The sequence below is a fragment of the Cyanistes caeruleus genome, chromosome 1 (assembly GCF_971803275.1).
Source record: "Cyanistes caeruleus chromosome 1, bCyaCae1.hap1.1, whole genome shotgun sequence".
NCBI classification, from domain to species: Eukaryota; Metazoa; Chordata; class Aves; order Passeriformes; family Paridae; genus Cyanistes; species Cyanistes caeruleus.
The window spans coordinates 52,061,062-52,623,054 of record NC_141701.1 but is presented as its reverse complement, the minus strand read 5'-3'; the positions used below and the strand labels follow the sequence as shown (position 1 = coordinate 52,623,054).

The following is a 561,993-nucleotide window of genomic DNA, read 5'->3' as shown; positions in this document are numbered from 1 at the left end:
TTTTCCACTAACTGTCACCAGCAAAACGTTCAGGTTGTGATGATTTATGTGACACTTATATTGCAGATGCACCAGGGGCCATTGGCCTAATCAAGGCTCTCTAGTGCAGTACACAGACAAAAGATAGTTATATGCTCAAGCATTTATGTGCATTAAAATAATCTCAAGGTGTTCCTGAAGAAGCATGATGACCCTTTATTTCAGCAAATTGACTCAGAGTCTTGGACCACCTGATTAAATCAATGCAGCTCTGTTGTGTAAGGATTTCTTCTTTCCCTGTACTGTGTAGGACAGTGTTTTGTGGCACTGTGTCAAAATAGTTTCAAAGACATCAGTCTTCTTTCCAGCCTTTTGAGCTTATTGTCTTTAAATCCATTGCTGCCACCGGAGCAGTGGGAGCTGGCAGTGCTGGAGCATGCAGTGCCAGTTGAAATCTGCCAGTGCAAAACCAGAGGATGACAGACTGGCTCAGCAAATGCTTGCATGTCAAAAGCCAATATCCCCTCTACACAAACCCATTAAGTTGGTTAGGAAATAGTGTCAGACTAAATAGTTTCTGGGTTTGTTTTAACCCTGATTTCTTTAACACTGCTCATGGAATCTTTTGCAGTCTACTGGGGTTGTCTCAAACTAGTTGAAGAGGAAGTTTTAACCACATTGCTTTAATTTCTTCTACTTTGACTTTTTAGGCTAACATTTGCAAATGTGCTTTTGGAATCTTCGCACATACAATTGGGAGATCATTTTTCCTAGGAAAATCTTTAGGGTCAAATGAATTTTCCATATGGGGATTCTAGTCCCTAGAACCATTCCAAGAAATAAGAACTATCAAGCTAAAGAGACTATATTTAAAATAATATTTTTCTCACTTAAGACGTGAACAAGTGCTACTTCCTGACAGCACCTTGTACATTGAAGATGCTGTGCTGTGTTTGTTCCAAATTCTTTGAAATTACATCAGCTGAGCAGTTTCTGGTATGGAAAGGTTTGTTTCAAGCTTCTTAAAACTTTGTGATAAAAATTTGCTATAAAAGTAATGATGAATTCTTTGCTCCAATGACGAAGACCTGAAGTATGGAAATATAGCAAGAAAACAAATTTGTGAGATTTGTGGAAACTGGTCTTCAGTCACTTGTTTATATCTTTCTCTTGCAACCTGTCATAGTGGTGGCACAATGTACTTCCAAGTTCAATATTATCTTAGTGGGTAAAATGACAATGTGTGTCCTTTCCCAGCTGTTAAGGCAGATATATTGACAAAGAGAGAAACAGATTCTATATAAGGAATTACTTTTTTCTCTTTTTATGTTTCCTAAATTTTGTTGTGGTACCCTGAAAATGGCTAGACATTTCTTCCATTTTAGTCCTTAGATTCTTGCAGTGCCTGCTGTGTATCAAATATACATTTCTATGCTCTAGACAATATCTTAACTACTTATTCAGACTCTTCATAGATAAGGGAAAGGAGTAAAAATTTTGAGGGGCAAAGTTGTCTCACACAAACACTCAAATTGACCAGATATATCTTGTTCCAGGATTTTATATTTCTCTTCATTAATAATGAAATTAGACAGCTAGGTGATAAAGAAACTTTTACTACAGAGGTTTAAAATTAGGTACAATAAAGGTAAATTAGGTACAATAAAATTAGGTAAAATAAATTCTATGAATTTCAATAGGGTTATAGGAATTAATATGCTAATACTGACCTTTCCAGGTAAACATCTAAACATCAAGGTAGGGACAAAGTGATCCATAATTTAGATGTAAGTTTTGGTGGTGACTGTAACAGAATTTGGATTTTGCTTTTCCTAATTTCTCCTACATGAAGATTTAATTTTGATGAAAAGAACCTACTAGTCTCTATTTTAACTATTTTCATGGATTGTTTGTTATCCATTTTCTCTTAGACAAAGTTCTTCTTTATGTTATCTTCTCTCTTAACATCTATGTTCTCTATTTAACATCCTTCAAGACACCTTTGTCATTTGGTGTTTGCTGCCAGCCTTCATTTTTCTGGACTAAACAAACCAGGCTCTTTTTGTATTTGTTACTCTGGTGTACCACAATCCCTGATTTCCCTAACATGCCTTTCTATATTCCAACAGCTGTCCTGAGGTTGGATACTTAATGGCTCCAGTGGATCTTCCTTTACTGTGTTTGTTCCAGGTGATGAGATCTTATTTCATAACACAAACGGTTGCCATTTTCTACTAAATTTTATTGGATTTCTCAAACTTGATTTCTCAAATCTGCATTTTAATGTCATTTTGCAGTCATGCCCCGTGTTTGCACAAAAGGTTAACTTTTTAATGAGAGCATTTAACTAGCTTTTTTTTTTTTTTCTTTTGGCCAGAGTGATTACTGCAAATATGAAATAACCAGGTCCAGAAGGCCATTTGAAATGTCCTCACATTTTAATAGTTTTTCAGCACAGTTCATTGCTCTTTTCCCTTTAATTAGTTTCAAATGCATTTCAAATGCTATTAACTCTTCCATTTTCTATTGTTTTTTAGCTCTCTATGCAGACTGAATTTTGTCTGTCTTATCAAGCACAGTTATCTCACTAGTTTTACAGTTCTAGTTCACTCTATTTTTTTTTCACACTTCTTCTCTGCCTACATGTCCCATTAGCAGACCTGCTGTTGAAATTATACTATCTTTCTTTTCTTTTTCAGTACATTTACTTGAATGTTTTAATTATTTCTAGAGACCTTCATGGTTCTTAAGAGGATGATAACTTGCAACATTATAATAAGATAAACAAACTGCAAAAATGGACAATAAACAGAGAGTAGTAAAAGTTTACTTGTGAAGCTGCCTGCTGTACATGGTCAATGAATAAGCCACTTAAGAAATCCCATTTGTATGAAATTAAACTCTTTTGTTAGTGTGTTTATATTTCAATTTCTTTCAATTATTTGTCAGAGAGCTCTCTGAGGCATGTTCATATCATGAATGCTTGAACAGATTTTTTTTACTAGTCTGTGTTTTTTTTCTTTTAAATTTACTGTTTAGTTAAAGCTGTTCTTCATTCTTCTTGGAGGCTGTGCCATTATCTAATGTGTTAAAATGTCTTTTTTTCTATCGGTGAAAGCACCTGGTGTGCTTTTGAAGTGGTGTCAGGCCTATGAATGCAGCTTTACAGCATGGTGTTATATTTATGAATAAGCCAAATTATTATCTACAGAATTTTACTGCAGGACAATTATATTTACATCACATAAAAATACATATCACTGAAGCCTGGCTTTTGCTTCCAATTCTCAAAAATGAAATTGCAACAAATGTTGGAAAGAGTTAGACTTTTTTCTTTCTGCCTTCAGTCACTTTCTCCAATGAGTTGGATAAGTACTCTGTAACTGGACTCTTGGCTTCTTTTAATACTGAACTAAAGCCAGATCTATGAATTAATTCAGCTCTTACCTCTTTTAAAATGGATGAAATCCCAATGCAAGTCCCTTACCATAAAATTATTTCATAAATAGCAGATTTAGAGGCAATATAAATACAATTATTTGGGTGATTACATCTCTTCTTGGTAAGAGAAAAGAAAATATTTTAAAGTGAATTACTACCTGCCCTTTACAGTTCTCTGTGTAGAGACCATTGTTAATAGTCAATGACACTTGGAAAGAGAGCAGAGTTGAATAAAAATCATAGCAATAAAATATAAAAGCTCTTTGAATAGGCTTGTAATTCATCAGTTAAAACCAATTAGAAAAAGAGGAAAATACCTGCCTGTAATAAGGCTTGACCTAATCATTAATATGGCAGTCACTGATCAACCTGACCCATGCAACAAGACCATTCATGAAAATCACATATGTACTTAAAATATAATGGAATGAAGGAGACTGGAATGGAAAAAATGTTCAAATTGCTTTCAAGGACTGGCGCCCTCACATTTAAAGCTTTTTGGAAGATGCACTAAACCAAAGGCTTATTACTCCTCCATCAGCTCGTGAGCATATGGAAATAGAAACAGATGAATGAAGTAGTTCAACTGAAATCACTTTGAGACTTTATGATATTTAGATAAAACTTGCTTGTGGTGTCATAACATTCATTCTGCTCTGGAGTGCTCTGTCACCTATAATTTGATCAGTCTGTATTTTGCTTTTAGTGGAGGACAACTAACTATGAAAATGTACATAAAAACAAATTCACTGCAAGGTGTCTTACCAGTCAGGATGTAATTGATTGTATAGTAGTTCTGTAGTCAACACAGGGCTCTTGCTGGGCTGATGCGAAGAATTTTAGCTAACATTGTTTTCACTGCTATAAATTCATACTGAATATTAGATTGTTATTTTAATATCACTGTTGAAGTCAGTGTTAGTAATTTAAGAAACAATATATATGTATTTCAAGAAGGGTGCTTTGCTTCAAGCTAGTATTGGAAGTTTTTTAAAAGCCCATTAGCCAAAGCCAAAAGGGCTTACTTTAAAACTTCCAATAAGCATGTATCTGATAAAAATACCGATTTAGAAACTGTCCCCCCCTCTGCTTAAACAATAGGTTACAGAAATGATGTTATGCTGCTTTGAAAATATTAGCTGCAAGGTATACTGCTTAACCATTGATACACTCCTCGGGACAATGTTTTCAAAATCTTGTTGAAATAGGTATTTCATACAAATTTAAATTTCTGTCTAGACCAATGATAAGAACGTGCATGGCCCAAACCAGAAAGGACAGTCACTCCACAGTCCTTGGTCTTGTAAAGGGGCTTCAGTCGTGCAGTCCTAGAATATCAGGTATGGAAGGTGTTAGATCTGCCTCGTGAAATTCTTCTTTCTGATGTGCACTGCCTTCTGCTGCTCTGGATATGAATTTCCTAGTCTGTGGATGGTCTTCTTGTGCTTGGACTACTGGGACAGGTTAAGAAGTTGATATCTCAACCCCATCCTCATTAGTTACTTTTCCCCTGAAACTTCAAGGCTGTTCTTTCCATTTCAATTGCTTTGTCCAGGGCAAATGCACAGGTTAAGGAGTGGAAATGTCAGTGCTGCTGTGGAGAGACTTTCCACCTTCAGACAGCTTCTTGTCAAAATACTGCCCACAGTTTTCCTCCATCCTGATTTCTAATTATTCTTACTTACACTTCACTGATAAATGGTTCTCTTCAAAGACTGCCATTATTCTTTTTATGTCCTAGTAATTTACACTCAGAAAACCTAATTGTATCTGTTTTTCTTTGCTGTGTCTTCTTCAGTCATATTCTATAAACCTTTCTACTTGATTTTGTTTTCAAATGTTAAAGGAATTCTATCCATCATCTTTTGAAAATTTCTGTAGTTCTGCGCAAATTTCTGGTCTTGTTTTTTTTAAATTTTTATTCAAGAGCGATTTAGTTCTGAAAATTATTTGCCAGAGTCAGAAAGAGAGCATGACAGAGAAAGGAAAAGATTAAATGTGTAGATCACAAGAATCCTTTATAAAGACAAGACAACTAATTTTCTCTTGCCTTATTTCATTACAAATTCATGTCTAATTTACTGGTTTGTGGATTCCTCTAGAATGGTTTTGTAGGTTTTTAAAATTTCTTTTTTCTTTTATTTCCTTTGTCACAGGTAAGGTTATTTTCCCCTGATAATGTTACATACATCAATTTGCATGTTTCTGTGCTAAAATTGTTCTTTGCTTCTTCCACCCCCCACAAAATTTATATAAATTCCACCTCTCTCACGCACTTTAAGGAAATGTACCAGAAAGTTCTAATTATATGTTAATGGTGACTGCTTTAAAAACAGGCAAGAAGACAGAAAAACCTCTTATTCTGTTCAAAATGTGATGGAGATGATTAGGATCTCAGAGGAACCAAGTCTCCAATTGGAGGGTCACCACAATGATGGCCTGGTGACTGACCAACCTAAACACAAAGGAGGGTTTCATAAGACAGTAGTAACACAAACAATTACTAATGAGAAATAAAGAAAAATAGAAATAAAAATAATATTAAAAAAGGAAACTTTAGGCATTTTTCCATTGATTTTCATTTATACAGGATTAAGTCCTGTAATTATTGTGTCTCATTTCATCTCCTTCCCTTGCAGTCCATTCTCCTGTGACTTGGGAATAACTTGGATGGTGCCATGCTGGACTTGGAAGTTCATATGGTCTTTCTCTCACTGGCCCCATCTTGTACTGTCCTAGGTGAAATCATCCATGTTTTTTGCAGAAACAGCAGGTTTTCACCTCTCTTCAGAAGAGAGGGAATATTTTACAAAATACTTGATCCATTCAGGGCAAAAATGCTTTTATTTTAATAATGTCATTTTAAGCTTCACTTCTCCCTGTTGCAGTGAGAGGGTTCTTTTTACAAGCACACTGGCTTTGAGAAACTGTGTAATTTGTATTTCATTAATTCTAAATATATTTTTAACCTTTTGTAGAGGTTTAAGCTTGGGATTTAGAGTGAATTGTGCCTAAATTGGATGATACAACTTTAATAATGGGAAATACAGCCAAGCTACATCAGAGTGTCATTAATGCATCCATGATGTTCCTGAGAACTGAAAAAGAACCCCCAGAAGACTTCAGAAGTTAAGAACAGAGCTAACTTATTTAAAAGATTTGTGTCTGTATAACTACTTTTTTAACTATAGTCTTGAGATCTGGACTGTGTGAAAAGAGCTTTTTTCATCTTGTAAGTCTAAAAATAACACCAAGTATAAGTGTAAAGTTAGATTTCTTTAAAACTTTTTCTTTAGTCATCAATAAATGTATCTAATTCCCTTATCTCCCTCTTCAAAGCTTTGAGCAATGAAGGAAGTTATTAACTCTTGAGCTAACAAGATTTACATGGGGTAAAAAGGGGTGTTTTTTATGGTGCTGAGATCAATTTCATCTGCAAAAGTCTAAATCTTGGAAATGTTTGGTTTAAAGCCCGTTTAGGAGCATGATTCCTACTATTTTAGCTGGATCAGGGGCTGTTCTAGAGGCCCCCAAGATAGGAGAGACTCTTTATCAGGGAGTGCAGTGATGTGTTGAGGGGTAGGAATTTTAAACAGAAGTTTAAACTGAGTTTTAAACTGAGTAGATTTAGATTGGTTATTAGAAAGGGATTCTTTACTGTGAGGGTGGTGAGGCACTGGAACAGTTTTCTTAGAGAAGCTATAGATGCCCCATCCCTGGAAGTTACCAAGTCCAGGCTGGGTGGGTCTCTGAGGAACCTGGTCTAGTGGAAGAGGTATTCTGGTGTAGTGGAAGTGGAATTCCAGCTACCCACAGCAGGGTAGCTGGAATTGGATGACCTTGAGGGTCTCTTCCAACTCAAACCATTCCATGGTTCTGTGATTCTGTGACTCTATAAACTCAAGGGATAAACTTCACATTCCCTTTCAAACTCAATTTGCTAAAATTCTTAAATTTTATTATTGGCTGGATCTTTTCTAGAAAAGCCTTTAATAAAAATTGTCAGTTGTCCTTTACTCAGCTTATTTTATAAAATACCTCTGAAGTTCCATCTAAGGTTTGCTTACAGATAACTCCAGACATTCTTCTTTTCTGTAATTAAATCTTTGGGTTTCAGAATGCATCTGTAAAAATCTTTAAACTTGAATGACTATAAAATAAATTATTGCCTCATCTTCTTCCTGTGGATATTAATCTCTTCCCAAAAGATGTGATGTAAGTTAAAAATTAATGGGTAAAAGTTCCCCCCCATCAATTTTAGATTGATTTAAATATTCTTACATTGAAAATTATTGTGGAATAAATTTATATAGTCCTGCACTTCTGTATTTCAACATTTGAAAGGAGGCTTCAGCCATTTTATTAATTTCTAGCATAAAGGTTATCAGGAAAGGCTCAGTACTGAATATGTTCTTGTTAAATGTCAGAAAGTTGATCTAGAGTCTCCATGAAGTAGATAATTTTTTAATGGACCACTTGAGAATAAAATACGGGTTTAAAATAAAAGTATTTCCCTTGAAAAGGTAAGTGATGGAGATCACCTATGACTTGGTGAATTCACTAAAATCTTAGTGAATGCTAACATCTAAATGTCATAACAGGCCAGGTTCTATGCAGTTACTACTGCCCATCTATGTTCATTTTATGCTACAGGCTTGGCTCATTGCTTTGGAAGAATTGAAGGATGTCTTAAATCTCTGTCTTCTGAACAAAATAAACTGTAAAAAGGATGCTGTGATCTGTAAAACTACTTAACATCCATATATACTTAAATATATATATAATGTATATATACTTTTAATACACTCTGGATAGTATTTTACAACTGCATAATATCACAGACATTATTTAGATTACCATGCCCCTTAATGATTTCTAAGAAATTTCATAGGCTCACAGAATGGTTTGGGTTGGAAGGGGCCCTAAAGATAATCTAGGTCCAACTCCCTGCCATGGGCAGCAACACCTTCCACAGCTGCCCTAGACCAGGTTGCTCAAAACCTCATCCAGCCTAGTCCATTTCCAGGGATGGAGCAGCCACAGCTTCTCTGGGCAACCTGTTCCTATGCCTTACCAACCTCACGGTGAAAAATTTCTTTGTAATCTCTAATCTAAACCTTCCCTCTTTCAGTCTGAATCCATTTCCCCTTCTTCTGTCAGTACATGCCCTTGTAAAAGTTCACCCCCCCCTTTTTATTGGAGGCTTGCTTCAGGTACTGGAGAGTTGCAATGAGGTCACCCTGAAGCCTTTTCTTCTCCAGGTTGAACAATCTCAGTTCTCTGAGCCTTTTCTCACTGGAGAAGTGCTCCAGCCCTCTGATCATCTGGTCTCCTCTGGACCTTCTCCAACAGGTCAATGTCCTTCTAGTGCTGGGGACCCCAGAGCTGGATGCAGCACTGCAGGTGTGGCTCACCAGAGCAAGATGGAGGGATAGAATCCCCTGCCTCAGCCTGCTGCTACTGATTATTTGGATGTGGCCCAGGACACATTTGGCTTTCTGGCCTGCAAGCTCACATGGCTGGCTGATGTCCATCATCATCCTCTCACCCAGCAGCACCCCCAAGTCCTTCTCAGCAGGGCTGCTCTTGATTTGTTCATCCCCCAGCCTGTGTTGATACTGGAGGTTGCCTTGACCCAGATAAAGCAGCTTGCACTGGGTCTTGTTGAACCACATGAGATTCCCCTGGGCCAACTTCTCCAGTCTGTCCAGGTCCCTCTGGATGTCTTCCTGCCCTTCAGGTGTGTCAACTGCACTGCTCAGCTTGGTGTCACCTGTAAACCTCCTGAGGGTGCCCTCGATCCCTACATCTCTCTTCATTTCAAGGGGGTTAGCCAGTTGCCTGGAGTCACCCTCTACCTGCTGCTACTTAACAACAACATCTGCTGTGAGGTTTGTTGCTCATGGGTCCTCTCAGAGCACCTTTGGGGAAACGGTGGGGCAAGAGAGGTTGCCACCTGTCAGTGTTGAACTTATTTTCTTATTGAGCTCATGAGAGTAGAATCCATCAATAACATTTCTGAAACCTTAATTTATTACAGCCAGCACTGAAGATGATCTAAATTGTTTGTTACTGCTCAGTATTTCTTTACATTCAGCTTCTCATAAACGGAGCAGTCATTTATCATAAAAAGTATATTGTTTATTAACTGTACTCATCACATTGGGAAACAAACCAAAAGATCTCTTTTTACTTCATGGCATAGTGGAGCACATTTTTCTAACATGCAATTCAAATATGAAGAAATACCTCATAACAATTTACACTCATATTCTAAATGTGAAATCAATCTTTCTACTGTCTTTGGAGAGCAATGGAGTAAATGAAAACAGCCATGAATCCTAATGTACTACCAAATGTATAACAGGCTCACAATTTGAGTATTTTCACCAAAAATGACCGTGTCTCCTAAAAAAATGTCAATCAGTGCCTGCCAGGCAGCTTGGAGACAAATACAGTGGTGCTGCTCACTCTCTACCTGTTCTAGCAACAACGTGGAAATTCACTTCCCAAGTATATCATCTAGTACCACATTAACTAGTCAGGAAATAGAGACAAAGATTGAGCCAAATCAAATCTGTAGGAAGTATGTTATGTTTTTAAAACATTCCAGCATGACTCAGGACTAATAATAATAATAATAATAATAATAATAATAATAATAATAATAATTACTACTACTACTACAACTTATTTAACAAATGTATTGCAAGAAATTCTCATCGAATGATTGCTTTATTTGAATTATTCTGTTTTTCTATGTTTTGAGGTCTCTTGACTTCAAAAGAAGTTTGTCATGTTCATATATTTCTAAAACAAATCTTATATACATATATCAGACTTTAGTGGAGAGATTATAGAGGATCCCATAACTACCTAAAAGCTGTCTTCTGCATATATTTCTTGGCTTAAACCGGAGGCAAAATATCTTTTATAATATGGAATCAGATTTAAAGACTAGTAGTTTTCTCAAACTCTCTCTCTCTCAAAAAAAAAGGTATGTGTTAAAGGCTAACCAAAGAAAACCTCCCTAACTGTAAACTGCTTATTTTTCTGCTGATAGCATATTTTTTCAATATTTAAATATTAATGTCCTTTGGCAAGTGCATTAGGACTCAAGTGATAAATCTAAAACATACAGTTCCTTGTCTCAAACATTAAAGTTAGGCTGATGGTCTTCCGAGAATTGGGGATTGACCATATATACATTATTCATTCAAGATGGTTACATGTCATTAAGTCCAGACTCATTTCTATTTCACTTCCTCATATGCTGTAGGCAGCAAGACTAGGTATATATTGACATTTGCAAATTATATTGCAGATCAATATGATACACTTTAAGGTAATTGTCCCTATAGAAGGTGCTCACAAACTTGTGAGGAAAAGCTACCTTTCATGAAGAGGTTAGTTTCAGCATTTTGCCTGCACATATACTCTGAGTTCTGCCCTTTCTGTAGTAAAATAAACAACCCTCTTTTCACAGCTGAGTATTTTGAAAGAAGGGATTAAACAATGTTTCTTTATTTCTCTTGTGCATGGTAGCCCCTTTGGGCTTTGTGAAATCAGATAGCACTTGCTAGGTAGAGCTCATCAATTTGCTATTCCATCAATCTGTTGCATATTTCACCACATGCAGCATGTAGTGATGATAGCATTTTGTTTATAAAATAAATATATGACTTAGACCTGCTTTCAGAAAAGTAAGTAGGTGACTGACTTTCTATCAGCATGAGGGGAGGAGAATTAGGTTGAAATTCCCACAACAGAAAATATATAACATCTCCTTTTTATTTCTCATAGGTACTCAAAACATTCATTTTTGTTTAGATGAAGAATGCTTTTGTTTATAGGACTAGCAATGTCAAGAAAATTTCCCAGGAAAATGTACTGATTTTGTTACTTATGAATTGTAGTATAAGCTCTGCTGGAAGCCTCTATAGAAATTTGGAACCACAAATACATATTAATAGACCCTGTTCCACAGAATTAAAAATCTAATGAGACAAAACAGATGGTGGATGTGGAGAATTGGAGGAGTGAGAGATGAAGGTGTTTTTGTAATGTAACCTTTCAGTTGATTAATAATGCTGGGAATGGAACTAAAAAGTCCAGCACTGACACTTGAAAGCAGCAGAACCCACCAAATCCTGCTGCTGGTACCTCTTGGCATCTTGACTCATTCAGTTCAAATTCCTGAATCCTGTGGGCACCTTTTTTTGTTTCTGATTAAAAACCCTTCAAGAGAAAGGCTGTCTGTCTTATTTATTTCTGCAGAACAAGTTTTGCCTCTCCCTACTGGGCAGTTCACCCATGCAGCAAAAGTTCCTCTATCTGTAACACATCTCCTAAGAATCATCTTAGTGCTGAAGTGCAGGCAACAGTGAAGAAATTATTTTAGAAATAATTAAAAACAAAAAATCAAACCTGTTTATATATTTTTTCCAGTTGTAACTCATGTTGTGTTACTGGACAGCCACAGCTGAAAGCTGTGTACTAATTATATTTATAGGAAAATCTTCACAATTTTTGAACATTTTTATTTAGAAATAAGTAATTTTAACAGAGCTTTTAGAATGGATCCCTGAAGGATCCATTCCTTTGTCATGTCTAGGAAGTCAGTTTGTTCAGTCATCGAAGGTAAATGATGAATAAGTATGATTTCATAATTATAACAAGATTAGGTGGGACACTCATGAACACTGATAAATACATGGGAAACAGAATTCAATGACTGGACAAGTAATGAACATCTGAGATTTCTATGTTTTTCTGGTGATATGGTATTGGGCTTATGCATTACACTGTGGACCATTTTCCAGGGTAAAATGTTCATTGGCCTTGAGGCCATAAACTGTGACCAATTTTCTAACCATCTACCATCCATTATGTCATGGGGCTCCTATCAAGTGAATAATACTCTAGTTAAATATAATATAAATCATTTTTTTAGAGTCCCTGAACACCAATTTACATGACATATTGTAAAAGCTCCAAAAGACCCTCTTTCTGAATCGTTACAGTCAATTGGACTCTTAACTGGTCTAGTAAGGAGCTGAGAATCTGAGAATTAAACTGCTCCCAATTAGGCTGTAAAAAGTATTTTATAAATGAGAAACACACTAGTGATTTGAAGCCAACTTAGAAACAGAGCACTACTGTTTCTTGTACAGAACTGAGATGGGAGGGTAAAGGGCAATTTCAAGAATAGCAATTTTGTATTTCATATACTTGTATGTCCAAATAAACCATAATGTTATTGAAAATCCACTATAATGATTGTATTTGAATTGGGTAAGAACATGACAACCCACTTTAGCCACAAATGTCCAAATACACTCAGTATCTGGCTTACTTCTGAGAAAGTACATCCAGACTTTGCCTTTCTCAGGGCCACCCTCTCATTTTCAGTCTTGCTGCAACTGCTAACAACTTCTGAACTCTAAATACACGCAGAAGACACCCAAATTATTTCAGTAAACATTGTGCCTTCTTGAGTATTTGTTCTCAGTGCTTATTGCTCACCTATCAATCAAAAGCCAAAGCCAACAAAATTGGTTAGGAATGTGCTCAGATATCGGGGCTCAAAGGGCTTTGAGACAGATAGAAGGTCTCTGAGGTCAGAGATGTGCCTTGCTTAAGAAAGGCAATGCTGAAGGCCAGAAAACTCTCCAGTGATGCAGCTGCTCCTCTGGCTCGAAGCTGATGACTGGGTCCATGACAGCAAACAAGGTGTGAAAAAGAGTTAAACTAAACTAAGGCTATGGCCTGCAGCCTGTTCCTCAGAAGCAGGAGTGTATTTTCTTTGTTCCTGAATGGATCTCCCTGCATAGTTTTATTCTGAAAAAAACCCTATTTGATGTGCTTCAGGAGGGCTTTGTAATATGATCCAAAGGTTTGTCTTCTTTTGAAAACTTCTTTTCCCATCATGCACTGTCACCACAAATCTTTTATTTGATAGAGCCAGGAACCTGCTGACACAACATTATGTTTTGTAATAGATCTCCTATCACTCAACATTACAGATAAATGGTCTTATTCAGAAAAATAAACAAAACAATTACAGCAAAAATGCTGAATTGATCCATCTTCATCAAAAATAACATGAAAAGAGCTGCAATTTCCTCCACTACCTATTAAAAAGCATAGACATCAGAAAACTTTCTGTCTTCTGCTCCCTTTTGTATTCTGTATTATCACTTAAATACTCATAACCTCACTCTACCAGCAGGTAGGCACATTATCAGCCAATTTATGCTGTTGTGCAGATTGAACTGTTTCTTCTGCCCTCATGATGGGTTTAATTTCTCTGTGTTCCAGACCAAACCTATTTGGAATGACTGCCTCTTGCAGCAGCCACAGCAAAAGGCATTGACTCGACTCTTCTTTTTTTTGGCTGAAGACAGTTTGTATTTCATGTTTCTATTTCCACAGTGCTTCAGGAGAATGCAAAGATGTTGTCTTTGAAAGCCTCACCCCTGTACTGCAACCCTTGTCCATGTGAACTCTCACAGGCAGAGTGGCTTTGTACTATGGCCTGTGCTGCCAGTCTTGGGGTGCTCTCAAACTGAGTCAGGAAGCCACTGAGGAAACACACACCCACTGGAACTAAAAGGGCACATGAGGATGCTTCATTTGCCTTGATACGCAAATGGACAGTTTTATGACCCAAAAAATCTCATTGAGAAGTACAGTTAACAAAATGGTCAATTAAATGTGGCTACAGCAAAAGAGTGTTAGAAATGATGAGCATTATCGTAGTTACCTTGCCTTCTGTGATTTGGAAATTGCTGACCTCCATAACCGTGACAAAAGACTCATTTTCAGCATTACAGAGATGTGTTCCCTGAATACACACTGTTCTTTAATGCTTGATGTGGTTTCACTTCAGCTACGACCAAGTACTTCTCAAATGGCTGGAATGTAAAATGAAACAATTGTTATTACCTCCTTTCAACATCTATCACTTATTTTTCATTTGTTAATGGTAGTGAGCAAAGATCATAAAACCACACCACCAGAAAACACAGATATCTATGGATGAAGACTTCAAAATATTCACTTTCTTATCTGGAAAAAAATTCAGCTTTGCATGTTGGCAGAATTGTTTACTGACATAATAGAATTTAACGATTATCCACTTCTATACTTTTAAAATACAGTGGCTATTTTTGATTTTTAAATTATTACAGATATAAATACACAAAAAATTTAATGAGGTCTGATTTCTTTCACTTTTGAGAACTAGGGCTGAGAAATATCTTTCAAGCAGCAGACAATTATAATTTATTAAAATACTCAAATATTATATAAACATTCTGTTTTTTCCTATGGAGCTTGGGAATACTGATAAGTAGAATAGAAAGTAAAAAAATACCAAGTCTGAATTTTCATTGAAAAAAACCAAAATGGTTCTGAGATTTGGAGTTGTGTAAAACAGATTTTCCAAAAAAAATTAATACTTTTTTTGGTTTACAGTATAGTAGATATTCTGACTTGGTGGTAATGATTTAAATGATTTAGATCATAAAGACAAATGCTTTGATGCCACTGATAGAGGTGCATTAGGAATACCTCTTTGTAACTCTATTGGTTCAGTAGCAGTCTCTGAACTATTGACATCTTCTTGGCAAGGCCAGTGCTAATGCAATATATTATAAAAAACCAAACCTTTTTCTGACTTGTCTGCATCAAAGTCAATCTGAGAGAGGCACCTGTTCAGAGCATAGGAAAAATGAGGACATAAAATGACCTTGATGTCATTTTTCAAGTCTTCTTCTGGAAGCATCCACTTTATGAACATTTGCTAGAAATTCTGTGTTTAAAACTGTCTCTGTGTCCCTACAGGAGAGCCCTTGGAGACATATATCCATTAGCGTGGCTGTCTACCTTAAAAACAACATATTTTTCCTGGAGTCCAGGTAGGACTGAATTAAGGGGACTGTAGAGACCACTCCACTCTCACCCTCTTAACACTAATCCATGACCTACAGAGGACAACAGTCTAATTTTTGTGCAGAGCCTTTCACAATCACAGCTCAAACTGCAATCAGTTCTGAATGCTTATATTAAATCCTTCTAAACACGTTTCACTTTCAGAGAATGTAAAAACCAGTTTGGGGTGCGATAGTCACTTGTGAAATGTGGTAGCTCTTTAGAGACCAACACGTGAAATATTCAACTAGTAACAGAACCATTAAAATAAATGTAAATGTGTTTCAGCTGAGAAAAATATTAAACTCTTTCCTGCACCAGTTCTTGTTACAAGAGAGACCGCTGAATATGAATCAATGTTCATTCTGAAGTGGAAGTGTTAACCAAAATATATTTTTACTTTTGTGTTTGTTGAACAGAGAATACCATAAATGAAAGTCTTATGTGTCAGGGTGCTGTACTTGGGATGTTCTTGGGATGTATTCATGAACCCAGTTAAAAGTGATTGTCAGTCTGTATGAGCTCCCATTTACAGAAAAATCCTGCTTCTGCTGAATTTGTCTCTGGGTTACAGCCACACAGTCATACCCTGAGAAAGACTCAGATGTTTCTGTCAAAGAAAAAAGATAAGGCAGAAGCTTTTGACCCTGCTGATTTCACTGGGCTTTTTTCAACCTGTTCCGAGATTTGTCCCAGAAAGTGTGCAGGAAATTCTCCATGGCATCTTTCTATACAGGCCTATAGATTATGATCCATAACAGTATGTGTCATTTGGAGCAGGGGGAATTTCCAGAATATTATCCCTGTAGTTTTCTTCTAAGTTAACTGGAAGTAATAAAGCTGACGTAAAATCCTCATGGTAAAATATGCAAGCGAAAATACTTAAAAAAGTTTATTTATTGAAACAAAAATAAGAATATTAGAAACTGTTATTGAAATAAACTTTTGCCACATCTTTGAAATCGGATGTTATTGTTCCCACATTAGATGTTGAATAGTTCCTTTCCTTTCGACCTTAAAATAAAAACTTACTTTAAACGAAAGCGTTTTTAAATGGAGATATCTTAGAAAGACATGCAATAAATCTCGTTTATTGACCCATTTCCTTAACACGGGTTGTTTATCAGCCCAGGTGAAGACAGCCAGAGATAAGGATGAGGGTCGGACGGGTCTGTTTCAGCGCTTTGGCGCTCGCTCGCGGGGCCCCGCGGAGCGCCGGCAGAGGGAGCGCGCGCCCTGCGCGGCCGCCGCAGCGCGGGAAGGGCCCGGGCCTGCCGGCGCCATCGGCCGGGAATGGCTGCCCTGGGAGGCGGGAGCGAGGGGTGACTGAGGGCCGGGGAAATGCCCCAGGTGCGAGGCTCGCCGCCTCCGCTGGCTCCTCGCTGATGGTAAAGCGAGGGCGGTCAGCGCCTGCCGTGTGCCCGCAGGGGGAACGTGTCCTGAGGGAAGAGCTGCTGTTCCTGGGGTTCGTATCCCAGAGACGCGTCGTGAGGGGGGAGAGGCTTTTTGAACGTGGAGCTTTACGGGTGGATGAGAATAGGAAACAAAGGCTCGAACTGATCCCCTTTCTAGGACTTTGTCCCACTGGAGGCAGTGCCCGGCGGGTGTGTAAACATGCTGGAAGCACATTTTGACCGGCAGCACTAAAGGAGAGCTATCCTGCTGCCAGACGGCCGAAGCTAACACTGATGGGAAAAATGGGGAAAGCGTTTCCTACTCAAGAGTCCAGCATTTTTTTGAGTTATTTCTCAGCTTCTTGGTTGTTTCACTTACGAGAAACAACCAAGAGAAGCCCATCCAAGCCTGTGCACTCCTGGTTCCTGGCGCTTCAGGGAGCCGCCCTCAGCGGTACTGCGGCACCTGCCCCAGGGTGAGGGTCACACCTGCTCCCATGGCCTTACAGGAAACTTACCCAGGAATAAGTTTCTATTCCCCCTATTTTTGAAGTCTTTGGGACTTTTTTTTTTTTTTTTTTTTTTTAATTGGAGTAATTTTTCTGCTTTCTAAGCACTTCGCTTTCTCATGTCGCCCTTCAGTTCTACTTTCTTTTACAAAGTAAATGTCCAAGTTCACTCCTCCTGGGTTTAATGTTGGTAAAGCCAGGAATGAATCAAGCTGGAAGTCTGAGGGAGAGGCAGGGATAAAATCATGAGTTAGGGAGCAAATGCTAAGCTAGGCAATGGCTTTTGTGTGCCACGTTCTCAAGCCCCGTCCTCTCTGAAAGCAGAGCAAATATTCCTTCCCAGCATTTAATACATTGCATTTATTCACACATTTTTGCAGATTTCCCGGAGGGTTTGCTTCATCTCAGCTCTGTAGAAAGAGTTTTTCTCTATTCACTCTTAGACACCTCTGGGCAATTTTTTTTTTAGTGAAAGCTTCTGCAGTTCAGTAATCTGGTATTGGAATCTATTTATATAAATGATTTTCTATAAGAATTGCATTTGAAGCTAAAGGATTAAAACAAATATAGGTACAGAAGTCCTCTGAAATACTGATAAATCAGTAAGTAAGAAATGTAGCTCTAATTAAATATTGCTAATCTGTGAATCTATCTGTGAATCCCATACAAGTGCAAGTCTTTAATATGGCATTACTGGAAAGGACAAACTTTAATCCAGGCAGAAAATCAACTATTTAGGACCTCTTATTTTAGTGGAGTGATTAAAAAGTTTATTAAAACAAAGGGAGAGTTCTGGGAAGTGTTTGAAGATGGTTGCAGCTGACATTTTATCTGGTGAGAAATCCTGCTGCTTAGTTTACTCAATAAATTCATGGAAAGAAGGGGTTTTCCTTGTCACTACAAGGAAAGGTCAGAAAAATTAAGGAACTGTGTAATGCAAATTCAGAAATGGCTAGTTTTTCCTTTTTAACAAACAAAACAGTTCATTGTTGAAGTTTCTACATTAAACAAATATTGAATCCATCATAGACTTGATCGTGGTTTCTTAAATAGCTACAAAAATAAAAATATTACAACTATACTATTTCAAAATTCCAACTTGATCATCAAAATTCTGTTACATACATTCTGTGGGCATTTTGGGGCATTTTTATGTGAATATTGTAAATTTCTCTTTTTTGGTGGGAAGAAGATCCCACAAAAACAAATGTAATCTCAAATCAAGGTCTGAGTGTAAATGGGTGAATAATGAGTTTTCCAGAATTTAAAGGCTTTAAAAATAGCTGTAAATATAGATTTAAATATTACAGTAATCTTTTCTCCCTGGAGTTGCATTTGCCTCATTATTAGTGCGTATCTACCAGCACTAGCTGTTAATTTTTGTTATGATACTTTGGTTGTATTTCTTAGATTGCAAATTTATTTTATTAATGGACCCCTTGCGAGGTTCAGGACTTACAAAGTGTTGAGACTCTCCATGTTGACAAATACAGACCTCACTATATGTTTTCCATTAAATCACCCATAATCTGGAAAATATTTACTGGTTGAAGAAGTGTGGGGTAAGATTACATGCATAACTACCAAAAATGTACCATCTTGCATGTGGAAATTATAATGATGATGGTGGTAATACAGTTCTTTCTTCAAAGATTTTTAGGTATATAGGCATAATTTTACTGCCCATTAAATAACAAAACAAAAAAATTATAATGACAGCTTATCTGGAATTCTCTAAAGAAATAATTAGATTCACTGCAGAGGTTTTACTCAGCTGAAGTCAATCAGACCTCACCTACAGTCCAGTCTTGGATGACTGTGTTTGTGTACATGCACACAAAATTTGCTTCATCTTGTCATCACACCACTGGCAGAAGAATAAGCCTATTGGGGGTTGCATTTGAAAAAGTGAAGTACCAATGCAGACATATGGCAGACCTGAGAAGAAGTGTCATGTGCAGTTGTATGAATATTCAATGCTTTTTTATCCTGGCTAAATGTGCACACTAACATGAAGCCACTCATCTGTACACAGGTTTTTTAACACCTGTAGAAATGTGGTAAGTTCATGCAGCTGTCTTGTTTTCCTCCATTTCCATTTCTCTGAGGGTATAACTTCCTAACACGTGCTCTTCCTCCTTGTAACTCAACTCGTCTGTTACTTTGGGGTAATTTCTCCAACTGTTTTAAGATAAGCTTCAGTTATTTGTAACATTTTCCAGTGTTTTTCCTTCCTTCCTTCCTTCCTTCCTTCCTTCCTTCCTTCCTTCCTTCCTTCCTTCCTTCCTTCCTTCCTTCCTTCCTTCCTTCCTTCCTTCCTTCCTTCCTTCCTTCCTTCCTTCCTTCCTTCCTTCCTTCCTTCCTTCCTTCCTTCCTTCCTTCCTTCCTTCCTTCCTTCCTTCCTTCCTTCCTTCCTTCCTTCCTTCCTTCCTTCCTTCCTTCCTTCCTTCCTTCCTTCCTTCCTTCCTTCCTTCCTTCCTTCCTTCCTCCCTCCCTCCCTCCCTCCCTCCCTCCCTCCCTCCCTCCCTCCCTCCCTCCCTCCCTCCCTCCCTCCCTCCCTCCCTCCCTCCCTCCCTCCCTCCCTCCCTCCCTCCCTCCCTCCCTTCCTGTCACTCAATGCTTTTGTCTTATTTTATTAGTGCTCTACCAGCTCTCCACTGCTATCATTTAAACTCTTGATTTCCCATTGTGCATTTTTAAAAGCCATTGAAGCAGGCGAAATCTAAAATCAGCTATCACTTTGTGAAAAGAAAGATATATTATAAATATATCTAGAAATCTGTTATTTTTCTGTTAATACTTCAAAATGCACATGAAATGACATATTTCTCTATTACATACCAGGAATCCTGGTGGATTATTTTTTGAATTTTGATAGGGATTTGTATACTGAGAGAAAATGCTCTGGCCACAAGGCATATGATTTTTCACTGATAAACGTGGAAAAAAATAACAGAGAAACTGAGTATGGAAGGAAGAGTGATCCATGTGAGTTGAATCTCTGAATGTAGAGAAGTCAAGCATCTGGAAATATGGAACTCTGGCTTATGTACAGAAAGAAATGGAAGGAATATGGGAGTGGTGGTAAGAGCAGGACCAAAAAATTGAGCTTGTGGTGAATCAGAAGCTCCTGGAGCACTGCACTGGAGGAAGGATTAATGTAATCTTTAGATGCATAGGCAGGTGGATAATGCAGCATTTGGGAAGCTTTTTGACTTGCATTTGGCTTTTAGCATAGCATAACTGGCATTCTATCTCTGGTTTTGATATCCACATTCAAAGGAAGGCTATTAGTAGCTATAGGAATTATTAAAGAATTGGAAAACATGCTTTATAATAGCAAGTTTAAGATAAGTCTGACTATTAAGTTGCTCTTTCTCACTGAAAGAAAAAAAATATTTAAAATGACAGATATAAAGAGAAGATTTTGGAAGGCATATGAGGAATAGAAATTTAACAATGGTCTCTTCTAGCTAGCAGACCAAACTGCAACAGGATTCAGCAGCAGGAAAAAGGAAGCAGTCTAATTCTAACTAGAAATAAATATTTTACACCTTCAGAAGAGTTAAAAACACTTGAAGTGGCCCAGACTTCCACTGGTTGTACAAGATGAAGTTTTATAGTCAGTATACCACTACCATGTTCAACAGTACTACTGTTTTCTACAGGGTCTCAGAGTTTTGAAGAGTGCTGGGGCACGCCTGGAATACTCTTTTGAAGCTCACTCCACTGCCCCTTGGTGGCTGCAGTTGCTTATGGCCCTTTGGAGCAGCCTGTGCTTGGCAATCTTCCCTTATTCCAACTTCATTTATATCAGTGAGGCTGACAGCTTCTCAGAGGTGGCCATTCTGAGATGACAGCTTGATAAAATTATTAAGAACGACCTGCCTCCTGTTTTAAAATTAACATGTGCTCCATCTCTGCTTATTTGGATTTCATTTACTAGCTTTGTAATTTCTCATGCTTTCTGAAAAGTGAAAATACTTCGCAGAAAAAAAAAAGAGGTTAATTTAGAAAAGGAAGTAATCTCAGAGACATTTTCCATGTAATTCAGAACATTTGCTAAAATTTAAAACTTGCTTTGAATGAAACAAGGACTTTATACTAGCTCCTCAACAGTTATTTGGCACAGAGATATGGCTCAGGAGACAGCTCATATATGTGTTACAATTGAGGGCATTAGCTTTTGGGAGTCTCAAAAGGCAGAAACAGTGGTCAATTCAACAAGTGGAAATAGAACTCAAAAAAACCCAAATAGAAATTGAAGCAATTCATAATGAAAAAGTATTATTTCCCAATTTCATATTAAAAATAATAAAAAACCAATCATTACCCTGCAGTCTGAAGTGCATGGGCATGACTTCACTCAGTATTCATATGGCTGTAGATGATAGCCCACATTTTACTAATTTTGTACAACTAAATGGCAAAATCCACTACGTTATGACAAAACTATGAAAAACAGTGGCAGTATCACAGGAGCAAGTTGAAAAATCTGGGTTCTAAAAAGTTTCAGGACTATGAATTTAGGAATTTTTCCCAAAGCCTTCATTGAGGCATATAAGGACTTTGAGCACTCATCAGCTGGTTGCAGGTTCTCAGCATTAGATGAATCAGCACAGTGCTCTATGCAGCAAGATATACTAAGGCTTTTTTTTTTTTGTGAGAAGTGAAATAAAACACCATCTTAAACATTTCAAATTTTTGACAGACAGCTGTGGAATGAGAAAATGTGTTACAATCCACTGTGAAATACTCTTATGCTATCTTTAAGGAAGCAGAGTGACAAAGCATGCAAAAAAGGCCTTTTTAATAAATACATGATGGTATTTTTTGCAGTTAATACATCTGAACATTCACTGAGGATATTCAGAATGCTGAGGATGCTTCCTTAGGAAACATCTGGCGGTAACCACAACTTGAAGAAGCTCTGTAGAGCAGATGGACCACTGGTGTACAATGATGGCTTTGTTCTCAGTGAGTAAATTTAAGCAGACAAAACTGAATGAACACAGGGTGAGGTCAGGAAGCAGCACGTCTCAGAAAAGCATCCACTTGCTGGACAGAAAGTTGCTTTTGCAAGATATGAATCCAAGATAAAGGAAAACATGTAGAGGAAGCAGCCTCCAGTTTTGTACTAACATAAGTGTGAACAAAATGATTCCCATGATCCCTATCATCTGCTGTGCTGCGGATGATGTAATGTTCTGTCACTGGTTCTCTTCCCAACACATAATCTAGTCCCATCTGTGACCACAAATTCAGCTACTTTTCCACCTCTTTGTGGAAAACCTTTGGGCACACCTCTGTGCTGCAGCCTTGCCATTGTCCATCAGTGGATTTCTCCACCATTTCCATTGGTAGTTTGTCAGTCAGTCTGAGATCAGTGGGACTAAATAGGGCTCTTCATCGTAGTTTAGACATGTTTGATACACTCCCAGGGCCCTTTCCATCATGGTTATGGACACAGTTTCATCCCCTGAGATTTTTCCTGTGGAACTGTGAAGCAGTCTTATTAATTTTTGGTGTTAAAGCCCTAGGCTGGTCTTGAACTTTACGTTAACTTGGGCATGCCATCAGTCTGGGCCAACTTACAGCTTATGGTCAGATTCAGGGAGGGGTCTTAACTTAGGGGCCTCTCAGTAGGAGGGAGCATTTTAGCTTCTTGTTACTACCCCTTAGACTTAGCTACTGTCTTTCCCGAGAGCATAAACAAAATTGGCTGTAAACCTGTTCAATTTACTGTCTATAAAAATGTACATAATTTTGGAAGAGTTTTGAAAGGTGTTGCAGGTTAAAAAATTGATTGAACTGCTGTAATGGGGGTTCAAAAGACAGACTGTTTTCAGGCAGTGATGAGTGAAAAATCTAGATCTGAGCCTGATGAGTGAAAAATCTAGATCTGAGCCTACAGCTATTACTGACCTTTATAATATTAATGTACTGAGCGAGCATCAGAGGGAAGAGGTTCTCCAGGAGGGGAGAGTCTTCTGTGTTTAAGTGCATGGTCCACTCCGAGCATCTAAGATTTCCACTTTCAAAAGGCCAGTTGCTATTGCTTTATTTTATTTTTCTGAAAAAAATGCAACATTGTGTATTTCTCAGTCAGCTTACTTCATCGCTTGGATCTCAAAATCCTTTCAGGGTTTATTGTCTACTTTGTTCTTGGTCTTTTCTTTCCTGCTGTCTAATCCACTGGATCTTCTGTGGCATGCTTTCTTTTTCTGGTGTTTTTAGTAAACAAAAAGGACAGGTGTCTTTTTTATTCTTTTGTAGGAGACGTTTTTGTGCCTCTATACTAAATTGCCTTTAATGTAAGGAGCAAGGGACAACTTTATTAGAAATTACATTTTTTTCTTTGGTGGCATTTGTAATTATATAGATGTAGGTTCTATGAAAAATTTTACTTAATATTTTTTGCTTACAATATACATTCTCTTTCTGACAAAAAGGGATTTGGGGGAGAATTTTTGGTACTTCTGTTTTCATAACCAGTAACCACTCAGGCAAATTGTCTCATTCCAAAACATACGTTAAGCATTTTGGGAAAAAAATAGTGCAGAAACAAGTAAAGATCATGATTTTTTAGCTTTTTCATTGTTCATTCAACAGCTTAGCACCAACTTGTGGTTGCAAATTCAGCAACTATTTTCTCTAATAGTTCTGTTGCTGGTTAGTGAGAATAATAATAGTAATAATAGTAATAGTAGTAGTAACAGTAGTAGCAGTAGCAGTAGCAATAGCAATAGCAATAGTAATAGTAATAGTAATAGTAATAGTAATAGTAAAAATAATATGGAATCTGCATTTTCACAGAATATGGACAGGGAATTTATGCTATGGTGGTACTGAAGATTACTGAAGAGGTAGATTATCCTATAGCTTCCTCTGTGGCATTTTTTTGGTTTTAAAACCATATTTATGGGTAAAAACAAAGCACACTTGGTGACATTTAAGGTGGGATTCAGTATTATACTCTACATGTCTAGTACTGAGACTGTCTTCTTGATTTCCAAGGTGAACTGGAAGAAGCTGTCTTAATTTAAAAGTCACTATTAAAATATCTACTTTAAGACAAGATATTAAATCTAGAAGTCTTTTGAGATGCCCACTTTTTAGCAGATTAATCTTACACTGAATGTCTGACATTTTCAACAGCAGAAAAGATATTTTGTGAGATGACTACATACCTACCTTTTGGGGGATTTTTTTTCCATTCATTCAGTGTGTGAGGAGGAACAACTTCTTTGCTACATGCTGTGATCAGTCAACCATGGTTGGATGTTCTTCCCTGCCACGAAAGCTGCTCTATCGCTTCTCTCTTCATCTGGACAGGAGAGACTAAATGAAAGAAAGGCTCATGGGTTGACATAAAAATGGGGAAAGATCACTCAAAAACTACTTTTGCAGGAAAGACAGACATTATTTAAGGAAATCAGTTAATTAAATTTGTTAAAAATCACATTAGAGTAGGTTAATGTGAAATGAAACTATTGATGAACCTTGACAATTTCCTGGGTAGAGGCCTTCACTATGTTGCCTTCATCAGGTCTCCAGCCATTGTTCACAAAATTTCTGCAGATAATGTTCTGTTCTCACACTGAAATGTCAAAAATATTTAAAGAAAAATTCTAATGTCATTGTGTGATGCTATTCTTTGTTGGTGACAAGGAGCTTTCAACTTATGTTTAATCAATTTTCAAATTCCCAGGTTCCAGGTGCTCTGTGAAACTCATTTTGCAGCAGTTGTTCCAAGTATTGCATTGCTGAAGACATTTGTGTTGCAATTTCCTATACAGTCATCTTATATTTTTAACTTAATATTTTCTCTTGCTATTTCTATGTATATTATCAGATTACCTGAGAAATAATGCACATCCCAATAGTAGTCCCAGAATCACGTGGTCTAAGTTTGAAGCCATAAAAATTGCTGTCTCGGTGATTCCATTAGGCACAGCAGCCATTAAGGAATGCAGACTCATTATACCAAAATTTATTTAAATGAAAATAATTGCTAGTGATAATAAAAAAAGCATCTCCTGTAAGTAGCTTTGTTCACCAGCCATGTTCTCTTCTTCACACAATAAAATGGAGTGGATTAGAGCACTTGATCTTTAATAATGCTGAGCTAGATGGAGCTACCATTATGGTGTTCAATGAGATGGGAAATAGGTTCAGTGTTTTGTTACTGTTATCACTTCTTTTGATCCATTATATCACATACCTTGATTAGGTCATGTTGGCATTTTTAGCTCCCATGGTCTTATTGTTAGAGGTATGGGAATAGTGCTATGGATTGATGATCTTGCATTTTACAAGGCACTTTATTGTTATCAAAACAAGAAACACTTTATAGAGTCAACTTCAAGTGTGGCAGAAGGAAGAAAGCTTAAAATCTGAGTTTGATTACCAATCCCACGTATCAACCAATAATTTGCTGCTAAATTAGCTGTTACTATCAAGATACGTTTCTGTATGTTTATATGCTTTTAAATTGTGGGGTTTCCTCCATTCTCAGGATGGCGGCTGAGTTCTGCATGATTTCTGGACAGCAGCCGTGAGCCTCTGGCTATGCTGTATCTTCCTGACCTCAGGACACTTCTCAGACTAAGAAAATTTACTATGGTAGTCAAGGATCTTAGATCATTACTAAATTCAGTATTCTTCCTAGGATACATAAAATGCAATTTAGTAACCTTTCAGGATCTCAGAACCGCTGCTTTTACCCTGGCTGTATATTGCATATTGAAAAATTGGAAAATACCTAGCTGCATCTCTTTAACCCATATTTATACACATTTTATGTTCCTGCTGTGCAGCTTAAGTCAAGGAGTTTACATTTGCATACGTAGTTCTCAACTTCCAGTTTCATCAGATCCTAATAGTCACCAGAACCCTAGGCTGTGATTAACAGCATTAATAAGTGAAACCAGGGGTCTTTGGACAAGATGTTAGACTGTCAAAATAGACCTCAGGTATTCCAAGTGCATGGTCAGCGAAACATGATTTTTAGATTTCATATGCATGATATTCAAAGCTAAAGCAAAGGAAATTGTCTACTAAAAATAACTACACGGCTAATACCGCAGCTGTACTGATGCTGTGCTGCCTGATCAAACCTGATCTACTATTTTCAAAAAACTCCCTATGACTATTTTTATCATTATTTTGTAGGCAGGAATAGGAAAAAAAAAAAAAGAAATGTATTCAGTGAAGTGGGAATTATTATGGGGTATCTTTTCTTGTTAGTTTTATTAGATGTTATATGTATTATTTAAAAAACTCAAGGGGTCACCTGAAGCGGAATTTTCCGTTCCTTAATATCCTGCTGCAGGGTCCCTGGGCTCTGGCAGGAAAAGGCTTGTCACAGAAGAGACACATACATTAGAATTTCACATTTTATTGTCCTGAAGGACCTAAAGACTTTTCCCTTAAAGCAAGACCCCTTCATCCCTTCATTGTTCCAGGGTCCAGTACTGTTTAACATCTAGCAACACTGGCAGTGGGGCTGAGAGCAGCCCGAGCAAGTCTGCATGTGACACCAAGTGAGCAATGCAGTGGATTCACTGCCGGGAAGGGATGCCATCCACTGGGACCTTGACAGGAGAGAAGGGTGGCCCCATGGGAATCTCATGAGGGTCAGCAAGGCCAGGTGCATGCAATATCAGTATAGAGAGGGGAATAAATGGATTGACTGCAGCCCTGTGGAGGAGGGCTTGAGGATACTGGTGAATGATAAATTGAGCACACACTGCACTGACCTCTCTATGCCCTGGGCTCCATCCAAAGCAGTGTGGCCAGCAGAGCGAGGGAGGTGATTCTTTTTGTGTGGTAGGTTGTACGGCAGAAAAGTTCTTTTCCTTGAGTCTTGCTGCCAGTCTCTTGAGTACGAGACCCCTGAACTTAAATCCACATGGCACATGTTTCTTTTTAAAAACTTCTGTACAATTAAAAATAATGTTGATTTACAATTAGTAACTTTACTGCTCTCATGTAACTGTACTGCTCCCATTATCCATCTAAAAAAGTCAATTAAGCTGTCAGTTACCACTTCTCAGACAAGATGGCATCAGTTCAATTTCTTCAGGTCTGGGGAATATGCAAGAGCTGTAATTGCTGGCTACAAGTGTTTACATCAGCTGAAGAACTATTAGCCTCCTTTAATTGCTGGTAGCAGCTCAGTTTCCCCATTGCAGACAATTAATACCGTCTGTTCTCACCCCACAGCAGTCTGTGACCCACTTTGAACTTTTTCATGAGCCATTGGGGGCTGTGTTTGTGAAACACAGAGACTGAAAGGAGTGAAAATGTTATTAAGGAAGAAAAAAAAGAGAATGTTCTACAATGTGTTCATGCAAGGAAATAAGTATCCCAAACTTCTCCAACCCTTGTCTCATTTTCACTGGCTAGAATTAGAACAGTCCAAATAAAAGCTTTAAAATCTCCTCCCTTGGTGTGAACAGAGAACCCAGGACCATGTGTGATGTATCTGAAATTCTTTCCCCTCAGCTCTCATGCTAACTCCACCAGTGATAATATTTGAATGAAATTCTGTTGTGAAATACATTTCTGCTTCTTTTCTTGTCCTTCTATCTTTCTTTTTTCTTCCTTTTTCTATTTTTTTTTCCCCTCCTATGTTGTCTGGACTGAAACGCTTTGCAAATTGTGAAGTAATTCCATAGGTATTGCTGATAGGGTAGCCAGTGTTGACAGGATGATGCAGGATTAAGTTCTGGTCCCACCAATATATGTTTGACTTGTGCAAATATACTGGAGGAGGGAGGGTGAATCAAACTGGCTTTACTGTTGTTTTCTCCATCTGCTGTCTGCCGCTGTGCTGTCTGCCTCTGTAACACCTTCAGAATCAGCAACTTGCTAATTGCCACCTCTTATTTACCAGACTATGAAGTGCTTTTGTTCAGACTATATGGATGACATTTTGATCTTCAGTAGGACACAAACAAAATTTTTTCATCCACACTCCATTTATTCTAAGAACTACTAATGTACTCTGATTATTTCTTGCTCTTTGATGTTGGTTTTGGGGGGGAAATGGAGGTAATGGGAATATATTGTGGTGTTTTTTAATGGCAGTTTCATTAATAGGTTCTAATTCATGGTTTATTTTTGAATTAGCTTTACTATTCTGGGACCTGTTTAAAAGTAATGGATATAAATGTAAAAAAACAATATCCATATTCTTCTGTATCTTACTCTGTCAGAGGCAGAAATCAATCTCTGCTTCTTAGCTCAAACCTTTGATAATAATACAACATAGACATAAAAGTGACTTGATCTCTTACTGCTTTCCTGTCTCTGTCTAGTTTTCCATCTGGAAAAATATTTAATAATTTTCAAAACAGCTGAAAGTCTCCCTTGATTCCCTTCTACAGGTGCGAGAACTTACAGATGAACTCGTCAGACTGAAATATCCTGGTGCTGCTATCAAAAAAATTCATCTGATGAAGCAAAGTGCCAAACTCTTTTGGCTACACATAGGGAGAAGCATTTGTATTTTTCTTGTGAGTGTATAAGGGATTATTGGCCCAGGTTTGAGAACCTGGCAGGGAGAATTTCTATATTCTGGATAAATGTCAAAATAGAAGCAAATGTCTATACAACATAGTGTAGATTCCTAGTTACTGCTGCTGGCTTCTCTGAAGCTCATTTTATTTCACTATGACCTAGAAATGATTCCAACAATAATCTAATGCCTTCCCCCGCTCCACATGTGCACCGGGAATGCAAACGAAACTGTTTGCTTTCTCTGACCATACCCCATGCATAAGCTTTTATCTAATGGTCCATCATGCATGAATCAAATTCTGTGTGGGAAAAATATCCAGTGCAAATGACTTTAAAACCAGACATTTATATTCATTTAAGAAATTCCTGTTGAATGTTTATGTGTTGGATTTGCTGTGTTGTGACTTATTAGCAGCAATACACTCAAACTTCAGAGGAGAAACTCTTGATATACCTAGAGCTGCACAGATGTCCGCTAAAAACAGTATTGTTACTGCTAGTAACAGACAACAAACTTAATACTGATCATACAAAGTCTCCATCCTGGCCTAGAATCATCAAATCATGGAACATCCCAAGTTGGCAGGATCATGGAATCCAGCTTCTGGGTCTATTGTGTGCTTGTATCAACTTATTTGGACTTGCTGTGTGAGTCAAGAGCTTGATCCAAAGTGTCTCCTATAATGATGTGGTGTTTATATGTGGGGAAATTACAAAGGCCTTGAAAATACGATCCAAGGATGGAAACAGGTCTCAAGAAAATCAGTAACTCCCTGATAGTCAAGCATTGCACACTGAGAGTGTTCTTAAAGCTAGGAGATAACAAGAGAACAAATGCAGCAGTTAAACCAGAAAATGTAACTGAGCAATAGGACAAGGCACCTGGTGCAGCTTGGGAAAGCAACATCTTCAATCATCAGGCAGAATGTGGATAAGTGGATGGAAGAGTCCAGAAGCTGAAACACATTATGGAGAGACAAGACTTCAAAGGATGTGGGAAATGATTCTCCCTGGAGAGGGGGCTGCCTACTCTGTCCAACTGCTTGTAGGATCCTGGGGTTCCTTCCGTCTCTGTCTGCCTTCTGGCTCCTTCTGGCTCTGGCTCTGTCAGGAGCCCTGGCTCTTTGTGGTTGCTTTTGACCTGCAGTTGATTATCTGGGGCTGTGTACAGCAGCGCTGTGGTACACCTGCATCTCAATGTGTTTTTTTCCACAGATTCTGCTCTGTAATGATCTAACCCCTCAACAGAGCATTGCTGCATTTAAAGTTCATTCTCCTAGTTACTGTTAGCCATTATTTGGGTCCACACAAGGGAAACAGCAGTGGTGGGAGTATGTGCATAGTGCTATTGAAAACACATGTACTGTATGTTTTCTTCTTTTATTTTAATAAACTCCAAGAGTTGTCTTTGCCACTATGACAGGGACTTCTAAGAGCTTGGTTCTAACTTGTCTATGCCACCAGCTCTGTAAGCTTTATCCTGAATGCTGATTCGATTAAGAGTCTGGAAAAGATCAGCACTGAAAAGAAAGACAATATGGCTAAACATATTGGCACAAACCTTTCAGTAGGGATGATAGAGCTGTGAAACATCATTTCTCAATTTTTAGTTGGTATTTTCTGTGTGTGTTGTGTTGTACTTGTGTCACCATCCAGCAGTATCTAATTAAAACCAGTGCTCACACAGAAAAAGTATCTCTGATTTCCTTAAAAGGAATTCTGTGTTCTGAGACACCAGACAGTTTTGGAACCGCAATTTTTTTAATGCAAAATGAGATTTGTAAATAAGTAATTTGTATAAAGGAGACAAAACCTTCCAATTTGAAAAAATAATTTCATAAGGAAGTATTTTAAAATTTTTAAAAATAATACATTGTTTTAAAACTTTCATAAGAGTGAAAACAGTTTGGATGGCTACAATGCAAATTATTAAGATTAATATCTGACTACTTCAGTAGCTGTGAACAGTGGGCATTTTTCCAGATGGACAATGTAGCAGATTTGGCATGTGTCTAATAAAAGGAAGTCATGAATAAATCTGAATAGCAGTTGTGGTAGAAATCTAAAGAGCAGGAAGAATAACTTTATTAATAGTTTGGGTTCACAGTTTTAAAACTTTGTAAGTTGGACAAAGGATTTGCTTTCCAGTAATGTCCTATGCACTGTGACCATCTCTGTTCATATTAAAAAAAAAAATCCACAGAGAAATTCAAATTTATAGAACATCTTTTTGCCAGATTCTATTATTTCATTAGAAACAAAGACTTTACCTCCCCATGGCTCCTGTCTGGATAAAATTTGGATCAGACAGATGAGTAATCCTCATTTGTAACAGTCTTGGTGTTGTGATTATAAAAGTACAACCAGGTAGTACAACCAGGTGACCCACCATTCAAGATCAGACAAAAAAAAAAGAAAAAAAAAGAAAAAAAAAAAAAGAAAAGGAAAATGAAAATGGTAGATCTACTTGCTCTATAATGGGTCAGTTCAAAAGGGATTCTGTTGTTCCACTCATGCTGGAAATTTTTTATGCAGGTGATAACACTACAGAGACATTTGGTTTAATTTACAGTTAGTTTCTTGGCTGCTAATGAAAGGCATATGTAAATATTGAAGATTATTTTCTGCTTTATGAAGCTGACATGACATTTGTGCCATATACAATATGCTTTGTACCTAGCTGTTTTGAATTTCTATCAACCATTCCCATGCTATGTGGCTTGTTGGCAGAGAGCTTAAGCAATGTGGTAAAACAATCATGTTCAATACCTAGGTACCAAAACCAGAGAAGTGCAGTCCAAATTTCTTATGTTCAAGTATGGAAAAAGTGTGTGGCATTGTATACTCGAGTGTCTTCTAGCAAGATTGTGGTTTGGCTTCTACTTCCTCCTACGGCTGGCTCAGCCTTCTGATTTTGAGATTGCATTTAAAAATAGTTTTTACTATATTTTAATTAGGTTGGTTAAAGATGTTTTTACTTTGTGCTTGAACTTTTAGGTGGGCTTTTTTTTTTATAATAGTTGTACATTTTAGTTTCTCAGCATTTAGTTTAGCTTGCGTACTATTAAGAATGTTGGTTTCCAACAGCCAGGCCAAGTTTCCAAAAGTGTTTGATAGTTTCATGTGACACAATTTTTGGGTGACCTATCTGAGATACTTTATTCTCAGAAACATTTAGGGCTCTTAGCTGCTCTTGAAACCAAGTATTAAGGAAATGTGTTAGACCCAAGTTTGCCAGCTCTTTCTGGATGTCCGAGGGGTTCCTTTAATTTGTTGCTAAACAATAACCTACTCCAAATCCTGTTCCGTGACTCTGTGACAGTGATTCCGAGATCCTGATAATACTTGACTACTTATGAAGCTCCCAAAGATTCATTTTTATGTCAATGGATCATCTCAGCAAATACAGAAGACTCATTGTTCGATTTTCTCCTCATCCTTTTATTTTTCCTTTCATGTGTGCACCTACTCCCACCTCCGTGCATATCTACTAGAGATCAGTAGACACTGAACTATTAACTGTAACTTAGATTATGGAACAGAAACTCGCTTTTAAAATTCATTGCCAGCAGAAGTAAGGAATGTGCCAACATTGGGGACTTTAAAATCTAAATTTAGGAGCTACTTATTTCATTCACCATTTTTAAAATATTTGTTTTGGGTCTAGCCTGTGGCTTGGCAGTTGCACGTGGCATGCTTCAGTGTGAGGAAATCGAATCTCAGAAAGGCTAAAATTTACTGGATCCTCAGAATTCAGTTTAAAAACTGAACTTGGGTTCTAATTTAGGATCTCCATTTTGCTCCTTTCTTGGATTGCAAAGAGCTCATACAAGCCTGGGGTGTGGGGACAGTCCTGGAGAGTGGCTTCTCTTAGGAAAGCCACCTTTTTCCTCTGAAGCACGAAATGCTTTTCCAGAGTGTGTTAATCCTCACCTGTGGTCAGTTTTCTTGACAGCACGTGGAATGTGCTTTTGAATTTGGTTTTGGCTAACTTGGACTGAATGTGCAAAAGAAGGGGGAGGCAGAAGAAAGGTGGGAAACTGCTTTCTGGGTAATTCAGAAACAACCAAAACTTCCTACATCAACCAACCCACCTCCTTTATTGTGAGCAACTGCTGTATTAGGAACAGAAATGTGTAAAAGGGACACTATAAGATTAAATACAAAAGCTATTAAAATAAGTTGTTAGAGGACACACTAAGATGATAACAAAATGACAAGATATTTAATAGATGGTTTTGAGCACAGTAAAACAGCAGTACTGAACCCATCTCTTCATATATACTTAATGCTACAAATAGTGATATATATGACATCAAAAATTCTTTAACACTCAACATACAGTGTATCTTACATAATATTACTCCTAAGTATTGACATTTTAATACAATTCTGACTGACATGAGTTCTGTTCTTATGCTACTGACTTTCCTTTTGATCTTTCTCCTAAACTTTTGGAAGTCAGTTCAATATATTGGGTTATATGCCCTTCATGAGGCTTTGCTGAGCAGTTGGAATAAGGAATAAGATATGTCAGTGATCATGGGTGGATGGGACAATGGTGTCTATCTGTCCTGACAGAAGCTGAAATAGCCCAGGAAATGGAAGCAATTTGCAGAGTTTCAAAATGATGAAATGTTTTTTATATTTTATACAATGTACAATGTGCAGTTTTATACAATGCTATTGTAATGCTTAGCACATGTTCCGTGATCGTCCGCATTCACATCAGAGTGTATCAGTGGCTAGGAAGGAAGCATAAGCTTGTTTTCATTAGGCTTTGAAATGGTTTATTCTCAGGATGCTGTCAGGTTTTAATACAATGAAAAGGTAGTAGTCAGCTCTCCTGGAACACACTGATCTCTTAGGTGAAAACAGGACATCTGGAAGGGGAACATCTGAACAAGGAGCAGGTGCTGTTTAGCTGATGCAGCAGGATTTTGCTGGTCAATAGAGGCCTTGACACACTTCCCTCCTGGGCTGTTGGGTTATGGCCTTGCTGCCGGATGCCACCAGATAACGTCACTCTTGGCTCTAGCTGGAGATAAGAGTAAGAAGTCTGACAAAACCCATGAGGAGCTGGGTGCATGAGGGGGAGGGGAAGACATGACCAACCAGGCTACATTAACAACAATCCTCAAGAAATCCAACCCAAACCAAAACCCTTCATCAGGGAAGGTATGATTATCACTTTCTTAAATTCATGGTCCGTGAATCCATAGTACAGAATTAATTGCATGATATTTTTTACCGAGGACATTTTCACATACTTCTGGAATTATTATCTTTTTTTAAAAGAACCCACTCTTTAATAGCTGTGGTTTTCTAAACAGAGTCATATTGAAAATTGAATTGACAGGTCTTGATTCTCTTCCTGAAGTCATCACCCATGTTCTAGAGGGAATTTCTACAGTTTGGCTAAACATTAGACATTAAATATTTAATACAGAAGAGAAGCAATTCAGAAATACTTGGAAACAGTCTTGTACCTTATAGCAATTATGATGTCCCTGAGCTACCCTTAAACAAAGAGCTTTGTTCTTTTAAAGCAATTACCAGAAATTTTTAAAAAACAAAACCAAGAGAAAAAACAATGCAACACAAGAGCAAACCTAATGCCAGTAAAATTTAAAAGGGCACACTTTTCTCCAGAAAGTTTCTGGTTTAAGCACTATATGAGTATCTGGTTACATCTTACATGTAAGATACATTGCAAAAGGAATGGCAAGTTTGGAAGCCATTTCTTGAACTTCTAAAAAATATTTTTCTCTCACATATCAAATAACACAGGAAAAATAACATTATGCATGAGCATAATTTGTTTGCTCAGAAATAGAAGACATTTAGGTGTTTTTGTTTTATAAATACACCTAAGGTGAAATCACGGACAGATTTTGGTGCTGCGGGAAAGGAATGTGTCAGTGGAGAGAAACAAAGGGAGAGATTAAATAGTTAAAGCTAAAGTGGTCAGTAAAGCTGTTGTCTGAATAGCAATCCCATGAGGTTTTTCATTTGGTCAGGAAATATAGCTGAAGAAGGAGTCTGGGAGTCAAGTACAGCTAAATGTCTACTTGAATTTGGGGGTGTAAATATTTGCAAGACCAAGACCTTAATGGTTTCTTTATTAAACTGATTGTTATTTTGCTTATATTACACATCTGATCATTGAAGTTCCAATAGGAAATTAAAATCATTCAATTTGACTTGTTAGATTCAGATATATGCATATACACATTTATCCAAACCTTCATGTTTTTGAAATTATATTCAACAATTCATATTCATCCAAAATTATGTTATTGGGGAGCAAAATGATCAACTTACTTTTTTCAGGGCTGGGTAGGTTATAATTCAGGTTTACTGAATAGTCTTATTCAGTCTGTTTCCATGGTATAAAAGTTGCCTGTTTTTGATTGTTTTGGTTCAGGTTTGTCTGTGTAGTCAAGTGAAGTTAATTATGTAGAAACATTAACTTTTGCAGTGCTGACAGTACAATTCTGAATTCCCGCCTCACATGCCAACATTATCTCCATATTATTATAATTTCCTCATGTTTTCTAATCTGCTTAGCACTCTATTTCATCTATTTGAACATGAGGTAGATATCCAATTATACAACTACACAATTAAAGTTAGATGTCAGACATGCTGATAAGGGGTATGCAGAATCATATAAAGAAGAAAAAAAAAGCCAGACAGGAGTGAAAAGAAGCCAGTCATAAAGTAAAGTGAGACCACACAACTAATTGAAGGGGAAACCTATCTTCTCCTTCACCATTATAATCCCTTGGATCTGGATTTTTTGGAATGGCTCAGTGGACTAAATCTGAACTGATTTTTCTTCTTTGAGTGCAGGGAAGAAAATTTAACTAGAGCAGTGACCTGTACCTACAGCATAGACCAAACTACTTTCTGGGGATTTAGGAAAGGGAAACTGTTGACTGTGACATTTGCAGACAGATGGAACTCTCTGTAAGACTTTAACACTGCCAGTTTCCCTCTAAGTGGCTACCTAAGTATGATCTGCTTTAAACTGCTTCCAGGAGGACAGCCATGTTATTATTGAGCACACTGCCCTGCATCAGGACCAAGGGCTCATCTTATCATTGCCAAATAAGCTGAAGATGGATAGAACTTCAAAAATAAGAGGTATTTCTGGGCTCCCTCTTTAGAGGAGACCTATGAGATGTTACACTCTTCATGCTCCAAAAAGTGTGATAGCTTCATGGAAAAGCTGAGCTGCGGCACAATTGCTCTTGAACTATATAAATGTGGGACTCCACAAGTTGTGTATGAAAGCAAAAGTGAGACAGCCGACCCAAATTAAAAATATAGCAGCAACTCAAGAGTTTTCCAAAAAGCATTTCAGGGATGTTCACAGAGAACTTTTCCCAGAAATGCTGACTTATATATCACTGCTCTGAAGGAGCAGTAGTAACTTGCAATAGCATGTTGCTGGCACAATTTTAATATATTCTGATTTTGTAATTATATCCACAGTACATTACATCTTCATTTTGAAAACCCATTATGCCCACTGGAACAGAGAGTCAGGACAAGTGAAGAATAAGATATTAGTAATTTTCCATTATACCTGTAAGTATACTTTGAAACAAAGCACTTGAAAACTTTCACCACTTTCTTACAATAAAATTGAGAATATTTCTACTTTAATCTTGCCAGAAAAAATGGGGGAGAGCAAGTGGTCTCATCAATATCAAAACTTGGAGTGCCCACATTTGCAATATATCTCAGTGCTCATGGCAAGACATGTGGTACCAAGGCACTGACCTATCAAAGCCATAGTTAAGTTTCACAGGTAAAAGAGAATGGAGTTCCTTGTTCCCCACTCTGTCTCTCAAGAGAGGAGGTTATGGGTGGGAGAGAAGTTGGGAGGAGACACAGCTGGGACAGCTGATCCAAGCTGACTGAAGAGGTTATTTCATGCTAACACCACACTCAGCAATAAAAACTCAGGGCTTTGGGGGAAGTAGCCATTGCTTTGATGCTAGCTGAGCATTTTTCTGGTTGTGGGAGGTGATGAGTGCCTTTGCATTTGTTTTTTCTCCCTTTTTATCTTTCCTTCACTTGTTGAACTGTCTTTATCTTGTCCCGTTAGCTCTTTGCATTTGCTATTGCTTCTGGCTGGCTGGGTGACTTAACTATTGCCTAAGGAGCAGGAGGAGTCTTCCTGGAGACAACAGTAGCTCTCATATCTTTGTCATTGTGTAAAGGATGAAATTCGTCAGGACCATCACATACCCAGAGCTGTCAGTTGCTGAAGTGAATACAACCTTCCAGGTGGCTGGCTGGGTAGGCTATATATCTTCCTTTCAGAAATGAATTTTAGTATATAGTTTCCCTACAGCATTGATAGATTTCTCTTGTTAATTCAAGCTAGTTCAACTGTACTCAAGGCACATTCCATTTACACAGCCTCTGGAAACATCTTTGCAACTGGAATATCAGTGCTGGTTCTCAGGATGGATTACTGCATGCCCATCATGTTTTTAGTGGTCTCACTTCCCCACAGCCCAGAAGTGGGTGCATCACAGTGCTTCATTTTGACACTTGTAAAATGCCTGCATATGTCAGGAAATGCCCAGCTCAGTACTTGCTTCACATCCTGTTTGTAGAAGACAATCAGCTGTACTAAAAGCCTATCTCAAATCAGCCGGGGAAGGCAATGTTATACGAATTACTATAAAAATCATATGCAACGTGCTAAGATTTTGTTCTGCTGCCTTATTTTCTAATCAAAACAAATCCAAATGTTTTGACATAGATTTACTGGACATTACATGAAAATTTTGTTAGTATTTTATGGCTAAATTCTCAGCATTAGATTTGATTTCTTTGTGACTTTAATATCACATTGGATCACAGTTCTGTCATGTTTTTTGACCATTGAGCCTGGGGCTTCTGGTCCTGTTCTACTGCAAACTGCAGAGGAAAACCTCATTACACCACTGTTTTTCAGTAAAAAAATACTTTTAACAGAGTCATTAAAAAAGCTGCTTTTATGGAAAAAGCCATCAAACAGTTTATATGTTGTAAAGAAACAGAAGTATTACATGGTCTCTGCATGTTCCATATGTAACTATCTGGCTGTTCAAAAGAAAACACACAGGCACCAAAGCTTTTATGTTCAAATTGCTATGTCTTATGAATACTAGAAATAATATATTTTCTAAAAACCTTCTCACTACAACATTTTGACCCAGCCATGGTGAGCTTTGATACTTTCACTACATCTTAAAATCAGACAAACCTCCTTATTTAAATTGCATTTGGTCACCAGGTCCTGATTCTGGAAAGAACATTAACTTTTATTCTGCTCCATGCCTCTCATTAGACAATTTATCCTTTATCTGTTAGTCATAGGGTTTTTGTAGATTATTTTACCAATAAAAGAGTTTTCCAGATACTCTGTAACAGCCTTGTTTCTGGCATTAAGAACATAATCCTTGAAAAAATTGCTCTGCTATGGAACTGAATTTATGGATTTTGTATGGAAGGAAGAACAAATGCCATAATAATAATAATAATAATAATAATAATAATAATAATAATAATAATAATAATAATAATAATAATAATAATAATAATGATGTAAAAATTTGTTGTCCAGTGTTTGAGGAATTCTGGAAACATAAATACTATTTTATATTTGAAAAGTGCAAATATAAGTCAACTTGTCAGCAGAGTGTGCAGGATGTCCAAGTTCTTCATTCACCCCTGGATATGACTTATAACAGTAGGAAAATTACAACCTCCAAACCAGAAGTGAACTTGGATTTGAGCTTAAAATTCTAATTTTCCAATTTTCAGTGTGACTTTGGATAGAAAGCTGTGTGCTGACTGACAGAACCTTGTCCTCTGTGAGTAACAGGCAGCTGATATGCAGCTATGCCTCTTGTTGCTTCCAGTCATTACTAGACCTGATCCATATATCCAACACTCCCTGTTGCAACCAGCTTGAAAAAAATTTACCTGTAGTGATTTCTCTTTGCACACTTTTTGTATCAAATTTTAAATCCTGTTCTGAAACAAATCTTATCCTTTTGAATGTCTTTCAGTGAGATTTTCTTTTCCATGTATGTGTGAATGTCATCAGACAATGAAATACCTTGCCTTCTTCTGTGTGATATCCAGGAAAGGTCAATCAGTGTTTGGCTAAGAACTAGTTCGTGCTTCAACTAGTTCATGTTCCACCATTAAGTCTGAAACTGCTGCTCTTCAAATTTAATGTTCCACAGTTTAACACAAAATAAAAGTTGTATTTTATTAACATAGTCTTTACAAGGTCTGCCGCTGAAATAGCTGCTTTCTGTGGGAAAAGCTGAGTTGCTCAACATGTTGTCCTTGTCCTTTCAGCTGCATGACTGAAACTGATTTTTCTACTCATGTAGAGCCCTAGGATCAAGACATGTTATTCTGGTAACATTCCATTTCTTCTTGTGCCTGTCACTCTGTACTTTGTGGCAAAGGCCTGTTTCTGCATTCTGAGTAGTTTGAAAACTTAAATATAAATACTTCTACTAAAAAATAGAGGTCACGATAGTCAAAATAGTGCAAGGAAAATGGGAAGATTATTATAGCGAATGTCTGCATAAAACATATGCAAACAATGTAAACATATTCTGCATTCATACAAAAAATTGTTACTATTATTTTAACATTTAACATTAGAATTTGAGACTCCAATTTTTAGCAAAATTAATGTTCACTTGTCCTTTGAAAGAACTTTCATTAACACCCTTTATAACCATTCATTATTTAACATTTGGAACCAGACTAACCTTTGCAAATGTGCTTGTTACTGTGCTAAAATATGGAACTCAAATAGGTAAAGTTTCAGGAACCTGGCAATGAGGACAATGGTGGGAGTTAGAATGGAAAAATTAGCTCTCCTTGAAACCAATGGTATAACAAAAAATGCCAACGAAGACAATTGAGTCTTGAGTTATGGGACACAGAGTTTGGAAGGAAATTCATTCCCTAAACTGACAGAGACATTTTATATGGTTGTGTAAGTACGTACTGGTGAAGACAACTTGCAAGTCTCTTCACCCTGTCATATTTTATATCAGCAAATATTATATTGGGACATCTCTTAGTCTCAGTTTAATGAAATAGTTTTCCTATAATAAGTGTCTCAAGAGCATACCATCCATTTCATGCTTAACAGCTTTGGAGAATTTGAAGGATTCAGCATTGTTCACTGATCATGGGTTGGAAAATTTCTGGGACAGCAGAAATTTTACAGAAGTATTTCTGTATACCTATCTATAGCTATCTGTTTTCAAGGCTGAAGAGACCTCATCTTATTTTGCTTAAAACTTGTCCAAATCATACACTTTTCACCAAACTTTCTGTTTGTACTATCCATAATGTGCTTCCTTATAGCAACTGTATTGGTATATAAGAAATGGCTACACTAGTCATAATACTAATTTTAAACCCATCATCTTTATTCAGAAACACTTCTTTCATGTGCAATACATTGCAGTTATCAACACTGATACCTGCCTTTTTACTTCCCAATCACTCACTACAACTCTGCAACTCCTTGCAGTCAGTTTTTGACTATCCTGAGTAAGTTTATAGCAATAAACAGGAAACTGCCACTTTTCTATTCATCTGCTTGTTCAGGGCATTCAGCAAAACTGAACCCTCAATACAGGAAAATGCATTTGGTAATTGAACACCAAACTATTTTTGGTCAAGAGCATTTATTGTTGAATATACAACTTATTGGAAGTCAGCCGCTTTTGGAATACTGAGATACAGTAAGCATCACAGGATATACTCAGATCCTTTCCCTTCCTGGATCTTTTGGACTATGGGAGAACTGGAACAGGGTATGTCTGCTGATCGGGAAATGCACTGAGATTTCTCTTACAGACTTAGATTCTAATTTCATTTCTAATTTGGAATGGCTCCCAGTACTCTCCAAGGCCTGTCTAAATGACTACCAGGTAAGTCTTTAAAATAATAAACCAAATTAGGGATTTAATAGTCTAAGATGTTAACTTTGAAATGACAGCCGTGATTTCTCCTTAGAGGCATTGCATGGGATATTGTTTACATCATAGTGAGATGGAAATTGCTAAGGTAACTTTCTGCATTCCGGGAAGCATTAATGAATACTTAGCCAATTTTTCCTTCAAACTGTGGACAAAACCAATCTTTGATGCAGCCCCATAACCAGATAATGATGATACATACGTGTTTGCAGCTGGAACAGACTGAATATGTGTCATATCTGAGGAAGGCCACAAAGATTTTAGTTCTCAGTGGGATTTTTTCTTTATGCAGCACTCTGACTCCAGAAAAGTGTGGGGTTTTATTCTTTTGCAGGCAAGTCTCTTCTCTCCCTAAGGGATAATTTGCATGCTAAGCAACTCCAAGTCTGGTTGTGCATTCAAGCCAATTTGCATAATCATGTATGCTGTAGGTAAATGTGTCCTCCTGCTCTGAATCTGTTCCACAGAAAGTGAGGATCAGTGACATTTCAAAAGATCAGAACTGCCAAGTTCCCAACTCTCAGTCATGTTATGTATCAAATTGTACATGAAGACAAGGAGCTCAAGGTTTTGTATCTGACACAGTGCTGAATTTGCAAGAGACAAAGATGTTGGTGTTCTTGTTGGATATGTGTGCAGAGGCAGACAGCAGCACTGGCCCCTTTACCATGTTAGAGTTTGCCCTGTAGACTGATAGCAAAGCAGCCAGCTGTGTTGCTCTTGAATGAAACTGGACTAGAAGGTGTGTTTTAGGAGTGAATATAACTGTTGAATATGATTGTTAAGTTGTTTAGAGCTAGTCTGATGTGAAGTGCCTGAAATACATACGGAGCAGATCTTGGCTCTGCGCCAGCTATTTCATTTCACAGATCTGCTTCTCTTATGCTGTACTACTTTTTTATATAGACATAATCCTACTGCTCAAAGGTTTTAAGAAGCTGTTATGAAACTGGTCTATTGTAGTAGTCCCTTTCTGGGTTTTGAAGTAATAGTGAAGAGAACAGAGAGAAGTTAGGTCTGACTTTAACATAAATTAATCAATCTGCTTTCTCAACAAAAGAGACTACTTCTAGGTACATACTATAGATGCACAGTAAACCTCCTCTTTAACACAGGCAAGCATACCGTGGCTACCATTCAAAGTGTCAATGAGTTAAGTTTGAAATATAATGGAAAGTTAGTGAAAATCACACCTCTGTTCAGTAACCCTCTGCATTGTATCTCTTTCCTCTCTTTTCATTCCTTTTATTATTATTTACTTTCTGAAATACATTCAAAATGTATTTTCCAGTTTAGCCTGGACAGAATGTGTGATGAGTTTGGTAGTGGCTCAGCCATGTGTTTCCTCTATGAACTGATCGTTCATCTGTGAAATGAGAATATTACTTTATAAAGGTGTCTTGAAGATAAATTTAGTTAATTTATCGTGAAGCTTTCATGTAGAGCCCCTGGCAAAATTGTTCCACTCATCTTCTGCCTCTCTAGATTTGCTTTTTCTATCAGGTTTCCCTCTGTGAATATTAAATAGATGCCTTTTCTCTTTCTCATAGTGTAGCTTACCCCCAATTCAAATAATGTAAACCATTATTTATCTTGTTTATTCATTTGTCAGATGGCCTTACCTATCTTGTACTATCTTGTACTTTCCTTCTATGTGTACATTGTTCTAGTAAGTTTCCGTTGTCTCTGCTGTCTGCTTGAGTTTCTTTTGTGAAATGACGTATCCAACACATCTGACATGTTGTCCTTGATTGATCAATTAATTTGAGGACTCGAGGTCATAATATAATGTGTTAAGGTCTGGATTTTCAATCTGAGATCCTGTCTATTCAATCTATCCAAGATTTTTTTTTTTTTTTTCCCCTGAATGCTTCATGGCCTTCAAAATACACAGGTACAGACTTTTTCTAGTCTCACTTTTTACTGGCCTCATTGATCCATTTAGAGTCTACTTTGCAGTCAGCTGAATCTGCAAAATTGGAAGTACAGCAAACTATCTGGAGCTAGTTTTGCCACCAGAGAAATCACAAAGTGCTATTGTGCCTCCTGTCAGTTTGGCAGCTTTAAATCTGCATTCAGACTATTTTAGGGCTGACACCAGTATTTGCTAGCTTGCCTCCCTTCAACAGCATGAAATAAACTGCAGATTCTCTTTGTGGAAAACAAAAGCAAGAGAACACCACAAGCTCTTTCTGTAGGAAGATTCTGTGCAACCAACAGGAAAGTAACAAGAGAAGAACAAGGTGGAGAATGAAGCAATCCCAAACAGATAATTTAGCACACTTATTGGAGTGCTGGTATACCAGGACACTCTGTCAAAAGAGGTCTGTAGAGTCTGAGGATAGAATAAATATAACTTCTTTCCCTTCATATGAGCAGCAGAAATAAAACCAGTTCTTCCTGTATTTAATGTTTAAGACCCCTCTCAATGTTTACTAAGTAACTTAATTTTACTTTTCACACCTATTTTTAAGCACCTATTAAGTCGCACTTAGTCCCTTGGGATTAACAAGGTATGTTGCAAATAAGCAAGACCAATAGGATGCAAAATTAATCATTGTGGGTTTTTAGCCTCATACTCTCATGTCAAGTTAAATGCTCCTAGATTCATTTTTTGTTCTCTAGAAATAAGAAAATTTGAAAAGAAAAATAAGAAAAATTTAAGGAAAAATGCCATTTTTGTTCCAACATCCTGAAAACTGAAAGCTTCATTTTCCAGATGTGCTTTCTGTTAGCCTGGGACATCTTGCAGGGCATTGGTGACTGCTGGAAGGAACTCAGTTCTCCAAGGGTGTCCACATTCTGGGCTGATAAAGTCAAGAACACACAGTGGAGAATGACAAGAGGGAGTCTTTCAATGAATGTCCCCCTCCTCATTGCTTTTGTCTTTTTTTATATGTCACTGGTAAAATTTGCCTTATTCATGTGTTTGTTTGTGCCTTGTTTATCTCCTAGTTGCCTCAATAAATCTTGTTCTCCTAAATTTATATTTTCTTTGTCAACCTTCTGGTTAGCCAGCCTGAACTTCTTATGTGAGTTCTCAGACCAACCCTCTGTCCAACTTGTATTTTTGGAAGATACTCTATAAGGCTTTAGAGCAAGGAACAAACCCTGTATGATTCCGCCTTTTATTCTAGGCTGAGATGAACCTGTCCAGAAGCTCTTAATTTAGAGGCAGGTTGCATATTAAAGGGAGAGCTCAAGACCTATCTAAATGCTAAAATAAAAGGAGTGGCAAAGGAGGGAGAAAAGCTTCTCCCAACTGCTTGTGTGCCTCATTTCCTGAAGAAGTGTGGACTCAGATGTGAAGGTGAGGGAGCTCTGACAACTCCAGTGGCCCTGGCTCCAAATTTAGTCATCATCCATCTCAGACGTGAGTGAGCATGACAGGCAGTTTGTGGGGGAAGAAAGGAGTGGGTTTTGAAATAAGCTGTTGCAAAGCTGCCTCCAGATCTAACCAGACTCGGATCACATTCCAGAAGAGATCTCATGATGTGCTGGACTCAGCACATGTTAAGCCTTTAGTAAGCTTTTCAGAAAACTGTTTGCTTCTTCTGCTGTTGGGAAGCCAAACTGCTAAATATCAGAATATTTATATACTCTGCTAAATACCATAAAAGATGAGCACCTGCAAACAGAGCAGCGTGTATGTGTGTGTTATCCTTCATCTTCTAAAGGGAAATGAAGACTTTGGAAGAAAAAGCATTACTTTGTGAAAATTTTCTCGCTACACAGCCATCATTTTCATTTGTGTGATCATACAGACGCCTCTTGCACATGTGTACCTCTCTCTTACACATTTTAAGAGGTTCAGAAAATACTTGGTGGCTACTGGGACTGTGGAAAAATCACAGTCTGAGTAAAAATCTCTAAATGGGTTGGAATTGAAATCATGAGATGCTAGTTCTCCATTTGTGATGTCCAGCTACGCAGAGCACATAACTTATGTTGCATAAATTAACTAGGGAAGAAAACCAATGGCATCATACCAAAAAGGATTATGTTGAAAATATATTTATGTTCTGTAACCTGATATGCAAACATAACAAAATGCTAATTGCAAAGGACTATTCAAAAACATAATTGTTTTGCTTTTTTTTTTTTATTGTATTGTTTTGTTTTGGTGGTGGTGTTTTTGTTTTATTTAACTCCAGCTAATCATGCTATAACAACAATAAGCTTTACTTCCAGAAGACTACTAGATGGGGGCTCTGAAATAGAATAGCCTTTGTCTAGTAGAATTGAAGTTTGTTACAGCTCTCATCTAGTACAACTGATTGAGAAAATGGCCATGCTAAGAGAACTCAGCTGTAATAATTTGTTTTGTATATTCTAAATTGTCTTGTGCTTTTCTAGTATTAAATCAGAAATTTAAAATAGATTTCTTAAGTATATGAAAGCACAAAAATATTGCTGGGCTAGCCAGGAAGAAATTATATTCTGAGAGCATGCTTGCTTTCTATATAGGACAAATTTTTATATAAACTCTCCTCTAGAGTGTGAAATATGACCAGTTTTCCTAAAGAGATGGAAAGGTAGAAATAAAAGAATGGAATAAAGCAAATAATATTGTGCATTGATTACCTTGTGCTTACTTCTGTTTTCAGCCATGCTCAGACTGTAAAAGTCATAAACAGATACTTGAAAAATCCCACTGTTACATATGAAAACAAAACAAAGAGCTCTTTCCCTTAAAGTATTTTCAAATAAAGTTTAAAAGCAATAGGGTTTTTCTGTATTGACATTATGAGTTTTGTTTTCAAAGCTGAGTCCCAAAAGAATTGTGAACCTCTCACGGTAGCTTACCTTCCATAAAGCTTTAAATGTTTTTTTCTCAGGCATATACTTTCTACTGGCAACTTCTTGTGGTTTAGCAGAGGCACAGTCAAGCATCTGTGAAGCTTTTTGGTTTTTCTTAGCCAAGCTTTTAAAGACATAAAGAATTACTCTGTTCCACTGCTTATATATCTGCCTTCTGGAAGAACCATGCCTCTTAAATGTCTACTGTTTTCTCCTTTATCCCATTGTTTCCTAAGAGAAAGATGACATCTATCATGAGTAAATTTCAGTCTTCATAAAGGATACTTCAGATCCACAAAGATTCTGTGCCAAAACTACGTTACATGAAAAAGTAAAATGGGTATAGATACCTATAGCAAAGATCCACATACAAAAACTAGGACAGTTTAAATGGTTTTGTTTGTCAATAATATATTTAGTCCTCAGTATTTTCCTCTTAGGACACTGGATATTTTTTTCAAAGTGCATCTCCTATTTCTTCTCACTGTTTTGCACTCCTAGTTTCTCCTGGGATGGACTAGTATATCAGGAGGAACAAAGACACATTGATTATCCCTCTGCTGGGAAAATTTAGTAATGCACACATGCAAATAGTTTTACGTAATCTTAGTTGAAGTCCTTTGTTTCAAGCTTTTTGTTTCCAAGCCCTTTTGTTTTTGGAATAAGACCAAGCCTCACCCATTAAAAAAATTCATTAAAGCCTGCTGAAGTTTTGAACAAAAAAGATAATGTTTGTTTCTGCTACAATCTCGTGTGATTAACTGAGCTCCCTCATTATTACCTGCACAATATGTGTAGGCATTATTCTTGATTGCCACCTAAAAGCTATGTACTATTGCTGACATACAAATCTGTTTTTTACACTCACATTATTTCCTGTTGGATCAAATGACACACACAGAAGTCGAAGATTGCACTATGGATATTTGCTGTAAGCAAAATCTTCTTTTAGAATTGTAGTTGGGAGGACTTATCTTCTCTTTACTCACCAGTCACTCAGTTTCACCTGTACATAAATTAGAAAGAAAATGTGTGTTAAACCAGAAATTGAGAAATTTTGTCTGTGCTAAAGGAAACATAACAGAAATATATTTCCAGAGATAGCTAATTTTCTTCAATGTTAAAGTCAAAGCTACACAGAAGGATAGTCTTTCAGGTAAGACATGCTGCATCAATAAAATATCTAATGCAGAATAAACAATTCAGAAAGAATGGACCATGTTTAATCATTCCTGATTGTGGATGACACAACAAATTCCATGTAGATAATTAGAGAACATATTATTTGATTATTTATAGTAATATGGGTTACTGTGGAGAGATAACATTTAGAGTATATTTTCATAGCTAATTATTCTATGTTTCTTTTTCAATATACTTGAACTCCTACTGACATATGAATTTCTAGTATCGTTATTTTTTGGAGAGGGCTCAAGAAGTAGAATATAAATTTTATAGTAAAATTTGTTTCTGTGGTTTACAGATCAAAGAGCTTTGGTAAATAGCTGAAGGTTCTTGCTGTTGTTTATTGAGGTTTATATTCTGCAGCCTAGCATACTATAGCCTTAAAAATGTCCACAAAGGCCAATCTCCCATAGAGTTGCATCAAAATTATTGCCTTGGAACCACGGTTGCTTTTACACCATGGCTGTCATGTTAGGTATCTTCCCTTCTCTCAAGTCCCCATCAATTTCCCATCTTGCAATTCTTGTGGGTGTTTTAATTACAAGGTGATATTAATTTTTGTTAATACTTTCTGCATTGGATATCTGAATAAGACATTATTTCAAGTCTTATAGGGAAAATTAAATAAATAAAATACTGCCTTCAGTTTTAAGGTGCCACCTCATCTGAAAATTTTGCTTGGGAATATAGAATATGTTCAAAAGAAATGCTAGCATTCTTCCTAGGTTGAACAACAGAAACACAATAGTTTATAAAAAAGGTTTCAAAAAAGAATAAGTTAACTTGTAAATGTTTCTGCAAATAGTTCATCATCAATTTTCTTGGTCGAGTAGTTCCTGCATTCAATCCACACTTATGAACAAAGCCACTCCAGCAAATTTGCCTTTTTAAGTGCATGGAGAATCAAGAAACAAAAATCCTTTTTTCTCACCTTTGCACCTCCTTTATACCACTAATTGTTCTTTAACGGGAGCTTCCTTCAATTTTCTTTGGTAACTAGTGTGAAAGGCTGTCTGGCCAAAGTGGTCTCTAATTTTAATGGAAGAAGAGTGGTTTGTAGTAAGATTAAAAAAAAAAAAAAAAAATTAAACACTTTCAAGTCACTAGCTCTTCCACTGTATGGGATCCATATTTGTCTCTGGTGAACGTCAGTCATTCCCACTAAACCTATATTTGACATCTGTCAATGCCACTGAAAAAACCTGCCATCTTATCTGAACAGTCTGTTTTTCTCTTTTTCCCAAGGCTGGCTAAAAGTTGAAATGATACGCTGTCCTAGGCTGAAAACTTGTAATGTTTTGTGTGTTCATTATTCTTAGGTGGGTCATTTTCTTCTAAATTCATTCAAATGTTTCTTGAGTTATATTTTTTAAAATAATTGTCTTCCAAAATTACTCTTTAGGCTCAGTTATGATATGCACAGTAAAACTTCAAGCTGCTGACACTGAAAAAGGCAAACCAAGCTTAAGCTCCCTCTCCAAGCCACATGCTGAGTTACAGCCCTCCAAGGAGCTTGCAGACATTGTTATCGCTCCTCAGCTCAGATTTTTCAATGTAACACAGTGAAGGATTTTACACCACTTTTGCAGTGTTCTATATGACACCAAAGACTTAAAGGAATCTTACATAGCAGGCTGCTGGGCGGATGAGATTAGCTTGAGCTTTGTCATTCCAGATTTGGTTTGCACAGTTCATGGCCATACTTTATGTTCTATTGATAAAACATATGTTTTTTTTGTTCTACATCATCATCATGCACTTAAATATTGAGACATTATTGAATGCTTTCAGGTCTGCCCTCAGTTGGCCCATCAAACTGAAAGTCTGATAGCATAATGACTCAAAACATTAGTATATGCATCTTAATGCAGTTTAAAATGTCCGTGGTAAAATACAGCGAAAGGGATTATGTATTCAAACCCTTCTGGGCCCCTTTTGGGCCTGTGCAGGCCCGCAGGCAGTGGAGCCGTGGCAGCTGGGGCTCCTTCCAGGGTGCCTCTGCCCAGCCCAGAGCCTTCACCCGCAGCTGGCACTCGAGCTTTTTCAGCTCTTTTCCTTCTTTCTCATTTTCTAACTGCGCCATTAGATGTGCACACACAAAGCGTGGCGTGTAAAGTACCCACCGGCCTTGTCAGAGAGCTGCTCTCTCTCAGAGAGACACAGAGCTGTGAGGAGAGAGCAGTAAAATGGAGGAGTGAGCTGAATGAAAAAGGGCGAGCTTCGTCTCTCCCGGCTGCAGAGAGCTGCTGCTCCCTGCTCTGGTGCCGGGAGCAACTCCTCCCTCTCCTCCTCCACCTTCTGTGGCTGTGGGGCTGTTTCTAACACTTTCCTCCCCGCCATCCATCTCTCCCAGGCAGTGTTTTGCCCCGTGTTTAGCTGTGTTTTCCAGTGGTTTCCATCTCAGCCGTGTCCTGCGCTGTGTCCCTTGGAGCCAGCTGGAAGGGCTGCAGGCAGCCTGGGGCAGCCCTGGCTTCCCTCACAGAGGCTGCCCCTGCAGTCCCGGTGTCTGGGCACCTGTGCCCGGGACAAAAAAAAGGACAATAAACTGAATAACCAAGAGGCCGTCAGTGTGAACTGTAAGTAAAATGAAAGAAAAACGCAGTTTGTTCTGTTTCAGCTAACAGGCCCTTGAGTCTTTCGGCGCTGTTGTTCTGCTCAGCATTGTGATTAAAACCCCTCTAAACTAAAGGATGTAGTTCTGACCCTAAAAGCTCTACAGAAAATGTGCTTTGTAATGCTAAGGACCCTTTCAAGCACTGCAAGATCTCTCCTTCCCCTCTGTACAGGAATGTTTACGGTCTTTTTATAGCCATGGATCCTACACACCCAAATCCAGGATCTTGCACAGAGCTATTTGTTTCCTTTTGTCTGAAATGAGGGCTGAACCACACATGGAATAATATCATCTTCTCTTCAGGAATATAGGGCTTTTTTTTTAAAAAAAATAACATTATTATTTTATTTTTTTATTTATTTTTTTCCCCCCCAAACATTGATACCTGACTATTTAGCAGATCCTATTTAGTTTGCTCCTCCAGCAGCTCTGGATCAAGGGCAGCAAATGAATCACATATCCAGGCAATCTACAATGTTAAGCTTAGAAAGGTTTAAGAAAAGACAAAATCCTATTCCTATAACTATGCCCAAAGTACTCACATAGTGTGCTTATTGGTGCAGAACTGATTGCAAGAAATGTGAAATGCACTTAACAGTGGCTGGCACTGTTGTATCATTCTTGTATTTTTAAATCATCATTCCTGATGCTGTAATATTTAGGGATGGGTGAGTTGGTTAAGACCACATAAGCATCTAACCTAAACATTTGAGGTTTGAAATAGTTTGGTTAGCTTCCCAGCTCTGCTCCCAGTTTTCATACTTTGTCCTGTTGGGACAAATCCAGAAAGGGAAATATCAAAATACCATGAGAGAGGCTGTTCTCTGAAATTTGGTGGCTCCATGCCAGTGACCTGTTCACCCAGCAGCCAGATGAGCCATGGTCATAGGTAATGCTTCAGTACAATCCACAATGCACACCTTGTTCCATGGCTCTGCCTGATTTTTCTAGTGTGCAGCTGTTTGAACTTAGAGATGAGGCTTTACTTAGAAAATATTTCTGAAATTGCAAATAGCAAAATATATATATACACGTATGTATACATTGAAGTAGGCGTGATATTGATTATTATAGAAAAAATCCAGAGTTGAAAACTAGAGAGAATGAAAGTTTTTACTCAGAATGCATGTCAGAGGAAAACACTTGATACACCAGGACAAGTAATGTCATTCTTCAAAACAAAACTCTTTTTATTAAAGACATGTGTTGGAAAATTAAAGCATTTTCTTCACTAATTAGGGGAACTGGATAACTGATAAAACAAACTAAGATGACTTAGAGAGCGTTTAAGATGACTTAAAGAGTGTTTTCCAATAATTGCCAATTAAAAAAACCCCTCTAAATTAGTATTGAAACAAAGAGAATTCTCAGAAGAATTTCTTATTTTATAGGTTAGAGAGCAGAACATGTCTGAAGTATCTTGCTTAGTCCTGGATTTGGAATAAGTAAGTAAGAATAAACACTACTCCTATTTGAGTACTTTATCATGAAACATCTTTTTTCTTTTTATCTTTGTGTCTCTATCTCTGTATAAATATTACATGAGAATATGGAGAACATCAACTGCTCAATAAAGTTTTATATAATTTTAAAGAATAAGTGATGAACTTATCACAGTTTTGGTTCAATTGGAACATGAGGTTTGTTGATGCTTTTCTTATTTTTTCTTTTCTCTTTGGTAGAAGTGGTTTTCCACTGTGCTAGTAAAAGGATCAATGAACTCCTGCTTTAGGACAGATGTTATCTTAAACCAAATGAATCCCTTTCTTCAGGACTTTGATACATTTTGGGCTTTTACTGATCAGAAAGTCCCTAGATCTCCTGGTGAAGCTGTGTATCTTTATAACCCTGATTATGTGTGTGATATTACTTTTAGTCAACTAAGTTGAGTATAACAAAAATTTTGTGCAACTCCTGTAATATCTACATCTCAGATCAACCATGTGCAGCTTCCTAAGAGGGAGGTGAAGGTGAGACCTTGTAGGATCTAACACCACTCTCCTGTACTTAGAACAAGACGTTCCCAGTGCATTTAAGAGAGGTGACTCACACTTGTCACTTGCGTGTCCTTGTTTATAGGCTTGTTGATTTACTTAGAAATGTGCTTTTATTTGTTCTAAAATATATGTTTTGCTTTGCTAGAGAGGACACACATTTATAAAAAACACACCTTGTGTGTGGATGAATGGTTTGGGCTGGTCCTCAGTTGTGTAATTAAAATTATTGTAGCTATTGCTACTCCATAGCAATGCAGGATGGTGACTTAATACACACTTCAGCTCCCCAGAGAACAAAGTAGGAGCTGGGAGTGCATCTTCAAGTGGAGTGATGAATGGGAGAGGGAAAATGGAGAAGATGAGCAATGCACTGCAAACAAGCACCCTTGCCTTCCATATACCTCAGGACAGAGAAGTGTTTTTAAAAGTCTGAGGCCTAAGAACTGAAAAGCATTCTCTTGCTTCCACTGAAAATTTAAAGCAGAACTGAGAAATCCTGATGCTATTTTTATTATGGTCCAAGGCTGATATTTGCTAACCACACTTGTCTAAAATTAGGCATCTAAATGCATGAATAAGTAAAAGATTTAGAATGAACTGGGAAGTACTCATCGCTTTCAAGAGTCAGTCCTTTTGGAAAAAATATAGATGGAAGATGTTGATACTCAGCATGTAAAAAAAAAAAAGTAATTCAGAACAGGTCTAACTTGGTTCCAAATTTCATCCTTGTTTTTTTATTCTGTCTTCAGGAATCTTCTGTCTTAGAGGTGGAGATGGCTATGATTGCTTTCTGCTTTTTTTCATGAGTCTACTTTCATAATTAAGAACTCGTTATGTCTGGACACTTTGTTTGTGATTTCTAGTCGCTCTGTAACTAAATATGCAGCTGGAGGCGAATGCCAAAATGCAAAATGTCTTAGTACTTGTTTAGATTTTCTTTTCCTTTTATCTGTTCTTTCTATCTCCGTCTTCTTTACTAAAACTTACAAATCCTTATATCAATTCGTGTGCCAAGGGTTATCCTTGTTCCTGTTCGACAGCAACGCATTCGATCTGAACACATTTGATCTAAAGTCACTGCTCAGTTCATGAAAAAGCTTGTTGTTTGCTGTGAAAAATAAATAAATATTGAGGCTGTGGTTATAGGATTTTCATTACTTTCTGGGGGTACATATTGGGAACAGATGTGAATGGGCAGTCAGCCAGGTCTTGTCATTCGAGACATGGCGCATGGGCACTTTTTGGTATAAAGTCTTTTAAATGTCAGATCATTCTGGCAGCAAACCAGGTTGACTCATACTACAAAATGACTTTTTTAAAAGACTCTTCTCCATTACAAAACTATACTGTTGTTGTGTGTTAATTCTGACAGGCACCACACAGCCACTTGCTCACTCCCCCCACCTCTGCAGTAGGGTGAGGGAAGAGGAAAGGAAGAACAAAAGCAAGAAAACTCAAGGGTCAGGATAAAAATTGTTATCTAAAGGAGCAGTGGAAGAGAAAAAAAGAAAACAGGCGATACAAATGTAATCATACATCAATTCCTGTGTTTAGACTCTTACCCAGTCAGTTCCCCAATGAAATATGGCTCACCTACCAAAATTCAACTCCTCTCCATTTTATTGCTGAACATAATGTCAGTTGTGGTCAGCTGTCCTGGCTGTGTCCCCTCCCAGCCTCTTGGGCAACCCCAGCCTACTTGCAGGTGTGGCAGTCTGAGAAACAGAGAAAGCCTCAACACTGTTCAAACAAAGCTGAAACACTGGTTTTGATCACAAATTCAAAATGCAACAGCATATAAGTGAGTATGAAGAAATTAACTTCATCCTAGAAATACTCAGGACAGTTGTTTTATACATCTTTACAAATTGTAAATGCTTCCTTTGCTATTTACTTGAGAAATGGCATATAAGAACATTTCAGGCCTCAACACTTTTTGTGTTATTTCTAATCTTGGCTGATTATAAAGACTATTATTTTCACTTTTCTACCCTAGGGTACAATTCTGTGAAGATTATAAATTTCTTGCTGATTTCCTGATACATATTTTTTTCAGAGGAGTTGTTTACTGTTACTGAAATAAAAAGATTCAATATATAATACTACCTAACACTGCCTCATTAATGAGGGTTCAGAGAGGTCTCTCAGGCAGTGGAGTGCAACCAAGGCTTAATAATGGGTTCCCACAGTGAATATATCATTAATCAAGACAAGTTATCTGTGGTTTATGTGCCACAGGAAAGATAGATAGATTGAAAAAAAAAAAAAAAAAAAGAAAAGTTCCCTGGTGTTTTCTATTAATTTTCATAAAAATTGATTAACTAACTCATTGCAGTTGGTATGAGAGAATTTTGAAAAAACATGTCTTGCTGGAAACTTTAATTCTTCATTTCCAAAATGGTCTACCCTGTAACTTCTTATTGAAAAAACAGTTCGGCATTCAACATCTTTTGTTACAAAACAGCATGTGATATCCCAAAATGCAATATTGAAATACATTCTAAGACTGCTTTGGGTTGATGGGTTCCTGCTCTTTGCATTTCTATGTGATTGTAGTATTCATCCACATATGATATTTCTATCTTAAATTCTGGTAGTAAAATTCACTTCACAAAAAACCCAACCCAACCCAAAAAACCAAACAAATAATACCCCAGACAAATAAGGACATCTCTAAATCCCTGCTTTTGTTCTTTACACATGACCTTGTTCTTGTTTTAGATGTTGCAAACATATTTTGGTTATGGTGCATCACAACATGTGTCAGCATCACTGCTTAATTTTGATATTGTTGTCTTTACCATTTACTTTGTAGTACTCCACATTTAAACATATGTTCCATTCATTTTTGTGAGCACTTGCATTATCACTCTAAGTTTCCTTAACTGTTCTCTTTCGTTGTGATTGTGTGTGAATTGTTTTGATGATTGTGTGTATGATGTCAGCCTCTCTACGATTGTACTCAGAGTAAGGAAAATCAGTCCCAAGATCTTCAAGTTTGTTTAATTTCAACTACTTTTAAGTAAGACTTTCAAGAATTTGATTTCCAATTAGTCATTAAGTTAATGTCAGTCCTTCTGGCAAACCTTCTCATAAACCTCCTCAAGCATATTTTTTTGAGTTCTATCTGACCTATTTTTTCTCGTCTGAAGGGAAGAGACTGACTTTTCACTTAATTTGTCCCTATTTAACCACAATTTAAAAAAAAAAAAATGATGCATTCTTAGTGTTCCTTTGGGTCTGCTTAATAATTGCCCAACTGTTTCCTTGGTATTGGATTGCTTTTTCTTAAATAAGTGATGAAAAGGGAGGTATTTTCAGTATGCTCTTTATTTTTCTACCCTCACTTGTTTCCTATCCAAGTCACTGTGCATAGTTAGTGATGTAATTGTCTGCCAGGCTTTAACTTTTTATGCTTTCTTAGCCCTAAGCTGTTTTTCCTTCTACTGTCACCCTTCCTTGAGCTACATATTCTTGAACATTTAAAGAGAGAGATGTCTCCCTCTCTTTTCCTCACATTAGGACTTAGTCCATCTGCCATCAATTGCAGTTGGGGTTTCTTGACTCAAAGTGCTGTAGGAGTGATGAGGTTAATGGCAATTGGGCAATGAGAAGATAGCTTTAGCCAAGCATGACATTATAAACATTCAAATTCCCCTTATGTAGTGTTATGAACAAGCACTAACACATACCAAACTTGTTTAAATGAGTTTATCAACTGGAAAAACTTCGCAGTTGACGAATCATCAGTGTTTGTTTCAGTGCTACTGTGCCAGGGTGCTTGCACAGCTAGGCCTCTCCTCCCTCATGTTGCATGTAGCCTCCCATTTATATTCAAGAACCTCAAGATACTTCCTTCAGTGTGGATTCATGGGAGTGGAACTCTTCAGCTAGAAGTTCATCTTGAACCCTCTGACTTTGCCCTTTGCTGGTTGTAATTTTTTCTTTGCGTTTTACATGGCAGTCTGCAGCCTGGATGCCAGCCAAACTTGTACTTCAAACAAAAAGTTGCCTTAAAAATGCTGCCTGCAAAAGAGGTTTGCTGGAAATGACAAAAATAAATTCCAGGGCCTACTTCATTACCTAATTCACAGCACCTATTTGCATGCAAATTTATATGGAAGAACACAAAACTTACAATAGGCATTTTGCCTTAGTATTAGGGAAGAAAGAGACAAAATCTTGCTAGCTGCTTGAGTACAGATACTTTCTTTAAAAGAAATGAAAAATGACATGAAAAATGAAATGAAAAAATTAAAATAAATGAAAAAGCTTTAAAAGCTTGATGACAAGCTGAGGAGATTTTACATGTCATACAGTGAAGTGATAGTTTTCTCTGTGTGTTGATACCAGTGTGATGATGCTACCAGGTAGTACAAGTGTACTAGAATAACTATTTTTGTCATACAAATTAAACAAGAGATAAAATGTATGAAAAACTTTTTCAGTAGAAACAAAGCATTTGTAGCAAAGCAAGCCCTTCACCTGAAGGACCAAAGGCAAATGTCCAGAGGCATCATGGACACACAGTGACGCACAGGAGGTTCCCTCTGAACCTCAGAAAACCCTTTTTTTTATGTGAGGGTGACTGAACACTGGCACGGGTTGCCAGGGAGGTTGTGGAGTCTTTCAGACTCTAATCTTGGAGATATTAGAAAGCCATCTGGACATGGCCCTAGGCCACGAGCTATGGGTGACCATGCTTGAGCAAGAGGGTTGGACAGGACAACCTCCAGAGGCCCCATCCAACCCCAGCATTCTGTCCTGTTTTAAAGGAATAAATAATATGTAGCAGCAGCACAGTCTACTGCATGTATATGGTTCATATACAGTTGACGAGGTATACAGATACATTCATTCTTTCTGAAAAGCATAATTTTATCTGATCAATAAAGAAGAATTTAATCACACAGAGCAAATGCTGATTTACTTCTCTTTTAAAAGAGATGATGCCCATATTAGTTTCATGTATCTATTTCTGAAAATATTTTCTTGTTTGGAAGCCTTTTCTGCTTTTCATATATCTCAGTGGAGAGTAACTATATGATGGTTGAAAATAAGAAATGCTTGAGAGACTAAAATTTAACACAGAAGGGCACCAAAATATTCACCTTGTTATTTTGCAGATTAGACGTAACACTGGAATTTGTATCCCTCTTGTCGTAGTAACATACACTTACATTTACTGCTAACATTGTAGTACCTTGCAATCCAGGACCCTCCGTTTCTCTGGTGCTTGTTGTGGATTATTATGACCTTTCAGGGTGTCACAGGTCAATGATATTTTGTGTCTGAATCTGTATTGTTTGCTGGTGTAGTTTTTGTATGCATTTAAACAGACTTTGCAGGCACTGGGCCGGATACTGTAGAGAAATACTGAAAGATCTATGAAAGTAAGCACAGTTTACTTATGTCATTGTTATATGTTATGAAGTCATTGATGTTGTCTGGATTCCGTGCTTCCACTAATTGTTTTGTGCACAGATGGCTGAGTGCAAAATACCAGTTATCCTTTAAGGAAGGAGACACTATGGATGACAAGCAGCAGACTTTCTTTGTAATTGTTGGAGTATTAGCATTCATAGTTCTATTCATGAAAATCATCCTTTTCAGCTCTGTCAGAAAAGGACATTAAAATGTAATTGGTATGGATTTAGGGGTACAGATGAGGCAGTTTGTGAAACAGTCAGTGATCTGCTAGAATTCAATTAAAAAAAAAACTAGATTAAATGGGGACTAGGAAATGCCTTTTATAAATAGGAAGAAGAGAAAGTTCACACAAGCTTCCCATTCTCACAAGAGTGAACCCACTGTAGAGTAAGCCCAGAGGCTGTCTAAGGAGAGAAGCCCAATCTGGATGCTTTAAGTTAGCCTTTGGAAGACTTTTTCTTTTCTAGTGGCTTACAAGTAAAATCCAGAGAAAGTAGTACCCTGTGCCTCTACAATGGCTGTTGTAGTACAGCACCTGACTCCAAAGTCCTTTATTCAGTGTTTATATTTTCTGTAGGATGTGTCATTGATTTGTTTGTCCCACTCAGTAAGTAAAGACCTGGATTTTGGATCAAAATATAATATAGTGTCATGTCTCAGGCATTAGGAAAACTATTTAAGTATTTATCACATTTTCTAAGTCCCTTGTCTTATTCTGTGTGCTACTTGTTGTAGGGAAAATTAACTGTACCCCAGTCAAAACACATAATGTAAAGGATGTTTAATTAACAAAATTTCAGTTTTGAACATTCATCTCCTTTTAATTCATCTTGTAGAAATGCTAAATCATGTTTGATTATACCTCACTTGGACAGCCAATAGTCCTGCCAGGGTATTTTGAGTCTATGTGAAGGAGAAATGGGCATAGGTGGATTAGTAAAAATTTAGACTATTTCAAATACCCTCATTGCTGACCTGTCAGTAATCTTTTTGTTTGTTTGCATTGTACTATAGTGCTTTCTAACACAATCAAATTGCCAAATTCCCTCTCACTTAGCTTTACTGACTCCTCCAGGGTGTGCAGGTTGCTTATTCCTGACTTCATTATCACCAACTCTTTGAACTCTTGTCAGCAATCCAGTCATCTGCTAATAAAGGATCTAGAGTTTCAGTTGCAGCAAGCATAAGTTATTTTCACTTTTTAGGTACTTGCAAATCCTGTTACAGCTCAATGTGTACAGCGGATTCCCTTCAGTCTGTCTCTGGATGAAAAAGTGCTTGAACTTGTGAGACCACCTAGAACAGAAAATGGCTGTTTCAGCTGGTCATCACCTATTCAATGTAAACACTCACAGTGTGGAAGATTCCTTCATGAAATACAAGAGTTATCAAGCTCTGCCCAGACACCAGCCAGACTAGACCAAACTTTCAAGCAATTCTTCTTTTATCATTCTTTAGGGTGAAGTATTTCAGCAGATTTGTGCCCCAAGCCAAAAAAGATTTTGTAGGGCAGTCCCACCTGCTATTCACTGGGAAAACTTATTTTTAAACTGTTTCCATGAAGTATGCCTGGTATGGGATCAGACTTTACAAGCTGAATGAGGGTTCTGCTGGATACATATGCAGTACAGTGCCTCAGTGTATGCACCGGAAAAGGTTCAATGCTGGACTCTCTCCCTCCACACCTCATTTTTAAACTGTTAACTATAAGCTCTCATGGTAGCAATGCTACATCTGTACCTCAGGGGCCAATTTCAGGTGCCAGTAACCTCCTAAAATGTACCCTTTGTGTACATTCCTTATATAGAAGTTCTCAGGCCAGAAGGGAAATGTCATGGAAGGTTCTTGATACTGTTCTTCTAGACTGCCTGCACTATGAAAGTGTTAAATGTTATGGAGTCATTTCATGGAAAGCAAAATCCTTCTTTCAGGGATCATATCCCTTAACAATGATTTTTTAAGTATTTCCAACTTGTCTCTGCTATTAGTCAATAAAGATAGATGGTTTTTATTTGACAAATTTATTTATTTAAAAAATCAATTGCAATACAGCATGTGATCATTTACAGAGAACAGGCTTTCTAAATTATGTACTGGATCAGAAAACAACTGTGAAATGCACCTACATTTTTATTCTTTGAAAATTACTTATTTACGGGGTGTTAGTGTGATTTGCACAAATAGTTTCAGAAAAATAAATATCTCTAGTATATAGTTGCTTGAAATCTTCACAATAAGTTGGTGGACTAAAACCCCAAAATGTCTAAATTGATCTTAAATTTTTGCCTTTGATAACAGTATTTTCCCTGTTTTTCCCTGCCACAGTCCTTCGATATTTGGTAAAAAAATAATATTTTCCCTAATATAAGCAATGCATTTTGCACATTAGTAGAGTATCTTCCCTGTATTTCTGTTTATTTTACTCTCTTTTCTGGCTTTGACTTTCAGGTTGTGCTCCATACACTATTTACTAAGTATATTGCCATTGTATGTTTCATATTGGGAATATAAACTGCTAAACAAACAATTATGTAATCTAAAAATGTCTTGTTTGCCCTTTATAGAATGCAGCAGTTTGTATTGGAAGTACTAATTCTATAGTCTCTGTCTTAAATAGTACAGTAATGCTGATGGTATCTAAAAAGCAGGCGATGCAGTGAATGGTGTGGTTTATGTTTTCAAGTTTACTGCTTTGTGCTCTGAATACTTTTTGCATTTTTGTTAATGAGAGCTGTTACTTAATGCTGTGAGGCTCTGTAATCCATCCTAATTTGATTTTATTTAAAGAATAAATTTTTTTTTGTTTAAAAATCAGCAGAAATTTTCACTCAAGTGCCTTTCTGCGTGTGTATCATTGTCAGTTTTTTTGGCATATTTTCAATACTGTGGCTGCAAGCAGACATTGCCTGCTTGCAAAAATATGAATTTCTTCTGGAGTTTCTATTTTTTTAGTATAGCTTGAAGTTATGTAAGGTCTAAGACTTCACAGTTGTATCATACTGCTGGAAGAATGGTATTATTCAAGTGCTGAACCTGTACCTTATATTCTAACAGTCTGAAAGCCTCCTCTCAATTCCAGGCAAAACATGGATGTGGTATCACAGCCGTTCAAACTTGGGTGGCCCTTAGGATTTCAGGTTGTATTGTTTGGGCAAGTGCTGAAAGTACTGGGGCATATTCCAGAGGGCTCAGTGGCATAAAATCCTAAGTGTTAGAAAAATGTAATGGAAAATTGTAATGTAATAAGGTGCTTGTATGTATATCTGGAGTTCTATACGTATACATCTGGAACTCTGCTCTCTGGAATAAACACAGCTGCATTTATTTGAATGTGTGAAACAGATTTATATACACAGGAGAATAAATCTTGTATTGTGTGCTCAAATACACTAGAGTACAAAATTTTAGTTGGCTGTGTATCACTGTTGCGAACTTCTTTTTCTGTCTTTTTTCCCTGAAATTATGTAAAATTACTTTAAAATTTGTCCTCTGATTTCAAGTTCAGAATTTAATAAATCAAAATCCAGATAATTTAGCTAAATACCTATCCAGACAGTTGTTCTAGGCCATAGTGAATAGCATTGTCTTTATAGAATCCCAGAGACTACTGTCCCTTATTCATATATTATTCATAGATTTCACCACTGCCACACATGTGAGGGAGAATAGCGAGTGGCAAAGTTCAACCTGAGATCTAAACTTAAATAAACACAATTTTGACAATTCATTGTGATATAAATTTAAATCTGTTATGATCAGAACTGAGTTGCAGATGTTACATCTGCCTCTGTGCTCCTCTTACTCATCTTACAACAGTATTTCCAAGTATAAGCATTTACCTGTTTACTATTGCTTTGAAAGAGCAGTGGGGAGGAGGGGCAGAGTTAGTTGTGCATTAGGAGTGAGTATTAGATGATGTGGGTGAGTTTTATCTGCACTTCCTTCTGCTCAGAGCTCTTTGTTCTGAGGTCAGCCAGGAAGGCCAAGGATGAGTGCCCCTTTCCTCCCAGACAGAAACATGGAGACAGGATGAGTATCCCCACAGGGACAGAGTGCAGATGGAGGTCTGCTGCCACTGCATAGGAAGCAGCTGGTGACAATAGCTCTCTCAAGAACTACTTAAGAAAAATAAACAGTTCTCATTAAACCTCTTCAGCATTTCATTTAATGAGACACATTAAAAGTGATACAAAGAAAAGACACCAGAGAATGCAATCTATATGTTTATTTTCTAGGCAGCAACCTGAATCACATTTCTTAAATGTGGCTGTGGATCCATGATGAATGACAAATAAATCAACATCATCCTTTAAATGGATTAACATTTCCTATGCATAACCCAGTGCTGTGTCTTGCCCGGAAACAGACAAACATGCATTAGAAGTCCAATGTGTTGTATAGTGGATATAAGGGAAGTATACTTTTTTCCCAAGACCTCTCCCTTTCTTTTCTTGGACAATTCATGTACAATGTAACAGCCCATATACAGGAAGGTGGCTTTCTGCTCCACTGATGCTGTTTTCTCACAGCATTGGGACAACAGAATGATGATGAGTGATTGGGACAGAACTGATGTTTTGAGGTACTGACATAAATGGTTTGCTCAAAGGTAGCCTGTTCAATCTGGGGGAAGGGAAAGAACTGGGGGAAAAATACTTTGCTATCAAGCTTTCACTTTAATAAAAAATATGTGTATGGTATTGGTAAGAGCTTCATTCTTTTGCTGTTACTGTTTTTTTCTCTGGTACTGTTAGGTTCTCACATTAAAAGAAATATATCTCTATGACATGAATATGAGAAGAGATAAAAAGCTCTGAAGAACTGAAATTTCTGAAGTAAGGAGAGAGACCTTTCACAGAAAGGAGTAAGGTGGAGCTTTTGGCTTGAAAGAACATAATGTTTTCTCTTGGACAGGATGTCCTTCCATAAAGCTTGTATTAGCTCTCTGGGACTTATTGGAAGCACTCAGGTGCCACATGTGCCATTAGGTATGAGTTAATAGGGAGGAGATTCTGCAGCAGAGCATACAGAACCAGTGAGTGATGTGTTTAGTAGACCATGACTAACTGGGGAAAAAAAAGGAATATGTTCCAAATCCATATTTGTTGCAATTGCTGGATGACTAAACTGGTATTCCACTGTCCTTAGAGAAGGAAATTCCTCCATCCGTTAGGGAGTGTCTGTAACTTATCCAGCCTCATTTTTTTTTTTTTTTTGGTCCAAACTTCTTTATGAGACTGGAATATGAACATTTCCTTGCTGTACTTGTCAGAGGAAAGTACTTTACCTTTTCAGACTTCTCTTTTAGGGAAGTAGTTTGCAAGCTGTTGAGATAATGATCCCTATTTTTTTAGGCTAACTCCAATTACAGATCAGCTTGCAAATGACTAGAAAAATTGTGGAAGATTTTTCTAATATTCATTTATTCATTATTGTCTTGCTAAGGTAGAAACTTTCTTGAGAAGATCCTAAGTTATTCTACTGCATGTGAACTATAGTCTGTGCTAGTGGAGTTCTGAAGCTACTTAGTAATTAAAATCACATCTGCCAATCTATTTTTCCTGTTTTTGTGGTACATATTATCATGTTATTTGAGGATATCTAAGTATAGATTTTGAGCAGAATGTCTAATATAAACAAAGTGAAAATATGTTTATATTAAAATCTCTAGAAACCATTGTTGACTAGATCTGGAATTGATTAATAGAGTACAACATTCTTTTTTAACAAAATTAGTGTTTTCTTCTTTATCTATCAGGGACACCTAAAGTATTAAAATTAGTTCTGTATATGTTGACCTAGAAACAAAATTTACTTTTTTGGCTATTTGCATTTGTTTTGGGCTTCCTACTTAAAGAAGAACTGGCAAAAAGGTAGTTGTCTGGAAAACTGCCATCTCAGATTAGTTTACTCTGCCCTGTTTCTGTTAGTTTCAGCTGTGTCCTCAAAATACTCTCTGTTGGTTTTAATAGCGAGAAAGAAAGCTATTAACTATACTTGTACTGCTCTCATTATGTTGCACTTATAAATTATGTCGACAGAGCCAAAATGCTTGGATTTAGAGCTGCATTTTACGTTATACATACAGCAGAAAGGAAAAAATAATCTCTCTCCCATTAGCAATTGGCCAACATATTTTTTGCTTTGGTTGTGTTCTTCGGTGACCCATAATCTGCAAAAGAATAGATTAGCATTTTTCTGCTCAGTGGGTAAGATCTATGACTGATTTAAATCAGAGACATGTGCATTTAATTCCTGAATATCTGGCCCACTGTGTGATGCTCAGGGAACAAAAATCTTGGAGGATTAAGGGCAATCTTAACTGGGAATACAGGAAATGTTTCAGCAATATCCCTCTTGTCAGTTTGTAAAGTAGTGTAGAATGGTTTGGGTTGAAAGAAATTTTTAAGATCATTGAGTTCCAAACCACCCCTGCCATGGGACACCTTCCACTAGACCAGGTTGCTCAGGGCCCCATCCAATCCAGTCTTACAAAACTTTAAGGGATGGGACATTGACAGCTTCCCTGGGCAGCCTATTCTAGTACTTCACCTTTCTCACAGGGAAGAATTTCTTTGTTGTATCTAATCTAAATCTAACATTTTTCAGTTTAAAGCCCTTGGTTCTATCATTACCTGTTCATGCAAAAGTTGTTTCTCTGCCTTTCTTGTGGTACTGTAGGTACTGGAAGGATTCTTTATAGCAGCCTTCCTGGAGCCTTCTCTTCTCCAGAATGAACACCCAGCTCTCAGCATGTTTGCATAGGAGAGGATCAGCTTGCTGGCCTCCTCTCTACCTGCTCTAACAGGTCCATGGCTTTGTTCTGCTGGAGACCCCAGAGCTGGGTGTAGCACTGCAGGTGAGATCACACCAGAGCAGAGTCTCCCTCACCCTGCTGGCCATGTTGGTTTGGATGCAGCTCAGGACAGGTTTGGCTTTCTGTGCTGTGAGCACACACTGCCAAATCACATTCAGTATTTCATCTACCAGTACCCCCAAGCCTTTTTCCTCATGGCTGTTCTCAATCCCTTCACATCTCAGTTTGAATCCATATTTGGAATTGCCCTGACCTAGGTGCAGAACCTTGTGCTCCACTCTGTTGACCTTCTTGAGGTTCCAATGGGCCCACTCAGGCTTGTTTTAGGATTGTCTGGATGACATCCCTTGCCACTGCACCACTTCCCTGCACCACTCGTCTTGATGCTGTCTTGCAAACTGGCTGAGGATGCAGTCAGTCCCACTGTCCATGCTCCTGAAAATGATATTAAATATTGACATCATTGTTACTGGTCCCAGTATGGACTCTTGAAGGATGTCACTTGTCACTGGTTTCCACTGGAACAGTGAGTCATTGACTGCTCCTCTTTGTAACCAATGCTTGCTGTAAAGTCACTTCAAATGAAGACATCTTGTACCCTTTCCTTGTACCATTTGAATTTGCATGACTCAAAAGTGTTTATCACTCTGTTATTCTCAAGGTGGTAGATAAAATGAATTTTAACCTTATGGACAGACAGATGTAGTATAACTGTTGAGATACAGTTCTTTTCTGTGTCCAGTAAAAGCAAGAGTAGATCTTATGTGCTTGGCTCTTCTGCAGGCTGGAAAGGTTGAAAGGTCAAACCACCGTTTTTCCAGTGCTTTTTCAGTGTTCTCACCTGAGGAAGCAGAGGAATGTGCAGTGCTGTGAGTCCCCAGGGTGTAAAATGCATTGGCACTGGATGAAGACTGAGTAGGTTGGCTATGTGTATGGAAGCAAGCACTTAGCAACTACTCAGGGGACAGTGGAAAGCATCCCAGTCCATCAGACAGCTTCACACAAGTGTCTGCAGCGTCCCCATAAGCTCTTCTTACAATGGTATAACTCCATATGGCAAATGAACACCACAGATTTCAGAGTACCTGGGAGCCATCAAAGCATTTTAACTAGGGCCTCTTTTAGTAACAGACTAAATGGTTTCCTAATAAATTTCAATTGCTTTGTCTGTAGGTAGCACCATCTACCAATGTATCTCTAAAATGTTATTTCCTAAATGCCATGAGTAGCTTAGAACAAGATTATTGTGCAGCATGAAGCTAACCCTGGCATTTGATGATGCTTCACATTTAGTAGTAAAACATGATGGAAGACATTGAAAAAAATCACTTGTTGAATTTCTGTATTTATTTTGACAGATTTTTTTTGGTGTGAGAAGCTTTTTAGGAAGGTCAAGGCAATGCTCTTTGCATATAAGCAGTAAGTGGCTGGTCCTCATCCACTCTGAGTAGCATTTTAGCTCTCCACAGTATTTAAGGACAGCATGTCCTCTCGAAAACTTAAAATAGAAATAAAAAAATTTGCTTCGATTTCTGTTACTGAACTTATATTGACAAACAGGATTTCATTTGACTGATGAATTAGATGAAGTTTGCAACATTTTGATTTGAATAATTTGCAACATACCTTGATTTTTTTGCTTGTATTAAAAATATAGTTTTTTAGAATGGATTTTTTTAATATGTAAACTTGCTTGGCAAATGTTTATTCTTGTTTTAATGATTATTTTAAACACCAAAAACTGCAAGCATTAAAGTATAGCTGTCATACAAAGCACTGCAACTTTGAAGAGAATGCAGGGGTTACAAATTTTTTCTCTCCTGGTTAATTATGTTTACAACCTAGCTTCTATTTGAAAAAAAAAAGCTTACTCTATAGTAGTTTGTTCTCATTACTTTATTTTTTTAAATATTAAACACAGTTTTTGTTACAGAATAAGCAATATTCCTTAAATGCTTTTCTTAGATACATCAAGGAAATAGAAATATTTTTTAAAAAAACAAATTCATTTGCTTTGCATTGTTTCCATAAACCATTTTACTACTTTGAAGCAACAGAAGCAAGTGCATTTGGTATTTATTCATATATAAGAAGACAAGTGTTCTGATCTGAATGCTGAAAATTTCAGAATATACAACAGTTGTCTAAATGGTGTATTCAAAAAATGCTTCAAATTTCATTGTTTGAATAAAAATAATATCACAAGCTTTATTCTCTGAAAGTCCAATATTAAACTTAGAGCATAGTTAGGTACAAAAATCCTTTTATCTACAAGCTGTTTTCTATAAAGAAAACACCAATTTTTTTTACATATAGAAGACTGGACTTGGGTGACTTCTCAGAAGAAAATAAATGAGCTTTTTACCACAGTGTTGTTGATGACTTTTTAACATGACTTTGAACTTGATGTGAATGAAAGACTCTGATGGACTTGAGTAATGAGGAGGAGAGGGGTGATCGGGAGGATTACCTAACAGAGTCAGCCAGGAAGGAGGATGTTAGGCAAGAAAAGTTGCTTTACCGTATTGTTTATGCTATGTATGTATTTCCATAGAATGTGACATGGCTGGGGGTATTCACTGTTACCTTGATTGTCTAACATAAACCAGTGGAGATGTGTATGAGCTAAAGGTGCAATAATTGCCTGTGGGAATTAAAACTATCCTGCATACAGAGCTGAGTTGAAGATGATGGCAGTGGTAGTGAAATGCCTGTAAATGCAGAAATTTACCTGTTGATAAAATGTGAGTCCTCTCTCTGTTGTCTTTACATCAGCTGGAGAATGAAATTAATTTTCAAGGCCTGGCTGGAGGACAATTATAAAGGACCTTTTTTTCCCTGTTTTTATATGCACAGAAAATAAGACTGGACAGTGTGCACTGCAGCAAAGATCCATATAGCTTTACATCTCCAAAACTTTAAGGTACTTTAATATGTAAAGACTATTTTTAAAAACTACTTTTTAAACCGTGTTTGCAGTGCTAACTAGTGTACATTTCTTCTGAAAAAGCAGCTTACCAAAAGCTGTTATTCTCACTCTTCATTCTGCTCTGTGTGGCACATAATGGCATGTCACATGTTGAAAGTGAGAAGCTTGACATTTGTTTCAAATGTGTATGAAGGAAATGAGGTGTAAATCTGATTCTTACTTTTTTGTCAAAATAGGTTATAATTTTTTTCAGGTCTCTTTGAGTTCTAGGGATGCCAGGCAGTAGGAAATTCAGAGTGCTCCAGTCATGAACATGACTCCAGATAAGTGGGAGACATGGAAGGAAGAAGGAGAGGGGTTGCTGTGTCTAAAAAGCTCTGCACTTTAACTTACTTAGCCAAAGACATTCTAGAAATCAGCATCAGATCTAAAAATAATTGCTTCCCAGTCTCAATACTGCCCTTTCCCCTTCCTTACTTCATTCACAGTAAATCTTTTGCTTGGAAATAGGTAAACGTTTGTATTCATAGAGTGGATTAAATTTTCTTTTACAAAATTATTCCTGTTCCATTTGGTACTTTAATGTAAGTTATATGGGGCACGTTTTATTCATATCATAATTGTTCATGGTGTGGTGTGATTTTGAATAGGACTACAATAAGCTATAATTTATCAGTGTGTACATTTTTGTGACACAGTTTGTGAGACAAGTAGGCAACAATTACTGTCTTGGCTTAGCCTCTGTTTAAAGAAAGAAAAACATCAGTCATTTTCTATCCTATTTCCTTTCCCTATTTCTATCCCACTGAACCTGTCTCACTTATTAATGTTCACAATATGCAGATATTTTGTGTATATAAAAGGAAAATTGTAGCTATTATACATTGGTTTATGCCACAAAAAGACATTGAGAACAAAAACAGGAATCTGTGAATCCACCACAGAAAAGGGACAATTTGTGGAAACTAGTGAACTCAGTTAGCCAGTATAGTTGAATTTGGGATAAAGCAACTAATTCAACATACTCACCAGCTGAAAGAGCTCAGCTGAGCTAGAAGCATGACTGGAAAAACCATGTGTAGGTCAGGAACCTAGCTGCAATAGGATTAAAGCCAGGGTCTCTTTTAAGTCTCTTAAAAAAAAAAAAATCAGATCTATGAAAGGAGATGTTCACAAAAAGTTTGTGTTGAATATTTTTCTGACCCCATGAAGAAGTCTCCTGTGGAGAAATCCTTGGTCATGGAACATTGAGTGAGAAATATCTTGGAAGAGAGGTTCATATGTCACACTGTGAAACAATGCTTAGCATGGTAATGTTCTAGACTGTGGTTTGGGCTCAGGCTATGATGAAAAATTCTTGCTGTGAAATGGAAAGTGCTAAATAAGTTGTGTTCAGGGCACTGAGTTGAAGTTGGCAGCAGTACTTGTTCATGGCAGCCCTCTGCTGGCTTGCTCTTAACCCAAGCAATTGTTCCACTGGGGCAGCTGTCCCAGACATGCTTCATGTGGCATCTTCAGCCCCCATGGACTAACAGTGTCTCTAACAATAGCAATAGGTTAAGAGTGCAAGCCAGGCTGTAGGAAACGGTGCAGAGTCAGGAGAAATTTGGTTTGGAGGATGGTGTTACCATATGGTGGCCTGTGGAGCTGATTACTTCTTCCTCTCAAATGTCAGTCCTGGTCATAGGTGGAGAGCAGTATTGGAGCAGGCCATGGATATGATCCAGTTTAGTAGTTTTATAGTCCTACTGAGAATAAGCTGATGCACTATGAGCAACCAACTCTAATATAGTTCTTATATTATTCCCGACTTCATATTAGTATTCATTGTACTTAAAACACTGATATTTTAACACTGTTCAAATGAAGTCCAACTAAAATGCAGAGGGGCTCAACAGCATTATGAACAGAGCTTTAGAACATTAGAGAGTTCTGTCAGATTCTTAAATTCTTAAACTGTATTGATTAAATTTATGGCATTTAGTCATGCTCTGAGCTCCTGAAAACTAACTCTCCAGAAAGAAAATTCTTTGTAGTGATAGGAATTCTTCAATCCTTCAGCATAATCAAGACTGATTCTACTTTAATACCTTTCTTACTTCTCAAAGCAGATTTTTCTTTTCAAATGATGCAACCTTCTCTTGATGTCTATGCAGCCACCTCTCTTCTAGTAATGACCCATTTACCTGTTCCTGGTGCTGCCTTCACATTGGTTCTCATCTAACCTCATTAACCTCCATTCTGTCTCCAAGGTTTTTTCAGCCTTAGCTGTTACATCAAAATCCAGGAATTGTTATTGAGGTCTTGCACAAATTGCAAAAACAAAAAGAGCATAGTCCATATCTGAAAAGGTATTTAGAGTATACATAATTGTCCCCCTTAGAAGCTGTAAATTAATGTATTCACCTGTTTTTTTGTCCTACAGGCCTCCAAATCTGTTCTGCATGGGCTTGGGGAGTTTAGGGGAATTGAGGCGAAAGAGAGACAGAGCAGGTTTCTTTCAGGATCTCAGTAAGAAATTCTCAACAAAAAAATGCTTTAGTAACTCCTTTAATGAGACAGAATAAGAACATGAATATAGATAACAAATAAACTTTGCATCCTTTCAGATACTGGGTGCTCCACATCTGTGCAGCATCAGCTGGAGTCCAGATACCTTTTCTCCCAGTGCATTGCACAGAGCAGACCCAAACCTGTCTGTGAAAAGAACCTCTCTCTTTTGGTCCTTCAAGGTAATACATAATTTCTTTAAAAGAAAACAGCTGTATTCCTAAGGGATGTTATGATGAGAACTTCTTGCCACATTTTCAGACAAGGCAAGACCTCCCAGGCAGGATAATTGGTGGTACCAAGCAGGAGCTACCTGCAGGCTCCTCTGTTTCTGTCAGCTGAGTAAGTTTGTCCAGCAGCCAAGGAATCTGAGCAGCACTGCACAGACCCACACACATCAGGTTAACTGTTCTGTGGGTTGCTGACTCCACAAAAAGTGGACAGTTTCTCACTCAGGACCAAAATAAAAACCTAGAGTGAGAATCAAAAAAAGAGATGTTGCTTTGTAGATTCTGTTTTGTTTTGGTTTTTTGGTTTTTTGTTTTTTTTCAATTGTCCAGTTGCTCAGTAGAAGCCCATCACTTCTCTGTGACAGGTCCTACATCAGTAACTTTTCAGTGACAGCTTGTGAGTTGAAACTGGCAGGGGAGAGAACTGATACCCAGTCTTTCACATGCCTACAGCCACAACTGACTTTCCTGTTGCTGGGCTGCAATGTCATCTGCATGATTTATGAGTAACCCATGCTTCCCTCTTCTTGTAACTGTGCAAGGGTATTTGTGTCTGCTGCTCCCCTTTTGGTTTCCCCTGTATTTCATTTCCTGAGGAGATTTTTACTTTTATCTCAGTGTTAAAATTTCTGTAAACAACAATCTAAAATGGCAGGGAGAAAGACAGCTCAGACTGGGAGTTCTCACTGTGTACCTGTAAGAGTAACCATGGAGGAGTAGCACTAATTGTAAATGAATGCAGAACATAAGGTTATGTCATCTGAGAGAAACCTTTGAGACTGCTTATTTCCTTAATTTATGAAAGCACAGCATGGCAGAAAGGGCCCACTTTATTTGTAGATGGAGAAAAGGGGATCTGAGACCATTTTAGGTAAGATCACTTATTTTCAGAAACTCAGATAAATACAGGATTATCAAAGTACCATGTTACCTGTCAAAGATTACACATTCTTATATTATTGAGGAGACAGTTGTGACTCCATCTTGTGAGCCTCAGCTGAAAATGCCTTTAAAGAGCAAATATGTCTGTGTTTAATGTGGTTTTCCATTGTCAGACTTGACATACAAACAATGAAATGAGTGTTAAATATAACTCCATGCTTGGAATGCCATGCTTATGCAAGAAACCACACCAAACTGTGAGGGAAACAAGGAGAAAAAAAAAAAAATCACAAGTATTAGTGGGAAACAAGTGTGCTTTGGGGTTGCCAGGCAAAGCATACAGGGATAATAAAACAAAAGAGATTTTGGAAAAGGAAAAAAGGCAGAGTTACAACTCAAAATCTATTCTCTTGTTTCCCTCACCTCTCATTTTAGGTGTTGAACAATGTAACATTCACATCTGAAATGCTTCACAGATGTTCTGCTGGTGAAATGGGCTGGGTATGTGTCAAGAGTAAAATCCACATCCTGTTTATGCTCTGACTGCTGTTTGTTTTAAAGGTTTTCTGTGGGCTTCAAGACAGCAACAAGACTCACCTCCAATTTAAGTTATTTTAAAAATTTTGTATAAGCACAATGATTAAGTGCCCTAAATGTGCTGCAGCAAACAAAACCAGTTACAAACACCTACCTATTGAGGTCTTTAGGAAGATCACTTTCTATCTCTTCCCTCTGCTGTGTATTTACAAGTTTTAACTTTCCCTTTTTATACAGGTGCAGTTTTGTCATCCTAAATTCACCTCTGCAATTAAGGTCCTTCTAAGCAGGTACAGCCCTTTGCAATGGGAATAGTGCCTGTAGAATAGCTCTCAGTGAGTCTTTTCCCAGCTGTTCCCAAAGCTGTGGAACTGCACAAGGCTCAATGCAAGGCTCACAAGTGATCCATAGGGGAAGTTACCTAACCCAAACTCTTCTGGATTTTATCCATGAGACAAGTGATAGTAATTTATTGTACAGGTCTGTGTTTCAGGCTTCCATTTAAAAAAAGATGTTGAACTAAGATGCCCTTGCAATACAGAGTCCTGACATATTTGTATATGGGCACAGAAACCCCCTCCAGTGGGGCTTTCACATGCAAGCTATCATGCAGCAACTCAGGCTAAGTGTGCAGGAGAAAGATGCAAGGCCACTTATCCTGTTTTCCACTACATAAAAAGCTGTTATTCTTACTTCATTAGTATTATCTTGACAATGAATAACTGTACCATTCTGGATTTTAAGGTGCTTTCCTCAAATTTCTCTTTTTTTATATGTGTGCATAGAGGAACACGTCTACTGCGAAGTTTCTGAGAAGAAATCCACCAGCTGCAAAGCATTATACTGCCAATTTCTTTTGACTATTTATTTAGCAGCATTTAATTGGTAGAAAACAACTTCTCTGATAGCACTTAACAATAATGAAACACTTACTGGATTCCCTCTAATAACATTTTAAATAGGGAAGAAACCACTACCCACACATATTCTAATCAGGAGCTTCCATCGAGCTTAATTAAATCACATAAATGAGAGCCCTATTGTTCTTATCCTAGTCAACCAGAAGAGCTCAGTTTTAAACAATCTTCTGCAAGTTAATAAATCCAGGCTGTAATGACTAGAGTTGAGAGAAGTGTCAGAGACTTTTAGAGACACTGTCTTGGCAGTAAATTATTTTCCTTAGTGACTGCCTAAGATGATGTGTGGTGAATTAATTTGTCTGCAGTCAGACAATGGTACCAAAACCCAGTTATTCCATTCCATTTGTTTTACATTATGCCATGACTTCTGAGGAGGGATGCTGTACCCCTTCCATCCCCTGAAACAGATGGTGTATGGAGAAATTTGTGAAGAAAATGCCATTGCATATGGGTAGTGGGTCTCCATTTTATTTAGTTCTCTTCTATGCTTCTGTAATGTTGTGAGAGAAATAATGAGGAATTTGTTACCTTTGAGTGGTATGTATTAGAGAAAAGGTGAAATGACACAAGGTTTTATTGGTTTCTGAAAAGCAGCTACTATGTGGAGAATAAAAAGGTTAGGGACACTCCCAGGATAGGAAGCTCTATTCCAGAGCTTCACCTTTGTGCTCTTGCATACCTGGAATACCTTGTATTATGGAAAAAAGGAGCACAGCTAGATCCTTGTTTTGTGGAATCAAGTGTTCTGGTTAAGGTGTATACTTTCTAGTAAAATTTAGAGATTTTTCCCTCTGTGACCTTTTATCTGAGCTGAGTGGGAGACATGGCCATGCACTGATGATATTAGGGAGAGAAATTTTCATATTTTATGGCCTTCATATTTTTCCTTTTGCATGAGTTCACCTGTTTTCTGCTCATGACTTTATCTTTCTGAGCCAAGTAATAATCTGCACAGCTCTCTGTTACTAAACAAATGTGGAAAGCAGGCCTCATGATGTAAGGTGTATAAAGAACAGAGTTGACAGCTATGCACACAACTTTAGTGCTTCATTACTATGACCAGAAAGGGTACCTAGAAATAATGAACATTAATTTTCTTCTAACTTTTTCCCTGTTAAGAAGAATTATTTAGGATAGAAGAAAAATGTCTGGATCGACATTAGTGCTTCAGTTGGAGTAAGTTGCTGGGAGCCTTCTCCAGTTTGGTTTTGATTATATTGAAGAATGGAGACTCCATAACCTCTCTAGGTAACCTGTTTCGGTCATCAACCACCCTTGCAGTAATAAAGGTTCTGCTATATTTAAGCTTATTTTTATGGATTTCCATTTGTGTTCATTGCCTCATGTCCTGTTGCTGGGCCCCATGGAGCAGAGTCTGGCTCTGTATCCTTTATTGTCTCACATCAGATATTTATATGCATTGATGAGATTACTGCTCTCCTCCTGTATGTCAGATCCTCCGTGTCCTTTAACTACCTTCATGACACTCTTCTGGGCTGACTCTGATCTCTCTCTTGTACCAGGGAGCCCAGAACTGTGAGGAAGCCCTTGAAGCCTACTAACTGAACCTAGGCCTCCAGGTGCAGGCTCACCAAGGGCTGGGTAGTCTCTAAATCCATGATGACTTGTCTGAATTTTCTCCTTGTTCATAGCATATTCAAATTTGTTTATGGATTACTTGCTCCATCACCTTTCTGGGCACTGAGGTGTGGCTGGCCAGTCTGTAGCTCCTCCCATCCTGTTGCTTGCCTTTTTTGAAGAGACACCGATGGTTGCTTTCTGCCAGCCCTCAGGAACATTCCCTAAGTTGCCATAACCTTTTGAAGATAATTGACAATGACTTTGATAAATGGGAGGAAGTACGAACACAAATCTACTTGCTGTGGTTATAAGCTGCCTATCTACTTGCCTGCTTTGAACTTAAATCAGCTGTTTCAAACCTGATTGCTTAGATTTGGAAGAGACACAACTTTTATATGCAGTTTTCAAGGTATGTTATTAATTTGTGTCAAAACTTGTAGAGGCAGAGTTTGATTCTGCCTCTAAGACTGAGTTCTTGGTGGTGTTGATCAGTATTGTCTTCAGTGGCATTACAAAAATGAGAATATGTTGGATGGGACAGCTATTTATGTGATTGTAATTATTCACTGTAGAAGTTTCAGATTCTCTGGCAAGAAGCAAAACCAATCATCTCTTTCTCTCTGTGCAGTTCTATAAACACAGAATACATTCATCCTCTGTGAAAAGAGTGATGCAATGAAAATCTCCATCTGTGGTATTAATGCTTAGCAGCTGGGGTCTTTTTGTGCACATATAAAAGTTCATGTGCCCATCTGTGGTATCTGATATTTTTGATACCTGGTTCTTTCAACCAACTACACCATGGGAATCTATTTAAGAAACACAGTGGCAGGCCTTATGTTTGTGACTTTATGTTTGTGACTTTAGATGGCTGATTTTCCCCCCATAAAAATACCATCTTACCCTGCTTGGGCAGTTATAGAATTAAAAAAAGAGTATAGGAGAATTCTCTTTTTCTTCTCATACAACCTTTTAAGCCCACATAATTACAAACTTAAAAATTGCATTTGGGAGTGTTAAGCACCTAGAAGTTCAAATAACACTTCTTGTGATTAAAATACCTTAAAACCAAACCTGAAGATCTCTGATTTGATAGGAAGCCCAAACATTTGAAATTTGAAATTTGAAACTGAAAGCAGCTTTTTGCGTAAACTTTATTGTGTCTCATTTCTTAAGTTGTGGACTTAACCTAGAAATATTTTATTCATTACAAAGTGTGGCAAATTGAACACAAGTCAGTGCCCTGGCTGCTGGGAGGGCCAACCCTGTCCTGGGCTGGCACAGCATGGCCAGCCGGGCAAGGAAGGGATTGTCCTGCTCTGCTCTGAGCTGGGGCACCTCACCTCGAGTGCTGGGGGCTGGTTTGGGCACTGCAGTATAAAGAAGATAGTAAACTATCAGGGAGTGTCCACAGGAGGGCCACAAGGATGGTGAAGGGCCTTGAGGGGAAGCTGTTTGAGGAGTGTGTGGTTGAGGTTACTTGGGCTGTTCAGCCTGGAGGAGGCTGAGGGGAGGCCTCATTGCAGTCAATAGCTTTCTCATGAGGGGAAGAAAAGGGGCAAACATGGGTCACTGCTCTGTGGTGACCAGTGACAGGACCTGAGGGAATAGCCTGAAGATGTGTCAGGGGATGCTTAGGTTATACATGAGGAAAAGGTTTTCCACTCAGAGTCAAATCAGTTGGGCACTGGAAGAGTCTCCCAGGGAAGTGGTAACAGCACTAAGCTTGACAGGATTCAAGAAATGTTTGGACAACCATGTCTCAACCTCAGACCTCATACTTTAGATGTCTGTGTTTTACAGAATTACTTCTCTAGAATTAAAGCCATAGGATATCTAGAGTTGGAAGAGGCTCACAGCTCCCAGCTCTGCACAAGACAACCCCAGGATCCCACCATGCACCTGTGAGAATTGCCCAGGTGCTTCTTGAATCCTCTTGTCTACCATTAAAATCTGAACATGCTTCTTGGTTTTCATTTTGGCCAAAATACCTTTTTTCCTCATACTTTTGTATTAAGAGCAGCTATGGGGCGCATTTCTTTGTCTTGTATGCAACATAAACAATATTAGCATAATTTTCTTAATTTCCTTCTCTCTTATTCCTTAGAGTTAACTTTTGGATACTCTTGTGACTTTATTTAAATTTACATTTTAAAAAAAAAAATGCTAAAAAAGGATGTATTGGAATTTCTGATATAATCCAGACTTAGACTCTTCAGAAAATTCACCAAGCTATTTTCTGAGTCCAAATAGTGATAATTTAAAAATGGTTGATACTGTGAAAACTCTTAAATTACTGTAGGTGAGATTTCTCTTGCACAAGGCTTTTTGTTATTAGGCTGTGAAACTGCTCTAATATCTATTTTAAAGAAGTTGTAGTTTGAAGTGTTTGAATCACCTTTTAAATAAGCAAATATTCACAAAAATTTCTGCCAAGTGCAGCTTGTATGCATAGTGGTCAGGCTGGGCAAGCTCTGCTGATAGTCAGCTTATTATCAAATGTAATAAATCTCCTGAGATCTCATGTGCAAGCAATGTACATTCAAGATGTGAACTGCTGAAATAAAGCGGTGAAGCATGGGGTGTACAAAAGCGAAATTTAAGCCAAAGCTATAATGGATGATCTGGTTTTGCCAAACCTTCTGGGCTTGCTACATTAAAGAAGGACGGATGAATTTGAGGATAACAGTAAAGTAGTTATGTTAAAGGATGAAAACTGTGAGGGGTAATCTGGAAGAAAACAAAAGGACCTGTTTGAGTAAAGTGAATAGGAAGGATGTTGAAGTCATGATCCAGGCAATGTAAGGATTGATGATCTGGGATAGAGTGTGTCAGGTAGGCAGACTACCCGTTGCAGCCTGCAGTGAGGCAAGCCAGGATGAGTGTTGCCACTGCCTATCTCCCTTCTTTGTCAGACTGGTTAAGAAACTGGTTAGTTGTAGCAAGGGGCTGGAATTTCTTGTTTGGTATCCATATGCTTCTTTCTGAATACAAGTGAGTCAGTTGGCCCTACTTGATCAGAGGGGGATTGACAAGACAACCCCAGAGTACCTTCCAATCTAAACCATTCTGTGATTCTGAGAGCAATGGATTTTGCAAGGTCAGAAAAAAGATGTTGCAATAAGAACTCTGCATATGAGTCTGATGAAGAATTGCAGCCTTTCCTGTAAAGCTGAAATTTCATTTTCAGATGCTGTGTGAGAATGACTGTCTATGGTGTCTCAAGAATCATGTTCTGATGCCTCTGGGATGAGATCACAATTAACCACCATCAGCTAGTGGCGAGATGGTACTTTATTTTTTCTCAGTCAAAATAGATGTGATCTAGGCAGGAACTGATGGTATATAAGATAGTAACACTGTGCAGAAAGTACTGAGTGGTTAATGTGCTGTTGATAAACTATGTAGCATAATGCCCAGGGCATCAGATTACATTATTAATGCTGCACTGAAAGCAATATCAAAGGGCTTTTGTGGTTTATGAGGAAAACTGTTTTCACATGGTAGTAAATACAAGATGATGATGATGATGCTGGCAAATAGTAATCATGAAACGGCAACAAAGAAGCTTTGAAAATGCCAATGCATTTTTAAATTAAATCAGAAGTGAAATTAGGGTGAAATGTACTCATTTCCAGAACCCTATATTTCCTTTTTCATACAAAATAAAGCTTTGATCAAAACTGTGTCTGGCTATGAGATAAGGAGACTGTAGCCCCAAATGATCAGTCCCTTGTGGCTTTCTGTATTGGAAGAACCAACCCTTTTAGAGTGATGTCACCTGCAGAAATGAATAGGTAGATTGCAGCTGTTAGTCTCTGCCCACATGGGACAAAGGGCATACTTTTCCCCAGGAAATGAGAGCTAGCACTTATTCCTTATGCCTACTAATCAAAACCCTTTTAAGCAAAGAAAAGGAGGATAAAACACAGACACAAACATTTTCTGCCCTGCTTCTGTGGTCTAGGTAAGAATTTGATGGTAGTCCAAATATTTTTTCTCAGAAGGATTTAATGATAGAAGTTCATCTGATTTTACTGTCTCTTTCTGAGCATTTCTGAGCATTGTCTGAATCTTCTGTTGGAAGATTCAGAGGAAAACTATTTTTACTGGTTTTGTAAAACTCCTTTTCTAGAAATAAAAAGGAGTTATCTTTATAGTGGAGAGAGCTGTTCTTTTATCCCTAAACTCTGGTGCTGGTTTTTCTGTGTATGAAGCCAAAGGATTTATTGGAATAAATTCAGACTTGCTCCTTTGAGTGTCTTTGGTGTCATTTACACAGATTTTTCCCTCTAAAGCATCAGAACTATCTTCATTTGTGAAGAAAACACTTTAAAGGTGACTATGTCTTTATCACTCTGCTATTTTTTTTTTTAAGTCAAAGATAAAAAATGACAAGTAAAATAAACTTGCTTCATTTAGACTTAAAACTCTCCAAACTTGATTGGAAAGACAAAGTATCATCAGTTTACTTACCTCAGAGGCCATTCCTGAAAGATACTTTTATTTGTAAGAGAAAAAACTTTATGCTGTGGAGCTCTGGAAACATTCACGTTTTGCTACTTAATGTCTAAACTTCCCAGTCAGTGTTCTAGAATGTCTAAAACGTTTGACATGCATTTAAAGAAGGAATCATGGGAAGTATATTGAATATGCTAATTTTTCAGGAGCTAGGTTAATAGTTAGATTTGCAAGAATCATTTCTTACAAAGGTGCTATTCTTTTACATGTGCTTTAGGTGGGCCATTATATGCTACACACTTTCTCTACTTAGTAACAACAATCTCTTATTTTCTTGTCTTATTTTTTCCCCCACTGTTGACTCAAAATACTCATCTTTCTTACTACAGAAAGGATTGCCACTTCCTAGGTTGTGTTTTACTTGAAAGTATTCCAGAACAAGCTGTTAGAATGATATTCCTGTGGATACAAAAGAGCAGCTCACTGGACTAGAGAGCTTCTTACATTCTCCCTGCCACTCCGTACAGCATAATTCCTCCTTTGTATGAATCTGCCAATCTTCCTTGTACACCTACTCTCCTTGGGTCACCTTGCCTGAAAACTTGTTCAAAAGCTCTCAGCTACTCATAAACCATTTTGTACCTCTCTTTATCATGTACTAGTAACAGGAAGGGAACCAGGCTTCTGCTGTAGGTACTGAAAGTGACTGAAAGTAGTAAGAGGTGTTGCTACCTGGTTCTGTCACAGAGATTTGAGCTGATGGGGGCAGGACCTTGAATCCACTTAACTTGCCTTTCTGGGCCAGTGTATGCCTTCAGGCACAGATCTACCAGGTATCAGACTCTTGTCAGGCACAAAACTTGTCAAAATCCAGGTAGAGATTGCTGTGGAGCAGTGTTGCTGGAAAATAAAAGAAAAACTGCAATAAAATCCAGTAGGTGCATTTAGTAAGGTAGTTTCAAACAATGGCCAAGCACTTCTATTTCTGGTATGTTTATCTATGTGCCTATGTGTCTAGTTTCTTAACAATGCCAGATACTTAATGTTTGCTTGTTAAAACTAGAAAATCAGCTATACCAAGTACACTGCTCATTCCTGTTCTTGTTGGGAGGCATATTTCTTTCTGTTTGTGTGGCTGCTTACCTCAAGGTAAAGAAAGCCATCAGTATTAAATGTAATGGATGGCATCACTTCTTGGTTTCTATAACTGCTTTTACAACAGACGAGAAAGCAAGGGAGAAAAAGTACTTTGGCACACGATTTGATTGGTGTTTTGAGCTCTTAGTTATGCTATGTGCTTAATTCTGGCAGTTTGCCTTGAGACGGTGAATAAAACTCTTTGCATATTAAAAGGTAATATTATCCAATAATTTAGTTTACTACAGAAGAATCCTATGGAAAGAAAAGGCAAGGCAAGATGTTCACTACCTCTTGTCTGCTTCCCTTTTTTGCCTTCTCACTTTCCCATTGGGTGTGGTCAGACAGTGAGGGTAAAACGCAGCTGTTCTGATGAACCCCTATGTGACATTTCTTACTGTGTGAGTATTCCAAGCATCACAATACTTGGGCATGCTGGTGTAACAGCAAAACAGTAGATTTTTATGCATTTGGAAATTTTGTTCCATTGAAAGAATTGTGATTTCTTAGGCTAAAAGAAGGTTGAGAGCTCTTCTCTGATCCTGATAATTTTGTCAAGAACAGAGAGGCCCCAGGTAATATATCTTACACCAGGTACACCTTTTAGCAGTGGACTCTTCTATGATGAAGGGAATATTTCCACTTTTTCATGATGCTTCACAGTATCTCCAGATAGAGGGCTGGAGAGGGAGTTGCGGGAAAGAGGAAAAGGTCAACAATTTCTAGTGAGATTTAATTTATCTCTCTTGAATTTATCAGCTGTCATTAGCTGCTTAATTTTGTGATTAATCAAAAGAACTTTTTTTTAAAATCGAAATACTTTTATTAGACCATTTTGTCAGCATGCTCAGAAAGCAGAATAAGAGATACAATAAGAGCTCCTGGAAAAGGCAGGGAGCTATCAGGAGAATATTTACATTTAGGAGTTGTGATTCTAACTGTCATGGAATACAGCAACCTGTGAACCTTCAGACTCTGTTATGTATGTTCCAGCTGTCCTCTTTTCCCCCACTCTTGGCTAGTTGGCTGATGGTCCTGTAAAATGCTTACTTTGGAAGAAGAAGAGCCTCCCAAGGTTTTCTCAATGCATCCTTTGTGAACACAGTGACTTGGGTATGTCACTGCCATGTACTTAATACAAATCTGTATTCACCTTGTTTGACCTTTCCAATTTTCTGTGTTTTAAATCTATCCTGTTGTGTTGGATCTCAGTCCAAACCAACAATGACTAGCAAATGTTTATACAAATACTGTTAATTTACTTTTTGGCAGAATGTTTTCTATTTTCTTATAGCCAGCATTTAAGGTGTGAGAACACCATCTCATCAGTTTGGAGTTTTTTAGATGTATGATTTTGATGTGACTGGTATGTCTATAAAGCTTCTTTCTTACATCTGACTAATTGAATTGGAAGTACTGTGGCAAGAATTGTTTTTTCCAGAGAAGACAAAATTCTTAACAACTCCTTTGCTAGAGAACTTTTTCACTTCCTCAAAAAGAATTTGTGTGAAGTGGGAGCTATGCTTCAAGAAACAGGAAGCAGGTAATTTTTATTGTTAGTAGGACACCCACAATCCCTTTCCAACTCGCAGGGTAATTTGCAGCTAGTTAAGTTAGGTTTTGGATAAACTTCTCTGTCTTGTCATCTGGAAAAATGCAGAGCATGCTAAATCTCATGCAGTGACAAAAGTACTTCCACCATCCTTAATGAACATTGTGGATCTGGGAGCAAAATGCTCTTCCATTGCCATCAAACATTCCTGTCTTTATTCTTTACACTTGCTATTCAGGAACTATTGATTATGCTTACTATTTAATTTCCACAGCTGTCAAACAGGCCTTAAAAAAACCAGAAATACCCTGTAGGATGTGTGACTTGATGCAAGAGAAAGATTAGGGGCTAGATACATCAATTATCTCATTTAAATATAATTCAAATTTCAGAGACGGGTTGCCTATACAATTCAAAGTCAGAGTTAAGTCTGAAAAAGAGGAGAAGGAATTCTGAATTCCTTTACTGTATGACTGAAGCAGACAGTCTGAATAGCACTTCTAATGCAGTTTAGTATCTAAATATTGCCTGCTTCCAGAAGAGCTTGAAGACTGTTCTAGTACTCAAAACTGGCTGGCTGTCAATTAGTGGAAGAGGTGATAGTGAACTTCCAAACTGTAATGGCCACTTTTTTCATCCTGTTAAAAAATCCTTAGTGTTTGTCTTCGGCTTTGGTTGTTCAGAGTTGCTTTTAGAAAAACGACGCTGTCATTACTCCATTCCATGCAGGTCACGCCAGGTCTGCATTACAATTGTGTCCAAGCTGAAACCAGAAGTAGTGTTCAATTTAACAATGTTGCTCTGAAAAAAAATTTTGTGGATTTTGCTTAGTCTTTTCTTCTGCTACCCCTCTTTTAATGTCCCTCAACTCATCTGTTGTCAGCTGGACTCATAGTTCCTAAGACCTATAAAACTGATGATGATAATGAATTTTTACATCCAATGGCATCTTCCACATGTTGCTTTACTGCTATCTAAAACCTGGAATGTATTTTTGAAGCAGATGGTTAATGGGATACTGGGAGATTTGAAAGAATATTGTTTCCTTTATTCCCTTTTTTAAGTCCTAGAATCCAATTAGACATTGTGTGGCTGAAAAATAATTACAGAGTGAATGCTGTTAAATGGAGTACTTCACATCATGCAGTTCTCCCCCCGCCACCCCAAATGCTATGCAGCTGTTCTAAAAGAGCATTGAGCTGTGTGAGAACATGGAGATTAGCTTATGCCAAAACACAGTCAGACACAGCTGTAGTAGAGGAAGTTGGGCTTAGAAGTAAGATACTTACAGACTTACCTTTTGCTGCTAGATTATATTTTGCTCTGCTTTCATTAATGAGATATTTCAACACATAAATAGCTGTTGAGGAATCTGGTCTAAGTTGATTGCCAATTAATTCATTAACTCCTGCACATTTTGGAAAAAAACCGAACAACCCAATATTGAACATGAAGAAATAAAAACCCCAAGCTTGAAGTTTAATGCAATACTGCACATATATAGCAGCAGTTCCTGGGAAGCACAATGGAACCAAAATATAGCCAGTGCTGTAAATGTTGAAATGGTCTCTTTGTCTTAAGGCACATAAACTGCAGACAGAACTTGGTATGTTTGTCCTGGCTTTTGGTCCAGGCAGTTGTTTGCAATCCATGCCTCTGCAGTGAGAGCAGATGTGGCAGTAAAGCTGTAACCAGCAAACCTTGCTCTATTCTTTCCCACTCTTTGTAACAGAGAGGCAGAGGATTTGGCCCAGGGAGAATTACTGCAGAGCTTGAACCATATGCTGGGAGAGGAAGCACTGAAGGTTTTGGATGGACACTTTTGTTATTCTTACTGCCAATCCTGTTATATTCCTTTTAAACCAATTGGATTGTATATACCATTGCAATAATTGGTTTTCCAGGAAAGAGAAAATTCTCAAGACTCCACAATGGCAGAGAAGTCTAGAGACTACCCCTGGGAGGGGCAGAGATTATTAGATAGCCACATCTTGAATATCATAAATTTCTTAATGATGAAAGGCAACTGAGTGGAAGTTGTTGCAACCAGGATAATCAGTGGTTCTAAACCTGGGGATAAAAGATACAATGATAAAAGATCTTGTAAAAAGATACAATGAAAGGGGAAAAGTAGTGTTTCAGTGTTTCTTAGATTTTGGTATGTCTCATCCATGCCCTCCCCTTTCCTAATTATTTAGTTGTTTTTTACATATAAAAGTCTATTATTTTTTGGGGGAAAGTCACTGAGAGAGAGAGATCAAGGCAAACCTACCCCCCTGCTCTGGCTGACTTGTAAACTCATCACAGATGTTTGGCAGTATCTGATGATATTGTTTTTCATGCCAGGAATCAACTTCAAACAGTTTTGCTTACATAGGGTGTTTTTATTTTATAACCTTTTTCATCGTGTGCTGTTATGAACTGTTTGTTTTCAACATGCATAACAGCCAGTGGTAGTTGCAGTTTTCTTTGTGATGATACTTAAACTCCAGTATGAGGACATCTGGTGAAGTTCAGGGTTCAGACTGAATTTCATACAACATGCTGATGGATGTTGCTGAGCTTTTGATGCACCTGTGCCTGCCCCTGAAATAATGATAAGTTCTCTACACTGAGAATCATGTTGTGATTCAGTTTCAAGTAAATAAAGAAAAAATGGTTATAATATAACAGTACAGCAGAAACTGGTAAGTTTGATTTTTTGTGGTCTTGTATTTTAGTCTCTTCACAGTAGCCTTTGTTAGGTTGTTTTAGGTCAAGCATCTTTCAAGTAATTATCTCATCTGACTGGTGATTACAAAAAATGATAGTACTCCTCCCAGTTAAACAAGAAGTACGTGAACGAAACAGATACATTCATCTGAAAACATTTGAATTTCACAGTGTGGTTTTTTTAATGTGTTTTTCTGGTACTTTCTGCTGTGAAGTATCGTCCGTGGGAAATATTTCCATGCTCTCGGGAAAACATATTCCAGCTTCCACTTTAAACCAGAAGAGTATGTATGTGAAACCAGATCCTTATTATTTTTATTAATTTTTTAATTTTTATTCAATTATGATAATGCCTTCTGGGCAATATGTGCCATGTGAACTAGACATTTCCTGATATGGAAAGAACATTACACTTGTATATGTCAAACATGAAGTACAGTTATTCTATGGTGTCCTGTTTCTCCTGAAAAATAAATAACACTCAGGGAAGATTTCTAGTATGGGAATCTGAATTGGCAAGTAATTCAAATCCATACAATTTGCTCAGGGTATTACTTTCTTCCTTTTCTCCCCGCTCTTTGTGGAAAGCCATCCTCAAGGATTTATCTGAGAAAAGACTGATTTGTGGTGCTATTCAGAAGGCTGCTTAAACTTACAGCAATCATAAGATTAGCATCATGATCTGAAGGAGTTCACTTGGTATGCTCCTCATTTGTCTCTCGAGGATTAATATAACTATTCAATAAACTCGACGTTTATTGAATAATTATATTAATTATACCCAGTGGAGAGGAATAATCCTGACCTGAGATACAGGCCACTAAATTTCCCTTAGTGTGTGTCCTTAGGAAGCATCTATTGAAAGGGCTTGCTCAGAAGCTGATTTTCTGTAGAAAAATGTCACTAGATTTTTTTTCCCTCAAAATGCCTGTAAATATCAAGAGTGGAGAATGGCAAATTGGAAGAAAGTGTTTACTTTCCTCTCTATGTAGACATTCTATAAACAAAGTACTTATCTGTTGGTGTGCCATCTGTGGACAATGTTCTTGTTACGTTCTGCTGAGATACAGGTACTTGTGAATCTGTCATTTTAATTTATAGCTGATCTAATCCATCGGTTTATTTTTAAGGGGAATAAGTTATCAAGTGGACTGGAAATTTGATAATGTCACTTTATTCTCTTCTTGTTTACCTATATATATGACAAATGTATCGTGTTCAGAATTATAAACATATTCACATTGAAAAAAAGACAACTTTGAGCATTCTGGCTTCATCTCATGATGTTTGCAGCTGAATACACACTCAATTTGTTGTCTTTCCCAATTATTTATTTATTTGCAGTGAGTTATCTTATTTTCAGAACTCTTCATAAAGAGGAGGACTGGAGTGTTGCTGCTGAATGGGAATGGCCCCTTTGCTTTCATTCATAAAATTCAATAGCCCTACTGCTGTTTTAAGTAAAAAAAAATTCTTCCATTTTCTTTCCACTGTTCATTGTGTGACTGGGAAATCAGTGTTTCATAGGATAAGGATTTCTTAGAACTCTCCTTCTTCAGAGGACATAATTAGTGCTGTTGCCAGCTGTAGCATCAATAGCATGGTTACAGCCTGATGCTTCCTATTGGGAAATCTCCCTCTTGGTTTCTGAAGGATTCTGTTTGGGATCTGTAAAATTTTCCATTCAGGCATGGCTGAAACCTCCACAGGTTTTGTGGAAGGTGAGTAGAGGTCCATCAGTGTCTGAACCTTCTCTGAATGCTGCTTATGAATGTGATATAATAATGCCTTTTGTTTTTCCTTTGCAAGCCTGTTGAGATGAGCTTCCTAGTCCCGCTTCTGCATTGGAGTATCCTACTTTTCAGCACTGATGAAACTAAATACCTTTATGGCCCTCAGTCCTCATTTTATGTCTTAATGTATTTACAGAAAGAAGGACCAAACCATGAGCAAGAATATTGTATTTTCTCTTCTGGACAAAAGTAATTTGAAGAGAACTCAGGGAAAATCATCTGCATACTTACTCTGCTGTCATTCCCCATACCATATTTCTTCCCATGCCTTCCCAACAACTTCTTTTTTGTGTGTTGTACTTTGAAGGCTCTGGTGGGGTACATAGTGATATTGTCTCTGGCAAATTATTATACCCAACCTCAATGAAATGTTACAGCTTTAAATCTCTCAGTTCCTAGAGTGAAAGCATTTGCAGATTTCTCCATGGTTATTGAAAAGGAAAATCTTTATGGGAATGATTGTTAAGGACATGTTCCCATGGGATAAGCCATAAAATTTTGATATCCATTTACATGTTATATAATTTTTTTAGGACTGGTCACCATATCAGAAAATGAATCTTGTAGAGAAGATTTCAGGAACATTTTCAAGCTATGAGAGGGACATTGGAATGCAAGTAGGCTGTTTTCAGGTCAAACCTCACGTTCTTTCTTTCCTTTGAAGCTGCTGCAGTTATAGCTGGGGGGATTGTTTGTATGTGTACATTTGTAAACTTCATTCAAAGAGACTTGCAATGATAAAATTAAAAAGTTGATCAGAAGCAGAAATATATAGGTCCAAAACTCATTACCAGAATTTTTACTAAAACCAGCTGTACGTAATATTGATATGAGACAGAACAGAAAGGCTTGTTCATAGCAGGCAAAGTTTCACTGCTTAATAACGACTACTTTGGATTCAGTCCAGTGAATAGTTTAACTTTATAAATAATGCAATCTTACAACAATTTCCTTTCTCAAGATTTAGTCTCCTTAATGATTTCAAACCTGCCTTGTCCCATGGTATTATTACGCTGCTTTAAATGGCTGTGAGTTGCTGACTTCTGGTAGCTATGTGGGCTTTTTTTCTGCTCTCTCTTTCTAACCGACCCTTCAGTTAAAATTAAACTATCAAAAAAGAAAAGAAAAAAAGGGTTATACTGTCTCTGTGTGACCCTTTTTACTGGAGACAACCACAAAATGAGTCTTCTTTTCAGGTCTAGTATCACTTTATGAATTTCTCTTGGGGATTACTTATTTAACTTATTACTTATTTAACTTTGGTGACTTCTTTAATTTCAGTATCTTTCAATGCCAGGGGAATATGCATTTATATTTCATGCTGTCAAAAGAGAGCTGAGAAAGTGTGGAGATGACTGGCTGCACATCTCCACTAGTTGAAGAAAGACAGGTTCTGGATGTGCACCTTCATATCATGGGTATTGCCCATAAGAGTGTCTTGTCTCCCTACCTGTGAAGTTTTGGACATTCTGCTGGAAATGGCAAAAATCTTTTTCTCTGGTCATACTTGGTCTTCTCTGTATGAAAGGTTCACCATATCCTCAGAGCATATTGTTGCAAATCAGGAATCATAACCCTGCAGTTCCTTAGTTTTTTAGAAAAAGGATGACCCCGCATTTTGGGTTTGAATCTGTGTGGTTTGTATAGTATTATTTCAAATGTTTCTATGTGTGAAGGATGAAAAGTGAATTAATGCAGAGGGGAGCTGAACTTTCACCAGGGGATGAGTCATCTCAGAGTTCACATTTGTGTGTGTGCATGCTTTTATGTATGTTTGACTTTTGGTTTTGTTACTTTCATTTACTTACAGATGGCTGAAAAGGAATCAGATGTCAGCTTCCTCTGACTCCTACACCATAAAAATGTATCTTGACTCATGTTTTCTATGTGTTTTGAATTAATTCTGTATAATTTCTACTCACTAGTATAAATAAAGCTGCTAACAAATATTAAATTTCTAAAAGTATTGAGAGGATTGAATAGAAACTTAATGTCTGTGTCAGATTGCATCATCTGTCATTCACTGAAGACAAGGTTTTGAAGACTTGAGGCAATAGAATTGAATTTCAAAAGTGCTGGAAAGTTACTGGCTTCAGCAAGCTCCATCTAGAGTCAGTGGTGAGGTTAGAGACCTAAACTCTTCAGGAGGACAGGCAATGGGCAGTGGATTTATTCTGTATCACTGCCAGCTGTGTGGAAATACAGTGGAAATAGTGGCTGCATTAGGTCTGCCAGCTTTCCTGATTTTATTGCAGGGTTTGCTGCTGTTTCCTTTTCTCTGTCTCAACAACTGTAGTCCTATGATTGCACAAGAATTTTGACCTTCATTTAGTAAGAAAGAATTTCTAAACCCTAGGTTAGGGAGGTAAAGCATGGGAAAACATGAGAAAGTGAGATTACAAATCGTATATATGGGATACTCAGAGTTAGATAAGATTTTTTTATTTGTTTTTTACTGCTACTCACTGATTTTGGAAGCTTCCTCAGGATTTACTCAGAGTGTAAAGAAAATTAAAAAAATAAATTTTTCCTCTAGTTCAGCCTATATTCATAAATAATTGTAATTCAGATTCTATCATCTACCCTACAAGTTTAATTTAAAAGTCCATAATCTTCACTCTCTAGATAGCACATCAGAAAATTAATGTTTTGAGATTTTTTTTTCCTCCCAACTATCCTGATTAAAATTACTTACCACCTGTACTATCTACCTTCTATCACAATCTGTCTTGTTGCTGAGATAGAATCAATTTTAATTACAAATTAACTCTTTGTATTTTATCCTCTCTGTAGAATCCACAATAGAGATGACAGGAAATAAGAATTTAACTGAAATAACAAAGTTAAACCAAGTAGTTTTCCTGTTTGTTTGAGTCTGCAACAATGGAAAGTATGAGGAAAAAAATCCCAACAAATCACCATGGAAGAACTCCTAATATTTTTTTATAACTTCATTGTTCTCTATGATTTACATTCTTCAGATGCTGAATTCAGAAATATAAATTATGAAGCACAGATTTTTATCTTGAATAACAACACAAACAGTTTTACTGGCTTTTCAGAGTAAATATTTCCTTTTAAAGATGCATAGATAGCCTCTTCATATCAAAGAAACAATCTCACATCTAATTGGAGATATTTTATGCTTGTGATCTATTTACTGAAAAATCCAACATTATTTTACAGACAGTGCCTTGTTTTTTGCACCATCTTTCCCATCCCAATCCATCCCAGCCTCTCTCATCCCACCCTATCCCTAAATGAAACATGATGGAATTTCAAAAAAAGACAAAACATTCTAAAGCACATTAAATTTGCCAGTTCTAGCAAGTGCTTTATAAAATTTGTTGAAAACAGTCTTTAAATAATCTTTTTTGAATTCATTCCATGAGCAATTTGTTTGCAGCTTTTAATCTTTGTTTTTCCCATGCTAACTTTTATCTCATATATTATTTCTCAGATGTGTACACATGATTCTTGTAATGATCTATTCATTTGCAGAAAACTACAGGAGTATATAATCATGTCTATTTGGGCCAGACATTCCTAAAAAAATTGTCGTGGGCATATCCTGAACACCCAGTATACAAAAACACACTCAGTCTGTAAGTGATTACTAGAGATGATTGCAAACAATACAGAGGTTGTTTTTACATATCTTCATATCTCATTTCTGTCTCTCTGAGACACTCAGAATTACACCAGTAAGTCTCTGAAGAGGAGGAGTGCAACTGGCTGATAGCACTTTTGGGAAGACCATCCCTATAGTTTGCTGTCAGGTGGATGACCACAAGCTCTTGGTGTTGGACAGTACAGAGCAATACAGTCTCTGGAGCAAGTGCTAGAACAACATACTTCTAACCATACTTTCTACATTTTCTAACACATTTCTTCTGTACCCCATAATAGCTTCTTAGATACTGGAGGAATGTGGCAGGTTGACCATTGTCCATAGAAAGATATGTGTCTGATTCTTAGAGTAGAGAGTAGTTCAGGATAGAAGTGTGTTGCAGAAACTTTTGGTTTGGTATGATTTTAAGTTGATTTGTAGCCAGGTATTGGTGTAGTTTCTGATGAAAAATATGACCACCAGCAGTGATGAGGTTCCTTGTTTCTGTTGTTAATTTGCAATATAGGAATACTATACACATACTATATACATAATCCACCTCTCTGAACCTCACTAACAGACATTTTTTGCATGAAAACAATCGAAACCAGAGTTGCAGGTCTCACAAATCAAGTTCAAATCAACTCATGTAACTTCCAACATATTTCTTCTTGTAGTGGGGTCAGAAACTCTGAAGAGGTTACTCCTGAAACATGTGTGTGTGTCTGCAAAATGCATAGAAATTTACTTATTTTTCCTGTTAAACATTTGAAAACTTGCTTGAAAGACCACACAGTATTATTTACTGATGTACTCCAGATACAGTTGTACTCTAAAATATAAATAAATTGTCTGGCTTTTAAGCAGACAGATGTTACAAATAATGAGCACAGGGGGTTAAAGAAATCACACCTTCAGGTTTTTTGAATAAGCACAAGGACAAGAAATGTATTCTTGTTATCATAATAAAGTTAAGTCTAGGCAGTTGCTATTTAGAAAAGAAATGCCCAGCATCAGAATGTAGCTTACCTTAACGAGCTTGCCCCACCGTTTTTAAAATGGCTCTTCGTCCAAGTAAACACCACAGTCTTTACAAAGGCAACCCAAGACCATATTGAAGTGTCATTGAGAGTGATATCAATCTAGGAGAAATCCAATCCATTAATCAAATTTACCCTTATCCCTATTTTTTGTTGCATTCATGAAAATTAATGGTTGAGTTTTCCATAAAACCATGGAAGTACTCTTTGATTTTAGGAGTTTAGTTGGAGGGCTTGCATGCATTGTGCTGCAATGTCTTTTAAACGTAAAGCCTCAGAGAAATAAAGAGAAAAAATCATCTAATAGGTTATATCTCTTCCAGTATGAGGCTCACTGAATGCAATGGATCTCAATTTTGTCAATTCAGTTATGAGGTGCTTTTGCACTATGAATATGTGTAGATGAAATCTGAAAGCAGTTACAACAGTATTTATCAAAGTAATTCCTTTAGAGGAGTAGACTGTTAGAGGTCTATTTTTAATTACCCAGATATTGACTCTTTCATAGGTGATTAGTAAGATTGTGATCATAGGTGATTTTCAAGTTTGACTCAAAATTAGAATTAATAATGTATGTAAATCTCTTGAGACTCAAAAATATTTGGCTAATGGAATGCAAGATATATACAAATATTTGATGAGATTAATTTGAAATTTATAGGTCACTTTTTTAGTAGTAAGAGTTTGAATTCTACAAATAAGAAAGCAACAGTGGTGAAATAAATTATCTACTGGTTGCTTCAGAAAACTTGTAGCTCTTATCCTTGTTATTTTAATAAAACTTCAGGAGCATAAAAGCGATTTCACTTTATTTAAAAAAGCTGTTTCACTTCTCTCCTTAGTATAGGCTTCATTGATTTCTGTATCATTCAGACATGAAATAAGAATGTTCTTATTCCTTTAGAGAGTTTCTTCTTTCCATAAGAACGTTAAGTTCATTTACTCCTTAAAAGACATGGAAGACTTTGTAACATATTCAGACATAGGAATTATTTTAACACTTGTCCAGTGTTTACTTTGTCCTTGCCCCTTGTTGCAGTAATTGTCTGGGTATATTTGTAAGGCACAAGTAGTAAGGGCTGTTACCTGAATTTTAGCCTTTGCAGTGTTGATAAGGGGGGATAACAAAATCCACAGCCAGGGGGAGCCTTGGGTTGTATTGTGCTTAGACAAAGCAAAACCACTTCTGAACACGGTATGATGGAAGTGAAAGTTTGCTGCAGTTTACCCACCTGGATTATTGGATTGCAAACCAGGAATTGTTTTAAGTCTGGCTGTAACTCACCCATTTTATAAAGAAAAAGTGTCTTATGAATACTGAGGGCTTTCTTCAGGCTCCCACACCTCAGCAGCAGATACAGTCTTCAGTAGATGAAGGAAGTGCCTGGGAAATTATCTTAAGGACCATTGAAACAAGTAATTCTGGCTGTGTATCCAGACCCACAGACATGTTCAGAAAGAACACAGGAAAATAGTGCCTTTGGTAGTGCTCTGCCAACTGTGCTGATCTATTTATAGGGATCCCAGTGTCTGGTTAACAGTTTGTTCACAGGCAAAACCATAGGAGAGTTTAGGGACATTGCAACAGAGGGTATAGGCACAGACATATACCATTAAAATTCAGTAATTCAGAAGAGGTATAGAAGTTTTTAGTTACATAATTGGAATTAGATTACCACTGACTGGAGAAAGTATTTCAAGGGTTTCCCATCTGTATTTGGGTGACTAAGGGCAGTGATAGTCAGTTACTAGCACTGTAGATACAGCTTTGGGATTTAAATGTGACTTTTCAGTGTTAACAAGGCAGTAGGGAAGACTGGGGTCTGTACTGATGCATAGCTGACAGAAAAGAAATTCATCCTGATGTTACCCAGCGTTGATCTAGTCTTAAAAGTTGTTCTTGTGTGAAGACTGGGAATCATGCACTGGGTGCTATGAGACTCTAATGCATCATATAGTTTATCTCTTACTGCAGTGCTTTCAGCACCACTTAAGATTGCACTTAGAAACCAGACTGAACAGACTCCATAAAAATTAACTATTCCCATCAATGAATGTCCTCTTCCCAATGTTTTTGAAGTAAGAGTTTTCTTCCTTTCAGTAGCCTTTTCCCAAGCAATAACTATCATCCTAATTGGTTGTAATTTATACCCTTATTATTAGGAAATCCAGGGAATGAAAGCTGAGAGACAACCACAAGATCTGCTGAATCTGAGTCCCACGTGTAATGGTGGATAAATACTTGCATATATCTGCAGAACTTTGCTTACACAGTTTCCCTCCCTGATGTAGATATAAAGGATTTGCTATTAAAAGAGCTAAATCTGTGAGTAGTAGGTGCACCAGAGAAGGATTCAAAATACCTACTGCTTGTCATCACAATAATACTTATGATGACAAAAATGCCCTTCAGATGAATTTGTTTTGCCTCCAACAAAAAGAAAACTGCATAAGAGTTGCCAAAATGCAACTCCCTTTCATGAAGAATATGTTTCAAGGAGCTTTCCAGAAATATTAAGGAATTTGCAGATAAGACTGTCACTGGAGAGGAGATAACTACATAATTATTAAGAAGAAGCAATTGCCAGTCACTGCTGCTGGAAGAGAAATTGAATTACTCTGAAGGAAACTAATAAAAAAAAGTGTGGAAGATCTTTCTAAAATATCAGAAAGTGAGAAAATATATGTTAAGATGGTATGAGGACAAAGGGATAAATGAAGCAAATGTGGGAAATGATTTGGTCAAAAGAATAACAGTTTAAGTATTTCATGTGAAAAATCCACAGCTACTGTATGTAATCTGCAGGTTGACAGTGGGCATTTGCATGTGTATGCATACAGAAAAATGCTACATCTAGTAAAATGTGACATTTCACATTCACATACCAAAAGGTATTGTAGCCAAGAACATTCTTGTTTTCAAGGACAAGAGTTTAGTTAGACATGGAGTAGTCTGACTGTCTTCCAAGGAGATCCATGGTTGTGTACCCCTGATAATCTGTTGCACACCTCATGGACTCAAAAGTGACCATCTGCATTTTTTTTCTTCTGACTCGTATATGGTTTCCACTGTTTAGAGTACGAATTTTTTGCTTTCTCTTTAGGCACTTCCACTTCATGATTGGCCTTCCTTTCCCACTATTAGCAAAATATTTGAACCATGATTATAAGCCATGAACTTTCTATGATGAAGACGTATATATGACAATGAATTATTTTATTAGATAAAAGGATAATCAGGTACTGTGCAAATTTCCCTTCAACCAGCAGATACACCCAGAGTGCTCTGAACTTCTGTTCCTGTGATGTTTGATCAGGCAGCTCTTGGTTTGTTCAGAATCATCATGCTGCTGTTTCTGAGGAGTTTGACATCAGGAAGACAGCCTGTAGAATTATTTGGAATTTACAATGAAGATCCTTACTAACGATTCTTTTTAAAAAGCTGGTGCAGTTATAAGCTAGCTGTGTGGTTGTTGATCTTGTTTGTCTTTCAGGCTGTTGTTGGCCACTGTGATTTTACAAGATTTTACAAGATGTGGGTGTAAGATTTTGCCTCTGGGTCAAACAGTAAGAGTCTGCATAATAAACTTGTATCCTTGAACCTTACTGTAACTATGGAGACTGGGAAAGAAAAGAGCTATCAAGGACTTCTGAGCAGGAGAAGGGTCATGGCTGGAGAAAAAGGCCAAACAACTCTGCACTCAATAAACTGAAGCAGGAAACCACAGCATGACTCATTTCTTATGCGTAATGTATCATCAGAGCTCTCCCGTTACAGTTCACTGGTGGAAATGAAGTTCATCTTTCTCTGGCTTTCAGGAAACTGCTGAGAGAAAACTCCTTTAGGCAAGCCACAGCTCCAGTGCTGGGTGTTTTGCAAGCAGAAGGACAATGCTGACTGTTGTTAGTTCCAAACTGATACTTTGCATTACCTTACTCCCAAATGAAGTTTCAGGTTCTCTTCAAACCGCCTTTGCTAGGTGAGAACTTTGATATCCTGGTATCCATAGCCTCAGTGTGGAAGCACTAGATCAACTATCACTGGATCAACTCTTTTCTTCTTATTCTTCATAATAATAATGTGAACAGCAAGCAAAACAGCTCTGATAATGAAAATAAGCTAAAACAGTGAATTTTTTTATTGGGTTTTTTTGGATAACAGTTGGCAGTTAGACCAGGCCTTGAAAGCAAACCAATTTAGATTCCATTCCTATTCTGATTTAATAACTGTTTTTGCAGAATGGTGATATGAGAATCTTACTGAACTTCACAACAGAAAAAAGTGATTCTGTTTTCAAGTTTCTTGCAGGATTTTAGACTGGGGATAAAAAGCACCAAGGATGTATTAAGAATGCCCAGTGATTTGGGGAGATAAAACAGGGAGTAGAGACACACACAGACACAGGCAGTGTTGACCTAGAGCCATCTTTCTTTTTTGTTCTGAAACAAAATGTCCACTACAGAAGACTCCTGTCCTGAAATATTAAACCATAGAGCTACAGGCTGTATTTTAAAACTGTTTTTGTTTTCATAAAAAGCTACATTAATAATATCTTGGCATGGTATTGAGCACCATCATTTGTGCAAAATTCTGTTGCCTGCTGTTCTCTTCTATCATTAATAATACATCCTAAGATGGGAGTGAGAACAGAGTCTTGCAATGCTGGCTGATAAGATAGCTGAAAATGCTTCTTTCATTCCAACTAAGATGATAAAAATAAGGAGGAATCTTTCAGACTGTAGATGACAGACTCAAAGCTGAACTTGGAGCACCTAACCCTGCTCAAAGTCATGGAACACTTGGAGGAAACAAAAGTGGAATTGAGATTTTCTTAAAAATGAAAAAAACTCCACCCTTGAGACGGTTATATTCCCCAAGCCCTAAGTTTAGCCTTGAAAATCATCATGAATTTCTCTGGACTCTAATGATCAGTCACTGTACTGTAAATTATGCATGTGCAATTGAAAAAAAACAATTTCTTTTAGTCTACTTTTTTCTCCTCAGTTTTTGAAGGCTTTATCCTTCCAATCTCCTGAAAAATATTGCCTTTATCCTCGTCTGATAATTTTAGCAAAATGTTCCTAGAAATCCTATTGTTCTTCCAGGCATGTTGTTTTTCAGGACAGTGCCTATAAAAACAATGGTGATGTGCTCTTTCTTAGGAGATTGATCAAGAACTCAAAATTTGAGCCTATGAACAAGATTATGGATTTCATGCTCTCCAAATCAATCATCTTGCAAATCTGTTTTTCATTCAAATTTATATTGTTCAGATGTAGCATTAGACTTTTGTTCAGTCTTTCTGCAGTGAAAATGCATGTGGTTTTTGCTAATGAAGAAATTTTTTGGTTGATTACTCTTATTCTGCCTTGTGTCTTGCAGAGGGCAGTTCTGGTAGTCCTGGAAGGACTGGAATGTATTTTTTATGTTATTGTAACAGAGAGGAGACAATTGACAATCTCAAATTAAGTTCTGGATATGTCCCTCGCATGTCCCTTTATAGCTAGGGAGGCCAGCAAGCTACTTTGAAAGTAAATAAAGATATGTTGTTTCAACTCCTCAACCTGAAGAATAATTTGGCACAAGAAAAACTTCTGGACTGGTCATGAACAAAGGAATGCAAAAAATTTGGAAAGGGCTTCCAGTCACAGAAACACTGAACTGAGGTTCTGCAAAAGACTTCCTATGCAGCCAGTTAGATTTTTTGTGGTCTTTCTTTGCATTGTCTTGTTTTCAGATTATAGTTTGGTAATTCTTAATGGGATTGTAAAGTGTGGTTGCCAGCTTCTGCAGACAAACAGAATTATTTACTTTGATACCTATTCCTAACATATTTGATAATCAGATTTCAAAAGAGAGGAGAACAGATTCCTTCTCTGATTCTGTTTTGTTTCTTTAGTCCAGAAAATTTCTTGTTGAAACACTAATAGACAGAAATTATATTTTGTTGGTAACCAAATATTTTTCATGAACATTTTGACACTGAACAAGTAATACTATGGAACAAAATATAATTTATGACATGCAGATTTGAAAAGGATTTTTGCTAAGTACTTTGCTGCTATGCTTAGAAAATATTTTGTTTGTGTGTTACTGTCAAGTAGATCTGCTTGTATGGTAGAGGTTAAACAGTCATTGAAACTACTTGTCAAAGTATACAGTAAAATAAAGAACTCCTTCTTCTGGGAAAGAAAAATGGTTTGTAAGAGTGTGACTGTGGGGTCACAAGCACTGTGAGCCAGTCTAAATGCAGGTTACCACCCAAAGGGGCCTTCCTGTTCTCCCTAGGACTATTTTTCTACCCACCTTCTCCCTAGTGTTTGAACTCCTATATTGCTATTTTTTTAAGTCGAGTTGGGAATTTAAAGAAAAACGTGATATTGTAAGGCAAGAAAAATCTTTAGAAAGATAGCAAGACCCTGAGACAGAGAGCACTTTCTTGTTTTCAGATGGATTATTAAGTGCCAATAATTAGCTGTAAACTGAATGTGGTGGTAGCTGTGTCTGTGAGTGCCACATGCAGCTCCAGCAGTGCATGGGGAGAGAGTGTGGTGGGAAGTATTACTCCATGTAATACAGGGGAGCACTGGTGGCAGTGACACTTCTATTTCCCTTTGATTTCTCAGCTGTACTTTGTCCTCCTGGGCAGAATAAACACTGCTGACTGACAACAAGGCATGCCATACCCTTTACACTCTAAATACAGTGTCGTTGTGTTCAGGTACAAAATGAACAGAATTCCCTCTTTCCTTCTTCATCTGCTGTGCCATAATTCCTCTGATTTAATTTTGCTAGGTAGGGAGGAAGAAGATGACACTAGGAAAGAGACCAGAACAGTGTCTTGTGTCATTTTCCAGGGTGATGGCTAGACCAGCATATGATGAAGTGAAATAGAATGCTACTCTAATCAAAGCTTCCATCCTGATCTCTTCACACTGCCTTGTTTTTGGGGCTTGTCTGGTTTCTGGTGGATCCTCTGTGTTGCTGTTTGTGCCAATGCCAGTATTTGTGTGCTTCCTGAGGCAGTAGTTTCCCTTAGTTCTCTCAATTTATCTGCTCTCAACTTTAAATGATCTTTTCTACTTTCATGAAAAGCTAAACTATAAGCCACTCATACCTGCTCTTCAAATTTATTTAGATGATTTCCTAGATAAATATAAAAAGCTCCCAGGGATCTAATAAATATATTTTTCAAGGCCCATGGCCATTCTTTAAATGTTTTTGTCTCTACAGATTCTTACAGGTTTGAAAGATGTACACTTAAATTCAATTTCTTGCTGGTCATTAAATTCCACTCTCTAGTTTTGTCTGATATTGCAGTTAAACTCTATTGCTGGCATTTTTAAAATCTTTGACTCTTTTCCACTATTACCTGCATTCTGCTGCTTTTTTGAAAATGCTTTTTGTATCCTTCAGACTCTGTGCTACACTAGAAGGTGTTTTTTAGAGGAATAATTTTCTGTGATAAATTCAAAATTCTCCATTCTCCATTCTTATATGCAATGTCTTGAATGGTAGATGAATTTTCTGAGTCATGACATATTTATTCCACTGTTCTAGGAGATTTGATACTTGAAAAATCCATGCCTTTGGGCAGTTTATTATAAATTAGATGATCTATTACACAGTCAGAACTGAACAATGGGCCAAGGTCAGCAGGGGACCATCAAGGCAGTTATGGGCTGGAGGACATGGCATTTAAGGAGGGATGGAGAGAATTGGTTTGTTGTGTGTGGAAAAGACTAAAAGAGGATCTTTTGACTCTCCTCAACATCAATTATGTGGATGCCAAGAAAATGCAGCTATGTGCTTGTAGTAGGCCACAATGACAGGAAAAAGGGCAACAGGTAAAAGTTGCAACTCAGGAAATTTATGGTAAGTGTTTGAAAAGATTTTTTTCACTCTGAGGGTAGTCAGACACTAAAAAATGTTGCCTGAATAGGCTGTGAAATCTCCATACTTCAAGATTATAAAAATTGTACTGAGCAAGGGCCTGAGCAGCCTGACATATCTTCAAAGGTGGATCTGATTCTGAAATAGTCTTTTTTGAGTGGAGGATTGGACTGAATGAGCTCCAGAGGTCCCTTCCTGTAGAATCCTCTGTTTCTATGTTTACATACACTGTTATAAATAGCAGACTACACACCAATAGATCACCTCTTCTATATCAATGTTTTAACATGATACTTCTTTTTATACTTTTTATTTTAAAGTTTTAGAGAATTCTGGTTTAACAAGATTCAACATGCAAGTGATTTACATATCCTGTTGAAAATGGCCCAAAACCATTAAAGCTATTTAGCATTTTACTTCTTTCTTGTGCTTTCTCACTAGGGAAGCCTGAAAGAATTATTTTTGTAGAAGATGCAAAAGAGAAAAGAAAATTATGTGAATGCTGAAAAATTACTGAAAAATGTCATCAGTAGTTTCTGGCTGTTATAAGATTTTATAGAGGGCTTGCTTTCAACTGTTTTGTACACAGTCTACAGCTATAGCAGGTCTTCAACTTGCTGAGATAGTTCTGGAAGTGTGGATGGATGCGAGCTCGATGTTTTTATGCCATTAATTTCTAGCATATTCCATGCTAATGACCTATTTTCCTATCTGCTGTTTCCACAGCTTTTGTAAAATTTTAAAAATTTAAATTTTTTGTCTGCAACAATTTCACATCTTTGAATTTGTTGTGCTCAAAATCTTGCTTATGGGCAAGGACAAATCACACCTCATATACAGTAGAGCAAAAAAATTATTGTTAGTCTTGTTAAAATCTAAAGGGTCAAATCCTTAGTCATATCTAATTGTTACATGAAAGGAAGGAACAATAATGCAGTTAAAATTGGTATACACACACTTCATGGTTTCCAGCTTCCTTCCAGTTATTTAGCCCTCCCCAGTTTAAAAAAAACCTTCTTAAAAATCAATGTTCTCCATTGATAGAACTCTTTTGTTGAATAATTTTGAAATCCTGGCTTCAAGCCTCCAGATTTTCTTTTAAAAACATCCATATGATTTTAGTAGAGGAGAGATGGGTGTCATCTACCAGATATTATATTTTCATTTTGTTTATATATAAATATTTGTTTATATTTATAAAATACCCCCCAAAATTTGAGACCCTGGTTTCCAACTGATCCTGTGAATTTCCAGCATGGTGTGGACAAGCCTGGAAACCACTGTCTGTAGAAATTCTAAAACCTTATAATTAGTGAGCTTATTTGTGGGATGAGCAGACAGTTTTGAGTCCAAGGAAAAAGGTAGATGACCCTCTAAAAGTATTGTGTTAGGGGACTTCACAGTTTGAGATTTGTCATGAAGCTAGCCTGGGAAAGTGATAGAAGTGATAAAGAATGACCCTGTGAGGAGAGAAAGTGGATTGTAGAAGCAGCCACTGGTAAAACCTATAGGAATCTATGCAGGTGCATTCTTCCCTTGCAGACTTTTTTTGTCAAGGTGAATCAGTATTTTGCTTTTCAATTGTACAGAGGCTCTAAAGTATCCGATCCAAATAAGCAGATATTTAGGAGATTGTGAGGCTGAAACTGAAATTTATTCTGGTCAAGTCTACAGAAATGAATGACCATGAAAGCAAATGGAGTTAAATAAAAAAGCATTCTCATGGGGAAGGAGCATTCAGAAGGGATAAACATTATTAAAATCAAAACATGAAAACCTAGACTCATTGATGTAAAAGCAGGACTGAATATTTTGATCAAACCAGACAAACATCTCTTCACAGTAAGCTTCTTTATTCAGCAATTAAAGCCTCTTCTTCCACTTCCTAAATGAGAGAGTATTTCTTAATAGTATATTCTAATCTTGTATGAGTATGCACAATTAACTGTTAAATAATGGAATTGAAGAATGCTATTTTCTTCTGTGATTTACATTATACTACAAAGGACTTTTATTGACTTAGAAGTGTTAGATTTAAGCTTTCAATTGACAATTTTAAGATTTTATCTTATGTTTTCTAAGATGGAATCAATCCATTTGTTTGATTTAGCCTCATCAATTGTTTCTTTAATTTTTTGCCTCTGGACTTTTACAAACCCATGTTATTTCATTCTTGTTATTTCATTTGTGCTTGTTGAATACCTCCTTGATATGTTTTCCAGAGACTGTGTTATGTTTTAGTTCTCAATGAATTAGCAAGGGAACTAAGTTTGTTAAAGTCTATCTAGAGCCTTTCATCTAGGACCAGCTACTTGTTGATTTGAAATCATGTGTCCAGCATTTGCATGTTTATATTTTTTCAGCCTTGCTGAAGTTGATATAGTTGTGCCAGTATAATTAAGGAGAACATTTGCCCAGGGAACATTCGCTCAAAGAACATTTCTTAAAACAGTGATCTGGCTTGTAAAAGAAGCTTATTGATGTTATCATGAAAAAGTGATCTATGGAGCTAAGTTCTGTGTTAAAAATGGCTGAAGATAAACTGGTAACACAGAAGACTCCTGTATGGAAGTGCATGTCCAGTGTCTCTAGGGGATGGGAGAATGGCCATTTTCTTGCACGTAAATGGACAAATGCTGGCTCCCAACACCCTTGCTAAATCAACAATGGAATGTTGTAGGAGTCTGCAATCTGGTGTGGAATCATGAGCCTTCTGACTTGATAATGTGGCATGGAAGTGATGTATACCTAAAACTGACTATTTTTCCCATTGCAGAGTTGGAATCTGTATAGAGGGGGCCAGGAAAATGAAGCACTTCATTATAATAGGGCCATAACGCCCAATTGCATCGTGTGTCATGTTCTGGTTGGTTGACTATTTTATAAGTCCTCCCAGTTTTTATCATCTGATCTTAAAATTACACATCTCCTGGAAAAGAGAAGGGGCTTTCTTACACTTCAAAGCAGGCATTCATGCCAATGAATGGTATTCATTTTTCTTGACATGCAGAAAGCAAATTGGTTTATAATTTGGCTCTGACTTCAGCTTTTAGCATTCAACAAAGTTCCCTTTTACAGAGGCTGAGGTTACCTTCTTGCACTCAGCTCTGCCATACTGTAGAGCTGGAATAGGCAATCTTTCTGCTGTTAATGTGGGTTTATAATGCTGCATTCAGATCTATGACAAATGCAACTTTAATTGAATATGCTGTTACTGTTAATGGATTTACTACTGCTGAGAGCAGATCTGAATTTGGCTTCTCTATAAGGAAGGACATTTCAAGCTCATTGGTGCTGTTATTTCTACCTTTATTGTGCCAAGTGTCAGTGACTTTTTTCCTTATTTCATTGCAAGACCTGAAACTCAGGTTTAACTTGCAGAAAGGTAGCCTTACAGTTGTCACATCTTCAAATGATGCTCCTTCTCCTGAATAAAGTAAAATAAAAAAAAGAAAAGAGAATTCTGTTTATTTATCATTTTTTTTTTCACATTAATTCCTTCAATCTAAATTATTTCAAAATAAAATCTTTGATTATAAGTCAGTTCCTAATTTGTCAAGGAAAACCCTGGAGGCACATTCTACTCTGTCCAAAGACCATACTGAGTGCTGTTGAAGTGTGAGGAATGGTTTAAAATATTCTTGCAGAAGTTACTTCTTGAGAATTGTGTTTAATAAGTTTTAATTTGTTGTAATCAATCCAACAAGGATCCACCAGAATACTAACGTGTTATTCCAACGCGCTTTGTGAAAACACCAAAACCATTGAAAATTTTCAGGGAGAAGCTACAGTTCACATAAAATTTCATAAAGAAGGGGAATTAGGTAAGGGAAATAAACTGGAAGCTTTGAAAAATTAAGTATTCAATGAGAGATTGCTACAGCAATCTAGAAATAAAGCTAGAAGGGAAAAATAATTGTTCACTGGTACATCACAAAAGCCATAGCATAAATTGCTATCCCTTCCTTGATAGTACCTTTACAGAGGTTAAATAGAGGAGTACCTGTCAGTACAATTAATCATTTGTTCCTCGATCATTGCCATATAACTTTCTTTAATCAGTTCATGTTTGCTGATCAGAAGGTGGGTTTCCTTTTGTTGAAGCAGGAAGTGCCATTTCCAACTACATCTCACTCCTGGAAGTCCTTTGTTCCCATTAACTAAAAAAGGAGTTCCAGATGCAAGAATTTCCTAGAGAAAGCCTAAAATCTTGCCAAAACCACACTGGAGCAAATTTTGGAAGCTTTGTGTAATATTTCATGTCTGGTAGTATTTATAGTTCAGCCTAGAAAGAGGATGGATGTGTAGGGTTTCCCATGATCCCCTCAGTATTGTGCTTTTTTATTAATTAAGAAGAAAAAGAAAAGTCTTCTTGGACATCAAAAGGCTACTTAATAAATTGCCTGAGCTATAATCACTGTAGCTGGGGGTTGTGCTTCTACTGAACAACCCTATTGTTTGTGATTCCAAAAGCTTAGTGCAATTAGGCGTTTTGCAAAATGTCTCTTCCTTTTACATGTTCTTCATTTTTTTAATGACTTTTTCCCTTTTCATTTAAACCAAAATGGGTCTGTTTATGAGTTGAGAGAAAGCTTTAATGGCAGCACAGCGACAGCCCCCGGCGTGTTAGCGAGAGCGGGCACTCCCTTCCTTCCCTTAAATAGGAACCATTTTATAAATGGAAACCCTTTTGCCTACTGCTTGAGCTATGCCTCTGAAAACATTTACTTCTAAGACATTTATATGGATCAAGTGTTCCTGAAATCATTGAAAATTTATTCCTTTAAATGTTCTGATGATTTTTTCTTTTGAAGTGGCATTTTCTCTTGTACATCTGGGAATAACATGGTATTTTAGTTCAAGAGAATCAAATGTTTTTTGTTTCGTGCCATCAACTGGGTTTGAAAGTAATTCAATAAATTCTTTCAGTTTCTGATGTCAGGCCTTTGATGAATGAATTTCTAAGAAATTTACATACTGAAAATGTGAAAGAGAAAACAAAAACTTTACTGCAGTGTGAGATGTGACAATACACCAGAAGTTAAGGAAAATATCTGTTCATAAAAATATTTGGTTTTGGTATGAACCTTTTGACACAAAGGTTCCATGGTGAAGTGACTGTACTGCAGTTAAAATTCTTAGTTGATTTCAGAGTTCTCAGAGGCCTGAACAGTGAACATGTGTTTTGTGTTAAATATTCACAGATATATGTGCTTCAATAAAATGAAACTTTAAGCCACGTAGTAAAAAAATGAAAATCTGAAAATCAGAAAGCTTACTGAGATATGTTTACCTGAGGTAGTCCTGTAATTGAAATTGCCATGTACAACAACAGGAACCAAGGAATTTTAAATTAATGTTTCTTATCCCAATAACTTTTGCCATAGGTTTGAAGCAGAAATAGGAGTTAATTTTTGGATTCCACATGCGTACTTTTTATTGTTGAGGACTCAGTTAATGGCTTACTTAGGTGTGGTCCTTGTATCTCCAACATTAAAATTTGCCATTACTTGAAATTTGAAAAAAATATTGTATTTGAGTGCCCTTTTCCTAACTATTTTGTTAGTGATTGTCATAGATACTTGTGTTGGGATAATACAAAATTGTTGTGCCCATGAGAAGAGAAGTGCTGTTGACACCAACTGTAAATTACATTATGTTCTTGATATTTAATCAGAAACTTAATTCCAGAGAAGTATAACAACTATCCTTTCTCCTTGAAAAAACAAATAATTTACTTTTTTAAATGGGTAGATGAGAACAATCTTTTTCATATAAAGCTTACAAGAAGCAAAAAACCTCAACTTTTTTTTCAGCATGGAAACGGTAGCCAACAGTACTTCTGTTCCTACAGCCCTGGTTAATTACAAGTAACAAAAGTTCCTATACTTCAGTCCAAAATATTATGTAAAATATCTTCCTATAGGCATGAAAGGGTAAACATTTTAATTATGGGATTCTGGATTTACCTAGATTTACACAGATATGGGATTTTTTTGATGTACAAGGAAACAAATGATTAGTGAAAGTCTCTGAACTTCATATGTTCCTTGCAACATATTTGGAAAATAAAAAATCTTGCCACTCACTGGGGAAAAAATATTCCTTTGCATGATTCTATGATGGAGTTGATTTAGTAATGGAAAATCATAAACTCCTCTGAACTCTGAACTGTTATTATGAAACAGAGGGATATAATAATAAAAAAACCTAATGCCTTTGCCTAATTAAAACCTTATTCTTCCACTGGATTAGATTACTTTTATTTTTTTTCAAGTACTTTACTTGAAATTGAATTCTATACAATATGGAAAATCAGTTATTCTTTCTCATTGATCCTTTATTTTGTGTGCTGTGATTTGAATGCTGTCATTGATTGAAGAAACTGGAAGCCAACTAGTAGTTTAAAATCTGAGAATTCCTAGTAAACCCCTTATTTTATCATGAAAATTCCTTTTCCCATGACCATTCCAAAAGAAATTCCATTCTTACATTCTTCTGAACAGGGTTTTTTAGCTGTTTCAAAAATGTGCATTCACTAAATAATCTTACATAAAATCTCTGTGGTATTTTCAGCATTTCCGATTCTTCTGTTAGAAATCTTTTTCAAGTTGAATTTCATGTGTGCACAAAATAAGCAAAGGTCTCAGCTTATGAAAGATACAGTAACAGAAAAAACTGTTGATATAAGAAGAAATGTTTCTTTAACAAAATATCTACAAACTACAGAATTTAGTAGTAGTTAGTGCTTTTAACTATCAATGATGGAAAAGTGACCAGTGCATCTTACATAGCTCAATAAACAGCCACCACCAGACTAGCTTCTAACTTTATCTGTGTCTTCTGCATAAAAATTACTACAGTTGAAGATGACAGAATGCATATTTTTAATATAATGCCTGTGTTTTTCAAAGCCTGGTCACAGTAGCCATTCTCTAGTAATTTTTTACCATGCTACATTTTGGAAATGTGACTGAAATATGACTTGTATCATGAACATGTTTTTTGTTCTTTCATCTTTATGCCATCTGGTCTCATTGTCATCAGAAGAATGAGTACATGAACATTTCAGAATGCTGTTACCAAAAGGCTGGTAGATGATAAAACAGAGGCAAAATGGTCTGATAAAGAAAATAAACTCCTTGGAGGTCAGTGGGGAGATCCACGAGTCATCTGTTGCATTAAAATAGAGAAAGAAATCCAAGATTCTTTTGGATTGTCAATGCCTGTGATATCTGTAAGAATTAAAGAAACAATAGCTTGGTTTTCCTCTCATTTCTAACACAAAGCTATTGTTGTCTGTCCTGTGAGCTGTGGTGGTGCTGGTACTGTTTGGCTGGTAAAGAAAAAGGCTGAGGCACTCTTATATGGTTCTCTTTTTGTGCGAGTTGGGACTTTGTTGGTTTTTATGGTTATTGCTAAATTTTAAGTTTCTTCAAACTTGTGTACTTACATCCTCATGACAGTGGAAGCACTGGATACTCCAATTAACTATTTGTGGTCTTTTTCTACTTCTTTTATGTACTTCTTACGTACTTGGTAGAAGAATACATACAGACCTGAATGTTGTTTACCTACTCAAATCTGAAAGAGCTGCAGAATACAAGGAATAACACAAATGCAGAGCATTCAATCAGGAGTTTTCTCCATATTCTGAAATGAGATTTCAAAACTTTTAACAAAAAATTATTTCAGTATTTGTAATCTTAGCTTAGGTTAATATCTTCTAATTCTATTTTGAATTACTTCACAAAATTATTAAATAATGTTGATCAGAAGTACTCTGTAACAAACTGTGGTGAATGTTGAAGATATTAAAACATATATACTTTCCTAATCTTTTTTCCCTAATACCATTTAATGAATGCCCAATTTAAAATGTTCCATAGTAAATCTCAATTCCCTCTTTAATAATTAGGAAAAATGTCTTCCTCCAGAATTGTGAAAGGTCTGACACAGCAGTCTTCACTGCCAGAGGAAATCTAAAAACACCAACAACTTTATTTGAGAAAAATACTACTAAAATATTGACTTTATAGTCCTTATTAAAAATACATGTATTAGGAATATAGGATGGCAGAATAGATACTTTAGAATCTTTTATCATACTGGGCCTTGAAAGAGGCATCCACTTAATTGCTTGGAGTACCAGAAAGTTATTAATCTTAAAGTGCACTGTGCAAAGCTTTATAATCTAGAAAACTGTTTAAATTTAAACACAGTTTAACTATTGTAAGAACAGGATTTCAAGTTAAGGAATAATTTTCTACCACATTAGAATGTATAGTATATTCAGTTAAAATAGCATTATCCATTGCAATGTGCTATCCATCATCCATGGTGAAATGTTTCTGCAAGAGTGAAACAATTTAAGCAAATAATCTCGGGATTTCCCAATGGATACTATATTTCTAGATTTGTCTGTTTTAATTCCTGCTTTCTCAGTATAAAGATTTCATATATTTTGTACTAGCCAAGAATGCCATCACCAACAAACAAACAATCTCATCAGATAAAAAGTTTAGTTTAAAAGGATATCTTTTCCATTGCATTTGGCTCAACAGATGTGGGGTGAATATATACAGTTTATAAATCCCAAAATAAAAACTATTTTCTGAAAACTATTGCTTTTGTGGCAAATGCTGACTCCTAATAATATTGATAAGAATAGGCAAGTCCATCAGATCAATGCATGGATCTGAGGTTGGTGTCACCTGGTCTGTTCAGCCTCTAGAAGTGGAGACTGAGGGGAGACCTCATTGCAGTTGACAGCTTCCTTGTGAGGGGAAGAGTGGGGCAGACACTAATCTCTTCTCTGTGGTGGCCAGTGACCAGAAAGAATGGCACAAAGCTGAGTCAGGGGAGCTTTAGGTTGGATATTAGCAAAAGATTCTTCACCTAGTGAGTGACTCTGTGTTGGAACAGGTTCCCCAGGAAAGTGGTCACACCACCAAGCCTAACAGAGTTCAAGAAGCATTTGGACAATGCTCTCAGGCACACAGTGTGACTCTTGTGGATGGCCCTGTGCAAGACAGGGAGCTGGACTCAATGATCTTTGTGACTACCTTCCAACTCAGCATGTTCTCTTAATTTTGTGACCCAGAAGCTCTATGCAAGGGAAGAATTTCCTTGTTATGGACCTAAATTGATAATCTCATTGGTATCAGTAGACAGATGACCTAAATGCATCTTATTCTTATTCCATAGGAAGAATGGGGATAGAAATCACCTATTTGCTCTGTTTTGGGGCAATACATAACGGTAACACCTTGACTGGTGCCTGATGCCAGTGGTCAGTCCTGTTAGAAAAGTAGGGAAATTGGCTGGTTGTATGGAGTGCACTGAGAGACTGCAATAACAAAGAGTGAGTGCCATGAATACCATTTAAAATTTGTCTCTTCATGTCCTATTGTAGTTAAACTTCCTATGGCAGGTTTGGATTTTCTCTTTCTATATATAGGAAATAGCAGGGATACCTTGTTAAGGGTAAATAGTTTTCAGTAAAAGTAAAAAACTTTTCAGTAAAAGTCCATTTCATGAGGATTTCAATATGTGAGTTTTCCAACAAATCTATAGGAGTACTAATCTGAATATAGTGTGACACATACCTTAGCTATTGGAAAGCTGTCATTCATCCACAGACTGCCAAGTGGATTGCTGAAATATAGACAAACCACAAACTGACATTTTTGCTCCTATCTAAGCAGCTTTCTTGGAAGAGTACAGACTAATGATACTCCAGAACATGTAAAACAGGAAAAAGGACCTAAAAATATTTTGAATATACAAAAGAATGAATACAAGGTGACTAATGAAATAAATTCAAGTAGTACAGTATAATTAAGAAGCTTGTTACAAGAATTACAAGAGTAACACCTATAAACTATTGACACAGTAATAAAGACAAGACTGTTTCCCCAGTGCAAGCTATTATTTCTTAAACCTCTTTTTCTGAATATTTTTCAATTTGGCAAACATTTTAAAAGAAGTTGAAGTTTCCATTTTCTTGCTCTTACCCTGATTTTCAGGATTAAATTAGCATGGCAATTCCAAGCCATTTTGGAGGAGCGTGTCTGAGTGGAGATTCTACAGTAATTGGTGAACTTCACTTAATACACTACTACATGTTTCCTTTGAAATATAAAATTATTTACTGCAGTGCTTCCCTTTGACCCTGGACTTGATGAACTTAAAAAGTGTGACATCATTGTTACTTACAGTTAAAACACAAGAATGAGAAGGACAGGTAATTAACAGCATATTGAAACTGCATTCTTGGGAGGTATGAAGGTTGCCATGGCTGTTCTTGGACACTCTCAACCTTTCTGAGTCTGCACAAACCCTTTTGTTTGTTGCTGGAAGGAGAAGAGCCTTGTGTCAGTATGTAGGCACTTCAGGATAGTCACATCTGCTTCATTCAGTTTTAATACATGATTTGACATATGTTCTTTAGACTATTTATTAATTAGGCAGTCATTTGCATCATGCTGTGCACCCTGCTTTAGCCAGCTGAGCTAATGGCCTTTTTTACAAAGCAGCTTGTTTCCTGGTCCGTGTTAGCTGGTGCTCTCTGTTGCACTTGCCTAAATCATACTGAATGGGAGATCTCAGATTATATGTTTAAATGCTGGGGTTCCTTCAGATCTCTGTGTGCTTTCTTGGTTGCTAGGACAATGCTGAGCTAACATCTGTATCAGTTGACAATGGATGGGTCAGCCAACTGTGAAACCTATAAAACTGGGTCAAGAATAGTTCTGCCCAGCCCTGCAAGAGTGAGGCCTGAGCCAAAGGAAATAACCTTTTCCCTTGGCTATTCATTTTCTTATAAATGTAGAGCTTATTGTACCAGATTCATGAAAGGTAAAATCAAAGCATGTATGAGCAAAAATAATGATTATTAAAACAGGAAAATACTATTGATATTGGAACAGCCTTTGGTGCTTTTAGGGCAGAGTTGAACTGATCCTGGATTTATCTGGCAGTGTGTGAAAGCTGATCCACTTACTTGTATTCAAGGTCTAGGTTCAATAATAAGAACATTTTTTGAGAAATACAATGGAAAATATTACAGCTATTTTGAAACTACATCAGCTCACATATGTTCTGAAATATTAACTTGGCATATTCCCTCCTGATTGCTTTGTAAAACATTTTCCTCTTCTTGTGACTGTCTCTACATTGGTTTGTAAGGAATTTCTGCTATTGACATGCATGGCTATTTTTTCATTTTGTATGCAAGCTTGTCAGCCCTGTAGTTGATGCTGGGCTGTTTGTGCAAAATGTACCACAATGAGTTGCTGTTCTAGGTTTGTTCATTGAGACTATGAAATAAAAATGTCTAATAAAAATAGGAGTGAGGGTGTAAACATGACTGAAGATGGGTTCTTAGGGGATGTTTTTTGTTTTGAAAGAAATGGCCAGCAAGTGATGAAGAGTGGTTTGGATTGAACTGAATGTCCTTTTAAAAAACTTTCTTCCAAGGCTATTCTAATCCTGAATAAAAAGACTACTTTTGTTTTGTGTTCATTTATCAGGGAAGGATCTATCTTCAGCCCTGCCAATCAAGGTACTTTTAAAAACTTTATTCTTAGGTATCAAAGTTCTTAAGAATTGTGTGTAAGTACTTGTTTTTAATTGACTTCCTACAGTCTTCCCATTTCATAAATGGGAAAGATGCCAGAGGAGAAGTGCTTATAATCTTTTCCTTGCAAATATGAAATTTTTACTTTTCAAACATAATTAAGTTCCAATATTACTTGTGTGAATATTGCCATAAAAACCACAGACAACTATTCTAATTATTAAAAGTTTACAGGACTAAAGTTTCTCCACTTATTTCCTGAGTTTCAGTCATGCTACACTTAGAAATGCTGTTGCAACACTTTTGGAAGGGTACAATAAATGCTCACTGAAAAATATTATTCTTTAGAAGATTATTCTTTGGTAATTGTTGTACAGACATTGAGATGTCCTGACTGCCTCCACAGAAACATCTTTGTTTATTATAGATAATATTAAGTTTATATTTTTTGCTTGGATTTCACACTTTGAATATGTGCAGTGTATTGGTTGTTAAATGCATAAGGGGCTTTTATGGCATGTCTATTTTGATTTGTTGGCTTGCTGGTCCTTCTGCTGTTTCACTGAAGAATGGTAACTGAAGTTGTGAGCTGAAAGATTGTTTTGAAGATGAGTGGAGGTCCAATTGTTTTATGTGTTTGGGAAGATAAAAGAGAATATCTGAAAACCTCCATTTCAAGATTTATATCTAAGAATTTTCCACCTTCCTTCTCTTTTCAAATGTAAGACAATTAACATCCATTTGTATATAAATACTGGATTGTTAGAGAATGCTCTACATTCTGGAAGGCAAAAAGTGGCACTGAAAAAAAAGACAGATGTTCTTTGGTGTCCTTGCTGCAGCATGTGAATGTACACATCAGGAGCTAATCCCAGCTCTGGGAACAGGACTCAAGCACAGCAGAAAATAGATCCCCACTATCTAATGGTATCTCAAACCCTTTTGATTGAATGTGAATCCAGTACATTTATAATTGCTAATAGGGTGCCCTTTACATGAGAGGGTAACTGCTTTTCTTTCGGAAATTGTGTATTTTCTGGATCATTTGATTTTGGTAAAAAATTCTTCTGCAGTCTGCCATCATCACCCATATCCCAAAATTCCTTGCTTCATTTCACTTAGTCCACAAATCTTTCTTTTAACTTCATTTTCACTACAAATCAGAGACTAACCCATTCTACAGCACATTCTGAGGGTTTTTTTTTATAGAATCTGACAGAAAGAATACCTTACAGTATCTGTAGCCATAGTCTAACTAGAATGAACCATCACAGGTGGGTGACTCAGGCAGTGACGTACAGAATCACTACAGAATCACTAGGATGGAAGAGATCTTCAATCACTGAGTCCAACCCATGCCCTAACACCTCAACTAAACCATGGCATTGAGTGTCACATCCAGTCTTTTGTTAAACACATCCAGGGATGGTAATTCCACCACCTCCCCAGGCAGATCATTCCAGTACTTTATCATTCTTTCCATAAAATCATTTTTCTAATATCCAACCTATATTTCCCTTGGCGCAGCTTGAGACTGTGTCCTCTGGTTCTGTCATTTGCTGTCTGGTGAAAGAGACCAATCACCACTCAGCTAAAACCTCCTTTCAGGGAGTTGTAGAGAGTGATAAGGTCACCTCTGAGTCTCCTTTTCTCCAGGCTAAACAACCCCAGCTCCCTCAGCTGTTCCTCACAGGGTTTGTGTTCCAAGCCCCTCACCAGCCTTGTTGCCTCCTCTGGATGTGCTCAAGAGTCTCAATGTCCTTCCTGAACTGAGGGCCCAGAACTGGACACAGCACTCCAGGTGTGGCCTCACCAGTGCCAAGTGCAGGAGAAGAATGACCTCCCTGCTCCTGCTGGCCACACCATTCCTGATCCAGGCCAGGGGGCATTGGCCTTCTTGGCCACCAGGGCACACTGCTGGCTCATGTCCAGCTGGCTGTCACCAGTACCCCAGGGTCCCTTTCTGCCTGGGCACTGTCCAGACACTAAAGACTGAGGCAAAGAAGGTGTTAAGCACTTCCGCCTTCTCATCTGCAGTTACTAAGTTCCCTCCCTCATCCAGTAGACAACAAAGGCTGGTTTCACCCTTCCTTTTGCTGTTATTATATTTGTAAAAACATTTTTTATTATCCTTTACAAAAGTTGCCAAGTTAAGTTAGAGCTGAGCTTTGGCCTCCCTAATTGTTTTCCTACATGCCCTAGCAATCCCCTTTAATATTTCCTGAGAGAGCTGACCCTCCAAAAGAGGGCTCCACTTGCACAATTGAGAATGGAGCATTGTGCAGTCTTTCAGAGCTTGCAGCCAAGTACCACAAGTAGGTATGTGCATCTGGCTGTGTCCCCAAACCAGCTGGTTACATTTCTCCAAGGCCAGGGTACACTGTTGGGTCTTTTAACTGGCCCCTGTGCCAGAGAGCTCCAGTCACTGAGAAGGACAGGATACAGATGTTTACTTCCAGTTGTTCTTGGTACATCATTTGCTTAATTTTACAGCCAGAATGTTGTTTTAAGTTTTGGCACTAATAAATGTGAAATAGAGTTTTTTATTGTTGAAGATACAACATTTGTTTTGTTGTGAGCAGTAAAGGGCAAAAACGTTTTATTTTTTATTTTTTTTTCAGCATGTTCCTTAAAACTCCTCTTATTTCCTACTGTGAGTTACTTATTTGATGTTGCTTGGTGAATGCTGGTCTCCAAGTCAATAAATGTGGTTTTGGAGGCATTTCCTCTCTGAAATGAGTGTATGCTTGTCTTGAAAAGAATGAATTATTCACACCATTGAGTAAGCAACAGTAAATCTTCATATGAACACCTTCAAAAATTGATATGTTTAAATAAACTGTCCTAATAAATAACCTTTTACCCAGAGGTGGAATTATTTTACATCTGAATGGCTGCAGGAACCTAAATATCATGAATAATATGCATAAACTTTCCTCTTTTGTACTCATGGGAACTTCTCTTTCTCCAAATAATAGAAGGTTTATGAAATACTGATAGCAACAAAATAATTAAGATAGGATCTTGCTCTATTTTGTAATCCACTTCATTTGTCATATCTGGGCCAAACCTTCTCTGAGAACTTTTATGTATCAGCAAAACATAGTGCAGCCTTTTCTCCTTTTGTAAAAAAAATTGCATTATTTCTACGTCTGAGTTTGTTGAATGTGCTGTCGTGCACTTAGTAAGTTATTCAGGGAAGCTTAATTTTTCCATGGTGCTCTCAAGCACATGTATTGTGGAAATGTGACAGAGAACACATGTATTTTTAATATGGCTTTCTAACTTTCTAGTTCACATCTCTGGGGATAGAATATACCTCATGAAGCTTCATTACAGTGTTTGCTTAAAGCCATGACACCCTTACAAAGGCAAGAATAAGGCTACCAAATCAGAAGTTACATATTTATGTATTTATAATATACATTTAACTTTGAAATAATTATAGTCCAATTAGACCCAGAAAACAGTGTTGACTGAGCTGCAGTTGTGACATAAAGGATGAAATAATAGTCAGAATGGTGAAAACACTGTATAAGAGTTCTGACTGGTGCAGATTACAAAACTGAAGTAAATATTTTGCTATCTGAAGAGCTGGTGAAGAATAAAGAACACACTACTGAGAAAAAAACCTGGAATGGGAGTTCTTACCTTAACTGCAGAAAACGAATGAACGACTGTTTCCTTTAGAGAAAAAGGAGTCAGACTGGCATTTAATTGATGGTTGAAGGTACTTTCAGCCAGAAGCACAAGACAGAGATATGTGTTTTTCATTAGTCCCTAATGATGTCTGTTTCTCTGGTATGCTAAGAAAGCAAATTTACAGCGGAAATTAACACACTGTATTAGCCTATTTCTGTGAGTGCTTGTGTTTTGTGCATGTAAACACATTTCTTGCCAAACTGATATGTCAGGACAGTGGAGAGATATGGACCTGGTGGATGGTCAACAGCTCAGTGTCTGGATGGAGATCCGTGATGAGTGGTGTCCCCCAGCAGTCCATATTGGGACCAGTTTAATGTCTTCATCAATGACATCAAATGTGGGATTGAGTACAGTGCCAGCAAGTTTGCAGGTGGCACCAAGCTGAGACGTGCAGTTGATTCACTTTAAGGAAGGGATGTCATCCAAAGGGACCTTGACTGGCTTGAGGAGTGGGCCTGGACAAAGGTCTTGAGGTTCAGCAAGCCCTAGTCCAAGGTGCTGCACCTGGGTGAGGGCAATCCCAGACATGAGCACAGACTGGGAGAGGAATTCATGGAGAGCACACCTGGCATAGGGTGCTGCATCCAGCTTTGATGTCTCCTGCACAGGAAGGACAGGGACCTGTTGGGGAAGAGGAAGAGGAACAAGAAGAGGAAGACTCCAGGGGGATCTTCTCCCCCTCCCTGTGACAGTAGATGCAGTGAGGTGAGATGATAAGCTTTCATGATAAATGACTTGTCTATGGCTCATCTGTTTACAAAAATCAAATGAAACAAAATAAAATAGAATAGAATAAAATAAAATCACAGAAGATTTTACTTCACAGATTTACAGAATCATTATTTTATTTACCATGCAGACATTTGTATTCAAAGGTTTAGAATTTATGTATCGAAGGGATAATTTACTTTGAATGTTTTCACGTGGTAGTATAAAACAATATGTAGGACAAAGCATCAAATGAAGGAAACGGTGAGACTGTAAATGGTACCACAAAAGAAGGACTGTTCTTAGGCTCCAAGATTATGCTTCATTCTCTTTGCAGGAAAGATCTGCAGCAAAAGAGGATGAAGAAGTTGGCTTTCTGGATATGAAACTCCACCAGTATTAGATAGTGATTAGCAGGACTCTTTACTGTCCTGCATCATCAGACTTTACAGCTCAGGATTAGTAAGCACTACAGGAACTTTAAGTTACAGCATATAACTGTATGAAGCAAGAACTTGCTGCAATATATTGCGTTGATTTGGAAATCTTTGTCATCTTTACCTAAGTCCACACACTCACACAACTACTTGATGATTCAGAAGAGCATCACATAATCAAAAGTTTAGACTGAAGCCTGGAAAGAAAAACAAGCAGTGGATATAGCAATGTTACACTTCTGTTACAAGTGCTATTTAATCTGACGTTGATGACTATTTTATTTAAATCTATTTTTCACAGGTTCGGCTGGTTAGAATGCATTTTTCTTAGCAGAATTTCAAAGAATGCACTTAGACACTGTATACCTTATATATACTTATATATACCTTGCTACTCTTTGTGCAATATTCCACTTATCAGCTTCTTCCCTTCTGCAGCAAGCCAGCTTATTTTGCTGAATCAGAATAAAAGGTTTATAGAAGCCTGTCATAAACAGTGTGCCAGTACTTGAAAAAATGCACTGTTAAGACCTAGTATCTGGAGGGATCCTTTTTTGCATAGCTTGCTTCTAGGCCTTTAAAAAGCTTTGGTGGGTATATCAAATTATATTTAAGATGTAAAGAAGCCAGTAACTCCATACACTTGGAGTTATATCAACATTTAAAAAGCCATCTTTAAAACATAAGGAAAGGAATTGACCTCTGGAGCTTGCATGATTCAATACTGCTAACATTTCAACTTTCTTCTGCTGTTGAGCTCCCCTGGCTTTGAATCTCTTTAGAATAAAGTTTCCAGATTTGGCACTGCCTGTTTTTGATTGTATCTGAGAAGACTTAACACGTATTGTCAAATAGGCAATAATATTAAATAATTTGAATGAACTGCTGTTTGAATGTACTTCTCAGCTTGGATGTGACTCTTGAATGCATTTGGAATACAGATTCTTGTCTCTGTGTTGTTATCTCAACACAGGATTTGAACTCACTAAAGAGGAAGTCAAGTAAATCTGAGTTTTACGTTGTTTAATAGTCCTGAACTTGACCACTATTTTCTCACAGGCTTTCCAAACTTCTTACAAACTGAAAAACTGAAGAAGAAAAAGCGTTGGCAAGTGGAAACAAACAGAGATCCATGTTGTTTTGTCTTCTTAAAAAGGATTCATGCTGTGATACAGCCCTAAGCATTTCCTTCCCTATCCCCTAAGGTAATTGAACAGAAAAGAATAAAAATAAGAATAAAAAGATCTAGGAAGGCTCAGAAAATTTGCAATCCTACTTCAGGGGATGCACTGTCTTAATTGCTCTGGAATATCTCCAGGTCCAAGGAATTCAGACAGCAACTTCTCTCAGATGGCACATAAAGGAAATCAGAGATGATGCTTGGGTTAACTTCCTCTCCTCTGCACTCTGTTTCCACAGCCCAATGGTGGGACATTCCTCTCACCACACCCATGCCCACATCATCCCCCCCAAATTTCAACTTCCAGTGCACTAAGTGGAGTCAAGGTCAAGAATAACATTTTATCCATGTAAAATGAAAGGTGCACATATAATACAGTATTTGTGTCTGTGCATGGCAGCTGGGTTTCTTTTTGTAAAAGGTACCTGTTGGCTTTCTCTACCTATTGAAAACAATGTCACTTAGGCTTGTCAGGAGTCCAAAAATATCTTCTAGTCTCAAATAGAATCTGTTATCCTAGTATCTGGCTTCTTTAGGACACTTAGAGAAGGTGCTGTATATGAAAAAGTTCAAGTCCATATTTTAGCTCAGATAAGGAATGGAAGAGACAGAGAGTCACTGAAAGAAAATGTATGTAATGTTATAAAGAGAATGGGCATTAAAAACAGTTTTAAGAGAAGAAATTGACCAGACAGAATTTAGAGATAAATTCAGTGGTTAGTTAGGATCTGTTTGAATAAGATTATATATTTGTGTTACAAAGCAGATGTTTCTTAAAACTGGAAGGCATTCTTTTAATCCAGTACTGAACATTTAGCACTCCCATTTTCTGTCTGCCTCCATTCATGTTTTGAACTAGTTGCTTTAAAACACAGCCCAGTTTGATATACCTGACTCTCAGTTTATAGTTCAGTGTTTCCAGTTTTTCTTTTCCTGCTGCTCTGTATGCAAGCTTTTAACTTGGTCTTCATCTTCTTAAAATTAAGAAGAACAGTAAGAAATTAATATGATGCATTTCAAGGTTGTTTAGTTGAATCTTGTAGACATAATGTGGATTTGTATCAAAAATTAGATAGATTTGGGGGAATGGAAAAAGTGATGGAAGAGTTTAGTCTCTGAACTCTTACATACTGAAGGTGTGATCTGTAGTCCAGAAAATTAGTATGAATACTCCACTTGACTTTTTGGAAGTTTTATCAGGAGTTTAAGCCAGTCACCCATAAATAGATAGCAATAGAAAGGAAAGACATGAGCAGATTTTCCTGCCTTTTGTATAGAGGTTATGAAAAACTTATCTTGGATTTTTATCCAAGGACATTTAGGCTAGACATGTCTGTCAGTCATTACAGTCTAAAAGATTAATTTAACACTGATGGCTTACAATCTGTTTTCCTCTCTCCATTTTTGAGAGATTTGATATTCCATTGACTGGCTTTTAGTAACCACTGTAAGCCAATTAATCTCTTTATCTCCATTACTATAAACGGGTCTTTTCTACTAGGCAAGCTTTTCTATCACATTAATATGTTCTCATTTTCTTTTGAAAAGTACTCCTAAACAGTTAGTTCTGAAATTGCTTAGATACAGTGGATTTTTGCAGCTGAGTAATTTTGGTCTTTGAGAAATTCATAGCATACAGAAATAATGTTTGTTTTATAATGCAGCTGTGCATGAATTACTGCTGTTCATTGTTTTACAGTATAATGCAACATTTACGGTGAAACAGTGATGAAGACTGAAATGTTAAACTCAGAATGACACAGAAAAATGAGAACTAAAGCACTGATTTGTGTTTAAGAAAGAGGAATTAGAACAACTTCATGTCTAGAGGCTTGAAAAGAGCAGTCTATTTGGGACTGTGCTGTAACTGAATCCTGGATCAAAACGAAGCAATCTTCTTATGAATTTCTACACAAGATAATTATATCCTCAGTGCTGCTCACAATGTGTATAGTTCTGTTCCTGTAATTGTATTTTATCTTTTGCAAAAAGGGAATGTTGTCTTACATAATTTGCGACTATTTCTGTTATACTTGGATTTCACAGTCTTTACATTTTTGTTTCTTTGGCTTGTGTTTTTGAGTAGTCTAATGAATTACAGTGAATCAAATGCACACATCTAATTAACACTGAAGTATTTATATAATTTTACATATAGGCATGCTTTCAAGAAACTTCAGTCAAGACCTGTAATGGGATTTCAATAGTTGCACTGGAAGTTGGTTTTTTTTTGTCACTCATACTTACTTCACAAAAGGTTCTGGATACTCAAGTCATAAGGTAACGATTCATCTTGATAGTATTTTGCTTCTGAGAATGTGCTACGATGCCTTCAGAAAGGATTTTGCTTTCTGGAGATCTAGTTTTTACGTTAAAGGCAAGTTAATATTGTCAAGAAAACACTTGGTTATCTTTCCTTAAATAAAGTTGGGGGAAGGCAGTATTAGCCAGCTGTGTTAAAAATATGGGTTTGGAAATAAACATGAATGTGTGTTGAGAAAGAATAAGCCCAAGGTGCAAAGTTCTCCTCTGAAATTACATTGAATTTAGCAGAAATTTACTCCATGAAGCTCATCTCTCTTTTTAAATGGCACATGCTCTGCTTGCATTCAGGACACATACTCAAAGCAAAGTCTCTCTTTTATCTAGAGGCCACATGGGTTGAGAAAGGATATTAAAAATTATTCTGGCTGGCTTTCAAAATATACATTCATGTTTTATAGCTGGCATCACCTCCACAATCTTTAGTTGCTCTAGTGATTACTCAGTGGATTTTCTCTATTTAAAAAAGTTTGGAAATGCAGTTCTGATCCCATTCCTGTCAATGATAATATTCTGCAAATGTACTTCTTTCTACTGAGGGAGAAAACAGGGAAAACTTGTCAGTATTTGTGGTTTGTTTTCAGCTCCTACACTAAGATAGGCTGGAGCCACAGGTCCTCTTCCTTTCCACAAAACAAACTCTCCTCTACTGAGCTACTCAGCTGGTAGCTCTGGCAATTTCCCAGGCAGACTGAGTTCACACAGTGGAGAAAGAAAGTGTTTGACGGGGGAATTTGCACACAGAGACTTTTGTTTTGCACAGCAAGCTGTCTCAGGCACAGAGGGTGGATCTAGGTGTAGTCTTTTCATTGACTAAAGCAAACCCTTCCTCTGCCAGCTCCATTTACTAATGGCTTCCTCACTGGGTCTTTCAGGAAACAGGCAATGCAAAACAGGAGCAAATCCCACTGCTTCCACTGCCCTGCTGAGGGGCAGAAAGAGAGAAAATTTCTGTGTTTGGGTCTCTTGATAAATACAATTTTTCAAAGATGCAGAAATGCCCACTAGTAACCTGTAGTAGCCTGTGGCTATTTGACCACTTTAGATATCTGGACATTAAAGTTGTGGGAAGTTATCAAATGAGGAATTTTAACTTGAAGAATGCTTGCGTTTCCCAAAGAAGCTTTCACATCCCCATCGTGTGATGTTCACAGAGGAAATTCTTTCCTCATTCCATATTCTATCTGTAAAAATTCTGTATAGATACGTAGGAATATATGAATTTTCATGTAAAAATTTTGCTCTGCTAAAACACTGTATTTCCAAAGTGGTCAATTTTCATGCTTTTTAGGAGTATGTAGAGATAATGTGAATATATTTTTGCATTCAATATGCCCATGAATTGTTTGTTAACTGGAAATAAGGTCTTTTCTTATTCAACTTAAACATTGCTGAATATGGACTTGAGCCCAAAGAAGCCAACAGAAGTATTTCCATGTACTAAAGTAGGCTTTGAATTAGGCCTTGTATTTTTATAATTAGATTTCTTCATAGAAAGCTCTGTAATTGGTACAATGTGTTCCTTTCATACCATGAGGAATAGTGAAATTTTATTTAGTAGCAGATATTTAAATATCACAAGACATGTGATGTGTAATTGGAAAAGGAAGTAAGCAACACGGTATGACAGACAAGGCAAATATAAAACCAGTGAATGACAAACTGAATTGATATCTTTACTTTGGTGTAAAGAGAAAGAAATTTTCTTCATCCAGGGATGAGAAGTACTGTAACTATTTTGGTGTTTGTACATTTCTAGGAGCTAAAGGGTAAGACTTGTTAAAATTTTATGTGCTTGGAGTGGCCAAGGAGTTAAATGATGCAGTGAAAGTAATTCTCCCTAGGATGAAAAAAAATTATCGTATACTAATAGTAGCAATCCAAACATTCAGAAACTGTAGCTGTAGTTAAAAAAATCATGTCAGAAAAACTCCGTTTTGCCTGTATCTCATCTAATACATGAAACCATGTTGAAGGGTGTGTAAACTAATGAAATTTTAAGAAATTGGTTTGCATTTCTTTAAGAGATTTTCTTATATATTGACCCTTTATGGTACATGCTTACAAGTCTTGCTCTATAGATGTGCATGCTCAAGTCTCCTTAAAGAAATAAATAGATTAAGATTTATGTGCCCATGTAACTATTAACATAGAACCTGGGATTTAAAAAAAAAAAAAAAAATAGTCAAAAGTATTGTGTGACCTGCAATAAAGTAATGTACATGAAAAAAATGTTTTCCAATGTTTCCTAAAGATAACCAAAATCTGGAGTTATCCTGCGTTCTTGGAAAATTTGTTACAAAGCTGCCAAAAAGTCATCTTACCTCAGAGATTTTAAATCTCATTAGCTTTGTTTGGATGCTGTAACAGGGCCATGGTTAAGTGGAGCTGAGTTTATAGCTAAGTTGTGTAAGCAATGTTCTAAAGAATGATCTGTGAAATACTTTGGAAATCAAAGCCTAGAACTTAGAGTGGATTTGGGCAATGTATCTGAACCATTTAAAAGTTTCTTGCCCTAGAACAGATGTCCCAGCCTATAAATGATGACCGCTGTTACATTTAAACACAGGGGAAGCAGGTACCAGCTTTTCTATAATATAAATTAGCTGAAAATTTTGTTGTGGTGGAAGAAACCTCACTGAAGGCATGTTGTTACACACTTAGTGTTGCAGAGTTCTCTGAAGTTTCTAACATAGAAACACATCGTGCAGAAGGGGATGCTACTCTTCATGGATGATTAGACTAATTCAGGATGGCAATTCATATGTTTCTTAGAGAAAAGCATGATGTGAGATGATAAAAACTAAAAAATCCATGTTTCTAATGGGAGCTTCTCATTTCAGTTAACTGCATGCCCAAGAAATTTCACAAGATTGTGCTACCAACTTCTTTATGAATCTGCATGCCATAAGAGATGCTGTAATAGTGGGTAATAATTACATCTAGCTGAATCTGATATCATATAGAGATAGGGTCACCCCTGGTTGCTACAGTTAGGTGATTACCCATCTGTTCACTGATTTGAAGAGGACTGAGGTTTTGTTACTGCTTCCTGTAGGAAAGAGAGAACCCAAGATCCGCAGCTGCCTCGGGCTGTTTGACAAATTGCTAAAAGTTTGTTCTGTGACTAATTACTAGATCATCCTGCTCTAGATTCTAAACCCAGTCAGCTCTGCTGGGACTTCTGGTATAAAAATACAGGAAGTTAATAAAATATGGCTCCTCTTACATAGCAGTTCAGAGCACTGTTTGAAATGTGCTAAATAAGAGCTGTACATGCTGAGTTTATTCATACAATAATCTCACTGGAAAACAGCTTTCTGTGAATCTTCTTCCTGTGAGCTCTAATTGCTGTGTGAAAATCATGTGAATAGGAACATGAAGACTGTTTTCTGAACGGGGAGTGGGGGGCAAAAAGGTGGAGGAGAAAACTTGGTACTTGTGGGTAAGAGGGAGCATGTCTGGAGAAGTAGCGGAGAGAAAAGCTGGCATCGAAGTCAAGCCATTTTTTTTAGATAAGAGTGAAGCTACCAAAAGAATAAGTTCTCATAACTACACACTATGAAGAAGTAGGATTAAAAGAATTATGACAATGATCAGGTTACATGGCACTTCAGTGTTGATGAGTTTCTCTGTTTATCCACTCTTCATTTTAGTTTAAATTAATGGATAATCCTTATCTTTTTAATCTTGTTTGAAATGCAGAACAAGTGTGCAATAATAAACCTCCTCCTTAAAGGTTTTAAAAGGACCCAAGGGTAGTCACAGTGACAAAAAAACAAGACCTGTCAAAACACCTAGGCACTGCCTCCACATTGCTTAGCAGGTGGACTGGGTAGCATCTCTAAACATCTGTAGCCTGTCCAAAGTTGTCTGATGTCAACTCAGGCATGGGCAACACTTTTAAATGTAATGCAAAAAATTGTCTGAGACCTGTAAAAAAGAGAACTTGACAGCCAAACTGACAAAGGAGAAAATAACATGGACCATATATTCTTGACATTACACAATAAATTAGAAAGCATGTTATAGTTACTGGCACAGACACTGAACTCTTCCATCCACGGTGTCAGAAAAGCTGCTTTAATCCATACAGCTTCAACGCTGTTCTTCCACCTCCCAATTGAGTGCTCTGACTCAATATAAAATAATGTTACTCTCTATTGCTGCCTCTATATCCTCTAGATGAATATCTAAATATATATAAAACCCAGAGAAGGTGCAAAGGGGACCTACAGGGGAAAGTGCTGAATTCTGGCTGCTTTTTCTGTCAGGGAGGTGGGAGATGTCTGATGATATCCATGCTCAAACTGGAGCAGAGTAGGCTGCTTGTTAGCATTCAACAGCGTTTGAGTACGTGCTTTGCCAGCTGCTCTACTGTGGGGCTGGGAACGCTGCTAAGGAAAGAGTTCCTGTGCCTGTGAAACCATTTCAACAGAAGTGTAACTGGAGTGCAGCCAGCTCTGCAAAATATCTTCTCATTTTATGAAAAGCAAATAAAAAGGGTCTCAGACAACCTTTGTTGTACAGCACTAAAAGCCCACTGGAAGGTGCTTGAAAAGTCAAAACTGAAATGCTTACATTAGAGAAACTCAGGAACCATATATTGCATCCAGGCAGGAGGATGGGAGATCTGTAACATGAACAGATACAAATTTCTAACATTTCAGTCCACTCAGCAGAGTCCAGTGAGATAAGACTCCTATTAAGCAGAGAAAGCAAATTGTGTGAGTATTGGATATGAGAACTGGCATTAGAAATGAGCCATGGCTTGACTGGAAGCTTTCCAACATTCCCCCACACCCCAGGCAAAGCCTCACAAGCTGTGCAACATCTGAGTCAAAAATTAAACTGAAATTAAAAGATGAGTTACTTAACTATGGTCTTCCACATAATTCAGTTTCAGCAGATCCCGGAAGATGGGACTTTTATGTGCTAGAAAACTGAAAAGTAACCCCTGATGCTTTCTAAGGAAACAAAACTGTACAAAGAACATGAAATTGCAAAGCACGTAACAGTTTTTATTGTACCTTTTTGCTATGTGGTTTGCTGTGCATTTGTAGCTCAAACTGAAGCAAAGTCTCTAAGACTTTTGCTTGTTGGACCCCATACACAAAAAAACAACTTGTATGTAGTCAGCTTAAAAATTTTGATGGTACTATAACTGAACTGGAAACCTAATTTGGTATTACATCCAAACAAGTCATTATTTTTTAAAACAGTGCTTTCATTAAATTACAACAGGGGGAGTTTTGGGGGAAAACAAAGGTGTTTTTTTAACTTTACAGGCAGACAGTATCTGCTCCTATATTAAGTCACAATATCATTGCTCTTTTCTGTTCAGTTTTCTCACCATTAACATCACCATGAATGCACACATAATTAATCTTGACAGCTTGAATCTAAGACTGTTTTATTAAGTACAAACTACTCTTGCTTTACCTGATGCAGGATGTAGAAATTTCTAGTTATAGGCAGTTAGTTTTCATTGAATCATTCTTAGCTGGAGACCTCAGTACAAAGAAGTTGTAAACCAAGAATTTGATTGTAAATTAAAAAAAACTCCCTTTTTGTATTTTCTCCATGCATATGTTTGTGTACCTTTTCACAAGTAGTAACAAAACAGCAACAAAAACTACAGAGCAGTTAAGGAGGAAAAAACAGAGAGGAAAAGCAGAATCTCTGACTTGCTCCCCACTTCAGTTTTCAAGTACAAACCTACAAAGATAGGTTGTTTGGAGGATGGATGGAAAAATGCATTTTTGATGATTTGAAAATACAAAGTGGATTTTGGGTTACAAGAGGATGGTGAAAACTTCCTAAGAATGAGTAGAGGAGTGAAAAACAGCATAGGAGATGTGAAAATTAAAATGCAGTCAAAGGTACATGAAATACAAAGACAAAGAATACATGAAAGGTACATGAAAGACAAAGAATAGAAGAGGCACAAAAAGAACAGTGGTGAGAAAACTAGATTAGAATAAAGACTAAGATTTTGTGAGAATTTTCTTCCTGAATATTGCTGTTTCTAGCACAGATCAAGCCCTTTGGCTGTAGTTTGCATTTTGTTGAGAGAGTGGGGCGGGATATTTTGCTCTGACATTTATTTAAACTGTCTCCAGTTAAGTCTGCGACTGAATAATATAAGTTTTTGGGATGAAATTAATTTCTTTTGCCATAGTTTTGCAACTCCATACTTCCCAGATGTTTTGAGCACAAGCAGTAAGCTTCCTTGGAAACCATGAACTATTTGTGTCAGAAGTCCCTGTTCTGAAACTGGAATGTCAGTCATTGTGTCTGCTGAAGGACTTACTCTTGGAAATACAGCCCCTCTCATATTAACAAAAAATACAAAATACAAAAGAATTATGTTTACCCAGTGTGGAGACACTGGACTAATTGCTAGACACTAAGATTAAGTCTGATGAAGATTGATGTCTGATGAAGTTTGGCTTCTGAAACAGTATGGAGCAGAGTCCTAAAACTTATCTGAAATATTGCATGTTTCTGAATCATCTAAAAGAAATCTTCCCATCAGGAAAACCTTCTTTTGGAAAAGTCTCCAAAGCACTCTCATAACTAAGTCATGCATCCACTTTTGAAGTGAATTTAGTGTTACACTTTCATCTTTCCAGTCTGAGTAGCTTCACCTATGTAACTGAACTACAGAGCTCAACAACCCCATGAGTGAGAGAATTCTGTACTACAGAAACCTGCAGATTTTGAAAGTGCTGCATTGAAATTTCATCTTTCAAAATGGAAAAATACATTTCTTCACCCCCTTCTGAAAGCACAGCACATTTGGTAGATATGAAAATGAATTCCTGGTTTTTTATGCATTAAATCTTTCATCGCATAACCTGTGGAACTATAGTTTTGTGGCTTTTGGCTCTTTGTTATTACAAACTAAGCCAGAGTCATCTCTGCCTTTATTCATATCCAAGTGTTTGTCTGTAGCCAGAACTACCAAAACCACACCCTCTGTCCTGGGCAGATGGAAGATTTTCTGAGCATTTGCAGTGCTAGGGTATGATTCTGCATCTGAAATGGATTCCCTGACTTGGTACAGACACTTAATCTTCCTGTTGTAATTTGCATACTAATAATTTTGCCAGTATTGGTTCAAGTGATATTTGTACACTTCAATAATGTCATTTGTGAGACCATAAACACCTCAGAGGCGGGACTTAACTGTCAGACAGGTCCTCATATTTAGCAATTGTCCCATAGAAGACTTATTTACATGTGGTCAATTATGAATTGAGCTGTCCCTTGGAAGCAGATTCCATTGATGGTAAAAAGAGAGTGGCCAACTCTTATTCTACTTGTTAAAAAATTACAACTTTATTTAGACCTATTTCTGTTATAGGGTATTAAAACAGATAGTGTTTAAGGTGACTTCCACAAAGGATTGTGGAATCCAATTACTCAGCTTCCTTGAGACACTTGAGCTGCCCCTGATTTGGGCATGACATTGTGAGCATCTCCAGTTAAACTGTGTGGCCTTTTCTATGTAACTCAAGCAGAGACTCACCAGTGTAGCCATTCATTATGCAAATAAACAATCCTTAATAAGTAGGCTGACCAGTGAGGAAACAGGCAGGCTTTAATGACTTTTAAATTAGACAGATTAGTAACCAACCATTAAAGCAAAATATTTCAAAAGTGAAATAGTTTTCTGTACCACTTTGATCCAGGAAAAGGATTTCTGATATACCACAAAGAAAATTAAGTTCTGTCTTTATTATGTAACTTTTAGTTTGTGACATTCCTGAAGTACCAGCAACTGTAATTACTGAGCTTGAATGAACAATTTGTTGTTTGAAAGACTTGCATTATAACCTGTAATGTCTAATATAAACTTAAAAGCTGCCTCTGAGCTGCATTTTCATTTCTTGTCTTCCAAGTAAGCATTTCTTATTCCACTGGTTTATATTGTGGACAAATGCCCATAATCATCTACTTTAATGTCACTTGCCAACTGTAATATAGGCTTCTGTGGAAGGTGTTACATCATATGGAGTTGTACCTGTGCAGAACATTGCACGCTATACAGAAAACATATCATGGTGATAAAAGTGGTCCTTGACATTGGAGATGCTTTAAGGAATATCTCTTGAAAGCGAGAATTTTGCACACTACAAAATTCAAAATTCTTTTATGGTATAATTAAGAATGTTTAAGGACTATGTGCTGATTTCACCTGACTTTTTCTCTTTCTTTCTTTTATTTTTCTGACTTTTTTTCTCTTATTATAAAAAAAACATTACTCCATCTTATCTTCTGATCTTAATCCAAAACCCATGTAGCCATCCAGTGTGTCATTTGATATCCTACTTCCCAAAAATGCTTCCACCTTTCACTTGGATTGATTTTTACTGTGTGCTTCTGTAGGACTTCCATCAGCATCTTATTCCATTAACTTAAATGGGTTTCTCTGAATTACTGATATGATAAACTCCTTCAGTTTAACCTGCCATGACTTTGAGTGACCAAGTACCTTGTGTGAATACATAGTTTCATTAAAAGTTCTGTTCTTACATGGTTTTCTTTATCTAGGTGATGTCTTCCAGGCCACAATGAGCCAAGCTTCTTGCTATTTATTTTTTCCTTGACCTGAAACCAGCCATTCACTGATATGTTTCTGCATCAAGAGAACTAAGATTTGTCAAACCTCAGCAAACCTATAGATCTTGTAGCCCAGTGTCCTGCCTCTGACAAGGACCACTATATGAATGCTTAAAGCACAAGAAAAATAAAATTACCCTTTCCCTGGTATACCCTCTCAGCTCTGGCTGCCAGAACTTTAGAGACTTCCTGGAGGTTGCATCTAGTGTGTTAATAGCCCCTGATGGACCTGTCTCCCATGTATTTATAGTTTTGGTATTTACAGTGTCCTGCAGCAATGGATTCCACACTATAATTATACATTATTTTGAGAAGTACTTTGTGGCTTCCATTTGCTTAAAATTTGACACCCAATGCTTCCACTGAATGTTCTCTTTTTGTGCAAAATACTTACCCCTATACACTCTCCTCATGTTTTTTTATGGTGCTGATATTCTTTTTGTTTCAATTACATTGTAAGAACCTTGTGTTTTAAGTGCTTTCTCACTGTGACTGGATTTGGTGTCAGAGTTAAGGATATACTTTCTTTGCACAATAGGATACTAACAATTATTTTTTTTATAATATTTATATTATAGTATAAATCTCCTCTGTATTTAATGGACTGGAGCTTCACAGAGACTATTGGTGGTTTGTTCTCCAGAAATGACATGGATCTCCCTATTTAAATAACAATTATGACTTAGTAAGTTTATATAATCTTCAAAAGAAGTGAGTTTCATAGACAGAAGTGTTTTTATTATCCATCCTTTTTATGGTACATTTGTCTTGTTCATTCTCTCAGAATGAACAGCTGTAATACTTCAGCTTCCCTTCAGTTCCTATGGATTCACTGGCCATTATAAAAAACATGTGAGACACCTCTTGTGTTAGGTTCAAGCCTTTCAGACTAGGAAGATAACACCAGAGGGGTAGAAATCAGTTGGTACATGTCTTGTTTTTAACAATTTGGTAAATACATTTTAGCAGATTGCATACTACACTGAATTTCTGTCACCTGAAATTTTTCTGTCAAAACTGAAGAGAGCAGGCAGTTTGGTAGCACTGGTTTGACTTAATTGATAGTACAGCTCTTGAAGACTTTGAGACAAGTTTCAATAATAATATTTAAGATTATTAAATAATATTTAAGAAAGTGATGATCAATAGGGAAGAAGCATCAAGATTAATATCAAAATATCAAAGCCAGCATCACCACGTAACTTTACCTATCTAAAACTCCCCTTAGGATTTAGTTTCCAAGTTCATCTTTTAATTCCATCATATTGCTCTGACACTCAAAAACTCTAAAAAATTATGGCAATGCTTTTCTACACAACAAAAGATCCAACTTTTTTATTATTCAGGATACATGTCTAGAGACTCAGAGTGCTGATTTCCCTTTATAATAACTTCTAATATTTTTTTCAACTCAGTCTCAGGGTTAAAAATATTTTAGTGATGTAGGATAACATCTACTAACACAAATAGCTTCCTCAAAACTTCTTGAATTTGAGAGCAGTAGTTGTTTAGTTCATGTAAATTCTTTGAATTTTTTTTTAAAAATTAAATACTTCTTGCATTCAGGGACTGTGGGAAGACAGCATTTTTAATATTCTTATTTCCATATTTACTCTTTCTCTTTAACTAGCATTAATGACTTGCTAATATCTCTTGCAAAAGTAGTAATTTACACATATTTTAATGCTGAAAATAGCCAACCATGTGAAAGATGAGAAGCTGACACAAGGTGCAGAGAAAATGTGGGCAAAATTACAGGTTTCATGCTGTGGGATTTTGAAATGACTATTTTTTTAAGAAGAAAGAGGTTTTTAATGAATATATGAATAGTAGCTTTAAGCTCTGCAGATAAGCAGAAATACAAGGATTTTGGTAAACACACCATTAAAGAAACATCCAAAACTGAGTATTGCTCATGAAATGGATTTTCCCTCCTTTTTCTGTCATGTATGTGTTTACGATGTAGGTGAGGTCTGCTTGGCAAATGTTTAAACAGAAACACATACACAGTCTGTTTTCCCCATTTCTCCAGTGCTTTCTTTTTTCTTTTGTTATCCATTTTGCATTATTGACCTCTGACAGCTAACACAGAGTGATTGTTTGTCTTGTGCTCTGAATACAGATGTTCTGGTACTAGAGGAAATCTGTGTACATACCTATTTATTTGGCAGAAAAATTAAAAGATAGCATTGTTGATGATGGCATCTTTCCTTTCAGGAGTTCAAACAACAGCTAATCACTTGATTACCTGAAATAAACTCAGGCATACCTGTGTCTGCTACATTGCTTATTTACTGTAGAAATATTTTTCTACTGTCTGGCCACACAATGGTTGTGCAGCACAATAATTTTCCTGTTATGGCAATTAATATTCAAAACAAATATAAAGTATTCATAGATCCCATTGTATTAAATCTTTACTGTTACAGTAAGCAAAAATGTGAAAAAAATCATTGCTGTTCAAAAGGCAGATTGCTGGTTTCAGGCTGGTTGGAGATGCCAGAAGCTCTAAAGAACTAAATGATGCTTTCTGGTAGTTTTAGCAGAAAGGCAAAAAAGAAATTCTGTGTGAAGGGAGGTTTAACTTTTGAGCTTTATAGATGGTCCCTTCATAGTTGTTTTGAGTCATGTTGGCAAGGTGGCCTCAGAAAGCTTTTGCTCCCTTTCTCACTCAATAGCTATTTCATCCTGTGGCACGAGCCCAGACTTTGAAGTGCTAGAAGCTAGTCAAAGAGTAGATTTTCTGCTTACAGGAAGGATTTCCAGAGAGACCTGAATAAAAATACTCTGTTTCAAACTAATTCTGAACAGAGGGAGTGTTCTGGTCCAAATTTTGCTTTCTGGTTTTGCTTAGAGTTCTCCCAAGGTATTACCTTAGCTATGCCCCTTATCCCACCAGTACATGTTCCAGAATAGTGCTTTTGTATGTAAAATGAGTGATTTTTTAATTTTTTTTTACTAACTGAATTTAATCTTGGAAATACATATGTGAGTTAGATTGCTACAATGGGAAGATACCTTCCTGATGAAGATAGCAAGGTATGGATTAAATTCCTAAATTAAAAAACTCAGTGGTTTTTTGATACTTGGATATGTATTTGATTTTATAACATTGTTTATAAATGTCCAAGTTCATAAACAAAACAAGTTTATGGACTTGTTTTGTCTATATAGATAATTTAGTACCGTTAGTTATCAGATAGAGGTGTATTTACAGAATCCAATTAAAAAAGAGAGAATCTCAAACACAGAACAAGATGAAGATGACAGAGACGAACTTCTGAAATACCTATTGTCATGTCTGGGTATTAAAATCAGTTCACTTTTGGGTTTTTTTTGGCTTTGCAGAGATAACCAGGCATCATCCTGGCTGGAATCTCTTCCACATGTAATGTGGATGTGAACAAATTTTCTTTTATGAGCAAGTGGAAGAGAATTTTGTTTGTTTTGGAATGGTAAAGACAAAAAGGGGTGATGAGCAAGCCATATGTCAATGTAATGTGAAACGTCTGTGGCATGACTTTGCACTGCTCCAAGTATTAAAAAAAGTCCTAGAAACTGGAGAAATAAAAATTACTATTGCTGATTGATTTTTCTCACTGTTTTTGTGATACTAGTGTATGGAATACAAATACTCCTGCAGACAATCTCCTTTCCTTCTTCATCCTGGGAGCCTTAATCCATAAAAAAAGAGTTGTCTGTACGAAGGGTGGTTGCATCTATGCTCACTCTTCCTGGGTTTCTTCTCTTTCTGATTGTACACCGTGTTGTTCTTTCTGCCTTTGAGTGGCAGGCTAATGAAGATTTTTCACAGCAGAGTTGCCCCAAAAGCATGAGGAATTAAAACACAGACAAGTAGAAATGCCAGCTCTTGGTACAGAGCACCACTACTACCATTGCATGATCAACACTGCTTGCCAGTGAACACATGAGGAATTCAGAGAATTTGGCACCGGGCTCAGTGAGCCACCTATACCTCTGGGCAATGTGGAAATCACATGTAATATCCAATGTCATTTTGTTGGCATGAGAGATACACACACACCCACACACACCCACCCACCCACCCACCCACACACACACACACGCAATCATAAACTGGTATTTTGAAAGTTGCCGTGTAGGCTTTGAACAGGTTTTTTTTTCGGGGTGGGGGGAGCATTTCAGTCATTTTCTGGTTTTGTTTCTTCAGGATATGTGCTCTATTACTGGGTTTGCTTTCTGCCTGCTTCCCTTTTTCAGGGGTCACTGCTTTAAAGGGACAGGATGAATATTTAAAACCGGAGGTACAGAAGTAGGGCAGTTTTATTAATATTCTAAAAATACAGAACTTTATTTATGAAGTGTGTGAAGTATTTTAAAAGAGAGTCTCAACACTTTAATTTTTATTGCCACTTGTCTCCAGTTTCTGCAAAAAAAAAAATTTGACACTATACAAAGGTGCCTTTGTGGCCTGATGCTGGCCAAACCTAAACTTCAGATTCTAGCCATTAAATCCACTTATACAAGACCTGTGTAAATTTTCATTATATCCATTACAACTGATTTCACACAAATGAGCATTTCAGATGAATAAAAAGGAAGGCCCAGAGAAAGCCTAGCTGTTAAAAAAAAAATCTATGACACATTTCAAAAGAGTGTGTGGCTTGGTGTCACTGGCTGTACTCCATCTTGTGTAATTAGATTTTGCCTACATGAAATTCCCCCTGTAGTTCTAACAGGATATGTTTATTTTTTACTTCCTGCAGGAAAGCCTGCACTAATTTATATTAGCTGAGTTCTGCTCTGGAAGTGGCAAAATTTCTTGTTAGATAACTGTTCTATTCATGAAAACCATTTGAGCATGTCAAATGTTTCTTGCAGACTTTCGGGATTCCCTAAATGAAAGAAATTCCATCTGTCCTGCTTTAAATTCCTAACCATGATACTATAACCACCAGCACTGAGCTATGGACTCCACCTGATTGCTGTGTGATATGTAAAAAATGCAAAAAACTATTTGATCCTATCTAAAACCTTTGAATTCAGCGCAATGGTGTGATAGGTGCACGGCCTTCCTTGGTCAGATTTGCATCCCATTTTGGCTGGTGTAGTATTGCTGCCAGTAGTATTGCTTGCAGGCCAAGTTTTTTCCTCATCTCATTAGCTACCAGCTGATGATGTCCAGAAGTCTTGAAGGTTTGTATCATTAATTGATTTCTCTTTTTCTTTTGACTAGGGTGGTTTTGTGGCTATTTAAGTATGCATCTGCTTAGTGATGTTCATCTCTAATTTACTTCGAATTAATTGAGGTCAGCGTTAATACAATTCAACAAAAAAGATTTTTCATGGTGCTTTACATTGCCACACTGGTAAATTCTTTAGACACGTGGGCAGAGGAGGTAGAGTGGACTTTTCAAATTAGTTTTAGGGAGCAAAAAATTAGGGATTGTGTCTTTCTTTTATTTGTCAGTTACTTGTAACTGTACACCTGCCTAATGGCATACTCTGTTCTGATCTTCTGGACCCATATAGAAGCAGTGGCCTCATAGGTTTTAGTTTTGGTTTTGTTTATTTTTTCAAATATATTATGGACATATATTCCCCTTCTTTCTTCTGGAGCCAGGTAATATTCTTTAGGATTATGTAGAGTGCAGTTCACAGACAAATGTATTGCCACAGCAGCTGGAGAAATTTTATTCCCTGCTGTGGTCTTTCAATGTGGTTTCCTCATCAGTCCAAACTATGAGCATGTGGCACTGCACTAAGAAAATCCATGAAGAAATTTCACCCAATACTTATTGCAAAAGAAAAAAAAAAATGCAAAAGATCCTCCACCACTTAAAAGCTCAAACATTTGCCCACACCTGCTCCATTTTGCAAAGTAAAACTTTCCAAAGAATTATTATACCATCCTCAGCATCTTGAAATTTTTCCCTAATAATATTTTTATTTTAAATTTGAAAAATGTCTGTTTTGAAGTTAGAACTCTCTCTGCAGAGACCTAGTGTACTTTTATCCTGTAGGTTTTGCTCAGGACACCCTGAGCACTTCTCTGCCTAGTGTTCTGTCTCAGCTGGCTGAAATCAGAGGAGTGCTAGCTTTGGTAATGAATAACTGGGAATTTATTCAGAGCTGATCATGAATAGAGGGTGCAACCATGTCTCTACAAAAATAAAGGTTGCATCTATTCAAAAGAGGAGATCATTTTAAGGGATATACATATTTCAAAATCAGCTCCCATATTTTTAGGAAAAATATTGGTGAGGGCTGTGTAACATTACTTCCATTGTGATCAACTGTGGTGAGAGAAAGATAAGATGTAGGACTGGAACTTGTGAGAACCAATTATTTCTTTATATGTTTTCAAATGCATGAACAAGGGGTATGAATTTACACACAGATACTTTCAAAACTTATTCAGAACTTTTATCTTTAATCCATCTTTTGGTCAACTACTTGTTAGATATGCACTATCTTTACCCATGCTTGGATAGTAGGAATTGTACATATTAAAATTCGCCCAATCACAACATAAAGCTGTTTGCTTTCTTCCACTTAAGGTTGTCCTAGACATATTTTTCTTCTGGGATGCTAATAATGAGGAATTCTGTCTTTCACTGAAGGTTTGTTTTTAGGATGTTTGCACTATTAGAAATGATGCCAGTGGATTCTCTTAATTAGGGGCATCTTCCATAATTTGGCTTAATAGAAACACCATAGGCTCAGCAGGAATGGGATATATTTTGAGTATTTCTCCAGAATACAGTTAGTTTTGTGTGTCCCCTACTCACCTAGGAAAAGCTCCTGCTTTTATAAAGAAGGAAAAGCTAAATGGCAACTTGGACCACTACACTTTATGTTATTAATGTGCACAGCATAATTCACCTCTGAAAATGAAATTCTGACACAGACTTCCATGGGACCTTGAACAATTTACTTAACTTTTATTTGCCTCAGTTTCTAAATTTCAAAGGTAGACATCTACAAACAATATATAAGTTATTAAAAATGTGTTTTAAAAAATGGACTGGGGAAAATTTCAGGAAACAAAATTATTGTAATGTCTCTCCAAGCAGTCATTACTTGTACGAAGCAAGCACTGTAATACTAGACATTTTATGCCTGAATTCTAAAGAGATTTAACCAGTCCCAGGTTTTTATTTTAGAATTTCTTGCATAGAGACTGGCTTTTACAGTCCCTTGGTTCCAGTACCTTCCAAGAATTTCCTACAAGTAGCTCTACATATTTTCATGCAGCCTTTTTTATTACCACTTTGCGTATAGGGATGCGTATATTGCGTATAGGGATGGGGAGTATGTGTTAATTTTTGAAAATATTAAATCACAAACAACCACCTTTGTTGGCAGTGGGGAAGTCTGGGGTGGTTCATTTTGCACCCCATGTACAAAGATAGAAATAATCAAGACAAAACTGGACTCAAAAATAAGTAGGGCTGAGAGTACTGGGTGCACCTTCATTAGTATCGAGTCTGCTTTAGAGAAAAATTTCCTGATTTTCTTTGCTTAGATTGCAAAACATTCCCAGAGTGCTTGGACCAGACTGTTTAAAGTAAATCATCAAATGTGCTCTGCCCTGGGACCAAAGATTGTGAGCTCCACCTGCTCATAAGGGCTCAGTCTGTGGGACTGGAGCTGACAGTTTTCAGTAACACTCCTGGAGTTAGTGAACGATGAAAATAATTTCCTCGGCACTAGCTGCTCAACTCCACTGACCTGTTGCCATCAGGCCTCCCTCACTGGTTGTCCTCCAGGGGTCCTCCAACATGGCCACGGCCCAGGACCTCACTTCAGGCCCCCAGAACCACCAGCCCTTGCCCCGGGAATGTCTCAACCCTGTCTTGTCTTTTGTGTTAATATAATGCTGTAAATTCCTTAAGGATACCTTCTTCTGGTTAAACTGAATCTCAGTTGTTGCTGCTATGCTCTTTTAGCTCAGTTCATTGAGCTCACTCACTGTGAGGCTTGTGTGTGTCAAAAATTCCCTAATATTTGCTGTCTGAGTTGTGCATGATGACCATTATCTAGTGTGTGAGGTGTGCATCTGAGGCTTGGGATGGGACTAATGGCCTCATCCTGTCTGACACATTAGAGGAAAAGCTTTGGGGTATGGTGCTGTGATTTATAAGGTGAAAGAGGAAAGAAATGGGGTTCCATTGGAGCTAACCAATGTACATGTAGCAACTTTCATTTTGTCATGTTGTTTTTGTGAGAGGTATGTGCTGACCCTAATGACCCCTGCTTGCATAGTGCTGGTTTATGTGTACTCTCGGTACCTTTTAAAAATCATTACCTGATTATTATTTTTATTAAACACTGGAGCTGCTGTGACACAGAAGCCTGGACAGCCTGCCCTGCTGGCACATGCATGACATGACATAGAGAGGGCATGAAATGTCTGTAGGAACAATACACTCAGGAATGAGCACCTGACATTTCTGTCCTTTGAGTCTTTCCATGCAGTTTTGCTTTTCATATATAGAGAGTGTTGAGAAGCTGTCAGGGCAAATTAGTCTGATCTGCATTCCTCTGAAGAAGAAAGCATGAACTCCCCAGAGCTCGGCACTGGCCATGGCTTCTGGAGCTGTTACTGCTCAGATTTTGGGGCAGGCAGGATGGAGGGAAATGGAAGTTGTGAGACAGGGTGAGGGCAGTGCAGCCTGTAGCAGTTCTGCCATTTTCCATGTGTGATGTGCTTTCCTCAGACCAGCACAAACCTTCCTCTGTCTCTGGATGAGCTCAGACTGCTCCTAACATCTACTAAAAACTATAAAATTATTTAAAATTAATTGTAGAGATGTGTTTGGAAATTGCCATCTGGTGACACATTGCTCTCCCTAAATGAGTGCTGCTTTTTAACCAGCTTTGTTTGGGTGTTGTCACAGTAATGTGCAGATATTTTGGATCAGTGACATAGGCTGCTTTCTACACACTATGAATGATTGTTTGTATGTAGAATGACATGGGCTTGAAGACAGAAGGCATAAGAAATGGGTTGTTAGAGGTGGATTGCAGGGTATTGCAGGGTGGTTACACACTGTGTTGTCCTTGAACCTCCACCATGGTACAAGACAACTAACTCAGTGTGTTGCCTCCCTGACTGAATCCCACACAGAAGGCAAATCCCACATGTTTAACCTCTGTGTTCAGAGGCTTGTTCTTCTTCTTTAAAGATTGATTCTTTTCCCCTTTACTTCTTCCCTAAAATTACTAATTTTTAAATTTTAGGAATTATGTATAATATTGTAAGCATCTAAATGTAAGGTAAAATAGAATTTCTTTGTAAGATCTTAGACTGTAGACACTCACAGAGTATTTATTTACTCATTTCACTTGGTATTGATTGATTTGGTATAATAACCAATCTACTGCATTGTCAGTCATCCAGGGTTTTGTTGCTAGGAGCAGGCAGAATATTTCTTAAGGGTCTTGACTAATATAAGAGAAAAGCAAATTTCACTACTTCAGGGATTTTCCTAGTGTTGAGTTTGTATGAAACAGAATAAAGGCCCTTTAAAGTTTTATTAATTTCCTGGAAAAGACTTCAATTGCATACCTTGTAACTACAATTGTTGCTTGACTCCTTCCTGAGATTCTATATATGCTTCTTTTTTTTTTTTTTTTCTTAATTTCACCTTTTAATCTGAATTTTTGACAAGAGCTGAATCATTCTGGAATAGACACTTGTGTTATGATGATTCACTTTAACAATTAAAGTGGATTTTTTATTGTTGTGCTAGTTGGCAATAACTTTTCTGGCAATTTTTTCTCTAATCCATGATAAAGTTATTTCAGTTGACCTATTTATGATTTATTTGAAAGAATTGTCGTATTTTTTAAACATACAATTCATGACAATTTCCAAGCTATTTCAGGAGGAAAAAAAGGTGATGCAGGCAGAACTTGAGTTTGAATGGTCAGGTTTAGATGTTAAATTTCACAAAAATGGAAATTGTCAGTAAAAAAATTTAATGCCTCCCTAGGCAGGATTCATCCTGCACAGCAAGAAAGGAGACCACCTGACAGGCTACCTTTTTTTGTCTCATATGTTGACAGTATCTCTACCATGTTCAACTTTAGGCAACCCTAGTCAGTTAAAAAAAAATAAAAATTAAGTATTTTGAGCAAAAGGATAAAAAGGGAAGACCATGGAGTGCTAGGTATATACAGACCTGTGAAAAAGAAAGAAGCAGTAGTTAGTGCTAAGCTTGCTTACTGTTGTGTGTCTGGTTTGCTGCAGCTCTTCAGCCTCCCCATTCCAGCAGTTTGGCTGGAAGCCTGCTCTGAGAAAAGCCTTGTAATAAAGCCAACGTTAAGAGGGTGGTGTCATACTGCACCTCTCCAGCAAAATATGTGTGAGTTTCTCCTCAAACTGTGCAGAGTACTTCCATGTGCATGAATGGATCAAGCAATGCAATGATTTTAGCTGCTTGCTCTCAGCTGCTATCTGTGTTTGAATTCTTATGGATTAACTCCTTTGGAGGTGCACTGGCTATTAACCTTTGGAAGTAACATAAAAAGATTGGTGAACATCTGGCTGTCTTTCATGCTGTTAGTACTCTTCACTCAAAAAGCCAGAAAAAGCCAGAAAAATATCCACCTACAGGAGCAAATATTGACTTTTCTCAAAGAGAACTACTTATTTATTTTGGTCTATAATATAAGGGCACATTCCTCCTATTTCTAAATTATCTTCAGAAATGGCATCTTTAGGTCACAGCAAGGCAACAACATGTAGCAGGCTCTAGTGCCTGATAGTGCCAGGATAGTGTCTTCAAAGCAAAATTACTTTTTTCTACCTGGTGACCTGAAATATAACAGGATAGTGGTGCTGGGGGAAATTCTTGAAAGCCCAGAGTAAGTGTAGCTCCTGACAGAGAGCATCAGATGACAGTGAGCACTAGCACTCTTGATGGACAAAAAACTGGTTGGGTGGCTGGGTCCAAAGAGTGGTGGTGGATGAGGTTACATCCAGCTGACATCCTGTCACTAGTGGCATTCCCCAGGACTCAATGTTGGGGTCAGCCCTGTTTAATATCTTTATTGATGACTTTTTGTGGGGATTGAGGACACTCGCAGTACCTTTGCTGATGACATCAGGTTGGGCAGGAATGTTGATCTTCTTGAGTGTAGGAAGGCTCTGCAGAGGAATCTGGACCAGCTGGAACTATGGGCTGAGACCAGTGGTATGATGTTCAATAAGGCAAAGTGGTAAGTCCCACACTTTGGTCACAGTAACACCACACAAACTTAGAGACCGGGGGGAAGAGTGGCTGGAAAGCTTTCCAGTGGAAAAGGGCCTGAGTCTGCTGGTCAACAGGAGCTGAACAGGAGCCAGAGTGTGCCCAGGTGGCCAAGAAGGCCAATGGCATCCTGGCTTGGATCAGAAGTAGTGCGCCCAGCAGGGTCATCCCCCTGTACTCAGCACTGGTGGTCACACTTTGAATCCTGTATTCAGTTTTGGGCCCCTCACACAAGAAAGATATTGAGGTGCTGGAGTGTGCCCAGAGAAGGGCAGTGGAGCTGGTGAAGGGTCTGGAGCACAAGTCTGACAGGGAGCGGCTGTGGGAGCTGAGGGCATTTAGCCTGGAGATGAGGAGCTCAGGGGAGATGCTCTCAACAGCTACCTGAAAGGAGGGTATAACCAACTGGGAAGTAACCTCTTCTCCCTGTTCAATGAATGACAGCACAAGAGGAAATAGTTTCAAGTTTCCCTGGGAGATGTTTAGGTTGGAAAATTTCCTCATGCATGGGGTTGTCTGGCATTGGAATGGGCTTCCCAGGGACATGATGGAGTCACCATATCTGGAGGTATTTAAAATATGTGGCACTTAGGGACATTTTAGTGATTTACTTGGCAGTGTTTGGTTTATGGATGGACTTTCTGATCTTAAAGATCAGATCTTTCTTTCTCAACTCTAATGATTCTACGATTCTATGAATGGATTAACTTGGATGAATACCTTAAAATGCATTCCGGAGACATCCTTCTGGAATAACCTTGAGGGAAAAAAAGGAAATAATATGATAAAAAATAAAAACTAACTAGAAGGAAGACTGCAATTTGTGTTAGCAAGCACAAGATCATAGAAAAATGTTCAGTTCTGGGTGAGACCCACAGTCTCTGTTTATAGAAGCTGTGCTAGATAGACATATCACTGTCTTTTCCATTTCACCAGTAGCAGGTAGACCTAGTGAAGAAAAGGCTTCTTGTGTTAAGAAGCCTGGATAAAAAGCCCTGATTGGCTTTTGTTAATAGCACAAACACATTTTAAGATAGCTGTATGGAAGTTTAAATTGCAGTCAACTTGTTCTGCACTTTTAGAATATGTGGATGCTCTATAATGGTGAATGACACAAGATTAGAACATGCTTAAGGACAAAATGAGGTGTTTATCTTTGTATCTGTTTGGAATACAAGTAGAAGATCATTTTGAAAAGTCAGTATTTTTCTATAGAAATACTTCTTTTTTTTTTTTTTTCTTTTTTTTTAACTTTCTACAGGTAAGATTAGCATGGAGTGTTTCAGGGATAGTGAGACACCTTGCTCCAAATAGATTCTCCCCCTGGACTGGACAGGGCACTGTCCAGTTACCTGTCTGTTTCCTGACCTGAAACAGATTCTTTGGACTCTCATTATAACCTCCCATATCACAGGTCAGTATGTTCCCCACAAGGCTTTTAGGAAGCAAATGTCTCTCAGACTTTTTTCTTTTTTTAGAAAAAGTTATTTCTGTTTCTTAGAACAGAGACTTGACAGAGTAAAATCTCAGACTGAGAGACACCTCTGGAGATCATTCATACAATCCCCTGGTTCAAATTACAGTCAACTATAGCAGGTTGCTCCTGGCTGTGCCCAGTTGGGTTTTGGATATCTCCAAGGATGGAGAGTCCACAGCCTCCCAGCCTAGAGAAGGAGGCATCAATCACACTTATATTTAAGTGGAATTTATTTTACTTTGCATTAATAAAAAAATAAAGTTTTTAAGATTGGAATTGGCCTTATAACGTCAATATCAATAGTTAAGGGAAAGTTTTAAAGTTTTTTGGATTGGGCTTTTTTATTTTTTTAACTTTCAAACTCTTAATGATATTTTACACTGAAGTTTTTGAATTCAGTTATATTGGGTCATAACTTTCAGCAAAGGACAGGACTATGGTTGCTACATCCAAAGAATGACTAAGTCATAGTTCAACCAGAGGTGCACAAGTTAAATGGCTTTTTAAATCAAAATACACTGCTAAATGAATAGCTCAGCTCTTAACTACTCTAAATCATGGCCATTCCATGGAAGTCAGTGTATTTACATAGTTATTATTGTGGCGAATTTGTCCTGTGTTTGAGTTGCTAAAATTTAACATAGGGCCAAAATCTTCTGGGCTTGGTGGGGCTCCCACATATGCATCCCCTGTCCAGTTATGCCAGGTTGTGCTCGAATCCTGAGGGAATGTCTCCTGGGAACCAGCTGGTATACAAAGACAGCTGTGGGTGCCCTTTCACAGGCTGCAATTTATTAATTGAATGGCTGCTGCTTAGGAAGACTTGGGCAGATTTTCTTCTTCCTCTCCTTGGCCTTCACACATTCTCTTGGGTGTACATCCCCTATGAACACAGTTAATGAATGTTAGAATATTAGAAAATGTCTGTATAAAAAAGATGTGCACATACTTCTGAACATAGTTATGTTATGGTGTGTAACATGCTAAGAAATTTGGGATGATTCCTAAGTTTTGAAAAACATGTCATGCTGTGTGAAAAAAAAAATTCCTTTCAGGTTTATTGTTTTTTCCAAATTTCATAGATTATTGTTCATAGCTTGCTCCGGCATCAGCTTTTGAAAGAGTCATAAAGAAGGAGAAAATGGAATTTCTCATCCTTTCCTCTGTGTGATGACAAAAAAAATTTCATCTTTAAGTTTCACAATGTGCTCAATTCATGTAAAATTTCTGTTGGATTTAATTTGTTGTTGCTATTGACTTTTATGAGAAATTTTTCCTGAGCCAAGAACTTTTAGGATTAGACAGTGGAGAGATTTGGGTTCATTTTTGAAGACAAGAGAGAAGTCAGGCTATAACTGACTGTCTAGATTTATGTTACTAACAGTTAATTTAGTTTACAAAATATGTTTATGGAAAAAAAACCATTACTGATGCAATTCATTGTGAATTTCCAAATTCCTGAGTAAGTGAAGAAACAGTGTAAGTGCAAAAATCAGCAAATATATTTTGTGCATTGATTTTGACAATTACAGACCTATTTTAAATATTTATAATTCTTCATGTATTAATAAATGATCTGTGGTGTATTTTAAAAATAAAATGAAATCTCGCTATTATATCAGCTCACCACAGACTCCTGTATTAAAGCTTTCTCTGAAACATAGAGAAAGGCACTGAATGTTTATACAGATTATACAGCATAGCCACTGTATTCCACAGTATTAATTTGCCTACTCTCAGTCTGAATTGATTTCTTTTTACTAAGTCTGGAGTACATGGAGGTGCCACAGCCATTCTCTTGCCTGCATGTTAAATGAACAACTTCATTTCCTATTGAATTGGCAACACAAGAATGTTTTTCTTCTCCATGGATTGACCCTTCAGAGAGATATTTAATTTAAGAGTGCTTTTGGCATAATTCTAATTGCTGGGGAGCAGCAAGGCCAAATTGTTCCACAGAGGAGGATGTCCTCATAGCAAAGGACAACCCACATGCAGAGGACCTCACCAAGAAGGTGCAATCCCACAGAACTGGTGACCGTGACAGGTCCTGTCCAGCAGTCATCAGACAAGAAGAGAAGAAGAACCTGGGATGCAGTTCATCTAGGCAGTGCAGTAAATAGTGTTTTTTAGCAGAGCTGACAACCAGGTAAGCCCCCATAACACTCCACAGCTGTCCAGGCCAAGTCTTTTTGGAAGTCAGTTCAAGAGGTGCTGTTGTCCTGCTATATCTGAGTGACCAGTGTCAGGCCTAAGCTCTGCTCCCCATGTATTTGCTGTTCTCATTCTGTAATCCCTTGAACAGTCCCCAGCTTTGACTCCAAAAATTTCAATTAGTCTAGCTGGTAGATTTCAAAAAAAAATTAGAACCTGTATCTGTGATTAGAGTAAGTTTAACTTCTCTGGTTTTTCAAAAGAATCCTTTTTCCCCCTTAAATACATTTTGTTCAGTTTTGTCCCAATACTGCCTCTGTTATTATAGGACAGTGATTCTTAGAAATGTGTTTTACACTCTTCATTGATTACTGAGTAGCAGGCATTAATTTTAGAAACATGATGTATGCTCAAAGTTAATGGAATATCAAAATACTGTATACTTAGTATTAGATTTGCCCTTAAAATGAGTAACTTTATCTTAATAGTACACACAGATTGATTTCACAAGTTGCATATGTAGCTAGTGTAGGTATGCAGTATCCATTGATTGCTAATCTAAAAAATAAATTTTGTATTGCACCAGCTGTTCCAGCAATTCTGATTTAAATGAATGGTTAGGGGATCTTGTGCAGCTCTGTAGATTTTGTGTTCTTTTTTATCAGGGCAATTTTTTTTTCCTATTTTTCTGTTACTATGATCTATTTTTCCAGCCTCTAGTGCTTCTGTATTTTGAAATCTTTTGTTTATAAACATTTTTTTTTCAATGGCCTAGATTACTCATGTTTACCCAACAAGGTATGGATTTTTAGTCTCCATGGTCAAACTCTAAAAGCACTCAGTGCTTTCAGCTAGTTCACTTATTCAGTAATGAACTTAATTATGAGATATGACCTTGCATACTTCATATTATAAGGGGCAGAGAATGCTTTTTCTCCTCTGGTCATGGAACTGAACACAGTGCCAGGTTCTCAAGGTCTTAAATCAGTATGCAAGCACAGAGATCTTTTCTTTGTATGCTATCTTATGTGCTAATACATGCTTAAAAGCTCAGTAGGTTTTCCTTGATTAAATTACTTTAGGAGCTTTTTAAACCACCTAACTTTGTCATTATGTTTCCGTTCTTATGGTCATTGGGATGCCACAGAGGAAAACCTATGCTTTCCAGATGGATGAAACTAACAATGCTGCAATAAGAACATGTTTTCTTTTCTTTTCCTGTATTACTGAAAACTAGTGAGAATGAAAAGTCAAGACAAGCTATTTTACAGACAAAAAAAATCACATGTCTCTGGGGAAGACTATATGAAAGTAGCATATGGAGAAAAAGAGCTTAAGAAACACAAAGTTCTATTTTGTGACAGTATATTTCTTCTTTGCCATTTTATTTTATTTTATTTTATTTTATTTTATTTTATTTTATTTTATTTTATTTTATTTTATTTTATTTTATTTTATTTTATTTTATTTTATTTTATTTTGGTTTTGCTTGTTTGTTTTCCAAATATGTAGTGGGAAAAGGAGTTTGTCCTATATTTTGTTAAAATATATTCACTACAACTTAGAGGAGGGTGAAGCTATTTATAGTTAATTACCTTTTTTTGATATCTAATTGATCTGAATGTCTGTCATTGCCTTAATCCTTTCTAAAGGGGGAGCACTAGAACTCATCTCTTTCCCCTCCTTCTTCCCTCCTGATTGCCTTTCCCACCCCTAGAATAGATACCTTGCATAAGGTATAACCTGTCTTAGTGGAAGATGACAAAAAAATGATGATGACAAGTTGATGGAAAGAATATTTTTTTACGATTGCAGAAAGTTTTTATTGTGATCATATTAATTGTTTGTCCTTCCCCAACACAAGATGTTTTCTTGAGGAGTTTTTTCTAGATGCATTCTCCTAGGATCCTATAAAATAGGTCTTGATGGAAATGGTCTCATGAAATACTTGACTAATAAAGATTTCACTGAAAAATTTAATTTTCACAGGCTATAAAGCTTTAGTAGGATAATTTGGATATTTCTTCTCCTCAGTGTTCCATTTTAAATGGAACTGGTCTAAGCTGAAATGTTTTAGTTCCTTGATATGACTAAATTTTTGGTTTGTTTGTTTTGAAGTATTTCAACATCATCTATCAAGAGACAAAACAAAATAAAAAAACACTTCTGTAAAAATTGCCTGTAATCTTGGTACTGAAGCAGAGGGAATTTTCCCTTTCTTTCATCATCTTCCAAACTGAATTCCAGGCAAGCTTCTGCAAGCTTTCTTGCTTATTTTCTCTGTCACAAACCCATAGAACTTCATGTAAAACAAACTGCCATGTATGAAGACAGTTTCTTGGAGAGAGATAGACAACACGAAACAAATGTGACCCTCGCTCAGTAGGACTCAGACTAAGTATGGGCTTACACAAGGTAAGCCACAGGCTGCCAAAGGTAGGCAGGGAATCATAAAATCAAAGAATGTTTTCAGCTGGAAGGGACCTTTAAAGGTCACCAAGTCCAGCTCTTCTGCCATGGGCAGGGACACCTTCTACTAGAGCAGACTTCTCAGAGCCCCATCCAACCTGGCCTTGAACATTTCAGGGATGCAACATCCACTACCATAATCATAAAAATGTTGTTCCTTGTGTCTGCTCTGAACTGACCTTCCTTTAGTTTAAATTACCTCCTGTCCTATTGCAACAGACCCAGTTAAAAATTTGTTCTCATCTTTCTTATCAGCCCCCTTCAAGTACTGAAATATTGTAATTAAATTCTCTCTGGAGCCTTCTCTTTTCTGGGCTGAACAATCCTGAAATTTTCAACCCTCTTCACAGGATAGATTCTCCCTGCCTCTGACTGTTTCTGTGACCCTCCCTTGGAGTCATTACAACAGATACAAGTCTTTGCTGTTCTGGGGGTCCCAGAGCTGGACACCAGCTCCAAGTGGGGTCTTATTGGAGCAGAGGGGTACTTTACTTCCCTTGACCTTCAGGCTAACAGGAGAGGATTCTATGTGCCTCTTAAAGATGATGCAGAGTAGCCTTGTGCTGAGCATGGGGGTGCTGGTCACTTAAGTGTGTCCCTGAAGGTCAGACATCAGACTCAGGGCTGCTCATTAGCTACTGCCACTTCCTTGGGATGCCAAACCCTCATGAGCTGTGGCAACTTCTTGCAAAGAGGCCTCTTGACTGAGGAATTCAGCTACTCTCTTCAGATAGTCAGCACTCAAAGCCACAGCTAAAAATTGCCTTCCTGAGGTCTGATTAAAATCCTGAGATAAATCTATCACTGCTCCTATGAAGTCAACAGTGGGTTTTTATTTATTTATTGACTTTAGTAAATCTAGTTGGTGTCTGCAATGTTTCTTACGAGGTCAAAAGCTACAACAAACACTGCAGGGTAGGATTCAGGTTGTGATTAAGGCCTTCAGTTTTAAATGCCCTCTTGAATGTGTGGCCTATGGTGTCTAGCCTGCCCTAACTAAAGGAAGATGCAGTCTTATGGAGGGGAAGCCTGGAAACAAAACAGAGATTTGGCATGTCCTACACCTGTGGCTGGTTAAGTCAGCCACTCTTGAGCTCAGGAAATTTTAAATTCCACCCTTACTTGTGAAATTCACTGTTTCTAACTTGTAGCCTTACTCTATTGAGCCCCTCCCTACATAGAAGATCAGCGCAACACAAAATTAACAGTACTGTCTGTGAGTGATTTTATTTATCATGATTGTTCCAAAAGTATAATAGCATCAGAAATGTGATTGTTCCACTACAAGAGATTTTTATATTAAATTAGAAATTACTGTACAATTTGATGGAGGAAATGCTATTTTCTAAGAATGATATTGTATTGGCAGAAAGTTGCATGAAAGCCTCTTCCATCCCCTAAAGAACTGGTGCTTTGGATCTACTAGAAAAAAAAAAGTGAATAAACTGGATTCTAATACACATACATGAATTTATAAAAATGTGTAAAGAAATAAACCACCTTCTGAAAATCAAATAATGCTAAAAGAAATCTGCTCTTTTTATAATGCTCGTCAACTTTTTTCTTTTTTGTCCCAGTTTTATGCAAAGAACTTAAATATCTTTAGGACAGCACACTCAGTGTTATAAAATGATGAACAACATGTTCATTGTTTCTTTCAATCAGCCATTGATACATCTTGTTACCAAGGTGGGTGGATATAAATAAAATACAGCACTACAACTAAGTGAGGTACACTGAGTTCTGTGCACCTGTGCTTATACATTTGAAGCAATAAAACTATCTCACCTTCATTGGATCACCTAAAAGTAATTTTATCTGATTATGACACATGACTTTATCAATCACAACAGAGGCAAACATTTTCTGCAAAAACCTTTATCTAACTAAAATTTTTTTGTGCACTTTAAAAATCTGCAGCTCCTGCGACATATTGGTTGTCTGCCACAACATGAGATTTATTTCCTAACTATTAGGGGGAAAAAAACCCTCTCCTACCTGACTTAAATTACTCAGACAGTGAATTAATTTATTCTCCCATCCATTCATTTTCACACTAGGATGTGCATTTATATAAACATGGCCTTTGAGATGGTAAAATGAAACAGAGAATATATTTTCCTTAATGGAGAAAAAAGAGAAAAAATGACTGGAAAAGGTTTTTGCTGCTTCTGCTAAAATTGCTCCAAGGTAAATAATATTAGGTTTTGATCACTGTAAATAAACACATATTTTTTTCATTGATACTTGGAAGTTTTCCTGATGAAGAATAGTTTGTGAGGAAAGAATAAGCTTTTTGGAAGAAGTTAACTTTTAAATTAGTGTTAGCCTTGGGCAATGATTAAAGAAATTATCGGTACTCTTAAAATACCATCATTCCCCTTTGAGACAAATTAGACATTTTTTTTTTATTTATTTTCAGTTAATGGTCATGCAGAGAACAGTGAAGTAAAGCAGAAATTGCTTTCCATGTGAATTCTGTGTGGTACTTCTGTCTGAAAAGCATTCTAAGCTCTTGCAGTACAGTTCAAAGAACATTCTGGTGTTTGAGAAAGTCAGAAAACATCAGGATGACATCACTTAACATAGAGAATTTTGTTATGATTTTACTAAAACTTCTTTTGGAGAGCTTTAAATTTCAAAAGAAGTTTTAGTAATAAAAATATATCTGGTATCCTTTTAGTTTAATCTTATTTCTGTAGAGACAAATCAATATGGAGCAGAGACTTGCATAAAGAAGTTTCCTATTTGACAATGTAGTTGTTTATGATACTCTGTAAATGCTGACATGATCTGTTACATTTACATGCACCAATTGGAATGGATATTTATTTCTCCTTAAAAATACTCATGCATACCCTTGGGATGCACTCAGGAACTTTCAGGATTTTGGTTTCCTTTGGCAGGCCTGGAGTCTATGACTTTAACTATAACACATTGCACTTACTAGCAGACACTGAGGTACCATAATTCACTTTCATTTTTAGTCACTATTTGGACCTGACCTGTACTTTTCAGTTAAGAGCTAATTTCAATTAAATTTGCTTTTCACGTTACAGAAACATATCTAATATTACTTAGCTTGACTGCACTTTAATTCCATTATGTCACATTTCCAGTTTTTATATTAGCTCCTCTGTATGGATCTAGACAATAAAATACAAAAACAATTCCAACCCCATATACTCCAGAGTGCAGTTACATTTAATATCTTCTTATTTTCAGTAAAATATGCAAAATTTAGGAAATTCAAATCACTGGTTAAACTGTACTGAGTTTACAAATTTCAAAGACTATCTGGGAGATGGCTGTTTATTTTTCTTGGAGTAAAATGTTTAACAAGAAGGCTTCATTATAAGGGTGCAGAAAAGCACAAGGCCATTATTTTGAGAAGAATAAGAAAGTAGATAATATGTTCTTCTGAAAAAGCTTGCATATATACTTCAAAAGTTGGAAAATACTGAAATATTCAGTAAATATTAATTATCCAGTGTATCTTAAGATACTAGATGTGAAAAGGTGCCATACAGATGGTTAAATGCAATGGCATTAAATTCCAGATGGCAGGACTGCAATGCTCCTTAGGCCCAAGGACAACTCTTAATTATTATTTGATCACAGCTTTACAGACACACTTGCAGACCATTTACATTTGACAGTGATAAAGAGAAGATTTAGCACATGGAATGTCAGTAGTTGAGTGAAGCATCACATCTAGCTCAAACACTAATGAGAAATGCTCATAGTTACATGACTTTTGGAAGAGACTGACCTAAAATGTCTCTGTCTTTTAAAAAAAATTTCATAATGAAGTTCTTAATAAACTTCCACTAGAGCTGCTCTGCCATCACAATTGCATTGTCCTACAGGCTGGGCTTGGACTGAGTCACAGTGCTATGTCATATTGCAACAATATATTCTCATGTTCACTTTAGTAGCATGAGGTCATACTTAAATCATAAAATTGAATTTAAACTAAACAAAATAACCCATTAATAAATACCAGCAGGGAAGTTTCATGTTATAAATCATGAATAAATAAATTTTATACGTTTTGTCAACTTGTCCTAGAAGTTAGTCAAAAGCACTTACTGAGATTTGAGTCACAGAATCATTGAATGGTTTGGGCTGGAAGGAACTTTTAAGATCATCTAGTTCCAGCCCCACTGGCATGGGCAGGGATGTCACTCACTAGATCAGGTTGCTCAGTTCCCCATCCAGCCTGGCCTTGAACACTTCCAGGTGTGAAGGAAGCAGATTCATTACCAAAACCACTGTAATTTTAAAAACCAAGGTATGTATTCCTGGCAATTTTCCCAAATTATTTTTGAGCTAGATGAGATATTAGAAACAGTTTATATGTAAAGAATTTGTTCAGTATTTCTGTTACAGAGAACAGAATCACCAAAATGCCCGCAGATTCTTCAGTAGCCCACTCCTTTTTAAAAATGTTTTTATCAGGAAGTGGGTCATGCCTGGGGCACATGCTGAAATAATATACGTAGTGCAGAGGGGATAATTAATAATATTTCCAATTAGATTTTAAAATGCCTTTTTTGCTGCTAATCCTAGAATCCACTTTTACTTGATGTCTTAAGGCTTTGCTCTGACATGTTGCAAAAGTGGGCCAGGACCCAAATGTTGGATCCAAACGTGGAAATTTTGGATTCAGAACTACTGCATAGTTAGGAATAGGCCCTTCCTTCCCTCATAAACTGAAGTGAAACAGCTGTGAAGAAACCCTGAGCTTCGATGAATAAGATAGAGATGTCTGATTTAATTGAATTGGGCTCTGTATCTAGTCTATATTTAAATTCTAATATTGATCCAACATCAATACACATCCAAATTTAACTATTTTTTTTAACTCTTGAATTAATGGCACTGTAAAATGTTTGTTGGCTTTTTCATTTGAAATTTAATAACTTGGTATTCAGTGATACTTAGTGGTATCACAGGTACTTAATAGTGGGTCTAACTAAAGAAGTAAAAGAAAAGTAGCACTGAATCTTCATTTTGGAAATTGAGGTCTTTCAAGTTCTTTCTGTTTTGATGTTATTTTGACATAATTATAAAAATTTATGATTGTTACCATATAGAAGCGGTTAGGGAAACTGCTAGTACTTCATGTGGTTTCATGAATATTTACTTGGCATAGGACTAACTATTAAGTACATATATTTTCATCTTATGTGAAAGATTTGTGATGTGATTGCAAAAAATTCTTCTAGTTTCAGTAAGAACTTTATACACTGTACATATAGCATAAAGCTCTCTTTTTCCAGTAATTAAAACTTATTTATCTGTCTTGTTTTATTATTCGAAGTTTTGATATTCTGGACTTTTGCCGCAATACTTTGGGTTCTGTAAAATTTTTAAAAGGTTTTAAGTTGGCAGATAATATTATATTTCCAAAATAATTTTCAGTATAAAATGAAGTAAATGGACTATGTATTGCTGCTAGACCAGAGATAAACTAAGGAAGGTGGAGTTTGAAATTGAGATCTTTTAAGGTTTAAGTTTGAAGCAGGGATAGATATGGATTCTCATGAAATGTGACTATCATATAATTGTTTATAAGTACAGCATTTTTTTGCTTCTTAGATTATAACAGCAAAAATAAACATATCTTTCTCTTTAATGTAAAGAATTTACTCTAGAAATCTAGAGTTGTAAATATTTGTTCTTTTATTGAGATAGAAAGAAGAATAATTTTGAAAAAGACCTGTAAAATGTAAGAAAGTTTTCTCTATGATTTTTCTTTTTTCTTTTTACATACTGTTTTTCTTATATGAAAAACATATAAGAAAATATGTTTTCTTATATGTTTTTATAAGATATATGTTTCTTATATCATCACCTGCAGATTCAGGTGAGTGAAGATTACCTTTCCACCTTGCTGTTCTGTTTCAGATGCCAGCATTCAATCAAGACATGAAATTTGCTTTCCGAGTCAGAGACCTGTGAAATTTGAATCAAATTCTTCAAAAGTGTCATTCTGGGTAAATATTCATGAAACACACCTGAAGAAACTATCGTCACTCCTTCAGGAGTTTCATCAGCAAGAGAAGGTAGATATCTGAGGAGTGTGCTCTTGGTCATACTATCTCTTCATTTGCCAAGGAAATAAATTCTACTCTTCTCACTTTTAATGTATTGATTCTTTTTCAAAATAATGCAAATTGTGAGAAAGGGTGTTCTCTTTTTCCAGGAGATAGTTCTGTTTGTTGGAGAACCCTCGGCCAATGAAAAAGAAGAAAAAATGTCAGATCATTATTTTTTATGAAGTATGCAAGAACACATGCATTTCTTAATGAATACTTGTGAAAATGAAATTTAAATGGTACTCTAATTTTTGCTCTTCTAATCAATTTATAATGAAATCTATTTACAATTTATGAAGTGAATACAACACTCTCTAAACGTAGTTTCCAGTCTGACATTTATAAAAAGCTTGAAGGAGTTAGGCTAGGTTTTTTTACCATTGTTGTACTTGTTTAAATTGTAAAAGTAATGGAGTGATGTCAGAGGTAAGTTCTGTGATCATTGCATCCATTAAAATAATAAGTGCATGGAAAGGGTGGTTGACATTCTAACCACAGTCTCACAGTTTATACAGGACCCATGGTAAAGACACTGAGTCTGTGTACAGTGTACCAGGTAGGAACCCATCTGCAACGGCTTTAGAGCATGAACTTAACCATCAGCAGTAATTTAGTGCCTGAATTTAAGAGAAATTCGTTCACAAAAGAGAGAAGAAAACAGATCTTCCGTATTTTGCTGCACTTTCATGAAAATTCAGATTTTTTTAGGGGTCTGGGATTTCTAATGAAGACAACATGAGTTTCCTAATTAGATAAAAATGAATGCAGCATAGATGTGTTCTGTCTTTCACTAAAATAAAATATTGTAAAATAGACTTAAAAAGTGGATTAAAAAATTTGGCATAGTCCTCAAGGCAAAATTTGATCCATAGCTATGAGAAAATGAAAAATATCTTTGTTTTTGCATGTTAACTTGTGTTAACTGCACCATTTGGCTCTGCTAGCTGGTCTCAAAGTTCCTAATACACAGAAATTGCTTTGTCTTTAGTCACTGCTATACCATAGCTGGCAAAAGAGAATTGAACTGCAGTCACCTCAACACTGACCCATTGTTCAAACAACAATGCTTAACTATTGCCAGAACATGTTAGAAAACTATGTGTATGTTTTATTAGTAGCACTGCATATGTTGTGCTATCTGAGGAATATGAAGCATAGAATTTAGATGGGGTGTATTAGCAGTCCATTCCACAATCAGTGAATAGCTGTTTCACGCACAATTTCAAATGACTTTCAAATTTCAAATTAATTTGGTCTTTAATTTCTCGGCATATGCTACATACTTGGCAATAACAGATAGGCATTTGCAAAATCAAAATGCATCTATATTTCTCCCTGCAGCACCATCTCTAGCTTCTTGCTGGGGGTTGGTTTTGCTGTATTTCCCATCATGACATCGTATTTTTGGGGACACATGATGTAATGAAGGGCATCTGCTTGTTGAAATCCATAATTTAATAATAAAGTGACAATTTTACCTAAGCTTAAGGCTACAGAGCTTACTTCTTGCATGCTAGCACGCTTTATGTCACACATTGCCAAAGAATGAGACGTGTCTGCTCTTCTCAAGGCACATGCTGGACTGGATGTGCTATGGTGCACTGGCACATGTAGGAAAGAAGGCATCTGAGCTTTTGTTTGCAAAATATCTGTCTGCTACTGGTTGGTGATCATTCATTTGTTGTTAATAGCAGATTCACCCACACATGTAAACTTGAACTTCAGCTCGTTCGATTATGGTGTTTATGAAACGTACCAAGATACAGTAGGCATAGATAGTAGCAAAAAGTCATTAAATCACTGGAATGAGTACAGCAGAGGGCCACCAGGATGGCTGGGGCTGGAGCATTTGATGTAGGAAATGCTGAAGAAAGAATTATTTTTTCTGTCTGAGAAAGAGAAGGCCAAGAGAGGATCTTATTGCTGACTTCAGTTACCTAATGTCTGGTTATAAAGAAGTTGAGACCATACTCTGTTGCAAGTGCACAGCAAAAGGACAAGAAGCAATGGACAAAACAGAAATTCCAAACAGTTATTAGGATTTTTTTTTATATTTTTTAATAATGGGAGTCATCAAACACTGAATCAAACTGCACTGAGACTGAGTAATTTCCATCCTTTGAGACTCTGAGAACTGGAAAAGCTGGTCTAACTTTGAGCCTGGCCTTGTTTTGGGCTGGAGGCTGAATCAGAGATCCCTCCCTACTTAAATGCAATCTGATTCAATGAAAATCAATGTATGGATTTTAAGTGAGATGGAAAGCTGATTTTGCCTAACAGTATTTTCTTGTTTTCATTGCTGTGGTCACAATAGAGTAGACAAAGTGGAGGTCATTGGTTATACTTGCCACGTAAATTTTCAGTACTGTGGGCTGGTATCCAAACTGAAAGGAAAAAATTATTCAGCAATGAGTCTGAACCTTTGGCAACCGCTCTATAATCCATTTGTTGGCTGTTTATTTTTCTGTAGATGTAGATTATTTTGCCTGAGCCAAAGATCTTAGAAATTAATGTGTAAATATGTGTTTTAACCTGTTTGCCAATAAAGAGACAAAGTAAAATGAAATAAATGCATCAGGGAGAGATTCATTGATGTGAGTGGCCTCATCTTCAAAACAGCCAGAAAACATCAGAAATAACCCTAATGTACTTTAATAGAGTGAAAAAGATTTAAATTTTGGGCTGTTTGTCTCAATTAGACCTGATTTTTCTGTGACTTTTTTTTTCAGGTGTTTCACTGCAGAAGTTTTCTTGTGAACAGAAGCTATATGAGATGACCCTGGAAAGTGACCCACGGAATGGTACAGTCTACTTTCCTGTATGCTTTTATTAGTTTTCACCCACTTCCCTTTTCTGCTTCTGTGTGCAGAAGCCTAACAGCAGGAAAATGTTATTTTCCCAGGAAAATGCTTGATGTTGATGAAGAAAGAAAACATTGACCTCACCATCTGAATTCCTATTAATGGTATCTGTGTATCTTGTATGTTTTCTCCAGTGCTCAGGAGAATTGAGCCTTTCAGATACAGATGTGCATAGAAGCAGTTTAGCGAGATGGTTGTGGAGAGATATTAACAGCTGCAGAGTTCAGAAGTGCAAACAGATTTGGAATGGTGTAGTAGACACCCGGTTCTTCCTGAAGTCAGTGGGTCAAGGTCTCTCCTGTTTTGCATTGATATCTGTTGTCCAACTATTTGGAATGGAGGTGATCTGTTTGCATTCATCCTTACTAGATTTTTGAAAAAACAGCAGATCATCACCTCCCTGTGCATGCAATTACTGAATACCACACAGGAAGAAACCGGGCAATTAGTCAGTGTGGGATTTTTTTTCCCAGTGCAAGATGCAATTTAAATGGTTTATAGTATTATATAGTAAATACAGTATTCTGGAACTTGTACTATGTGTTTATGGATATATGAGGATCCACAATGTAAGGGAAGACAGAAGAGGAAACTAATGTCTCTATTCAGAGACATACTAATGTAACACTGAGCCATAGAGGAAGGGAATTCGATGTTGTATCATAGCTACAGCTGTGGAAGTTCATCCCCAGAACATGGCTGTGAATGTTCTGTGCTCACAGGTCAGCTAGGGATGTGACAGCAGCATCCTAGAAGGATTTGGGTCTTCTGAGCTGGGAACAGAGGAAGAAACTAGTCCTGCCTGCCACTGCCATATGCATTTCAGTAAGATGGAAGATCCATCTCATTTTCCTTTATCTCTGGATGACTCGCACAAAAATAACAAAGGCTCCTGAGGTCTCTGTAATTTTCTTCCTCTCATCCTGAGTGGGGGCTGATCAGTGCAGAGATATGGAGACTGACAGTTTCCTTCTGTTTCTATGGCATAATAATAACTCAGGATTTGGATTTAGATGAAGGTTATGTCCAAGGTGCTCAGGAAAGAGTGGCTTTTGCTTGGACACTCTCAAATAACAGACCTTTGGTGACTGTGATAATTTTTTATGCAGTATGAACTGGGTCTATAGCACTCAGAAAAATCCCTGGAAATACTTCCAGGACTGGATGGAAAAACTCAAGATTAAAGGACCCCTCACATCTGTTCTCTGTCACCACCTTAAATTCAAGCTATGACAGTAATGAATGAAAGTCCACGTGCTGTTTGGCCTGTGCAAAGACTCTGTAGTCATTTGTGTACATCACAAATGGCGTTAATTGGCAGCTGTGTCAACAGCCTCTTTGAAGGAATTGGGAGTTCATCAGGCACATGGGAAGAGTCGGACTTTCCCTGGTGAAAAAATACCCCTTTCATATGAGGCACTTAAGGCAGAATAGCGTGGGGAAACAGCATGGGGAAACTTGCCAAGATCCTGCCTGGTTTCTGGCCATGACAGTAGTTGCGTTGCTGAGGGCCGCTCTGGTTTCGGCGGCAGTCACGCAGCTCCCCTGCCTCCAAAGCACCCATGGTGACAAGGGCTGTGCTCCCTCAGCAGACACTTGCAGACACTTGCAGACACTTGCAGAGCTTGCCTATCTCCAGACAAAAGCAGAACTACCTGTCTGAAACCAAAAGAAAAAAACCTTTAAAACTGTTACTGTAAGGCATTTTCTCTTTTCCTGTCCTCATTTCTGATGCTTTTTAATTGTTGCACACTTATTTTGTGAAAGCAACTGCGGTCCTTGAAAAAACTCTTATGTGACACACTTGAACTAATTTAATTGAACAGTTCTGTATTTTAAGTTTATTTCTGTAAGCCATACACCTATGAGCTCTTCACTAAGTGTTTGCAGGTAAAAATGCACTGGTGAGAGGTATTGATTTATCTCTTTATTTCTCCTTTCTAAGTCCTTTACTTCCCAATTGCATTTCTTTCAGTCATTCAACATAAAAGCACCTACATTCCTTCTGTGCTATGTAGAGGGCCCTTTACAGCACTGGAACTTACCAAGGAGTGTGTTTATTCAAAGTTTTGGTGCACTGAAGCCAATTATGTCAGTATAATCTACCTGTATTTGTGAATCACCACGTTCCTAAGTTGTTTGTTGAATACCATAATCATAGATTTTGCTAAGGGAAAAGGAAGACGGTGGCTGTACTGAAGACACAATACACAACTCATAGTATTACAGCAGGAGGGTTCTGCATAAATTGAGTAATTTTTCCAACACATTCCACTGAATTTCTATGAGTTCTAAAGAAAATTGTTTTCATTTTTTTGCCTACATGCTGGCCCATAAATTTATATCTTGGTTTAACTCCATCTGACAACTAAGCCCTACATAGATGCTCACTCACTCTCCCCTGGTGGGATGGGGGAGAGAATTGTAAGGGTAAAAGGGAGAAAACTCATCGGTTGAGGTAAAAAGACTTTAACAGGTGATGATCCATATAGGATCCAGTCCTGATGCTGAGAGATGAACTAGATGATCTCCACAAATTCCTTTTGACATGATTCTCCGATCTGTGGACAGTAAGAAGGCTGCCATTGTGAGAAATAAAAATCCATAGATGATTTGTCCCACCTACGAAGCGTCTTGTAGAATAGTTAAACTGTGTCTCTCTTGCCTCATAAAAAAATTACTTCATTGCAAACTCATACAAGCAGGAGAGAAAGCTATCAAACCACTGTTTTAGTGTGGGATCACTTTAGCAGTCTGATTTGCTGTGCATTATACCTACAATTATTTTTCAATAAAAAGCTAGTATGATTAATTTACCACAAGAATAATTCCTTTAATTCTCTCCATTAAACACAAATGAAAAAACAAAACTCTGACACTGTGTAGGTCTCTGTCTGCTGGAATTTTCTTTGGTAAGTGGAAAATTCCACTGTAAAAATCAGACAAATTTAGTATTACCATTTTCTTTATGCTTGTATGTTATTTTGATTTATATTTCCTTTAAGCAAACACTATTCTTGAGACTGACAGTTCGAGGAGCACCAATAGGACAGGATAGCACTGGCCACCATGTCTCAGCAACTGATCTAAAATTTAGGTTTGTGGAGGAAAACAAGTAACTTTAATAAGAAATATCTTGGTTTCCTGGAAGCTTGTACATGGGAAGAAGCTAGGTCTAAAGAAGTCCAAAGGTTACACAGTGGCCACAGAAATTAGTTCATAGTTTTTTCTTTCTTTTCCCAACTCAAACTAAAATTCCAGCCAAGAACTTTGAAAGTGATTTGTGTGTCTTAATTTCCCAAAGTTCAGTGTCTTGTATCTTAAAGAAACTTGATTTTAGAAATGGAATAGCCTGTTTTCTAACAATGAAAATCCTTATGCCTAAACAGTGATGACCCAAATCAGGATATTTAGAGACAGTAGTCATTTCAGAAAATCCTGAGAATGTTGTTCTCTAATAATACTTTTCCCATGACCTAGTAAGGAAATTGTGCAGTTACTACCTCCTTATCTATTTTATTTTTAGACAAGTCAATGCACAGAGAAGATAATGTATAGGATTAATTATATGTGAATTAATGTGAATTCATTATAATGAATTCACATATAATGTGAATTATATGTGAATAAATGCACTGGCATTTTATTATTTTATTTCATACTGTAACTATAATGCCTTCCTATGATTATTGCAAAAACACTCTTTATAAAGTACCCCAAATGAAAAAACAGGGCTTAAACTTTCATGTCTCATACCAAGGCTTGTGAAATCAAAAAATATGGGAATACCATTATTTTGATTTCTTTAGAAACACATTGGCTTTCATTTCTTTAATTTTCATCAGAATTTAAACTTCTAAAGGATGTGATGTTTGTGGTCCTTTACATTGTGTCATTAGTCAGAGTCTGTGGACACTTGTGGTTAGTTTCATGAAGTCCATTTGTTAGACAGTATGAAGCACAGTACAATTAGGTTATGTCAGCTAAAAAAAAAGGGCAAAATTTTATTCAAGTATTTTTTAATAAAAAACTGTCAGACTATTCCCTCTCCAGAGTTCATTCATGCAAAGAAAACAGCTAATATTTTAGACCCATACCTAATACGGAAAAAATAATAATTTCTAAATCTGGAGTAAGACAAATGCGGACACAATCCTTTGGGGCTTTGTTCCTGTTTCCTGCATAAAAGCTGTAATTTCTGTAGTATTCTTCCACCTCTTATTGCTTGTGTCTAGACATAAATTGACCATAAAACAATATTAATATTGTATATTGCCTCGGTTAAGAGTTTTTGTTTGGCATCAGGAAAGAACTTTGAACATTTTAATGGTACTTTCTGTAGCACAGTAGTCGTGAATGAGTTTATTTTAATGTTGGAGTAAATTGGTTACTGAAGGTATTTTTATTATGCATCTCCTTGTAATTTCTGCCAAATAAACAAAATATTCCTCAGATAATTGGCCTATTAGTCTGTCACTTTCTAACTATTTTTTCTATGCTGAATTAAAGGGCCCATAAATCCTAAATTCTTTATTAGCTTGCTGACTTTGCAGAGTTTGATGGTAAGTAAACTGGCATAGCATTAAAGCTCCTTATTGAAGGAAGACAATATGTCTTTTTGTATCGACTTCTGCATGATTCAATTTTCACTAAGTATCACCATGACCTTTATAACAGCACTGTGAACTTTAAAAGCCAGTTTGTGTGTGGTGGTTAACTTGCTCTTGTATAAATTGGTTCCACAAATGATGACCTAGCCTGTCCAGATTTGATAAATATGCAGCCGATAGTCCAATAATGAATTTAAAAGGTCTTCAAAAATGCTGAAAGCAATAATTAAACATTTTCAGAAGGGGTATATTAATGGGGTTAATTAGAGGTAAATGATTTTTTAGTTCAGTTTGGAAATTATTTCAGATTTTTTTAAAATGAATGATGTTTCTTCTCTACATAAAAAAGAACCTCTTCAAGCCCTGAAGTATAACTTTGAAGTCTTAAAATCTTGTAACTAAATCAAACATAAGATATTTCTTTCTATCACCACAAATATTGCTTTTGACTCTAACATTGAACTCCTCTCTGTGGTATCTGAGTGCTCATCTGCTGCTTTTTCCTCATACAGATGGTATGGATACATCAGAATTCTGCAATGCCAAGGGGACTTGCTTTAATACTGCACTGGGTGTTCAGGGCTGATATTTGCACAAAAAGGTAAATCAGTATTGATTAGACCTGAATTTGTGATCCAGGTATTCAAAGATATGAGGTGCAAATGTCATTCCTGCAATGTTTGTATGTCTCCAGGAACTGTTGTATAGTATAGACAAAAAAAGGTATCACCATCAATGTAATAATTAGATGATGACTCAAAATCATGTGCAGATCATTTCCACTTTAATTTCACTCTTAAATAGACATTTTCAACTATTTTTCTTTTTTTTCTCTCTCTCTCTCTCTCTATTTTTTTTAAATGCAGGATGTTTTTTGTTTAATTTTACATTTAGTTTTTGTTTTACTTAAGTTATTACTAAGACAGGCAAATGACTTAACCATGCTGGAACAGAAAACCTACAAATGGGATCCAAACTTCATCAGAGTTCTTACCTCTCACATGCATTGTAAATCCAAACATTCATGCAAAATACATGGAGGTATTATTTCTGGATATGTTAGGAAGAGAGTGAAAGACAGTTGTGTAAGCAAAATAAATTTCCATCTGTACTGCAAATTCTCTTCGTAAGTCTCACATAGTTTGTCAAGGTTTACTTCATGAAACAGTTGCAGTGCCTGAGGTTTAGTGGTAATGTACAAAATGTTTTCTTTACTACTGGGCTCCTGACATGTAAAGAGCATTTCTTAAATTTTTGTTGAATTCAGAATAAATCTGAAATGTGATTTTTCTTTTCATTCTGCCTCCCTCTTATTCCTCAAGAATATACAGGATTAAAAACAGCCCTGTCTTTGAAATAATAAGGGTCTCTACAGTAGGACTATGTGATTTATGCCAGGCAATTAAAATCAATTCCTAACGTAAATGAAGCACTAAAAACTGAACTGCTCAACACACTGGGCTGTTGAGCACTGTGTGGTAGATTTTATTATACCATAAGTGCTTTACTAAACTGTAAAAAGGAGAAGGTAATTGCTATATACAACTAATATATTCAATTAGGTAAGGATAATGTTTAATAGAGCTTTTTGTTGGTTTCAGTTGCAACTTGTGAGTTCAAAAGAGAAGCTGGAGTTGGGGAATTTCAGGATGCAAAGTGCTCTAAGCACGACATAAGCTTCAACAACATGGCACCAAAGCTATCTTGCAAGGATGTGGTTAGTGTGTGCTTCTGCACAGGCTGAGTGGGATGGCAGTCCTTAATCCATATTGATTCACTCTGATAACTGGGATAACTGAAGGCTGTTACAATGTGTTGAAAGAGTGCATATTTTTCCCAGCCTGCGGCTCCTTAGACACAATCACGTCAGGCTGTCTGCACCCTGAGAGTAGATCCAGGAAAGTTTCTAATTTTTAAGATAAGACATGAGAACAGCCAAATATGATCACAAATTGTTACAGCAGCTGCATCATGCAGAACTGAAGTGTTATTTTCTTATACCCCTGTGCAGCTTAGTGAAGGCAGATTTCTCTATTTAGCAGCTATTTGCACAGAATCACGTAGTGCTATAGGATACCTGGATGGATGTACCCTGGATATTTCCATGCATATTAACAAGACAGATTCCCCAACATAAGTATCTGCTGAATCGTTGTCTAGAAGTACTGCTGAGAACCAGGCACTGGAGATCACAAAAGATCTGTTTTTGAGAATTATTTTCTCAGGGCTGGCTAAAATCTGCACAGAAAAGCCCCAAGGAGAGAGGAATATCCTTTTCTTGTCTCTTTTTATTTCAGTTTTATCTCCTTTCTAGCTACCAGTATTTACAGGCCAGTCAGACTCCCCATCTTCCTTAATCCAGCATCTCTAAGGAGCAAGAATATCTTTCCTGTTAAATTTCACAAAAAGCTAGCATTTTTTTGGGAGCTGGCAGTCAGGGGTACTGCCTGGCAGCTTACACTCAATTCAGTTTGGTACTTTAGGATTTTTATCTCCTCTTCCTCCTCTCATCTTTCTCATTTCTGGCTTTCACCTTAAGCCTGAGGGTTTAATGCTATTTGATTTGATAATAATGAAGAAAATAAATTAAGAACATATACTCACAGCAAAGTAGTGCATGCAATAAACCCATTTGTCTCTTTAGGACTAATTTTTCAATGGTCGCTGATAGGATGCTTATATAACAACAAGTGCAATTTATAGCATTTCCTCTGGAAAGATCCAGATAAAATAAGACATGAGGCCAGCTTCCTTTCCTATTTTTTTTTCTTTTTTTTTTTCTTTTTTTGGTTGTAGTTTTTGTTGAGTTTTTTTGGTGCCTTTTTTTTTCTAAAAGTTTACCTGTTATTTGGGTTATATTGTTCACTTGAGGATATTAAAAAATGCAAAAAGAGTAACAGTCTTTGTTGCTTTGTGTGCAGAAGTTTTTTGCATATTACAAATTATGACAGCTGAGTCCAAAATATGCCTGATTTACTTTTAAAATCTGCTTTCAGATGATGGTTCAGCACAAATGAGCTGATTCTTAATTATCAATATTTCTCAATTTAGGATCTTTTTCTTACCATGGAAATTCATGTGTGTCAGTGGAGCAAGGTGTTAGTCTGTTTTATCACCCTGTCTATTGACAATTCGAAGGCATCCTGGTGATGCTGATGGGGAGCAGTGCCTCTGTTCTAAAATTGGACTCAAGTAGCAGAAGGTCTCTTGCAGCCTTCTTGCCCTGGAAATGCCAGACTATGAGTTGGATGTCCCTCAGACTGCCTGACAGAGAAAGCATTTCATTCCTGACCAGGCAGACTGTGCAGTCAAAGCATTCAGCAGAGGGGGGAAATCAAGCACTGAGCATGAGCTACTCCCTGCCTCCCACAAGGTTATCCTTTTCTAGCCAGTTCATTTCCAAGATATTTTTATTCAATGCCATTCTCCTCCTCCACCAAAAGTCTGGGTCTCAAGCCAAAAATTCAGTGAGTCCTCTACAGTCTGCTCCAATAGGCACAACAATAACCTAGTTAATAATGTTTTCGATGACAGGAGTGCTGCTTGCCCATGATGGTTATGGCACCTAATGCCTTGGAGAAGTCAGGGAGGCTTAAAGAAGAGGGGTGTGTTTTTCACCTTGAAAAGATTTCTTGTGTGAGAAACTCACACCATTTCAACTCTGTGAGATGTTTCAGGCTTGTCTCTGAACTAGGATGACTGGTGTTACCTGCATGATATTTGAGGCAATATCTGGGAATTAGTTATGTTTTATTGGCAACTGTGGCCCTGCTTCTTGCTGCCACACCTATGCTGGTTTCTGCTCTGTTACTGTCAATTCCAGAAGGCCCCCATTGCAGATGAGTCCATAGGTGCTGTGTAACAGCTTCTGGCAAAGAATGCAGTGAGTGCTCAGGCTCCCCATCACTTCTGTCTGGTCCCCTCCAGCCACTCCACCAAGTCTTATGGAAGCACAGACACTGTGATTAAGGATGGTAACGTAAGTAGCAGTGCAATGAAGGCCTCTACGTCATGTCAGGGAAATCAAGTGCACATTTCTGATGTACATTTTGTTAAATCTGTGTCTAATTAGTTATTTTTGACTTGAATAAAGTGTACTGATCTGACCAATCTTTTTTCTTGTCCAATGCAGGCTTTTGAGTACCAGGGGACACAGACTTTGAATATCTGTCTCAGCTCCTTTCTGCAAAGGCTTTGGAAGGGGCAGCAGGGCTGAGGCCAGGCTGAGAACAGAGATCCACACCCCCACAGACTGCTTATTCCAGGCTGGAGTGGGACAGCAGGAAGGTCATGTAGAAACCACTTGTTCATAACAGGCTGAAACAGGATTCAAACTCATGGTGAGACAACTCTTCCAGGCATCTCTAGGCAGGGGAACTAAAGCAGTCCCACAAATCCTTACTAGAAGGCATTGCTGCTCCTTGACCTGCTTCTTTCCTCCCTCTCTGAGGCTTGTGGGGAGCAGGGACAGGCACACAGAGGAAGGAGGGAGTGTAGAGGATGGTACTTTCAGCCTTCATTTCTTTTATCCAGAAGCAGCATTTTGTTGGATACAGGAACGAGTGCTAGTAGGAAGGTAGGAGAAGGGTCTGTCTAAGAGTGGGACTTTGAAAATGAGCTTCTGCAGCAGGGAACCTGAACTTGGCTCTGTACCTGAACTACCTCTTCTGGAGAAAGGGATGGAGGGAGGAATGGAACATGAAATAGTCTGACTCCGAATTGCAGTCATAATATAGTTGGCCTGCTTACTGCTGGCAGCAGTAAGCTCTCATTTCATAATGTGAATTCAAAAATCTCTGGAGAGGTTATCACTTTCTCAGACAATTACTTTATATGTATAGATACAGGAGAAATATGTATTTCAATAGAATACACATATTCCTAGAGTTTTACAAGAAGGTTGTTAATTATTTTTGAAAGGAAAAAAGCTATTCTTCCACACTGTAGAAAAATATGTTTTATTTTTCATTCTCCAAGACTTTGCTAGCGCACAAAACGTTATTCTTCTCTCAGCATCCAGGTTGTCCATGTGATGACAGTAAGCAGCTGATTATCTCCGTTTGGTAATTATTTGTCTTTGCTACTTGCTCTGTTTTCATGGCAAAGGGTTCAGTAAAGTGAATTTTCAAGTGTAGTAGCCCAGGATTTTCTTTGTACATGAAGAGGGAAACCAGAGTCCTGGGTCTCCATGGATAATGGTGCAAGAGCTAGGGATGAGTGTCTGACAGAATAGGGCCAGTAGTTTTAGGGAATGGTAAGCAGAGAAAATGGTGGTATGAATTAAAATATGCTTGCATATACATTTTGAAATGAGCTACTATTTGATCTTATATCAGAACCACTGTGCTTACAAATAAGGGATTATTTTCATATTTAGCAGAGAAATGGTCTTTTATGTCAGTTGACTCCATGCCCTGTGTTTAAGATGCCGCAAAGCTAGAATAGTTGTTTTTCTAGAGTCATAGAGCAGTACACGTTTCAGCACCAATTCAGCTTAGGACAAGAAGCTAAAGTAATGCTAGTCTGGAAGTTAATATACCCAATAGTATTTTCCCTTTGTAGTCAGAGTTTGGTCTGTGGAGTACCAACTCTTTAAACTTAGTTACAGTTTAAGTCCATTTGGAAAGTAAGAAATATATTCTTATATATCTGTGAAAGTCATCTGACAAGAAACCCAAGCATTTGGTTCTCTGATGTGAAAACTGCAATATTTTGCACAGTTGGAAGGTAATAGTAAGTGTCTTTCCTTTTGGACCATTTCTCAGCTCTATAGAAGCATTAGTTTTTCTGCACAAAGGGAAAAATTGATGTTGCCATAAAATGAGACGTGAAAAAACTCCTTTTGGATTTCTGCAGGGAAAGGGTTGTGCTTTTTTCTGTTGGTACATTCAGACACAAACTGAAAAAGGCCAAGTGTAGGGGAAGGAGGTTAAAACAAAATTTAAAGTACAAAAAAATTAATAGATTGGGTGAGTGTGGAAAAATTGTGACAGACTATGTAATTAAAAAGGCTTATTTACCTTCTTCTCTGTGACCAGAAGTATAGAAAGCCCAAAGGGAGAAGAAGTGGAATGAAAAACAATATTCTGTTAATAACCCAGCTGGTACAGACAAAGGAAGTGTCTGTGAGACAGAGCAGAGGGGAAGTGGGAGAACACTGCCTGCTGTCTCTATGTTTTCTAGTAAAAACTTAGCAGAATATTATGCCTATATGCCTTCTAACTCCACATTCTGGGGAGATGCTGTCAGCACCTTTCATGACCCCAATGCACTTTGAGTCTCAGCCCCAGTAGGTCACTAGTCACAGTATGCTTTTGGTGGACATCTTGTCTCCCAGGGAAGGTACAGAACTTGAGCCTTTCGTTCCTTTCCTTTCATATCTTTGAGCCACAACCTGTTCCCTGAAGTCATTGTTGTCACAGGATTTCCTTTTAGTGACCACAAACTGCATTGCCAACTGCACTTTTTGCCACCAAGCAATTCTTAGTTTTCTGCAGCCCATGGAAAGTGTGTTGCTAACAAGGACTGTAAATGGGTGCAAATAATTTTGCTTTTGCAGCCTAAAAGATCTGAAAATGCTGAGGCAGCTTCCTATTGTCAGAAGCATATTAGTGATTGATTTCTGTTCAGGATTAACTGTGCAGCATAACGAGATAAGTTCATTCAAGAAAAGTCTGAAGTTAGATCTAGTCTTTATCTAGATCTAAATTCTGATACACTGTGATTGCCTTCTGTTTACAACTGGACAGCAGATTTATCCAGACAATGAGGTAGAGGTGGAACTGAATAACCTAGTTATTATAATAGGAATCTGTTATGTCATGTAAGGTCTTCAGCAGCCTCCTTATAGTATTTTTCATGGTGAATGTGTATGGTTGAACACCATCCATCTGTATGGACCTAATGGTGATCAGGATATGGAGTCTACTGGAACATCTAAGGAAAAGCAGCAAACTGAAAGGCAGCTAGCGTGGTTTCCCAGGTTGTGTTGACTTAAACAAACATGGCTGTTGCATGGAGTTACCCAGTGCTTTTGGAGGATAAAATGCACACATGGACATCCTTTTCCTTTGATGTTCATTTTACAGTCTCCTTCAAGTGGGCACCAAAGTTTGATGGCATTTTCAGCATACTTTTAAATAGATTGAAATGACTCTGAGCCACTCCACTGTAAAATCTCCACAGTTTGGAAAGGCATGGGGCAATCCTGCTGAAAGCCAGAAAAAAACCCCAGAGAACAAAGAACAGCTACAATAAATAATAATGTTCTGGAAATAAATTACCAGAAAGACTGAGAGCTTGCCACCATAAACATTATTTTACAGGAAATGACAGTTCCTTGAAAATATTGAGCATAATTCTCTAAGGGAGAGAGAAAAACAACAAACCCTTTTCAATTTTAGAATTGCCAATGATGTCAAGGCTAAACCATTTCTGTCTTGTGATCTTGACTAGAGGGTCTCTGAATACAAGTGCATCAACAATATAAATGTAACTCTTCCTGTAACACTGGATCCAGAAGCTCTACTCTGAGCATGGCCTTTACAGTGTGACTGCTGATTATGTGCTATGGTTTAACCCCAGCTGGCAATGAAGTACCATCTTGATGCTCACTTATCCTCCCTCGGTGAGATGCATGAGAGAATTGGAAGGGTGAAAGTGAGAAAACACATGGGTTGGGGTAAAGACAGTTTAAATGTAAACCAAAAGCTCTGCATGCAAGCAAAGGAAAACAAGGAATTCAATCACCACATCTGATGGGCAGGTCTTCTCCTGCCTTCTCCAGGACAGCAGGGCTCCATCACACTTAACAGTAACTCGGGAAGACAAACACCTCTTCCTTCTTCTTCCCCCAGCTCTATATACTGAGCATGATGCCATATGGTATGGAATGTCCCTGTGGCCAGTTGGGGTCAGTTGTTCTGGCTGTGTCCTCTTTCAGCTTCCCATGCACCCTCAGCCTTCTTGCTGGTGGAGTGGCGTAAGAGGCAGTGAAGACTTTGACTCTGTGTAAGCCCCGCTCAGCAATAACTAAAACATCCCTGAATGACCAACACTGTTTTCCTCACAAATCCAAAACATGGCCCTATACCAGCTGCTGTGAAGAAAATTAACTCTACCCCAGCCAAAGCCAGCACACCAAATTAGCAGCTTTTGAAAAAGTCTTATCCCAGCAGCTCATCCAGGGGAGACATAGCTGCACTGAAGTATTTGCTTAGGATTTGAACTTTATAACAAAGACACCATCCTTTCAAACATGCTACCCACATGTCTTAATGGTTGGCACCTGCATTTTGGGTTGGAGATCTGTGACTGGGAGCATGAGAAAAACAGGAAGAGAAGGGCAAAATGGTGTAAACCCTGTCCTCTCCTTTTGAATAGGCAGCGTGACTGCAGAGGTCATGGATGGTGTGTATCCCTACTAGTTATGGGATGTCTTCAAGGTGACACATATTTACAGAGACTCAAAAGGACTTAACTATTTCTGCTCCACTTTGTTCATTTGACAACAATTTGCTTCTAAAAATTGGTTCTGAACCTTGAGGGTGCTGCTTGTGCCTTTCTTAAGCTCAGGTAAGAGTCAATGCTGGCACCAAAAAGCTCTGCATTAACTTACAAACTTGTGTTTTACTGAATACTCCAGCCTGTATGCAGGGAAAGTATAAAACAATCATGGTTCATGGGGGCTTCATTTCCTATTTTTAGACTACTTTACATATACATTTTTGAGTAAGAGAACTGTCACTTCCCCCACAACAGTGGTTTAATAATTGTACAAACCATTCGATTACTGTCTTCGCACAAGCTTTTCTTGCAAGAATGTAGCTTCAAAACAAAGCAAAGAGAGGAGAGAATAAGGGAAAACATTTTTATAATGAGAAAATGAAGGTCATTCCTCTTATCTAGTCTGTTTTCATCTGCAAAGAGACATACATCATATGTTTAATAAAATATTTGATTGCAGCCAAAGAGTTCCTATCCTCCTCTGCTGGTTTTAGTTGTGTGCACTGCTCGCAAATAAGCAGAAGTCACTTTGGTATGGGTTTGGGAAATAGTGAGAGAAAAACAGCCTGGAAGCCAACCACTGTAAAGTTATTATTATTTATTACACTGTGGATATTTTAAAAATAGATAGAAGACATAGAAGAAGAGGAAAGATTTTTCCCTTCCCAGGTATACTTTTAAATGCAAGGGACAGGAGGAGTCAAGGGAAGTTCAAAGAGGAGATCTCCCTCTCTTGTCCCTAGAATGATAAAGCTCAGCTCTGCCTCCAATTTCCATGACATCTGAAGCACCTCATTCTCAATCTGTGCTCAGAATGTTTGAGTCAGGTATTTCCCTGTAGTTTTGGAGGCACCAGTGACAGGTCTAGGCCAAAGTCTACGTCCAGTCTCGTCTTAACCGTACCTGGTTACCTGTGCTTTGATGTCCAAGGGAGGTAGTGACAGTGGAAGTCTGGGTTACTCTTTTGTGTCTTATAACTACAAAAGCCAACATGCTTTTATTACCTTGAATAAGGTGATAAAATATAAAGTTTAGCATTATACTCAACTACCTTCCTCTGTATCCAAATAAAAATACATCAGATAATGACAGTAGAAAAATGTTTTTTAAGATATATCTTTATATATTATATACAAAAATATGTCTTTGTATTTCTAGGCTTTGTTTTACAATAAAGAGAAGCCTTATTTTTCAGATTTCTTTTGCCACTCTTTTGGAGGAAACCTGTACAAACAAACCATAAAATTGCTACTGGTATTTAAAATGTCACTGTGTTTCATAACTGTTCAGGATTTCCTGAACATGCAGAAGAAGTGAGAAGAATGCAAGTTACATGATGAGATTCACTAGTGGGATGTTGACAATTTGCAATTTTCGGAAAGTCCATGCAGAAGTCAACTTCATGGTTTTCCGGGTGAAATACACAGTTGGATAATGTTATGCCACTTAATTTTTCATTATAAGACAGTTTGCTCAAAATTCAAGAATTCCCTTAATGGCTAAACTAGACTGTTTGTAGCTGTGGGCTGATCAAAATCTGTTGCCCTCTACTGTTTCATTTTTATCATACAATTATAGAATGGCCTGGATTGGAAGGGTCCTTTAAGATGGTCAAGTTCCAACCCCCCCCTACCATGGGCAGGGATACCACTCCCTAGATCAGGCTTCTGAGGGCTTTATCCAACCTGGCCTTGAACACTTCCAGGGATCAGACATCCACAACTTCTCTGGGTAACCTATTCCACTGCCTGTTACTCTCTGAGTAAAATAGTTATTCCTAACATCTAATCTAAACCTACCCTCCTTTAATTTAAAACCATTGTTCCTTGTTCTGTCACTATTTGCCTGTAATAAAAACTCCCTCTCCCTCCTTTTTGACAAGCCTCCTAAAGGTACTGGAAGGTCATTATGAGGTCTTCTCAGAGCCTTTTCTTCTCCAGGCTGAACAAGTCCACTCCTTTCAGCCTGTCTGCATAGGAGAGGTGCTCCATCCTCTTCATGACCCTCTCCTGGATCCAAAACAAATCCACACCATTCATGTGCTGGGGATCCTGGAGCTGGACACAGCAGTCGAGGTGGGGTCTCACCAGAGGGGAGTACAGGACAGAATCACAGAATCATCTCCCTCAACCCTCTGGCCATGCTACTTTTGAAGCAGCCCTGGAGTGCACTCTGGGCTGTGAATGCACATCTTCATGTGAAGCCATGTCCAGCTCTCCATCCACAAGAATCCCCAAGTCCTTCTCACCAGGGCTACTCTCAATGAGTTCCTCTCCCAGTCTGTGCTCATGTTTTGGATCTTCCCCTACCCAGATGCAGGACCTTGCACTTGGACTTGTTATACATAATGAGGTTCTTGTAGGCCCACTTCACAAATTTGGTCCCCCTGGATGTTATCCTGTCCTTCTGGGCAGTTGTGCCAACTGCTCCACTTTGCTTGGTGGCATCTGCAAACCTGCTGAGGGTGCACTTAATCCCACTGTCTGTGTCACTGATGAATATATTGAGGAGCACCTGTCCCAGGATAGGTGCCCCGAGGGACACCACTTGTCACCTACCTCCACCTGGACATAGAGCCATTGACCACAACTCTGTCTGTGTCCATCCTATGCCAATCCCTTACCCTGCTAGTTTCTCTTTCCCGCTGAGCTGAGTTGACCCAGGAGAGGTAAGGATGCAAAGGGCTTGATTATTCAGCTCAATGTCAGGTATCTCTTGGGCTGTAGACTCATGAACTCATGGCAAAGAATGCTACTGTGCATAGCAGCTGGGTGGTCCTGGCGTCCCTTCTGTCCCTACTGCCCATAAGGGCTTGTAACGGGCAGGTAAATCAGGAATGGGCTCACTACCGGCCCTCCAGTCTTGCTAAGGAGTTAATGGAGGGAGAGATGAGTACCTTCAGAGAAAAATCCAGCACTCTCAAAACAGGAGCTCTGGATTGCCCTCTGGAGGTGCCTGCAGCTCTCTGTTAACTTTATTGGAAGACTGGGCTCCTATGTTGAGTGGTGAAAATATCCATGTATGTAAAACATCACAGACCTAATCTTTACATGCACCCACTACAGCTATCAAACGGGTCACCATGAGTGCAGAAATTTGTGCAGCAGCAGAATCACTTGAGAGAGAGCAGTGGTGGAGATTCTTTAACCCTGCTACTGGTACTGTGCGTGTGAGAGCTAGGAGCCACCTACTTGAGCCTTGTAGAAGTAGAACAGATGCAACAGCTTGTGCTTGTTTTGCCTGTTTTGTGCCACTTGCAGATGGGTGCCTCATGGATCTGTCACACAGGAATTACCTAAATTTCAGTACACCTCTCTGTAGAATAAAAAAAAAAAAATCAAAACCAAGAAATTGGTTTATGAATCCCACAATGTCAGATGGCTGCATATCGGCATTTGAATCTGATCCTGTGGAGCTCCTGGTGTTTCTTTGGAGATGGACTTGACCCTATTGTGAATAATAAACCTACTCAGAAATTGAATCCACTTGCCATATTAAAATACACATTTCCTTTTCTTTTCTGGGAAGATTAAAAACTGTGTTCAGTTACTATTGTCTTATTTTCAGATTGATTATATTAATTTTAAGTGCAGAAATAAAATTAGAAAAGAAAAATATGGAATTAATGGGAAAACATAATAGAACTACCAGGGTAGGTACAACTCTTCAATATATAGCTGAAAGGATCTATTCCCAGAATGAATTCCAAAACTTTTTGTTTGTATTCTCTCTCTATAATGCAAATGGAAAATTTTATATCTCTGGATAACAACCCATAAGACTCAGAAGCAGTGAGAGAAACCTCACTATCTACCAAAAAGTAGGTCTGCATCTATAATTCTGTTTGGTGTTTTTGTTGGAGTTTGTTTGTTTATTTGTTTGTTTTAGATTTACTTAATGAAGCAGGTTTGGCAATGCTTATGAGTGATTTGAAATATTTTCCATGTTCACATGCCTGCATATAAATCCAAATCTTAGTTTGTAGCCCAGACCATAGGAACATGCTCAATCACAGAATCACAGAATCATTTAGGTTGAAAAAGATCTCTGAATCACTGAGTCCAATGACCAACCCAGCACTGCCAAGTCCATCATTAGCCACGTCCTTAAGTGCCACATCTACACATTATTGAAATACCTTGAGGAATGGTGACTCAATCACTTCCTCGGGCAGCTTGTTCCAGTGCTTTACAGCTCTTTCAGTGAAGAAATTTGTCCTAATATGCAATCCAAACTTCCCCTGGCATAACTTGAAGTGGTTCCCTCTCATCTTAGAGAGAAAATGATATTTAAATTATTTGGAGGATTTTTAATTAGTATTTTCTAGTCTCTAATACAATGCTGAATCAAACTGGTATCTGAATGAATAATTATAATTTAGCTTTTTCTGAAAAAAAATATTAATTAGGATTCCATCCTGTGACTCCAGTCATGTGCTCTGTAAGTTCTGTATGCTTTTTCCAGTGGTGTTCTTCCTCTTAAGAATGAAGGTAGTGTTTTCCTAAGACAAACTTGTCCATGAAACAGAGGTGTTACAAGCAGCAGTATTACAGGTTTTCTCACACTGGTCAATGTGCTTGTCCTTTGCCAGTTTTGACTCCTTGGCTTAGAGGAGAGTTTCCAGTCCATGCCTGCTGTCCAGGTCACAAATGATGTGTGCAGGGTGTCTGATCCTTGGTGTCAGCATGAAGCTCTCTCCTTACTTCAGCAGTAATTATTTTGAGCTGCTGAATTTTCGCTACTAAAGAAATATCTGTCTGACCACAGAAACAGTCCCTGTAAATGAATTAACAGTGATTTTTTTTCTTTTGCTGTCAGGCAGCATGTATGACTTTCCTGTTTCACCTCAAAGTAGACTAAATTTCTAGCATTATTATCTAATTATAGCACTGATCATTGAAATGGAAAATTATTGTTGCTTGGTTTTCCATTGTTGGTTGCTCTGGGGACAGCTATCTCTATCCAAACCAGTTAGTTTTAAAAATTATTTTTAAATGTACACTGCTGTATGGAGCAACCCTGCCAGGTAATTCTCTCTTTTGCCTGGAGGCATTCATCAGCTGACTTCCTCTCCTCGACTCCCTCTTTCCTACCCAATACAGGGATGAAACACACATATGTGTGTGAACATAAAATCATTTCCTTCCCTTCTCTTCCTCATTTTGTCCATCTCCTCCCGGCCAAGTTTATCTTTAGTTGCTAAGGGCTTCCCTCAAGGAGTTTATCCTGGAGGGACAGGAAAAATGAGAAAAGGGGAGAGGTGAAGGACTATGTGTCTGCTCACCCATCAGGTGACCAAGCTAAGGCAAGCCAGCAGTTTTCCTAGCAGAACCTTGCTGGAGCCACTTCCCTTTCTAACCTGAAACTCCCATCTGCTTCCTTAAATTTCAGATCCTCCTGAGGCTGATCTAAGTCTAAGGTGTGGTAACAACACACAGAGATTTTATAAGGATTTTTTCAGTGTCCATTTAAAGGGAAGCAGAAGGAAAGGTTGTACTTCTCCAGCCCTTGAAGAAGAGCAGGTGTTGCAATAGCAGGCCCTGCAGAAGGGCAGGGAGGGAGGAGGTGGAAGACATGGGGAAACTGAAAAGAAACATCAGACTAAAAGCATTTCATTGTCTCATTTGAAGGGAGTGCTCCTGCCCATGAATCCCACATGAGCGAAGAAGAGTGTTTTTGGGGCATGTCTGCCCACTGCCCAGCTTTCAAGAATGATGCATTTCAGTCACAGTCAGCCTAAACTGGATCTGAGCTCGGGACCTGCAGGAGTTAGTGGTTTCCTTGATTGCGTAGGCTCAGCTGGAGGAAGGAGCTCTGGCTGAACCACAGGTGTGTGAAGTGATGTCTGCTCTTACACTTGGGTAATAAATCTATTATTTTACTGCTATACTGCTCCACAGAGAATTCTGGTTTTGGTCCAGCATGCTTTGGGATCTGCTCAGCCTCATTTCTCTTTGCTCTGCACTGATGCCGCCAGCAGAAGTGTAAATTGCGACGATGCTTCTGTGATCAAAGGCCCAGCTCTCTGCCAGCTACTAATCATATTCCCACCACAGCTGAGCATCGCTGACAGCCATTTCCAAAGGAGTCCAGATGAATGTTTCATGTTTTAATTCCAGCTAGCTTAGATCTGCTGCATAGCTCTGTGTTTACAACAATCTGGGCAGGATTGTCTTGGAACCACTTAATTTCATCACACACTTTATGATCGCGTTGCAATTATCCATAGTCAAACCAATGATCCTGATTACAGAGCATGACCAGGAATAATTGTGTTTCATGGCATTGTTCCCACTTGTTTAAAAAATTTCTTTAAAATATGCTTGAAATGTAAATGTATTAAACAGATACTCTAAATGGTTAATTCTTTTTCAGTGATGAGTAAGAGATTTATTACTTGTGGTTTTTTCAGATTGAAAAATACTCTTGACAAGTTCTGCTCTTTCACTAGACAGTTTTAATTATGTGTCATGCCTGTTTGTTATTTGACAGTCTGCTCATGTTTGGACTCTGAACACGCAGGGGAAAATTCATGGTTCCTTGTTTATTGAACAATCCTTTTAGACTTTGCACAATCTTTTCAAAAATTCTTCTAATTTATAATATGATTACATGCAGGCAGGTAAACTGTGCATGCTGAATTAGAATTATTATTATTATTATTATTATTATTATTATTATTATTATTACTACTACTACTACTACTACTACTGAGGTGTGGTGCTTAAAATTCCCTGGCATAATTTGCCTCAGCAATCACAGAAATCTGATAATCTAATCAGAAAAATATTAAAAGTACTAATAATTCTGAACTGTTGAAGCTATCCTGTATTTCTTATTCCACCAAGAAAAGAAACTTGCAAGTAAACAAAACAGTGGCTCACCTACTGAAGCTTACTTGGTTTGAAAGGAGCAAACACAATTTGTGTATAATTGCTAAAATTTTCTCCTGATATGAGTAAATTCACAGGTATGTAATGTCACAGCTCTGTGTGAAGATCCCACTATCTTCCACTTTGTCTCCACCTATGTCTTCCATATCTCATTTAATGGATATGGAAGAGCTTTCCTGTGTCATTGATGCAGCCACACAACGATGCCAGAGGAGCTTGGGGATGTGTTTGGTTTCCATCCATTCAGTGAGCAGCTCTGTTTTGTTAGTCCTCTGCACTGACCACTAGAAAATGCCTTTTCCCTCAGCAGTCATAATGAATGTTGCTCCTAATCAGATTAACTTCTGATCTATGTGGAAGTGTTCAGTAGTCAAGAACAGGTTTCCTTTATAACTGCATCAACAGTCAATGACACTTTGAGACACCATTTGGATCCTGCCAGGTTTGATGTCCTACAAAATGTGATGAAACTAAAACTGCTTGAGTACATGACAGATCTCATCTTTTGGTTTTACATTATTCTCAAGTAAAGATAATATCATTTGGATGCTTCCTAATTGATCAGATTGCAAAACCCATCAGAACAAGACCAGCAATTAACAAGAGTTTCTATAAACAGGTATTTACTGAACAAGATGAAAGTTCTAGACAGACTCTTGAGTTGTGAACACTAACAAAGGCTAGGAGGCCAAATAAATCAGACCTTTGGTAATGCATCTGGTTTTAGAAAGTTTCTGCACACCCTGTGTCCAGTTCTAATGCATCTGAAATGAGTGGTGAAATTATGGATTAATGAATGGAAGATAATGGAGAAAATTTGGAGACTCCTAAGAAACTTTTCTGCTATGCTGGGGCAGCTGAACATTTTTAAAGATGCCTTCTCAGTATATATTTGAATGGAATGAATTTCCTTATTGTGAGGCAAAACAAGCTCATAATTTAAGAAGATAAAATAATTACTCACTACTGCTGGTACAGAGGAGTTAAACTTACTCTGAATCAAAAAATCAGTTTGAACTATTTTTTTAAAAAAACTTTTCTTGAACCAGAACTGAACTTGAATATTATTTTGAAGTTTAACTGAACTTCATGCTGGAAGTGAACAATAACAGCTTCAGTCAGAGCTGAATGTGAACTAAGCTTGAAAACTGAATTGCTTGACTCCTGGTGAGCCACTGCAGGCTGCCCCTCCAGCTGCTGACAGGACTGAGCAGGAGGAGAATAGGTATGAGGAGCAGGATGTTTTCATGTGTTCTTAGGGAGCATGGATCAAGAGACATAACACACCAGTTAATCATCACTGCAAATGTTAAAGCCATTTCCTTCCCCACAGGTCCCCAAAGCAGGACTCTCATATTGTAAGAATAACAAATATAAAGCAGCACTGTACAGCACTGACTGCCCTGAAAAGGCTTCAGTAACTTCTCCTGCCTCTCAGTGGAACTTAATGCCTTGCTGCCTCTTTATATGGAAGAGTTTTATTTCTTCAGCTAGTTTAGCACAAATTTATGGAGCTCGCCAACTGTACAGATTGTGTGATCACATAATATATACACGTATCCATAGTCAAGCCCTTGTTATATTATTCAGAGTTTCCGACTGTTAGAACAAACGCATGAGTTCATGATTCAAACAGCCAAACAAACAAGAAAGCTCAGGCAATTAGAAGCTGTTTTTCTGAATAGCACTGTTTTGGACAGTCAGCTCAATAAAGTCAACTTCAGCCACCAATTTGAAATGATTCTATTCTACGTAATGGTAGAATGGAATCGGTGAATCAATACATTCTGGACTTTTTTTCCTCCCAGTAGCTCTCTTTGCCTCTGACTCTATTCACTGCCACTGATTTTGACTACTGGATGGAGTGGGGAACAACATTTTTCAAAAAAACCCCAAGTTATCCTCTTGTCACCAGAGAAGGTGACAAGATGAGGCAGAGCAAATATTTTAATGGCTGAGGTTTGTTATTTTATAAAAGTAAGGTCTTCCCACTCTTTATTAAGGCTTCATCAACCTCTTCAGTCCTAAAATGTTTTCACCTAAGGTGGGTGTTACACATCTGGGGGGCTGAGATCCTGGTAGCTGAAAGTAAGGGAAAGAAATGCTGGTAGGTGATGAGATAGCTACATCCACTGCTAGCACATTTACTGGATGCTGAAGGACTCACACAGTCTGGCAATTTCCTGTGGTTTGCAGAGGGAAAGAGGAAAACCGTGTGGCCGACAGTGTGATTTCAGTAAGTTTATGCCCTTAGGTAAACAAGCAAACCTCTTGTTTTATATTCAAATTTCTTTTATGTCACTTGAAAAAAAACTGGCATTTACTAAATAAGCTCCTGGTATTATTCCTAATCAATGTTCTCTGTTGGGTATACTTAATCCAACAGACTCTTTCCCCATTAATTCAGTTTCTCTTTCTGTATTTTAGTTAGCCCTGCACTTTATTGCTTCCATGCTGGCTAAAGTGCCTCTTCAATTTTCAAGTTAATGCATTTATTATTTCTGTCAACAGCTGAGCTACAGAAGGGATACACGATTCTTGGTAAGGCTTCATACATCTCTTTATTCTTTTTGCCACTCTGAGGTGCATGGTTGGACGATGGATGTTTCGTTGTTCTCTCAAAATTCTTTGTATGCAAACAGTTAACTCCCAGCAGTTGAGGGAAAGAGATGTTACTTAAACGAAAGACGTTTTAGCCAAAAGGTGGCACTGCGGCTGCATAGATTTTGCAGCAGATGAACAGTCTGATAAAATGTAAGGAGCCATGCAATATATTTATTTAAACTCTTCTTTTCATACAGTGTGAATTGTAAGTATTGAAAACTGGCTAATTATTTCCTAAGCTCTAGCACAAAACCAATGCTTTCTGAATGAAAGAATTTGGTAACTACTATAAAGATAATAAACACTTCATCCTTGCTTTAGTGAATCTGAAAAACTCAAAACCAAAACAAAAAACAAGAAAACAAAACAAAAGGCCCCAGACCCGATCAATACCTGAAAATGTGTTGCCAAAGTGCACAGAATGTTTCAGCTGTGGATGTATCCTACACACAGACTACTATTAACTTCTGCTTTGTAGCCTCTAAGGCAAGGAGAGCTTCCTTGTGAACTTAACTTTTTTTGAGATGGATCCTGTGGTCTTAAAACAATGCTGGGATTGACTTTACTACAGGCTGATCAGACACTTCAGCAGATTAAGCACTTGCTGATCCTAGTGTTCTGTCACCTACAGATGCCATCACTAGGTGTATTCAGAAAGACTGATGTGCACAGAAACGTGTGCCAGAAGATTGTGAATCACACACCAGGCTTGGTTCATGGTCGAGATGTGTGGGTGAGCCACGCTGGGGCTGAGTGTGGGGAAGGAGGGAGCAGCCTCTACCGGCTGTGTCCTGACACCGAGCTGAGGCATCGCGTTCATCCTGCTGGGACAGGACTTGCTTACAATCTCTGTTAAGACAGATAGAAGTTACATTTTAACCCCATGCACTGCCCGCCAGCTGACTGTACCTCCTCCTAGGAGGATTAGGCTCTGGTGATAGGGTTCCTTTTACCAGACTCGTTAGGCACATGGAATTACTGTCTGTAGCTGATTCTTCTTAGCTCTCCTGAGCATTTTCATATCTGTATGTCTAGAGCTCTTTACTTCCCAAATATACTTGTATCAGATTCTGTTAGCGTTATATTTGAATATCTGAATAATTGCCATTATCCATAAAACAAAAGTCAGATGTTTGCATGGCTCAATACTTGGCATTTGAACCCACCAAACACATAGTTTTAATTCTTTTCTTTAAAAGACCCTTTGTATTTTCCTGTGAGTCATGTTCATGTTTGCAATCATTTTTCTGTACTAGAAGGATATGAAAATACTTTCTTTTAGAAAGCATGGGAAAGCAAAATATGATTAAGTAATTATAGGAGTAAAAAAACCCCAAAACAAACATTCAAACAAGACCTCAAGAGCAAAACCTACGAGTCTTTACATTTGAAGTAAGACTGGATGAGGTCCTTCACCAGGAGGATGGGCTGAGAAATCATGTCAAGGACCACAGGGTCACTGCTCCTGCTTTCTCTTACCTCACATCTTTCACGGGAATGAAGTTACCCAAAGCACTGCCCCAATGAAGAGGGTGTTCAGTCTAAACTTCCCTCATTTAAGTATGAGGGATTGCAACACATTGCCAAAAATGAAACACATTTTTACTTGCATTGATAACAACGTTAATAACTTTCTATTTTACAGCATCACTATTTCAATCCCTCCTGTGAGGGTCATTCAGTACATACACCGGGACACATCAGCTGGGCCTTGAAGCGGTCCCTTTAAACCCGCAGCATTTTCTAACCAGCACTGTATTTTAAGGGGTAAAAAGCTTTCCAGAAAAGTCAAATACATTCCAGCCACCGGAGATCTATTTTTTTTCCAGGCGACAATTTTCTTGTGGACCTAAATGTGCTGCTGAAAGGAGAGGGGGAAGGGAGGGGGGAGGAGGAAGGGCGGGAAGCGAACAGATTAGAGAAAACCTTTCCCCAATCAAGAAAAAAAAAAAAACAAAACCGTTAACTACAAAAATTTAAATGCAAGGAGAAAAAAAAAAAAAAAAAGTTAAAATAAAAAAAAATTTGTTAACACCCCTTCCCCCAAAACCAAGACGAAAAGAAGCGTTAGGGAAAAGCGGCGAAGTTTTCAGGGCAGAGCGGGAGCCGGCGCGGTGGCAGGCCGGTCCCCGCGGAGGGGCGCGCAGGCAGGGGCGGGGGCGGAGGAGGCGCGGAGGGGCGCGGGGCGGAGCGCGGGGCGATTCCCCGGCGGGGCGCTCCGGGGGTGCCGCCGGCTGGGCCCGCGCCGTCGGGGCGGCCGCTCGGCGCTGCCGGGCGAGCGGGGGAGGGCGGTGGGGGGAGCCCCGAGGGGGCGGGCGTGTGCGTGCCCCGGGCCGGGGGTGCGGCGCGGCGCTGCTTGCATGGGCTGCCGCCGGGATGCGGCGGGAGGCGTGAGGCGGCGCGGCTGAGGCGAGGAGGGGACGGGCGATGCTCGGCGGCCGCGGCGGCTCCGCTCACGGGCGGCCCTAGGAGCGGCGGTGGCGCGCAGAGAGGGACGGCTCTCTGGCCGGCCGGCCGCGACCCCCGCCCGCCGCGATGGCCAGCGAGGTGGTGTGCGGGCTCACCTTCCGGCTGCTCCTGCCCGTGTGCCTGACTGCCGGTACGTCCCTCCCTCCCTCCCTCCGTCCGTGGGTCCCCGGGCGGGTGCGCGTCCCGGGGCCGTGGGACCGCCGTCGCTGCCCGCCGGGGCCGGCGGCTTGGGGGATGCTCCGCTTCTTCCTCGTGGCATCTCCCCAGTTCCGCTAGTTCTCCAAGAAACTGTAAACTTCGTAACTCGCCCGTGGTTTCCGATATGTTTGCTGTCGTTATTAATTTTTGTCGCCGTTGGTGTCCACCCGGAGGTGCGGGGCTCGCACGTGTGGCGGGGCTCCGCTCGCCGCCGCGGCACCGGCGTGCGGGGCTCCGGGGGCTCCGCGGCTTTTGGCTCGGAGCAGCAGCCGCTGGTTCCCGCGTCCCGCGCGTCCCCCATCCTCGGGCAAAGCGTGGGAGAGAGGAGGATTCAGGGTTTGCCCTCCGGGCAGGCTGGTTCAGCCGCCGCGTTAGGATTTCGGGGATACTTTGTAAAGGGAAGAGCGAGCGTCTTTCAGGAGTAGTTCTCAAATTTACGGAGGTTTTCAGGAGGCGGATTTTCCTTACTCTGAGAGAGAGAAATTTTAGTTTATTAAATCGCGTTACTTAGCAGGCAGCCATCCAAGGAACTAATTGTTTTTGGACGGAAAACTGCGGTGTCCAGGCATTAGTGAATATGTTAATATTATTAATCCGTGCCCTCCGCACAATTTGAACAGGGTCTGAATAAGTCCCGATTGCCCAGTAGATCGCAGGACGACGAAAGCCTCGGTTGCGGAGGGCAGCTCGGCCGGGGCCGGTTCCCGCTGGGGCGGTGGAGCGCTGCGGGGTGGGAGCTGGGGAAGGGGGGTCGGGAATGGCACAGAGCGGAGAGAAACCCGTGGATGCTCATCCTCCCCATGTCGCGCATCCTCCGCGGGCGGCGGAGCGGTGCCGGCCGTACCTTGCGGGGCTCCCGGGCCGCCGCCAGCCCCTTCCCGGCCGCACCGAGCGGACGCCGAAAGCCGGGGCTGCCGGGAGCGACTCGCTCTCTCCATGCGGCCTCGCCGTCCTACCAGGAGCGGGCTGCACAGCGGCCCCCGAAACACGCATCCTTCCCGGGGCTTTGCCCTTGACTCACCCTATGGTGGCCCGGCCAGCGCCTCTCTATTTCAGCATCTTTCCCTCCACCCTGCCCGGGCGCTGCCCCACGCTCTGCTTCTAGGCGCCCTCCCCTGCCTCCGACTTTGTCCTCCGGGGAGGAGGGCGCGGATCCCATCCTCAGCCCCGCTGGAGGCATGCGGGGCGCAGGGCGCTCCCTGGTGCCTCGGGGTGTGCAGCCCTCCTGCCTGCGCGGCCTGGGAGTGAAAATGCACTTTTCCCCCGTCGCTCTGCCCGAGGCCGGGCGGTGTGTGCTCTTAGCAGGGTTGTATGCGGGATGAGATGGAGGCAGCTTTTCAGAGCGTCACCAGAATCTGCACCCTTCTTTCTGCTCCTTCCAGAGCCCTTGGCCTCCCCGCAGGTGCCCAGCCCTAGGCTTGGGTGGCCACCGCTGGTGCTGGGAAGGGCACAGTTCCGCTGGTCCATGGCAGCAGATCAGGGGATTTAAGGCTGTCCCTGTGCAACCAGGTGTCTGTGCCTTGGTGACCAGTGTGCAGGAACGCTGTGCGTGGAGGAGCTGGGTGGGAATGCAAGGGGCAGGTGGTGGGATGCCCTCAAAGGCAAGGGGTGGGGGTGTCAGACAGGTCTTTCAATGCCAAAGAGCAGAGCTAAAGCTCTAAAAAGACAGCTCTTTTTAGCTAAAGAGCTAGCTCCCTGTTTTGGAATCAGTTGGGCCCCGTATTTTCTTTAAATTCATGAAAGATGAATGAAGTATGAGGATGAATTTGCAGGAAAGACATGTGGGGAGAAAAAAGGATTCTAGAAAATAAATGGTATTTAGGTGAATTTTTTAGTATTACTCTAATAATATAATATCTTGCTGGGGTATTAAAATAGGAGGGATATTGTTCTGTCAGGTGATCAATCTGGCTCTTGCCAGACTCTTTATCAAAACAAATTCAGATAAGATGGTTTTGCTGTTCATATTCTCGTTATTCAGTAATGCAGAAGTACTTTCGCATTGCAGTAATACCTCCACAGATCAGAACTGATGTTGTCGCGAATTGCTTATGCTCATAAATCTTACTCATCTGAGGATTAATCGAAATATAAAACCTGAAAGAGGCACTTCCCGTCTTGAGTATGAAAAAGAAATCCCACTGCGGAACTTTTGGGTTTGGACCTAGCAATCTGTCTCATTTGGATTTGAGAAAGGAATTGGTAAATGGACAAACAGCGTTTCTCTTACCTTACTTTACTGTGTCTGTAGATTTTATTTTTTCCCCCTTTACAAGCTCTTCACAGAGCCCTCACTAGGGTGAAACAACTTGCCCTGCTTTGCTCTCGCACTTACCTTGCGTCTGCACCTGAGTTATCCCTGAGCCATCCCTGAGCCAGTGCTCTCTTCCTTTCCAAAGCATCAAGGAAGTGTTTCATGGGCTTCTGGAAAAGGCTTTTTAGAGTGATGGTTTTGTGTATGACTTACGGTGAGATTACATCCGCAGCTGAAAAGCTGCCACAAGGACTCACTGCGAGACTGATGCTCTTGTGTCTCCTGCCCCTGTCTGGGCAGTGAATGTGTCTGGCAGTGCCAGAATGGTAGAAATACAGAGTGGTTCTTTTGGTTCAGAATCCATTGTGTGTGATTTTAAAACTCTCAATTACTACCGTTTCTTATCATGGTATAATTTGCTGTTTTGTTTCTAAGACTAGAAAGTAACGAGGTTGGAGGGCCCTGTCCAGGTGTGTGGAGGGCAATGGCAGCTGTGGCAAACTTGTTAAAAATAACACATCTGCTAAGCTGAAAAGGGATTCTTTAAATACTGTTAAAATGGTTAATGCTTTAAGTCTTAAATAGGTACCTTAAATACTTTAAGTTTACAAACTTTTAAAATACATACTAATGCTAGTTTGCATTTATGAAAAAATGTCAGCTTGCTGGGATGAAATACTTTCCAAGCACCGATCAGTATCATGTAACCAAGAAAACACAATTCCTTGAAGAATTTTTAGGATTAGATCTATAAAACTGAAGAGTTTGATCTTGTTCAGGTAAGATATTTCCATTTAAAGATTGAGAATGATACTTCGTGAGTGTCTGATGAAGACAGGTAATTTAACATTCACAAAATGAAAGGCTTTGGAGATTGAAAGCTGATTTTAGGCTTATGCCTTCAAGGTGGATCCTGTCACGTTATTTTCATGCTAAAAATCTTACGTTCAGACCAATGTGATCCTAGAGTTTAAGTAGTTACTTAGAGTAATGTGAAACTTCTTGCAAATAAAGTAGTATGTTCTTTAATAAGACCGAGAGAGTTAGGTACTTTATTATTTAGGTTTTTTTTTAGTGTGATCACTACAATGTGATATTTCTTTTCTGTACTCTGGTAGTACAATGTTGAAAAAACAAATAACAAAATAGAGGAGAGGGAGCTTTAGGCACTGGTGGAGGAAAGTGGGCTTTTTGTATTTTGTCTTTTAAAGCTTGAGCCTTGGTGTGAACCTGTCTTTTTTTTGTTACTCACATGTACGTGAAAAATGCAAGAAGTTTTGTGTTGAAGTGAGGCATCAGAGCAATCTTTTAGTAATTGCTTTCTTTGGTTTATAGAGACTTGAACCACAAAGCTGGCTTACTTGATAACAGTTTTTAATTATGCTGACTCCAATTGTTTTAGTTCACACACAATTCATTAGTTTTCCTTAAGCAAAATATGGTTGTTTTCAAATGGGGTGCTGGGGAAAAAATGCTTAAGACATTTTTCCAGAGGATGGCTTTCTCTGGGTTTTGACTGATGCTGTTGGATTGTGTGTTATCAGCAAATGATCTTCTGTGAGGTGGTTGCCTGGGCCAAGTGCTTCCCAGAAATTACACTTGCTTTCTGAACTCTTGAATTTTGACTCAGAGGAACTAAGAGTTGTAGAAGCTTCTGGAAAGTTTGAGGTTTTCTGAGGGGTTGAGTGCAGTGTTTTGTAAGCAATGGTAGGTAAAAAGAAAATACTTTAGAAATTTTTGGTGACAGAGCTCAGATATTTGGAAATTTTCAGGACTTTCTTGGAGCCAAATATTTAAACTGCTGCTAAATAGCAGGAATTCTTTTTCTTCATTTTATTTATTTTATTTCTCCTTTCAGCAACCAGTACTCATGAAAAGGACACTGAATGAATCAGAATTAGCCTCTCTTCAGGATATGAAGAATATGTTACAGACAATATTTCTTAAATCATTACAGTGTTTTCAAAACCACATATATTCACCTACTGGAAGTGCCTTAGTGGGAGCTGGGATTCACCTGCTGGGAGTTGCCTTAGAGGTCCGTGTTCTGCCTTGGAAGGAAAAGGTGGATTCCAGGATGCTTGGGTAATCTTTTATCCCCAAATTAGCAAATATTGATAAAAATTTTGAAGGGGAAATACCTGAATTACTACATTACCAGGTACTAAAATGCTTCTTAAATTACATGTTTGAAGTGTATTTCAGAATGTGATACCTCCCTGTGTGTTTTGCTGCTTTGAATTATTGCTACTCACATTTCCTACAGAGAGAATAAATTGGGCAACTGTAATGCTAAAGCAAGCCTGTGGAGGCAGCGAACCACGCTGTGCTTGGATTATTGTTTATTTTATCCTTTTCATTGATTTCACAGGAGGTGGCTCTTCAAGAAATGACCATAGAATATGACATTTTGTTGCAGTTTTCAGGTGACTGAATGTTTTTCATGTGCCTGTCTCTGCAGGTGATATCATGGTGATGACGTAGCAAGTTGGGATGCAGGACTGTTCAGACTAAGGACAGACTGTGTAGTGGCATTGCATGTGACAATGTAGATATACATATCAAAAAACTCTGACATATTTTTAAAGTTGAAATAAACTTCTTGTAGATGGGGAAAGTCATACTTACTGTTCTCTAAAATTGGACGGTTACTGAAAAGAAGGCAAAGATCAGACTGGTGGGGTTTTTTGTCATAATGTTGACATTGGGGAATATTTATTATGACGAATCAAATGAATGGTAGGGACCAGCATGATAAAAATTCACATAGGCTACCCATTACATTCTAAAACTCTGCTGTTGTCCCAGAACACTCATAAAAGTATTAGTCACAGTGACAAAAAGTCTAGGAACCATTAGTGGGTAGCAAGCATGCTGAAAAAAAAGTTGATTTGAATGTCAGTTTGCACAAGAGATCCTAAACCAGCTAAAATGGAAGCTTTCCTTCCTCATTCAGATGATTTAAATTATTTTACCTGGCTTATTTGATTACAGAAAGTTTTGCCTTGTCCAGTGGGAGCAGGTGAAAGGTGTGGGAGCAGTTACAACACTTTCCACTTCTTACCCTTGTAGGCACAGGGTTAGGTGTTCTTGTGCACAAAATGTCATTGCGATCTCTGTGGCTTCCACCTGGGGTCAATTAAGATCCAGAGGAAAGAGTTTTCAGGAGAGTGGGGAGGCAGCAGTCTACTGCAAGTACAGTGTCCCTCTCTTTTGTGTAACAGTCATCTTGGGGTGATTGCTTCTTCCCTAGTGCTCAGGCTGCAAAACCACTTAAGGATGAATCCCACCAAAAAATTGGAATAAAACTTCTCTCCATAAGTTCTTACCTCCTCTACTTATTTATCCTAATCATTCTATTAAGTGGTTTGAGTCCACTTAATTACTAAACCAGAGCTAAAATCAGAACCTGTAAGTTTGCAAGGGTTAGGACTTACCTGGTGGGTAAGTTGTTCTACAGATAGTGTTGAATATGGGAATAGAAGTCAGTGGGAGACAGCTGAGTGGTGTGAGTTACTTGAAGAAAGTAGACAGTTTGCCTGGTGACTGTCAGAACTGGAAAGCATTTAAATCCTTTATTTGTTGTGCTGGAGTTCATGCAAATCATGTAATGCATGAAATTTTCTGTCTTCTAAATTGCAGGTACAACACTGAGCAGTATTTTGGTTTTTGGTTCTTTCCAATCAGAGCAGTCAAATCAAAACATGAAATGAGAGACCAGTGTGTATTTGGTGATAATTTTTTGGTAGATGTTTCTGATGGAGATGAGGGGAGAGAATAATTCTATTATTGCACCTCTACATGTGTAGCTATGGTGCTTTTTCATTTCAGGTATTTGCTAAAAATCCAAAAATGCAGGAAACTGAAACAACTGATACACAATAGGCAGGGGTACAGAGTTCAACAGTTTTAACCACTTAAATGCTAAAATAATTTTGTGTTACATCTTTACCAATGTGTTTGTTGGAGTAGCAGAGTTGCAAATGGTGGTAAAAGCTGAACAACTTCAGAGTGGCTGCTATTGCTAAAAGGACTCTTGGAAGGAAGTATCATCCAAAGGGTTGTATCTGAAAGGGACACCAAATTATATCTTCCTTCAGAAGAGTAAACTCTTTTCTCCAAGTGTGTAAAGCTGCTGAATGTTTATGCTCCACATTTTCTTTTCTACATATCTTTTCACTTTGAAATGATAGCCATTGTGAAGCTGTGGTGTCTTTTTTTTGAGGATAATGTTTCACTTGAGGAAGATCAGTAACTATTTCATGTGTTAGACTCCGAAAAAGACTGTTTGATATCCGTTGTGAAGAATGAGGTTAGCAAGTTCTAATTAGTGAAAAAAATCCTTATAGTCAGTAGATTGAACTAGTCTTCCTAGTATCTTTAGGCAGTTCTAAAGATGCTCTAACTATGATTTGCTAGTAATAAGCTGTATAATTTTTTTTCCCTGTACTGCAGCAGATTGATCAATATTTGTAACTAAATCAATCCAGATTTAGGGTAAAGCTTTTCTATAGCATTACTTTAGTGGTGATTGCAGATCTTCATTCTGTCATCTTGAAATTTTCAGTCTTTGAAACTTTTCAGTCTCTGAAACTAAGCATGTCAGAAGTTGGTAGTGTGTAGGTAAGTTTTCAGAGAGAATGCAGTTTTTACTGTCAGGAATATGAGTGAGGAAGCCCTCTCATTCTTTTACTGAGAGAAACTGGTATACTGGGAGTTATTTTGTAGATAAATCAGCTGTTTTGGTGTGTTTGTTAGAAGTATATCCTCTGATGCACTATGTTCAGGATGTGGTTGTATTAATGCACTTCTCTTTTCCTGAGGGTCTTACCTATTTCCTATATTAAGTAGGCAGTTGTAAAACCTGAATGTCCCATTAAGGTCACTGTTCTGCATTTTAATTTCTCTTATATCATTAATTCTGAGCTGCAGTGTTAGCTTTGATAATATCCTGTGGCAATGAATTCCATGGGTGAATTCCACCATGAGTAAAAAGGAGTACTTTTTAATTCATTTTGAGTTTGTTGCCTTAGTAAATAATCCTTTGGATGGGAGAAAGTATGTATAATCACTAAAATCAACAACAGTGTAGTGTTCTATTTACTCTAACACTTTAGAATAACATTTGCAAGCATAAAAGCAACCATTAAGATTAACTGTAGACATTAACAGCTCTGAGTTTCCTATCAATTGTCCAGTTCTGAAGAGAAAGGGATGAGGATTGTATAAATCTGCCTTCCCCAGAAGAAATGAGTTTCAGGACAGGGTGCCTTTACAACATGTATAGACAGCACAGTGTAGCTCTTCTCTGAATTCCTTCAGGTAGTCTTTAGTTTGGAAGGTGTTTTATAAAGGAAGTCAAACTTAAAGTGACTATGTGTTTGTGAGTGATGCACTAATTGCTCCCTTTTGGACAAAATATTCTAAAGCCTGGGACTCCAGACATTACATACTCTGTCTACTGTTTCCAAGCCACTAATTACTTAATACAGCTTGACAGAACCATAAGTTAAAATTGAAGTACCAAGTGGTTTTCAAGAGGGGACCAGTTCTGTCCCTTGATCAGAAGTTGCATAGGTGACTGGAAATGATTTCCTGAACAGTTAAGGGGGTGTGTTCTGGACTCTTATTGTGCTGAAGCATGCCAAAAACTTTGTGGTAAGAGATGTTAAACAAGAACAAGTGCTGTCTTTTTCCTAGCTGTGCTAATGCCACACAATAAACTGTATGTTTGTTGGGTTTATCTGGGGTTTTTTTGTTGGTTTTTTTTGGGTTCAAAATGTGCTATTAAAAAAATTAGCTCCTAGGTAATTTGAGGAACACTAAACTGCTTTTTCTAGCAGTCATGTATTCCAGGTTGTCTGTATATGTTAACTTTAATTTAGCTTTTTTTAAGTGCAGATTGAGGTTGCAAAGGCTCAGAAAGAAATGATCAATGAAACATATTGGGCAGCCAGCGTAACCTCCCCACTTTTGAAGTTTGACCTTTATCCAAATTGATAAATCTCCAGCTGTAAAAGGTGATGCTGATTACAGCATTACACATCTCTGATGATGTTGATTTGCTTATCAAGGAAATTTAGCAAATAAATACAACAGACAACAACAAGTACAGTGACACTTTGAATTTCATTTCATTGCATTCTCATATATTGGGAAAAGTCTGGAACATGCAAAATGGCTGCACAGAGGCTACATCTGTTTCTGTTGTGCTTTTCTTCCCTGGTTATATTTGTGGCTTTTTACAGCATCTTTCAGAATCAGTTTCCTGGTCACTTAGAATAGATAAATTCATAAACCAAAGGAAAGTGAGGGATATTTGTCTCTGCAAATCCTGATGTATGCAGAAAACTTTTATGACCATAAATAAATATTAGATCACGTTGTCATCAATGACAATATTGTTTAAAGCACTATTCAAAAGCATGTTTCAATTCATTGCTCTTTCACTCTGTGCTTAGAATTTTAAAAACCTGCCCTATTACATTCCTTAATAACACTGTGGTTTTTTGACACAGTTACCTACTTAAATACAATTCAACAAAGAAAAACTTAAAAGAAACTACATATTTTAACCGTTCAAAACTTTGTCAGAGACCGGACTTTCTGGTGCATGTATTTTGAAGGGCTCCTCCAGTTGCAAGAATAGAATTGCAATTATTTTCTTTGGTTTTGCATGCCTCATTGACACCATCAGTGTTTTCTTTGCGGGCAGTAAATGTGTAATTCTGTATAGAAAGTCATAGAGAAATATTTCTGCCTTTTCTGCATGCTAAATTATAAAATTGATTTCTTCAGGTTGTAGTGCTGTTGGCCAAAGAAATTCTGTTGTGATAACTGTATTAGCAGCTAGAAGAGCTGCATAGTTGTTTTGATTCTTCTCCTTTCTGCTCCTCCTCCTCCTTCTTTCTTCTCTAGACATTTAACATGTCAAATAACTAATTTGGAGAATAAAGATCTGTGAAGTATGACCCAAATCTCGTTTGTGGGCTTAATGTGGGGCATGTGTATTTGCAGTATAGTGCTATGTAAACAAAACCCACCACTTCCATATCTTATTTTCTCAAAATTGAAAGGAAATCAATAACCAGCTTTTAAAAAAATTGTTTGAAATAAAGTGTCTTTGCTATTTTCTTAAAAAAAAAGCATCTGGTAATGATAATCAAATTTATTATTTTCTTCTGTAATTTCAGAGTATAATTGGGCAACACCCCCCAACAAACCAGTTGTGTCTATTGTCACAAATATACACAACACTGTGTCTATTTGTGAAAATATGTTTCAACTGGAATATCTGTAGTTCATCATTTTCACTACTCTTCTTATAAACCTGTATATATGCTTTGTTATCATGTGTTCTCTAACCTTGTAGTGTTTAAATTGTTAGCCATTTGTTTTTATTGAACTGAGTGAATGGATTCCATCATGGTGCTGTTGGTGTACACAAACATGGCCTGTTTCTTGCAGCTTTTCATTGCCCTCTGCATGTAAAGCTTCACAGTTTCTTGAAGACCTTGACAAATATTTTTCTTGTTAGTTTGCTGAAAGCATAAGAAAACATACTCATTTTATGTGTGCTTAAGAAAATATCCTTGCAGTTTGTTGTACCACAGTGGGCATAGGCATACATTGCTTAGAGATACAATAACTTTATGTGAAATAAGCCACTGTCAACTTTTGGCAGCCTCAATTAGCCTCTTATGATGCCTATGTTTTTATCATAGCATGTAGACAGACTGAGGGGTACAAGACAATCCCACTATGCTGTTTGGAGGATAGAAATCAGGGTTAACCTAGTAATTTAAGTTCACCCTTCCCTTTAGAGAAGTCCATGTTTAAACAGAGAAAAGAGGCAATACACAAATCTTGTTTCCTACAACTTGGCTGCTGGGTGAGGCATACTGGCAGTAGTAAGGAAATGGCAGAAGGTCTCAAGTGGTCATTAGTGTGCCCCAGAGGATGAAGCAGTTGGAGTTCTAGAATTGCAGAAGAAGACTATCAGGTTATTTCCTGCCTGTATTTACTGTTACTGTATTTGGGGGAGTTCCGTTTGTTTCTTCCCCCTGTGGAGTTCGCTGTTTCCTGTTGCTCTTGGAATGGAATCGCAGTAAGATTGTTCCAGTGCTACACAATATTGCAAACTGGAAGGAACAAGGAGGTCTCATTACCAGAGTATCCTGCCTGCATAATTAATGTGTTAGTTGTTGTTGAAATACTTAGAAATAAGAATATAGAAGTTGTTCAAAAAAAGGCAAGAACATAAAGAATGAGCTGGCCAAGTCACTGGAGTGAGCCTCTGTTTTGAGGAGAAAGAATAATGTTCTCCTGTGGGGCGAATAATTCCATAGTTGTTTGCTTTGGCTTTCTCATGCTTTCTTTTGAGGCAGATGAGGTCGGCCACACCCCTGCCAACCCCTGGGCCAGGTTTCTGGGGTGGTTACAGCAGGGACATTGGTCAGCCTTTCTGTTTCCCTCCTCACAGCATCCTAGGCTGGGAGGCACCTCTGGAGATCTTTCCAATCTCCAGCTTAATGCAATGCTGAATTTAACTGATTGCTCGGGGCTTTTTCCTACTGGTTGTTGAAAATCTCTGAGAACGGAGGTCTACAGCCTTTTGCAGTGCTTAGTTAATCTCACAGTCATTGCAGTTTCATTTCATTTATTTCCCTTCATCTCTTATATCCCCCCAACTTCCATTTTCAGCCACTGTATCTCAGTAGGCACCTTTGTAAAGAGCCTGGTGCTGTCTTTTCCATAACCTCCCCTCAGGTCAGGAGGCTGCTGTGAAGTGACCACAAAACTGCCTTGTCTTGGAGCTGAATGAGCCTGTGTCCCTCAGCCTCCACTGCCTTTTTGACCCTTCCCTGGATTTTTTGAAGTTTATCAATATATTTATTTTCCTGAGAGGGGCCAAAATTGCATGTGGTTTAATGAAAGCCGAAGAAAGGGAGTAATTCCTTCTGTTGTCTATGCTGTACTTGATACAACCCAGGGGCTTACGTTGAATATCCCAAGGAACACTGCATTGGGAACTTTTTGACCTTGTTTGAGTGTGACAAACATTTTTATTGTTCCTTAAAAGAGAAAAACCAAACTGAACAAAAAGCCACCCCAAAAAACAGCCCTGAACTTTCAAACTGTGATCAAAGGTTTGCAAGTAAAAATAAGTTGATGTTTGGATATTATAGCTAAACAGTCAGCATTGCTACCCAGGCAGAACTTGTAGGAATTTTTCTTCCTCATTTTTCATTTAAGAACCTAAGCATTAAGTCTTTGCAGTAAATCCTAAACTCTCTCTACTCTCATGAAGGTAGATGCCTCAGTATGTTCTTAAAGATGTTCTACTTGTGGCTTTTGAGTTTTGATCCTAAATTGTGTAGCAGCAGCTCTTGGAAGTCCTGCTGGGAGGAGTTGTTTCCTCAGTCTTTGTGTAAACTCACTGGTACCTCAACTCTCATGAGAGTGCAGATTTCCATTCTTGGTTTTAAAATAAATAAATTAATTACAGCCTGTATCTGCAGAGCATGTTTGATTTGCTGTGTTTGGGTGCATACAAAACGCACCCAAAAGCTCAGAAAAGTTAAACTTGGGTTTCTCATCTGAAAGTGCTGATTATTAATGAATGTTATTCTGTAACATTGGCACCGTCATCAGTCACTGACTTGCAATGAATGGAATGATGAATTAATACAAGACCTACAAAGTTTATTCCCAACTTCAAGAACTGTCCAAAGCTGGCGGTTCTAAGGAGCTAACTAGCCAGTAAATGATTTGCATTATTTTCCCAGCAATCATGTTCACATACTTGAATATTTTTAATTAGTCAGTATTTCTTGTTATTCTGCATATCTTTGACAGCTAATTTGTTTTAAAACCACAGGAAAAAATCAGCTCTGCATGTTTCTTTATTGCATTCTTTTCTCCTACATGACCTCTGTCTCATGTAGAACTGACAAATTACTTTTAGCAGTAGTTATTTACTGTTGGGTTGCAATTTTGAAACAAGTATTTGAAAAACTGGCTTGTGTTTTGGCCATATGAAACACTTGGTGCTGATCATTCAAAGAATCTGTTGTGCTGAGTTCTATAAATCCAGCAGAAGGAATTGTTTTCTTTTTTTTTTTCCCCTGAAAACGGCCAGATTTATTATCTATTTCTTTGACTGTAGTGTTCAGTTAACTGTGCTGCTTTTAGAGGGTCAGCCCACTGTATATTGGAAATTCCCTTCCTTAGCATCTTTCATTCTACAAGAAACATGGGAGGAGTTACAGTTGAACCGTATGAAGAGTTGAACTGTTTGTGGCATGTAGAATTTAATAAAAGACAAGTCATTGATACCAAGAGTTACATGCAACCACTGTTTTCTTCTCTAGTCCTGCAGGGACGTGTCCTTGGGTGCCAGATGATTAAAACATAAAAAACAATAATGTAGCTGCCCAGATGACTTTTCTGAGGGCTCTTTATGCTGTTGTAGTTGTGGGAAATATACTCAAGCCTTCCTGTAGCTTTTGTGTCCAGTCTTCTTTCAAATTTGCATTTTTCACTGTCTGTATCTGTTGCCCTTTCCTTTTTTTGAAAGATTAACACCACCCCCCATGTAGTACTGCATATAAAAGATGTACTATGTCATCTGTTGCTCAGACTGGTGTTTTATAGTGAGATCATCTTCTTTTATAAATATAAGACATTGAAAAAGTAAGTTTATATCAGCAGCGTAATATCAAAATAGTGTGTATTTAAAAAAAAATGTTTTAAAGATACTGGTAATTTTAGCTTTAAAGTTTCATAAAGATTGTGTAACCAAAATGTTCACATATTTCTGATATTCTAGCAAGGAGTATGTGAGAAATGAAAAACACCAAAAAATTAAGGAAGATGGGCCTGACCCTCAGAATTATTAGACTCCATGTAATTTACTGAATTTACTGAAATTTACTGCATCATGCTTGCTTGGAGGTACCCATCGTTTTTGCAGATCAGGCTCAGGAACTTTCCTGCTTGCATCCCATGTCTGTGCATAGGGAGTGAGTCAAATGTTCCAAAGGTGGGGAGGATGAGCATGTTACAGAATAGCATTTTAAAAATTCACATTACTGTTAAAGGCAGCAAGGTAAGTCAAGGTAAACATACACTATTTTGTTTTTTCCTTGAGGTAGTGAATATTAAATGGACTCAGGTAATAAATGTATTAGTAACATTTTTTACAAGAATTGATGCAGTTGTATTTTTTGACATGTTGATGTTGACAGCAGGAATTTGTTGCTTAATTGATTTTAAAATCTCACATTTCAGGTCAGCTGATCCTTTTATGCATGCTGCAAATATGTAATTTTTAAGCACCATAATGATTTCCAAGGCATTTGTCCAAGAACAAGTGCTGCCAGTGCCAGAAGGTTATTTGGAAGTGCCAGTGTCTGAATTCCATGAATTAGATAACATATAACACACCATCCTCACAAAGGAGTAAATCAGAGGAAGATGTAACACCAAATTAGAAAGAAACTGCTGTTGAACTTCAGATAACTAATAATCAGCTTGTCATTCTTTTCAATACTGAGGTATGTTTGTATCTAATTAAACTGTGCCTTACACTTAAAATAAGAAATAATCTGAGATTCAACCTCAAAGTCAGCAGAAGCCATCTGGTTAGTGTAAGACCACAAATGATGTCAATAAATTAATGATGTCATGGGCACGCATAAACAGTGGAGAAGGAGGCATTAAGAAAGTTTGGGCACAAGAGAAGGAGAATGTCTTTCATGAAGTGGTTAATCAAAACTGCAGGTAGAGATATGATCAGTGTCATTCACAGAGTTGTTGTCAGCACATTAAACTTGCCTGTTTCATGCTGGTTTTTATCAAAATCCTGGCAGAAAACATTGCCTTTCAAAGGCTCCTGCCACAAGCAGTAACATAATTTTTTTCTTCTCATGAACATGGGAAAAAGATTCTTTAGTCTGTCAAAATAGCCTTTGCTGCTAGTGGGTTTTTGTTTTGTTTTGTTTTAATTGCTGCTGTCTGAAAACCAGATTCATGTCCCTCGTGCATGTTGAGCATTCTGAGAAAAAACCGCAAACAAATTGCCTCCATCATTTAATATTGTCCTTTGCACTTTTTTTGCGAAAAGAAACTATGCAAAGATTGCATATTTCATGGCAGTTCACCCTGGCTCCCTGTCAGTTTTGTGTTATGGTAAAATTAAGCTCATTATATATTTAGATTGCTTCTAAATGTCATGACTAATAAGATAGAGGCTGTAGGAAGTAGGATAGAATAGAATAATTTAGGTTGGAATAGATCTTTATAAAGCTGTTGACCTGGCACTGCCACCACTAAACCATGTCCCTGAGCACCACATCTACAGATTTTAAAATACACCCACACATGGTGACTTTAACACTGGACAACCCTTTCACTGAAGAAATGTTTCCCAATATCCAAGCTAAACCTCCCCTTGTGTGTCTTGAGACCATTTCCTATTGTCCTGTCACTTGTTACCTGGGAAGAGACTGACACCCATATTGCCACCATGTCCTTCGAGGTAGTTGTGGAGACTTGTAAGGTCTCCTCAGTGTCCTTTTCTCCAGGCTGAACAACCCCAGCTCCCTCAGCTGCAACTTGTAAGACCCTTCAGCTGCCCCACTGCCCTTCTCTGGACACACTCCAGCACCTCAATATCCTTCTTGTAGTGAGGGGCCCAAAACTGAATACAGGATTCAAGGTGATCTCACTACTGCCGAGTACAGGGGGACAATCACTGCCCTGGTCCTGCTGGCCACACTATTTCTGACACAAATGACCTTGTAGTATTTGAATCTTTGTACCTTGCATTGATTTCTTGTGAGTTTTGAGTGGTCAGCATCCCACAGTAATCATCTGTCTTCCTATACTGGAAATAATGTTAGTCAAATATAGAATGGGTAGTGCTACCTGAAATATCTTATAATTTAAAAATAATTATAGCAAAGATGTGGTATGATGGTTTCTTTGAGTCAGAATTGCTGAAAGTAGTAATGTTAAACAATTATATCCTAATAATTTAAATGATGAGCCTGTAAGAGAAGTCAGAATCCTTTGCCTCTATTTAATAGGCAGGGGAAAAAGTCAGACTTAGCCCCAAATACATTTTTTAGATATACGATGGTGTTCTGTTAACTTGAAAGCAGTTACTTTCAGTGCTCTAAATAATCTGAAATTTGGATTATAACAAAAAAAAATATAACTTATATTAATAAATTATATACATAATTTATTAAATATATAATAATTATATAAATATAATATATAAAATGTAATAATTAATTATATTAAATATATAATTTATACTAAATATAGAATTTATATTAAATTTATTAAATATATAATATAATATATTAAAAATATAACTTATAATAAATATAAATTAAAATATAAAAACTTAACTGTATAAATTAGGTGTGAATATGAATCATGGGACAATGGTAACAATTTTATTTCATTAGGTACCTGTGTAAGACACATGGATGAGACTGAGCAACATAATCAAAGTTTTTGATGGCTTCGTAGGGAGTGGAAATGAAAGCATTAAGCATTCAAAGGATCTCTGTGAAAGGATGTGCTAGAAAATCCAAAGATCCTGTGAAAGAGCTATGAGATGAAACAAGCTAGTAAAAATCATAAAGAGAATAAAAATGTTCAGTGGGTGAGATAAGTTTACCATAGTCAAATCCAGAAAGCTGTGCAAATGGTTTGCATGGTTCAGAACATGATCAACACTGCTGAAAACATCTGCTGGGTTGTGTGTCAAAGACAGAATAACAGAAAATAATGGCATCTTTCACCAATGTTCAGTATAATCGGGCATTGTATCTTCCCAGACTTCCAATGTTTGCTAAAAACATACATGTGGCTTAATGTGTGTTTCTTTCTGAAGATCTCTCTTATAGTAACTTTGATTTTATTGAAAATCATTGTAAATGACTTCGTCTGTTAAAAGATTTCAGAAAGATTTTCAGTTTCTTTTTTGGTTTAAATAGTGCCTGTGCAGACGACACCAGTTAAACTGCCTAGTTCATTGGCTGGGATGATGGTTCTCTTATAAAGCACAAAATTTTGCAGAGGAAAATCTTGTTTTATTTTCTGTGCAGTAGTAATGGATTATTGCTGATTATGTTGTCTTCATGGCAATACTGAATTCCTTAATGTGTAGTGAAGTAAATCAGCTGACACAAATCTGAGAGTGTAGCTGTATCTAGTTTTACTACATGATCTGATTTCCTTTTGTAGTAAATGCTGTAAATCTGTAGCAGAGGTATAAATTAATGATTCCTCCATTACTAGAATTGGTAGGTGGAGGAATTTTACCCTGTGTTATCCTTCCAGGTGAAAAAGTGTGAAAATCATATCCCTGGAACAAGTCTGAGACAGTAGAATGTTAAAAATTCAGGCATAGTGGTGGGAACAGATTTCTTTTTTGTATGACTAGGAGGGTATGTGAACACACAAAGGGGGCATTTGAAAGTATGTATAAAGTAGCTAGTGGGTGTATTTAAACTCTTCTAGCAAGAGATAAACAGATTTCCCTAGCCCACAGTAAAATACTGCCCGCGTTTTACAGCAAAAAAGACTGTAGTGGGTTGATGCTGGCTGGATTCCAGGCAGCCACAAAAAGCTGCTCTCTCACTCCCCTCCACAGCTGGACAGAGGAGAGAAAATTTAATGAAGGGCTCATGGGTTAAGATAAGGACTGGGAGAGATCACTCATCAAATACCATCAAGGGAAAAACAGACTCAGCTTGGGGATATGAATTGAATTTATTACTAACAAAATCAGAGCAAAAAGAAGTAAAATAAACCCTTAAAAACACCTCTGCTTTCCCCTTCTCCCCCCACCCCTGCTTTCTTCTACACCCTGCCACCAATGATGCAGAGAGATGGGGAATAGTGGTTATGGTCACTTTATCACCCATGGTTTCTTCTGCTGCTCAGGGAGAGGAGTCATTCCCCTGCTTCACCGTGGGGTCCCTCCCAGGGGAGACAGTTCTCCATGAACTTCTTTGGCCTGGCTCTTTCTCATGAGCAACAGCTCTCTGTGAACTGCTGCCATGTGAGTCCCTCCCACGGGCACTGGTCCCCCTGAAGCCGCTGCAGTGTGGATCGCTCTTCCATGAGGTCCTCCAAGGACAGGCTGCTCCAGCCTGGGAGCAGGGCCCCTCTCTCCACAGGTCTGCCACAAGGTCACAGCCTCTTCCCAGACATCCACCCATGGGTGCAGGCTCCTCCATGTGCTGCAGGTGGAGCTCTGCATCCCTGTGCATATCCATGGGTTGCAGGGGCAGAGCTGCTTCACTGTGATCATCACCACATGCTGCAGGGGAATCTGAGCTCTAGGATTTGGAGGTCCTCTCCCTCCTCCTGTACTTAGCTTGGTACCTGCAGAGTTGTTCTCACTCTGCTCTTTTCTCATAAAGGTGTTACCACTATTTCTAACTGGGTCAGCCTTGGCCAGCAGCACGTCTGTCCTGGGAGCCACCTGCGATTGGCTCTGCTGGACATGGTGGAAGCTTCTAGCAGCTTCTCACAGGAGCAACCTGTAGCCCCCCTGCTACCAAAACCAGGCTATGCAAACCCATAGTGGTTTCTTCTTTAGAAACCAGGTGTCCTCATGTGGGAGCTGGTCTGATTCTGAGCTTGTCATTTTCCTGAAAGAACGAGTCATGGTTCGTGGTTTGTAGGGATTGCACTGGTGTGACTGCAGAAGAACAGTCACCCTTATTGTAAGCAAACTGAATTACAACTGAAGAAATACAAATGAAGTGTAATTTACTGGCCTGCTGAATGTCACAGGACAAAACAATTAATGAGGAAGATAATTATATAATAATGTGATTGTAGGGGGATTTGGTATTTCAGGTTATTTTAAGCCCCAGTCTATGAAGTATTTGAAGGCAAGTAGATAAGGGTAGTTAAGCAAAGACCAGGAGAGCAGGCAAATGGAACATGAGGGGTGAGAGTACAGAGAATAAGGAAGATGTTAGTAGAGTGGGAGATGGGGTAGGAGGTTTCCATAGGAAAGGGCAGAAAAATCATTGCCCCTTTTGAGAAATAGGGAAATGAGCAGATGAGTTCAAAGAGATTAATGGTGTTTGGAAGAGAGATAGGAAGTTGAAGAAGATAGCCAACTAGGCCAGCTGGCAGAGTAATAATAAAAACAGCAAATAACTTTGTCAGTAGAAAATACATTAGCTGTAGTGGCCAGCAAGAATGGTGTGAATTCTAGAAGTTACAGGGAAAGAGGTGACAGGACTTCCATAAAAAACTGAATTAAGGGATACAGAAACAGAGAATTAAAGATTACATCTAACAGACAGTGAAAACAGAAGTGGAAGTTCAGAGGAGAGACAGATAATTTTGTCTGTCTTTCAGAGCACCTTTGGGAAGGTAGGTGACTAGGCACACAAGAAGAGACATCAAAAGTGACAAATATGAGGTAGTGCTGAAAAGAGGGAGTGGTGATGAATTCACATTCCAGAACAGAATTTGGTATTTTTGGCTTTTTTTTTTTTTTTATTTCAAGGGATGAAGGGTGTTACTGTGGAGATAGTGATCTACTTTTGTGAATATCTGCCTGTTGCGTGGTTTAATGTGCTTTTCCAGAGATGAGTGAAATTGTGGAAGGATCTGTGATAAATATTACCTGTTGCAACTTGGCCAAGGTAGAGACTCGCCTACTTTGGGAATCTGCTGATTCTGGTTTGCGTTAAAATCCCCACCCAAACAAATTATTGTGCTAGTGCATTTTTTGTTTCCCCCTAGAAGTTACTCCTCATCCTTGCTCTTCTTCCCATTGTGTGTTCTTTGGACTCTGTGGTTCACAGAGGTCTCTGAGATGCTCAGTTATCTGCTTTCCTGCTGCCATCCTTCCTCCTCACCCTTCTCTTGGCGTGGGATTATCACTGTGGTGAATGGTAGAGAGTAAAGAAATGACTGTGAAAGTCTAGGACTGGCTTCTCAGAATTTGACCAATAATGGTGTGAGTTGCTAAAAAGCAAAGTAGAGCAACTACCTGACTCAGATCACCTTGTGCTTCCCCACTGGGCTGCATGCAGTCCCTGAGATATGGACCCATCACTGTACCTAGTGGGGTGGCTGTGGGGCTGCCCCCAGCAAGAGCGTCTTGAGAATGAATCCCTCAGCTGACACAGGGACTTTGTGCCTGAGGCTGAGCACTTCTGCAGATGATATGCATGGGTATCAGCTCAGCAGAGGTAGGAATTGGCTGTCCTGGAGCAGAGAGCTTCCCCTGGCTCTGCAGCCCCGAGGTCCTTGGGGACGCTGGTGTGCAGCACAGAGAAGCTTCCTTCCTGCCAATCCTGGGCTTGTGCTGGATGTCAGAGGCACAACAACCCCTGCCACATTCACATCCACAAAGGGACCCTGGCTCCACCACCTCCTGCTTCCTCTGTCACCGCTTGTGCATGGCTGCTGTGGAGTTCTCATGGTTTGCATCGTAGGGCGGTGGTGGTGTCCTGTCCTTCCATCTCTAACTGTACTTCACAGTGAACCCAAGGATGCAGTGAGCTCTGAGTTAGGCGCTCAGCCAGTGTAAAATACATTCTCATTTTATGAGTCAGAGGCTCTCTGATTCATTAAAACCACGGTCAGTCAGCCCCAGTCGTGGTGTTCAGTGGTTCATTTACCCAGGAGGAGACTGCTCAGCTGTGTCTTATGTTTCTGAATTTTTATTTTTTTTTTTACTTTAAGAGAAATGTGCTCTTTCTTATGCTTTCTAATGGCTTTAAAAGGAAAAACAATTTCATAACTGCATAGCAAAACTTCTTGTAAATTGACTGCATTCTTATATTTTTCAGGAAATTTGATTTTTCTTAGGAATATTGTTTTGGGAATATTTGGGTCATTTCATGTCTCACTGGGCTGTGATATTGCATGAATGCAGCAATTAGGTCTTTAAGTTTCTCCTTGCAGGACATGTAAAAGAAATTACATGGTGTTGTCATACACCAATCTAAAGGATTCACACAAGTGTGTCTGTTCTGTGTTTCATAATATATAACTATATTAGTTTATACTTAATAAAATACTGTACATGCCTGAAAGTTAATTTATTAAAGATTTTTTTTAAAATTTGGAAATCAATACATTGACTTTTTTTGTTCAGAGGGAGAAAACTTCCTTGTTTTTGGGGTCTTCTGTTTCACTTTGTATGTTGTATTATGAAGATTCTTTAATAGTATTTCAAAGTAGCAACTTAACTTTTCCTTCTTATTTCTAGGTGTTTTTTTAATTTAAATATGAACATTTTTAAGGCAAAATGGATTTTTAAAAAAAGATGGATTTGTTTCAGTGATCACAGGAAAGGGGAAAACCTGCAGAATTTTTAAACACTTATTTGCTCTGAGTCTGTTTTTGAAAAAATGGAACGTGTTTATCTGGACAGCTGTGAAATACTGAAATGAGATAAACTGTTGCAGCTATGGCTGCAGTACTCTTGGGACTGCTTAGCCTTGTCCCCACTGGGAAGCTGACTCTTTGCTAGAAATTGTTGTGGGGTTTTTTTAAAAATCTTTTTTTCCTTTATAGCTATACTCATCTAAAAATTTTGAACGCTAGCGTGGGCTGATTAGAATAGCTTTTTGTAAACATGTTGCTTTGATTTGGTACACGCAGAACCTCAAATTGAATTTATGTCTAAGCCAAACATAGCTTAGCAGCAAAAATAAAAAAATCACCTTAAATTTTAGAAAATACTGAATCATGTATCTGATGCAATCTGAGTTGTTCCTGGGTACCTGACACTAGACTTGCTGGCTGTTACTCTTTTTCTGGTGTAGAAGGCTGCAGCCTGCAAAAGGAAGGAAGAATTTAGCCCCTCTGTGATGACATGAACAGTGTATAGTCTGGGGCCAGGTGTACGTGGAGGAAAAATGTGCATTTATATGAGTTGAGAGAGAGCACATGAAAGTGAATACATGAGAGGAGCTGCTAAGTGGAGCAGAGGCCATTTATTGATTTGGCAGGAAGAAGGAACAAAGCTTTGATAGGGAAGGATTTATGTAAATGGTGTAATGCATCCTCAGATTTGCATGCCTCATAATAAACTGTCTACAGGGTCAGGGTGCCTCCTGAACTGCTGTATCAATTTTTCAATTCTTGCTTCTGAAAATACCAGTTTTTTATATGCAAAACAATAAACACGTATACAGACCAGCATTTGCTTGTGTATTATATGTGGTTTTGCTTGTGGAGACAAGGTGTTAATATGTGTTAAAGGATATACACAGAGCTGCTCGTATTTTTGTGTGCACAAGTAAGGAAATCTGGTTTTGCAAACCTTTGTGGTTATCAGTGGCTCAGTGAGTAGGCTGAAAGTTGTATTTTGTTGCATCTGTTCTTTTGTGATACAGTTGTCATGTTTCTTTCACCACAAATAAGTTGCAGTCCTGTGGGACTGTCAGAAGCTGCTGTTCTTGCTACTCGTTTTGTTGGTAAAATAGTGACAGAAGGCTGGTAACAACAGAGTGCCCTTTTTGTTGGCACTCCAAGGAATACAGCGTATATTAACAAGAAACAGCTATGAAAAATGCATGAAGTGCCAGGAACTACTGCAAACAAAGGTACTATAAACAGAGCCATCATAACCTGCTACACTTCGAGAGAGACTTTTTCTGTGGTAAAACATCAGCCCATCTTATTGCCAAAAAAGAAAAAAAAAAATAAAAAATAAAAAGCTCCTATTCACCCCTTTAGCTATCTACATGTGTTCCCTAAAGTCTGTGTTCTGTTGTTATATGTGAGCTTGCACATCAGCACTGCACTTAACACGTAGTTAGTGACAGCTCACCTTTGTCCACCCTCAGGTATGTCTGAATAAATTAGAGCAGCTGGTTTCTTTAGAGACCTTCTGGTTCATGAATGTGTTCTGCTTGCATGCTGAGGCAGTATATGGTCTCCACACAAACATACCAAATTCCACTTAGAAATCAAACTTTTGTTTGCCATTCTCTTGAGTTTCTTGAGAATGTTTTTCCAGGACTTGCATCACTTGACCGAGGGTAAAACCCTGTTAACTCCCAGTGAAAATTCCTTCATAGCCAACCTGTTCCTTTTGATTGCAGTTCCCAAAATCTATTTCTTTAGTATAAATAACTTTCATTATCTATTCACTCTTGTCTTTACTCTCTGGACTCTTACATGTTTACAGACACCTGGTATTTTCTCTGTCTTTTGTTTGACTGAACAATTTGAACTCTAGGTCTTCCACTAATTATCTGCCTTGGATTGAAGTAGGATAATTTAATTGACAGGTGCACTCCTGTCTAGATGTGATTTTACCCGTGATTGATATAATTCCTGTGCCAGTGAAGTTGTCTTTTATTACACACTCTCTTCCAGTATAGCAATGCCATACTGGTTTTATTTGATCTGATAATAGAGTGAACACTGTTTATAGTCACTCAGCCACGTTTACAGCAGCTTGTTTTGTTGGACTCGTTCATTTTTGGTGTTACTAATTATAATAGCATTCCTGTTCTTTCAGTCCTCAGGATCATGCAGTTCTGGGAGACTGATTTTACTTTGTGCTGAGTGTAGCTCCCTGATCTGTGTTATTAGCAAACTTCATTATCACTTTTATTTTAATTGCCAAGTGAACTAAAAAAACAGTAAGGCCCATGCCAAGTCCTGTCCTTGAGGAACTCTGCTGGTGATCTTTCTGCAGCTGGGAAGTATTTCCAGCATTACTCAGATCACTTCTGTAGCCACTTCCATTTTATAATTTTAATCTTTGTTTTAATTTGTTTCCCATGTAAAATATCAGTTACTTTAGTAAAGCTGAAATAGAAACAAAGACTTGCTGCAGTTGTCTAGACCGGTCAAGAACCTTGTTATATGGGTCTGGTTTTGGTAAACCTGAGTTTTTATACCTTTCCATGTCTGTTTTTCTTGCCTTAGGAGCTGCTTGTAAGATTTTTTAAATAGAAACCACAGAAGGATGACAATTTTTTCTTTATTCTATGTATTTGTGCTTCTCTTCTTATGCTCCCTTTACTGATTGATGAGTTGTTTAGAAGCTTTTCCTACTAAATGAACTTTTTTCTTGAATCCTCCCAGTATCAAGGATAGACTTTTGGTTTAAACAGGTTAAACATGTTCTTAAATTTCCACCTGGACCACATACATATACATAATTTTACTGTGCCTTTTTTTTTTTTTTTTTTTTTTTTTGTCTTTAGTGCTCAATGAAGATTTTTTTCTCTTAACATTTATGTAGTTAATAGTTGGGTTAATTCAGCCTTGTCTCCCCCTTTATTTTTTTGCCAGGGCAGCTTTTTACCAGACTTAAATTATTATGCTGCCAGTAAAAATACCAGTGAAATATATTTCTGCAGAGTGGCTGAAAACCAGCGAGGCATCACCAAGCAGGGCTGTCAGATGTGCATTACATAATTGCAAGCTATTTACTCGCTGTCACTGCTAACCTGCTGAGTTGTGTGGCTGGCATGCTCCCATCTCCTCCAGGGGTAACCAAAACAAAGGTGGCACTAACATTGTGCACCTTGATGTGCTGAGAGCTTGCCCTGCCATTTAAAAGTAATAGAAGGTGCTGACAGATGGCATGAATGAATTACATTAGAAAACCCCCTGAAAAGAAAACCTTTCTAGCCACATTAACAATTAAAGAAATGGATGATAAAAAGTCATTAGTCCAGACTAATTATTTCTCTCTGTGCAGAGCAGGTGAGGTTTCCTTGCTGCAGTAAAGGACTGAGGGGCTCCTATATTCTTATGTATTTCTCTCTGGATATTGTCTGGTTGCTTCAAAGTCAACCACAAGGGTTGCCGAAGAGAACAAGTGAAAATATTTGCTCTCCCCTTCAATCTGCTTGGGTGGGCATGGTGCCTTTTCATAGCATTTATATGCCTCAAGTGTGTGTATATATATATATATACACACACACACACACACACACACACATATATATACATATATATATACATATATACATACATACGTATATATATATACACACATATATATACACACATATATATATAAAATGGCCAGAGGTAACAGCTGACCACCAAACCTTGATTCTGTTTGGCTTTAGCTTCAGTTTATTGATTATCACTCAGAAGCAGAAAACAGAAATTGACTTGAAAAGCCCAATAGCTTTCTGAGTTCCACTCTGTGCATATAGATATTGCAAAGGTGTCTCATTCGAGGGAGGAGGGCTCCATCCATTTTACTTTGATGAGGAGTATTAAAATGAAGAGATGCTGATATATGAAGTTAATGATTCTAAAATATTTTCTTCCTAGGAATTTACAGTATTGATGACATTTTTCTTTTACTTGTTTTCTTTGGTGTGCAGTGAATAAATAGAAAGTTGGTGTCTTTCTTCTTCTTCCATATTTTCAGTGTTATTTCTGTCCAGTCTGTTTATCAGAAAGTGAGTCCTTATGACATTAATATAATTTTTATTTATTTGTTTTGATGAAGAAAGAAAACAGAAGAAAGGAGATTGTAAAGTCTTGAAAAAATAATTCTGATGTTTTAACCTTTTCTTTCAAATGCATCTCCATTCTTAAACAAGAGTTGGTTTGTTCTATCATATTTACAGAGCAGAACTGTCATTAAATAAGGCATCTTAAATTCCTCTTCCTTTAATTGAAAGCTCCTGAATGCAGACATTCTTAACTAATGCATTGCTAAACAAGAATTTATGTTAGTTTGGACCAAATTTTTCCATGGATATTTGCATCAAGATTAATGATTCTTCTTATTTAAATCCCTTTTTTTACTATGCGTATTTTAAGACCATATAAACTTGATATTCATGTGGAATAGTTAAACATATTTTCCAGTTTTAAAGAAAATTTCCCATTATTTGCAGCTCTCTGCTTAGAGATGCAGAATGAACATTCAGTTGGATACATTACCAGAGCACTTGGAGGTGGGTGTGGAGGAGGCAGCAGTGAAAAGCTGAATTGCCATCTGTTTATTTTCAGAGCATAATTTGCAGGTGCAGGTAATCTAGTGACTTTTCCAAACTACTTCCCACCTGTTTACATAGTTCCCTGTGGGCCTGTGATGTAATCCTTATACTGCATGATGCAGTGAAGGCAATTAAAAAGAAAGGGTAAAAAGAAAAGCAATGAAATTTTCATTTTTCTTTTACATGTAAAAGTGGAGTATGAAAAGGTCTTCCAACTTAATTGCATAATACCTTTTTTTTAGCATTCCTTTGGTTGCAAAATACATTTTTCATGGTTTCTGATGTATATAACCCTATTGGTGTTTACAGTGGACTCTTATGTTCTATTTATTGCCATTCAGGAATAGGTTGAGGATACTGAGGATAATGTCCTTAGAGCTAAGGGTTTTGCTACTATCCAAGCTTTTCAGAAATCTTTTGCTTATTTTACAAAAATCTTCATTGATTCTGAGTTAGTACTTTGACAGTTCTTGTTGTGGTGGATTCTGTCCTCTAAGAGGATTTGTGCACCACAAGTTGATTGCCCAAATGGTTATGATTGTTTTTTCTCATTTTACCTAGCTTCTAACCATCCTACCATAAAGGCCCCAAAAATCCAAAATAGAAACAATTTTAGCCCTTAAACATATTGGCAAAGGTCCTCTGGCAAACTTGTGTTGTAGGGAGATGCTAAAGAGAGAACTCCTGTTATCAGAAATGAAGATAAAATTTGTGAAAATCCACACAGAATGCTTCTTATCTCCTTCCACCTGTCCTATTTACAAAAACGTGCTAATGTGCAAGAGAATACAAACCCAATATATAAATCATTATCAATCTGAATTTCCCTGCTTTTTATGAGCCCTGGAAGTCAGGAAATGTAGCTTGTGGACTAAATGAAGCATGCAATAGTTCTATTAGAAATAGGACAACAAATAAATCTTTACAAATACGGTGAACTTCTAGTTTTGTATCATTTGTTAAACAGGAGAGTGAAAATCTCAGGGCAAAAATTAATTTCCAAAGCACAGGGGTCTAAGGTTATAGTCAAGATTAGTCAACATTGACTTCCTAGTGCCAAAGTACAGGTCAAAGAACATCCTTATGGATAAGAGATTAATGCAAAAAGCTTGCATGTATTAGAAGTTGAGTAAGTGGATTAAGTATCAACAGATGTTAGTTTAATTACAAGCAGGCTCCACTTGTTGTGACTGAAATGATGTGTTTGCTGCATTACAGAACAAGAAAATGGCCAGGGCTTCAGCTGTTTTACAGTACGTCAATAGCACATTCCTAATAGACAGTGATAATTTGATAGCAAAGGCTATTGCAGTTCACAGGCTCCTTCTTCCCAAAATGTCTCTCCATCCCATCTTCAGGCAGCAAGAGGGTGTTGAAGCGAGGGGGAGGCCCTTGCCTGGCACCTGCAGTAATTCCCAGGTCCCTGGCATCAGTACAGTGCAGTCAGAAGAGGCTTTATGATCCGTCCAAAAGGCCTGAGCCTAGAGGTGAACTTTCCAAAGCAAAATTGTTCACATCCTTTCCCCCCCTCACTTTTATATCTTCAGTGAATCCCCCAATTAATTCTTCTATACGACTTTTATTTGACATTAAATCTTTTCCAAGCAAGTCAATTAGAGGATCAGGTTTAATTTCTTCTAAAGGAGGATTTTCTACTCTTTCATATTGCAGTTAGGTATGAATGATTCATTATTCTGTGTCTTTGGGCAGATTATTGCTTCAAGAGAGGTAGGTAAGGTCATGAAATATTGACTAAAAAATGTAATTATTTTGTCTAACTGAATTATTCCAGGCTTAAGCTATCAAAAAGAATGTGAAAAGTAGTTTCTGATAAAACATAAGTCTAGGAATTAGGTATCTCATGTTTAACTAGGGAACAGAGGGGCAAAGCATTTACAATACTTAGCATGCAAATATTCTGCATATTAAACTATAAACACAGTTTTTCAAGCAGGTGAAAATAAGGTGCTTTCATCTGTAATCTTAATATCAATTGGAATGAATCCATATTAGAGCATTTCTTTGTGTTATGGCATTTAGAAAACCAAGGGAAACTATCTTTGGCGGTTCTGAACAGACGTCTACGCCATGTTTACGGGAATATACAAATCTGAAACAGGACTTTTATTAGTTGAAATTATTGAAAATATTGATGACATTTAGGAAGGTCAATGATTAATTATTTTTCACATTACTTTTTATTTGTTACATTGTTGACTAGTAAGTCTCCTGTGTATATCAGTAACTACCAATGTTATAATTGTCAAACATTCTATAGATGTTGTACTTTGACCTTCTCTTCATTTGAGACATGAACATAATACTGCAGAGGTTTTACAAATCATCCCATTTTATGCAGATCTGTAGAATTAATCAGAATATATTCATATTCACAACAGTTATATTGACCAGAAAGAAGCATTGAAATTGAAATAACATTAATTTTAAAAACACAGCTGTCCTGGAGATGGCTGATTGTGAATATCTGTTACAGTATTTTATGTAGAAACTATTAAATACCTATTTAAAAATATCCACCGAAGCAAAACACCACAATGAATTTTGTTAATGACTTATATTAAAAAGGTAGATTTTGGACAGAGAAAGACTTATATATTGGCATTTGCAAACCTTTTGAAGAGTCAGCTTGGGAAATCAAATGAGATTTCAAATGTAGTTCTGATTCTTTTAATATCCTTTTCAAAATCTGTTTTGCATCATATTCATTTTAATATTTGGCTGTATTAGTGCAGCTGAAGACTTAAAGTCATAATGCTGAGCCTTTTATTTTTAACTCAAATTACAGATTAAGAAAAATACAATTAATCCTTGTATCTAGATGTTTGCCTTTCAGCCATCTGACATAACTCAGAGTATAATTTATTAGTAATAATGGCTTGTTTTTATTAAAGTTCTAGCTTTCTGTTATATTACATTTTCAGATCTGGTTTCTCAGGGTTTATTTAAATATTCATTAAAAAATGCTAACGCAAAGTAATATTTGATCCCATTTGATGGTGAGCTTCTAACTCTGAATGTGGTATTTGAAATACTGGAAGCCACAAATGAGCTGTGCAGATACTGAAGATGAAGGCCATTTGCAGCATGTGCACCCACTTAAGTGTTGGTATTGGTTAATAGGAGCTTAGATTTTGGGATTGGAGAGCTGACTTAAACCAATGCTTCTCATGCATCCTGTTATGGAAATTCAGATTTATTTTTTTTTCCCCTTTCCTTGTGTCTCAGTAAGGGCCACAGGGATATGCTTCACTTCTACCTCACTGGATAGAATTAGCAGGTTTTCTTAGCGGTGCAAAAGAAGAGCATAAGCAGCTGTGTAGGCATCCAGGGAAAGCAGGGACAAGATGGTGAGGGAGGGTGATGCAAGCAAAACTCAATTTCAGAGAAGCTTGCAAGCTTCCTGGTCTATAAATATAAAGGTAGACTCTATAGATTATTTTTTTTTTTTTGAGAGCATTTATTGTTGTCTTTTCTAGCTCTCCGAAATTTTAAAGTAGTCCTAGCTGTGGCTGGCTGTTATGTCTCAGGCCATAGATGCCTGTGTATGTCCAAAATACTGTAGGAAAAAACCATAGTCTTTTCTACTAGAGACAGTGTTCTTAACATTAGTAATGAGCAGGAAGAATGCTGGAAGGTCTTTTTGCCTTGTAGCTTTCAAGCTGCTCATATCCATGGGCCATTACCATTTTCAGGAAATCTGGGAATTTCCTGAGCTCCATAAATGCTACAAGCCCTTGTACACCTTGTATTTAATTTTGGTTTAGGAGACTTGGGTTCAGAAAGGTTTATACACATAAAGAAATCATGATGATTTTTTCTTAAAGGCGCTTTTCTGCCAGTTACCATTTAATCTTCATGCACACACCTCTGTCTTTACAAGGGAATGAGGTGTAAATGGCAGGGATAGCAGTCCTAGCTCTTCCAAGTGCGATGTGAGGTGATGGATCTAGTGTAACTTTCCCACAGATAATGTCTTTAATGCTTACCAGAGCTGTAACCATCTCTCCTTCTCATGGCCTCCTAGCTTGTTTTCTTTCCAGAGTGCCCAGAGGTGATGGATACCAGTACAGCTGGACTAGAAATGGTTTGTCTGGGAAATGGAGAGCAGGAAGGAGGAGGGAAGAGGACATTATGTGAAAAGTGGGTTTGGTTTATGTTTTACATTAGATGTGCCAAGTGAGAAGGCAGTGATTTGAGTCTTGTATAATTCAGGAGTGTGTCCTTGTAAAATACTGCAGTCATCTAGGTTAACAGAGGTTATTCTTAACTTGTGAGAAGTATTTTATGATGCAGGTTTTGAGTGAAATACATCCCCTAAGTATTTTTTGCTCATTTTTTTTGCTCAATTTTTTTTGTGTTTTTTTCACTCAATTTTTACTTGTCAGTGTTTCAGCCTGTTTTCAGACCTTCTGTATGCAAGCACAAATGTCATAAAAGTACTGGATAAATATTTGCAGATGGATATAGCATTGGGACAGGTGTTTCCAGTGAGCATTTTCTGAATGCCCTCAAATTTACTTTTGTCAGGGAAGAACACATGGATGCTTGGCATCTCACCCCCACACACTGGTGAAGATTTAGTTTTTCTTCATGCTCTGAGCTGTGGTTGAAGGGCAAGAAAAATTTCTCTGGCACATAATAATTCTCTGGCACATAATAATTAAGCGAGGTCCCACTGTTGTCAGTGGTTTTGGTGGCAAAGTGCATTGATGATTCATTAAGAAGTCCAGTGTAGGTCCAAAAAATTGCAGATACTTGCACTTTTGCACCATGTGATAGCAAAATTAGCTAGAGATTTTCTGGTTGGCCTGTTCATACTAGTGAGCTGAGACAAGAATTAATTTTGTAATTTTTTTCTAATATTCTTTTTTTGAAAGTTTGCTAGACATTTTGTCACCTTCTAGGAGCTAAAACTTGGGACTGAGTTCTTGCAGGGAAAATCGGTGAGGTCAGGAATTGAGGAATAGTTAGGCAGGTAGGAAGAAAAACTTGGATAGGCTCATGTCTTCTGATATCTTTCAGTTAGGTAGCTTATGTTTGGCAAGCTGTAATACAAACAGTGCCTGTTTCACTGCAGTTCTCACTCAAAAATAGCGTCTAATACTTTGTCTCAGCTGCACTGATCATTGTGTGAAACAAATTACTTTGCATGCATGCCTATTTCAGAGATAAAGGCAAGTAAATTATCATCAGTATTAAGTGATATCAGTGTTAATAAGGTTTTCTTAACCTCTCTGAGTCAAAATATGTGTTATTATCATAATATCGTATCACCTGTGTTTTAATGTTTTTTAGGAGACAGGATAGTCCTGGAAAGATTCCTGTTGAGATGAATGTGATTTGGAACTAGGTCTCAGATCTTTATATTCTTTCTCAGGGCCTTAACTTACTTCCACTTACAAATACAGCTACGTTTTGGTGCTACAGGATTAAATTAGATTAATTTGTACTGTTTTCTGTATTCTTACAAATTCTGTTTCACATTAGCATGCTTGTGGATGATGGTCGAAATTCTTGGTATTTCCTGTCTTGCTTATGGCCATCCTTTTAAGCTGTTTGTGAAGCAAATTAAAAATCTCATAAATAAACACATAATGGGTAGTGTTTCATTTTTGTAACATGCTAATCATAATTTTCACAATATTATTCTGGGCAGTAAGTCTGCACAAGTCTTTCTTTAAGCCATGTTGGAATTTGGACAAAGAGAGAAAAAGGGATAGTGCGCTTTTTTTTCCTTATTTATTTATTTATTTATTTATTTATTTTAATTTCAGTAGAAGTTTTTCATGTCAAAACAACTTACAAATTAATTAATGCAGCAAGAAGATATTTATGAAGCTGCTAATAATGAATCTTTGCTTTTTTTAACCATATGTGAAGAGGGTGAATGATTTAAAGATTCTTCTCTAAAGGAGTATGCATTCTAGAATAAATTTCAAGTTCGGATTGTATTTAAATTATTATAATTTACATAAATGAAGGAAATCAGTGATAATTTATTGGTATGCTGAATATATTTGTTTTGAGTGTTAGAATGATGGAGATTAGCTAATTTATTTGAGGGTTTAGGTGAAATTGTTGTCAACTTCCAAGACATGAACAAAACTCCCTTGTGTTTTTCTGTTAAAAATACCTTTAAAAACTTCTTGCTTTTATGTAGAGAGTGATTAAATGTCTTCCCCCTGTACAACATTTTATAAATTATTGTTTTCTTGTCATTAGGCAGTTGACATGTAACTTGTTACTGGAATTTTCATTTAGCTGAAAGCCAGTGAAGCCCGTTTCTTGAATAGGTAATGGAATAGAGCCAGCCTGGGCTGGTGAGCTCATGGAAGGTGTCAGTGGCTTCCCAGTGACAGGAAGCAACCAGGGTGGCACTGTGTGCCTGTGTCCCAAGGTCATTGAGCTTCTGCAGGTTCATTATTTTTTACTCTTGGTTTTGTTACGTAGCTCCAGCCCTGGAGCTGCCCTTGGATTATTCATGAGGTGTGTGAGCTAATGAAGCCACAGGTTGGTCATTACTAACCTTTTGTGTGGAAAACGAGTGGTGGAGGTGGTTACAAGCAAAAGGTGAGAATGTTTGTGCATGAAGTAGCTGAAATCATGGTGGTATGCATTAGAGGGTAGGTGTTTTTTCTGGTTTGGTTGGTTTTGGTTTTGTTTTTCTGAAATATCAGCCAAAACTTGAATTCAGTTACCATATCTGTAATTATATTTACACAGATGCATAGAAAGAACAAAGAGCTCCGATAGCAGAGGATGCTGTGAAACTGATGAATTAAAATGGAAAACTGAAAAGTTGCCTGTAAGAGAAATTGTCAAATTTGTAGAGGGTGCCTCCATTAGATTTTTCAGGTGAAAGTGGCTGAAGACCTGCACTCACTGGTTTAAAAAGTATTAATGAAGAAAAACTTCACAGAGATAAAAGGAAGTAGAAAATGCAGGAAACACTGTAAAATAATAATAATAGTAAAGGAGACCAGTATGGAGGCATGCATCTGACAGTGTACTTTAGACTTGTATTTTCATTTAAAAAGGTCTGGAGCAATATGAATCAGATTTTAATGCCACTTCTACCAAAGACAGAATTTGATATTAAATTCCAATAAGCAGATACAAATTCTTATTTAAGTTAATGTCCACAGATGGATCCAGATATTGATCTAAAGACAAACTCCTTGTTAGTGTTTCTGTGAGGGGCATGCTTCTATCCAGTAGAACAAATCCCAGATGAGTATTGATGCATACATTCACTGCACTAATCATAGAAATTAGAGATGAGCCCAAACAGAAGCTTTGTCTGAGAACTGTCTCTGTGCACAGGGAGGTTTAGGCATTAGAACTTGTGAGTTGCTGTATCTTTTTAATTGCTTAAACAGAAAACCAGGATTTCAAAGATTTCAGTGTCCTTATGCTCACTTTGAAGATTTAATTTGAATTCTAAACTAAAATTCCAAATAAATAACCTTTATTTTTTTATTTTTTTTTCCAAATATGTATTTTCAAGGGTAGTTGAAGTGTGTAACCTGTCAGGAAGCAGGATTGCTCTTTTCATGTGAGCCAAAGTGAGGAGGTGATGTTTTCTTTTAGGAGAGTATCACTAGATTATAAAGCAATAATGGCCATCCCTTGTTTCTAAAATAATTTTAAATATTTTGCTTTGAGTTAGACTGTTTCATGTGCCCTTTTTCCCCCCTTCCTGTCTTTGTTTTATTTTGAGACCAAACTAGAAGAAATAATAGCTAATTGCTTAACATCTATGACTTCATGCTATTTGGTATTTTGCCATTGAGCTTTAACACCCTGCAGGGATTTAACTATCTGTCATTGTGTCACAACTTACATTCTTCACTATGAATTAGGGTAACTTGCTACATCTTTGCTTTTTTAGTTAACCCCAGAAGGCAGAGATAGAGAAGACCTGTAAGATCACACTAGTAAATAAAAAGTTGTTCTTCTCAGCTGAGCCAGCTGGGAAATCTTCCAACCCAAATTTCTTCTTTTTGGGGAGATGTCAGTTAGTTAAAACAGATATTACTACAAAGTGATATTGATTTCTTCATGCTTCTAATGAAGTTCAGTGGCCTGAACAAACTGGAAAATAAACCTGCTTTTCAGTTAATCAGTCATCACTAACGTGAGTTCAGCAACTGCATTTTGCAGACTGCTCTGGGTAAAAGGCCTCTGGGTCCATTACTCAGCTTTAGTTTCTCACTCCTTATTGATTTGGGTTAAAATGATTTGGTGCTATGGCTAAACCTGCTGCCCATGTTGTGCTCCAAAGCTTGATGTAGTGGTGAAACTTTCTATAGCAATTGATTTTTCTTGACAAGAAACCTCCTTTTTCACATTCCTGAGGGATTTTATACAAAATGGGAAATCACACAGTGCCACAGAATTTCTAGTAATCTGCTCAAATGTAATTCCTAGGCTCCTGAACAGTGCTAAGTCCACCAGTAGCACACCTTGTATTGGTTTCAGGTGTGGGGTTCCTGAAGAAGAGACACAAAACAACCTATTTTTTCAATCCAGATGAGGTCAGTTCACTTAGTAATCCAGTATGTGATGCACTCCCTCTTCCTGCGTGGTGTGCTCTGCTCTTCAGATGTCTTTTTATAGAACCTTCCTCTTTGACTTAGTCAAACAATTAATCTCTCTTCATCTTGACAGAGACAGTTAACTTCTTTCCCCAGTAATATGCTCTGTGAACTACCTCCAGCGTTTTGTTATTATTTTTGCAGTCCAAAACTATGTGGCTATATCCAGGCTCAATGGCACAAGAGATATATACACAGGGCTAGTGGAGTCTCTTTAACTGAATGCCAACTTGCATAAAACATGATTTAAATGTAAATAATGTGATGGAAAAGATTACACAGACAGTGTCACAAGTTTGTATTATGTAGTACTGATGAATAAACAGTATAAATATTTCAGAAGAATTCTTGTGAGGGTTTCTTGGCTTTTTTTTTATTTTGGATTTTGAGATGCTTATGAAAGTTTGAGTACTGTGAGATCGTGATGCTTGCTTGGTAGTTCTGTGAAGAGAAAACTAGTGGTTTGAGCTCAGTATTTTTCTGGAGAACAAATTGAAAGGAATAGTAGCTGCAATTGCCTTGGAACTACAGTAGCTTGTGTAAGAATAAAGCAGAATAAAATGATTATCAATGGAGATGACTTTTTTGTCGCCCAAAATTTGTAGTGTTAATGTGTAATTGTTTTGCAAGGATAATAATTTTTGCAAGGTGGGGGAAGGAAACCAGCATGTTTGGTATCACAAGGTAGAGCTGGAAGAATTCACTTGTAACATGCTAAGTGACAACTTTTGATCTCCAGATATTGAGATAACTGATATCCTTATACCTTAGGGATTAGATATAGGGTGTCCTGCTTCCAGCTGGGACAGAGTTAGTTTTCTTCATAACATCTGTCCCAGTGCTGTGTTTTGGATGTAGTGTGAGATCAATGTTGATAACACACTGATGTTCTGGTTGTAGTGCTTGCTGTAAGCCCCAGGTATTTTCAGTGTCTCGTGCTCTGCCAGGGACCAGGTGAAGAAATAAGCTGATGGGGAGCATGGGCAGGACAGGTGTCCTGAAGCAGCCAGAGGGATATTCTGTGCCATAGGGAGGTCATGTTCAGTGTACAAACTGGGGAGAGCTGGCTGAGAGCCACCAATCACTGCTTGGAGATGGGATGGGCACTGGTCAGTGCATGCTGAGCAACTGTGTTGTGCATTACTTGTGCTTCTTGGGTTTCATTACTTTTTCTCTTTTCCTAAAATTATTAGTGCTGCTACTGCATTTTACTTTTTTTCAGGTATTTTATATATATATATATATATATAATTATTATTATTGCTACTATATTTTACTTTATTTCAGTTAATAAAATGTTCTAGTCTCAATCCCCAGGTTTACCTTTTCTTCCAATTCTTCTCCCTGTCTCACCAGTGTGGGGTGGAGGGGTGGTCACTGAGCGTCTCTCTGGTGCTTAGCCACTGACTGGGGTTAAACCACGGCAAAGGGGATGGCTGGTTTAGTCTATTTAGCATATGTACATGTATCACTTTTACAAAAATTGTTATTTTTATTAGAAAGATATTATTTGGGTTTTTCTTTTTCTGGTGCTACTGCTGCTTGTGTTTCAGGAACATTTGTCAAGAAAAAAAAATAAAAATAAAGGAGGCTCCAGGAATAGCTAAAGTGCAGCATTCAGAATTGATTTCTGCTTATTATAACCTTGATCCTCTGCATCTGTGCATCACTCTCCTGCCTCCAAAAAACCACGCAAATATTTTGCTTTAGTTTCTTTGAAAAGTAGTCATATGCATCTTCAGAGTCCCATGGACTGTCTCAGTAGTACAGTCTGGTTTGCTTGATTATTCCTTCAGCTGTACAGACACAGACTGTAAAATTACCTCCTCTTGCCTAGCTTGTTTTGCATGATGATGTTTCTGGTGATGTGTTTCATGCCCCCATACCTGAGGGCAGTCCTCCTTGGGCATGAAGAAGTGTCCATGGTGACATGGATTTTAACATGTGTCATTTTCTGGGTTTATAGACAAATGGATTATATGTTGAGACGAATAATTAAAGCATTTTAAAAAGATATATTGTCTTTCTTGGTATTCCAGAGAATTATCTTTGTCTTTAGTTGTTCTTAAGAGGATTGTTAGTAGTTACAAAGAGGTTAGTTCAAGACCACTGGAATAATAGCAGTATTGTAGTGCTATTTAAATGTATTGTTTTCCTTGTTTTGGTTAGCAGACCTGATGCTTCATATTGAAATAATCCTGGGCTAGGGTTTTGTTCTTTCTCCATTTTCACTAGAAGATGGTCTTAACTTTCAAATTAATAGATCTGAATTCAAGAAATGTGGGTAGATCCATTTAAATCTGTACAAATCTAACAAAAACAGAAGAATTTGACTCTGTTGTACTTCAGGGAATGGAAGCTTGCCCAGGTTAAAGGCTTTAGGATTTGGCTCCATGTTTATTTTAAATCCTCGTTTCCCAGATATAAACTGTTCTTCTAATAGAAGCATCCAGATATTTGAGAATATGCTGCAATTGTATTTTTGTATGCTCTGGATGTGCTTTGACTAAGAAGAAATAGCAGATGTTGGAACCACGAAATGTACTTTCCTAAGGCAAACCTTTCCCATGTTGCAGGAATGTAGCATACCTACCTAGTGGAAAGGCTGGTTATTGTTTTGAGGGGAATTTTGGCATTCCCAAAAGTAAGAATCAAGAATTAGAGATACAGGCTCCATCTCTTTGCCCAACTTTGAGGTTAAATTTGCTAATCAAATGAAAAATATGGGATTGGAAGGGTCGAGAATAAATCTCAACACTGAACTAAGAAAAAACTGATCTAAAATGACAGAAATATTTTTAATTATTGTATCTGAGATGGTCTGTCATTTTTAGTACCAGGTGTAGCTTCTATAATATTGCTTGTGGGTTTTTTTTTGGTAAAATAAGGAGTGCAGGTGGCTGAGGTGGAATGTTTGGGTACAATTAGTGCCCAGGTTTGACCATGATTAAAGATTTCTTTGAGTCCAGAAGTCCTGATATTGAAAGAAGCATTGATTTAGAGCTCATAGATTAATTCTTGGCCTATAAATTTTCTTTTTTTACATAAGCATAAAAATGCAAAAAAACTTTTAGATGTTGAATTTGGAGGGAAGTGATGTTTCCGCACTCACAGCATCTGAAGCTAATTTCAAATCTACTGATTCTGCTGCCTGCAAATAAACTGAAAGTCTGATTCAACATCTGGGCAGGTATTATTTTTGGAAATCCTGTGGATGACTGAAAAAAAATGGAGTAGAGGACCTACTTTTCTTTACTCCTTTGCACAGGATTTCTGGAGGAGAATGGAAGCTTTCTTCTGTTGAATTTATTATGCAGAGATCTCACAAAAAAGGGTGGGGGTCAGATTCAGATTGCCAACTTTTCCTAACCTCAAAACAGGATGTGCTCCCCTCTTTCCTTCCACTCTAGAACTCCACGTAATAATCAAAGCATTCATGCTTGTTCCAATCTGCATTTTAATACTTGGCTTTTTTTAAGCTCTTCAAATATTTCTTAGCTAAAAGTTGATAAATGGCTTTTGGCTTACCTGGCTGACATTCATGTGCTGGAAGGTGATTGCATTTTTGGCAGGAGAGATGAGCTAAATTAATGAAATGTATAAAATGACTTAGTATTTTGTCTCATGCATAATCTCAGATATGTTTTGCATGTTTCCAAAATCTGGAGTTAAAACTGTAACTCTGTTTGGGCAGGCACATTGGTTGCTTTGCCGTTTGTGCCCTGTATGATCATCCACAAACCAGTCTTGTTGGGCTGTACAGTGCAGGGTGATGTTCACAAAACACTTCAGAGATAAGAATTATTCTTATCAAGCTTGACTCAAACTGTCTCCAGACACCAAAATAACATTTCTTCTTCTTTGGGATATGTTGGACTACAGTTCCCATTTTCAGTTGAAGCCATTCAGTATTTGGCCCCTTCTGGAATTGCTTTTTTTAATTCTTGCACTTTTGGCTAAAAGAGACCAATTTACCAGTTTCTTGTCTGCTGATTGAGAGAGTGAGAACATGGCACACACAGCTGTTGTCTTGCCATGCCAGTAAATGGATTTGAGCTAGAAATCTCTTTGCTTTTAAAAATTACACCCACAGCAAAACAGTATTCTTGGACATTTTGAGATGGTCACATTTTTTGCATCTAATATTGTTGGTTAAGGGTCACTTAGCACAGTGCAAAAATATTTTTAAAGGACAGGTTTCTAGCTGGTTGTTCCTGTTTTCAGAGGGAGTTTGGTATGATGGATTTGAGTCACTGCAGTTGATCAGATTACAGTGGTTTATGAGCAAGAAGAGTATTTTGTCTAAGGCACAAGCAAATTCAGCTACTAGATTGTGGATACTGGTAAAGTTTGTGAATTCATCTGCTTTTGCTGGAACGGTCCTGGGAAAGAGGACAGAAATGTTTGTGTAAAGAGTGCAGGATCAGGGTATTTACTGGGCTGATTTGTATGAGCTCCCCGGGTTTCCTGTGTTTCTTTGTAGTTCAGGTAAACCAAGCATCAGATTCTGTACTATTAACCACTAAAGGCAATGATTGCTTTGACTCATTGTATAATGTTTGTTGAAATTTTATCCTTTAAATTTGAGCTGTTTTTTTGTTGTATTGCTGTGAATTGGAGGGAAGAGAGTAAGATGAAGGGAAAGACTTCAATGACTGTTAGCGTAGAAGAAAAGGAAAACCACCCAATGGTTTGGAGTTAAGTATGACTTACACTGCATCTACTGATCTTTTCTTAAAGGTTAATATATTATTTGAGTGATATCAACAGTTCAAATTTAAACCAGCCTGTTGGCTTAAAACACAAGACTCCCAGGAAATCAAATGTGCCATTTATTATAATGGGTATAATGTTGCACTTTTTTTTTTGAGCTTGTTGAAAGTTGACGTGCTTATTCAAAGTGCAGAAATAAACAAGATACAGCTGAAAATACAGAGGCATTGATACTAGATTTATGATTTCCTGTAAATATATTCTCACTGTTGTTTTCCATTTGAAGGAAGGGGTCTATGGCTATAGGGCTATCCCCTTTTAAGATCCCATGTAAGGCTGCTAATGAATACATTTGGACACAGGTAAGGAGCATTAAGACTCTCATCTTGAAGGCTGGAAACCGTTTTGGCCCCCTGTGCTGGAGCTGAATTGTTGAACTGATCCTTATCTCTTTACCACCTGCGGTTTCTCAAAAGGTGTGATTGTATTTGGCACATGTTCATTTCTTCCTGAGGAGTGGTCAGATGCTGCAGTGCAGCACAGCATATTGTGACAAGTAGAGTTAGAACTTGTGACTCAGTCTATGATGTTTTCAAACAGAAAGCGACACAAATAGAATGGGGAGATCTACCAGAAAAACAATGTGAATATGATTAAGGGAGTATTTTGGGCTTAAGTTTCTTGTGAATAAAAAAAAAATAAATACTGACTTTAGAGTAAAGTCTTGCTTTTATATACATCTAGCACCACTTAGGAAGAGAGGCAATAATAAATTTTTGTGGCATGTTTTTGTTCTTGGAACTGCATGTTTAGGTTTGGGAATTTGGGTTCACTTTGCTGCAGGGCTGTCATGTAAATGTAGTCAAGTCAAGCAATTTTCTCTGGGCTGGTTTCTTACCTATATAAACTAGATAAGGATATTTCCCTTTTTTCTACTGTGAATAGTCTTGTGCACTGAAGTTGTCTGCTCTGTAATGTTCTTTGGTAGTGTGGGGACAGTGAAGCCACACTCCATTTTTTGTTGAGGATTGATATTTTTACGAGTAGACCATGATGCCCTAAAGAAAGGATAAATATTTTCTGGTCCTGCTCATGATCTGTTCTTGTTAGGTATTCACACTTAACTCCAGCTTACTTTAGCATATGTTGGTAACAGGCTCCTAATTTATTCATGCTACCAATTAAGACGATGATGGGAGTTTTGCTGTTAATATGCATTTATTCTGATCGAAGAGCTGAGAAGGCAGCCTTGGCAATTGTGTGTTTGTTTATAAAGGGTATATTTTCTGGTAGCTATAATGGAATAACTTGGAAGTTTTAGATTAAAAAAATTAGTTGTCAAAATTGTTTAGTGACAAAGAGAAAGAAAATTATGTGGGAGCAGCGAATATTCAAAATTAACTATAATGATGCACTGAAGTGCTTTTAGAAGTGGATATCTAATTATGAGAGAGAGGGGAATCTTATATGAATGGATAAAACAGGAAAAAGTTCACATTTCCAGCATCATTCTCCCCTGATTTCAAACTGAAAAATAGTTTTCATTTTCCTTTGGTTTTAAAAAAAACAACTAAACAAACCACAACTAATTTATTTCCATAAATCCTTTTTATAATTATTATTGTTATTGCTCCTACTTACTCTTGCCTCTGTGGTAAATGAACTTTCCAATAACATAATAACATAATAACAGAGCATCATTACTGAGTTAGGTATCTCTCAAGCTTGTTCGTAGCGGCTGTTTTTCTTTCTGCAGCTTTATCTTCCCACTTCCATCACTTAAGACCATGTGGCAATGGATGAAGCTAGTTATTTTCAAGCATGGCAAATAAGAGTACTCCTGACACACTGACTGGCTGTTACACATTGGTCAAACTGTTAATGAAGAGAATCCTTGTGTTTGAGCAAACCCCAGCATTCTACTTATTCTGGCACTTTTATGGAGCTATAACCTACATCCAAGACTAATTCTGGTCAGTTTGCTCATAAAGACCACTTTGAAATCCATGTTTGTGTTCTCAGATGGTATAAATTTTTTTGTCAGTTGACTGACAAATATACTTTATTAACCAGATAAGAATTTCTACTAATGGAAGTGCTCATAAATAAAATCACAGGGATTATGTAAGCCTTTTCTACTGTTATCATCACTGTATGTAGAGCTCTTGTCTGTAAGGGATCATTGGCTGCCCTGTAGAGATTGTAAAGAAAAACAATTTTTATTTTTTTTAAACTTGAAAGACAGTTTGGTGTTTTTATATTTCTTAAATTTTTGGGATATGTTTAAATCAAATTTAATTTGCTCTTCACTAAGTTTTAATCCTCCAGGATGTATACTTTGGCTGTTTCTCAAGAACAGATCTTCTGAGATTCTCAGTGGACTCATTTCTCCAAATTTGAGATCTTGCTCAATCAAAAAGAAGCTGATTTTTTGTTTGTTTGTTTTTTCTGTTTGGTTGGTTGGTTTTTTGTTTGATTTTTTGTGTTTTTTGTTTTAGTTTGGTTTTCCTTAAATGAGATAAGTACAATATTGTGTTTTTTGAATGAAGATTCATGTTGAGACCCTTAAATTTACTGTACCTATCTCCTTGTGTTCAGAACATGCCTAATGATGACAAGTTTTTGTTCTCTGTCTTCCCCTGGAACAAAAAAATCCTTTACTTTGCAACTGGCTAAGTTGAGAGCCCCAGAAGTTCTATACTGGTGAGCCCTGGACCCTGATTTCCTTGGTTGGATGACTGCTTTATTTTTTATTCTGGTAGGATGCTGCATAATACTATTTGGTGTCTCCAGGACAGTGGCTTGACTCCAGAGGGATACGTAGTCAGACTTTATATTGAGCCTAGATATAAACAGATTAGAATTACTAACTGCGTGGGAAGTTTGCTTCAAGTTAAACTTCTTCTAACTTCCCACATTCAAATATTCTTGGACAAGGACACAATGGTTTGTTTTATAAACATGAAAGAGGTATTAAATCATTTTGAATTTCCAGTCTTGCTCTTAAAATTTGGCTGAGAGCTTATCAAAAGTCTGGGGGAGTTTCTTCAAAACATACTCCCGGGGAAGAAAACATTGCTACAGATGCTGTACAAAAGAAAATCGATACATGGCAGAAGGCCTCCCACATGCACAGGAGATTTGGCAGCCTGAAGGGAGTGCCATAGACTGCAGCTCCTTGAGTGTAGGGAAAGTTTCTTGAATGTGTAGAAGCAGATGCAGATGTGCCCTGTGCTTTCTGGGGAATGTTACTACTTGAAATAAATGCACAATTAAGTTCTATTTTTTATCTTAAATTTCTATATGGAGCAATTACAATAAAATAACTATTACTTTGCTGTGTGAAAACTGGACAAGACCACGGTTCTGTCTGAATGATGTTCATCTGAATGATGTTTTTCATCCAATGTTAGGTAAGTGTTGCATTTGAAACCTGCACTAAAATGCATCTGTGCCAGCAGAACTCTCTTGCAGAGTCTGTGGTCATGTGCATGTGAAATTTCATTTGGAGTCAGAGAAGTTTAAGTACTACTTCTCCAGAAAAGGCAATCTTAATGATCAGATTAGATTTGCAGATTATAAGCAACTTTCTAATGTATCCATGGGTTCTGTGACTCTTTTAGTTCTTCAGGTTCCTTTCCTGATTCCGAGTTACGCAAAACGATTTGCAAGAAAATTCATGGCATTCCTAAGTAGATTCCTGTAGTAGGTCAAAACCTCCTTTCAATGAAAGTTACCTCATGTATTTGTAAGGAGAGAGAAATACACAGTTCTTTAAACAAAAAGGGATTTATTATTTTATAGAAACAACATCAGCTTGGAATAGGGACATTGCAAGAAGCTTGTATCTCCTTTCTGCACTTGATGATATCCTGGAGCTACCTATTTTTAAAAATTCTGTTTCCTTTGGTAAACCCTGTGCCTTTGTAGTGCTGTCTAAAATGCTCCTTCATCAGATTTATAGCTTGCAGTTGCAATCCTCTGGGTCTTTTTTATTCAGTGATGGACCAAGAAAGGAAGTTTATCTATCCTTTCCTCTACTGGAATAAATAATGGCAGAGTTTCAAACTCTGCATTCATATTTGTAACTTTACTAATGACACTCATATTTTTCAGTGTTAACGCCCCTCTGATGTTTAATCATGTTTATATTCCTCAGAGGTATATATCTGGGTTAGTTTTTAGCATGTCATTCTTCTGACAGTGTTTTTTAGAGCTGATATCAGTGTAAGCAACAGATGGTGAAAAAAAAATTACTTAGTTCTTTCTGCATCTTAGCAGTCTGTCAATTGCCTTATGGTGATTTATGTATTTTAAAAGACAATGAGTGTGAATGGTGTTGGGGGAATGGTTATATGTGCTGAAATTCACACTTCAGGTTGCTGGAAACATCTGACTGCATAGCTGTTCCTGGTGTCTGTAGCTTCTTAGCTACAGCTGTAAATGAAGGTCTCAGTCCCCTTCTGCTCATGGAGGTCTCTCTGTCGCCCAACTCTCTCCACATCTGTCCCTGGCTGACGTTGTGTTTAGCAGTAGCACTGTGTGACATTTGATTGTCATCTGTGTTCTGAGTTTGCTGTTATTTTTAGTCTGAGTCTTGACAGGGTTATGCAACAGCAGAACGAGACTACTGTCTCCAGATGTCTGGGGTAATGGGAACATGCTTTTCTCATCCCATGGAAATGAGTGAGGAGCAGAGTTATTTCTTTAGCTCCCAGTTACTTTCCTAGAGAGAGGAGCTTGGAGACAGAAGAGCTGTTGCTGAAGTAAGGGTGAGAATGCAGACAGTGTCCCTTCTGCGGGCACCTACCTCAGTGGAGGAATAAGAAGACATCTTCTTTCACTTCCCAGATCAATAAATAAATTTAGTTTCAGTTGGCACTGAAATTGAAATGAGCTACAATGTGAAACTTATCTTTCTAATGGGAAAAAATACCAATGATGGTGTCCATCATGTTTTTTAATTTGGAAATATTTGTATACTTAGTCATGGCAGTAAAGTGTATTGAGACAGATTTGCTCGTGAAAGTGGATATGGCTTTAAAATACTTTATTCTAAGTAAGATGATGATTGTGGTATGGTTATACTTCAGATCTTTTGTTCATTTTCTTGCTGTCAAATACAGCTGGGAAACACAGCTCCTGTTCATAAGCACTGAAAGAAAGTGGTGAACAAGGTGTTTTGTCTTCTCCTCTCTCTGAATGATTCCCAGGCAATATTTGGCACAAAGTTAAAATCTGTTCCAGATGGTTTCTGATGGAGAGAGAGCTTACTAAAACTGCTGCTTGGAGAAATAGAGGAAAGGTGAGAAAAATCAAAGGAAAAAAAAAAAATCACCAAGCCCTTACAACCCTGCTCACTGTCTAGCAGTTCTCCCTCCTGACAGGTGAAAAAATGTGATTGTAGAAGTGTTGACATGAACCAAAAGCATCCTATTTATCTGTTTATCAAAGTGTTCATGCTTTTGGTTGTTTGGGGTTTTTTTGTTTGGTTGGTTTTTTTGGGCTTTTTTTGGGTGTTTGTTTTTTTTTTCCAAAAGAGAATTTTTTTGTCTCTGGGCATAGCACACAGTGCAGCCCTGTGTTGAAATGCTGGCTCAGGATCAGGGTGGGGAGTGGTGTGTGTTATCAGCCGTGTGTTATCAGCCGTGTGTTATCAGCTGAGCTGTTGGATGTGGAGGGAGGATGCAGGAGGGAACTTGTCCTGAGCAGACACAGTTCTGCACTGCACACCAGAGGCTGTGACCATTATTTTGCTCTAAAGGGATGGTAAAATTGCATGCTTTTCACTTAACTGTCTTGCATAGAAGTGTATCATTCTAATCTCATCTGTCACAGGTGTTATTTTAAGTGCAATTACTCAGAAGTGAGACCAAAACTATGCCAGGAGTTAATTCACTCCTCTGAATTTCAGTAAGTAAAAACAAAGTAAATACTCTGTGAGCTAAAGTTCTCTTGGAACTATGCCTATCAGATACATATCATTCTGAGAAGGTATAATTTTTGAAGAGGAGCATTTTCAGTCACTATCACAGTTTTATTCTTTAAAATAGGTTGTTTGCAGCATAAACTAATTTTGAAATATGTGCAGGGTTTTTTATTGTTATTTTAAAGAGTCTTGGAGGAAAAAAATCTGAAAAAATTGGGATTTCTGAAACAAAAATTTGAAATATGAACTGTTAGAAGATATGAAAAATAGTAATTTATAAAAGTAGCCTTTATTTTTCTGAAATGGTAATGCATATTTCTGATCAAGTGAACTTAATTTTTAATCTTCTTGTTTTTTTTATTACTACTGCATTTGGTTAGTAACAGCTATGTCAGGTAAAAGTGAGAAATCCTCAGAAATAAGATTTGCACTTGTGACTCTGAGTTGAACAGGGGATGTGTGGTTGCCTCCCACTTTGTACCTTAGTAGTCATTGACTCATAAATTTATGCAGCTGGTTGATCATCTTTCTGGGAGATTCACCTCTGTAGGTGTTTAATACTTGGTCATTCTATCCTGCTGACAGTGAATGAGCTTCAATTTTTACTGCATTAGTTTGTAAAACAGTGCTCATAGGCAACAGAGCAAGCCATGTACAGCCTTCTGGGTCTTTGTTTCAATGTGAGTTTAGGTGGGTTTTCTTCTCAAGGACACCCCTGCCTCTGGAGGCAGAGGCATCAGGGACTGTAAGGAAATACTGGAAGGCAGTTTGCTGCTATTTTACTATATTGCTACTGCACACGTGTGTGAGTTTTGCTTAAATAATGCTGCATGCATGAATCTTTAAGAAAAGGAGAAAAAATTCTTGCCCCATTTCTTCTCACATTTGCTGGTTGATACCAAGAGTGAGTGTTACCAGGAATTAAAGATTTTTATATATAAGGGCTATATGCAGAATGGTAATAAACCAGAAATTTCTCACCAGTTTTGACCTCTCCTCTTTGTATCATATTGTTGGAAGTACTTATCTGGCTGGTTAATGGAGGTGTTTTTTTTTTGTTGTTGGTTTGTTTTGATTTTCTTTAAACTCTTTTTCCTTGAAAAAAAAATAAATTATTTCCAGTAGTTCTTGTTCTGTAGAATTTAAACTGCCTTACCTCTTTTATTGTTTACTTTACCAAGTTCTTGTATAGATCATATAGTCCATCAAGGAGCAGTGTAGGGCTCCATTCAGGTTTTTGATGTTTTTCTCTGCAGCTTTTGTACAGTTTTGCTATAATAGGCAGTGAAGATGTTTAAACCATAAATTATAACATTTCAGTTTCTGACAGAAGGCTGTTTCCATATGGCCTGATACTGGACCCACTTGCCTTGGTTGAGCAGCTCTTGATGTCCAGTAGCATGATTGGGGTAAAAAAACCCTGACCAACCAACCAAAAGCCTCCCAAACTTCCCCAATTTACAATATTCCAAAGAATGTGGGAACTGGCTGATAAGTGTCTTACTGGAGAGCAGCACAAGTGGAAAGGCCTAAAGCATTGTGACATCAGGACAGTGCCTTCCTGATAAGAGGAATCTTAACTGTGTATCTTCCTGAAGGAGTTGACCACTCATGACACACATTCATGGGTTGTCATGTAGAGCACCTTGGTTTGGAGGTGGAGATAGATTTGCTTCAGCATTTGGCTTCTTAGGCTGAGCTTTTGCACCAGAAGCTTTTCATCTGGGGTGTGTACCAGTGTTATACCTAGTAGCAAAGGCTGTCTATCTGTAGCCTGTTTTACTCATCTGAACTTCGTGGTAATTGGGGATTTTTCAGAATAATGAGGATATAGCAGATATTAACCATGTGATATCTAAGAAGAATTACAGCATTTCAGGCAGGAATCTGGTGCTGAGTTGTCCTAGCTTTGAGAGTTGGACACTTGGCCTTCGGGAGACTGAGAAGTTCCAAAGGTCAGCTGCTGGTTCCTTTTCCCTTCTGTGTTTTGGTCTCTTATTTCAGATCAGCTGGGTATACGAATGAGTGAACAGCATCACCTCTGTCTTTTAGCCAGCAACTGTTGCTTGCTCAGGGTTAGATATTTTTTTCAGCAGCACTTTTTCCAATTAATATTTTCACTGAATATATATTTTCTTGTGTCACTGGAAAAATAAGCACTAAAGTTAGACCAAATTTTAGTCTAAAGGTACCATTTTTAAAGAATATCGTTGCACAGCTTTCTTAATAATCTTGCAGCTGTGAAGTTGTTAGAACAGGATGCAAACACCATGCAATATCCTGCTGAAGGTAGAAGACACATTACTTCAGTGTAGTTGGCTGTATTAATTTCTTCTCATGCTAAAGCACATAAGAGTCTGCATAGGATAGCATTAAGAAGGATATATTATATTCTCAAACCTACAGTAAAAATATGTGAAATATGTGGAAGAGATGTTTTTATGTATTTCTTGAACAGAAAAGGATATAACAAGCAATACATTAGTCTATTAACATTAATTACAGTGCTTTTTTTACTCAAGTAAATTAAGAAATAGTGAGTGGTTGGCTAATCCTGTTTTCACTTTCCTCCTTGTATTCTGTTGTTGTGGCTTTTGACAGAATTCTAGTTTGTAAATGAGGAGCCAGTAGCCCTTTGGTGCTATGACTGCACTCTTGAAGGCTGTTTTTTTTTTGACATGTAGTTTCCACTTCAGAATTACGTACTCTTAAATTTTTTTTGTGGAATAAAACTAAACACATCATTTATGAGGCTGGTTTTTATCTCTTCTTTCCAAGTTCAAGCTTATTGTGAACTTCTTTATTGTCCCTCACTTCACTCTCCAGTATGTTTTTATATAACAGGTAAACCACCAGTTCTATGCAAATTATTCTCTTTAAATGGAAGAAAGAAAACTGCTGGTATAAATATGAAATAATAATACGTAACAGCTGTTAGAATTCTACATGCAGAAACCTGATGTGTCTTTGAAGAGGTATTAAATTTCTTAAAAGGCCTTCTATTCTGGCTAGCATAAAACAATGAAAAATAAATTCTAGAAGGACAAGGTTATCATGTGATATATGATTTTCTGTTTTTTTTCCTTTGGAGATTCCTTTTTAATTTTGTATGGCACATGCTGTACATACCTATCTTAAGAATTAATTACATTTTTTAGCTGGATATCAGTCTGTCCACTGCTGTGAAAGATAATAAAAATTATTAAAGGTTTGTACAACACCTTTATTCTCTATATATTAAAACTGCAATGTTTAAAATGGTCACTTATGGATGGAGAAGTCAGTCCTACATGTTATGAAGTGCTCTTTCTTCCTGTCTAAGGGAAGGTGCTTTAAAATACTTGAGTTGATACAAAAGAAAAGCAAATTTGCTTCCAATTCTGTGTATTATTAGCTCTGCTTTTTATGTCTTTTTCCAATTTTAATAATGGTGTATGATTGCTATTATAAGGCTGTGAACAGCAGCAGAACTTCAGAGGTGAAAATTACATTTCTGAAGTTTGGGTAATAGAGGCTGTTAGAAAACATGGTGAGATGTGGTTTAAAAATAAGTCTGGAGATAGAAAGTGTGTATGGACTTTGCATGTATGTTTTTTTTTTCAGTTAAAGGCGTTTTGTTCAGTGTTTGCTGAAGGCAAGCTCATCCTTTTAAAGCTAAGAAACTGAAGGGCTACTGTAAGATACACAAGGGAAGGTTTGAATGGAAGTGTAATCTCTGTTACCAGTCCTGTTTATGCAGCAGTAGAGGGAAAAAAAAAAAAGCTTTTGAGTACACAGCTCTAGGAATAGAATGCAGTAAATTTTGAGGTAAATATAGTTCAAGGAAAAGTCATCTGAAATTAATTTTGCAAATCGATTAGACAATTTTGAGAAGCAATAACAACATAAAATGCTAAAATTACATTAATTTTGATACTGCAAACTGACCAATGTATCCAAAATACCCAGAAATTTCTATACAATCTGGTTTGCCAAGAAACTCATCTTTATAGGTGCTTTTTCTGTTGATGGAATTCCATTGATCTTAAATGGGACTTTCCATTGTTTTGGACATCTGTGTGCAGCTTCTTTAGCAGAAGGAGACCTTTGTGGATACCATAGGGAGTGTAGAGTGTGGGTTCATTTTCTTTTTTGGGTTCTTTGTTGTTGTATCAGTGACAAACTGAAGCTGATTTTATGCTCTGCAACTTTTTCTAGATAGTTTTGAGTGTCAGAACCGAGGAATATGTATGTTTGACAAAATAATGATGCAGAGCAGTGCCAATATGTGAAAGCAGTGCAACTGTTTCCTTTCTTTTATCTTGCTGAAATTATTTTCTGTCATTTACTCTTGTGCCTTAGCTTGATAAGGCACTCATCTCTCTAGATACATATACTAGATGAGTGGAGATAAATACAAAATAAAAATATTGGAATAGTTGCAGTAGGGAATAGTAAGAATGTTGCACCTACGTTTTGAGGGGTTTGATGCATAATTCTGAGAAATGTATTTCTAGGTCTCTTGCAACTGCTTAAATAAATACAGGTTTTCCAGGCAGTATCTAGCCAAGTTTGCCGAAGAAGGCTTTGATATAAATAGAGGTTCTAAATATTTGACACAGACTTGTTAGCAAGACATTTAGTGACTTCCAGCTGATGAAGGAAGACATTTAAAGCAGGCAATTGCTGTTTTCTGTCTTGGTACTGGGAAACTGAGTGCTAAGTGCTCTACAAAAAGTGCAGCAAGCTCAGTCCTCAAGAAAGAAGAAAATGAGCATAATATTGCACTGAAAATAAGTAAGCTGTTTAACACGATTAAAATCTGGTTGACACAATCCCAAAAATAACTGGATAGTAGTATTACCTTCTAATGTTATTATTCTGCTACCAGAATGACTGAGCACATCGGTCCCTCACACTGAAATGGAAAGGCCTTCAGGCCGTAGAACAGCCTTAAACTACTATCGTACCTTTTCCTATGAATGCCACAGAACTTGTTCCCACCCCAAAATTAAACTTTAAAAAAAACCCCAAAACCCCAAAAAGTTGATTTATGGATTTGTCCTGATATCAGGAGTGTTCTCTTTGCCATTCTTTCCAAGAAGGCCACTAATGGCCACTGTACATCCTGTGCTCCTCTGTGGAGGACCCTGAGAGTGGGTGCATAATAGCAGAGCTGCCTCCTTCTTCTCAGGTACATTGACTTTAGAGCTCTGATAATTGCTTGCAGAATTCCCCATGGGATAGGTCCTACATACTCTTATCTTGCAGGTTTTTAATAGTTACAATGTAGGTGTAAGTCTTCAGTTGGCCTTTAAAGGCTGTGGCAAAAAGAAAGCTTAGTAAGTGACAAGAGCAGTTCTTACAGGAAAATGAGAAGCTGCTCTTAAGGATTCTGGATTTCACTCAGAAAAACCCTCTATCAAGCTTTGGTGGATTTTGTAGTCCTTGAAAGATTTTTTTTTTTAAGGTTTATGGTAGAATCATATCAGTTGAGAAATAGAGAATAGGTGCTTCTTATTTGTCCTTCTTGCTTGGCACCCATGCATTTCACCTGCTTCTTGGCCAAACTGCAGATGTGGGCTGTATGTCCAGAGTTTTCTTTCAAGGCTGTTAAGGAAATCAAATTAGTTACTCAAAACATTGGCTAGATTGGGAAATAAAAGTTGTAACTTTGGATTTGCTAATAGAGAGCTTTTGCAGTTTTGTTTTATAATTAAAGTGGACAGATGTGGTGAGGATGAGGACCAATAAATGCACAACTTGTTAACTCATTCGCACTATTGCTTCCAAGAAATTTCAGGAAGAGGTGTCTGGAGAAAAGTCTTTTCTTTTGAAATACATGTTTCTGGCAGGGCTAAAGATGTATTTGTATTGTTTTGGACATAGCTGAGAAGACTGTTGATACTAGTCTCCCTCACTGGTGATACTCAAGAAATATCTTGATGCAATCCTGTACAGTGTGCTCTGGGATGACCCTACTTGAGTAGGAAGCTTAGATCAGATGACCCACTTTGATTCCTTCCAACCTGACCTAATCTTTGATTCTAAGATTTATTATAAGTATAAGCTTGGATACCTGAAAAAAAATTGTTTAAATAAGTGGTTGAAACAGGGTTAATCATTAACTCCAGTGGGAAATACTTTGTGTCATTAAATTTGATTTTATCAGGAAGTTAAACAATATGTTGTTTTTCTTTTCTCTCATTGCAGCCTGTGCTTTCCGTTACAATGGGCTCTCCTTTGTCTACCTCATCTACCTCCTGCTCATTCCTCTGTTTTCAGAACCCACAAAAGCAACGATGCAAGGTGAGAAGTTCATTGCTTCATTCTTCAGAGTCTGTGGTGCACAGTGTACTTGCAAAAACTTTGGTGTAGTAGAAGGTGAAGTTCTGAGAGTTTTCCCCTCATCAAGTGATCTGAGTTCTAATACATACTGTAAATTCCCTGATGCTATAGTTTCACAATATTCTGGCTTTGGTGCTCAAGGACTTCCAACCATGCTTGCCCCAAATTGCATTGGGGCTGTCTGATAGCACTGCTGGCCATTCCTTTTTATGGCTTTATTACCTCTGGAATACTGACTGGTCTGGGTAAAAAATGAGTTTCAAGAACCCTCTCAAAGCCATCCTATCATAGATTGTGCTCCAGGTGTGAATTGGTAATTAATTATGAGAATTAAATTTGTTGTCAAATTTTTCATTCAATGGTATTTTAAGTACTTATTTAAACAGCTGTCATCCTGGCATTATACCTCTGCCTTAGCAAAAATAACTCGAAGGGCTTGCTGTTGGAGATGACAAATAACTGCGTCAGGCATTCAAGCATTTATGTCACATACAGAGGTGTGCCTTGTCTACAGCAAGAATGTAATGCTGCTGAAAAGGGTGTTTACAGTCCCCTGTTAATGGGGGAGGAAAGGGCTTCCTTATAGTCTTGCTCAGGGCCCCATCAAACCTGGCCTTGAACACTGCCAGGAATGGGATATCCACAACTTCTCTGGACACCCTGTTTCAGTGTTTCACTACCTTCTGAGTAAAGAATTTCTTCCTAATATCTCATCCAAACCTGCCCTCTTTCAGTTTAAAACCATTGCCTGTTGTCCTGTAACTATCTGCCTGCTTGAAAAGTCCTTAGCCCTCCTTTTTATATGCCTCCTTTAAGTACTGGAAAGCTGCAATGAGTTCTCCCTGGAGCCCTCTCTTCTCCAGGCAGAACAATTCCAGCTCTTCAAGCCTGTCTTTGTAGGACAGGTGTCCCTGTCTTTTGGTGGGGATCCATACCAATCATGTGAGCTCAGTTTATGTTGTCTGTGTCCATAGCCAGTGGAACCAGGAAAAGCAGGCCTGAAAAATAACTTAAACAAGCATAAAAAGTGGGAAATCCCACTCGTGGTGTAAGGCTGTCAGTCATTTTTATAGGGGACTATTACAAGGACAGTGTAAGCCTGGAACATCTGTGTCCAGCTGTGAGTTAGTTTCTCTTAGAGATGCTAAAAGTATGAATTGAGAGGGAAACACTCATTGGGAATTTGGTTGCAGCTGCTAAGAAAATATGCAATTACCCTACTGGTTTTGTGTGCTTTACTTTTGCTGCCCCTTCTGTGTGTGCCCAGAGATTGACAGGATAAACAGAGCCATTTTCTAGATGCCAAGAGTGACAGTGGAGAGACATATAAATTCTCCTCTTTTAAAGTATAAAAAAGTCTATTTGAGTAGGGCTAATTCCTGTGTGACTTAATAGAGTCATCTAGTTTGCATCACTGATGCTAGAAATATCACCTCAGAGGAAAATGATTTCTTGGGACTTTGGATAGTTTCTCTGCATTGTGTATCCCATTGCATTGCACTTCACCTGAATGTCATGCTATGATGTGTTTGTCAGAATTAACTCCTTATATAAATTTAGTATTTCTGAGTGTACCCATTTTTCCCACTGTCCCTGTCACATTTCTAAATTGTGTATGTGTGTAGGTGTATCTTCCTAGAAAGTTTTCAGGGTTGTTTTTGGGTTTTTTTTGTTGTGTCCAGAACACAGAAAAGAAAAATGAAATGTTTTAGCTAAAACCAGTGAAACCACCAGTAAATCAGAGTCAAGAAACAAATGAACTTTACTGAAAAGAGCCCCCAAAAACAAACCAAATATATGTTTATGTACTTAACTTGTATTTTTCCCCTAAAACTTCTGTTACTCAGATAGTATTTTTTTCCTGAAATTGTTTCTTTTGATTAAATTATTTTTATTCTTTTGAACTTTCTAGTTTTCCACTTATCTTTTCTTTCCTCATCATCTCCTGACACACTCAGCTCCTCATCAAAATCTCTGACCAGCATTCCTATCTCTTGCACTTTACAGTAACTGAATTTATGAAGCTTCTCTCCACCAAGCCTAAGGGTTTTACAGTGTAAAGAATTAGAAATTAATCTGAAATGGATGATGTCATGACATCTACATTAATTTAAATTTTGACAGAAACTTAAAAGGTTAGAAACACTGGAGAAAAACTATTATACTCAAATAGTTCAGATGGTGTTTAAAGATTAATGAGTAATTTTTTTTTCCTTCTTCCCCCTAAAAATTTTAATCTTCTTAAAAAGATTAATTACTAAGATAAAGTAATCTTAATCCTTAAACATGAAGATATAAATCATTGTCTGATTCTCTGCCTATGTTCCATGGATTAGTTTCAATTCAAACTGAAGGATTTGTCTCCCGTACTGAAAAATAAGTTGGTATTTTACCTGTCAGCATCTTAAAACTAGCCTATGGAACATAGGCAGAGATAACTGTGTAAAAAGCATTCATTGCAAATAACATCTTGTCTACAGGAGTAACTTAAAACTTGACCAGTTTTTCAAGGGTGGCTAATGGGAATAGTTTTTGAGACATTTACCTCTTTGCATGTGTAGTGAAGCCCCGTAATTTCAGCAGTAATTTTTCTATATGAATTATCTCTAAAATCAGGAACTGATTTGTTACCTATTTCTCTGGCAATGACAAATACACAGTAAATTGTGCAACAGCCTGGTTTCTAAGTGATTGTGACATTGTTCATATTTTTTTTTTCTTTTGTGTCTAATATCTACTGCAGTTCTGTGTTCATCCTTAATAAAGGCATGTACATTATGTTTTTGTAGGAATAATGAAGCATGACAACATAGATTGGTCCTGTCTTGGGCCAATGGCTCATTAACTGTACAAAATATCTGGTTTATGTGGCTTATTTTTTCCCAGTAAGAGATGTGAGTTTACATTTAGATAGGTTTTATTTTACTTTATTTAATTTCCTATTTTTTGATTAATAAGACTCTGTAGCCAGTCATGTAAATAAAAAAAATGAGGGAGGGAATCAGTTGATTTCACACATTGAGTAGTCTTTTGCTCAGTCTGCTTATGTTAATGGCAAAAAGAATGGATTTGCTTCTGAATTAACACACTGCTCAGGATAACAAAACTTGTATCTCTGTTGTAAAAATGAACTTGGCACAGCACTGAGATCAGTAAAAATGATGTTTTAAAAATGTGTAGATTGATAAAATTATGAAATATAATCCAAAAAAATATTAATTGAGAATTATTCTGAGTGTGGCTGAAATTGTAATGAAATGGAACAGTTGTTTTGCAGATATTAAAGGGTTTGTGTTTTGCAATAATCTGCACAGAATTGTAAAATGCAGAAGGATTGCAGTAACAAATTTTGATCACCTAATATATATTAAGGCTTTTCAGCAGAGAATTGATCCAAGTGAATATGGGAAAAAAATTTTTACAAACATTATTTTGAGTTTTGTATGACAGCAATGCCCCAATGTGCACTCATTAATTCTATGATGTATCTGTTTTACTAGCAGTCTTTTTACACTCACCTGCATTTGTTCTTTGAATTTCACATTAACTTTAAGGGAAGTGCAGCTTGAATTTTGACCTATTCTTTGGTAGATTTACAATACTCTTCAGTCAAATTAGATTTAAGTTTATGTGATTTTGAGGAGAGTTTCACCTGCATTTTACCTGCATAACAACAAAGATGATTTGTTTGTTTCTTGGAAAATTATTTCTTGCCTGTTATCTTTAAGTTATCATTAGAAAGTACTTCGGGCAGTGATAGAAATGGTGATTAAATTAGGTGGGAGAACTCTTTGGAATGTCTTTGAAACCACTGAGTTTCTTTGTACTAGCCCAAAGCATCAGTGTGAAGATATTTTTATAAGTTTGAAAATGCTGTTCAGCAATAAGAAATGGGATTTCTACTGGATTAGGCACATGTTCTTGGGCACATGCCAGGCTGCTACATAAACATTCTTTGACTTAAAACACTGCATCTCAGCTAGGTTTCACCACTCCCAACATTATAAGGTATTCTCTTGGGAGAGAAGAGAGGAGTGTGTTATTTATAATCAGCAGGCCAAATCCAGTAAGTACTTGTTCACGGAAAGTTTGGCTCTGTGAGAGTGAAAATGAAGCGAAACCTTTACATTAACCACCTTCAGAAATGTTCTTGCATCTTAAGAGCTAATGAACATTTGTTATTTGTACTGTGTGCTTCTTCACTATTTTCTTAGGAGATGAATTAGAACCCCCTTCAGCTAAGTGAGAGTGAACTCACAAGAAGCATTGGGCTGGCAGTGTGGGGTACTGTCTTAAGTTGTGGGTGATAACAAATACTTGTGGCTTTCTCACTTCATTGTAATGCTGTTCCCAAATGGGATATTCTGCTCTCAGAATGGACACTCCAGTGCCTGAGCTCTTTCACTTTTTGGCTTTTGCAGACTAGATTGTAAGCAGGGATTCCCAGTAATTGGTTGATTAGACAATGTGTCACCCATTTTCATTATCATGTTTTATATGAGTGCTGGAAATTTGGATTTTTTGGATCCAGGTATGGCAGAAATTCATCAGTTTGTTGATTGAAGACTTGTAAGCAAAGCAAAGCCATCAGAGCTGGGGCAGGAATACAGAAGTCAGGAGGAGAAAATAACTAGAATTTTTTTTAACTTGCAATTAACTATTTGATATGGACTTCCTTTTGTGTGGTTGTCGATGACATGAGTCTTTGCCAAGACTCATTTCCCTTCTCTACATTTGAATCTTTCCAAAGAGGGCAAAAATTCTTCAGAGGCTATTGAAATAAGATGTTTTGAATTGGACTGGTATGGGGTTTTTGGATAGTGGTGGAAATCCTAAATTGTACAAGAAAAAGCCAACTTAAGGAAGGCTGACACTGTCACAAACTGTTTCCATTGTAGAAATGAGCACTTTTATAGCTGCATTAGATTTTGAATTATTTAGTTTATTTTAAAGCAGTATTTCTCCTGACATATTAAATAACATTTGTTTTAGAGAAAGAAAAAAGTCAGTTTGGGATCACCTGGAAGTGACCTCTTTAGTTATTTTAATGTTTCAAGTCGATCCCCTGCCCTGGTGATAGTCAGCTTCAAACTGAACATGTCATAGTGTGATTAGCATTGTTTAATTTAACTCTAACCATGACTAAAGAACTAGCGGCAAAACCAATCTTCTTTTTTACCCCAAAGTATAGGTAAATTAAAATCTTTTATACAGAGAAGTAATTTAGGAATGCAGATAAGGGATTTTGATTTTTGGCAATAAGTTTAAAAATGTTGCTTTTTTTACCCCCGATTTCATTAAGCTACAGATAACACCTAATAATATCAATTTTACTTTATACAGCTTCTGAAGATTACTTTGCTAGATGTTCTTTCTGTTCTTCTTTTTTAAAATAATTGAAAATTAGTCAATTTTATTCCTTTCCAGCAAGGATATGCTAAACAAAACTTTTATTGTTGTATTTGGAAGGTGAAAGAGTGCAGAAATGGGAATGTAATCTAGAAACAGCATGGTAGATTAGGGGTTTGCTGTGAGCTAGCAGTCCTGCTATCCAATACCACTAAAGTGTAAGTAGAAATTTCTGCCATGAGTTTGAGTGAGACAAGCATAGCAAATGTGGTTTAGGATCCAGCTGCGGAGTTGAGCAGTGACAAAAGCACTTTCCGTAATGTGTTCACATTCTAAAATTTGGGATCTGACGTAGGCTTGCTGTGGTTGTGAAAGGATTTTAAATTCAGAATGACCTTATATCATGTTTTTAAATTGAGTTAAATAATGAAATGATGAAAATGCATTTTAAAAAATCATGTAAAAATACCAGCATCTTAAAATGTAGAATGTGATTGAATGTGCGTCATGTAGTCCTATAATCCTAATTCTGATTAGTCAGGCCACAGATTTTGATGCAAAGAGGGTGGTCCTGGGTTTGCTAGGACATCCAAACTTCGAGAATTTGTTCTCCCTTCTTTGTCCTGAAGCATGACTTTCTCTGACTTAAACTGCCTTTCCTCTTTTTAGTGTGCTTTGTATGCAAATGATTAGAGAAGTGTTATGCTTCTATTTTTTGGTTTTAAGGAGCCTTTTTATTTTTTTCATTTTTTTGGTTCACTGGTAAAATTTGTTAATTTTATGTGCATTACACAGAGCAGGCAGAATGACCTCCCATCCAAGCCAGGAACATTCTCCTGCCCTGTTTTCCCCACAGCGGAGAATGGACCAGCCCTTGAGACAGTAAAGTTTCACTGTGATGATTCTGAGACTTCTTGATTGAGCTCTGTTGGAAGTTGTGTGATACAGAGTTAAAAGGGAATCAAAAATGTTTACACTGCTGCGTCTTTTTAGCTCTGTCAATCAGTAAGCAGACTGGAGGGAAATTGCGGGGATATTTTTGAATCTGCATCTACAATAGAGTCATTTAAAAGTCAAAATTACATTTCAGGAAGAAGGTAGGAGATTGATAAAATCTTGGCTGGATTCAGATAATACTGGAGGAGAAAATCAACATGCAATTGTTATGGTCTACTATAAATTAGAGGATGAATGATCCTAATAACCATACAGCCAAATATTTCCCTAGTGCAAACAACTTTTTAAACAATTACTGACTTGTGAAGAGTCAGTGTTATTTTAAAATTGGGTTTGGAGAGACTACAGACGTCAGAGAGAGTTAGTCATCACTATTCTTATGATCCAAAATTAACAGAAAATAATCTTGAAGGTTTTCTTAACCTGAAGTGCAACATAAGTTTAGGGAAACTAGATAATGACTGAAGAGCTCAAACATTTCGATGTGGTGACATTTTCTAGTAAAAAATGCAACAATCTTTCTAGAACTCCCATCTCAAGCACAGGTGTCTTTTAGAGGTGAAGTCCAGACCTAAGTTTCTGACTAACAACTCCCACAAACAACATTAAGAATAAACAGAGTTTGAAAGGAATGAGTAAAAGGGGAATAATCTTAGAGGTCAGAAGTTGTCAGATGAAATAGAATTTTCCAGAAATCAAGCTGAGTTAAACTCTTCCAAGCAAACTGAAACAAAGAATAAAAATGTGTTTATCTATATGAATATAAAATAATTAAAAGCATGGCTCACAGTAGGGATAAAGTAGGAATTAAATATCATATGGATATGCCCCAAATTTTAGACAGGACAGTGCATTCAGTTTTTAATCAGGGCAATGCTATTAAACACAAAGGCTAAAGCACCGCCTGGGGAAGAGGTTGGAAAAAGAAAAACTACTGTGAGGAAGAAGTAACACCCAAGGAGTTTAAATGTTAAAGTTTTAAAGACTGCATAATCTCCCTCCTAAACCTGAGTGTGATATCCTAAACTGAAGAATGAAAATATTAGCTCAAATACAGAAAATAGGGGGAAATGCTCTTGCATGTGAACTCCTGTGATATGAACTCCTGTGAACTTGTACTTTTTAAAATTTTGGAATATATTCCTAAGTGGAGAATTAATAAATATCTTGAGGCTACTGGAAGAAAAAAAGAGATTAAATGAAAATGTCTGTTCTAAAATGGGGCTGTGCTAAGCAACCTAGATAATGCTTTGGTAAGGTCAATTCAGATTTAATCCCAAGAAGTTGATGCTAATCTACACAAGTAAGAAAGAAACAACACATCTCATAAATATCTTAAGATATATTTTTTACTTTTTTCAGTCTGCAAAGAGAAATTGTCCTCTTGGATTTAGATTTGAGGAGAAGGAGGACTTTTTGGGTTAAGTGGGGATGCTGGCACACCATCTAGAAACTGTGTATGCATGGTGGACCAGAGGTAGTTTTCTAGTTTTTAGGCTTCTAATGAACTGAGTGACCCTAAAGACTCATAAAACTTCAAAGTGGAATATGATCCTTTTATGAACCAGAATTTATCCTTTGGTGATGGGAAGTAGAATAACCCAACTTATGCCCCTAAACTCACATACCAAAATCACTTGCTGGATGTCTCCAGAAAACCTGTATATAGATGGTAAGAGTCAGATGGTTTGTCAAGGTTTTCTGTCCATGTTTTGAGTATTTTGGGAAGGGTTATTTGTTATTAGGCTAAATTAACTGTTTCTGGCTTGAAGCTGTCTGGTGGCTTGGTTAAAGAGATGTACAGTGTTGGAAGATTTGGAGCATTACTGTGGTCATCAGAATTGTTTTCAAGAGTTCAATAGTCAGAAGAACTGTATATCGTCTTAGAGGATTATGCTTGGGCTTGGAAAATGAAAGAGTAAGAAGAATATAAAACACATTTTATATAAATATAAAACACTCCCTATTCTCATCTCTCATACTCCTGTATGTTAAACAACCAGGTTTTATCATGCTTTCATACAGAAAGGGTAAAAAAGCCAGTAAAATATGAGGTATGTTTTTTTATTATCACGGCTGACCTGTAGGTGTGAGGAATTCCAATAAAATCAGTGTAGTTTTTCAAAAGCAGTGCAGCTGTTCCCATTCACTCCACTTCTACCGCCTTGTTTGAAGGCAGTCACACTACAGTGAGTCACATCCTGAACCCACAACACCAGATGATGTCTGAAGAAGCATTAAGAAATGAGCCTTTGACTGTACTAGACAGCAAGGCAGGTGATGGCATTAACTTGACTTCTCATTGCAGTGTCTTGGCACCAGCTTTTTGCTATGAATTACTCTCCGGTAGATCCAGAAATCTGTCCACAGAGGTAGACACTATTTCTTTAAAATTTATATATAATTTATTTTTCTTCTGTGTTTTCCCTTCTCATTTGACCTTATTTCAAATAGGTTCTTGTCAGCAAGAGGTTGGCTCCTCAAGTCAAGTACTAAGCATGGATTTTATTTTCTTTTACTCTGAATTTCATCCTTACACACGGAAAAGTGTATACTTTTGACAGGATCTTATTATGACAGAAAATAATTATGCCTTTAAAGCACAATAATTGGTAGATATTAGGCCTCTTTTATCAGATTTCACAGCTAAGCCTATGGATGCTCCTGTGTCTGTAATGGATTTGAATCCAGAGCCTGAATCCCCAGGAATTTGGGAAGCCTCGAGTAGAAATCTAGATTGGTGTTAATTCATTGCAGATCAGCACTGTAATTTCATGTCATACTGAGCCTCAGAGACAATCTCCACTATAAGAATATTGCAGCCTTGGCTTTTTCTTTCCTTCTTTTGAAGTCATCTACCTTCATTTCTATTTCTTAGTTGTGTGATTTATCAGGTCTTTTTTTGTTGTCACCTGATAGACTGATCTGTGCTCCAGCTGCTTTGCTCCTTTCATGAGCACAGAACTACCCTTGCTAAGTGGCTGAACAAGAAACTGGGAGGGTGTGACACGTAGACACTGTTTGTGGATTGCTTTTTTTCAAAGGATTTAAGAGTTAAAGGAGAATTATGTAGCAAAGTCTTGACTGTTCACCAGTTGTATTTCTGATTTCAGTTTCATCAGTTTTCACCATTTGTAGTTCTGAGAAATCATTTGGTGCTGTAGTGATACAGGCCCTGGCATCTTCAAGCAGAGCTAGAGAAATGTCTATGCAGTTTGTGTAGATGTGGTACTCCTCTCAGCCTGAGGACTTGTCACGCCTTTATGGGCAAAGAGAAGATGCTGGATTTGGAACTCATTCCTGAAGACAGGAATATGGAGCTGCTGTTAGCATGGAATAATTTAGTTTTGAACAAACATTTGAGATCATCAAGTCCAACTGTAGAAATAATCCTGGTTCCTAGTGCCTCTAGGGCACAGGCATCCATCATCTCACTGGAAGGTGCTTCCCTGGTTTTTGCAGCACTGGTCACCAACAGAGGCACAACTGACAAGAAATGTTTTTGAATCATTGGCAACTGGTAGGTGGAAAAAGAATGTCCCCTCCTGCTGTCATCTCCATTGTCTGAAACATGTGCAAGCTGTCTGGAGTTGCAAAGACTGAAATGTCAGCAAGAAAAAACTGCTTATTTGCAAGCTCTCACAAAACTTGGATTACATTTTTCATGATAACAGCTTTTATCACTACTGTTTATATTTGAATGACAGTAATGTGAGTTGGACTTTTTCATAAAATAAATAAATAGTGTTCAGCAGGCTGCTCAGGGCTGGGAGCGGGGGAAACCATGTATGTGTGGAGCAGGAGGCAGGAACAAGATGCTGATTCATTTGTCTTTCCATGCCAAGAGCAGCACCTAAATGACAGTAAGCAAGACGTTGTCCATCAAATATTTATGATGTGGACATTTCAAAGGGCTTTTAAAGACCCACACAAACATCACTGATCAGACAGAGGACAAAAGTTTTTGGAGTGTTTTCTTTTTTTTTTTTTCTAATGATGTACGTGTGAGGGTTTATCCTGATGTTTCAGTTGCAGCTCACTGACATTATGTTGAGAGTGAGACACCACACGTACTTTAAATTGAGTGGGCTTTTTTTGTCAAGACAGAAGAATAAATTGTGCCTTCATAGAAAGCACCCCTTTTTCAGTTCAAGGATATTTAGCTGGTCATATTTTGCTCACTGCTTTGATTTCTGCAACTTCCGTGGATCTGGTTTATTGCATCTGTCTTAACTAAAGAAATGTTTTCTGGAAAATAAATAGTTCTATTACAAAGATGTATTCTAGTGAGCAGCTGTTTCACTGTAATGGGAGTCTTAATTGAAAGGATTATTGCAGCAAAACGTTTCCTAGTTGTTTGTCTTGGACGATGATCCTTGGAGAAGGGTACAATATAGTAACAAATTCTAAAGAAGAATGATATCTGGTTTGCTTTCTGCTAGATTTTTGGGGTAGCTAAGCCTGAAGATCAGCTCACTCCCCTGGGACCAAGTCTGCTGACCTTACTTAGGGAAAACTCCCACTAGCAGTGGGAAATTTGCTTCTGTAAGCAGTGCAGGAAGTGCCCTGTAATATATTAAGAAACCAAGTAAGCTCATAAGAAACCAAACAAAAGGCATTTAAAAGCATTCCCATTACTCTCAGAGAGAGGGAAGCAGAAAATTAATATGCACATGCTCCTTAATTAGCATTTAAGCCCTGGTCTTAATGTGATTTAGAGGGAGCTGTGAACTCCTGAAAATGAAGCTGTTGGTGCAGATGCAGAGCTAGGTGTGCAGTTTCTCATTACTCAAATGTTTCTGTTCTGCCTCCGGATGAAGCAAGGAACTTTAAAACACATGTTCCTTCCCACCAGCAGATTTGTTAACATCCTGTTCTAATTCAGAGCAGAGACCTGAATCTGGTTCTCCTGTATCCCAAGTGCTCTTGGCTAGCAGCACCTTTTTGTTATCCCTACTCTTCTTCAAACCCCTCTCCCTAAATTTTTGATTATTATTGCAAAACAGAGCTGCTACAGTACTTGATGCTCTTCTAGCATCCCCATGGTCATTGCCTTCATCCAAAGGAGTTTGAGAATCTCGAGCTGCTCAAGGTTTTCTTGAGTTGTGTGACAGTGTCATACAACAGACTTGTGAATCTTGTGAAATAGCAGCAGCAGCTTCATGGACATACAGTTCTTCCCAATCCAGTCTCCAATGCCCTGGCTTTCCATTGTTGCTCATGAAATGTTCATCATTGTCATCATTGCTGTCATCATCACCCTAGTCAGTACAAATACAATGTTTATTAAATAGAATATTTTTGCTTTGAAGAAGTTAAAAAATTCAGGTGAAAAAGACCAACTTTGAATGTTCCTTTTTTTAAGAGAAAATGTAAACCCACAAAACTTCCTTTACTATCTTGTTCTCATAGCTAGGATGCGTGACTCAGTTTGGTGCTGTTTGTCACTGTAAGAAAAAACAGCGTGCTACATTTAGTGGCTTTTTTTATGATTATTTCAAATATTATTTAAACAACAGTGTTAGTAGATCTTCAGAAATACTCACTTTTTTTAGACCATTTCAGTATAATCTAGCTTCAGATAACTTGGCCAAAAAATAAGTTAAATTGCCTCTTCTGAAATATCTCAGTGAGGAAGAGCTTTTTGCAGAACAAAGTGCAGAAAAAACAGGGAATGAAGTTTTCATCCTAGCTGTGCAGTACTTCTCTTGTATATATTCTGTATGTTTGCACAGAAGAACAAAATTAACAAGTGAAAAAAAAAATCAGATTCCATAAGTTTGATAAGCAAAACCATTTAAGAACTGAGAAAACCGTTTTTAGCATTTTATTGCTGTTTTCATTCAGTTTATGAAAAAAAGATTGACGGTAGAAAGCAAGAAGTGGGAATAAAAGAGATTTCATTGTTTTAGGCTGCGGGAATAAAAAAAACTTAAAATGAGTGAAAGGACAAAGGAAATAATAGAATTTTGTGGCCAAAAATTCCATTTTTCTTTTTATTAAATGTTGTTTGGACAATTTTTAATAAGGGATTTTGGGGTATTTTTGGGGGGAGAAGAGTGTTTCTGAAGAGGAATTCTCTACTATTCATTCTGATAATGTAATATAATTCTTATTCAAGAATCTAAAGAAATTTATACCTACTCTGATTTTTACCCTTTTTATTGAGGGAGATAAAAGAAGATACAGCAAAAAATAGTGGAGTAATTTAAGTCACACATAGAATGGTCTCATGTAAATGAAGCTGTAAAATAAACACTAGCTACAACATACAATCCTTCAATTTTTACTTCATTTAAAAAACTCAGTCCTTTGTAAAAACAATGAATGGGTCTGCAAGGAAACACAAGATTAGTTAAACTTACCTTGTAAATCCTTTCTTTGTTAATTCATAAAATTCTGTGGCAAAGCTGCTGAGGTCATTGCCTTGCCCTGTCTCAGACAGGGCTCTAACAAATTCTGAGCCTGTTCTTTAATTGATCTTTCTGGGTGCCCCGTGATTAAATTCTGGGAAATTACTGAGCTATGAGTTACGTCATAAAAACTAATTAGTGGTTGGTTGACAGTTTGTCTCCCAGCTGAACCCTCCAAGTTTCTCTTAATACCACATCAATATATAGGTTATTGCTGGCAAATGGCTTATTTTGTAGAAGAATGTTTATGTTGGAGAATGCTACTGCTAAAACAGCTTTGTTTGAATGGGGCATGCTGTCCCTCTTGGCATCATTTCACTGGCCCTAATGCATATTGAAGCATTGGGGTGAGTGGGGAAAACAAGCTTTTGAAAAGGAAGCTTTTTGAAAAGAAATTATTTGCTGGTGAGTTTTGGTTTTACTGCAGCTTTGTCCTTCTGTCCTGCCTTTTGCCAGGATCAGGAGCGTGGTAGAGGAGTTACTTCTGCAAGGTGGCAATGTTGTGTGTTCCTTCAGGGCAGTCCCTTTTTCATCCTCCAAATGACGGGAGATACACAGCAGGGTGTCTTTGGGATCAGGTTCTGGTAGACAGCAAAGGGAACTCCAAGCTGGGGAGGGAGGACTCTTATCCTGGATGGGCCTTTGACTTCTAGGTTAGTGATGCTGTGCTCCAGTGGGTTTTGGTATTGGCTTGATGTTGTAGGTGGTATCCAGGTATTGGCACTCTAGTGGGATGACCTTGCTGTGTTCAGTGTGTGTCTTGCAACAGAGAAACAGGGCTGGAGAGCTTGCAGTAGGAAACACCTTCAAAACTGAAAAAAATAGCAGATTAAAATTTTCAGGTGATAGGTATGGGCTTCCTTTTTTCCTTTTACCCTCCCCTTCAGAAAGTCAGTGCTGTACTTAAATAATTGCTAGTAGCATATTCTTGAGCACAGCACCTTTCTAGTGGAACATTTTTAAAAATTCCCTCTGGGATAAAAAACCCCAAAAAACAAAGAACTTTTGGGATTGAGGATTTGGTTTTAAATATAGCAGGTTTTTAAATCATACTATGTGTAAACATAACAATTTAATTTATACATAAATTATTAATGCATAGATCAATATTTTTATAATAAAATTGCAGAATCTTCAGTTTACAGACAGTGTTCTAAAAGCCAGTGTCCTGGCAGAGTTGGTCCATTACTGTTACTAGAGCAAGTCCAGTTCAGAAAGTCAAGGGGCTGTGATGACAATGAGTTATGTAAACATAAAGCTGATTGTCTATCACCTAATACCTCCCATTATTTAAGTTTATAACACTGAACAAAACCTTCTTTTAAAGTGCTTTTATTTGAAATAGATGTGCTGAAAATTATTTTTCTCATTAACCGGGAGAAAATGATGTGACTGTCTTTGCAGCTTTTCTCTGAAATTCAGCTGAACTTTCCTTACAATATTCTCTGCAATATGGACACTCCAAGGTGGAGAGGGCTTGCCATTCACCCTTCACACTGCACAGGAACCAAGAACAAACCTCACACTGCAGGGCTTGGGAGAGCAGAGAATCTCTCCATCAATTGTTTTAGCTGTGAATCCCCTGTGAAATCACTAAACTAAATTACTTTGTACTTGTAGAAATGGTCTCATTATGATATGATCTCCAGCTCTTCATCTGAAGCAGGCCTTAATAGTGTTTTGTTTTGCTGTGGCAGTTCAGCATGCTCTTGTCCAGCAGCTGGATACATTAGACTGTTCCAGAGAGTGTAGTACACCCATTACTATCACCATATTTGTACTTAGCCCTTTGTTCATATATATTTTAGATTGGTTGGTCATACATATTTTAGACTGGAAAAAATGCTAAGCTATGATAGTTCATTACAATTTATAACAGAATTATTGCAAAAATGTGTAAGGTGCTGTGCAGTCTCATAGGCCAATATACTTTCTGCTACAGTCAGTTTAGTAAAGAGATATGGTTGAGAATGTCAAATTTATCACTTAATGGGGTGCTTTAAATTCATCACTTAGAAGGGGTGTTTTCTCTTGCTTTGGTGCTTCCAGCTGGATGTTTATGGATGGTTTCCATTTGGATTTTAAGATGGTTTGCATCAAATACCCTGGAGGAAAGGCACAGCACACCTTTATTGGTGCACCTACTGTGGGACATCAGCAATGCCATAATATAGCCAGAAGTGATTATCACATAGATAGGTACAGATGCTTTCCTGTAATTTCCAATTCCATATTCCTTGTATAAATAAAGAGAACAATAAGCATATTATTACATGTGGTATCTGTGCAATAAAATTTGAAGAACTTCTTACTGGATGTAACTAGTTAGTAAACCAGTAAGGAAAATCTGAACAGCTGCGCAACAAATAAGATTCATGTGAGGAAGACCATTGCTGCATGCTAGGACAATGCTGCTTGCTCTAAAACAAAACTTGTCCTTGTCCTGACTGTGCCACAGGGCTGCAGATGAGCTAATTTAGCACAGACAGGGAATCAGGGATGCTGGTTTCACATGGTCCTTCTGAGGTGAAGCCACTAAGGCAGTGTTTGATTGTGTGCAGATGCTTTGCTGAACAAAGTATCAATCTTTGTGTAAAAGGCATATTGCATAGGTTAAAAGTTCTACCAGGAAAACTTAACTTATGTGTTTGAGGGTTTTTCCTAATAAACTAATTCCCAAGAAAAATCCATATTCTTTTTATTTCCAAATTCTTCAGGATACATGGATTTTTCTGTAGTCATTCCACTCTGGAAAATTCTTCCACTTAAAATCACAAATGTGCAGCCACATGTGAGAGAAGGGACTATAAAAAGTGCTTTGAATTTCTCTTGCAGAGGCGGTTTTGCTCCTTGGGTTGTGACTTTGCATATTTTACAGTGGGTCATCTAATTGGGAGGTTTGTGTTGGTCAGTTTTAGTCTCTTATTCTAAGTAAAAAATATAATAGAATCAAGCTGAAGTTCTGTGTAAATACTTTGAGACCAGTAGCAAAAGTTAGGATTGCTTGCAGTCCACTGATGTTTAGAATATGTGTTTTTTCTGGTCAGAAACCAAGCCTCACATGTTTGTCTTGGTTCACAGGATGCTCCTGTTAAAAAAAAAAAACAAAAAAAAAAACAAAAAAAAAAAAACCAAGTCTCAGTAGGAGATTCAGATTTGTTTTTAATATTAGCAGCTTCTCTACTCAGTAGAAAAGAAACAATTTGCCTCTGTTTGCAAGGTAAACGTAAAGGAAGTGCTGCATGAAACAACAAATTCCCTCAGAGCCTCCTTCACAGCCCCATTCATTCCAGAAGTATTCCTTGTGACATGGGTTGGGCAAGTGGCATTGAGCAGAGTGCTCTGGGTTACGAAGAGTTTCTCAGTAGGGTGGGACAGGCCACGTCTGTCACTTGGTGTTCCTGTCTCCACACAGGACATGGTCCGAGGAGGTGTCTGTGCTGCACACTGGGGAGGAGTAGTGGGGGAAGAAGGGCACTGAGCTGGTAACCAAAGAGTTTTAGGGCATCCTGAATTCCCCTGCTGATCCCTGCTAGAAGCCAACTTCATGTGGGCACAACTTCTGCAGTTTTGCCTTAGTCTTTGAAGCCTCTGGTGCTGCAGTAATTACCACTGCAATAATCAGTGGTAACTTGTCTCACCCAGCTCAGTGGCCTCTTGTGTGCTATGGGGCAGATCATCAAGTTACAGAAACCTTCCAGGGACACTTGGTGGTCTGTGGTGAAAGGCAGCAGGGTCACAGAGTTTTCTTCCTTTTCTGGTTTACTAATTACCGCAAGCAAAACATCTGGTTTGAAGAGATTTTTACATGAATACCTTCAATTTATTTTCTTTTTTTTTTAAATTTATTTTGATTATAAAAATTTCCTCAGGCTATAAAAGCAATGTGAAAGTATTTCATTATGTGTTTTTAGTGCTGTGTCTTCTGTGGCGTATAATTTGTGACGGAGCCTGGTTTCAGTAAATTGTACTTATTTTGACTTTTGGGTTGATGCAAATAAAGTAATATAAACACCAGAGCTGACCTCTGTGAGTCAGATTTTTGTTGTGGACTATTCATAACAAGCAAGTGCAGCCTTGTTGTCCAAAACTGCAGCATAGTAACAATTTGCCTCACAAATAAACATAGTGATATATCCCTGCCAGTGTTCACTAATGTAAACACAACCCTGGGATTTCATCCAAAGACTCTTATTTGTAGGTGACTGGTCAGGAAACATCAGATTTATATGCATTCTTTACCATATCTCAGTTGTCTGCCCCATCCTGTGTCTCAAAACTATCTCTAGTTACATGCAGTGTTTCATGATGATGGATTGTAGTGTGATGGGGATGAAGGCTAGCTTGTTGGTGTGACCTCGAATTTAGTCACTCTCATAGTCCTAAAGCATGAAAGTGGGGAAGACTTTCAGTTTTTTTTGCATTAGAAGACTCACAAGTTGGTTTCCATAGAAGAAATACTCCTGGTATTTTAAAGCTCTGCTCTGGAGCTTCAGGTATTTTCAATTTTTTTTTTTTAAATTTTTTTTTTTTTATTTTTAATCTGTAAATTAGTTTTATTAGCCGTTCTTCCTGACCTTAAAGAGTTATCAGAAGGAGGTTGAAAATATTCCTAGGAAACACTCAGAGGCTTGATATGGGGTTTTTGAGTTCACTGAAAGCATAGCCATGGCATTCAGTTAATACAGAATCCAGCACATGATAAATATCAAGTTGAATTAGAAATGCTTGAAAAAAAAATGCACTCTAAGATAACAAAATGGGGGATTTTTTTTGTACAGTGTTGTAGTCCAAACAATTTTCTTGATTTATACTTGTGGAGGCTCTAGCCCCATACCATGTAGTACCATCTCCTGTGGAATGTTTCAATGTTGATGGTATTTCTTTGTCATTTAATTTCACAAGAAATTATGCATACTCTTGGGTTTGGGTCTAGATTAAGAAAACAGAAGCTGCTATAATTTCTCTTCAGACTTGCAGAAGGGGACAGAAACTTGAAGTTTCTGAGGAAAGGGGTAGGCTTAGCCTGTTTGCAGCTAACATGAACATCACAATTTTTGTCCATGAGGCAGTAGCAGGAATAGTGATAAAGCCTTTCTAAAACCGGAAGCAAGGACCTTAGAATTCTGCTTACTCCTGAATAAAATCACTGTTATTTGTATCTTTTTTAATGACATAGCTCCCAGTTCAGTAAAGCAGGTGATTTTGAAAAAGGCATCCAAGGCTTGGAAACCATGGCATCTGCCTGCCAGTTCATGATTTTAAGTATTTCTTCGATTCCCCAGAGTCAGATCTCTCAGTTAGAGCTGTTTCATGTGCATGCATTCACATACAGCGATGGGCTGGGAGTTTGGTGCTTGGGACAATTGAATCTCTGCTTTCTCTCTTACTCTCCATACCCCTTCATGTTTTTGTACAGCATCAGATAATGCAGAGGCAAGGTTGGGCTGTTATCTCTGTTCATATATCAGAAATTCACCTTTGACTGTGCACTAGAGGAGCTGTTAGCAGCTCTGCAGAGGGAGGTGTTGCAGAGGAGCTGTGGAAGAAACTTGGGTAAATTCCCTAATGCAATGTTCAGGTCTCTGTCTTTGCCATAGTTTCTGTTGTCTGGAAAGCTGTGGTTTTCAGTCAGGGTATTCAAAATTGTTTTGCTGTTAACTTTTGCTCAGTGGATTGTTCACATTATCATTCAGTTTCTTGATTTGAATATACTGGGCTCTATTTATTGGTGTCTCTTACATAAAACACTTAATGGTAGTTTTAAGTGTGTTATTAGGAATTTATTAACCTTTAGACTGGGTAGATTTTTACTCCAAAAGCAGCTGCGAAATGCTATGAAATGTAGCTATTAATTCTGGAGGACAGGAAGTTGCTACACAATTTTGTGAGACCACTGAATCCATTCCACCTGCCTGAATAATTATGATTTTTTAGGGTTTTGACTGTTACTAATATATCTTATTTTTCAAGTCAGTTCCCACCTCACTGCTGGTCTGAGCAGATTTGCTGTTTTTTCTTCTGCAATCATTCTAGTGGTGAATTTCTTTATCATGAAATCAAATACAAATATTTAAATGGAATTTTTGAGTGAATTTCACAGTATGTATATTATATCTGTGTATATAAACTCTCACTTGAGTGTTTGACATAGGCCAGATTTTTCTTTGTTAACCAAAATTACCCTAAATATCCTGGAACCATGATAATTTTGTTTTGGGTGTGTTGATGGTAAGGAATGAATTTTCCCTTGGTCTTGGTCTATACTGTGCTCACAGCAAAGATAATTTGTGCAATGTGTCCAGCTTCTTACCTGTGACTTTGTAATGCTTATCTACTTGATAAATGGTATTGGGAAAGTTAATTTCATACAGCTCTGTTCACACCTGCTAATTTTGGTGCCTAAGTTTGGAGACTGGTCTCACACCACTAACCACTGTCTGGGTTTCATCTGGGTGTGAACGTGGTCCTGACGTCAGGGAGCCAAAGAAGGATCAGAGCAGGTGAGCACAAAGTCAGCTGGGTGTAACAGGCAGCTCCCTAAAATTATTTGATTATTTACTCTGGTTCTCCTCAGAAAAAGTAACAAACACCAGAGGAAGAAAAAGGTTCACTGAAAAGGTGCAGACTCTGGCACTATAGGAGAGTGATTTTAGTATTTTATTTCCATTGTCTGAAGCTGCATGTGCTTGGAGCATAAGTCACAAGAAAAGATAATTGCCATTTGGCAAATCTGGACATGAAAAATAATGATTCTTAGTCAAAGGCTATTAATTAACATGGATCTCTCTTATATAGGTCTAGGTCTTTTTTTTCCTATATTCCCTGTAGAAATATCTGTCTGTTAAACAGGGCAGTTTGGTGTTCTAATGTTTTATTCCATGACACATGGTTTTTCTCAGACAATATGCCAGGTGTGGGAGCTCAGAAAAGTGCTTTGGGATTAGGGGCTATGTAGTAAAAAATGAGAGCCTGGTGCACAAGCACTACCCTTTTTATATAGCAGTATAACTTATGTTTGATAAAAAAAGTGAAGTAGAGCATCTGCATGATTCTCTAGTCACTGATTTAAAAATTTGTTAGGCCTGATGTCCATCAAATGGTTCCACATGTGCTGAACATGGCATGCAGAGACTGCTCTTAGGAGACCATTTACAGGGCACAAAAAATTTCATGGAACTGACAAAAAAAGTGGTGAACTGGTCTATTGATTGCTTCAGTGTCTGGTAAGTAATTATGTGCATGCAGACATCTCTTTTATGGAGTGTTCCTAATATTACCCTGATCAGAATAATCTTTGTAGAAAAATCTGTAATTTTGTGGTAAAAAAGCAATACATAGAGCACTTGTCAGGTTTTTATTAGCAGATTTTTTTAGTAAGGCTTTTATGTTTTTTGGCCAAAAACTGAGGATTTGACATTCAGGGTGAAAACAGTAGGATTTTGGCTTTCCAGTGAAACATGTCCTGAAGAAAGCAGACACCATGAAATGTTTTCATCTCAAGGCATCATATGTATGAAAGTTTTATTAGAGAACAGGCATAGGCAGAAATATTTTAGGCCACAGTTTAGCAGAGCTCTGCATAGATGGATCAATGTTGGCATTATTTTATGTGTTGGCTGTGGTATACATTTCTTCTATATATTTTTAGTTCCTGCCCATGTGCTTGATGGAAGAAAGCTTACTTTGTCTCACAGGTGAAACCAAAGCTGATGTAATTTATGAGAAAAGCAGCATAAGCATGTGTGCTTGCTGAAGATCAATATCTAGGAGAGCTGAAGTCTGTCCTGTATCAAGCTGGATGCTGGTGGTGTGGGCTCTGTGGGAAAATGGGTTTTGTGATGTAATCCTTCAGCCTCACCCCTGGTTTTACAGCTTGGGAAATCTATTAGAGCCCATTGCAGCTCCTTCCTCCTCTCTCATCTTCACGTGCTCTGGGGTATTTTTCCAAAGGAAACCCATGGAGTGCAGCAAGGGCGGCACCTGCCTTGTGCTGTAGGCACAGCTACTGGAGAACAAGAGGGCTGTCAGGAAGATTAATATGTCTCTACAGAATAGAGGACAAGGCTGCATAAGTGGAAAAATCATAGACGAAAATCTACTCTGTCCTCCCCACAGGATCCTCAAGTGATGGGGAATGTAGGAATGGAGTTGAAAATGTGACTTTTACACAGTCATTTGTAGCTGATCTGGTGCTTGAGTCTGGCTCCTCTGGGCCAGCTGGTGAGTGGTAGGTTAAGGCTGGCCAGTGAGTACAGTGTATATATGCCTCCAGGGAATGCTCAGTCTGGTGAGTGAAATGACCGTAATCCAATAATTCAGGTTAATTTACCTTCCATTGTTAAGCATGTGTGTTTCGTTAGCACTAGAAACTGCTATTTATAATCCTTAAATTGAGTTGTCTTTATTCTTCTTCAGTGTAATTAATCCCACAAGCCTTGCTTGAAGAAAAGAGATGATATTTAAGATGATTACCGAGGCTGTGTGCCCAGTGCTCTTGGTGGACCACTCTCCACGCTGTTATTTGGACCATCTAAATCTTGGTGGTTGCTTCACCTGCTGGTGGGGTGAGGGGTGACCATTTTAAAAAAAAAACTTCTACTTACATTATAATATTTTTTCATATTATTTATCTTGTCTTTTTTTTTTTTTCTTTACCATAATGATGATGAATGAATCTGGGATGATGAATTTTGAGAAATATGTAAAACAATCTCATTTGTGTCACACTCCTTTTTTCAGATTTTGCATATTGGCAGAGGTGTTCTAGTGAAAGATGTCCATAGCAGTGGGGTTGGAATGAGATGGTCTTCAAGACCTCTTTCAACCCACACCATTCTGTGATTCTAGGTAGAAAATACGATTAGTTTCACTGGTTTTATTCCTTTAATTTTTTTCCGGTTTTTTTCCTCTTTAAAATTAGGCATCTTAATAGGCTGCGTTGCTTTTATACACTTGCATTTATCACTAGTGAGCCATGGCATGGAGAGAGATCATCTCTCTTTTTCTCCCTTTTCTCTCCCCCATTTTTTATTTTGTTGTTGTTGTTGTTGTGACACCCTACCCCTTTAGCAACAGGGTGTCTATGCCTATGATTCCTTTCTATTTCTGTGTGACAGCCAGTTTGAAAGCTCTGAGGTGCACAGGGCAATGTCTAGTGGAAAGTGAACTGAAGAAATGTGCCTGATTTAACTCTGTGCAGGGACTGGGAGGAATGCCCCCTTTTCACACATACAAACAGGCACCGACCTCCATCACAATCGTGGGAATGCTCAGTACACCCTAATGTTACTGGGATAGAAACAGATACAGTAACCACAACAGAAAGGAATTGCTTTCTGGCTTTAATTTTGAGGAGTTTACTCCAAGTTTTGACCTGGTGATTTGGACATAAGCACTTTGTAAAGTCAAGCTGTGTGCAGTACATATTGCTGGCACCTTCAGGCACTTCGTATGCATGCGGTGCAGTGTTACAGGCCTTGGCCTATTTTTCAGAGCCAATTTCTATATACTCAGCTGGCAATGAACAAAAAAATGTGCTTTGGCAGATTGGATTTTGGCATAGGCATTCTGAAGCCCCAGAATTTCAACTCTTGGAGTTGTAACAAAAAGTGTTTAATTAAACTGGCAGCTTAGACCAATAAATGTTTAAACTAATTTTAAAAGGAAAACTTGTCTGCCATGTAGAGGAGGTATAGACCTGACATGCCTGTTCCTCACTGAAGGAGTGCAGTTGTTTTCACAGCAGTCTTTACTTGGAAGCGGTGGTCTGGAGCTGGAGATCAAAGGGGCAGGAAAGCTGAGTGGTGGATAGATCTCAGAGACACTGTGCTTCAGCTACTGCACATCTCACAATGTTATTTTAGAATCACTTTTAAAAAAGAGGGGTTTTGTGTGTGGGCAGGAAATAGAAGAGTGCAGAGACAGAGTCAGGGGCCAGTTTAAAGGCAAACTTTGCATTTATCGTGTGTTTTCCACAGTACCTGAATAGTAGGGGTGTGAATTTAGAATTAAAAAGTTACACCAGGTTGCTGAACATTATTAAAAATCTGTGGGCAATTATTTTCGAGTACATCCATTAGTCCCTTTTTTCCCTAATCAAATGTATTGTCTAGATTTCAAGTTTGACGATTACAACTAAGATCTCGTGAATATCTGCAAGGAGGAAACCATTATGACTCAAGAACAAGACCAGCCTGTTGATACACAGCATTTGTTTTTGAATGCTACTTTGCAGCTTCTCAATTAATAGAATATTTACATGTACTTAAAATTATCATTCTGGGTGCTCTGGGTATGTTTATATTTACTTTAATGGCTGTAGAGTTTCCTTAGTGAGGTTCAGTTGATCTGGCATTCTCTAACTCTGCCATAGAGCACTGTGTAGTGCTGCTTTGGTTTGCAAGATAGCTGTGGTATTCCATTCTGTAGGCAATCACATTTCAGCTGGGGGAAACTTATCTCAGGATCTGGAGGCTTTGTAAGATCTTCATAAAAGTTTGAGATACTTGGGCAAGCTAGTAAGTGTAGCACTGGGATTTGTGTTAATAAGATGATTTCACTTACATTAAGAAATTATTGCCTCATTACTGTCTTTAATAATATATTAGTTTAGTTTGCGAGACTTAGTTTTACAAAAAACTCATAAGAGATGAGTTTCAACTCCTTAGACTCTCAACTATGAAGTCACTGGCCTGAATCCCCACTTCAAACCCCGAACTATAGCTTGGCTTCAAAGCAACTCTGAAACAAAGATCTTGTTTTGAGATTTAAATCTGTAAATCCCCATGCGAGCACTCTGATTTCAGATCTGAGAGGCTTGTTTTGGATTGCTCTGAACTCACTGGGAACCTTCCTGCTGAGCTGCACAAGGCATTTTCAAATTAGTTAACCGTGCCCATACGGAAGATTTAGGTGCCACAACTTTTGATTTCAGTTTGTTGTTTTTGTGGGAGGGGAGGTTCAGCTTTTCTGGGTAGATAGAGGTGTGATGAGAATGTGCTCATCTTTGAGGAAGACAGTGAAGCCCTTGCAGAGCAAGTAGAGTATTGACAGAATATTCCCTTGCTATTCAACTGGACAGGCTCTGAAAACATACCTAGGAATCTGTTTAAGAGGTCAGAGGAGACTGTGTGAAATGTACAAATGTGTTATTTTTGTGCACAGTCTCTATTCTAACTGATGTTTAAAGGTGAATGAGAGCAGCAAAAGCTTTTTAGTTTTGGCAGTCTCAAGAGTTTTCTTAAGAATTATTGGCTAATATGGACAGATTTGCATTCCTTTGTGCTTTCCCCTGCCCCTGCCCCGCTTCCACCTCTGGAGTGGGAAGACTGTACTCTACCAAAATCAGGATTTCAGTTCATCTGATTTGTCTGTAAAATGTGCAAATCAGCTGCTAATTTTGCTTGTTATATTGACTCAATGATAAGAAGCAATTATGCTAAAGGGCTAGATCAGGGTAAGCCAAATAAAAATGTTATTACTGGAAGTAGTTTTGGGAAGACTGTTGCATCAGCAGAAGAAGTGTAACCTGATAATGGCAGTCTATGTTTTAAACCATTAAATGTAGAACAGTTACAAGGTCAAGGCAAAGTATTAAAATCCACATTTAATATATATCCAATAGTACAAAAGACTGATTAGAATATAAGACAAGCCAAAAACTGACTGATTTATCTCTGTCTTTTTGTTTGTGTGTTGGTTTGCAGTTTTTGTTTGGTTTTTTTTGTTGTTGTTTGCTTTGATTACCAGATCCTGACATTAATTCAATAATAATCTTCTGAAAACAAGTATTTCCTGGTGGAAACCTTACATTAATAAAATGAAGCAGACAGTAAATAGCTGGAAGTATCAGTGAGATTTAAAATGCTGTTTTATCATTTCTAAAACTCTATCTTCTTCCCTTACTATTTTCTGTCTAGTTTTGTTATTGTTTTTTGTGGGTTTTAGAGTTTTTCTGGTGGGAGGTGTGTTGTGTTTGTTACTGTTTTGGGGTTTCCTCTTGTGGAGGGGGGTGCTGTTGTGTTCTTCTTGACTGCTGAAATAAAGTTTAATTAGGTTGTCAGAAAATTTAGAATTACTGTTATTGAACAATGGACAAGTTCTTATTTCTGTGTTGCAGTGGTATAAGTCATGGTTACTTGCAATTATCTAAAATGCTTGGATTTTTTCAGAAATTTATTAGTACTGTTAATATCTTTATGAAAGTTTTCATCAATTTCTTCACTCTTGTGTTTCCTAAACACTTCTACAGTTGTATGACATCTCACCTCAGCAGCAAGCAAGCACTTTAGGCAGATCATGGATAGGAGGTTAATGATAATCTCTCCTTATACACTCATATAAAAGCTAGGGGTCAAGGTTCTTCCATTTCCTTCTGTTGAAGGCATTAGAAAGTGTCATGGAATAATATCCTTTATTGTACTGCCTGGAAAATACTTGGCTTGACTGTTCTTAAGCAAGGTATCTCTGCATTCATATATGAAACCAAGAGAATGTATTCCTGAAGAAATATATTAATGGAGAAAAATCTCCATTTTGAAAAGATGGGATCAGTTTTGGCTAGATGTTTTCTTGTAGCAGATCAGCCAAATTGTAGTTGGCCTCCACTGATACTCAAAACCAGCAATGATCTGGACCTGAAACCAAGTGGAGCTCAACATGTTTCAAAATTATTGGCCTTCCCGGGGGACTATGGAATCAGTCATTAACTTTACCAAATGTGCAACTTTTTCTTAGAATTGAATGCCCCTAATGATTAGTCTAAATCTTGAGCCAAAACCATCAGCATCAGTGGGCACCAGGGAAGCCACTTCTTATTACATACACCCATGTGCTTGACTTTTGCATGAGAATAAAGATTGGAAAGAATAGTTCCTAAAGCAGGGTCCATTTTGTTACTGCAACTACTGGTGCTCATCAGCATCATAAGCACTTTGCATATGAGGTAATTTATGGTGTTATGTGCTTAAATCAACAAGGTTCATTATGCACAGAAACTGGCTTGAGGTTTTGCTGCCTCCTTTGCTTCTTCTGAGAGACTGAGATTCTGTACAGGAGAAGTAAGTATGTAGGCAGCACAAATATGCTTTATCCACCGTTAAGATGATCTATTGTGTCCTAAACTTGAAGTTTTCTTCTTCAAGCCTTTAGTTTCATTTCAGCACAAAAATATGACTGTTTAGAGAAAACCATTTTTAACCTCAGCTTCTTTATTCGGTGGTTTAACCTTTTCCAAATCTGCAAAACACAAATGACCGATGTGTAGCTGGAGACAATGTTCTGATTATAAGAACTTGGGCGAGGTTTGGCAGCCAAATCCAGGACGTGCAGTCTTTGGTGACCTTTGGGGATTCTTTTTTTCTTAGGCAAATGGGAAGGAATGTGACTTAAAAATCACGTATTTTAATACAATATTGAAAAAGATTTTACATACAATTGTGTAAAAACTTGTCTTACTGGTGTGAGGATATTCACATGGTTAGATGAGTACTTCCTTGTGCTGTTGTATATCTAGACAAAGAAATTAATAACAGAATACTTCTGGAAACTAGGTATCATTATGAAAGGTGCAGGAAAATCTAGCTATAAGCTAGGTACAGGATTTACCATGGGGAAACACATATTTAGGCGTTTCAATACCTACAATTCACATTTTAACTCAAATCCTCCTGTTTCAAGCACTCCAGACTGCTTGAAAAGGGCTTCAGTGATTATTTGTAAGCTAAACATTAGACCACTTTAGTAAAATGATCTAAATGTCTCTCACAGCCTTACAAAATAACAAAGTTTAAAATTTTGCTGACTTCCTCCTCTACCCAGCAAAACACATTGCTTTTTATTAAGACATATCTTCAAAGAAGAGTATTAGATTTGGAAGCTGCAAAATGGATTTAGGCTGTGTCATTGTCTGCTTGCTTTTAGATACTTAGCTCTCACTTAAATGATATAACTAGATGTATGAGGGACCATAAAAATTGAGATTCAGCAATAAAACTCATTATGTTGCTAGATAAAATCTTTTGTGGATGCTCTGCTGGAGGTAGGAATTCATGTAGGAATTGGGAAAATATATGGGGATTTTCCCTATGATATTTGTTTGTTAAGGATGCATGTACACAATATGGATTTTTCATGCTGAATTCTTGTAACTTCTGTGCTGCCTTGGAATAGGTACTGCCACTTTTTGCTTTCTAAAATAGATGGTAGTTTTTGAAAAGCATTTTTCCACATGCACATACATCTTACCCTTTAAGTGTTGTGAGCAGATACTTTATTTATTTGACCTTCCAAATCTAGGGGGAAGTTGCACTTGGGAAGTGGTAGCCTGCAATGCTGATATTCATGTGGCACTGAAAACCACGAGGTTCATGAGTTGGTGCTCAATGCAGATTTTGAGATTGTTTCTCATATACTTCTTCTCTGAATACTTCACTGCTCTTGAATCAACTGTGCTGGCTTAGACTCATTCTTACCCCTTTGTCCTTGTGAAAAAAACAAATTTCATGCTTCCTCCCATATTTAAAGAGGAGAAATCTTCGTGGCCTTAATTTAAAGCTGCAGTGTCAAAAATTCGTCTGAGTACAGATGCATGGAGTGCTTCGTTGTAGGCTCATATTCTACTTCTAGCTTGGAATTTTGAAACAGAATTAAAACAAAAAACTAACAAACAAAAAAAACCCAAAAAAAAGGTCTTGAGAAAATCTAAAACAAAGCAAGCCCAATCATTTTCTTTATCTGTCATACTCTTGAGTTCTTTTTCTGGCACAATAACATTGTTTGTGGCATACGACACATACCAATGGCACACATTTGCAAAAAAAGAAATTTAGAGTAAAGATTTGAGATGCAGTGCCATTTACAAGCAATCATAAATTTTCAGTACAGTGCTGTGCAATTAAATTATGTTGTATGTGAGACTTCAGTAACAGCTGAATTTTTAGAATAGCTTGGTCTTACTTTAAAATACAGATTGGGCTCCCTAAAATATTATTAAGCTCATTTTAAAACACCAATCCATTTTGACTATGGTGATTTTCAGATGACTCACATTTAAAACAGTTTTGCTTATACATGGGAGATAGTCTCTCTTTAGTTAAAGTGTTGCCAGGATTCATTATAAACTCTACTGTAAGCCAAATAAAATCCAGTAAAAAAATTGGCCCGGCTCAAAAATGGCCGTGTTTGCTCAGTTTTACAGGAAGTGTGTGAGCCATGAATGTTTTTTGGATGATACCTATCTTCTCAAAGTTAATACACTCAAAACACCCAAACTGAAAAAAAAGACTTCACCTAAAACCTGCCACCAAAAGTAAGTACTTAAATAACCCTAATGTTCTTATTTTAAAACTTCTTCTTGAAGTTAAGGCTGTCTGTTTTTTCATGTTGGAGAGTACACAGGTAGGCTCAGTAATACCAGTTTTGTTCCTGATGCCTTCAGTTGAAGCCACGCAATGTTTGAGGTCAGTTATTTACTGTCTGCCACAGAACCATGCCAGTACATTTCTCAACTGGTGCTCAGCATTATGAATGCCACATTGCTGGGAGCACTGCAGCCAGCAGGCTCTTGTCAGGTACTGAAAAACACAACCAAGCAGTATAGCAGAGTATTAAACCAGCTATGAAAATATCTTAATATTTAAATATTTAATTCTAAAAAATATTTTAATATTTAATATATGAAATATTAAACCAGATATTAAAATATCTTTCCCTGCTCCCTGAGACATTATTTTGTGATGACAAGTGATCTTAGCTTAGTAAGTCATCTATCTCCCCTTGCACTTCATATAAAATTACAGCAAGTGAGTTCTTTTCTGCTTGATAACCTAGTGTTGCATTGTAATTCAAGAAGGACCTGAAATGGTGGGATGGCAACATGTGTTGGCAATAAAGGAATTAATTTTTAATTTTTTAAAATTTTTGTTAATGGAGAAGAAAGTCCATCAAGTATACATACATGCCCATGATGCTATCATTCCTGTTACAGTGACATTAATAAATTGTAACTGTGTTGCTAGCAACCTCTTTGTGTGTACCTTTGTCCATCCTTTGTATCTTTGTCTATCCTTTTGATCAAAAACTCTTTTAGGCCAGGTTTGTCTTGCCAGGGATCTTCCTGCCAAGGTCTGTGTCTCTTCTTGAAATCTATATGCCTTACCCAAGATACTACTACCAATAAAACAAACACCCCACTCCTCCCCACCCCATAAAAATGTTAGACAAGGCAGTGGGGGACATGGTCACAAAGCAAGAATTCTTTTTCAGAAATGGAGAGAGAATGAGAATACTTAGCTCTGTGGAGACTCTGGTTCTCAGGGTATGAGTCACACTTTTACCAGGTTATAGCCAAGTCAAACAAATGATGTCCAACAGATGACAAAAGCGAAAATGAGTTTCTCATCCAGAGACCAAACCCATGATTGTTATTCATAAATTAACCAGGACTGACCAATTAATCTTCCAAGTGCTTTAAGATAGTTGTGTGTTTTAGTAGTACAGAAAATAACTAGTAGTGTAGTGTCTGAAAAAATATTTCATTAATTTTAAGCAGAGGAAAATACAACAAATCCTGTGAGGTGGTTGGTGCTTTAAGAAATATATGAAAGTGATTATGGAGGGTGGACACCAAACTGACTCCAGTCAGTTCTAGTCTGAACCTGACAGATGATAAGGCATCCTATAACCTGGACAGTTACTTCAGCCCTTTGGCAAACCCTACATCAGATAATTCTATGACAGTTCACTTGACAGTTTTCTGACCTCCCTCCCACCCACAACTTTTTTTCCACTCTAGGGAAAAGTGGAAAAGTAGAGCAAAATCAAACCAGCACTGCAAATGATCAGGCTTTTCTGAAGACAATTCATTGCTGTTTTTCTGTATTCATTATGAGACTAATAACTCCTAGGTTTGAATGCTGACTGTGCAGTGACAACCATCCTAGGATACATACCTAAAACCAAAGCTCATCTGAATTTCAGTGGTATATTCTGCTACAGCATCTGCTAGGGTTTTGTTTTGGTTTTTTTTCATGTACTCCTAAAGGTGGAACAGTATTGTGGTTTAGCCTAAAACCCAAACTGCTGCTCCCTCACTGTAATGCATCACCCCCTCTCCAGTAGGAAGGAGAATTGGGAAAAAAAGGTAACTTTTTGGACTGAAATAAGAAAAATTTAATATCCAAAATGAAGTAAAGTTTAATAATAATTACTGTCATGTTAATAATAGCAATAACAACAACAACAACAACAACAACAATAATAATAATAGCAGCAATAATAATAGGAAGAGGAGGAGGAAAGGAATAAAACCCAAGAGAAACAAGTGATGCACAAAACAATTGTTCGCCACCTGCTGATTGATTCCCAGCCTGTCCCCAGGCAGCAGTCTCTGTCCTCTGGCCAATTCCCTCCACTTAAGGGATGACATGATATTCTGACTGAGCATGACGTTTGGTGCTATGGAATATCCTTTGGACCACTTTGGGTCAGCTGTCCTGGCTGTACTTCTCCTCCTAAATTTCTGCTCACTGGTGCACTAAATCTAAAACGCAGCTACTTAGAAGAAAATGAACTATCCCAGGTGAAACAGAATGGTGTGTTTTGAACTATACTGTTATTCACAGTAGAGTGCCTTGACACCTCAGCTGAAACTGATGCTACTTCCTTAGGCAGGAAGCCTACTCACACAAAGGGATATTCAAAGCTCCAAGCTGCTTCCTTACAAATAGGAAGGACAGAGTGTGGGGTAGGAAGCAGAAGGTTAAACACTGTGTCAGAAGTCAGTGACCTGCTCAGATGTGTGTGCTGTACATAGGTGACTCTCAGCAGGTCTAAGTTAGGGAAATGATTAAAAATGTTTTGGTTCACAAGGGAATCAAGGAATAAGAATGAACCTGGTAGTTATTGTACTGTGATGAGCATTACAGGAAATATGAAAGGGAAGCTTGTAAACACGCACAGGCAGCCAAGAATATAGGCACATCTAATGAAAGAAGGTTGCTAAATATCTGAGAACAATGCTACTTTAAAAATGTGCACCAAATTTAGTTTTGTCCTTGTAGTCAGCTACTCACAAAGGACTGATTTTCAGAGATGCCATGCCTGACCTCTTGGAAACAATAGATTAATTGGAAGCAACTGCCTGCTCTCATCAGGAGTTATTCTTCCTCTTATCCTGCTGCCCTGTTGAGGGTGTTGATTGTCCCTCTGTGCTCCCTTGTTCCAGAGTGCTGCCCTGTCTGCTGTGGACATGATGTGGATCAGAGATTCAGAGTCCTGCTTCTTGCACTGCTCTCCTGCTGCTTGTGTTTGCAGGACTTTGTACATTTCATTTAATAGCATAAGCAGTTAGTGCCTGACAGGAAAATAAGATAATCATAGACTTTATATTTTTTTAAATTAGTAGAATTGGTGAGAGAAGCTAGGTCATTTGCAGCCATGGCCACATTAGTTATTTTACCTAGACTGGACCTGTGCAATTTGAAACCTGACCCTGGTTCCCAAGCTGTTTGTGGTGGGAGCAGGAGATTTTCTATTTTTCCAAGCAGTGATAATAGGAACCTCTAGGCCTCAGGACACAGCTGTTAGGACTCTGAAAGGAAGGAGGTTGTTGAAGTTACAAATCTGGTATTTGCTTTTAGAGGTATTTTACTAGTTAGTTTCTCCCTTATCTGAATGTCCTGGAGTTTGAAGGCAAGCTGACTGAAATGCTTCCTTGCAAAGACCCGAAACAAAATATTAAAAATAGGTTTTTTTTAAAGTGAAAGCGTTCCCCTTTTTAAAATCCTACTAAATCGGAGAAAAGGAGCATACAGAATGGTAATGAAACAGACATAAAATAGGGCATTCCATCTCCATTACAGAATTCATCCATCTTTCCTGAGTCCATCTGGTAGCTGAAGATAAATCGGTTTTGTCAGTGGAAAAGCAACAATATTTTTGAGCCCATGTTGGATGTTTGCAGAAGGCTTCCTTCTGCCAAATGTTGTCTTCATGTTACCAGCAGAGAGTTGTACAGAGCCATTTCATTTATGGATGGGAGGTGAGAAATGCAGTCTGACTAGCATGTAAAATTTCAGCAGAATATTGGGTATGTTTGCTAATTCTTGTTTAAAACAGAGCATTGATTCTCATCCTCTTTGAACAGCGTAGTGCAGCTGACTTCAGTGGAGCAATGCTGATTCACACCAGCTCAAATGTTCACCCTTTACATTCAGATTTACAGTTCTTTTTTGAAAGAGCTGTGCCTGTTAAATCTTAAATTAATATATTGATTCAGTGTAGATTGGCTGTCTGATTTCCTAAGCTGAAATATTATGTTTTTCTTACAGTATTTAGATTTTGAAGAGTGTGGAGGTTTTCTCTTTCAGAAGGTAATAGATTGCAGTAAGAGAAAGAGCATTTAAGTTCTAGAAAATAAGGTAGGGTTATGTCTCATTCTTTTTGTATGGTTAAGGAAGCAACATTGGAGGATGACTCAAGGTTTCCCTTAATTGTCTGTCATCTCTTCAAAGTAATTTTGGACAGCAGACAACACCTGTTCTGGGTTTTAGGCCCTTTAAGCATATTTCAAATTCCAGAATGTTTCCCTTCTGAGTTCAGTAGCCTGCAATTTCCAGGTAAAAAAAGGTCCTTTTAATTTACCATGCCATTTCTTCTGCATGACACAGGTCTGTTTTTACTTTCCTTCTAAAAATTTATTTATTTAAATACTGTGTTTTTATTCAGAACTTGTTTCTAGTACTAAATTCACCTCTCCTAAAATGGCTTAGAGTCATTAGCTACTGTTGGTTATTCTTTATTTCTCCTACATTGTTTCTGCTGCTGGAATTTGGGGTGAGGGGGAGGTAAGCAGACGTAGTACACGTGCATGGAAGATTTTCCTCCATGTCTTGTAATCCTTGAACCAGAAATACACTTCTGGTGTGAATGGCTGCATTCCTGGAATCTTTTCACAGCCAGGTTCTGTACAGATCATTTTTAAACTGTGAACATCACCGACTTTTAACAGCACCATGTCAGGTTACTTAATATCCCTCTTAATGTGCCTGCTGATACATTTGCACCAGATCGAATCGGTTCCTAAGTCTCTTCTTCTGTGTTTCCATAGACTTTGAGACTTGGGATCCCTTCTGAGTGCATAAAGCCCTACAGTTTTGGTAATACATCAGTTACCGTGTTTGTGATCAGACACTGAGGATGTTCACGGTATCCACAATGATCCATTTGAGAGGTGCTGAGGTTATTAAAGGAGGAATTATGTAGGTTTTTTAAACTTCCAATAATGCAGAATCTACATGCTTTAGAGGAGAGTAATAATCTGGGACTTTTGATTTCCAGAGTCTTGCATATATATTTATTCTCGATGCATGCTAGACATGTTTTTTAAAACATACTTCTATTTGGAAGAGGAGCAGTGATGCATCAGTAAGTGTCTCTGAAAGCTGCTGATCATTTTCAGAAGTCATAATTTGGTTTTGTGACCTGTCAGTTCTTAATTAAATTTGAGGGTCTTTTGAATCATAGAATGGCTTGAGCTGAAACAGACCTTAAAGATCATCTAGTTCCACCCCCTGGGATGAACGATTATGCTGATCACATGGAGCTGCTTCTGTTCCCTGACTGGCCTTAGTAGGACTTCAGGAAATATTTAGGGGACTGGGAGTAATTGAGAGACAGATTTTAGATAATGCTGAATATTTTTTTCAAAATATGGAATAATTTCTTTCTAATTCTCTTCCCTTTATCCAGATGCCTGCTCTAGAAATTTCTAAGCTACTACAGGGTTTAGAAGAACAGAAGTATAGAGTTTGTACATTAGAACTGTAAGCATAAATAAGAGTAGCTGTGAAAGAAATCATGTGAAGTGTTAAGACCTTTCTGAAGGAGTTTGTGGAGAGAAGGTAGAATTCCAAGAGCAGTAAGATGCCTAGTACTGCCTAAGCTCCATACTAGATGTCCAAATAAAAATACTACTCCTCAAAATTTGTGACCAGCTGCCAGCTGACCTCAAGTATCTCAAATTCCCAGTACATGAGCTATCCCCAGCAATGTTCCCAGTTTGGCTTGGCAAGGCTGAGTTGTCAGGTATCAGTGTCACAGCTGTTGAAAGACACAGATTTGTGTCCCTTGGGCTGTGCTCCCCAAGGACAGAAGCTGGTAGGCTCAAAGACAATGGCAGGGTGCGGTACCTGGGTTAGTGGTTACTGTGTGGCAAAGTGAGGACAGCCATGATCCAGGACTGTGGTTCATCTGAGCGTTGGGGGATGCCTGTTGGATCTGAGCAGGCTCCTAGGCCTGGGCAGGCTGAGCCAGCAGCCTCTGATGGTGGTGCAGTGAATAATGGGATCCCATTTAGCAAGGGAAAAAAGTGACACTGAATTGCCATCAAACATAAAGAGCTGGATGCTCTGATGTCCCTGAGCACTGGCAGTGGGTGGAAGCCTTGCCTAAGAAAGAGCCTTTGCACAGTTTGGTTTGTCATCTTCTTGTGGGGCACCCTCTATGAGCTTATTTTTCCCCACAGTGATGTCCTCCGTTTTTGCACATGATTTGACACCATTGTCTTACTGTCAGCAGCTGTGGAAAAAAACTAAAAACCGTGTGACAGCGCCCTGGCATGTAAATCTGATCACTGAAACACTTGTAAATAAATAAATGTTATGGAGGATTGAAGTGACTAAATGAGGGTGGTACTGCCAGTGCAATTGTCCCAGACTACTGCACTTTCTTAAAGAAATCCACAGAGGATTGTTGGTTGAGGTGAATCACTGCTGTAACATCTTGCAATACATTATTGCCAGTATTCTCTGGAATAATCTCTGTAGAGATCTTTGGGTGTCTAAAAATGTCATCCTCAGAATACTGCAAACAGGAACTTTTTACCGTGTTCCAGTGTGTTGTCCTTTGTGTTTTAGTAATATGGTGTTAAATCAGTCCAGGAAATTAATATTGGTCTAACCAATACTGTTTTGTACTAGATTTCATTTAATTTTTCCTAAGCAAGAGATAATGACAGTGTGACAGTTAAACCAGAATTGTAATAATTATGTAAATCTCAAAAACATGAGTTCAAGATTAAAATTTAAAGGAGGCTCTTTTAGCTTAAAGACAGAGAAAAGTTTGGCCAAATGTTATTCATACCTAACAGAGATTGACTCAGCTGTAATTAAAATAACTAATGTACTTTGATCTAAGCCAAGGTTTGCTGTAATGACTTAAATATGTGGGATCATGTCTCGCTGATATGTTCACAGTAATTTCATTACAAGATGGCTAGGATATGCTACCATGAGGTGGCTACATAGAAATGTGTTCACATATGAGCAGACAAGGCTGTAAATAAAAATGTTCATTCCTTCTGGGAGTTACTGTAAAATGCTTTAAAAAAAAAAATAAGTAAAATATACTCCTTTTCTGAAGATTCATTACACTTGTCTGGAAAGAGTACAGTTTTCTGTAACTAAGGAACAGTTGACATACACAAGAAAACGTGGTATAATAATAAAGGAGAATACTGCTTCTCCCAGTGTCTGAGGAGAGCAGAAACCCAGAGAGCTGTTCAACTACTGTCATGGCAGGCTGTCTCACTCCCAGTATTTGTGTTGGGCGGCAGTGAGGGTCAGCAAGTGAAATATCCGTGTTACACTGCTGGAAACTCAGCTCATGTTGACAGTGGAGCGGAGCCAAGCTTCCAGGGGAGGGCATGCGTGTCCCTCGTGGGATGCCGAGGTGGAGCAGGCTGCTCTGGTCCATCCTCACCAGGGCTGGGCAGCAGCAGGAGCTGCATGTGTCACTGCTGGAGTGCCCATGCAGTGTTTCTGCAATGGAGCCAAGGTTTTTGGGGTGCTGTTTAGGTTTTAATACCCCAGATTTTGGGTTTGGTTCAACACCTGAAGTGATGCTAATGCAACTGTGCATGCCTGAGCGTGCTCAGCTATACATACAGAGATGGACATTACACAGAGAGATCAAATGTTGCCGTGGTGGTGTTTGAACACAGACACTGCTATTTTAGCATGTGTTTGCAAGGTTGCATCACTTACACGTGGCAAAAAGCCCTGAATGTGCTCCAGGGGTTATCCCCAGCAAACGGCCCTGAAAGATTTGTAGCAGGATTTTCTGTCATCTGTTACCCAAACCCCATGCTTGTATGAAATCAGCCAGTTTAGTACTGCTTTAAAAGTGTCTCTAGCACTTCAGAGGATGCATGCTGATGCTGTGTGTTGTTGCTGTTCTTTCCCAACATCCTTTCTCTTCCTGCTTTTTGGTAACTTTCTGTAAAAAATTCCTAGTGAATAGTTTTTAATTCAGAGGACTATGTGCTGTAACAAAATCAGGCACATTTTTTTTCATGAGGATATGTTGATATTTGCCAGTGTGGAAATTCTTCACTTTGCCATATGGAAAAAAAAAAAAAAAAAAAGAAAATACCTGAGCTTTGGTAAGTTCAAACTAAATAGTTTTATCTTTGATTTCTTGAGCTGTACAGTGGCATTTCATCCTTCTTGCCAAGTGTTGTAAAAGTTCCTTTACCAACTTGAATTTCAGCCTGAATTTTTTTAACATTGACAATCAAAAATAGAATCAGACTTCCACTTTCATGAGCTTTGTGAACATCTCTTCATGTTAAATATTTTTAGTATGTTGTAGATTAAGAAAAGGTCTGAATTTGTCTGACTGGAAAATAGCTTAGGCTACTGACTGTACTGAATACAGATGTGTTTTATTACAGGAATATATATCTGTAAATTTGTAGGGCTGGTTTTCTTTACACTGTATGTCAGTTTTGGTTAGAATGCTGGAGTATAACATCAAATACACATTTCCCCCTTCATTAATAATTAATCACTTTTTGAATTCTAATAGTCCTACAAAATTCACAGAAGTATGATGTTTTTTTGACACCTCACTTTATTATACACTAACACATCATGTTGGAATCTGAATTATTTCTTTGTAAACACAGTTATACTTTAGTCTTATAGACCAGTAGCAAAGTATTATGTATGAGAAAATGGAAAACATAGAAATATTTAAAAACAAGACTAAATTTCAAAGTGTTTTAATTTGATGTTAATTATAAGAAACAGCTAAATGACATTTACATTTGATTCTGGTTGTGATATAGAGATAATGCTGTATGAAGGCAAATCTTTTCTTTTTTTTTTTCCTTTTTTTCCAAAGTCCAAAATATACCATGCTGGAACTGTAGATAAAAGTGTATTTTGTATAGTTTTCCCTCTCAGCATTCAAGTAAGACTATTAACTGTACTGTGGGCTGAGAAAAGATTGTCTACTTTACCTATATTTATGTGACCAATAGGTGTTTTGCACTTCTGTATGTAGACAACTTTGTATATTCTGCTAAACTGGAGCATGTCCGTTCTTGTCCCCATAAAAATTTCAAAATCAAGCTTTGTTTCTTATTTCGTAACAGTATTTTTGAGGTTATCCAAAAGTGAAACCAATCTATATGAGTGAACATGCTTCAATTTCTTACATATCAAAAAAGTACTCATTCTCTCCTTATACTAAAAATAATTGTATTAAGGACTTTTAGGAATTTTTTTTTGCTGAATCCTTCCAGTTTATTCATAACAAGAGCAGTGACAATGAGATTATGCTAATTGCAGATTAGACTTTACTTCAGTGATGTCAGTGACTTAGAGGACATTCAGAGGTCACATAAAAAAACAAAGTTTTTTTTCTTGCCTTCCCCACTTGAACCTCCATATATGACAGATAAAAACTAATTCCTTGGTTGCTTTTCTTTTTGGAATTACAGAGATAACTGAAATTGGACCCAAGATCAGGCTGTCAGGGACTTTTGAAGACTAAAATTTCCTGTGCCCTTTAACATTCAACAAAAGGTACAAAGTGCAGGTTCGTAGGGATCTTTTTACTCACACTCCATGGCAAAGACCTGAAACTACTTTTATAAGTTGTAAAGAGAAAAAGAATATCTTCCCCCTTTATATCTGCCATAGTCTCCACATTTTATGCCTCTTAATGGTCCCTTTGTTCATTTGGGAGGTTTGTATTTTTGTTGTTTGTTTTTGTTGTTTTTTTCTGCAAAGGCAACATTGGTGACCATTTAAAAAACCATGGAACCAGTTTAAAACCATGAGAACAGCAAGCTATTCTGCTGCACTTCCTTGCTTTGCAGAAAGCTAAAACTATACTCTGTAAAACATGGTAGTACATACATTCCAATCAATCATCTTACATACCAATTCCATATAGTTACTGTCTCTATATGTTGACTTTCTAGTTCCACACCTAGATTTCCTACTGCAGTGCTCCAGTAGTGACCCCTTCTAAAAAGCATCTACAAGAAGAGGTGTAAATGGTGAAGCCTTCTGTTCCAGTCCCTAGTGATCTTTGCAAGAGTTGTCTGAGGTTGTTGTCCCTCCTTTTGTCCAGGGGATGATTCCAAATCTGTCTACCAGTAAGGCAGATGTGTGAGAAATCCCAGCTGAATTGCAGTGATGTCTCATATACCACTGCAGAGGCCTCTTGGATCCTGAAATGCTGCTTGGACAACAATTGAGCTACATGTGTGCAGAGCATAGATGCCAAATTCAGCTTCAGTGTTGAAGCAGTTTTACTACATTTGGCTGCTGGGTTCCCATAATTTTTGCTGTACGTGAAGGAATGAAACTACTGATCCTTTTATGTCTACCCCAGCGGACAAAATGCCAGAAATATAAGATCTAGTTGGACACAAGCATTACTTAGCCAAGGTCTTGCAGTGAATGCTTGGTAATTGGCTAGCCTTTGAAAAAAACCTTGATAAAATCCCAGAGGACTGTAGAGAAGAACTCAAGTATTTATCTTAAAAGACTGCACGTACTTTCTTTTGGGTAGTTTTTCATGTGTGGATTAAAAAAGTTCATCTATGACAAACTTGATTCATTGTTAGTCATTCACTCTTACTGTAAGTTCCAGGTCCTAGAATAGATAAATTGTATTTTGAAATAATTTATTTATTCAGAAGCAAGCAGATAAAACAGTGTTTGAAAGTATCTGATGTGACAAGAGAATTTTGAAGGATATTTCCTGTAGTGGAGGTAGTTGGAATTTCCAGATTAATATCACATGTTTTAAAGGGCGTGAATCTGATTACACTTATACATTCAGTTGCACCTCTGAGGAAAAAAAAAAAGAAAGATGAGCCCTTTAGTCAGTAATGCACTGGTTTCCTTTTACCCCACTGGTATTCATGTGGGACAAGTGTATATAAAAATAAATTTTAAAAGAAAAATAATCACACATAGATTACATTTTCACACACAGAAAAAACACTGGTCACTGAACTGACATTGGCTCTTGGGAATGCAATCGAGGGCTTGTAATATGTGGAAACATTACTTCAGAGCCTCAGCAGATCTTCAGAAAATAGATGTGAACACAAAGGAATAAAATGGAGAGTGAATAGATCTTTGTGCTGCTGTATGAAGCCGTGAGGTGTCTGTAGTGGCAGTGGTGCCCTATCCCACAGGGACTGTAGCAGAACCTGAAAAGAGTTCAGAGATGGTTGATGGGGCTAACTAAAGTACATGCAGCAGTGTCTGAGGAACAGCTAAGTATGATGGGGCTGAGAGAAAACCCACATGGAAGACTGTGTGATTGAGAGATACAAATTGATGGGTGATGGGGAATGGATAGTGACCAGTTTCTCTTTTTCTCATAACATGAGGACTGGGAAGCAAAATGGCTCACTTCATACAGTGAGCCATCAATCTGTGGCAATCCAAACATTGTGTTTGCTGGAAATTCACATGATTGAGAAGGGCACTGTGGAAGTTCACAAGTTCTGTTTACTGAACAGATCTGGTTCAAGCAATCCGAAAAAGATTAGAGACTTGGAGGGAGTATTAATCTTCTTTTATGCTTACCCTGGACAACTGTTTACACTGCTGCAGATTACTGGTGATAATGGACTTTCGGTTTGTACAGGTGTAAATACAGATGTTCTTAGCTTCTTTTATGTTCACAGCTTCTAGTGTTTTCACAGTGGGCTGTAGGATGATGGATATTTCAGATTATGAGTTAGTTCCACACCTGGCTTGGCTTTTTCCCATTTTGACTTGTCACTCTTTTTAGTTCACTTTGCACGAGTTATAGTTTTCTCAGAAACTAATTTTTTTCTACCTGCTTAAAAATAATTATGAAAATTTTAAAGTAAATAGTCTCCCTTTTATTCTATGGTTTGTTAGATCCATATAATTAGCATGTCAATAAATTTCATCATCCAAGATTTGTGTATTAATGTGCAATTAATGTGTATTAATGTGCAATTTTCCTCCCTTCATAGTATCAAGCATTCATTTTGTTCACAGACGTGATTTAAGATTTCAGTGTCATTGTCTGGTATGGATTCTATCTTTTATCCAGTAAGTGTCTTGACAGTTGCCACCAAGTGCCTGACCCATAGTGCCAATCATCCTAAGAGGGCAGAGCATCACTGTTCATTCATTACTCAACTACACATTTATCTGAAAGTCAACTAGCAAGCATGGGCTCGACTTACTGTACTGTTGGCCACTTTTTTCCATTATGGGAAACAGTGGTAGGGTGAAAATGGAATGTTTGATTCCCTCTGCAGTCATTGTCCAAAAAACTACAACTGTTACTTTCAGATGGAAATAAGATGGTTCATTTATGTTCCTGAGCCTTGTAAGGAAATTAGTAGGTAACATTTTCAAGTTGAAAGTAGTGGATTATTTCTGAAAAATTGCTTTGTCTGATCTACCTAGAACCCAAAAGACGACATTAAAGCTATGCTTTTACCCACAGAAACATTGAGAGAGGAGAGTTGTTGTGTATGAATTCATGGAATTTATATAATAGTGATAACACAGATCTAGTTGTTATTCTCTGCCTAATTTGCAGGATGTTCCAGGGAATGGCTTTTGCATACCTTTTGAAAGAAAACACTAGACACTTTTGAAAGAAAAGTGGTGTCACTTAGGAGTTCAGTGTTTCACTGAACCTCACTCTTCTTTAGTATAAGCCCTTTGTGAAATATTGAGCAATGCTATGATTTCTTCTCATGAAGAAATCTAGCCTTTCTGTAAGCACAGTTGAGTTCCTTGTTGTCTAGATTACATGTATATTCATAGACCACTCTCATGCTTTAACCCTGGCAGGCATCTAAGCCCCAGTCAGACACTCACCCACTTCCCCACAGTGGCATGGGGGAGAAAGAAAGGTGAGGAAACTTGTGGGTTGAGACAGTTTCAAAGTAAAGCAAAAGCAACATGCACAAGCAAAGCAAAACAATGAATTTGTTCAAAGGGGCAGGCAGGTGTTCAGTCACTTTCAGGAGAACAGGGTTCCATCACATGTAACAGAACATGGGCAGAAACACTTTAACTCCAAACCTTTCATCCCTCTTTCCCCCAGCTCTATATGTTGAGCAGGACACCATGCAGTGTGGATGGCTGCTTTGGTCAGTTCAGGTCAGCTGCCATGGCTGTCCCCCCTCCAGCTCCTTGTGTACCCCCAGACTTCTTGCAACTGGACTGAAAAATAAATCAAAAGTTACCATCAGCCAAAGCTGATACATCCCAAAACAATGATTCCTCTATTCCCATGACAGAACAGTTCCTGTAAAGCCTTTGACAGAAGCTTGTTCCTCTGAATTACTCACCAGAAGTTTATTGAATGCTAAGTTTCCTGCATTATCTAAAATATCCTTCTAAACATTTTCTCTGGTTTCCATAAAAAAAATTTCCAAGGTCTGGTAGGCCTTACCATTTTCTGTGGTAACTATGTGGACACTCCTGTGCATGTGGTCCTTACCTGACTGTAATTATCAGCTGTGTTTTAGTTTTTACCAATTTGCCAAACATGTGAGTCAGATTTATTGTGGTTTCTTACTTCCTGCAACCTTTTTCTTTACAGAATTTTACAGAATATACAGTTAGACTCCTAGGAATTTTGCATTTTAATTTTCTTAGAAAAACACCCAATTCTGATGAAAGGAAAAAGAAATTATGGAAAGGAAAAAAAATGGTTATGGAAAGCTACAATGTCCTATTCCATGCTCCCACTGAAACAGGCATTTTGAAAGTAATCTTATTTTTTTCAGAGAGAAGAAAGTGTCATGGCCCAGGTGGCATACAGGCATCACAGAATGTTCTCAAACACCAGGGAACTTTTAGAACCAAATCTCACACAAGTAATTTGCTTTCCCATCTTTCTGTTTCCCTGAAGCATGTGTGATAAAGGGAGGGAATGATGCTATGCCCTTGCACAGGTTACTTCAGCTCTGTATTGACAAGAGGGCTGAAACATTTTTGGAATGCAAAGTTGAGGTTGCAGCACTGATGCATTTCAGTTCAGGGGCTCTGCAACTGGGTCATGAGCTTCATTATGCTGTGCTAAAGACACTGATGTTAAACTCTTTGCAAAACTTCTTTCTGAGCTGAATCAGCCTCTAGAGCTTCTGGGAGAAGTTCTGCCAAAAGTAGAAATTCATACCACAGCTTCCACTCCCTTGTGAAAACATCATGGTGTAGGGTTTGGTTTGCTATAGTTGTATCAGCCCTATTTACATAGTTTTCTTGCCTTCCTCTCTCACTCTGCCATGCATCATGTTTGTTTACTGCTTATGAACACATGTGGGAAGGTATTCAAGAGAGAAAATTATTCTCCTTCTAGTAAGTATAGATTTTTTTTGAAAATGTGGACCACCTGTGTTGCACATGCCCTGCTGCCATCTCCCATTACTTGGTAGTTGTTTGGACTCTCCATTGTTAAAAGAACTCACTACTTTTAATTACTTTTTAATTACTTTAAATAAATTTAATTACCTGCTCTTTATGGCAGTGACAGAGGAATGAAGAAACTAAGTTGCAAGCACTGCTTCTAACAGACAATAATGACTGAATTTGAATTCAAAATAAGTATTAAGTATAATAATAATAAGTATATAATTATATAAGTAAATATAAGTATTATTATAAGTATTATTAATAACAGTAATAAGTATTATCTGGTGGTGGTGAACATGGAGAGGCTAGTTCCTCAAGGGAAGGAACTGGAAGTCTGTATTAAGAGCTTGAAATTCTCTTGTGAAAGAACAGTTCTGACTTAAAATGTCTCCGTTCATATGCAGTAGTATCTGAGATCATGTTTATTTTCTGTATTTAGCTTGGTACAGCCACCTGTCAAATTTTGAAGTGGACATCGAGTAGCTGTTATTTGCTTTGAAAGCTTATGGGTATCATCTGGAAAAAGAATGAATGGTCAGGTCTGAGTCTTGTCTGACAAAATATTTTGTTAACAAAATGGGTAAATTGCCTGTGTAAACTTGCAACTCAGAGATTATGAGTAGCTTGAACGATGCTATTGTCTATTGATGCAAAGGATACAGCTCAGTTCTAGTAGTATTCTGGGCATGAAAACTTCTAGGAAAAACAGGAAATCCTGCAAGAAGTTAGAGTAACGAGACATTTATTATGCTGTGCAGAACTTTTATGTTTTCATTTCTAAATTTTTTTTCTTTCTTTTTAATTACACATAACATTTTTAACTGTGTTTACCCAAGTCTGGTTGGCATTCCTGCAAAGTAAGTGTCTATCTCTAGAACAGCTTTTTTTCCTTCTTAGAACTCTGTAGTATTTTTAAAAGAGAGAGAAGCAGAAAGAGAAATGTGAGGAGACAGGTTAGTGCATGAATAGTACAGCTGAACCTGCATTTTGTGTGCAAATACACAGCCTGGAAAAATATATCTTATTTTACTTTTAAAAGTAACGTAAAATTTTCAAGTAATTGTATATCTTGTGATAAACTATTGCAAATTCATGTGGCTCTATCATCCATGAAATATTCCAATTTGAAATGCAAATGAATATATGATAGTACAAAGAGCTGTTTGAAATTAAGGAATAATGGCTTTTTTGTAAATTTATTAGATAATTTTCTGTTGGTCACAGTTGTAGATTGTGACATTTGGCTACACATGGGAATAAGGAATACATTCAGGGAAGCACAGATAAAACTGTAAAACCTTTGCAAAGCTTTTGCTGAAAATTCTGAATCTAGAACTTGTAATTCTATGGTCTGGATTTCAGTGTGGCTGCTTGGACACACACATTTAAACATAGCTAAAATAATTGCCTGAAGTCTTGAGCTGTTGTTTGTGGATACACATTTTGAGGTTTGGGCCTGGATAGGTACAGAATAGACAATGGCTTTAGTTAGTAGCTCGCTATTTTTGTGTTGCTGCTGGAAATCCAGTGAGTAAACCAAGTGGGTTTGTATTTTGGCAGTGCTGATGTCTGCCCACTTTTAAGGCTTTGGTAAGCTGACATCCTCTGGGTAGAAAATGATGTTGAAATATAAGATACTCTTTGAGGAGGAAGGGAAATATTAATGCATTTTCTATTAAGCTAAATATAGATGTACTGCTATCTGTGCAGTGGAAGGATGGCAGCACTTTCATTATCATTTTTTTAACCCTTAAAATAATTCCTGGCTGCTTCGGGATGATTTAAGCATTATCTTTTTTGAGTCTACTTAAGGTGTTCATGTAAGACTTAGTGGATAGGAGCTGATATGCAGATACTTTACTTGGTGGATCAATGAATTGACATTGCACAATATACATTGCACAGTGTACAAGGCACACCATTATCAATTTTTATTCTTAGAATAGTCCTTCCAAAAAATTGCCTTCCTCTATCCATTGTTGATAACTCTATCCCATTGTTTCAGCACTCAAGAGGCCAAACCTCTAAGAGCAGCTGCATTGTGCATGTAGAAATACCATGGATATTTTACATCTAGGAAACACTGTTTAATAATAGGTATAACTGCCACTGGAAAGCATTTAACATGATTCTTACAGAACTTGAAACTGGAAGGCGTTGCCTGTCTTCACATCCAAAAGTGCACGAGAAGTTGAAAACAATGAGATTATGCCTACCTGTAAGGAGAACTAGAGAAAATAAGCCATTAGAGACATCTAAAAGGATTTGGCTTCCACTGACTTGCAAGCTGTTTGCTTTAAGTCTGGGTCACATCAGGTATTGATACCCTAAGAGTAAAGTAGTCAGCCTTTTTTTATGAACCTTTTATGCAGCACTGAGAGCCCATCAGTCCCTGTCCACATGCTCAAAGATGTGCATGTGTTTAAGTGCTTTCTAGGACAGGCCTAAATTGCTTTGTGCCTTGCAAATGTAAACCTCTAGTCATCTGGAAATCTCAGCTGAGTTTAGAACTCATAATTGAACCTGTTTTTCATCTTCCATGGCCATCAGGAGTTTTCCTGTCAAATGGAGGATGGATATCTCAGTGCTTGTTTCATCCTTGTAAACTTTCCTTGGTGCATTAATTTAAATGTATGAAGCTATGTTTGACACTTTTGAACAAAGTGGCTGATGTTCATGCTGAACTCAGTGATGACGTTTTCCTCATGATTGTCTGCAACCAACTATTTTTATCTCCTCTGAACCTTTGGCAGAAACCAACTTCAAATCAGAACTCTTTTCTTGCATTTATGTCAATAAGGTAGTTGTGGTATCTTGAGGCACTTAAACCAGAGCTGGCCAATGGTGGGATTTCTTTTATATGGGGAATTATGATGTATTGATATTTTTTTCTAGGAGATCATATGACTGCAAAACTTCTGGATTTTTCCAAAAGACATGTATTGTGAATTAAATGTTTTCTTAATGTCTCACCCCCAGCTGCCCCAGTCTACAGTTCAGATGATGTTGACAGATTCCTGTGTGGAATCATGGAGCAGGAGATTTAGGTCTCTGGACCCTGGTTCCAGCTGGGCTCTGAGGTGATGCTAGGTTTCCTGGTGGAAAGTCAGGAAGTTAAAATTTTCAGTTTCGTGTCGAAACAAATTCTTTGGGACTGAGTTCTGTGCTGCAGAAATCTGAGCTCTTTAGTTTTGTTACTTACTGATGAAGAGGTTTATGGAAAAAAAAACCAACAATCCTGAATGACTGTAATAGAGTATCTTTATTAGGTGAAGTGTCACTAGTTTAGGAGATAAATGCACATTAATATTTATCACTCACTGTGTGCTATCAGAGATTATTATATGAAGAATGACTTTTGCTTTAGTCTTCATCTACTGTGATCTGAACAGAAAGTGTTGTGTAAAATAGTTCCCAAACATAGCTATTCAAGAAGATTTGAGAGTGTTATAACAGTTTGGAGTACAATATATAGCTAAAGAGATGTTTGAAATATCCCCAAACGAACAAACCTCAGAAAATGCAACCCTAAGGTTACATTTAAAAAAAAATGCAAGTGCAAAGTAATTTAAACTTCAAATAAGACACCCAAACACTTAAATATGCCATTTGGATGAAGCCATGCAGCATATGTATAATTGTGATGATGGAATTACATTGTTGGAATAGTAAACACTCATAAATTAATTTTTTAGTTCCATTTTTTTCCTCCTCTATTCTCCCTTTTCTGATAGTGTTACAGCATTCAAATGGATACTGACCCTTTGAACTTACCAGCTTTGCATACAGATGCTGCCTAGTACTATTTATTAGAAAAAAACAAGATAAATTGTTAGCAGTATTCACTTTCTTAGAGATTCAACCAATTATTTGTCATGCCCAATAAATAGATCAGAATGAGAAAAAAATCCCCAATGTAGAATGAAAATGCACCTTGCAAGCAGCTACCATATGATATGATATTGATAAGATGTCATATATCATATCAATCATATATCAATCATATCATATCCTTTGTAATAGTCTAAGGCTCACGGCCATGTAAGAGCTAATTTATGTGATTTTTAAGCACGCCTCAGTGTCAATTTGCCATTCAGTTATTCTGTGTCCCATTAGCACATCCTTGGTAGAAGCTCTGAGGAAGTTCCAGGTGTGCAAAAACATTCTGACATAGTCTTGCAGTTTTAGGGAAGAAGGTAGCAAAAAAAGATCAGAGGACTACCTGCCAAAACATGAATGTGCAAGAAATTTTCATTGTTTTTGGAGACAATGTGGGTAGCATGCTCCAACTTTGTGTACAATCGCGGTGTCAAGAGGTGCATGTGTGTGTTGGAAGCAGCAGTCCAGCTAGAATGCATTCAAATAGCTGTACTGAGGTTACATGCCTGTGGCTGGGGGGGACGTGCCATTTACTAATCCAGCTCTTGGCTGGATTACCTTTGAAAAATAAGAAATTGATTCCTCTTCCACTTGTGAAAAGCTTTTGGCCCTCTTGAGTTCAGTTTAAAGTTGCATCTGGGCTGAAGAGAAAGAGGGTAATGAAGCCTTCACATCCTGTCAGGCTTCCTGCAGGCTTGATCAGAGAGGAGAAAGCCCTTTGCCAGGAGCTTTCTGGAGGGATAAAGTGGCTGGAGCCACCTCCCTGTGTGTTTCTGAGACGTGCTGGGGTACATTTCTAGAGCTACATGCCAGGTTTTGGTCCCACTGAGTACCATTAGAAATGACACCTGCAGTGACACCTGGAAGCAAGCCCACTTTTCTCAGTCCTTCAGCCCAGCTCTGAGACAAATGTTCTCTCTCCTTTCCATCCTCCATAGATTTCAAAAGTTGTTGGTGGAGTGAAATCAGAACCCAGTGCTCAAGTGCCAAACTGAGGTGTTTTGCCATGAGATTTTTGTTTTTTTGTCTTGATAGACGTACGGAAGCCTATACATTTAGGACAGAAGTGAAGGAATTGATATTATGAATTCTGATATCTGCTGGGGCAATGTTCTCTTGCACATCTATTCTCTCCATTCAGCTTTCTGAACAATACATTCTCCTTCTCTGTGGGATGTTCAGTTTCCATTTATGTCCCCAAGGATTTTTACATTAGGGGAACTGAGCAGTTGAGGTATGTTTTAGCAAAGGAATTGTAACACAGTGAGTGAATTAAAATTAAAAAAAAAAAAAAAAAAAAGAAGATTAAAAGAAATGTTTCTTCCTCTTTGTAAGGAGCTCTGTTTTATTTCAGCTCTCTTTTCTCACCGTCTCAGTTCTGTATGTGTATGGTTAATTTTTCCTTTGTGCCATTTAGAACGAAGTTTCCAGTAGAAAGAGAAAAATGTAAGTAAAAACATAATTAAGTGGGCTTACCCAAACCCCAGTATGAATTGAAACTCATCCCTTTTCCAAATCTGTCACTTCTTCTTCCTTAACATAAATTATGCATTCAGTAATTCACTTACTTTCGCACTCCCATTTCTCCCAAGTTGTTGATGTAGCTCCAAACTTTTGAAATTCGGGTCATAATATTTCTTACTTTGCTCCAAATACTTGTAGTTTCTAGTTTCTGCTGGCACAGATGGATGTGGTGCAAGCAAAGTACTCCTGCTCAGTAGAATCTGATGGTGGTCCTGTCCCACTGATGGCCATGAAGGGAGTAGCCCTTGAGGGATGCTGTAACCTGCTCTGAACATACTTAGCTGCCTTCCAGCTGTCTGTTTATATCCTGCCATGTTTACCAGCACCCTGAGAGACTATTTCTTATCCTGGGTGTTAATAGTCCTTTGATTTTTTTCCTAGCTTTATGCAGAAGGAGATCTTTTTTCAACATTTTGGCATTTGAAGAAGTATGTTTTCTGCTTTTCTACAATTCTTGAAAGGATGACAGCTGTAAAAGGGCTTTTTTAAAGAAATGGTTTGTTCAGTTTAAATTCAAAGATATTTGTTTTCAAACTTGTAAGTAGCGAAATCTAAAACTGAGATATGGTTTTGAGTGATGCAGAAATACTGAAAGATAGACTTAACAATTTGGGAATTGAATGTGCATTAACTAATTGTATTGCATTTTTTTCTCCTTTGGATGCTGACTCAGACCATTGTATCAAGAGATTTCAAATCCACTTCCACATGAAAAATTTGTTGCTTGATATCTATTAACTCCCAAGCACTGAGAAGAGTTTGTGACTTATAGCTTCATTAATTACCAGTCTGCCTTTGAAATCTGTACATTTGGACACACTTTTAAAGTTCACAAAATTTGTATTGTTGAACTGTTTTTCTCCAGGTTTGAGACAGGTTTTTTTTTAGTTGTATTTAATTGTGTTCTGAGGGTGCGGTGCTCATAATACCATGAGCATGGGACCTGGTAATGAAGAAGCTAAGCATCAAATATTGAAGCTTGAAAAAGAATTATAAAATACAGCAGTCCTTACAATACTTTACATATTACATAAGCCAAACTTTACATGTGGCATCACATCGAACAAATTGCTTAGTAATATGTAGCTTGTCATACGTTCGCTTTTCTAAAACTTTTGAAAAGGTGACCTATTTTATTGTTTCTGGTTTTATAGTACTTAGAAGTTGGTGTTGTCCTAAGACAGGGCACCAGGCCACTTTCTGCAGAAGAAGAAGAACAAAAAGTGTCCCAAAGATTTTAATATCCAGTCTTTTTGATGTAAGGCTCTGCCACCCAGGTTGTCTCCTTTCTGTGTGAGCTTTGGTGACAAGTGAATAGATCATGCAAAGCATGTGTCTAGTGAACGTATCTATCTTCCTTTTCAGATTGCAGAAAATTCAAACATGGGCTTATTCTTACCATTTCATTTTTTTTCTTTTTAAATTATTTACTATATTTAAAAAAAGAAAACAGAAGTTTATTACAGATATTTGGTATTCAAAATCTGTACTCAGGATAGTGTTATGACAAAAATTTGGAATCCAATGGAGGGAGATAGTCTACTACTTTCTAAAACTGTTGATTCATGCTTATATAATTCTTTGCTTTATAAACTACTACTTAGGGCATTGATGACATACTTGAACTACAAGAATTCTAAAATTAAAATCTGGCTTATTGGCTAGATACAGAATGTGAACCATCATCTTTCTAGTGGTTGCTCGTAACAGAAGCTTGGAGAATAAGTATGAATGAAACAGGCTGCATGTAGAGTGAGCATTTCCTAGGTATACTCTGCTAGTTCTGCCTTCCATAGCCTTGGCTTTATTTACAGCCTTGGATAAGAATTTCAGCTGTGCTGTTTTTTAATCTGTAAATTAAAAAATGACCCTCAAATGCATGAAGCAGGTGGTATGAAATCTATGGATAAAATGCTTTGGAAGTAGAACTGTTACTGCAGGTAGGTCAGGTAGGGTGATGTCTAATGTTGTCTTTTATCTGCAATTCAATTTTCCCTCGAAGATTCCTATTTCCTGAAATACGGATGGTTTACTTTATTTATTCATACCTTGCAAATTTGGCTGCCTGTGATTAAGCCAAGTGTTTCCTTGAGGATTTATAAGGCATTTCTAAGTCTTAATAAAATATTTTCTATTAGCTTTTGAATTGACATCCAGTAAATCACAGAGGAGCTATGACAAATGTGTCTGGCACAGGGGTCTTCTGTGTGTACTGAAAATCGTGTTTAAAACTTCAGAAGGAAGGAAAGAGGGCAGTCAGCACAAAGCAAAGCATTCAGTGAAAATATGTCTGTGCTCCTGAGCCAAACTGAGGTTTGTGTCTTGTTATGACCCCTGCCATGTAATAATTTTGTGAAAAGTAATGAGATTAACAGGCTTTTATTTTCTCAAAGGTAGAAGTATCATTCATGTTTTGTCTAAGTACCAGGTAATGTGTTAGTAAGCATTGTAATGTTATTATTATTGATGTAAAATTGCTCTCTGGAGACTTAAAAAACTTTTTTGTTTAATTAAAAAAAATAAAAGGAAAAATTTGCAATAGCAGTCATTGTGGTTTATTTTACGCAAAGAAACTATAATTAAAGTATGATTTTTGCTATAACATTGACCATAGGGGACAATCATGATTAAGGTGGAACTGACTGGTAGAAATATCTTTGGTCAGGATATTTTTATGGTTTTATACTGAAAATCTTTAAGCAATGTTCATAAATTCACCTGCTATCTGTAAATATATTTTGTCTTTTAGGGCACACAGGACGATTACTGAAATCTCTGTGTTTCACCAGTCTGTCATTTCTGCTGCTGCACATCATCTTTCAGATTACAATAAACAGTCTCGAAGCTGCAAAAAGTATTGAACCTGGTTTTAACTGTGAGTAAAACATTTTAGTTTTTCTTAGAATTTTAAATGTCCAAATGCTTTTGTGGTTTGAAAGGGGAAGGGTTGATAAGAAGGCACTTAGCTTTGTGCTCCTGTGGGTTTGCAGCTTGCTCTTGTTTTCCAGCTTTTTATCTTAAAAATTACTGTTAGTAAGGCAGGAAGACTAGAGGGGCTTAAAAAACAAAATAAATTGATATTTAACTACATATATATATATATATATATATATATATACAGACACACACATATATATATGTGCATATATATATATATGAAATTATAAACTATTCTTTTCCCACCAGAGATGCATTTTCTTTGAGTTTCCCACTGACTATTGTTATGTCTTCATCTTCTATGCTTTCTCAAAATCACCTCAGGACCTGAGGAAACTACTCATTTGTATCATTAGATCATAATTCAGTGAATTAAGAATAAAATGAAATAAAGTAACAAACTTCCCTCTGTCTATGTATTATGCCCCTCTCTGGAATAACTCTCTTTAATTTTTCTTTTAATTTAGGTATTGATTCCAAAACTTACATTTCTAAACCGTATTGATCTCTTTCTTGTCTGTGCTATATGGGAGGCAGAATTTTCAAGTTTTCATTTGTGTGTAAGCTCTACTTAAAATATATTGCATGACATTTTGTATCTTCCTCTCTCAGGAAATGTTGTTCAATAATTCAGAAAGCAAACATTCTTTATTGTGCTGAAGTTAATTAGCATATCTATCCAGTGATTTAGATATGCAACCTCCAGGTAGAAGCTATTTGTACTTGTCTTACCGTGCTTACATTTAACATTTAAACCTGTCAACTTACTTTTGATAAATGTCCATTTAATTTATGACAAGGTATGCTGCTGTCACTTGAGTAAACAGTTGTATTACAATTCAGCATAAGAAACCTTATATTATGTAAAGGATTTGACTTAATAAAATCCTAAGAAAACTTGAAGTGAGCATTACCATTTCACCTTTAGCTTAAACCATTTCCTAAAGTAAAAGGCATAATTTTGTTCATTAAATACCTGTTTCATCTGGAATATCTTGGGCTCTTTTGGTTCAAATCAGGCCTTCAGAGTCTAAAAAAATACTTCCTATTTTTTTTCAAAAATGTATATCATTCACTGAATGAGCTGGATAAATTTTTTTCCATATGAGTTTAATGTTCTTATGAGTATAATATAATATAATATAATATAATATAATATAAAACTATAATCTAATTTTTACTTAGATTGGAGTAATTGCATCGTCTAGACACTTTTTGTATGATTAGAGAGTTCTAAGACAGAGTTGCAACCACTGGCTTTTTCCTACTTTTATGGTGGGTGCAGTGGGAATTAAAATAATTATTTCATCCTGAAGAGCACACTCTTCAAGATGAAATGCATAATTTTTTACTGTTTATTCAGAGTTGTCGAGTGAGCAGCTCCTCTTTCAGCTGCCATTGGTAATGATCTCACTTGGGGCTTCACAGGGCAGTGGGTGTAGCTGCAGGAGTGCATTAAATGTTATCAGATTGCTCTCTGACACTAAGGCCACTTGACATTTCCACACATTCACCATTAAGCTCTTTTTTGCCTCCTAAGTGCAAAGGGTGGTTTGAAATTGTCTGCTGGGAATGTTATTGGTCCCAGAAGAACACCCAAACTGTGCCCAAGTTGTCTGGGAGAGAAGTTCATTGATCAAAGTTGTTCCAAGAGTTTTTAAACTGTTTAGCAACATGAAATATTCGGCTGTTGAATTTCAGTGTCTGCATACAGAGTACACTGGCACCATTTTGTTTACTGGTATGGTTATAATCAATGAGATCCAGGTGAAGCCAATAAAAAGGGCAATCTGATACTGGCATTGCTGGACCCCCAAGGTGCTGAAGGAGAAATTAAAGACTGTTGTGAGTGTAGGGTCTAGAAAAGCAGAGCATTTGCTCAGTCAGGGAATAAGGTCAATTATCATCATTTAATGACACCAGAACTTAGATGTTGCTTTGTGGGAGAGGAGATGACAGAATTCCCGCTCCAGAAATCACCTTGGTACTACTTTTGCTTGTAACAATTGGGTGACACAGCCCCACTGGTTTCCTGTTCCCCAGCCATATGAGGAGTGCTGTACAAAACTGACTCCAGATGTGGGCTAAGACATAGCTGGAGAAATGACAGCACTTTGCTCATGGCATCTGCACAGTTATGAGCTCTGCATTTTAGACTTGCTGTTAATGTTTATCCAACTCTCTTTGCTCAATAAGAAGCTCAGAAGTGTAGACTGGAAGATTGATGTGTTCTGTTTCTCTATCCAGACCCAAATCCACTATTAATAAAACATTTTTTACAGCTACAGTCCTTTCTGATGCTTATCATTGGGAAATTTTTCTTCCATTAGTCAAAATATTCTGTCTTCATCCTTCAGCCTGAAGTAGAAATAAAGAAAAACTTTCCATTAGTCTTTATGGTTATCCATTTTGTATTTGAAGGCTGCAGTCATATTTGTAGTATGTACTTTTTTCTCTCAATCTCTTCTATTTACACAACCTCAGCCCCTTCAAACTTTCTTCATGCATCATATTTTCCAGGAAGATTATTCTTATTGTTGTTCGTCTGCTTCTGTTTTCTCCAAGTTTTTCAGGTATTTCTTGAGGCTCAAAGCTAGGCACTACTTCAGCTGAAAATTTAGTAGCATATACTGAAATATAACAATTACCCAAGTGACTGCAAATCATACTCCCTATTTATGAATTACTGTATGGTACTTTTTGCAATGGTCTTACACTTTCATTTGTGATTCACTGAAACCCATGAATCCTTTTCTTCAAAATAAGACCTTTTTTTCAATCTCCTGTTTATGTAGGTGAGTATTCTTCCAGTATAGTGGAAGTTCATGTTTGCCCATTCTTTTTCCATAAAGTTTTATTTAGCAAGACTCTTTCATTTCCTTGATTGGTAGTGGGTTCTCTTACAGGGCCCTTCTGCAGTAACACCTTTAGGGTGTTTTGGATAAATAAATTTTCAGTTTTCATTTAAATTTAAGATTTGTTTTGATTTTGCTGGAATTGTAGTATGTCTCCAAGTTTAAGTAAATTAAACCATAAAAGGTGCTAGTGGATTTTATGGCAGGTCCCCTCTTAATTATCTGCCAAAGGTCAAGGTAGTCTGGGGAGGTCCTTGCTGACTGGAAGCCAGACTGTGTTATTCCAATTTACAAAAAGGCCATGAAGGAAGATCCATGTTATTTTAACCTCAGTTCCTGAAAAGAAGTATGAAAAGGATTCTATTAGATACAAGTTCATAAAGGGAAACTCCTGTTTACCTAATTTGATATCCTTTTATAGTATTCATCCTGCCCAGTGGATGAAGGGAATGTGGTGGATATATTTTTCCTGGATTTTAGTGATGCTTTTGATACTGTCCTCCTGGAAAAATTGTTCAGTAGGTTCAAGGTGTACTTGGTTGATGAACTGGCTGAAGGGCAGGGCTTGAAGGGTTGTGGTGAATGGCACCACATGACCCACAGGGCTCAATTCTAGGGCCAGTCCTGTTTTAAATGTATTTATCACTGACCTGGATGCAGGAGTTGAATGCACCATTAGGAAGTCTGAAGCCAACAGTAATCAAAGTGGGGGGTGTTTGGGATGAGATGTCTTGTGGAGGCCTTTGTGTAGTTAATCTAACTCCTGGAAATTTCAGAAATAGGTGAGAGGGTAGGATAACATTGTCTGCAAATTCTGTAGGTTAGTTTGTATCAATATTTTCAAATGCCAATTTTCTGAATCAAAATATTATTTTCTGGTTTTAGTTTTTCTTTTCACACTGCTGTATTAAAGCCTTTGGTAATATTTTCGTTTTGATAACAGAAACACTAAAAAATGTTTAAATCAGAGTTATGATAGAGACTATCACCTCTTAAACCTTATGTAGTTATAGTTTCATTTTGGAATAATGGAATAAATAACAACCATCCTTTTATAATTTATATCTAGAAGCAGTTTAATTTGGTCCATCTGCAAACATGAACCAGACATACAGAATTTCAGGTCCATTTCAAAATATTCTGCTATTTTCCTGGACTTATGTAATTCAAAATCAGTTTAGGATAATTCCTAGAATGTTTAGCTTCTTTGGTTTGTTGTCTTTTTCATCCTCTTCTTCTTTTAGAGTTCATACCCCTTCTCTTTCAGGATGGCCACAAAATGCTACAGCATTCTCTCTCTAAATTATGTTGGTCTGTTGATAGAGGTGTTTAAAAATGTTTGACCAACAGAAAGTTCTTGTTTCTAAAGAGCCTTATGACTATTGCATAGCACTAATAAAATTTTGCTGTTAGTAGTCTTTATTAGGTTAATAAAAGATTTCTGGTTAGCCACAACTTCAGTGTGTGGAACTAACATTGAATGCCTCCCAGATATAGAAAGGAAAATAATTAATGCAGAAAGGGTGTTCTGGGCTAATCTTAAGCCATCAAGAGCTACATAATTAGTCTTGTTGCACTGATATCTCCATATAATAGACAGTATGATTTTGAAATATAGCAATATTCATGTAGTAATAGAATTTCATTATTAAGCTTGTATTTCTGATGGAATAAAATTCTGACTATTAGATTAGCTATAATTTTCTGAGTATAGAATCTGTTAGGATTGAAGATTAGATGACAAGGTAATAGTTGCATTCTCCAGTATGCACAGTATGGTTCTTTCCTAGGACTAGCTTTAAACATCTTTAAAAATGGAAATACCACTAGCAGGAATGTTTTACACAATGTTAATTTTAAACTTTACTTCCAATAAATCAGTGCAATTATTCCTCATCATAACAGTCTGTAAGTGTACACACTGTAAGTGTATCTTCTTGTGTTTAGTCAGCCTTTAAAATAAGTCTGGTTTCTTTTTCCCTTAATTGTAGTGATGTACATCCATTTCTTATTTTGTGCTCCTCTATCATCTTTTGGTGTTGACTTCTGTGAATGAATCTACTGACGTGCATATTCTTACAGAACAGTATTTTTGTTCATGAGAAACGCAACTCAGAATACTTCAACTACTCACTAGTTAAATTTGTAGTCAGTGTTTGTAAGAATACCAAAAAGAGCATTTAAGATATTTCTGGGTATTTTTCTTATACACCACATAAATGAACTGATGGAATTTAAATAGATACCTTGAAATCCTTCTACAGACTTTCTATGAATCTTTGTTTATTGTGCCTACTTGGAGTGCTTTATTTACAAAATGGTTATATGTAGAAAAAGGGAGAATAGATTTAAAGCACCAAGTTGCCTAGATAACTTCTCTGTTAGATCATGGGAACTAAAATCAGATAATTCTCTGTCCCTGGTATGCCATGGTGAATGTCAAACAAATGCATGCCACCATTGTGGAATCATAATAACTTTCTGCTTTAGATAAATTTTGAAATGATTTCTTGGCTTAAAAGACCATCCTGTGTTTGCATTACTACCAGCATGTCCCTGAGGTATTTCGTTATATTAGGAAGCAGCAATACCCAGTACAAATAAATTATGTTTCACCATTTATTGAAAGCTCAGGCTCAAGACTGAAGCTGACCTTTCAGAGGAATGAATAATTACTCTTTCCTATATACCTGGTGAGATTTCATGCCTTTTATACCCTCCTGAGTCTATTATAAGGTTGTGCTGATTTTGTAAAGTACTGCTTTGGTAACAGTTGTTGTTTATTGTTGGATTAATTAACTTGCTGGAAATAAAGATGTTGTTTTGTTTATAAAGAAAAAAAAATGTTTAAAATATTTCATACAGAGTTTCATATTTCTATGTAGGTGGCAGATGCATGCCACTCTTTCAAGTGCCATGACTTGCTGGTCCATCTCCTGCCTGGAGCCTATCTCATGCCCCCTTGTTGGCAGTTTTTGACATATCATTTCATGGGAGATTGCCTTGAAAACACATATTTTGAAAATATTAAAAACTTGAAATACTATTTTATGAAAAAAATATTCTGATAATCTCCTGACTGTTAGTTGTCTTGATAACTTTGACCATTTCAATTTCAAAAATATTGCTTCATATGAAATGAAATTAATCTAAATGGCATGAAAAAAATAGTAAGTTTATTGTAAAAATCTTCTGAGCAGAAGTCATAGCAAAGAAAGCATTTTTATACTGAAAAAGTCATTATGTCCTCTCCAATGGTTTTGCTTACCAAAATAAAAGATAACAGTTACTTCATTAAAGAGTGCTCAAGCACTTGCACCCCAGACAGGACAGCTCATTCTTCCCTAACAAACACATCCATATCTTAACCAGGCAAATGCTTAAGGTGCTTTCCAAACTGACATCTTCAGTCACCTCAATTTTATGTGCATCATCCTCTTTCTTTTTTGCTTAGTGAAAGCTATACATCAGTGTTTTTCCAATAAACATGGCGCTTGTCTTGCAAAACATCAACATTTTAATCATAGTTGTGTGTGTCATCTCAAAGGTTATAATCTTGGCCAAGATCTGAGCAAAAAATAATGCCTTTAAACATCTAAGAAAGAGTTCATTCTGTAATCGCAGAAGTCATCAGATTGTACTTGTGTAGTTTCTGTACAAGTGGCCAGAAAATAAGGTTCAGAAGTGAACTCTTGTTTGAAGAACAACTCTGGAATACCCAGTATAGCAAAACTTTTATAGAATGAAACAACCAGATATAGCACTGCAGAAGAATCAGAGTAACCTTTCATTGAGGGGATATGTATTTTAAACTCAGTGTTGTCTGAGCATGTGATGTCTATGACAACCAGTATAGTACAAATTTAGCCCAGACTTTTAGCTAGATGAGTTCCAGAGTGGTGAGTGGTGCCTCAGTGGGAAAAACAAATTTTAAACCAATATTTTAATAGAAGGGCTTATACAGGTTCTTAATGCAGTCCAGCAAGACCAATAATACTAAATTCTATAATAAAAAAGTCTATTTTTAATGAAATTTAGATTCTTACATATTTTTGTAGTCCCGAACTACACTTGTTATTTATTGTTAAATCAGTATAGACAGGCAGTTACCTGGAAAGTCTATTCGTTCAGGTTTTATGAAAGATGAGTGTTGTGATTTAACCCCAGATGGCAACTAAATACCGCACATCTTCTCACTCCCCCCGCCTCCCAGTGGGATGGGGAGGAGAGTCAGGGGAAAAAAAGGTAAGGAAAAGCTCAACGTTCATGCGCTGAGGTAAGAACGTTTTAATAATTTAAGTAAAATAAACTACTACTGCTTCTACTAGTTTTACTGGGGGGGATAAAAAAAAGAGAAAAATAAAACTCAAAACACACAAGTGACACACAGGAAATAGAATTGCTCATCACCCTCTGACCAATGCTCAGCCTGCCCCCAAGCAGCAAACAATCCCTTTCAGGCAACTCCCCAGTTTATATACTGGGCATGATAGTCATAGGCTATGGAATATCCCTTTGGTCACTTAGGGTCAGCTGTCCTGGCCCTGCTCCCTCCCAGCTTCTTGTGGACCTCCTCACTGGCAGAGCATGAGACACTGGAAAGTCCTTGATTTAGGGTAAGCACTACTTAGCAACTACCAAAACATCAGTGTGTTATCAACATTATTCTCATAATAAACCCAAAACACAGCACTGTACCAGCTCCTAGGAAGAAAATTAACTCTATCCCAGCAAAACTAGGGCAGTCAGTTACTTTTTGTGGTTTGACTTTGTGTTATGTCCTCAGCAAACCATGTTAAGCTTTGTTGTCTGTATTCCTAGTTTCCAGAATGCAAGTTAATAGAATTTTATTAAAATCAAAGTTAACTGTGGAAACTTTATTGAAAGTCAATATATGGATATTGTTCTTCTTATCCAAAGCAGTTAAGACTGTCTCTTGCTGCCATCTGCCCAGTGCCATGTGGATTGAAAAAACCTCTGCTTTGACTTAGCTTATAAATTCCTCCAAGAAGCAGCTTTTCCTCTTCTGTTGTTTGTACCCCACAATCTGTGGCAGGAGTCAGCTGGGTGGCTGGGAGCTTATGGAGATACCACAGTTTACGGAATAAGGAGAAGAGGATTTCTTCGGTGCTTCCCTCTTATCAGCTGCTATGCCTGCAGAATAATGAGCTACAAAGCAGCGAATGGCCATTTGTCCAGATCTCCACTGAGAGACAGAAAATCTCAGAAACTCTGCAGAGATTAATAAGAGTGGTGCGTACAAGGATTGAAGTAGAACTGAAGCTCCTGTTATGCTATTTCACATGGCAAATACCTCTGAAAACCTAGGAAATGTCAGAAAGGCAGGAAACTTGGCTTTAAGGATGTAACATTTCCTATCAGACTGATTTCGTCATGTACTGTTTCTTGCATAGGTGATGTGCAGTATCTGAGCCAATATATATAAGAATAATCGGAAAGAACTTTCCTATGGAGTCATGAAGAGCTTGAGACTAAAAAGAATGTTTAGCTCTAAAAACTGTAGGGGGATCTAGATATGGTGGCACAAATATGGTCATTATATTGGGTCCTAGAAAGGTGTGTCATAGTACAGTATTACCAATGGCCGTTTCTTACTGTCACTTCAATGATTCCAAGAGTTAAGAATGTTTAATCTGTGGAGCACATCCAATGAGAAACTTTTAATTAATCAAAGGTGTTAGCATACCTTTTTTGTCTCAACAGAAACTTACAACAATAGCTTATTCTGCACATGAAAGTTAATTTTCCTTTAATTCAGTGCACGTTGGATGTCAACATTTCTTCAACACTTTCCATGCAGCTTTATTGTAGCCTGGAAATTTATGACTGGGGAAACAGAAGCTTCTGTAATTGCTTCTTGGGGATGCATGATAAGTCCTGCTTAATTTCCTGCTGGGTGTTACTACTTAGCAGTTTGGAAAGTTGGTGTTCATTGTGCTCATGGACTCTTTATTTCTGGACTCACAGGCTGCCACGTGAAAACTGTGAAATATTCTAGGGGGTCACTTTGAAGCATGGTACATAACTTCTATGTATTATGTGATTCTGCGTTAATGATGTTGGCATGCATGCTTGTGCTTGACCGTTCAAGAGAACTTGAGGTAGGAGGTGATCCTTCTCACTGCCACTCACAGTTTGTACTTTTGACAGACAGAATTGCATTGGAGAGCAGACCTGTGAAACTGTTGTGTGGCCCTTGGGGCTGTACAGCTTCTTTCTGAAGCTGGTGGACTTTGGAAGGTGTTCCCAAGGTGCACCCAAGGAAGCACCCAATGTACATGCTGATGCTGTGATGCAAACTGGGACAGTTCTCTTTTTAGTGTCCCATTTGTAGCTAGGATTACTGCAGGGCAGTAGAATAGAAGTGTGATCATCACTGTCAGCTTGTTTTAGGGCTGTTTGTAGGAAAGATAGAGCAGCTGTTTTCTGTCTCCCTCTGTAGCAAACACAAGGAAGAAATCAAGGCCAGCTGTGAAGGAGAAGGCACTCAATAAAACTTGAATAGATGAGATGAGAGCAGAATGTATGTGTGAAGGAAATAAAAGCAGAAGAGAGTAACTGTTTGTTGATTTATACTCGGGGTTAGTGCTATTAGTAAATTTAAGAAGCAAATGTGCAGAGTAGGCTTCTGTATTTTTGTAAGTAGCCTCTTGCTTGTTGGTCTCCTGGTTGTATGTTTGACCTTTGTATGAAAAAGCTTATCAGCGTACATTGCCAACTGCTTTTAAATTCCCAGTTACTACAAAACATGTTTTCCATACTGTGAAGAGTTCTTGAAGACCAGCAAAATCAGAAACTGGCTGCTCAGATGATTGCAGTGAAAAAACTTGTCTACAGGGTCAGACCTTACTCTGACCCCAAGTTATCATGGCTCATTGGCAGTGTTTGGGTGTAGCAGAAAGAGGTTTGTAAGGACAGCACTACAGTGCTTTAGCAACCGGCATCTCTGGGCTGGTGTAGGGACCATGTTGAAATATTCCCTTGTTGATCATTCAAATCGCTGTAATATAAATATTTTAATGGGGAGTCTTACTGTAGTAATACTATTCAGGAGTAGGAAGCTATATATTTGTGTGTTGGACACTGTTTAGACAAATACTTTCCACTGAGAATAAATATTTCACTTTATTTCTGGGGATCTGTCTCTTCTGTTTGGCTGTTTACGTTGTTAAGGATTGCTGTTCATCACATAATCGTGTTGAGTATTTTTAGAAAACCTGACTCGTCAGTGTGATGCTCTGAGCCTTTGCATTGCAAGTTTGAGAGGGGTTAGTCCCTGGGTCAGAGCCCTTAGGCTTGATCCTTCTGCACCTCTAGGTGATTTACATCAGCAGCTGGAAAGTAAACAGCAAATCTGAGCTGAGATGATGACAGCTGCTCACCGCAGCCTCTCTGCCACGGCTGGACCACCAGCCGGGCATCTCAGCTGCAAGGACAGGTGAGTTGTTGTGTCTGGGGGTAGCAGCTCCAATGGGCCATCCCTGGTAGTGCAGAACCCCAGTGGATGGGCTTCCCTGGGCAGTGTGGGCTAGGGGCTGCTCTGGACAAAAATGTGGTCTTGAGTTGAGGTTAACCTCTAATGAAGGGGCTGAGTTTACTGAACCCTTCATGGAAGATGTGACATGAAACAAATCACCCTGTATGAAAAGCAGAAAGTGTTGGGTCACATAAATAGGGCTTGGAGCCATGAGGAAAAAATGTTTTCTTGATGGGGTTGGACTTGAGGTGCTTTGGTGGGCTCTCCTGCATCAGTGTGTTAGAACATAGTCCTAAACCTGGGTCAAATACAATTAGAACTTGCATGCTCTGAGTTTACTTCCAAATGGAAAAGCTGTCTTAAAATTCCCTCCAAGTCCTGCCTGATATACAAGTCTAAATCAGTAACCACAGAGGATGCCAGAAAGTGCTGTACCTTACACCTTTTGCCTAAACAATGTGTAGCACATCTGTCAAGTATTACTCTTAACAAAGAGCAAAATAACTCAGAACAGCTCCGTAACACTCACAAAGGGTGAAACAGTATCCTTTACATCTCTGGAAGGAGGAGAACTCTGAATTTTGAAGGGTAGACTTGATTTCCAAAGTCAAAATATCCCCCTTTTGTTTCATTTCAATTCTTGTGTTTTTCCTGATATCTAGGTCTGGAACATATGCGAATCCATATATACTGTGTTTAGTGCTGAATTTTATCATACTACATTTATTTATGGGTTTGTTTAAAGCAATCGAGAAACTGGATTTCAGAGATGTTAAAGTCATCATCTAGACTAAAACCAGAAAGATTTTCAATAGCATCAATGAAAGGTATAGTAAATGAACAATATTTCATAAAAAAGCTGTAATCCTCTTTTTATATGTCTCAAAATAGGGAGAGTAGAACACAGTATCTTTCAAAGTGATTAAGAGAATGAACTTGATTTTCAGCTGTTATCAGGTATCATCAGCAGATTTTAAAACTGAAAACAAGTTAAGCACAGTTTTCACACTGAGGTAGTGTAAAACACTCATAAGTGTGCACTCCAACCAGTGGCTGTCAAAAGCTTTACCAAGCTTTTGGGGTGTAGAACAGTGAATGGAAGCAGTTCCTGAAGGAAATCAAGAATAATGTAGTTCAGAGTACATTAATTAGTCATTAATACCCATATAACTGTATATTTAAGTATATATAGTCCTGCATTTTAACAGTAGATAGCCAGCCCCACTATAGAAGACAAATTGATAAGAACTGATATGTTTATGTATCACCTTACCTGCAGTCACTATGGTCCAAAAATAAATAGCAAATTGTTTTTCATGGTGGCACAAAAATTCTTTTTGGTGCAAAAATTTAGAATGTTGAAATGGAAAAGGATGATTTTTAACTCATTTTTTCGAGTCAGTAGAGTTTGACCTTGTCATGGGATTGTGTCCATGTGATTTGTTGGTGATGCCACAGCTGGCTACATAGCAGGTTCCAGGAAATTCCTGCTGTTTTTTAGACCCCACAAATTTTTCTGTGAATAATGTAATGTTTCATGAGAGAACTCATGTTATCTTCACTGTAGACATGTCAAAAGACTTAAATTATGCCCAGAATAGGCTCCACTCTAGAGTCTGGTAAATTACCATCATTCTTAAAAAATACAGTCTTAAATTGTGCCAAGCTGGATTTTAATCCTAGAAAAATCTTACCTACACCTGGAGGGTGTTGTGGTCTAGTAGTAATTAAACACAGTTGCAGTGTGAAACTTGTGGAATTACAAAGACATACTGGTGAAAGTCCTGTAGGCACCATCCCTGGAAGAGTTTTAAAAAAAACATGTGGATATAGCATTTGAGGTGTGGGTTTGTGGTGAACATGCTGGTAGTGCTGATGGTTGGACTTGGTAATTTTGGAGGTCTTTTCTAACCTTACTGATTCTATGAATCTGTGATTCTATGACACCCCAGACAAACATGGCAAGAATGAAAAATAATTGGAGCTGATGTTGTTGTGCTGGCAACAACTCCAGCTTCGTAAAAGTTATTGGTTTCCCAGTTCTCATTATTTCAGAGATGAATATTTACATAGTTATTCTTGACTGTCTGATGTTTTATGTTTGACTAAGAATAAAGTACAAGACTGGCAGAAACACTAACAATCAGTGCTGTGTGAAGGGGACAAGAGATGCATTTTAAACTGCTATCAGATTGTGCTGTTTCTCTCTGTTTATATAAACACACATGCACATTTTCATCTTGAGGGGCCTCATTCATTACAGCAGGAACTTTTTGTGATTATTAAGTTTTAGTACTGCACAGCAACCTGTGCAATTTCAGGAGTCAGGCTGATTGAATTACCCAATTAGACAACCTTGCTAAGTGGGGGAAGGGGACATTTCAGCACCATTTTTTCAATAATAAAATTCCATTAAATTGTCCAAGGTTTAGAAAGCTGTAAGTACCAATGAGGAAGGAAAATGTGCTCTAGTGATCAGTAGCATAGAAGTTCAACTTCTGTGATGCCAAGTAAGGGGCTTCCAAAAATATGCATAGACCAGGCAAGATTACAGGGGATATAATACTTTGAGATCTAACAGAAAAAACCAAAAAGCTAACTAACAAAAAACAACAAACCCCCCCCCCCCCCCCACACACACAAAAAAAACCACCACAAAAAGAAAAGAAAAGAAAAAAACAGCCAGAGGTCTTATTTCTAACATGGAAATAACATTAGTATTGTTATCCACAGTGCATGGATTAGTCACACAGTAAATAAAGAATGGAGATAGTGAGCAAGAGTGATTTGTTGAACTTGCACTTTTGCACTTGGTCAGATGCTCAGGAAATATGCAGGAGGAGTGGATATATGACAGGAGAAGGGAAGGTCAGCAGATGGACATGGATGTTCAGAGTCCATAGCAGGCTTGCTTTTCTGAAGTCCCTTAGGCTGCTACTCATGCAGTTGTTGCCGCAGCAAGATTTTGGGGAAATGAATAAATAATGTTTGGCCACTGCACTGAATTAAATAAAATCTTCAATTTTTATGCATCTTTTAAATTAAAACTTCTAGGAACTGGTAGAGATCATGTATGTCTTGCTGACATGTAGATGTGAGCCATGGTTCTGCCCAGTGTAGCAGTTCTACAGCCATGCTGAACTGGACCCCTCTTTTGCTACTGTACTCTCATCATATCATAATTTTTTGAAGGATTTCAAATTATAAATTTCAGCTCACAATACTGCATTGCCTTGAGAGTGAAATACCACCTGCTCATTACAATCCTGTTCTCTCAACAGCCTTTCCACAAAGGACTACACAACACCTATGACACATGAATTTTGAGATTGTTTTTATGGCTTTTCATATCCCCACTGAAACATTGTCAAAATTCTCTCATATATATGATAAAAAGGAAAATCCTGAGCAGGGAAGTTCACAGAATCCATATCCATATCCATAAAACAAAGGCTGGAATTCTGATAGAGTTCCATGAACATCTGGAAAAAGTCAAAGATGGGTTTCCATACCTATTCTCTCTTTCTGGATAACAATAACAAAATGATATCACATTTCCCTTCATAGTTCATAGTTCCTGTTCATTTTTTTTTTTTTTTTTCTTAGCTATAGTAAAGAGTGAAAGGTTCTATAACAGCAGCTGGAGGAATTGACAATAAATATTGTATTTTATTGGTGGTTGATGTATTAAGTCAGAAGGCAAAAATGAGCTTCAGCTTGTTTTGCTATGTAATTTTCTCAGAGAAAAGCAGAAGATTTTACATGTTAAGTACGGGCAGCTCTTGATTTCAGAGATTTCTCAAAACTTGTTTCCAATATCAGGATTTTATCATTTTGGAAATACTGAGCGCGAAAAATGTAAAATTCACTTATTTTTTTCTTGCAAGAGTTAAATTTTGTTTTAGAGTAATACACACATTGTGAACACCATTAAATATTTATACTTTACTAGGATATTAAATTAAGTAAAGAATATTTAATTTTAAATAAACATTTCATTAGCAAGGAAAGGCATATCCTTATAGTCATAAAAGTGGTGCTGTATATATCATTGTTGGTGCTGCAGCAACACACTGCAATGATGTACCACTAGTGCTGGGTTAGCAAGAGCGAACTGCTTGCAGGGTATCTCCATGCTTCCTAAATGCATTAAATTTTTCCTTTTTTTTCCCATCTCTAAATCTTTTACATATGTTAACAGCAGTTCTCTTTTACATGAACAGGTAGAGATGCTTGTTAGCCTGTTCTGTGGAGCAGGATGCAAGGCTTAGCTGGGTGTCTGCCCATGGAGCATTTAACAAGTGCCATCACAAAACCTTGCTTTCTGTTCTTACTGGAGAAAAGATGTAAGATCTAGTTGTGAGAGTAAAGAGAGCTTAAATATGTGGCTTACACGAGATTATACTAGGTCTCCTGGGATTTGTCAATAGGTTTTTGGTATTTAAAATAAAATAAAATAAAAACCTACCAGATTATGGAAAATGGGATAAATATTTCTCACTTGCTCTGCTTCCCTCTCTGTCTTCTGCATGTCACACAGTGACTGCATTTATCTAAAACTTTCACTGTCATGTTCTCTTTTCTGAGTTAGGATCACTGCCAACATGATCGCTTTTTTTTGTTTTTTGTTATGTTACTGTTTGTGGTACAAATAGCTACTTTCCCCTTGGAGTTGTACTTTTTTTTGGCTGTGTTTGATTCTGAGTTAGTATCCTCTATATTTGGGTCAAAAAATTTGGCTGCTGTAATTTTCTATTAATATTAATAAAACCCACCCATCCCCCTAGCATATGGGATGCAGAAGACACTGCTCAGCAAGCTGTTATAAATCTCAAAAAGGTTTATGAGCTGAAAAAATTGAGTTTGGAGAGGGGAATGTAGACTCTGCAATTTCCAAATGCTGATGCTAAATCCATTCAGATGTAAATCAAAACCCATCAGGAGTGCTCTCCTCTTTAGATACTTTATCCTAACATGTGTTTGCTCATTATTCCTTCCTCAGTTGGAGGTTGTATATGAAAGCTGTTTAAATGAAATAAATAATGTATTCCTATGAAGAAGATTAGTATATTTTGGAACTCAGAAATGGAGAGAAAAGTTAGATAATATTTCAACATAAATAATAATGTGAGTAGGTTTGTTGTTTTTTTGGAGTTTGAAATTCTTGGTCCAGGATGTGGATCTTTAGGTCATAATCTCTCTGGATACTTCCCAGTGTTTGGCTAGGCTTTGAATGATCTTTCTAACTGGAAATCATGTGCTTTTTTGTGTAGAGTCAAATAATCTTGGCTTTAAAATGAACAGTGTTGACATATGTTTATCTGTGTTCATGTGTATTTAATATGTTTTCATATGTTCACATACATTTTACCTGGAGATTTGTTTTACTTGGTGTGACAGTATCCCACCTGAGGCCTCTGTTTTAAACTTCATTACATTTGTTGCACACTGAAAGTACCTTATGTTAGAAGAGCTTTTGTGGCTCCATCTACACGTCGCTATTTTGGGAGACCTCCATGACTGGTCTGTCTCCGCTGTTGCTCGGTCTTGGGAATTGAGTGTTGCTTTTCTGTTAAATCATTGGCATTCAGTCAAGATATACCCATTTGTAATTCTGTTTCTTGGGATCTGCAACAATTCAACTTCCTTGCTATCAGGCCTTGGTTGATATCTACAGTATCTGTATGTAAGTTCTGAAACACTGTAGCTTCTGTGGAATGATGAAGATGAGCTTGAAATATCTCATCAAATAATTTACTAAAATCATTATGGGAACATTTTTTTAACAGAGTGATAGCTAAACTTACACAAATGACATAAAGAAGGACCAGGATCAGATCTTATGTCATTATCCCAGCTCATAAAATGTTAGACTGGATTTTGTCAGCAGATGTCATCATGGCTGTGCGGATACATCCCAGTGATGGAAGAACACATTCAAGATTGATGTGTTTTGAACATGGAGAGTTAAAACTCCTCGGTGCACAAGTGCCAGCCCTTGATAAGAAACTTTTCTCCGAGTGAGCATTTATTTCTTACTAAGACAAATTTAATGAGCCAATGGTCTACTTTCTAACCTGTTTTCTTACCTTGATGCTTCTATTGGTCCCTGCAGGAGCAGATTTCATAGAGCTATCTCAGGGCCCTTCTTGGAGACTTCCTCTTCAGTTTGTCTGTCCTGAGTCTCTGTGTTGCTCAGTGGTTGTTTTTTAGTACAAAGTACAGTATTTCACCAGTGCAAAAGTCTAGTAGGAAGTAAGACTCCAAAAGACTTATGATGATACACAAAAAAAAATCAAGCAGTAGGGTACCAGTTATGTAAGCATTTAATGGCTTGAATAAATACAAAATTTTATCTGAAATATTTCTCTATCTGCAGATGTTCTCAGCTGTGGATCTAATATTCTTAGATATGGATTCTGCTTGTTCCTAAACAGCAGCTTCCTCTTCCAGCAGGGTGGTTTTCCAGTTTCTCGGTAAAGGCAGAGAATTCACCTTTCTCAGCTAATTTGGCTTTTTTTGGGTACAAACCTTGACAGAGGATTGTTTTCCACATGCATGTCCACTCACTGTGGGCAGTGCACTGACACACATAAGAAGATGTACAGAGTACATCAGGATCCGTTTCCTTTTCTATCTGTAAAATCACTTCCTTTTGTGTAATCTTGTACCATTATCACTACTTGTCATTTAATGCAATTTTCTAAACTGGCCAATTGCTTTATTTATGTTCCAAACATAAGTCAACCTCCATGGAGGCAGCATTCATTAACTTTGTCTATGTTCAATTCGCTCGACATATCTTCACATGCTGTATTTGGGTTTCTACTGAAGTGCATTTCCTATTACAGTGACAAATGTGTTGTGTACACCCTCCCTTATCCTTTGGCCTGTCACAGTAATAGGATATCTTATTTTTCTCCCTGTGCATATTTGCTTGTGATTCCTGGTTCCTGCTTCCTGAGATCAGCAGGAGGCCTCCCAGCATGAATACTTCTTGCAGAAATGCAAATGCTGTTGCTTGCCTGTTTGTCGCATAAACATCTGACCTGAGTATTTTTGTGGTTCCTTTCTGTTGACACTGAAAGAATCTCTCGAAAATGAAGTAAATAAAAATATGTTTAGCCTCATAATCTTATAGTCCTGATACCACTGCTTGGCAAATCCACTGTTCTCTCAGTGGCTCACCCCAAAGGCTCTCAGGACATTTCCAATATTTTAGGTGGACACAGAGGTTTTAAATGTTAGGTTTCAAGGCATTTGGAAACAGCAGTGAAAAGATTTCTCTTCTTCAGTGGCTTCCAGTACTAATGGGGAAAATAGCATGGAGAGAGGGAAAGATGTGCTACACAGTAAGTCAAGAAGACATTATTTGTTAATTTTCTCACTTCAGACAAGATTTGAGTTCCTGGAGGATCTTCTCCAGGACACAGCCATCATCTACTGAAGGCAAGCTTCCAAGAGGAAAGTATAAGAGAGAAGATTTGAGAAATGTGTGGGCCCGATACAAGAGGAAATGGACACTGTCCATTTTCTTCTCTGCCCCTTAAGAACTACCTAAACAGAAACTTCCTCCTGTCTGAGGAAAGGTGAGAAGCTGCAGAAACACATTACTGAGTGTCATGATTCAGGGTTGTGCCTCACTTCAGTATAGCCTAGAACCTCCTTTTCTATTAGCCCTTCCTAAAACACTGAAATTTAGCATTTCCTCGAGTTTTTGTGTCCTGTCTAGATTGCATTTTTCAAGGCAATCACTGTGTAGTTCTATGTTTTTACACGGCCCTCGGCTCAGCTGGATCTCACCATTTCCTGGCCCTTAGACAGTGCTGGTGCCAGCAAATCCCCCAGGAAAGATATTTTCCTTGAATTTAGAAAGAAAATTGAGAGAATTGAATTCTTGGCATAGGAATGCACAAAATGTGAGATATCTTAAGAGCAATGGTTTAGATCCCTGATGAGCTTGTTCATAAATCAAAGTGCAGAATTTGTTTCTTGGCTTCCCTTTGACATGTGAGATGGCAACACATTAAAGCGACTCTTTATTTTCCTTTTTATACTTTTAATTTTTCATTGTCTCCTGTGAAATTCAGGATTTGTCTTGGTTTAATGCATACTTTCCAGCATACAGTGTAATAGGAAGTTGTGTGCAGCTCTCAAAGCTAAGAGATAATTCTGCTCACAGCTCCCACATCACTCCACGGTAACTGCTAAGAGCAGCTGTGCAAGAGTTGGGGCCCTGAATTATTTAACAGAATTTAAAAAAAAGACCTAATCTCCCGTGTCAGCCTGTCTCTGCTTCACTGTCAAAAGAGGGCCAGTAGGAGGTTGGGCTGTCTAGTGTTTTTCAGGGTCCATAGTTCATGTGCAAAAACTTATCAAACAAAGTCACTTGTTTGTGCCAGGTTTTTCTGTGTGGAATATGGGCTATTATTTTTGACGTAGTGTATGCAATTATTTCTTCACTGTGGTGTAGAAAAGAATCCATTAGTTATTCCTGGTCGAGGTTTGACCCCCTCAGAGGAATCACTTGAGCTGGCTTGTTGCATTTGCTTTTAACTGGCAGCTCCCACCCTCACCCTTTGACTCCTGGTGTCTGCAGGCACCCGGACAAGTCCTGCTGGACACTCTGATTTTGGGACTGGTGCCGTGATGCAGAGAAGCTGGATTAAGTAGGGTCACGTTGGGAGTTAAGATATGATTTGTCCCACTGGTTTTGGCATGACTCACATTAAGTAGAAAATTAGAACCTCATGCCAAACTTTTGCTATTCACATGCTGAAATGGAGCAGTAATTTGTTTTATATGTACTAACTGTAATTGCTTACTAGGTTTGACAAATGTATTACTAATTTAACAATTGCTGCGTTACGAGGCACAAATGGGAAAAAATCTACTCAAAGTCTATAATCTCTCTTGTGGATTAATCCTTAATAATCCTGTACATAATTTTGACTGAAGCAGTATTTATTTAAAGCTAGAAATTGTTTTAAAATCTCATTTAATGTGAGACTAATGCCCAATGAGAAAATAAGTCAGATTAATAACCTCTAAGGTTTCTTCTTCTTCTTTTATTTTATTTTTGTTCATAAGTAATTTTGAAGGGGCATGTTTTTTGTTTTCTGTTTGGGTTTTTTCACCTTACACTAGAATGTGTCCCGTTCTTCCCACTTGAGAGAGAACTAAACCGCTTGAGCAGCTTGAATACAGCTCTTCCACAACTGCAATAAATACTTGGTGGTAGGGCTGATCTAGTGCAGGGACTTGGACATGATAATCTTTGCTCTTGGAAAGAGGCAGAGAATTGGGTTGTATAAAATAAATTATATCTCTGTCTCTCTATCTGCACATCCAAACTCAGTGGTGTGAGGGATTTCCTTTTACAGTTTTGGACTACTCTTGGGATTCCCATGTGTTTTTCCTCTGAAAAGGAGGCCTCGCTTTCCTCAGAAATGTTGACTTTTTAGAGTTCTTGACATGACTGGTTCTTCAAGTCAGAGTCATGAAGAGTCCAAATTTGCCCTCCCACTATAGAGGTGAAATATTAGGGTGGGCTGAGGAGGAAATGAAGAGGAAAAGAGGGAGTGCAGTTCACTCTTCTGTGGATTTAAGATGTGGCAACTAACACATAATTATTTTTCTGTAAAGAGCAAATAACAGCAGTTGTAAAAAACTTACTAGCAATGTGGTTCATTCAAGTTCTAGAAGATATAAGGTGAATTTGAGTAAATTCTAGATAGTGAATAGGTTTCCCCCTTTATAAAAATCCCAAATGTTTGAATCATAAAATCAGTCAAGTTAGGTTGGGCAGTGACATTTGCTACCTGATTGAGGTTCCTTTTCTGGTGCACACAGTTGATAGTAAAAATAACATTTAATAAAATTTGACAGCAATCAGAGAATGTTTCACAGACACCTACAAAATCTGTTAAGTAGTATTTTTTTTTGCTCACTTTTCTAGCCTGACCAGTAGCTTGGAAGCTTTGCTGTATTGGATATTTGCCAAACCATCCACTGACCCTTTTATTGTTCCTATTTTGTTAAGAATTAATGACATTAATATAAAATTGATGCTCAAGAAACCAAAACCTATGCAGATTGTGGAAGGTTGGTCGTCGTGAGGTTACAGATGTTGAAATCTTCTGAAGGGATTACATGTCCCAATTTTCTAAGTGTTTGTCCTGGTGATACAATTTTAATCACCAAACCTCCACTGATGTGCCAGTGGGTGCATGTCTAGCTCTGAATAGATGTGCCTAATGTTGGAGCTTTTCAGGATTTCTCTGAGATGGAGTGAGATGTGAGGTCTTGACTGTATTTCAGTATCATCTTGCTTTGCAGCCTGATTTCAGAGACCAGATGTTATAAGGCAAACATCTGTGAGCACCAACAATTGCAGTGTTCTTTTGAAGTGAGTCCCTCTTGCATCTCCATCTGCTTTGTTAATAGTACAAGGAAGCCTCTGCCCTTTTTCGGTAGAGATCTCTTCCCTCATAAACAGAACCAGTTAGGCATCATTTTGTCCTTCTGTCCTATGCAGATACGGTGATGACATCAAAAGTGTAAAAACGTGAGGAAATCCATCCTGAAAATATAATTCTTAAAGCTGGATGGAATATTACTGAGACCCTTGTTGAAGTCTTACTACTTTACATTCACTGGCTGTGCAAAACAAATGCACCAAAGTGTTGATATAGAAATTATTATTGTTATTATTTTTTTTCCACCACTGAATTTCCTTTCCAGATTAGTAGTTGGACAGAGTGGTATGAAGGTTCTAGACTGAATTTTTTTTCTCATGCAATGTGTCTTCAAAGAAATCACTCCAGATAAAATGTGAATGACTGAAGTTTAGATTAATTTAGATCTAAATTAAGTTTAGATTTAATGCAAATGTTTACATTCACATCTCTTTTCAATAGAAGTCAATGTTTTTATGTATGACTTGTTCTTGGTTAGAAATCTCTCTCTTTTATACTTTGCAGCCCATTTTCCTATCAAATATATTTTTTCTCTCCCTTGTGTCTGTACTTTCATTTCAAAATGTAACAGGTTCAGTGTCACCCAGTGCTGTGAACAGCTCACATTTGCAACTGCAATAAAAATATGCCATACATTTCAGCTGGGAAAGACAAGAAATTCTAATAGCCTTTAGGCTTTGTGGAAAATGTTGCCAAGATGCCCAGATTTGTATATTCAGGGTATTAGTTTTTTAAAACTGATGCAGAAAAAAGTTTGGGGGGAGACAGTTTTAGGAAGTGGGCTATATACTTTAGACAGGCTCTCTTGAACTTGTAGCATTTTTGTTGTGTATTATTTTGAGCAGAAGAAGAATGTTTCAAATAAGTTTTTTAATACACCCTTGGAGATGCTTTATAAACTGCTTATTCTCTAATAGTGCACCTGTGTTCCATCAGTTGATACACTAATCCCACTGTGGGACCTTCCAGTTCTTCAGACCTGCCTGGATCGGAAAAACTTGCCAACTGGCAGCAGCTTTGAAGTGTTGCTGTTGTTGGCTGTGCATCTTTGAAAAGAAGCAAACAATAAAGTGTTTGTCCTTTTTCTACTAGGCCTGATGTAATATCACTTCTAATGAAGCAGCATGTGAATAAATAAAACACATGATTTAAGAATGCATTTGAGAGTCACACATCTAAACAGCCCATGATTTCTGTAAAATGAAAGTCCCTGCTGAGTAGAAAATTTTTACTGCTCATCATTTTCTTCAGTATTCACTCAAAAGGTATGACTCTCTTAATACCCTAATGAAGCACACAAATTAAACACTTTCCAGCTAGGACAAAATAACCACACTTGAAGTAAGTGTGAGAATACTCTTATCATCTAATAGCATGTGAGAATGGCAAAGGTTTCAGTGCTTTTATTGATTTTTTTTGGCTTACACTTAGCCAAGCAAACAAAATGGGGAGAAATTACTCTTAATACTTCTAATTAAGCCTGTAACTGTAGAAAGAGCAAACTATTTGTAAACTGCTTAAAGCACATAGATTAAAAAGCATGGAGTGCTTTTAAAAATGGAAATTATTAGGCAACCCAGTGATTTCTTTAATTTGCTGATAGTGCTTATCCTATTTGTGGCATATTAATTAAGTGTTGGGAAATGATCTTCTAGTACACTGAATGTAATCCTGCAGTCTGTTGCAGATGAAACTAAAAACAATCACATAGAGCTGGATCCCTATGAAACCTGGCTGGTTACAACTTTCACTGTTGCTGTTCCACAGGTCATGATCAAAGCACAGATCAGTAATATTCACCTGTGGCTCTTGTTCCCAGCCCATGATAGTGAAATCCCGTGGATGTTCCGGGCGTGCAGTGGAGCAGATTTCAGGTGGCAAAGTGTGTGACTCGCGTCTCTCTGGCCTGGCAGGGGGTGCTGAAAGCTGTGCTGAGTTGGAAAGGAGAGGTGTGGAGGAGCAAGGGGTCTCTCTGCTGTTGGTGTGTCTCAGCACTTTGAGCTTCCCAAACTACTCCTCACCACCCCCGTATCTCTGTGGACTCCTCCCCCAGTGAGTGACAGCAGTGTTTTAAAAACACTGATATAGAGGAGCAAGGAATTGGGCTGGATCTGTGACTGGAGCCTCATTGCCTTCTGTTTTCTCCATTCTTTTGCCAGTTTTGCTTTCACTGAGCACCCTTTTAGCTACATAGTCAGGTCTCTCTTGAGTGAGAGGGATGGGAACTGGAAAGCAGAAGAGCTTTGCTCTTTCTCATCTCACAAGACTAGAGCTTTGTGAAAATTTGAGTGAAATCACTGAACTGCAGGCTCTCTAAAGAGAAAGAAAATTAAACCAAAAGAAACCCTTTGTTCAGCGCTTACATATTTATACATGTCAGCTGAGCTAGATGAGACATCTTCACGTTTTCTAAGGAGGAAAAATTCTTGCTGTTTGAGCCCTGTCCTGGTGGTTTGGGTCTGTGTGCCTACTTCACACTATTGTCCAGAGGAGCACAACCTTCTGCATCCAGATTTCTCCTCTGAAGGGATCTCTGGGAGTGAGCCAGCTTCCATGCTCTGAATGTCTTGCTGCCTGATACAGCCACTGCTGCCTTCTCTTAAGGGCATGCAGTCAGAAGGAGGGTTTGAAAGTGTTGTTTTCTGCTTCTGTGGGAGGTGGTGTGCTAAGTTTGTACACATCTCAAGCCTATTTTCTGAAGTTTATTCTGGATATCATTCTTCACACAGCGCTTTGGATCTTTGTGTCGTATCAGTCGCTGAAACAAATTTTTGGGTGGGTTTTATTTTGTTTTGTTTGTTTTTGTTTTGTTTTTTGAAAGTTGAGAATGTGAGCAGGACCTTATGCCTAACAACATCACATTACTGTCTTCATCATACTATGCAAAAATTTCCTTAATCTCTGGGGGCAATGATGTGAATGAAATGGTTCTTTAGTAACTTTAGGGGGAAAAAAAAAAACCAAAATAACAAAACAAACAAACAAACAAAAAAACCAGAAAGCAATTTCAGAGAACAGGCATGGTTTACATGGTGTGGAGTATGTTGGTGGAATCAAAGATGCCATCACTGGAATACTGGGAATACTGGGGTTTGTTGTCATAATATTCCTCTTGTTTCTGTGCAAGATTTCCTAGTTTCCTATTCTTATTTATGTCATCCATAATTTCATACATATAGATGTGCTACTGCAGACACACTTGTTTCTTATTTCCCTCTTCCCATGTGTCTATGCTGAAAAATCTGCCAAGAATTGTGTGCTCACTTTCCCTCTCCTTCAGATGAGACAAAAAGACAAAATGAGACAATGAGAAGCAAATTCCTTTTGCTGGTATTCTGCACACATTCAACTCTGCAAGAAACTAGGTCGATGTTATTATTCATAACAGTATAGTCTGTTAAAATAAAATAGAAGTTAAGCAGAGGGTAGCTCTAGAGGTTGGAAGGATGCCAGTCACACTCTGAAGTTAAGACCTTGCCTCTAAGATACTTTTTAGCAGACAGAGCAGTGTTGCTTGGGATAGCAGATGAGAAAATTTTTCTGCCAATAAAAATGGAGAAAAATCTTATTTTCTTCAGGCTTATAAAAAATAAAACTTAATGTAAGTTTTCTTTTACTTTGAAAATGAAAGCAAAGCCGGTCTTCCATATTTGAAAAATGACTCATTAGATTATTATTTGTCCTTGTCATAAGGTCTGAAGTGAACTTTGATCCTCTTAGACTCTGTGACTCTCTGGCTTAAGGTTGGCAATCCCCCATGGCAGCAACAGGAAAAGTAGCCTTCCTTTAGGACTGCTCCCCAGAGCCCTGACACTGTTTTCTGCTATAGAGAAGAGATTGACCATATCTAAGGACCATCTGACTTGTTGTCCTTTATTCCCTTAGTGGGATTCTGTGCTGGTAACCTGCAATGCTCTGCTCTGCACATTGTTTCCTTTTTACTCATCCATTTTTTAAGTGCTCTACAATGATGGTGAAAGGGGGGCAGTTTTGTTTCAAAAAGAAAAGTAAAAGATGGCAGAATGAATTCAAATCTGAAGTGTCCTTGGAAATTTGGGTTAAAACCCACTAACCAACCATTATAGCAAACAAATAGATAAATAAAATATTAAACAAAAGCAAAAAAAGCCCTTTCCATTAGCTAGCTGTCTCGAGTTTCATCTGAAATACATTCCCCAAGGATATTCTATTGCTTTGGGTTTTGCTGTTTTGCTGCCTCATTGAGAAAATAAATTTGAAATTAAATGAGGTTAAAATAAGAGTGGTTTTAAGCCTGTGTGTGTTGCAGGGGAAGATTGCCTGCAAGTGTTTCTGATATATCTAAGCAGATGAAAAATGTCATGATTCTTACAAAAAATTATGGAACCTGTCATCCTTGTGAAAAAACTGACAAAAAAAAATATGTGAAGCAATTCAGCCAATTTAAATTTGTTTTGTTACCTGTGTGTAATTTTAAAAAATCTGTCCTGGGAGAAAAAAAAAAGGAAAAAAGTACTTTCCCACATTTCCTTTCTCCAAGTCATTATTTTTTCCACACATCTCTTAACTTGCTATTTAATTATCTTTGTCTTCATGTATAATCTTCATGTATAGAAAGTGTTGGTTTTTTTTCTGTTCCTAATTGCTGTTTATTTCAGCAAACTATCAAATCCCATTAACTCAGTGCAAGTCTTTCCAGTTATTTCTATAGACTTTGTATCAGTCTCAGAGACACAGGTTTTACCATCAAGCGCAGAGAGCTGGGATCTGCCCCTGCCTCCAGCAAGATGCTGGATCAATTATATCCCAGGTGCACTAAGGGGTGTTTCACATGTCATTGTCTATCTTAAGTGACATGGACAATTTAGAAAAAAACCAATGCTCCCCCAGCCCCCAGTTCTAAGTGCTAAGCAAGATACTGAAAAAAGGGAATATGGATTAGGTCTGTGAAGGAGCTGGTTTTAGGTCCCCACTTCTCTGTGAGAGCTCTGCTGACACAAATCTGGAACCCCAGAGCTCCCAGAGAAGGCACAGGCTGGAAGAGGTGACTGTTCACAATACAGCAGCTAATCGCTTTACCACAGCCATTGTCTTTTGATGTTCACCTTAAAGCAATATGCATATGTGTGCACACACACAAATGTAGCGTCAGTACTACTGCACTTTGCTCTATATTCCTCCTCTGCTCATTTTATTAGCAAAAGTTCCCACTCATTAACATCTCCTTAGAGGAGAACTAGCATTTCTGATGATGATTATTTTTCCGGTTAACATGGAATGAGTCAAGATTTCTTTTTTATTGGAAAGAAATTTTTGTATCTCATGATAGTAATTTATTATTTTCCTCAGAGGAGAAAATACACAGTAAATCTTTCCCATGACATTATTGTGGTGGGATCAGATTTGTGCTCTTTATTCAGTAAAAAAATCTGTTGAAAGCTGGTATGAGTGGAAGGCAAGTAAAGACTTGCAACATCTGATCTTTCTTCTTGACATGACTCTTTCCTGGTATGTAGTCAGCAATCACTTTCTTCATCTAGACAGAATCCTGGACCACTGGCCCTAAGCTTCTATTTTACTGGTGGTTTTATTCTCTTCAGCATGCACAGCAAACTTTAGCAGCACAGATTTTCCCTTATTTCTGCTCCGAAGGAGTTGCTTTAAAAATTAAATAATCTGCTGTCTTGCCATACTCATTTGGCTCCCTGGGGTTTCATAGGGAGTGTGGCAGTGCTGAGCATCCAATCCTAGTCTGTGCATCAGAGCAGTAGAAAGGTCCCTGCTCGCTGCAGTGGATGGGATACAGCCAGAAAACAATCTTAAGGGTCAGCACCCCGACCTGCCCCTTCATCCCTCAGGGTAACTCTAATTGGGAAGGTTTTCTGGGAGCACTCCAGGACAGGCACTTAGAGTGGTGGAGTGAGCTTCATCTGTCTCAGCAAGCGGCACGGTGTGATAGGGGTGAAGCATTTGGTGCAGAGTCCTTGGCTGCCATGTTTTGATGTGTTTTGAGCGTGGGCTAGCTCTGTTCTGGTCATGCAGACAGAAAAACAGCTGGTGGCTGAAACACAGCAGTTGGGTCCTTGGGCTATGTCTTAGTTTCATGTGAAAGGAATCCAGTTTATGCACTCAAAGATCACTCTGTTGTGCAAACCACAGCATGGTATGAGATTTGCCCAAGAAATACTCTCCAGTTCTGGATTAAAACATCAGCATGAACACAGGAGAGCAGTAATATGCCATACTAGGAGATCTTATGCTAAAAGAAAGTGTTGTCATTATCCCAGGTGATAGACTGGTGATAAAATTACAAAGTGATGAGTGCAGGGTGCAGGCTAAGTGATTTGAATCAAGGGAAGTGTAAGAGACCTTTATTTCTCAAAATAAACAAATGGATGCTAAATGGCAAGGTAGCATTATCTGGTGCCCTTCACATGAGAGAAATTATTATTTCTGTGAGAATAATGTTGCATGTAATTAACTAGTGGATAGCCAATGTAAGGTTAAGTAAATGTTAGCACCACCTCTATGGTACTGCCCAGCAAGTAAGAAACAGTTCTTCCCTGTGCCACCTACATTTCTCTAGGCAAAACTACTGTTCGGTTTCATAAAACCTGTGGGTTTATATTTATTAAACACCAAAAAAGTAGGATTTCTGAAAAAAACATAGTTTTTTAGTTTTTGTTTGGAAGAAGATAGAAGCTTGCCATTAGGAACAAGCTAAAGGCTGTTAATAATATATGAAGCTGCTGAAACAAATATGTTCCAAATGTGGCAGTTTTTATCAATTGCAGATGTGAACATTTCAGCTCATTAGTAATGGTAATACTTGTTAGTTACTTGTTAGTAAGTATTGAGGTGATGAAGGAGAATATACAGCTGAGCAAAGTTTCCCAATCCACTGAAAATAGACGGCAAACCCTCAAGTGGTTCATGTAGTCTGTGTGTCTCTACTGAAAAAGACTCTGTAACAGGACAAGCCAATGTGTTCATCTGATTTTTTAAGAGCTTTAAGGTGTGTATTCAAGAAACTCAGGTCCCCCAGCTAGTCTGGCTGGGCTGGACTGCAGACTTCTGCCCTGTTCTCTGCTGTTTGAGAAGCAGAGTTGAGAGAAGTGGCACCTGCAATGGAAAGGTTTAGCAAAGTGTTTCTTTTCATTTCTGGAGTATTCTGTATCTCTTGAATATGTGAAAGGGTTTTTTCCCTTTTTTTCCTCCCCCCCACTGTGGTTTGGAGAATACTAGTAAGTGTCACAGGCTTAAGATCAAAGTTTTGAAAATTATAGGAATATTCTAATCATTACAAATTCAGCTGTTCTTCAGAAATTCTTTTCCCTCAGAATGTAAGGATAAAGATCACTGAAGTTACTATTCCAGAAATATCTGAAGTATCATAACAGGTCACACCTGCATGTTACTCATGAGCTAAGTATGATGGGGTATGTGTGGTACCTTGCTCATTCCTTCAGAGAGTCTGGTTGGCTCTCTGTGATACCCCACTGATGGGCTAAAAAAAAAAAAACCAACAAACTTTTTTACTTTGGATTTATGAAATTAACAGATATTTTGTCCTATTCCAATCTTTGGAGATCTCCATAGAATTCCAATTGTATACTTGAATTTTGACAGGCTTGCTTAATGCTTCCTGAAAAATGTCAAACATTGTCTTTTGGTTCAGTTAGGCCCTATTTTTCCCCTCTGGTCCTTATGTCAGATCACAGTGAGAAAAAAAAATGGAAGAATTTTTATTCTTACTGTTAGAAAGCCTCAAGAGCAGAGTCAGGCACAGGCATGTGGTTCTTAAAGTAGCCACAAACTCTGGAGAAACAAGAAGGCAGCAAGGTGTTGGTAATCACTGCATGCAGTCATGGGGACCGCAGGATGCTCAGGGACCTTCATGCAGATGTGCATGGGAATGGCATAGGATTCATGAGTTTCAATAACCATGCATGCCAGGCTTCTCCCTCAACAGCTGCAGATCTCTGCAGCAGTGGCTGCATTAAAGGGCATGCATTAATGCCATGATATGGCTCAAGGTGAATAGCTGTGCAACCTCCATGAAAGGATGAAAATCACTTACCCAGTATTCTTCCCCAACACTGGTCAGTTTGAAAACCCAGCTACACAGGGTGCTGGGGCATCTTGTTTAGCCTGTGCTTTTGTCCAGGGGTGGACCAGATGATCTTTGAGGTAGTTTCTGACGTGGTATTCCATGATTCTGTGATCCTGTGAATATGTTATTGTGTGTTTTTCCTATTCCCACCAGCGTACTTCAGCAGCAAGGCACCTTCATGTTTTGTAAAGGTGAACAACCTAGCAGTGGTGTGTGACTCCTCTCATCCACAGGAAGTTCATAGCAAGCAGAGAGTTAAAACCAAGCCAAACTGAATATGGCAACTGCCATGTGAATGAAAGCCTACCTGTCAAACAAGGCAACTTTTTGCTTAAGAAAGGTTTTCTTAATAAGATTTTATCTTATTAAATCTCATATTCTTATACTCTCATTCTTATGCTAAGATTTCATTGAGTGCCTGTGTGAGCATGGTAAGCATGTTACCATTGTTCCTATTAAACGTGAGCAGAAATTCTGGAAGAGCATTATGCTTCATTGCTTTGAAGGATTTTAAAACAAGAACTGTTAATGTGAAACAGAATTTCTGGAATAAATGAGAACAGTTGGGCACTTTGGAGCTAATATTTGGAAGAAAAAAGCTTAATTATGTGGGTACCAGATTAAGGCATTCTTATAAATAGTTACTGTATTTTTGTTGTGATGGTAAAAAAAAAGAAAGCAAAGGGAAGACACCTTAACTTACTGACTCAAGTGTAGTAGTTGATTGATTCTGAAAGTCAACAGGTGAATATTTTCTCCAGTGCCAAATTCCTATGGATTTCCTTGAGAGCAGGATCAAGTCTTTAATTCTTGATTAACTCCTTTTTGATTTTAATGAGAATTACGTGACTAAACCCTGTTTTATGTTTTGGAAGCAACGGGTAAGGTTTAAATCAAATAGTAGGTTTTCTAGACTTTTAATAGCGCTATTCTTTTTAGTGCTTCTGTTACCTCAGGGTATTTACTTTTGGCTCTTAGTGTGGTGTAGAAGTTGATACTATTGTGAATGGAATTGGCAAGTCTTAAAACACAATGTTTAGATCATAAACATTTTTAAAAAAGACTCCATAAAAAAAGATATTTTTTTTTAATATGAAATGTTAGTTGTGTTCTTGGCAGGCTTTGCCTCAGAGGAGTCAGATGCATTTCAAAGAGTATTCTGGTGGCCAGCTGCAGCCAAAAGTTTATTTCAAACCAATGGAGACCCAATTCCCTTTCCTCTATAGCTTTTTTCCTTTCTCTCTCTTTGTATCCCCTCCTCTCTCCTCAGTAGAACTCTCCGTATATATTACAAATGAAGTGTGGCCAGTGATGGGGTGAAAAATTCATACACAATTAAACATAACAGTGGAAGGCATAGAAACTTGGACTAAAGATGCCAGTACTGGTCTTTGCTTTAGGAAGTGCTGTTGAGATTTCTTTTCTTCAACACTCTTCAAATCTTCAGGGTTCAAAAATGACTGGCTACTCTTCCAGAGCCAGCAGGATAGCATAAAATATATGAAGAATTGCTTGTGTCTGCCCTGCACTTACCTTAGTACTGGTACAGTCATCTTTTTAACAATGACTTGATTCATAGATGCTGTGTGAAACCAATTACACTCCAGAGATGAGAAGAAGGTAATGGGTTTGGGGGATACATTAATGGAGCAGGTCTTCATTTTAATCTCAATCATTCATAGTTCATTGTGATAGACATTATTTTTGTTTTTCACATTTATTTGAAATAAATGTGTGAGAGTATTTCTTCTCCTGCTTTAGAGATGTCTTTAGAGGACTTCTTTTTCTAAAATATTAACTGAGTGTGATGAGAGGTACTGTCTTATGTAGTTGTGCAGGCAGAAGTCTTGCCCCACCTCAGGCAAACACAGGTGCCACAGTAGAAACTCTCACTACCCATAAAACAATCAACATCTCTTAGTTATTCCAGATCAGAATTTTACTTCTTTTTTTGTCCCTATATAGTGAAGGTAGAGCTTTCTCCACCTTGTTTTTGACGTCTCTTTCTGCTGTGTGTTTTGCTGGATATGGGCCTGAAATCCCTGCCTGCTTTGCACTACATGAGGGCAATTAAAAGTGCTGCTTAATGTCACTCACAGGGAATCTTTTTGTTCCTGATTTATATTTCCCCTTAGGTGATGGAATGCATCAGCAACAGGAATTATTGTCACTTCTCTGATTTTGAGAATTCAATGAATGATTGAGATGAATCATTCAAAAAGAACAGTAGTTGCTTTTCCTGTTACATTTCCCACAGGAAAATAAAAGGACAGAGAGCAAACTATGACTTCATGTCCTCCTAAACATTTGCTGAGCAGACCTGCATGACTTGAGATATTTGTGCTCTTACTAGCCTGTGTTTATAATGACCTCATAATAGCAAAAATAACCCAGAAACACAAATGTCTGGCAAAAAAAAACCCACCAAGAGCTGAAAACTGAATGCCTGTAGTGCTTGCAGTGTTTGGGGGGTGGGTTGGTTTCGGGGAAAATCTAGGTAAATTTTGTATTAGGTGCATGAGAAATACTGAGGGCAGTTCTTTGGATGAGTAGTGTGTAGGGCTGAGTCCTTGATCATTTTGAGAAAAAGTCCTCTGCAGCTGTTTGTATGAAGGGTTAAACAATAAAGAAGGAATACATATTCATGCTTTTGCTTAAAAATAAAAGGGCTGGATTTCAGAAGGAGCTGTAAAGCTTTCAGCAAGAATCAGGCTAACACTGCAGTAAAGTGAAGGCTGAAATGTGAAGAGTGCGTGATGTGAGATGTGAGATGCCAGCTCAGCGCTTCCAGATCACTTTGCTCTAGCAGAGGAGACCACCCTTGGAATTGCAGTGAACTGTAGCTGCTCTGCAATGTAAAGTTGTATAGGCTGATACCCCTCTCACTGTTATGTCACCCGGTGGTAGCCTCTCTCAACACTTCTCCACTCTGGGGAAAACGTGTTATTTACAAGTACTTCTCTAGGGGTGGAAAAATCTCCTTAATATACAGATCCCAGCTGCACAAGGAAATGAAAATAGTGTTCATACAAAAAGGGTTCTTTACTGAGGGTGTTTTTTTTTTCTCCTCTTTGTGCAGGTTCGACATGGGAGAAAACATTACGGCAGATTGGTTTTGAAAGGTAAGTCATAAATTTATTTCCTTACCAGTGCAAAAAGGTAAGGAAGAAAAACTGCACAGGCAAATTTGCAGTTATTTGCTTTAGTTGATTGACTGTATCAACAACCTCAAATTTAGAGTGAAAGTCATGCAGTGTCATACACATATGTGTTCAACTTTTCTGTTTGTGTCCTCTCTTCCAAGTCAATCTGAAGCAATTTATTCATCATATGAACTTGGCTCATTGTGTTGTTTGCTGGTGACTATAGAGCATGCTAGTATTAAAGAAAGGGACACACCTTTTGGCCACAAGTCTTACTCCTGAATGAAAATACTGCTCTCACTCATATTATTTTTTTCCATGAAACTTCTAATCTCTGACATATGAGTTGACAAAAGTAAATGGAGTTGAAAGACGAGCAAAGCTGACAGAGAGCTATCCAGCACCAGAGGAAAATTCAATATGCAGCATTCCTCAAGTGCAAGAACTTCTTGCAGACAAACTTAGCCACAAGGTCATCATACCAGAAACACATATCTGCCCTGTAAGTTAAACTAGGTCAAGTCCAGTAACGAGCAATGTAAAGAAGGATTCAGATGCTCAATATCATCTTTATTCTTCCACAAATGGTAAGCAGAAGAATCTGCTATCTTCTTGAAGTTCTGGAAATCGTTGAAAATTAAAAAACACTCTCAGTTCCTACGTTTGATGTCCTCAAAGTTGTTTTTTAACAGGTTGGGTTTTTTTCCCAAGTTATATCCAGTTTGGTTCCTGATGGGCATTTCATTCAGTGTGATACCACAGATGTCTGCAGGGCACTACAATAAACTATTGATTCTTTCAGCACCCAAATTATAAATTAGCACTGATTAGTGTGCTTGTCTCCATCAGAACTAAAAAAAAAAAGAAGTTTTGAGGAGTTCTAGGATGAATTGACATTCAGTGTCTGTGTTTTGAAAATGAGAATGGAAAAGGGTGAGCGTCTTTTTGGCTGAGTTCATCAGAAGTTCTGTGGTGGCAATTTCCAACTTGTGAGATGTTTCAAAACAAGAATCCATACTGTGTATATGCCAGGTATGTACCACATGAAAGATGGAGAATTCCTAATAGACTAAGTTACAGCTGGGAAGCCTTCCTGGGATGAGACTAATATGTAGAAGGGATTTCTGTGCAGATCCTATTATTGCCACTGTAGTTTGAAAAGCAGAAAGGTTTTAAACAGCACTTGTGCACCTTGAGAGATTGATCATCACCCTGGGGTAACTTTATATGAAGCAGGACATTAGTTAGCGCAGATGCAGTGAAGATTTGAATATACTTTTCTTACCACAGTCCTAGAATTAAATGTGTTCCCTGACCAGCTTCTTCAGAGAAGCAGCAAGGAGAAAAAAAGGAAAATTAAGTCCTTCATACAGATATAACAATTCAGATTTGGGGTTTTTAAAATAGTAATATTCATTATCTTACTATTATTATCCTTTTTAATTACTTATTTTTACTATACTTTTTACACAAGATTTTTTTATGAGAGAAATATATCATAGAATCATAGAATGGCTTGGTTGGAGGTATCTTAAAAATCATCTAGTTCCTAATCCCCTGCCATGTATTGTTCAGAGACCCATCCAGCCTGGCCTTTAACACAAGGTGTGGGGCATCCACAACTTCTCAAATTGGTTGACTAATTAGATTATATAAAGGTTAAATAAAGAACAATTAATAACATATATGTGAAGTTCATCATTAACTAATTTATAGCAATATTTGCTTAATATCGTATAGTCTGCTATTGCTTAATATAAGTATTTTTTGTATCTCAAAGAATAGTCTCCAAAGCAAACACGTTCCTGTGTGTAATACCTGGACATTGGAATCACACTTTAGTTGCAGTCACAGGAGCAGAAGTCCCAGGTTTGCGGATCTCTCAAGGCTGAGAGAGTATTCTGGGGATGTATCACTACATCCTGTCCCTAATCTTATTCTCTTCAGTAGGAATCCCTTTTAGACCACCAATAGATATAGGTTAGTGGGCTACATTTATGTTAGCTCTGATCACATACAGCTGTTCTTGTGTTATTTAGATAAACTCTAGGGAAAGAAGCAGCAGAAGCATGTCTGGCCGTTTAAAATTCTGTTCTCTGCAAGCTTTTCACTTAGGCACATCTGAGTCAGCTGTGAAATATCAATAGCATTTAAATGTGTTGTTTGAGCAAGGACATTCTCATTTGGGAGGGAGGAAGCAAGATTTTTAGATGCAGAAAAGGAGACATACAACATAATGCCCTAAGGAGGAATTATCTTCGCTTTAAAGCTGGAAGATCCACATAAATGGTTCTCAACAAACTGTTTTAGAGTGGGCTGAGGAACAGGAGATATAGACAATCAGGTTACATTGCAGGAAATTAATCCCATATAATTTACAGGTGATGTCTTCACTGCTTTGTGGCTACATGGTGTTTATTCTGTAATAGTAGAGTGTTTACATTACTCTTGTCTTCATATCCTGAAAAACATTGTGGCACCAAGAGATCTGACTGCAAGGCTTTTATGTAAGCATTACTTGTGAGCTGAGGATGCTGCTTTTCATTGCAAGGGAAATTAAAAATGCTGGAGCTTGAGTAAAGTAGCTTTATATCCAGGAAATGTCTGGAGTTAAGAGCTTTTCAATTAAAAGGAGTATATGTAGGTTTGACAGATATAAATGAAGGTCTTTATGTTATTGATTGTCTTTTGAGACATTACAAACAAGCTAATTGTAACATACTATTGCAGTCACCCCCTTTGTCCAGCATGATCTAGATGCAGTTCCTGACTGTGTTTTCTGAAGAGCATTAAGGATCAATTTTGAGGTTTAGGAAAACTATTGTTTTGTATTGTGTTGTCCTATAAGAAACATGGTTTAAAATGCTGAACGTGTGTGATACTTTCATGTCAAGCAAGCTGTCACCTTAATTGTTTTTAAAAAAAAAAAATCTTTAGTACAGCCAAAGCAAGTAGACTTTTGGATAAATAGGATGATTTTTTTCACAACTGTTTATGTGGGGATTATTGTTCATTATTGGCGCATATTATGATGGCACCCACATATGCATAAAAATGTCTGGAAAGCAGTCAGCTCTCTTGTTCTTTGTTCCAAACATGACTAAAAATTCATTTTAGAAGACATTGTTCACCTCAATGGCTTAAGATTTTTTCAGTCACATTCAGGACCCAATGAAAAATCATAGAATCATGGAATCAATAACATTGGAAAAGACCTCCGTGATCATAGAGTCTATCCTTTAAGCAAACACCACCTTGTCAACATAGCATTAAGTCATAGAATTATGTACCACATCCAGTTGTTTCTTGAACATTTCCAGGGATGGTGACTCCACTGCTTCCCTGGGCAGCCTGTTCCAGTGCTTAACCCCCATTTCTGTGAGGAAATTCTTCCTGCTGTCCAACTTGAACGTCCCTTGAGGACGTTTCCTTGTCTCTTGTTGTTGGGAGGCTCACTTGAAATCTCCAGTGGAATAGGTCTGAACAATTAGCAGTGACTGTGCTTGTTTCCTGGATACTCTGGAAATTAAAGAGAGCTTAATGCACAAAGTCTGTTAAAATTCAAAAGGAAAGAGAATCAGTTCAGTCAGACAACCTCTTCATTATTGTTATCTACTACAGTCAGTAGTGTCTTTCCAGCTCATGGCTGGGGTGAGGCTTGCAGTGCAGGGCCTGAAAAGAGCCACCACCAGCACTGGGGAAATGCAGCTGGGGAAATGTTGCCACACTTGGAACATAAATATCAAATGGAAAATAAAAATCAAAAGAAGGCCTTTTTTAAACACCTAAATTTCTCTAATTTGAGCTACCAGATGATGAAGTTTATGTCCTTGACTAGTAGATTCAGTAGTGATTACAGGAATGTCTTCTGTTTTTACGTATTTGTTGACCTATAAATTGTCTAACAGTTTTAAAACTTTAAAATGAATGATGTTGGACCTCTTAAAAATCATTGTCCTGCGGGGTCTCTAGACTTCCAGTAGTCCTCTTTGCTGAGTTGTAGTTTGTAATGTGAATAGTAAGTTACTCAGCTAATTAACAACATTTCTACTCTCCTTTTGCATTTGTTCCCGTGGTGCTTCTCCTATGTGTGTAATGCATTACATTATGGTTCCACAAAACAGGCTTAAGAAAGATTTAATAACTGTTATTACATGTGAGGTAAATATCAAATGTTTTAGAAAATATACATTTGAAGAATAACAGATGTGTGGTTATTATGCTTCTGGCAACCATCAATAAGTATGTTTTTCATAGTGAATAGTTTTTTCAATGATAGAGAAAGGAACTTTCAAGCACAAATTTCATGGTAAAATGAAATTATCTTTATAAAATGAAAGAATTTTCCACATCAAAGGTCAAAGTTTTGTTTGGTTGATGGCTTCAGCCTGATTCTAAAATTGTTGTTATTTTCATGTTATTTTATTATTAATTAGAAGTTACATATATATATATATGCAAAAGTAGGTGACTTCCACCCTTTATCTCTGCACCATACTTAATAAGCAGCAACATCTACGTAGAAAGTGCACCAGCAGCATCCCAGGTTCTGTCTAAAGTAATGCTGAGGGTGATTGGCAGTGAATGATGCTCCTGTTAGTGAAATGCTGTGTATTTAGTTGTGGGCTTGTTATGCTTTTTGTAATCCTTATATGGTTTCTGAAGAATGGAAGGGTAGTTGGAGATTGCTAGTTCTCACACTGAAAGGGTAAGTAGGTAAGAGAAGGGAAAGAAATAAGTCTCCAAAGGAAAAGGAAAAGACCTGAAGACTCCTGTATCAATGCTAGTACTTGGATATGAAGATTGTCTCCTATTAAGATAGACTTGAGATCTTCCATATACCTCAGTAGCTCCTTCAACTACTCTCCTAAGCACAGGGTGATAAGGAGGACACTGCATTGTTTTTATTTGTGGCAAAGTAAATGCAGCAGCCCTGCTTGCCACAGGTAGACACGGCTAACCCGGGAGATGCCAGGAGCAAGTTAGCTGTCATCGCTGAGAGATGCATTTTTGTTCCTACGCTGGTCTGTGAGAGCAGACTGATGTCTGCTTTTGCAGCTGCTCCACATATGCCCCTGCTCAGTCTAGCCAAAAATACTGTGTATATCTTCCCTACCCCTTGCAGAGACTGAGAACTCAATTTCCGAAACCACTCGTGACATGCGGTGAGGGCTGGAATCCAGATGCATCAGAGGCACTTCCAAGCGCCTCCTTCCAGTTTTAGGTTGCTAATTATGAGCCTACTGGTGAGCTCTTTTCTCTCTTTCCCTGTGCTTGCTTGGATATTTGATTGGTGCTTGGCCAGAGTTTCTCTGGGTGACAGGAATAAACAGAAGAGAATATCACTGGATTCTATAAACATTCAGTATGCACTGTCCTGGCTTGGAAATCAAAGTACCATATGGTTTTCCAAAGTGACATCCCCCTCTTCTCTCCCCACTCTCTGGTGATTTAGTGTAAAGAATAAATATATGTATGAAATATAAAATCTTATCCTGATACCATGCTCCATAATTTCAGGCTTTTTTTCACATACAGCTGAATCCTACAGTCCTTTCTTGGGCAAGGCTCCCACTGACATAATTTTGGGAGATTTGCCTTAGCCAGGGGCTGCATGAGGCTGTATGATCTGATGCTTGAGAGCTTATTTTAAAGGAAGCAGTTCAAATGCATTTCACAAATATTGAAAAATTTGAGAAGACAAAGAAAAATGGGTGCAATGGTGCAATCAAAGGGACATGGGAAAGCTTAGCCAGGCACATCTTTCACCATTTTGGAAAAGAAATAGCTATATATTCTGTATAGTTGTTTTGGTCACCTGTCCCACAGAGCACTTAAGCAAGTGCTGAACTTTTCAGTGCCCAAGCATGCCCCTTTGCTTTGGCAGGGCTCTCTACCACAGCATAGCATCCTTGAATCGCCTCAAATCAGAGAAGTTAAATTAATTGATGATTTGTTTATACTTTCTATTCTTAATGTATTATGCCCATCACACTTTTGTGAGAGTTAATGAATGTGAATTTATTCTGCAGCTTTGAATATTCTACAGTTACATGTGCTATTTGAATAGTATGGCAGATAAATGTAATATAAGGAGCAGAGAGACAGAACCAGTTCCACACTTTCCCTTGGGAGGCTGTGAATAAAAGAGCAGTTTATTGCTTGTAACAGAAGTGTCGTCTTCTGGGTGGTATCTCTATTTAATAATTTCTCTGCTGGACAAACATGTCACTAAAGGCTTCATCCTCAGCCCTAAACTGCTTTTAGGGTTTTTAGGGTTAGGATTCAAAGAGCCCCAAAGGCTAGGGGGCACTGCTCCAGGAACACTGGTGATGCAGAAGGTATGACAAGGGGTGCTGCACCAACTCTGAGCCCTCCACACCTTTCATCTGGGCCAAACATGGTACTGGCTACCTCAGCCTCAGCCCCAAGCTCCTAAACCTAGTCCTTCCAGCTGTAACATTGCACTTGTTCTCTTGTGGTGCGATGAACAGCAGATGATGGGGCTTCCCACATGCATGCACTTGTGTTCAGACAAAGGGCAGCACAGGGAGCTGAGTCCTGGAAAGATAGGGTAGAGAGGTTGCTTTAATTGAATTCTCAAAGCTTCTCTCTTTTTTGTTACTTCGTGGTGGCCAGGAATGTGGAATTTGTGCATGTATGTGCTGAAGTATTTGTCTTGTTTATAGTGTAGGAAATGGGGAAGAAATGTGTTTTTAGTTTTATTTGATATATTCTGCATGCCTGAGGTTCTATCTTAAATTGAGTTTTCTTTGCTGCTCTGACAAAAAGCAAGACTTTGAAATAAAAGTCTGAGTTACAGAGAAAGCCAAAATAAAAATTGAATGATATTTGCAAAGAAAAAACCCCGTTGTTTAAAAAGATATGAAGAAAGCTGAAGTAGTTTTTTTTTCACCAACACTGTGACAACTGAAATATTTTAGTCCATATTAAATAGTGAAATAGAAACAATTTAAACTTAGTTTTAAACCAGTCTAACATATCTTGGATTTTATTCTAATGTTAACTTTTGTTCCTGTGTTGCTGTGTGTAGTCACTTCAGTGTGCTCCCTCTGATTCCCTGTTAGCAAACAGTACTGTGTATGGGGCATGCTGTAGTAGCCCATGAAAAAATCCTGGGAATATTTCAAAGCTGCATCCATCAAGAAAGATTTGGACTGGGCATTAAGAAGCATATCTTTACCAAGAGGGTGGCCAAACTCTGGAACAGCTTCCTAGAGAGGAGTTGATGACCCAAGCTTTGTAGTGACTGTCAGCCTGCCAGAGTCATTTGGAGAATGGCCTTAATAACATGCTTTAAATTTTGGTGGTTGAGCAGTTGGATGAGATGATCATTGTAAATCCCCTCCCCTCCCCGAATTTTGCCAGATATAATTTTCAAAAGTTTTGTGATATACTGTCCTAGCTTTTGCAAAACAAACACATTTCTTCCTAGCAACCATATAATAATATGGTAATAGAATATTTTTTAATATATTGCTAGTGATGGTTTTGTAGCCTTTGCGTAGCATACCTGTGAGACAGCAAAAATAATTCACTAAGGGAGACTTTTTTTTTATAGAAGCTTTTTAGGAGATGATCACCACATGGCTAAAAACACTTAGAGTAATTGATTCCTTACTTGTGGGATTTTCTCAAAGCTGTCCTTATTAAGAAATGTGATAAAACTATCACAAAATATGTAAACATTCACTAAAGTAACTTCATTTGTTTTGAGCAGATTTAAGAGATTTTTTTGGGTTTTAGCCCCCCATCTTTATGTTTAAATAGTTGTCTTAATGGTAACATAAACAATCTCTACCTAAAATAATTTTACTATTCATGGCTATTCTCTAGTGTGCATCACTGTAATATGCCAAGAAAGGAATTTCTGCTGGGTTGATTGCAGCTACTTTGCCATCTTCTTTTTAAACAATGTAGAAAGCAACAGTGTGAATTTCCTAGATGTCTGAACACACAGTCCTTAATTATATGCAACTCAGTTGATTTCAAAGATAATGTCTCATGAGAGTAAACATTATTAAACCAGGGCAAAAATTCATTGTTAGTGATATAAATGAATAAACTAGTTTTTAGGAAATACAGTCAATTCTGTAGAATTTAGAGAATTCTAAAGTCTCTAAGTTAGAGAGAATTCAAGTATTAAAAATCCAAGGTGCGCATCCCACCGGGTAGTCCAGAGGAAAATCATATTGTTATACAAATAAATGTTGACTGGGTTTTAATCTCCTCTGTCTGTACAGGCTGAAGTTCAAGAAGCCACTTGTGGGAAGCAGGACAGTCCTGCTTCCTGTTCAGCCTCCTGTGCGCCCACAAAGGGAGCTGGTGTGCAAACATCCTGGAGGCAAATCAATCTCTTAATCAAGTGATGTGCCTGTGATAAACCTACTACAGCTACATCTACTATAGCTGTCTGTAGATGAGAAGATGAGAAGCACCATAGTGTTATTAATTACAAGATGTTTTATGAATAAGAAGATTCCTCACTTTTTTCCTTTTTTTTTGATTTTTTTTTTTTTTAAATGGACTTGGAGAAGTCTGTCAAACAAACCTGAAACTCATGTTTTTATCAGCATGGCTGAAGTTTCCTAACATACACCATAGCATTTCTCTAACAGTAGAGCAAAGGTGTGTTTAGAAGCCAAGCCAAATACTTTTTTAAAACCCTTTTTTCCAATGCTTCCAACACTATGGATAGCTTTTTTACTCATAGTGTAACTCTATCTCAGTCTAGAAGGGGAATGGCTTTAAGCTATCTTGTCTCCAGCATGCCAGCCTGATTTCTGCACTGTGAGAGCAGATCCAGCAACTGTTAGAGATCTGTTTCTGTAGTATGCAGGCAGCCAAGCTGACAGAGTGGGAACAGCAGTGCAGATTTTATATTCATTCCACATTGCTCAACAAACAGCAGCATATCTGTCATCTTCTGTGTCTGGCATATCTTCTTCCCTTCCCTCCCACTGTCACTGCAGTGTCATAACATTTCTTTCTTTTTGATTCAGCATGTTAAAAACTACTATGGTGACTTTTTATTTATTTGCAGTCTTCCTGTAGCTTTAGTGTATGTGTGTGTTTGCCATCTGACTGCATCCCACTGCTATGTGATGACATTGGCAAGTGATTGCACAACTGAAAGATTCATTGCTGCAGCAGATGCAGTCGTGAATGAGCAATAAAAACAGTTGTAACTTTCAAATTAGAAACTCGTCAGTAAAGAAGATAAGCACACAAATGCAAAAAACAAGGATAAAAAGTCATACAAAGATAAAATGATAAAGCCTGGTATAATTAAAAAGGTGAAAGAATATATATGTGGATTCTGTCATAGTGGTTTTGTACATTCATTTCATAATTTTCTTTTGGCTAACAAAGTGTGGTTTTTAAAGTAAGAACCAGTTCTTTTAAAATAAAATACCTATTAGCTGTGCATTCAATGACACTCATTGTGATACACTAGTTACAATAATCCCACTGTGCACAAGTCCTAAAGAGTGGTCAAACACTCTTCATTTTGAGAGCTCTGGAGATGCTCAGAGTGACTAGAAAACTTAGAGAAATAGAATCAGGTATATGAAGCAAAGAATGTAGGTGAGTGAACAGAAAAGTTTAGCAGACTTTGTATTACACAGGAAGATTAGTATTAGATGGTCTGGGCAAATGGTAAGCTAATGTGAAATAGTAGTGTAAAGTGGTGAATAGTTAATCAGACAAAAAATAGAGAAAATTTCCTTCCTTCCTTCCTTCCTTCCTTCCTTCCTTCCTTCCTTCCTTCCTTCCTTCCTTCCTTCCTTCCTTCCTTCCTTCCTTCCTTCCTTCCTTCCTTCCTTCCTTCCTTCCTTCCTTCCTTCCTTCCTTCCTTCCTTCCTTCCTTCCTTCCTTCCTTCCTTCCTTCCTTCCTTCCTTCCTTCCTTCCTTCCTGCCTGCCTTCCTGCCTGCCTTCCTGCCTGCCTTCCTGCCTGCCTTCCTGCCTGCCTTCCTGCCTGCCTTCCTGCCTTCCTGCCTTCCTGCCTTCCTGCCTTCCTTCCTGCCTTCCTTCCTGCCTTCCTTCCTGCCTTCCTTCCTGCCTTCCTTCCTGCCTTCCTGCCTTCCTGCCTTCCTGCCTTCCTGCCTTCCTGCCTTCCTGCCTGCCTTCCTTCCTTCCTGCCTGCCTTCCTGCCTGCCTGCCTTCCTGCCTGCCTTCCTGCCTGCCTTCCTGCCTGCCTTCCTTCCTGCCTTCCTTCCTGCCTTCCTGCCTTCCTTCCTGCCTTCCTGCCTTCCTTCCTTCCTCCTTCCTGCCTTCCTGCCTTCCTTCCTGCCTTCCTTCCTGCCTTCCTTCCTGCCTGCCTTCCTTCCTGCCTTCCTTCCTGCCTTCCTTCCTGCCTTCCTGCCTTCCTTCCTTCCTTCCTTCCTTCCTTCCTTCCTTCCTTCCTTCCTTCCTTCCTTCCTTCCTTCCTTCCTTCCTTCCTTCCTTCCTTCCTTCCTTCCTTCCTTCCTTCCTTCCTTCCTGCCTTCCTTCCTTCCTGCCTTCCTTCCTTCCTGCCTTCCTTCCTTCCTGCCTTCCTTCCTGCCTTCCTGCCTTCCTGCCTTCCTTCCTGCCTTCCTTCCTTCCTGCCTTCCTTCCTGCCTTCCTGCCTTCCTGCCTTCCTGCCTTCCTTCCTTCCTTCCTTCCTTCCTGCCTTCCTGCCTGCCTTCCTGCCTGCCTTCCTGCCTTCCTTCCTGCCTTCCTTCCTTCCTTCCTTCCTTCCTTCCTTCCTTCCTGCCTTCCTGCCTTCCTGCCTTCCTGCCTTCCTGCCTTCCTGCCTTCCTGCCTTCCTGCCTGCCTTCCTGCCTGCCTTCCTGCCTTCCTGCCTTCCTGCCTTCCTGCCTGCCTGCCTTCCTGCCTGCCTTCCTTCCTGCCTGCCTTCCTGCCTGCCTTCCTGCCTGCCTTCCTGCCTGCCTGCCTTCCTGCCTGCCTTCCTGCCTTCCTGCCTTCCTTCCTGCCTTCCTTCCTTCCTGCCTTCCTTCCTGCCTTCCTGCCTTCCTGCCTTCCTGCCTTCCTTCCTGCCTGCCTGCCTGCCTGCCTTCCTTCCTGCCTTCCTCCCTCCCTCCCTCCCTGGAAGTCAGCTCCACAGTATAGGGTTTTTGACATGAGTAAATGTTCTCTACTGACTCTTCCAAGCAGCCAGAAAAATATTCATTTCCATATGCATATGATGAGAAAAGTGGAATGGAGGTTAACACCCCGAGTTCACTGGGGATTTCTGTGGTCTCTACATACTGTCAGAAGGCAAAGGAATATATGCTGTTATTGTGGAACCTAGATGAATTATGGGAACTTATTGAGAAGCCAAGTTTTCCCTTCATGGGCTACCATTCAGGGGAGAAAAAGGCATGTGGGAGGAAAGAGTTGCAGGGCTCAATGCTCACATCTGCTCCAGTTCAGTGCTGCTCAAAATTGGATCAGTCAGCCCCCATATTTCATTTCCTTCTGTAATCTTGACCAATAATTTATAATTGGTATCAGCTGATCATCTGGCTCTCTCTTTCCATGACAAAATGAGTGAGCAAAGAAGTTTATCCTTCTCTTTAGTGTCTCAGAGATGATAAAACTTGGAAAGACAAAAAACTCTATTAATTCTTAATGAAGTCTCTGAAACACCCTTTTAGTCAATCTTGTTTTGTTATTTCTGTTCTGCCTTGTGTTTTTTTGGAAACTGTTGTGGGGACCCATGCAAGTCTAGATACAACTTTTTCAATCATAATATCATGATATTTTTGTGTTGTATCAGCTTTGTTCAAGGCCGAATTCCCGGTGAAGGTGCTCGTAGAGGACCTCTGGAGAGCAGTTGCTGAATCAGAAGTACCACACATGCTGCTACATTCCTCTGCAAAATCATGCTCATAGAGCAGGCCTTCAGCTGTAGATGTCTCTGATCTAGGACTTCCTCTGGTAATGGTGGTGATCCTCAGAAGTACAGTTTCAACAGAACAAGTCAGGGAGGCTTTTCATGCCATTCCCATTCCTCAGTCATTTGGGATTGGTACAGGCTTGTACTTAGCAGCTTCAGTTTTGTGCATGTGCAGAATACTGATGGCCCTTTGAGTTTCTTTGAGCACAAATAGGGTGATTCCTCTTGTTAGTATGATCAGCCAGAGGTGTGAAACCAAATAAGTAAATGGATAACTTGAAGGTAGAGCTCATTGTAGTCTATGGCAGGAGGATGGCAATAATTAAAATCAGTAGTTTCAGAAAAAGGGTAAGAGACTGTGATGCACCCAATATTTTGCCCTGTATGCAGTATCAGTGCAGTCTCACCTTGAGCACTGTGTGCAGTTGTGGGCCCCACGATTTAAGAAGGATGCTGAAGTCTTTCCCTGGAAGAGGCCAACAAATCTGGTAGAGGGGCTGGAAGGCATGTCCTGTGAGGAGTGCCTGAGGACTTTGGCCTTGTCAGCCAGTCAGAGGCATCAGGACAATTCATTTAATAAGATGCTTTAACTTTTGGTCAGTCTTAAAGTGGTCAGGAAGCTGGATCAGGACTGTAGGACCTGTCTAACTGAGCTGTTCTATTCTTTTCTATTTTACTTGGAGACTTAGATTTTCAAGAGAGAGAACTGTGGAAGGTGGTCAGTCATTCTAGCAAATGTTAGAGGTGCACAGTATGCCTGTTTTCATTCTGATACTTCTCTGCCAGCCTCTGCCAGGGATGTTGTATTGGCTGCACATTTATGACAGGAGAATTCCCAAATCTCATGATGGCAGCTTGTAATCTTTTTTATGTGACTCTAGTGGTTAAACAAACAAAAGGGCTCAATAAGGTGCCCAGGTGAGCCTTAGATAAAACTAGGGAGACAAGAAAGAGATCATGAGTCTCAGGGATGTAAATCAAATGGGTAAATTTACTTTCTGCTAACAACTGCAGCATATGTGCAGTCAGCAACCCAATGAGATTAAAGTGAAATGAAGCCTGAAGTGGAACAGGGTTATTTTTAATAAAATAACTTAACAAGAAAATTATTAATTTCTACTACTTTGAAAGCAAAAGCTGAAAAATGTGTGATTATTACTCTGCAGTTTCTAACAGCATGCTAAAGTAGTCTAGATACTTTGTAAAACGAAGAGTAACCTCATGTCACTACAGACTAAGGGATGGTGACAAGTAAGGAAGGTATAATGGAATAGAAAGAAGAAAATTATGGCAAAGCTTTGCCTGAAGTTTCATCATTACTGTTGGATTTGGTACCTCAGATATGTCCTCATTGCTAACTGCAAGTGAGGAGAAAATTTCTCTGTGCTAGAACAATTTCCATGTAGAATCTTTGTTCCTCTGGAACCTGTCATTGTATCATGTGGATCTGATGGTCTGGGCTGGCCCAGCACTCTTAGGCTCTCTTAGAAGTCATCTCTGTTCCGGATGAATCTTATTTATCCAACTGTTTGTGTTCAATTTTCAGGTTGCTCATTTCCTACCACCCCTTGTGCTTATTTTCTTTTCAGCTAAATTAATTTCAGCTAACTTTTCTCATGCCATTTAACCTAGGGATTCAAAGAAAAGAAACATCTGATAGAAGATATTTTATGGCCTGTGCTCCTTGAGCCCTTGAGTTGTGAGACTGTTGTCAGTGTTTTTCTTGGCACAGCCCAGCCTCCTGCAGTACAGTGGTAGCTGGGAGCAGTACAGTGGTAAACCCACCAGCAGCAGAATGTGAGCCAGTCTTTGTTTTAATCTGGAGAGCAATCAGCATTGCCATTAGTATCGAAAAAAACTCTCTAGGATGCATGCTTAACAGTTTGGCTTTGTGTTTTATTTTGTTTTTGTTGGGATTTGCTCATGAGTAAATCATGTGAGATCTCCAAATAGCGATTGGCACGTGAAACAGAAGGGAGCCTGTGGCTGGTGGAGCAGGAACACACCGTGTGCCGGGTCTGACCAGCCTGCGGCAGTGTGCTCACACCGGGCACCCAGCCAACCTGGAGCACGTCAGCTCCTTTTTGCCCAGTTTGGATCTGAGAAATCCCAGGTTTTCCAATGCTAAGATGAGGTAAGAACCTCCCACACTGGCAAAAAACTGCCACAGTTGCCTCCCACACCTGAGAAAGGTCTTTGGTGGCCACACATCCAGCCATTGAGCAGATGGCATCAAGCAGTGCAGGGGACTAGTCCTCTCCCCTCCCGCATGGATGAACCACTCTGGGTGGTGTTTGCCACACAGGGATTGTGTTATAGGCTCCATTTACAGAAAAATTAGAAGCAACATCTAATGACATTGGGATATTTAGTTTGCCACTGATTTCTACTCCACTTCTTGTTTGATTGATGCTGTAGAATTAAACAAAGTGCACCTGGGATGAGGATGTTTCCTTTGGCCAGTTTTAATGGAAATCAGCAGGGGGGTGAGAGGAGATGTTGTACCCATGCCTCTGATGGCTGGAGCCTGCTTCCAGCAATGTCCGTGTGCTGTTGCCTCTAAACCACTGGGATTTTCGGTCAGGTGGTGATGAGAAAGGTTAGATGTTTCTTTCTATCCTGTTATGCTTGATGCTGTGAAGAGAAAGATGGGCATGTCTAGAGCAGGCAGGGTAGACTGGGAGCTATTCATATGGAAGAATTGAGGTTGAATGGTCCCATCTGAGCAAACAGTCACTTGGATGGTTTTAAATTAGAAATGAGTCTTGTGGGACAGAAGGGTCTCCAGTGCAAACACTGAAGTGCAGTGGACACTTCAGATTGAACCACTGGTAGTTGTGTGCATTTCGTCTATATTGGAGAGAACTTGCTGGGTAAAATGACAGTAACTTAAGATGTTGGTTGCTGTAATTGAGGGAAATATTATTCCCTCCTCATCTGCAGCTGACTGGAAAATCTAGATGTGTCTTTTACTTTCTGTGATTATGTTATATACTGGCAACAGAATGAAATGAAAAGTAGCTTGAAGTGATGATCTGTTCATGCTCCAACTAGAGTATGAAAACTGCAGAGAGAGGGAGAAAATATGTTTTGAAATAATCACCGCATGTCAGCCTGCTTCAGATTGTCAGCACTCTCTTTTAGTAAGGACTATTGTGGAACATATGGATATCTGTATGCCTTTATGTAAACACTTTGCTGCCAGTTAGCAAATATTTATGAGCATTATGGACAAATTTAACTGGGAATGTTTTGCAGAGATCAGTGAATACTGAATTAGTGCTTAAGCTAAATCCATACGCAATGAGAGCCTAAGTGAGAAGCTTGTGTGAGAAGCATTCAAAGTTGAAACAGGGAGTTTCTTTAAAGAGTTAAGACCAAAATCCACTTATAGCTGAGGTGTCCTCAGGTCTCTTCTGCTCACTTTGTCTCTGCCTCCTTCTAGGATCACACTCCCATTTTGACCTGAAATAATTTGTGTAGGGGATGGACTTGTCATTTCCACCACTGTGCTGTGGGGCTGGCACACACAGCCCATGGGTGTGGAGGGGATTTCATTCACTTCCTTTTGGCTGTGCAACATGAGTCCTGCTCCACATTTGGAGCTGTGGGACACGGGCAAAGCGAGCTGAATGTTGTGCTGTCACGAGTCTGGCAGTAGTGCAGCTGAGTGCTTCGCGTGATAGCTGAAAATCCCTGCTGAAGTTTAAATCTTCTGTGTGCTGCCCTGGGCAAGCTGGAGTTTGCCCTTTCTTAGAAGATCAATGAACAAAAAGAAACAATGGGTGCTTTAGAAAAGGAAAAGTTGCCACAAACCAATGCTTTACTTATTGCACATGTCCACAATTTCTTAATGTTGAATATTTCATGCAAGCAACAAGGCACCAAAATCTTGGCAATGTACATTTAGTTTCAAATAACTGCTTGCTCTCTCTGCACAGTGGTGTTTGGAAAGCAAATGTTTGGTTAATACGTGGTTAAGCACTTTTGCAATACAGAGTGTGTTCTTCATTGCAAGGTATCCTTTCTGAAAAAGCAAAGTGTACTTTTGGTTTTTGAATCCGCGCAGACATAGTTTGTAAGCAGTGATTTAGATTTTGCAAATACTTCAGGAGCCCTTTGAACTTGTGTGTTGGGTAGGTCAGTGCATGTTAAATATTTTTATAAGTAGTTTTCTATGCATTTTTACTTCCCTCTTCCTCCTACGCATTTACTTTGCACGACCAATATTCTCTGAAAATGCAACTTCAGGTATTTTGGGCAAAACACATGCCATGCTCTGCACAAACTGAAAGGACCATCACATTAAGGCAGTGCAGGAGGGAGAGTGAGCATGCACAGCACCATAGATATTAATATTTCTAAGTTGGTTTTTTTTTTGTGATATAATTTATTTTCAATTTGTTGATGAGCAAGGAAAGGACTCAGGGCAGACCTACTAGTGCTCAGCAGCTTGTAAACTTTACCCACGGCACAGGTTTGACCTGAATGTGGTGGCAAGGTTGCCATGTGAACCAACATCATAGAAAACTTGTCTTTTGAGTCAGCAGGGACAAGTATGGCACCAGGAATACAGACTGTGAGGGTCCTATGTTCACTGAAGCTGCTCAGACTGGGTCTGCAATCCTCAGACTCTGATGAGTAAAGTGGGAGTTTCCCAGCAGAGTATAAGTATGGAGTCAGACATTTCATCCTTATTTCCAGCTGAGAGAGGATGAGGAGCCTCTTAAACTAGCTTCTAGCTGCAACCATTCCCAACACCCTCTTCCAACAGCAAGGATCAGCAGGCACATCTCTAAGGCCATCTCCTTAGTAGCCTTTGGTACCCTCGAAGTTTCTGCTATTTGTGGATCAGAGAGTATACTCGTGATAAACAAATGCACTGTTCATGATAATACATGGCACCTGTGAAATATTGCCAGTCCATGTTTCCATGCTTATGATTCTTGGGTCTGCTTTACCTCCAAACTAAATGTTGGTAAAAGTTGTAGATGAAGCCCATGGGAATTCAGCTGTAAGCATCTACAGTGGTGCATTAATTACCCTGAAATATTTGATCAAATTAAAAATTATCAGATGTTTCACAGTCACCAAACAGATGAATGGAAATTATTAGCATCTAGGCATCTCTTCCTTAGTTTATCACTTGCTAACTGTTAATTCAGTAATTTAATATTAAATTAATTAGAAAGTAAAAAGATGCTATAGAAAACCCCTGAGGGGAAAAGAGGAAAGATGCATGCATGTATGGAAAGATCTAGAATGCATGAATTAGACCCTTGATAACATTCTAAAACTGAAAAAAAACCCCAAACCTTTAAAAGACTTTGTTTACCCAGTATCCAATATAAAATCAAGCTTTTTACAATTCTTTAATCTGGAAGCATTATCTTATTTATTGTCTAACATAAGCTTAACATTGTGATACATTGCTGCATTAATTTTAGTTATGTTTAAGAAAGACTGGTTGTTCTTTCCAGTTTTTGTTTATTTGTAACAAAATAGTAAGTATTTAAAGTTGAAGACTGGTGGCATTCATTTTATGTGTGGTCTATTTTATACATTATGCATGGTGTCTCATGTGTGTTGCTATATATTTCACTTTTTTGTAAAATTGAAACCATTGCAGTTCCAATTCTAATAGCTCTGCTGCCTTTCTGGTTTTATTCTGTAAATCTGAAATAAAGAGGAATTTAGAGTGTCTGCCATTCTAAAAAACGAAATCAGGCCAGATGTGGCAGTATTAACACTTCACTGTTCACCAAAGCTTTGTACATTCAGTAGGAGATGAATTATTTTAGTTTGTGAGTAACAGTTATTCTAGAAAGGCAAAAGGTGAAAATTTAATTTTAAGAAAACTGGAATTTTGATTTCTACAGCTTCAAACAAGAATGTCATGTTTCATTATGCTGGCATTTGTTTTTTTGTTCAACTACCAGGGAGTGTACATGAATTAAGAGAATGGTATTAACATGTGTGTCCATAGCTAACTCTATATTCAATGCAGATAAAGTAGGAAATTTTGCTTAGTTTCTTGAGCAGCAGAGAAATTCAGGAATAGACCACACTGTCCTAGAAGAATTCTGTATATACACAGAAAATACAGAAGATCCCTTTCTAAAGTAGTAACTTTCAAGTATTCAGCTGAAATCAGCAGATGAACACATTGTCTGATGATGAAACTGCCATATTAGGAGTCTGTGGATATGATAAAACAGTTTCACATATTGACAGAAAAGTCAATGAAACTCCTTTTGTCCTACAAAAGTTATTTTTTTTACAGAGTAACTCTTGCAACCCTGACTGTAGTAGGCTCTTCTCTTAAAAATTGTGTGCAGTTTGATTGATTTGGTCAAGGGAAAGTAAAAAAAACCATTTCAAACCCTTAATCCATTTTATGGTGTGAGGGTGTGAGGGTGTGGGGGTGTGTGTTTCTCCATGCTGTTTTCTTCTGCATCCTGTACGAAATAAGGAAAAACTAAAGCTGCCATTTGATGTAATTATACTGCAGAGTATGTTTCTGGCTGAGTTATAAGCTTCAATCAATGGTATCTATTACAACTAAAGCTGCCCTGTAGGTAAATTATTTGGTTTAAGTGAATAACTTATGCTTTACCAGCTGTAGATCAAAGGCTATGACCAATTCATTGAACACCATGAGATTCTTGCAGGGATTTAAAAAAAAAAAAAAAGTTGTTGTAGGAGATCTGAATAGGTTTCCTGTTCTTCTGTTTAACTTCATAGTTTGAAAGCCTCTTTTGGAGGAAAGAGCACAATGTATAGACTGTTATCAAATGCAAAATATGACCATGTGTGAATGCGCAAATAAAGTGAGAAATGTTTGTGGAATGATCACAGTATTTGCCATTCTTTTTTGTATTGCCAGAGACAGCAAATGGGAATAACTGATTTTTGTTTTAGCTTATGCTGTGAAAAAAATTGGGAGCAAATTACTTGGGGTCAAATGAAGCAGTTTATTATTCTGCCATACAGGAGAATATACATTTCTCTACTTTCAAGTGATCTTTTGTTTCCTTTTTAATTATCACACCAAGGTCAATTTGTTTTCCTTTTCGTGGGGAAGTGGGGACAGCATACATTTGCAACTGGTTTTGGTGAATAAACTATTCATGTGCAGAATTTTTCCCTGCTCTGTGGTTAGATATCACTGTTCAGGCTCTCTGTTGCTAGCCTGAGCTGTATGTTACATCTCTCACAACAACACACTAAATGATTTATTTTGAAAGATCAGAAGCACTTGGTTTGGAAAGAAATGTGAGCTGCACCAAGGGCAGGGCTCCCACAGGGGTATCCCCTTAGTTTGGGGAATGGGATATACAGAGGAAGACACAGCGTGGCTCCATGGGAGCACAATGTGAGGAAGGAGAACCTGGTGTGGCTAAGAAACACTGGTACTTGAAGGCTGCCACTTTTTAATTTGTACACATGTGAGTAGTTGAATCTGAAGGACTTCAGAAGTGTGATGCAAAATTAATTTTCGATTTTCAGTTAATTAAGACTCCCGATATGTGTAAAGAAAAAAAATCACTTACAGAAATGTTACGTAGAAGTAATCTGACCCAATTTGCAATGTGAGCCTAGCAAATTTCTCTTGTTCTTATACTAATTAATTCTGGATTGAGGGTGTGTTTCAATTGTTTTGAAAAAATACTCAAGTGAAACTTTCAGAATCAAGAATTCAGATATTTTTTTTTGGCCAGATATTTAGTAAAACCAGTTTAAGAGACTTGTTTCAGCATAGTGATCAGGATTATTGAAAAAAATTCATTAACATTATTATGAAACCCATGTGCTCTGTTGTTGGGAAAAAGATTCATTAAACATGTACTTTTTACCTCTTCCTCCTGAGGTGCAGCCTGGGCTAATATTCAGTGACAGTAAGAGCCACTGTACTGCAAAATGAATGGGGGGCTCATGTCAAGCCTGGATTTTCTGTAATGTTAACCAGAGAGGACGTGCTCTCATAGGCCAGTTGTCTCTACATCATGCTGTGCTGGTCCCAGTGGCACAAGAAACAAGCAATGAGTCCAGTAAGGACTTTGCCATTTAACTCTTTTGCAAGACTTTCAATTACTTAATTCTTTTTCTCTGTTTCAGGACAACTGAAGGCTGTTAGCAAAATATTTTCAAGCTATTTAGCTGCCATACAGTGCATGACGATTCAAGGTTAAGCTGTTGAAACAAACATTAAAGCTAGCTTTATGATCACTTACCTTATTCCCACTTTAAGCATATGTTATTTTGCAAGATACACATCAGTGGAAAAGCTGGGTCAGCAGCAGTGATGGAAATGTTGGATTTGATCGTGGGTGTATGAGCAGACTCACATGGTTCTTGACAGTGGTTGTATTGTAATCACATTAGAGACTTTTTTGATACTCCAGGCCTGCATTTAATCACAGCAGTTCCAGGTAACTGCTTCACAGCTTCTCTTAGGCTTCAAAGCTGCCATGAGGAAAGAGGTGACCTCTTTCTTTGTAAAGACAAAACTGTAAAACAACCTACTAGGTTTTCTACCAGTTCAGGCTGTGAACTGCTCTTGCTCTCATCTATGCCTAAGGAACTATACAGATACCTTACCTGTTCTCAGAACTGATTACAGACATAAAGCCCTACAAAAAAATAAAATTGGAGCTGCATATTTAAAAAGCCTTAACTTCACACTTTCAAATAATTACAATTATATCCTCTCATTAATAGCTGAGAGTTTATTATGTGCATTCAGCAGCTTAATAAACTGTTTGTTGTGTGCCACTAAACCTAAATCCAGGCTCTCCTTTTTAACAGTGAACCAAATTCAGACACCACATCCAAATCCAGAAAGTTGTATTTCCTAGCATAAGCAATTAAATCTGCACAAAAATACAAGTGCAATTGTTTTTGTACATAAAAATCGTCATGCCTTACAGATCTTTCAGAGGAGAAGAAATCTTCCTTGGCAGAGATTGAACACATTAATTAGCATTTAAATATTTGTACTTAAATACCCAAAAATGTAATAAGGTAGTCTGTTGAATAAAATGTATTAACAGTTAACATAATAAAGCATGATAAAATGTTAAAGGCTTTCTGGTTATTCCTCTGTGTGCCAGGAAGAAGGATTAGGGCATACTTAAGGGTGGACACCTTCATCTTTGGTGGACCTGGATGCTGTTGTCTTTGCAAGGAATGCTGATAAAAGGATTGTGCTTCATATAGGTGAATTTCCTAGGTACTCAGCTGAAACCTTGTTGAATTCGGAGGATATTCCTGTATTGTTCTCAAAAAAATTGATTCAGAATTGGGTTAATCAAAATACTAAATATCACTGAAATATGAGTGTGCAAGCTCCCAACAAATAATCACTTATTCTGTACTTCTGGAGAGCAAAAGTATCTGTCTATCTAGAGTTCCTTGATCATCTACATATTTCCCATATTGCAAAGATTTATTACTGGGGGTTTGGGGATTTTTCTTTGCCTTGAGCTTACTTTCTGTTCCAGTTGAAAATGTCATTACAAGTAACAAATGTTTCTTTGTTTTTTTGTTGTTTTTTTTTTCATCCCATACAGTGTGAAAGGAGCAGATGCTGGGAACGTGATCAGACTATTTGTACCAGATATTGGGATGTTCATTGCTAGTCTGACAATATGGCTCATCTGCCGCAACATGTTTCAGAAGCCAGTAACGGAGGATGCAGCACAGTGGAACATGCAGTTTGAAAATGAGGAGATGGTATCAAACACACATTTCTATCTGTATGGCTTTTAGTGAGCTTTGACATTCCTGTGTTCTGAAACGGTTTCAGGAGGGCTGGCTATGTTAAGAAGTAAACTTTCTTTCAGGAAATGAAATGATTGGTTTTAAATTGGAAAAAACTAAATTTATTATGTTGAGAACATAAAACAGAATATGAAAAGTGGTAGATATGCTACAGGATTTTTCAAATAATTTTGAGTCAAGAAACAATCACGAGAGTCTAGCACAAGTTTTTCTTCATCAGAGTTAAATCTGACTCGGTTATTCTGCTACATACTGTTCTCAGTTTCTTAGGTAGCATTCCTATTTCCAAATTTGTTATCCAAGTATAACAGAAGCATCTGAGTGATTATCAGAAATTACTCTTAAAGAACAGAAGAGAGAATGTGTACTAAATTCATGGAAGGGGTTACCTAAACCTTTGGTCATACTGAGCCAGATTGAGAATGATTTGGGGGAATGACAGCTGGAAGTGTTGATGTGTTTGCTGTGCCTTTTACTAGTGGGGAGAAGAGTAGCAGAGATATCAAATGCAGAAAAATCCACAGAAAGAGGAAAACAATTTTATAATGTAAAAAGCCACAGTGGGAATTCAGGCCAGGGTGTAGAGAAATTCGTACTACTAATCTTAACATGTTTTTTATCAGACTGTCTAGCATGGCTTGGGGCTCATTTTCTGTCTTCTTTTACATAAGGGGGGAATGTTTTTTCTTTACTCTCAAAACACCACTTTTAGGGGAGACAATTTCAATTTGCTCATTTCAAATAGGAATTGAACTTTGAAGTGGGTGAAATACTTAGGGGGATCAGTTGCCCATTTTGGTGCCACAATATAGAGTAAAAAGAGGCCTCTCTTCATGTTGCCTAGTTGTCTGGATTATGGCAGTGCCAGAAGCTGGTCAAGTTTCTAGCACATGAGAGATCAATATCAGGACTGTGCTTTATACTCAGTTGCAGTTGGAATTCTTATGGGCTCTCCTGGCAGCTGAGGATTGCCTGAAGGTTGCAGTGTTTTAACTGCACATTGGAGGATATGTAGGGTTTGATGTGCATATGCAAAGCTTTGTGTCTCCTGGAACTCAGTTTTATCAGCTTTAAATCTGCTTTATCGTTGAAACTGTGCAAAATGGATTTTGCAGCAGGCTAGAACTGTGGGCTATACCCAGAAAAGGAAGAACTGTGGCTTATTAGCATGGTTTGTGTTCAGCTCTTGTCTTGAACGAATTTTATTTTACCAAAGTGAGTTCCAACAGACTTCTTTGGTGCTCTTGATCTTCTGAAAAGAAGGTATTCATAAGCACAAAACAGGAATAATCTGATGGCAGCAACTCAGAAGAAAGATGGGCATAGTTTTCTTCCTCTGAAACCAGATGATGCTGTTTAGATATTCACTTTTCCTTTGGTTCAGAGGTGAGCCTGAGGCTGGAGTCTGGGTCAAAGGGAGCTCAGTGTCTTGGAGAGGATGGGTGCTGGCTCCCAGGCAGGGTTCAGTAGTCATTTCCCTCCAGTGCAAGGAAAAAACTGAGCTAACAAGCACTAATTGCATGGCAGAGTGCAGCTTTTCATTGGGCTGGTCCTGGTCTGGCTACCTCAATGCCAAGGAAAGGGTATTCCACAAGGGAGGAAGGTGGGAGAGAAGAAAACTCTGACTGCAGAGAAATATGAATACTGGGCAAATAGAAATATGCTTAAATATGTTATTCTTCACATCAAAACCCAGTGAATATTATTTGTGTTCTGTAAACTGCATGCATTGCAGAATATTTAGTGAACATGGCAGCTGTGTTTGGATCTAGTGACACCCAAAGTTCTATCACAGACATTTTTTTTAAAAAGGGGTAATATTTTCTGTTATGTGAGGGCATCCCAAATACTTTAAGGAATTCTGCCCTTCACAGCCAGGTTGATGAACAGTAATCTGCTGGCTTTTTAAAGATTGAATGAACTGGAGAGTGGAAAATCAAATACCAATTAAACATATTTTTCCACACCTCAGTTTTCTCTTTCAGCTGCCTGCACATAACTGCTAGTAGGAGGAAGAAGCAGAAGCAGATGAATCTGCTAGGAATAAGTATTTGTCAGGACTGACTGTAAGGAACTTAATGCATATGCAGATGAGGCCACTGAATGTCTGAATTTGGGAGAATGTTGGCACGGTCTAAAATGAATCCAAACTATGTAGGTTTCACGTAATTGTCAATTCTTTCTTGGTAGAGTACACTGGAAAAGGGAAGACTTAGTAAGTGACCAGTTCTTTGAATTCTTCAGGAGCTGACTGATGCCTGTGGTTCTATGTTGGTGCAACTCATTACTGATGCTGTAATTCCATTGGATTAGAAAACACAAACTGACTTGCAGCAACAGCTGTCCTACAAAAAGACACTCCAGGAAAAATGCTGAGATTGGTACTGTACCTCCAAGGGAAATAGTCCTGGGTTTGTTTGACCAGTCCTGTAGCCAGTTCTCAAGTCGAAGAGCTCCTGCTGAGAGTTCCTGCCACTAGTCCTCAGAAATTTGTGGTAGAAGATTTCGTTAAGAATGTATCAGTTGATTTAAACAGCCTTAGCAGAGCCTTTAGAGAGGTAATTTTCAGGTTGATAGATGCCTAGCCATGGATGGTTCTATAAATCAAGAAATCAGCACTTCCAAGTCAAAGCAGTGTCTTGCAGCTTTACCTTCTTGCATTAAATTATTTACATTGAATGATTCCCACATCTCTGCTTTGCAGGAGAGTGAAATACTATCAAAAAAGGCTTAATTAAAAGATGAAGGTTAATCTATTTTCTCCTTCTAATATTTTTGTATAGGAAGACCTGTTAAATAATTGGTTTAATACTGCTAAAATTGACTTTTTCAAAGGTCTGTGTGAGCCCATCACATTTCAGTTGATATATGGGCATGCTGTAAAAATGCTTCCAGTTGAGCAGTAGTTTGTGTGCTGTATTTTGGCATGGCAGTAGCCTCCAGTATCCAGCCATGATGGATCATATTGCTTGTGGATTGATAGGCAATTCAAACCAAGAAAACGTATCAGAATCCAAATTAAGAACAACAAGGATTCATTGAAAAATTTATGTCTTTCTCCATTACGCTGCATCCAACTTTAAGGGAAACAGATCTCCATCAGAAAAGTTTATTCTGCAGAACAGAACTGGGGGAGGAGGCTCTAAGGCAGTGAGACTCTCAATTATTTGTAAGTAACGCTATCCCAGGAATAAGCAAAGAGTGTGGTTTTAATTAACAGTGAGTCATGGACTAGGAAGGTCTGCCAGATACCAGGCTGCAGTCCAACTCATTACCACCCCTAAATGGTTGCACACTTGGAGCAAACGTGTCTGCAGGCCCTTTTTATTAGGGCTCAGAAAATTTAAAGCAGGTGAATACAGCTGGAGACAGGCCTGGGTTTCAAATGCCGAAAAGCATAATGCCAGTCACAAGGTGTGAAAGGTGGAAGAAAATAAGAAACAACAGTTAACTCCCAGCTGCAGCTGAAAGTACGACATTTTTGATTTGGAGCAGATGGGAGTTTATGTGCCAAAATGCAGATACAATATATACAGTCTGATAGGTATTAGAAAGGAAGTAGCCTTTTCTTGAGACTGTGGATGAATTGCTTGATGTTTTAAGTGACAGTGGCAGGAAGGAAAATCCTTCTGCAATTACACAAGTTAAACTTTAGAAGAGGTGTTGATCTTAACTGAAAAAAAACCTGTTGTAGTCATCAGTGCAACTTCCTCCAAAGGCATTCACTGCCTTGCCCACTGAAGCTTGTTTCTCATGCACGATGTCCTAGAAAGCAAGTAGGACCATTAGGTTCTTGCTTTGTCTCATAATCTGGGGCAAGCTTGGTCCCAAAGCTTCTGCCCATCTTCTTTTCTGCAGAAGTCAGAGATTTGTTTGGGATCTCAAAAGGCAGGAAAAAATGGAAAAGAAAAAGGAAATAGAGGATTTTTTTTTTTTATTTTTTTTTTTTTTTTTTTAATAAACTAAAGTTTGAGAAGAATGTGAGGAGAGCTTGGCCTGGAGTCAAGATACTGGGCTGGAATCAGGAGGACCAGCATAGTTCTCACTTTGGCCACGAACTTGGTTTGTGTCCTCAAGTCTGTTACTTCATCTGTGTCTTGGCTCCTGTGTCCATTGGCACTCAGAAGCAGTAAAATGCTTGGTTCCCTAGCCTTGTCCTTCTGAACAGTGGCAGGCTGTTTGCCTTCCTCCTGCCTTGAGCACGTAGGGCATTGAGAGCTGTCACTTGGTCCAGGTACCCAAGTGTAACTGCAGTACATTCCATACAGCACAGAACAGCCAGGCTCTGAGAACTGTTCCCATGTTCCATGCCTTGTCTGAGGACTTTCCAGCGCAGGAATTACACATTTAGACCCATTTATACTTATCCTGAAAGTAGCTGGTATCTGCTGGGCAAGAACAACAGTGAATAAGAGAATACCCCTTTGCAATGTTACAGTTTATCCTGATCTTTCCTAGTGTGAGAATGACTTTAATCCTAAAACATGTGGTTTCAAATCCCTTCCAAAACCAAGTTATTTATAATTATAGCTGCTCTGATTAATCTTGTTAAACATATAATTATCCAGACTCTTTTAAAACCTCATTAATTTCTTGGCTTCAGTGGTGTCATGAAGCAAGGACTTCCACAATTTAATAAGTGTTTTATGATTTTATTTTGAATTTAACACTCTTTAATTTTATGGAAGGTCCTTGTATTACATGTTATAAATCAGAGTGAGATGATATAAGGGAAATCAAATGTATTTATTATCTTCTATATTTGACCTTTTCAAGCTAAGCAATCTCTGGGGGTTTTCCTTAATTTCTTTTGTCATTTTAATTACTTCTTTTTCTGAAAAATCTACAGTTCTGCAACATTCTTTTGAGCTACAGAGATTTTCGGTTCCTCAGCATTTCAGGCAAGGTGTTAGTGTTGGTTTAAATGATAATATTATGACATTGATTTTTAGGTTCAGAGATTTTAGGGCTGAGTAATTCTACCAGCACATCACCTACTGCATGTCCTGCATAAGAGAACAGCTCTGAGAAAGGTCTGATGTCCCAGTCTTTGCAGTTTCATTCTTCTTGCCTTCAGATATAACCTGCCTTAAGCAGTTTGCAGTGATGCCCATGACCCTGTCCACAGGACCATCCCATTTTCCTTGAAACCTTTGATGGGTATATTTCTTCTTAGGTGATTTATTGTTTTGTGTTTGTGTCTTAATATAATTAGATTTTACCAGTATCAAAAGTTCACCTGACTTGATTAGCTGTAATTGACATGAGATGCTTTGGCCCTGATTTCTCTAAACATCTTCTTCCCATATGCAACTCCTCTTTCAATATTTGCTTCTCTTCTGAGATAGAAAATTATTGCTACTGTGGGAAATATTGTGGAAAAATAACTTCTTAGAGAGGATTAGAATGTTTTGATTTCTTTGACCTTCCTGATGATGCCTCTATTATTCCTCATCTTTTTTCTTCTTGTTGTCCATATTAAGCACAGCACCAGCTCACTTTTTCTAATTGTTTATTAATGTTTCTCTGGTTCTGACCTCTGGAGAACTGGTCAGACCCACTTGGTCTTTGTGTGCTTTGAACATGGTATAAACAGGATTTAATTTTTTTTTTCCTGTGGTTTAAGAAAGAGTAGATGAGTCTCCCTTATCTCTTTACTTGTGATGTTTGTAGTGGTGAAGTTTGCCAGACCTTACGCAGCTGCCTCCCTCTGTAACAATTCTAATGCATCTCATCTTAACAAGGGTCAAAAGTTTACAAGTTACGTTAGCTCCTTGGTTTGATGCACATGTCTTTGGATAAGTCTGAACACAAATACGTAATTACACTAGAGCAGGCTGCAGCTACATGATGTTACATAGTGCAGTGCCTTGTGTGTTACCAAAGGCTGTCAGCCTGCTGGGCAGGAAACTTCAGTGCACCTGTCTTGTTCCGGGGAGAAACATGACAGGATGCAATTCTTCTCGTGGCAGCTCTTCACTGGGGTTACTAACAGTTCTTCCTTCCAAACTTTGAGACACAGAGTTATTAACCAGCAGATTAAAATCCTGGAATACTACTGCCTTTGGACAGCCTAAGTGATGAATAACGCAGTAGGAAAAATCTCTTGGCTTGCGGAATTCAGTCTGCTGTTACTGCAGGCAGCTGTATCACACAATTCCCTCTGAAGGTAGGAAGCACCATCTCGAAAATAGGGCAATTTTCCTTCATCCCATTGTTTTAGAAATTACCCTGTTCTGTAATTTTGCTCTCCTGGTGGTTAGAAAACATCTGATTTATATTGCATATACTCATAGCTGCATTATAAAGTTTTTAGTTCTTTTTCTTTTAGTTCTTCTGCTCTTTTTGCTTCAATGTTTCCTTCTCTTGAATTAATTTCTCTGATAGTTAGGGAGAAAAAACCCACATCTTTCTTTAAAGGTTGTTCTGCAAGACAGAATACAAATGACTTTGGATCCTCTTGTAGATTAGACATTCCATTCTCCAGTTCATCCCAGCAGTCAGAGGGTCTTCAGGGTGGTACTGGAGAAGTACCCAAATCACTTTGGTTTGCAAATAACCACAGCACCATGGTTGGGCTATTTATTCTCCTTCTTAGCAAGAAGCACACTGGTACAGCATGCATATTTCTTGGGCCAGGAATTACTCCATGTGGGCGCTGTGCATACCTGCTCTAGATGAGTTAACTGCACTGTGCCTTGTAGTCACAACTCAACCCTTCCTTCACTTCCATTTTCACTAAAAAATAAGTGTTTAATTGTCTCAGGCCAAACCACTGAACTTTGCCTGTGAGTTCCCCTCTCTCTTGCATTTGGCTTCCGTGCCTGACAACCTTCTGAAGTCAAGATGTGAAACTGTATTTCAATATTGGCCCAGTGAGCCGTGTGCTGAAATCATTCAGTGTTTGCTCAGGTGTGATGGGTACTTTGGGAAGTGAAATAATCTCTGGTTCTCTCAGTACAATATCTATTGTATACAGGATTGAATGGGCTGCCTTCCTGTTATCCTGATTCAGAACTAGGCTTGTCTTTATTAATTTATTTTTCATTTCCTTTGACTCGTTAAATGCTTCTGTCCCTATGTGCTTCCAGTAAATAACTGATCCTTTTTTTTGTAATGCGCTACTCTTTCCCACAGGAGATTTTACTGTGGGGGTGTGTGCATGGCATTTATTACTATAAAACACTGCAAACACACTGAACATTACTTCTGATCTACATCTATCTTTCTGCGTAGGTCTTTAATCCAAGCTTTAGCACGCTTAAGATGTACCAGTGATAAAATTTTTCAGTAAGATCTATATGACTTAATTTAGGATTTTCTTTTCAGTGATTCAGATGAGTAATATAAATTATGAAAATAAACTGCTTAAATTCCAAGATGCACCTATTTCATTAATGTCACACATTCCAAAATGTTCACTGCAGTCCCACACTTGATTAATTCAGCTCATTTCGCAGGGTCCTCTCCTGAAGTCACACAGTTTCTTTCTTCTCTTCCAGCCTGCAGCTACCTCTCCATGCCCACCCCATGTGTGGGCAGCCTGATGTTCCCCTCTGGCTCTCTGTAGACCCTATGTACCTCACACAAGATGACCTTAAAGAAGGCTCTTGCTGAGCAGCCCCATTTCTCCATTGGGAATCAAGTTCAATGACATGTGGGAGTTGTTTATGTGGAAATGCTTGAGTCTATTCCATGACAGGAAAAGCAAGGACATCAGCTTCTCACATGCTGATGCTTTCAGAACAGCAGTGGAGTTCTATGCTTTCTTGCAAAATTGAAAATTCAATAAATGATTGTGTTAACATGGTTTAGTATTGACCGCAGGTTAAAACTACAGTCACTTATATCACATTAAGGGCTTGCAGTTCCTTTGATGGTAAAAGAAGTAGCAGCTCAATTTCTTTTCCAGCTTTTGTGCTCACAGCTGTGAAAATTACAAAAGTAATATTGTGTTATTTTGATTATTTTTTTCTATATGCACTTATGTATGTGCTGCTTCTAAAAGCAGGTAAGTAATTCTTCCTACTGCTGCAACTATATTATATTTAAAGATAAGGCTTTTTTTAAGGGGGGAAGAGGGTTCTTAGAGCAAAACTAGTGGGAACCCAGTCATGTTATGATAGGTTGAATGGAGTAGCTAACTGACTATGGAGGCAATTGAACTAAGTGTGAGAGGAGAGAGAGAGGGAGTCTATTTCTGTTGTTCTGCTGGCATAATTGAATCACGTAGCTTTTCTCAGATCATTCCCAAACCAAGCTGCTCATTACAGGGGCTTCTTGAAATGAGAAGTCCAGAAACGTGGGCCTAATGCCTTTAACAGACTTAATGTCTAATAAATTCTATCTGTGTTACTCTATTACAGGTATGGAATAAAAATCTCTTATTAGAGGTAAAGAAGTAGTTCTAGCTGGTGATATCTTGAGAGAATCACAATTTTACAGAGGCAGTGTCAGCAGCATGGTGTGACTGTGAGTCCCAGGGCACACAAACTATGGGGCAGCATGTAGACAGTCCAGCCCACTTGAGAGAATGTGGTGTGGCTATCAGCAGCAGGGGTTAGAAGTCTGTGCTGAGGTCTGGAAAAACTAGAAAAGTGTAGCATTCCCACTCTTCTCTGCTTGTTTCCTGATACTGGCTGGGAGGAAATGTCAAAATACTGAAAAGAGGCTATTTTTACAATATTTATGAGCCAGGTGTAAGGAAGAAGCATCTGAACCCCCATAGGAACTTGTCTTGAGCTTAGCAGTGCATGCCTGAGGGGTCCCACTAATTACTGCAAAGTATTCATAGTGGTGGGAGTTATGAGGCTTGCATCCCCTTAGTTGCAGTAATTCTGGCCAGTTAACTTTTGTTGCTGTCAGTATTTGAATTTTTGAATGGTTTAATTTTGTCCCCTCTAGAATTGGAAAGTCAGTAAATGAGAAAATTTGTGTTTACAGGCACAATACTATTAAAAGTAGGTGCAAAGCAAGGGTTGCTCTGAAGCAAAAATGAAGTTTAGGCTAGAGTTAAGGCTTCCTGTTAGTAAATACAACTCTGGGACTAGAGGATATCTCTGTGCAGTAGTGTTTATACTGTACCAGATGAAACATTTAAAAGTTGGATGTTGAAAAAGCAGCCCCCAAAGTAGCTAATGGACATTCTGGCCCTGGCCACAATAGTAGCTGCCATAGCTGCCACAGCTGCCACAGGAGCTGCACTGTTTCCTTGCCTGTTCTCTATCTCAATTTGGCAGTTTAAAAAAGTGTTGTACAATAAATACTCCAGGGACTTCCACATGATTGCTAAAAAACCTAAACTGCATTTAGTTTGTTTATAAAAAGTCCTGGGGCCCTGCTCTGCAGAGCAAGGGTCATGGAAACACATGTTTATGGCTTCACAAATGCTCTATACTCCTTGAATGGAGAAGTTTATTTGATTTAATCAGCATCCACAGGGATCCTGTAATTGCATAATAGGTAATTTATTATGGAAGTAAAAGTATTTTTCTAACTGTAGCCTATGTAGCAAGGGTTTGTAGCTTTAGACTAATCCACATAGTAAAAAAGAGCTTTGCAAAGCAGTCTGACTGGAGTAATGGTGCTCTGTGATGAGTGCATACTTGTATAGCTTTTTAATCATCAGAAAGTGTTAAAACAACAAGCACATTATCACCATGTTGAATGTGAAAACTGTTCAGTGTTTGCCTGCCTTCTGCAATTTGAAGTGCTCCATGTGAGAAAATGGAAAGCCAGCCCAGATGATCCAGTTAGAGGGAAGTGAATATGAGAGTAGGGAATCCAAAGTTTGTCTTTTTGACATACATTGGAACATGGCCTTTCATCTACTTCTGCAAAGGAAAATGGCCTTTCATCCTGGATAGTGAGTTAAAAACAGATATATTTGTTTTTTTAACAAAAGGAAGTAAAATCAAACCTAGAGCTGTTTAGCTGTCATAGTCTTTGCTGACATAATCATCAACTGTGTCACGAAACCAGGCAATTCTAGCACAGCCATATAATTTATAATTCTGGCTGTCCTGAAAAGCTGCAAGCCAACATGCATCTGTTCTGAAAAAAGCTTCTGGGACTCCATATTATGGTTGTTGTTGATAATCCAATTTGCCAGCTTGTCTTAAACTGAGGAGAGCGGTTGAAGAACTCCAACTCCCAACAGACTTTTGCAGTTTTAGAGGGAAAACTTGGGAAATCAGTTTGGCATTTCCTGAGGTTCAGAGAGCTGAAGTTTTCTTTCCAACATCCAATGACTTCAGTAACACCAGAAGTAGGTTGTTCTGCATTTCCTGTGAATGTTTGTGACGTCTTAATTTTCTTGCTGAACTTGGAATTCATATTTTCATATCTGAATAAAAGCTAAAAACCGAGAAACGTTAACTTCTTTGGTAACTCGAAGACTTTGAAGCTTTTAGCTATACTTAAAGTTTATAAGCCTCAGTCCATGGAAACTTTGGACCATCACCTCCTTCTCAGCTTCATTTATATCCTGGTCCATAGAAATATCCTCTTCCCTAGTGCTTCTCCATGGGTGTGCTGTGTCATACATGTCAGGACTAGATTATTAATGCTTATCTCTCAAGGAAAAATATAGTCTAAGTGTTCTTTAGATCAATGAAGTAAGATTAAATAGCCTAGTATAGTTAAAAAAATATGGTCCTAGTAATGGCAGGAAATCCAAAGATCCCTTTTGAGGAGATAGCATTATGAATTTGGGCATTTTACACCTGAGGGTAGGAAGGAAGGTAGGAATAAGAGACAGAAAAGGGTATTAAGTCCCACCTTTCACTGCAATGTTTTTGTGTGGTTTTATTTCCCTCTGTGTCCTTCTTTTTATTTTATTGTCTGAAGATATTGTGTGTTTTCCTCCAATTTATAATTAAAAATATTTTGATTATTTTCATTTTCCCCACAAGAACATTTTCTGCTTGTTTGGAGAATATTTTTTTTAATTTCTTTTGTGATTCTTCAGACTTTTGTTTCCTGTTCATGCCTATGTATAATTCACAGAAATCAGCAATTTTAAGCTGTAATAAATATATGAATCCTCTCTTCATGTTTAACATAGTATTCGAAGCGAGATGAATCCTGATGGCCTTCCATGAAGTAAATTATTTATTTTTAAGTGATTCCTATACACTTTTTAAGTGAGTCGATGTTTTAATGCATACTGTCCTCAGCAACCTGAAAGCACAAGCTGAAGAAACAGGGTCTCCTTCACACAGATCCATGTACACACATGTACACAGATTTGTGTGATTAGTGTGCCATTTCATAACCTTTAAATGCCCATCAGTTCCACTCATTCCCTTTCTTTGGCGCATCGATGCTATTGGAGGTTCCACTGTTCACTGGTTGTGTTAAGCTCAAGGCACAGAGCACCAGAACCAGTCCAGGAGCAGCAGGATTGCACCCTAAACGACAAGGTGAAGAACATGTTAATCTAGCATTTGTGACACAAGCAAAAAGGATTGTAACTTTTGTCCTTGTTTAACTTTCTCACTGAAACAGCAGAAGTTAGGGCAGAAAGTATCACTGTGCCTACTGTCAGAGTTCTTTCTGAATATTTAATGTTTCCTATCCTTGGGATAGGAGCTCAGATATGAGCAGCAGCAAAGAACAGACAGAATGCCTCTTTGTGCTGCATGGCTTGAAATGTGATGACTGCATGTTTGGGCTGCCATCTCTCTATTATTTTACATAAGGAGCTAATAATTTATATTTTGAGAGCTGTATGGGTGAATGGTGACATTAAGAAAGCAATTAAAATTCTACTATAGTCCATGTAAAATATGTATTGCTAGTGAAAGAGCTGAATAAATCCAAGAGAAATTAAGATTGCCCAGATCAGCCCTCCTGTATTTATTACATATTTCATTGTCTGTAAAACAGAGACTCTTTAGAATAAGCAGGTTTGTCTGAGGGTTTGTTTGTTTGCTTGTTTGCTTCCCTGGGCATTCACAACAATGTTAATGCTCTGAAGTAAGAGGAGAAAGCTGGCAACAAGCTTAGATATGAAATGAAGGAGTGAAGGCATCTACAGGGAATTTTGTTCTTTTGGAAATCCACATAATGTTATGGTACAGAAGAATTTGGTTAAGTTGGCTGAGAGTTCATCTGTTCCTACTGCAGTCTTATCTGTTATTGTGGATTCTTTTCTGCCAAAGGTCACCAATAGATATAAAACAGCTATTCTGATGAAAAATACCAATAATCTCTCTTTTTGACTTTCACACACAGAGATTCCGTTTGGCCAGAACTAGTGTTAGCTAATACAAGTCTAAGTTAGTGCCAAAAAAGCTATTCTATATTACACCAAATGAGAACCTGGCTCAAAACTCTTTTTTTTTTTTTTCATTTTTATTTTTAATATGCCCCTACATTTCCATGAATGACTAATTTTTCCATAAATTGTATCTTTGTGTGGGCCTCTTGCTAATCCTACAGATTCTCACTGTGGGTTGATGATTTAGTCTGCATCATTCAATAGTTGTGTATATCTCCTGGTCTCCAAGATATGATGGAAGCTTGATGGTGAAGACCACTGCCAAATCCGAACTGCTCAAGTATGAGGGGCCTTTCCATGTTTCCTTATTTTTTCCATTGTGTAGTTCTAAGTCACTGGTCTCATTACCCCTGCTAAATTGTGGTAGATCACTCAAGCTTTCACTATGTCTCTCCTGCTCACATTTTCACCTTTTCTTTCACCATCAGTTGATCTCCACATTTCTCATTCCCTCCCCAAGCCTTTCCTTAGTCCATTTTTTTCTCTCCCAAACTGCCTTTTAGTAGCCAATGAGTTTTCTGTCCATTCATTTCAGCCCTTTTTGCCCTGTTCCACATCACTCCTACTTGCCCTATTCCAGGTTTTGCATTTAGAGAAAAGGTTGATGAAAAACAGGCTTGGAAAGTGAGATCCATTGAGCAATATCAACCGGGGGTTGCTCTTGTTGGAACTTATAATAACTGAAGCCTTTGAGGCAAAGAGCAGTTTAAAAGATATTAGATAGCAAGATGCTTATCTAAGAATGCTGAACTAATCAAACCAAATTTCATATGTTTATGAGCAAACAGACTGTTGTGCACATGTGGAAGGAATGCAGCCTTTCCCAGAGACCACCCTTAACATCCTTTTCTTTTGAGACAGTTCTGATGTTGGAGCCATCAATGTACATCTCTAGCTTTAGTACATCTTTCTTAGATCTCACTACTTGGCGTAGTCAAAGACTGTAAGAAGACTTCATTGTTAAATAATATATGCATGGGTTTTAGTTTCAAATTCCTTTTTTCTTTCCTTCCTTCTCCTTTAGGCTGTAAGAGAAAAATTAGAGCCAGATGATGCCTTGATGTATGAAGAAGATCTGGATGACGATGACTGTGGAGAAGCAGAATTTGAGGAGACCATGAAATTAAAACTGCTGCGTAGAATTGCCTTCCTAGCATCCAAACTGAGGGAGTTTATTGGCAATATGATAATCACCACTGGAAAAGTTGTTGTTACAATTTTACTTGGTTCAGCAGGTTGGTGTATTTGAAAAATTTCCTCAGGAGCCCATTAGGTTATGCATTTAACAAATGAGTTTTCAGCACTTTGGCACCTGCGGGAGTAACAATGGAAATTTTTAAGAGAAAAGAAATGGCTGCTGGTTTTATTAAATTAACTCTTTGGCAGGTATTGGAATATGCTGAGTTGCTTAATTTTTTGGTACTGATACTGTGTGGCCCTGTCATTCTGTTTATGATTTTTACAGCTGTTCTTATAACTAAAGAGTGAATGGGGGGCATATTATAAATAACTGTATATATTCTCTGTGTGTGTATATATATATATATATATACATACATTTGTATTTTTATTAAAGTGAATGAATAGATTTGGTTTCATCACTTCTAAGTGTAAAAAGGAGTTACCAGCAGCGTCCCCTTCACCAGGTGGATATTTTCTCAAGTGGCATACTGGGCTACATGTGCAAAAGCAAAAGCAATATACATGTGTGTGACAGCAGAGTATTTGTCATATGTAAATTACACGTTTCTAGGAGTTAACAATTTTAAAAAATCAAACATTTACTGATTATTCTGTAGATTTTATGTAAATCTCTTAATTTCAATAAATGAATCAGTTTTGTTTTAATATGTCAAGGTATTTCAATATGTGTATGAGGTGGCTTTCCACTGTTCATCCATCATGTCTCCTTAGCACCTTATACTTAAAATTCATACACCAGTGGTCTCAGGCAGTATTATCTGCCCTTCCAGCCACTTCCTGTTTTTCTCCATGCTTTATGAAACATATTTGCATAGAGAAAATTCCATCTGAGAGGAAATGAGAGAGAAAATTCTCTTGTCTGGAGAATGTTGTGTTGTAAGTGCTGAGATATGGCATAAGTGAATTGAACAAATAAAAAAAAAATTTTAAAAAAAGGAGATCCCTCTCTTCTAGTCTCAAAGTTAATAGCAGTCTTTAGAGCTAATTGTAATAATTAGCAGAAAACTGATTGGATTAATTTTTTTAATACACATCTTGTCAAACTTAAGGTTTAACAAATGCTGATATTTCCCACACTTCTCTAACACGCCATGTTTTTATTTTTACAGGTATGATGGTGCCATCTTTGACCTCAGCTGTTTATTTCTTTGTGTTTTTGGGCCTGTGCACATGGTGGTCCTGTTGCCAAGCATTTGATCCGCTGATATTCAGCTGTCTGTGTGTCTTAATGGCCATATTCAGTGCGGGACACTTAATTGGACTTTATCTGTACCAGCTACAGTTCTTTCAGGAGGTTGTTCCACCAAAAGATTTCTATGCCAGGTGAGAGATACTCCTTTCCTGTTTAATTGTGGGCATGTGACACAATGTGCTGTTACCACATGTTGATGCAAATGACCTCCCACATAATGCTTTAACAAATTTTGTACATACCTTCTTGTTCAGTCATGGAAGAGTCAAACCATTTAAGAAGTGTGAAAGTCCAGACTGGGTAATTGCAGACAGATGGAGCAGGTTAGGAGGGGAATGGGACTTTTGATTTTGCTCAGAGTGTTCCTCAGATGTGAGTGTAAATGATTTGGCCAATGCAGGAAATAAAGGAAATAGATGGCAACATTGATACAAGGGCAAGTGTACAAATGCACGTTTGGGTTTTTGTAGAATAAAATTGAATCCTCTGGTGTTTAATGTCATGGTGTCTTAACTGGAGCAAAATGTTTTTGTGGCGGCATTCTTGTGTGCTGAGGGCTGCTGGGGTCCATCATGTACTGTGCATCTTAGGTGGTTGGTATAAAAATTTGCTATGGTCACATAGAATCACATAGAACATGCTGATCTCAGTAACAACAACTGCTTCACTTATGTAAAAAAGCAGCATTTCTAGTTGTTCTGCAGAAAATATTGACTGGCTGTGATTTCACTGACCCTTTAATTTTCTACATACTGTAATCTAAAATAAGAAGTAAATGACATATTTTGCTCATTACTATTTTTTTCTGCTGGATTACGACTGCAAATTGGTTTATATAGTATGTATTTTTACTGTGGTAGCGATCCTTACATTAAATTAAATGTGAACATTAACTTTATTTCTAGTAAAACTATTGTTCCTTTTAACTATTATAAGCTGAAGGTGAAAGGAAATTAGAGGTACTGCGGAAGAATCAATTATTTATCTCTCAATGCACTGTTAAAAGCAGTAAGACTGAGCTGTCTAGCTACAGTAGCTGTTACTTTAGTACTTATTTTAACATTTTATTTAATACATCTTAACAGACATGTGTTTTGTGATGTTAGAATTGTTGAGTTTGGGAGTCTGATTGGGAGGGCATAACATTACCTAAAAAAATCAGAAAAACCTGCTTTGTTTAGGTTCTTTTGTGCCACCTAGAGGTCGAGGTAACGGAATGGATGATTTCTATTCCAAGAAGGTGAAATGCTCTCAACTTCCCTAAAGCTTTTAATTTACTTCCTCCATGTATTAAGAAAATAAAAATGGTTTCAAAATTCTCAACCATTTGGCTTTGAGTATATCTACTCACAGTTTTTAGCAGCCCTCAGCAATAACATTTTCTCAAGGAGAAGAAATGTGTGCTTCATAAAATTCAGCTACAATATGTGAAACTTTCTTCATATGAATAATTTGTGAAGTCCCTTTTTATTTTAGTATTTTTTCTGTTAATTTTTAATTAATTTATTTGTTTCAATTAATTTAGTCTCAAGATAATTGTCTGCAATTAGTAATTTCTTTTATTTTAAATAACATGATTCTTCATTTTATGACAAAATTTTGTTCAGTACAAATATGGCACTTTAACTTAGTCATTAATTTTTGAAATGAAAAAATCAACTGCAAGAAAGTTGCCTCTGCCTTGGTGTAGAAAAGAAAAGCACCTTCAGAGTCTGGGTTAAATAAGTCCCAGCGTTGGACTTCAGAGTATGTACTGACATTTTTGTAACTAAAAAAGAATGTGTTACCTTCCTGAAGACTTTCTCTTGAGCTGGTAGTGTTGAGTACTCTGCCTTTTTCACATGAAATCATGTGAGGGACTGATGTTCTAAATTATGTGGGAGATTATGTTTGAATATACAACAACAATGTACACACAATGGCAGCAGAAGGAGCAGTATTCATTGTTCATTTGCAGGTCTTTTTATCGTGGATCTTTGATCTGCTTTCAGGGAGATGTCTTTGAAGAGCATCAAGACAGGTGTTATCAGAGCTTGGAAGTGAAAATCTTAGTGTGAGAAAGCCACTGATGATTTTTAGTGGTCGAGTCAAGCTGATATATAAGCAGTGGCTAGAGGAGGAAAAATGAGAGACGTGTATTGGAATGCTGCAGAAAAAATATTTTAGCATTTTTCATCCTAGAGGAAAATCGATACCTTGCTATTTTATGTACAGTCTTGGTTTGAAGATGTGCTAAATATGCAGAGTTCCCATTAATATTAGTACATGGCTTTCATGGGCAAATTATATGCCAAGAAAAGAATTTGATTCCCCAAATTCTTGCGACAAGAAGGACATTGAGGTGCTGGAGTATGCCTAGAGAAGGGCAACAAAAGCTGGTGAAAGGTCTGGAGCTGAAGTCTTATGAGGAATATCTGAGGGAACTAGAGTTGTTCTGGAGAAGATTTGGGGGGAAGCCTGGAGAAAAGAAGGCTCAGCCATGACCTTGTGGCTCTCTAAAAACAGGTTGTAGTGAGGTGGGGGTTGATGTCTTCTGCTGTCACTCTCTTGTCAGGACAAGAGGAAATGATCTCAAGTGACACCAGAGGAGGTTTGGATTGGACATTAGGGAAACTTTCTGCACCAGAAGAATTGTCTGCCATTGGAATAGTCTGCTCAGGAAAGGGGTCAAGTCACCATCCCTGGAGATACTTAGAAGATCTGTAAACATGGCACTTAGGGACATGGTTTAGTGATGGATTTGGCAGTGTTGGTTTAATGGTTGGACTCAATGATATTAGAGGTCTTTTCCAGCCTAAATGTGATTCCATATGAAAGAAGGACTTTTATTTCTCTGTATTTGAGGGCCCAATCCCCTGAATAAGCTCTCCTGAATTTAAAGGGAAGATGTGAAAACTGCTCCTGTTGGGCTGCTGGTGGATATTTTTTCTCTCTGTAGAAAGTCAGTCTGGTGTTTTAAAAAGCTCCTTTCCGGGTTTGAGTTCTCAAGTTTACAAGAAATGTATGAGTGGTTTCTCTGATCAATAAAAAATGTGTTTTCTCTGAATAGTAATGCATTCAGCTTGTCAGACTATCGATTGATTTCAGACTAAATAAAGTTAAACTACACCCAAACAAACCGGAAAATTCTCAAGTCAACAGTATTATTCAGCTAAGATTTTCATCATCCTTGAGCTGTTCCTTCCTTTTGAGAACTCTTCAACTCAAAATTCACCATTTGTGATTGTAAGAAGTGGCTGAACAATGTCACCAGAGGAAAGCAGTTTTCTTGGGAGGGATAACCTGAAATCTGGTGAATTACATGTTTTGCCCTAAAACCTTATGGGATTGTGCAAACAAAGTGCTTCCCCCACCAAAATAGGATATTATGATAACATAGCCCTAAGTACTTGCCCTAAGAGTGATATTACTGAACACTGAAGTATTGATGTCCTACAAAGTTTTGCTTCTGCTGCTGTGGCTGTGTGAATTTGTGATGTGCAGGTAGAAGTGGCAGAAACACAAACACACCAAAATTCCCTGGAGCGAGCTCTGGGATCTGCAGATTGAAAAAGGTACAGTGTACTGAAAAATCTGAATAGAGTTGGTCTGCCAGGGGTAGGCATGCTGCCAGCAAATCAATATTGCAAATTGATGCAATATTGCAAATATTGCAAAGATGGGGAAAAACTACAAGAGGTATCCATATAAAGCAAAATTCAGAAAGTATTATATTTCTACCATAAAGTTCTTTTCACCCAGGCTAGTAAAAACAAGTCAATGAGCTAAAATGACTTTAGAAATTAGGTACACCGTGTCACAGCCTGAAAAAATACACAGTAATATGTCTGCCATTTTTCAGATTGCTGCCTCCTTTCTTCCTGATATTGTTTATTTTGGCAAAAGAATGTAATTGGGGAACTGATAAGGCCTTGCCAACATGAAGAAATAGAATCAGTGCAGAGGCATGAGGTTTGTCCTGAGTCAGTAGAGTTACTCCTGTCTAAAACTATGCTTATAAACATATTAATTTAAATATCCAGCAATCCAATGTACATTAAAAGCTTTGTGCTTTCCTATAGTTTAGCCCTGTCTTGCTGTAGTTTCCAGGCAAGTAATGTTTAAAATAGTTCAAATACAACTGGTTTGTATTTATGAAAGCATCTCCCTTACAAAATGAGGCAAACCTGGGAGTCCAGGTAGTGTCATCCACTTCACAGTCATACCTTGTTTCACTCCTTCTTAAGTGAATGGGAATTTGGATTTACACAACTGATTGCTTTGCTGCAGTATGAGTTGAGAAGTCTAATCTAAGGAGTTTTGTTCAAGGGGAAATTTTCATCTGAAAGTTATCTATAAATCTATTTAGTAGGACTTTTAAAATAGGTTTTACAGTAACTAATAATAAGCCTGCTTAAATTATTCTTTTACTTTTGGAGAAAAGATATCTGCTACAGATGGTAGATTTAGGATATTCAGTTTGTTTTCAGATTAATCTGAGAAGAGTCCAATCCAAATCCTTCATTTGGACTTCCCTGGAAGCTTTGATACAGATTCAGATTTTGTAGCCCAAATATTCTGTTCAACCAGGGTTATAAATGCTTAAGCACTGTCTCAAAAATGTTCCTGGAGTTGTCAAATCAGGGTTGGACATCCAGCTGTAATATTTTTTTTGCTAAATTAGAGGCTAAACTTCCAAATAAAATCCCATTAGGAGATCAGATATTGCCAAAATAGAGATGTAGCTGACTGATTACCTCTGCAGGGCAAGGCACTGATCTCCTACTCTGCTGTTGCTTCTGTAGCTCCACTGGAGCCAAGAGCTAGGCAACATGTTTCACCTGAGCTGCAGCCACTTCTAATCCTTGCTCCAGACCATCTTTGGCACCTGTCTCAAAAGTGACTCACCTCTGAGAGGCAGAATTTTCTTAACCTTGTAGGAAATGCTGAGGTTTTTGGGGTTGCCTTTTGACTTGGTCACAAGCCAGTGTTTGAAAAGATGGAGTATTTAAAGCTCATTTATGTATCCTATACTGAACTGCCCTTTGGCTGCAGTAGCTTTCATGCCCTCTGCTTGGTATTTTTAGGGGCTTCTCATCATGGATGAGAAGCAGAACACCACTGCCAAGTATCCAGGCCAGACCCTTGGATACTTGCCTTGAAAAGACAGTGCACTGCACTAGTCTGTTGCCATCATCCTCTATCAGCAAAAGCACACTTTGCAGTTGCAGAACATGCCCCAAAACACTCCAGGCCAGCCCCCATGTTGGTTACAATGACCAGATTTGGATAGAGAGCCACAATTTCTCTCTGAGGAAGAGATGTTAGATATCTGACCTTATTCTTACAAAAATTTTTAGCTGAGTTTCATTTTAACTCTATAATGAACCGCATTTTAGGATGTTGAATTTTACTTAGAATGATTTAGCCTACAGGCTTTCTCAGAACTTCAGCTTCTTTATATTTGTTTAAAAAATATTTTGCAAAGGAAGTGAATGATTCTGTTAACAGCTTAGAAATCAAAGTTCACTCTCCTGTTGACAAAAGACAACAATCATCCTTGCTATTATAATCTCTTTCTAAACTATGAGGTGGCCTTATTTGGGCTCCCTTTATCATGAAAGGCTGGACAAGGAAAAAGCAAGAGAGGAAATAGTAAATAGCATTTACCTGGAGTGCAGTCCTTCCCAGTTTCATCCCCATGGCATAGCTGTCAGCACTCACCATAACTTAACTTGCATCAAGTTCCAAATCTGGCCTTGGAATAAGCAGGCACAGCTTAATCCATGTTACTGACATTGCACCCCAGGTGATTTACATCCCTCTGTCTTCCACTGGACTTAGAAGGGGTGTAAACTGAGACATGTGCTAAGACCTTTTAAAAACAGTGGTTTTCTGCATGTGGGACAGACTGGTTTCCCAGCTGTGTTCTGCTATAGTGGTGAGTCTGCCACTGGTGAGACCCCTGGAAGCCTGGTGGGGCTGGCCCTGGTCACAGCAGGTTCCCATTAGTGGGAGGAAGGCAGGGAGCCTTGGCGCTCCCAACAACAACCACACTGCATCTGAAAATTGAGTATAAGCTGCAAACATAAAAATCAGTCTTTGACATGTGACACAATGTTGGTGAACTGGCTCTTCCTTGATGTCTCCTGCATCCAGACAGCTGTGTGTTGGACAGAGGCACCTCTCCCTTGGATGCATTGAACTACTGAGGTGAGAGGGAGAGAGGGAAGTGATGAAGATTTTAAAGCTGCTGATATGCTGTTATAAACTTGCCTGCTGATTCTGATTCAACTGATTTGGGCATGCAATTGCTCTGATGATGTAGCTGTCCCAGTTCTGCGCACTCTCAGGTAGCTGACTCTTCTGTGACCAGCACATCACCCTGCTAGCAGAAGCTCTAGCTTATCCATGGATTGGGAGGGACAGACCACTCCACTCCCCCATACACACCATTGGCTTGCAAGTGTCTGATCCCAACACTGACACTTGAATGGACTCTCTTGCCCATCACTGCCTCTCCTGTGTGGGCATGCAAAGGGTGATGGTAAAAAAGCCATCACTTAATTTTCTCTTCATATTTTCTGAAAATCACAGATCTGCATTCTATGATCATTCACCAAGTGCCTGAAAACAAGGACAGAAAAGATACAAAAGCCCTCTCCTCCTACCTATTTGTATTCCTATTATTCTGTGGTATTAAGGAATGTCAATTGTAATTAGCAGACTTCTCTTGGATTTACAAACTTGTTTTCTTGAGGTGTGCTCATGAACAATTATCTTTATACTCTGGCATCACCAGAAATTGTGATGAAGAATATTTAACGCTCTATATTTTCAGCTCAATGTATCAACATTGACAAATGAATCATCCCACATTCCTTGGAGGTAAAACACGCTGTCCTGAGTTACCTCGGTTGAGCACACACTGGGGAGTTAGTCCTTGTCCAGGCAGAGGCAGTCTGCACCGGTTTCTCTAAACACTCACAGAGTGGAAATGCTTAATCTCTTGCTTATGTTAATTTAACTGAAGTTTGGGACTTGCTGATAAAAGCTGAGACAATCATGTTCAATTTATAACCAATCTAAAATCAGCTGTTATACTGCTTTTGTGTTGAACCTGGGCAATTTCCAAACATTTCCCGGGCATTATTGTTCATTATCCCATTATCTTCTTTTCCATATCCTGCTATTTTACTTTCTTTTTATTTTTAAAACCAAATGGGAATCATAGCTTTTATTTCTGCCTTAGTGCACTTGCTGCTAAGAAGAAATATTTTCTTTGCTCATACTTTCTACTGCAGAATCTCTTGATGAAGGTATCCATCACTCATGGTTTTCTCAGTCTGTTTCACTGCCAGCTGAGTAAGTGGAAAATCTCTTTATCCTCTGCATGCATCACTGAACCTAGCAGACTGCCCCAATGTGACTGAAAAGTATCATCCCTCCTTTTTCAGAGGTGGAAAAATTCCCTAATAGGGAAGTTAGATGAATAGCATAACCCTCCTGAGATTGCCAGAACTTGGAATAAAGCACAAAGCTTTTGGCTGCAGTCTGAGTCCTAGATCACAGACCAAGTTACCTCAAAGTTAAAATAGCATGAAGCTACACTTTAAAACAATTTCTGTTCTCCTGGACATGTTACTCTAAGCAGTAACATGGTTAGTTGTACCAGGTCACTTGCATGTTCTGATCAGCACCACCTCACCAAATGCTAATGCTCACTGGGGTTATCTGAGCACTGTCTCCTCCTCCTAAATGACTTCTGCTGAAGTTTTACCTGAATTCTTCTGTTCTTCCCCCAGCACCTGAGCTTAAGACAACAAGGCTGTCTGTGGTCTGCACTACTGGTTGAGTTTTGGGAGCAGACTGTCCCCTGCTCTGCCTGTGAGAGACTATCTGAGGTGGGGATATTGGCTCCTTTCCTTTCAGCAGCTCAGCAAACTCACTTTCAAAAACCAATAGCCTCAGTTACTAATTTGCACAGAAAGCCATTGTTAACCATGTCATTGTTAAGCTATGCCATTTTTGAGTTGTACATTCTCTTCTGTGCTCAAGTGTCTAAGTTCAGCCTCTCACAGGGGGAAGCCTTTGTGTCCAGGGATGTTCTGAACATGCCTTTGGTTTTCCCATGCTTTCCACATGACTCCTTAGAAGCCTGAGCCTGTTTTCTTGTTACTTTCATCTCTGAGTAGAAACTCCAACTGAACATTAAATATTTTTAATTCTTTCCAGGCAGCTTGGGTGTTGTCCATACTCAGATGGTGCTGTTCAGTATTAGTTGTTTTTTGTGCCCCTTTATGGTGACAGGGAATATGTGTGTGCATGAGGAGGATGAGCAACCGGCAAATCACTGGTACCAACCAGTCTTTCCTGCTGGTGTGACTGTTCTCTCTCCATCCTCTCATCCCAGCAAGGCTGCCTCACTCCCATAGCCTCCATCCTTCCTGAGTTGCCTCTGGTTTGTAGCTGAAACTATTTGGGAAAAAAAAAACCAAACAAACCAAAACGCTGCTCCATTTAGAATAGTTTTATTTAAGTGACAGAAAAAAGAACTATTTGCCTAATTTTATTTGAGAACAAACTACTTGTCTAACCTAAACATGAGCCAGGCTGCTGCTGTCAAAGCAGTGACAGTGCTGGCCCTGGTGAGAAAAAATCATGTTGATGGAGTCATTCTAGCTAAGATATCAGGCAGGAGTCCTAAAGCAATTTCTTCTGCACCTTTATCTCCATTTCACCACCTTCTTTCTATCCTATCTGGCAGTCCTCCCTGTGCCAGATGCTCAGATGTCTGATTGAAATGAAAAGATACTGGAATTGTGTCTCCAATAAATTTCTTCATCAGATGACAGCCTCTGGAAGTCCCAGCAGAGGCCCCCAAAGGCTACAGCAACATGCTGCTTTTCTAGCTCGCTGATGTGCTGAAAGGAGCAACATCAACATTGATGCTCACGAGAAACTCAGAGCAAAGTTGAGCTGTGTCATGGGTAATGAGAAGATTTGGGGATCCAGAGAAGAAACTCATTGATAGGATAAATCTTCTTCATTTAAGGCTTTTGAAGATGGGTTTTAGTAAATAAGGGATTAATAGACCCACACCTATTTTTAGTGATAGGAGTGAGGAATTATTGCTTCTAAAGCAATGAAAGTTTTTGTAATAGAAAGTCAGTACAAAGTTAAATTATTGGAGGAAATGTGACCTAGAGCTCAGAAGTCTGTATGTTCAGACTTAAGCTCCCCTCAGAGAGGCTGTTTTATTTCAGATATGTGAAGTATTTTAATGTCTGAAGTTTGGTCATTTTTAAAGGATGCCGATTCCTTAACAGCTTCCAGTCACATGGTCTCTGAGAAAACTTAGTTATCTGGTTACTTCAAAACAAAAAAACAGTTTATAGATTAGATACTATTTATCATCTTAGTTTAAAGTTGTTAAGGAACTTGAAAGCGAAGTGATTCCATTGTAGCTACTCATATGGCCATTTTTTTCTGCTTGAATTAAGATTTGTGTTGTATTTACAGGTTTTGCAAGCTTTTAGGTAATTCACCACCCTTAAAGATATCCTTTCTCCTTTGTAGCTTCCTGATTAATGGCTCATAATTTCTCTCCGTCCTCTTTATATGGACAATATTAGCACACAAATTTTAAACTACTCACTTTTTCATGCAGTTTCTCATGCAGTAGATATGCATGAAATTAGTTTTCCTTTAAAAGAAAAGTCATTGATGTTCAGAAGAGGGTGGGAGATACACAAGGGCTGGTTTTGTCATTGCCAGAAAAGCTTTGATCCAACAGAAGCACAGAAGCTATGGAAACCAAAACTTGGTAGAAAAAGAAAAAAAAAAATATATATAAGACATCTGCTAAAGAGCTATAGAAATGTGATGACATTAAAACAAAAGTTAGAATAATCTACTTACCTACCAAGACTACATTCACTATGTGTATGCCTGTATTATAGCGTTGGTATAGCAACATGCTGAAGAAAAACAATTCCAGTCTTAGTCTACATTTACAGATATTTCAAAAAAAATGTTTTGAACTGTTAAGCTGAAATTTATCATAATGCTTCTCAACCCAAACAGTCAAATTTTTCATTAATAAGGCACAGTTCCAACTAGCCAGTCTGAATTATCCAAGTCTGAATCAAAACAGGGTCTAGGACTTTTTAGTTCTAAAAATACTTGCAATGCTTTTTGAAATTTGTATCACTTCAGTATGGATACATTTAACAACTTTAGTCCAGCTGTGAACTGAGGTTGGTGGCTGCACTACCTGCCTACACAGTTGTCCTGTTGAGCTGAAGAGAAGGCATGAAGGATCAACTCCTTCTCTGTGGAATCTTTTAACATGATTTGGAAAGACAAATGCCAATTTTTCCCACGTGAGACTAAATGCCTTCTCCTGTCTTTAACCCTAATTCTTTAGGGTGCCTAATGCATTTCAGCCAGCTTTTCCACCTCTTTCCTCCCAATGCTCTGCTCTTTCTGTGAAAACGTGGTGTCAGTTCAGTGTACCCTGGAGCAGTAGCTCCAGTGCAGTCTGAATTCCCAGCCAATAGCCTGGGGAATAATAACCTCTTGGAAGGCAAGGATGGATCTGAAGGTACCACAGAACTGGCTGAGTGCTTTCCAACATGTGCATGTGTTGCTTTGGGCATGTAGCCCAAAGAGGGAGAGTGGGGCGGCTCATAGCATCCTCTTGGAAGAGACATTATGGAGATAAGATTATGGGTCTTAACTTCTGCGTAGCTCTGTAGACTGAGTAAGGAAAACCCAACAGGATGCCTTGTGTATGATAAGGGGACTGACTTTTAGGAGGATTGTGTAGGAATGATGTTTTCTCTGTGCTAGTTTATTTTCCAGTTCCTTCCACTTCTTTCTCTCTCTTACCCACAGAACATTTTCAAGCCTGACAAGAGTATGCACCTCTTTTAAGTCAGTGTTTGAAAAAAGGTTCACTTTTCAAGCAGTGTAAAATACATAGCCCTTTCAGCATTTCAAATACTCTTCTCCATGAAATTCAGTATTCAGGGCTTGGACTGTGAAGTAGGAAGTTTTGACTTTCCTCCCTGTATTCAAGTCCTTTTTGCCCCAGAAAAATAATATTTCTACCGCAACCACCACCTTCTTCTCCAAATACACTATTTTTTTGCCAATTTCTACGGAATTTGTTGCTCTCTTTTCTTCCTTATTCTCCCCTCCATTATTCTCCTCTTCTTTGTTTGCTCTACTCTTCTTCCATTTTCTTCTCTCATTTGATCACTTTTAGCATCTTGATTTTAGGGCTCAGCTATTCAAATGGCAGTCTTGATATTCCATTCTCCTACCCCAGACTCACAGGCACCACTTTCATCTCCTCTCATGTGAGGAGAGTGAAATAAATATGCAATAGAAGATATCCAGATGAAATAAATTTTATGAACTGTTCATAAACATAAAATGTTTGAAGCTCATAAAATCCAGCACAAATCCAGAAGTTCTACAAAGATGGATTGCCCAAATCCAACCCAGCACACTAAAATGTTCTGATGCCATTGCTGGGAGGAACCATGCAACAGATACTGGCCACAGAAAAAAAACACATCCTGTAATATTAAATGCTAACTCAGAAAATACAGCTCCTAGATTGGTTTGATGCAGACATTTTCTTCAAGCTGAAATCTTCATGCAGACTCAGAGACAATATAGAAAAATGATGCCCTGCCCTGTTGTGTAGTGGCAAGTACTGTGTAAAGGAGTACAGAGGGTTGTAGGAACATGCAGCAACTGGAAATCTCATTTAGACAAAACTATTACAGAAGCTGAAACTCGCAGGAAAAGAGTAAGGACAGTAGAAGATTTTCTATCAATTGAAGTCAAGATTGGATGCCATTCTAGACTATAAACTCTTATTCATCCCCAAGATCATTGTTCAATAGAAGAATTATTTGGTGTCCTGCGTTGTGCAGAAGTCAGAATTATTGCTTCCTTTCCTGGCCTTGAAAGTTGCAAGCAAATACTTGCCTAAAGTCAACTCCTAAAACATGAGCAGTTGCAGAATCTGAACTCACAAATATGCTTCTACAAAAAAAAAATAAAAAATTTAAAAAATCCAAATAATTTTAATAGAATGCAAAATCTAACAAATATGTAATGACTGCTTTGATAATTGTGTATATGATACATATTTTTTGTTTGCATAGCTATTTTTGGTTTATATTCAGTACCATGAGTAATGATGCTGATTCTTATAATATATTAATGTAATGTAATAATATGTAATATTATATGTAATATATATAATAAAATTCTTATAATATATTAATGTAATAAGTAACGCATGCAATAAAATTTTAGCAACTTTGGCAGCTCCTTAGGTGAAATATCTGTGGGTGCAAGAGGAAATTGTTTTTCTGTTTTCAAGTGAAATTGAAATTCTTCTTCTGAATTTTAATGTTAGACTAATATAGAAAGTGGGAAATTTGTATGGTCACAGCTTACAGCTTTATCAGGATTTCATGAAAGACATCTGCTGGAAGGATGATTCACAGATTCAATAGGAATCTTTTCCAAGAAAACAAGCTTATAGAATAGTAACTGGACAAGAGGATGCCACCTTTATTTTAAGAACTCCTTTTCACTGTGTGATTTCAGAGCATTTATCAGTCAGACATTAAAGTTCCTCTTGGCCTTTTATAATTTCTATAACTTTTTTCTAATTATTTCTGCTATGAACTTTTCAAAATACCAATGAGGACTTTGAAAAACCTGGCTTTAGTTCATTGAAATAGTAGAAGTACTAATCTATTAACATCTTGCAAATCTCCATTTTTTGCAACATTGCATGCAGTCTTCTGGAAAGCCAAATATATCCATTAAAAAATAAGTTTTTCATAATTTGTTTCATATATATTCTGCGTCCAGGCACATGTGTACCTGACTTGCTAGTGGGTTTCTTAGGACTCATTCTGACCTTTCTGATGGCATACATGTATGTTAGGTAAGATGAAGTTACACCAGGATCAGAGCTGGACTCAAACACAGCTGGTGTACAGACACACTGAATGTAAAGACTTTGCAGAATGAAATATGCAGAACTGAATAATGCCCTAATTTATATTGCTTATACATTTTATGGCAGTCGTCCCTGTGTAATTAGAAGCTTTGTGTAAGAGAAGATGACTCTATCCCCCTGAAATATGTTCTGCACCAGCAGTTCTCATTGAGGATAATGATGAAGCATAAATATTGAGTGATTAGCGACTTGTAGCGTTATTGGCGCCCAGAAGAGACAGAATGAGAATTCCCAAGACAACAGTGAATTTTGAGCGTGATAAACAGGGAAAGTTGTGTTGAGTACTTTGTGGCTTACAAGTCTCAAAGCCCAAGGAGAAATGAGAAATGAGGAGAGGTTCCTCTACATCAAAGATTTATGAGACAAAGCAAAATACATTGAATAAATTGAAGTGAAATACATTAAACTACATTGCTGACCATGTGGCAATTTAGAGGTAAAAGATGTGCTGTAACTTATGAATATTTGCTGAATGCAGGACCAGAAGGGAGCAGAATTAATTCCAATATTATGATGTATGAATAATTTGGAGCCGACAAATGAAACTAAGAATATAACTGAAACATAATAAAATTTCCTAACCACCAGGATTATGTGAAATGTTTTCTTTTCAGTGGAGATAAAAGTAAAACACAAGTTGTTCTGACTTTCTAGCTATAGTATACTATAAAGCATACTATAGGAATGGAATACGTGATATGAAGGTTGTGTCTGCTTGGCAGAGGGTTCTGAGAACCTTCAGGAACTTTCCCTCATTTCTGTAGGAAATACTCATCACTGTCAATGGAAAGACTTTGCATTTCAGTAAGAATTGGATTTCACTCTGATTCTGATGCTTGGGAGACAGAAATAGGGTGAATTATACTGTGCTTACATAGAAAAAATGAACCACAGAAGGAGAACTGTGTTGTGAAATGGAGGTAAGAGATGAAACTAACAGGAACTCAGCAACTAGTAGGAACTCAACAACCCTGATCATTGATGAGCAAAAATGACAAGTCAGTAAGAGAGAGGAAAGCAGACAAAGAAGATGTTCCTCTATCCTCTATCCTGATAGAAATACGAAGAGAATACAATCCACCATGAATTTCACCCAGAAGGAGCCAAACTGTAACATCAACTCCAAATGTTCTTGGATACTATGGAAGTTTGAGTCTGAGTCAGCTCCAACCACAGCTCCTTCAGCTCCTTTAAATCACAGCAATTTGCTTTGTATGCAGGATTTTTTTAATGTTTTTTTTCCCAACCTTGTATCCACCCAAAAGCTCTGAAAGGTCTTAAAGTTTATACCTTTGGCCTGTGTTGACAATCAGAATGAGAAGTGATTGCTGATAGATTGCTTCATAAAATGCTATGGAGCTCTCCTTCTGGGAGTTAATGGTATTATGCGCATGTAGCAAATCTCCAGTTAAGGACGGGTATAACATTTTCACTTTGCAGCATCCAAAAGCAGATTTCAGGCATCTCTGTTGAATGTTGTACCTATTATTTGTATTCATTCAGCTTTTGATGTTGAATCTGACTAAGTTAAGGAAGAACTAAGGTTTTAGACACTCTTAAAATTAAATTCCCCAGCAGAAAATCTTGCATGTTTTTGTTTTGGGTTAGTTTTTTTATTGATGTGTTTGTTTCACTGTTTCAGAGGAACAATAGTTTGGGAATTATTGTTCTACCAATAAGGAGATCTTCTTAATTGTCTCTTAGACTTTGTTTTGCTAAATAATGAAAACTCTCACAGACATTATGGTAGAAAAAGCTTTTTATATATGTTTATAATGACATATATGACTGACATATGCTACTGGTAGCTCATGCCCTAACTTTGGAATTCTGCAAGATATTTTATAATGAAAGAACCAGATTAATTATTGTTTCCTATTAGTTTTGTTTCAGTATTTATTCAGTATATATGCACATCTACTAGGCATCCAACATGTATTAAATTGAAAATTTTAGGATTTTTTTTTAATACTAAGTGGGTTTTTTACCAACATATGTTCCTTACTTGACAGAAATATTGTGTAATCCCAGTTTTTCCAGAAGCATCAAATATCTCATGTTGTTGATAATAATCCTTCTAATTAAATGTCTTCTTTCTCTTCCCTCAATTATTTGAATATAACTGAAGCAATAATTCCCTGAATTATTTGAATATATCTGAAGCAATATCCTTTCTGAATATTTCCATTTTTTGTAATAAAAGCTATGAGCTCAATAGAGCCCAGTATGTTTCTAAACATTGGCATAAATAGATAACAATTTATTAATAGTATTAGCTTTTGAAGAGAAAGGCCAGTGAACTGTTCAGTGTGCCAAGAGGATATACTTTACAGCTGTGTCCTGGCAGGGTTACTGAAATGGTGTTACACGTCAGTTTACTAAATCTATCTGAAATGTCATATTTCTGTGATTTGCCAAATGGACTTGCAGCCAAAATTTCTCTTCCCACTTTCTGTAGCTCTGGATCTACAGGGAGCAGGTCACTGCAAGTTTTCTCATTGGACATAGTAAATGTAATGTTATTATACTCCCATTTTTTCCATGTTGAAAAGCTATTGCAAAAAAACTCTTCTTTTGACTAAATATGTGGAATGAAAATACTCACTGCATTTTAGATGTGATGGCAGATGCTATTTTTGAGCAGAGCAACTGGTATTAAACCTAAGCAAAAATTTCCCTCTGAAATATTGTTAAACATTTTTAAGATTTGGTGTTTATTATCTAATGTGTCTGCTTTGGGTTTTTATGTTTACAGGTTGTTCGGTGTCACTTCTCTTACTCAGACAAACTGCTCAAGCACTTGGATGATCATCAAAAATCAAGATTTACATTGGTATCACCACGCTAATCCAATCTTACTGCTGGTGATGTACTACACCCTCGCGACTCTCATTCGTCTCTGGCTGCAGGAGCCCATTGTAAGGGTAACTTCCTTCTCTCTTCCCATGACTAGTAACTGTGAGACTGGCCAGTGCAGATACTTGCTAACAGAGGTGCAAAAATTTAGGAAAATTAAGAGAAATAGACAGCAAATGAGAGGTGGTGCATTGAATTCCGTCTTTTCGCTAAGTGTCTCCAGGAGTCTGATCTAACATGAATATTATTCTTAAAATCATCGGGACAATTATGTAAGGAATGCAGTGGGAGAGAATTAATGCTTTGATTTGGAAAGAAGGTATCGATATGCAGGTAGTGGCTGGACTTGATTGACTCAATGATCTTAAAGGTCTTTTCCAACCTAAATGATTTGGAGTCTGTGATTGAAGTTTAGGTGCTATCAAGTGGAATGCCAACACTTAAGGCTTGCTTAACAACAGAGGTAGGATACACTTTGGCACAGGACACTGTAAGACAAAACAGATATTTGCAGTTTTATCACAGATATAAAAAAAATTTCTTAAAACCTTTCCTCCTGTGTGCCTGAGTGAAAATCCCAGCTTTCATTTAAGAGCAAGAGAACAAGGAGGAAAAACAAAAGTAAATCTTTACTTCTTCCTGTTTCAGAGAAAAATGGGTATGCAGGAACCCAGAGGTATCTTAAAAGCTTAGAAACTGAAAGTATAAAAGGGATGATCCCAGGCATTACTTATATTAATTTCCTGATCCTCAGAGGCCTGATGTGAGTTTTCAAGTTGAGGTTTAATAGTGCTGTAAACCACAATGAAAATACTCATGACTGTGCTGTGAATCAGAGTTCGTAGAAACAAGTAAAAAATGTTGAAGTTTTTCTTATTTTAAGGGTGTTTCTTCATAGAATGGGTAATGTAACTCTTTAACATTTAAAAAGGCAATCAAAATACATCACCTCTGAACTGAGATGTCTGGTATTTGGGGGTTACTTATATAGGGCTTCAAAAAGTGAACGATGCCAGAGCCATCAAGCCATCACCCTGAGCTATTAAAAAACTGTGTCTTAGGTTTCCAGAAGTCTTAATACTGTCTTTTCTGAAGTCACATCGTTGTGGTCCAGTACCCTCTAGCATCGGGTATTTGTAGGGTATTTTTCTGCAGCTGCAGCTTCTGGAAACTAGATTTTTGTTGGTTTTTCTTTTTCTTCCCTTAAATGAAAACTGAGATTTCCAGATAATAATATGATTTTAGCACTGGGGCTGTAACTGAAACTTCACATCTCACAAGCTGTTTAGTAAAACCATGGGAACTACCCACAGAGGAGTAACCACATGTGGAATGCAGTTAGTGTGAGCTGTGTGATCTCAGCGAGTCTGGGAATTGATTTCCAGTACCTGTGTTGTTTTCATCCACCAGTCACCATCTAAAAGTTTGGTGTTGGACCTAAGTTAGTTGTGCTTTTTCAGTGGAGAGAAGTGGGTCTTTCTGTCTAGGAGAGAGTGAATGCTGCAATTTCCTACAGGGACTTGAGAGGAACTAGAGTGGTCTTGCCTGCAGATCTTTTTTTTCAGACTGCTTGTGGTGTCTGAGATAGATATTCCCATAAAACACTGAAACCAGTCTCTGAAAACTGCCAACAAGTGAAATTAGAGATGCTTTCCAAGCAGTTGAGCTAGACTAAGTATTAAAAGACATTAATTTAAGAAACATTGATGTCGAATTTATGGCTACATGAGAGGCAATCCAAAGTCTTGGCACTCCCAAGGGAACTTCAGATGCCAGGGAAATGATGCTTCCCTCCAAAGATAAATGGATGCTTTAAAAAGGGAACACTCTAAAGGAAAGAGTATCCATGCATTAATGCTTATTTTTGATGCACAGGATGTTAGTGATGCAAGTGTTTGTCAGCAGAAAGAGATGCTGAGATTTGTAAAATTTACTGTATTTTCTGAATTTTGCACACATATTCCTTATGGCTTCTTCTTTGTCTATAAGCATTTTGATTTTGTTTACTGGTGTCATAGATCAGGATTTAAAATTTCTCTTACTAGCTTTTCCCTGGAAGACTGCATTCTCACTTATTTAAATCCAGAAGTAATTGCATTCCAGTTTTCATTGAAATGTTTTTAAATCTGTGAAGTTGTGGTGCATTTGATTCATTATGGAACTAAGTAGGTAATCTGCTTTTGAAGACCCCAGTGATTTCAAAGATACTCTGTATTTAGGATCCCACTACTAGCCTACATGAGGTTTAATGAATGGCAAAGACAAAATGCTATGAGGTGTTTAGTGTAAAGAAGTTGTTCTCTATATGCTGCTCTCTTGTGCAGTCAGAAGTGGCTCATCTTAGGAACTTTGTTCAAAAGAAGCTCTTGAACAAAAACTGTTTTGAACAAAACAAGAAAGAAGGACTTTTTCAGTCTAAAAAGATTACATAAGTTAAATATAATACTGGTATAGCAGATACTGAAAGCAGAGTAAGACATGTAGACCTTAAAGGTTTTTTTTATCTTGTGTAAATTACATCTTGGGGTCCTCTTATGAGTAAATTCCTCCTGGATTGCATTAAGAATTGTCTTTGAGACAGATACTCTTGGGACTGTCTAAATGCTGCAGGTGATTAACAATTTTACAGGAACACTCCCCACTTCAAATCTTGAGTTTCAGGCTTCAGGTTTTTTTTGTGTGCACCACAATGCCAAAGTATGGGATGTATGAAATTTCAGTGTACACTCTCCATGTGGGATTCTGAATGGATCTTACTCATGCAAAGTGACTGTGGCAGTCAGTAGATTTGCTTTTCATATGCTTGCTGTTTTGGATCCTGACTTGTTCTAACATTGAGTCTTGTGAAATTCTACCTCTGCAAATAAGAAAAAGCAATCTGTCTCTGGAGATTTCAGCTCAGAGTTGTAACTGCTAATGCTGAATGTATGAATGGAGCCCATTCATACTGTGCTGTGAGTGGTAAGTAATGGTTCAGGAGTCAGCAGAGTTACAACAGTTAAATGTAGAGTCCTCTTATAAAATTTTTATAATTGTTGGACTTAAAAGGTATTTAAGAGTTGCTGAGGAAGAGCTGAAAAATTTAAGCAAGTCAAAGGACTCTCACAAGTTGTGTTTGTGTGACTAGTACTGTGTTTTTTGACTTTTCTTCCTCTTCTGAGAAAGGGAAAACAAGATTTCCCACCCTTCCCTGTTGTGTCTAAGACTAAAAATACCATACTAAAATAATTATGTGTGTCCTAGGTATTTTGTATTGTTTTTGTCACCCTGGTGCCAAACTAAATGGCTTTGATAAGTAGTTCTTTATGGTTCATATTTATATTAAAGTTTCAAATGGCAGTGACAAGTATTTTAGGGACAGAATCAGTTTATTTCATCTTACAGTTTTGCTAGGAATGCCCCTTTACAATCAAATATAAATATATGACCATATGTGAAATGTGCTACCATTTCCTCTCAGAAGTGAAACTAAATTAATAATCATTGTTTATCTAAGTCAAGTAAAAAATAGGACCTTGCTGCTAGGATTGGAATGAGAAGAGTTTCAAATTGAGCTAGGATGTTTGGATGTTCCCATGGGTAGCTTTGCAGACCTCTGCCCAGCACCCTGATTTAATCTTCTATTACATCAGAGGGTTTTGCCTAAGCAATGAGAACAGCTGCCACCAGCGAGCTGCCACAGTGCAGGAAGAGCTCTGCTAGGGCTCAAAGGGAAGCTGTAACCTACTGTGGTTTGCACTCCTCCTCAACTGACAAGTGACAGCATTTTCCACCTCAGATGGAGAAACAAACCACGTGGATTAGAGACAATTACAGAGTCACAGAACAGTGCAGTGGAAGGAATTTGGGAGAATCATGTGAAGTAACTTCTTCTGAGAGCAGGGTCTCAGATTAGATTTTTCAGGGCCAAATCTTGGATTTTGGATCATTGTTCTCAAGGTTTAAGAAAAAAAAAAGATAACTAGATAGCTTGATATGTAGCTAGATGTAGATAGGTAGCTAGATGATAGATAGCTAGATGATAGATAGATGATAGATAGATAGATAGATAGATAGATAGATAGATAGATATTCTTTCTTTTTTTCTTAATACTCAGAGGGTGTTTTCCTGAAGCAAATTATGTCCTTAGCCTCTTGTCCTATAACTATGCCTCCCTGTGAGAAGACTACCCTTGTCTTTTCTAAAACTGTAACTTTATTGCTGCAAATTGGAAAAAAAAAAAATCTTCATCCTTCAGCTTCTCCAAGCCTCTAATCATCTTGACAATTCTCTGTGGGATCCTCTCCAGATTTTCTGTGTCTCTCTTGAGCTGGGGATGCCAGAATTGTGTTGCAGGTGTGGCCTGACACTTGCCAGGCACAATGGAATAATCATATCCCTTGATCTGCTGGCAGTCCTCTGGCTGATGCAGTCCAGGACTTCACTGCTCCTGGAGTGCAGTCCAGTGCTGGCTCTTTTTAATCTTGCTGTGCACCAGAGCCTATTCCACGGAGCTGCTTCCCACACAGTCTGTCCACAGCCTTTACTGTTATGTGGGTTTATTCCAGCTACAGGACTTTATCTTTGTTAAACCTTGCCCAGTTTTTGTTGTCCCATTTCTGTATGGTGAGCCTTTCTTCTGGCCCATTTACCTCCTCCCAGTTCAATGTCATTCACAAATTTTGTGTGGGTGCAATTCCCTCCAGGAAGTTTTGAATAGGACCAGAACTAGTGCCAGCCTCTGAGGAACTCCACTCATGTCAATCTACCTTTTTGTCTTTGAGCCTTTACCCTAGCTGGAGAAAGGCAGTTTAGCTAGTTCTCCACGCATCTTGTACTCCATTTGTCAAGTCCATTTTGTACCAGCTTGTCAGCAAAGACATTATGGAACAGTGGTCAAAGATGCTGAAATCAAGGTAGCATACACTTCCTTGAAAATTAAACATTGTATTTTGAAGGGTTTATATTTTATGTATTTGTGCATGCTTATGGTATGATTATATGGTAAGCTAAGGTAGTACATGGAGATCTGTGTAATTCTGGGGTCATGGAGCTAGCAGTTACAGAAAAGCTCTGTCTTTGTTTCTGAAAATGTCATCTCACAGTTATCTATCATAAACCAAGCCTAAACGGTGCTTCAGACATGCTTTGGAGAGGGAACATCTGCTGGGGGGAAAATTTCAGTTCCTCTGCTAAGATTGTATTTACAGAGCTACAGGTAGTGCTGTCATTTTTGTCATTTAGCAGACGCCTGATGAAGAGAAATCTGTCAGCAGGGAAGATGACAAAGAAGCTCCCTGCAGCCCAATTCCAATGACAGCGGAGAGGAGACGCAGTCTGTGGTATGCAAGCCACTATACAACTGATGAGAGAAAAGTAAGACTGGAAGGGGAAGGGTCTCTGCATTACAAGATTACTTTGAATTAAGGGAAGCGGTGTTACGTAGCTTGCAAGTACGATCTCCACGTGTGATTATATAAATCAGATAAAATATCAAGGCTGCATGGCAGAGTAGGATAGGAATGTATTTTGTAAAAATGAATGAAACAAAACCAGGAGTCAGTGTAAGGATGTAAACAAAAAGCATGCTCTATGTTTTTGACTTCCACATTTAAGAAGTGTAGGACTGGGCTTTTTGCTTGGGGCCATTACCTTTGAGTGATCCAGTTAGAAGTTAGAAAGTCTGTTTGGGAGCTAAATCTGGTGTAAAGATCTGATCTGCTTTGTAACTACTAATTATCACTGTCATTGGTGAGTGGGGACTGCTAACTTATCTTTGCCTAAGCTTACTGGTGTCCTCCTTGAAGATACAAAGCAAGGCAGTTTAGGTAGTTGTGTAAAACATCCTGGAAGGGTCCAGCTCTCTGCCACCTTTCTGCACCAGCTGCACTGCAAAATTTCATTTGTTGAGTTTTTGTCAAATTTGGGACATATGAACATTCATAAGCCACATATACTCAAACCCCAAGAAATCCGCTATAATAATAATAATGGGAAATGAGCTGGCAAATGGATAAAGTATCATCTTTTATATTTGCATCACCATTTTATTGGAACTATTTTTATAATTGTAGTAATTCTAATGATTGTTTAAAAACTTAGTTTTTAAGCATCGGATCATTAGAAAGACATTAGAAAGCAGTTAATCAGTATAATGCAATACTGATTAATTCTTTGACCTAGTATCCAAAATTTCAATGCAACATTCTCAGTTCTGGTTTAAAATTCACAGGAACATACAGTAAAATTATGTCAATGCTATGGCACACTAAATATAATTTTATGGTATTGTACATTTCTGCTGACTTTTTAAGAATTCTTTCTGAATTTCTTGGTGCAAATCTGCGAAAGTCAGCACGTATGCATGCATGTATTCAAGAAGTCAGACTTACTAATGCTTGAGCCATGCTTCTGTAATAATTTGTTCTTGCATTGCTTTTTGCAGCTTCTGTCAATGACCCAAGATGAATACAAGCCATCGGATGTTAGTATACTACTAGTCTTTGTAATTTTGCAATTCTTCTCAATGTGTGTAAATACAGACAACAATGATACCTACAGATAAAACCTTAGGTGACATTTGTAAAACTAGTAGATTTATGGTTAGCCTGACATGTAGCCTATAATTTTGATTATCCTAGATGTAATTGTCTTCTGCTTCCTTAATAATTTCCCTGAGAAACCATTGATTGATCACTTGAAATTAAGCTGCTTGTAGTAGTACCAACTGGCAAACGATCTTTGCTATTTCATTGGGTTTGAATAAGATATGAAAATACGCTTTCTAATGCAAGCCACCTTTAAATTTGATTTAGTTTCTTTGCTATATTTTTTCTTTCATTAATGTTGGAATGCTGAGGCCTTTAAAGCATGACCAAAACCACATATGAGTTCAATTTACAGATTACAGAAAATCCAAGTCTTTATTTGAACAGGCAGCAAATGATCAATTTATCGTGACTGTTATAGACCTTAGCAGACTTTGAAAGCAGAAAAGTCCCCTCGGTTTAGCACACACAGAAGAATGGAGATGAAGATGAATTTTAGGAGCATCCGTAAATCCAAATGTGCTCCATGGTCTGTACTTGGTGCAGCTGGATATGACTGAACATAACCCAGATACTATTCTGAAACAGTTCACAGGCTGTTGTGAACACATGGCTGTTCACAGACATGCCTGAGCATAGTCTTGACAAGCAAGATATGACCCTATCTCCCAGCCTGAGCAGAAGTCAGTCTGGAGCACATACTGCCATCACTAACCCATTGCATGTGCATTTCTGCCAATACTGATGATTGTGATTGCTGGAGCCCTTAGCCAAACAAGCACAAGGGCTGAAATTAAAGTCACAAAAATAAAACAATGAAAGGGTGTTGAATTAGCACTGCTAAGTGACAAAAATGTGTCATCAGTAGCAATGATTACCACAAATGGTTTTATTAACAGCTGCAAATATAGATCTCACCACTAATAATTCAAATTGGAAAGTCATTTATAGCCATTATTTTATTAACTTCTGGAAATAATTAGATGTGAACTGAAGTCTGAAAATCCTAATGTAGTAGTTTGCCTAAGAAGAAGGATGAATTTTTGGTTACTGCTATTGGTATGACATAAAAATCCAACAACAGTTAATTTTGGAAGCTGTTCCGTGTTACTTTTGCATGCAACATGAAAATAACATATCAGTTTCTTGGAAGTAGCTGCAGCTGCCTGTTAGGCTCTTTTAACATTGGCACTCTAAAAGTAGCAAAACACAGGAGTAGGAGTCCCAGTCTTCTGAGAGCCACGGTAAACGCAGTGCCTCTCTCCGGTGTCCTGCAGGTGCTGCTGGTAACAGTGAACGGGAACCCAGCTGACTATCACACCATCCACCCTGCACTGCCACTAGAGAATGGTCCAGCCAAAGCAGACATGTACTCCACACCACAGTACAAGTGGGAGCCTGCGGATGGCACATCAGGTAGTAAATTGCCTAGGAATTGTCATTTTTTTCACGTGTTTTTCTTATTCCGTATCTCCAGTCACTGCCTCTAGCATTTCTTGTCATTTTGGTAAGCTCTTTGGCCTGTTAAAGTTAAATAACTGCTGTCACCTTGCAATGATGGATGCCCATATGGCAGTTTTGTAAACTGGGCTGTAGGTGTATACTCTCCGAAATACTTTGCCTACCAGCACAGTGTTTTGAAGTAGCCATCAGAGGATTTCAAACAAAATAATTTCAGGAGAGGATGCATGTACTATATTTACACCAGCATGGATTGCAAATAAGGATTTCTTTTTCCACCTAGTAAAGGAAGAGGAGGAGGAAGAAGAAGAGGAAGTTACTCAGGAGGAAAAGGAAAATGTTAAATTACATGCCCTGGTCTCTGTGTTTCAATTTATCATGAAACAAAGTTACATTTGTGCTCTAATAGCTATGATGGTAAGTACTGGCAACAAAAAGAGTAATGCTGTTGATTTTACAAGAGTCTTCTCTGTGCTTTACTGAAAGTTGGCTTTCAGCAAGTCTTTGCATCAGGCTTAAAAATATAAAGATGGCTTCTGTATCACTCTGAGCTCATTTTAGGTTATTAATATATAATTCTGAGGCCTGTTACAGACCTTTAAATAGGGCAACACATTTCCAGGACTGGGAGCCCCTGACTTTGTTGTCTGTTGAATATCTGAAAACCACTGTGTCTCAGTTTTCTATTGATTCCCAAGCTTCTGCAAAAGCAAGTTTGTCATGTGTTTGCACCACTCAGAAATTTACCAATAAAATTAAAGTATGTCATACTGATTTAGAAAACAGTAAAAATATAGTTTTTGATTCAGGTGATGCATACATCAAATGACTCTGAGAAGAAAGGATCTGTAAATCCTGGTTTCTTGTATTGACACAGGAAGATATCAATGAAAATTCAACTTTGTGCCAAGTCAGACTTTTGTGTTCTTCTTTCTTTCTGTTTTTCATGCCATTTCTTGTTTTTAAGCCTCCTTGTTGCTCCTTTGAGCTGCACTATACCAAGGTTTCCACAGAATGATTAGATGTCTTTCTATATTCCCAATGCAAGCTTTGCTTTTACTGTTTTGGAAGAGTTTCAACTATGATGAAATTAACCATAAAGCTTCTTGGCCCAATTTTGCATTAAAAATGGTAAAACAAATTACCTTGGCTGCCTTTTGTTTGCATAAAGTTTCAAACTTTATTTGCTGTGTTTTAACAGAAAAAGTTTCTGCTGTAAATAAAGCAAAATACAGATCTGGATTGATGCATTCTGAGATATTAACAAGTAGTTAGTTATTTTCATGTTGACACAGTATTTTTTTTTTCTATTTTTTTTAAATTCATGTACTTCTTAGACCATAGAATGGTTTGGGTTGGAAGGAACCTTAAAAGTTATCTAGTTCCACCCCCCATGCCTTGGGCAGAGACACCTTCTACAAGACCAGGTGTACATTTCCCTTTTAATTAATTCCCAGGGTTATATCTCTCAATATAAAAGGAGACCATGTCTTTGAAGAACCTACTTGTAGTGTAATGCTAGCTTTTCTCTTCAGGAAGTATTCTGATTTTATGTGATCCAAATTAATTTATTAATTTATTTTTGGTATCATCTGATGCTAATTCCATTTGTACTACAGCCAAAGACAGCTCAGTGTAAGCTATTTTCTCATACAGGATGGAGAACTAGCATATCAGTGTTTTTCACATACTCTTAAAAGACATCATTTCCAGGAGGGCTAAGCTAACCTGATAGAAATATTCTTAATGTTTAATAATTTTCTTTAGTTTTTAATGCTTTATTGAAGGTTATTCCACAGTTACAGCAGCATATATACAGTTAAATTTAGTGCTAATTTACTAACACAATGTAGTTAAAAACACTTACTCCCCTAAATCCTTTTCTTGAGTGTTTAATAGAGAAGTTTTTGATAACTGAATTCTGAAAGCTGTAGAAAATGTTCTGTAGTTGTGAATATTCAGGTAATCTACCATGGTTACTGTAGACTAAACATTCTTCAGGTTAGTGGGTGCACACCATAGCTTTCCATTTTAAACTGATTCCACAAAAGCTAGAGCAGTATGGATTTGATGCTGTTTTGTAATTCTGTCAAAGGCCATGAATGCAGTACCCATTGATTAGGTTTTGCTACTCCTGCTCTGAATTCTTTGCTGCTGTTTTGCAAGAATTTCTGTGCCCAAACTTTAATCTTTATTTTCAATCTCTTTTAGTTTGGTGGAATGAGAAGCAATAAGTCTGCTTACAAAATGCAGCTAATGCATCAAGCAGGGTTTGCTCTCAGAATCTACTTTCTGCATGTTCTCCAAGGGGTTTGTTTTAGCTAGTCCAGCTGGTGATTAATATGGGTGAGAGTCTGATGAAAATGAAAATATACACTGAGTAGAGTAAATAAAGTTTAACTGGAAATCTGCATCTGTGTTGTTTCTGAATGCATCTGTGGACATTTTTTCCTCTCTTTCATCCTTCTACAAGGCGTGGAGCATCACATATCACAGCTGGTTGACTTTTGTGTTACTGATCTGGTCTTGCACATTGTGGATGATTCGGGACCGAAGGAAATATGCCATGATCAGTTCACCATTCATGGTTTTTTATGGAAATTTACTGCTAATACTACAGTATATATGGAGTATTGAGCTCAAGAATGATGAACTTCCTCAAGTATCTGGTTTTTTAAAAAGAAAAGACCCTGGGGAGCTGGCATCAAAGGTATGTGTAACAACCAGCTGAGATTTATTTACAAAACCACAAAATATATTGTGATAAAAATATGGATCTCTTGACATTTCTTTAAGAGTACATCCACAGTATTCAGTGTAACCACTTTCAGTAGCAATTCTGAAGTAAAGGCTAAGTCATTAGAAAGAGTGTTCAGAAAACTGATTCTTGCATATTAAGCTAATACTAGAGCAAATGTTTCAGACACCTTTCAGGTTTTCATGATAATTCTGTAGAAAATACTTGGTGGATTGAAATTGCTCTCGTTTGATTTTATTAACTGAATTCAAAATCAGATGTTATTTGATTCACTAGATTAATACCCATGGGATGTCAGATCTGTCTGTGACAATAATGGCCACTGGAACTGTGCTGTCATTGCAATTACCAGTACTACTCTCTCCCCAGTGGTTTGGCACAAACAGCAGCACATAGCTGTGGCTGAGTTTTGGTTCTTTATCCTTACACCTGAATCAGCACGAGCTGAAATCCATTTCAGGTTAGAACCAAGAGAATTTGATGATTCCAGTGCATGATAGATTTTTTTTCCTTAATGTCTTGAAAATGTATTTTGTTCTGCAAGTCCTGGGGAAGGGACTGAGCGAAAATAGGATGTTTTTTCTTAGAGCACCCAAGAGGGGCATCTCAGGGAGTGCATCTAGTTGGCACTGCTCCTTGTGCTAAGTGGATCACTTCCCTTGTGACTCCTAATTACAATTTAAGTTGATTCTGTATGTCATCTTCCTTGTTGGCAATACCCTTTGGACAAACCTTTCTGGGTCTTTAATGCATTTGAATGTTAGTGAATGCTGTATTATTTCTCTTGTAAAGGTTGGGTTAGTTTCATAAGAGGGATAAAGCTCAAGGGGTTCTGCAAGAGAAGTTCTTAATTTCTTTCAATGACTTCATAAATCTCTAAGGAGTTTTAACTGTCTTAATACTTCATTCCCTTTGACATTACTTCTTGTTGGCTATATCATCAAATATATCTTGTCTAAAAACAGATACTGTCAAGAAAGGAAGCCGTCATGTATATATAGTGATTTGGCCACATCCATAAAGCCATTAGATGTTTAGTGGGGCTTTTTAGGCTGAATAAAATGTATTCCAAAACTTTCACAGAATCACACAAAAATTGAAGCCAAAAGAGACTTTTGGAGGTCATCCAACTCTCAAGCAGAGCCATCTAGACTTGATTGCCCAGGACCATGCCTAGATGGCTTTTGAATATCCCTAAGAGTGGAAACTCTTGTTACATCCCAGGGCAACCTGTGCCAGTGCTCTATTACCCTCACAGGAAATAAAGTGTTCCCTTGATGTTCAAAGGGAACCTCCTATGTTTCAGTCTGTGCCTATTGCCTCTGGTCCCATCACTGAACACCACTGAAAAGAGACTGGCTCTGTCCTCTTTGCACCTCCTATCAGATATTTTTAGTCATCAAATGAGATTCCCCCTGATCTTTGTCTTCTTCATAGAAGAGATGCTCTAGTCCCTTCATGGACATTCAGCTGGACTCTCTCCTGTACATCCATCTCTCTTGTTCTGGGGTACCAGAATAGGACACAGCACTCAAAATATGAACTCACCAGTGCTGAGCAGGGAAGAAGAATCACCTTCCTCAACTTGCTGTCAACACCTCCTAAAGCAGGCAATAACATTCTTTGTCATAGGGGCACATTTCTGGCTTACTTGTAACTTGTTATCCACCGGGATCCACAGGCTGTTTCTGCCAAACTGCTCTCCAGCGGGTCAGACCCCAACATGTAATGGTGCATGAGCTGGTTCTTCCTCCCCAGGAGCAGGACTTTGTACTTGTTTAATGCCCTGATTTTCCTGTCAGCCCCTCCTCCAGCCTGTCGAGGTCCTGCTGGATGGCAGCATGACTCTCTGGTGAATCAGCCATTCCTCCCAGTTGTGCATTGTCAACAAACTCAGTGAGGGTACACTCTCCCCATCATCTGGATTAAAAATGAAGATATTGCACAAGACTGGATTTAGTATTGAGCCATGGGGCACATTGCTAATCACTGACCTCCAACTAGACTTTATGCCATTGATAACCACCCTCTGAGCTCAGCTGTTCAGTCAGTTTTCAGTTCACTTCACTGTCTGCTCATCCAGCCCACACTTCATCAGCTTCTCCCTGAGCATCTCATGAGAGACAGTTTCCCTCTGGAGTCTAAGTAAGAAACAGTATCTGCTGCCCTCCTCTCATCTACCAGGTCAGTCATTTTATCATAAAAGTTTATCAAGATAGTCAAGCATGACTTCCCCTGGATGGATACACTCTGACTATTCCTAATGGTTTTCTCATCCTTCATTTGCCTGGAAGTTTTTTTTGTGATTGGCTCCTCCATCACATTAGAATCACAGCATAGTTTGGGGTCAGCAGGGACCTTTCAAGATAGTCTAGTCCAATCCCTCTGCCATAGGCAGGGACATCTTTCACTAGATCAGGTTGCTCAAAGCTCCATCCAGCCTGACCTCAGACACATCCAATGGTGGAGTATCCACAGCTTCTCTAGAAAGCTTTTTCTGGCATCTCACCACTATGACCTTCCCAGGGATTGAAGTGAGGTTGTCCAGGCTTGATCCTTCATCTGGAAGATAAGAGTGACATTTGCTTTCCTTCAGCAATTCTCCTGTCACCACATTTGATCAATGGTCATTGAGAGAGTAACCTCTACTAGTGACACCAGCCAGCTCCTGGGTACATCCCATCAGGACCCATGCATTTATGTATGCTCACTTTATCTAGATATTCCCTGATCCAAACTTGTTCCACCAAAGAAAGACTCTTCCTTGCTTCAGACTTTTCCATGGTCTCTAGGAACTGTGTTTCTTTAAGGATAGCAAAGACTGAGGCAAAGAAGGCATTAGGTACCTCAGCCTGTGTAACCAGGGCCCTTGCAGTGGCCCTAGATTTTCCCTAGCCTTCCTTTTTCTGCTGAGGCATGTACAGAAGTAAATCTTGTTGCTCTTGCCATACCTTGTCAGACTCAGGCCTTGACTTTTCTAACCATATCTGTGCATGCATGGCCAGTCTCTGCATTCCTCCCAGATTACCTAGTCCATCCTCCATCCCCAGGCAGAGTCTATGCATTCCAACTCTGTTTCCATCCAAATCCCAGCTTCACCTCTGCTCCTCTCTGGCCTGTGCTTCCTAAAGAGACTGTACCTATGTATTGCAAATATTCAAGGCATCATTTCCTGTCTCTCTCATCCCAAAAAGACCAAAGCCCTGTGCAAAGATCGCTAATTGCTTAGGTTTGTTCTCCATGCTGCAGAGCTCTAGTGTACAGGTACTTCAGAGGGGCACCTGACATGCTGTTTTCCCAGAAAGAATCTGGCAGTTTTCCCTGTAAGGCTGTGTTGAAGTAATTGCCTTGCTCATATACAAATGCTTACAGTGATCCTGCATAAGCCTGGATTTGCTGAGTGTGTATTTCCTTTTGTTCACATCACCCTTTTCTTGTTAGCCTTGTCCATCAGTCTCTCTTTAGGGCACTGGTAACTCTGTACCCCCTTTATTCCTAATTTAAAGTCCTTTGAATAATGGCTGAATTTAAATGAAGACTGGATATTGTATTCTGCAGAAAGAAGAATAGAAGTGTACTGTAATTCTTTCTGCATAAGTTTCTGCATGCTATATGTGTTTCCTGGTCTGAAAATGAAATAACATCTATGCTGTGAGAGGTGACTAAAAGCATTGCTTTGGTCTGCAACCCTTCAAGACTTAGAGCCAGCTCTGGCTCTGGAAATTCCAGGTAGAACAAAGAAGTAAATGTAGTGGGAAGACAGAGCTAATCACTGCAGAAGAAACTGTGTGTTTTACAATATCAAAGGTTTGTGTTGCAAAAGCCAGAGCTCCAGGAGGTATCTGGGGAAGCTGTGACAAGTCACACAGGATGACAATCTGCTGCCATGGCTCAGTGCTAGCAGAAGTGTCAATAAAAAAGCCATCTCCTGGGAGCAATCCTTTACCCCATTAAGGTCTTGTGTGTAAGAAAAAAAAAATACATTGTACCACTGGCCTTGTCATTCTATGTGGCTCTTATGAGTTTCCTCTTTGAAATTTTGTTCTTCTAGCTATGTGGTGAAATATGTCTCCTCCTGCAAAGGGAAATTAGCAAAACCTTTGTAGAAAGTAAGCATAAAATTGTGTGACAATAGGCATCATGCTGTTTTCTAATTTTTGTCCATCTCTTGGTATTGCAAGCTGTTGAATTTAGCTTTTTGCAAAACACAGAAATGCACTCTTCATTAAAGAGATCTGTTTATTTCTAAGGTACCCTGCTGTTATTGAATTATCATCTCTTGAAGGCCTTAAAAGAATTAAGAGCTGTCTCAACTCTTGTAATTGTTGCAAATGCAAGACATATTCCATTGACTGGGTCTTCTGTAACTGCAAGACATACAAAAAAAATTATTTTTAAATTTGCTATGTTTAAGCACCTGAAGTAACAAACCTCCCATCTCAAAATATTTATGATATACAAAACCATGATAATGACAACACACTCTTGCATGTGTTTCTTCCCTGAAAAAAAAAAAACAGTAAAAAATTAACAAAAAAAACAACAAATGGAAATTATACCAATCAAGGAGTAATAGGAAGATCCCTAAACTTATAAGACAGTAGTTTAAAACTGAATAAAATGGGGTAGGAATAGGCACATATAAGTGAATACCTTTAAGAAATGGAAAAGTGCAAATGAAGCAAAGTTGTCTGTAATGCAGGATGTTTCATAAATAACATAACTTGCCCCCTTTGACACTGGTGCCATCACTGCCATTTTCTGAAAGACAGAGAAAACAAAGGCATGCAAAATTTGTGAAAACCTATGCTTGTATCAGTAGGACGTAGGATATACAATTAGTCTGTTGGTTTTGTTTTGATTTTTGTTTGCAGATTCTTTTCACAATTACTTTCTGGCTACTGCTTAGGCAACACCTCACTGAACAGAAAGCACTTCGGCTAAAAGAAGCTACTTTATCTGAGGTCAAAGTTGGAAGTGAAGAAAATGAAGAAAAAGGTAAAGCCAGATCCAATTTAGTCCTTCAGTCATGATAGAAGTTCCAGTTACTGCGTTTCTCTGATGCTGAAAGCAATTAGCAAGGTATCTGTTATTGGCTAAGAAAGATACTACAAAATCTATGTGCAGCTGTCTCTCAGATATAAAACACTTCTGAACTTTAGAAATTGAAATCATATGTTCTTTGCTGGAAGGTAATAAAATTACTCATTTTAGAAAGATCATGGAACTTTCAAGTGATCAGCGTACTGCTGTGTTCCCAAGTCAAACCAGGGGATTGCCCTAAAGTTTAACCACAGAAGATGAGTTTACCTAGAAGTTGCTCAATTCCTTGGAAATTGTGTTGGTACATAAACTCTTACACAGACACAGAAGTTAGACTACAAATTTCAGTGGGAAAAAAATAAACACATATTTTTTCAGTGCAGGGGCTCAAGCACACCTGAGAGCAAACTTTACTCTCATAGGTTCAGCTTATCAGACAACTCAGTGACCTGTTCTTTCTTTTTCTACTGGGACATGTTTCTCCAAACATTCCTTGCCCCCCTCTCTCAGGATGTTAACTGAAAAAGCTCAGTGCACTGAAATGGTAGAAAGTGAGCCCTGGAAACAGTAGTGTGGTTTTGTCTCTGATTAATTACAATCCTTGCCTCAGTAAAACAGCTGATCAGTGTCAAAGCTGTACAACAAGGATTTTCAAGGCAAGAACCTGAAGAGAGGGGGATGGTGAGTGGGACAAAAGGAGTGAGCAAGCCTTTTGATAATGAAGTTTCAATGTTGCTCTCAATGGAAAGAAAAACAACTGTACTATGGTTTTGGCAAGCCCTGTTATCTAGGTACTTGCACATGTACTTGCTGCTGAGGGGACACTTACCCTGCCCTCCACATACTTCATAAGATTAATAACTGGGGAATCTTGACCTCTTCATAGGGTTAAAGCAGCTTGTCTTTTCTGGCCCAGGTGCAGCACAAAAACCTGGATAAGTGGTAGGGTTTTTTAAAAAAAAACAAACTGCAGTGTTAGTACAGCATTTATAAATTCTAAGCTTTTTTGGGTTTATGTTAATGTTTTCCTTTGCTTGTGGTTTATGGAGGTAAACACAATATTATCTAAAGGATGAAACTCAAGATGAGAGGTTCCAGCTCGAGATGGGAGTTTAAACTCAGTATGAGAGGTTTCTGTTGGTGCTGGTGGTTTCTTTGTTTTCCAGTTTAAAAGGTTGCTTACTTGAGAGTATCAGCATTGCCATGGAAAGTGTTTTGGCTATTAACCATTATGCAACCCTTAGGCTCTAATTTTCTACTACAACTGCATTTTGTTTCAGACAAAATGAAGATAGGTGTCTGGTAAGGATGTATAGCCATGTGCCCTATGGCTCCAGCAGCAGGTTTAAGCTCATATGAAGTTAAAAAAACTTTTCCTTACTCTGGAGGCACACATGATTAGGAATTGCAGTCTCTTGTGAATATTGAGTTTTAAGATTTTGTGTTGTGTGCAGAGATTTTAGTTTCCGTGCATTTAAATTCTTACTGAAAGTCCCCAGAAGAGACAGGCCAAATGTGACTCTTTATTTGCAGAAGAGGAGTCGCAAGAGGGAGAAGTGTCAGAAGAACAGGAAGAGGAGAAGGAAGAGGAGGAGGAGGGAGAGGAGGAGGATGAACAGGATATTATGAAAGTCTTGGGGAAGCTGGTGATGGCTATGTTAATCAAGTACTGGATTTACGTCTGTGGGGGCATGTTCTTCTTTGTCAGCTTTGAGGGTACAATTGTCATGTACAAAATCATCTACATGGTACTGTTCCTCTTCTGTGTGGCCCTCTACCAGGTAAGGGAGAACTGTGTTAACTTAAATTTCTCCTTGAATAGAACTTTTTAGCTTGGTAATGAAGTAGCTCCAAATAGAATTCATGAACAGTGAATTTTTCTTTAGTTGGACACAACAGAATAAGACCACTTGAAGGGATTAAGACTAATTTTCCTCTGGTTTTTGGTTATAGTGACAGGCAAAGTGCATGTAAATTAGAAACAATGCACACCTCTGCTCAGCCATGCCACTTCACCATCAGCTTTGGAACCTTTGTGGAAGATTCTGAGTCTGTGCACATTCTACATAATCACCAATTGTTGTGACAGCTGGTCCACACAGCTTCCAAACCCCAATGAGCGTGGTAGTCCCTCTCCTAGACTTTCACCACCTAATGGTGGTGAAATTAGGTGACTAAAGCTGTTCCTGACTTTGTGTCTTGTGGCTCCTGTCTCATCAGACCTTTTTGCATTAAAGTCTTTACTTGAATAATTAGAAGTAAATACTATGTCAAAAATCTGTGCCTCGCGCTGGGTAATCATTGCTTATTTCAAACTAGCAAGGAAAAATAGTGTTCTTCATCCTTGTTTGACAATACAATGTCGTCAATATTTCTATCAGTGTCTTTGCCTTCAGCTTGTGTCAGCATCTTTAGTGTGTGATTTTCAGGTACACTATGAATGGTGGAGGAAGATTTTAAAGTACTTCTGGATGTCAGTGGTTGTTTACACAATGTTGGTACTTATCTTCATCTACACATACCAGTTTGAGTCATTTCCTGGGTTGTGGAAGAATATGACAGGCCTGGATGAAAGGAAGTAAGTGGTTTTGATTAATTTTTTATTTTTATCTTTGGATCTCTGAGTTCAGTGTCACTGGAGGATCTGAGAGTAGTCTTCCTCCTTATGGGAGAAAAATGTCCTGCAGCCATTCTCAGGCATAGCTGATTTTAGGCACTCAGTTATTTATTGGTGTAACCATAGAAGTGAGCAAACCCAGAGAGGAGCTCAGAGTCATATTTTCTCCAGTTGGCTGCTTAGGCCATTGGATTGCTTCTGTTCTCAATAAAGTGACAATATTTCTCTTCTCCACTTTGACAATAGGAACCAGATCCAGGGAAAGATTAAGGGTAGATCTGCAGGATGTTTGGAACTGATGAAGGTGAACCTGCTCTCCTGCTAATAAGGAAGACTGGGTTTCTTCATCTTTATGATGAGTTGGTCATTTCTCAAGAGGAGCTTACATTAGAAAGTATAAGCAATAGGAGTGGATCTCCAGTGCAGGACTTTCAGTCAGAGAAAACTCATCTGATTCAAGAGATCTGTGGCAGGGTTTTTTCATTTGACAGTGCATTTACAGTAAATCTCTACATTACTGAGTCCAAACACAAGATACTTGCATTGTAAATATTGCTAGTTTGTGAGAATTTTAGAAACCAAAACCATGTATAAAGTGACATCCCCTTATTTCCTATTGCAAATCATTTGTAATAATGTCTCATGGAAAGAATATTTTGTGTGAAAAGATGCCTTAGTGAATTTTGGTTTTTTTCCAGACTAGAGGACCTTGGCTTGAAACAGTTTTCTGTGGCTGATCTATTCACACGCATCTTTATCCCTACCTCCTTCCTACTGGTGTGTATTTTACACCTTCACTATTTCCACGATCGGTTTCTCCAGATCACTGATTTAAAAGCTGTAACCAGCAAACAGGACAACACTATTTACAGGTAAAGAAGCCAAGTAAATGGAACTATTTATTTTCTGTATGGAAATGCTGTTTCTCACTATCTTGTAGTGCTCACTTTTCAGTAGATGTTATATGCCTTTGCTATGACTACCTGGCTTAAAAAGAAAGTGCACAGTATCCAGCACTCCACTACAACCAAAGTATCTGTCTCTCCCTGTTTTCCCCTACACACTGAACTTTTCATTTTAGGGTTCATTCTCAAAGGTAGTAATGGCATTTATGTATTTATTTCATTTGCTTTGACATTCAATGGAATTTAGGTGCTTAATTACTGTGTGAGTCCTTTGGTATGTGTGTTCCTGTCACTAATAAGAAATATAGCTTTTATTTTGGGTCACTTCTTTTTTTTCAACATCCATTTTGAGGGCCACATGAAGATTGGGAGATCTATGGAAAATACCACATTTTCATTGAACAGTTAGGCCTTTTTGTAAAGTTGAACTTCAGAAATGGAAAAATTCTGAGTTTGTGGTTTCTTTTCATAGAAACACCTTGACATTTGGTGATTTCATCCAGACATTCATTAGCATTTTTTCATGAACCTAGGACATCACTTTTTCAGTGTGTTCAATTCTTATATATTTTCTTGCATAAAAACCAATCTGGCCTAGGATACTGAGCCAGGAATAAAGAGGGGGAAATTATTTTGTGGTACATAGGGTTATAGTATGCAATGAGAGTTCATTCATTCTCTGAAGAAAGCAATTAATTTAGACCCTACTTTCAGAATGTTCACCTGTCTAATGATAAATGTATCTCAGCTGCACTTCTGTGAATGGGGACTAGCTGCATAGCACCACATAGACCACAGGGTGTTATGGAATAATGCCAGTTACTTAACAGGGAATTATGTTCTAGGTTACGCAAAATTTACAAAGCATTTCAGATATTTTTCATACATTCGATTCAATCTGGAGCTACTTCACAGTTTATGGTACAAGTTTATGCCATGAGAATAAGCTCCAGTTTTATGGAATGCTTCCAGTCTCTGTATTGAAGTAATTGCTAAGACCGGAAGAGATCAAACTTGATAGAATTTCCCAATAAAGGTGTGGGGGCGGGGATTAAACTTACCTTTTAAATGTCTGTCTGTGTAATAACTCCCCCATTGCCCTTCTGGAATTGCTAAATGTGATGGTAGATTCAAGGGCACTTTTGTAATGGCCTGTGAGCAAACTGCACATGCCCATAGTGGACTTTTGTGCAGCAGCAGGTACGTGTCAACAGCTCTGAACTGGCTAAGTCCTGAAAACAGAGCCCAGATATGTGTCTGAGCTGAAATGGAGCTGTTCCTGGGCTGAGGCATTTGGGGGAATGCTTTACAGTTTGCCATAACTCCACAAGCTGCCTTGCAGCCCAAAGTTTGCACTTTTGCTGAGTAACATAGGAAGTTTCCACCTCCCTTCCAGTGGGATCCAATAGACACAGAATACAAAGAAAATAACCCTGAGGCCCTGGCAGGATTTTGATGGGTTCACTTTGCCTGTGAAAACCACTACTTGAAAATGACATCAAAGATACAAGAATGTTATACAGTTTTCCAAATGCTGGCATGAAGGGGATCACTGTGACTAAAGTCACTTTATTCCCAAAGGATGGAACTGCTGATGGTGAAGACACAAAACGTTTTAATGCATTGTGAGCAAACATTTTTTCCAGGAATAAGTAGCCTTGAGGTATTATGCTGAAAGTGGACATTCATTGTCTTACCAGGCTTTTTATTAAAGTAGCAGATGAAGAGGATCATGTGATATTATCAGCTTTTTTATCTTGGAATTAGAATGCTATTTTTTTGGGTTTAAATGTGTACTAGATTGTATTAAGCAGTCACATAAGTAGCTGCTTATTTTTAACTGTTAAATTTGGCATGTGTGTTACATTTGCCATTTTTCACTATTTTCAAAATCACAAATACCACGTATCTCCTTTGTTCCTCCTGAGCAGCTTTAAATATTATGACCAACACCCAAATCAGAACAGTTTTCTTGGTTTGTATTCCTAATAACACTGCCTGACATGAAAATAAACTCTTTTCTTCCCTTGATGCAATAAATCACTATTGAACATCAGCTAACTATAGTTCACAGCTTCACGACAAGAGCTCAGCTGACATTTGTATTGGTGATGCATAAAGCTGGATAAGAACTAACACAACAACCAACTTCAGCTTAACAGTAAAGCTAGCAAGAAGTTGCAGGGGCAATTAAAACAGATTCAACATTCATATATTTGAGTTTTCTCTCAAAGCTACTAAAACTTATTTTTACTTTTTGCTTTGAAGACACTAGCATTCACTTTAATGTTTTACCTTTCTGAACTGCTTTTATGCTGCACCTTTGGCAACAAAAAAAAATTTAAATACAGAAACAGAACCTTCATTTTAAGTAACAAGACAGAACTCAGTCCTTTTAATTGTAAGCTTCTTAAAATAAGCACAGCAGCTGAGAGATTGTCATGAAAGCAATAAAGAAAGCACGTCCAGTTCCTCCATCTGCCTTTGAACTGCCAGGTGTGAATACAATACTACAGTTGTGTGCAACTGAAGAGTCCTGTTAAACTTAATGAGAATGTGCATTTATTCAAATGCAGCTTCTCATGAGCAAAATTTGCAGTGAGTTGAAGAGTAAAGGTCTGCCAGCTTTAAAGAGAGGGCAAAAAATTGGCTTATTGGAACTGGCAGAGTGAGGCACTTCTCATGATTTATAAAGATGTCAGAACCAAGAGTCTCAGTTTTACATCTGCAAGAGAAAGGAAAACTCTCTGATTAGGACTTTCCAAGCCCATTTCCTTGCTGTACCATGGATTATGGGATGGCAGAGAAAAAGGCTGTGAGGTAGATAATTTCTCTGATATGATGCTCTGCCGTAATTACCTTTGCATATTTTTTTTTAAAAAAAGAAAATATGTTTAAAAATGGTGGTATTCTAAGGCTTACTTAAAGTAAAGCAGTAGAGGCTGTTCTCACATTTTGAGGACTGTGAAAATTATCTGTAGTTCTGACTAAAGTTGCATAGGCTCTTAATGTCTAAGAGTTGCCTTTATAAGCTTCCTAGACTTTTCACTGCATGGTGTATGTTAAAATTTCAGAGTGTGCATTGTTATGACAATGTGTCATAACACATTGGTAGACAGGAAAGTGTGTTTGTTCCTATTTAACAGTTTTCTTTTCTCTCTCTAATTCATTTCCCATTTTCATCTTGTGCTTTCATCTCCCACCTCATAGCCATGCCAAAGTCAATGGCCGTGTATATCTAATAATTAATAGGTGGGTACTTCAATTCTTCCTTTCCTTAAAAACCGATATACCTTATTTTTTTTTTGTTACTTCTTAGTTGTCTTAAAGCAAAGTATGTTCTTGCTGCACAGTACTGTGAAGTAAGCAGGGAGATAACGTTGTTCAGGTATTGCAGTTTCCTAAAGCTGATGAAGCAGTTAATACACCTCTTCTGCATATTTATACATTGTGAGTTTCTTCTCCCAGCTGAGAATTCTCCTAAACTTTGCCCATGCCTCAATGCAGGAATAATTGATGCTATTTGTAATTGGCTGCAGACAATAGATTTGGTTGAGGAGGCTCGTTTATCTACCCTTTATTTGTGCATGGAAAGATGCATGCCTGCATGCGCCTGTGTACACACAGACACACAGACAGACAGAGACAGACACCCCTGTCTTTCTCCAAGCATGTAAGAATGGGAATTTGAGGGACTGTTCACTTAAATATGTGGTATGCATTACGAGTTTGTACAGACTGAAATTTCAGAGTTGGAAAGGGAACACTGAACCCACTGCATGCTAAGGCTGTTAATTCATGGGCTGAGTTGGGTGCTGCAGGATCCAAACTAGAAAAACTACCATCGTGATCATCCCTTTATAAATGTCATCTTAAAAACTGTTCCATAAAATAGATTCCTTTCAAAACACTTAACTGGAATAAATGTGAGCTATTTTTTAATCATCTCTGAGAATAGAAGGACTTCTGAGTTGTTGTCACAACTGAATATAAACAGAAAAACCATGAAGATACATTGTTTAGATATTTGTGACTACCTGGTCTAACAAGAAGTCAATTTATGAGTCATTTTCATGCTCCTTCTTAAATGTCATCACATAGTTTGGGTCACCATTCTTAAAAGTTCACAAAAAAAAAAAAAAAGTGTTCTGCAGAGCAGAAAGCTTTCTGTTCTTAAGGCTTTGTGTAAAAGATACTGGAGGACTTCTTTTAGCCAGAAAGTTTCAAACAATTCATAAACAAATTCATAAGCAAAAAATTATCAAAGACAAAAGATGCTTAATAATTCATTCAATTAATTAACCTTCTTCTCTAGTAAATGTAAAATAGGTGAAAGTCTTTGTGGCACAAGCATGATTTTAGTGCCACTGAAATTGCTTTGTTGCCAAAAACTAGATCTGTTGGTATACTTCTCATTATTGATGCCCTATTTAATGAACCTGAGAGTATGAAATACTCTCAGCTAAAAGCTGTAGTGGCTGTACCTTCAAGGCTTGTTGCCTGCATTGTTATTTAGTTATTTCTCTTCCTTAGTATCAGACACAATGCCTTTATGTTATTTGGGGTAATTTCCAACCAAAATATGCCTTCTAACAACGAAGTCATATCTCACTAGCTGTGAAGATGTATGGGTAGTTTGTCTTAAGAATTCTAAACTAGTGAAGTTTTTATATCTTAATACTTCAATGTTGTCAGTTACAATATAAGGTGATCTCATAATGAAAAAGAAAAAAAAAAAAATAAAAAGAAATTGGAAAAACAATCCTAGCCATACATAAGGAAGTTTTGGAAGAGAGATTCCAAGTAGACTAACTTTCCAAACATTGGGCAGGGCTTTTTATCTGTCCTTGGATGTCCTAAGCACATGATCCAATGCTCAAGCCTACTGATGCCAATGAAACTAAGCCTACTGAAAACTAAACTCATACTGAGGCTTTATCAGGTATATATATTACATGTACCAATCTTTATAACCCCATTTGCCTCCTGGATTTCCAGAACACAAATGGGAATTATATGAATAAGAAAAAGATGAATCCACTCATGCCAAATCCTATAGAGTTACTGTGTTTCTGTCCAATTTACACTGAGGTAAGTCATTAAGTCCTTGATTTACACCAGTGTGAATGTAGACTTTTTCATTATAAAAGTCACTTGGGAAGATATCTCATAAAAATCAATGCAATTGCATATATACAAAAACCTGTCTGATTGGTTTTGATGTGGTTACTTTCATTTCATGGTCTATTGCCTTTTAAATGAACTCTGATGGTTTATAGTAACCAGGGATCTCTAAAACATTTGAACTGAACTGAAAATTCATTCTCTCTTCTTCATGACCCTCCTATTGATACTTTATTAGAGTTCCAGGTAAATATAAGTTAGTCATGTCATTTTAGGGAACATTGATGTTTAGTCACTTTATAGAAATCTGAATATCCTTTTAGTATATATACTAGCTGATCTGTGACTTAGATACGAAAATAATCAAAGAGTCCCAAAAGAGATGATTGGTAACAGCCAACATGGCTTTACTGAGGGGAAATCATGCCTGACAAATTTGGTGACCTTGTATGATAAGGGTACAGTGTTGATAAATAGGGGCAGAGCAACTGGCATTGTCTACCTGGATTTATGCAAAGTGTTTGACACTATCCGGTATGATATCCTTGTCTCCAGATTGGAGAGACAGGGTTTTCATGGATGGACCACGTGGTGGATAAAGAACTGGCTGGATGGCCACACGCAGAATTGCTCGGTGGCTCATTGTTCGTGTGACCAGTGACGAGTAGTGCCTCTCAACACCAGTACTGAGGCTGAGACCGTTCAACATTTTTGTTGGTGACATGGACAGTGGGATCTAGGGCACCCTCAGCAAGTTTGCTGAGGACACCAGGCTGTGTGGTTCTGTCAACACACCAGACGGAAGGGATGGCATCCAGAGGGACCTTGACACACTCAGGAGGCAGATCCATGCAAACCTTGTGAGGTTCAGCAAAGCAAAGTGCAGGGTCCTACACCTGAGTCATGGCAATCCCAGACACCCCTATGGGTTGGGCAGAGAAGTGATGGAGAGTAGCCCTGAGGAGAAGTGATTGGGTGTGATGGTTGGTGAACAGCTCACCATGAGCCGGTAGCATGCACTTACAGCCCAGAAAGCCGATGGATTCCTGGGCTGCATCCAAAGGAGTGTGGTGAGCAGGTCAAAGAAGGGGATTCTGCCCCTCTGCTCTGCTCTGGTGAGACCTCACCTGGAGTGCTGCATCCAGCTCTGGGGTCTCCAACATAAGAAGGAGATGTAACTATTGGAGCAAGTCCAGAGTAGAGGCACAAAGTTGACGAGAGGACTGGAGCACCTCCCCTGCAAAGACAGGCTGAGAAAGTTGGGGCTGTTCAGCCTGGAGAAGAGATTGCTTGGACACCTCACAGAAACCTTCCAGTATCTGAAGGGGGCCTACAGGGAATCTGGAGGGGGACTTGTCATCAGGAATTGTAGTGACAGGACAAGGAGTAATGTGTACAAATTGGAAGAGGGGAAATTTAGGTTAGATATTAGGAAGAAATTCTTTACTGTTGAATGGTGAGACACTGGAACATACCATCCAGGGAGGTTATGGATCAGTCCTGGCAGTGCTGAAGGCCAGGCTGGATGGGACTCTGAGCAACCTGGTCTGCTGGGAGGTATTACTGGCCATGGCAGTGGGGATGGATACTTCAAGGTCCCTTCCAACCTAAACTATTTTATGATTCTGTTTTCAGTAGCCAAAGTTACTGAATAAACTGGATTTTTTTTTCGTTATTAGACACGCAGGTTCATTGTCCAACCCATGATGAGGAATTTTAGCCATGAATGTGGCTAAAATGTGATTAAACTTTATTACTTCTTTTTTTTTTAATGTTTGAATGTCTTGTTAAACTTCTAATTTTAAATCAATTTTTCTGCTTTTTAACAATTGGCATGGTATTTCTACTTCAGGATTGCTTAGTCAGATTTCTGTAGTTTTTCCTTCATTTGGGGCACCAAAGTTTCCATCTTGAAGACACTTCAACTCCAAAATGATTGAAAAATAATTCTTCTTGTTTGAATTTCTCATTAACTGCCTAGCCTATTAGTTTAGTTATTAATGATCAAGGGAAAATATATAGATTTTTAGTTTTTTGAAATATAAAAATCCTAAAATTGGCAGAATTTCCTGTATAAATAGTTACATGCAAGAATTCCACATCAAGAAAAATAAATCCCTGAGATGGTACTATCACATATTTAAACAGCCTTACAGGTGCTTGAAACTATGCTGAGTGTAGTAATTTCAATAGCATAACCAAACATTTAATGACCTAATCGTGTACTTGCCAAATGCAGACTTCATTGCAAGGAGTCATATTCAAAGGGTTTTCTGCAGCTATGGGAGGTGAGTCCCAGCAGCACAGCTGTGGGAGAAAAAATAAAACTATGAGAAAATATATATTTTCTCTAGTAAAGAAAATATATATACTGAATAATCTCAGGAAAAAAAAGAAACAGGCACCATGGCACTAGAGAAATATTGTTTCTGTGTTAAATCAGTCATATCCCAATGAAACTTACTGATTAGATTTAGATGGTGACAATTATAAATTAAAGAAAAATTCTCTGTGACATGTGGCAAAGAAAGAATAAATGGCACTATCAAACACAGATATTATAAAATCTTCTGAAGGTGCAGCCATGGAATTCTTGCTTTTGTTTGTTCCCAAATCTATAGCTAGAAGAAAAATTGCCAACTCCTTGGCTTTCCAGGTGCATCTTGTAGTTGGAGGAAGGTGGAAATGCAATTACAGTGATAGGTCAGATACTTGTGATGGTTCAGCTGCATTGCTCAGAGCACAGTATAGCATTTACCATGTTTAGCACTGGTGTAAATAGGTTGCCCCCTTTCCATCTGTGCTGCAAATCCATGTTTCTTTATAGAAGCACCCTGTGAATGTCATGATGGCATGCTCTTGGCATCAGAAGGCTTCCGCTGATGGCGTAGGAGAATGCTTTATGACTTGTGATGTAGCATGACGTATTTGTCAATGACCTTCTTCTGTAACCCCTCTGTTCTCATCTCCCTTTTTCTTTCTGTTCCAATTACTTTGAGCAGCCTCAAGAAAAAAATACCAAACCACCAAAATGAGTAAGTCCCCTGTGAAGTCATGAAATGTTTCCTCTTAAATAATGTCATTTCATGCTTCTACATCTTAAACTCTGACCATTTTCTCCAGTGGGGAAAATGTCAAGTTTAAGTGTCAACACCACTCATTACTAACTAACCATTAGTATCTGAGTGAGTAGTAGTTACTAATACATTCCAGCAACTCAATTTTCAGTGTGTGTTTGGAGAGAGTACCAGAATCATTAACTTTTCTACTTCTAAGGCATTTTCCATGAACAGTTTAATTTTTTCTAATTATACAGTTTGAGAAAGAAAAAGACTGATGTCATTACTCCTCAGTTTGCTGACATGCTGCTGTTTACCAACAGACTGGTGCACCAAGATGGAAGCCTTCCTGACATAACTATGATGAATTTAACAGCCAGCAGAGAAAAGGAAGAGGATAAAATGCTGGAAGAGGCTGGTGAGAAAAGAATGGAAGAACCAGAGGGGGAGGGAGGGAAAGGGAGGGTCAAAAAAGGAAAAGAAGAGAAGGAGGATGAGGATAAAGAAGACGATGATGATGATGAGGATGATGATGATGATGAAGACAATGAATCTGAGGAAGAAGAAACTACAGGTAAGCTTTGCAGAATGCTAATTTTTACTTCCTCGGTCTTATTTAATCGTGTCAACAGGTGGTTTGTTATTGGTCATCCCTGTTAACTGCAATCACCGGGTTATCCCTCTAGTTTCACATGCAGTCTGTTTCAAAGAGCTTGAATAGAGCAGATGGCTACTAATCAGTTATTCAACAGGCTACAGGCTCTCCCTGGGAAAAAATCGTACTGTAGGATGGTGAGAGGAAGAAACCAACAAAAACCCATTGCCCGTTTCTTCAAGGTGGTCTGGGTTAGATTATTTGAAGGCTACCCCAAATCCTAAGTACTTCTTTAGAGAGAAATCTCCTTACAACTGAGAAAATAATACACATGCATATTTAATATCTGATACTGCATGCTTTCAACACACTCCTCCCCAGAAGTCCCAATGGATTTGCTTCATTATTTATGTGCACATTAGTGTCATATTTTTCACTTCTGAATATGGAATGTGTAATTGAGCCTGGATGAACATAAAAAAGCTTAAGGGCAGACATGGGTATGGCTTATACTGTCATCCTTGATATTGTTAATTTGAACTTCTAAAATTAATTATTACCATTACTCAGTTTGTAACATGAGCCAAAAGTGAAACTAGGAAAGAGCATTTAACACCAAAGGAAGCTGTATTCTTTTGAAAGGGTCTTGCTACAAGTTTAGTTACTCATGCCAATATTCACAGGACTGTGACACCTAAATAGGGAGGGGATCTTTGCTCAGGCAAAATGGCAGCACATCAGGCTTAGCATCCCTAGGGAATCAGGGAATCATTTAGGCTGGAAAAGACTTCATAAGATCATTGAGTCTAATCATTAAACCAGCACTGCCATATCCACCACTAAACCATGTCCCTAAATGCCACACCTATACGTCTTTTAAATACCTCCAGGGGTGGTGACTCCACCACTTCCCTGGACAGCCTGTTCCAGTGCTTGAACCTCAGCTAAAACAACTAACCTTTCCTGGCTGGAACAGCTGTCATCACAGAGGTGTGGTCAAGGGCCATGAAAACCTTTATTGGCCAGCTTTCATACTGTCTGTGAGGGATGAGGGGTCTGGTGCACTCCAGGCATCCCAGTTTGTTGGGAGGGCTTTGGGACAGAGGCCAGCTTGTGGACATTACTCTGTGCAGTGACACAGGCAAGCAGGGAAGTGGGGAGCTGCAGCTGGTGTTGTTTGGAAATAGCACAAGGGGATCCATCTTTAAGGTGCAGATGGCATTTATTTCTACTGGAGTTGTACCATTTTTATACAGCCATGTGTTCAGAGCATTAAACACATTCACGTGTGCAGACTTTACTTACAGAGTGTTGTACTTTTCAGTGGATGCAGTCAAGCCTGTATTTTATTGAATTTTATGTGTGTGTATTACCTGGCCATGCTAGACAGAGCACATTTTCTGCCTGCTACGCTTAACTGGCAGTGTCTGGATACATCTTGCATGATGCAACACTGCAAATGAAAACAAATGCAATGAAAGAATGAGTGAGAACATCTACCTCTGTAAAGACTTCTCTTAAATACTCTCATTGTGCTTATAAAACACATATAGGATTAGATTTCTGTAGGCTAATTAATTTCTCAAGTTTGATTATGTGCTTACAGAATTCTTATCACTCAGCATTTTTATTAGGATTTCCTAAGTTGTGTTTAGGCAAAGGAAAAAAATGGAATTTAGTTGTGAGGTGTTCCAGAAGTCTGCTTTTTCACACAAATATGCATGTGTTCTTCACCCAAATATGCATGGAGTAACCATCTTGGTGTTCTTTACATATTAAATAAAGTGATAATTTGAAATAATCTCATAAAGATGGTGGTAACTCCTTTTCATTTTTACCAGCTTAGACAGTGATATGCTTTGGTATCACTTGCAAATGTTTCCATCTCTGGTGTAAAGAGTGTTCTCACTGCATGCAAAATCCCTCCTAATCTCCAAAATGCTTCTGAAACCCTGGATACAGTGTGAAGACTCTATAGTAATATGTAGAGCTAGATGAAAAAGTTTCACAGCCAGCCCACAAGCAAAGTCATCATTTAGAGAGCACTGTTCAGCAAATGTATTGTCATGTGTATTGTCATGTCATGTATTACTCACGTGTAATGGGTGATGCCACAAGCTTGCTCACTGGAGTACTATTTGGGAGGATGGTTTTTTTAGCCAAACACTCCTGTGAAGGGATACTTTCACCCAACTTCACGATCTCCACTTGATAGACTCCATTTTTCAACTGAGGGAAATATTTGTCTGGACTACCATTTCCCTTTCTTGATTTAGATGTCCTGTGAAGGCACAGGTCCCACTCTAAGAGGCTGTGCTGTTTTCAAGGCAGTTTAGACAACTCTGATATCTGAAGGTGTCTATAGTAGAATTGTCTAAACCCTTGTGACAGGAATCCAAGTCCCAGTGTGCACAGATTTCTTCCAATCTGCTGAAAAGCTTTCTGTGTAGTAGCAGTAGTCTGTGCTGTCTGAAAACAGGCTGGGTCCATAGCTTCCATGCACCAAAAAAAAAAAGTATTTTTCTGAGCTGGAAAAGGACCAGGGCTGGAATTAGTTCCTGAGTGAGATCTCTATGCTTAGGTCCAAAAATCCTGGAGGATGAGAGTCCAAAAAGAGCTCTGATGAGAGGAATAAAAGCAAAATTGGCAAGGGAGGCCACAACTGCCGCTTTTGAAGTGCAGAATCTTTCCAGGGAATGTGGGTCAAAAGGGAAAGCACCCCAGCTAAGTGGGCTTCAACTCCATTTTTAGTTAGTTAACCACTGAGCCATAGCTTTATCCTCCATCTTCTCTTACTCTAAGGCTTAGAAGAGAAGCTGAATGTTTGTTGTTGTCTAGTGGAGTATTCCATTTCACAGAGACCTTCTGGTTTTGTCCTTACAATGATTCTCCTTGAACATCCCTGCAGATTTAAGGAACAAGTGGCATCTGGTGATCGACCGCCTTACAGTGCTGTTTTTGAAATTCCTGGAGTATTTTCACAAGATGCAAGTCTTCGTGTGGTGGCTGTTGGAGCTGCACATCATCAAAATTGTTTCCTCTTACATCATCTGGGTCACAGTGAAAGAGGCAAGTAAACACCCACTGTCAAAATGTCACACATCGTGGAGGCCTGTCAACATCTGCCATGTGCTTACACACTCAGGTGTAGGGAGAGGGCTTTCTCCTGTCAGACCTCACTGAAATTATGGGATCCTGCTGGGTTTGTTCACCTGCTGGGAGCCTGCCTTGACTTCTTCCACATTCTTTCTGTTTCAAGAGTCTCAGCCCCCACCTTTTCTCCAGATATTAAAATTTTATTAGTCCGATTCTTTAGATTTAAGAGACATAACCCCTCTCCTGCTTAAACTATCTGTGAGCACCATCCAAGGATGGAAGCTGTAGAAAAGAACTGAGAAGGCACATGTAGGAAAATTACTTACACTCGGACTGGTGCTTAAGAAACAAGAATGTGGAACAATGCCTGAAGAAAAAGGGAGCAACACTTTTAGCTGTAATTCTAGGTATGGGCAATTTGAGTTCTCTATGGATAATAGGATAGTAAGATGGGATTCACTGAAAACAAAAAAAATATCCCTTTCCTCATTTTTTTTTTTTAATTTTTATTTTGGGGGTTGAGAAGTCAAGAGGATGAAGATCAGTTGCACAAACACACGGATCTGTGCCATCTCTTCTTTGTCTCGTGTACTAAAGCAGCAGAAGCTGCATGTGGTCCTTTGTATTTCACATCTGTTGATAAGGAAGATATGGATTTTTGTGGTTCTAATAGTATTAATATTATGTAGGTGGTAAATTTTTTCCTAAACCAACTGTAAAGTTTTTCCTTCTTCACTTACTACTTTGTGTCTGTGTTATTGTGGGTATCGTAATTTTTTTCTTTTTTCAGTATTTTCCTCAAAGTTTCTGCATGTCCCTTTCTTTTGAGTGATTCTATTTTTTACCTTCTGTGGAAAAGGTCAAAACTTTCTCAGTTCTTTTGTTACTCCATGTAATTTCTGTACTGTTTTTGTGTTTTCAGGTGTCTCTGTTTAACTTTGTGTTTTTAATTGCCTGGGCTCTTGCTTTGCCATATGCTCAATTTCGCCCACTGGCATCAAGTATCTGCACTGTTTGGACATGTGTGATTATTGTCTGCAAAATGTTGTACCAGCTCACATCTATTGATCCCAAGACTTTTTCCAGTAACTGTACACTGGTGAGTACAAATGCATATTAAAAAGGTTTGACTGCTGTCTTCTTCGGTGAAGGAGAGCAAAAGGAAGCATATCAAGTACAAAAATAACAGTTCACCTGATGTATTATTGTTGATTATCATGCCCTTCCCAAATAGTCTGGAAGTTATGTTTTATAACTGTTGAATTTTCTTTTTAGCCTGGAGAGAATGAAACTAAGGTAAATTTAGAAGAACTGAAAACCTCCGTGCTCTACAGTGGGCCAGTTGATCCGGCAGAGTGGGTTGGATTGAGAAAGTCTTATCCCCTTCTTGTGTACTTAAGGGTAACTCCTTTGTTTTCTGTGTTCAGATATTTTCTTATTTTTTATGAAAGTAGCATTGTCTTTGAAATAAATAATCTGCCACACAAAAAAAAAAATGCAAACCGTTGATAATAGGGAAGTACAGAGGGAAAGAGGCAATAGAAAACCACATCTGTTACACAGAACATTTCCAGAAGGGATTCAGTAGCAATTAAGCTATTCTTTCATGTAAAATTATCACTTTTGGACTCTACCATCTGTTAAAAGCTCTTTAAGAAATGTAATAATTAAGAAGTCTAAGTAATTAAGAGGTGCATGGCTTTCAGGTACCAAAGGACTGATGGGTCTAATTGGAGTAATTGCCCTGAATGACAATGTGTGCTAAAAGTTAATTTTTCTAAGTGCTTATTCCTTAGCCACAGTTTAGAAAATATAATGAGTTAAGAGAATAATTCATTCAAACATTAGTAAATGGATGTCTGTTGTTTTTCTTCTTGGTTTTGGTTGATGCCTGTGAGCAATGTCTTACTATTCCTGTCTTGATTAAAGAACTTCACTTACAGTGAAAATGTGCCAAGTCCTGGGGAAAACCACATCTCTTGTTAATTTAAAGAATCTCCAACATTCTATATACACAGTTTAAGGTTGTCAGAAAATATGAAAAACCCAGTGGAACCTGTTTCAGGAGATTCTTGTCCCAAATATTTTCTCAGAGAACAGAGATCTAGAGTTTGCCACTTCTGCTTCAGTTACGACTTCCTTGAGGGACTTTCTCTGAGCTGGTCTTTTTAACCAGCTTTTGGAGTTAGTTAGTACCTCTCTTCTATTGAACATTGGGCAGGTCTCCCTCCTGAGATGAATAAAAAATCAATTCATAGCCACCCTTGACTGCATCCTAGTCTATCTGGCTTTGGGACAGATATACTATTCATGTGAATGAGTGGCCAGGTTAAATTTGCTCTACCCAACATCCTTGTTTTGGAAAGTTAGAGTTTGACAGCTAAACCGCTGCAGATGACTTTTGTGTATGTTTTTATCTTCTCTCCTGCAATACAAAACCTGATACCTTAAGAGAAGCTATGAAATATGAGAGGGCATGTGGATGGTTCAGTGATTTTTTCCTTCCGTTCCTTTCCACAATTAGTTTTTATTATAGTATTTTTTAATTAATGTCTTTATATTAATCTTCTGGATGTCTGTATGAGTCATCAAAATTGAAGAACTGGTGTGAACCTTAATTTGTTTCAATCATAATATCTGGGAATAGGTGCCAGTGCATTCTGGAGTGCAGAAGCCCTCAGTGATAACACCAGTTTGAGTATTAATGTGTTTATGCTTATCAGAAAATTTAATAGCTTCTGGTGGTTTTGACTTTTATTTAATAATCTCCTGATTGTGTCTCCCATAGAATAACTTACTGATGCTGGCTATTCTGGCTTTTGAAGTTACAATCTACCGTCACCAAGAATACTACAGATGTCGAAATAACCTCACTGCACCTGTGACTAAAACCATTTTCCATGATATTACAAGAGCACATCTGGATGATGGACTTGTAAACTGTGTCAAGTATTTCATAAACTACTTCTTCTACAAGTTTGGTTTGGAGGTAAATATGTACTACTTTTCTTTAGATTATCATTCCAAACCTTTTGAATGTTTTATTTTTGAATAGTAGCTTGGGCTGTGTTTGACATCTAGAGGCTTATTAGTCATCATTCATGTTAGTCATCTCTTAGTTCCCTTACCTTTTATATTTGTCATCTGCACATGAAATGTACTTTAAATAAATCTTTTCATAAATAGTGATTTTTCACAATTTTCTATGCCTCTCTGAAGGAGGCAACTCTCAGAGTAATGCATCCTAAATTTAATCATAATGATGCTCTTGACCTATCTGTTAAACACTACCACCACTTTGATAATGGAGTAAACTGTTCATAGCGATCTGAAGATTAAGAATGAATGAAAATTAAAGGAGCCCAGTAAGTTATTTCCTTTGGGTAATAATTTTAGGATCATTCTAATCTGGGGGAGAGAAAACCAAAATAGCATAGTGCACTGAATAAATGAAGTTTTCACAAAGTTTCAAAATACGTTTCATGGAACTGAGTGAAGGGACTGCTTTCAGTGAACCCAGAGAGTAGAAATGCTGGAATGCAGAGCCTAATGGAAAACTAAAGCTGTCTTAAAGAAGTGACTGCATTTGTCTATCACCAATAGAAACTGTATGGCCTAAATGCCTTGTCCATTTCCTACATGCGGATACATTTTAGTTGTTACCAACCTTGATAGTTCTTATTTCCGCATCTGTACATCCTATCAAAATATGTGGCTGTGTAATGCATTCTTTTTTTGGCAACAATTAAACATTTCAAATATCAGCTATTGTGACAAGGCTTCCTGTATCTTTAGATATCCCATAACAGAAACAGACAGAAGAGTATCAAAAAATTAGGTGTTTGGGTGGAATGGTGGAAGTTGCTTTTGTAGCATCTTGGTTTGCACAGGTTTCCTGCAGTCAGATGCAGCCACGTCCAAGCATTCTGTCAGGATCCACAATAACTTATTATTGCTGTACTGACTAGCCACGAGGTTGTAAAAGTTGTTTCTGTTTCTTTACTTCATTTCCAGACTTGTTTTCTTCTATCAGTGAATGTAATTGGTCAAAGGATGGATTTTTATGCAATGATTCATGCTTTCTGGCTGATTGCTGTACTGTATCGACGTAGGAGAAAAGCTATTGCAGAGATCTGGCCAAAATATTGCTGTTTTCTAGCATGCATCATTACATTCCAGTACTTCCTTTGCATTGGCATCCCACCTGCTCCTTGTAAAGGTAAGGACGCCCTTTATGTAAAATGCTACTTGCTTTTATAGAAAAATGCTGAAAAATTGGTAAGTCTTCTGAAGAACAGGATTAAGTAATTGTTATGAGGTACTGATTGAATTTTTGCATGCTTCTGCTACACAGACTATCCATGGAGAAGTGGCAATGCCAACTTCAACTCCAACATCATAAAGTGGTTATACTTTCCAGACTTCATTGTGAGACCAAACCCTGTCTTCCTTGTGTGTAAGTATTTTAGCACATCATTATGAAGTGCTTACATGTCCTTCGCTTAAGTCATCTGTACAGTGGAATTTGAAGCCAGCCTTTTATTTACACTTCAGTAGCAATATGACAGATTTTTTGGGCAATTGAATACTAAGCTTTGAATGCAGTAGAAAAATTCACAGAATTCCTAATTTTTGCATTGGCTTTCCCTGTATCTCTTTTTTTATCACTTGACATCAAAATGTATGAATATTTCCCCTTTTCTCATTTATTTCTCCATAAAAGTCATAGACAATGACAGGTAAAAAAAACCTAAAAACATTTATAAATTTCTATTCAGAGTTAAATGCATTGAAAACCACTCAGTCTTGGAAGTTCAATGTGTGGGAAAACCGTCTGGTAACAACATTATAATATATCACAACTCTCCTTACACCTTTGTTGATGACTGATTTTTTCCTTGCAATAACTACTTTCTTCTAGATGACTTCATGCTGCTTCTGTGTGCATCCTTGCAAAGGCAGACATTTGAGGATGAAAATAAAGCTGCAGTGCGAATCATGGCTGGAGACAATGTGGAAATTTGCATGAACCTTGATGCAGCATCTTTCAGCCAGCATAATCCGGTTCCCGACTTCATCCACTGCCGGTAAAATTTGAATCTTAAATACTTGGAAAATACAGCACTTCCTTTTCATAAAGTTCACTAGGGTAAAAGTCATTCTCACAGCTTCCAATTTTTACTTGGAATTTGTATTCATGTATGTTCCCATCTAACATACTGCTGTGTGAGAGAGCAGATAGTTAATTTCTGGGTAATCAGCATCTGGTTTAGAACAGGATGGATGCAAACATGTCTTCCTAAAACTGATTAATGTTTTAAGTGCTCTCTAGGGAAGTTCAGAGATAAATTTGCCTGAAAGTCTGCATTCACAGAATCATAGACTTGTTAAGGTTGGAAAAGACCTTTAAGATCATCATGTCCATCATGTCCTTTAAAATCATCATGACATCACTGCTGTCTTAGACAACAAGCACATTGCAAAATGTTCACCTTTAGGTCACAAGTTCTTGCATGCTATCTGTGCACATGTGGATTTAGAAAGCTTAAGAAAAAAAAAAATGGTTCAGCTGTTAGATTAATCCTCTATATTTCTAACTCCAGAAAGAATCTTGGTGCCCAAATTTGAATTTCCCTTCATGAATGCCTAGTGCGGCAGCATTTATGTTGGACTTAAGTGCTCTGGTAGTTTCCCCCCAAACACAGACATGTTAGCAAGAATCCATTGCAGCCAGCAGCTTCCTATGAATGTGTTTATTCCCAAAAAGTCATATGTTATGTCCTGCCAAGTTGTTGTCTAAGCACAATCAAAATAATACTCTAAGAGACTGTCCTTTGTGATATTTCATCTAGAAATGAGAACCTTAGAAGTGTCTTGGAAGGGCAGCTGACATGTCTTCCTGTTCCTGAGCATTGCATAAAAGGTTGTTTAAGAAGGTGAATAATAGAGAAAGGGGCAGAGCTTGAAGCAGTCTATTCTGAACGGACTTCAAACAATGGAACTCTTCCATTGTGTCATCATTTCAGGAAACACACATTAGCTCAGCTGTTCTAAATTGTGCTGGACATGCTGTACTTGAAGTTGTCTCTAAAAGTTGGTGCAGTATCACAAAATAGGAAGAATACAATTTCTTAGCTGTGGTGTTCTGTCAGTCTAGATATGTGAATGCATGTTACCAACCAAAGTCTGAGTATGACAGGAATAGATAAATGTCTAGAACTAATGTCAATAAAAATTTTCCTTTTGATGACAGACTTTTATTTCTTTTACCAGAGAAGTGGTAGAAGTCCTTCTCAAGATCTTTAGGATGATCCTGCTACTTCTGTTACAATTGGTTACCAACTCTATCTTGAAAGAGCTTTGAACTCTTGAAACATTTAATTGACTCATTTGTCCAGAGATTTATAGTTGCTACTAGGCAAAGGTTGAACAATTCTCCCTCTTGAGAATTTCCAGTCTGCACAGTGAACCCTGTGCTCTAGATTCAGTAAAATAAGCAGGAAGGAAGAAGTATTAATCTTTCTTCAAAATGCTCCATCAAGTGAGAATTCTCTCTAAAGATATCTGACTAATAGGGCTTGGTTGAGAGGGAGTGTAGTGGAGTTTGCCTAAGCTTTTCTCTTGCCACTGAAGTTGTGTCCATCTTAGCAAAGGCTGATGCAGCAGTTGCATTGGGCAAACTGATGTGTTTAGTCACTGGTGAAAACCATCGCTGGTTCCTGGCAGAAAGATTGAATTTTCCTCCCTTAGTCCAGAAAAAAAAAATTCTGAAAAAAATTCGTTAATGGTGAGAATGTGTTTTAAAGCTGTCTTTGGAAGAGAAAGGCAAGAAAATCACTGCTTTTTAAACATCTTCTTTTGGGATCATTTCAATGTTCTCTGGAATCTGATAGGTAATTCTGGTCATCTGTAGAGCATATTCCCAAATGGACTAAAAAGAAACTTTGAAACACAGAGAATATTTGAAGATTTTGGGTGGTAATCGGAGTCAGGTTTATAGTGGAAAGCAAAGTTCAAGCTGAACTGGCCTGCTGCCCCTCCACAATCCTTTGGGATAATTTCTGTGTTTTGGTTCATGTGCATGGTATGCATCAACTTGAAGCCATTGGTGGCAGGACATCCACACTGCTGGGTGTGTGCTGACCAAGGAGACCTGTGGAAAGGTGATTAACAACACACAAACATTTAACTGGGAGTTTGCTGCATGTATCAGGCAGTATGTGCTATTACTGATTGAGAGTACAAAAAGCCCCAGAAAATCAAGGAATCAATTAGTGGAGGTGAGCTGAACAAATAAACTGCAATCACTTTATATTTGGGGGTTTTTTTATATTTTGGTACCTAAATGCCAAAAATCTGTGCAACCGTTTCATGAGAGCTTCCTGTTGTGTGAATAAGGAGAAGAATGAAAGCAAGGCAGAGAAAGGAAAAAGAAGAGGGACATTTTTGTTTGAAAAATGAATCATGAATTACTAGAAAACCCATTAATTAACGCATTCAGGAATAAAGGAAATTCCTGGTTTTATTATCTTTCCTTGTAGATATTTGAGCAGGTAATCATGGAATCGTAGACTGGTTTGCATTGAAATGGAAGGGACTTTCCATTTCATCCAGATCATCTAATTCCATCTAATTCCAACCTCCCTGGCATGGGTAGGTTGCTTCCACTAGACGAGGTTGCTCAAAGCCCTTGGTTCCATCCAACCTGGCCTGGAACACTTGCACAGCTCTGGGAGACCTGTTCCAGTGCCTCATTACACTCTGAGTAAAGAATTTCTCTCTAACATCTTACCTAAATCTCCCCTCTTCTAGTTTAAAACCCTTCCCCTTGTCTTATCCCTACGTGCCTGTGTAAACACTTCTCTCCTTTTTTTGTAGGACCCCTTTAATTACTGTAAGACCACAATGAGGTTTCATCAGAGCTTTCTCTTCTCCAGGCTGAACAACCCCAACTCCCTCAGCCTTTTAGGAGAGGTGCTCCATCCCTCTGGCCATGTTCTTGGACTGAGGACCCCAGATCTGAACGCAGTACTCCAGGTGGTATCTCACAAGGGCAAAGTAGAGGGGGAGAATAATCTCCCTTGATCTCTTTTGAACAACCAGGATATAGTTGGCTTTCTGGGATGTGCGTGCATATTGTCAGCTCATGTCCAGCTTTTCATCCCTGGGAATCCCAAAGTCCTTCTTGTCAGGGCTGCTGTCAATGAATTCCTCTCTTAGTCTGGGATTTTCTTGGCTCAGATGCACTGGGACTTGTTCAACTTAATGAGGTTCATACAGGCCCACTTCTCAAGCTTGTCCAGATCCCTCTGGATGGCATCTCATTCTTCTGTTGTGCCAACTGCACTGCTCAACTTGGTACCATCTGCAAACCTCATGAAAGTGCACTTAATCCCACTCTGTGTCACTGATGAAGATATTGAGGAGCACCTGTCCCAGGACAGAGCCCCGAGAGACACCACTCTTTACCCACCTCCAATTGGACAAAGAGCCATTGTCCCCAACTCTCTGGCTGCATCCATTCAGCCAGTTCTCCATCCACTGAATAGCCCATTTGTCAATTCCAGGTCACGCCAGTCTAGAGAGATCAGGAAAATCTTTAAGGTTTTTATACAAGTCCAGGTAAATGACATTTCTCATATGTTGGCCATATAGAGCATTGCAGTTGTTCCATCATAAAAGCCACCAGAGTGGGCAAGCACAATTTTCCTTCAGTGAAGCCATGCTAGGATCACCTTCATGTCTTGCATATGCCTTAACATTACTTCCATGAAGACCTGCTCCATGATCTTCCCAAGCACAGAGGGAAGGCTCACTCATCTGTAGTTTGACAGGCCTTCCTTCCACTCCCTTCTAAGCTATAACTTCTCTTTTTTTTGTTTGTTTGTAATTGTTAACTGAATGAATGTGTAATGGGAACACGTAGGATGGTGTCTCTAAGAATAAACAGGCCTTCCTTTAGAATGAGCTGCATAATAGGTCTTGTGTTCTTTAAGGTATCTTACCTTTCTTTGAGCTCTTAAGTGTCTCTTTCAATGCTTTCACCACAATATAGATTATCCCAGGCTTTCTATATTATTATTGTTTAGATTATGTTATTTTTGAGATGTTACACTGTGCATATGCAATCCTAAATGCCTAATTTGCTTCGAAGAAGCACCAGAGAATAGCTGACAGTACCTTAAGGTGACTGAATATTTTATTAGAGTTTATAAATCTTTAAAAGAAGGACTCTCAAGCTCTGGGTAATCCATTGAAGATCTGCCTCAGAAGAAAATGTATGTATTTGGCCTCCATCCAACACAATTTGGAACTGAAAGGACTTTGTCTAAAAAGTTTCTTGTGCTTTTCAAGAGAAGTTTCGGTATGGTCTAAATAGTAGCAAGAACTTGGTTCAAACCTTATCCAAGCAAGTGAAATTAATAATGGCATTTCTCCAAAAGTCAGTCAGAAGGAGCCAAACAGTAAGAGAAGACAACCTGGTTATGAATAAATTATGAAGCAGAAGAAAAAAAAATTAAAATTGTGCTTGGTATTCTTGTGTTTTCTGAGAAGTCTGATGTGTATTTAGTGCTGTGTAAAAGAATGGCAGCTGCAGACCAGAAGCACCCTTTCTGAAGTGTCCCTTTGCTTGAGAAGATATTACTTGGTCACTGTTCTAGTAGACATGGATAAAAAACTTTTAACTGCAACATAAACAGTGGCAGAAGAAGAACATATTTCCAAAATGCTTCATTTTCTTCTCTCTGGAGAAATACTTGAGTTCAGCAATGATAAATACAGTCTAAGTAAGAGATTTCCTGAAATTTTCTTGTCTTTCCACCCCCAGAGTTCTCAGGGGATACGTGCTTGACCCCAAAGGAGTGCACATCCAAAGGACTTTGAAACAGAAATAAGAACAAAGAATAGAAATAGGAGCTTTTAGAATGACACGGGATTTAAAGCAACTTCACTGAGAATAATCCTTTCCCACAGTCTCCAATGCTGGAAAATTCTCATTTCAGTTCCCAAGAAGTTTTTCTCTTAGATATTGTCAGGGAAAAAAAAAGTTTGGGATTGTAATCTGCTTTTTTCCACTTAGAAGCAGAAACAGTCATTGAACTGTCTCGTTTAATGTACTCTGGGAACCATCATGGAGGGAGTCAGGTAAAGTGTCTAAAAGGCAGCTCTAATGCCAGTCTTGGAACTGTATTCCAGCTTAGGCTAGTGAGATAGGACCTGTAAATGAACATCATAGGCTTAGTGTCATATTTATTATTTAAAGCAGATAAACATTCAGTTGCTAAAAAAAATGAGCATCAACAAATAACACAGTTGTGAATTTGGGTGTTTTTAAGGTGGATACGATCATGAAGGAAGGACTCCACTGGTAAGAAATTAATCATAAAAGAATATCAGTTCCTTGAGAGGGTTTAACAAAAATAGTAGGAACTGACCTAGGGGATCCCCAACACTAGATTTGAAGAAGTCCATTGAAATAAGGGAGCTAGTTCTCAGAAGACTGGATGTTGCTATTGGCAGAGGGAAAATCAACAAAACTCCCTTCTGAAAGCTGAAATAGAGCTTCAGGGAAAGAGTTTAAGGATGGAAGCTGGGTTGGGAACATTAGCAATGTTGAGATTAGAAGGGGAAACAAGCTCTGATGCAGGGTCACACAGGCTGCTGAGTGTGTAAGGAACAGGAGATATGGAAGAAAGAAAGAGGAAGTTTGGGAGTAGGTGAAGCTTGCAGAACACATATTATAGGGGCAATATGCCATCAGAAGAAGGCTACAGGAGGAGCCTTGGGGTTATGTGAAGGTGGGTACCACACTCAAAGCAGGGTGCTGCTAAGGGAAAACAATGAAGCTATATAACAGCATAATGCTCCTCCTGCATGAAGAAGCCTTTAGCTGGGTCCATCTCCACAAAAGGCTCTCACCAGTGTGTAAGCAGAACTGTGTTCTTCCCCTAAATTTCAGAACACTGGCTGAGGACAAATACCTTTCCTGAAATGGGTTGTTGGCTGCAGCATCAGCACCTCTTGGTGCCTGCAGGCAGAGGTCCAGACACCAGACTGGTCATAGCCAAACACTGTGTAGCATGCCAGGAAAACAGCTGCACCTAGAGCAATCTCTCTGCAACAGGCTGGGTTGTATTACAGTTAAAAATTAATTACTGTGGAAATTAAATATTGAAACAATCATGGTAAGATAAATAAAACTTTAGAAAAGAAAAGCAGATAATTTGATACAGAGAGCCATGTGAGGTTAAAATAGCTTTGATGGATGTGTGGAATGAACTTCAGACTTTGTCTTTCTTGGTTTTGAGCAAATTGATATGGTCATTTTTTCCAAAATGTTATCCAGAGTATTAGTGGGTTCTACTAATGACATGGTTGGAAAATCAGTGGGTTTTATTTCTCATTAATCTTTCAGGTTTCTTCTGTGAAATTTCTCATTCTGAGGCTGTCATGCTACCAAGAGCCATAGTTTGATGCTTTTGGTGCACTGGTGTAGTGGCTAATCTTACTTGGATGTGTGACTGTGTTCCTAGCCTCCTGCTGCAGCCTCCCACCTTTCTGCATTCATCACACCAGCACTGAGCTGGTTTGGAGGCTAAATGGACAGAAAAGTATCCCTTCCTTCTGTCCTCCCTCAAAGTAAATAGGCTTTTGAAAATTTTCTTCTTGAAACCATTTCAAAGAGCCAAAGCCATAAAAGGGGCTGAAATGCAGGGCTGAAGGGATGAAAGGGGGTGGGACTGTCCCCTTGGGAACCAGCTGTGCAGATTTCTAATGTGTATTGTTAAATATCACATCCTGAGGGTGGCCTTTTGCTCTTGGTGAATGAAGGGAGATTTAAAGAACACTTGGAAAATGAGAGTTTGGAAAATTTACATGACATTAAACTAATGAGCTGTGTGGTCTGCAGTGGAAGCATAAAATCACAGCATATGCTATCCAAGATTAAGCATTTTCTCCTGTCTCTGTAGGAGCTTTTAAACAGAGGGTAAGCATCGCACCTGTCCTCATGGGTTTAACTATTGGGGTATCTTTGTCCTTCAGCCTCCACTGCTGCATTATGATTTCAGAGCAAGGAACTGAAACACCTTGTTTCCTCAACAAGGAAACACCTTGTTTCTGGGCTTTGAGGCAGAATTTTAAGATTTATATATGAGAACATGTCAAATTATTTGAGAGGTAGTACATAGAGAACTCCCCACCAAGGCATGTCTTTATTCCTACTCTTACTACACTTGACCTATCAATATCAATATAAAAATATCAATATAAAAAAAATATCAATATAAAAAAATTAATGAAAGTTAATTTAGGGGCAAACTCTATGCTGTAATAGACAAGATTTTGCATATTGTAACTGAAAAAAACATGATTTCAGGAAAATTTTTATCTACCTGAAACAACTTGAGTGGTTCTCTCCTTTGTGTTCAACGTGGCTTTCTTCTTGGGATAGCACAGAAGTACCTTGGATGGTTTGTGGTCTTCATTGTTTAGGTGTGCTTAGGCTGAGTTGTCCAAACACATTTTGTGAGATGTGCACTCCCAGGTGAATTCTTGGGAGCCATTCTTATTGTTGGATTTGCATGTAACTGCACAGTTATATACTTTCCATCTTTAAGGGCTACATCATTTGTCACTTGACACAGTTGTAGTGCCTCCTCCCTTCGTAGAATTTTTCCATTGCATGCAGTTTTGTTGTTTGGTTGATTTAGAGATACCCAAGGCTATTTTATACTTAATATATATTTTGGATATTAGAAGAACAGGTGTGTTTAATATTTTAGGTGATGCTAAAATTTATCAAATGGCTACCATTATAGTGAAAAAATAGCTAGATGATTGTCTTCCTTTTCACATTCTCTCTAATTTCCAGAAGATTTAATCTAAGAGTGATACCTGCTGCTGATTATGACTGAAGCAAGCACCACATCCATATGTTGGGAAGTTTGGATTGAGACAGTCCCAGTTGTGTCTAAGAGTCAGAGTTCAATTTTATTGAAGAGTATTAAGACATTGCTGATTTTTTGATCCATTTGGTTCTATTTTGGGTGTTTCTCAAAAGATGCTGATACATTTTGTTGGTAGCAAAGGACAAGCTTTTTGAAATACAGCAGTGTCAGAAAGAGATCTCTTCCTAGCCATCCCACACACCAATAGTTATTATTAAAGGAATATCAAACAGAGTATTATTTTCTGGAGAAACAATGAGATAACCCTTTCTAGTGTGCATGAATTTAATGAAGATCTCTTCAACTGATGTCTTCTTTATTTTCCCAGCGCATATTGATTCTTTGTTAATGTTTTATCACCCAGAACATCTCCAAAGTCATGGTATTTTTAGATTTCACAGGCAGTAAATCACAAATTTCTTATATATTTGTAGGAAATAAACACAAAGGAGCTTGTTACCTTTCATTAAGTGCCTCTCTAGTGAAATATGTAATATAGGCCTATAAATGTAAGACTATAAATACATACTCCTAGAAAGTTCTGAGAACATCAAGCAGCAGGGGCCTTTTTATGTGGCTTCATACAGTGCATTTAGTTCATTTGCTCCTTACATGGTTTGGCTTAGGTATCTGTGCACTCCTGTAGTTCTGTCTCCCTAACTGGTTTCCTGACAAATGTAGCTACACAGCCTGGATGAACAGACTCTGAAAACACAGATTTGGAATCAAAACACTATAAACGGGAGGAAACTAAGAATTAGTTGGTTTTGCAGTGTTTAGCTATATGTAGTATTTGGTATTACCTTTGGCAGATATTCCTGTCTGAAAGCTCACTGAGTCAATATTAAGGCTAGATTTTAAGAAATCTGAAAATACCAAATTGTTTCTCTCTCTTTCCCACTGTGGGCCAGGCTGATTTCAGATAGCTCTGTCTCACAGATTCCTGGAAAACGTTTCAGTAAATTCTATCATATTTCTGTTCTGTAGAAACTTTTGCCCCTCAAAACTTTTGCAGTTGATCTCCATTAGAGAAAGATATTTTTAGCAGCTGTCTTTGAAAACTAGTGTTTTGACCAGGCTGAATTCCCTAGAAGTCATCAATAAATATGGAATTGTTTTGCAGTGGTGTATTGTAGTTGGCTTTTTAAAATAGATTTCTTATACTATTTCTCACACTTCTTGAAAGATGATCCCAGACAACTTTTAGACCTCATATATGTCATTGCCGGATAATATCCCTCCACCATGAATTTTGGTGAGAACAGGTTTTCCTCCCTTCCATGATACAAGGCTTGATCTTGCAGCAAGCACGGTGCCCTGACCAGGTGTAGCAAGGTGCTTATGCACAGGAAGGAGCTGGAGTGGCATGTATGAGCTGTGCAGACGCATGCATGAACCAAATCCCCTGACTGTGGTGTTAGTGGTGAGTGCCTGCACAAATACTGAAGAGTGAGAATGCCCAGAAGACCTTCTGCACAAGCGTAGAAAGAGGAAAAATAACATTGCCCTCAGAAAAAGAATGGTAACTTTTTTCTCTTTATTTTACTTCTAGGTCCTACTTAGACATGTATAAGGTGATAATATTTAGTTACCTCTTCTGGTTTGTGCTTACCATAATCTTCATCACGGGAACCACAAGGATCAGCATATTCTGTATGGGCTACTTGGTGGCCTGCTTCTATTTCCTTCTCTTTGGTGGAGACCTGTTGCTGAAGCCCATTAGGAGCATCCTGCGTTACTGGGACTGGCTGATTGCCTACAACGTCTTCGTGATCACCATGAAGAACATCCTGTCGGTGGGTAGCTGCTGCCTTTCCTCTGCCCTCAGCACTTCAGTCTCTTTGGAGGTGTGCACAGTGCGTTGAGTGGTCATTAAAAATCCTTCTTTGGGACCACAGCCTCCTGCAAACACCAAGCAGTCTGCATTTCAATCCAGCATTGCTAGGGAATGGCAGTGCATATCCACCGTAGGAAAACACGCTCACTCGGGCTCTGTGAAAGCTCACAAGCTGCTCTCAAAGGGCCAGGTTCTGGTTTCTTTGCCCAATGAAGTCTCTCCTTAGGAGCCTCACAAAAATCTCAGTGGACTGAAAAATGAGTAAGAAGTGCAAAATTAGTCACACTGTTGATAAGTAGTGCACATTTAATTAGAACATTTATTTAAATAAGGAATTTTCAAACCTAGTACAAGATGCAGTTGTGTGATGTAATGCAATTAGTGAAGTTGACTACAAAGTTACAAACTCCATTCCTGTTTCCTTTAGAACTAGTGTCAAATTCAGATGAAAACAGATGTATTTGATAATTAAATGTCAAATTCTTCTGCAAAATATTAAAGATTTGCATGCATTACTTAATTATTTTGTATGTATTCTTGCAGTGGCACTGACAGGTGATTCAGACAAGCCAGTAATTTCAGTCTTTTTGAAAGACAAATTTAGATTTATTCCTGGCAATTACGTTTTAGCTTTGAACATTTTTAGTGCTGGACTGCAAAGAACAGACATTTTTCTTTTTACATTTATTTAAGTCACTATGCTAAAATAAAATTGATTTATGGGTGGTTTGAATTTGCAAATGTTCTAAATGCTTACATATGTGCTTCATTCTATGCTTGGGAACTCAGTGGAGCTACATGTGTCTTAAGCTTGTCCATCCATGTATGCTTGCAAGATTAAGTCAGTGATTTATAAAAGTTGCTTAGTTGTCACATCACATCATATGCCAGATGTGTCCCTTTCTGTGCAAAACAAACAAACCCCACATACCTCCTGTCTCACTAATAATCAAAAAATCAAATTCTGTCTAAGAGTGGTTTGTGTCTAGTGGTAAAGCCACACTTTCTTCCAAGCTCTTTTAGTAATGAGGATAATTTGACTGCCTTTGGCTGTATTATTTCTCATGTAATGTAAAAAGATGCAATTTTTCTTAATTTTATTTCTGCTACATCTTTTTACATGAAACTGTCCTTTTACTTTGCAGATAGGAGCATGTGGCTACATTGAATCATTAATTAAGAATAGTTGCTGGGTGATTCAGGCATTTAGCCTGGCTTGTACAGTTAAAGGCTACCATATTCGTAAGTATAGCTTATTTTTCTCCATAATTTTCTATAAATAAAAAATCACCTTAAAATCTTCTACCATATGAAAGTTGTGCCTTCCCTTGAAATACTACCTTTTGAAAAATCTTGGTCCTATATTGATTAGCAACATTGAATATTGAAGATATTTCACAGAAACAAGGGAGACATGTATCCAGAGAAAACTACCACCATCTCCATCCATCCATCCATCCATCCATCCATCCATCCATCCATCCATCCATTCATCCATCCATCCATCTATCCATCCATCCACAGCCAGCATTTGCTGTAAATGAACAATTCACTGATATTGGCACTAAACACATTTTCCCATATATGCAGCTGATATGATACTCTGGTTTACTGTACAACTTGAGCTAAAAGGTCAGCTCATCATCACTGCAGGGACCAGGCCCCTTTTCCCAGCAGTACTCCCTGTGTGCAGTGTGGACTCCCACTCTGCCCTGTGTACCAGAGTTGAGTGGTTCAAAGGGTCAGCCAGTTCAGCTCACTGAAATGGCATGAAAGGGGCAATTTTTCTGCATGCATAGTGATTTTAGGCCATTTTACTTCCTCGTGATCATTCTCAAGTGGTGATAAAAGGAATGGAGTGGACAATGTCTGTGGGTGAAGGTGAGAGAAGGGAGGAATGAAGTTTGGACAGAAAAATCCTTCACAATCTCTGTGAGCTATTAATTTGTCTCCACTTTGTCTTGACACCCTGGCTTAACAGTTTGAAAACACCTGCAGGTTTTTTAATGTTCTTTGGGTTTGGTTTGGGTTTTTTTCTGAATTTAAAGAGCTGTTTCATCCCTGTGAGTCTGCAGCAAAATTCTGAATTCCTGTCATCATGATTGATCCTAATAGGTAAGTGTGGAGTAGGGGAAAATAAATACGAAGAGGCAAATTCACAGGATGAAAGGTGCCCAGGAATTCTTGTGTTATCCAAAACTTTTTGGGCAGCAACAGAAACTTAGACGCAGGTTTTCAACCCCCCGAGGGTTTGGGCACTGCAGGCTTTGAAGCTCTTGGAGTTTGACCTTCCAGAGCTATTAGATTGGCTTGCTTGCTTAAAAAGCCAGCTTTGAGCCAGAGGCTGTCCCCTGAGTCCTGCTGCTGCTTTCTGTAGGGCAGCATAGGCCATGTCCACAAAATATAGTCCAGCTCCACAAAACCCAGTTTTAATTTTTTAATGTCCCCAAGAGAACTGTTTTACAGAGAATAAAGGAAGAAAGAAATAGCCCAAGCCAAAATCTAGAGGTAGGAGGAAATGGATTTCCTTTCTGACTGTCTCCTCCTACCCCAAAGGAAGCAGTTTTGTGGTTTCAAATATTTATTCTTTTATGCAATGGAAAGGAACATTGAACTGAGTTGTGGAGAGGAAAAATAAAAATACTAGATCATGGCAGTCTAAAAGTTATTTTGACAAAAATAAGCCACTTTTTTCTTCTGTTGATAGTGTCCTTAATTAAAAAATGAGAGAAAAAGTCACTTTGAAGAGAAGAAAAAATTGAAATATTTTTTAGCAACCACTGAAATCAAATAATTCAGTGTAACAAAAAAATATGCCTTTTCCAGTCTCTGTTTTCAAGTACTTACTAAAGTGCATGCAAATGGTTCACTTCTGATGAGTTCTCACTTGTCATGGGACATCACATTGTTGGAAGCTTTTTGGTTTGTTAAAAAGAAATTACAGTGTACCTCAAATGGAAACGCATGACTATTTTCTTTAGAAAAATCTAAAATAATTAAAATAATTTTAAAAGCTAGATTTATTTAATTGATTAAATATTATGAAATAATTCTTAACATTGATGGTGTCTTTTTCCAGCCACAGGCAATCTAGATTGTAAACTGCCCAGTGGAGAAGCAGGAATCATTTGGGACAGTATATGTTTTGCTTTCCTGTTACTGCAAAGGAGAGTCTTCATGAGTTACTACTTCCTTCACGTGGTTGCAGATATAAAAGCTTCTCAGATATTAGCATCAAGGTAACATTGAAAATTTAAAAGAAATTAAATTAAACAGCTTAAATCTCTCATGGTGGTAGTACTTATTGTTTATGATAGGTAGTACCGAAACAGTCCTTTAACATTGATTTAAACAATCCATTGATTTAAACTCATAATTGGAAACCCAATTTTTACACAAGAAAACAAATTAGTTAGGAATCTAATAGAAACTAAATCATTCTTTCTATGAAATACTATTTGCTGCTTCTATTAAAAGCTCTCAAAGTGTGTTGCAGCATTCTCTCAACATTGATATGCATGAGAGAGAATGCCAGAGTTTCTAAGTCTTTCAAAGAAAATATTCTGCTGTCAGAGCCTGTTTGAGACAATTGTCCTTAGAAATCCCATCTCAAGAAATGTTGTAGGAAGAGGAAGATGGGACAATTCTTACATCTGGCTTGTGAAGAAAATGGAACACTTTTGGGAAGTGTCACTTCACTGAACACTGACTAGGTTTGGCAAGGAAGTGTTAACCTCATTGGGCCTGTTACACCACAAGCATTCACTCATAGCCATCACTAGCACAAACATTCTTCTGGTTTATAATATGAAAGCAGATGAGGATTGAAATACTGGTTTTAATTTCCATAAGGTTTCTAAGAAATTACTTTTGTTAATATTAGATTACATGTATTGTGGCTTTTTTTCTTTCCTCAAAAGGCATGTGGACATTGATCTCTGACTGTGTGTCAGGGCAGAATTTGGCTTGCACATAATGAAAGGAAGTATTTTTTATCTGCCTCTTCCAGGGATCATTTTAAGAAGGGGACATGTTTAGCTTCCCATACTAAACAAAATTCAGCACTGTAAAGGGGGCTACCAAAAGACCTCCATCTCCACTCCACATTGCATTAGGCTTTTTTTCTGGGGTGGTTTTCACTGCTGATGCCCAATTATGCTGGATAATTTGTACCTCTTTAGGTGTGCTGGGTTCATAGTTAGAACAGCACAAAGCAAAATCATGAGTATCAAAGTATGTCCTATATTGGGAAATGTTCATCCAGAATGAAAGAACGGACCTCTAAAATTATAGCTTTTCTTGCTGAATTACTAACAAAAGAAAGGCTTTAGATCTAGGCTACTTCTTTGAGAGAGACTTGAAGACTCTTTTAAGAGCCTTCAATTAGGAATTAGGAATTCCTAATTGAATTAGGAAGAATGGCCATAGAATTCAAATCAAGGAACTGATTACATTTCTAATGTAATGGAGTGCAAAGCCGTATTCTTTTGGCACACCAGAATCTTGCTCAAGGATTTGTATTGACAGATTGAAAGCACCATAGTTTTCAGAGGGTAAAAGTGAAGCTGAATCTCTGCTCACCATGGCCCTGGATAAAGCTTGACCTTGCTCACGGCTTCCAGGAGGACTGAGGCAGAGGATTGAGGTGGTTATAATGCTGAAATGACTCTAATGAAATCCTGTGTGCAAGAAATCCTTCCCCAGCCTTGAACCTATTTGTGTTCTGTGTTTTGAGGACTGGAAATTGAATTTCTTGAGCAGCGCTAGAGGAACATACAGGTTGAGTAGGGTTCACAACATTTGGTCCAAGATCTTGAAATGATTGTCTGTAAAAATGTTACTATTTTAGATTGATTGTTTCTTTCAGACCTTGGATTAGTTTTGTTTGATGCAGATACGGTCGTGTATAGAGGAAACATAAAGTTCTCTGTGATTAGTTGCCATAAGGAAAACAGAAACATTTAACATGTCCTCTTCTTTTTTCTTTTCCTCTCCCCTGTTTCTGATGTAGGGGTGCTGAGCTTTTTCAGGCTACAATTGTCAAGGCTGTAAAGGCAAGAATTGAAGAGGAAAAAAAATCAATGGATCAACTGAAAAGACAGTATGTATTTAATGCATATATATATATGTGTGTGTGTGTATATGTATATATATTTCTATGCATATGTATGTAGATATTTAACTGATTGCTTATATTTATCTAGCATTTTTTTTTATAGAAATACTGGCTTCCAGTATTTATCTAGCACTTTCTTTTATAGACATGCTTTGCCATTATTAGAATTTTGTTCTGTATATCACTTATCTGTATTCCTGGAAAAATTTGTTGCATGACTGCCCTTTCTGTTTTATTTGTGGTTCCTCCTGTAGTGTTTAAGCGCAAAATATATGTTTACCCTCACTGAAAATATTTGCATTCAGTTCAAGTGGCTTGGAGATCCTTTCCCTTTGTACAGCCCATAAGTCACTTTGGTTTCTCTTGCATGCAGCCAACATGCTTCTTTGGTAACTGCAGAAATCTTTTAAAGTTCCTCCCCCATGATGCATGGAAAGCCCTAACTGCTTCCTAACCAGGTGTCAAACCCCACTCACGACAGCTTCTTCCACACTGCCTAACAGAAGAATCATTGGAAGATTGCAGGGACCGTATTTTCTACCTATAGAAAATCACATAATTATAGAACTGTTTGAGTTGGAAAGGAAAATCTAAAGGTCACCTAAAGTTCAACCCCCATGTAATGAGGAGGGACATCTTCAAAGAGATCTATTTGCTCAGATCCCCATCCAGCCTGACCTTGAATGTGTCTGGGGATGGAGCATCCACCACCTCTCTAGGAAACCTATTTCAGGTTTTACAACCCTCATTGTGAAAGTTTTTTCCTTATAGCCAATCTAAAGCAATCCTCCTTCAGTTTAAAACCATTGCCCCTTTGTCACCCTGAAAAACTCAGCTTTGGAGCTTGTTGATATAGTTTCTAAAGAACTTTCCCAGGACAGGACAGTAACTATAAACATAGATATGTATACATTCCTTCTGTTACACATCTGGTGATGGGCATCTCTCATGGCCAGTGCAGTGGGAAAGTGTTATCCTGACCATCCAATCCCTGGCCGTGGTCAGAAACCTATAAATCCTGGGAGAAGAAATAAACTTTCTCTTCCTTTCACCACACCTGTGTCCGTGTGATCTATTCATTGCCAGCAGCAACACCCCTTGTCCTCGCAACAGACCCTGCAAAAAAGTTTGGCCCCATCTTTCCTATAAGCTCTTTCCAAGTATTGAAAGGCTGCAAAAAGATCTCTCCAGAGCCTTTCCTTCAGGCTCAACAACCCTAATTATCTCAGCCTTTCCTTATAGGAGAGGTGCTCCATCCTCTAATCACCTTTCAGGCCCTCCTCTGGACTCGCTCCAACAGGTCCATGTCCTCCTGTGCCGGGCACCCCAGGGCTGGATGCAGCCCTGTGGGTGGGATCTCATGAGAGCATAGGGACAGGATCCCTCCCTCACTCTCCTGCCTACACTGGTTTGGATGGAGCCCAAGACACAGTTGTTTTCCCAGGCTGGGAGTACCCACTGAGGCTCGTGCCCAGCCTCATCCTCCAGCACCCCCAAGTCATCCTCGGCAGGGCTGCTCTCGGTCAGTTCATCCCCCAGACTGTGTTGATGCCAGGAGTTACCCTGACCCAGGTGCAGCACCTTGAATTTGGTCTTACTCAACTTCATGAGGTTCCTGTACACCAATTTCTTGAGCTTGTCCAGATCCTTCTGAAGCACATCCCATCCTTCAGCTGTGCCAACAGCACCACACAGCTGGGTGTCATCTGAAAACTTGCTGAAGGTACACTTGAACTGACTTCATCACCAGACATTAAAAATAGGACTGGACCCCCAAGAGACACCACTTGTCACTGGTGTCCATTGAGACAAATGATTTTAGAGGGTGAAGTTGTAGTACAAACAGTGCAGGATCAACCAAATCCCTTGTTCAGTGGCAAGTTTGAGGAAAAGCTCTGCATTAGGTAGAAGTCCTTTTATTCTCAGTGCTTCATTTGGTGTGTTGTAATTCCTGACATCGATTCTTTCAGTTTTAAATGATAATAAGATAGTTGAGTGGGAGTAGGAAAGGAGGAAAGCAGGAAACCCAGCTCTCACTGACCATAGAGTGAACATCTATGCTTGGTCCTTCCAGTCAGCTCATTCAGAGCAGTGAAATTCCTTCTTTTTAAGGGCAGGACTAACAACAGTGTGGAATATTTCCCTTAGAAGTGTTGCACAGTATGTGTATGTGTGTGTGTGTGTGTGTTTGCATGCATATGTTTAACACTTATTTTCCAGGGTGGGTGAAGGCGTAATTCTAATAAGATTCTTCCTTTTGCTAGAATGGATCGCATCAAAGCCAGACAGCAAAAATACAAGAAGGGTAAAGAGAGGATGCTAAGCATGAACCAGGAGTCCTCAGAGGGGCCGGAGATTCGGAAGGTTTCTGAAGAAGATGATGAAGGTACCATTAGCTACTCCTGTACCGTATTTGCAGTTGAGCACTAAGGATCTGATAAACCTAATAGCTGGACAAGTGATAAGTTTGTGAAAACTGCCAGCATGTAACAACATTGTTAGCTGAGTATCAGTTTCAGGCTCGATTCAGCCAAAAAAATCTGTGTTATGTACTGTAACTAGGTTTAGAGAAAATGGTTTGCATTGAGGATACTTTTGGTTAACTTCAAGCGGTTGGCAAAGAGCTAAAAAGAGTCAGAGGTTTGTTTTGATAAAAGTCATTATCTTTAAACCACAGTTTTACAAATAGGTAGCACCAACATTTTTCCAGCAATGTTTTCTGGATGCTGTTCTGGATTTCTTTCCAGCCACTAAAATGTTTGTGTACTTTTAAATGTTATTGAAAATCATGGGAACAGAAAAAATCATACCTATCTAGTGCCACATTTCCAGCATTGACCTGGGATCTGTACTTACTGGATTTAAAAATTTTTGGAGCCTGAAATGTAAGGGGATTTGAGAGGAGGGATTTTCTTTTTCCTCTTTAAGTTACCGTCAACTGTGACAGTATGTTTTAAAACACAAAACCTAACTTTTTAGCGTTTTAGAGTGGAATGCTGTTTTAACCACTGCATAAATCAGAATATTTCTGCTTAGTGATTTTGAATTATTTCAATATTTAATGTACTCAGTAGACCTGACATCTGATGTGCTCATGAAATTTTAGCTCTTTTGAGAGAAATAAAAAAATATTAATCAGTGTAAGAAATATGTTTCTCATTTTGTAAAATTAATATTTGAACATATTTTATTTTAGGAGATGCAGACAAAGAGAAAGCCAAGGGCAAAAAAAAGCTGTGGTGGCGGCCTTGGGTTGATCATGCTTCCAGTAGGTTTTCTCAATCCTCTTACAAATATGTGGATTTAACCCTTATATCCTTGACCAGAATGAAGGCATTCCCATAACCTGTTTATTTTATGCCTGATTTTGTGATTGTGACTTGATAGAAGGCTTGGGTTTTTTTAAAAAAATGTGTTTTCTGCTTTCCAATCTTCAAAGAATTTAACTATATTTTGAACTTCTGTGTGTTGGAAGCATAACTAGCTCATGATACTTTGAGTGCTCTTAGAAAAATAACAAATCAGATAAACATGTGCTGAAAAGAATCTGTCTTGACCTCAAAGGTTTCAACTCCCTGATACTGCAGAGCTCAATATATTTAAAAATGTGAATGTGAAAGTTTGCCAATGCATTCTAACATTAGTCATAATTTCTTTTTCATATACACATATACATCTTTTTTTATGGTTCATCAGTCATTCTAGTATCATCTGTAGAAATCTGAGTACCACAGTAAGGCAGGAAGACTACTCCCAGAACTAGGCTGTGTAGAGCTCAGCTCCATCTCTCTGATGACACCTTAATGTGTCGTTGATGCCAGTTGTTTTGCTATTTCCATTTTTTTGTGTGTTTACCTGAGAGCAAAGATATGTCTAGCCTTGCACATAATAAATTATTAGCATGTGTCGCTCATATAATTGGTGCATTATGATATTTTAATTTTTTTGTAGCCCAGGCCAGTTATATGATAGAGTTCTTTGCTACATTATGGGCTAGGTAGAACCGGAAAGGCTGCAATCTCAAATCAGATGTCCTTCAACTGGATGTTTGTTGAATGAAATCAGATAAGAGATGTTAAGTAACCTCTGAAGATATGAAAAAAATATTTAAATGTAGGGCACTGATCAGAGTTAAATCATAGAAACACAGAATCACAGAATGTGCTGAGTTTGAAGGGAACCATCAGGATCATCCAGTCCAGCTCTTGACCCTGCACAGGACATCCCCAAGAGTCACACCATGTGCTAAGAGCATTGTGCAAATGCTTCTTGAACTCTGTCAAGCTGGTGCTGTGACCATTTCCCTGGGGAGCCTGTTCCAGTGCCCAGCCACCCTCTGGGTGAAAAACTTCTTCCTGATATCCAACCCAAATCACCCTCAACTTGACTTCATGCCATTAAAAATATGAATGTCTGTATTGTGTTTGGTCATTTAGTTTAAGAGCTACTCCAAGTCACAATTTTACACATCTACATACTGCTTCATTTACCTATGTGTATTTATAACTTCAGCAGACATATATTTTCCAGCAGTTTTTACCAGAACATGTCATCTTTATTTCTATCAAGTCACAAGTAAACTGTGCCTCTATTTTTGTTTTTCTAAAGGGCACACTGCCACTTTAGAGAGACCTATCCTTTTCAAAAGCCTTATGAAAATAAAATTCTTGTACTGTAATTTCATTAGAACAACAATGACAAAAAGGATAAAAACTATAATTTGTGACTTTTTTCTATAGAATTTCAAGCTATGGTGATTTTGAAGGAATGGGATAAGGTCTCTTGTTTATCCACCACTGGTTTTGTAGTAAGAAGAATTGCACAGAGAGATATTGACTTTGGTTTTTACTTATTTCATCCTCATTATTTAATGTTCTTAGGTGGCAAGTTACATTTTGGTGTTTAAATATTGAGCATTCCTGAAACTATTTACTGCAATAATGCAAAAGCTTGTGGGAAACATCACAGACCCTGACCCTACAACCAGCAGTTGCCTGCCACGTGGCTTGCATCCTCACCCAGTGAAACATGGCACTGACAGTAGGTGTTCACAGGCATGCAGACTGGGAATAGACTGATATTCCCCACTCATTCTTTTTGGAACACCGCTGTAACTGCAGCATTCTGCAGCATGTGGCTCTTCATCTCAGTAAATGGGTTTGTGGGCATACACTGAAGTCACTCAGGCTTGAAGTTTTAAATTTAGGTTTTTATTGCTATTTTTATATCACTTGCTATAATTTTATTGTGCAGAAAGACGCCTCATTTTGTATATCACAGCAATTAAAACAGTCATGAATTTGGGTCTAAGTAGAACGGATAAAAAACCTCCATGAGGATTTCCTCATTGACAATCATTCACAATCTCCCTTGTAGGGAGGTGTGGTTCCTCCTGTGCTTGCAGATTATTTTTGAGGTCCAAAAAAGATCAGCAGGAGTAAGGACCACATGCTTAGATTCTCCTGGGTCACACAGTTGTGTCTGATGTAGTGCAAAAGAATGCAGCTGTCCTGGGGAGCTCTTTCCCTCTGGGCACAAGCAGATGATGGGATCATGCTTTCTCCTGCATGGCTCCTCTTCTGCCTCCTCCATCCCATCCCACAAGAAAAGCCTGTATGTATGTGTCTTTTCTCAGTAGGAGGAAGCCACATTTTGCAGTACAAGAGGGGTCTCCCAAGTCCAGCCTGGCCCTGAATTGTGTTACTTGTAAAGCTTGGTCTCTTCAGGAAGCCTTGTAGGTGACTGACAAACCACTTGCTCCATTTTGATGTGTGCAAGAATGCATTATTGCTATTCAATCATACCTCTTCCTTGAGCTGTAAAAAGGATGTAACTGCTACATTAGAAGGTCCCCTCAGATACACTTTAAATAAAAAAAATTGTAGGGAGATCAATGTAGATTTATTTGCTTTCAGATCAGGCATTCCAAGCCTGACTGAGTGCTGCTGTGAGCCTTTTCAGAGCTGCACTGCAGGAGGTTTTCCCTAATGTCAAACCTTACCCTGCTGATCTTCTCCATTGACAATTTCTGCTGCTGACTACCTTTTTATGAAAGAGAGCTCCAGGTTACTGGCTCTTAAAATACTTTCATCTCTTCAGCACATTTTAAATGGGCCTTCATGGGGGGCTCAGCACCAAAAAATTCATTTGTTTCATACAGGAAATTTCCAAACTTTCTTTTCACCTCAGTGCAACAATAAGAACAGCAGAGGAGGACTTTCTGTCCCTCTGCAGGGCATTCATTGGTGCTAAAAATCATAAGTGGGCACATGAGGTACAAAATTCCCTCTGTGAGGGTGTTTTAGATGGCAAAGTTATGATCTAAAGATCAATTCTGGCAAATTTCACAGCCTTACCCTAGGGTTTTAAGTAGTTTTATGTGGTCATCTGTGCACACAGGACCTGTGTAGAATTCAAGGTATGATTGAATTACAACTGTTACTTTTCCAAACACCTATAATGATGGATAGATATAATTTTATATAAATATGTATGGCTCCATATATCCAGATTTTGTAAATTTTCATCTAAGTAACTGTTGTTACAAATATTTCAGCTTAAATGTGGAAATTAATGACCAGTTTTCACTGCTGTATGTAATGCTGTGGTTTTTATTTTTCTCTTGCTCATTACCTTGTTTTTATTTATTTTGTTTCCCTTGTTTGTTCATGTAGGCCTGTTGCCATCTGAGAAATAAAAACATTGCTTCTGTTCAAGGATATAAGGCCTAGCTTAATCACTGTGTACCTATGCTGTATCAAGGTTTCAGAATCTTTCTGAATCCATGGGCAAAAAATTGAAATTCATTTGCAATCATGCTAAGAGAATCTGAGTGATTTGTTTTAAACAAGCCAAGGTTTTCCATTACCTCATCAAACTAATACCATCCCATTACCTAGTTTAAAATATTGCCTCAATGTTTTAAAGAGAAATTCTGTATTTTTTGTCCAGTGGTACTGTTCATGTAAGTTAATTTACTTACCTGCTGGGCTTTTTTTACTCCCTCAAATAATCCTAAGTCCCCAGTAAATTTAGACTTGTCATTTTTCTCTAAAAATGTAACCTTGTAACTTGATAAACTTCAATCCTTTTCTTTACATTTTCTTCTTATAGGAATGCTTTCCTTAGTTCTTGTAATAGTTCTTATTCATGCCCACAGTATTGCAGACTAGCATCAAATAAATGGCCTGAGACATTTTCATCTCTTGCTTCTTCTCTATTTTCACCTCTCCTGGTTATGAATTTTTAAATGACTGGTTACCTGCTCATAGGTCTTGGGGGAGTTGAGAATAGAACTATTCAGAAAAGTAAGAAAATATTTTGTTTCACTTAGTGGTCAGAAGTGGAAATTATTATTTGTTTGAGACGGATAGTGAAGAGGAAGAGGAAGAAGAAAAAAAAGAAGAGGAAGAGCCTCGGAAAAAATCTGCATTTCAGGTACTTTATGGTAATTTTCTATCTCATTGACATCTGGGAAAAAAATGTACACTTCTCATAATACAGGCACATATGTTAAAGCTTCCAGTTCCTTTAAAGTAGTCCTGAAAAGTATTGGAAATTAAATTTCTTGCCAATTTAAAACGTAAGTTTTCCTTATGCTTTAAGCATTGCCAAATTCTTACTGAAACTTTGCTAGAGTCATATCTTTATCCACTTACACCTGAAGACAGCAACAATGCAAAACACAAAGGGTGAGAACCCAAGCTTTACTTTTCTTTGCATTGCAATAAAGACAGTTGAGGAAGTTGACTTTCTTCTGGTGCTACTCTGCAATGCCTCCAGTGGTTGTTTTTTTTTAAGTTTTGAGGAGATGTTATCATTCCATGAAGAAATAATCCCCAAAATAAGCGTGTTTTCATGGAAAAGAAATACACACTTAATTTTTTTAAAATATAATTAAACCTAGTGGGCCAGAGAAATATATCCTTGGGTTAGAAAGTGCTTTAGATTTAAAATTACAAAAGGAGACTACATCCATTTCTTTTCTTTCATTTTCAGGGCACTGTTAGTTAATATATTTGCATTTATAGTGCCAGACTGTGCTGATGTAGGAGGATATTGTAATGTTAAAAAGATATTTGAAGTTTCCTATCTAGTTTCCTCTATGTGGACTGGCTGTTGTTAGACAATACCAGATACCAAATGCAGTGGCCTAAATGAAGAATGTGGGTGAAGAAGTTAGTGAAATACACCTACATCTAGGATTGATTTTGCTTTTACCTAAGATTAAGGTTTCACTTGTGGAAGAATTTTTTTGGAAATGTTGCAGAAATTTTTCAGGTCTGTAATTTCAAAGCATTAATCAAAGAAGCAGCTTTTTCCAGCTGAGTATTCCTATCCAGATGCAGCCTCACATCACTGGCGAATTGGCGCATTGCAGAACATTCAACCCAAGCAAGAGCAAGAAACTGCCTCCCTGCTTTTCTATCCCCTAAACCAAAATCTTTCAAACCAAGCTTCCCAGACAACATTACTGAATTACAGGAAGAAATGTTTTATTTAACTCATTAATAAAATGAGATTTGGTTTATATTCTAACACTACGTTACATTGGCAGTTGGTTACCTTCATTAAACTGCCTACATGGTAATGACATGGAAAAATAAATCTGACCCTAATAAGGGCAAAACAAATCTGGATCAAAATAATGTGATAAGTTTTGTTTTGTAGTATTGAACTATTTTTTTTTTTTAAATATACTTTATATTTAACTTACCTTGGACCATAAAAATGGCTCATGACTTCCTAGATCATTTTTCTTTCTGGTTTCCAGGCAGGCATAGAGGAAAGGGTGCATTCTTGTTTCTTCTGATTTTTAAAAAATTGGTGACAGCATTTTGTTCTGATGTGTTGGTGCCAAGCACTGAGTTAAAGAGCTCTAAACTTGAGGTCAGCAGTCAACAAGATTTTCTCATTTATGCTGAGGTTTGGATTTTTTGTTATCTCAGGGCTGAAACTGTTAATTTGAGGATGTAGGATCTGTTCATTATTTCAAAATTTGGTCAGATGTTCTGGATAGGTGGCCTGTTCTGCAGTGTGCAATATGAGGATGCTGGGTGGCTTTATATAAGCAGACTTGTATAAAACAGAAAACTGATTTTCTTCATGAAAGGTTTGTTCATCCTATGGTCATCATACTTTCTTCACCTTGCATCATCATGCACAAGGTCTTAGTAGAAATACTAGCCAAGTGAGCTTTGTTGTAGATTCTGTTAAAGAATTATTTGAATGTATGATCTTTTCAGTGTCAATTGTGTGCCTTAGTCCCTTCAAGGGTTAACTTGGAGATTTTAAATATTAGAGAATGTATGCAGTTAAGAGTCGTATTATTGAAATTTTAATGTGAACAGCATAAACAATCTTTTTCTCATATTGAATTTTATGAATGTAAATTTGTTCTTAGTATTCTAGATACAGTAATTAAAGAGATCCTTTTTATTAATATTTTCTGCTTTTCTACTAACTACTGTTGCTTTGTCCCTCTTTATAGAGAGCTATTGGAAAATTTGCTTCAGCCATTTTAGCCTTGCCAAAGTCTATCATTAAACTACCCAAAACTATTCTTCAGTATTTAATCAAAGCAGCAAAGGTACTTGACATTTTGCAAATGCTCAGTTATGTGACCCACCCCTTAGTTCCTGACATAGTATCTATATCTGTCTCTGTCCTCATCTGCATTTTTCCTCTTATATGGATGATTAAAAAAAAATTATGACTGCTAAAGTCTCATTCCTAGTAAATGCAACACGTTTCGTAATTTTGGAGTGGTCAAATCACAAGCAAAGTGGTCTATCTTTTTTTAAGTGTAACCTCAGAGTGAAAATGCAGACCCAAATTCTTATTTTCTTTTGATACTGATTTATAAGATGGTCACATCAAGTTGCATGTATCTTATGGACACGGTGGTAATTGATCTCAGAAAGCTGGTGAAAGGTTTGTTAAATACATATTCTGCTCCAAATCCCTTTTTACCTCTCTACTCTTCTGGCCTTTATCATCACAAAAAAGATTTATGCATCTTCTCTCTTGCCCTGCTTGAATGCATTTAGCATTTCCTAACTTTGGGCACTGTGTATCACTTTCCACTTCATTATGTAATGTGACTTTTGTAAGGATTGAATGTTACAGATTGAGAATATCAGCTCCAAAGCCTAAAAGATACTAAATTGGAAGTCCATGCAGAGGTAGAAATCTAAACTAATATGCACCCAGTACGCTCTTAAAATACCCTCTGCTTAGCATAGGTAGTTACATTAAATTTATAAATCAAATTCACTTTCTTAATTCTAATTTTATACCCTCTTCCAAGTCTGTCTTTTAGCTCTGATATCTTTATTCACACTATAATTGTGGCTAGTGTATACTTTCAAAATTAAATGACAATAGAAGATGTTGGCAGTTTCTAATTTCCAGTAAAGTAAAATGGTGTTAGCTCATTTGAATATCACCATTCCCCCAGATCACCTTCATTAGAAAATGCCTGTTACAAAGCAAAGGGAAACCAGGTCCTCTGATCCCACACATTTACCCATGTGGTGCTTGTTTTGAACAACACAGACATATAAAAATAAATGTACAGACTTTAGGAGATTTGGAAGAGGATTTTCTTTTCAACAGTACAAAAATAATTTTGTCTCCATGGCTGTATAGATTCACAAAACAAAACAAAGTATTTCTCCCTTTTAAATTACTTTAATGTCAGTTTAATAGTTTTAAAAGAATACCTTAAATGTTCCAAAGTGATTTCCATAGGAAAATTCTAAAAATATAAATAAACAAAATAGAAATTGTAGCATTCTGTCCTATGAGGGGCAATTCCAGCTTCACTGAGATACATGTGTGTTGTTGTCATCATCTGCATGTTTGTGCTGTGAATTAGTTAGAGCTGTTTTGTTAGTGTGCTTTTTCAGCCCCTTGCCTGCACCTGTGTGTTTCCCTACCCTGTTTCTGTGGCCTGTTTGCTTAGAAGACAATTTGATTACCATTTTTTCAATGAAAAGCTTTGAAAGAGCAAAAAGAACACCTTTTGCGTTAAAAGTTACTTTAGTTTCTGTAATTGATATACATTTAATGTCACATAGGGATAAAAGATATGCGTTTTGCTCCTTTTTTTCTGTAACCTTCCTTCACATCTGAAGCTGAGCTATTAAAAAAAGTTACTTCTCAGTGATTTTTTTTACTCTTCTTTTTCCCTCCACTGCTATATAATTTATAAATATTTTGAGCCAATTCCATGCTTCATGCAGTCACACAGGTCAACAGAGTGTTGGTCTGAGTGAGTGCTGGGAGCAGGATTTTGTCCCATAAAATACCCTGGATAAATAGGTAAGTATTACTGTCTTCATTTTCCAACTGGAAAAAGAGTAGCAGAAGGATTCATAAGTGACTTATCTGAAACAGCAGAGAAAGGCATTGTTAAAATCAGGAAGCAATGTGAGGAATTCCTGACTGCCAGTTTTGGTACTGTGTACAGATAACAAATCTGTAAACATTTCACTGGGACCTACAGAGGGGGCGAAAAATATCTAAACTGTACAGTAAACCTTTACATCTTTTGATGTTTTAATTAATGGATTGCTGCACTTTCTATGAAAGTTTTCTTTGCTCTGCATCTTGCCTGTAAAATGATAAAGTAGAAATGCAAAATTGAGTGCTTCTGACAAGGTAGCCCATATGCACAAAAGGGTATTAATTCCCAAAGTTCAGAGCATGAATTTTTGTGGGTTCTAATGAAACATGTGTCACCCACTAATATATTCACATTTGTTTTTACACTTACAAAAATAGTGCATGAAAACTCGGCAGATCTGTGAGGGAGATGTTTGATTTGGGATTGAAAATATTTCCTGGCCCCCACAGAATGCATTTACTCAAACTATATAGTCCTGCTTGTGGCTTATTCTATGGCTTACTTTTAGAGCATGAGGAACCTTGATATAAATGAGGGGTTTTTTTTCCCTTCCAGTTTGTTTACCAAGCCTGGATAACTGACCCTAAAACAGCTCTACGACAGAGGCGCAAAGAGAAGAAAAATTTTGGGAAAGAGAAGCGAAGGCGAAAAGGATCTGGGGATGGTAGGTAGCCTTTTCCATTTTAGAAAACACAATATTAACTATTGCCTATTGCTCCCGACTGTGAAGGGCAGATGAGATTTAGAGGAGAAGTGCTCTCAGTGCTGGCTAGGAACTGAAAAAATGAGTTAACTGTGGTTGGCAGTCTGGTCCTGCACCAACCCTTGGCAAGGTCAGCTGTAGTCATGTCCTTCTGCTCTGCATAGCATGCTCTGAGGGAGGCAAAGGGGAAGCTGCAAGAAATGGAGTTGGAAGAGATGCCCAGAACTTCTGGTAAGTAGGAAGATTCAGCGCATTACAGAAAACATCAGCTATGTGAAAACATTTGTGAGAGTACTTGCAATAGTAAAGACATGACTTCATAAAGAAAGTAACCTGGTACTTAACAGCATTTCTCCAGAATACAGGAGTGTAAACTCCAAGTGTATGGCCAGAACCAGGAAGATAGAGGACATTACCCTCTCACTCCCTCCTAAATCTCTTAAAAAGGTTTATCTTTCTGTCCAGGCTTTTCTAGAGTTTATCAGTCACTCTATTCAATGGTAAAGTCATGTGTATTCTCAGGGAAAGGTGTTGAAGAACTGTTTAATGTGGTTGTTCAAGTGGAGCTGTAAAAAAAATACTCAATTAAATAGCCACATATTATTTATTTTGGCCACATTTCCTATATTGTTCCCTAAAGAAGCTTAAGTTGATACATGAAGAAGAATATAAAGAAAGGCTTTTCACTTTCCATGTTGTAGTCACTGAGGACCCCAAATATCCACAATCCCTTAAATTCAGTAGAAGGCAAAAGGAAAATGTACAAATGTTGATTGGGCTTTACTGGCAGTGTAAAATCTTTTATACCAGTTTATAGGTGGTTTATATATCTTGAACTTTTTAACTAGAAAATAGAAATTCAAAAGCTCTTCTGGTTGGTATAGATGGAGAAAAGAGGGGCCCACACAGGCTTAATCAACTAGATGTTTCCTCTGTTTGCCATCTTCGCCTGTTAAAAAAAAGGAGCTGTATAATTTGGCTTCTGTCACTGAAACTGTAGCTGCAGTTATTGAGCATTGGATAGATGCAGGATTGCTTTTTTGCCTTTCATTTCTGCCTGTCAATCTACAGCACTCTTCTGCTAGAGGCCTAAACAAATACATGTGGTGGTGTCAAAACAACTCTGCTGCTTCATGTCAGCCTGAATGTTTCAATTCCTTCAGGTTTGGTGGGCCAGAGGCAGGAGAAGATCAGAGCACTGCTCAGGTTTCCCTTTGCAGGGGGTGAAGAAATGAGCTCAAGCATGAGTCAGCAGTAGGTGAGGCTGCTGAGTGTGGCTGAGGAGTGACTGGGAAAGTATCTGGGTTTCCACCAGTAGATGATCTCACCCAGCAGCCTATCTAGAAAGAGAACATGACTGCAAATTATGAGAGGGATGTTCATCCATGACCACCTTTACTGACAGGGTTGTCCCTTCACTTGAGTGCTTTAGAAATGGGAATGTGCTTTCTGTTACGCTGCTAGGTGAGGTTACTGCTACTGCTAGGAACTGTAGCATTCTCTAGCTTGAATGGCATTTACACCAGCACTTCTGTAGGTGTAACACTCACTGGTTTGCTCATTGTTTGCAGGAGGTGGCAATGATGCAGACTGTGAGGACAGTGAAGAGGAACCTGTCAAAAAGAAATCTGATGGACCAGGTACGAAGGCAGGGGGTTTCTGTGCTGTTAAAACGCAGTTGTGACCTGTGGCCTGTCACAGAGGCAGCATTGCAATGATCCACTCTGACTGATGCAGGAAGAGCTTCCTAAGTAATATCAGATTTTCTATTGCAAGATTTACAAGCCTTGAGCATAGGAACTTCTAGTTCTGGACTATTAGCTATTGCACTCACTCTCTAAATACCAAATACACCTGCCAGCTCAGATTTGATCACTGCTGTGTATTTTACTTACAGAACAACTTAAGCTAAGATTTCAGACCTGACTGCGCACAGCAGTGTTAAAATCTCCATTGATTTGGGGTGTGTTTTAGCAAGGTTAGTATAATGCTTTTCTTGGTATTTATCCATTCAGCAGTGAACAGTAATCACCTCTAAAGAATTATATGTTCCTTATCTTACACGTTCTCATTCAAAATCAGACTTATGGCAGTTCTGTATTACAGAAGAAATGACAGCAGTTTTCAGGATCTTGCCCGCATTCAAATTTTTCCTACAAAGAAATGTAATAGATCATAAATCCAAGCTTGGCTTCTCCTTGTTTCTAACTGGAGTTAAAAAAGAGAACAGACTCTCCTCTTAAGTAAATCTTCATCATGGTTTACCTTGAGTGACACTTTATCATCAAAATCTACTTTTCTTCTCTATATGAAATTGTTTTCCACAGTTCCAGTTAGAATTGTGTCCCTGAGTGACTTACAGGGTAGAAGAGGCTAAAAGGATGTGGGAGATACCATTTGTATATCACTAGAGCAGTGGTTTCAAATAAATGAGTTGCATTGCTATGAGAACAGGGGGGGATTGGTGGGTTTTTATTTGTTACTTACTGGCAATGCAGTTATCTGTCTTAAAACACTGAAGTGAATCACACAAATGCATCTTGGGATGTCATGTTGGTGCTACACAGGAGTTTTGGGGAAAAGATGGAGGTTTATAATTAATTTATATTGGAAATAATAAATTTAAAGTGCTTTATATTTTTGTTGAATTACTTTGTCTGTACCTAGGTGAAATTTGTTTAAAGAAGATACTGAAAAATTAGCCAGTATCATTGGTGTCATTAATAACCTTAGGTGGAATCCTATCTCGGACTCAGGCAGAAAGGAGCTTTCTCTGCACAAAGTATTTGTTTCCCTTTTTGAATATGTTTAAATGCAATTGATCCCCAAAAGATTATTTTTTAAAAATTTTGAAGAACAGCAAAGGTGCCAGAACAGCTACAGTGTCATTAAAAATGTATGCTAAAACACCTCCATCCGGGGAGGAAAATGACCTTTCAGATTAGACTGGAAGAACTTGGCACCATGCCAGGCCAGTGGTGGTCAATAATAAAAATAATTTTAACTGGAGAGCAGTGACTTCTCCTGAACTCAATAACAGAAGTTACATATTGGAGAGGAAGAGTGTGGGTTAAAAAAGAATATATGCTATATATTTTTGTGTATGTGTGCTGTTCTCTTTTTACCTACTCATAATATTCTCTGTAATGCAAAGGTAATGGATGGTCCTAGAAGTAGAAACAGCTTTACATTTAGTTTTTAATGGCAGGATTTCCTTAGCTTCACAACCTGCACAGTGAATGGATAAGATTGATGTGGCTAGCTCATAAAATTATCTCCAATTGTAAATGACATAGGAAAGGCCTGAAAAAAGGGCAGAATATTATTGAAATATTTACATGACCAAGTGAAGGGTACTAAATGCTCTTATGCTCAGTTCTAGCTGACCAGTTCCATGGCATTGCTCAGGTAAATGGGACATACTGCTACTTCAGCACCCACTTTCCAGGAAAGTACCACTAATGATTTTTTCCCATAGTTTCTCTCCACATAAATGTGCCTGCAACAACTCTGCCTGTACAGAGAAATAATTTACTTTATTATAGCTTTCCTTTTGCAGTCTTTGTAAGGAGCTGTGCACTCATTCTGCAGAGTTTTGCATGCCATCTTGTGGTACAGATAAGAAGTGAGGTTGTTGAGAGCATCACGCACGGCAGATTATTGACAGTTTTCTACAATTTCTTAGCCTGCTTAATCAAAACTTCATCTTTACACCCAGTGCTCTGGGCTTTGGCACCTTGCAGGGACAGCTAGCTCTGGAACTGGCTATTGGAAAGAATTTTTTTTGGTATTTCATAGATTCATGGAATCATAGAATGGCTTGTGTTGGAAGGGAACTTAAGGATCATCTGGTTCCAGCCCTCCTGCCATGGGCAGGGTCACCTTCTGCTAGACCAGATTGTTCAGAGCTCCATCCAGCCTGGCCATGAACACTTGTAATACTACATGAAAACTCTAGTATGATGTTTATGTTTGTGAGTGGATAAAAAAATAAGTTGAAAGTTCTGCTTTTTGGATGAGAAATACCATTATTAATGCCAAATGAACTACTGAAATGAGAAATTAACTTGTGACAGATGTGTTGAGTAAAATAAAGCTACTGCTGTTGGTATGCACCCATAGGCCTTATTCATGGGAAAGTGTACTTTTTTGTCAAAAAGGTGCAGGAATAAAGTTTTATAAATCATTATTTGTCCTAGTTGTGCTTGTTGATCTGAGATCATTGATGGCACAGTGCAGCCTACTTAGATAAACAGAGGATTTAAAAACAGTGAATACAGAGAAGTGTGATTCAAAGTGATGTGAGGTCAGATTCAAAGACTGTTTAGGCAGTTTAGACTTTAAAAATTCAGCTTAGCAAGGTTCAAGCACAAATGGCAAAGTTTCTGCGAAGAGGAATGCTCACAAAGAGAAACTGAAGAGGATCAGCTCAACACACTGGTTGAGCATTTGTTCAGATTGCAGGACCTGGGGATTAATACTCTCAGGAGATGCCCACATCCTTGGGTTTCATTTCACAGACCTGTGCATACAGTGTCCCTCTAAAATCAGGAACTGTTCATTTGACTAAGAGTGGCAGACCAAGGACTTACAGGGTGGAAGAGGGATTCCAGATGATAAGCCTAGGCCTACAGTCAGGAAAATGGTCCAGACAGCCAAAAGGCCTCCAGCCATCTTCAAAGATTCCTTAGTATGACAGGGTTTTGCAGCCTGGATTATTACTATTATTATTATTAGACAATAAAAGAAAAATGAATCTAACTCCAAGCAAAAGTGCAATAGAAGATATTTGTGTTCATTAACTCTCTGTTACCTTTGCTCTCCCTTAGATAACATCATCAAGAGGATATTTAATATCTTGAAGTTTACTTGGGTCCTTTTCCTGGCAACGCTGGACAGTTTCACAGCTTGGCTTAACTCCATCTCCAGAGAGCACATCGATATCTCCACTGTGCTCAGGATCGAGCGCTGTATGCTGACCAGGGAGATTAAGAAGGTAACGCCTTCCATCTTTTTTGTCTGCTAATGCCATTTCCAGCTTGGTGAAAAATGAAAGGCTGTCTTTTCAGATCACAGCAGTGAGGAGGAAAATTGTGAAAATTTCACATACACGTGCATCTTAAAAATAAGTCTGGACTTTTTAACTGCTTGCTGGTTCATAAATCCTTAAATAATAAATTATTTGATTTATTACCTGGACACAAAACAAGGGAAAAATAATTCTTTGAGGGGTTGATGTAAGGTTTTGGCTGAAACATTTCTGTAGTACACTGTGGTTTTGAAAGGACACAATGGATTCAAAAAGGTAGGAAAAGGCTGGCATTTTAAACAGCTCAAAAACTACCTCAGTCTGCATATTTCACTCTTCTTCTAGATCAACTTGCACTGGAAATAACTGACATACAGACATATATTTCTTCAGAGAAAATGGAGCTATGTGGTCCTTCACAAGCTATATCTATTAGCAAAACCCATTATTAGCAGAGATTAATATTAGTGTAACTAGAAATGTATTTAGATCTTCCAAATGCAAATAGATGATATAACTCTTATCCTTTATGCCAGGCCTGTGGTGGAGCTAGAATGCAACTTGTACCCTCGTTTCAGAGTCAGGATGTCATAATGGCACCGACATTTACCACTGCAGAAGCAACACAGCTTGTACACAAGCATACCTAATTAAAAACCTGAGTGTCAAATTTTGTTCTTAAGATGTTTTAATTATTTTTTTTTTTCCACAAAACATCAGATTTTGAGTATTGGAGTTTCGGGACACTGTAGAGGACTGTAGTTGAAATACTAGAAACTATTAAAATTAGTAAAGGAAATACAGACAATATTTTAGACTACTTTGATTATCTTAGCTGGGAAAAGTCCTTGCATAAGGCTTCACTATAGGTTAAAAAAATTACTGTTCAAGAATAATAACCTCCCCACTCAGTGCATCATCTGAAGTCAATGCAACCACTAGTGGAATGAGTTGAATGTGTTTCTGCCCAAGAACAGAAAATTCTCCGTTTTATTCTTATGATACACCTTTAAAATTCTGATTGCAATATCATAGCCAGAGACTTGATTCTGTGCCCAGATCTGGTCTGACAGTTAATAAAACTATCAATTCATGAACTTGTTTGATTGTGTAGTCACAGAGAAAGAGTAAAAGTCTTCAGTGGTTTTTTTTCATGGTTTTCCATCTGTGTCCATAATTCATTAATACTTTTTTTATTTTGGGACACTAATTAAAATCTAGATTAGTCTGTACATTAACTGTTTCTTGGGCTTTTTTTTCTGTTTAAAAATTCTGCTACTGGCTACTGGCCAAGTGTTCCTAGAGTCAGTAAAGCTATCTAAAAGAGATCCATCCAAAGTTGCTGCAGCGCAGATTGAGTCACGGGTTCAGTCCACTCCTCATTCCCATGCTGAAGGATCTTCAGTTCCATCCAGCAGAGTTGTGGTGGCCAAATATAGTCTGAAACCACGTGGATTGCTCCAGTTTTGCTTGAAAGCCAAACACATTGGGCCATGGTAGGTTAAGTCAAAATCTGACTTGCACTCTGAAAAGGTGTGAGTTTGCTATTTTCTAGGAAGGTGTTTGCACAGTCCTTAACCTGTTACTTGCCAAATGACAGAAGAAACTGCTCCCTCAAAGAATAGACATCCCCCTGGCCATGTATGTCTACCTCTCCTCTCTTCCACAGGGCAATGTTCCGACACGGGAGAGCATCCATTTGTATTACCAGAACCATATGATGAAACTTTCTGAGGAGTCAGGACTAGACTCAATTGATAAAAATCCCAGTCAAGCTTCTGGTTTGCAAGCATCTGAAAGAATGGATAGTTTAGATTCAGCAGCATCTCATGACAGCATCTCCAGGTATTGAATTAATTTTATTCTGTGAAAGACAGAGGAATTGTGAAATAGGCGTAATATTAGATATTGTCTAAGTACTGATGAACTTTCTAATCAATGTTGAATTCTTTTTGATTTCTCCATGCCATCTTAATAGTGAAAATTATTACATGTTACTATTCCTTTATAGTGATGGACTCACTTGTTGGCTTAACTTCTTTTCTACTGCATGACTACCCCACTGTTTTCAGTTTCCCCTAGAATTAGGAATCATTGGCATTGGCATTCTGTTCCTTGTGAAAAGAAATGGAAAGTAAGTGGTGCTGAGGATGTTTCTGTGATAATGGTTTAGGATTTTAGGCATGTAATTTGGGGAGGGATCATTTATGGTGAATATTTCATCTTTGTAAAATAAATTGTTGTCTGCAATTGGAAAAGGCAAATCGGAAAAGGCTTTGCATTGAAAGAGATTCTGCATTTGAAAGAACAAAATTCCCTCTTGCACCCACAGGGCAAAACCCATCTGAACAGCCTCAGAGTTTGGTTTCCCAGCTGCCATGATTACAGTCCAGCAGAGCTACACGTTTGTTAATCAAATATCCAAACTAGTTCAGGAAAACCACCTTCCTCATTCTTTTCTGAAAACGGATGCCATCAAGTCACTTGCCAAAATTACTGCCTGCTCCTGCTGCTTCATGCACACAGAGGCACACACATTCACTTCCTTCTCTTACAGAGGCAGTCTGTTCCCACCATGTCCCTGGAGTTCTTGACTTTTAAGATACTGCAGAATTTGTATAACATGAGGGAGAGAAGGGAGGGCTTTGGAAGTCCAGCTGTTTCATAATCCCTGGTCTTCTGTTGTGTCCTGTTCTCCTGTGAACTGTGGCAGTATCATATCGTGTTTGATACTCCCAGCAAACTCAGAAACTTCTGTGTACAGTAAATTATGCATAGCTTTTACTAATGAGATATGGGTAGATGTCAGCAGAATGAAAATAATGAGGGGTTGTCTTCCTTTCAGATAGTATTGAAATGCAAGGGTAAGAGTGTCTGTGAGTATTATGCTTCAACAAAATATCCACAAATTGCTCTTTAGTGAGCACTGACCTTTGAGAGGTTCACTCCAGTAAAAACACCAAATCTGAGCAAATCTTTCTCAGTGGCTTGTTGCCCAACTGAGCAACACCTTTGTGTTTTGTCTCAAAGTTTTACAGGAGTCAGATGATGTGAGAAAAAATGTAAAGTCAAATTCTGTTTCCAGCTCACTTGGACCCACTTTGATATCTGCAGGGCAGATTTTAACTCCACAGACTTTAACTCCTTCAGTCTCACCTAAAGAATAAATAGGGATATCAGTCCTGCTTTCATTAAATCATTTTTGGTCATCCTGTTTACTACAGATAGAAGTATACATTAGTATACTTCTATCTGTAGTAAACTAGTATACTAATTAGTAAAATTAGTATAAAATCATTAGCAGGAGCTTTAACCATAAACAAAGGGAAGCCAATTTCAAAATAAAATTTTTTAAAGAAAAACTAGTCTTGTAATTTTAATGTATAGATGCTCTTCAATGAGATGCTATCCAATGTTGAACCCAGCTTGTGTGTTGTTGGTTTGCTATTTTTAAGAATAACCACCCATTTTTAACCCTGCTTTAAACAGGGTGATTTAAAATCTCTTTTCAAACTCAGAGAATTCAGTGATCCTGTGGTGATGCTTTGCAACAGAAGTTAAATCTTTCACACGGGTTTCTGTCATCTCCATTTCCTTCAAAGTTGTCACAGGGTTTATGAACAAAGTAATAGCAAAGACAGAGTTATGACTGATTTCTCTAATCTCAAATTCTCTTTCTGGTAATCAACAATCAAATATTCTTGGACTGAGTATTACAAATTGTGAACATCTGCTATAATAATAGAGGAAGCAATAATGAGTCTGTTGATTGAATGATAATGCCATCTGTCACAATGGGGCACTCTTGCATATCTCTCCAAGGATTACAGAAGTGTCCATATCATCTTTTAGAAAAGCGAAATATTTTTAAATTCTTATGAGTTTATTGATTGATTTTCTCTAATTGCCCAAACAACAGCAGGTGGCAGTTTGCATTTTAAAGTAATGATTTCCAGTAAATGTAGAAATGACTAATTAAGTCTAAGACATCCCTGTGATCATGGATCTCAGGTTGCAATGGAAAAGTTTTGGGAAGGGGCAGAGTGTTTCTGTTCTGGTTATCTTTTGGTTGCACTGCTAAAAATCCTGTAGTGTTGAAATTCTCTAGTGGACATTAGGTCCCTGAGTAAGGTGAACAAGCACACAGGAATGCTGAAGCACAGAAGCTGTTCCATTATAATAAGACATAATCCTTAGTGCTTGGGATAGGAATTACTGTAGGTAAACACTGGACAGCCAAAGAGAAAAACTCTCATGATCAGCTGCAGGAACTGTAAATTTCTTGTGAAGTTCAGGGCTGACCCTCATAAGTCTAACTGAGGGATGTTTTTCTTAGCCTGGGTAAAGTACTGAAAGGAGTTATGTAGAGTGTCCTTTGTGTTGTTTTCTTTTAATAGGGCTGTCATTTATTCTCAGTCATTTCTCTACACAGTAGAAACTATGAGGTATTCATAGGGTATTTGATTGGTTTCTCTTTGTATATAAATACTCTCATGTTTCCTGAAGGCAAAACACAAAGTTCATATGGGCCAGGAGAAGGGACTGATGCTGTTCCTTTACCAAGCTCTTTGAGGAACACCACCAGAAGGGGTTGGGATCTAGCATGGCAGAGCATTTGCTGCAGTTTGTTTCCATTTGACTGATGACCTGTTTATTAGTTTAAAAAACTGTGAATTTCAGTAAGATGATTGGGAACTTGCTAAAACTAGTTGGCTTCCCTCCTGGGGCTTTGCATACAATTGTGTAATAGCAGCTACACACAGGTCAGATTTCAGGTTATCTAAGGTTTTGTATCCAGTTCAATTTGTATTATTTTTTGCCCATCACAAATAATATTTTCAGTTCCTCTGAAAGAAACTCTGTCTTTGTGTAGACTTTTATAGGAGCTGAAGGAGAGAATCCCTATCAGGGTGTTTAAGAGCATTACCTTTTGTCTGTGCTTCCCTCACTAGTAGGTAGAATAGGGCTTGAGGCAGGGAGGACTGGAGAGATAATTTTGCCTAGGGAGGCAGAAGAAAGGAGAGCCCCTCTTTGGGCTGGATTAAAGTCCAGTTTAGGCCTGTGATTGTTAGGGATTGATTGTGTTTTTTTCTTGGAGGCATTGGGAATGTAGTAATACAGATAATAAACAAATTATGCCAGTCAGTAATTAGCCCATGGAGAGGAAAAAAAAAATAAAAAAGAAAAGATAGTTCACCCACTAAGCTGAAAAACTCTTTGTGAAGAGTAAATTTGTTTAACAAAAAGTCATAAACTTAAAAATTTCCTACTCACTAAGGATAAAAACATCTCTGCTATATATGTATCCCTATTTAAAATGGATACCTTATGAACTTTATATAAAATGTTTGAACTTGGAGCTTTTAATGAGCATTCAATTTAAAATACGTAGTTGTTGAATGATTTTAAGAGGCTAATGCTTTCAAGATCTCCAACAGAAATTCTAAAAATCACTTAGGAAGATATGCTTGGATCAAATTTATGTGAGAGGCAATGACTTGCATCAACATCAGCTTTGCACAGTGTGCATCTCTCCACTTCGCTGGTGTTCTCATTTTCTCCATGTTTGGGGGCATGCTCCTAAAGCACATAACAAATACACAGACTGTGCTACAGGTGACAACTCACACACATCTCCTGATATTTGAGGATATAGTGCAGCTGCTCAGTCAGTAATTACTCTGATGATTCATTCTTCATTTAAAACTGCTTTAAACCAAATGTTGCAGGCACTCATCCAGACAAATGTTTTTATCTATTAGGATTAATAAATGCTTTTCCTTTGGTTTTTCTGGGAGCAAGGTCAGATCTGGCATGTTTGGGAGGGCAGCTGGCATATGTTTCTTCCATTGAAAATATATGAATAGGCATGTGAACATAAACATCTGTTCTGCTTAAGTCTCTTGGACAGTTCCCTTTGAACTATGTCTGCATTTAAAGTCCTTCAACACCTTATTATTAAGTGTTGCCCTTCAAAAGAATAAACTCAGCCCTTGAGATCTGAAATGACACGTACATAAAACATCATAGCACATAGACAGAAAGGTCATCTGCAAAACTGTATTGTCTACTTGCTGCCATCTCCTCATATTTTAGCACCAAAACCTCACTGACAGAACAGCCTGGCTATGTCTCGTGTTTGTATGTGCAGAGGGAAACGTCCTCCCTCAAGAGCCCCTCAGGTTAGTAACACCAAGCTTCCACTGAACTCCTGTGGTGCTGAATCACACCTGCAGGGCAGACCTCCTGCTCCCCTGTCATAAACCACACGCCACGCAGACAGCCCTCCAGGTTTTGTCTGGAGGGCCTTGTGTGCCTTTGTGCTCACACAGAAATAATGAAGTGGCTTGTAAGGGGTTTTGGCCAAGTGAACTGGCTGGACAGCGGTGCCCCTGCCATTGAAGTGGCTCTTAAGGAAAAGTATTTCACAATACTTTTGGTATCTTGGTGATTCTTTTCTTCTCTTCAAAGGCCAAGGTATGCTTTTAGTCTCAGTCCAAAAAGCCATTCTGTCAAAAAAGATCATCAGTGAGGGCAAGCCTAAGAATAACTTCTTCTCTCCACATATTTTGCTCTTTCCTCCCCATTTTCCTAAAGGCAATAGTTGCAGACTGTGACTTCATGCCAGCAGATTTTTTTCCTCACTTCAAGATAGCAAGACCAAAGGAACGTGGAAAACACTGTTGCCCTTCCTTTCTGACCTCTTTCCCAATTCTCTGTGCCCCTGGACAAACATCATGCTTGCCAAGGAAGCAAATCCCCTGCTGCCATTGCTCAGGTGTAACACAGATGGAGTCAAAAGAAGAAAAGTAGAGTGTAAATCCTGAATTTTGGAGTCTTTTCTTCTTTCATTCTATCTGAGAGACTCAGGCAGGTCACTCCATGTGTTTACACCAGGCCACTCAACTCATTTTATCTGTGTTTGTCAAAGATTTTTTCAGGAGAAATAATTTTTTACCTATCATATGCCATTAATGTATTTGCTTCTTTCTGGTTGCTCAGTTAAATGCTTGTATTTAATTATGTACTTTCCTTCTCATAACTCACCCAGTTCTTCTTTTCTCCGGTTACACATGAATGCTCAATGTATTGTGTATGTCTCTGGTGTCCTGTTGTATTTGATAAGTGAAAGGAGATAAGGGTTTATTATATCTGCTCTTTATTTCAAGATGTGCATGTTACCAATTTTGAAATACTTTTAAGCAGTGATTGAAATAAATGAAATCTTCTGGAATGAATCATCAGGGCTTCCTAGTAAATATCAAAATAAAAGCCATCCCATGCAGGGCAAGTTATATTTGGCATGCATTTACTGGCTAAGTAACATATCCGATTTGGCTCTTTGGTTTGGAAAGAGGATTAGCCAATGTCTGACAGCTATTTTTCTATTTGTGGAATATGAGCTTACTCAGTTTTATGGGCTCTTTTAGGAAATTGGCTTGTACCTGTGTAAAAAGGTTCAGCAAGCATATCAGTAATAAAACAGAATTTGTACAGAGGAGGTCCCTTCCCAAAACATCTTTGTGGAATCTGGAAATTTCAGGGGTAAACAAAATAAAACCTGCTCACATATGTAAGTCTGTTCCCCTGGAAAGCATGTAGAGCACTATGTTGGTCCCATATCTGCTTGAATAGATGGCCTTCTATAGCTCCTACATGAGACTGACCATGACTAACCTGTGCATAGGAGTGTGTGGTGACTCTAAACAAATCCTTATCTCCTCTCGGACCTGTTTTTCTCTGTGTCAGCGTTTAGCTGCATGGCGAGCATATTTGTTTACTGAACCGTGTGTATCATAACACCATTTGTATTTAACACTGTCTCTATAACTGTTTGCGCTGCTGTAGCTGCTACACTGAAGCAACCATGCTGTTCTCAAGGCAGTCAACCCTTGATGATTTAGATGGACCAGACTCTGTTCCTAAAACAAGTGAGCGCGCCCGGCCTAGGCTTCGTAAAATGCAGAGCATGGATATGTCCTCCTCATCAGCTGACAGTGGCAGTATAGTGTCAAGGTGCTTAACTCATGCATGCTTTGTTCACTTGTTTACCCATACCATTATTCTGACTGCAGTGTACATGGTTCTGTGTGTGGTGTGCAGAGTGGTTTGCATGGTTACAGGAAGCTTTCCTCCCTCCTGTGTCGTGGCACGGTTCTGAGATTCAAAGCCAGGATCAAAATCTAGGATCCATTTGCTGTTTCACTCCTTGTTCTGTTTTTTGCTTTCATCCTCAGCTCATGTATTTTTTAAAGTTGTTCCATAACATTATGCTGGGTTTATAAAAACAGGCTAGTCTGTATTTGTTCAGCTAAAAAAGTGTCTTATTTGCAGAGCTACTGAGCTGATGATTGTTCTTAAATTGGAAGCTGGAAGTTAAGTTTCTCAGCTAATCAATTATCCTAAATATGGACTGAGATGTGTAATTTTAGAAACTAAGGCACCATTGTGCCAGTTTTTCAATTTTTATTTTTCTCCATATAGGAAATATTTTGAAATATGTTTTGATTACTTTACCATTGATTTACAGTAAAGTGTTGGAATTAAGAAAGGGAAAATAGCTATGAAAAAGCAGCAAATACTATTAATATCCAGTACAAGAGAAGACTGCTCAGAAGTGTTCATTCACTTTTTAGCAAATAAAACCCAGGGATTTAAATGACATTGGGAAGCAGTGTTTCAATCATTTGTAAATATTATAAATCTGAAATTTCATGTAATTTCGCATCGTTTTTCAGTTTTGAAAGCGTTTGACAATTTTTTTGAGTCAATCAGTTTTGAAATTGTGGGATTTTATGATTTGGTATATTTTAACCAGGATGAGTGCTACTGTGAGTGATCCAAACACACATCATCATAAGTGTTACATGGTCTAATTAAAACTCTGCTACAAGTAACGTTATCTAACATAGCCACAATAAGTTTGGAAGCAGTGTAAAAGGAAAAAAAAAAAAAGGAAGCCTAATTTTTAATTTTGGCACAAGATGGTAGTGCTGGATAGCTTTGCCTATGCCAATTTTCTCTAAAAGATTATGGTTTATGTGAAAATATGTCCCCATTAATTTCATAGGAGTTATGCAAAATCTTGTTTCGTCTCTGTTGAGATACAGGGATATGCAGCCAACAAAGACACTGAGTTGGTGCCTGTTGTCTAACCTGTGGAGAAAGAGTGGAATGAGACTGAAAAGAGAAAGAGGAGGAGAGGGAGAGGGGAGAGGTAAAAAAAAATACTTGAGAGGGAGGGCCACAAATGTAATCAGAGGGCTGGAGCACTCCTCCTATGGAGTCAGGCTGAGAGAGATGTTCATCCTGGAGAAGAAAAGGTTCCAGGGAAAACACAGAATGAACTTCCAGTATTTAAAGGATGACTACGAAGAGCTGGAGAGGGACTATTTACAGGGTATGAAGTGATAGGACAAGGGGAAATGGCTTTGCATTAAAAGAGGGCAAGTTTAGATTAGATATGAGGAAGAAATTCTTCATTCAAAGGGTGGTAGGATGCTAGAACAGGTTGCTCAGAGAAGTTCTAGGTGTTGCATCCCTGGAAGTGTTCAAGGTTGGGTTGGATGGGGCTCTGAGCAGCCTGGTCTAGTGGGAGGTGTCCCTGCCCATGGCAGGGGATCTGGAGCTAGATGGTCTCTAAGGTACTTTCCTACCCAATCCATTCTACGAGTCTATGCAAAGCCAAGAGTATGGAAGGTGAATCAAGCAAAGAACTGATCAGAGTGCATCAGAGAGTTGAATCCAGAAATAGGTACATACCACAGTAAAGCAGGCAGGTAAAGAAAAAGGGAAGACTGTGTTGAAGAACATAGGGCAATCTAAAGGTAAGCAAGATATCCTGTTACTGGACCAGTTTCATAATTTGGTTTGTATTTCTTAATGCTAGCAAGTTATGTGCTCTTTTATTTGAATCAGAGTTGATATGTGTGTGTTCAGTTCACGTTCCAGTTGTATACAACACTGATACGGTGATTATTAAAAGCACCATGTTTAGAAGAAATCCCATGGCTGCCTATCCTTCACCATGGAGCATGTCTTAAGTAGATGTAACAGCAAGTGTTGACTCTGTTCAGAAATGTTTGAGCTACTTTCAGAAAGGTAGTGTAGTTCCTCTTGTTGATAATACTAATTTGCTCCTTGCTGGTGTTAAAAGATGGTGAATCACTGTGAGTTCAATGGGATGTCATTCAGGGAACAGATGGACCCAGATGTTCCATCTGTGTAAGAGGAGATCAGGATAATATCTTTTCTATCAGATCATACAAACTTTGAAGGCCTGGGAATGCAATGAGGCTGCTCAGCTGTCTGCATACAGGTACAATTAACAAATTTTTCTTGATCATGACTCTTGTAAAACACAGCTGACTCTCTTCATCCATCTCCAACAGTGAACCCACACAGGTCACCATGCTCTATTCCCGCCAGGGGACCACAGAAACCATTGAGGAGGTAGAAGGGGAGCATGAGGAAGAAGGAGCTCATTCTGCATCAAGGTTGGAGGAAGAGGAGGTAGAAGATTATAGCCTGGATTCAGAAGGAGCTGCATATACTCCTGATACCGATGTGCCATTGTACTCCACAGTGGACAGCAATGCAGAAGCTCCACCTTCCTATAGCAAAGCTGTCAGCTTTGAAAACCTTCCCTTTGGCTCCCCAGATGACTCAGCTGGGAAGAGCCTCATGATGGTGAGCCCAGACGACAGTCGGACGGACAAACTTGACACGATTCTGCCCCCACTGACGCACGAGCTAACAGCTAGTGAGCTGCTCCTGAACAAGTAAGAATCCTTGACCAGGAAAAGATGTTGATCACAAGGTGTAAAATTTTGTTATTATTTTGGGGTTTTGTCTCAGAGCTAGCCTGCAAATTCTGATACAGACCTTGTGCTAAGTTTAGTTTAAGGGAAGAAGCTCATTTCCTGCGCAGTTGTTCTAATTAGAGGTTTCTGAAGTGATTCAATTTCATCTTGGAAGAAATCTCTGCTTTATTCCTAGATTCCATATTTAATTGTTCTGATTAGCACTGAATTTCTGCACTGCAATTGTCTTGGGGTCAAGGGCTTTACTAAATATTCTTTGTGGAGAGGGCTTCTCTTCTCCAGGCAGCTGTGATTCCAAGTGAATTTCCTCCAGGGCTACCTGGGGAAATGTTTCTCCTTTAATTATTTTTGATTACTGTAAGGGAAACTCTGACCTTTGGCAATTTTTGTTGAAGCCAGTGGGAGATGAGGATTATCTTACCACCTTGCTAGGTGCTTTCATAAGGGAGAGGATGTTCCCTTCTTTGCCCCTTAGACACTGTGCTCGGTAGCACAACCAGCATTGAGGTGAGAATGGTGCCCCTGCACATCTGCAGCTGCTCTCTGGTCTGACTCAGCTGGGGAGGGCTTCCCCAGAAGCAGGGACAAAATTTTAAACCACAGAACTGCCTTTCAGCCTGCCTGTACCTGGGGAGAGAGGGTATATAGATCTGACTTTGTCAGATGCAGTGTCTTGTCTTCTGGCTTTCCATAGTAATTTTTGCTTTTCAGCAAGATCTGTTCTCAGGCCAGGAAACTTTATGAAAAGCAGTGAGGATTGTGAATTTATATGAAAGTTGCTGCCATTTATATTTATTTCAGTCATATAAACAGAAGATTGGACACATCTAATGGTCATGGGTATTTTTTATGTTCTAATCTTATGCCTCTGGACAATTCATAACATAGGTCTCATGATGTTCCTGTTTTTTCTCCAAATTCCTATCTGTGTTGATAAATCAGATGTGAATCCATGCCAGTATTTGGTGATTTGCATGAGATATGTTGGTTGAACAGCTGTAGGAAATCTATGTTTGTAGAAGTGCTTAGGCCAGGCTGATTCTCTTTCTGAATAAATTTAAAAAACAGCTGAACAGTTTATTTTGCCTGAAATTCTTGTTTTCTGAGCTTAGAATCAGGCTATTTGATTATAATACCAAATCCCCCCCTTTTTCGTTCTTCCATTGGACTGAGCAGTAGATTTTAATACTTTTCTAAAGGAAAAATAGCAGTTTGAAAAGCAGCTCTTGTGAAGTTCATGTTCTGTTCATTTGTGGTACTCTGCTCCTCACAGGATGTTTCGTGATGACGAGCTGGAGGAGTCAGAGAAGTTCTATGTTGGTCAGCCTCGGGTCTTGCTCCTTATTTATGCCCTGTACAATACGCTGGTGGCCCGTTCAGAAATGGTGTGCTATTTTGTGATCATCCTCAACCACATGATCTCTGCCTCCATGATAACCCTGGTGCTTCCCATCCTTATATTCCTGTGGGCCATGCTGTCTGTTCCTCGGCCAAGCAAACGCTTCTGGATGACAGCCATTGTCTACACTGAGGTAATGCTGCTGGTACTGCAAGCCCCTGTCTAACACAGAAAACTGAAGTTGCAATCTTTGCATGGTCCCTCAGCTGGTTTCAATCTCTGGGATCTGGGCTGGGCTTTGGGCCCTTCATAGTAATACAAGTATTTGCTAAAGTCCTCAGCAATTTTTGTGGTATGGAAAGATCTTGTTTGTTATTTCCTTCATTGCAATGGGCAATATCCTTCCTGGCATGTAAAGCAGTTCTCACAAGAATGGACTGTTTGCAAACTGTTCTTTGTAATATAGTTAATCAAGAGACAGAATGCACTGCTTGTGGTATCTCAAATGCCTGAGTATCATCTGTTGGTGAATTTTGATTGACTTTATTACTGGAGAAATGTGAAGTGTTATTCCTCTATAGTAATGAGTATGCTTGTTTATGTTCTCATAAAACTGACAAAGTAGTTGTGTTTTATCCCTCTTACTGTCATGAGGCTATTATATCTGACATGCTTATAAAACACCCCAAGTGTGTTGTGTTTCTGAACAGGTGGCCATTGTCATCAAATACTTCTTCCAGTTTGGCTTCTTTCCTTGGAATAAACATGTGGATTACACAAAAGACAAACCTTACCATCCACCCAATATCATTGGCATTGAGAAGAAAGAGGGTTATGTGCACTACGATCTTGTTCAGCTTCTTGCTTTATTCTTCCACAGATCCATTTTAAAGGTAATCTGGGTTTAGGTAGTTTATTATTTAATATTTAATATTTAATGTTTAATGTTTAATATTAAATATTTAATATTTAATTTTATTTTTTTTTAAATCACTGTGTGCTATAAAGAACTCATTCATTTGGTTATCAGGAAAAATTTCTTCTTGAATTCCATGAAAGGGTTATTGAGCATTTGAAGGGGCTTCCCAGGGAAGTGGTTGAGTCCCCATCCCTGAAAGTGTTTAAAAGACGTTTAGCTGTGGCACTGAGAGACATGGCTTAGTGGTGGACTTGGCATTGCTGGGTTAACAGCTGAGCTGATGATCTTAAAGATCTTCTGCAACCTACATGTTTCTATGGTATCCTGACACGTTGAATTTGTTTTCTCCCTTGTGAACACATGACTGAGCTGAGCAATGTCTGTGATAAATACTGCGACAGAAATACAGTCTTGATATGTTCTCTTCTTGTTTTTCTCCTAGTGCCATGGACTGTGGGATGAAGATGAGAAAGGAGACAGCTCCAGTAATAAAGGGGATACTGATGATGAGCTCTCTCTGGCAGGAGGCAGGAGAGACTCTTCTGCCTCTTTGAAATCTGTCAATCTTGCCGCATCAGTGGAGTCCATCCATGTCCACTTCCCTGAGCAGCAGGCTGCCATCAGGAGGAAGAGTTCTAGCAGCATATCCCAGCTGTCTCACAGGTCCAGCTTCTCCTCACACAGATCTAAGAGAGGTAAATGTCACAGCATTTCTGGGATTTGAAGGACAAATGTTCATTTCCCATAGGATCATTCTTCTGAAACCTTGGGCTGGTTGCTGAGGAGCTCCCAGGGGCTACTGAATGCTGCTGCTTCTCAATGATGAAATAGGGTATGAACCAATGTATCTTCATGTTTGAACACACTCCAAGCCTTCCTAAAGTTCAAATGGAGAGCCATACTTTGTGATTCATTATGCTTTTCAAATGACATTATCCAAAAGCTGGAAAAGGAATGCTCAGTGTGGCCCAGGTCCAGAAATTCTGGTCCAGCATAATCTCCAGCTAAAAGGAATGCAAAGCACATGTATTTTTCATACCTACTTCTGTAGACACTTGAATCAAGAAAATATTTTCATTTGTTATTTTGAAACAGATTACATGCCCCGTCTTGTACAAAGTGCAGGGGTACCCTAGCCTAAATATATATAATACCACCAGTTGAGGTGACTGAGTCAGATCAATCAAATATTTGCTTTTATCGCTAGTCACTTTCTCTTTTTATAGCTATTAATCAAGTTTTGATCTGCCAGTGATTCAGCCTTTACTGGATGCTCTCAAGATTTTATCATACTGGTGGGGGGGAAAAGCAGATTTCATTTCAAAGCTTCTTTCAAATGTGGGAGTCATATGAGCTGGAAATCTCAAGATCTATTTCTTTCTAGTCTTAGTATTTAAACTTTCCTTTTGAATTGACTTCTTTTTCCTTCCCATTTTTCCAGGAAGTACCAGTACACGGAACAGCAGTCAGAAGGGAAGCAGTGTGTTAAGCATCAAGCAAAAATCTAGAAAAGAGCTTCTCATGGAAAAGTTTCGAGAACAAATGATCAAAGCCAAGGCTTTTACAGTTAAAAAGTGAGCAATATGAGGAGTTGTGTGGGTTTGGGGGGATGTCCCAAACAGCAAAGCAATAAGCCAGCATTTTAAAGGGAGCAGGCTGGTACTGATGTTAATTCAAGTGTTTGTTGTATGCAGATGTCCCAGCAGCTGAACATCAGACAAATCAGCAGTTGTTCAAATAGCATCTGCCTGATAAAAAAGCTAAATATCCCCTGTGATCTTGGTTGGCTATGTATATTTCTACTGAACAAATCCCAAATCCTAATACAATGGTTTAGAAGCAACCAGAACAAAGGACTGGTGTCTCTGCAGCCCTGTAAAGGCTGTCAGAGTAGATCTTAGGTATCTTTAAAAATATTAATCATACCACATTTAGCCTTTACTTTCTTCAGTGCAAGTTATGTGTTATTAAATCACATTGTGATCTATGTTGTTTTAGGACTCTCCAGGTGTACGTGCCCATCAGACAGTTTTTCTACAATCTTATTCATCCGGACTACAGTGCCGTGACTGATGTGTACGTGCTGATGTTCCTCGCAGATACAGTGGACTTCATCATCATTGTGTTTGGATTTTGGGCTTTTGGGGTATGTCACAGAGGCATCTATCTGTAAATCCTGCTGAGGATTTACGTGTTGTAGATGCTAAATATCATGCGAGTGTCCTTTTTCCTTGACCACCCTTATATTTTGCTTTTCAGAAACATTCTGCTGCAGCTGATATCACCTCTTCATTATCAGAGGACCAGGTCCCAGAGGCATTTTTGGTGATGGTGCTCATTCAGTTTGGTACCATGGTGGTAGATCGAGCACTGTACCTCAAAAAGACTGTCATGGGAAAAGTCATCTTCCAGGTCATCCTTGTTTTCGGAATACATTTCTGGATGTTCTTTATCTTGCCTGGAGTGACAGAAAGGTATAAGCCATATAAACAAACAATGTGGGTGGAATACTGATGCTCTACCAAGTTCTCTGTATTTAAATTTGAGGTGTTTACAGCTAGGCATTGGAATCATGATCAAGTTTCTTCTTTGCCTCATTTCTAAGCAGAAAGTTGGAATGCATTTTCCACAGCAGTAACTGTGGCCAATATAAGTTTGAGGAAGAATTAGTTATATATGCACAGGAAGATTCTCAGTTTAGGCCAAAATGCAAGCAGGTGAAAGAGAAATTGCCTGTGAGTGATTAGAGCCTTCAGTTGAGACAATGTTGGCCTCTGATCCAATTCCCTGCTCCCTGGACTCCTGCATGCTGCTTTATAGAAGAGCGAGTAGAAAATGTCTCCCTCACAGTAACTTAGCACTTTCCTGGAATGTGTGAACTGTGGATTTAAATCTCCTTAAACTGAGGAACATCTGAAATATGTGTCTATTCTGAAAAGAAAATTTATCTTCCCGTGCTCCTTCCACTTGGCTCTGGAGATGATGTGGAGGTGGTCATCCGCTGCATGGACCAGGTCACATACCTGGTCAGGCTCGCTCCCAAATCTAACATTTATCATTTCATGGCCCAGGGCACTGACCACTGCAGTCTGCAGTGCAGAGGTGTTAAGGTTCCCTCCCTAACCCTCTTCTTTGACTAACCCTCTTCCTACTTCCTACTTTCCTCTCGGCTCCCCTCTTCCTACTTTAAGTTGCCTTGAAGTATTTCCCTCACTCCTTTGACTGTCCATGGAAATTGAGTATGTCACCTGGGCACCTTACACTTCATTAACAGTCAAGTTATTTTACTGGGGAAAAAGAAATATATTTATAGTGTGAAAACAGAAAACTCTCACTTTCTCTCAAAAACAAAGTGCAGTAGCAATTGTGCCCAAATTTGAAAAAAAAAAAAAAATTTTTCAAATGGATTTCTGATCTACTGCTCATTGAGAATTGTTATGAAATAAAATAATTTAGTCTGTGCTTTTGGGAAATCTATATCAAGTTCTTTATCTCAAATCTGCATTTGAAACATCCTGTATTCCTTCTAAGTGAGATTAGAAACCCCTGCAAATGTCTTGCAATACTTCAGTGGGATTTAATTGAAAATACTGAGTTATGGCTGGCTGACAAATCCTGTCCATCATGAGGCACCTGCTGCAGATCCACTGTGCTATTGAATAACAACCAGAATGGTACATGTGAGGAGAGACTGAGAGTTAGTTCAGTCCAGAGAAGAGAAAGTGAAGAGCTGTCTGAACTATTTGTTGGAATAAGACTTGAGTTGAGCAGGGAAGGGCAGAAAATATTTTCAGAGGTCATTCCATCTAAAATTCCTGTATGAGGTGCTGCCATGAACACAAGTAGCCACTAAAGCTGCCTTGATTGAGCCCCTACCCAGGGCTCACAGAGAGGGTTGAGCCATCATGGGGGCCAAGAAAGACTTCAAGGGACCTTCAGCATCCTGAGGGAGAGGGCACTGCCCAAAGCCTTCACTCTTTGGGGAGCCTATTCCCAGTCTCTCTCCTGTGACCCTGGGGTGGTAATGGATGCTGGTTTTAGACTTTTTCATTCAGTGTCTTTTCCAAACACTCATTTAACTCTGCCATGGGGTCTGTAACCAAGGCCTTTTCACAGGACCTCAGGAAGAGGAAACTGCCAGGAGCAAAAAAACATTTAAATCTTATTTGGTCTATTTTGCAGATACAAAAGCTCATCATTTTCCTTTATCTTTTCCTTTACAGGAAATTTAGCCAGAACACAGTTGCCCAGCTCTGGTATTTTGTGAAATGTGTTTATTTTGGCTTATCAGCTTATCAGATACGCTGCGGATATCCAACTCGTGTTCTTGGCAACTTCCTCACAAAAAGTTATAACTATGTCAACCTGTTCTTATTTCAAGGGTAAGCACAGACTTACTGCCTTTCTACTTTCTTTTGTGCAATGAGGATTTGCTATAGTGAAATGCTGGGGTTATTCATTACTTTTTCTTCACAGACTGCTGGAAATAAGACAATAAATTTTGCACAGCACACTCTGTATATGCCATATGTCCCCTGTAGTCCACAAGAAAAAAGAAAAAAATATTTCTGGAAGGCAGACTTCATAAAATTCCATCTCTCATTCTGAAACTAGAAGCCTGATATACCAGCCATTCAGTTCCCTATGAAATAGACATTTTTAATACTTCCAAGAAATCACCTTTATGAACAGAAATAGGAGCTACACATTGTGCTAGAAAACAGGTAATGTTATTAGTTTTGCAGTCCTAAAAAGTAGTAAGGTGTCAAATCCCAAAGAGATCTTTGGAGCAGGTCTACCTGCTGTGCCTCAGTAGGTGAAAGGAATAGAGTGAAAGACAGCACACCTGAGAAATAAGAACTTAATAATAAGCACCAAAAAAAAAAGTTTGCTTTGAGAAGTGTTGCACATTTTTAACTCTTGAGGAGTTCAGAGTGTTAGGGCAAGGAACAAGCACAACATCACCTCAGAGTGAAAAGTGGTTTTACACAGGCAGACCACATCCTCCATTTACACTGTTACAGTGACCTTCTGATTAAGCCACTTTGAAGCATACATGTATTTCACAGAAAAAGTGCAATAATTTCAGCCTTTTCACAGTATTTGCAGTATGGGCTTCTTGCATTCCAAGGAAAAGTTACAGAAGAAATCTTTCTTCACATGAAATACTCTTTGAGATGTGGTTGATCAGGAGAGTGTGGGACTAGGAAAAGGAATGATGCCCTTTGAACAGCTGCTCTTTGCATGTTGATTTCCTTTTTGTTGATTCCCACCTTCTTCTGCTGTTTAATCCTGAGTCACAAAGCCCAGTTCCGTATGCAGCAGAGGGCTGCCCACCTACTGCAAAGATGCCATGCAACACTTGGTGTAAAGAGATACAAAATTAATCCCACCGTCCTGTGGAAAACATGTGCTCCTCTCCCAGATCAGAGGAATCTAGGAAATCTTGTACCATTCCATCAGTGGCTCAATCACATTATGGACATAATGATGCATAAGCATCTTTATTTATGGCCTGGCAAGAACATCTAAAGTAACATGAGCTGTGGCAGCTTCAGGATGTGATCATATTTGTGTTTACAGAATCCCCAATTAAGCTCTTTTTGTGTTGTCTTAATTCTCCCTCTTGTCATATATACACTTGCTGTGCTTGTTTGATGTGATGCCTCTGTTTCTGACAAGTTATCTGCTGTGGTCTCCCTTCAGGTTCCGCCTAGTTCCATTTTTGACTGAGTTGAGAGCAGTAATGGACTGGGTTTGGACTGATACCACTCTCAGTCTTTCCAGCTGGATCTGTGTTGAAGATATCTATGCTCATATATTCATCCTGAAGTGTTGGCGAGAGTCAGAAAAAGTAAGGAAACCCCATATGAGTGATTCAGGCCTTCTCTCCCCTTGCAGAAGGGAAGTAATCATGAGTCCCTAAATAACTGAGAAATTCACCATAAAAAGTTTGTTGGAAGATATGCCTGGCACTTGTGTTCAGAAAAATTCAGACTGTTGGGTACTTTACGTTAGTTGGCAGCCGCCGCGAATAAAACTTCAAACGGCTTCTCTTTTGTGCCCAGCTGATTTTTCCACCATTAATGTGAACTCCACAAGCATGTTCCTGCTGGCTTCATTGCATGCCTGGGTTTCAAGGCTGGGGTTGGAAGTCCTGGCATTCACACAGTCTCACACACAACTAAATGAGTAACCTGGAGGAGCAGGGAAGCTGCAGCTGAGGAGAAATATCAGTAGAAGGAAGTGATCGTGCCCCCAGAGTAGGTCCCAGGGACACTGGGTTCATGTAGCTGCAGAGGGAACTCAGCTGGCCCCTTTATCTCAGGAGAGTCCCTGCACACCCAGAACTGAACTGCAGGCCAGATAAACCCACCATTTGTCTCACTGAAATTTCAGTCTCTTTAAATCATTTAAGCTTCAGTTTAAGTTAAACTTGCAAATTCTGGATTCTTTATAACTGCAATAAAGATTGCAACCATATGCTTGCTTATTTTGCCAATTTGAAAAAGAAATTAAACATTATTTTAAGAGTGACCAAACCAGTCAGAAATTCTACATGTGTATTGAAGTGGATTTATTTTTAAGTGTTACTGACGTATTTCTACTTATATTATAATCCTGTTTCTTAATGGCAATTGCTTTCTAAGTATATCACGTAGATCAGAGCTAAAGTGCACACAAGTCTTGCATATAGGCTTTTTCTCTATGACTCCCACTTCTGCCATGGATGGAAGGAGTTCTGAAGGACTTCAGCAGTTGGAGAAGTAATAACCCAGCTCTACTTTGACTCTCCATCTCGCTGCATTTTTAAGCTACGATTCACATTACGTGTAGCAGAGATCTGACATGGGAAGATTTCCATGTCTAAGCTGGCATGTGTGTGCTAATGCCATACAGAAAAATAACTGTGTCACGATTTTCCAAGTGTTGTTCAGGGTACTTTGGCTCTCTCTCCCTCTCTCTCACTGAGTGCTATGCCTAAGTACTTGGACCACTAGACTCTCTCTGAGATGTTCTACAACATCATTAGAAGTTCCTGAACTAATCTCCTGCAGACAAATAATATACCCCTGCTGATCTAGATAAGATACTTTAATGAAAACAGTATTCTGTAGCACAAGGCAAATGACTTGATACACTGCTTTTGAAAAGTAAGTAATTGATTTTAAATATAACATTGTACTACAAATGCAATATTGTCATAGGGCTTTATGGTTTCATGTTGCAAAGCAAGAAGAATTTCCTGAAAGCCATATTCCTGGTGTGTTTGAGGTGCAGTGCAGTACAGTGCATCTTTATTTTGCATGTGTGGTGTGCTGTGCATGGAGGACAGGCTACAAAACACTACAGAGTTAAATCTTGTAAGAGATATAGACCAAAATAAATTACAGTGAAACTAAGAATTTTACAGGATGGTGAAAGTATTAAGAGTATTCAGTCATGAGGCAAATAACAGAGGACAGGAATTACAGGCGAGGCAGAACAGACATGCCATGTGATCTGCTTTGAAGGGAGAAGACAAGCAGTCACTTTGGTCCTCAGAAGCTAGAGAAAAAGAAGGATATTACATCAGCAACATACAGATTTTAGGAATGGCATCAAAATTTTAAACATTAGTTAATTTGAGTTGGTGTGGAATTCACTAGAAACAGATTGGATCAAGCCTGTCAACTCTTAGAAATACTTCAAGTGAGGTATGAAATGAATGTGGAGGTAGTGCAATATCAGACATTTTACTAATTGTGTATGTCAGTTGCTGGCAAACCATTTTCCTGCCTCCCCCATCCCCCACAATATAGAGTTTGCAGCATTTCAATACCTGTGAGAGGAAATCTGCCTTAAGGAGTTTTAAGATAAATTTTTTGGAAGTGCAAATACAAGAAACTGTGTCCCTTACGATAGCAGTTTTTGGAACAAATTGTTGTATCACTGTTTCTGCTATTATTTTATATTTTGTTCTTTTGAGTTCATGATTGCACTTAGACAAAAAAAAAAAATCAAATTATCCTACCTAAATTCTTTCTCCTTTATGGTTGTGAAGAATCAAAATCACATAGGTTTACAATCTTCACACTGGACACACACTTTGGGTTCATTTGTCACTTTTCTCTGTTGTCATCAGAAAGTGGGTGTCTGTGCAGGTTTGCTAAAAAAAATCTCAAAATATCTGGCCTGACATGGGGTAGAAAGTTACCACAAGAAATGGGAAGCCTTAAGATAATTATATATTCACCCATAAAGTCATATGAAGTGTACCTTTGACAGAAGAGATGTTACCATATTGCTGTTTGCTTTTGCAGAGATATCCTCAGCCAAGAGGCCAGAAGAAAAAGAAAGTTGTGAAGTATGGAATGGGTGGCATGATTATCGTCTTGCTGATTTGTATTGTCTGGTTCCCACTGCTCTTCATGTCTTTAATCAAATCTGTTGCAGGCATCACCAACAAGCCTCTAGATGTATCAATCACAATAACTCTAGGAGGTTATCAGGTAAAAAAGAAGAAACACTAAAAGCAAACTCTGTTTTTTACATTATATTTCCTTGTGCTATTTCTTCTTCCTTTCCTTGAACTGAACCCTCCTGCTTTATGCAAGATATCTGTCAAGCTTCCACAAATCACCCCTTTTGGGTTTAAAAATATGTTAATTAATCATTGATGAAAAATATTATCTTATTTTTCAAATTAAAACCAGACTCTACCAGCAGTGGAAACGGAATAAATTATCCTACAGGTCCACATGGTAGATATAAGATAATTGTAGGTGACTTGCATTTCAGTGGAATGAGATTATAACATCATCATGTTGAATTGAGTGCCATAATTGTCTTGGACTGTGATGCACAGGATGCTGTGTATGTATGTAGCAGCCAATGTGAAGTAAATGTGATAAGCATGTGTTCTTTTGTTTCCCAGCCTATTTTTACCATGAGCGCTCAGCAGAATCAGCTCAAAAGTTTGGATCAAAATGAGTTCAGTGAATTTCTAGGAAGCTATAGGGGTAACACTGTAAGTAAAACATAGAATACCTCATTACTTTGAAATGTGTGCATGTTTCCATGGAAGCCTTTTGTGAGTTTTGTTTGTGTAGTTGTAAGTGGTCATCAGGGCTGTCATCCATTGCAAGACATTTCTATAAAGAAGATTTGCATGAATAAAGGTTCAGCCACATCATTTGTCAGGACAGGGCTGGGTTATGGTGCAACAAACTACTATTAATGTAGACATTTTTGCACAAAATCTTGGAAGGCAGAAACCCTACTTGTCCTGTTGTCTGAATAAAATCCTCCACTCTAAATGAAACAAACCTTCAGGAGACGTGATGCTGTTTGTGGACTGCCAAAGAAAACACCCTGTGAGGACAAAACTGTGTGTTTTATGCCCTTTTAAGCCCCACGCTCCTTCCTAGAGCACACATCTTTCACCTTCCAGTGAGGAATGGTGGTGCTGTCAAAAGAAAGTGTGCGTAGGCTAGAAATGTTTTGACATTAAAATGTCAAAACAAAAGCATTTAAGCATAGTCTCAGTGTTTCATGGAGCAACATGCCCAGCTTTCACAAGTTTCTACAGGACTAGTAATTAGTAGGAGCTGTTGCATTGCTAATGTAACTGGCATTTGATCAGTTATAACTTTAAAAGAAGTGCTTGCTACTAGCCCATTAAAGAATTTGATATTAGAACCTGATATTAGACCCTACAAAATAGCCCATGTATAATAGCACTAATATTGTAACCTAGATCCATTTGGAAGTTGCAAGGTTCTAGTTGCTTTATCCTTTGCAGACACTTTAATATGCAGAAAGATACTTAACCAAAGACAGTAAAATTTTAACTCGGGTTTGAATAGCCTCTGCAGAGTTTACTTCATGAACTTTCAGACTCACTTGGGCCAGCATGGCCATCAAACAATGAGGCCATTTTTGGTTTGCTTTTTAGTTTGTCTATGATTTCCCTTCCTATCTCAAGTCCCAGGTTGTACCTGAAGAAAACAATCGGTGCACACCATTGCACTTAAAATTAATCAAACATTTACAAATCTGTCTGACTGGGAAGTGTGGCTCTGTGTCTTGTAACTATCACTGCACTGAAATTTTCTTTTCCTCTTCTTCACCTACAGGCTGCTTTGCAGTTTCTAGAGGGCTATGCAAGAGAAGATATAACTCGAGCAGATCTGGAGGGAAATTCAAACTCTTTATGGACCATCAGCCCTCCCAGTAGAAAGAAAATGATACAGGGGCTTCTAGACTTCGATGCTGATTTCACTTTAGTTATTTCATGGACCATTCAGAGGTAATTAAACAAAGTTATGAGGTGGATGTATCTTTTGCCAAGCATTACCTCAGTAGAACAGTTCCACACTGCATTTTTGGTTTAGTTGTTTAGCAAATTATATTGTATGGCAGAGCAAAAAACTGAAAGTAGGAGGGAAAGGGACAGAGAGAAGTCACTTTTATTACCCATGAAAACCTTAGAAGCCTGCAGTTCTCAAAAAAATAAAGAAGTGGAGCCACTACCAAGGAGATTATTTAAAATGTCCAGGTGGAATTTTCAATGGGACTTGACGGGAAGGAAGGAAAAAATAAGAATATTTTAGCCAGTTTTAGACAGAGATGTTCCAATGAACTGCTCTTAACAACAAAGTTGCTATCGTTTATGGAAAGTGAATACTTAGACCTAGTTAAGTAGAAAACCTATGAGGAAATACAAACAGAAGTTCTTGGTCCTCTTATCAAGGGAGTCTGGAAGTGACACAAACTATTTTTATGTGCAAATACCATAACAATGGCACTGATCCATTTTGTTGAGACCTTTGTCTGCTCACATGAGACTTCTTTGGCCCCAGTGAACTAACTTTACAGTGAAGTTTTTGAAAGAGACATCCTAAAGTTTAAAGTTGTTGCACTCCGGCTAGAGCACACCCAGTCATCACGATAATTTGCTGGCTACTGTCTGCCAGATGGGGTTGCTGTAGATTGCTGGATTAAACTGGAGTTAAGTCATCACTCCATGGAAATTAAGTTCCTTTGCAGCCTCCATATTTACATGTTTCCTTGGAAGTAGAAGCTGGACTGTTGTAAGACTATGCACAAGAGGCAGTTCTGCTGAATCACTGTGGGAGCTCTGAACATGCTGGGTCCGTTCTTACAGTCAGAAATAGACTTGTAATGAATCTGCACACTTAATTCAACTTTATTTTACATCCCCCACCCCATCCCCCCCCCCCTTATTTTCCTGGAAGCACAGACTATTAACTAGTGAATTACATCACTCCATCATTTCTGGGCCTTACTTTATTTTTTAGTACTGCTACTCAGTTTGCCTGTATGCTTTCATAGCTACAAGCATTCATCCACTGGTGGAAAGAGACATTTTTCACTCTCAGGCTGTATCTTGTGGGTTAAGCTGTGAACATGAATGACTGAAAGTGTTATAGACCTACCACAGTGACCTCCTACTTAACTGCTGCCTTTCATCTAGGCCAGGAGGCCACCAGCAGCAGTAGGGTGGCCCTGTTGTGTCATAGAGGCAGAACACACACACACTTCCTGCCTTTGCACATCATCAGCTGTGAGTGTTTCTCTGCAGCCCCAGCAGCCCAGGAGCTGCCTCACCCAGCTTAGGGTATGCTCTCCTTGTAGGTTGTCAATGTGTTTTCCCTTTTACTTGCAACAGAAATCTCTCCCTTGGTGCCAAAGCTGAAATAGCGTCAGATAAACTTACCTTTACGCTAAAAAACCATACCAGAAGACATATTGCTACAATGATGGATGGAAATCAAACGGAAAAGGTGTAAGTTGTTTTCTTTTTTCTATTCATATGCAAACTTTCCCCTTTGAAGCCTGATTTCCTAAGGTGGCCAAGCTTGAGCAAATGTTTCATTTGTCTGCCCATCTCTCCCCCTCTAATAACAGATGCTAATAACACTGAAGCCAAGTAATAGTAATATTAAAGGTGAAAATTTGTTTCCTATTATAAATGTAGGCTGAGAGGACCATGAACATTGGATTATCAACAACAAGCATGGTGAAGCTATTAGTAACTTTTCTTTGATTTATTGGATAAGCACAAGTTCAGTGTACAGTTCAACTCACCTTTGAGTTACATCAGTCCAACTTGATCTGAGGATGTTGTATGGAAGGTTTTTTTTGTTCTAAATAACCATCCAGGCTGTATCTCACATTGTTACTCTTGAATAGGACTAGATTGGCAAGGAAGTGTTAAATCACTGCGGTCAAAGGGTAACATCTGCAGTCGATTCTGACATCAGATCTTTTCCTGTGATGGAAATTCACAAGGCATGCTCTTCATATGAATATCAAACATTATTCTACGGATACAGCCTTATAGCATTAACAGAAGTGGTGACTCCTTTTAGATCTGAAAAGAGTCTGGCTCTTCCTCTTCCACCTTCTCACTGGGGATTACTTTACAGCAGTAGTTTCTAAGCACTGCTAAACCAACACATCATCCCTGAAGGCCACCTGGTCTGATTTGTGGCCACAAGAGTTGAAAAGTTAAAGCTGAGACCAACTGGGACTGTGAAAACTCTGAGGAGTTCTTATCTGTTAGTAGATAGGAATTAGATTTGCCTTTTCTCTGCACAGCTGTTTCTCTGCACCCACACACACTCATACATCCAAACAGACTGCTATTGCACATGTGATCATTGCACTTCCAAAATACTTGATGCCTCTTTTCTGCTGAAGAGCAGAATTTCCTAAGGTGATGTAGGGCCAAGGAGGGTAGATTTTTCTCATTTGTGGGAAGAAGTAATTAATTCATAATTCTCTCTTTGCAGGAGACAAGCAGTAACACAGATGATATAGCTACATTTACCTGTCTTGCACTAATTTTGTAGATTTAAGGTTTTTTTACTTAGTCATAAAGGAAAAATGATTGTGATAGCTATTAGCCACTCAGATACTTCATCAGGGAGCTTTCTGCCAGCACCTCAGTGAGGACTATTTAACTGCTGAGCTCTTTTCTTGCACCTCCTGGAGTGATCAGAGGGGATTTTCAATTGGCCACCGTTGTTCCTCCTCAGCCTGGTCTATGCAATATAGCCAAGTGTCACAGGACTTCTCTGAGAGCTCCTCTTTCCTGGAGTTTTTCAATCATTTGAGGAAAATGTTAGGATAGTGTCTCTGCTTTTAATGAAATGTGTCTCCCTCTAGATACTGGTAATTTATTCCCACTCAAGATGATCTTGAGTCCAGTGGAAGAACTTTTGCAAACATCTTTCTTTCTAAGTTTGAAATCCTCCTAAGGACTGTGAAAATATTTTCCAGTGAAAAATTCTGGCAAAAATGGTCACTCTTTTCAGGTGTGATTATCAAAACACCTTGCAATTCTGAAGAAATAGCCGTGCTCACCACATATCTTTTCTAGCTTTTTACTACTGGGGATGTGCTGTGCCTTTATTATATACTTTATAGCTGACCATAAAAGCAGCTTTTTTAAGAAGGGGAACAAAATATAAAGTCTACATTCCTTGAAAACACACATTCCCCAGGTGTGTGGAATTCATGGTGTGTGAATGGTGACATTATGGATGGAATGAACTCTCTGCTGAAGTTCTGAAGAAACATAGATGAAAATTCCAGCTAATTTTCAGATGTGACATCTGAACACTATAAAGTCATAACTTAAAATAAGAATTACTGAGAACTGTGCATAGCACTGTTAGGAATTTCTAAATTATTTTAGAGGTATAAAAATATGAAATATTTGATTTCTCATTTTTTTACAGAACATTAGAAGAAGTGTACCCATACTACATCAAGGCTCCCAGTGATTCTCTGGCAAAACCCATAAAGCAGCTATTGAGAGGTATGTCTCCAGACCATGGAAAACAGAGTATGGTTTAAAGAAGTGCAAGGCAGCACTAACACTTGCACATTCACAGCTGTTATGGGGCACCTCAGTCTGAAATGCACTTAAAATGTTTTTTACTTCGTGCCTACAAGCTTGAGGAGAGATAAGGTAATACAAGATAAGGCAGAAAATGCATCTCCATGTATTTTAGATTTGGATTTAACAGTAAGGACTCTAAGGATGAAGTCCATCTCCTTTCCCTCAAGTCTGCTTTAGGAGCTGTTTTCCTGTGTTTTATGTGTAAGTGATAACAAGTTTCACTTCACATCTCTCTGGTACCTTACTGTGAACATCAGTAGTGTTGCATGTCTACAAATGCAGATCTTCAGCTTAAATAATGACACTGCATTATTTTTATTTTTTTTTTAAAGCTATTCCTTCCTTATTGGCTACAAAGAATCCACTTTAAATTACTCATTAAATTTCAGAGTGCTGTTACCCAGTCAGAATCCATACATGTACTCACAGACATACAGAATACATGCACTCATGCACACACACGTGTGGAAAACCTGTTGGGTTGGAAAAGAAGGAACAAATCTTTATCTAAGAGCAATTTTCTCAACGGAGGCTAAACTTGGACCTTGAATTTAATAGTAGTAGTGCTATGGAGTACGTTCTTGTCAAGGTTCATCAGGAAAGAGATGAACCTCAACCCAGCTCTGTGAGTAGCAATAAGTTATTAGTGCTTCACTGTCATTGTTCAGGTCCCTAATTTGAGTTTCTTCAGATGGGCTTTAATTACACTGCTAATGTACATGCAGGAGGACCAGAGTTCATCTCCTGTCTGTGTGATCAATATGCATAAAACAGGATAGCATCCTTTTTTGATACAAAAGAATAATTTCTTTTATGTCAGACATAAATGGTTTATGGTGATAATTTCACATGGAGATACAGAAGCTGACTGCTACCCTTCCAGGTTAAATGTGTTTCTCTAGGCCTGAAATGCAGACGTGATGAGTGTTATTGATATTTTGGCTTGAGAATACCAAAATTATTTGACAGTTGTACTGAAGAGCATGTAGGTTATATGAAATATTTTAAATATTCAATGCAGATTCAGGTAAGATTTGCAGAAGAAAAAACACAGAAGTCTGGGTTTTATACTTTTGTATACAGAAATAATGAAAAATGGAGTTAGAAGAATTTTGCTTCTGCATTGCTCAGTCATTTTATAATGCAGATGTTTGAAGTATCTGTCTCAAAATGTTTGATTTTTGCAATTCTTGTTGTATATATAGTAACACTTCTCTTTTTCAATAGACTGCAAGTGGGAAAATATTACAGTTTCCCTTGTCAAAACAAATACATCTGAAGAGTGGTGGGTTTTGAATCAGCTTGGAAAAAGACATAAGATGTCTCAAGAGAGTCTTGAACTCTTCATATTCAGTGATAAAGTCAGTCCACCGAGCCTTGGATTCTTGGCTGGTTATGGGTAAGAAGAAATCTTTACATAAAATTAAATAAAGTACATAAGATAGAAGTAGAGGTGACTTTATTTGCTGATTTGGGGGGTTATTCCTTGTTCGTTGCTGTAGTGTTTGAACATTACAACATTCTGAAAAGGAGTTTTGTGGGATTTTCAAATCCATGTCTACTAAAACTATGTATAAGAGGATTAATATTTGCAAGGTTAGTATTACCCCTTATAACTGCACTCCAGTGGGAATAAAAACAGAAACACCCTTCACACCAGTTTCCTACTGAAGAGAAATAATTCAAAATATATTAGTTTAGCTGCAGGCCAAGTTCTGCCTGAACTCTGCCTGGTTTTGGTGACCTTCACAATTTTGTAGCCAGGACCCTGGGTGTGAAAGAGTTATGAAATACATCTCCATAGACAGAGGAAGGCAGGAGAATAAGCATTCCTAGAAGATACAACCTTCTGGTAGGATTTTGGAGAAGTCCCCATAGGAAGATTATCAGGGGAGACAGGTAAATGCTAGCTTGTCATCAGTTACATATACCTTAATAAAAAATATCAGATATGAAACCTGACAGATTATTTGCCTTTAGCAGCCAGCTGCTGTCAGATTTCCAATTGTGACTTCCAAGCTGCAGCACACAGGACATGCAACCATCAGCAACTGGGGTTAAACAATTTAAGGCAGCAGGCTCAGCTGTTTATGATTGCAGATTTGTGAGGTGTTCAAAGAGATCTCATTTCCCTGCATCCTGTGGCACAGCAGAAACAAGACCCTAATTAGAAATTGACAGGCTACAGTTGGCCATGCATATGAACTGCCTTACACCTGGCTGCCTTTTTTTACAGGGCACGATTTGAACTCTTCCTTTCTTTCTTTTCAGCATTATGGGACTGTATGCCTCAGTTGTCCTGGTGATAGGCAAGTTTGTCCGTGAATTTTTCAGTGGGATCTCTCACTCCATCATGTTTGAGGAGCTACCCAATGTAGACCGAATCCTGAAGCTGTGTACTGACATTTTCCTAGTGCGAGAGACTGGAGAACTGGAACTGGAGGAAGACCTGTACGCCAAGCTAATATTCCTGTATCGCTCACCAGAGACTATGATCAAGTGGACTAGGGAAAAAACTAATTGATCTCTTTGGCATCACACTGCAAATCAAGTTGGTTAAATCTGAATTTTAAAGGAAAAATCAAAAAAAGCACAATATTCTCTTAAGAGCTAAGCCTTTTATAGCTGGGTAGCAATGATTTTTCACTGAAGGAATCCTGGAAGCTATGGCCTTAGGAATCCATGCTGCCTTTCAAATTAAGGATCAACAGTGAAGAAGGTTGAATGATCTGTTCTTTTTAATGTGCCACTCCTCTACAATCTGGGGACTGCTTTGTAATTTAATCAGCAAAAAGTTTGCATCTTTGTCTGGCTAATTTAATTTTCCAGACAACCATTTCAACTTAGAGAGAAACAAAAGGAATGAACCCACAGATGACTCCAGTGTTCCTTCTTAATCCTTTCTGGAGCCACACAGTTTGGATTGTGCAATATGCTGTTGTACATCACTGACTTTCAAGCTACAGTAATGGGACACTGACAAGCCTTCAGGACACCCAGCACCCAGGGCCACACTGGGAACTGAAGACATTCTAGCCATACCCATTTGTAGAAAAGCAGAGGTTTGGATGTACAAGGGACACTGTGGACAAGCCTCTGTCAGCAAAAAGAAAACAAGTAACAATCTCTTGAAATGCCTTATTTTATTTGTACAGTCACAGGAGACATTTCCACCAAACATCAAAGACTTTTCTCAGGAAAAAGAAAAAGCAACTGAAACTTGACACTTTGTCGAGATTAACTAATGGCTAGAATAATTATGGTGAATTATGGGGTGTTCTGCTGGGCCATTCTCTTCAGCATTACTGCTTTCCATTGGATGAAAAAAGAAGGTGAAATTGATGACCTAATGGGCTACTTCATTTCTTATAACCCTTTAAAGACTGAGTAGTGTGTGCTTCTCTCTGCTCCCCATGACATGCTTTTTCCCATTTCGATGATTTAAGGCAACTGTTGTTTTGCTGTTAGCTGATATTCTTCTTCCAGTGTTTCAGGTATACAAAAATGTTTACATATTCCAAGTCACATTTTTACATCTGAGACGGGTTTTTTTTTTTAAGTTCCCAAATATAGACATACGTATGAGCTTGAGAAATGCCTTTTTTTTTTTTTAAATTGCTATTATTAGTGAAACAAATGGCTCATTAGAGAACATTGCAGCATGAAAATTTACAATTGCAATGTAGGTTTCTTTCCATGTTAAAAAAAAAAAAACCAAGAAAAAAAAATCATTGAGTGGATAGGGTATGTTAAAAGGATATACTTGTAGTTTTGATTCAGTAATGACTTAAAATAAAGCACATGTTGCAAAGTCATTTTAGAAGTATTTTTTCCTCTGCCTTTTTACATGAAATGGGAAAAGTTTGACATTCTTCTTAATCTGTGACAAATAAATCTCTTTCTTGTAGTTAGCTGCTATTTATTATATGAATGATTAGTTAATCACCAGAAAGAAACTAACATAATTTACTGGCACATTTTACTGCAGAACTTCATAAAACAGCACAACTAAATGAAGTTGAAACATACTCTGCTGAGTGCTTCCATGACAAATGCTGTCACATCCATTCTATACTGTGAAAACTAACACTTTGAGCACCTTGATGTGCACAAAATAAAAAATTGCTTCATGATATTGTAACAATAAAATAATTTGGTGACTGGAACTCACTGGAAGACAACCTGATTTCCTCCAAAGTGAAAAGGTGGCTGCTCATACAGCCAGGAAGCAATTCCCCCTGGAAAGTTTTGCTTCATTTCTTCCATAGGTCCTGTGGATGAAAATTGAAATATACAGGGCAGCCCTGACATAGCACTCAGGGATGCTAAAATGTCTTTTATAGTTAGATGGGTCCTCACCTGGCTATTCAGTGATTTTAAGGAGACCAACACTGGAAGGAGAAGCATGAAGGATGTAGTGTGTTTCTAAAGGTACCAGCCCGCAGAACCATGCTGGCCACAGTTGGTCACAGCTCCCTTCCTGGTCCCTTCTCTTTAACAGGCACTGCCTTTCTGTTGGGAAAAATCTGTCTTCAGAATGAGCTGTACAGTTATTCGGGCTTTGCAAAAATGTGCTGCTCTTTCTTTCATGGATTGATCAAACTTTGAAAATAAAAGGATTCTTCTGTTGGGTTTTTTTAATTTATTTATTTTCAAAACAGCCTATAGTCAAATCACTGACCTGGACTGAGTATCTACCTGCAACAGGTGGGGAGTGTACCAGACCATCCTTTGAGCCCAGCTGTACAGATAAAGTTGGTAGCCAGTTTCCAGTGGCATTCTAAGTGGTCAGTACTGGGACCAGTACCATCTAACATCTTGATTAACATCGTGGAGGACACAACAGAGTGCCCTTTTAGCAGCGTGTGGACTTCACTGAACCTGGGTCTGGGGAGGATTGCGATAACGCGAGTGCGTCAGCTGCTCTCCTGGGGCCTGGGCTGGGCAGTGGCAACAGCAGGGGCAGGACTTCCTTGAAAGGGCAGATCTCAGGATGCTGGAGAAATTATCTGCCAGGTACTTCACGAACTCAGGCAAATGCAGCAAAGTCCTGCTTCTGAGGCAGACTAACCCTTACAGCAATTCAGACTAGGTGGATGGGTTGGGAACAGCTTTAGAATAGAAAGAGACAAGAGCAGAGGTGGGAATTTCAGTGTGTCCTGGAGGCAAAGTAAACCAACACAATACAGGGCGGTACTTACAGGATCGCAGCTGAAAGTCAAGGAAATTTATTAGTCCCCTCTATTCAGCACTTGTGAGACCACATCTGGAGAACTGCATGGAGTTTTGGGGGCTCCAGTGCAAGAAAGATACTGACATACTGGACCGAGCAGCTGAGAGCATAACATGCGAGGAGAGGCTGCAGGAGCTGGGCTTGTTCAGCCTTAAAACAGAGAAGTCCCATGGAAAAGTGTCTACAGCTGCCTGATGGTGAGATACAGAAAAGGTGGAGCCAGTCTCTGCAGAACTGCATGATAGATCTAATTAAATAAAAGGAAAATTACTTTTACCATGATGGCAGTCAAACACTGGAGCAAGTGCCCAGAGAAACTGTGAGATCCTCAGCATCAGAGGTTTCCAAAACTTGGCTGGTCAAGCCCTGAGCAACCTGTTACAAGTGGCTGTGCTTTGGATTGTAGGTTTGATCTGAAACCTCCTGATGTCCCTTGCAATCTGAATTACATCACGATTTTAAGATCCTGTCAGAGATGCAAAGTAACCTGCTGGTGTGCTTTCCCAGTCTGTGGATGCATTAGCTCTCTTGTTCTGCCCATCAATAGTCCAGACATAACTCCTTAAAGCAGGAGCAGAAGCAGATTTCAGCTGCAGTTTGTTTTCCTTGGCTCTATTTAGAAACCTGCATCTGCTTACGCAGGCAGTGGTGTGAGTTTGTAAGTCAGAGCAAGGACAAGTGCTTTGACAACACACCCGGCTGTACCACCAGGCATCCCAGAATTCTCACTTGCCTCTGTGACAAGGCAAAAGGTTCAGCTTGCACTGCTTGTGTAATTAAAGCTTTCACAGTTTTCCCTGATTTGGTAAACTGGCTAAGCTGTGGGTAATTAAGATAGTAGATAGATAGATAGATAGATGATAGATGATAGATAGATAGATAGATAGATAGATAGATAGATAGATAGATAGATAGATAGATAGATAGATAGATAAAACTGCAGCTGCTCTGCCTGGCACTGTGTGATATTTAAACAGGGTTTCTACTCTGGGTGCATATGGGCTATTTTACATCAGGTTTTGTTGCTTCCTTCTTGAGGAAGGAAACCAGTGGAAATCTAACACTTTATTAAAAGCTTGAGGAAAACAAGAGAAAAGCAACCTGTAAGCATGCAGAAGGAAAGGCAAATTCCCTGTTTAGCAGGACCTACAAGTGCAGTACTACCCTGACCCACTGTACTGAAGGTTTACCAGGTTTTTTTGTTACATTAAGAGGTAAGGTAGACACTTAGGACAGCAAAAAGAGAGCTGGAGAAGAAATAAATGTTCAGAATCATTCAGTGAGACTCCTGTAATTGAAGGAGCCCCTTCAATCCTGTGTTTCAAGTTGATAATATTCATGCTATGAGAAATTATTCACACCACAGCTTCAAGATTTGTCTGAGGAATGTGCTGCACAAGTAGCAAGCCATGCAAGGGACCACCAAACATCTCTTCTTGGCTCTCCTGGCCTGACAGGCACTTCCCAAGGCCAGTTCCACTGACTGCCATTTAGAACTGTCATTAAAGCAGAAATCTAATGAAAACCATCTTCTGCTATGAAGATTAGTTGGAGAATGACTGATGACCAGGGAACCTTCAGACTTTCTTCTCTCAAGAGTAACTGGAGGAGTATTCATGTATGAAAAAACTATCTTTGTTCCTCCTCAACATGCAGAAATTACTGATATGCTTAATAAAATGCACAAAAGGAAAATACTAACCCTGTCCCATCCCAGGCTCTGGACTCACCAGACTCCAAAGCAGGATTGGCTATCAAGAGGGACACACATCACACACAGAGCTCAGATGTGTTGTGACCATCTCTTCCAGCCTCTCCTCACCAGCAAGATCACACACAATCATTTCCTTGCTGTTCATTTGGGCCACAAATGAAGATATGAGGATCCCCTCCTAGCGCAAAGCTCTCAGTGCTATGGTTCCAGCCCAAACCTCCTTCAAAGGCTTTCATGAGGTCAGATCATTTTTCAGTGGGAATCTGGTGTTAGTGTGAGGAATCTGACATCTCCATGGGGCCTGAGGCAGCCCAGCTGTGCTGGATGTGCTGCATCGCTGGACACCAGCTTAAGCCTGTTCTGCAACTTAAGCATCTTGCCTTGGACATTCAAGTACATCAAACACACACATGCATGGACAGTGTGCCTCTGTGCATGTGTGTGTGTGTGTGTGTGTCTGTCTGTTTTTCGAGTGCACAGTTTTGCTGCATTAGCTCTCATTAATATTTCAAGCTGCCCCATGCTGGGGCGGAAGAGGGAGCTGCCAGCAGACACGGACGTGACCGTCAGACTCCTGTAGCAAACATTCAGGGAAAGCACATTTTTAATGTTATGGCAGCAAGAGTGAGGTAATGCAGCTAAAATATTTATGAACCCTTTCAGCTGACATCTCCAAATACCTTGTAGAGTATAAACTTTGGAGGTCAAGGCAGTGAATTATCTAGATATTCATCCAGCTATAAAAGATTTTCCTTGTTTTAAACAATGCTGGGGACAGGAGGGAGGGAGGGGTGGATCAGAGAAATAAAAGAGAAGACCAGTTGTAAAGTTCATCACATATCAAAAGGAAACACATGGAAAGTCTGGACAAAAACTGAACTGTACCTTTCTCCTTTTCACAGAAAGCCTTCTAAAGTTATCTTTTAAAGGTTCAAAATCCTCTTCCTCAAAAAGGGTCACAAAATAAGGATGAACTCCAAATACTCCAAGCTCGATAAAACACCATGTTACCTGGCCTGTAAAAAAGCAAGTGGGATCTGCAAAAGATCCCAATTTTTTACATTCTTATTCCGTAGCTCACCATCAGTTGAGCAGAAAGATAATGCTTACAGCTGATGGCTTGAGAGATGAGCAGCTGCTTGCAGTCTTGTTATTCAAAGGGGAAGGGAAAAAAAATAAAACAGATAAAGGAACAAATAGTTAGATTTAGAAATGCTTCTATCTACCAATTGCTCTGACAGACAAATGAAAGTGTATCACTTCAGATTGTTTCAATGGGCCCCCTAGAGGTCAAAAATCATTTTTGCATGGCTGGACTCTGCTTGCTCTCTTCCTCATGCCTACTGCGACCAACATGGCCTTTACTGCTGGGCTCCATCCCTTGTCATCAGGTCTCCCATGTGCCACATCACAGATCCCTTTCCCTGTCCCCTAAAAATCTGCACAAGTTCAAAATGCATTTTTGGATGGCTTTTTGAATCATCCTATCTATCTATCTATCTATCTATCTATCTATCTATCTGAGCTGTTTCTTTTACAGTACTCAGCCCATCTGCTACTTAGCTCATGATGTATGGATTCAAAACATATCCTCAGTACTTTGTTGATGAAGTAATATTTCTCCTGCTTGTTTTGCTTAGGCAAGACTCCATAGCCATTCCACCAGGTCTGTGGGATTGATGTAGCTACTTCAACTGCTTTCAGCTAAAAAAAATAAAATTGAAAAAACTGATGGTTGTCTGTTTGGGGTCCAAAGGAGAGGAAGGGCACTGGTCTCCACCAGGGTTTCTGACTGAGTCTGATGTGCTGGACCAGAAGGTGGATGCATTTATCTTTTTCCCTGCTCCAGCCATCTCTTTTCTTTTCAGCCGACCAAGCAGAGATTCAGATGGCCCCAGGTCTCCTTCCAAAAAATCCAGGGAGGTGCCCTCTTTACTGAACACTTCCCAACATCTCCTGAGCAGAGGTTGGAGTCACCAACCAAAGCTGCCAGCCCCAAACAGAGAGTGCCACCTTCCACTGAACTGTGTAGGAAACACCTCTGAACCAAATGTCCTGGCTGCAGCCTGGGGAAGCCAAATTCAACACCTGCAGTCTAAGGTAGAGTCCCTTTTTCCTGTGACCAGGCTTGTTGATACCCATGCACTGAACTCAAGCTCCTTGACATGAAGTGAAGAGCAGGGTGTGCAGAGCAGTGAAAATGGCATCTTCCCAAGCAGCAGCCTCTGATGGATACATTGGAGCATTTCCCTGTAGCTCAGCACAGCTCACTGAAGTTTCCTCCATTTCCAGCAACAAGAATATGAACTACAGGAGTAAGGATGAAAGGATTTGGGGAAGCATGCTGTCTACACAAACAACTGAAAAGGAAAAGGAGCAAACCTATCCTAGGGCTCAGTGACTCAGGAAAGAGCTTTTCTGCCTTTCAGGTCAGGAGCTGAATAAGTGCAATGAAACAGAGGAATTAACTTCTCTAAAAGGGATCTGAGAGGATGTACCCATTTTGAAGTTTTTCCTTATTAGTCATGCACTGGCTCCCACCAGAACTATTCAACATGTAAATAGTTGTAAGCCTTCTTTACCAGAGCTCTTCATCTTGCAGTATTAGTATGGGACACACAGGCAAGAGAAGACAGTAAGTCTGCTTGCATTTGGGGCTGCAGTTCAACGTGATAACTGGAAGATGAAAGAAAAACACACACATCCATCTATATGTAGTCTGACAGTCAATTTTTGAAGAGAAGGTTCAGTCATTTGGCAGCAGCACAGAACAATCATTTAATACTTAGTTTCATGCTTCCTCTGTGGTTGAGGGCAAAGAAGAACATGCATGAAGAAGGTCATGCATACCTTGAACTGGGGCATCTCTTTCTACTGACCATGCAAGAAGGGGCTGAAGTATTAGACGAGGGAGCTAAAGGATAGACCTAAAGCTGGGCATGTGAATATATTCACCCAAATACAGTTCTTAGCCCTACTAGTTTTAGACATCTGGTGCAGTTTTCCATTATATTCTCTTTGTCCAACTTTAAGGTAAACATACAGCAATGTGCGATTTCACTCATCTCAAATCACATTGGCACAATTTCTGGAATACTATGGCAACAGGTAATGTGGAAAAATGATGCAAGGGTGACCAGACTTGAGGGATTGTTAAAGAAAAAACACCAGTTTTATCTCTGAGAAATAAAGTCAAATGCAACTAGTGGTGTTTACAGAAATGTGTTTTCTGTTTCACCTGGCAACACCTACTTCCAAAATTATTCCTTCTTCTCTTCTACAAATTCATCTGGAAGGTCCACAAAGCAGAGAGGTTAGCCAGCTCCCAGTGCACTGCATCTTGCTGCTGACTGGGAACTGAACCTTTTTTTTTCCCTCATCAGTTTTCCCAGACTGTACTTATGAAACCTATCAGGATGGATCAAAATAGATCAAGGACTGTTGTTGCTAATCAACAGCATGATTTGGCTGCACTTCACCAAGATTCAGACACTGTGACTCAGCCTGAGCCAACACTCTAGTTTACAACTTTGAAAAACCTGCTTGCCATGGTTGAGTTTAACCTACAGATGAACCCTGCCTTTTTTGCCAGTAAAACCCCTAACTCACATAAGCCCCACAAAAACAAGGCAGCAGTAAAGAGGAAATGAGAGGGGGGAGTTTTAGAGAGGTGAGTTGGGGATGAGTGTTAGAGGTGATAAATGCAGCTGCACCCACACGTAGCTGACAAGGGTTCCTGCCACTGCACCTGTTCCTTTTTAGCCCTTTTTAACCTACATGCTGTGGAAGGAAGGGTGGTGTATAACTGCTGTGGCAGCAGCATCACTGTCACAAAGGCTACAAGACTGATGGAAGTCACACCTCTGTCCAAGTGGTGACTGTCACAAAGGCAGACACTATCAGATTCAGTCTTTTATGCCATTCAAAAAGCCATCCATACATGCTTATGTTGTTAATATAACAATTAAAACATTTGCTTGCAGGTGTTTACAGCCCTGTTAATTTATAAGTATAATGGAATAGACAGATTTAGAAATTAGATTCACAGAAGTCAAAAAGTCTGAAGTATGGTTTCCCAAAGCAACTGTAACTTATATCCCATTTTCAAATAAAACCAGAGAGAATTGATTTGGATTTCAAGAGCAGCACTGCTCAAGTTATCATCTTCTTTGTTTTTAAGTAGACTCTTTCAGCCAGTGGAATAGGAACTGAACTCTGAACCATGGAGCAAGCATCTGATTATTTCTGTTTCTGGAAAGTATGCCTTTAACTTCACCCTCTCACAGTTACTAGTCAGCAAACAAGAGGAGCGAAGTTCTCAGTAGCTGCTGCACAAGCCCATGCACTCTCCACAGGACCACCTCCTGCAGCTGCAGAGAAACAGTTTTAAAAAAGGATCAAAAACCACACTGAGCCATTATAGTCAGTGAGTAAACCATTTCTCCTGGTACAGTCTTATACAGCTGGCCCTCCATCATGCACACTTCCTGAAAAATATCCACACCAGGGGGGGAAAACCTCTCTACAGAAAGGATGGATATGAGACATGGCAGTACTGCATTTATTAAGAATGTTTTATGAAGCATAAAATCTGACTCCTTCCAGCAGTGATCACTAGCACAAGTCTCCAGACTTTTACTATCAAGATTAAGTGCCATTCAATTCCAAGCCATAGGAAATGTTTATGCTGATCAATCCAAAGGTCTAAAACAGGAGTCACCACATGTTCCCTATGACACCCGTCCCCCCACAAGCTCTCCTTCCACTTCTGGCATTCCATGGCCTCCTCACTGAGATACAGCTTGTGGGGCAAACCTACATTTTATGCTGTTTCCTAACCCCAGATCTTGTCTCTGGAAGCAATATAAAACATTAAACAATGTTAAGAAACAATAATAGGCAGAGAGACTTGGGGTGATTAAAGGGAGTTCCCATCTTCTGCTGCCTTTAGAGAGGATGGAATCAGAACCAGACTCTTCTCCAAGGTGCACTATGATGGAACAGGAAGCAGCATTCACAAGTCCCAACACGGATTCCCATTAGATCTGAGAAATAATTTCTTTAACTACAAGGGATAAAGAAACTTGAGATGTTTAACTCTGTCCTTAGAGATGTTTAAGTCCAGCACCTTGCTGCAAAACCCTTTTACTTCCCTCTCCTTGACTGCATCAGACTCTGTTTTCAAAGACATCTGCAACACAGATAACCACCGTCTCCTGGGGAAAGGTTATTTCTTAATCCTTTGTTCCTGTGGAGAGTGCTGGTTGCATTTAGGATGTAGCTATTACTTCTTCAATCCGTCCATGTGCTTATTACATCTGATAAAATGTCTGAGGGAGGTTTTGAAAAGGAGTTCCAGTTCTGTCAAAAACAACATTGGGGTGAAACTTTATTACTGAATAAATGCTTCAGGACTCAGCGGCCAAAGCAGACACTGCAGCCCACCCCAAAAGTTTTACAGGCACTGCTCTTTCTGACAGTCTTCTCATGCCTCTCCCTTCCTTTCCCCACCCTTCGTGAATATTGGCTTGGAAGGTAGGAGGTGAAAAAAGGGAGTGGGGAAAAGTTATTTTTGGCTGTCAACTTTTTATGGCATGCCTGCCCCATAAAACTCTTCGGAGCTGTGTGTCTTACCCCGGGTCAGAACAAAACCAGGTCTGAAATGGCAGAGAAATTTCTCTGTGAGACACAAGCTGTCCAGCTGCCAGCCGGTAGCAATAATGTCCCAAAGCACTGACCCGCTCAGGGCCTTGGGCCAGTAAAATGCAGGCACAGAGAGCCTAGGGATATAAAGTGCTTTATAAATCCACTGGATGCTTCTCTGGAGTGAAATTCCCTCAACGAGAGCTTTCCTTGACTTGAAAGGGCTGAGCTCAGAGTCCTTGCCCCGTGCAGGGCGGCAGTCTAGACATGCCGGCGTGGGTGGGCAGGGGGCTGGTAGGGGGGAGCTGCCTCCTGCTCTCAGCCAGGAGCTCCTCCATCCCCCCTGGCCCTCCTCAGCACTGCCTCCACAGCCAGAACTGCGACCCTCCTGCGCCTGCCTTTGTCTGAGCATTTAGACATACAGATGTAAGACAGATACAGCATCTCTACAAGAAACACGGGAGCCTCATCAGAATTGACACGGAGAGGGCGAATGAAGTATAATAAACTGGGTCACATCAAGAATTGCCTCTCTTCACATCTTCAGTATCGGAAATGCCTGTCAAAAGCAAGATCAAGTCTCTTTGGAGGATGCTATGGCACTGATTCTCAACACATTGTTTAGAAGCTTGAAGGCTGCTGACTTAAAGTATTTGACACAGGTGGAAGACCCTGAGCAGAAATGGATTTTAGGGAGCAGCTCCATGATGTAATTTCTCCTCTTTTTAAGTTGGTTTTTTCTCTTTTTTCAAACAGAGCCACTCAAGTTAACTGAATTAGCACATATGCCTCTCCAGACACCATTCAGCACCTAATCAAGTGGTAGGATTATAAATACCATGTGCCACAGCAGTGTCTGGACCTCAGTTGTTGAAGGTTAGATTGTCTTTACAGCTTTGCACCAATGGGACAAAAAAATTGCATCAGGTAAGCAGTGATTTCATCACATCAGACAAATGCCACACAGCAAATAAAGTTTACAGAAAATGTGGAACATGTGAGTCATGCAAAACAGCCTTTTTTCTCTGCTACTTCAGTAACATAAGGCAGAATTTACCTCTGAACTGCTAAATTATAAGTGAAATGAAGAGGTAACATTTCAAGGTAAGCAGATCTCTGCCTAGGTAAAGCTGTCTGTCTCTTGCTGGGGGGCAGATACAGCCTCTCCAAACCAGAGATCAACTTTCCCAACTGAACAATCAGGAGATGTTAGAGGGAAAGGTGGATATGGATTTTGCCTGTGATGGCTGCATGCTCTTGAAATAACCTTGACAGAATAATTAAATGTGATTTAGAGAGGAAAATGATTATTTATGGATGTATTGCAATAACTAGGGGAAAAGTAGATCTTCAGCATTCTGAAGATGGGGAACTCTCCAAAAGAGACATGAGCAAGCCACAGGGAAAGCAGACATTGCTGGATGATGTGTCTCTTCATTTTCAGGTGGATTGCAAAGACAACTCATCTGAGTTAGAAACAATTCCCTGGATTACTAGGACCTTAACAAAAAGGCTGAGATTGGGAAGAGATGCCCAGGTCTCCTTTTTGGGCAAGTATTTTTCCAGGGCTAGTAGAGGCAGTTAGTTGCCCATTCTTCTGGCTTACATAACTTTCAGGCTTACTTTCAGAGCCAACAAGTCTGTACAGCCAAGTCTCTGTGCTCACTACTAGTAAATTGTTTATTTGCAGCTGTCGTGCTCTGAGTGAGATGAACAAGATCAGAAAGGCTCATGTGAAAGTGAAATAGGAGAGCTGGTCCTAGCTAAAGCCAACTGAATGGGTTAGCCCACTGCCTGCATGAAGCAACTGGCATCATCTTGTAGGGAAAGCAGGGAAAGTGATCCAAGCACCAGCCAGACCATTCTATAAAACACACCAATCAATGGGAGCAGTGACAGATGCACACACAGAAGAAAAGGCAATGAAAGGGTGAAGGACTGGGATCAGCTAGTACTGGGATCAGCTAGGACTGGGATCAGAAGGCAATGGCACAAACCAGTCCTTTTGAAAGGCAAAAAAAATGAATGCAGATTTGAGAAGGTTATAAAGAGATTTAGTTTTTGAAATCCTGTCATAGAATCCTAAAACCAGGTAGTTTGGGAAAGACCTTTACTATCATCAAGTCCAACCAGAACTGCCCAAATCCACTACCCAGAACTGCCAAACCCACCATTAAACCATGTCCTCAAGGGCCATGTCCACACATTGTTTTAAACACTTCCAGGGATGATGACTCCACCACTTCCTTGGGCATCCTATTCCAATGCCCTTTAGGTAAAGAAATTTTTCCTAATATCCAACCTAAGCTTTCCCTGGCACAACTTGAGACTGTTTTCTCTTGTCCTATCACTTGTTACCTGGGAGAAGAGACTGACCCCCACCTCAACCTTCTTTCAGGTAGTTGAATATACAAGCACCTCTGAAGAAGTTACACTGAACACTCCGGTGATTGATATTTCAGTGAGTTTTAGCCCATGAACTTCTGTATTTTGGATCTCTCTCCACCATCAGGTACAGCTTTGACTGCACATTTGCACATTCCAGCAGCTGTTATATTTTCTTTAGCATTCAGCCCTCTTCAGCTTTCATCACAAGGATCTGTAGTCTGTTTTAGAGCTGATCTGGCAAAGAAATCCACAATGAAAAACTCTGCGTAAGAGCTCCCCAAGATCTCCAGGTCTTAAGAGTTTGGAAGACTTCCAGCCCTCTCCCAGGGACTTCCCAGTTCACACTCAAAGAATTTTCAGACAATTGGACTGACATTAAATAAAATTTAACTCCCTAATTCCCCAGGGGCTGGAATAAAAAGGGAAAAATACATGTAAGCTTAGGCAGATGAATAATTATACAACATAGAGAGAGGAGCACTGGAGGGTTAGTGGAATTTGCTGCTGTCACAGCAGGATGGCTGATCTCAGCTCAGCTGTGGCCCTGAGCAGTTTGCTGGGCCTCAAGGTGCTTACAGGACAAAACCACAACATTTGCTGTAAGAGCTTTGTGCTCTCAGATAGATTGGAGGGGGTTGTGGTGGAAATGTCACTTCAGATTTAAATCTCACTTCTGAGGGAAGAAGTGTTAACAACTGTCTTAATTAAGAAAAAAGGCAACAATATGGGAGCCTTCAGCAGTGAAATGCCCCTCCAAATAGTCGCATCTGTAGCAGTCTCTGCAATCTCCCCCATTAGATACTGTATGTAGCCACCAGGAAACAAGAAGATTCATAGCCATGTAGCACAGCTGGAAAAAAAAAAAAAAACACATTTAAAACTTACTCACATGCCTCATCCTATGGCATATAGGAGTGATGCTGCATTAAGTAATTATTGTATCAGCTAATGCGATGCTTATATTTGTATATTTTACATATAAACATATACATTGCATAGATATTGTGTAGAGATTTGTTACATTAGCAGGTTTTCCAGTATGGGTTTTTTTCAACAAAACCAGTCCTTTAAGTAATTTGTGATTAAAATAAACCAAACTCAGATGTTCCTTGAAGGCAGATTGCTTAGGACATACTTAAGAATATCATGGATGGGCTGAGTCTACTTGGTAGCTGGCACCTTTTACTGGGAGAATCCCAAGCGGGAGGGTTTTAGGGCAGTCCCCCCACTAGAGTGACCTGTGTCAGCAGCAGTTAGCAAACAGCTGATTCTACAACACCAGCAAAGCAAGGTCCAGGTAATTCACTGAAAGCTTACAAAGTCCAACATCTGATACTTTTTCCTAAAGCTGCAGATACCACGGGGACACGGAAATCACTCATTTTTCATGCAAAGGATTCGGTCTCCAAGGTCAACTCCACAAGCCTGTGTATGGCCACCTCTGCCTGGAGTCCCCAGCCCTACAGCTTCTGGTGGCTACCAAGCAGTAACAAGGACCCTGCACAAAGGCAAGGTTCCAAAATCTCCCATCAGACCTGTTCCCCTTCTTCCCTGTCAGTTCATGCACAGAAACAGCCACGGATCTCTGCCGTGCAAGGAAGGCGTCGTGGCCTCTTCCCCAGCATGGTTCAGCCCTAGCACAATCCAGCTGGAGAGTCATGAGACCTCCACAACCAAACACGGTGCAGAGTAGATCAGTGCAGTCTTGGACCAAGCAAGCAGAACAGCCAGCTTTCCAGATGGCCTCAGCTTTAAGAGGAGACACTGCAGCTGCTAGGAAGAGCTTGCTTGCTGAATAAAAGAATATGATGCTTGGATTAAAAGAAGTCAGCTGAAGCAGGGTGATGAAGGCAGCCTGTGCAATAGTGAGAGGCTGCAGTAGAGCTCAGAACTGATGGATTGCAGGTCAGTTTTCATCAGCCTGGTGGCTCCACACAGTATAGGATAAAAGAATACTTGGTTGCAAACATCATTGCAAATGGGAATTTCACTGGAGAGCGCTGCCATGCTGTTGGTCACAGCATATCCAAGGCTGCTGTTAACACTTTTTCCCTCAGAGGAAAATGGGGGAAAAAAACCCAAAAAGAAGCAAATCCTAAACAAATCACTCCAGTGTTATTACTTTAAATTAATGCAGAACTGGAAACCACATCCAGACAGTAACAACACACAAATCAAAATTATACTGAAATTCAGGAATTTATGAACAAACAGCAATTCATACAGAAGCTTTAGCTTTTAGTTTTTACAATAATAGGCATTAATGACTAACATCTCCGGGTTTAAAAGCCTAAAACAAGTGATAAAGACACCATCTCAAATAAAATAACCCTGTTAATCTGGAGAATAAAGCACCTCAATTTAGCTTTCTACATGAAACTGCAATCTATATGCACTATAGCCCTCTAATAGAAACGACTGCATAGTCATGTCCCTAAATGAGGGGAAAGGGCCTCTTACTTTACAAGATACATTAATGATATCAGCATATACTGTCTGTATTAAGTGGCTAGTGCAGGGATGTTATGCTAAAACATTTACAATAAAAACTTTCAGTTGGTGAAAACTTAATTTCCACCTTTACCATGTATTCGACTACTCCAAAGGCTCATTTAACTTTGATAAGGACTTAATCAGATTGGAAATTAGAACTCTAAAAAAGCTTTAACTACACACAAAAAAAAAGATGCTGAAGACGCAGCAGGCATTGAAAGAGTATAAGGCTGCTGAGAGAAGTCTGCACCAAGGCAGCTTCACATGCCTCATGCAATCAGCAAGATTTAAAGATCAATAATGTAACTAAGATTTAAGATGATCAGTGAGCATCCAAAGCAATGCTGAACTACAGACTGTACTGTTGGTCATATGAATGAAATTATTTCTTGCAACTAAACCAAAGTGCTTTAAAGGATTCCTTCTAAACAATTCTCCAGATATTATATGGTTATGAAATACTTTTAGAAGAAAATCTTGGTAAGTGTTGCTTAGTGTGAAGGTATCACAGGGCTCTGTGGGGACTCCTCTCTGCAGTAAATTGTAAATGTCTGTTTTTCCTGTTAGGGGTGTCTCCAAGCAGAAGCACTGTAGTTCAGATCTGCAGTGCAGGACTGGGGGCAGCTTCCCAAGCAGATCCCTCTTACCAAAGTCTAATTTGTGTTATGAGGTGGTTTTGTAGCACATTGTCCAAACCCATTTCATTTGAATCTAATGCAGAGGTGCTCTGCAGGTGCATATTTAAATGTGCTATAACCTCTTACAGCCAATTCAGTCCATGGGACCAGATTCCTTTTGTCTTCAGCCCTTTTGCTTCTGGGGAGATGTGATGGGGTGGTCATGGAGAAGTACAAAAGATGATGCACAGGACCAGGCTAGAGCTAGATCACTCTAAAATACCCAAATCACACATGACATCAGTGCTAGAACCTTGGTACTGACTATTTATCCCCCTGATGTGTCCTTTCTGTCCCATCCTATTCACAGGTGTGGACAGAAGGACATAGGAGTTCTCAGAGATTATTTAATAACATTGTCTCCTCAAAAAAAAAAGGTTGAAATGATGGTTCTGCTCCAGCCTTTGGCCTCTGCACATTCTTATTTCCCTGGTTCTTATTCACTTCATCCCCATTGCCTCTATTTCCTCTCCCAGACTCCAGCACACAGTCTTACATATCATCAACACACTGGTGGGTCAGTGTGACTGAGAATGGGGAGGTCTACTGCCCTTTCCTGGAAGGAGAGTCCCACAGTGCCCCTTCCTAGTGCTGTAACACATCTGAGGGAAGGCACACCCCAGCTTCCCCTGAAGCCAAGCCTTGTTTTATTTTGGTGGTATAAGGAAGTTCAAGTGCAGGTCTTTTAATTTTTCAAGCTGTCCTATTAAGCCCTAGGGAGCAGTGACATTTGGGCATTAAAGCACATGCTTCCATCAGAAGCTTTTTTTAACCCCTCAGACTACTAAGCTGCCCTTAGGACCAAATCCATTTGCTCTTCCAACAACCAGCAACATCACTCTATGGGTCAAAATACATCAATAAATCACAGAGACCTTAGACCAAGTCAGACTCCCTAAGAAACATCTAGAAAGGAAGAAAACTATTTTCAAGTTCTCATGGCTAGAATACTTCGTGGCAGTGTTATAGCTACAGCAAATTCCTCTCTAGGAGGACAGATTTCAAGCAAAAATTAAAGAGAGGATTTGATTTATAATGGAAAGAAAAAATTACAACTAACAGGCCAAGTTTTGCTTACACTGAATAATACTTAGCACCTACATAGGAAAATTCCCACTGACTGTAGTCAGAGCAGATCTGAAGCTTTAAACCTGCAGCTTCCCCTTCAGGTCCAGAATAGCAGTTAGGTGCTAAAATTAAAAATTAAAAATTAGGTGTCGGACTGGGACATGTCCTGATGAGAAAGAGGGAAGAAATGCTTCGCAGGGAGCCCCAGCTTCCTCCTGGGGAATAACAGTACAAGGGCTTTGGTCCTCAAAGGGAAACCTGAGTGGGCAGGTCCATTGAACACCTCTGGGAAAAGGGAAAGCACTTGTGACAGTGCTCAAGTGCCATGTTGGAGCCTGTGGCTCCAGGGAACAAGCTTGGGGAAAGCCACCAGGGACCAGCTGAGCCAGAGAGCTCCACAGCTGTTGGGCTTAAGCCAGAAGAGGGTAAAGTGTGAATTTTGCTGCATGCAGAGAGGGCAGGTGACTGCCAGCCTTCTGCTGTCAGCCACATCACAGGGGCAGCCGGCATCCCCCTCTCTCCCAAGGCAAGGAAACATAGAGAGGCTGGGCCTCCAATCCCAGGTCACAGTCCTGCCCTGGGTGAACAAGGCCTAAAGGGAGTGAAAGTGTTTGAACAAGATCCAGCTCAGCTTTACTGCTCCATCCAGTATCCAGTGTGCCGAGCAACCTCAGTGTCACGTGCGCTCCGAGAGCGAAGCTGCCATTTGCGGCCTCGGCGGCCAAGAGAGCAGACAAACCTGAGCATCTGCGTTTGCAATCTCCACTACTCCATAAAAGACAAGGTCAGACAGAAAACATGTGTTTCATATTTGAAAATCTGAGTGATTTATATTAGGGGAGCAGGACTGGACTGAATGCAACCTCTAGGTTGTTAAAATTTAATTTACTAACCAATTACTATCAGATGCTTGACTTCTTCAGCTGCCCCATATGAAGAGTTTAGTTTCTCACAATATTCTGCCTTGATTTCATTGTTCTATCTCCTTCCAGGGGCTGAAGATAGGTGAAATGAAGTGGGTGAGCAAGAGAAAAGGGCCAGTCAGTCCCATGAGTTCACATTTCATATCCAAAGAAACCACCAGAGCATTATCTCCCAATTTCTGTGGGTCATCCTTTTTCCATTATTTGCAGTTTTACCTGAAGTAGATGGATTAAACTGAATGGTACAACTCTCACCTCAAGAGAGAAAGTCTGGAGGAGACTCCCTAGCTGCCCTGTCCTCATTATGGCCGGACTGCTTCTTAACCATCACTCCCAGTTTAAATCACATAAAACATTATAAATGCACATCTCAGAAGACAAAACTAAATGAACCAGGATAAAAAGTAAAGGCAGAAGCAAGATTATTGCTGATAAGCACCATTCCTGTTTTGTGGGTTATGAGGTACAAGTTGGTTCTGCTGTGCTGCACAGCTTTGGGCCCCAAGTTCACAGAAATTTCTGACTTTGGGGCAGTGATGTATGTGTGTTTTTGCAACTCTTCTTAACACTGAAGACACAACATCAGCACTAGCATTGGCTGAAATTTTTTCAAATGTTCTCTGTTAAAATTAACTCCATTCTTGGTTAGTAAGTCACTCATGAAATGAACTTGGCTTCCATTTAGTGTGGTGATCAGAAACCAATAACATCTTTGAATCTTGGGCAAATAGCCAGCTTTTCTCTCCAATTATGTTATCTCCCCAGTGCTATCTGCATTTTGAGTGACAGGTTCCCTGGGATTAGGTTAATGTTACTACTCTTGGAATGAAAGAGGAAAATGTTTTAAACTGGGGAATAGTCAATCCAGTCCAAACTTTAGGATGGAGAATCATTCATATTAAGACAAGAAATTCTTAGAATTCTTTTTTCTGACAAATACCCAGTAGGTCACAGGCAGCTGGAAAACTAACTCCATCATGGTAATTTATGAGATTGTCTTATAAAGTAGACAAGTAGTGTGCATTTTTTCCCCCTTTTTTCTTTTTTTTTTTTTGAGGAGGGAGACAAAGGAAGGAGGCAGGGAGGGGACAAAGCCAACAAATGTCAGACTCCAGGTCTTATGAGAATTTTAATGTCAGCAATTAACTAAGGACTGACAGTATATCAGATTTGTGCTAAAGCTTTAAATGCATAATTCAGAAGTTTTTCCATATTTCTGAATGCCAGTACTTCAGGTATGTTTATACCTTTCCAGAACTCTTCATTCAATCCTGCTTTCACTAAAGGCAGAATACAAATGCTGTTGACCTGAGGTTACCCACTCACTATAACTGGAGAGTCACAGCAACATTACTGACTGGAAGATTTATTCCTACCTGCCATTACTGCTTAGGAACTGTCTAATTAAAAGCCTGTTAGACCAACAGAATGAAACATGGCAATTTCTAAGTAACAAATAGGAGGAGAGTAAGCAGGTACAGGATCACTGGGTGTAACAGGGCCATGACCACAATATGTGACAATAAATTCTCATGACAGGAGGGAAAAGCTGAACCAAGGCATGTAGCAGAACCAGAAGTGATGATGGACGGCTAACCAGTCCAGCAATTAGTCTAAACAGCATCAAATTCCTATTTTAAATCCATACAGTAGTACTATTTAGAGACTAGTATTTTTCATATTATTGCAACGTGAGATTTCTGCATACTGTTATCTTGTGGGTCCTTCAGCTCTGGAAACTGCTGCAATTCAGTAATAACTCAAACAGTCCCAAGAAGCTTAAAGACAATTTGCCTGGAAATGAATGGTCTTGACAAATGGTAGATGTTGTTTCAACCTCCAACTCATCCATGGCCTCAATCTCCCTGTCCACTTATGTCTTCCACTCAGTGCCTTGGCAAGCACCTTCCAGCCTTTAGAAACCCTGACAGAAGAAGAAAGTATCTTTCCCCCAAGAGAGGGAGTCTGTGGCTGGTAAACACATACAGGAGTCCCAGGCCAGCCCTTGCCTGCCATGGAGGCCTGTCTGGGAGAAAGGGTGGAAAACCAAAAGCTTGCAATCCTTCACTGCAGGAATTTTGGCCAGTGGGTACAGCTGGCTGCCTCAAGGCAGTGCACCTTGCACAGCCGAGGATCTGCTGTACTCTGTCTGTAGGCAAATACATTAATGGGGGGGGGAGAGAGAAAGAGAGAGAGAGAGAAGGAGAGTGAGTTTACTGCTTAACATGCAATTGGAGAGCACTGGACTCCAACTTATCTCCCACACTGAGGTCCAGGGACATTGAATTGATGATCTAGATCTGAAACTAGAGCTCAGAATTTGCTTCTAGCTCCATATTGTGATTGCAGTATTGGCTACAAAAGCATCCATAATTATTTTTTTAAAAAATCTACATCACTGAAGGAATAAAAAATAAATGCCATTTCCTTACCTTTGTTACTTCTTGTCCTTTCCTGAATGATTTTTTAAGCCATATGCACTCATGGGTGCTGATGGATCTGTGCACAGACTATCACAGTGTTTCATCCTCTCCTGCTGGCTACAAAAGTTTCATTCTTTCATTCTTTTAACTTCAGCACAGATGGGATTGCATCTTTCAGGCTCTTCATGGAACTTCTCCTTCATTGAGACATTTATATTAAAGAGACATTTATATTAAAGAACTCAACCAGCAGAGACAAGATTATAATCAAGAAATGTCCTGGACTTCTGCTCCAAACAATTTGATTACAGTCTGACTATCAGAGTTGCAAAGGTCCACAGGCTGCCAGTCATCCATCCAAAAAAAGCTCAGAACCCTTGGAAAGCCATGAAGTAAGACTCACATGGTTGATATGTAATGTGGCATCCCTTCTACAAAGTGAACTCTAGGGACAAATGTAGTGTAGAGATTGAGAAGGTGAACAAAAATATAGCAGTAACTGAAATGTTCATCTGAAGCAAAAATCACTGCCAGATACTTCCACCCATTCATTAGAAATCAGGAATATCAGTGTCTTTAAAACTACTCATAAATGATGTTTAGGAAAATTAGGAAGAGAGCCAAAGACAAATACCTACACAGAAATAACTTAGAAGGCTGACAAAAATCATAGCATTCCTATTTTAAGCAATTAATTCACAGGTAACCCAGCTGTCTCAAAATGCTATAATTCTGTATCATATGGCATGTGCTATGTCAGTGAGGCACAGTTAACTTAAAGAATTATATAGTTATTAAAGAAGTATGAATTCAACACTCAAAAGAAACAGTTTGGTGACAAATGACAGCCCCTAAAAAATCTTCTTCAGGGTGGACAAATAGTTTGTACATTTGAAATTCAAGCCCTCATTTTCTCTGCCACAACTCTCAACATAGGTATGGCCTAAATCTAATGATTTTGTCTCATATTCACCTGTTATTTATATTTGGTAAAAGATAAAATGGAAAACAGTGACAAAATGCCAGCCTTTCTGCCACTAACACAGCACATCCTGGATTCCTGACAAAGACCATGAGTTTTTCCATCTGCTCCAGACCCATGATAATTAACTCTACTGGGAAACTACTGTTTCTCTTCAATGGACACAAACCAAGTTTGGCCCTTTTTAATTAAAATGTAACTATTTCAATATGATGAGAATACATCTAAAAATGGTCAAAAGGGTGAAAACTTACTGGAATATCCACCTAAAATAAAGGTTTCGTTTCTCTTCAGCCCAAAATAAAAAAATAAAAACCAAAAAAAACCCCAACCAAAACAAATCCAAAACCATAACCACTCAACCTGAAATTGATATACAACAAAGCCTTCAAGAATCACTCCCACTCCTGCAGCAAAGACAAAATGCATGCAACTAAAAAGGGAAGGAAACAATGAAGCAAACAGGATTCCCTTTATTACACTCTTTGTTCAGTTGCTGTGCATCTGGAAACTCCACTGAATAAATGCATTAGATATAGAATAGTATAAATTTGCCATTAATTGAAGGGACATCATAAAAAATGCTTTCCCCTGCCTTGCATCAGAATTACGCTCGAACTGCCTTCAAGTGTCTGACAAAAATAGTGACTTCTGTGATTTACACAAGCTATCAGATGTGGGATTCCTGCTGTCCTGTTATTTGTCAATGAATGTATTTTGTCTCCAGCTGTTCCTTCACCCTTCTTCAATGATCAGGAAATCATAAGAGGACACAAGTATTCAGCACTGGGCTGGAATCCTCCTTGGTTTCCTCTCTCTAAGTTCACTCCTTTCCATCACACATTGCCTCCTAGTCTCTTTCCATACTTCAGTCATAGTGAATGTACTGATTAACATCTCCCATATTCTCATTCATAAAGATCAAAGTCCTAGTAGCGGCAGTATCTATATTCATAAGTGGCCAATTTTTTAATTATAGCAATACAACACTACATATAGTCATCACTGGAATTATCCACAATACAAACTCAGAAAGAGAAAACCCAACAGTCACTATACCTGAAACACCTTAAAAAAGATTACTCTGAATTCTCCCCTCCTACATTTTTAACAAACTGTTTCAAAGTCCAGTGAATTGATCACAGATGTGGAGTATTCCCATATCTGCTACCTGCAAAACAGATACATAGAAATTTGTCCTAGAAACAGAAATCTCCCCAAAAGTGTTGAAGCAATTAAAGTATAGCCCAAATTACAGTAAATATCAAGGCATCCCATTACTGCACTTCAGTCTTGTGAAGAAACTCTACTTCTGAAATAGGGTTTCTGGTTTAGATATCCATGACCTTCTGAAATAAAAATTATCATGTTGTAAATACCAGTAGGGATAAGCATAAAGCATGTGTGTGCACTCAGGCTGCTACTTGCACTTCACTACCTTGGTTGTATGTCATTAATACCAGATTTTGTTTGGCCATAAGGTATTCACACCTGTTCCAAGGTGTGAACTTTTCCAATCATGGCATCTCCAGGGAAAAGGTAGCAAAACCACACAGATGTGAAGCCATTTGACAGCCTGTCCATGAAGAGATCACAAGTAGTTCTGTGTTAGTACACCCAGAGCCAAAATGTGACTAGTGTGTGCACTCACCTGCATACTTTCTCTCCTGATTTCCCCCTGTCCCCATCTCAGTCACAATAAATTTTCTGCTTCCTAATGGCTGCAGGATGACAAATACAGAAAAACAAATGCATCTCAGTTTGAATATTAACATGCATGAGCTACAAAAATAATTTAAAAAAAATATTTATATTAAAATCTAAAGGGAAAAAAGAAACCCCGAATCAACAGAAAACAAGGGTGTTTTCTTTCACTTTCCAATGTTTCTCAGCAGCATGGTCTTTCACCAAACACGTGTCTTGCATCAGGATTAGACTGAAGTATTTCATAGTGGTGAGAAGTAACTCTTTGATGGTGTTTCAAAGAAAATGACCTCTCAGGAATTCCCATGAGGTGCAGAATCTGGTGCATTTGGGAAGATAAACATTAAGGCAGTAGCAGAAGTTACCAGATCATGTCTTACTTAAAGGAGAATTTTAAAATATACTACTCTTTCTGCAGCTGTTACTAAAGCTTTGCTGTATTTTGCTCAGCCAGTGTTGCTACACAGCTGCCTTACCCTCCCAAGTTCACCCAGCTTTAACCACTCACTCCTTACACACCCAACCTGTGCTCCAGGCTCCAGTGCAGCTGAGAGGATCCTCATTCTTCCCCCAGTTATTCAGCCTGGAAAATCACACATTGACACAAAAGAAGAGCCAGAAAATTACTGGATAGTGGCCAATTAAATAAAATAGCTGGCACCTATAAAACACATGGGGTACTATAGGTCTTTACACTTCATGAATTCTCTGCTCTATTATTACCAACACAATTACTCTGGGACATTTGTTGAGCAGTGCAGTGCAGTGCAGCAAGCATTGGCTAGACAAAGTTGTCAGGTACTCACACAAAAAAGTCCCTGTCTGCAGCTATAAGGTTTTACCTTTCATTCCTGAATTCCAGTCAGTTAGTGACAAGCAAAGGATGTAATGTGTCTGTGTTCAGACTCCCTCACATGGCACACAGCAGCAGAAACCCTCCCCAGCACGGAGACATCAGTCATGCCAGTCCTTCCCTCCCTGCCTCTGTGGATGAGTCAGGAAGTGGCATATTTTTTTAAGCAGACTCCTTTCAGCAAATTACAGCTGGAGCTCTCAGTTCCATCCATCAACATACCATTGCCTGATGACCAGCTTCCTCACTCCTTCCATTTTGATAATTTCCCCACCCCCTATATTTGTTGATATCTGTGCAGGAGGCATCTCATAAAATTTTGTGGCTGCACTAAGACTGCCAGTTTTAACAGAATCAGCCAGCCCTGGAGTTGAAAGTTTCTTTTAACAGGTTATAGGGCACACTGGCTACTGTTTTACTTTCCCACCCACCCACCATCCATAACCTGGCTCTCATCTAACCTCTCTCATCCATAACCTCACCCGATTTCCCAGGCCCATATTGAGAGAAGTGAAAACAACCTAAGCTGTAAGCCGTAAGTTGACTTCCACGACTTCGGGCAGGTGTTTCAAGCCACGAGAAGCAGCAGCAGCAAGGGCAGGTCCCCGTGTGGCTCTTTCTAACCAAACCAACACTCCAGCTGAGCATCTTTAAGCTGTTCCAGACACGGAGCAGAGGATGCCGGCAGTGGAGCCAAGGCCCGTGCCAGCTCTGCGGCACCATCTGGCACTGAGGGAACAACGCCCTTGGGAGCAGATCCACGCCGGGCTGCGCAGAGCTCAGAAAACACGCAAGATAAAGGCACGGAAACACAAATCGAAAACAAGCAAGACAACTACTGGCAACCCATTTTCACAGTGCACATGCTGGGGCCCGCTTCTGTCACTGTAGGACTGGAAATTTCTCTGGCTCAGTCCAAACTGGTCGCACCCCGGTGAAGATGCTGGCAGCGCGCACTGCCGAGTCCGGCCACGCTCCTCTTCACTATTCCCACTGGACTCAGCAGATGAAAGCACAAGAGCCACATGCTCTCGAAACGTACGTGCAGCCTCGCAGCTGCCTCTCCGCTCCCGTTCCAGGCTGACGGCTGCTCTGGAAATCACGGCAGCGGCACTGAAACAAAGACCCGCCAGCTCTGCGGAAGGCGGTCAGAGACAGCGCCCGAGCACATCCTCTGCAACAGAGAGCAGAGACGAGCCCAGCTCCTGGGCACGCTGGCCACTACGGACCATTAACTCACAGATTCATGTCCCTGTTCAGACTCAAAACCGCAGATCCCAAGTGGTTCCCTTCTGCTCTCTCAAGTTACATCTACTTCCTCCAATTTTATTACCGCTTCTAGTCGCAGAGGCTGGGGTCGCTTCTTTTTTCCATTTCCTGCATCCAAAAAAGCTCACTACTTATTATAAATCTAGATGACATGGCTCCTTTTTTTTTTTTTTAACTTTTTTTTTCTGAGAGCAACTTAGTTCTTATAATTTTACACAGCTGCATATTTGCAGCATGTAAGGAACAATTATGCACTGGTAGAACTTCAGTGCCAGATTCAACCTTCAAACATTCCAGCAAGTTTCAGTTTAAAATAGTAGAAAAGGTGATTTTTCTACAATTATGAAGTCTCCAAAGAGGTACAGAATTCACATCCTTAGGTTGTGTGAAATCTAGTCGTTTTTCAAACTCCCCATTGATTCCAACTTGAATAATGACAATCTTGTATTCTCATGCCAAAAACCACTTTGAAAATCTATTCCAGTGAGAAATATAATTAACATTTATTTTCAAATGGTGGCCCTCAGCAGGACCTGATCAACAAAAGAGAAAGCTACCACACATGCCTTAATTTCAAGTTTTATTTTTCATGTTGGTGAAACACACAGCCTCTTCTCAAGAGGCAGCATCTGTAGAGCTGTTACAAACACATTTTGTACTCTATTACACCATAGATTTGGGAAAAGAACAAATAAAGCACAGGTTTCACACTGCACTTGATCATCTGAGTATTAAGTTACAGATAATTTAGAAATCTTCTGTTTTTACATATACATTGCATCGGCCATTGCTCAGCCTCCATGCACAATTTAACTTTTGTTTTTTTATTAGAGTCAACACTGGTTTTGGAAATGCTCTTGCTGTAAATGTTATATTTTCCATTTTAGATCACTTAAATGGTATTTACATAAGTGTGCAAATTGCTTTGAAAGATAGAAACAAACACTAACACATAATATACAGACAGTTTTTTCTATAGTTAAACATTTACTAAAAGGCAGTTAACATTCCTAACACACTTTCACTAAAATAGGAGAATAAGTTATATAAAATAGACCATCTTATTTTCAGATGCTTCCATTTCTTCAGATTTGGTCTTTGCAGCAACATTGCAATTAAAGATTAAGATTCTACTACGAAGAATCAGAAATGTCAATTCAATGGCAGCTTAACATGTTTAGTACCAGTTACTTTTGTTCCAGATTTTCCACACTTGGCACAGAACAAAGAAACAACTTGAGGGAGGGGGGAAGACAGATTTGCACTTCTTTTTTTTTTTTTTTCTTTTTTGGCCATATGAAAAGTATGTTTTAAAAATGTAACACAAATTTAATTTTTTCTTTTAAGGGCCTGTTAATGTTACAAGCACAGTTTAAATAAATCTGAAAATTCTTCCACAGAAGCACACAAAGTTCCCAGTTTTCTTATGCACCTCATAATTTCAGATACATGCAATTGTTCACACACACAAAAAGCAGACTCCTTGGGCTCACGCAATAAAACTGATTTCAGAACTAGAAGGAGGAGGAAATGCTTGAAGAAAATTACTTGGTGTTCCCTGAGTTCCTATGTGTGCATTTTTTTGTACCTGTGATAAAGATTTGCCATAGTAAGTGTCATGTTCAACTTGATTAACAAATCCAGAAGGCAGAAGTTAAACTTCAGTTAAACTAAAGCGAGTTCCTCCAAAAGCAAAAATTCTGTAAGAGTTCTAGAATTCTAGAGTCTTCAAAACCACCTTTTATGTATACCTGCAAGGATTTTTTGAAAAAAGCAACTGACTTCCTAAAATTTCACAGAGCCAAAGCTTTTACATACATCATCAATAACAAAGGGAGGTTACCCATTAGATATTGAAGAACTACAGGTACATCTTAAATAGCTTTAAAACTAATGGTTGTTATTATTACACCAGACAGACACAAAACTGGTTTTTGAACACCCACTAAATACTGTGACTTTCTAATGTGACAGCAAATTATGCTGCAGTTTGTGCTCCCTTCTCAATGTTACTGAGTGCTATTCACCCCAAGTGAGCATTAGCCCACTAAAATTTGAACCTTCATCACAATTTTGTCAGACACATGCTTGATATTTCTGATGACATCCAACTCCTTAATATGGCAGAAATTAGCCCAACATTTTAGACTGTGCTTTTGGTCTGTTGTTTACAGAGCTTTGGACATCACATACAAATCCCTGCTGGATTCCAAGTGATGTCACCCTAGTGCAGACCTTGCTTAGGTCCCACTGAAGAAACAAGCCTCAGGTACAACTTCTAGACTTGCCAACTTTTAAACATAAAATGGTGAAACAAATTTGGGACACCAAAGAAGCTTGCAAAACACATGATGACTTGAAACCAAATAGAAATAGGATGCATTAAAATGTGGTTACCTTGGATTCTAAGCTAGTTTGAAAAATGCCACTTAAAGGAGATCTCAGTTCAATGCTTTGAAAATATGAAAGAATCAAACGTCTTAGACTAGCAAGCTAATTAGCAAATAAACACCTAGGACACTCACAAACTCATCACTGAAACATTCAACCTAAGTTTTTGTTAAACATTTGTCTTCAGAAGTTTATATTCAGTGCATATTTCCTGTTAACTTCAGCTTCTTTCTTGCTCATGGCACGCTTCAAAAACATTGTTAAGAATGGTTGTTCACTCCTTCCTTTTCTACGGTGGACATTACAAACACTATGGACACATGTATTTCCAAGTACTTCAGGTCAATATATTTCTTTATGAGGAAAGGCAGATGTGTATTTTAAAGCTTGCAAGATAACTTCAACCTACTTGACTTAGTGTTTTTCACACTCATGTGGATACTGTAAAAAATAAGGTATGAAAATAGTATTGCCCGGTGGAGTAAAAATGTGTTGAAAATAAACTGAACGCTCCCCCTAGTGCTTACACAAGTAAAAACCCTGCCTGGCACAGTCTGCCTTAAATGGTCTTAAACAGCAGATAAATAGCCAGATGAATGATCATACATTTAACTATGAAAACAACTGCAAACATCTTACTGGGAGCAAAAGTGTCAGCTGTTGAAATCCAGCATTTGAAATTTTATACCATTCTCTCTCCAGTGCTTCTGAGGTTTTAGTTTCTTTTAAACTGTGCTTTTCGTAAAACTCTTCTAAATTTTTTTCCCTGTCAGCTGAAGGCAAGGCCCTAAGGAAGCTCCTGCCAGGTAAGAGATGAAGTCCAAAGATGTTTCAAGATGATGGGTATAATCATGTTTTTTCTCCTGCATTGCACCCAGAAGCTGCCAAGTATTAGTATTCCCATATCACAATTGCAATGAAGCTCTGGTAAATCTGGTACCTTTGGATAAGCTCAGCATCACAGGTCAGTTAGATATTTATGACAACCTAGTCTGTAGCTAGCACAGTCCACCAGAATATTCATCCTCTTCCTCATCAGCATGAGAGCCCACTGCAGCTGGTCCTCTGGCTTTGTCTTGGGCAGCGTTTGGCGATTTCTTCTTGATTCCACCTCCCGGGACCACCAAGGTAAGACCAAGCTTGGCATACTGACAATAAAAAAGCAAGTTTAATTTCTGTACTATCATAAAATTGACTGATGCTCACAATAAGCAAGCAGGCAACATTCAGAAACAGACTGATGATGCTCTCAGGGTGTATTTTTCCAGCTTGGAATAAATACAACATTGGTTCATTATTCTCTCTCTCAAATACTCTGAGAATGAGATATGAGATCTGCATTGATGCTGCTTATATCAAACAAATTGGTCACATAGCTTCTCTCTCCTCTTTTTATGCAGGAAAAAAATAATTCCAGTATGTAGCTTTTCATACATTAACTAGTATTAGATCATGTAAACACTCTTACAAGTGTTGTTCAGCAAGACTAGTAACTTTATTTTTACTATTCAACGAAATAAAATTAGCCAATACTGTTACAAGGTTTGGCAGGGATGGATGTTTCCATTATTTCACACCTTTTCTATCTTACACTTCCTACAATTTACAAATTCAATTAAATAAAAAATGGTGTGGAAAGAGACACTACTTGCTCCAATTTCATAATCTATCCTGAATGAGTACTTTGCTAGGAATAAGCAATGCAAAAAAACATTCAATGATGCCATCCCGTGGGCATCATGCTCTGTTCATGTTTATGCACATTTATCTGCTGCATGGTATTTCTGAGAAAAAGCAGAAGCAGCAAATTATTCTTGCCCTTATGGAAGCAAGCAAAAGAGGATCTGAACTCATTAAACAAATCAAGCAAATCCTTCACAAGCTGCTCTTTCACCCAATCCTTCGCACCATCTTAAAGGCAGGCAGCACCATCACTAGCAGGCAAAATGAAAGAATGCAGGTAGCACACAGCCAAAGTTGGCCAGCATGACAGGAAGTCACAACAGATACATGGACTGTGCTCTTCTTATCTTCCTCTACTAGGAAAAAAAACCCCACCCTCTTAACCTGAAAAAAACAACCCAATCACAGGATCTGCCTACTTACATCATTATCCATGTATTTGAAGAGTGGAGAATTACAGACTTCAGAAACTTGATCCTGATCTTGCTGATCATACCCTTCTAAAAGTTGTTCCAATGCTGCACAGTCTTCACTTCCATTAAATCCTGGTATACTGAAGGAAATTAAGAGTTGATTTCTTCAGGTACATGAATCATGTCCATAAAAATTAAGCTTTAAGTAATATTAGTTAGCAGATGGCAAATAAGACCACAGTCATAGCCAAGACGAAACAAGAATATTACATTTTTAATGTTTTTTTCCTGATTAGTCAATAAACTCTTCCTCCACTTTACATACAGAAAAATTCTGTCATGAGTTTCTGTATATAAAACTGGAGATCTGGAGATCTGGAAAACGTAAGCAAGATGTTTAAAGACTGACCTTGAAATATTATTTCTAAAGGTAAAGTAGTACAATTTAACTTATACATTTGTTCATTTCACTAAAAAACACAGTTTAAGTAAAAACATGTTGTTTTGAGATTTTGCTACTCAAGTTCCAATGAAGTTTCAAAGCTGAAATGAAGAATTGCCAGGTTTAAACATGAATCCATATTTTAACATCAAAAATTTCTCCTGTAACATGGCAAGAACTTTTAATTTCCATCTCATTTCCCCTGTCACACATAACTAGATCTTTATGACTTTGTATTTTAGGTTTATTAAAAATAATCACTGTACCATTACAGCTAAATCTGTTATGTGTGAAATAGATTCCTGATAGCCATAGACCAGGGAACATTATTATTGCACTGTAAGTCAAGAGAAGTACTAGTCAAAAATTTATGAAAAAACAATGTCAAACAAGATAGATCTACACTAGTGAAACATTCAGTTTAGAATTATAGGACTCAATGTACACTTACCTGTAGCTTTCCCTCACACATCTTTCTGCAGCAACATAATCATTTCTATGAAGATGAACTAAGACTTGAGCAATAGTTTTCTAAACAAAAAAAAAAAAAAAAAAAAAGTAAGCCTTATGATTATTTAGAAATTAACAATAAACTATGATAAAAATAGTAGACTGTTATTATCTGGTATGAGAAAGGTCATTACAATCCACTTACAATCCATTACAATCATCCTAAAATCCTGACACAGGTTAATCACAACAATCCAGGGAAAAAGTAGAGCTGGCATGAAACAGGTTATCTCCTATAACATTTTAATGGATTGTTGTCCCAAGTAACAGTTTTTGAAGTTTGTTCTTTTGATAACATCTTTATTTTTTACATGTTGTTTGGTTTTGACAGCTCCTGTAAATAACAGCATCTTATCTTAAAAATTATAAAAGCACAGCTAAAGTTTGGGGAAACACCACTACCACAAGCTCTCATCATTTAGCAAGAAACTTATCACTAAATCAAGAGGTACCCAACATCTGTCAGATGTCAGTAACACCAAAAATAAAAAAAATTGAAATGTATTATCAGAAGCTGTCTCTTAGAATTTACCTTATAGCAAGTGGGGTAGTTTTCAATTTCCTTATAAATACTTTTTTCCTTTTGAAGAGACAGAGCAGCCTCATCTAATCTAAAAACCAAAAAAACCAGAAACATCAGTGCCAGGAAAACAACACAATGAACACAAGGCTAATTACAAAGTGTTTAATACAGTGGCAAGTCTACTGGAATAAAGTAAAAATCAGCAGCAGATCTTACTAACAGAGTAGGCAAATAGTCAGCAATTCCTTTTGTGTACATGCTAAGAACATCTCTGGTATTTATTCAGAGAAACCTTGGTTTTTGTAACATTGTACAAGATGAATGCTTTGTTACATACACTATAAGCTATCAGTAAGTCTGACATCCATGAACAACCAATATTGTTCTTAAAGGACCTAAATGAGTCAGTGAAGCAAGTCAAGGTCAAGTTTGGTGTAGGCAATTTACTATTAAATTTGTCTCACTGAGACTCCAAGATTCACTCTTCTTTAAGTCCAGAATCAGACTGCTGCACATTTCTTTCTTCAGGTTAGTCCCAATTCTTCTGTTTTATATCCCACAGCTATTGAAGACTTTCAAGTACTTTCTACATATTAATGTTGGGAAAAAAAAACAGAAAGAAAAAAATCCTAGAAGTAGTTTAAGAAGAAGTTTAAGAATTAATGAAAACTGGTGTTTTCACAGAGCAGAAGTCTTTCAGCTCATTTTCCACAGAACACAAACTGGTGGTTCCTGGATGAACATGGCATATCCCACAGAAACTGGATCATAGTTTGAAGTGAATCTCAAGTAAGAATTAATAGTACATAAACCAAACAACACCAAGACAAAAAAAAACACAATCAAAATCACATTTTAAGATTCAATTACATTAAAAGAACAAAATGAGATAAAGCTATACCTGCGTCCTCTGACCAGAAGTCTTGATGCCTTCCCTAGCATTTCTAATGCCTGCCGTAAACGTTCTTCATTCTAGAGAAGAAAAAAATAAAGAATCCAGACATTCTTATTTCATTTGCACAGAATTAAGACTGCTAGACCTTATCTAAGTGTGTCACCTGTAACTTAGAACAACTGTTAAGTTGTCAGATCAGCAGTTCACATGCTCAAGGGAAACATGAAGTGTATTGGTGCTCCCAAGTTCCACAGCCAGCTCCTATTTGGATCTGTTCAGCAGAGGAACATCGATGCAAATTTACTAATCTGGAAACACATGGCAACTGACAATGGAGAAGTACATCAAAGCCACTTGCAAAAAGGCAAATCGCTGGCTCATGCAATGGGTGATGCATGCAAAATCTTCTGTGCCTTCAGGGATTTCAAATTATTTTGGGTTCCAGTACCCAACAGCAGACAGGCTCTCTGTGTCTCAGCACCCTCTGTGCTACCCAACAAGAAGCAGAACACTTGAACTACAAAATTCACATTCTGTCAAGTCCTAAACTGAGAAAAAGGCAAAGCAAACTGATTCCTAACTTTTGTCATCTCCTTCTCTACAGTGTGAGAACCTTCAGCTTCAGGCACTGATGTTAAATGAAGGAAACATAATTTAGAACCTAATCTTAGGCTTTTTCTTTACTTCATAGCTGAAAGGAAAAAACCCAACAAACCGAAAACACCCACAGAAATCCCCCACTTACTTCAAACACAGATGCTGCTTGCTGATAGAGCTGTACAGCCTTCTCTGGACTCACATTTTCTATTAACCTGTAATAAACATCAATACTTTCTCTTCAGATGAAAGGAAAATATTTTTTACCTGAAAGCATCAAAAAGACATAAAAGAAAACCACAGACATACCCATGCCCTGCACAGATTCTAGTCACCAAAAAGTCAGACTCACTTTCCAGCCCGTTCCAGTGCAATGGCTGCTGTGTCTGGTGTCCCATTCTCCAGGTACATCATACTGGCTTTCTCAATCAGCTGAACTGCTTCAGGGAGCCTCTGCATCTCCTGCAAGGCAACAGTCACAGGAACACTGTTGTCAGGAAAGGAGCTTATGTGCAAGGACACAAATCAAAGCATATTGCAATAATTTATTAAGATTCTAATTTTTATTTACAAACTTGTAGGGCTAGTGAAAGCTGACCACCAACTCCATAAAATTTACTTTTAAGTACTAAACTTCTGTGTAAGTAATGAATTTGTGGTAGTTTAAAGTAAAAGCAGCACCACTCCTCTGTTACCCTCTGACATGAAGAACTCTTCTTTCCTTCTACAAAAGGAAAACTATTTTTCCCCCCCAAAATACAAATGTTGTATCTAATCTACTGAAGGTAGAAGTGGGGACTATGAGTCAACAAAAAAATTTCACCTGAATATGCAATTTGCTTACATATACTTGTAAAATGGTCCAGTGCACAATATTCCTCACTACAAAATGGAACTTAAAAACAAAAACCAGTTAAAAAAATACCTTCAGCATCATGCCAGCTTGTTCATAAGCTCTGCAGAGAAAAAAAATGTACAGTTTGGTTAGAGATGGTGTATTACAACAAGCTGTAGTTATGAAGCAAATGTTAACTTGCACTGACTATCTAACATCTTCACTGTTGATATTTAATGCTTTGAGGATGTTTCAAGTGTTTTATTTAATGACATAGCACACATGTAACTTTATCTTCCACAAAATTAAACCACAATTCCCAGTAAAAAATCTATTGTAACCTGATCCCCAGGTAATATCTGGATTATTGTCATCTCTGAAGTACTCTTTAATTAAAAATGTCTTAATTAGCTCAACAGTGTAGAATTTCAGAATTACTGAAGTTCATCTAAGAAACAATATTTGCTATCATAGGTGCTGAAAAATGCCAAAATCATAATTTCTTCAGGTGGCCATTACAGTTTTCAGACTTTCCTAGCTCACACTTCCATTGAACTAATTTTGAAGCAGCAAAATGATTTCAATCAGAACACTTACTACACTGAGATCAAAATGACAGTTCATGCTTGTAGTGTATAGTAAAAAATCTGTTTCAGATTACTTAGCACTTCTGTACTTACTTGGCAGCATGAAAGAGACTGGACATAAAATTGTTGAAGTCAAGGACAAAAGCCACAAAAACATAATGCAGGAAAAATATTAATGTACAAAATCTTATACAACTGCTAATTTCAATGCAAGGAATCCCATAAAGGCAAACTGCACCTACTAAAACTGCAGGCAAGTTGCCAAATATAAATACTTCTAAGGATGGGAGAACTGCAATATACCAATGCATAGCTACATATAAAGTTGTAAAAAGCACATTTACTTAAAATATGTTCCTGCTTATTAAACAGTACTACAAGTACTGCAATAATGTCAGAGCTTCATTTAGTTTGTACTATGCTTGTAATTAAAAACCAATTAAATTTCTGAAGCAATACCTAGGTATCTCAAGTACCTCTCAGCTGTTCTTCAAGACATTAACTTTCTCATCAACAGTTCTTCAGTTTTCCCACTCAGAGCACACAGGAACAGACTTTTAAAAAGCAATTCAGTTACACTGACAAAATGTGCAAATACATTAAATAACCTGCTACAAAACTCCATTACTTCCAATCTAAGTAGCAATTAGCCAAATTCTTGGAAAGAAACAATCTCAATCAGTGAAAAGATACGCTTTGTTGTTTTCATGCGCCTCCGCTTCCCGTAAACAGGCTTCCCGTGCCTGGTCAAACTGCTTGGCATTCTTAAAAGCAACAGCTGCAAGAAAGCAAATAAGGATTTTATTTATAGCTTGACATTGTCTTCTTTTTTACCACTGCTGCTTGAGAGTTTAGCTACCTAAAGATGCAAACAGGCTCTTTAAATCCATGGTAACAGTTTACCAAGGTCTTCTCAAAAGTCACAGACAGTTCTCCTTGTTTCATTAGTTACTTAGTTACCAATAAAGACATTTATTATCAATACCCCTTCCATACCCATCCACAGTATCATACATAGCTCTCAATGTGTTTATCTGGACATTGAGAGTCACTCATGTTGTATTTTAATTATAGAAATGGAGGAATACATATTTATAAAATTTTATTCGTTAGGAGTTATACAAAGTCAGAAATGTGCCACCAACAAAGCATACCCATAACTTGGTCAGCAAAATCATTTCAGGGTACAAATATGTATTTCTATTTTGTTTAATTCTATTCTACTAATAAAATATAAAGTAAGTTTTAAAATAAATTTCAATTTATAAATGCTCCAGTTGTTCCTCTAAGTTCATATTTTTGTATTCTATCTTAGGTGAATAAGTAGGAATAATTAGAGTAAGAAGCCACAAGACCATGACAAATTACTACTATAAGAAAGAAGAAAATGCTTAAGAACAAAATGAAATCAGCTAGGAAGGATTTTATAATCAGTGTGTCACTTAGCAGTGGAAAAAAGGAGGAATAAGACCTTACTGTGCCTGAAAAAAAAATCAACCTGGCAGCATCTCTTCTTACTGAGACAGTGTTTGACAGGACATATTTCATAAGATGATGATAAAGCAAAATTTTAAAACCAGTTTGAACGTCTGTTGTTTTGTAGATAAAGTCACAGGATTTGGGGGTGGACAAGTGGAAGAAGGAAAGAAAGTTTTATTTTTGTCACATATAGCAATATAAAAAATGGTTGTAAGCTTGAAAAAAAAACTGGTTTTGGAAACCGTTCTAGATCTCCAAGTACAACCTGGAATTTATTTTACAGTGCTACCAAGAGGGTTTTTTGTTGCTTCATCTTACATTCAAGTCTTTGAAACAATTTTACTTACACAGCAACGTAATAAAAATATGTAAAACAATATTGGGGACTAAGTTTGATGAATACTTTGAAATATATTTGGTGGTATTTATAGCCACACATACCTGCCTTCCCATACTCAGTAGCTGCACTGTCATAATCTGGTTTCCACTTTAAGAATCCAGTTTTCAGGCTAAAACACAAGAAACAATTAGTCAAGATTTTATGTTTTACCACCAAGGCACTTCAGATACATTTCAAACTTTAGAATATCCCTGGAAATGATGAACTACCTGTATGCCAATATTATGGTAAAAACAAATGCCAGAACTGTTAAGAATTGCATAAAGCACTGCAATTATCTCCTATAATTACAACCCTCACCCTAACATGCTTCTACTGTTTCCAGAGAGTCTTCCCAAGTCCATCTTCACAGCAGTAAGGACTCAGCAGAAGAAAAATACTTCCTCCTGCACCAACATGGTATCTCCAGATTTATAATACTGCAACACCTGACATTTTTTTTTTCACACATCAGGAAATGTTCAGCATTCCTTTGCAGGAATCTACAGGATTTTTTTTTGCTTCTGAGAATTATCAAAGGCTCTCCAATGCATAAACAAATAAAAAAATTGACTTGCTAACACAAAGACTCATATGTCATTTATATGTCTACAATAGATCATGACACTCCAAGGTGCCACACATAGGTATAGATAATAGGCAAAAATGTACATTGGAAAATTAGGTGAGTCATTAGGTATCTGGAATTCAATATGCTGACTTCCTCATTTCGAAACGAAATTAAAATATTACAGCCTACTTGTATATTTGTTGTAGGCCAACACATCATATGCAATACATTATTTACTTGGCAAAACAGTTGTATATGGATCCTAAAGTGGACTTGTCTTACTTGGATGATAACCACTGTGTAACTCTAACAGAAGCCTTTATATTGTGTTATTTTTATCACAGTCAGAGTCCCAAATGCATCAAGCTGAAATACACTATGCACTCAATCTACACACAATTTGAGGTCTCAGTGCCTTTTATTTCAAGTGCTCTCCAGATAAGCTTCAAATTAATTCTGCTGGAGGGCACTTTTGGTCAAGTAATTTGAGTAAAATATGCTGCGTTTTTTCAATTTCGAAGTTTTCCCTCTGTGCCAACTTACACATTTGATCCATGATTTCCAGAGGGCCTGTCACTATTCTTACTATAACTATGGCATCCTTGGATTAGTACATCTCTACTGTATTCTGTGCAATTCAGAGTTAGGAGGAAAATGGCTACATTCAGTGTTAAAATATACAGCAACAGAGTATCACAGATGTTAAGCTCTCCAAGACAGTAAGCACAAGGCTTTGAAGCCACCTAAGAAGCACCAATTTCACACTTCCCACTGGCAGGAAGCAAACACACAGCACCTCAGCAAAGTCTAGCCCTTTTATCCAACAGTCTTCATAAGGCTTTTCTCCCACTTATCTATAGCATTAAGATGTGCCAGGTGAGGTTTTAAGAAAAATTTGGAAGAAATTTTTCACAGAAAGGGTTATTAGATGGTCTGCCCAGGGTCACCATCCCCAGAGGTATTTAAGGAAAGACTGGATGTGGAACTCAGTGCTCTGGTCTAGTTGGCAGAGTGGTTTTGGGTCACAGCTTGGAGTCGATCATCTCAGAAACTCTTTCAAACCTAATTGATTCTGTGACTTGTCTTCCTCCCACTAACTTTAGCAGAAGGGCATAAGTGACACTCGTCACGCTTTGCTGTCAGCGTCGGAGCAATAGAGGCCACAAGGCCCTAAAGGAAACTGCTCAGGCTCCAGGCCTCTGAGCCGCACGGCCACACCGACCCCACCGCTGAGCCTTAGGCCGCCTTACTTAGGCCCCTGTAGGGCAGGAGGCCTCTACAACACCCAGCCCCCGTAGGGAGGGACCCCTCAGGCAGAGGAGGAGCCGAGCACCCCCCACTCCCTCCGCGCCGGCCCCCCGCGGCCCCGCCACCTCCCTCCGCTTCTCCCGACGTGCCGCCGCCTGGCACCCGGAGTCTCCCCTGCCCGGCCAGGACTGGACACGCCGCCTCCACGGGGCAGGAGCGCCGGGCGGCCCGGACAGCGCGGGTGCCGAGCTGGCAGCCGCTCGCCAGCTCCCCCCAGCCCGTACCCTCCGCCCCGCTGCCCTCCGCTCACTATTTCTCCGCTTTCGCGATGTGCTCCAGCGCCTCGTTAATCTTCTGCGCCGCCATCTCGCCAGCGCGGCGGGCCGGGCTCGGCCACGCTCCTCCGCCTCCCTGCGCTGCGGCTACGGAACGGCGCAGGGATCACGGGCACCGGGAGCGGCGGGAGGAGCGGCCCGGGCCCCGCCTGCTCCCCGCGCCTGCGCTGGGGCCGCTCCCGGGGCGCCCCGAGAGGCCGGGGTGCCGCGGGCCGGGCCCGGGCGCGGAGCCGCTGGCACGGCCTGTGCCGCACGGGTTCCCAGCGCCGGGCTTGCAGCGCCCCGGGGCCGGCGGGCACCTCCCGTGCACAGCCCCGTCGTGTGCTAGGCCGACAGAAGGTTTTTAAAAACCAGAATCCCAGAAGCGTTAGGCTTGGAAGGGACCTCTGGAGATCATCTGCTCCACCCCTCCTGCCAAGCAAGGTCGTCTAGAGTAGGTGACACAGGAACGCGTCCAGATGCGTTTCGAATGTCTCCAGAGAGGGAGGCTCCACGACCTCCCTGGGCAGCCTGTTCCAGTGCTCTGCCACCTTCAATGTGAAGAAGTTCTTCCTCATGTTGAGGCGAAACTTCCTGCGTTTTATGTTGCATTCATTGCTCCTCATCCTGTCGCTAAGCACCACAGAAAAGAGTCTGGCACCATCGTCTTGACACCCTCATTTGAGACATTCATATGTATTGATGAGATCTCCTCTCAGTTTTCGGACTAAACAGTCCCAGCTCCCAGAGTCTCTTCTCATAAGAGAGATGCCTGGCCTCTGCTGGACCAGCTCCAGTAGCTCCTTGTCTTTCTTGCAATGAGGAGCCCAGAGCTGGACACAGCCCAGAACAGGAATGAGCAAGACCTGCGTTTCCCAGGGTTTTCAAAAGGCGGCCAGTTTTTTTAGCAGTGCACAACTCAAGAGGCCAGTCTGAGCAGCACTGCATGCCCTGCCTTCAGGAAGCCTCCAGAGGTAGCTCTGCAGAGGCATGATCTTCTGACTCAGTGTTGCTGAAAACAAGAGGGTGTCTCCAGCCAGGCTGACACAGAGATCTGATGTAGAAGATGGTGGTGGCTGAGCACACCAGAGTTGCTGGCACAGGCCACACAATCATGCAAGATACCCAAATTATACATTCAGTAATTGAGTAAAAAATGCTAAAGTCTATTTTTGCTCATATGTCCAGCTTCCTTTATGCCTTAGTTTTGTTAATGTGAAACATCCCTTAGAAACAGATCAGTCACTGAGCACAGGAAGGTATTTATTCTCCAAACTTGGACATCATTATTATTATTCCAATGTGAATAAGTGAAGTATTTATCAACACAGGAGAGAGAAAGCAAAACAAGAAGCTGGTTCAATTTGCAGAACTTCCCAGAGCCTAGAAGTCATTGATATTATCCTTATGGGTCCCTTCCAACTTAATATTCTATGATTCTGTGATTCTCTGAAAGTCCATGCCATTTACAGGAATCAGGGCTTTACAAGTTTCTACATCAAACTGGGAAAAGAAGCAATATTTACATGATTTGTTCTACTCTAGGTAGTCATAAAACTCACAAGTCTGAATTGCTTTCCCTTTCTTTTCCTTTTCCCATATTCCCTTGATGACATGGACACTTGATTTTCTGACTTTGGTTCTTGCATTGCACTTGAGAGGTTATCATCTGTTGCAGATGGTGGAAAATCCCCACTAAATCTTAAATACTATTATTCTGTGTCCTAGATCAAAGTAAGGAAAAAGGTTGTAGAGAGGTTTTTTGCTTTCAAAAGCAGATGAGTTGTCACGGGAGTACTGGGAGAAAATAAGTAGTCTTGCGCAATATATACACCAAAAAGGTTTTTGGCAAGCACTCAGTGGTAGCAGGTATAAAGCAGAGGCAGCTATGATCGGAAAGATTCCTGTGTCATCACGTCTGTCTTTTCTTTCCCTCATAATGTCAGCCAGGATAGATCTGGCCATATAACTGTGACTTCGCTGCAGTGCCTTTCAAATAAACTTGTGCTAACTGGGAAAATTAAATCCTAGACAGCAGCATTAAATGACAGAATAATCTCAGACTGTTGTTCTGAAGTACCAAACTAATGACTTCTGGTTTGTGTGTTTGTTTTTTCTAGGGCTTCTGGCCTGCTCTGTTCCCTGGGTTGTAAATATCTGTTCACTTTCTAGTGAAACTGCACATGTGCACTGTCTGGTTATACTTTATACTGGAATGACCAGACGAAAGATTTCCAAGACTAGTATTAAATGAAACAGGATATTCTTGGGTAGCTTTTATTTTGTAGACATGGAACCTCCAGAGGTTTTACATCTGGGAAGGATCATATCACAGCATCTGGTGCTTGGCTATGAATTAGAATTTGGTGAAAAATGACCAGGTACAATGTGAAAAAAATATTACAGGGATAATAGTTGAAGTGACAAAGATGTGAACTCTGTAAATAGCTGTATTAGTAGAAGTTTTAGATCATTAGCCGGTCCTCATCTCCCATCACTACACCTTGCAGAGAGCTTCTGTCTTCTTAGAATTTTTTCATGTGCAACCAGAGGAACCAAGCTATGAGAAGCAAGGTGCATAAGCTTTACAATTCATTTATCTTAAATGGGTTAAAAAGCACCTGTGTGAGACTTCATGGGAATAACCTCTGGCTAAAAGCTGGAGGCAAGCAGCTGGAGACAGCACCTTCCACCATTATGGCTGGGTCCCCCCCCAGCTCTGGCATCAGGACAGCCTGGGTGTCCTTCAGAGGTCTGTTGTTAGTTATATGAAACTATCAGTACAACCATAACTAAAATTTGTTTCTTAATTAACTCTACCTGTTCTATAAATATGTTGTTTTCTTTTAGAAAGTCAGGACTGACTGCAGCAAAATGTACTTTAAATCAGCTGCCGAATCCTATCTGCTACTCTGGTGGATCTGGAAGGTGGATTTATATTTTCCTAGATTTCTCACCTCTGTCTGGTACCCTTTTATGGCAGCAGAACATGGAAAGTTCTGCCTTGTATTTTATTAGTGTCTGAATCTGGAGTCGTAAGTACAATGCAGCTCCACCACCATGCTGAGGAAATTATCTGGGAGGAAGGGAGAAGGATCTGTATATTTCTTCTCCCAGACAGACTGGGCCATCACTAATGGTCTAATGTACATTGGGTCAAACAAATTTTGGGCCCATAATATACACAAAAATGTGCTCTGTGATCACTCCAATCCAGTGCCAGTACCTCAGTGCTCTGGTATCTTTCCTTTTCCATCTTCAGCACTAAATCCATATAACTCATTTGTCTTTCAGACATTACTGTCTTTATGGATATGACAGAAAGAAAATAAATAACTCATAGGGCAGGAAAATTAATAATGACTGGTTTTCTGTAGATTTGTGTTTCCCTACTGCTTGTCTTTAATTAAATAGCAGAGGACTGTAGTGTGAGCATGCCTTTTGTTAGATGTTAGAGAATAAAGAGAGAGGCATTCTAAATATCCCAGCTGGGGGAAGGTAGTAATGTCTGCTTGGCTTTCCAGATTCATTGGACGTGAGGGAGGAGGAGAGTGTTCTGGCAGGATGAGCCAATGTGAATCATTCATAATGCCTTCCACACTATTTGTTGGACATATGTAATTTACAGGCTCCTATTGAAGGTTGAGTAAGGTGGCCTGTCCACATAGATAAAACAGGTTGATTTTGTCAGTAAGTAGGAAGATGATGCATCATGATTATCAAGACCCTTTTGAGTCTCTACTTACTATTCCCCTGGTCTCCAGCACTTCCAAAAAAGAATCCATTTCCCTCAGTCACGACAACCCTCAAATGGTAATTTATTTAAAGCCCAATTAATTTTATACAATGGTTAATGTATGACTCACAAATAAATGTACAGTATTTACAGATGTGAAAATAGCTCTACTGGAGGAGAGTTGAGTCACCTATGCCTGTTGGGTTTTTGAGAGCCCAAGTTTGGGTAATTGCCACTGCACCACTTCCCACATTCTCTGATGGGAATCTGACCCACTCGGTATTTTTGGCATTTATCACCTCTTAGACTTGCTCCTTGATACTTCCTCATCTTCTCAGCCACTGCATCAGCAAGCGACGATCATTTGCTTTCATACCTGATGGTTGTATGCACCACCAGTGCCTGACCCACCCTTAAGAAATACTTGTAGAGCTTGTTTTTGTGGTCTCAGAGAAGTTGTTACTAATTTTGTATTTTCCACTGGTGGCAATTCCACAGCCCTGACAGCCTGCTCCAATTAAAAATATATTCATTCTGCTGGTTACTATGTCTTGGAAAGATGACCTTTGAAGCAAAAATTTCCCATTCTGAGACTGGGATCTCACCTCAAATCTCATCCAGAACCACACTTCTGGAATCACCTTGATTCCTTCTGGGTGACAATTTGTTACTGGGCTAGGCTCACAGTTTGTTGGCTAGGCTCTTCCTAGCTGGCTCTGTTTCCTCTGGCAATTTACCAAACAGTCACACCTGCACAAAGAGGGGGCAGGAATATATGGTGCAGGCATGAATTGCTTAAGTCAATTGAAGTACCACATCATAAATGTGTAATCATAGCTTTACTTTAACTTTTCTTTCTGTTGATGAAGTAACTTGCTCAAGATAGAGCACATACATAATTTACAAACGTTAACACCTTTTCTGCTCTGGCTTTGCAATTCCAGAACCTCTGGAAACCTCTCCCATTTTTCTTCATACTCCCTTTTTTCTGAATTGTTCTCTACAGAAAACTCTAGCGTCAATAGAAAGCCAGCTATTCCTCCCACAGAATCCACACAGTGTTAATGGCTTTTGATGGATATTGCATTGCTTTGCAGCAGTTTATCAATGAGATGCTCAGTGCCTCATGGAATGACATGTAGCATTGCTCCTCAAATCAAGAGGCATTCATAACTTGACAAGAACATGTATCCTTCAATTTTTCACTGAAATACTGTTTGAAATAGATCCCAAAACAGAGGCAGGAAAACATAGCAGTTTTCATCAGCTTTGAGAGCATAATAAGATTTTTCCACTTTTCTATAGAATTGCCAAATTTCATGACTGGTTCTTCCAGGTGCCAGCTTCTACTCTATACCCATGAACAGGGAAGTGAGATCACTAATACCCAATAAAATCAATAAGGCTGTCCTTATTCAAAGATATCAATAAGCTTTTGGTCACTTTTATTGACAGCATAGTTTGCACACCTGAAGCAAGATTTACGGAGAAGGGACAACTTTTTTGTTTGTTTTTGATTGGCTTAACCTTTTTCCATAGAGTTTTCCTTAGTCTGCTTCACAAGAGCATTGTGTAGATCTTCTAGCCTCCTAGGCAGAACCAGGAATGCAAGCCTGGACCAGAACTTCTACACAGTGCTCTCTTCGTTAGAACTATGGATGAGATACAATGCAGAGCAGTCCCAGTTACTAGGTTTTGTTTCACATGGCAGCATGGAGTTAAGGAAAACATCTCCTGCATTCCCACCATGTTTTATTCCTCAGCATAAAATGTTTTCTGAGATTAATTGCTTTGGTCAAGTATGTGAACATCCTACTCGTGGCACCATTGATTAGATAGTATCAAAGCCTATTTCCCCCTGTTGAGGAGTCAGTTCTTCCACTCTGAATCATTATTTACATCCTCTGTTATCATACTGCCACAGTACATGTCTGCAATAGCCCAAAACTGGTGATGCAGCCATGTGGGGGTGCAGCTGAAGGCCTCCCAAGGTACTGAACTCAGTTCCATGGGCAGCTCAGTGACTGAGAAGTGAAGCTCTATTATTCTCTGTGTAAACATCAGAAGAAAATAAACCTTCCAGTTCATTTAGCACTGTTAGAGCTGATGATTCTTATTCTCAAACATAGCAATGAGCTAGTTTTCAAAATGTTAAAGGAGAATTTGATAGCAGGATTCCATTTGATTGAGTAGCCTAAAGAGTCTTTACCCCTCCAGGGACTACATCTGTACATTAGATCTTGGTCTCTAGATAAAGGTAGCAAAAATCTCCCTTAGAGTTTGATCTGTGGACTGGAGAAAATCTCCTTCAAGTCACTATAGTGACTGAAATTTCTATTCTCTAGTAAAAGAATCAAACATCTCTAGCACCTCTGTGTGCTATTCAAAGCCCTAAGAGTTCAGTGGGCTCTTCATACAGATACACTCTCGTGCAATTTGGGTTCACTGGTTGTTACGAACTTTGGAAAATCTGTTAAGAAGGGTTAAACAAGACATTCACAAAGTGCATTCCTACTAGTCTTAACTGTAGGCTGTCTGTAGTTGTAGACAACTGTAGTCTGCATTTAAAGTTTTTTATTAATTTCCTTCCAAAACCAAAAATAAAGTCCATAAAAGCCTAGGCAAACATTAGGGATATCATGTCTCCTATATATGTATCATATTCTCCTACCGGAGTTTAGATTTCTCTTCCAGTAGTCCAGTAGTAGTTAAAAATTACTGTATTGTAAATAGCTCTTTTGAGTTCATGACAGACATTTAGGAGTGAATGTCTTGGTTCATTCAGAATAGTTAGCTGTGGCCCATTCATGAATTTCCCTTGAAATACAGAAATAAATATTGAAATAAACTTTAGCAAACATGATTTCCTTTTCTATAGTCCTTTCTAAATCATGTGCATTTTCCCATAGTTAATTAAAGCTTTGTATTTCACATTAATCCTGTAAACCAGAATATTTTAAATTCATTCACTTCAAATAATTCACCAGTTCTTTTGTGTGACATATTTTGATAAAAACTCTAATTTCATTTTCTGCTCCAGAATAGACCATTTATTACTTTAGTGCATGGAGGACAGAACTCAGAGGTGTTTTTCTCATGCAAAGAAAATGTTTAGTATTTTGTGAAAATAATTTTTAATATCCTGTCCTTGGGCTATCCAGAGATACATAATTAAATTGTTTCTCATATGCTAAAATCATGTGAGCATAGTGAATTCTCTTAAATGTTATTACAATTAAGGTCATATCCTCTGAAAACACTAGTGGGAATATTTCAATCCAGGTGAATCAAAACCTCCTTGTAAAATTCATATTCTTTATGCTTACTCTTAGTGTGGGAAATTAATTTATAAAAATGGGGGTAGATCTCCATTTTTATTTTGAAGAACTGTAGGGTAAAGGTTCTTTCTTTAAAGCTGCAAAATGTATTTTCTTGTTTCTAAACATACTTCACAAACAGCAATTACTGAACTTACAGATCTGCTGCCCCTGCAGCAGATAATCAGTGAAGACTACAGATTGACCTACAGAGAAGGGAAGTTAACTCAAGGTAGCATTTCCCTACAGTTCTGCATGCCACATCTTCCTTGTGATGGATGTGCTTCTTACATGCCATTCTGTCTTTCAGTGTTGCAGAGCCCAGCTTCTGTGCATTTGCTTCCTACTTCCTACATTTTTCACACTGTTCTCTCTTTTCCCACCTGTCCTCTGCTCAGGTCTGGTGAGACCCCCACATGCAGTGCTGCATCCAGCTCTGGGATCCCCAGCACAGGAAGGACAACAACCTGTTGGAGCAGAGGACACCAAGATGACAAGAGGGATGAAGCACCTCACCCATGAGGAAAGATTGAGAGAATTGAGTTTGTTCAACCTGGAGAAGAGACGGCTTTAGATGACTTAATTGTGGCTTTCCAGTACCTGAAGGAAGCCCACAGGAGAGATGGAGGGGGACCTTTTACAAGGGTGTGTAGTGACAGGACAAGGGGAAATGGATTCAAACTGAAAGATATTAGGTTTAGATTAGAGATTGAAAAGAATTTTTTCTCTTTGAGAGAGGTGAGACACTGGAACAAGTTGCCTAGAGGATCTGTGGCTGCCCCATCCCTGGAAGCGTTCAAAGACAGGTTGCCTGGGGATTTAAGCAACATGATTTGGTGAAAAGTGTCTCTGCCCATGGCAAGGGAGTTGTAACTAGATGATCTAGAATCTCTTCCAACACCAGTCATTCTATGATTCTATGATAAAAATCATAAGCAATACTTATAACAACAAAAAAATTACTAATATTTATGATGCCTATCATTGAAAAATGGTGTAACTAAGACAGAGCTAGTGACAGATTCTCACGTGTCACATTTTGGAGCTTGATACAGTGTTTGGCAAGTGGAATTCAACAGTCCATGTTGTGTAAATGCGAGGACAGGAGCTTGGCAATCCCTTCTGGAGCTCAGTCTTACCGATGTAGCTCAATAAATTGTCTGTCAGATGTAATGGCTGTTGTAATGAAACCTAGCAAACACAGGAGGGCTCTATGTGAACACATATTAGGTTTATGTTGGTGCCAGACGGGAGTGGTATGTTCTGGTGTTACATAACCTTAAGTTCATTTGCAATGTAGTTTAAAGTAGTAAAAGATTTTGCTATGAAATTACCATCTTGTTTTGGGTATGTATGGGTTTATAGCTAAGCATTGTCTCTGTAATGGAGCATAAAAATGTAAAAATAAATCCTATAAACTCCAGCTGAAGGGGACTATTATGAAACAAATGAAATAAAATTCCCGATTTTGACATTTCTGCTAAATGTATCTGTTCTTCATGAAACAGATTTACGTTTAGCTGTCACAGATATATTTCAGTATATCACAAACTGGCTTCTGACAGGAAAAAATGGTTTCTTTCCTTGATTTTACATTACAAATCCTAATTTTTCCATATTGCTACCATGGAAACAAATGGGGAGTAAAGACAGTAAATGGAACAAAAAGCCAGTATTGCATAATGGGATTTGGTCATTCCTCCACAGAGACAAACAGGCTTTCACAACAGGGCTCTGCTGCAGCACAGCTATGTCACTGCAAGTCCCTTGGGGCAGGGACTAGATGTGCCTGTGCCAGTGTGCAGCTCATGGCAAACTGCCTGTGGTGAGGCCTCTGACTCTTTTTGAGGAGTGGGGCTGTGCAGCCTTTCAGCATCACTGTATCACATGAGCCAAAGCAAATGTGTCTCACATCAGGGAATACCCTGAGAGAGCATGGGTATCTCCTCACTGGCCAGCATCCCTTGCCCAACACCTCTTTCACAGAAAAATTCTGGGAAAACAAACAGAGGGTAAATAAAATCTGACAATAATGTGGCAGCCCCTGCATGAAGAAGGACCTCTCCAATTCTCATGAGAACAGTATGGGTGACAATTACCAATGACAGTAATAACAAGGAAGGGGAAGCCACAGATTCCTTGTCTGTCTGTGGATGCTCACCTGTGAAGGAATGTTGCTTTCCTGGGGCCAGGGTGTGGTCTGGACTTCACACAGGAGATGTCATGGGCTTGTACCCTCCCCTCATCCATGGCTGTCCACATAAGGGAAGGAGTTTTGTTCCAACATTTATTACCATCAAAAGAAAAAGAGCCACTGTATATGAAGCATAAAGGCACTAAGTAGGATTTTTCCTGCTCAAATCTGAGCATCTTGCTGGAGATCCTATGGTTGGAGTGTTTATCTATTAGTTAGTTCCTGAGCCCAGTTTTAGCTCAGCTATCTTACAGGTGCGCCATCTCATCTGTTGCTCAACAGAGACTTCCAGTAATGTAGTTGTTAAAAATCAGATTACGTAAATCCAAGCTGCTAGGAATAATGAAGGTGGCCTATTGACAGAAACCTCAAGATCAAGCTGTCTGGAAGAATCCATGAAAAGGACAAGTTCATTGCCAAATCAGAAATCAAAGCTAAAGTTACTCCAGTAGGATGAAGAATTGTACAAGACTCTTGGATAATCCTGTAGGACTTAATTATCTCAGTTCAGCTGTACACTAAAATTACATATGAGTGCCTCCGGTAAGCAATACCAGTTGTCAAGCCCATCACATTCCAATTTCAGTGCTAGTTGACTTTAAAGTTTAAATCTGTCATGTTAAGACCACCTCCAGCAGGCTGGTGGTTAAAGCTAGAATTTATTATAACTGTGAGTTTTGCTTTTTTGTTTTCCAAGACTTTTCTTTTGCCAACAAGTATGAACCTACACTGACACAGCAAATTATGTATTAATTTATAAACCCTTTGGGAAGGAAAGTATGTTACAAAGGATTTCTGGAATGCAATTTTTAACCCAGATAATAATTTCATAATCTATTTTTCCTTCTGAAAAAATGACTTTTATTTACTAGACATTGTTAATTGCCACTAGTAATCTTAAGCATTTTCTTTTTCTTCTCCCTTCAGTGATAAAAGAGTATAGAATATATTTCTAAAGGGACATGTAACAATTCTTCTAGGGATCAGTGGTACAAAGTACAGTTAATCAGCAGGAAGAGATTAATTTCTTACATTATAGAGATGCTGTTCTTGACAAGCAGGTTAGCATTTCTTTACAGCAAGCAGTGTTATAAAAATAATTCAAGGCACACTTACACGTGTGCAAACAGAGTAGCCAGGCAATGATGGATCTTCAATCCATCTTTCATTCTTCAGTCACTGACCCAAGCTTTGAAATTGGAATTTCTGAAAATTGTTTTTCACTTGTTGCTCACTGAATGTGTAGATTTGTCTGATTACAAAAACAGGTCACAACCTGCAAACTTCTGGCCAAACTTCTGGGTGAAAATATCCCCCTACTTCAGCAAAGTTTGGATCAAGGTTCTGGGTTAAATCTTAATTCACGTGGCCATATGTTCTTTCATTAGGATTACCAGGAAAAATGTTGGCTCAGTACCAGATTTTCCCTCTCAGATGTTTGTTGCAAGGTCTGCTGAAGTATTCCAGATTGACTGCTGTACCTACATAATGGAAAAGACCATATATTTTCTTCATGTGACTGCCTAGGAAGACAGGAAGAAAATGAGTGTTGCTGCAGTACAGCTGTGGGTTTGCTAAGCAAATCTGGCCCACAGACACATTTATACAGCAGATTCCCCACTCACTGCTTCCATTTAGATGAACCATAAATATCTTGGCATTCTAATCTCTCCACAGCATATTAATCTCAGTTTGGGGAAAAAAAAAAAAAGAAACTGAAAACCGTGTAGGAATGATTGCCTTCCTCCATTTCATCATTTGATGCTTGCCCTGTTCCTCCAGAGAGGAAGGTGAAGAGAAGTAGTAACACATTTATGTTTACATAATGTAACACATTTATGTAGTAACACATATTTATTGTATGTGTAACACATACAGAATATCTCTTTAACTAACTAATTTTAAAGGATAGTCACCCTATATCATGAGTTTTCTGCCACTACTAGATTCTGCTCACTTCAGCTATCCTGTGGGGATGGGAATCAGAGAAGAATCTTTTATCAGGTAGTGGGAAAAATAATGCAGGTTTATCAGACAAAAGTCTAGGCAGGCAGCAAATCCATTACAAATGACAGAAATATTTTTGAGAAGGATCATTCTTAAGGAGAGAAATAAAAGAAAGACTATACCAGTGAAGGCTTGATCAGACGATATACAGGCGCCACAGGTACTGTCCAACATACTAAAGACTTTTATGCCTCTAGCAGATCAAGCAGCCACATTTACACTGGTTCTACAACCTTCTATTAGGTTACTGCTGTTCTCTGCCTTCACAGACAGAAATCACACATCCATCTGAAAATTTTTCATCTGCCATTATTATGCATGCCTATTTCTTTCCTGTAACAGCAGTAGAACAGTTACTCAGTTACTCCCCCATTTTCTGTTCTTTGATGGAAGCAATTGACACTACAGTTTGTTAAATCAGTTGCACTTGAGACCCAGTCAGTGAGCTTTTTATGTTTTTAGCTGAAACTCCTTCCTTTATATGCTTTATAACAAAGCAAGGAGGAAAAAATGTCACAAATTTTGCATGATAATTTCTCTTTGAGGCCTTTATCTTTTTAAAGATTCTTTAATGTTACACTGTAACTCAAAGACTGATTAATTTTTTCTTACAAAATAAAATAAATAAATGCTTACTTTGAAATCTGTCATGCTTGACAAATCTGAGGCTAAGGATTGTCAGAAGCTAAGATGGGTCACACCTGGTTAGACAATAGAACCATCTCTTACAGTCTTCTGTTCTTCAAGAGCAGCCAAAATACCTAGAAAATTATGTAGCAAGGCAATCATATATGATGCTTCCACTTGTATTCTCCTATCTTCCAAACACCTTTATTTTGGAGACTTTCTAAGTAGAATTACTTTTTATATTTCATAAGCCTTGGTTGTTTTTCTTGCATGAGTTTGTCCAATGTACCTTCACACCCATTTAAAATTTCCTCTTCTATGGTATCTTCCGAAGAGGTGTCCCACAGCTCATCTACCTGGTGTACCTTCTTTGATTTATTTTGAACATAGAATTTTAGTAGCTTTATTTGATTCCCCTGGAAGAGACACTGAACAGCGTCCCTCTTTCTTCTCTGTCTGTGACAGCTGGGATTTTATGGACCTACTAGTTTCCTGTTAAAAAGTCCTGAGAAGAGGTGTGACATGCTTATATTTGGCAATGCTTGAATGTATTATCATGGCAGTACCTGGTAGAATCAGTGTGCATGCTCAAAACCAAATTATAGCTGAAATAATAGATAGATAGATAGATAGATAGATAGATAGATAGATAGATAGATAGATATGTTTCTCAGGAAAGAATCTGATACAGAGATACTTAGCAAAGATAATGCAAAGAGTTCATTCTTAGCAGCCTTTCAATCTTCAAAGACAATCTTCATATACAGTTTATCTCTTGTATATCTGTGAACAGATTGAATCATACATTCTGGTCTCTCCAGATGTGAAATTGCTTTTATGACAAAATGGGGTCTATACATTCCTTAAATATTCTTATACAAGCCTGAAGTAGGTATATATTTTAAGGACTTGGTTTCAGTGATGTGCTCACATTTTCCTCACCTATTGCACAATTTTGAAATTTGACCACTGTAGGTAGGTTGAAGTCATATTAAGGTTTCATACGGAGATTGCAGCTCATTGAGGTTTCTTACATGAGTATCGCTCCTGTACACATTGGAAGCAGACATCAAGATCCTCAGATTCCTCAGATGTGTGTTCCTCGGATGTGCCTGGCTGTATTCATGCATACAGCTGATGTGCCTTTCTGTGAGGAACTAGCTGCAAGTGTGTTCAATATTCAGTGAACTGAATTTCCCCTACAGGCATCTGCCCAATGCTAATCTGTTAAATTTCAAAGACTTTTAGAAGACTTTTTGAGGACATTAACAGCTTTGCCATATTTCTGAAGAGCAGTACAATAAGATAAGAAAAATGAAAAGGAAACAGTCTTTTAAACCCATCTTCTCTATGAGGAAAGTCATTTAAGGGCAAGCCTTTTTCTCTGCTGCCTCACAACAGTTTTCTCTTCTTGGCCCATGTCACTTCCAGTCTATCAACACAGTAAGCCCCATCTCTGTCTGTGTGCTAGTGCTCTGTCCTGTACAGCAGCAGCTTGGCTGGACTCTTCATTCAGCACTACTTTGAATGGCAGCTGACTGCCCTTACAATGCTGTGTTTGACAGGCAAATGCTGACCAGTGAAGAAGAAAATGCAAGCAACAAGACACTTTTCACAGAGCTATACCACTAAGATCTGAATTTCTTCCAGAGGCCACAGGCAAAGAAACTTGCTTTCTATCTATTAAAAAATGCTTTCAGCAACCTTCTCTGAAAAGCAAGTCTGCCTAGTAAGCAAAAAGGGAAATGAGATATAGGATCAGGGTATGACAGACTGCCATATATATTCTTGTCTGGTCTTTAACACGATGTTAAGGATAATGTCAGAATTATTTGTTGTAAATAACAACTGGGAATTCAGTTGGTGGAAATGAGATCAGCCTTCATTTTTAAACTAAGTAAACTTGATAGAAGATTAAATTTGAATGTTGAAAACATAATACTTGACGGCTTATTAAGCTGATTAAAAGAGTACTGTTAGCACTATGCTAGAAAAAGCCCATTACCCTTGATTTACCAGGATCTGTTCTTTGGGGCTTATGTGAACAAATAGAACAGGGTTCTGGCCCTCTTGTTCACCTTATATAACTCGTAGTTTTAATATACAGGCTGTATTTGTGCCTAGACAAACAAAACCATTTAGCTGTATCCCCAGCCCAGTTCATGCACTGGTCCATATTTAGGAGGGCAGGTTTCTAATGTCCTGTTTCTATGTAGATTCTGAGTCATCCTTCCAAGGTCTTTGTTGGAACATATCTCTGTTTTCCATTAATCTCAGAGTTTGCTTACAAACTTATGTCAGATTAATGAGACTGATCAAAGACTTTAACCAGGGGAACAGTCCCTAGGTGACTTTAGACCAAAGTGGTAAAGATCAAGCTGTTTCAGCTTGCAGGATTATTTGTGACCTGTATGAAGTTCATAGCTTATCTTAAGGTTATTTATCCTACTGAACATTTTCCATCAAAAGAAAAAAAGAAGAAAAAAAGTACATGGGCTCCCTGGACATTGCTACTAAACAGGGACCAAGAAACTAATGGGCCCAGTGACAAATTATCCTCTCATTTCTGAATGTTTTCTTGTAATCCATACTAATGAGGCACATTGGTGGGACAGTAGTAAGACACTGTCTCTTATTATATTCTACTCACTTTTTTCCAGCCTCTAGATTTTTAGCTTTCTGTGAATTTATGTGGTTTCAATCCCAAGATACCTAGGAGCCGTTGTTAGTTGATTTATTCTCACTATAGCCTTCTCACTTACTATATTTTACTGAGCATGAAGGGAGATGTTTACAAGGTTTGCCAAATTTCTCCTGGGAAGTACACAGCAGAGAAATAACTCAGCTCTGGTGTCTTAACTGAACAAGTTTCTTACTCTGGAGTTCCTTTCAAACACTTTGTTCAATTAAAACTGGTGGGAGGAAGGAGAAAATGTGTGTACAAATTACTAATTTGAAAAGTAATTGCCTTCTTCAAGAAGCAAGTTCTCAGATCTGCAGAGCTTCTGCTGATAACTCCACAGAAGCACAGCAGTTCTCTGGTGCTGTTAAGCTGGAATTGTGCATTCTAATTAGATTGCAAATTACCAGAATAGTATCATATGAGCTGGGCTGGGATGGATGCCTGCTGGACTCGAGATACAAAAGGTTAAAATGGGAAAGGTGGAGCTGGTTGTAGAGATGAATCTTCTGATGTCTTTCTAGGGGACAGCTGTGTGGTAATGCTGTTGAAAACATGCAGGTATAAGTCCAAAGTACAGAATTGCAAACTACAGGTAAAAGATAATGATGTTAAGAAAAACAACTATGTTAATGTGACAGTTACTAAGTTGCAGATACTAAACACAAGATGCATTGGAGCTTGGTCTAGAGTTGGAATTAACAATCATGAAGGCTGGAAAAGTGAAAGAACTAAATAAATGTTGCTTTTATTGCTGAATAAGATCACAAATGCAGGATGGCCCCTGTTTATTTTAGGGTTTTGAAGATATTTGACCTTGGATATAGGATGACTCTTAGCTGTATCTTTGTTCTCTCTCTGTATTCTGGCATCCTCACCTCTTCCAAAAAACCACACACGCACATTGTCAAAAGAGGGCTGTGAGAAGCCTTTCTGCAGAGGCTCATTACTCCAAGCATCTGTTACCAGCAGCTTCAGTCATCAGTGTCTTGTTCTCAGCTGCACATCCTTGAGACAGGACCAGAGGCTTGATGATGGATGAATTTCAGCGCAGTGGAACAGGTGAAGGATGGCAAACATTGTGCAGATATGCACAAGCTACCACAAATCCACTTTAGGTTTTGATTTGTGAAACTGCTCTTGTGCAGAATCTCTCCCTGTGGTTCCTGTATACAGAGAGGAGGCCCTTGTCAGTAAGCTGACCCATGTTTTCTCAGTTCTATGGCAAACAGGATCCTCTGTTTGTGGAAAAAGTTCCCTTTTCTAGAGCTTTTGTCCAGCAAGTGAGCTCTGACAGCCTTCCTGTATTTTATTAACACTGTAGATGGTATTCACTGAACAGGATATGTACTTGCTGAAATATTTTCTCCTGAAAGCTTTATTGTTCTCTGGTATTTTCTTTCTGTTTGATCGCCAGAAGTTTATTCCTATGTACCTTTTCATTAGGGTACTAGGGCTTTTTAAAATTTTATTTATGTTTTTAGGGTTAAGGGCTTTTTAAGTCTCCTAGTTTAACTGGAAGCTGTCAGGACAATACTATAGTTCTTGGAAATTGAAGTACAATGCTTTGAAATGCAAAAGGTGACCAGAATAAACAAAGAGAGAAATTAGGTTACTGAAGTGGTTATCAGTGTCAGCATTTCAACTGACTAAGGGAAGACACTGTCAAAGAAATACATAAAAAAAAAAACCACACACCAAAGACAGTATTTTCACATGGGACTAGCATCTTTTTCACTGTAGATCTTAGAAATTATTTTATATTAGTTGTGCATTATATTTTTTTTAATTCAGAGAAGATATTTTGTCACTTCCACTGCATTCCCAGTTGAAAACATCAGTGTCATGGTTTAACCCCATCCAGTGGGGAGAAGAATCAGGAAAAAAAGATAGATCTCGTGGGTTGAGATAAAAACAGTTTAATAATTCAAACAAAATACATAATAATAATTGTAAGGGGAGAGAGAGGGAGAGAGAGAGAGAGAGAGAGAGAAATAAAATCCAAACAAAACAAGTGATGCACAATACAACTGCTCACCAGCTGCTGTCTGATACCCAGTCTGTCCCTGAACAGAGATCAGCAGCCCCTAAACAACTTCCCCCAGTTTATACACTAAGCAGGACATTCTGTGGTATAGAATATTCCCTTGGCCAGTTTGGTTGTTCCCCCCCACCCCCGCTTCTTGTGCACTTGCACATGCTGGCAGAGCATGAGATACTGAAAAGACCTTGATTTAGGGTAAGCATTTCTTAACAACAACCAGAACATCAGTGTGTAATCAACATTATTCTCATACTAAAACCGAAGCACAGCACTGTACCAACTACTAGGAAGAAAATTAACACTAGCCCAGGTGAAACATATGCAGTCAGTAATTTAAAGTGTCACACATATGTCATACATACATATCATGCTATCATCATACAATCATGTAGTTCAAAAGCATTTTAAGAGGTTTTATCCCTCGAATGTGTTGATTTATTTTTTTTCCCAATGTGTTCAGTAGCTTGGACTCCATACGCAGTAAGGTTTGAACATATCCCTACAGTGTGTAGTGTTGAATACAAAACTAAACCTGTGATCAGTAGATTGCCACGTTCAAACAGTTGTTTTTTCAGCACTGTGGTCAGGAGGTGAAAAAGAACATCAATCGGAAACCCACAGTCAAGTCACACAGACATCCCGGTCAAACAGAAGTTCCCCATTTGACTGACTGATAGAAAGACCAAAGCACCAGCTCTTTCTATCTTTTTATCACCAGACTTCAAGTGTTTCCAGGGCAAAGACTGTAGTTTTATGGGTCTGCTGTAGAAATGTCTGCTACACTGAGTTTTCTAGGTGTTACCATAATACAGATAATAACATTTAACACCAATGGTGAAGGCAGAGGTGGGAGCTGGACTTGAACCATGATTTGCAGAAACCCAGAAATTCTTAGCTAGTTTATTATGCCATATCTCTTCAGATCAACTAAAAGTGCTGGTATTTTTCTTAGAGGATAGAGACTGACAAGCAATGGCTAACAAGGAGAGCCAGGAGGTAACATTCTGATATCTTATTTGTTGGCCAAACTCCCTTTAGATTGTTTCATTTTATTAATGCTCTTTCTTCCTTTTATTGTCTTTTTCAGTAGACCATTATAAATTCTGGCCATTTTTCTTTGAACTGATTCCTAATCCACGTTTCTTGTTTAGGAAAATCAAGTGTATTTGAAGGTAAAGTTAGCGTTTTCCTAATATTTCCGTTGCTTTGTTGTTGTTACTGCTCTGATGTGGGAAGATCTATTGGCCACAGACATAACTCCCTCTTTACACACAGCTGGCAAATGAAAACAATATCAGAACATCTCCATGACACACAAGGCTTTTATACAGTGATGTTTCAGACTTTACTGCAGTTTCCTTTGGATATGCTTAAAACAACTGCATCTGTTTCCTTTCATTGGGATTTTGTGTTCTTTAAGCCAAAAGGAGGGGATAAAACTCATTAATTCTGAACAATAATTGCAATGTCCTATGTAAATATTTTTTAGACTGCGGGGTTGTTGTTTTTTTCCTTTCCACTAAAAATATAAAATAGCTTGTCTGTTCAATGTAATGAGATTTCCTGGATACTTCTGCATCGCTATGTTATGCACAAATACTTGAACTAGATTTAAACAATCTGGCTGGGTTGCTGGTATCAAGCTAGCAGTGACTACACAGAAAGCAGTACAGAGCCATTCTCCCAGCAGCAGGAGAGGGCATGGCGTGGGTTTAATTTACCGTGTTTCTGAAGTGCATTTGGCATCCTACAGTGCCTGCCAGCCTGTCATAGCTAGACTGTTAGTAGTCTGAGTACATCCTTCCTGAAAATGCAGTAGAAACCCACCTCCTACAGCAGATTCTGTATGCTATGTCTCAAGCTAGGCTCAGAGAGTGCCTGGCAATCTTCTGTGGCACCACACAGGAAAGATTCTGAATGTGGGCATAAGCCAAGAACAACTTTTTGAAGGAAACCTACATTTTGCTAATAGTACGGAGGGGTAAAAATTATTTGTGCAAGCTACAACGTATAATCCAAATAAAAAAAATCAGTGTCATCTCTTCCCTTATCTGAGGACCAGGTCTGTCTCTGAATCCATTTGTGCTCTCAGGGCAGTGCTCTTCTAACAGATACATACAGCTGTTGTCTAGTGGTCCCTGCTTAAGAAATTATTTATTACTCATCCCTCGCTAAATCCCTATTAATCCAGGCCAAAATAAAGTGAAAATCAAAGTGCTTATAACATTTTGAGTGGATGATAAATTAAAAAATATTTATAAATAAAAGCTTAAAAGCAAAGAAAACAAACCCATGCAGATGAGTTAGCCTCTCAGGCATCAAGTCTGCTCACCAAGAGCTTGTCACCTGTTCAAAAGTCTGCCTGCTTGCTCTTAGTTCCAGGAAGGCAACCTTTTGTCTCCTGACCAGAATGACACTAGCTATCTGGTCTGTGACATTTCTGCTGTGCTGGGTTGCTCTCTGCTATCCTCTGTTACTGGAAATACTGCAGATATTTCTGGTTAATTCTTTCTTGGGTTCACACTTCTGAAGTCCAATTCCTTCTCCAAGCTACCTGGAAAGTTCCTATAAGAAAGTGTGAGCCTGTATCTTCATGTGTTCTCTCTGCAGCTGTTTTTTAGTTTTTTTAATATCCTTTGGGATGTCTCGCAGTAGATGCACTCCAGTGTGTTCTGTAGCATGCTGGAAAGACAGATCTTGTGATCGTGGTCACAAGAAGAGTACAGCAGTGTCCTCAGGACTTCACCTCTCTCAGCATTTCCTTGCCTTAAATCCTGCTAGAGCTTAAGATGGCAGGGAAATCTCTCTTCCACAGGATACACCTCTGAGCACACACAGAAGAGGAAACAGCAACGGGGCAGAGTATAACAGCTTTGTACTCAGCCCTAAATAGTCACAATTCCTGGAGACTTAGCTCCTGTTCCAACTAAGAGTCCCTAATCATTTACTGTGTTATATGATAGCTGTTTCCTCCAGTCTTGGGGGGAACTGGATCTCTTGGCAAAGGTACAAGGAAGAAATATTTGCAATCAAGTTCTGCAGCTCAGTCACTTTGAGGCTCTTGGAGCCATCAACCTCACCCCAAGCAACCACAGCTGCTAAAGGCTACAGAATTTGGTACCTTTATGTCCTCTTTAACCTATCACTCAGATTCACCTATGGCAATAAGAGCTGTTGGTTGAAAAATATTTTCTCAAGGTACCCATTTGGTATTGGAGTATAAATTGAGAGACTTTTAATATGGACATAAAAACAAAATTCACAGGCAAGGAGTGAAGTTTCTTCTCAGGATTTTTTTTTTTTTTTCTGAGACATCAGGATTGGGACTAGCATAACACTCATATGTGAAGAAGGAGTACATCTGTGCTTGAAATAATGCTGCAGATAACAGAGAAGACATGGCGTTATAAAGATTTCCCAAAGCAATGAGATGCAGGATGAGCCTCAGAGTAATTCCAATCTGTGATATTAGCCCTGGGACTAATCTATTTTATTGGATATGAACAAAAATAAAAAATTTTAAAAATCATTTATTGGTCAACTAGTCTGTTTTTTTCGTCTTAGCATCCTCATCCTTTATCATTTTATGTCCCCCCTCTTTCACAGTTTAGCACTGTGCACACCCCCTTTTTCACTGCAGAGTCTGTGCAGATGCATCCCAGGGACTTTGTAAAACAACCACAGAAAACAGATGTGCAATCATTGCTGTGTACCTGAAATGAAAACTGAAGTTATTGGGAATGAATGACATCCATAGAAATAGGCCATTTTGGCATTTACTTCTTTCTGGTATTAAACAAGATTAAAAAGTGAAGAGCTAGATATGGCTTACTATATGCAGAGAGGGGAGACGGAAGAATATAACATTACAGCTGGTACCATATGGTAAAAATAATTCTTTAAGATGGTCCATTTGCTTTCAATTTAACAGTTAATAAAATACTTTTGTTTAATTTTCCCCATTTAGATCTGTAGTAGTTTAGATCCACATATGTGAGGAAACTTCCCTTCTATTATCTTTCAGAAATAGCGTCTTTAAATATTTCTCTTCCCATTTTCCTAAGTTTGTATTTTTAGATATTTTGAATTTTCTCCCTTCATCTTTAACTATGACACTAACACAGGGTGCTGTAGTGTGCCAAGAAGTACACAAGTCAATGCTGTTCACCAGTCACATAAAGTTATTCAAAGTGTGAGATATCTATGATTGGTAATCTTTCAAAGGATGTGCCCTCTTTTTATAAATCTAACATGAAGTCTTAACATAACTTCAAGGTTCAGGTGCAAAAAGAAACTATAGACTTGTAGGTTGCTATTTTTAAGCTTAAAGGTCCATTGCCAGGAATCTTATATTCAAAGAACACTTTCTTTGAGATTGCTATGATCTGCCTTAAAATGTTTCTTGGATATATTCATAAAACCTGTTCTAGCACAGAGACATTGAAAGATCCAGTTTCAGTGTTGATGTAGAAATCTACAATAATTTGGCTCTGATCATGTTGCAGTATATGGAGATCTTTAAGAAGAATTATTTCATCTGAAGTACTGCAGAGGACCCATCCTTTGTCTTGGATTCTGAATTTCACATTGTTAAAGGCAGGATACCAGAATCCATGGAATAAGGTTGCTACTTGGAAACACAGCTGAAGAGCTTCTTTTTCTCAAACTTTGCTGAATATAATGAACATGAAAATACACTAGACAGGAGTAGACAGCTTATGCTCTGTAGCACCTGGAGAGAACTGAGGTTGTAGAAATAAAACTGCATTTAGAATCCTAGAAACTCCATCTGACTCTTGAAGGTATGAGAAGTTGTCAGGGCAAAAATGCTACAATAACTGGCAATTTCAGTCACCCTACTGCAGATGAGGTAAATATTCCACAAGAGGAGGCTGATCTAAATTATAAATAATGAAAATAATGGCGATTTGGAAAAAATAATGAAAGATCGAAAGAAGTGAAGCTCTTGGATTAGGGCTGATGAGTGAGCAGGAGCTGATTCGCAATGTGTTAATTCAGAAACAATGCAGACTCTTGGCACTGGATCTCAGAAAAGCCAGTGAAAGATAAACCAAAGCTAATCAGGAGGAGTAACTAACAGGTAAGTTAACACTTGGAAGAATGAGAGCAAGAAGGAGGTTTAGGGTCACTATGTTGAAAGACTAAATATTTTTTACCAGTTAAAAATTTTCAGTTAGTAAACAAGAAACCAATGCAGCTAAAATAGTAACAGCAAAAATAAAAGCTGCCAGGTGTGATACTGCATTCTTCAGAACTGGAGGTAATTTTTAAGAGGAAAATAGAAGAAATCATAAACAGTTGCATAAAGGAAGGCCAATACAAAGTACACAGTATACAATAAAGGTATTAAAAAACTAATAGCAGAAAATTTTCAAACATAAAAGCAGGACACATGACAGAGAATTGGTGAGCCTGAAAAATGATCTATGTGTAAAACCTAATGTTGATTCCAAGGCTTCACTGTTTGTTGCAGAGAAGTTTACAGAATTTCCCACACCAGGACTGTCCTTTTCAGAGGAAGAGTCCAAAGATTTATCTCAAACAGAAGTGTTGATACAAGGACTTTTGTGCCTGGACAAAAATGCATACCACACAATAATTGCTAATCAGGACCATGTGAAATGGTCCAGAGGAGCTCACTGTGAAGGCTATGACTGAGTTGTGGTGCATGATATATTGCTTAAATCAGTCCAAGCACGAGAAATACAAGGTGATAAATACAACGGAAGATCTAAAAAGAACAGTTAGTGCACATATGGATAATTACAATGTATCTAGGAAAGACTTGAAGAGGAGAGTAAAGCCTTCTAGAGGAAAATAATTATCTTATAAATATATTTCAGTTCTTTGATCCAGTCACTGAACTTCTAAGTAACATTGATTCAATTGATACAGTGATTTTTATCAGCAGTGTTTGACATCTTTTAAGAGAAGTGCTTAAAGGAACAAAACTGTCATGGGAGTGGTCACATAGATTATTAATTTTTTAGAAAATAAAGGGTAAGAATAAATAGTTCATTTGAAAAAGGTCACCAGTAAATTCATATGAGGAGCTATACTGACTCATGTTCATTAAATGAACTGAAGAGTTCATTGAAGAACTGAAGAGTGAGATGATGGAGTTAGTAAATGATACAGAATTATTCAGGCTAGCTAAAACTGAAGCACACAGTAGAGAGTTGTAGCAGGGTCTCATGATACTAAGTGACTTGCTTCAGAGAAAATAAATAGGGAACAATTTACTGTAAGAATTTATTGGCAACTAATTAAGTTATGAGACAAGCAGTTCAAAGCAAACAAAAGTAAATATGTTTTCTGCAAATAATTAAAATGGGGAACTCATTGTCACAGGATGCTCTGGAGCCTAAAATTACTTTTATAAAATAATTAAGATAGATTAATGGAAAAACAGCTGATGCAACATGGCTAAAGACAACAATGTAGATTCAGCCTGTGGCTTAAGGAGCCTCTGAACAAATTAGTACTGGAAACTGTGAGGTAAAGGAATGGGAAGGTCATTCTGTAATTGCACTATTCTTACATTCTTCCCCTAAGCATCCACTTCCACCTGAATTATGGATAAATGAATAAAGAGTTTCGAGCACTGATTCCTAAGAACTGGGAATATCCTAATTGATTTCTTTATTTTTTTATGTTATTAATCTGTTTATATTTGTCATACCTTATGAGGTATGAGGGACGAGGACATCTATGTTTAGAGAGCAGTTAGTGCAATTAGACTCAACAGCATTTTAATTCTAGCTCTGAGCTTCCAGGTGTTATTATAATATAAATGTTGAGCTGCCTTTCACAGGAAAGATTTGGTGTATTAGCAAAACAAACAAACAAAAACTCTGTTGAAGAAAATTGAATTGCAATGTCAAGCACTTCTGAGTTCAGAAAGATGTAATTTAAAGCTCTCCAAGCAAGATTTAACCTTTGCAGTCTAAGCCTGGAAAAGCTATATGCAAGTGGAAAAAACTACAAAGAGGAGAAGCAATCCAGTGTAGGTGCCATATTTAACTTGATCTCTTTATATATTCATTTATGATTTTATACACACATTCCGCTCATATACACACAAAAAGTCATAAAACTTAGTGCTGTAACTGGGCCCTTCATTTTGAAGTTTCAGCATGAGTAATGGAAGAATGCTAAATGAAAGAAAACTGAAATGAGGAATCTGTGAATCAGAACTGTAAAATAAAAGGGAAAAAGGTGAAGATTGAGGAAGTATCACTTGTAGAAGTGCTATGTTTTCTACTGGTTAGCAAAGAACTTGTGTTATTAGTGAGACAAACTTAAGTACTTATTTTCAATGATGGAAATGCATTTGGGACAGCTGGCTTGGATACAAGTGTTCCAGCACTGAACAGGAATCTTGTATTGAGTAAGTTGTTGTAGGATTTCCTTCATGATTTAATAGAGACATAATATGAAAAAAAAAGAAAAAAAAAAAAAGAAAAAAGAAAAGCAGTCATTTAAATACATGTAAGCATATATTTTGGATGTGAAGAAAGAAGGCTGGGAAGTTTAGTTCCTGAACAAAGGAAGAGTAGTTTCCATACTGGTGATTTGCCAAAGAAGAACCCAGACCTGCATTATGTCAGAGAAGCAAAATACAAAAATTGAGTGTATGGGAAGAACAGATAGCTCAAGAACTCTGTTTTTCTCTGATGCCTATCTTTCTTCTTTGCAAACTTCTTATTGTAAACTTCAACCTCTTTGCATCAGGGATTTCTAGTTACTAAATGCCACTTTTTGGGTGCTGTTTCCCTTATTTCTACTACAGTCGTCCTCAACCCACCTCAGTACTGATAGCATGATCTCCTAAGGGTATATAAATTAACACTGTTTGAATGTCTTTATTCTTGAAGATTTTTTTTTTCTGTGGAGTCGAAGTACTGAACAAATTTTGGCATAAGAGCTGGACTGTGCATTCAGCCTAGGAGTCTACCTGTGGGAGCTAGAAAAATCCTGTGGAATGCAGTCAGCTTCATTTGACACACTGACTCTTTCCATTTGTGTCCTATTCAGCAGTGAGTTGTGGGACACTGTGCTGGGCAAGTTGGGATGTTTCTTACATTCCCATTGGGAGGCATCATTTTATCATTTACTAACACCAGAGAAGGTACCAAGGACCATGAGCAATCCTCTCCCAGCCTCAGCACCACTCTTACGAGAATAAGAAGGCTGTCTGTAGTCATGCCAGTGAGGCTAGAAGGAGATGAGGCTCACCAATTGTCATGTTTCTGGTCATAAGCTGAGGTCAGAAAGGCTTGGCTTTTTGCTGTGTTGCAGTGTTAGCCTGTATTGTGAGTAAAAAGCATCTAATACAGACTGATTCCAGTCTGCTTACCAGATGATACCACAAAAGCTAACAGTAAGTTACATCTTCAGGGTAACATTGCTCTTCTTTGAGATCCTGATTCATGCTGCTTCTAGAGACCTGGACTGTCACTTGCTGTATCAAATGAAAGATTTTCCATCTCTCTATTCATAAACTGACAGGAAAGGGGGTGTTGCATCATTACAAGTCCCTTACTTTGTGTACAGATGTGCTGTTGACCTGTTAAAGTATAAATGACTCAAGGTTTCCTGCTTGTTCCTAAGTAGCCTGTCAGCAAATCCTCAGGTGGCTCATGAAAGCAGACAAGCACATTTTTGCTGGCCTAAGAACTGATTTTTGGCCCTGAGACCATGCAGAGCAGGCAAGGCCAGATGACTTTGTTCAGGGACCGTCACCTGCTTCCAGGCTCCATACACCCCTGGGTCCCTCTCATGTAACTATATCACATAGGGACATAGACCAGAGGGGTGGGACAGATGAATGAGACAAGGTCTCTAAAGTACATCCTTTGGAGAGCTGAGCTCTCACAGCCCCCCTCAACTCCCACTGTCCCAATAAATAGCTCTTTTGATCTGGATCATTGTTTGCTTTGCCATTGTAGTCTTTCCATCTTGCTATCCCTACTTAAAATCTTAGGAAGGAAACATACAGTGAAGACAAATTCCTGTCACACCCACAGGCGTTCTGAATATCTGTGTAGGCTGTTCAGGATCATTTCTCAGTGAAAAATGTATCTCAGCTGCTCACTGAAATGGGCAGAAGTTAGATAGCACCAAACAGCCTATTCCACAGGCACCTCGTGAGAATGAAACCTTGAAAAATTATATTACAATCTCCTGGTTTCTCACAGTACTGAGAAACAAGGAGAAGGATACACATGACTGGAACAGGTTTTACTTGAAGGAATTTTCTCTCTTATTCTTCAAGACACGATTGAGACTGAAGCAATCTTTGTAGAGTGACCAAAAATCTCTATGAGGATCATGTTCCCCCAGATCCAAATAGGAATTAGATACTCACATTTCTTACATGCTTAATAAAGGATGTGGAGATCTCATCGCTGAACCTCAAGAGGATGCAGTATTATAAATCCCCCAGGGAAATTCCCAAATATTGCAGTTAAATTATTTACATTATCCTCTCTCAGCTGAGATGTGCACATTCTGTCGAGCACAAAATTCCAGCAGGCCCATGTATGATTCTTTGAGTAGTACATCCTGACATGTACACCCCTGTACCATGGGGTGAAAACATGTCCTGGGATTATAAACCCCATGCTTGCTTTGAGAACAAAGTCAACATATTAGCTTTTAAACACATGACAAGCAATCTGAGCAAAGCATAACCTCATAAAGGTCAAAAAAATGTGTGCAAGTTCATAGACTAACCAAAGACATGTAAAATCACAAGCAGCTTATGCAAAGCTGTTGTCTTGATATTTCTTTGTGGCATTCATTATTTTTAGAAATAGCTAACAGAGATATTATTCTGCATTTTAATTTGCAATTGTTTTTAAATGTACTCTAATTAGTACAAGGTCAAAAGGAAGGCTTTTGAAAGGCGATATGAGGTCTTTGTTGTCACCAGATGACAACATGTTGAAAAGTTACCAAAACGCAATGCGGAATAAAAGGGGGATTTTTGGTTTTGTTTTGCTCCTTAACATGAATTGCTGAGCATTCAGGATTTCTTTGGATCAGGGCTCAGTCATCACTTTCAGAGTGAAGAAATTACTCTTCGACAGGAAAGGGCAAACTGGATTCTTGTTTTCCTTCAATTGTATCAACATTTACAGTGGTCTGAACTATCCTCATTGTAGTTTAAACCCACAGGAAGAGGCTCTGGAGAAAAAAATATTTGAAAACACCCTTACACAGCTTCTAAGGGGTTTTAGCTTTTCTTTTCACCAAGGGGCAGGCTTCAGGGTCGATGCTACAGGGCTTGTGCCCAGATCTTAAACCAGGAAGAAGTCCTTTAAGCTGTCAGCTTTTCACCCAACATGGTTGCAGTATAATTCCCCTGAAGGCTAGCTATTGGAGATTGGGATGTCTCTTATTCTTTGTACAAGCTCTGCAATGCTGTGTCCAGTTCTGGGCTCCTCGGTACAAGAAAGACGTATAAATGTCTCAAAGGTGGGTGCCAAGAGGGTGGTACCAGACACTTTTCAGTGGTGCCCAGTGACAGGACAAAGAGTAATGGCCATAAACTAGAAACCAAGTTTCACCTCAACATGAAGATGAACTTTTATATGCTGAGGATGGCAGAGCACTGGAACAGGCTGCCCAGGGAGGTCATGAAGTCTGCCTTTCTAGAAACATTCAAAACCCACCCAGTGTAACCTGCTCTAGGTGTCCCTGCCTTAGCAGGGGGGTTTGGACCAGATGAACTCTAGATGTCCCTTCCAACCCTAACGATTCTGTGATTCTGTGAAGTCTTTCTTCTCAGGTCTGCTCTCATTCCCTTCTTCTCCCAGCCTGTGTTCGTGCTTGTGATTGCCCTGAGACAACATGAAGTAATGTAACCAGCAACTACTTGGCCTTTGGTTCCACTTAGGAGCCATTTATGCACTCATTTTTGGAAATTTTAGATTAACCTTTGCAAGCCTAACTTAAAGAAGCTTCTCATAAGCCTCTCGCTGTGTTTGCCTAAGTCAGGATGCCAGGATGTGGCTAGAAATTCTTCTAAAGTGAAATCTTTTTAAGTGTTTTCTGAATCACAGTGGTTTTTTGTATTCTGTAATACATCAAAAAAGAGATTAATAGATGTATACAATTTTTTTCTTTTGATTTAGTTTTGTCATGCAAAAAGAATTAAAATCTTTTAAATGTTGGACCCATAAAATATGCTGCTTTATTAAAATAATGATACTGTCACTAGTTTTGAAATATTGAGGACCAGTCCTGTCCTAGAGGATTTCTCATTTCTTATTTGCACAAAATTCCTCTTTTAACTACTGTACTCACTAAAATCACAGAAAAAAATACTCAGGATTTAAATATAAAACCTCCAGATTTTCATCAAAAGATGTGAGACAGGGATTGTTATGAACCCCAAAATCCCTGGATGAAGTTCAACATGTATCAGTAAAGACAACACCACTTCCTGCAAGCTGAATTTGGTGACTGCCCTCTGATTACCTGTATCTTCAATTGCCTGTGCCTCAATTAATAGTGATACTGTTATTAAACTACGTTGTGCCAGAGTCAAGGGATAATGGCAGCAAGCCTGAATTGTACCTCTTGGCAACCAGTAGGAAATTCATCATACATCTCAAAAGTGACCCTGTAACAGATATCAAGTCACAGGGTGCTGGGCTTCTCCCAAGGGTAGATCAGAGTGTGGTGAGTGAAGTGAGCCATCTCTGCTGAGCTGCACTTTGCCCCGAGGCTAACGAGCACAGCACAGCTATAGGGTAACCTAAACTGCCTTATTGTCTAAACAGTGTGCTTGCACCCAAAATGCCTCTTGGTCTTTGTCCTCTGCTAATTCCAGCTGTAGCTGGGCAGAGTATGGAAGCCTTAGAAAGGCTTTCTTCGACATTAGGCCAAAACGCTGCCAGACCTGTGCAGAGAGAACCAGACAGTTACAATCTTGTCCCTGGTCCTGCCTGTGCTCCTTTACCTGTGGCAAATTCATTTCCCTCTTTAGGTCTACTAACCAGCATGCAAAACAAGATCACCGAGCTGCACTCTTCCAACTTCCATACGCAAGACAAAGAGTCAGATCCCCAGAAGAACCAGCACTTGCCCTCTTATATGGTGTGCATAACACATGCTGGAAAACAGTGGGGAGTATTTCAGCAGCACACTGTTTCATCTGTAGGCACTACCATTCTGGCAGAAACACTGCAGACTGACTTCTCATGCTTTACTTTAAGATATGTAGGTGGGACACTGTGGAGAAGGCTGAATGTTGGCAGCCCAGTCTGTGCATCAAGGCCAAGGGTGACTACAGGCACTCCATTCTCTAGTACCTGTGAGCACTAAAGCCAATAAGAAACTTCAGGGAACAAAACCAATTATTTTTTTTTCTTTTTCTTAAATAGCTCACGTAACTATAAAAAAATTTGGGTTCAACTTCTCAAGAGAACATATCCTCTTGCCAGCAGTCCCATATACATCTACTGGGAAAAGAGTAACTTTGTAATGTCTGCTACTTAAAAGAACAGCAATTACAAAAAGAACTAGCCACTAACAACAGTGTCTTTACTTTTATCTTCAAACAACAGATGGTGTAAATCTGGAGTCTTGCATTCCTAAAAGTGCTGGAATCATGAAACTACTTGCTTCCAGCAGGACCCTGAAACACAATGTATTGCTGGGGAAAACAGTTGAAATGGGTGATCAGAACAAAATATGCCTGCCATCAGACTTCATGTGAAATTCTTATCTTTTCACAAGACAAGATGTCACCCAGAAGACATTTGTGGGTCTCATTCTGTTTTCAGTCACAATGGCTAAATCAGGATTAGTTTGTGAGCCTCCCAAATCTGGAGTAGCTTCTAGTGACTGATACACCTCTTGACAGGATAAGACTCATAAGATCACAGTTGTGCTCACACGCCAATTTCGCACTGCAATAAATAGGCAGCCCTCTGCGAGTAGGTCAGATTACAGCAGAGTTACTTCAGATTTACTTCACTGTTAGCAAGATCAGAATCAGTGACAGCCTGGGATGAAAAGTTAAGGTGACACTGAGGCAATTTCTTTTGTAATTCATGTGGGGAAAGCTAAAATAAATAACACTAAAGGCCCCCACATTATTAGTTAGTGTGTTTGAAAGAATCCTGCCGTTGTGTTTTATCTTTTCCTAACTGCAAGCCAGAACATTTAAGATTTAATTATTTAGAGAAAGGGGGAGGGGAAGTGTGCCTTTTGAAGAAAGTTCCACAGGTTTCCAAACACTTCAACATTTCATCATGGCAATCAGCCAGATGCCAAACAAAATGCGGCTTTCCACCAGGGATCTGACAGGTGGCCTTTCCAAAGTTTACACACTGAAGTGAGAGCTGATGTTCTGCTGCTTATTTTTCTGCCTTTTAAGTTATTCCTTTATTGAAGCCAGACTGCAGACATCTTTCCATGTAACAAAAGATAAGATCTTTCCCCGAGTATTTGGGAATTTTAGTATGCTTTTATATTACCCATATCTACTCAGGGGGTTATTATTCACACATTGAAATGAAGAAATGGTGGGCTGGCAAGGAGGAAAAATACATACATATGCAGGCAAAAGATAAGCTATCTGAAGCTTCACTGATAACACAGAGCCAGATACTACTGAGGTACAACACAGGGAAAAATCCCATCTTTCCCTCAAGGTGTTTCCTCTGCCTCTGGCTCTGGAGAAGGCTGGCACCCCAGACTCACTCATCCCCGATGTATTCTCTAGAGCATCTCCACCCAGCTCCATCTGCCTGGGGCTCTCCACCTGCTGCCGCACCAAAGAGGCGCCTTCAGGGAGAAATAAGTGCAGTCTGTGGCTGCACTGCACTTCCCTTTATCACTTCTTTCTCCATGTTGTCTCGGGGTTTTCAAATGTCTCCTCAGAATTTTGAATGCTCCTGAAAATCCCTAAATTGAAAAAATATCAGGGGAGACAAAGTGTAGGGTAAAAATGGAAGAATGATAGCTCTAGGTTGTACATCTCACTTTCTTTTCTTCAGGTATAGTGTCCCTCAAAGTACACAGCAAGGTCCAGATGAAGAGGTAAAAGAAACTAAAAATTCTTCTGTCGAAAAAAATTTCTTGAAGAATCAGCATCCACAACTGATCCCATGGAATTGCTCATGACTGATAGCAAGGTTAATGATGCTCATGTCTGACTCAGTTTAACTCAGTTCTGGGACCAGACCTTCATAGCTCACAGGAGAAAACTTGAGGTGTGCCCTTGCCTTCATTTATATCCCATTTGATAATCATGAAGGCAAAGGAGAGGTGTGTATTAGAAAATTAAGTATGTAACCAAAATTATAGCATGTAAGATGGAGATTCTGGCAAAGAAAGGCCTCAGTCCTGACCAAAAGCTTAGCTTACTGTCATCAAGAAGAAGGCAGCAGGGAATATTCCCTCTGGTTGTGTTCATGTACCAGTATTGCACCTTACCATAGCTTTTGAGCAGTTGCTGAAAGCTTCCCATGTGAATAAGATTTGGCCCATATCATTGGTTGGTTCACCATTCCTCAGGCATGAACAGTGAGCTTTGTTGGGTTGTATTATTTCTCAGGGGTTACTTTAAATTGTGGTTTTGTATGTTGACATATATCTATACTAAGAAGACGAGGCTGAGGAAGTCACTTTGCACTTGCAGCAGGCAGGCAGACAGTGCTAAGTCTGTGCAGGACCTCAGCTCCTGGGGGAGTTTATTCCACTGGCTGAAAGCGGAACATGTAACCCTTTGTTTTATGGAAAAGAGTCCTCTTCTGCCAAATGGGCAAGGTTATAGCCCATTGCACTTCTCTTACATACAAGAGTGTGTATGTGTGTGTTTGATAGAAGTCTAGACATCAGACAAGAGTCCTTGAAAATTATGTCTCTGTTGGAGCTGTTTTACTATGCCAGAATGCTGCAAAGGGACCTTTCCAATTAAACAAATAAAACCCAACATATATGAGCAAGTATGCCAGTGGACAGATTTACTATATGCTATGAGTATTTTGTGCAGAGACAGATCACAGAAAAAAGTTCTCTGTCCTTCGTACAGGGGAAATAAAAATATGATACAATCATGCTGAATTTTCTGTCCTTAGTCATAATCTTCATGTTTTGACCAATCCTTCTCATCCAGCCCTTTGCTTTCCAAAAATCAGAGGAGGGCACCAATGAACCTACCTGCAGATTTAAGAAAGGGGAAGTATACTTCAGCATCACATTTTTGTTTAAGATCTCAGTTTCCATCCATTCATGACAATAGCTGAACAACCAAGGGTTTCAGCCGAGCAGTTCAAGCACATTGCAAAATAAGCATAAAATTATTTACAATTGTTAGCAACATTCCACAATACTTAGAGCAGGCACAGAAATGCTTGAACTCCTCTGTGAGTAGTAAATAAGCCCATATGGTCTTGTCATCTCTCCTCCCACTCCACACCCTTAAGAACACAGAAAAAAAAACAAAAAAAAAAAAAAACAGAAAAAGAAAAATATAATAAAAGTATAAAAGTAACTCAACAAAGCATGCAATTCCTCAGGAATTTTGTTGTATTCAAAATGCCTTTGAAATTATCCAACAACTAAACCACAGGCTCTCTCATCCTTTTGGTCTCACAGAACAACAACAGAGCATCTTCTGTGCTCAGATGCCATAATTACAGACAACACGCACAAAGAAAAGCAAATAGAATCATTTAAATTGCCAGAGCCAAATATGCAATTGTGTATCTATAAAGGTAATTAAAAACCAAAGGATCAGTCATGGTTCTGGTTTCTTCAAATTACTGTTTTGCCCTGAAGAAAAACAATTATCACATAAGTAATCCTAATAATTTTAACATTTGTTTTGCATATCAGCATCAAATCTAAATGAATACCTTTTTCTTTTTTTTAAGTGCATATTCTGAGCCAAGCATTGTGTCTCTGACTAACTTTTAATTCAGGAAAGGTTTGGTCCAAAAAGCCACTGGTGGCAACAGAAAGGCTCCATAGAGCTTTTCACTGCTGATTCAGGTATTTTTTTACTTTTCTTATCTACTTCGAAGTCACTTGTCTCTCTTGCCTAAAGGCTTTGTAAATATAAGGAGCACAAAGCTGACCTTGAGACTCCAGAGACAGGTAAATTTCAAAAGTTGATATATTGTACTGTTGTCTTTCAGCTTTACTGTTGATATATAGGAAATTTTCTTTACTTGTTGGTATCTGTGGTTAAGCACTTGCTCAATAGTTTTGTATACAGTAATCAAATACCCTGAGTAGCCCCCCAGCCCTTCACCCAAATCATTGGAGAATGGCATGTAGTTACCACTTTCAGTGCAGGTTGACCCTGTAGAGGATCCGTGTTTGTGTAGAGAAAAACACATGCCCTACTGTGTAAGTATTTAAGCAAAATATCTCAAAGAAAACCAACCTACTGCCATCTACAGACCTTGATGAAGAATCTCATTAAAGAAATTAAAAACCCTAATGAAACACCTTTGCGTCAATGTGATATTTGGAGTATGTTTGGCCTTGGGAAGCATTCACTATACATTCCAGACCTTTCTAAACCTATGATGTTTTCATAGGGGAGAAAGAACCACAAATGAAAGCAGAACTGGCTGCTTTCAGGAGCATTAGCTCTCAGAAATCAGATCACAACTAAAAACCAGAAACAGAAATTAGTGTTATAAATAACATCAGTGGGAGCGATCTTGATGAAACCTTGAAAGATGGCCTCATTTCAGGGGCACTGAGGGGAGATCAGGTCAGGCTTTCCTGCTTTTTTCCTTATGGACAAGCCAATCTCCATAGTGAAGCCAGCTCACACAGTCTGTCAAGGATGAGCTGTTGAGCCAATGAAGGAGCAGGCCAGGCTCATGCTTGATGCTTCATTTGGTCTCAGCTCAGCATCCACACGTACATCCAGGCCAAGAGAACCAAAGCCAGCAGGGATATTTTGGCACCTTTTCCTGGTGGCCACAGTGATCTTGCATATCTATTACGTATTTTCTTTTTTTTTTTCATACTTTACATATTTAGTCAGCCTTGTTGGATGATGTCTGATTTTTTGGCTTGTTTCACTATGGCTTGGCCATAACTTTGATCACTTGGCTTTCCCAAGTCTAGTATCACTTGATTTGTAAATCTGCTGCAGTTTCTTAATTGGACAGTTATAGACTGGAATACATTTATGAAAATTTTAGGTTAGTATTTCATGCCACATATTAACTATTTTTTTTTGTTCATTCATTCATTCATTCATTCACTCGTTCATTCAGCTTGAATACAGAGCAGGAATATATACATAAATTTCGGAAGGAGTCTGAGGACAAAGGCTATGATCAGTGAAGGTCATGAACCTCCCTCAGAAAAACAGTGCCGTTAGCAACTCAGCACAGGATTTTTAAGGTGTTCTGTGACACACATTATCTCATTTTATGATGTCTATTTTCCTTTCCTCTATAATTATTAAGCTCTGTTTCCAAAGGACACACTCATACTGTCTTTCCATATCTTAGCTGTAGGCAACAGCTTTTACCTGAGAGAAAGCTCTTAACAGGTCAAGAACTGCGAAGGACTTTGCGTAACATCTGCACCTCATCCTGTCTCTAGCAAAGAGAAACTACCAAGTACTGCTGCACCCTCCAGCCCCTTGGTTCTTAACACCGTGCTCAGAAGTCTACATGGCACAGCAGTTCTCAGAATACCTGAGAAGGACAGCATGCAATCACAGAGACAGGTAAGGTTCCTGGCCTGGTAAACTTGCAGACTAGAAAGAATCACTTCTTATTTCTACCTCCTTCCTCTCTCCTTTCTCAAAACATTTCTGTTTGACCCTGCTATTTCTGCCTTCATATTCCCCTTTCTCATGCCAGGTTTCCAGCTCTGCCTTCTTCAGCTGTGCTTCTTCTCTTCTCCAAGATCATTTCCACCTCCCTCCCTCCCTGCCTGGCCCCAATCCCCTCAGGCAGATGGAGGAGGGGAGAGGAGGAGCATGAAGGCACCTGTGAAGATTTTCAAACCACAGCGTTGGGCTGCTTGCCAGCTCACAAGAGGTGCTCCTTGTGCCATCAGCAAAGTCAAATGTAATGCAATGGGGATTGCAAAAGGAGATGAGTCCCCGCTAAGAATCACATGAATGTATTGCAAAACTGCTTGAAAGGACTGGTGCTTTCTCCTGCTCTGTTATGTTCTCTATGATGAAATCTTTCTTGACCAAAAAAGTGCAGCAGGAGCACAGGTGTGAATGCCTCCTCCCTCACTGCCCCCAAAGTGTTCCAAAGCCTCTGTTGTCATGCTAGCAAATGCAAGCACATGCCATAGGCACATTCCACAGGCCAGGCTGCTTCTCATGATTTCCTCCTTGTGAATTTGGGGACTGAGCAGAGGCTACTTTAGCTTGACACTTGTTTCAGCCGCAAGCAAGCAGATAAGGCCTGAGGCAGCTGCAGAGGGTGGTTGTTGTGTGAGTGGTCACCCACAAAGCCCTGGCTGCTGCTGAGTCGCTGAGTCAGGGAAGGCTTTCTGCAGCAGCAAGCAGGCTGTGGAGCATTGCAGGATTAGTACTTGTCTCAGTGTGTCTCAGGAAGAGGACTGCGTTTTCTTTGAAATGGCAAGTGAGATGTGGTCACAGGCAGAATAAAACCAAGAGAAAAAGCCTGACAAATAGCGTGGTGGCTTGTGAGAAAGCTGATTCTACAGAAGATGCTCTTCTGCCTCGTGCTGTTGGGCAGACCCACCATAAGAGAAGCTCCACTGACTTTCTTCCACTGGGGTTAGGGCTTGATCCTGCCTACCCTGGAGAAACAGCAGGCAATGTGTAGCAGAGACTCCTCAGCTCTGCTCCCACAACGGTATGGCTTTGCTCTAGCCTCAATTCAAGACCCAGCAGGAAAAGCCCTCTGCAGCTCATGGTGGGCAAATGTTTTCATTACCAGGGCCAGATACTGGTTTAGGTTATGGGCAGAATTACCTGAATGACATCCCTTTCTTCCTTAGGAGTTTTATGGTGGTTTAACACACATGGGAACACCAGAAGATATTTAGTATGAGCAGGGTTTATCAGGAACTAGTTGCCCTCCCTGCTTGGGGTCACGCTGCATCATGTGCATTTCTTCAAGATGTGTTGTCATAACTGGGAATTATTGAGGGGAGCTCAGGGCTTAGAAGATTAAAATTGGATTTGCAGCTTTTTCTTTTTGGAGCATTTTTTTAAAAAATGACTCTTCCATTCTGCCAGCAGCCTTTTTGCCTACTGTGCTGATCAAAGCCCTCAGCTGTGCCATAATCAGAATGACAGTAACAGATCCATTCGAAACCATCCAAGTGTTGTCTTGTACAGAATCGCCACGTTGAAAGATGTTTCTGTAAGGATGAAATAACTAAGAATGGTTATGTTACTCTTCAACCACAGGTTGCATTTGTTGCTTTGCATGTAAAAACTCTGCCCAGAAAAAGAGGTATTGGGCCAGCTGTGCCTTCGCTCAAAAGCTGTCAACTGGAAAAACATAGCAATTCATGGTCAAGACCACCAGCGTTTCTCTGATGGTTGCTGAGCTCAGATGAGCAGTGTAATGGAAGGAGAAGTACTATCCAGATCTGTTCCAACAGTCAATAAATTATATATTGCTTTTGTGTATCTTTCTCTGGCAATATATGGACAGGGAAAGTGGCCTCAGAAAAATAATGATTTTTTTAGCATGGAACATTAAAACCATCTTCTTAAGTATAATTGGGGGAATAAATCCTATCAAAGAAACTGACAGAATTCTGCAGGAAGGCTTGGCATGAAAAAGAGAGCAGCAAAATGCAGTGCTATAATTGAAATTCATTTTGATGGATTATTACTATCATATGAACAATATGGGGAAAATTCTGGCCTCAGGAGGGAATGTGGAGGAAACTACCTACCTTATTTTAAGGTAACAATGGCTATTGAGTAGCATAAATGTTCTTAACAGTTGTGAAGTTAGAATGAGAATACAGTGGATGAATGTTCTCTGAGACTGGACTTGCCCCCAGCACTTCTTATAGCAATTCAAAGCACTAAGAAAACAAACCCATTTACTGTCCCTTCCAGAGTATAAAAGAATTGAGCATTGTTTAATAATACTGAGCAGATCAACAGCAAAATTTCACAACACAGAGAACCAACATCATCAGGATAAAATACTGTGACTTCTTTAAGCACCATTACATTCCCATAAACTACACAAGACACTTTCCAGGGTGCTGGTCACTGGCAAGGCTATAATGAAAAAGATGAATAGAGCCCATAGTTTGGTTGTCCTTTGAGCTCAAGAATTATATGAAATGGGAGTGGAGAAGGAAAAAAAATTGACACAGAGCTTTCACAAAACATTAGTTCATTCTAGAGAAGATCATACTCTGCCTGAATGTCCTCTCTAAATGCTCACAGCTACACAACTACCCAGCCCACTGGCAAAATGGATAGTGTTGGCAGTGGTAATAATTAATCAGTTGGTTCAGAGACACTTAAGTGATCAAAAATTGGCCAACAGGCTCAACTTCGTAGTGGAAATTGCATCAGTGGAAAAATCTATATACTGCTTTGTGGTGGTTTAACCCCAGCTATCAACTAAGCAGCCATGAAGCTGCTGGCTCACACACACCCACTGCCCAGTGGGGAGTAGGATCGGAAAAAAAGTGGGTTGAGATAAGAAAATGCTAATAATTCAAACAAAAAATAATATACCAATACTAATGATAGTAGTAATAACAATAATAATAACTGTAATGAAAAAGTGACAGAGAGAGAGAGAGGATAAAACCCAAGAAAGACAAGTGAAGCACAATACAGTTGTTCACTAGCCACTGATCAATACCCAGTCCATCCCCAAGCAGTGATTGGTGGCTTCCTGCCAAATCCTCACAGTTTATAGATTGAGCATGACATTCTCTGGCATAGAATATCACTTTAGCTAGTTCAGGTCAGCTCTTTTGGCCATGGCAGAGCATGAGACACTGGGAAGTCCTTGATTTAGGGTAAGCACTACTTAGCAACATCTAAAACATCAGTGTGTAATCAACATTATTCTCATACTAAATCCAAAGCACAGCACTGTGCCAACTGCTAAGAAGAAAATTAACTCTATCACAGCCAAGCCCAGGGCATTTATGACAAGTTAATAAAAAGTGGAGTTATTTTGACCATATTTGTCTAACTGTGGTAAGTATATAGGATATTAGAAATGCCGCTTTACTAACAGCCTTTAAGTAAGTTTGGTCTGCATAGTATTCATGTAGTTATTATGTAGCCTATCACATCAGGCTAGCATAGACCAAATTATACCTGAGGGATGTGGTCAAAGATTGATGGATTCCAGTAGTTCTTAGATCAGGAGCTGAGTGTTCAAATTGAAGGAAACACAAAATTAAAGTTTCAGAAAAACTACCCCATAAGACCCAAGAAGATCCCAACAAAATGGTACTGGTGTCACTGAAATGGAAATGCTGGTGTGTTACTGAGTTCCACTCCTATGAAGCTACAGGCCTGGAAACTAGCAACCTCCTCTTAAAAGTCTCAATTTTCTAAACAGGCTTAATGCAGCAGATTATTTGAGATAACTGGATATAACTAATCAGAGCTGCACAGCTTGCCTATTGTAAAAATTCTTAATTTTCTGTCAAATGACAAGAGCAAACACATATGTTGTTGGCAATCCTGCTGCAAATGTAGCCTTTTTCATTATAGTTCTGCCACTGCCAATGTAAGAGCTAAATATATTAACAGATTAGTTCACAGCTAGTCTAAAATAACCAAAGCAAGATAAATTGCTAAAGCATTCAATTTTGTTGTTGTTGTTGTTGTTACATGAAGTATTCAGAGTTTATATATACAGGAGGACAGAGGTGGAATAAGGTAGATCAGAAAACATGTAAGTATTACTTGTAACATATGAAATTTAAATAAGGTAAAGTTACTTGCCTTGGAACAAGGAATGTTTGAAATGTAAGAACATCCTACAACAAAGACTAATGCTCTTAGTGAGAAATGGGATTTTTGGAAAAACACATCACCCAACTTAAAGCCAACATTTGATATTCAGCTCAGCCTGCCCTGATTTCAGCATGAGACTGGACTATCTGCTAGCTCTTTCTGTGGCTCCCTCCAAGTCACGATTGAGGAACAGAGGTTCATTTAATCTGGTTACATCTAGCCCTGCCATTGTGTCAGCTCCTCCTGTTTTCTGGATCAATGGCAGCCTCCAATTATTACCCAGTGGCCTCAGTCCAAAGCTGGACTTTCCAGAGGCTGAAGCATAAAAGAGCAGAAGTCTGATTCTGGTGATGAGCCAGAACACTTGGTTTCCAAATCAAGATAAAACTGCAATCATAGGGGTTTTTTTATTATCTTCTGCATGAAGTATCCTGTTTTTTTGATCTGTCCAGTGTAGATTTAATCAGTAAAGGACTTTTACACACGTTTTCATACACTGCTGCCATTGTCCTTTGTTCCAGAGCTAAGTGTTGGCAGAATAAGCCAAATCATCATAAAATGTATTATTGTGTGCAGGCACACTATTGAATAAAGTCAGTCTTCATTAGAATGGAACTGTCTGAACACAGCCCGGTGCTTTCTCATTCTGGGATTAATTAAGACTGAGGAAAACACTGCTAAATTCTCTTCTGGAAGACCAAATCCAAGCACTTTTTGAAGGCACATCGTGGACATTTGCTTCTACATGTTATTTCTGCGTTTCCTAGCAGAAACTCATTAGCAATTCAGTAGTGAAGGGATTACTCATTAGCTGGTAGCAATATGGAGTGAAAACCACATAAGAGTGCCAAAGGAGGCTTTTATGTGTATTGTGCATGCCAGATAAAGGACAAAAGCAAAAACACAGCAAAGGCTTGAAAGCCTTGACCTAAGTATTGTTCTTTCAGTCAAAATAATTTTTGTGAGAAACCTAAAAAGTACTTGATATCAGCTATTACATTCATTAGAATGAATGAGTATCTAAGGTTTGCTTGTAGGAAGGGCAGGTCCACAAATAGGCAGCAGAAAAACTTCCCCAGGCTTGGCACTGCAGTAAGAACACGTGCAGATCAGATACTCCTATTGCCAGAAGTCCTTCGCGTGTGCTGCGCTGCAATAATTACATGAGATATTATTGCACATGAATGTACATCCTTATAAAAGAAAAACCCAAAAGACAAACAGATGGCAGCTGCCCACAATGGATCCATTGGTAGTGGAGGAGCTCATGTTCATTCTGCTTTCAGACACTGCTCAAACAACACATTTCTAAGTGTTTAGTATGTGTAAATTTTTATAATTTGTAAATATATATTTGCAAATTTGTAAAATATTTGTATATTTGTAAATTTTATAAATATTTGTAATATATAAATATATTTGTAATTTTTTTTAAAAACTCACATGGCCATATTTCACTGAAAAGAGATTAAATACCTGTCACCAGACTTTTTAGTATTCAGCTCAAGAGAGAGAGTACCTGACCTACTTAAGTTGCAATAAATTTATCTAGATGCTTATATGACCCATTCTTGTCAACTGAAAGCTCCTTAGTTCAAAATGTCATCACAGATAAAAATTCAAAACTAAGTTAAAATTAAGACCATATCTGCATTGTTTTCATTATCAGTGCCCACAGTATCTTGAAATCCCTTAGTATGGATTTGTGTGCATTTTTTAAATAAAAAAATTCAGCAAATGCAATATTCTTTCTAAGATCTTAAAATGGACAAAAAGCTGATTCAGCTAAACTTCAGCTAAACAGCTTCCTCCAGCATTCCTCCTGAGATTGCTTATTTTTGTCATCTGGGAAGTCAGAACATACCTTAAGAGTGATGGGGGGGAAGTTATGCAGAGAAACACAAGGTGAGAGGTTAAGATTCAATACCCATTCAAGAAAAAACTCTCTGGTTTTGTGTAATCTTACTTGACACAAAGCTGAAGGAGACCTCTTGAGTCATGAAGTTCAGACCCCAGAATCCATAGCAGAATACATGATATATACATGCATGCCCAGTATAGCTGCTGCACAGTGAGGGTCATGATGGGACAATGACAATGAATCATTTCATCAGAGAGGATCTGCTGCTGTCCATGCATGATTGCTTTGGCTTCAGGAGATGAGTTTCAGCAGTGATGTCACTTGCCAGTGCTTTATGTAATAATGCTGAGCCACAGCTCTCTCTGCTGCCCTGCATCAGACAAAGTTCCTCAGCTGGTGGGTAGGGAAACATTATAGAAAGAAATAAAAAAGAAATAAAAAAGAAATAAAAAAGAAATAAAAAATTGCCTGACCAATAGCTTTGTTTAAGGCAGCAATTTCCTCCCCTCTTTTTGCCTCTGAGCTCCACCTGCTCACAGTGGAATTTCAAGGATTTCTGTGTTAAAAGCTCAGGCAATTATGACTGCTTGGTAGAGAGGCCTTCCCTCTTCATCAGAAGGCGAATGCCCAAGAACTCCTTCTTCAGGAGAGATTTTTTTTCCCTTTCACAGTGAGCAGGCAGATGTTGATTGATCTTTACCCTGGCAGCTGGTAGGTGGAGCAGACTCCTCCCAGAAGCAGGAGTAGGTGGGGGTAGCCAGCCCTCCAGCTGTGCAGTTGGGCTGAGGTTTGCAGTCACTGGACAGACTTGCAGTGAAATTTCATTGGTGCAATGTAGCAAAAAGACTGTACATAAACCTGTCTGGCTCCAAGGAACAGCACAGCTGACTTTGCACCCGTCCACAGTCCTTTTAATCTAGATGAGAGCGCTGCCCTAGCATGACCTACAAGCTGAAGAATTAGTTAATTTTCCCCTCTGAATAATAGCTCATGTAAAATTAGTAGGAAGGAAAAGAGATGTGCTAGTTAACCATCACATCTTTCTTGGCTGGAGGATGTAAATGTTGAAGGCAGAGATAATATTACCTCCCCTGGGCATTAGACACTTGGTGGTTTGGAGCACATGCGCCTTTGATAATCAACATCAGTATCTCTTTCATGTCCCTGAACAGAAAATAGGGCCTCTTCAAAGAGACTAACTCAGAAAAGAAACTGTTAAACAGGCCTGACTGGGTTGAGCAATGCTGGAAATTAAGTACCCTGGAGGGGCAGGATTAGAAGTGAGGTCAGCACTCTCAGACAGGACAAGGGAGTGCATTAATAGCCCTCTGTACTGCCTCTGAAGTTCAGATGGTTGTCACTGAATATCCATGCAGCTCTCTCATTCTCCCCCTCCATATGCTCTTCTGTTAATTAGCATTCTGCCTTCTTGTCATAAAATACATGAATTAGCTGGTGGCCAGGAGCTTACTGGCCTAAGCTTTTGAACTGCTATGGAGTTTCAATTACACAGCCTCACTGAGAATTATTTATTTTTTTTTTAATCCTGACTTTTTCATGTTAATCCACTAGTAGATACTTGTCCTTTATCTAAGACACCAAGGCGTTCAGCAAATGCACATGAAAGAATGAGGCTTTGTTCCTTTGCCATCCGGACTCCTGTTTCATGTGTGCTTCAAATAAAGGAATTATTTCTTTCTAATGACTCAGAGTTTTCTTTTCTTTAACCCTTCTAGAGACAAATTACTAGCTGTACACCGATGACATAATTTCTCTCCTGGATGGTAACTAATACAAAATTGACCTTTCATCAGAAGCACCTTTAGAAAAGCAAATCTGTTTTTAGCCTGTGAATTTCAAAGGTTCTTAATAAAACTGGGCTTTCAGTAGCAATGTTCTTGGCTATTGAAGGTGTCTTGAAACGTTCTATTCTTCTGGACTGCCAAAGCAGCTCAAGGAATGCTGCAGAGCAAGAGTAGGGAGCCGAGGCTGTGCTTACAAGGGTATCCCTGCAGCATAACTGAGAGCCATGGCCAGGTCCCCAGGTGAGGTTTCTCTGTCCCTCCATCACTGGGCCATTTGAAAACACAGGACATTTGGAGCCACACTCAGGGAATAATGCACCCTGACAGCAATCCTTCATCAGGGCAGGCTGGCTGGCATTGGGAGGGAGCAATGCTGGTGCATTTATGCTGCTTGCTGACCCACAGCTCTGAGTCATGGAAACCAGGGGATCTTGGCAAGATACTTCATTGCAAAAATTCAAAGATACCTCCTGATGAAAGCAAAAGTAAACAAGAGATTTTGTTTAGGTGGCTTAAACTACAGTCTTTCTTTGAGTCCAGGCTCTTTGTCACAGCTATTTTCATGTATGTTTTTTTCTAACAATGGGTTAGTTTCTGTCCAGTGTAAGCATGTATAAACCAACTAAATGCTGCCTGCTCTGGGCAGAAAACATTGTCAAGCACATTACTAGCAGGTCTAATATTTAAGCACAGATAAAGCTGGTGGAGTTTGGATTCTGGAGTCGGTAGCATCTGAAAGAGTTTGTCATTGTCTGCAGAAGTCTGGTACTTTTTGAACCGAATGCCAGAAATTTGCTCACTTCTCCAGTTGATAAAGAAAAAAATGGAAATACTTGACAGCAAATCTTCCACCACTGTTCAATGCTTAAACTGCTCTGGCTTAAATTGCTTTGCAGATTCTCTCCCCAATGTACTCAAATGTATTATTTCTTTCTATCTCCACTTCTTTCCAGGAGCAGATTTTTACACTTTACCACCTAGATTACTTCAACAGCCAACCCTAAAAGCTTAGCTGCAGAGGACCTTAAGACCTGAAGCAGATATTTTTTTCCAAGTAACAGGGAGTTAAGCTCTTGAGAGGCTCACAAACTGAGTGTTGTTTCTATTGAGCTAGAGAGCAGACCCTGGTAAGCAGGGTCCTCCCAAGGCTACACAAAAATGCCAGATGCATAAAGGACATGAATGCTTTTCCTGTGTGCCCAGCCAGCAGGAGTGCCAAGGGAAACAGGAGAGATTAAAACTTTATCTCGTACAACAGACTGCAGCACTGCCTCCCACAGTTTCTGCTACAGCTTTGGGATTTAATTTACATTTGGGAAGAGTCTGGCTGGTGAGCCAGACACATCTGGGCCTGCCCCTAAATCAGTTCTACCAAGATGTGCAGGGGGCGTTACTGGTGTAATTTCTCTCTCCTTGCCTCCTTTGGGCTGAATTCTCTGTGGATATAACTTTTCTCTAGTCTCTCAGCTTCCTTTGGGCTGAATTCTTCTGGGATCCTCCCTCGTGGGGAGTCCCACTTATCTCAGTCCTTATTATTCGAAGAAAACTCCCGAGCTCATTAGAATCTTGTTTCTCGTGTTTATTAACAAGTGATCACAAAACTTGACAGATCTCTCCAGGCTGGTTACAAGGTTAATCTTTGCAATTTGGCACATTTCTTTCTTCTGATGGTACAAACAAGGCCTTGTGGCACACTTCGTGTCTGATGCACAAAATGGCCCCGAACTATGCAGTTTTTTTATCTTTATACCTATATTTACCCAATTAACAGTAGACACGTATATTATTTTTCTTAATGACCCAATGACCCATCACCTCTGTGATGCACTGCGGCATTTTCTATCCAATCACTTACTATTACCCAAAAACCTCTAGGAGAAGAACATGAAGAAGAAAGAAGAAGGGACAAGGGACAACACCCTAAATCCTCCATCTTGTCTCCTGTTCTCTAAACTAACTTTTTCACCCAGTGATTTAAAAATACTTTCTAATCTATACACTTACACTTTTAGCTTTTTCTATCTAACTTTAACATTTGTTTTCATGTATCACCATGAAAACATGTTCATGAATTTCATATTATATGAAATTCAACGTTTTTCTAGATCTTATAACTAAGTATCAGAAACAAGGGCTCAAACTCTGTATTCCATTCTCCAACAACTGGCACCCTGGTACAGCAGCAATCTCTGTAGAAGACCAGTGAACCAGAAAATGAGAGACAACATTTGTGTCAGGACTCCTCTCTCAGCTCAAAGATCACTGCATTGGCCATGTTCACTATTTAAACTAATCCCTGCTACATTGTGTAGATGCAGATCTTCAAGGAGATCTCTCCAAAACTCTCCTCAAGAATTTTAAAGCAATTAAATTTCACAGTTTCTTTTGAAGAAAGCACTGCTGAGTGTGGATTTTTTGTGTTTTTAAAGTAAAAGACACAGAGGCATGATGAAATTAGGAGTCTCAGAATACCAGAGTGGAATCAGAAGCAGACCAATCCCAAATTTCCAGTGTGTGCCATCACATACTCATTTCTCCGTGATGCAACTCAGGAGATCCAACAGACAAACCTTGGATGCTATTCTAAATTGCTGAATGCAGATGAAGTTTGTTACCCTAGTTATCTAGTCCTATTTCTGATTCTCTTAACTCTCAGTCTCAATCAACTGGTATCCAGCTCAATAGTATCTGTATAGGTTCAAGAGTTTGGCAAGAATTTACAGCTGCAGGATATTCTTATTTTTTAAAAAGAGAAAAAAATATATATGATAAATTCAGTCAAAGATCAGCAAAACTCCTTGGATATTTCTCTTCTAAAGAATGGATACAGTACATTCTAAGGCAGTTTTGAAGTAAGATTTAGTGCTTTGTTTATGCCATGTTTAAGAATTCATATGTATTTTGTATGTAATTTCATGTAATTTCATGTAATTTCAAAATGTAAATTCACAGCAAATCAGTGAATTCTATTCAAAAGGAACTTTCACTATTTTTTTATTAGTTTTGATTAGTTTTTGATTAGCCACAAGAATAAGCGTGACAGTCTGCTCAACAATCTTTTTTACCTCTTGCTTTGCAGAGAAAAAACATTGGGTCTGCTGTCCATTTCTTTTTTTTGATCCTGCTTCAGCCAGGGATATCAAAAAATGCAGGTGACAAGCTGGATACCTACACTTGTTCAGCAGTATCAATGAGAACAACACAATTAAGAGGAAGTTTGATTTATAACACATAGACTGATTAAATCCAAAATATTCAGACATACAGACAGGTATTTAGTTACTACCATTATCCCATGTAAAAAATTGGGTAATGGCTTTTTTTCTTTTTTTTTCTTTTATTTCTTTCAAAGAGGCAAATACATAGAATTCAAAGCCACATTCTCCTTCATGGTGCACTTGTTACTACAAACAATACTTGCAAAGGGGTCTCTGTTGACAACGACAGGCCTGAATAAACACTCAGCTGGCACACAGATTTCCATTAGCACAAGTTTACATGCCTTGTCATGCTTCCCCAGCCATCATTTGTCACCATGCTTTGCACAAGATCAGCAAACACTATTCTCTCACAAACTTTCCCCCATTACTTTCTTAGAAAGAGAGGTAGAAAAAAGTAGATAAAGGGTGAGGGGTTAGAAGGGCAGCATAATCACTTCTTCAGCAGAAGTGCATTTCACCCAAGCACTCAAGCTTTGCATAGAAGGGCAGCTTCAAGCCTTCTCTTCACCGACCAAGAGGAGTGCCCTGCTGCTCAGCAGTCTCTGAGGCAGCTCCCCTGGCATAAGGCTCTGCTCCTTGACAGCACAATGGAGCCAGAGCCACAGAGTGGAGCACAGCCAGGCTTGGGGGTTGTTTCTGTAGTACTTAACTGGCCACAGCATCTTGGTGCTACCAGCAGATCTGCAAGCCAAGCAATTGTCAGAAATCATCTGTTTTCAGCTTTCCCTGACCTTAAAGACATATAGAAGTTTCTTTGCACATGCTGGGCTACTGAGTGCTCAGACATATTCCTCACAGAGTGATTCAAAGGCTGACATCAGGCAACTTCAGGTACACACAAACAATGAGTACACACAAAAGAACCCCAAAAAATTCCCACAAAATATATAAGGATTTTGACATAAAACCCACATCTAAAGAAGAGCAGTTGACTCAGGAGCACATTCATAAATGTACTGCAGAGACTGACCCTCATACAAAGTAAACCTTGAGCTCAGGCTGTGGGTTCGTGATCAACATCTGGTAAAGAGTCAAGGGGACACTTTGTCATTGTTCCCCCAGCAGAAACACAACCCTCAACTCAGTCTGGTTCCAGTTTAGAAGCAGTGACATTTGGTGAGTCAAAGTGACCTCAGCTTCATTTAAACTCCCTGACTGCTATTAAACAGCCAGCAGGGATTTAAAGAAATAGCAGGAACCAGATGGAAAAGCGCCAGGTCTGGGGACAGTGAAGCTCCGGACCCAAAGGTCATTAGTGCTCCATGGGGAGTGCCTGAGCCACATGAAGGCTAGTGCAGCCCTTGGGCTAAACAGTGGCTTCACAGCTCAGCAGCCTGGGGAGAAAACCACCTTTCCTTCCCTTTCCTTCCCATCCTGCTGTATCCCCAGCCCTCCCCTGGCTGCATCTGCTGCAATGGGCCTTTAACCAGTAAAAGCACCTGGAAGTCAGGCTGCACATGTTTGTTTCTACGTGGTGGTGCGAGGGGTCAGGCAGCAAAACAGAAAGGCAGATGACAAGCTGGTTTTGTGCCTCCCTGGCAGGGAGAGCTGCCACCTCCCTGCACAGCTCCAGGTCCCAAGCCCTCTGAGCTACCCACAAGGCATCCATCAGGGCCAGGGAGAGGGCAGGGCAGCATGGTCCCCCCAGCAGCATGGCTTTTTAGAAAGGACAGGAAAATAAGACAGTTCAGTTTCTTTTGCTGCTTTCTTCACAGTTAGGAGGGTAGGGCGGGTGCATGTGTGGTTCAGTTGAATGATGTTCCTCTGGAGCATGCCTGAATCTGCCAGCTCCCAGTGTCCATGCAGGCCAGCACAGGGGTACCACAGCTGAATTTGTCCATACAAAGAGTCTGCACTCTTTCCCCATGATGTCACCTGACTACACAAGACAGCACTGAAACCCCCACTTTCATACTTCGGGGACAGGTACTTTCCTGCTGCCTTTTCTCCTCCACCACTAATAATCCTCTCTCCCAAAGCACACACCCAAATGTGTGGAAATGGTGAAACAGCTGGAGCACTGCAAAGAGCTAGAGCTAGGCAGCCTAGCCCTCAAGGGCAAATTGACCTTGGCAATGCTAGGTAATCCCAAGATAAGTCTGTGAAAGTAGCCTTCAAACAGGATTTGGTGCCCAGTCTGTTCATCCTTAGATGTTATTGCCCCTTTGAGCAAGATGCGTATCAACACAGGGAGTGGGGGACCTTTGTCATGCAGCAGGAATGTTAACATCCTCCAGACTTAAACGGCACCATCTGAAGAGCAGCTCATATTCTGAACTTATTTTTTCATGTGTACATCATGAGGTCCTAATAAAAATGTTGAAAACGGTCTTTGTTGTCCTCTGGTCCCTACAGGACTCACTTTTCCTTTGGCATTTCTCATTGTTGTCATCTGTAGACAACAAGATTGTTGCTAAAGTTTGGTACCAGCTTTACAAAATGAAAAAGATTCTTTTTAAAAAGAAAGGGGAAAAAAAAAAAAGAGGTGAAACAAAACAAAACCAGAAAGAGGATGGGGAGGGGGAAGTGGGGGAAGAGTAATGTGCCAGGAAGCAATATAAAAAAAGCAGGGACTTTTGATGTGTTTTTTTTCCCGCCTCCTTCATTCTTGGCTGAATTATAGGGCGTAGCATAGTATTTTCAGAGCATCTTTTACAAACTTTATTTAGTTCAGTGATTCACATTTCCCGAGCAAGGTTAACCAAAGGGAGGGATGTTTCTCCCTTTGCCCCTAACTGTTCCCCAAATTTCAGATAAATTATATTACATTGTTACAAAGAATTGCCAGAAAGGAACTTTTCCTGATCTCCCCCAATGGCATTGTTTTTCCTAATGATGTGCAGGATAATTCATTACTTACTCATTTCAAAGAATAATTTAAAAATACTTTACACAACCTTGAGCCTCAGACTTTGATACAACATAGGCACATGGTTAAGACTGAGAATGTCATGGTCACTGCCCTCCTAAGCCTGTCATTTTCTTCCAAACACACATGCCTAGTCTGAAAAAAGAAAAGATTACATATGTAAGTCAGCTGACTTTCTTCCCTGAACAGAGTTGAGCACTCCTTAGGAAAAGCTGGAGCTGGAATCAGATGCCCAGAGAAGACACCAGAGCTTATCTGGGACTACACTGACAGCACCTGAATCTCCAGGCTCCAGCAATTCCCCTGAGCAGCATCAGCTGCAAGCTGATTCAGTGCTCGCCTCTCTGTGATCACAGAGGCCATAAAGGTGCCAGAGTGATGACCCCCTCAGCTGGCAGAATTGATTTCCTCTATTTGCGATGCACTACCTGTACAGCACCTGCAGCTTGACTCCCAGTCCATGACCCTTGCAGCTGGGAGAATATCTCCAAGAATTCATGCAAGAATTCATGAGGGGCTCGCAGACACTTACTTCATTAGTTGTGTCCAATCTCTGCATGGCCTCTCATCCTTTTTGGCTGAGCATTAGGGGGAACAGCAGCAGCCACATGAGGTCTCCAGGAGAGAGAGCACATGTACAGTGGCTGAGGAGATGCCAGGCACTCGGCTGAAGCAACAAGGAGTTAAGTGCATAAGGCATGGCAGGCAAAGCAGCCTTGTCAATAAGAGAAAAGGTTTGAAAAACCCCATGTCCATCAAGGAATATCCGAAAAATAAAAATAAAAAAATGTCTGCACAGGAAAATTTTACCCTTTCCTGCTTCCTTTTCTCTGGCTCAAAGAAGCTTCTACTGTCTCCACAAGAAAGAACTGTAAGGTCAGATTTCTTTGAAAGGAACAGAGAGGAGAGTCTCTGGTTTCTTTCCAAACAGCAATTTATTTTAGTTTCACAAAAGGTCAGGAAGCATAATTTGCAATGGATACTCTTCCCATGTAGCCAAACATATTTCCAAGTAGAACCATGACATTATAAGGAAGCAAACAAGTAAGTATAAGCAGGCCAAAGAAACCCCCAACCTGCAAACATTTTTTACTGTAGAATGGTATCACTCTCACATTTAAATGTGGGGGCTGGAGGGGGGTTTAGAAGTAGTAGATGTGACTTAGATAAGCATAGAGGATCAATTTTGGAGGATGCTTACACATCAGAAGAAACATCCCAGCAGTGAATGGAACTTCACCTGTGTGGCTTAGTCTTGATTTTCTGCCTCAATCCTTTATGCAACAACAGAAATTGAGTATCAGACAGAAAATTCATAACTCTGCTGGAAAATGAATGAGTTGGATGCACACAGCAATATAGGCAGTCTGTTATCTACAGTAAAGGAGGTTTGTTTAGGTCCTTCATCCCAACCTCCATGCCCCTAGCAGCAGCATGTTTCACTGTTTGGATGCTTTTATTCCCACATGGCTCCCTTCTAGTTACATGTATCTCCATTTCAGCGAGTGATGGAGAAAAAAAGCAAAGGATTAGCTGGAGAACATTGCTTAGCTTGTAAACCAAGACTATCATACTTACTTTTGTGGGCTTAATCTACTAGGATTCTCCAGCCAACAGATTAATGAGATACAGATCCTACAAGGAGAAAAAAACTACTGGATAGAATAATATTATTGCCCATTGATATCCCTAGTGCTATGGAAGCCTAAGAAGTGGAAACAATATGGCTGTGTCTCCCGGAGTATTTACTTAACACTGAGCTGGATTTTCACTGGAGTCAACACAGGCTCTTAGGAGCCCTGCCTGAACATTTGTGGAGGATATCTATTGCCTGCCTGAGAATGGTCTGTGCCCAAGGAGACTAGAGACCTCTGCTCCAAGCACCAGGAAATGGAAACAGACTTTGTGTTCTGTGCTCACACAGCACCTAACACAGGGCATTACAGACTATCAGTTTTCCATCCTACTGCCGTACCAAAGCAATAACAACTGTCTTGCTGAGGTTCCAGGTAATAAAGACAAACCTTTCTCTAACTGCCATGGTCACTGACAGTTTATGTTAATCAAAGTGACACCAGCATAAAGTGCTGGGCTGCCAGACTAGAAAGCATTTTACCCTCAGCTGTTTCTGATATGTTTGTGTGCACAGTTCAGTTTACCATTAGGAAGGGCAAATAATGACCCACCTCTAATTTAAGGCTGGGTCCCTTAAGTAATAAATTGAAAGTCAATGTTTAAACAAAGAGACACAACTACAAATTCAGCATGACACTCTCCAGAGAAGGGGTCACTAGGCAGCAGAGGCCAGACAAACTTCATCTGCCCTCTAGGAGTTTTCTGCTGTACTTGAATGACCACCAAAAATACCATTCATCTTTACGGATGCCTGCTCCTAACCACACAAGGATTTGAAGAAGTCAAGTCAGATACTGGATGTAGGCACGTAATGGGTTCTACAGGCCTTTTTTCCTTTGCAAACCATCACACAAACTTGCAGCCTGAGACTGCAGCAGCCCACCAAGCAACCTGTCATGCAACAAAGGATGTGTTTTGCACAGCAAGGCACAGTGGAGGGAAAAGACTGTGTCTCTGTGACAATCTGAGGGATGGGAAGGGACCTAAAGTACATCAGAGGAGCCGTTCCAGTGCTGATTCACAGAAATAAGCATGGCCTGTGGCATCACAGACCATCACCAGTTCTTCCACCATCATTTGTGAATGAGGGGTGTAAAACACAGCTGAAGGATTCATGAAACTTTCTCCCTACCTGTCCCCTGCATAATCTTGGGGCAGAATGGTAAAAAATTGAGTCTGATTTTCAGCAGGTAAGATGATGCAGCCATGTGGCTGTTCCTACTGATTTGAAGATAAACTATCCTTGTCAGAGCTGCTAGGTACTTGGATACACATATCATCTTCTGGTTTTTAAAGACTGTTTACTATTTTTTCCACCCCTTTCAGCTTTCTGTCAACACTGATAACTCCCATCTAGGATATGAAAACATTAAAAGTGGTTCCACTTGACAGTAATAAAATTATTTTTTAAGAACTTGTTAAACCTAAACAGCTCTTTCATTACACTCCTCCAGCAAAAGCTAGTAATGTTCCCTGATAGACAAGAAAGAATAGTTGTACCCTATGGAAAAAGGCATTTGAAAGACAGATTTTCTTCCTCTAAGGAGCATTCAAAAGCAGACAATGGTTGCATAAAAAAAAACAAGGGGAAAAATACTTAATCATATATACTCTCCTAGGGCTGAGATTCTGCTTCGAAAATGCAGAAGAGGATGGGACCTCCTTGGGTGTCAGCATAACACAGTCAAAGCAATGGAATAAGTGCCTGGTATTGAGAATATAAAGAATATAAAATATATAAGAATATAAGAATAATATATAATATGATAATAATATATATTATAATAATAATATAGAAAAAATATATAAGAATATAAAATTCTTATTTTAGGGTATGTCCTGGCAGCTGACAGCTTCTTGCTGTCTTGACATACAGTTCTTAGAGCTTTCCCTTTTCTTCTCTGTCCTTATAGTAGGAACCTACACAGTCAGCTGCCTGGGTGAATGAAAAATAAGTCTTCATTACAGAGCACACAGTTGTATGCAAATATTCCTATTAAAATCCCAGTCTCAAATTTAACCTCGCAGTAGTCCTGCAGACCAATATGTTCAGTCTCCTCTAAACTGTAAAACCTAATGAGAAAATGCTCCCACAAGCTGTGTCTGACCCTGAAGTAGAGGAGCTCGGTTAACCACATGAACCTTGAGTGTGTAAATGAAGAATCCTCCCTGCCAGATGCTGCTGCTTCTAACAAATCTCATCCTCAAACAGTGTCAAGCATATGCAGCCCAGTGGGTGAGTGCTGCAAGGGCAGGTGGCCTGGTTGGTATTTCACTTGTTTGGTTTTTTTTAATTTTTATAGGTTTGGGTTTTTAACTCCTTAGGCACTTTCAGAGCAATAGATGTAGAGGCTGAGTGATTTTACAGGTTAAGTGATAGGATGATTGCACCTACAGCTGTTTGGTTTTTGTTTTTTTTTCAACCTGTCTCACTTCAGTGCAACTACAAAGATGTTCATGAACAGGTCAGCAAGGGACAGACCTTGTCACTTGATGCCCTGATACAGTGAGGAATTTTAGGACATATTCAGTTGCCAGCTTATTTTGGCTATACACCTGCAGTAAAAAAGGTACAAGCTGAAGTGCCTTCCATAACTTGGTCACACAGCAGTATAAAAAACATTATGGGAACTCCAAAAGCAAAAATTAAGGTTTTGATTTTAAAAGCCTAACTAGTGATGTGTTTGATGAGAAAATGAGAGCTGCCATGCCTAAATGAGCACATCTGGTCAACTTTATTTTTAACAGGACAAAGGCTCTTTTCTCTGAGGCCAAGATACTAGGTCTTTAATCTTTTTCCATATTTCTCATGCTTATCACATACGGGCTTATCATAAAGATGTCTTTATCACTTCTTCCTTTTGATTAAAGGCTATGAGTAATGCTAGCCAATATCAATAACCGTGCCCTAAAAATAAAATTATCATCAAACCAGAACCTTGCAGGGAACAGTGTAAGTCTCACTAGTCCCTCATGTATAGATCAGACAGTGGGAAACAAAGAAAAACCAAAAAACCCCCCAAAAAACCAACTGAAAAACCACCACATGTGAACAGCAGGTCTCCAACTATATTATGTTTGGAGAGTATCATTCATCTTGCAGACAGTGAAATCCTAGGTGATCTTTATTTTACATTAATCACACAGTTAAATGGCTCAGGTATTAGGCAGGCAGGTTGGGGGAGGAGAGAGAAGGGGGAAAAAGTTGGCTTAAAACTTCATTCTAAACAGAAACCAAATGTTAGTCACTTTGAAGTACAAAGAATTTTTTAAAGGTTTGAGTCAAAAGAAACAGTGAGAGTAATTAGTCTTCTCACACATTCAGTGGTCATCAAACTAAAAATCAGTGCCCCACATATACATATAAACATAAATACACATTGGTCAAAAGTACAGGCAAGATGTTTCATCAACATGAAAGGTGAGAGTACAACTAAACAAAACAAAATTCCCATAAAAGGCATTGATTGCCAACCAAGTTATTACAGAAAATTGGCATGTATATGAGACACAATGATACTAAGTACATTTAATCATCCTAAAGGAAACAACAATTATGGGAAATAATTTTAATAGTACTTAGAAAGATTATAAAATCACAGTTCCATGTCATTCTGCAGAAGACTAGTGTTTTCCCATAAATTATAGCAGATTTCAAGGAAAAACAGGTAATGGTAAAAGAATCAAAGACATACAAAAGTTTTCTGATTTAAAAATTACATTTCTCTTATTAAAGTATATGGTTTTAATTACCTTGTTCTGAAGACCATTAAAGGCCACATACTGAAGGTACTTTTCCCCACATACTGAAAAATATTGTAAAATTGTGATCAACAACAGCAATATTATTTGCAAACTGGCTGAATTTTCATTAAGAGAATGAAGTTAGGAAACAGTCCAAAGATGACATTTCTATCCTTCACTGCCACAATCAACTGTTGAAGACAAGCCAGACTGTAATGATACTTTTAATACAAACATCCTCAGTTCATGTGAACCTTCACACCAAAACCCTGTCTCAGCTACTACAAGGTAAGACTCTGAACTATTCATTTTGCGTGAGAATTTTCCTCCTAACTTAACCTAACGTCTCAGTTTCATACCTTAATAATGCTCTTCAAGCAAGTAACAACTCATAAAATGACTTTTTTCAATATAATGGTTTGTCAGTTTTTTATGCACATCATAGCTAGCAATTAATTTGTGTATGTACATATTTATGTCCTAGAATTCACAGATTGTGATGTTCTTTTACAGAGATTTTAGGGGAAAATAAAAGACAAAAAGCATTAATAAAGTTAACCAAATGCTATGAATTATTCTGGTTTTGAACATGTTTGAGCAAGATAGAATGAGGCATTTGAGCTGCTTTTGATCATTCACTTTCACAAAATATTTCAACCAGGCATCTGATCTGCATGCGCTGTTGATTTTTTTGAACAGTGACAAATCAAAACATGTGCAGAGCTAAAGCACAATCAGTTATGTGGAGGTTAATAAAATGTCCTGAACTGGAATTCCTTCAACACATCTGAATTTAAGCCTTCTGTACATGTGTTTGCTTTGGGTATATTTGGAGTTCATTAATGAATAAAATTGCTGGAAGATCTGCAAGTCTGCTCGGCACCTGCTATTTTTATTTTTTTTGGAATCCAATAATGACATGGGGATCTGTACATCTAGTCATGTTAATTGAACAGAATCACTGGAAAAACAAAGATAATAGTAAAAAAAAAAAATCATTTTTTCCCTCATTGTTCCTGACTACAAGCCATGCAGATAGATACCTGCTTTGCCTTTTCTTTGGTGGAATAGTGGTGTTTCAGTTCTGAATCAGCAGCATGGTACCTTCCAGGAAAACAAAAGCTATTTTTTGGTTTGAGATCTCATATAACTGGGGGGTATGGTCTAAATCCAAATTTTTGAAGGCAAATGCTTATTTCCATAAGAATCTTGGGTGCTCCCTTACCTGACTGAGCAGCTCGTTTATCCTGCAGAAGTACTGGTCCCAGACCAGTTCTCACACTCTGCTGGGTTTCCAGAGCTTTACACTGTACTTTCTAAACCATGCCTCCTGCCCAAAAATCTCAGCTATGAATTGTAGCAAGAAGGTAGCAGTTAAAGAGAGGGGAAATATTGAAACAAAATTAACAGCATGGGATGGAAAATCCTTGATATTCCTACAATTAAAGACCTATATTCTGCATCCCGGAAAGGAAAAAGGTGCTTTTTAAAATACTATTGGAACCTCTGTCAAAAAAATACATAATCCTTGTGTGTGATTGACAGTGAGCTACAATGCAGAGTTTTTTTTCACCCCTTGATTTATTCCTTAAAACTCTTTCTGCCCAACACACATAAAACTGAAAAAAGAAAGTTTACAATCTTCTTGTATATGTCAATTAGACTATGCACTGGCACCTGCCTAAAGGTTAATTTTAATTCTATAGATTTATGTTTCCTAGTTAGTGTTTTCACAGTTAAATTTCACATGGGCAGCAGAAATGAGCACAACAGGAAAATTTCTCTATCCAGAGCACACAATGTGGCTTGTGCTTCAGGTCCAGCCCAGACCATCCACAGACTCCTGGGGTACCTGGAGTACCCTTGTGCTTTTACAACCTCTCTGCCTTGAATTATGGGGCATCTCTCCCTTGATGAAGAAGAGTAGTTTGATTTATGGCCTGTGAAAATATATTCTTGTTAAAGAAGATGTATTTGCAGCTCCAGACAGAAAGGAGCTGTTTGGAGCAAGGGGTCAGCTTGTTTCAAGAGAGAAACATGAAGATCTCACAGATCAGAGCCACCCTATGTCCTTGAAGATGTGTCTCTTAAGTAGCTGACAGATTCTCTAGAGTGGTCCCACATTCAACTGATCAGCAGATTTCACCCTTTCTTCTCAGCTAGGGATTTAGCCTCAGGAGGTGGGCCTTCATTACTTAAAACTGAAGGATTGCTGTTCTCCAGGTACCTGAAGATGATACTTTCCAGGATTACTAGAAACCAGAAGATGCATCACGCCTTCAGCAGGTGTGTCTTTGCCTCCCCTGTAAATGGCTCTTTGCGAGTCTGTCACTCAGGGGCTCCACGACCCAGCTGGGCTCCTTGCTGGGGGTGGGCAGTGCCTGCTGCAGAGCCCAACTTTGGCACAAGGAAAAGAGGGGCTTGGGCATCTGAAGGGAACCTAGCGAGTGACCCTTTGTGAATGAGTGACATTAAGAGGGAGGCAAGCAGCTACCAGCACCCAGAGGTAGATCCTTAGGACTTGGATATTTCACACTGATGCTCTTGGCAGTAAGAACCTCTCTATCATAAGAAACCAAACAATAACCCAAACCCATCATGTAAACCTCATCTCTGTGTGCATGAATCTTGGCTAACCCCCCATGATCTGCTGCAATAACCCTGCATGGGTTGTTTACCCTTCCTGTGCCCCATTTCTCCCTTCTGCTAAACCAGAGCAAAATTACTGGCTTACCAATTCCCACAGGAAAGCAGTATCCTAGGAAAATATCAAGATAGACTTAACTAGGCTTATAAATTATTTTGATATTCCCAGATGAAACTTCCCTGCAAGTACAAAGCTTTTATTATTATTTCAGCTGCTCCCTTCCATAGTGTAATTGCAAAAAAAAACACAAACAAACAAACAAAAAAAAACTTTAGAAAAGCCTCAGAATAAGCATAATACCATAATACTTTTCTTGTTAATGACTAGCAAAACACCATACTTGTAACATATGGGACACAAGTGCTTGATTTCTGTTTAGGGCTCCAGCATTTAAGAACTAAAGCAAGTTTCACTCCATGTCTTACTCAAACCTGACATAACTTTCTCTTGGAAAATATGTGTTGGGGACTGTCCGGCTCTGCTTCTTTGCAACTTACACAATTTCAAATATAATTTATATAGAGACTAACCTAAGGTCAATTATTATTACCATCTTGAAGAAGTGATTGTAAACTGGGAATAGCTTTTGCTTTAATCATTTCTTTTGCTCCACAAAGCAAAATAGAAATAGTTTGTAGTGAAAAATGTGTCTTCCAGTATAAGCATTCAATGTCAAAAGAAGTAATAAGTTTAAAAACGATAGGTTTCAGCTGTTGCTCAGTAAGCAGTCAGTGTTTCTTCTCTTCTGGAAAGCTGATACTCCCTCTTCAGGGGAATTTAAATGAACAAAATAAGAACAGGAGAGTACAAGGGACTTAATGAGACTGCAGTCTGTCTCGTGATTCTCTCTGTAGGAGATGTTTAACATTGTGTTCACTACCCACAGCTGCCACATGTGGGTTGTGCCTGAAGTGGCCATAGTTAATCTCTGCTGGAATACACCACAGGGAAGTTTGGTGAAAGGCTTTGATTATGTGTGTACAGAATGGACTTCTTCCAACACCATAGCTCAAATGCAAGGTAAACCAAGAAGGGTCAACCAGTCTTTAACAGAAAGCAGGAGGAGAAAGTTCAGGACAAGTTTTTCCATTCTGCCTGGAGAATATCCATGAGCCGCAGTTAGAAACACAAGATTTCTGCAAGAATTTGCTGGTATTTTTCAAAACCACATCAGAAAATCCAGAACTACAGAAACACCAACATCAATCCTCAAATTCAATATGCCCATAATTGGATGGATTAAATAAAATAAATCTATAGATAGTCTAGCAAGTTTTCCTACCTGTATCCTTATCAGATAATGTGCAAGCACCTGAAAGAAACCCAAAAGAGGAAAGTTGCCATAACATTTTCTGTTTTGTTCAGGAGAACAGAAATGCCAACACAAAGGCCTTCCTCTACTTTTAAATGGAGGAGGTGTGTAGTGTGATGACCCTCCATTACCTCCCCTACTTGGCAACACTATTGTTTTCCCACTGTTTGATAAAGCCATTTAAGGGCCTAATTCTAATCCCAGTCACACTCAGGTCACACTATTCCCTCCCACAGCCCACAAGGCTGGGAAGAAGATAAGCACTGTACCCATCAGGGACTGAGAATAGCTCATCATTGCATACCAACAACCATGCAGGGGTTAGTCAGAATTTGGACTTAAGACTGCAAAACATGCAGAATTCCTCCTGTCCCTGCTGCCACCACAGCCTGGGTCACAATGACACCCATCTGAAAGCCTTGCTGCAAGAAGCTGCTCCAATTAAGCAGCTTTGTGATGCAGCAACTCATCAGCAAGCAGATTGCTCAAAAATACCAGGCACATGTTTTGCATACTGAAAGCACCCACTGTCTGACGCTTCTAAATGGGTCAAAAGCTCAGAAACCGACTTCTGAAAACCAGCCACCTTCTAGACAGGAAGTTTCTCAGCATTGACTGCAGATGTCATGGTTTAGGCGTCATACTCCCCAATTCACCCCCATGGAGACTTCCCCAAATGAGATATTGCTCTCTTGCTCCCCTTTCCCTTCCCACTGCAGCAGGTTGGAGTTGAGAACTGGAGGCACAGAAGGTAAAGATCACATTTTAAATGACAGCCATCACATTTTAAATTTAAAATACAAGCAGCCATGTTAACAAAATAACATTCTGGACTACTTCCCATCCTAAATGTTTTTTCATACTCTGCATCAACCCAAAGGCAGTAACCGAGTTCACTAGGACTGAGTCATATTATTGAAGGTATTAAGCAAGGTGATCAACTTCCTGCCAAGAAGTTAAGATATGTCTCACTAATATCCCAATCTGTACATAAACCTCACTGTATTAAGTGTCCAGATAAAAAAAAATAAATAAATAAAAACAAATAAAATGGACTCAGACCCCACTGAGCTTCAGTTTCAGTGTGCTTTAAAGCTAACCACAGACAAACACAGCAGGCTGCAGTCTTCTTTGGGAAAGGCCAGGAAGTATGGCATTTTTGTTAAAGACAGTGCTGTAGAATGAGAGAAATTAATGATATCTTGTCACTAATGAGTGAACAAAGTAGATAGGTATATTGGCAGAGGAGATCTGATGTTTACAGCATGCCTGCCTAGAAGAAGCCCTGAAATGTAGGGAGAGGAAGTTTTAAATGAAGCAAAGAAACAGGGGGAAGCAAAGCAAAGCGGTAGGAAGATAATTTTGACTGTGCTTCGAGTAGTAATTGGGTGTCCCATTAATGTTATTCATACATTATCCAGAGGAGGAATTAACACCTATTTATATGTAAGTAAGTGTATATATGTATATATATAAGTAGATCATGGCAGTCATCCTGAGGACTGTGATCCCATTGCCTGAAGGTAAGGGCTCAGGTGTATACCTGCAGTCCATAAATTTCTTTCAATGAGCTTCACCGCAGAATCAGAGGATGTCTGCACATCTCTGTGTATTGTGACTGTTGATATTTTTCTCCTCCTGTGCCTTTCCCAATAAGGGGTAGGACCAGTCTGCTCTTCCTCACAAGTAGCACAAGCCTGAAAGACAAATCTGAAAAGGACAGAAATCAGTGCTTCATTAGCACTTCTAGCACCTTCCTAATCCCAAACTTGCACCTTGTCCCTATTCCAAGTGCTGACATTTTCCAGCGTTGCCTCTGTACAAGGCTGTCATCTGCTGAGCACCTAAATTTCTGTGACCCGGCAGCCACTTGACCAAACTACAGAAAATATGAACAATGGCAATGCTTTTCTGAACTGCTGTGGATCTGAGCTGATGGAGAGTTGGTTCTTGTGGCAGTTCTAGCCAGTTTTGCTTTGGCTGCAAGTCTATGGCGGCAACATTAATAAGAAAAACTCTGAGGACAAAATTCTCAAGGACCCAAAAAAATTTTATATCTAGATTTTCTTAAAGTTTCGGTTTCCACTTTGATTTCAGTGACACAAGCTCTTGAATATCTGCATTACTTTGAAATAGGCCAATTTTTGCTTTTGAAATTGGGATGTGCTGAGGAACATTGCTGCAATGTCAGCATCTATTCAACAAATTCAACTTTGTGCCAGAAAATTATATGCTTACCCAAGAAAAACATGAGAGGAAACAGGAGCAGTATAAGATTGGTCAGCCTTATGTGAGTTCTAAAATCTTCATTTCTACAGATGGTATTTGGACTAAACTGACTCTCCCAATTTTCTGGAATCATTTCCTTAGGGACAAACTGATCTGTTTACACTCATGTGACTCAGCTGGAAGCAGATAACAAACTAAAATAAAACCAGAAAGGTATGAAATATTCAAACTGCACTAAGAGGGCTCTGACATGAAGGATCTTAGCATGGCTGTGGCAAATACATGTACTTTACATCCCAAAATCCTTTAACATGCTGGATATTTTACGTTGGACACATAGGTTTGGAAATCCTTTACTTAGATGATGTCACAACAGAATGCATTACCACCAGTAGCAGCCACCCAGCACTTCCCAGTCCTTTATCTCTATCCTGCCGTGGAGTCAACTCTAACATCCTCTTCCTGGACACATCACTCAGCTCTATTTCATCCCAAGCCAAAACAGCACCAGAGAGCAATAGTTTCTCATCTCCATGTGGGCCAGGGCCAGTTTATGCACAAGGTGAGGTCCCACACATCCACCCCAATTCTCAACCTGGGGCAGCAAAGCTGTTGGGGGCTGCCACATGGCAGGATGCGGTTCCCCATTCACTGATTTTTGTGCACATAGACCTCAGCATGAAGCCAACACAGAATTCTTAAAACAAGGCCTAAACTTGAAAAAAAAATAAAATAATAATTCTGGCACATAAGTCTTTGTAACTTTCTAGTGAACTCAGTAAAAAGCCAAATCTTACAGCATTTAAATTCCAAGTATAGAAACTACTACACTATTGGTAGCCAGCATTAAGTTACAGTGCATTTAAAAGCCTCAGAGGCATAATATAGGCATATACTTCAGCAGAGCTTATCTAGCAAGCTCCAGCCTTGATAAGTTAATAATATGCTGGAAAAGCTAGCCATGTCCTGCCAAGAGTGTGCTTTTAATTGACTCCTCTAAAACACAGAACCACAATAGAAAAATATTTTAAAAGGAAACTATCACCACCATATGAAGATGCGCCATCCCAAGAGATAACCACCTTGGTGTGAGCCTTCTTAAAAGGCCAGATGGAGCAGGATAGAACACATAAACTGGATCTCTCTCCTAGAGTTTATACCCATAAATCTACAGATGAAATACTGGGGAAAGGAAGTGAGACAGACCTCACTATTTGAACTCATGATTAGGAGTTAAAATGGTCAAGTTATATGCCTATTTTTATAGATGTCTATCTTTATATATATGAACTGTTCTTTCTTCAGCTAAACTTTCCCACATGTGAAGTGTTTTGGCTCAACACTTATTGTAATAACTATGTTTTCTTTGAAATAACCTGAGCAAATATCATATTGGGGCTTTTCTCTGTAGATACTGTTTTTTTAGTGGTATCAAGTTTTTTACAGATTTTGTCATTTTAAAAAATGGTCACAACAACTTAAAGCACAAGTTATCAACAAAATTTTTATGTTAAGCCAGCTGAAACTCATGTACTTGAATTGCTGATGAAAACAGCAGAAATATAACTATCAATGTATCTTTTACTTGGAGAAATCTTAAATGGGGGTAAGGAGGGGAAGAAGCAATCCCACCTTGTACAGATTACCAGATCACTGTCTGCTACTGTGATTCTGCTTTTTTTCATGGGACACTCATAACTCCCAGCGACAGGCTTGGATTATCTGCATAGCATCACAAGGCTGCCAATCCCAGGATTATGCACGTATTTATGTATGTCCCTACTACTTACCAAAGTTTTAGGGAAAGGATGTTCTATGAAGAAATCCTGTCAGGAGAACATTTAAACACAGGAAAGCAGGATAATTTTAGGGATCTTTAATAAAAGATGGGCCTGATCTTACAAAGTCAGCCAGGATTTGTATAAACAAATTTGTGGACAGCACATGGGATAAACCAGGCTCATCTGCACCACATGCTGGCATCCCAGTCTAGATCCAGGCTGAGGAAGAATGCACAAGCTCCACACAGAGACTTTGGACTGGAAGTAATAGTACCTTGCAAACATAGGTGGGGGCCACTAGCTCAGGAGCAGGGATGATTTATGCTTTTTGGCAAGAATTTTTAAAGGCTTCTGATCAACTCACTAGTACAGTTCCCCAGTGGCCTCCTAAACATCTTGGCTCAGCCAAGCTGGGGAAGAAGGGGAGGAGCAGGGTGTGTGGATGTAAATAGTACTCTGTGGATGAGAAGAGAGCAGGAAGTTCTTGACATGTTATTTTTATCAAAAGTTAGATATACAAGGAAACATTACCTGGCATGGATTTTTCACAATCTACACCAAGTACCCACCTCCTCTCCTATCAGTGATTTATTCCTATTCCTCCTGCCTACTGTTCTTCCTACCTCTGTGGCACAGAGTATTTATGCTATAACACAGACTATTACTATGCTGTAAGTATCCTGATTTAGAGTGGGAGTCCACAGGGTAATTTTTAAGGAGTGGAAACCACTTTCTGTCCTTTCATCATCAAAGCAATTGTTCTCACCCCATTCTTAACCTGATATTCCTGCTTCTAATTTTAAGACGACGATTATCTAGGATAACCCAAAAAGCTTGTGATTTTATTGGCTTCTCCCCTTTCTCTCCATTGCTCTATTGGGGGGAAAAAAAAACCCAAAAACCAATACAACCTCAGTTCAAACTGCATCTCACTTAAAGATATTTGAAGGGATTTAAGATGTTTTTTGTACATAACTAGAAAATAGTCATGAAAATCAGTATTGGTGACCCTTTACAGAATATTAGAAGAAACTGTCTAAAAAGTTGGCTGTTACAAGTCCTCAGGGCCACTTCTCCATCACTCTACCAGCAGTGTTTGCTAGGCACAGATATCCAGAAGCATTTTTTAATCTATGTTAATATATTTTTAACTGCTCACCATGCTTCTCCAGGCCCCAAGATTTTGAAATAAAGCTGTCTGCAACACTAAAACAACTTTGGGCATAAAACACTAGTATCACCACATATCTAGTGTGTGAATGGTCCCAAAGTTTTGCAGTGATGGGCCTTTAGCATCACTG

At 38.5% G+C, this 561,993-nt stretch overlaps 2 protein-coding genes and 3 long non-coding RNA genes across 10 annotated transcripts in view; 1 reads left to right on the top strand and 4 right to left on the bottom strand.

Moving 5' to 3' along the window:
* Window positions 1-32,987: 32,987 nt before the first annotated feature.
* On the bottom strand, window positions 32,988-48,741 carry LOC111924981 (uncharacterized). The gene is made up of 4 exons (XR_002861974.2): window positions 47,729-48,741; window positions 46,481-46,618; window positions 45,619-45,843; window positions 32,988-33,821 (listed from the first exon to the last, which is right to left on the bottom strand). It is a non-coding gene; the product is annotated as an uncharacterized LOC111924981 (long non-coding RNA).
* Window positions 48,742-104,986: 56,245 nt separating this feature from the next.
* LOC147655505 (uncharacterized) lies at window positions 104,987-107,789 on the bottom strand. The gene is made up of 3 exons (XR_015287944.1): window positions 107,702-107,789; window positions 107,092-107,140; window positions 104,987-105,076 (listed from the first exon to the last, which is right to left on the bottom strand). It is a non-coding gene; the product is annotated as an uncharacterized LOC147655505 (long non-coding RNA).
* Window positions 107,790-177,299: 69,510 nt separating this feature from the next.
* On the top strand, window positions 177,300-463,412 carry PIEZO2 (piezo type mechanosensitive ion channel component 2). Of its 6 annotated transcripts, XM_086892793.1 has the most exons (56): window positions 177,316-177,563; window positions 228,332-228,427; window positions 279,061-279,186; window positions 311,251-311,293; window positions 332,775-332,937; window positions 346,293-346,503; window positions 347,581-347,794; window positions 363,455-363,617; window positions 368,780-368,911; window positions 369,981-370,019; window positions 371,361-371,499; window positions 371,828-371,961; window positions 374,018-374,254; window positions 379,177-379,300; window positions 380,879-381,126; window positions 381,775-381,923; window positions 382,661-382,834; window positions 386,078-386,119; window positions 390,994-391,026; window positions 391,374-391,624; window positions 394,554-394,714; window positions 395,664-395,840; window positions 396,017-396,142; window positions 397,530-397,730; window positions 398,756-398,960; window positions 399,096-399,197; window positions 399,663-399,828; window positions 409,244-409,487; window positions 410,674-410,770; window positions 412,608-412,767; window positions 414,540-414,629; window positions 416,909-417,030; window positions 417,841-417,912; window positions 421,978-422,081; window positions 424,135-424,233; window positions 426,610-426,718; window positions 428,329-428,397; window positions 431,587-431,753; window positions 433,456-433,631; window positions 439,635-439,802; window positions 442,178-442,567; window positions 443,883-444,141; window positions 444,659-444,841; window positions 445,310-445,562; window positions 446,309-446,441; window positions 446,866-447,013; window positions 447,127-447,341; window positions 449,091-449,249; window positions 450,574-450,721; window positions 453,171-453,359; window positions 453,785-453,877; window positions 454,986-455,158; window positions 456,542-456,658; window positions 458,619-458,698; window positions 460,010-460,181; window positions 461,054-463,412. In XM_086892793.1, exons 1-56 carry the CDS (start codon window positions 177,500-177,502, stop codon window positions 461,304-461,306), a joined length of 8,562 nt encoding a protein of 2,853 aa, XP_086748919.1. In that variant the 5' UTR covers window positions 177,316-177,499; the 3' UTR covers window positions 461,307-463,412. The 6 variants fall into 6 exon arrangements, with proteins under 6 accessions (XP_086748882.1, XP_086748919.1, XP_086748875.1 ...); XM_086892756.1 differs by lacking the exons at window positions 386,078-386,119; window positions 390,994-391,026; window positions 439,635-439,802 and having other exon boundaries at window positions 177,300-177,563; window positions 368,783-368,911; XM_086892749.1 differs by lacking the exons at window positions 386,078-386,119; window positions 390,994-391,026; window positions 439,635-439,802.
* A 23,303-nt stretch (window positions 463,413-486,715) lies between these two features.
* NAPG (NSF attachment protein gamma) lies at window positions 486,716-499,231 on the bottom strand. The gene is made up of 12 exons (XM_086892743.1): window positions 499,016-499,231; window positions 496,949-497,016; window positions 495,722-495,806; window positions 495,122-495,139; window positions 494,532-494,562; window positions 493,959-494,068; window positions 493,755-493,821; window positions 493,016-493,086; window positions 492,124-492,202; window positions 491,533-491,612; window positions 490,650-490,779; window positions 486,716-489,691 (listed from the first exon to the last, which is right to left on the bottom strand). The coding sequence occupies exons 1-12, from the start codon at window positions 499,069-499,071 to the stop codon at window positions 489,542-489,544; spliced, it is 945 nt and encodes a 314-aa protein (XP_086748869.1). The 5' UTR covers window positions 499,072-499,231; the 3' UTR covers window positions 486,716-489,541.
* Window positions 499,232-552,226: 52,995 nt separating this feature from the next.
* The window catches only part of LOC147655504 (uncharacterized), a 17,270-nt gene continuing 7,503 nt past the window's right edge, over window positions 552,227-561,993 (bottom strand). The window contains exons 2-3 of the long non-coding RNA XR_015287931.1: window positions 558,226-558,392; window positions 552,227-556,682 (exon numbers count right to left, since the gene is read on the bottom strand). This is a non-coding gene — a long non-coding RNA (uncharacterized LOC147655504). The remainder of the gene's footprint in view (window positions 556,683-558,225; window positions 558,393-561,993) is intronic.

Coding starts and splice junctions, on each gene's coding strand:
- PIEZO2 (XM_086892793.1), top strand. CDS start 177,500: ATGGCCAGCGAGGTGGTGTGCGGGCTCACCTTCCGGCTGCTCCTGCCC. Junction 395,841..396,016: donor TTTCCAGTAACTGTACACTG/GTGAGTACAAAT, acceptor TTTTCTTTTTAG/CCTGGAGAGAATGAAACTAA. Junction 398,961..399,095: donor CCCACCTGCTCCTTGTAAAG/GTAAGGACGCCC, acceptor TCTGCTACACAG/ACTATCCATGGAGAAGTGGC.
- NAPG (XM_086892743.1), bottom strand. CDS start 499,071: ATGGCGGCGCAGAAGATTAACGAGGCGCTGGAGCACATCGCGAAAGCG. Junction 497,017..499,015: donor ATCGCGAAAGCGGAGAAATA/GTGAGCGGAGGG, acceptor CTTGTGTTTTAG/CCTGAAAACTGGATTCTTAA. Junction 495,807..496,948: donor TACTGAGTATGGGAAGGCAG/GTATGTGTGGCT, acceptor GCTTTCTTGCAG/CTGTTGCTTTTAAGAATGCC.